At 43.8% G+C, this 487587-nt stretch overlaps 3 protein-coding genes across 7 annotated transcripts; all 3 read right to left on the minus strand.

Moving 5' to 3' along the window:
• Positions 1-136107: 136107 nt before the first annotated feature.
• LOC122939682 lies at positions 136108-140758 on the minus strand. 2 transcript variants are annotated; one of them, XM_044295846.1, is made up of 6 exons: positions 140653-140758; positions 140501-140563; positions 139750-139857; positions 139350-139563; positions 139115-139274; positions 136108-136705 (listed from the first exon to the last, which is right to left on the minus strand). In XM_044295846.1, exons 1-6 carry the CDS (start codon positions 140749-140751, stop codon positions 136654-136656), a joined length of 696 nt encoding a protein of 231 aa, XP_044151781.1. In that variant the 5' UTR covers positions 140752-140758; the 3' UTR covers positions 136108-136653. The 2 variants fall into 2 exon arrangements, with proteins under 2 accessions (XP_044151781.1, XP_044151782.1); XM_044295847.1 differs by lacking the exon at positions 136108-136705 and adding an exon at positions 137737-137857.
• A 31258-nt stretch (positions 140759-172016) lies between these two features.
• LOC122939496 lies at positions 172017-173719 on the minus strand. The gene is made up of 2 exons (XM_044295566.1): positions 173645-173719; positions 172017-173452 (listed from the first exon to the last, which is right to left on the minus strand). Exon 2 carries the CDS (start codon positions 173085-173087, stop codon positions 172335-172337), a length of 753 nt encoding a protein of 250 aa, XP_044151501.1. The 5' UTR covers positions 173088-173452; positions 173645-173719; the 3' UTR covers positions 172017-172334.
• Positions 173720-245279: 71560 nt separating this feature from the next.
• On the minus strand, positions 245280-485375 carry TGFBR1 (transforming growth factor beta receptor 1). 4 transcript variants are annotated; one of them, XM_044293657.1, is made up of 10 exons: positions 485168-485375; positions 451540-451660; positions 429953-430198; positions 377489-377728; positions 375558-375788; positions 370436-370603; positions 368060-368216; positions 348933-349057; positions 254808-254938; positions 245280-246313 (listed from the first exon to the last, which is right to left on the minus strand). In XM_044293657.1, the coding sequence occupies exons 3-10, from the start codon at positions 430170-430172 to the stop codon at positions 246188-246190; spliced, it is 1398 nt and encodes a 465-aa protein (XP_044149592.1). In that variant the 5' UTR covers positions 430173-430198; positions 451540-451660; positions 485168-485375; the 3' UTR covers positions 245280-246187. The 4 variants fall into 4 exon arrangements, with proteins under 4 accessions (XP_044149592.1, XP_044149593.1, XP_044149591.1 ...); XM_044293658.1 differs by lacking the exon at positions 451540-451660 and adding an exon at positions 464578-464724; XM_044293656.1 differs by lacking the exon at positions 451540-451660.
• Between the last annotated feature and the right edge of the window lie 2212 nt (positions 485376-487587).

A 487587-nucleotide genomic window follows, 5' to 3' on the forward strand; every position in this document is an offset into this window, starting at 1 on the left:
GGTGAAGTGGTGCTGTTCCGCAGTGCGACTGACCCGTGCATGCTGTAGCTGAAACTCCATTATGGCCTGCTGCTGCTCGCACAGTCTGTCCAGCATGTGCAAGGTGGAGTTCCACCTGGTGGGCACGTCGCATATGAGGCGGTGAGCGGGAAGGCCGAAGCTACGCTGTAGCGCAGACAGGCGAGCAGCGGCAGGATGTGAACGCCGGAAGCGCGAACAGACGGCCCGCACTTTATGCAGCAGCTCTGACATGTCGGGGTAGTTGTGAATGAACTTCTGCACCACCAAATTCAGCACATGCGCCAGGCAAGGGATGTGCGTCAAACCGGCTAGTCCCAGAGCTGCAACGAGATTTCGCCCATTATCGCACACCACCAGGCCGGGCTTGAGGCTCACCGGCAGCAACCACTCGTCGGTCTGTTGTTCTATACCCCGCCACAACTCCTGTGCGGTGTGGGGCCTGTCCCCCAAACAGTTTCATAATGGCCTGCTGACGTTTACCCCGGGCTGTGCTGAAGTTGGTGGTGAAGGTGTGTGGCTGACTAGATGAGCAGGTGGAAGAAGAAGAGGAGGAAGCCGAGAAGGAGTAGGTGGCAACAGGAGGCAAAGAATGTTGCCCTCCGATTCTTGGCGGCGGAAGGACGTGCGCCAAACAGCTCTCCGCCAGGTGCCCAGCTGCCACTACATTTACCCAGTGTGCAGTTAGGGAGATATAGCGTCCCTGGCCATGCTTACTGGTCCACGTATCTGTGGTTAGGTGGACCTTGCTACAGATGGCGTTGTGCAGTGCACACTTGATTTTATCGGATACTTGGTTGTGCAGGAAAGGCACGGCTCTCTTGGAGAAGTAGTGGCGGCTGGGAACAACATACTGTGGGACAGCAAGCGACATGAGCTGTTTGAAGCTGTCTGTGTCCACCAGCCTAAATGACAGCATTTCATAGACCTGTAGTTTAGAAATGCTGGCATTCAGGGCCAGGGATCGAGGGTGGCTAGGTGGGAATTTACGCTTTCTCTCAAATGTTTGTGAGATGGAGAGCTGAACGCTGCCGTGTGACATGGTTGAGACGCTTGGTGACGGAGGTGGTGGTGGTGTTGGTGGTGCATCCCCTGTTTGCTGGGCGGCAGGTGCCAACGTTCCTCCAGAGGCGGAGGAAGAGGCCGAGGCGGCAGCAGCAGAAGAGGTAGCAGGGGGAGCCTGAGCGACTTCCTTGTTTTTAAGGTGTTTACTCCACTGCAGTTCATGCTTTGCATGCAGGTGCCTGGTCATGCAGGTTGTGCTAAGGTTCAGAACGTTAATGCCTCGCTTCAGGCTCTGATGGCACAGCGTGCAAACCACTCAGGTCTTGTCGTCAGCACATTGTTTGAAGAAGTGCCATGCCAGGGAACTCCTTGAAGCTGCCTTTGGGGTGCTCAGTCCAAGATGGCGGCGGTCAGTAGCAGGCGGAGTCTCTTGGCGGCGGGTGTTCTGCTTTTGCCCACCCCTCCCTCTTTTGCTACGCTGTTGGCTCGGTCTCACCACTGCCTCTTCCTCCGAACTGTGAAAGTCAGTGGCACGACCTTCATTCCATGTGGGGTCTAGGACCTCATCGTCCCCTGCATCGTCTTCCACCCAGTCTTGATCCCTGACCTCCTGTTCAGTCTGCACACTGCAGAAAGACGCAGCAGTTAGCACCTGTGTTTCGTCATCATCAGAGACATGCTGAGGTGGTATTCCCATGTCCTCATCATCAGGAAACATAAGTGGTTGTGCGTCAGTGCATTCTATGTCTTTCACCGCTGGGGAAGGGCTAGGTGGATGCCCTTGGGAAACCCTGCCAGCGGAGTCTTCAAACAGCATAAGAGACTGCTGCATAACTTGAGGCTGAGACAGTTTCCCTGGTATGCATGGGGGTGATGTGACAGACTGATGGGGTTGGTTTTCAGGCGCCATCTGTGCGCTTTCTGCAGAAGACTGGGTGGGAGATAATGTGAACGTGCTGTATCCACTGTCGGCCACCCAATTGACTAATGCCTGTACCTGCTCAGGCCTTACCATCCTAAGAACGACATTGGGCCCCACCATATATCGCTGTAAATTCTGGCGGCTACTGGGACCTGAGGTAGTTGGTATACTAGGACGTGTGGATGTGGCAGAACGGCCACGTCCTCTTCCAGTACCGGATGGTCCACTAACACCACCACGACCATGTCCACGTCCGCGTCCCTTACTAGATGTTTTCCTCATTGTTATCGTTCACCACAACAACAAAAATATTATTTGGCCCAATGTATTGTATTCAAATTCAGCTGAATATAAATTTGAGGCCTAGTATTTAGGCGCTGGGTGACAGGTATGGGTTTACTGACAGAATTAGACTTGGAAATGCACAGTAGCGTGTGTGTGAAGTTATTCAGAATGACCCTATGTGCACCTTGAATATTATATACCCTTTTAGGGATAGATTTCAAATAGCTCTGATACAGCAGAAACCACTAAATTAGGAAATTGCTAAATTGGGAATTGTATTTCAACCCAGAACAAAAAATGTGCTTTGACGGACACTAAATAACTTGCCCAGCCACAACAGTACAGCAGTAACGACAGATTTAGCGGGATATAAATTTGAGGCCTAGTATTTAGGCGCTGGGTGACAGGTATAGATTTACTGACAGAATTAGACTGGGATATGGCCAAAAAACAACCACACTATTGATGGTTAAATGCACTTGGTGTGACAGCTTGACCAACCACACTACTTGCCCCTGATGTAGTATATGGCCAAAAAATAAACAGACTATTGCTGGTTAAATGCACTTGGTGTGACAGCTTCACCCTGATGTAGGCTTTAGCCAAAAAACAACCACACCATTGAGGGTTAAATGCACTTGGTGACAGGCACAGCTTGCCCCTGATGTAGTATATGGCCAAAAAATTAACAGACTATTGCTGGTTAAATGCACTTGGTGTGACAGCTTCACCCTGATGTAGGCTTTAGCCAAAAAACAACCACACCATTGAGGGTTAAATGCACTTGGTCGCAGCTTGTGCTGGCGCACCACAAGACACAAAATGGCCGCTGATCACCCCAGAAAAAAGTGACTGACAAACGGTCTGGGCAGCCTAAAAACAGTTAGCAATTGAGTATCAGCAGCTCAATGATCAACAGCTGCAGATCGATCACTGGATGGAGTCTTTTGGAGGAGTTGATCAGCCTAATCTCGCCCTACTGTCGCAGCTGCAACCTCTCCCTACGCTAATCAGAGCAGAGTGACGGGCGGCGCTATGTGAATCCAGCTTAAATAGAGGCTGGGTCACATGGTGCTCTGGCCAATCACAGCCATGCCAATAGTAGGCATGGCTGTGATGGCCTCTTGGGGCAAGTAGTATGACGCTTGTGGATTGGCTGCTTTGCAGCCTTTCAAAAAGCGCCTAGAAAGCGACGAACACCGAACCCGAACCCGGACTTTTACGAAACTTTTCACGGACACCCCAAAATTCGGTACGAACCCGAACTATACAGTTCGAGTTCGCTCATCCCTACTCTTGACTCCTCCGTGCACATAACTCCTGGATAAGGACAGTCTTATTTTTCCCATATACTTGGATGCCTTTGTGCTCACACAGAGCTGTGATATCAGCCACGCTCAGGACGTCATAATTCACGGATTCGGACATTATTGCCAAATAAAAGATAGGACAGAAAATAAGAGAGAGGGGAGGGTACTGTCGTGAATTATTATTCTATCAAAACTAATGCACTGTGCTTCGTCTTCCAGAATTTTTCAATCCTTTAGTACAGAGTTATGGACATAACTTCATGCACTAATATTCTAAGCATACAGAATCCCGTAAGCTGCCATCAGAAAATGTCACGAACTATGGATCCGATCGCTCCGGATCCCACAGCTGTGACGTAGTGGTCTGTGACGGAGTCTGCGCACACACAGAGACCTCACGTGACCGGGGTATTACCACTCGGCTAACACCTCCCCCCCACTATACTTCGGTAACTGCCACCACGTGGGTTCCCGGTCCACGAGCCGACTATCCGGGTCATTCACTATCACACAGATCAGTGGATGAACCGGATATCACTTACTGACCAACAGCAGTCAATCACCCCCAGCTACAATTCCTAAATGCAATTTAACTAACTACCTGGTAACGTCTCTTCAAAGGCAAGGTACGTTGTTCAGCAGCTTAGAATATGGAAGACTTGGCTATTTAGATTTTATAATCTTTAATAAGAGGTAAAAAGCAGTGCATACAAGTCTAATGAAAATGACTATAAATCTACAGAATAATAATAACAATATAAATAATCACGACAGTTCAAATGAAAGGGAGAAAGATGAAAGAATACTTAGTTTCTCTGGGGGGTTTCAGATGGTCGTTCATATGTCCTTTTTGAATCCTTGCAAACCCCTTTTCAGTATGTATCAGGGGAGACCCTCAAAGTTCTTCTGATACAGGGATATGCCGTCAATATCCAATTAAGTGTCTGGTGATGTTCCATGGGTCTCTCTCCTCTGTCCTTGTGCACAGATTTTTATGAACTCTCCCATGGGCAGGAGACTTACTCCTGTCAGCCAATGGCAGCAGAGTGACTGTGAAGCCTAGGGATTGGCCCCCAAGTGTTTTATGACCCCATCAAAGTTCAGTTCCTACAATGAGGATTATACTTAAGCGCGTATCTCCTTGATACATCGGCATATTTTTATACAGAATACATATTTGCGATCCTTATTTATTTACCTACAGAATGAGACCACACACGGTAATGCTGGGACCTGTAGTTTTTTTTACATATGACAGAAGCTACCCAGAGGAATTATGTAAGTATGCCGGCACATATATGGTATTCAGGGGTAACAGGGGTTAAATGGGCAGTGATTGCAGGGATCAGGGGTTAACAAAGGGTTAATGGTAGGGATAATTCTCATTGGTCTAGGGCAGTGATAGGCAAACTGCAGCTCTCCAGCTGTTGCAGAACTACAACTCCCAGCATGCAAAGACTGTCTACAGCTTTGCAACAGCTGGAGAGCCGCAGTTTGCCTATCACTGGTCTAGGGGTCTAAAAGATTACTCAGCCAGTCCAGGGGTATATGCTCATCCTCCAGGGGTTAATGCTCGTCCCAGGGGATGATCCTTGCTGATGCTCATCTTGCAGGGGTTGATTCTCTCTTGGGGCTCAACTGAAGAGTGCAGTGCTGCTGGACTATTTAAGTCCATGTGGGCTGGCGCGGTGACAGGACATCACCACACCAGCCCGAGCGTACTGGCACGTGCTTCCAGGGGGGGGGGATGCTTTGCTCGCTACTGTGAAGTGACCGCATATCTCTGGCGTGTAGGGTTGCCACCCGTCCTGGATTAATCCTGTGCCCGGGTGCAAGCCTTTCTTAGACCCGGGCACAGGATTATTCTATTCATTCAAATGGCAGACAGTGAGTGTGGAGTCCGTCCGATCACATAAGCTGCCTGTCACTAGTGACTCACACTGTGGCGGCCGGGTGATCAGCTGAGCGGAGTGGAGCGGAGTTGAGCGGAGTGGAGCGGAAGGTGAGCGCTCCCTCCCCCTCCTCTCCTCCTCTCCCTCTCTCCCTTCCTCCTCCTCCTCCTCTCCTCCTTCTCCAGTCTACACTACAGTGATGCGGCTGCCAGGCAGGCAGCGCAGCGGCTCACTCACTGTTCAGTAGTCTTTGGTCTCCTCCTCGCTCCTCCCCTGCCTCCCTCCTTCTCTCTGATAAGGAAGTCAGGTCCACAGGAAGTGACATCAGAGAGAGAGTCAGGGAGGGAGAATTGAAATCATTCTTCCAGCAGCTACAGGCTCCAGCAGCCTGCCCAGCCCAGACTGTGCCCACTGTGCCCTGCCAGTTTTTCAACCTGACCAAGACAGTCCTGACACCAGATAATCACTTACTTTACTTCTAAAAAGGTATAAATATAAAACATTTGAAGTGTGTATGTAACATACAGTGTTTAAACAGCCTCAATTCTGAATCTGTCAATCAGAAAAAACATTGTTATGTAGCTGACTGACATTAGCAATGTTTTATAACTCCCTGCCTGCCGCTGCCGCTGTTCTCTTAAAATAAAGACGTATAATATGCTAATGAGCCTCTAGGTGCTATGAGGGCATTGCTGCAGCACCTAGAGGCTCCGTCTATTCACCCTTTGGCAGTGGCATGCCCATGTCCAGTTGATTGACGTCCGAGTTCTCCTCTTCTTCCCGTAAATCCCGGACCTGCGCTGAATACTAAACGGAACGGCGCAGGCAAGGGATCAGGGGCGTAACGATCGCGGTGCGACAGCAACCAGAGGTGGAGGCGGGGCATGGGCGTGGTTGGAGGAGGGACATGGGCATGGCTGTTCGGGTTTGGCTTGAAGAAAAGGTGGCGACCCTACTGGCGTGGTAATTACTGAGCCAGAGGTACGCGGCAGGGAGGCCTTTGTCAATTCAAAGCATCTCTGCCACTGCCGGCGGTGCTATAAAAAGGCAGAGGATCTCTATTGATACTCTGTCCTTTGAAGTGACATAATTGTCCAGTCACCTAGGCACCATTTCACTCCTGCAGGCGTGCTAGCATGCGCTTGCAGAGGGAAATCAGCTGGGGGGGCACCCATGATTGGGGGGTCATATTTGACGGCATTTAGGTTAATATAAGTATATACCTGTGTATATATATGAATGCAAACACCCATATCTATATATATATATATTCATACACAACCTGGGGCATACTAAGTATATATCGACATGCACACATTACAGGGCATATCTGCATATCTATATATACATTGGGCCCAAATACAGGGGACATATACATACTGGGAACTATATAGGAGATATACATCACACATATATCCCCAGCTGGCCATACAAGGCAAATATATATGTATATATGAATATATTAGACATATATGCATACATATACCTCTTCCCTCTACAAGACATGTCAGGAGAGCCTCTGCTTTGGAGTCCAAGTCCAGTTTCTTAACATCAGGAGTTCCATCAGAATTGTGCGTAACAATATTGCTCCCTGTGCAAAGCCATAACAAAATAACTCTGTAGGCATACACATCGGAGGAAGCTGAAGCTGGTTGCCTCAATTTTAATTCAGGAGCAATAAAAAGCAAATAGAGGTGGCTGAACTCTGCTGTTCTGTATCTCTTGTGAAGTCAATGTCTCCAGCTATGCCCCTCTAGCAATTTACAGCAAATACATTATTTTCATGTAGAGATCCAGTAATTATGTTGGAGGCATGTAGTGTATGCAAGCCATGTGCTGTCACAGTCTATAACGTGACAGGTGCCAGAAGATCATAAGAAACTGGCTTTACGTAATGTGATCTGACAAACTCTTTGGTTTCACTTGTTTTCAGTGTTGTTGCTGGTAATGACCACACCTCTTGGCTCAGGTGTAGCTTAGTGGTCATTCCAACACGTCTATTTAGTCTGGCTTCACCCATCATGCTATGCGCTTAATAGCTTCTGTTTGGTATTGGAAGTGCTGGTGTGTGGTCCTCTTCTGAGTTCCTGCTTATCCATTTACTTCAGAAGTTAAGTGTTACTTCCCTTTTATATTTTGTTGTTTCTCCTCAGACTTTTGTTACTAGGACTCAGGGAGACGCTGGTTCTTTCGTATTGGAATGAACAGGCCGTCTCAAGCCCAGAAACGACTCCAGGGCTATTCAGGGTTTCCAGGGTCATAGCCTCAAGGTCCGTTCATACGGATAGGAGTCAGGGCTAGGATTAGGGATTCCATAGTAGGTGTCCATTTCCCTTTCCCTAGATTTGAGGCTTAGTTCCTTTTTCCTTCCCTCCTGTTGTCGGTGTGGTGTTCCCTTCCACAACACTATGTGACATTTTTGTTTGTGTCAGTGATGCTATGGATTCTATCGCTGCACTGGCTAGACAATTTCAGGGTCTGTCTTTGGAGGTAGCTGACCTCCGCACACAGATCCAGGGATCACAGGCTGCTGGTGCCAGTAGTAGTTACCAGGCCTGTCCCAAATCGAAGGTTGCACTTCCGGACCGATTCTTTTGGGGGAAGTAATAATTTCATTTGGTTCAGAGAGTCTTGTAAATTGTACTTTAGGTTACATCCGCTCTCATCTGGGGAGGAGAGTTAAAGGGGAGTTGGTATTATCATTTAGTTGCTTAAAGGGGGCACTCAGTCTTGGGCTTTTTCTCTACCGACAGGATCGGTTGGTAGATTAATTTTTCAGAGCTGTAGGTCTTATCTATGAGGATCCAGATTGGATCTCCCTGGCTGAGACTAAGTTACGTGGTTTATGGCACGGAGAGCGTTCTGCGGAGATCTATTGCTCTGAATTTAGGAGTTGGGCTACGGATATGTAGTGGAAGTATCCAGCTTTCTGTAGCCAATTCTGTCAGGGATTATCCGAGAGTCATTGGAAGCGGCTATGTCCCTTGCCGTACGTATTGATAGATGCCTGAGAGAGAGATCTAAGGTCCCTCCCTCTCGGGACGAATCATCACATAACAAGGCGGCTTCCTCTGACACTTTGGGTGGAGAGACTCCTAAGTTTATGTCTGGTGACAAACTTATGCAGTTAGGGGGAGCTACTCCTGGGCCTGCTCGCAAGAGTTTTAGTCATAAGAAGGGAATATGTTTTTCCTGCGAAAAAAGGGGACATTTTGTTAATATTTGTCCTTACGTTCAGCGTCAAGGTGAAAACAAAAGAAAAACATTTAATCCCCAACTCTTGGTGGTGTGGGTGGAGAGTCAGAGAACTTACTTTTATCATTTACTGGTAGTACGCGATTTCTCCTGTCTGCCAAGGTGGCGCTAGAGTCCAAAACTGTGGGAATTGAGGTGTTTATTGACAGCGTGGCAGGGTTTAATCTAGTTGACAGTCAGTTCGTCCGTATGCATGGGTTAACAACAAATGCAATAGAAAAATATATTTTGGTGTTTGCAATTTACTCCACACAACTTACTCAGGAATGTTTGACATAGATGGTGCAGGGCATCCTTTTAAGAGTTGGTGATTTTTATCAGGAATCCATTTTGTGTTATGTGCTGAAGGGTCTGCCTGCTCCGTTGGTTCTGCGTTTACCTTAGGGTACTTTCACACTTGCGGCAGGACGGATCCGACAGGCTGTTCAATCTGTCGGATCCGTCCTTCCACTGTTTCGCCGTGCCACCGGACCGCCGCTCCATCCCCATTGACTATAATGGGGACAGGGCGGCGCTCCGGTGCAGTACAGCAGTTCGCGGTCAGAGGCCTCCGGACTAAAAAGTCGGACATGCAGGACTTTTAGTCCGGCGGCCTTTTGCTGTGCACTACCATGCTGCGCCGGAGCTCCGCCCCCGTCCTCATTATAGTCAATGGGGACGGAGCAGCGGTCCGGCGGCACGGCGAAACAGAGGAAGGACGGATCCGACAGGGTGAACAGCCTGTCGGATCCGTCCTGCCGCAAGTGTGAAAGTAGCCTTAGTTAAGCAAACGTAATCCTATCATTGACGGGCAAGCGAGATTCGATTGGAGTGATTATTGCTTGGACAATAGTGTTGAGCGAGCATGCTCGGCCTAACACCAGTCACTATGCGTGGCACATTGCGGAGTTCGGCCAAACACCGCCAAACACCGCGTGAGCGCGAGCGCGATGCTCGAGTCAGTGCATTTAATTCTAATTTTGCCTCTATTTCTATGCAGAAGATTGCTGTACAGTGAGGGAATCCCTCAGTGTGAGTCTGCGGCTTAGGAGTCCCTGCTCTGACTCCATATATAGCTATGTCCATATATGGAGTCAGTGGGGACACCCCAGTGTATTTAAATCTAATTTAGCCTGTATTTCAGAAAAGTTTGTGCTGGGATTCAAACTCACTACCTTCTGCGTTAGACGTAAGGCTATAATAGCTGCATAGCCAGTTACTTAAAAAAAAAAGAGAGACTTCTACTGTACTGTACTTCTACTCAGACCTATATAGTATAAGTCTAATATTTATTTATTTTGTAACTGGCTATGCAGCTATATAATTTAGTGGTTAAAGTTCTGGGCTATGATGCAGAAACTGTGAGTTCAAACCTTTTCAGAAATAGAGGTTAAATTAGATTTATATATTTTATACTTTTTTTTGTAATTGTAAAAAATGTTTGGCACAAAATTAATGTGTAATTACTAGAGAGATTTCTTTATTTTCATGACTATGAAAATTGTAGATTCACACTGAAGGCATCAAAACTATGAATTAACACATGTGGAATTATATACATAACAAAAAAGTGTGAAACAACTGAATATATGTCATATTCTAGGTTCTTCAAAGTAGCCACCTTTTGCTTTGATTACTGCTTTGCACACTCTTGGCATTCTCTTGATGAGCTTCAAGAGGTAGTCACCTGAAATGGTCTTCCAACAGTCTTGAAGGAGTTCCCAGCGATGCTTAGCACTTGTTGGCCCTTTTGCCTTTACTCTGCGGTCCAGCTCACCCCAAACCATCTCGATTGGGTTCAGGTCTGGTGACTGTGGAGGCCAGGTCATCTGGCGCAGCATCCCATCACTCTCTTTCATGGTCAAATAGCCCTTACACAGCCTGGAGGTGTGTTTGGGGTCATTGTCCACCCCCACACCATCACTCCTCCATGCTTCACGGTGGGAACCAGGCATGTAGAGTCCATCCGTTCACCTTTTCTGCATCGCACAAAGACACGGTGGTTGGAACCAAAGATCTCAAATTTGGACTCATCAGACCAAAGCACAGATTTCCACTGGTCTATTCTTTGTGTTCTTTAGCCCAAACAAGTCTCTTCTGCTTGTTGCCTGTCCTTAGCAGTGGTTTCCTAGCAGATATTCTACCATGAAGACCTGATTCACACAGTCTCCTCTTAACAGTTGTTCTAGAGATATGTCTGCTGCTAGAACTCTGTGTGGCATTGACCTGGTCTCTAATCTGAGCTGCTGTTAACCTGCGATTTCTGAGGCTGGTGACTCGGATGAACTAATCCTCCGCAGCAGAGGTGACTCTTGGTCTTCCTTTCCTGGGGCGGTCCGCATGTGAGCCAGTTTTCATTGTAGCGCTTGATGGTTTTTGTGACTGCACTTGGGTACACTTTGAAAGTTTTCCCAATTTTTCGGAGTGACTGACCTTAATTTCTTAAAGTAACGATGGCCACTCATTTTTCTTTACTAAGCTGTTTTTTTCTTGCCATAATACAAATTCTAACAGTCTATTCAGTAGGACTATCAGCTGTGTATCCACCTGACTTCTCCACAACGCAACTGATGGTCCCAACCCCATTTATAAGGCAAGAAATACCACTTATTAAACCTGACAGGGCACATCTGTGAAGTGAAAACCATTTCAGATGACTACCTCTTGAAGCTCCTCAAGAGAATGCCAAGAGTGTGCAAAGCAGTAATCAAAGCAAAAGGTGGCTACTTTGAAGAACCTAGAATATGACATATTTTCAGTTGTTTCACACTTTTTTGTTATGTATAACATTCCACATGTGTATTATAGTATCATAGTTTTGATGCCTTCAGTGTGAATCTACAATTTCCATAGTCATGAAAATAAAGAAAACTCTTTGAATGAGAAGGTGTGTCCAAACTTTTGATCTGTACTGTATGGTCTGTACCTGATCTCCAAACTGGAAATGGTGTCAATTTTGTCCTGACAGCAAAACATCATATCGCAAGACTGTCACTAAACTCTAAAAAGCTGCAATACACATCACAGCCACATTTAGTTTATTGCTTAAGCTGCAGATAAGCTAGCTTCAAATATGAGATATTTAGTGGCAGACCTAGCTAGATTTGGTGATATCTACTGAGAATATTAAATGTGTGAAATTCAAACACATGAGAATAAAGGAACACTAAATCCAGAATCCAAATATCAAGTGTGATACTGCCTGCTTAGCTGTGTATCTAATCATATCATGTGTGATGCTATCTGCTCAGCTGCATATCTAATCATATTATGTGTGATACTGCCTGCTGAGCTGTGTATCTAATCCTATCATATGTTATATTGTCTGCAGAGTCGTGTATCTAAGCCTACCATGTGTGATACTGTCTGCAGAGCCATGTACCTCTGTAATTCTACCTTGTGTGATACTATCTGTTGTGTATCTAATCCTAGCATGTGTGATACTGTCTGCAGAGTCATGTAACTAAGCCTATTGTGTGTGATACTGTCTGCTGAGCTGTGTAACTAATCCTATCATGTGTGATACTGTCTGCAAAGCTTCTTATCTAATACTATCATCTGTGATACTGTCTGCTAAGCTGGGTATCTAATCCTATCATGTGTGATACTTTCTGCTGAGCTGTGTATCTAAACCTATCATGTGTGATACTGCCTGCTGAGCTGCGTATCTAATCCTATTATGTGTGATCCCAGGTTTTTCTGTCTCTATCATTCTTACAATTCCCTCTAGAGAGGAAGGTTTTATGTTAAGGAACAGCAGGAGGTCAAATGGAGGGAGAGATAAGAAGTTCCTTGCTGGGTGCAGGGGTTTTCGGCAGTGCAGGAAAATAGGGGTAATAATTGTGGAAAGCAGAAACATTGTTTGCAGTGTATATTTCATTAGTTACAATTCTGGCATAATTTGATTTTGTCCACTTAGTAAGTTTGCTTTTTGGATGAAGACCAATGTCTCAGAAGAACTAAAGCCTTACATTTACACTTCTAGGTGTAAACAATAAAGGAGGGTCTGTATTTAACTTAATCAGGGACTTATCAAGGAACAGCTGGATACAATGGTGAATAGTCAGAGAAAACAAACAGCTTAGGCTACTTTCACACCTGGTATCTGGACAGACGGATCCGCACCTATAAATGCAAACAATGGTATCCGTTCAGTGGGGATCCGTCTGCATCCGTCTGAAAACTCAGATCCGACAGTATATTGTAACACAGAGGCGGTTCCCATGGTGATGGGGACGCTTCAAGTTAGAATATACTAAGAACTGTGTACATAACTGCCCCCTGCTGCCTGGCAGCACCCGATCTCTTACAGGGGGCTGTGAACCGCACAATTAACCTCTCAGGTGCTGCACCTGAGGGGTAAATTGTGCGGATCTCAGCCCCCTGATCGGGTGCTGCCAGGCAGCAGGGTCAGAGCCCCCTCCTTTCCCAGTATTAAAAGCATTGGTGGCCAGTGCGGCCCACCCCTCCCTCCCTCCCCAGTATTAAAAGCATTGGTGGCCAGTGCGCCCCCCCCCTCCTCAGTATTAAAAGCATTGGTGGCCAGTGCGGCCCCCCTTCCTCTCCAGTATTAAAAGCATTGGTGGCCAGTGCGGCCCCCCCTCCCTCCCCAGTATTAAAAGCGTTGGTGGCGGTGGCCACAGGCTAACAACCCCCCTCCCCCCATCATTGGTGGCAGCAGAGCTGCATTTCCGACCGGAGTCCCAGTTTAATTGCTGTGGCTCCGATCGGTTACCATAGCAGCCAGGACGCTACTGCAGTCCTGGCTGCCATGGTTACTTAGCTTATACTTACATGCGCTGTCTGAGGCCGGCGCTCCTCATACTGGTAAGTGACAGGTCGGTGCAATGCGAGAAGCTATAATGCTAAATGCTAACATAACAGGGCTAAACACAGAGGATTTTCAGCCAAAGCCAGAAGTATAAATCCTTTCTTTACTGTATATTTCAAATTCTTTTCCAATCCATTTCTGTAGGCAGGTCTGCTTCAAATACTCATCCAAAAAACGTTGTGTAAATATTTAGCCTTAGTGCATTCACATGAGCATATTTTAGTCTGCATTCATTTCAATGGGGGCAAAAAAGAAAAAAAAATGAGACTTCTACTTTATACAGTCATGGCCAAAAGTTTTGAGAATTACATAAATATTGGAAATTGGAAAAGTTGCTGCTTAAGTTTTTATAATGGCAATTTGCATATCCTCCAGAATGTTATGAAGAGTGATCAGATGAATTGCATAGTCCTTCTTTGCCATGAAAATTAACTTAATCCCAAAAAACCTTTACACTGCATTTCATTGCTATCATTAAAGGACCTGCTGAGATCATTCAGTAATCATCTTGTTAGGTGATAATGTTGACGAGCACAAGGCTGGAGATCATTATGTCAGGCTGATTGGGTTAAAATGGCAGACGACCTGTTAAAAGGAGGTTGATGCTTGAAATCATTGTTATTCCATTATTAACCATGGTGACCTGCAAAGAAACGCGTGCAGCCATCATTTTGTTGCATAAAAATGGCTTCACAGGCAACGATATTGGCTACTAAGATTGCACCTCAATCAACAATTTATAGAATCATCAAGAACTTCAAGGAAAGAGGTTCAATTCTTGTTAAGAAGGCTTCAGGGCGTGCAAGAAAGTCCAGCAAGCACCAGCATCGTCTCCTAAATAGGATTCAGCTGTGGGATCGGAGTGCCACCAGTGCAGAGCTTGCTCAGGAATGGCAGCAGGCAGGTGTGAGCGCATCTGCACGCACAGTGAGGCAATGACTTTTGAAAGATGGCCTGGTGTCAAGAAGGGCAGCAAAGAAGCCACTTCTCTCAAAAAAAAAAACATCAGGGACAGATTGATCTTCTGCCGGAAATATGGTGAATGGACTGCTGAGGACTGGGGCAAAGTCATATTCTCCGATGAAGCCTCTTTCTGATTGTTTGGGGCATCAGTTAAAAGGCTTGTCCGGAGAAGAAAAGGTGAGCGCTACCATCAGTCCTGTGTCATGCCAACAGTAAAGCATCCTGAGACTATTCATGTGTGGGGTTGCTTCTCATTCAAGGGAGTGGGCTCACTCACAATTTAGCTCAAAAACACAGCCATGAATAAAGAATGGTACCAAAACACCCTCCAACAGCAATTTCTTCCAACAATCCAACAACAGTTTGGTGAAGAACAATGCATTTTCCAGCACGATGGAGCACCGTGCCATAAGGCAAAAGTGATAACTAAGTGGCTCGGGGACCAAAACGTTGACATTTTGGGTCCATGGCCTGGAAACTCCCCAGATCTAAATCTCATTGAGAACTTGTGGTCAATCCTCAAGAGGCAGGTAGACAACCCCCCCCCCCCCCCCCCACACACACACACACACACTAATTCTGACTCCAAGAAGTGATTATGAAAGAATGGGTTGCTATCAGTCAGGAATTGGCCCAAAAGTTGATTGAGAGCATGCCCAGTCGAATTGCAGAGGTCCTGAAAAAGAAGGGCCAACAATGCAAATACTGACTCTTTGCATAAATGTCATGTAATTGTCAATAAAAGCCTTTGAAACGTATGAAGTGCATATAATTATATTTCACTACCTACATAACAGAAACAACTGAAACAAAGATCTAAAAGCAGTTTAGCAGCAAACTTTATGAAAACTAATATTTGTGTCATTCTCAAAACCTTTGGCCACGACTGTAGGTCTCAGTAGAGGTACAGTACAGTAGAAGTGTCTCTCTCTTTTTTTTTTTTTAAGTAACTGGCTATGCGGCTAGTATAGGGCCTTACCTCTAATGTAGAAGGTCAGGAGTTCGAATCTTGGCAGAAACTTTTCTGAAATACAGGCTAAATTAGATTTAAATACACTGGGGTGTCCCCAAACACTGACTCCATATATGGACATAGCTATATATGGATTCATATATAGCTATGGACATCATATATAGCAATGGACATAGAAAGACAGAACTCTTAGGCCATGTCTGGACATAGCTATATATGGAGTCAGAGCAGGGACTCCTAAGCCAAATTAGGAGGGGGTGCCTGGTTTAATGCTCGGGTTCTCCCATAGACTTTCATTGTGCTCGGTAGAACACCGTAGCATTGAAAAGTGTTCTACTCGAGCACACAAGCAGTTTGGTGTTCGATCAACACTAATGGACAACTGTCTTAATACATCTCTTTCTGTCTTAACCACTAAAGCTGTACCCCCTTTCATTTCTGATTTTTTTTTTAATGTATTTTCTGAGAGAGTTACCCCCACATCAGGAATATGATTGTCCTATCAATGTTATTCCTGGAGCAAAGTTGCCCAAATCTAGGTTATATAACCTTTCTGAACCCGAAAGAGTGGCCATGCGAGAGTACGGTATATTGCCGAAAGTTTGGCTAAGGGACATATTAGACCTTCCAAATCCCCACTGGCAGCAGGGGTTTTCTTTGTAAAGAAGAAAGACGGAACTCTTAGGCAATGTCTGGACTTCTGTGAGCTCAATTGGATCACGTTCTGTAATCCATACCCCCTTCCTTTGATTCCTGACGTGTTTAATCAAATTGTTGATGCCAAGGTGTTCTCCAAGTTGGATTTAAGGGGGGCATATAAACTGATCAGGATCAAGGAAGGGTATGAATGGAAGATGGCGTTTAATATCCCAGAAGGTCATTTTGCGAATCTGGTCATGCCGTTTGGGTTAACTAATGCTCCTGCGGTTTTCCAGTGTTTTGTTAATGATATCTTTCATCATCTGGTGAGGAGGTTTGTTGTTGTGTATCTGGATGACATACTAATTTATTCTCCAGACATGGAGACTCATCAGGATCACGTGAGACAGGTGTTACAGATCCTAAGAGAGAATAAATTGTATGCTAAGTTGGAGAAGTGTGTATTTGCAGTTCAGGAAGTGCAAATCCTGGGTTACTTACTCACATCTTCAGGTTTTCATATGGATCCAGCGTGTTGGACTGGAATCGACCCAAAAATCTGAAAGCGATTATGCAGTTTTTGGGGTTCACCAACTACTACCGTAAATTTTATTTTGAACCACTCGACTGTGGGTAAACCTTTAACGGACAAGACTAGGAAAGGTTCAGATGTCTCAGTCTGGTCTGATGAGGCATTACAAGCCTTTTCAGCGGTGAATTAATGTTTTGCTTCTGCTCCTATACTGGTGCAACCAGATGTGTCACAGCCATTCATTGTGAAGTGGATGCATCCGAGGTAGGAGCAGGCTTGTCGCAGGGTCCTTCACCTAGTAAATGATGCCCATGTGCATTCTTCTCTGCTGCAGAAAGGAATTATGACGTGGGTAATAGAGAATTGCTGGCCATTAAGTTGGCTTTTGAGGAATGGCATCATTGGTTGGAAGGAGTAATTCACCCTATTACTGTGCTTACTGATCACAAAAAGCTGGCTTACCTGGAGTCGGCTAAGCAACTAAACTCAAGGCAGGCTAGATGGTCGTTATTTTTTTTATCAGATTTACTTTCATTGTTACCTATCACCCGGGGGTTAAGAACGTCAAGACTGATGCTTTGTCGCATAGCTTTCTGGGAGGGGGTGATTCGGAAGATCCTGGTCTGATATTGTCTGATTTTTTTGTCTCTACAATCGGTAAAATAAAAATGATTGATTTTGCGCTGGATATACAAATTAATTTGCTGCCACCACTCTTCATATTGAATCAGGGCGAAGAGACCCCGGCTAGCTAATCCTAAAGGGAAGAGACAAGAAAAAGACAAAAAACACACCGCCTCATGTGTGGTACCGCCTTATAAACAGTATAATTTTATGGTGTGTATTTCGCTTACCGGATTCTGTTGTGAGGAGTCACAACAGCTATATATGCCTTAGCTGGTATCTATCCCCACCAGCTTCAGGGAATGCCGTGCTGCTGCCTGGGCCTCTTCCTGTCTCGATAGTTCCAGGAAAATTGGTATGCAGATTATCATAAAAGTAGGAGACCACTACCCGGCGCTGCTGGCATATAGATCAGTCCTTAAGTTTAGTAATATTATTTTATTAAAGTCAACACGTTTCAAGGGCGAAGTGCCCCCTTTGTCAGGACAATTTACAGAAACCTTCTGTAAATTGTCCTGACAAAGGGGGCACTTCACCCTTGAAACGCGTTGACTTTAATAAAACAATATTACTAAACTTAAGGACTGATCTATATGCCAGCAGCGCCGGATAGTGGTCTCCTACTTTTATGATAATCTGCATAATCGTAAAGGGAAGAAACGGTTAGGACGCCACACTTTTCTGAACCCAGAAACTAGTGAACGCAAGTGATGGTTTGAAGGGATAATACTAACATGTCTATGCTCAACTTCATTCTCAATCGACTAAGTCCTCTGACCCAGTTGACAGGAATTGTCGGAACCTTTATGGTTCAGTACAGCCAGTCCTGGGGAGAGGTTCAGCTCTGCTTCCGTCTCAATTAAGTTATAATAAATGGGTGCAAAGCAAGGAAAGGTCTCTCCGAAGTGCTGCCTTTGTGGATGATCTTAACCCCTTAGTGACCACCCATACGTGTTTTTACGGCGGTCACTAAGGGGCCCTGGGCTGGAGCGCCGCCTTTTTACGGCGGCACTTCAGCCCGAGTTAACGCTAAAATCAAGCGTTGTAGCTCCGTGCCCGCAGCTACCGGAGGTAGCTGAGGGCTTGGGGCAGTGATCAGAGACCGTGACAAGCAGTCTCTGATGGCGTGATCGCCGTGATACACTTTATCACGGCGATCACCGAAAATTATGCCTGTACTAAAACTTTCTCCTTCCTCTCATGTAAGAGAGAAGGGAGAAAGTCTCCGGTGCTAGGATCGGGTCCCCCAGCACTTCTGTCCCTAAGCTGGGTCCCGATCCTCACCCCCCACCCCCCTTACCCTCAAGGAAGATGGCGGCCCGGCGCATGCACAGACTGAAAGCCGTCCGCCGCCACTTACTGTAAGGTCTCTCTCCTCAGGAGAGGAGAGCGAAGTTCAAGTTATGCCCCAATGGGTCCCCCAGCACCCCGATCGGGGCAATATGGCCCTTACATATATTTTAATAAAGTTATTAGGGCGCCCCCCCCCCATCTAATAAAAAAAATAAAATGGTGCAGACATGCGCACTGGTTACTGTGCTGAAGATCTGCCTTCAGCACAGTAACCATCAGGGACCAATAATAATGGTCCCTGATCATGTGGTCTCCATGATAAACCTATCATGGAGATCACATCCATTATATTTACAAAACAGAGCCAGGACAGGGGCTGTGCTTCTCTCTCCCCTCAGCGCAGTTGTTCTGTGAGGAGAGAGAGATCAGACTTCTGTCCTGGCTCTGTGAATACATACTGTGAAAAAAAAAATGAAAAAAAAATCAAATTATAAACTGTCCGTCAGTAACTGGCGATCAGTGGATATCCGTGATTAGGCGTCCGTCATTAGACGTCTATTAGTTACAGTCAATTTTCTTTATTAGGGACCCTGTTCGTCTGTTACTGGCGGTCAGTGGGTGTCACTCCGTCAGTCTGTGGGTATCACTCCGTCAGTCGGTGGGTGTCACTCCGTCAGTCGGTGGGTGTCAGTCATTTTTAGGGACGGTCAGTTATTTTAATTTTTCTGAGCTGTACAGAAAAAAAAAATGGCTCGGAGATTGTTAAGTGCGGAGCAGGCATACGAATTTCTCTGCTCTGACCACTCTGAATCTGGCACCACTTCAGAGGCGGAAATATTTTCAGATAGCGGGGACTCTGATTCCATCCCCAGACCTCATAGCCCTATTGTGGTACAAGTCGCCACCTCCCCTAATTCTCCACCCAGCGGTCCCGTCCCTTCTGCTACATGGGTTCCTGCCACTTCATTTTACCCCCAAGTACCCCAATTTTTACTCACTCCCCAAATTAATATGGATGTCGGCAATTTTACCCCTTATGATTTTTTTCATTTATTTGTAGATGATAACGTCCTTGAGTTAATTGTGCAGCAAACTAATTTGTACGCCACACAGTTTGCTGTACAAAAGCCCACGTCTATTTATGTAAGACGGTGGACCCCCACAAGTGTCCCTGAAATTAAAAAAAATTTGGGGCTTACCCTGGACATGGGCATTGTAAAAAAAAAACTCTGTCCGATCCTATTGGGCTGCGAGTACTGTCCACTCAAACCCTGTGTTTGCAGCAGTTATGTCCCGTAACCGCTATGAAGTCCTAATGCGGTTCATGCATTTTTCTGACAATTCCCAAGTCCCCCCCAGAACTGACCCAGCCTTCGATCGCCTAAATAAATTGAGACCCCTTATTTCCCTCCTTAGGCTACTTTCACACTTGCGGCAGTGTGATCCGGCGGGCAGTTCCGTCGTCGGAACTGGCCGCCGGATCCGCCGATCTGCTGCTGCCTGAAAGCATTTGTGAGACGGATCCGGATGCGGATCCGTCTCACAAATGCATTGCAAGGACGGATCCGTCTCTCCGCTTGTCATGCGGACCGACGGATCCGTCTTGTACATTTTTCGCATTTTTAGCGATCTGCGCATGCGCAGGCCGGAACGACGGATCCGGCATTCCGGTATTCTGAATGCCGGATCCGGCGCTAATACATTCCTATGGGAAAAAATGCCGGATCCGGCGTTCAGGCAAGTCTTCAGTTTTTTTCGCCGGAGAAAAAACCGTAGCATGCTACGGTTTTCTCTTTTGCCTGATCAGTCAAAACGACTGAACTGAAGACATCCTGATGCAAACTGAACGGATTACTCTCCATTCAGAATGCATGGGGATATGCCTGATCAGTTCTTTTCCGGTATAGAGCCCCTAGGACGGAACTCTATGCCGGAAAAGAAAAACGCTAGTGTGAAAGTACCCTTACAGATTTATTCTTGAAATTATATACCCCTGAGAAAAAATTATCCGTTGACGAGTCCCTTTTAGTTTTAAAGGCCGCCTTTCCTTCCGTCAATATATTCCTTCCAAGCGTGCTAGATATGGGGTAAAGTTGTATAAGGTGTGCGAGAGCACAACCGGCTACACCTGTGGTCTGTCTATTTATGAGGGCAGAGACTCCCAACTTAACCCCCCAGGCTGCCCCGAAAATATTGGGACATCGGGAAAAATTGTGTGGGATTTATTGGCACCATTCCTGCACAAAGGGTACCACGTGTACACAGATAATTTTTACACTAGTATACACCTTTATAAATCCCTCCATGCTGCAAACACAGGGGCTTGTGGGACAGTCCGCAAAAATAGAGTTGGATACCCACAACCGCTGGTCTCCAAACGTTTGGAGAAAGGAATATCCTTCGCCCTCGCAAGTGACCAGCTGCTTGCCGTGAAGTGGAAGGACAGGAAGGATGTCCACATGCTGACCACCTTGCATGCAGACACCACAGTGGCAGTTAGGGAGAGGGGGGCTACGGCGGACAAGCACAAACCGGTCTGTGTGACAGACTACAATAAATTTATGGGAGGTGTAGACAGGGCCGGCTCCAGGTTCATGTGGGCCCTTGGGCGATAAATCCCAGTGGGCCCCCATGAGGCATTTGACCACCTGTCTACACCTGTATAATGACCACCTGTGGCCCTGCATTCAGAATAATGACCCCCAGTAGCCCCCACACTGGGGGTATACTGTATGGAGGGGGCTCTGGGGGTCATTATACTGAATGGAGCGTCATTGGTGATCATTATACTAAATGGAGACACTGGGGGTCATTATACTATGTAAAGGGCCCTCACTGTATAATGACCCCACAGTGACCCTCCATTCAGAATAATGACCCCCAGTTGCCCCCACACTGGGGGTTATACTGTATGGAGGGGGCACAAGGGGTTATTATATTTAATGGGGGCTCTGGTGGTCATTATGCTAAATGGAGTGTCAATGGGGATCATTATACTAAATGGGGGGCACTGGGAGTCATTATACTGTGTAAGGGGCCCTCACAGTGTGATAAATGACCCCCCAGTGGCCCCCTCACATACCTATCATTGCAGGGGAGCTGGTGGTCCTGTCATTCACTAACCGCAGCTCCCTGCGCTCCTTCTCTCCGGCAGCCCGCTACAGCAGTGAGCCAGGCTTGGAGGAGAGAAGGAGATGTGCAGTGATGTAGCTAGAGCTGACTGGGCCCCACAGCAAATTTTAGTATGCCCCCTCCCCCCCAATGTGTGTTCACATCAGGTTTTTCCTATCAGTTTGATGTATACAAATGTGCAGCACTCCACGTTTTTGTATCCTGCAGAGTCAAGTAAAAAATGCATACATTAACGTATATGTTTTTTTTACAATGGAACTGTATGGTGAACGGACGCCACTGTACGGCATCAGTCTGAGGCATCTGTTAACGCATACATTTTTGGTATACATTAAATGGATGGCACAAATGTGATTGAACCCGGCCCTAGTGTCAGAATAGGCAGAGTACACAGCGGAGCAGCGTGGCGGAGAGGGGAGGGCGCCATGTACTGACAGAGCGCTACCTGGTCCTGGTGGTCAGGGATGAGGACTGTGCTTCCCGAGGATCATTTTCTACTGGGAAATACAGGGCACAGTATAATACACTAGAATCTATATACTATAAAGATATTAGCCCTCACCTCAAATAATAATACAATTAGGGGGTCATTTATTATATATAAATACGTCTATATTAGGTGTATTTCTGGCACAGATTGTGGAGCAAAGGTCCTTAACACCGCAATCTGTATCTTTTCCCGCTCATGCCAGGTCTAAAAAGTGGTGTGGGCATGGAAGGGGATACAGTTATGGCCATGCAGTTATTGGATACCACCGCCATACAGTCATAACACCGCCATACAGTGACCGGATAAAAGGGTATAAGAAGGCACAGTACAGGGAATGACTATGGGCACTGCACAGGGTGTGGTAAGAGGACACAATGCAGGGTATAAAGGGGCACAGTCCGGTGTGGGGGGCACAGTCACATGACCCTGTGACGTTAGAAGGTCCTTATGGTGAATGCGGTTCAGATGCCACCATAATGAGAGGCAAAGAAGTGAGACAGGGGCCCTGGATGGACAGGAGGGGTGGACACAGCAAGTAGGGGGAAGGGGCTCTGAGGGGGATTCATACAAGAAGTAGGGGCAGGAGGTCTGTGCAGGGCAGCAACAGGAGATAGGAGGGTGGAACAGGAGCTCTGGATACATGAGGGAGGAAAAAGGAGACAGCAGGGGCCCCATGAGGATGAGATAGGGCAGGATATCTGTGGGGGGGGGGGCAGGTGTCATGGAGACAAACTGCTTAATGAAACAGTAACACAACTAAATAGAATGAAGCAGCAGTAGATTAAAGAGTCCCCCCCCCTTCTGTCCCACAGACAAGAGACAGTCACATTGCAGACTTACTCACAGACTGTCTACACACTTCTCTGCTCCAGCCCTGCGGTCTCTCTCCTCAGGCAGCGTGTGTCCTGTGTAGAGGGGGCGTGTCCTGAGTCTCTGCAGCTCAGAGGGCCCACCAGGGGGTACTGCGTAAGTGAAGTGACAGCAGTGAGAGCTCCCATCTGTATTGATGGAAGTGCTCATAGCAGCTCAGTGGGCCCCCCCAGGAGCATTGGGCCCCGGCACTTGCCCGGGGATGCCGGGTTATGACGCCGGCCCTGGGTGTAGACCTCTTGGACCAAGCGCTTCACCCCTACCTGGTGAAGCGAAAAAACAGGGCCTGGTATAAAAAACTACAATAGTTTTATTTTATTCAAAAAGTCCCAGGGAAACCTCAACTTCCTCGAGTACCAGGAGAAGGTGATTGAGAGTCTCCTGTTTGAGTCCCCCGCACCTAGGCAAGCCTTCGAATCGGAGGACGCTCGAAGGCTTTCAGAACGCCATTTCCCTCACCCCATCCCTGCCACTACCAGCAAAACGTATGCACAGAAAAGATGCAGGGTGTGTAGCAAACATGGAAGGAGGAGGGACACCCGGATTTACTGCTCCAGTTGCCCATCACAACCAGGCCTCTGTAATTACCCCTGCTTTGAAACATACCATACGGTTGTAAATTATTATTTTTATTTAATACCAAAAAGAACGGTGGGGGGTAGAAATTCAATTTATTCTCATTTTCTGTTTAGTTTGTGGGCTTTCCAGGGAGGGAGGGATCCCTTTGGGATGGTTCGTGGAGCTATTATTATTTTTTTTCACCTACTTAGCATTAATTTCTACAAAAAACTAGGGGGTCTAAATGCTCACTACACCCCTAGATGAATACCTTAGGGGTCTAGTTTTCAAAATGGGGTCCATTGTGGGGGTTTTCTATTGTTTTGGCAGCTCAACGCCATTACAAGTGTGCAATGGGGCCTAAACCATTTTCAAGCAAATTTTGTGTTCTGAAAACAACTGGGTGTTCCTTTATGTTTGGGCCCTGCCATTTGTCAAGACATACGATTAGGGCCACATTGGGGGTATTTCTGAAGACAGGAGAAACGGGGTGATACATTTTGGAGTGTACATCTTCATTTTCATGTGCTGTGTAGAAAAAAATCTGTCTTTAAATTGACACTTTTGTGTAAAAAATGAAAATTACATTTTTTTTCACCTTCTTAGCATTAATTTCTACAAAAAACTAGTGGGTCAAAAAACTCATTACACCCATAGATAAATACGTTAAGGTGCCTAGTTTTTAAAATGGGTTCACTTTTGGGGGGGGTTCTATTATTCTGACACTTATAAACCTCTGCAAACATGGCTTGTTTCAGGAAAAAATATGTACTTCAAAAATTTTAACATTTATGTTAAAATGTAAAGTCTCCTAAATAAAAAAATAAAAAGAGTGCAGCCTAAATAAAGTAAAGATGTGGAAATAAATTTCTGCTAAAAAAATATTGAATAGTATTTATGTATGTATATGAAATATTGCAGTTGAAAAAAGGAAAATGTGCCATTTTTTACAAATTTTCATAAAATTTCACTATTTTATCGGTAGAATTTTACCACCTAAGTAAAGTACAATATGTCAGAATTACTTTGATGTGCAAAACCGTTACAAAGTTATTCTAAGCTAAAATGACACATGTCAGATTTCCAAAATTTGGCTTGGTCATTAAGGCCCAAACAGGCTTGGTCACTAAGGGGTTAAGAATCATTTGGGAAGGTCTAGTGTTGGCTAGGCTTGAGTGAAGTTCATTTTGTCCCTCCATTTTGTTAAAAATGTATTGAACAAAGACCTAAGGCGGGCGTGGCTGCCTATCAGTCCTCCCCACTAGAGGGGGGAGGAAAGACTTTGTATGTACTTGCCCACTTTCTCGCCCATGGGAGGAGCTACAAATGTTCAGCCTTCAAATGCAACGCCCATAGGGAATTAACAACCCACAATCAAATTCTGGATCCCTATTATCTATACAATCCTTAGGATCTGCTTCTATTGCCTCATAGCGAACATGTTCCAAAATTAGATCCGACTACTCTGCTGCATCTGGAGGGGGGGGGGGAGGCTGGGAGTAGTAAATAAAAATACCTTTTCCCACCTCTGTAAATAAAAATAAAAAGTGCTTTTTGGGAGTAGTAAATAAAAAAAAAAAAAATTTAATATCTCCAATTAAAAACCAAGTTTTTGAGTTTCTTGTAGATAATTTCACGTTCTTGGAAGATGCATCATCTCGGATAGGATATGCTGTTCCTACTTAATCTGATGTTTTCAAGAAAAAAAAAACACTTCCTCCAGCAATGTTAGTGCAGGAGACAGAGCTATTATCCATTGTAAGGCACATACTGGTCTCCAAACACACATAGCTAAAGGGAATGTCCTAGCTCAGTGATGGCGAACCTATGGCACGGGTGCCAGAGGTGGCACCCAGAGACCTCTCTGTGGGCACCTGCACCCTGGAAAAAGTCTATGGTGTACCAATATGCCTTAGACATTTCATGCCATTCATCAGCGCAGGGAGCACTATGAACAGCACAGGCAGCACAGGTTATTATAGCTAAATGATAAAGCACGTGGATGATATACTATATTGCAGTATCCAGGTTAAATTCCATGTTGGCACTTTGCGATAAATAAGTGGGTTTTGGGTTTCAGTTTGGGAACTCGGTCTGTAAAAGGTTCACCATCACTGCCCTAGCTGATCAGGCAGCAAAAGAGGCTGCTATTAGAATGGCAGCAACAATTCAAATGCCCTCCCTAGTTCCAGACATGATCCTTACTGACAATCTATTGCTCAGCCTCCAGGATTTGGCTACCAGTAGTGACAAAATAGAATGGCAGTCGGTAGGTGCAGTACAAGACCCTGATACAGGTCTTATCTGCAAAGAGGGGAAACCATGGATCCCAGTTGCAAGTGCCCCGATTTTAATTGCACAATTTCATGGTCTTGGCCATAGGGGGGGAACAGGCAACCACTGACCTCATTCAGAGAGATTTTTTTATACCAGGTCTTAGATCAAATTGAACAAGATTTTGCCCGTGCCTCTCCTTTCTCTCCACAGGAACTTACGCATCCCTTCCAACCAGGAGACATGGTGATAGTCCAGCACCTGGCAAAAGGAAGAAAAAAGATTGAGTTCCCGTTTGGACCACCCACCTGAGTGGTAGCAGTCACCAGAACACCGATTCTTACAGAAGAGGCTCCAATCGGGATTCACGCTAGCAGACTGAAAAAGGTCCCTGAGGCTTCTTCTCCGGTGACAGACAAAGACAAAGAGGGTGAAGCAGGTATGAATTCCCTGAACAAAGAGGGGAGCTCAGAAGAAGTTTCCTTGAAAAGTGCCTTGCCACAGGCTGAAGATGATGACCCCACAATATTCTGGGAGATTTGTTTGTCTGCTGATAATTATTAATCTTTGTGTTTTCTTGCCAGTCTGGCTTATTACTACATGTATTTATCACCCAGAGGAGATGAGTTTCTTCTGCGGTGCACCAAATAATCAGTCAGTAAATAAAAGAGCTCAGGAGCAAGATCCATTTGCTCCCGTCCCCTTTTATTCTAAACAGAATAGTATAGTCAGGATGGCAAATGCCCTAAGTGTTAGTTCATTGTGCCTTAAAGACTTACAGAGCCCACAGGATATTATACAAACATGTGTTTGCTGTGCCTACACCCGATGAATCCCTCCTTGAAGTCTGGTCGATGGCTAACAATACACAATCTTTTATTCCCTTGTATGACTTCTGTGAGGAGTGTCAGAAATTAGGAAATAGCAGGGATAATATTAGAATAAATACTATTAATGTGACTGCAGCAGGGACTTGTTTTACCTTTTCCCAGGATATGACTTTATATTGTGATGGTAGAGACATAAAAAGTGGATTACCTAAGAATAGTGTATATGATAATATTGATGAGACCTGTAAAAAGAATAGTAGACTTGCTAGCGTCCTGAATAATTCCATGAGTTGTAATAAGACCATTGTGACTCTACTTTACCCCTTCTCAGCCGTACAGAATATACAAGTTTGGGCGCCTCTATATTAGGATTGCCTGCACTGGCTATATATAATACTTGTACTATAAATTCTATTTCATATGACTTAGCTAAATCTCTGAATCGTTGTAATGACCGGTGTCACGCACAGGGAGGAAAACAGGGAAAGCCCTGCCTAAGGGAGAGGGAAAGGTGGTGACCCCTAACTCACCTTGCGGCTGGCACCTGACTGCCCTGACGTCCCTAGACGGGTTCCTCACCCGTGCGGCGATCACGTGCCTAAACCCTGGCTTTCCCTGAAATGAGCCCTAGATAGTGAACGGGCCAGTGGGATCGCTAGTCCTCACCACTGCACTAAGAGGGAAACACCAGGGAGAGGACAGACAAACACAGACAAACACAAACACCCAGGTGGACGACAACAACTGTCCACAAAGGTCCAACAGGGATCCGGAGGGTAGCGTTCTGAATCAACAGTCAGAGAACGCAGCAACACAGCTCCAGTGGGTCAGGATAGATGTCCAGGCAGGAAGCTCTATCTCTGGCAACCAGAGAAGTGTGAGAGAGGAATATAAGGAGGTTTGGGAGTGCTGGACAAGGAACAGCTGAGGAGAAGGAGCTACGGATCCCTGAGTGAGCCAAAAGGGTTTGCAAAGCAAACCCAGAAAGCTACCATAAGGAAAACAGCCCTATCTTAAATAGAGCGTGCAGCCAACCGCTGCGACTTCCTGACCCCGGGTATAACGGAGTCAGGCGTGGTTCTCGATACCCTCGTGACAATCGTACTTCTATCGCCTTATCAGATATCCTTTTAGATATACAAGGCGTAAGAGGAGCAGTGCTAGAAACTAGATTTTCTGTGGATTATTTGTTACTTACATATAAGTAGTAAGAGGGTATATGTTTCGTCAAAGTGACAGGTACCACACCCCCTTTTATACAGCTACTCCCGCCCCTTTTATATCGCATGATATTAAGTTTATATCACATGATATAAAGTTTATATCGCCTGATATTAGGTTTATATTGGTTATCACTTCTCAGATTACTGCTAATATCAGTCAGTTCAGAAATGCAGGCAAAAGTACACTGCTTAAATTAAGACTTTCTCAGACCCATAACAGGATGTGTTCTACAAGGTCATGACATCTGTCATGTACATCAACAGCAAAGCTTTTTAACCACCTCCGGACCGCCTTAACGCACGGATGCGTCTGAAAGGTGGTTGATTAATTCCTCCTGGACGCATCCGTGCGTCATCTCGCGAGACGCGAGATTTCGGTCAGAGCCGGCCCGCGCATGCGCATCGCGGGCCGGCAAAAGTTAAAGGAGTATTTCGGCAGCAACCTGCCAGCCAATGATCGTCGCTGGCAGGTTGCTGATTTTTAAAAAATCCAATCAGAAGCCACATAGCAGATCATTTTAGTAAATATGATCTGTTATATGGCTGCCCTGCTCCTCTGCTGGTCCTTTTCGTCGGTTGGATCAAGCAGAGGAGCAGGCTTCACAGTGAGTACACCAAACACCACACACTAGCCCCAGATCACCCCTTGCACCCCAATTAACCCTTTGATCACCCCTTTCATCGCCCCTGTCAATCACTAGTGAAAGGAAAAAAGTGGTCAGTGTAAACTGTCACTTTTTTTTCCCACTGGTATTGACTGTTAAGTTTTAGGGATAGTTTAGGCCCCTTGGTTAGGTAGTTTGGGGATCAGTTAGCGCCCAGCCCACCGCACTGCAGTCCCTTATTCGCTGATTAGCGTATCGCTAATCAGCATTTGTACTTTTATAGTATCTGGAAGTGATCAAAACTGATCACGGTCAGATCTATAATAGTATTAGTGTCACTTTATTTCGCCCTCCACCCAAAACGCAGTGTTTGCCCGATCAGGCCTGATCGGTCGCCCACACGTGCGTTCACCCACGCCCGCCCCACCGCAGTGACCAAATTTCTTTTTTTTTATCACTGCACATTCACTTTACACGCGCTGCGGCGATAAAAAAAATCAGTTTTGATATTTTTTATCAACCGCAGCGGCCTCCGGTACTTCGCTAGCCTCCCATTTGTAAGACAGGCTTGCTTTTTTTGTTGGGTAGTCTCAGGGAATACCCCTAAATTTAGTTGCCCAAATTTCAAACAGGGGGTATTCTTCTGAAGAGGCCTACAGGCTTCTGACCCAGTCGGATGAGGAATGGGAACCCTCATCTGATGAATCTAGCGGGTCAGAATATGAACCTGTAGAAAGCAGTGGCTCTCTGACCCAAAGTTCGGACAAGGAGGTTGAGGTCCCTGATAGCACCAGGCGCACCCGGCCCCGTGCCGCTAGACCACAGGTTGCGCAGGAGCTGCTTCAAGAGCAGCAGAGTGGGGCTGGTGCTGTCAGATTACGTGGTGAGGCATACACCAGCAGCGCAGCCCTTCCTGGACCTAGTACCAGCACTGCCGTACAACCTGGTGAAGTGGCGAGCACCAGAAGGGCAGTTGAAGCTGGTACGGTGGCACGAACAGTAGTGACCCCGTTGCAGCCACCGCAAAGACGGGCCCGTAGAGCCCCTAGATTCCCTGAGGTGCTGGCAAACCCTGATTGGCAGTCCCCAACTTCAGCAGCACCTGTAGTTCCCCCTTTCACCGCCCAGTCTGGAGTTCGGGTTGAGACAGCTCAGATCGGTTCGGCACTGGGATTTTTTGAGCTGTTCTTGACTGTGGAGCTCTTGAACTTAGTCGTGGCCGAAACAAATCGGTATGCCACACAATTTATAACCGCCAACCCGGGAAGCTTTTATGCCCAGCCTTTCCGGTGGAAACCAGTCCAAGTTTCCGAAATGAAAACTTTTCTGGGCCTTCTCCTCAACATGGGTCTAACTAAAAAGCAGGAATTGCAGTCATATTGGTCCACGAACCCAATTCATCACATGCCCATGTTCCCTGCTGCTATGTCCAGGACACGATTTGAGACCATCCTGCGTTTCCTGCACTTTAGCGACAACACCACCTCCCGTCCCAGAGGCCACCCAGCTTTTGACCGGCTCCACAAAATTCGGCCCCTCATAGACCATTTCAACCAGAAATTTGCAGATTTGTATAGCCCTGAGCAAAACATCTGCATAGACAAGTCCCTAATACATTTTACCGGGCGCCTTGGCTTCAAACAATACATCCCAAGCTAGCGCGCCCGCTATGGGGTCAAATTGTATAAGCTCTGTGAAAGGGCCACAGGCTATACCCACAAATTTCGGATCTATGAGGGAAAAGATCAGACCCTGGAGCCGGTCGGTTGCCCTGACTACCTGGGGAGCAGTGGGAAGACAGTCGGCAAGGGGTACCATCTTTATGTGGACAATTTCTACACAAGTGTGGCCCTCTTTAGGCATTTGTTTCTAGAACAGATTGGCACCTGTGGCACCGCGCTAACTAGTCGCGCGGGCTTCCCCCAACGGCTCATTACCACCCGTCTTGCAAGGGGGGAGAGGGCTGCCTTGTGTAATGAAGAACTGCTCGCGGTGAAATGGAGAGACAAGCGTGACGTTTACATGCTCTCCTCTATTCACGCAGACACGACAATACAAATTGAGCGAGCAACCCGTGTCATTGAAAAGCCCCTCTCAGTCCATGACTATAACCTTCACATGGGGGGGTGGACTTCAATGACCAGATGTTGTCTCCGTATTTAGTGTCCCGCAGAACCAGACGCTGGTATAAGAAGGTGTCTGTATATTTGATTCAATTGGCTCTGTATAATAGTTTTGTTCTCTACAGTAAGGCTGGGAGAACAGATTCCGTGGCCCCATCCACCAGTGTAGTTAGCCGTCTACACGAGCGACATTTCCCCAATGTCGTTGCCGGTACCTCAACCCAACCGTCACCCCGAAAAAGATGTCGTGTCTGTAGCAGGAGTGGAATAAGGTGTGACACCCACTATTTCTGTCCTGACTGTCCTGACCACCCTTCCCTATGCTTAGGGGAGTGTTTCTGGAAGTACCACACACAGGTACACCTAGCATAGGGATCACATCTCACCAGGACAGGCACACAGGGCTATTAGGGCCCATTCACATACATCCTTTCACCTGGGACAAAGTGCATAACGCACTTCGCCACATCTTTGTGGCGTTGCGGCCTGTTTTTTTTTTTTTTTACCTTCCAGGTGGACCAGCCGATCGACTAGCTGCAGCACTGATGTGCATTCTGACAGAAGCATTGCGCTGCTGTCAGATTACATGCAAGTCGGTGTATGCGGCGCTACAAGATGAGATTTCTACTCTGCAGTAAAAGATACGTTTGCCAAGGCATACGAGCTGAGGAGGAGGCGGTGTTCCTATGCTTTGGTAAACACTTTGTATATAAAAAAAAATAATAATCCCGGCAATGATTTATTCATCCACATCGATTGATGTGAATGGAGAAATCTGGTTTGCCAGGGCATACGAGCTAAGTGGGTATGGATGTTGGGCGGAGCTCCTATGTCCTGGCAGACGCCTTTCCCCTCCTTTTTTTTTTTGGCAGAGATTTTTTCATCCACATTGATCGATGCGAATGAAGAAATCTGTGCCGTTCATTTTTTTCTTTCAGCCCAGAGGCTGAACGGAAAAAAAAAAACTCATTACCTGTATGCTCAATATAAGGAGAATAGCAGAAACTCCTAATGCTGGCCATACATGTAATGATTGCGGAGACCCTCAAATGCCAGGGCAGTACAAACACCCCACAAATGACCCCATTTTGGAAAGAATACACCCCAAGGTATTCGCCGAGGGGCATATTGAGTCCATGAAAGATTTACATTTTTGTCCCAAGTTAGCGGAAAGTGAGACTTTGTGAGAAAAAAACAAAAAAAATCAATTTCCGCTAACTTATGCCCAAAAAAATTCTATGAACTCGCCAGGCCCCTCATTGAATACCTCGGGGTGTCTTCTTTCCAAAGTGGGGTCACATGTGGGGTATTTATACTGCCCTGGCTTTTTAGGGGCCCTAAATCGTGAGAAGAAGTCTGGGATCCAAATGTCTAAAAATGCCCTCCTAAAATGAATGTGGGCACCTTTGCGCATCTAGGCTGCAAAAAAGTGTCACACATGTGGTATCGCCGTACTCAGGAGAAGTTGGGGAATGTGTTTTGGGGTGTCATTTTACATATACCCATGCTGGGTGAGATAAATATCTTGGTCAAATGCCAACTTTGTATAAAAAAAATTGGATAAGTTGTCTTTTGCCAAGATATTTCTCTCACCAAGCATGGGTATATGTAAAATGACACCCCAAAACACATTCCCCAACTTCTCCTGAGTACGGCGATACCAGATGTGTGACACTTTATTGCAGCCAAGGTGGGCAAAGGGACCCACATTCCAAAGTGCACCTTTCAGATTTCACCGGTCATTTTTTACAGATTTTGATTGCAAAGTACTTCTCACACATCTGGGCCCCTAGAATGCCAGGGCAGTATAACTACCCCACAAGTGACCCCATTTTGGAAAGAAGACACCCCATGGTATTTTGTGATGGGCATAGTAAGTTCATGGAAGTTTTTATTTTTTGTCACAAGCTAGGGGAATATGAAAATATTGAAAATAGTGAAAATAAAAAAAAAAAAACATAATTTTCCGCTAACTTGTGACAAAAAAATAAAAAGTTCTATGAACTTACTATGCCCATCAGCAAATACCTTAGGGTGTCTGCTTTCCGAAATGGGGTCATTTGTGGGGGTTTTCTACTGTCTGGGCATTGCAGAACCTCAGGAAACATGACAGGTGCTCAGAAAGTCAGAGCTGCTTCAAAAAGCGGAAATTCACATTTTTGTACCATAGTTTGTAAACGCTATAACTTTTACCCAAACCATTTTTTTTGCCCAAACATTTTTTTTTTATCAAAGACATGTAGAACAATAAATTTAGTGAAAAATGTATATATGGATGTCGTTTTTTTTGCAAAATTTTACAGCTGAAAGTGAAAAATGTCATTTTTTTGAAAAAAAATCATTAAATCTTGATTAATAACAAAAAAAGTAAAAATGTCAGCAGAAATGAAATACCACCAAATGAAAGCTCATTTGGGTGGTAAGTTGCATGACCGAGCAATAAACTGTAAAAGTAGTGTAGTGCAGAAGTGTAAAAAGTGGCCTGGTCATTAAGGGGGTTTCAGCTAGCGGGGTTGAAGTGGTTAAAATCCTGACTTTAGCAAATGGATTCAATTATGTGTTTAAAAGTATGATAGATTACTAATATCCTTCAGACTTTAGCAAATGGTTTTGACATTTTGATATGACTTTGATATGAATTTATATAAATTTTATACAATTCATAACTTTGTTTAAATAAAATCTTATTGATAAGCCCATTTATAACACTTGATAAGCTTTTGATATAAAAGCTACCCACTATCAACATATAAATTCTTATAAAACATAATCTAACTATTCTAGCTTCATCAACTAATTAATATGCTAATCGTTACCACATGGTATAGTTTACAACATGAACAGCCTATATAAACAATTCTTGTAATTGATTTTATCCCCCTTATAAAATCTTATTTTATATAAAACTTCATAAAGTCGCCACAAAATATTTCATTGCGGCTTTATAAATACATTTTATAATTTTATATCATTTCATAACTCATTTATAACATTTAACTTTTCATATAAAAGCTACCCATTTTCATATGACTTTGATATGAATTTATATAAATTTTATACAATTCATAACTTTCATTTAAATAAAATGAAATCCCTGACCAATTGAGGATGTTTTTTGAGGTACAGGGCGAGTCCACAGACGCTTTGTTGCTGTGGGAGACGATGAAAGCGTACCTTAGAGGATGCATCAAATCCTCAATTTCATATGTTAAGAGAGATTTGCAACGTAAGGAAAATGATTTACATGCCAGCTGCAAGGAAGCTGAGAGGGCGTTCACCGAGTCCCCCTCTGAAGAGAGCAGAGTAGAGTGGTTGTCCAGAGGGAGAATGTACATGCTGCATCTGGAGGAAAAGAGCAAAAGGAAGCTTTTCTTCCTTAAGCAACAGGCGTTTGAAACAGGCAATCAGACAGGGAAGTTACTTGCACATATAGCATGCACTAACAATATGTTTCCCCCGGTACTCAGGATACAGGAGGCTAGTGGGCGCGTAGTGGAATCGGTACAAGACATTTGAAAAATGCTTTCATAATTTTTATAGGGACCTATATAAATCAGCAGCTACTTATTCAGGGCAAGATTTAGAATCCTACCTCGCTGAAGTATCTCATCCTCGGCTAGGGGACCTAGATACGGGTCTTATGGAGGAGGATATTACACTAGAGGAAGCGGAGAGGGCAATTAAGGATCTCCCGACAGGGAAAGCCCCTGGCCCAGATGGCATCCCGGTAGAGTTATATTCTAGGTATGTGGAAAATCTGAACCCTCAGTTGTTGAATCTGTACCGCGCGGCGCACTCCCGTGGCTCCTTGTCAGATTCCATGTATGACGCCTCCATTGTTGTGATTTTGAAGCCTGGCAAGGACCCATTTGAGTGTGGATCTTATCGTCCAATTTCACTTTTAAACTTGGACTATAAAATCCTGACCAGAATTCTAGCCAATAGGTTAAATAAAGTTATCACGTCAATAATTAATTCTGATCAGTCGGGCTTTATGCCTGGAAGGTCCACGTCAGACAACATAAGAAGGGCTCAAGTAATTGCTCAGCTGGGGGTAGCTAAAAAGCAGAGATGGGTTCTGGCTTCACTAGACACAGCCAAGGCTTTTGATTCGCTGGAATGGCCCTTTTTGACAGCTGTGCTAGGTAGCTTTGGCTTCGGTGCTAACTTCATTAAATGGATAGAAATTTTGTACAAAAAGCCCACTGCTAGTATTCAATTGAATGGTTCTCACTCTGACAGGCTCAGAGGCACGAGACAGGGTTGCCCGCTCTCGCCTTTGCTGTTTGCGATTGCTATTGAGTATCTGGCCATCAGATTTAGACAGGATTAAGTTTATGCAGGTGTCTGTGAGGGAGACAGGGAGGACAGGATAGGACTGTATGCAGACGACCTGATCCTCTTTATGTCCCCCCCTTGAACCAATGAGTTCTATAAATATACCCATTGATTCCAAATGTTATGGCTGAATTGTGGTCTATTAGTGTGTTTTATATCACATTTTATATAAACTCAATGTATTTTATATTTATTTTATATACATTATGTTTTATGTTATATTTAAGCAGCGATTGTGCAAAAAACGCATCTGAATAAAAAACCGCATGATAAACGCAGAGAAATCGCACCATTGAAAATCCGGGTTTTACATATAGCTTTGGAATAATGAGAGGCTAGGCCAGGTTTTGATAATTACCTCAATCAGGCCATAAAAGGAGGAGGGTAAACATTGCAAGGTAACCACTGAGGAAGGGGTCATTTGTAACATCCCCGAAACGCGTATGGATCATACATTGCACCAGCATGCTGGTTAAAGAAGTCCCTCTGGATCCGAAGTAAAGGACTGTCATATCGGAGAATCGACAACCTTTTGGAGAAAAAAAAGCTCCAAGAACAGACGACTCAAACAAGCGCATGATCAGCTGAGACTAGCGCACAGTCAGCTGACCTTCGGTTCATTGCGAACCATCAAGCCTGTACAGAGACAGGGGGAACACCGACGTGACTAAGGTAACACCGATATAGTAACAACAAGGGGTGGAACGCCACCACGATATGTTATCACACTGTGTTACATAGTCTTCCCTGTCTTGAAGTACTTGCAACATTTATATATGCGCTTATCTGGAACTAAGAATAATCGACAGCATAACTATTGAAAAATAACAATCGGAATAGTATAAGAATAATTGACAGTATAATTACTGAAAAATAACAAACGGATCAAGTACTGATATAACTCCAACATTTAGATTGCGGTTGTATATGGATTGGACCCTGATGATTTGCCATTAAATCGCACTGTCGCACCTTACCTTGCCTAGTGCATGGATTGCGGTTGTCCATAGGTTGGACTTTGGGAATGTTTGCTATTACATTTTCACTATTGCACTTTACCACATTGCGGTTGCTTATTAAGTTGGACTGTGACCACTGCTGCTATAAATTGCATCATTTGTTTTAGCACTTACCGTTTTCATTTCGATGAATATGCTGCTATTTTTATGAATTATTGCTGCCATTTATGTTGTTTTTAATACTGCTGTTTATATCAATGATATTTTAGGAAGTTGAAATAAATGACATTCAATTAATCTCTATTTTTGACTGCATATTTTGAGTGCCTGGTCTACCTTTTACAACCTGATCCTCTTTATGTCAGACCCGGAAGTGTCTCTACCAAGAGCTATTGAAATCAATGAGCGCTTTGGGCAATACTCCGGACTGCACATAAATTGTGGCAAGTCTGCCATCATGCCCCTCTGGACGCACGACTGGCCTAGTTGTCGAAATAACCTGCCTGTAGTTGATAGGTTTAAATATTTAGGGGTGATAATCACTAAAGAGCCTCGACTCTCCCATGTCTTGAATATTGAACCCTTAGAGTCCATCTTCCAAGATAAGGTGAAAACATGGGAGACCCTCCCATTGTCAGTTATGGGTAGACTGAATTTGGTAAAGATGGTACTCCTGCCCAAGGGTCTATATCTGCTGTCCCACGCCTGTACACCAGTTCCCAGGGGATTTTTTAAACGTATCCATGCTATAATAGCCTTCTTTGTATGGGGTAAATCTAGGAGGAAGCTCTCACTGTCAGTTTTACAAAGACCGAGGCTACAGGGAGGAGCTTCCCTTCCAGACTTCTTTCTTTACTATACAGCAAGCCAATTTAGATTTCTGAGATATTGGGTCACCGATGCCTCAAGACCAAACACAGAATACTACCTGCACGAATATCTGCAGGTTCCCACGCTATGGCCTGTTCTGGAAGGATCTTGTCATATTCAAAAGGGTCTTCTCCCAGTGCATAAGCTAGCCCATCAGATATGGCAGGTGTAAAGGGGGAATATTAATTACCAATATTATGCGAATATCGATAATTAATATTCATAAATAGGAGGAGCCGTCTAGTGAAGACTCCGCCTATTTATACCTTTATATAACAATAACACAACACCTTCGCTATGCTTTACACTAATCACTACGCTAGCTGCATGCGCCTTACTAACTCGCTACCGCTAACAAGTACACGCTACACAAAGGGTACAAATATAACGGTATTTATTTGACACACTAAGCACGCAATACACTAACAATACACAGCACTACACATATACAATAACTACACCACACGTTCCCAAATTCCACCCATAAACTAACTAGACAATTCACACATACAAGTAATAACAATAACCCACCCGTCTGCACTGTCCCTACAGGGTTACAAGAGGGTTAAACACAACAATGGCTCTGCAGGGGTTAATACCTGCAGGCCATGAAATACAGTTTGTTTGCAGAGCAGCTGCATGCTCAACAGAGCAGCAGAGCAGGGGTTAACCATGGGATGCAGGAAGGGGGCGATTCAGGGGTTAACCAGAGGTATCAGTGAACCAGGGGTTATCAGAGGGTTAATCATGGGATCAGGGGTGTATGAGAAGGGTTGTGTGGTGGAGGGTCAGGGGTTAACCAGGGGGTGCAGATTCAGGGGTTAACCAGGGGACTTAGGGGTTCTGTGCAGAGGGCAGCAGGACAGGGGTTAACCAGGAAGTGATACTTAGCCGATTGCTCCGTACAGCCTGTGTGTCAGAGCGCAGTTCAGCTCCTTTCTGCCTCTTCCTTCCTGGAGGTGCCGCTTCTGAGAGTAGGTGTCAGGGCTCCTATTCCTGCCTGGGGGGGTCCCGATCCTCCTTGAGCGCAGGATGCGCTCCTTCTAGGTGGGGGGGGGTCCGGTCCTCTCTGCTCTGAGCGCAGGACGCGCTCTCCTCTCTCTGGGGGGGGGGCTGCAGGGGCCCTCTGTATTAGCGCAGCGCAGCCCAGGTGGCTGCCTGCGCTCTCTTCTCTGTCGGGTCGGGGATCTTCTCCAGAGCGCAGGAGGCGCTCTGCTCAAGGTGGGGGTCCCGATCCTAAATGCCAGAGTGCTGGGGCCGCCGGCATTTAACCCCGGCGGCCCGCCCTCCCGCGCCGCGCCGCCCACCATCATCCACGTGGGCCGGCGCAGTGATATGACGTCACTGCGCCGGCCAGCACATCGGGGACGCGCTGCAGACAGGCGGGAGATGCCTTTGATCTCCCGCCTGCTGCACCTAGCATTCCGGACAGTGCGATAGTAATCGCACTGTCGGAATGCGCATAATAGGAAGAGGGGAGGCTTCTCCCCTTCTTCTATCATGCGTAATTATCTCCAGCGGTGCTGGAGATATTTACAACAAAGGGCTCAGATTCTGTTGAATCTGAGCTCTTTGTATCCATCAGGATGACCGGACCCTTGTCCAGTCATTCTGATGCAATTAGCCAGATTGCATCGGTTTGAATGCTTGGGGCACATTCACACAGATGCACCTGGTTTCTGGTGTAGGAGGGGGGAATATACATAATATACATGTGTATAGATGCTTGGGGCACATCCATACACATGTATACATCAATATTAGGGACATCGAAAGGGGACACAGATGACAAGGGGGCACAGGCCCCTATATTATAAGGGGGCACAAGCCCATATATACATATATATATATATATATATGTAGATAAGGCTGCCGTGCAACCTGAATTTGTGGCCCCGCCCCTTTGCTATATATATTCCTCGGTTTACAAGGGACGGGACGTGCAGCCAGGTACTTCCGGTTACGTCTGGTTCCTGCACGTCCCGCACCTTTAAGCCAGGGTTTGGGTGAGTATTAGGACAGGTCGGCGTCCAGCGGCTCGTGCGGTCTCAGGTAAGTTAGGAAGCCGGTGCCGGGCATCGGCAGCAGAGGCGGGCGCGCGGATCGTGTTGTACCTACCCCGGTGCGGTGGAAGCCGATGTCCGTTGGGGGGAGTGCCTTGGCCAGCTCACATCCATGTCGGGCGGCGCTGGCCAGTCTCGTGCAGGCGCATGTTCAGGGGGCGGCCGCGAGTGCCGGTTGCTAGGCACGCGCGGCGGCCCCGGCAACACACACGCGCCGTACCAGTGGGCCCCTCCTGCAGCCGGGGGAGCCGCTGTCATTCATGGTTATACGCATTGAGCTACCACATTCACGGTATGATCTCCTATGAGGCGCGATTAGGGGGGTCCGGTTGCATCATTGTCCTATTTAACTCTCGCTTGGCCGTGCTCCATTCTGTTTTTCTCTCAGCAGCACGGCAGGTGTCCCCGCATGACAGGTCATCACCCCGCTTCATACGGCAGGGCATATGTACAGGCTCCTTTCACGGCGCACATTAGGTTCCTGGCCAGGGTGGCGGCATCCTGGTGCATCGCACGGCCATTTTTGGTGGCATAGTATTAGTTATGTGCCAAAAAAAAAAAAGTGTACATTCGCCACTACGGTTCCACTGTCCCCAACTATACTACATAGATCTGCTTCTACTGTACTTTTAACCAGCGGCCTCACTGAGCTGTGATTGTCAGATATGAAGACCCCAAGCTTCTATATATTTCTACTTTACCTGCTCTAGAGTGGTGTTGTGGGGCTCTCCGTGCGGGAACAGCAGGGCCGGCGTTCTGTGGAAAGCTGGGTTGGGGCCAGAAAAAAAAAATATATATATTTATTTTTGTCATGCGTCATCATATTGCAGTGTCTGCCTCTGGTCGGTTATCTGACGCTCCACTCCATGCCAAGGATTCCTTACTTGCAGTTGGTGGTACGTCCTGATTTCTATACGGGTATGGTATGTGTCACGGGGGTTTGGCCGCAGGCACGTTCACACGTCCCATATGTGATGTCCGCCGCACCAGTGGCATGTGGTCCCTCTTGGCATGTTCAGGTTGTCATACCCGTTTCTCTCTCTCTCGTTGCTCGTCTGCTTGAAACGTTCAGGCACTATTCTGTCGGCCACCCCGGTGCCGCATGATTCTGTCTGGAACGTCCAGGTTGTCACTTGTCTATTGTGGTACGTCTGCTTGAAGCGTTCAGGCATTGTTGCGTCCGCCACGCCGGTGGCATGTAGTCCTGCCTGGAACCCCAGGTTGTCATTTTGTTTATTGTGGTGCGTCTGCTTGAAGCGGTCAGGCAATGTTACGTCCGCCACTCCAGTGGCACATTGTCCTGCCTGGATCATCTAGGGTGTCTTTTCGTCTCATGTGGTACGTCCGCTTGAAGCGTTCAGGCGTTATTATGTCGGTCACTCCGGTGACGTGTGGTCCTGCCTGGAACGTCCAGGTTGTCATACTCGTCTCCTGTTGCACGTCTGCTTGAAGCGTTCAGGCAAAGTATGTCTGCCACGCCGGTGGCACGTGGTCCTGCCTGGAACGTCCAGGTTGTCATACTCGTCTTCTGTTGCACGTCTGCTTGAAGCGTTCAGGCAAAGTATGTCTGCCACGCCGGTGGCACGTAGTCCTGCCTGGAACGTCCAGGTTGTCATACTCGTCTCCTGCTGCACGTCTGCTTGAAGCGTTCAGGCAAAGTATGTCTGCCACGCCGGTGGCACATGGTCCTGCCAAGAACGTCCAGGTTGTCATTTTCATCTCCTGTTGCACGTCTGCTTGAAACGTTCGGGCAAATGTTACGTCCGCCACCCCGGTGGCACGTGGTCCTGTCTGGTACGTCCAGGTTGTCTCACTCGTCTGTTGTTGCACGTCTGTCTGAAGCGTTCAGGCAATGTCGCGTCAGCCACCCCGGCAGCATGGTGTCCTGTCTAAGTACGTCCAAGGGGTCTTTTTCACCAATCTTGGCACACATCCGCCCATAGCAGCATGCATGACCTAGCAGCACACCTGGGGGGCATGTCATCCTGGTTTTTTGACTCATCATTGTTTGCCTGAAGCATTTAGGCCATGTTTTCTTTTACCCTTAGGGGCAGACTGCACGGCCTGACACAACCAGGTTGGTAATATTCCCAGTGCATTTAGATTTTCATACATTGTTCTTTGTTTGTACGGCAGCATGTTGTAGGGTCTCAGTGCCTTCGGCCTTCCATAAACAAGGCCTCCACCTCGGTCGGTGGTGCCGGCCTCCAGTACGGTATCTATTCAATTTTCATCAAATTCCATAACCAGGTGAGTATCAATTCTGGTCCGTCAGGCCCGGCCATAGTCTAGGGTCGGTCTTACCTGCCCGTCCGTGATGCCACTTCCGGTTTCGCGTCCTCGTGGAATCCAGACCGCGGCGCCTCCGGTAAGTGGTCCCGGCTGGGTAGCCGAGCCCTATTGGCAGTGCTGACGCGCCCCCACTTCTCTCCCTGCAGACTAGAGCAAGTCCGGTCGTGGGACCCGCACGGCGTCTCCTGCGTCCCCCCCCCCCCCCCGTCGGGTGCTGGGCTTCACTGGTACGGGGGGGGGGTCGGTACGGGGGCACTAGTCGACGCCGCGGTCCTCAGGTGAGGGACAGGTTCTCTGTGGATATGGCCTCCTAATTATCCAGTCAGGCGGCAGGGTCCCGGTCACCCCCTGTCTTCCTGGGCTTGCGCCGCTCCTGCTGGCCATGCCTGGTCCTCCAACGAGCACCCCAGCTGTCCCTGTCACCAAGGTTCAGCATGGGGGGGCAGGCTGTTCCCGGGGAGCTTGGGGTGGCTAGCAAGCGGCACGGCGAGTCACAGTCCTCTGCCAGCCGGCCCGCTGCGGGCGCCGCTCCTCTGTCCCCCACAGATCAGGGGGTGGGTTCTGCCGGCCAGCTGCGGCCTTAAAAGAAAAAAAAAAAAAAAAGGAAAGGAAAGTGCCCGGTGTCCCCATGGCACTGAGGTCGCCAAATTCACAAGGGTACGTTTTGTGTTTTGTTCCAGGGTTCTTTCAGTATGCGCATTCCTGGAATCAGTCAGGGGCCATACGTCCCCTGAACCGCTCAGGCGCTTGTGTTTTTGTTTGTGGTATTTCTTGAAGCACGCCGGTGGTCTGGCTTCCCTGAATCACTCAGCTTTTTGTTCCCTGTTTCGCTCGGGTGTCATGTTTCTCCGAATCACAGGTTTCACGTCCCCAAGAATCGCATGTGTCATGTCTTCCCTGAATCGCTCAAGTTATGTTTTCTCCAAATCACAGGTGTCATGTCCCCAAGAATCGCAGATGTCAAGTATTCCCTGAATCGCTCAGGGTTATGTTTCTCCATTCACAGGCGTAATGTTCCCAAAATCGCATGTGTAATGTCTTCCCTGAATCGCTCAGGTTATGTTTTCTCCAAATCACAGGTGTCATGTCCCCAAGAATCGCAGATGTCAAGTATTCCCTGAATCGCTCAGGGTTATGTTTCTCCATTCACAGGTGTCATGTTCCCAAAATCGCATGTGTCATGTCTCCCCTGAATTGCTCAGGGTAACGTTTATCTCCAAATCGCAGGTGTCATGTCTTCCCTGAATCACTCAGGGTTATGTTTTCTCCAATTCACAGGTGTCATGTTCCCAAAATCGCATGTGTCATGTCTTCCCTCAGTGGCTCAGGGTTCAGGTTCCCTGAATCACTCTGGCGTCTGCCTCCCCTTAGTCACTTAGGGGTAACGTTTTAGGTCTGGTGTGTTCCCTGAATCGCTCAGGTCTGGTGTGTTCCCTGAATTGCTCAGGTCTGGGTGTTCCCTGAATCGCTCAGGTCTGGTGTGTTCCCTGAATCGCTCAGGTCTGGTGTGTTCCCTGAATCGCTCAGGTCTGGTGTGTTCCCTGAATCGCTCAGGTCTGGTGTGTTCCCTGAATCGCTCAGGTCTGGTGTGTTCCCTGAATCGCTCAGGTCTGGTGTGTTCCCTGAATCAATCAGGTCTGGTGTGTTCCCTGAATCAATCAGGTCTGGTGTGTTCCCTGAATCAATCAGGTCTGGTGTGTTCCCTGAATCAATCAGGTCTGGTGTGTTCCCTGAATCGCTCAGGTCTGGTGTGTTCCCTGGATCGCTCAGGTCTGGTGTGTTCCCTGGATCGCTCAGGTCTGGTGTGTTCCCTGGATCGCTCAGGTCTGGTGTGTTCCCTGGATCGCTCAGGTCTGGTGTGTTCCCTGGATCGCTCAGGTCTGGTGTGTTCCCTGGATCGCTCAGGTCTGGTGCGTTCCCTGGATCGCTCAGGTCTGGTGCGTTCCCTGGATCGCTCAGGTCTGGTGTGTTCTCTGGATCGCTCAGGTCTGGCATCTCGGGACACTCCTTTCGTATTGGGGGCGGCCTCTGTGGCATCAAGGCACCAGATACCGCCTCATGTCATCAGGTGCATGGGGCACTGGAGGTCGTCATGTTTTGCTAGGTACGTTCCGAATCCCCAATCAGAAATCCGTAATGCTTTCTGTTCTCTTGCACTGTAACGGTACAATAAAGTATCTGTCTGTACGATTGTGTCTCCTTTTTGGCCCCTTTTAGGCCTATCCTCGTTACAGGCTTCGGGCATTCACCAGCCAGAGGTCGGCCCTAGCTCCTTCATCCAGGGACCGTCGCCCTGACCACAAGTAGATAAGGCTGCCGTGCAGCCTGAATTTGTGGGAGGGGCATAGGCCCCGCCCCTTTGCTATATATTCCTCGGTTTACAAGGGACGGGACGTGCAGCCAGGTACCCCTCCCTCCCTTCCCCTTTTCATAGCTCTTCCTTTAGGATAGGCCCCCTTTTAGGCCTATCCTCGTTACAGGCTTCCGGCATTCACCAGCCAGAGGTCGCCGCTAGCTCCTTCATCCAGGGACCGTCGCCCTGACCACAAATATATGTATACATCACATATATCCCACAGGGGCCACCATGAGCCCCTGGGGATCACCATGGGCAGATGTGCGCAGATGCTGGGCACATCCGCGCACATCATCCCATGGTGCGTTGGTTAATGTATGCATATATACTATGCATGCCCGCACGTGTTTGCGGGCATGCATGGATATACATGCATATGTCTCAACCCTTCCTCAACAGCAGGCATCTAAGTTAAATTCCTACAAGGACTTGCCATCTGAAGTCCCCATATGGGATAACTGTATGTTCCCACATCTGGCAAAACTAGAGGGTGTGTCTGATTGGAAGAGGCATGGCATATTCACGTTGGGAGACCTATATGAGAGTGGGCAGCTTAGATCATTTTCACAGATCCAGGATAAATTCCAGGTGCCGCGCACTCTTTTATTCAGATACCTTCAATTGAGACACGCTCTGCAGGCCCAATTCAGAGGTGATAACAGGAGTATTTCTAAGTACCCTATTATAGGGGTTTTGAAATCGCAGGGTCCTAGAGGCATAGTTTCGGTGCTGTACACACATTTGCTGGACTGTCGCTTGCTGGTGACCCCGTTGGCTGTTGAGGACAGATGGAAGTTGCTAATACCCTCCTTGTCTTCTGAGGATTGGGAGGAGGCATTGATGGCTCCAACCAAGGTATCACCCTCTATAAACAATAGGATGATCCAGCTTTTTATCCTTCATTGCAGTTACCTAACACCCACCCGACTTCAAAAGATGGGTAGGATTGGACATTCCAGGTGCCATAGATGCAATGCTGAGGGAGCCAATTTTTGGCATATGATATGGGATTGTGGATTTATTAGCCAGTTCTGGATCTCAGTTCTGGAAGTCCTCGCAACTATGGTTCCTGTGGCACTGCCGTTATGTCCCAAGATGTGCATTCTGGGAGTCATTGATGAAGAGTCGTGGACACACTACCATAGAATCTTCTTAGCGGAAACACTATTGCTAGAGAGGCAATTGCCATAAGATGGATGGGAGATTCCCCCCCTTCGAAGGGACAATGGCTTACTCTTGTGAATCACACAGTCTCCATGGAGAACATTGTGTATAAGCATAGGGGGTACCCACAAAAATTTGAAAAAGTCTGGGGTGACTGGTGTGCCTCTCCTCTCACCTTACAAACTTCGCGTCTGTACTCAACAGCTGACGAGCCTCATTGATCTTTGAATCACTATGTAGGTGCTTTGCAGTGTTGTTGTCACTGATGTTACTGTTGGAGCATTTAAGTGTGAGATATGCCTATCCCGTGAATACTGTATACCGTCAGAGTACGGATCATGTCTTTTTCTACATGCGAGAATTCTGTATCGATGTCCTTATGTATCACTGTTTTCCTGGTATTACTGAAGTGCCCCTGCATGGGCCATCACCCTGCTATATGTATGCCTAGTGTAATTCTCTTTTAATAAAACGAGTTAAAAAAAATATTTATAATATTTTTAATTTATAACACTTGATAAGCTTTTGATATAAAAGCTACCCACTGTCAATATATAAATTCTTATAAAACATAATCTAACTATTATAGCTACATCAACTAATTAATATGCTAATCATTACCACATGGTATACTTAACAACATGAACAGCCTATATAAACAGGGCCCAGTCTCTTCATTGAGAGCACAGATATACTTATGCACGGTGAGGCATAGGCCGCCAAGACATAAAAACTCTTAAAAAGGTAAGAACCATTTGTCTGTTATGCTTTTAAATCTTTCACTATTTTTGAATATGACTTATGTTATCTGTATCTTTGTAACTGTGCTTATTTATAGTTCGTAATTCTTCACTAACTAAATGTATTTTTCTTTTATCGCATACAAATGTTGCTATATTTTAACTAACAATATCGCTCACTATTTATTGAATATGACTTATGTTATCTGCATCTATGTAACTGTGCTTATTTATATTTCGTAATGCTCCACTAACTTAATGTCTTTTCTTTTACCGCATACAAATGTTGCTATATTTTAACTAACAATATCGCTCACTATTTATTGAATATGACTTATGTTATCTTCATCTATGTAACTGTGCTTATTTATAGTTCATAATGCTCCACTAACTTAATGTCTTTTCTTTTACCGCATACAAATGTTGCTATATTTTAACTAACAATATACATTTCATTTAGATGGATTCTTACCAAAATTTATGGGGAGATGACATTATACCCGATGCGCAGCTGCTTATCACGGCCGAGGATTACTATGATTCGTACATTAGCGGCGGTGGGGCACAATTGCTTTCAGATGGGTCGCCCGGTATGGAGCTAGCTCATACTGACATTTCAAGCGAACCCGATTACAATCAGACGTCTCCTTGCCTGGCCGTAAGTATAACCATCTTATGCTTTTATTACGTATATAGTTTTAGAGCTCGTTATATTTCATGCACGTTTATTACAGACGAGCAAATCTGAGACATTTCAAGAATTGTGAACAGAGACGTTGATACTGAAAATACAGAACATTCAAACATTGAATTTACTAGCAACAACAATTCTGACGAGCTAAAGGAGAACGATCCGTCGCGAGTTATGAATCTCACAACCCCAGGACACCCTGAAATTAAACAGACGACCAGGCTCGCCAGAACACGTAAGGCTCGATTGACTTCTTTGATGTTGTCTGTTTTAAACATTATCTATATTTCTAATACACTTTTTTCAAATGCAGCGCTGGAAAGAAAAGTGTATACAATTGATGACATCGCGACACTCTCCAATGATGGCCGAACAAAAGCGTCGCAAGCGGGACAAAGAGCGTAAGGACCAAAACGCATTGTTGCTGAAGCATATTTTAAACAATGTCTATAAGTCTAATACTTTTTGTTAAAATGCAGCGCTGAAAATAAAAATGGCCATGACCGGTGTCGCCAAAGCGGTGTCAAAGAAATCTAACACAACAGGTAAGGCGCCCTCTACAGCCGCTCAAACAACAATGTCTATAACTTTTAAGCGTGTATAAACAATGGTGTCTAATCAAACCTTGTAATTTAAAGTTTTTCAGATGCCTGGTAGTGGTGCAAGTGTTAACAGAACTGTTTCATTTCCAGAACCACCAGAGTTGGGCACCAACGCCCGCGACAGTTGGCTGTCTGAAAATTCTGCATTGCCAAATATCCGCTGCCCTAATGCATGTAAGTTAATATTACACGGTGCTCTGTTTTAATTAGACCCGCTTGAAGTTCTTAACACTTACATCTTGCTGCTTTTTAATAAAATAATTTTTAATAAAAGTCATAATGACTTATCTATCTATCAATTTATCTATCTATCTTTCTAGATATCTATATCTATCTAGCTATCCATTTATCTATCAATGTCTCCATACATCCAAATACCCCAACTATCCAAATTCTATCAAATTATCTATCTATCTATATATGTCTCTATGCATCCAAATACCCCAACTATCTAAATTCTATCTATTTATCTATCTATATTTCTATCTACATATCTATGTATCAATTACCTATCTTAATGTTTGTCTTTAAATTTCAGCCAAAAGAAAAGAAAGCAGCAAAGCCAGAGTCATTAAAGAGAGATGGCGATCAACCACAAAACAGCATCAGGAACAGTTTACACCGATAGCTGGAGTTCTAACAAAGCCGCGGCCGGTTCTACAGAGTGGTGAGCCAACTAGCGTAATAAATGATATTACAGATTTATGCAACATAACACCAACACCCAATACGCAAGATATAATACCTTGTAAAAAGCGCATCACGTTTGATACGCCAGACACATGCAGTAACGGACAACATATAAGCAAACCCCAACAGCGATATGCGCCTCTTGTCCATTCCTGTTATTGCCGGGGTGGAGAGACGTACGACGCATTGCCGGATATTGCGAAATGTAATGACAAAATGGCACGTGTTGCGTTGCAAATAAAATGTTACGTTAAAGACTCTACGTCTCTAGCGTTTAACAGCCCCAACAAAAATACTGAGGGCCAAATACACGCTACGCGTGACAAATGCATACGACTGATTGCGCATCTTGATGCTCTTGAAAAAGAGCTGCTAGGCAGCGACTGACTAGTGATGACTGGTGGAGGTGGACGACCTTTTGAAGCGCAAAAACAACTGTAAGTGCTAGGATTAAAAAGTTAAAACAGGCTATAAAAATCTGTTTTTCAGTTAAACGTTCTAAAATAGCTAGAGAAAAAAGGCGTTGCCGGCGTAACAATGCAACGCCGACGCGTCCGAACAAAATAGATAGCAAAAAAAGACAGGAATGTCGTAACAAGACTGGTGCGGCGGCTCGTCTGAATGCTGGACAAACACATCAGCAATCGCAGATCGCGCAAGCGGGGCCCAGTCGTCCAAACAGCTCGCACACTAACAGACCTTCAAATACGCAATCAACGCGTATTCAGTCCGGCGGCCCACAAAATGACGACATGACCTATAACATGGCTATTACAGACGAACCCCCTGAACCACAAAACGTTAGATCCGTTTATCTAGAACGTGTATATCATCAACAGCATGACTTAGCAAATTTTAATAATACCATGTACACGGAACATTTCAGATTTGCTAACCTCGAAGTCATTCGCTCATTTGTTGACGCAATACACGCTGCTATACAGACATTGTTAGATAGGATTTTACGGGCCGCCAAGCCGGGTGATTTCATACAATTGCGTTTAGACGGCGGCGAAACGTTTGATTCGATTTTTTCTAATAGATATTCTAGAGATGGATTTAGAGACAAAACATTTTTGGACAATATCGCTAACGCTTTACAGAGTAACGTGGAGTGCATAGCCGGTAATACACTTAAACTAGTTGTCATCATTGTCAGGTGTCGCCGTGGTGGGGCCCGAAGAAGTTTGGGCGGTTTCGCGTATAGTCGTACTATTGATCGTAAAAAACAACATTTATACGATTTTAATAATTATGATAATAACGTCTGTCTGGCCGCTAGTGTTTACGCTATTTTGGAGGGTGCTGCTTTGAGCGACGTCGCATTGTTAGAGAAAGCGCGACAACTGCATAGAGACTTACAAATACCCGAGGGGTATTTGGTGTCTTTTACTGACGTTGCTGAATTTGAAAAAAAATTAAACATCACAATTAAAATTTTGTACCACAATAGGGGGCAGTGGCGTTATCACACAGCCCACACAGCTAAAGAAAATACCGTCTATATATAGCACCATGATAAGCATTATTATGGCATAAAAAAATCTAAAAGCCTTTATCGGTTTCGATTATTTTTGCGACGTTTGTTGCACTGTATACAAACATAAACATCGACACGGTTGTATGCAGTTTTGTAAAGCGTGCCAGAGCCCGAATTGTGTTGAACAGTCTAATAATACACGTTGTCCGATATGTAGGACGTATTGCCGTTCAGAGGATTGTTTTGAAACACATAGAAACCTGGCACTTAGTGATAAAGCTCTTTGTAAGAAAAAAACTTTTTGCAAATTTTGTTACAAATATATAGACTGCGGCGATGAGCACAAATGTAGCGGTTTAAAATGCACCATCTGCGGCGGGCAGGTTGACAAATTTGACGACCATGTTTGTTACATGAAGCCATATAACTCCAAAAAAATGACTGACAAGTATATCTTTTATGATTTTGAATGCATGCAAGAAACAGGTGTGCATATACCCAATTTCATTTAAGCAACCACACTATACGGCCCAAACTCCTGGCATTTTGGTGGAAAATCCTGTACGTGGGACTTTGTGCGACGGTAAGTTTTCGGGTTACACGTTTATAGCTCACAATGCAAGACGTTACGACGTTTATTTTGTTTTACAGGAGTTGATTCATGAAAATTTTTAAATTGATATTATAAATCAAGGCGGTCGGTTAATGTGCGTTACCCTGAAGGACTTAAAAATTAGATTAATAGACTCGCTGAATTTCATGCCTATGAAGCTCAGCAAGATGCCCGAGGCTATGGGTTTTTCAGGCGCCAAGGGTCACTTCCCGCATTTTTTAAACACAGCAGAAAATCAAAACTACATAGGCGGCCTACCGGCCGCTAGGTATTACGGCGTCGAATACATGATGCCTGGTGAGAAAAAAAGAATTCACAGATTGGTACGAGAAACATAAAAATGACACCTTTAATTTTCAGGACGAGTTAAAAGCTTACTGTAAGGCCTCATGCACACGACCGTTGTGTGCATCCGTGGCCGTTGTGCCGTTTTCCGTTTTTTTTTGCGGACCCATTGACTTTCAATGGGTCCGTGGAAAAATCGGGGACTGCACCGTTTGGCAGCCGCATCCGTGATCCGTTTTTCCTGGCCGTGAAAAAAATAGGACCTGTCCTATTTTTTTCACGGCCAACGGTTCACGGACCCATTCAAGTCAACGGGTCCGTGAAAATCACGGATGCAGACAAGATTGTCATCCGTGTCCGTGATCCGTGTCCGTGATCCGTGTCCGTTTTTTCCTATCATTTCAATGGCAAACTTGACTTAGATTTTTTTTTTTCATTTTTCATGTCCGTGGATCCTCCAAAAAACAAGGAAGACCCACGGACGAAAAAACGGTCACGGATCACGGACCAACGGAACCCCGTTTTGCGGACAGTGAAAAAATACTGTCGTGTGCATGAGGCCTAAGAAGGATGTTGAAGTTTTGAGAAGGGCTTGTGAATGTTACAGGACACGATTAAGGCCATGACGGAACAAAAAGTGCTGCAATACATTAAACGTGAAAAGAAATACAGAACGGTCACTAAATTTATTGATCCGCTTCAACTTATCACATTGGCATCCGTGTGCATGGCTATGTATCGGTTTAAATTTCCACCCAAAAATACCATAGCGATTGTCCCGGCAGATAATTACCACAAGACCCAGAAACGCTTTTCAACACCCGCTATACCAGTGTTTCCCAACCAGTGTGCCTCCAGCTGTTGCAAAACTACAACTCCCAGCATGCCTGGACAGCCTTTGGCTGTGCGGGCATGCTGGGAGTTGTAGTTTTGCAACAGCTGGAGGCACACTGGTTGGGAAACACTGTGCTATACAGTTGCTCATGTACCTTGAACATGCTGAAGGCATTTCTATACAACACGCGTTAAAGGTTGGTGAAAAAAAGGTTGGTAAATATTTTTGGGACGGTATGTTTTTGTTAACGGTAAACACACCGATTTTGAATTTCAGGGCTGTTTTTATCACAGGTGTCCTGTGTGCTATAACGAGCAGGACAGCAACAAGCTTACTAAATCGTCCTACGGGCAGCTATACCAATCTTTCCTAGTCAGGAAAAGCCGACTACAGAGACAAGGCTTTACGGTCCGTGTCCTGTGGGAACACGAGTGGCGGGAAATGATTGCAAATGATTCGGGAGTCAAAGACTTTCTGATTAAAATGAAATTCCCGACTCCTTTGGATCCTCGTGACGCACTTTACGGCGGGCGCACTAACGCCATTAAACTTTATCACAAGGTGCAGTCCGATGAAACAGTGCATTATTAGGATTTCCCCAGTCTGTACCCTTTTGTTAATAAAACTAAGACATACCCTGTAGGACACCCAAAAATCATTTATGATCATTTTGGATACATCAAAAAATACTTTGGCATTGCCAGAGTTAAAGTGTACCCGCCCAGAGATTTATTTTTTCCGGTCCTGCCTGTAAAGCTAAATAAAAAACTAATGTTTCTGCTATGTTACACATGTGCCTTGAACTGTCAGAAAGACATTTGCAGCCACACAGACGATGAGCGTTCGCTAACCGGTACATGGTGCACCATAGAACTAGTTTTAGCTGTTGAGATCTGGCATTTTCCAAACTCAACAGATGTTCTGTTCTCCCCGTATAGAGAGATCTGGCATTTTCCAAACTCAACAGATGTTCTGTTCTCCCCGTACAGCAAATTACACCTCAGAGATAAACAGGAGTCTTCCGGTTATCCCAGTTGGTGTAAAACGGATTCTGAAAAAAATAGGGCTTACATAGCGGCATTTTAAAAAAAAGATGTATGCTTGCGTTCTGATAAGATAGCTGTAAACCCAGCAAAAAGACAAATTTCAAAACTATTCCTAAACTCTTTGTGGGGTAAGTTTGGACAGCGTTCTAACTTGTCGCGTACCAACATAGTCACGGACCCTGACGAACTTTTCAAATTAGCTTTTGTGCCGTACTACGACCTTGGTGCTATGTAAAAGAACGCTACACCCACAACGAAAAAACAAACATTTTTATAGCCTGTTTTACAACCGCCTTTGCAGACTCGAATTATACAAGCTCCTAGTCAGGCTACAGGAACGTTGCCTTTATCACGACACAGACTCATATTCGTGAGTAAGGGGTCTGAATGGACTCCACCCTTGGGTGACTTTCTCGGTGAACTAACTAGTGAAATACCCGACGACGCACACATTACCAGGTTTGTATCCGCTGGCCCAAAGACTTACGGCTACAAACTTAACAACGGTAAAACCATATTGAAGGTTAAGGGTATAACACTCAATGTCGCTAACACGCGGCTTGTTAATTTTGACAGTTTAAAATACCTTGTGTTGGATTACTCACACAACACCGACCCAGAGACGCAGAAAACAATAGGCATCGAGCAAGACGGCATTTTCAGAAATAGGAAGCGTTTGACCATAGAGACAAGACCGTTACGTAAAACGCAAAAGTGCGTCTACAGAAAGAGACAGCTGACGGCTGACTTTACAACGCTGCCTTTTGGCTATTAAACATGACTGCGCAATTTCAACACCCTTTTTCGTGTATTCTAGCAGGACCCTCAAAGTCCGGAAAGAGTTTTTTTGTTAAAAAAAAAATATGTTAATGTCGCACAAACCTGATAATGTCATTTGGTTTTACGCCTCTTGGCAGAAATTGTATGATGAACTAACCCGTTTGTTTACAAATATCAGGTTTATCGAGGGGGTCCCGCTAAATTTTACAGACGCTGATCTATTTCCAACGGACAAGGTAAATTTGGCGGTTGTTGATGATCTTATGGAGGCGGCTTGTGAAAATCTTGAAATACAAAACGCATTCACCAAATACGTACACCACAGAAATTTGAGCATTATGCATCTCGTTCAAAAAGTTTTTTGTCAGGGTAAGAAAAGCCGAACCATAAATTTAAACACTAAATACATGGTCCTTTTTAAGAACCCTCGTGATACAGGTTATTACGTTGGCTCGGCAGATGTACCCCGGTAAAACACGTTTCTTTTTAGAAGCTTTTGAAGATGCTACACACAAGCCTTACGGCTATTTACTTGTAGATTTAAGATCTGACATGCCTGAGGACCTACGACTCAGAACTGGTCTGTTCCCGCCAGATCTGCCGGTGGCTTATGGCTTAATAAGCTCTAAAATTAGGTATCTCACATCTTTACGGTTATTTTTGTTAGCAACACTGGTGCTGTAAGGATGTCAAACAGGATCCGGCGTAATTGGGATCTTTTAAAAGCATTATTCAAAACAAATCTGAAGGCCCGAAAATCTATATATCTTAATGCCAGTAATGATTTGATATCGGCTATAGGCGAGATAGCTCTCAACATCCTTAAAGGAAAGATCCCTCTTAAAGAGCGCCCCAAAAATATATTGAAAAAATGGCGTAGGGCTATAAAGAAATTAAGCGATAAAAAGTACTCCATTAAAGGAAAGAAGCGCATTGTGAACCAGCTCGGCGGTTTTATAGGAGCTTTGCAATACCTTTAATCACTATCCTGATAGCTAATACATCCGGTGGTTCATAATGCAGTATGCAGAGAAAATGTTCCTGGTTTCCAAAAATGAAATGGACAGGCTTAAAAATACATCCGTAGATGCAACAGATATACGCCAAACAGCCATACGGCGATTAGATTATGAGATTAGGGAAATACTACACAGAAATAACCTTTCAGATGATGAAAAAATTAAGAGATACACAGTCGTGTTACAGAGGTACTTAATGCTCAACAAACAGTCCGGTAAAGAAATGCCGGGTATAACCCTGCTTACACAGCCGCAAGCCGATCAACAACAATTGTCCAATGCAAGCTCAATCAGCACAGATACTAACAAGATACTTGACAGTATTAACACACATTATAGAAAAAATGCTGAACTATTGTTAAGTAAACTGTACCGCTCTGGTAATAAGCCGTACTGGAACGATATGGGTGAGTTCATTTACAAAGAACAAACTGCACCCGGTTCCAACATTATTGACCTGATTCGAAACAGCTACCCAGAGTCATGGGCTGCCTAAGATTAAACCTCACGCTTGGGACTATTTTATGGAGACTATCGCACAGCTGAACTTAAAAAGCCCCGTCAACGGTTATCGGTAATACAAGAACAAGAGAATTTTTCGATAATTCAAAAAAGCAGTTGCTGAGTGAGCCCTTTGACGAGGCTCGAAGCCCTTTTACACCTCCGGTGTTATTAACATCGCCTACTGTGTCGACGCGTGGCTCATTATTAACTAAAAAGAGGCTCCCGCCCTTGTTGCAAGCTGCTTGGTTAACGTTGTAAATTTTCTTACTTTGGCGATTGTATATAAACTTTCTTTGTATTAAACATCTTATAATGTTTTTATTTGTTTTACATAAATTTTTACTTTGCATGTATATAAAATGTATTTGTGTGTAATGTCTTATAATGTTTTATTTACTATATATAAACTGTTTTAAATAAAAATGTAGTCAGTTTTTTTCTTTTTACAATAAATATAATAGCTTGATTATTTAAAATTGTATAAACAGTTAGGACGTGTTGTTGAGTAGACGCTGTTTAAAACACAGATGAAATGCCTGCAAAAAGCAAAATATTGCGAAAACAGTACTACACGCCAAAAGCTGTACGGAAATTTGGAATAAGAAAAGACTCTGGTTGAGCAACGAGGATACTTACACATTGTACAAACCTGTTAAAAAAGCCTTTACAAAAAACAAGGTTATGGTGTCTGATATAGATGCTCAATGGCAGGCAGATCTTGTGTAGATGATGTATTTTTCTAAAGAAAATAATAGTGTAAAATAGTGTAAAATACCTGGTCGTTAATATTCTATCTAAATATGCCTGGGTGTCGGGCCTTTCAAATAAGTCTGGCGCTACCGTGGCTACCGCTTTTGAGCAGATATTTAAGTTAAGAGGCCGAACCCCCCGAAAGCTCCAGACTGATCGGGGCCGTGAGTTTATAAACAAACCTATGAGGCGTCTTTGTGAAACCTATAAAATACATCATTTTTTAGCTACAAATGCTGTTGGTCGAGCGTTTTAAAAGAACTCTGAAAACTAAAATGTGGCGCTATCTTAGAGAACAAAACACGTACAGGTACATCGACAAGTTACAAGACTTGGTGTATAGTTATAACCACACATACCACAGAACTATAAGGCGGCACCCCGTCGATGTGACAAAAGAGAACTCTTTAACCGTTTGGAAAAATATCTACGGGTGTTACGATACTATTAAAAAAGTTAAACCGGTATTAAAAATAAGTGGCTACATCAGAATTGTGCGTTATAAGAGGGTTTTTACAAAGGGGTATGAACAAACCTATACGGACAAGATATTAAAAATTCACGCTGTAAACACTAGGGGCCTCAGACCCCTTTATAAAGTTGAAAGACCTGTCCGATGAGTTCATTGAAGGCTCATTCTACCCGGAGGAAGTCCAAAAAGTAACTCTCGACAAGCTACGAGTTTACAGGATAGAAAATATACTGAAAAAGAAGAAAGTTTGCGGTAAAATGTTGTGTTTTGTAAAGTGGATAGGTTACCCTGACAAGTTTAACTCTTGGGTGCCTAAAAAACAGTTGATGCGTCTGTAAACTATGGAGGACGGATAGTTTTTTATCACGCTGCCCTGCAACGCCTCCGCCAAACTTTATCCCGAAAACAGCATTGCCGATTACACCACTAAGTTAGCAAAAGCGGTGCATCTTTGCTGCCCTTACGAAGTGGCTTTAGTGGAGATTCAGTATCCACATACGTGGGAAACCTTTGGCCGCAGAGATGGTGTATTCTACGTCGCACAGCGCGACGAGTCGATCAGCGAGCTTTTTGTTAGATTGGGTTATTACTCCAATATGCACGATCTTATCAAAGCCATTAATAGCAAACTTGAATCTATAAAAATACCTCCCGATCAACTGCGTCTAAGATACGATGATATTGACAGAACCGCTTATGTACTGAATTCATCAGCATACAAGTTCATGCCTTGTGTGAAGTTGGGGAATATTTTGGGGCTGACGGGGTATTCGCAAGCTCCGTCGCTCAAGAATGTAGACACCGAGCACATCACTCTCCGCTACAAAGGACCCGGCTTACCTGTTTTAGAACATCATGTTGGTGGTATAAAGGGGCTTGCTCTAGTTTCATCAAAAGAGAAAAAAATTAATTCCGATATTAAAGCCGGTTTTTATACATTGTTTGTTTGTACCGATATCGTCCAACACCAACTTGCTGGCGATAGTTACGTACAACTTTTAACAACTGTCAAGTTAGGCGGTAAAAATGGTGATATAGTCACGCAAAAGTATCACCGGCCGGGCTATATACCTGTTTGTAAACATCATTTTGACACGGTTACAATATCGATACTCACGGATCAGGCTAAAACTGTTAAATTCAAATACGGCAAGACTATTGTGCGATTACACTTTAGACCTCGCGCAGGTGACGTCGCACTAAAATGTTGTCCCAGAGAGTGTACGGTGACCCGGAAGCATATACGCATTATTACATAAGGCAAGCCGGTCATGGCTTGGACGGATTTCACGGTACTGAATTCATGCATGCTTCTGGACTCGCCGGGTTATTTCGGGGTCTGTTGTGTCGTGTCGTTCCCCTATTCAAGAAAGGTGTGGAGCTTGTAAAACCGCACGTGAAAACAGCCGCCCGTAACATCGCTAAAGACGTTGTCACTACGGCTTCGACCTCCTTTATGGATCATATAAATAGGTCGGCGCAGAGCCAGGAGGGCTCTGGTGTCGTACAAATACGTAAAAAAACGTAAAAAGCACTGCCATTGTCTTACCAACTTTTATGAATAAAGTAGCACAACCTAAGAGACGTCGCCGCCAGAAAACAAGAAGTCGTTCACCGAGTGACATCTTCTAGTCAGACGCTATGGCTTTCGTGCATGACACATCCGCCGAGTACGCCAAATCAGAGTTGGATATCTTTCAAATACCGCCTACACAAACGAGCATTGAAAAATCGCTTTATGTAGAGGTGCAGCCAATCGCAGCAATCACTGACAATGCCCCTTTGGAATTCTACATCACGGGCAGCGGTGAATATTATTACGACCTTAATAACACATTGTTACACGTAGTTTGAAAAATCGTTAGTCCTGATAACACACCCATACCAGAAGGATCCCGCATTGCACTTATTAACTACCCTATAGCAAGTCTTTTCAATCAACTGGATATAACGCTCGGCAATGCGTTGATTTCAAGAAGCGACAACCTTTATACGTATAGAGCATATATAGAATCCCTAATAAATTATAATTCACAAACTTTAGCGACCCAATTGACAGCCGGTTTATTCTATAAAGACACAGCGGGACATCATGATGACAGGGTTCTCGACGGGCGTAATGACGGCTTCAGCAAGAGAGCAAAGTATTCAGCCCGATCTAGAAGTGTGGAATTAATGGGCCCCATTTACGCCGATATATTTAATCAACCAAAGTTAATACTGAACGGTTTAGATCTAAAGATAAAATTGACCAGAAACAGACACTTTCTGCCTTATGTCGGCCGAGGCGGCCCATTTTGAAGTCCAAATACAGCACGCTTCCCTGTTTGTCAAAAGAGTACAAGTATAGCCCGCTGTATGAATCGGTCACAGTCGCGCTCTGTTAATAGCTTACGCAAAGTACTCGATCGATCTGGCATTGCTTAAAGTGTATAGTGTACCCGCCGGTACTCACATATGTAACCACGAGAATCTTTTCCTCGGAAACCTACCAAAAACAGTAATGCTAGCGTTTGTGGATAACAAATAATTTTCCGGGAGTTACCAAAGAAATCTTTTGTGCTTCAACCACTATAATGTGAATTATGCAGCCTTATATTTGGATGGTCAACAGATAACGGCAAAACCTTTTCAACCTAACTTCCAAGACGAATCAGCTGTTCATGAATATATGTCCCTAGTACATATTTCGGGGAAACAAAAGGCCGACAATGCTTTATCCGTCGATCGGCACAAGTTTTTGAATGGTTACACTTTGTTTGCTTTTGATTTATCGCTGGATTAAGAGCCTGGCGGTCATTTCTCTCCAGTAAAAACTGTCAATCTGGGAGCTGAAATTAGATTTGCCGAACCGATCGTGAGCACAATTAATATGATTGTATATTCAGTTCATGAAAATATTATTGAAATAAATAATCGGTGGGAGGTATTATATGATTTTCAATAAACATGAATTATTATGAAATTGCCCGTGTTATTAACCACTTCAGCCCCTCTAGGTGAAACCCCCTTCATGACCAGGCCACTTTTTACACTTCGGCACTACACTCCTTTCACCGTTTATCGCTCGGTCATGCAACTTACCACCCAAATGAATTTTACCTCCTTTTCTTCTCACTAATGGAGCTTTCATTTGGTGGTATTTTATTGCTGCTGACATTTTTACTTTTTTTGTTATTAATCAAAATGTAACGATTTTTTTGCAAAAAAATGACATTTTTCACTTTCAGCTGTGAAATTTTGCAAAAAAAACGACATCCATATATAAATTTTTCGCTAAATTTATAGTTCTACATGTCTTTGATAAAAAAAAATGTTTGGGCAAAAAAAATATGGTTTGGGTAAAAGTTATAGCATTTACAAACTATGGTACAAAAATGTGAATTTCCGCTTTTTGAAACGGCTCTGATTTTCTGAGCACCTGTCATGTTTCCTGAGGTTCTACAATGCCCAAACAGTAGAAAAACCCCACAAATGACCCCATTTCGGAAAGTAGACACCCTAAGGTATTCGCTGATGGGCATAGTGAGTTCATAGAACTTTTTATTTTTTGTCACAAGTTAGCGGAAAATGATGATGATTTTTTTTTTTTTTCTTACAAAGTCTCATATTCCACTAACTTGCGACAAAAAATAAAAAATTCTAGGAACTCACCATGCCCCTCACAGAATACCTTGGGGTGTCTTCTTTCCAAAATGGGGTCACTTGTGGGGTAGTTATACTGCCCTGGCAATTTAGGGGCCCAAATGTGTGAGAAGAACTTTGCAATCAAAATGTGTAAGAAATGACCGGTGAAATCCGAAAGGTGCACTTTGGAATATGCGCCCCTTTGCCCACCTTGGCAGCAAAAAAGTGTCACACATGTGGTATCGCCGTACTCAGGAGAAGTTGGGGAATGTGTTTTGGGGTGTAATTTTACATATACCCATGCTGGGTGAGAGAAATATCTTGGCAAAAGACAACTTTTCCCATTTTTTTATACAAAGTTGGCATTTGACCAAGATATTTTTCTCACCCAGCATGGGTATATGTAAAATGACACCCCAAAACACATTCCCCAACTTCTCCTGAGTACGGCGATACCAGATGTGTCACACTTTTTTGCTGCCAAGGTGGGCAAAGGGGCACATATTCCAAAGTGCACCTTTCGGATTTTGCAGGGCATTTTTTACACATTTTGATTGCAAAGTTCTTCTCACACATTTGGGCCCCTAAATTGCCAGGGCAGTATAACTACGCCACAAGTGACCCCATTTTGGAAAGAAGACACCCTAAGGTATTCCGTGAGGGGCACTGCAAGTTCCTAGAATTTTTTATTTTTTGTCACAAGTTAGCGGAAAATGATGATTTTTTTTTTTCTCTTTTTTCCTTACAAAGTCTCATATTCCACTAACTTGCGACAAAAAATAAAAAATTCTAGGAACTCGCCATGCCCCTCACGGAATACCTTGGGGTGTCTTCTTTCCAAAATGGGGTCACTTGTGGCGTAGTTATACTGCCCTGGCAATTTAGGAGCCCAAATGTGTGAGAAGTACTTTGCAATTAAAATGTGTAAAAAAAATGGCCTGCGAAATCCTAAGGGTGCTCTTTGGAATGTGTGCCCCTTTGCCCACCTTGGCTGCAAAAAAGTGTCACACATCTGGTATTTACATACTCAGGAGAAGTTGGGGAATGTGTTTTGGGGTGTCATTTTACATATACCCATGCTGGGTGAGAGAAATATCTCTTCAAAAGACAACTTTTCCCATTTTTTTATACAAAGTTGGCATTTGACCAAGATATTTATCTCACCCAGCATGGGTATATGTAAAATGACACCCTAAAACACATTCCCCAACTTCTCCTGAGTACGGCGATACCAGATGTGTGACACTTTTTTGCAGCCTAGATGCGCAAAGGTGCCCAAATTCCTTTTAGGAGGGCATTTTTAGACATTTGGATCCCAGACTTCTTCTCACGCTTTCGGGCCCCTAACATGCCAGGGCAGTATAAATACCCCACATGTGACCCCACTTTGGAAAGAAGACTCCCCAAGGTATTCCGTGAGGGGCATGGCGAGTTCCTAGAATTTATTTATTTTTTTGGCACAAGTTAGCGGAAATTGTTTTTTTTTGTATTTTCTCACAAAGTCTCCCTTTCCGCTAACTTGGGACAAAAATTTCAATCTTTCATGGACTCAATATGCCCCTCACGGAATACCTTGGGGTGTCTTCTTTCCGAAATGGGGTCACATGTGGGGTATTTACACTGCCCTGGCATTTTAGGGCCCTAAAGCGTGAGAAGAAGTCTGGAATATAAATGTCTAAAAAATGTTTACGCATTTGGATTCCGTGAGGGGTATGGTGAGTTCATGTGACATTTTATTTTTTGACACAAGTTAGTGGAATATGAGACTTAGTAAGAAAAAACAAAAACAAACAAAAAATTTCCGCTAACTTGGGCCAAAGAAATTTCTGAATGGAGCCTTACAGGGGGTGATCAATGACAGGGGGGTAATCAGGGAGTCTATATGGGGTGATAACCCCCCCTGTCATTGATCACCCCCCTGTCATTGATCACCCCCCTGTAATGCTCCATTCAGACGTCCGTATGATTTTTTACGGATCCACTGATACATGGATCGGATCCACAAAACACATGCGGACCTCTGAATGGAGCCTTACAGGGGGGGGGTGATCAATGACAGAGGGGTGAGCACCCATATAGACTCCCTGATCACCCCCCTGTAAGGCTCCATTCAGACGTCCGTATGATTTTTACGGATCCACTGATACATGGATCGGATCCGCAAAACACATGCGGACCTCTGAATGGAGCCTTACGGGGGGGGTGATCAATGACAGAGGGGTGATCACCCATATAGACTCCCTGATCACCCCCCTGTAAGGCTCCATTCAGACGTCCGTATGATTTTTACGGATTCACTAATACATGGATCGGATCCGCATAACACATGCGGACGTCTGAATGGAGCCTTACAGGGGGGGGTGATCAATGACAGAGGGGTGATCACCCATATAGACTCCCTGATCACCCCCCTGTAAGGCTCCATTTAGACGTCCGTATGATTTTTACGGATCCACTGATACATGGATCGGATCCGCAAAACACATGCGGACCTCTGAATGGAGCCTTACAGGGGGGTGATCAATGACAAGGGGGTGATCAATGACAGGGAAGTGATCAGGAAGTCTATATGCGTGATCACCCCCTTGTCATTGATCACCCCCCTGTAAGGCTCCATTCAGACGTCCGCATGTGTTTTGCGGATCCGATCCATGTATCAGTGGATCCGTAAAAATCATACGGACATCTGAATGGAGCCTTACAGGGGGGTGATCAATGACAGGGAAGTGATCAGGAAGTCTATGTGCGTGATCACCCCCTTGTCATTGATTTCCCCCCTGTAAGGCTCCATTCAGACGTCCGCATGTGTTTTGCGGATCCGATCCATGTATCAGTGGATCCGTAAAAATCATACGGACATCTGAATGGAGCCTTACAGGGGGGTGATCAATGACAGGGAAGTGATCAGGAAGTCTATGTGCGTGATCACCCCCTTGTCATTGATCACCCCCCTGTAAGGCTCCATTCAGACGTCCGCATGTGTTTTGCGGATCCGATCCATGTATCAGTGGATCCGTAAAAATCATACGGACGTCTGAACGGAGCCTGACAGGGGGGTGATCAATGACAGGGGGGTGATCAATGACAGGGGGGTGATCAGGGAGTCTATATGGGGTGATCAGTGGTGCATAAGGGGTTAAAAAGTGACCGGGGGGGTGTAGTGTAGTGTTTTCTGGTACTTTGCACAGCTGCCTGTGTCCTCTGGTGGTCAATCCAAACGAAAGGGACCACCAGAGGACCAGGTAGCAGGTATATTAGACGCTGTTATCAAAACAGCGTCTAATATACCTGTTAGGGGTTAAAAAAATCAGATCTCCAGCCTGCCAGCGAGCGATCGCCGCTGGCAGGCTGGAGATCCACTCGCTTACCTTCCGTTCCTGTGAGCGCGCGCGCCTGTGTGAGCGCGCGCGCCTGTGTGCGCGCGTTCACAGGAAATCTCGCGTCTCGCAAGATGACGCGTATATGCGTCCAGGAGGAGTAAAGCAACCACCTCCCAGACGCATATCTGCGCACAGCGGTCGGGAGGTGGTTAACGCAGTTCCAGCATTAAAATATTTAAAAGTTCCAGGGGTTTGACGGAGACTTTTGCTCTTAAGGACTTTCTTTTGTTGCAAGATAAACAATAATCAACAGACCGTTATCAGTCACAATGGGGTAACATATCCTCCCCACTCGGTACAAGTACAAGCTGTTTAAATCCTCTATGCAAGGTTTTTCATAATTTGTTTGTGACATTATTCAGTTAAGTAAGTGTAGTTGTTCCAGTACTTACTATTTGTAGAATCAGCGCATGAGTACAGAGCTCCCAGTGGCGTCCCACTCGATAAATGGAGAAACGTCTGTCTATTACCTGCGCTTAGTTTTATACAGTAGTATAGTACACCAAATTCACTGCTGTCCTTTAACCCCTTAGTGACCAAGCCTGTTTGGGCCTTAATGACCAAGCCAAATTTTGGACATCTGACCTGTCATTTTAGCTTAGAATAACTTTGTAACGGTTTTGCACATCAAAGTAATTCTGACATTGTTTTCTCGTCACATATTGTACTTTACTTAGGTGGTAAAATTCTACCGATAAAATATGCGTATCTTTATTTAAAAAAAAGTGAAGATTTATGAAAATATTTAAAAATTGGCACATTTTCCTATATTCAATATTTTTTTTATCAGAAATATATTTCCACATCTTTACTTTATTTTGGCTGCACTTACAAAAAATTTTAACTTTTTTTATTTAGGAGACTTAACATTTTAACATAAATGTAATTTTTTTTAAGTACATATTTTTTCCTGCAACAAGCCAAGTTTGCAGAGGCTTATAAGTTTTTAAAAGCCCATTTTAAAAACTAGGCCCCTTAATGTATTTATCTATGGGTGTAATTAGTTTTTTGACCCACTAGTTTTTTTAAAGACATTAATGTTAAGAAGGTGAAAAAAAAAAAATTCTTTTTTTTTACACAAAAGTATTAATTTAAAGACATGTTTTTCCTACAGAGCACATGAAAATGAAGATGTACACCCCAAAATGTATCACCCCATTTCTCCTGTTTTCAGAAATACCGCAATTGTGGCCCTAATCTTATGTCTTGACAAACGGTAGAGCCCCCAACATAAAGTAGCACCCAGTTGTTTTCAGAACACAAAATTTGCTTGAAAATGGTTCAGGCCCCATTGCACACTTGTAATGGCGTTGAGCTGCCAAAGCAATAGAAAACCCCCATAATGGACCCCATTTTAAAAACTAGACCCCCTAAGGTATTCATCTAGGGGTGTAGTGAGCATTTAGACCCCCTAGTTCTTTGTAGAAATTAATGCAAAGCAGGCGGGGAAAAAATATTTTTCATTTTTTACACAAAAGTGTCAATTTAAAGACAGATTTTTTTCTACTGAGCACATGAAAATGAAGATGTACACCCCAAAATGTATCACCCCGTTTCTCCTGTCTTCAGAAATACCCCCATTTTGGCCCTAATCTTATGTCTTGACAAACGGCAGGGCCCAAACATAAAGGAGCACCCAGTGGTTTTCAGAACACAAATTTTGCTTGAAAATGGTTCAGGCTCCATTGCATACTTGTGCAATGGCGTTGAGCTGCCAAAACAATAGAAAAACCCCATAATGGACCCGATTTTAAAAACTAGACCCCGTAAGGTATTCATCTAGGGGTGTAGTGAGCATTTAGACCCCCTATTTTTTTGTAGAAATGAATGCAAACAGGCGGAATTTTTTTTTTATTTTTTTCATTTTTTACACAAAAGTGTCAATTTAAAGACAGATATTTTTCTACAGAGCACATGAAAATGAAGATGTATACACCAAAATGTATCACCCCATTTCTCCTGTCTTCAGAAATACCCCCATTTTGGCCCTAATCTTATGTCTTGTCACACGGCAGGTCCAAACATAAAGGAGCACCTAGGGTCTTTTAGATAATAAACTGAAAATGGTTCAGGCCCCATTGCACACATGTAATGGCGTTGAGCTGCCAAAACAATAGAAAACACCCATAATGGACCCCATTTTGAAAACTAGACCCCCCTGAGGTATTCATCTAGGGGTGTAGTAAGCTTTTAGACCCCCTAATTTTTTGTAGAAATTAATGCAAAGCAGGAGGGAAAAAATATTTTTCATTTTTTACACAAAAGTGTCAATTTAAAGACAGATATTGTTCTACAGAGCACATGAAAATGAAGATGTACACCCTAAAATGTATCATTTCTCCTGTCTTCAGAAATACCCCCATTTTGGTCCTAATCTTATGTCTTGTCACACGGCAGGGTCCAAACATAAAGGAGCACCTAGGGTCTTTTAGATAATAAACTGAAAATGGTTCAGGCCCCATTGCACACATTTAATGGCGTTGAGCTGCAAAATGATAGAAAACATTTATAAATGACCCCATTTTAAAAACTAGATCCCTTACAGTTGAGAAGTGAAGCTTAGCACTTATAAGGGAGGCAGATTTCTAAAAAGGCATTTGCGTGTACATATGACTGTCTCGCCAAACTGAAAAAAAAGGGGAAAAAACTGAACTGTAGTGAAAGGCACCAAGTCCAAGATGTTGAAATTTCTAGTTTGTTCACAAGATACAAGAACACAAATAGAGCTCTAATGACAAGCTAGCACTCAAGGATAGTGACTGGTGGTACAACATAGAAACATAGAATGTGTTGGCAGATAAGAACCATTTGACCCATCTAGTCTGCCCAATATACTAAATACTATGGATAGCCCCTGGCCCTATCTTATATGAAGGATGGCCTTATGCCTATCCCATGCATGCTTAAAAACTCCTCCAGTGTATTTGCAGCTACCACTTCTGCAGGAAGTCTATTCCATGCATCCACTACTCTCTCAGTAAAGTAATACTTCCTGATATTACTTTTAAACCTTTGCCCCTCTAATTTAAAACTATGTCCTCTTGTAGCAGTTTTTCTTCTTTTAAATATTCTCTTCTCTTTTACCTTGTTGATTCCCTTTATGTATTTAAAAGTTTCTATCATATCCCCTCTGTCTCTTCTTTCTTCCAAGCTATACATGTTAAGGTCCTTTAATATTTCCTGGTAAGTTTTATCCTGCAATCCATGTACCAGTTTAGTAGCTCTTCTCTGAACTCTCTCCAAACGTCTCTTTAGCCCCATCAATCCTTATATGAGAGACAAACGTGCTAAGTGACGCGGTGCACCATAACAGGCCCCTGCCCGGCAAGGTAGAAACCTCTATGCACACAATCAACTAGTCACCTACAGAGTATATAAAGGGACAGTGTCCAGAACCATCTGTAGGAACAGTAATGGATAACTAATTCCCAAAATTATGTAATTATTTCTAGACGTGTTGTGGGGTGTCCACAAAAAAAAATCCTTAATAAAGCCCTTAGTGTACTGGTGAGGAACAACTCAATGATTAGAGATCCTCCAAATAAAAAAATATGCCAATATCATGATACAGTAATGTGAATGGAATTAGAAGCTTTGTGTGGCAGGACATTTCGTCATAAAAAATGAAATTAGGAAAATTAAGGAAACAAATCAGAAAAGGTAAAATTAGATCCAATGTCTGAAAAAAAAAAATTAGCTCCACAGCAATCTTGATGAGGTAGATTGCTACCTTTTTATACCAGGCCCTGTTTTTTCGCTTCACCAGGTAGGGTTGAAGCGCCTGGTCCAAGAGGTCTACACCTCCCATAAATTGATTGTAGTCTGTCACACAGACTGGTTTGTGCTTGTCCGCCGTAGCCCCCCTCTCCCTAACTGCCACTGTGGTGTCTGCATGCAAGGTGGTCAGCATGTGGACATCCTTCCTGTCCTTCCACTTCACGGCAAGCAGCTGGTCACTTGCGAGGGCGAAGGATGTTCCTTTCTCCAAACATTTGGAGACCAGCGGTTGTGGGTATCCAACTCTATTTTTGCGGACTGTCCCACAAGCCCCTGTGTTTGCAGCATGGAGGGATTTATAAAGGGGTATACTGGTACAAAAATTATCTGTGAACACATGGTACCCTTTGTGCAGGAATGGCACCAATAGATCCCACACAATTTTGCCTGCTGTTCCAATATTTTCGGGGCAACCTGAGGGGTTAAGTTGGGAGTCTCTGCCCTCATAAATAGACAGACCAAGCACATCTCGCACACCTTATACAATTTTACCCCATATCTGACACGCTTGGAGGGAATATATTGGTGGAAGGAAAGGCGGCCTTTAAAACTAAAAAGGGACTCATCAACGGATAAAAAAATTTCAGGGGTATATAATTTCCAGAATAAATCTGTAAGGAGGGAAATAAAGGGTCTCAATGTATTTAGGCGGTCGAAGGCTGGGTCAGTTCTGGGGGGAAGACTTGGGAATTATCAGAAAAATGCATGAACCGCATTAGGACTTCATAGCGGTTATGGGACATAACTTCTACAAACACAGGGGTTGAGTGGACAGTCTTTTTTTACGATGCCCATGTCCAGGGTTACCCCCAATTTTTTATTTATTTTAGGAACACTTGTAGGGGTCCACCGTCTTAAATAAATAGACGTGGGCTTTTGTACAGCAAAATGTGTGGCGTACAAATTAGTTTGCTGCACAATTAACTCAAGGACGTTATAGGCCACAAATAAATAAAAATCATAAGGGGGAAAATTGGCGACATCCACATTCATTTGGGGAGTGGATAAAAATTGGGGTACTTAGGGGGAAAATGAAGTGGCAGGAACCCACGTAGCAGAAGGGACGGGACCGCTGGGTGGAGAATTAGAGGAGGTGGCGACTTCTACCACCATAGGACTATGGGGTCTGGGGATGGAATCGGAGTCCCCGCTATCTGAAAATATTTCCACCTCTGAAGCGGTGTCAGATACTGAGTGGTCAGAACAGAGAAATTCGTAGGCCTGCTCCGCACTTAACAATCTCCGAGCCATTTTTTCTGTAAAGCTCAGAAAGAAATTAAAATAACTGACCATCCCTAATAGACTGGTAATGGACGGTAAATGACTGACACCCACTGACTGACTGACTGACACCCACCAACTCACTGACACCCACCCACTGACCGCTAGTAACAGACGGGCAGTTTATAAATAGATTTTTTTTTCACAGTATGTAATCACAGAACCAGGACAGAAGTCTGATCTCTCTCTCCTCACAGAACAACTGCGCTGAGGGGATAGAAAAACACAGCTCCTGTCCTTGCTCTGTTTTGTAAATATAATGGAGACCACATGACCAGGGACCATTATTATTGGACCCTGATGGTTACTGTGCTGAAGCCAGATCTTCAGCACAGTAACCAGTGCGCATGTCTTTGCCATTTTATTTTTTATTTTAATTAGATGAGAGGGGGGGCGCCCTAATAACTTTAATTAATACATCTGGGGCCATATTGCCCCGATCAGGGTGCTGGGGGACCTGAGGAGAGAGGCCTTTCTAATAGCAGCTGTGAGCGGTGGCGGCGGCCGCCACAATCTTTCTTGAGGGTAAGGGGGGGTGGGGGATGATTGGGACCCAGCTTAGGGCCAGAAGCGCTGAGGGGACCCGATTGAGACCAGTGAGTATTTTTAACAATAGAAAAAAATCCTCTATTGGGAGGACAGATGGAAGTATTCCAGCAGCAATGGAACAAAAACGCAATTCCCTTTAAAAAAAAAAAAAGCATTGAAAACGCATGAAAAACGCATGTGTTTTTTTAGTTTTTTTATCTGGAACAACATGTATAAAAGGGATTAATGACTGCTCTTTGAGATGATGAGACTAAAGAAAAACTCAGAAATGACAGATAAGGACAATTAAAGGATAACTGTCACATTTGGACCCTAATTTCAATTTTCATATATGTAGTTACTAATCACTAATCATTAGACATACTTACCCCATATTTCAGAAGATTCAGCTCTTAACAACCAGTCTGCATAAAACTGCAATATCACTATTCTGTTAAGATGGCTACCACTGCCCACAGTCCTGAGGCTAATCCCGCCTGCCCTCACTACCCACAATGCATTGAGCTCCTCGTGCACTAGCTTCTGCACCTCAACCAATGGTTGCTCTCCACACTTAACCACTTTGGGACACAGCCTTATTTCATCTTAAGGACCAGGCCATTTTTTGCAAATCTGACTAGTGTCACTTTAAGTGGTGATAACTTTAAAACACTTTGACTTATCCAAGCCATTCTGAGACTGTTTTTTCATCACATATTGTACTTCATGACACTGGTAAAATGAAGTAAAAAAAAAATGTTATTTATAAAAAAATACTAAATTTACCTAAATATTTTTAAAAATTGCAAATTTCCAAGTTTCAATTTCTTTACTTCTATAATACATAGTAATACCTACAAAAATAGTTATTACTTTACATTCCTCATATGTCTACTTCATGTTTGGATCATTTTGGGAATTATATTTTATTTTTGGGGGATGTTACAAGGCTTAGAAGTTTAGAAGCAAATCTTGAAATTTTTCTGAAATTTCAAAAACCCACTTCTTAGGGACAAGTTCAGGTCTGAGGTCACTTTGTGAGGCTTACGTAATAGAAACCACCCAAAAATGACCCCATTCTAGAAACTACACTCCCCAAGGTACTCAAAACTGATTTTACAAACTTTGTTGACCCTTTAGGTGTTCCACAAGTTAAATGGCAAAGGGTGATACAATTTCAGAATTTAGATTTTTTGACAAATTTTCCATTTTAATAAATTTTTTCCAGTAACAAAGCAAGGGTTAACAGCCAAATAAAATGCTATATTTATTGCCCGGATTCTGTAGTTTGCAGCAACACCCCAGATGTCGCCGTAAACTACTGTATGGGCACACAGTAGGGCGTAGAGGGAAAGGTGCCCGTATGGTTTTTGAACGGCAGATTTTGATGGACTGTTTTTTTTTACACCATGTCCCATTTGAAGCCCCCCTGATGCACCCCTAGACTAGAAACTCCATAAAAGTGACCCCATCTAAGAAACTACACCCCTCAATGTATTCAAAACTGATTTTTCAAATGTCGTTAACCCTTTAGGTGTTCCACAAGATTTAATGGAAAATAGAGATGGAATTTGAGAATTTCCATTTTTTGGCAAATTTTCCATTTTAATCAATTTTTTCCAGTAACAAAGCAAGGGTTAACAGCCAAACAAAACTCAATATTTATGGCTCTGATTCTGTTGTTTACAGAAACACCCCATATGTGGTAGTAAACCACTGTACTCGCAAATGGCAGGGTGCAAAAGGAAAGGAATGCCATACGGTTATGGAAGGCAGATTTTGCTGGACCGTTTTTTTGACACCATGTCCCATTTGAAGCCCCCCTGATGCACCCCTAGAGTAGAAACTCCAAAAAAGTGACCCCATTTTAGAGACTACGGGATAGGGTGGCAGTATTGTTGGTGCTAGTTTAGGGTACATATGATTTTTGGTTGCTCTATATTACACTTTTTGTGAGGCAAGGTAACAAGAAATAGCTGTTTTGGCACCGTTTTTATTTTTTGTTATTTCCAACATTCATCTGACAGGTTAGATCATGTAATATTTTTATAGAGCAGGTTGCCATGGACGCGGCGATACCTAATATGTATACTATTTTTTTTTATTTATGCAAGTTTTACACAATGATTTAATTTTTGAAACAAAAAAAATCATGTTTTAGTGTCTCTATAGTCTGAAAGCCATAGTTTCACTTTTTCGGCGATTATCTTGGGTAGGGTATGATTTTTGCAGGATACAATGACGGTTTGATTGGCACTATTTTGGGGTGCGTATGACTTTTGGATCACTTGCCATTACACTTTTTGTGATGTTAGGTGACCAAAAATACCTTTTTTTTTACACCTTTTTTTTTTAAGGCATTCACCTGAGGGGGTTAGGTCATGTGATATTTGTATAGAGCAGGTTATATACATATGATTTTTGGTTGCTCTATATTACACGTTTTGTGAGGCAAGGTAACAAGAAATAGCTGTTTTGGCACCGTTTTTTTTTTTTTCCAACATTCATCTGACAGGTTAGATCATGTAATATTTTTATAGAGCAGGTTGTCACGGACGCGGCGATACCTAATATTTATACTTTTTTTAATGTAAGTTTAACACAATTATTTCATTTTTGAAACAAAAACAAAAAAATCATGTTTTAGTGTCTCCATATTCTTCCATATTTCAGTTTTTGGGCGATTATCTTAGGTAGGTTGTCATTTTTTGCAGGAGGAGGTGACGGTTTGATTGGTACTATTTTGGCATACATACAATTTTTTTAAATCACTTTTATTACCTTTTTGGGGAAGGTGGGCAAAATTTCAATTTCATCATAATTTTTTTTATTATGGCGTTCACCGTGCGGGTAAAGTAACATGACCGTTTTATAGATCAGGTTGTTACAGACGCGGTGATATCAAACATGTGTAGGGAATTTCATTTTTTTCATTTTTAATCAGTGATAAATGTGTTTTTTGATTTTAACTTCTTTTCACATTTTTTTGACCCAGACCCACTTGGTTCTTGTAGATCCAGTGGGTCTGATGTCTGTATAATACAGTACAGTACACTATATATAGTGTAGTGTACTGTATTTTCACTTTACAAAGTCTGATTAGACTTCTGCCTTTAGCAGAAGTCTAATCGGCACCATGGACAGCCTCTGATCAGTACAGTGGATAGCCGAATGCCTGTGAAGGCGTCCGGTTGCCATGGTCACCATCACTCGCTGCCACAGTAGAGCAGTGGGTTATGGGGAAGGATGGGGGCCCCCTCCCTCTCCCATTGGGGGCTGAAAAGGCATAGCAGCCCCCGATGGGAGGAGGAGGGAGCTCCCTCCCTCTTAATCTTTTCCATACAGCGGTCCCTACGGACCACGGCATGGAAGGGGTTAAACACATGGCATCTGTGCCAGCACAGATTTCAGGCGTTTCAAGCAGAGTGTCAGCAATGTGCTGACACTCTGCAAACCGCTCGGCTATCCTGAAAGAGGGGGTGGGCGGATGATCGCATGCCTGGCCCCCCCCCCAAGCACCAGCCCACCCTCCCTGCCGCACTTCCCGCACCCCCCCCCCCCCACTTTGCCCTCCGGCAGATAACAAAGAGGGCAGCAGGGGGGGTTAAACATTAAAATAAATCTTATTTGAAGTTTCTGATCCCCGTGGTCACCGCGAGGATCAGAAACTTCCGAAACTGCAGGTCTGAATTGACCTGCGGTTTGCTGCGATCGCCAACATTGGGGGGGTCACAGGACCACCCGGTGCATTTAGCCAAGGTGCCTCCAATGATTTGAGCAGGCACCAGGTTCCGATCACCGCCCGCCGGGCAGCGGTGATTAGGACTATACATGACGTACCGATACGTCATGTGTCCTTAAGTACCAGGACAACATGCCGTACCGATACATCATGTGTCCTTAAGAGGTTAAACACGCCCTCCTCCTCCTTCTATCACATACACTTTAGGAAGTGGCTGGATTGTGGAGCCTCAAATTACCTTGGACACAGAAAACTAATGGTAATGGTCTCTATGAATGAAACCCAGGCTGCTGCATAGTATTTCCTATGGAGCCATAGCCTGTAATAGGCTCCATAGGAAATATGCGATTTTCTTATATATTCCAAAGCTATTGGTTGAAAAAAAAAATATACAGTTCAAATGACCCCACATTTTGCAAAAATGAAAAAAAATAATAATAATAATGCACCATGGGTGTCGCAATGTGCGAAAACATTCGTACTATAAAAATATTAAAAAATATTCCCCATAAGGTAAACATAAAAACATTTTTGGACACTTCATTTCTTCTTAAAAAATTAAATAAAAGGCGATCAAAAAGTCATACACACCCCTGAATGGAATCGATTAAAAGAACAGATTGCGCCGCAAAAAAGAGCCCCCATACAGCTTTGTTCACATAATAAAAAAAAAGTTATAGGGGTCAAAATATGGCGACCAAAAAGTAAAACTGATTTTCCACAGATCCCCCTAAACAGTGCCATTCACAGATCCCCCCTAAACAGTGCCATACACAGATCCTCCTCCCCTAAACAGTGCCATCCACAGATCCCCCCTATACAGTGCAGTCCACAGTTGCCCCCTAAACAGTGCCATCCACAGATCCCCCTAAACAGTGCCATCCACAGATCCCCCTCAATTAAACAGTGCCATCCACAGATCTCCCTAAACAGTGTCATCCACAGATCCACCCCTAAATAGTGCCATCCACAGATCCCGCCCAAACGGTGCCATCCACAGATCCCCCTCCCCTAAACAGTGCCATCCACAGACCCCCCTAAACAGTGCCATCCACAGATCCCCCTCTGCTAAACAGTGCCATCCACAGATTCCCCCCTAAACAGTGCCATCCACAGATCCCCCTCCCCTATAAACAGTGCCATCCACAGATCCCCCTCCCCTAAACAGTGCCATCCACAGATCCCCCCCAAACAGTGCGATCCACAGATCCCCCTCCCCTAAACAGTGCCATCCACAGATCCCCCCTAAACAGTGCCATCCACAGATTCCCCCCTAAACAGTACCATCCACAGATCCCTCCCCCCTAAAAAGTGGCATCCACAGATCCCCCTCCCAGACGCTCACAGGAGTACATTTATAAACTGTAATCCGTAACTTTAACTGTAATCATCGCTCATCTCTTTACTTGGATACCTTACTCTTAGCTCCGGTAACAGCAGGCAGTGCAGTACTGGAACAACTACACTTACTTACTTAACTGAATAACGTCACAAACAAATGATGAAAAACCTTGCATAGAGGATTTAAACAGTTTGTACTTAATCCTGAGTGGGGAGGATATGAAGTTACCCCATTGTGACGGATAACGGTCTGTTGCATATTGTTTATCTTGCAACAAAAGGAAGTCCTTAAGAGCAAAAGTCTCCCTCAAACCCCTGGAACTTTTATATATTTTAATGCTGGAACTGCGGTATAATTCTATATGCTGAATAATTGTTCGTTGCTATATAAATAGTGAGCGAATTTAAGTGAGGTGTATATAAGTTACCCAATAGCGAACCATTATTTACATGGTGGGTTATGGCTGGTTTTAACTGCTCAGATCTGAGAGCGCCACACTGATAAGAGTAATACCAGAACCAGACAACTAAGAGTGTGACGAATCTGCGGGATACTGGGTGAACAACTCAACTATAATATACCACAGATTGTTATATGTTTTTAAGGTCATCTTTGAAGGTTAATTTTTAATGGTTAGATTTCTTACTGTGATCTATATGTATATTTGAGTTTTACGGAAATAAAATATTTCACTCCGCAGTGACACCAGTTGCCGAGTGCCAGTCTGTAATACCCCTTAAGATCTAATTTAGTAAAGATCTTGGCGCCAATAAGCTGGTTGTACAAGTCAGGAATGAGAGGAAGAGGATACTAATTCCTAATAGTGATCTTATTTAGTTCACAATAGTCAATACATGGCCTTAATCCCCCATCTTTTGTAGACACAAAAACACAAAAAAAATACCGGCTCCTACAGGAGACTTAGAGGGGCAAATAAAACCTTGGGAAACATTCTTCCGGACATAATCCCTCATGGCCACCCTCTCGGGTTCCGAGAGATTAAAGATCCTTCCCTTAGGCAGAGGGGCCCCAGGAATCAATTGAATTTCACAATCATAGGGTCGATAAGGTGGTAAAATCGAACCTCACACCTCAGAAAACACCTTTATGTACCATGGGACCTGTGTAGAGGAACATCTAATTTGACTGATCTTTTGAATACATTTACCCTGACACTCCTTACGCAAACTCGTAAAATCCCCACAGACCCAATCAATACAGAGATTATGTTGTCTGAGCCATGGCAGGCCCAAAATCACAGAGGCAGGGAGGGAATGAATGATCCAGAAGGTAATCTCTTCCTTGTGAAGACACCCCACTTGAATGGATACTGGTCTGTCTGTACCCGCCTCTACAAATGAACCGTCAAGTGAGGAAAGTCTAATACCTGACTCCAAGGGGCACCCCCAGATCCTTGGCTAAGTCCAAAAAATTAACCTCAGTCCCGCAGTCAACAAATGCACACCGCTTCACCTGCCCCTGGAAAGCAATCATAATAGGAAAAAACCCTTTTTAAATAGGGGTACCTGGGCGCCTATTTGGGGAGCCCCTGCTTCAACTAGGCGTGGTCGTTTCCTGACTTCTCCAGATGAGTAAGGTAACGGCCAAAGGGTGAGAGAGGTGCTCATGTGGACCTGTTTTTACAAAAACATGTCAGCAATCCCTGTTCCTTCTTAAGGGATTCCTACCAACTCATTTCACTGCTCAAAGACACCAACTGGGACCCCACATATCGCTGGCTGACATTAGACATTGCCTCCCTTTACTCATATATCCCGCACGAGGCAGGCATTAATACATTCATCTGGACACTGATGACCAATTGTCCTCCAAACATAGACTTTTCCTCACGAAGCGATTAGGTTTATTCTGACACATAATGTGTTCATGTTTGAAAACAACATCTACAAACAGCGGAAAGGAACCTCGATGGGGACACGTTTCGAGCCAAGCTTCACAAATCTTTATATGGGTTGCTTTGAGGAGGAATTTATCTATAACCAACATAAATGGAGAAACAAGATTGTGTTCTATAAACACTACATCGACGACTTGATCATCATCTGGAAGGGAAATAATGAGGAAGCCGAGGCCTTCGTGTCTTACCTGAACTCCAACGATTGGAACCTCAATTTCACAGTTAACAGCTCAACAACTTCAATCGAATATTTGGACCTCCTGTTGAAGAGGAAACTATCCTGACCAAAACATTTTTTTAAATGGTGGATGGAAACAACTATTTAGATTTCAGAAGGGCACATTATAGTAAGTGGAAAAAGAACATACCCTTTAGCCAATTCAAACGAACTGGAACTGTTCAACCACAGCTGATTTCACAACACAAAGCGAAATACTAAGATCTAGATTCCAAAACAAAAAATATATTTTTAAATGGGGATTATAAATGGGGCATATGAACGTGCAAAGAACCTCACACAAAATGAATGCCTCGAGACTAAAACGAAAGCAAAAGGAATAGAGGAGTCGAAGAAGTACAGACCTTCGTTCATCACCACCTACAATTCGAATCATGCCAAGCTTAGGAACATTCTAACAAAACAATGGCACATTCAGAAAAAAATGACCCCTACCTCAGACATAACATTCCGCAAAAAAACACGGATTACATTCAGGAGAGAGAGGACCTTGAAGAATGTACTGGCCCCTAGCTAGTTGAAACAGAAAGAGCCCCCCACAAAAATTAATGTGCATTTTGATACTGTGGGCAGTTACAAATGCAATCACACTATGTGTAAGTGCTGCAATAGTATAACCCATCGTAGAAGAGGCTTTAGGAGCAACTTCACAAAAGAAGAATTTCACATCAAAAGCTTTGTTAACTGCTCCTCATCATATATAATCTACCTCCTGGAATGTGAGTTTGGACTACAATATGTAGGTCGGACGAAACAAACACTCAGAGAACGCCTCAACAAACACAGGTCAAACATCATGAAGGGCTTCCTGAAGCATAGCGTGTCCTGACATTTTCTCAACGTCCACAATAAGGATCCTACAAAGCTGACGATTACTCCAATTGAACAGATTGATGCAAACTGCTCAGCGAGATATATTTTTCTCTTCTCCTTCTTCAGCTCTCTGTCCCTTATATATGCGTAAATGTGCTTCCACCTTTCAGCGGCAAGCCCCCACACTCAGAACTCAATCCCAGAGCATTTCCATTATACGTCCTGGTATCAATTAATCATATTCATCTCATTACCACACCAGAGTAGTATCATTACCAACTACACTCACATATTCCACCATTTATTTATTTATATAATTTTGTAAACACATGGTTAATATCACCACCTTCACCCAATTTCATCATACTCCCCCCTCGGATCTTCCCCTTCAGTCATCTTAATAATCTCTCCAATAGTCATATACAAATACACACACCCATTCTGGTATTATCCTCCCACCTGGTCATGCCACCCCTAATACCTAGTATTTCTCAGTCATGCTGTCACGCTCCTATAGTACAGCGCTTCTCTTCCCCAGACTAACTGCTCCCATAGAAAGAACTGTCTCTGCTAACGAGCACATCAGCCGTGCCGCTCGGCGAAGCGGCCGACACTCCTGCACTGCATAACCACGCCCCCTGCCCCCTGATATCAACTACTTTCATAGCGCACGCAGACCTCTCTGCCTGCGCACCCTTTTTCCACACACTACACTTATTCCAACTTCACAACTGTGGTAAGAACAAGAATAAGGTAACTAACCAAAAATGAATACATTTGTGTATATTCATTTGAAAGCCCATCTCTTTACATAAGGCATGAACAAATAAAAAGGGAATAGAGGGAAAATTAAGGCTAGAAATATATATATATATATATATATATATATATATATGGAGGAGAGGGAGGAGATAGATATGAGAAGAAAGGAGGGGAAGGAAAGAGGAGGAGAAAGGAAGGAGGAGAGGAGGAAGAAGGGAGAGAAAGAAAGAGGAAAGGAGTAGGGAGAAGAGGGAAAGGAGAGAAAAGAGGAAAAAAAGGGTCAAAAGGAAAAATGTATATTCATCTGTTAGTCCTTTCTAGCCAATGTTTTAAACAACCTTCCCCCCCTTCTTATTTCACATGACCGCACAGGTATGGATATGCACCATTTTTAGAAGAAACCAGGCAGTATACACCCAGCTGCACTTAAAATTAGGGCGACAGAGGTATTTTTTAATACGTAAACATTTCCTACCAATGTGTGTCAACATATGCCAGTCTTACCAATAGTATACGTCAGCTAATTATATATAAACAGTATTTTCATATTTACTGATGAATCAATACTATTGAGGTATTTACTCACCCAACCGAGTATTTGAATTTTTCATTTATGTATTTTAATTATAATCTACTTATCTATTTATGGATGTATATAGGGAGATACTTAGTTTTTTATATATATATATATATATATATATATATATATATATATATATATATTCTTATAATTATTGATGTACTAACCCACTCAATAGAGTGTTTTTCCCCTGTTTTATTGATATTTATTTATTCATGCAAATATAGAACTATATATTAAATTCCATATATTAAACGTACATATATATGTATATATCTATTTATACTAAATTCCATATACGACTTTCAAACGTACATATATATCTATTTATTTTCTATTGTACTTTTCCTATTATCTATGTTCCTTGTAGACTTGATAAAGGGGCCATTGAGACCCCGAAACGCGTTGTCTCATATTAACTTTGTTGTATCCTGTACCGGGTTGTGGCAATGCGCCTTATGATCGTCTACCAGCTGGATCACTCCATCTGAGATTGAGATACGTGGGAAGCTGAGATACGTTTTCCTTCTCCAGATGAGGGCAATCCCACACCAGATGTTTAGGTGACCCACAGAGCAGACACTGTCTCCATTCCCAGCGACGTTGCCTTACATCAAGTGAAAGGGCGGTCTTTCCCAGCTGCATAGGTTCTTCACCCAGAGGAGTTGTTGACTCTGCCACAGGTGAGATCCCCTTGTAGGTGGACTTATCTTGTAGATGTTCATGTCGCCTTCTATCGAGACAAACAGCCAGGGTCATAGCAGTTTCCAGACTTTGCGGTGGTGAGTGGTGCACCAACATGTCCTTGAGGGAATCCGCTAACCCACTAAGAAAAGAACTCCGCAAGGCCACATCATTCCACCCTGTTTCAATGGCCCAATGCCTGAACTGGGAACAATACTCCTCTGCCAGAAGATCGCCCTGATGGAGTGATCAATAGAATACGAGCCAGAGAATCCTCAGCTAAGGTGAAGGCCCACATCTGGAGGCCCCCTAAAAAGGGAAACGACTAAGCCCACCCGAGTTTTCTCATCGCCTGTGGAAGTTGGAAGTATAGCTTGCAGCTCTCACAAAAATAAAAAAAATAAACTGCTTGTGATCCCCAGAAAAAAACTCTGGTAGGGGAACCTTAGGCATAGAAGATGCCTCTTCTCCTAACCCAGGACTTAACAAGGGTTGATTTGAGGCTGCTGGAGTTAACTGGTCCAAAGCGTGAGTACAGTCATAGCTAGATCCTGAAACATCTTTAAGAGACTATGTATCTGATTACCCAGCTGCTTTGCAGGATCCATAGATTAGGCTGATTATTCTGTAATGCTAATGTAATGATAAAGCCAAGCTGACGGCCAGAGAACGCGGTGTACCAGACACACTTTGCTCAAGCTGTCACACTCTGAACAACCTTGAGGGCCGGGGTACACTTCACCCGCCTCCAGCAGGAAGGGGGATTTTGGCAGAGCACAATGGCCGCAGTTGGGCAAAACACCAAAGTAAATACCATGACAATATGCAATGGTCAATAGGGCAGCAACTGAATAATCAGCAGTGAGTGAGGTAAAAGACTAGTTTTAAATATCCCTCCACAGATCACCTGACACTGCTTAGGTCACACCCAATCTCTACCCTCAGACCAGGGAAGCACAGATGAGGGCTAAGAGTGTGCAGAGGAAGGAAACTCCCACCATATATAAGTCAGGAGACATGACAACAGATGTTCCCTGGCAACAGCTGATGCTAGGGGTTCTGGCGTCCCGGGACCCTTGACCAGCGTCGGTGCTGGGAATGATGGCATCCTGTCTTCCAGCAGTACCAAAATCCAGAGTGGATCTCAAAGAATGACGTGCACGCGTAAAGCGCAAACCTTTACTAGCTCCGCCCTCCTGTTCTAACAAATCAATACTGTAATGGAAATGGTCTAAATTGTAGTAAACTGTCAAGTGGTGTATGCCTCACAGTTACCTTAAGACCAGAAAGAACCTAATCTTTCTTATTTTCATATGGTGCACTGCTAAAGAATGCTAACCTTGAGATAAGATGCTGCAGAAGCGTTTTAACTAATATGATGCCATTAGTATGGTCAGGAAGTATTGCCTGATATTGTCACAGCCTTTGGTGCACGCTGTGACACTTTTGACACGCTTGCAGTTGCCCTGGGCAACATCTTGTTGTGGCATGTGGTGGCAGTGTCTCAGCTTTTGCTGTGTTCGCCTTGACATGGTTGCCACGCATGCTGTTGCCCTGGCAACGCGTTGCGTGTTAGCTGGTGTGTGCACTTCCCCTTTAAGTTGTAGCCTCCTCCTGTCTGGTGCTGTAAGTTTTAACTCCCTGACTGGGTGTGGTCACTTGGGTTTTATCTCCTGTGGCTTCCTGGCTGGAGTCAGTTGTACTTCAGCTGTTTGTGCTGGAGCTCTGCTCCAGTCCAGGGTGTTCTATCTGCTCAGTGCTTGAGGGCCACCTTGTAGGACATCAATGTCATCTGCAATGTCATTCCTTTGTCTACCTTATATCCTCTATGTACCCTACCTCACTTGTTGTATGTTTGGTGTGGGTTTATGTTCAGGGTTTGTTGTTCGTCTTGTTTGTTGTTACATGTCTGGCATGTTGTTCGTGTTTGTCCCTGCATGTGTGCAAGACATTTCCCTGTGTGTGTTGTCCCTCCGGGAAGGGGGTTGGTTTCCCGGAGCAGTGAACCATAAGTCTGTATGCAGTGCTGAATGGCGCTGCCATGCACCTTGCTGTATGGGGCACAGGCAGTATCAAGAGTGCTGGATACCTGTGTGTGGTGTTGTTGATACAGAGTCCTGTTTGGTGTGTGGGCTCCTGTACTTATGCACGGGTTTCAGCCGTGGTGGCTGCGGCAGGTAAGTGTGTTTCTGGTGTTTCTGACTTTCAGCCCCTAATAAAGGTGGTAAATTTTTAAATTTTCTTGAGACCATAGCTAGTCTTGTGTGCATTCCTCCAAGCTCATATATTCTTTTATCTAATCAGAAGCCGTGCAGAAGAGCACAGATTGCGATCACACTTAACTGGCGCCTGAACAGGGATGGAGCTGAAGGTCAACTGACTTGGGAAACAGGGAGGATCAAGGTAAAAGAACGGACAGACGGCTAAACAAACTTGAGCAAAGGTAAGAAGTCCTGATTCTTACATTGCCCTCTGTTCCTTCTTTCCTCCTAGCCCTCTATCCTGGGTAAGATGTCTGTGAGAGTTTGTTAGTGCTTTTTATAAGCCTAATATCTAAAAGCTCCATCCAGTTTATAATGACAAAGAACTCTAAGGCCCTCCCAGCACTGGTTGAGAGAGTGTGTGTGTGTGTGTGTGTGTGTGTGCGCATGTATGCAGATATATGGATCCAATGTCCATCTGGGGTTGGATTGCTTTGTGCTACTTTTTGTTACTGTGTTTGTTCTTCTGGTAAACTGACTACAGGTGCCCGACTGCACATAAGGAGCCTGACAGAGAGGGTGCTGCCATAGAATCTTTGTGTATTCGGGGATAGTCACGGAGAGAACCTCAAGAGCTTGGAGGAATGCACACAAGACCAGCTGGAGCTTATGTTGTTCATAGTAGTCAGGAGAACTACTACAGGTTTCTGGCTCCATAGTAACAGGTTAGAGTCCCTGCTGGAGCTGATGTTGTTCATAGTAGTAAGGAGAACTACTACTGGTTTCCGGCTACAGAGCAACAGCTTAGAGTCCTCGCTGGGGCCGATATTGTTTAGACTAATCTAATTTAGAGATGGGCAACACCCAATCTAGAAAGGGACTGACAGGGATCCCCACTGCAGAATTGGTCATAAAGAGGGAGGGAAAAGCATCAGTGAAGAATATGAGCAAGCTAATGAAAGGTGTAGACATGCCCCCCAATGGTAAACTGAATCCAGAGGAGTGAGAAAAAGCATGTGTGTTAGACCAGCACTCCTTGCCTGCACTGCTGGCCCTACACACAGACACGGGCGCCAGGCTCCCTCATTCCCTTCTGCGCCATGCTGACAAGCGTGGGTAGCAGGTAGCTTAACTGTTTTATCTGTGCTCCGTGCCAGAGTTTACTTCCTGCTTTAGTCTTGTACTGTTGTTAGGGCGTGCATGGGCATGTCTCTACTCCCTTGTAAGGCAGAACGCACACCCTCTATCTCTCCAGCCTATGGCTGAGTAACAGGAAGTATTTAAGGGCTCTTCCTTCCTAGGAAGGTGCCTGAGCAATCTTGGTCACTAGCTTGTCTAGATCCTAGTGTGAAGGTGTTTTGAGAGTTTCTACTTTTCTGTGTACCGGACCCTGCTTTTGGATTTAACGGATTTTGCTTGTTTGCCGCCTGCCTCTGACCTTGGAATTTGTTTACGGACTTTGCTTGATCACTTCCTGCCCTGACTCCAGACTTTCTGACTACGTCATTCCCTTTAGTGCTTGCACCGGTATCTCTGACCGCCTGGTCAGCTGCCACTGACTCGGAGACTGCTCTGGAGTGGCACCTGGTGACTACCCTAATGGTCCCTGCCTATCCTCACCGTCAGAGGCTCAAGTGAAGACCAGGTAGTTACTTAGTCACGCCCCTCCAGGGTATAGCCAGTAGCCAGTCAGTGGCACAGTGGGTCCACACCCGCTGGCATACCAGTTTGCTGAGGTCATGTACCTCACTGATCAGAACCTGCCAAGCCTCACCAAACTATACCAGGAGATGGCTCTGCAAAGGGAACATCAGGATCAGATTCTGGTCCATCTACGCAATGTGAACATGCGTCTAAATGACCTGACTTCCACCAACCCTAGAGAGGCTAATCTGGCACCTGCTCCACTGACTCCATATGTACCAGGATCAAGCCCCCGTCTGTCAGCTCCGCCACGCTTTGATGGAGACCCTAAACAGTGCAGGGGGTTCATTAATCTGTGCACGCTGCACTTTGAACTGTTGCTGCATCAGTGTATCTCTGACCCAAGGTCACCTTTTTTATTGTTGCACCTTACAGGAGAAGCTCTGGCATGGATCTAAAGGCCTTCCTACTGGCTTTCCAAAGGGGGTTCGATGAGCCAAGATGCACCATGTCAGCAGCCTCTTCAATACTGCAGCTGTGCCAAGGAAGTCAGTCGGTGGGCCAGTATGCAGTTCAGTTCCGGAACCTTGCCTCTGAATTGGGCTGGAATAATAAGGACTTAGTGGCTGCCTTCTGGGAGAGTCTTTCCGGGAAAATTAAGGATGAACTAGCCAGTTGGGATGTCCCCTCTATTTGATGACCTTATTTCCCTGGCCACCCAGATTGATCTACACTTCCAGGAACATACTAGGGTTGATTGAGTCGCGCTAACTGAAAAAGATTGTGATCACAGTCGCACAAGAGGACTTTGCTTCTACTGGAGATTTTCTCCGTTCCTGACCTCTGAAGCCGGGAAACTCCTGAACCAAGGGTCTGTTGGGGAGGTAACCCTAGGTGAAAACAATTCCTCTCCCACTTCGAATCTGCCGGTAACCCTGTCCTTGGGAGATGTTCAATTCACGAAGATGATGCTTATGGATTCTGGAGCAGCAGGGAACTTCCTGCAACAAGGCCTAGTGGATAGTCATCAGATTTCTGTTCGATGCCTGCAGAGTCCTCTGACGGTATTGTCCATCGATGGAAGGGCTCCATCTGAGTCCATTCAGTTTATCACTGAACCTGTTAAACTACAGGTGGGAGCGCTTCATACTGAAGAGTTTTCGTTCCTGGTCTTCTCAAGTATCTCTCATCCTCTCCTCTTGGGACTTCCATGGCTTGTGTTCCTATGAACCTGTTCTAAACTGGAGGTCCAGAGAGGTGCTTCGCTGATGATAGTCCTGTCTTGGGAAGTGTCTTTCTTCTCTTCAGCCGGCTCGGTCTCATCAGGTGGCACCCAATCTTTGGGGTCTGTCTGCAGCCTATCATGCTTATGCGGATGTCTTTGACAAGAAAGAGGCTGAGACGCTACTCTCTCACAGGCCGTATGACTGCCCTATTGACTTGGATCCGCGTTCCTCGCCTCCTCGTGGACGCATCTTTCCCCCATCACCAGCAGAGACTCAGTCCATGTCTGAATATATCAAAGAGAACCTTGAAAGAGGATTGATCCCCAAATTTTCCTCTCTGACTGGTGCAGGTTTCTTCTTTATGAAGAAGATGTCTCCCCTACTACAGAAGTCTTAATATGATCACTGTAAAAAATAAATGCCCTCTCCCCCTAATTCCTGAATTGTTTGATTGCCTCAGGGGAGCTAAAGTATTCTCCAAATTTGACCTACGTGGGGCCTACAACCTGATCAGGAATCGCCAGGGAGATGAGTAGAAGACTGCCTTCAACACCCACGACAGTCACTACGAATACCTGGTGATGCCCTTTGGACTAAGCAATGCCCCTGCAGTGTTCCAAGAATTTGTAAACAATATCTTCAGAGACTTGCTCTAATCCTGTGTTGTGGTGTACCTTGATCATATCCTTATTTTTTCTCTAGATTTGGTTACTCACCGGAAGAAGGTTTGTCTGGTTTTTCAAAGGTTAAGAGAAATTTGTACGCCAAGTTTGAGAAATGTTCCTTTGAGCAGTCTTCTCTTCCATTCCTAAGATACATAATATGTGATCCAGAGAAACTGTCAGCGATTTTAAAGTGGCCATGTCCTTCAGGTTTAAAAGAAATCCAGCGGTTCCTGGGATTCGCCAATTACTATCGTAGTTCGTGCCGCATGTCTCATCCTTGACTGTTCCCATCTCCACCTTGACCCGTAAGGGAGAAAATGCCAAGAATTGGACAGCTGACACTGAACTGGCCTTCCAAGCCTTGATGCAAGCCTTTTCTGCGGCTTAAATTCTCCATTGCCGTGATGCTAACAAGCAATTCTATCTTGAGGAGAATTGTCTCTTGGAGCTGGGGCGGTGCTTTCATAAAAAGCTTCCTCCGGTAAGATAATAACATGTGGTTTCTTATCCAAGGCCTTCTGTGCTCCTGAGCACAACTACTCGAGTTGTTGGTCATCAAGAGCATCTCATTCTCTGGTGATCTACGACCACAAGAATCTGACCTCATCAAACCAGATGGTCCTTATTCATTGCCTTTAATTTGTTTTGATTTCATTCTTCATTTCTGTGCCACAGAGAAAAATATCAAAGCAGATGCTCTCTCAAGGTCTTTTGATGCTACCGATCGGGAGAAGGAGCCTCAACACATCATTGATCCTGCAAAAATCACTGTTTGTCCTGTCAAGTTGTCTGAGATTCTGCCTGGTTGCACAGAACCTCAGGAAGAATGGACAACAAAAGACTTCCAAGTTCATAGCTAAATGGTACTGGTGGCCATCCATGTAGTAAAACATCCAAGAGTTTGTCGCTGCCTGTCCGTCATGTGCACAAAATAAAACCTCTAAACAACATCCAGCGGGCCACTTACTTCCTCTTCCTGAGGCTCCTTGGCAACAGATAGCCATGGATTTTACCCTTGTCCTTGGTTTTTCTGTGATTGATTGATGTGGCTTGTGGTGGATCATTTTTCCAAAATGGTGCACTTCGTCCCTCAGTCTGTTCTTCCTTCTGCTCCTCAGCTGGCAAAAAAATGTATTGAACACATTTTTCATCTCCATGGTTTTCTCCAACGTTTTGTGTCAGATAGAGGTGTGCAGTTCATGACTCATTTTCTCTTCAGGTTATCATCTGCAGTCTAATGGTCAAGTGGAACGAGTCATGAAATCCTGACCAATTTTTTACGACATTTCACCAACCTCCATCATGACGACTGGGTTGAGTTTTTACCTTAGGCTGAATTTTCGTACAATAACCATATCAAAGAATCTTCAAATAAGTCACCATTTTTTCTTGTTTACTGTCAACAACCTAACATCCCACTCCCGGTCTCTTCTACTTCTGGTACCCCTGCAGTGGATGCAACTTCAAGAGAATCCTCTCAAATCTGGGAGGAGACTAGGGCAGCTCTGAAAGAGGCATTTGAGCACCTGAAGGAGGCTGCTGATAAAAGAAACAGAGATTCTCCTAAGTTCCGTCCTGGTGATAAAGTGTGGCTTGCCTCCAAATATATCAGGCTCAAAATACCCTCTTACAAATTGGGTCCACACTTCAGCTGTCCATTTGAGATGCTCAGGCAAATTAATGATGTTTCCTACAAGCTTAAGCTGCCAGCCTCTCTCTGGGTACCGAATTCCTTTCACGTCTCCCTTATCAAGCCTGTCATCCTAAATGGTTTCGTCAAGAAACCTGTCTCAGCTCCTGTTGCGGTCAGTGATAAGAACGTCTATGAGGTGAAAGCTATTCTGGGGATGAAGAAGAGTAGAGGAAAAAGCCTGTTTCTTGTGGATTGGAAGTTTGGCCGTGAGGAACGATCTTGGAAACTTAGAGAGAACATCAATGCCCCTCTTCTTCTGGCAGGTAAGGTTTAACACTGACAAATGTAAGGTTACGTACATTGGAAGGAATAATGCAAGTTCCCCATACATACTAAATGGTAAAACACTGGGTAAAATTTACATGGAAAAGGATTTAGGAATTTTAGTGAACAGCAAACTAAGCTGTAGAAACCAGTGTCAGGCAGCTGCTGCCAAGGCCAGTAAGAAAATGCGTTGCATTAAAAGGGGCATAGTTGCCCATGATGACAACATAGTCCTGCCACTTTACAAATCACTAGTCAGACCACACATGAAGTACAGTGTACAGTTCTGGGCTCTTGTGGGCAAGGCAAAGCTGGAGAGGGTTCAGAGTAGGGCAACAAAAGTAATAACTGGAATGGGTGGACTACAGTACCAAGAAAGATTATCAAAATTTGCGGATGATCTAATATCTATATATAAAAATATCCAGGGGTCAGTACAGAGATCTCTCCCATCATCTATTTATACCCAGGACTGTGAGTGTGACGAGGGGACTTCCTCTGCATCTAGAGGAAAGAAGGTTTGTATGCAAACATACTGTAGAAGAGGATTCTTTACTGTAAGAGCAGTGAGACTGTGAAACTCTCTGCCTGAGGAGGTGGTGATGGTGAATTTACTAAAAGAGTTCAAGAGGGGTCTGGATGTATTTCTGGAGTGTAATAATAATACAGTTTACTAGAGAAGGGTTGTTGATCCAGGGAGTTATTTTGATTGCCAAATTGTGTTGGGAAGGAAAATTGGCTTCTACCTCACATTTTATTTTATTTTTTTGTTTTTTTGCTTCCTCTGGATCAACTTACTGGATCAACATAATCCCTTGTAACACTCCTTTGTACCCATGGAAAAATAAAAGTGAGAAGGGCAAACCCACTCAGTACTGGATGGTACATGACTTACGTGCTGTCAATAAAGTCACAGTTTTTAACACTCACATTGTGCCCAATCCACAAACCTTGTTGGTTCAGTTTCCCACTACCTCTACCCACTTCACTGTGATTGATTTAGAAAATACTTTCTTTCCGGTACTTGTTTGTATTCACATGTGAGGGTAAACAATATACTTGGTTGGGTCTGCCACAGGGCGCCCAAAACCTGCCCAGTATTTATACTGCAGCCATGTCACAAGTTTGCCAGATTGGAACTTACCACATCTGGAGGTTGTGCTCCTGCAATATGTTGATCACTTATCCACTGTCCCTCCAAGGATATCTATGTACAGGCTTCCCTGTCACTCCTGTCTTCTTTGGCCGTCATGACTGCGAGGTGCCAAAAACGAAACTTCCGTTTTTTCCGCATTACCTCTCTGGGGCATTGTATTTCACCTGGGCTGAAACATCTTACCCTGAATGTAAGAAGGCTGTGAAGGACATACCTTTGCCCAGAAACATGAAGGAACTTAGGATATTTTTGTGGCTTTGATTCTTTTTGCATACCTTGGCTACACAATGCTAGCAATTTTGTCCCCCCCCCTACCCTCACTGGGCCTACTAGATTGTGTGAAACCATTTAGATTGTATTGTATAGAAGTGAATAGCCATGCCTCAGGCATCCTCACTCAACAGCATGGCCAGCAACAACACCCTGTGGCATCCAGATTTAACCACGTGGCCAGAGATTCCCCTTCATGTGTCAGAGCTGTAGAAGCTGTACAAGAAATGCTTGATTAAAAGCTCTGAGATTCCTGTACCACAAAGTGACAGTGCTTGCTCCTCATGATATTATATCAATCCTTACACAAGTACAGCCTAATCTTTTTGCCCGTCATTTAAGAATGCAGTGCTCCATCTTGTTGCCTGACAAGTTGCAATACTTTGAACCTAGACACCCTGTTGCCTCTGGAGCAATGAGAGAGAGAAGAATTAGGGTACTTAAAAACTTTTTCTTTCAGATTCAGAGGAAGAGGCTCATGACATGATAATGTGGTAGATCAGCCATTAGATAATCCAGATCATGTGTTCTTTGTGGATGGATTGTGGTATGGCCAGGATGGTAGGTACTACACAGGCTAGGCAGTGGTGACTCCATATAAAACTCTAAAAGCAGAGCCCTTACCACCACACATGTCCACCAAAGAAACAGAGCTAAAGGCTCTGGAGATGACTTGAATGCATGCAGAGGGCAAAACAGCCAACATTTACACTGAGTCCAGTTATATCTTTGGAATAGTCTTTAGAATAGCCCATGACTGGAAAGTCATGGGCCCATTTGGAAAGTCAAAGACTTCCTGGCAACTTCAGGTAAACCCATTAAAAATGTAGAAGCAGTGTCTCTGATGGAAGCCCCCATGTTGAGATGATGAGATAACCAAAGAAAAAGAACCATTGAGCAAACAATCATGTGTGGTAACATATCTACAAAACCAAACTACGTACTCCACACACGCAGTACAATAAACTTTATTTTATTGTGTCTCATAAAAAGGGACATACAATACATATATATGAATTAATAAAAAGAGTCAATGCAGAAGGAACTGTGATCGTATAAACCCCTTCAGTACCCTGGTCCAATGTATGTCACACTAATAGCACTTTCATTTGCATAGGAGAACACATTTGCATAATATTTATTACTGTTGAGGGAGGGATTTTTTACCTCATATTAATCACGGTACGACTATTAGTGTGAAACAAAACATGCAATGCAACAGCTCTCTGCAAACCAAATAAAGTACAAAATTGCATCATAATTGCAAGTGCTATTAGTGTGACATACATTGGACCAGGGTACTGAAGGGGTTTATACTATCACAGTTCCTTCTGCATTGACTCTTTTTATTAATTCATATATATGTATGTCCCTTTTTATGTACTGCGTGTGTGGAGTACATAGTTTGGTTTTGTAGATATGTTACCACACATGATTGTTTGCTCTATGGTTCTTTTTCTTTGGTTATCTAGTTCTGATGGCTGTGGGAGAGGGAGATCCTCCAGACAGATCCCCTGCCAATGGCTAACAGAGTACAATATTGGGACGGTATATTGATGACCTTTTACTTATTTGGCAGGGGACAGAGGAGGAAATTGGGTCAAACTTACATATAAGACCGGTTGGACCTACTTGGATTTTGTGGATATACGCTTCCAAACTGATTATTTGGACTAGATCCTATGGATAACGCTCACTAAATATCAATATCATTAACTACAGAATTAGTGATTTATTGGTTGTATTAAAACATAAAACTTTTACCACAGAATTTAAGAAAAATGGGCCCAAAATACATAAATAAATTAACCCCTTAAGGACACAGGGCGTACAGGTACGCCCTTGTGCCCTGGCACTTAAGGACACCGGGCGTACATGTATGCCCTATGCATTTTCAATCACCGCCGCGCGGCCGGCGGCGATCGGAACCCCGTGCCTGCTCAAATCATTGAGCAGGCACTTGGGGCAAATGCGTCGGGGGGTCCGGTGACCCCCCCATGTATGCGATCGCAGAAAACCGCAGGTCAATTCAGACCTGCGGTTTTCTGCGTTTCCGGGTTATTCGGGTCTCTGAAGACCCGATAACCCGGAACAGGATGGTGATGGTGGTGTGATTTCACTCCACCAATCACCATCCAGCGATCCTGAGTGGTGATGGTGACATCACCACTCAGGATCGCTTTCTGATTGGTCAGGGGGCGGTCCGGCGGCAGATTCAAAAGAGGCAGGCGCCCCTCTCCTCCTCCTTTTGTGTTCCAGCGCCGGAGGAGAGAGGAGCTGCCTGCACGTGTCTGCCACCGCTGCCTGCACCCCGATCTGTGCCCCCCAGGACCCGATCTCTGCCCCCAGCACCCCATCAGGTACATAGGGACAGCTAGGGAAAGTTTGGGATAGGCAGGGAAAAAAAAGGGAAAGGTAGTTTTTTTGACTTTTTATTGCATCACCCCAGTTAGGGTGTCTGGGGTCCACAGCACAGCTGTGTGACCCTAGACCCCCCAGGGGTGCTGCCACTTGCCCCCCTCCCCCTGCCACTTGCCCCCCCCCCACACCTTTTTTGGGGTGCTTTTTTTTTTTTTTTTTTTTTTTTTGAGTTCGCTGACTGTGACCGGCACTTAACGTCCGGCCACTGTTAGCGCATCGCACACCCCACCGCTGATCAACTTCGGACGGTTGATCAGCAGTTTTGAATTTTTTTTCCTCACTTTTTTGCCCTTTTTTAAGTTAGTTTTATTTATTTTTTTCTGTTAGTTTTAGGGTGAGTTCGTGAACACCCGTGCCCCCTCACACACGCACACCAAATAAAGAGTTACACACACGCACATATACACGCAGACACACACTCCCCTATGGCCCGCCGGACGTTCTCGGCCGAGGAGGCATACGCATAGCTTGCCTCCGAGTCCGAGAGTCCCAGTGAGGATGAGGATGACCCCACATTCCTGTTGTCACCCGCATCCTCCTCATCATCTAGCGATGATGATGAGCCCCCAGGAATCCAGATTTCCACAGTGGGCTACACTGAATATGACTTTTTTTGTCATTTTTTCAGTGACCCACTGGTAAATCTGATGGTGGAGCAGACGAATCTGTACGCCCAACAGTTCGTCGCTCAACACCCGGGCTCCTTTTTGGCCAGGCCCGGTGGCTGGACGCCGGTCAGTTCAGCCGAAATGAGGACATTTTGGGGCCTCGTGCTGCATATGGGCCTGGTCAAGAAACCCAGTGCCAGGCTGTACTGGAGTGGGGACGTCCTATATCAGACCCCACTTTACAGTACGGTTATGACACGCTCCCGGTTTGAGGCCATCAGGAAATGTCTGCATTATTCCGATAATGCAGCATGTCCACCCCGAGGTGATCCTGCCCATGACCGTCTGTACAAGATACGGCCGGTCATCGATCACTTTGGGGCCAAATTCATGGAGGCCTATGTACCTGGAAGGGAGGTCGTGGTTGATGAGTCTCTCATTGCGTTCAAGGGGAGACTCATTTTCCGCCAGTATGTGCCTTCCAAGCGGGCGAGGTATGGCGTGAAGCTATACAAAATTTGTGAGAGTACCTCAGGGTACACTTACAAATTTCGTGTATACGAGGGGCGAGATTCCCGGATTCAACCCCCAGAATGTCCCCCCACTCTGGGTGTTACCGGGAAACTTGTGTGGGACCTTATGCACCCACTGCTGGATAAGGGTTACCACTTGTACGTGGATAACTTTTATACCAGTATCCCCTTGTTCCAGTCCCTTGCCGCCAGATCCACGTCCGCTTGTGGGACCGTGCGGAAAAATCAACGCGGCCTCCCTGCCCACCCCCTCCAGGTACCTATCCCCAGGGGTGAGACCCGTGCCCTTACCACTGGAAACCTGTTGCTGGTCAGGTATAAGGACAAGAGGGATGTCCTTATGCTGTCCACAATTCATGGTAACGGCATCACCCCTGTCCCTGTGCGAGGTACCGCGGCAACGGTCCTCAAGCCCGATTGTATCGTCGCCTACAATCGGTATATGGGAGGAGTTGATCTCTCGGATCAAGTCCTCAAGCCATATAACGCCATGCGCAAAACCCGGGCATGGTACAAAAAAGTTGCGGTCTACTTGGTACAGGTTGCCATGTACAACTCTTTTGTACTATCCCGAAGCGCTGGCAGCACAGGGACATTCCTCCAGTTCTATGAGGCAGTCCTCAAGGCCCTGATCTTTTCGGACCGGGAAAGAGCAGGCCGGAGTACCTCGGGAACTGTAGGCGCCCGGATCGTCCCTGGCCAACACTTTCCAGGTGTGGTCCCCCATACTGGAAAGAAGGGACGAACCCAAAAAAAGTGCAGAGTGTGTCGCAGGAGGGGGATACGGAAGGACACGACTACTCAGTGCGACACATGCCCCGGGCCTCTGCATTGACGGTTGCTTCAGGGAGTATCACACTTCCATGGAGTACTAAATTTATATCCCAATTTAGCACTGACATCGGATAAAAAAAATGGTTCTCAGACTTGAGACACCCAAAAAAACTAAAATAATTTATTAAAAGTAGACATAGGTATTGCCGCGTCTGTAATAATCTCCTCTATAAAAATGCCCCATGACCTAACCCCCCAGATTAACACGGTCCAGAAAAAAAAAAAAGGTGCAAAAAAAGTTTTTTTTTGTCACCTTGCATAAAAAAAAGTTTAATAGCAAGCGATCAAAAAGTCATATAGCCCCCAAATTAGTGCCAATAAAACCGTCATCTCATCCCGCAAAAAATGAGCCCCCACATAAGATAATCAGATAAAAAAAAAAATAGAAAATGACTCTTAGACTTTAGAGATACAAAAAATTTTTTAGGGTATCAAAAAGGATAATATAGTCTAAAACCTAAATAATTGTAAAAAAAAAGTTGACTTATTAGGTATCGCCACGTCCGTAAGAATCTCCTCTATAAAAATACCCCATGACCCAACCCCCCAGATTAACACAGTAAAAAAAAAAAAAAAATAGGTGCAAAAAAATTTTTTTTTTGTCACCTTACATAACAAAAAGTTTAATAGCAAGCGATCAAAAAGTCATATAGCCCCCAAAATAGTGCCAATAAAACCGTCCGCTCATCCCGCAAAAAATGAGCCCCCACATAAGATAATTGGCTAAAAGAAAATAAAAAAAATGACACTTAGACTTTAGAGATACCCCAAAAAAAAGACTTATTTAGTCTAAAACCTAAATAATTGTAAAAAAAAAAGGAGACTTATTAGATATTGCCGCGTCCGAAAGAATCTCCTCTATAACAATATCCCATGACCTAACTACCCAGATTAACACGGTTAAAAAAAACAACAAAAAAACGGTTGGCACTTTTCCATTTCAGTCCGTTTTTTCCGGTAACAAAACAAGGGTTAACAACCAAACAAAAGTTAAAATTTATTACCCTGATACTGCAGTTTACAGAAACGCCACATTTGTGGTCGTAAACTGCTGTATCCGTAAAAGGGAGGCTGCAAAAGGAAAGGACCGACATGGTTTCTGGAAGGCCGATTTTGATGGCCTTTTTTATTGACACCATATCCCTTTTGAAGCCCCGCTGATGCCCCCCTAGAGTAAAAACTCCCTAAAATTGACCCCATCTAAGAAACTACACCCCTCAAGGTATTCAAAAATGATTATACAAACTTTATTAACCCTTTAGGTGTTCCTCAACAGTTAATGGCAAATGGAGATGAAATATCAGAATTTCAATTTTTGGCAACCTTACCTCACAAAAATGTAATATAGAGCAACCAAAAATTATATTTACCCTAAAAATACTCCCCAAAAAAATGCCACCTTATCCTGTAGTTTCCAAAATGGGGTCACTTTTAGGGAGTTTCGACTCCAGGGGTGCATCAGGGGGGTTGAAACAGGAAAACAGGAAATTTAAAGGGATAGATCAAGTACGTTTGGGGATCAGAGGGGGCAACATAAAACGTTGCCTTCTCCAAAAAGAGACAAAGTGGATGGTTCTGCTCAATACGGTGACTCCTCATGGATTAAATGAGGCTTTGAGTTTCAAATCCTTTATTTAGGGTAGCGTTGTTACAGAATTTTTCAGTGATTTTAACTGTTCTTTATTTTATCTAGTTTTCGTGTGGTCATGGTATGAGGCTTGGAGGTGTGCGAGCAGAGGAGCAGTTTTGGTATAGGCCGGAAACATTGTGATGAAAAACAAAAAATGATATGAATATAAAGATGAATTACGACATATGTATTTGAAGAGAGGAATATATGGGACTCAAAATATATATACTTTGAATATTCTTTATTATCTATGTGGTTAGTGTTGTAATTATCTGACAAAAGACCTGCTATGACATATGGGCTAGATCATTGTGATTTCTTGGATCAATTGACCCAATGGCATTAGATCTACACAGGTTGGAACCGAAATATGGTATTCTTTATGGATTTTGCACATTATGGGTGGTGATGGGCCTGACTGGGCTTGGGTAACCACCAAGGATGGTACCCAGCTGGACTTAGGCACACCGATCACCCTTGATTATAAATTATTATTATTATTATTTGTATTTATTTAACATTTGGGAGGATTGGCGAGGTGCCGATTATATTTGACGTGTTGCTGCCTTTGCAGCCGTGTCACGCTGCGGCACTTTGATCAACCTCCTTTATGTATTATGGATTTAGGAGTCTTCACTTTGGTTAGGTTATATTTTTGTAATTTTTTTAGCACAGGAGATGTCACCTTAGGTTGTAAGCAGCCCATATTATATGATTGTTTTGATCACTATGGCCTTCTGGGTGAGTTCAGATGGTGATATTGTATAATTATGAATTTGGGGAAGTCAACTGTGTATGTATCCAGCATGGTTGGGGAGGGACGATGGGCCTGACTGCACTGGGCCCACTATGTTATGGTGGGCCCAGTTGCACTTGGGCTCATCGACCACCCCCTACAACATTCTATGTCCATTATGATCCTTACTCTTTCCTAAATGATCGTTGGATTTTTCATAGAATAAATAGTTGGATTGGTCACTTAAATTTGCTCTGAAAATATCAATGTGAGAGTAGAACTCTATATGGTCTATGCAATTCCCTTTTGAATGGGTTGGATGTGTCATGATTTCTACTTAATGGGCTCTGCACCTTTATAGAATGAATTGTTGGATGGGTCACTTGAATTTGTCTTTGAAAATATTGGTATGAGAGTAGCATTATTTCTGTCTTTGGAAAATTATTGTTCTTTCTTATATACATACATAATTGATGTATACACATCACATCTTGGAGGAAATATATATTGTATCCATATAATCACGCACATAATGTTAGAGGGTGGCAAATTGTTGTAATTTTGTATGAAATCATGGTGTCATAGATATGTAAATTTATTGTTAAAAATCATGGTGTCTAATTTTTATAGAATCATGTCATTCTCTATGTGTAAATTCATTATATTAAATTGTTGTAAATCTGTATGAAATCATGGAATTATAGAATCTACTGTCAGAAATCATGGCGTCCAATTTCCCATATAATCATGTTATTGTTGATGTGTTAACTCACAATTATAAATTATGATATCAGGTTCTTCGTATGATCATGTGACCATAGATATGTGTACTCATAATTTAAATATATGGTATGGAGCCTTTTTCCCTTTCTCTCTGATCTCTCTTTTTCTTTCTCCCCCCTATTTTTCCTTCTTCTTTCTTCCTTTCCCCGTGATAAGCTTTGCATACTCAGCGGTCCTGTGGCATTTCCGGATGTTATACACCCCATGCAGATTTTGTTTAGGGCGAATATTATTTCCTACATACTTAATCAGGTTCCGACATCTCCAGAGCTGAACGGCATGTATGCTGGATGGGCTGATACAGCGCTTGGCCAGGATGCGCTGTGCGCCGGGTTACGTGGGGACGCCGCTGTGTTTCCTTGGAAGGCAGGCTGGAACGCATGTTTGCATTCCACCCCTCCTCCTGACGAATGCGGCGCCTCCATGACGCACTCAGCGCGCATCATCGGGCACAAGCGCTCGGTAAATAGGTATCAGCTGAGTTATATTGTCTATTTACATATGTGCAGCTACATGGGGGGTATAAAGAGGGAGCCATGACCACATTCTCATTAACCTCCTGACGAAGCTGAGGCGAAACGCGCGTCAGGGTTCCAACCTGCCCTGTGTCCGGTGTCTCAGCCCTCCATCATGTCTGTGGGTATGTTCACGTTCCCAGTGGGTACTTTTGTGTGAGAGTCTGTTTTTTTGCAGCCTGCTACTCATGACCTGTTGTATAGGGGTATATCCATCTGAATATATTAGATGGACGCTGTGTGATTATTTGCTCTAGAGTATTATCATTTAGGGCTTCATTATTAAATACTGACTCTCCACTGGGCTGTGCAGTGAGATGAATATCACAGTCACTTGTAGCTGGTATATACCAGATACTTTCTACTTGTGAATCACCTCACTGCATATTGCACATACATGTATTCCATCTGTTTGGCGGGCTTTTGAGACACCGGCGGGGGGGGGGGGGGGGGGGACTACGGCATCCAGGTTGTTTTGCTGACTGTTCTCCATAGTAATTCTGTGAAAATGTCTTATGAATTTTTGATCAATTGATGACATAATAAAGTATTTATATTTTTATTGGGCATTCTATGGTTGTTTTTCTAGCAACACTTTTAGGTTTACATGATTGGTTCTCTGTTTGCCCTTATTTACGGTATTATAGTGAGGCCCTTTTTTCGGTTCTATCTCAGAGATATAAGCATGCATAGCGACCCTTTCAGGTTGGGAGAGATTGTATAAATGAGATTTAGGCAGCTTGGCGCCTGGGGTGAGATTAATAGGGCAATCGTACTCCCTGTGAGGGGGCAAGTCCTGAACACCACTCTCAGAAAACACATCCGAAAATTCAGAGAGAAAAGATGGTACAGTCTTAGTAGAAACCTCAGAAACAGATGTCGTGAGGCAATTCTCTCTGCAAAAGTCACTTCAACCATTTATTTGCCTCGCTTGCCAATCAATGGTGGGGTTATGTTTAGTGAGCCAGTGTAGCCCCAACACTAGAGGAGTAGGCAACCCGCTTAGGACGAAACATGACACATCCTCAACATGAGTATCACTCACAATCAAACGGATATTGTGAACTATGCCCTTTATCGATTTCTGAGAAAGTGGAATGGAATTAATAGCAAAAACAGGTATATCCTTTCCCAAAGTGCATACCCGGAAACCATGAGTTATAGCAAATTGATTATCAATGAGATTGACAGCTGCTCCACTATCTACAAAAATATCACTAAAAATGTTCTTGCTCTATAGCGCCACCCTGGCAGGTAGGACAAAACGGGAACTACAAGCAAACGGAAAACCTTCAATTTCCGCATCAACCTTGCCAATAGTAACAGATGGAACATTTTTAGAGGATTTTTTTCTTTTTGTTTCTTTATTACTTGAAAAAAACTGCCTGAATCTCCTAGAGGGACAAACATTTGCCAAATGATTTATACCTCCACAACAGAAACAAACCTTCCTATGAGAGCTGAATCCTCTATTGTCAGAGGCAAGCAAACCCAGCTGCATGGGCCCCTGCTCAGAAGGGATTGAGAGCGACTGAGACCCCTGTGCACTGAATGAGACTGCCGCACTGTCCTTGGACTGAGTATGACAGGAAGGAGTGATCTCTCCTCTCTCTCTAAGACCCCTGTCAATACGAACGGCCCGAGACATGGCAGAGTCCAAGGAGGTAGGTCTCTCATGAAAGGCAAATGCATCTTTCAATCCCTCTGAAAGACCATGGCAAAATTGACTTCGGAGTGCAGCATCATTCCAACCAGTATCAGCTGCCCATCTCCGAAATTCTGAGCAGTATATCTCTGCGGATTGTTTACCCCGACATAAAATACGTAGTCTAGACTCAGCCAGAGCAATACGATCCGGATCATCATATATCTGACCCAGGGCTAAAAAAAAATCATCCACTGAACGGAGTGGCTGTGCCCCCACCGGCAGCGAAAAGGCCCAAGACTGAGCGTTATCCCTGAGCAGCGAGATGATGATCCCCACCCTCCGCTCCTCATCACCAGAGGAATGGGGAAGTAGGCGAAAATGGAGTTTGCAAGCCTCTCTAAAATGAACAAAATTCTCACTACCCCCGGAGAACGTATCCAGAAGCGAGATTTTAGGCTCAGAACAAATTCCATGAACGCAAGCAGAAACGGTCACCTCAAACTGAGAGACAGTTTTCCGGAGATCTTCTACCTCCAGTGAAAGACCCTGCATGCGGTCAATCAAGGTTGAAACCGGATTCATGCTTAAGACGGTTTTGGCGGTTTATAATGTCATGGAAGGTGTACAGAAAACTAGAAGACACAAAATGCAGATCCGACTGACTGGATCCAAAGCTAAGGAACCAAAGGGATAGCCCTGCAACAGACCTGGCTCTCTCCCTAACTGCTCAGCCTGTGCATAAATCTCAATGGTAGATGATCGCATATCCTCGTTCCTTGACTGTATAACACCTGAACACCCTATAATAGTGAGGGGACATGACCACCGGCTCCCTACACTTGATACGGAGGGAGTCAGGGTCACCTGGGATCCAGCAAACAGGAAAATACAAATGAATGAACAAAACGTATCTGTAGAAGACTCAGTAGTAGCATCCAGCATGCACACATTCCAGGAAGTTGTATAAACCGCAAAGTGATGCAGTATGGGGAGGGATTTAAAGGGATGCAATCAGTGCACCTACACGACAGCTGAGAGAGGCTAACGAGATGAGAAAACGAAAACAAAACAAAAGGAACCTCAAGGAGGAGGTTCTAAAGAACGTCTGTCAGAGCTTCTCAGATGTCTGGTGGTGACAATGTGCCCTCACAACAAAATCCTGCAGATTATGCTACCGGGCCTACATAGATAACTTTCCTTCAGATCTTTATATGGTTCTCAGGCCCACCTTCTCTGTATCAGACAGTTGTAGATAATCCTGGGGACACCAATGTTTACCCTTTATTGGAACCTGAAGCTGATCCTGAAATTAGGTCAGAAGTAGTAGGCTTCAGTTTTAAAGCCTTTGACACTAGACTACAGCCATATTGTTTCAAAAGATTTTCTAACTGGTAGAGACTAAGCAGGGTTATAGCATGACTAATCCATGTTGACAAAAGCTTCCAGAAGAAAACCAATGATGATCAACATGGAAGTTGGGGAGTTGTTCATGAAAGGGTCAATTTAGAAAATCTGTTACAAGCCAAGACAGTTATCATTTCTTCTGTACAACACACATATTTCAGGCAAGAATATGACTGTATTAAACAACAAAATACATTTCCAAAACTCAGTCCCTTTATAGATCAAGGTGGCCTATTAAGAGTAGGTGGCAGCTTATCCTTTGCCACACTATCAGATGAGGAGAAGCAACCTGTCATCATTCCTCATGATCACCACATTGATTGTAAAATATTATCACAATCAAAGAGTTCACCAAGGGCGCCACATAACAGAAGGTGCAATCAGAGCTGCAGGTTTCCGGATTCTTGGTGGAAAACGCCTACTGTCTACATTCATTCACAAATGTGTAATGTGCTGTAAGCTCATAGGGAGACTGGAAAGTCAAAAGATTGCAGGGTTACCAAAAGATAGAGTCAACCCCATTGATGTGTTTGGTCCCTGGGCATTTGAAATATGCCGCACTAGAGGAGGTAGCGCTGACAGCAAACACTGGGCTGTTTTTTTCACATGTTTTTCTACAAGAGCAGTGCATATAGAAGTGATTGAGTCCATGTCAGCATCCAGTTTTATCAATGCTTTAACCCCTTAAGGAAACTGCCATATTTCACCTTAAGGACCAGGCTATTTTTTGCAAATCTGACCAGTGTCACTTTATGTGGTGATAACTTTTAAATGCTTTTACTTATCCAGGCCATTCTGACATAGTTTTTTCGTCACATATTGTACTTCATAACACTGGTAAAATTGAGTAAAAAAAATACATTTTTATTTATAAAAAAATAAAAAATTTACAAAAAGTTTGGAAGAATTTGCAAATTTCCAAGTTTCAATTTCTTTACTTCTATAATACATAGTAATACCTCCAAAAATAGTTATTAGTTTACATTCCCCATATGTCTACTTCATGTTTGCATCATTTTGGGAATGCAATTTTATTTTTGGGGGACGTTACAAAGCTTAGATGTTTAGATGCAAATCTTGAAAATTTTCTGAAATTTTGAAAAACCCACTTTTTAGGGACTAGTTCAGGTCTGAAGTCACTTTGTGAGGCTTACATAATAGAAACCACCCAAAAGTTATGCCATCCTAGAAACTACGCCCCTCAAGGTATTCAAAACTGATTTTACAAACATGATTAATCCTTTAGGTGTTCCACAAGATTTGATGGCAAATAGAGATGAAATTTCAGAATATAAATTTTTTGCCAAATTTTCCATTTTAACCACCTCCCGACCGCCTAACGCACCGATGCGTCCGGGAGGTGGTTGATTTGTTCCTCCTGGACGCATCGGCGCGTCATCTCGCGTCTCCGTCACAGCCGGCCCGCGCATGCGCATCGCGGGCCGGCATTTCGCAGCAGAGTATTTCGTCAGCAGCCTGCCGGCCACAATCATTGGCTGGCAGGTTGCTGATTTTTAAAAAATCCAATCAGCAGCCATTTAACCCATCATATTAGTAAATATGATGGGGTTATATGGCTGCTGTGCTCCTCTGCTCCTTCTTTTGGTCGGTTGGTTCCAGCAGAGGAGCAGACATCACTGTGAGTACCCAATACACCACACTTAGCCCCCAGATCACCCCTATTAACCCTTTGATCACCCCTTCTTGCCCCTGTCAATCACTAGTGAAAGGAAAAAAGTGATCAGTGCAAACTGTCACTTTTTTTTTCCACTGGTATTGACCGTTAGGTTTCAGTATAGTTTAGGCCCCTTGGTTAGGTAGTTTAGGGATCGGTTAGCGCCCAGCCCACCGCACCGCAGTCCGTTATTCTCTGATTAGCGTATCGCTAATCAGCATTTGTACTTTTATAGTATCTGGAAGTGATCAAAACAGATCACGGTCAGATCTATAATTGTATTAGTGTCACTTTAGTTCTCCCTCCACCCAAAACGCAGTGTTTGCCCGATCAGGCCTGATCGGTCGCCCACACGTGCGTTCGCCCACGCCAGCCCCACCGCAGTGACAAAAAAAATATTTTTTTTTGATCGCTGCACATTCACTTTACACGCACTGCGGCGATAAAAAAATCAGTTTTGATATTTTTTATCAACCGCAGCAGCCTCCGGTACTTCGCTAGCCTCCCATTTGTAAGACAGGCTTGCTTTTTTTTTCTTGGGTAGTCTCAGGGAATACCCCTAAATTTAGTTGCCCACATGTCAAACAGGGGGTATTCCTCTGAAGAGGCCTACAGGCTTCTGACCCAGTTGGATGAGGAGTGGGAACCCTCATCTGATGAATCCAGCGGGTCAGAATATGAACCTGTAGAAAGCAGTGGCTCTCTGACCCAAAGTTCGGACGAGGAGGCTGAGGTCCCTGATAGCAGCAAGCGTACCCGGCCCTGTGTCGCTAGACCGCAGGTTGCGCAGGATCCGCTTCAAGAGCAGCAGAGTGGGGCTGGTGCTGTCGGATTACGTGGTGAGGCATACACCAGCAGCCCAGCCCTTCCTGGACCTAGTAACAGCACTGCCGTAGAACATGGTGAAGTAGCGAGCACCAGAAGGGCAGTTGAAGCTGGTACGGTGGCACGTGCAGTAGTGACCCCGTCGCAGCCATCGCAAAGACGTGCACGTAGAGCCCCTAGAATCCCAGAGGTGCTGGCAAACCCTGATTGGCAGTCCCCAACTTCAGCCGCACCTGTAGTTCCCCCTTTCACTGCCCAGTCTGGAGTTCGGGTTGAGACAGCTCAGATCTGTTCGGCCCTGGGATTTTTTGAGCTGTTCTTGACTGAGCTCTTAGACTTAGTTGTGGCAGAGACAAACCGGTATGCCACACAATTTATAACCGCTAACCCGGGAAGCTTTTATGCCCAGCATTTCCGGTGGAAACCAGTCCAAGTTTCCGAAATTAAAACTTTTCTGGGCCTCCTCCTCAACATGGGCCTGACAAAAAAGCATGAATTGCGGTCATATTGGTCCACGAACCCGATTCATCACATGCCCATGTTCTCTGCTGCTATGTCCAGGACACGATTTGAGACCATCCTGCGTTTCATGCACTTTAGTGATAACAGCATCTCCCATCCCAGAGGCCACCCTGCTTTTGACCGGCTCCACAAAATTCGGCCTCTCATAGACCATTTCAACCTGAAATTTGCAGATATGTATACCCCAGAGCAAAACATCTGCGTAGACGAGTCCCTTATACATTTTACCGGGCGCCTTGGCTTTAAACAATACATCCCAAGCAAGCGCGCCCGGTATGGGGTCTAATTGTATAAGCTCTGTGAAAGGGCCACAGGCTATACACACAAATTTCGTGTCTATGAGGGAAAAGATCAGACCCTGGAGCCGGTCGGTTGCCCTGACTACCTGGGGAGCAGTGGGAAGATAGTCTGGGACTTGGTGTCACCCTTATTCGGCAAGGGGTACCATCTTTATGTGGACAATTTTTACACAAGTGTGGCCCTCTTTAGGCATTTGTTTCTAGAACGGATTGGCGCCTGTGGTACCGCGCGAACTAGTCGCGCGGGCTTCCCCCAACGGCTCGTTAGCACCCGTCTTGCAAGGGGGCAGAGGGCCGCACTGTGTAACGAAGAACTGCTCGCGGTGAAATGGAGAGACAAGCATGACGTTTACATGCTCTCCTCCATTCACACAGACACGACAATACAAATTGAGTGAGCAACCCGTGTCATTGAAAAGCCCCTCTCGGTCCACGACTATAACCTTCACATGGGAGGGGTGGACTTCAATGACCAGATGTTGTCTCCGTATTTAGTTTCCCGCAGAACCAGACGCTGGTATAAGAAGGTGTCTGTATATTTAATTCAATTGGCTCTGTACAATAGTTTTGTTCTCTACAGTAAGGCTGGGAGAACTGGATCCTTCCTCAAATTTCAGGAAGAGATCATCGAGAACCTCCTGTATCCAGGAGGTTCCGTGGCCCCATCCACCAGTGTAGTTACCCATCTACACGAGCGACATTTCCCCAATGTCGTTGCTGGTACCTCAACCCACCCGTCACCCCGAAAAATATGTTGTGTCTGTAGCAGGAGGGGAATAAGGCGTGACACCCGCTATTTCTGTCCTGACTGTCCTGACCACCCTGCCCTATGCTTAGGGGAGTGTTTCCGGAAGTACCACACACAGGTACACCTAGCATAGGGATCATCTCACCAGGACAGGCACACAGGGCTATTAGGGCCCATTCACTCACAGCTGCTGCAAACGTCTCCTTTCACATGGGACAAAGTGCATAACGCACTTCGCCACATCTTTGGGCGATTTGCGCTTTGCACATTGACCCATGGGGAAGGAGAGGTTTGTTCTATAAAGGTAAAAGAAACAAAAAAAACACCAGTAAGCAAACACGTTAATGTTTAGTTCAAAAAGTTAAAGTTTACATGTTCTGTTCCAAAGTTAATAAAATTATTGCGTTGTGGCCTGTTTTTTTTTTTTTTTTTTACCTTCCAGGTGGACCAACCGATCTACTAGCTGCAGTACCGATGTGCATTCTGACAGAAGCATTGCGCTGCTGTCAGATTACACGCAAGTCGGTGTATGCGGCGCTGCAAGACGGGATTTTCTCATCTGCAGTGACAGATACGTTTGCTATGCTTTGGCAAACACTTTGTATATATATTTAAAAAAAAAAAAATCCCGGCAATGATTTATTCATCCACATCGATTGATGCGAATGGAGAAATCTGGTTTGCCAGGGCATACGAGCTAAGTGGGTATGGATGAAGGGCGGAGCTCCTATGTCCTGGCAGACGCCTTTCCCCTCCATTTTTTTTTTTGCCAGAGATTTTTTCATCCACATTGATCGATGCGAATGAAGAAATCTGTGCCGCTCAATTTTTTCTTTCAGCCCAGAGGCTGAACGGAAAAAAAAATCTCATTACCTGTATGCTCAATATAAGGAGAATAGCAGAAACTCCTAATGCTGGCCATACATGTAATGATTGCGGAGACCCTCAAATGCCAGGGCAGTACAAACACCCCACAACTGACCCCATTTTGGAAAGAAGACACCCCAAGGTATTTGCTGAGGGGCATATTGAGTCCATGAAAGATTTAAATTTTTGTCCTAAGTTAGCGGAAAGTGAGACTTTGTGAGAAAAAACAAAAAAAATCAATTTCCGCTAACTTATGCGGAAAAAAAAAATTCTATGAACTTGCCAGGCCCCTCATTGGATACCTTGGGGTGTCTTCTTTCCAAAGTGGGGTCACATGTGGGGTATTTATACTGCCCTGGCTTTTTAGGGGCCCTAAAGCGTGAGAAGAAGTCTGGGATCCAAATGTCTAAAAATGCCCTCCTAAAAGGAATTTGGGCACCTTTGCGCATCTAGGCTGCAAAAAAGTGTGGAGTGTTGGGGAATGTGTTTTGGGGTGTCATTTTACATATACCCATGCTGGGTGAGATAAATATCTTGGTCAAATGCTAACTTTGTATAAAAAAATGGGATAAGTTGTCTTTTGCCAAGATTTCTATCACCCAGCATGGGTATATGTAAAATGACACCCCAAAACACATTCCCCAACTTCTCCTGAGTACGGCGATACCAGATGTGTGACACTTTTTTGCAGCCAAGGTGGGCAAAGGGGCACATATTCCAAAGTGCACCTTTCTGATTTCGCAGGCCATTTTTTACAGATTTTGATTGCAAAGTACTTCTCACACATATGGGCCCCTAAATTGCCAGGGCAGTATAACTACGCCACAAGTGACCCCATTTTGGAAAGAAGACACCCCAAGGTATTCCGTGAGGGGCATGGCGAGTTCCTAGAATTTTTTTTTTTTTTGTTGCAAGTTAGTGGAATATGAGACTTTGTAAGGAAAAAAGAGAAAAAAAAATCATCATTTTCCGCTAACTTGTGACAAAAGAAAAAATTCTAGGAACTCGCAGTGCCCCTCACGGAATACCTTGGGGTGTCTTCTTTCCAAAATGGGGTCACTTGTGGCGTAGTTATACTGCCCTGGCAATTTAGGGGCCCAAATGTGTGAGAAGTACCTTGCAATCAAAATGTGTAAAAAATGGTCTGCGAAACCCAAAAGGTGCACTTTGGAATATGTGCCCCTTTGCCCACCTTGGCAGCAAAAAAGTGTGACACATCTGGTATCGCCGTACTCAGGAGAAGTTGAGGAATGTGTTTTGGGGTGTCATTTTACATATACCCATGCTGGGTGAGAAAAATATCTTGGTCAAATGCCAACTTTGTATAAAAAAATGGGAAAAGTTGTCTTTTGCCAAGATATTTCTCTCACCCAGCATGGGTATATGTAAAATGACACCCCAAAACACATTCCCCAACTTCTCCTGAGTACGGCGATACCAGATGTGTGACACTTTTTTGATGCCAAGGTGGGCAAAGGGGCGCATATTCCAAAGTGCACCTTTCGGATTTCACCGGTAATTTTTTACAGATTTTGATTGCAAAGTACTTCTCACACATATGGGCCCCTAAATTGCCAGGGCAGTATAACTACGCCACAAGTGACCCCATTTTGGAAAGAAGACACCCCAAGGTATTCCGTGAGGGGCATGGCGAGTTCCTAGATTTTTTTATTTTTTGTCGCAAGTTAGTGGAATATGAGACTTTGTAAGGAAAAAAGAGAAAAAATCATCATCATTTTCCGCTAACTTGTGACAAAAAATAAAAAGTTCTATGAACTCACTATGCCCATCAGCGAATACCTTAGGGTGTCTACTTTCCGAAATGGGGTCTTTTGTGGGGTTTTTCTACTGTTTGGGCATTGTAGAACCTCAGGAATCATGACAGGTGCTCAGAAAATCAGAGCTGTTTCAAAAAGCGGAAATTCACATTTTTGTAACATAGCTTGTAAACGCTATAACTTTTACCCAAACCATTTTTTTTTTTTTGCCCAAACATTTTTTTTTTATCAAAGACATGTAGAACAATAAATTTGGCGAAAAATACATTTTGATTAATAACAAAAAAAGTAAAAATGTCAGCAGCAATAAAATACCACCAAATGAAAGCTCCATTAGTGAGAAGAAAAGGTGGTAAAATTCATTTGGGTGGTAAGTTGCATGACCGAGCGATAAACGGTGAAAGGAGTGTAGTGCCGAAGTGTAAAAAGTGCTCTGGTCATGAAGGGGGTTTCAGCTAGCGGGGCTGAAGTGGTTAATCTATATTTTCCACTAACAAAGCAAGGGTTAAAAGCCAAACAAAACTCTATATTTATTGCCCTGACTCTGTGGTTTACAGAAACACACAATATGTGGTCCTACACCACTGTACGGCCCCACATCAGGGCGTAGAGGGAAAGGAGCGCCGTGTGGATTTTGGAAGGCAGATTTTGCTGGACTGGTTTATTTACACCATGTCCCATTTGAAGACCCCCTGATCCACCCCTCCAGTAGAAACTTCCTAAAAGTGATCCCATTTAAGAAACTACACCCCTCAAGGTATTCCAAACTGATTTTACAAGCTTTATTAACCCTTTAGGTGTTCCATAAGATTTAATGGAAAATGGGAATAAAATTTTAGAATTACTTTTTTGGAAGATTTTCCGCTTTAATAATTTTTTTTTCACTAACAAAGCAAGGGTTAACAGCCAAACAAAACTCAATATTTATTTCCCTGATTTTCTAGTTTGAAGAAACGCCCCATATGTGGTCGTAAACTACTGTACAGGCACAAGGCAGGGCGTAGAGGGAAAGGAGCGCCGTCTGGTTTTGGGAAGGCAGATTTCGCTGGACTGGTTTATTTACACCATGTCCCATTTGAAGCCCACTGATGCACCCCTAGAGTAGAAACTCCAAAAAAGTGACCCCATTTTGGAAACTACGGGATATGGTGGCAGTTTTTTTGGTACTAGTTTAGGGTACATATAATTTTTGGTTGCTCTATATTACACTTTTTGTGAAGCAAAGTAACAAAAAATAGAAATTCAGAAATTTCATCTCCATTTGCCATTAACTCTTGTGGAACACTTAAAGGGTTAACAAAGTTTGTAAAATCTGTTTGTTTTGAAAACCTTGAGGGGTGTAGTTTCTTAAATGGGGTCGCTTTTTGGAGTTTCTACTCTAGGGGTGCATCAGAGGGGCTCCAAATGGGACATGGTGTCAAAAAACAAGTCCAGCAAAAACTGCCTTCCGAAATCCATATGGCATTCCTTTCCTTCTGCGCCCTGCCGTGTGGCCATACAGCAGTTTATGACCACATATGGGGTGTTTCTGTAAACTAAAGAATCAGGGCAATACATATTGAGTTTTGTTTGGCTGTTAATGCTTGCTTTATTACAGGAAAAAATTAATTAAAATGGAAAATTTGCCAAAAAATACCCATTTTTATTTATTATTTACAACATTCATCTGTCATGTGCTATTTTTATAGAGCAAGTTGTTACGGATACAGGGATACCTAATATGTTTACATTTTTAAATGTATTTAAGTTTTACACAATAATATTTTTGAAACAAGAAAAATAGCGAGCCATAGTTTTTTTTAATTTTTTGGGCGATTGTCTTAGTTGGGGTCTCATTTTTTGCAGGTACGATTTTGGGGTGCGTATACCTTTTTGATGATGTAAGGTGACAAATTTATGGCTTTTTTTACACCATTTTTATTTTTACGTTGCTCACCTGAGGGATTAGATCATGTGATATTTTTATAGAGCAGGTTCTTACGCACACGGCAATACCTAATATGTATACCTTTTTTTTATTTATTAATGGGACCCTGTCACCTGGAAAAGAGAATTTACACTAATCACAGTACCTTCTTTCTGCATTGTGCTGTCTTATAAAATCGACTTATAAAACTGTGTTTGGCAACTTTTTGAAGTCATGCTGAAGTCACGGGGGCAGCGGCCTCCTTGACTCAACCGTCGGATAAGCCCGCCCCTATGCTGCTCCTCCGCATATTGATGTACATTTTTCCCTGTAGCCGTGACCGCGATCTTCTTGCGCATGCACCGTGCGTGTCTTGCCGCAGCGCAATGCTGGCTATGGCTCCCTCCCTCCCTGGCATCTGCATGTTCACTGCGCCTGCGCAGCAGTGCAAGCAGACAGGGAAAAATGTACATCAATATGCGGAGGAGCGGCATAGGGGCGGGCTTATCCGACGGTTGAGTCAAGGAGCCCGCTCCCCCCGTGACTTCAGCACGACTTCAAAAAGGTGCCAAACACAGTTTTATAAGTCGATTTTATGAGACAGCGCAACGCAGAAAGAAGATATGAATACATCTTTGGGCACACTATGAGAGATATTTTAAGGTACTGTGATTAGTGTACATTTTCTTTTCCAGGTGACAGGTTCCCTTTATCCCTTTAAGGTTTTACACAATAACTTGTTTTAGTGTCTCCATAGTCTGAGAGCCATATTTATTTATTTTTTGGGCAATTGTTTAATTTCGGGTATCAGTCTGTGCGTAATGAGATGACAGTTAGATTGGCACCAGTGTGGGGGGCATACGCCTTTTTGATCGCTTGGTGTTGCACTTTTAGTGACGTAAGGTGACAAAATAAATGCTTTTTTTAGCACAGTTTTTATTTTATTTTTTTGACAGTGTTCACCTGAGGGGTTAGGTCATATGATATTTTTATAAAGCCGATCGTTACGGACATGGTAATACCTAATATGTATATTTTTTTTTTTTTAAGTTTTACACAATAATATAATTTTTTAAACAAAAAAAACATGTTTAAGTGTCTCCATAGTGTGAGACTTAGGCCTAGTTCACATGAACGTATGGCTTTTATAGTTTTTTGCGGTCCGTTTTTCACGGATCCGTTGTTCCGTTTTTGAGTTCCGTTGTGTTTCCGTTTCCGTTCCGTTTTTCCGTTCCGTTTTTCCGTATGCCATGTACAGTTTACAGTAATTACATAGGAAAAATTGGGCTGGCCATAACATTTTCAATAGATGGTTCAGAAAAAACGGAACGGAAACGGAAGACATACGGATGCATTTCCGTATGTGTTCCGTTTTTTTTGCGGATCCATTGACTTGAATGGAGCCACGACCCGTGATTTACGGCCAAATATAGGACAAGCTCTATCTTTCAACGGAACGGAAAAACGGAAAAACGGAAACGGAAGGCATACGGAACACATTCCGTTTTTTTTGCGGAACCATTGAAATGAATGGTTCCGTATACGGACCGTATACGGAACACAAAAAAACGGCCCGTACACCCGCAAAAAAAACGTTCGTGTGAACTAGGCCTTATAGTTTTTTCAGTTTTTAGGCAATTGTCTCAGGTTGGGTACCATTTTTGCGGGATGAGATGATGGTTAGAATGGCACTATTTTGGGGAGCATACGACTTTTTGATTGTTTGCTATTACAGTTTTTGTGATGTAAGGTGACAAAAAGTTTCTTTTTTTACACCGTTTTTTTTTTTTTTACGGTGTGGTATTCTTACAGAGCAGGGTCTTCCAGACGCAACGATACCTAATAAGATAACATTTAACATTAAAAAAGCTTTTTTGAGTCTGAGAGACATTGTTTATTTTTTATTTTTTGGGCCATTGTCTCATATAGGGGGTCATTTTTTGCAGATTGAGGCGACGGTTTGAATGGTGCTATTTTGGCGTACATACGACTTTTTTGATAACTTTTATTACCTTTTTTGGGAAGTAAGGTGGGCAAAATTTTTATTTCATCATAGTTTTTATTTTTTTATGGCGTTCACCGTACAGGGAATGTAATATGACCGTTTTATCGATCAGGTCATTACGGACGCTGTGATATATAACATTTGTAGGGAATTTTATTTTATAAATTTTTAATCAGGCATAAAAAAATATATATATTTTAACTTTTTTTTCACATTTTTTACATATTTCTTTTACCCAGACCTACTTGGTTCTTGACGATCCAGTGGGTCTGATGTCTGTATAATACAGTACACTATAAAGTTTACTGTACTGTATTTCACTTTATACTTTGTCTGAACAGATCTCTGCCTTTAGCACAGATCTGTTCAGCACCATTGACAACAGGATGCCTGAGAAGGCGTCCTGTTGCCATGGGAACCTTCCCCGTCTGCCACAACTGAGCACCGCCCGCACCTCCCACACTCCTCCCCCCCTGCTGCGCCCGCAGGCACAAAAACACTTGGGGCTGCAGGGGGGGGGGGTTTAACTTAGAAATATAGTTCAAATATATACTTTGAGGTTTCTGATTAGAAACTTGCATAAGCGCTACAAACTGCAGGTCTGAATTGACCTGCGGTTTGTAGCGATCAGCAATGCGGGGGGGGTCAGAACTATACAGGACGTACGGTACGCCCTGAGTCCTTAACCTCCTCCCGACTGCCTAACGCAGGGATGCGTCCTGCAGGCGGCCGGGTTATTCCTCCTAGACGCATCGAGATGACCCGCATATCCAGCCCGCACATGCACAGTGCGAGTCGGGAAAAGTCGCAGAAGGATTTGGTCACCAGCCTCCCAGCCAATGATCAGCGCTGGCAGGTTGGTGACTTAAAAACAAACAAATCACAAGCCATATAAGACATTATATTTATAAATATAATGTGTTAAATGGCTTCTGTGCTCTCTCCTAGGTCCTTTTAGTCGGTTGGTCCCAGCAGAGATCACAGATCACAGTGAGTACACCAAGCACAACAAATTTAGCCCCAGATCACCCCCTATCACCCCAATTAACCCCTTGATCACCCCTGTCAATCACTAGTGAAAGGGAAAAAAGTGATCAGTGTAAACTGTAACTTTTTTTTTTCCACCAGTATTGACTGTTAGGTTTAGGTTAGTTTAGGCCCCTTTGTACGCATCTATGTACAAAAAACCGCAACATAAACGCATTAAAACCGCATCATGGCGGAAATGGCTGTGGATACTCCCATTCTGGACTACGACAACCGGGGTTTATGTAGTACCCTATGGACGCCTATAAAAGAGGAGGTTAGAATTGTAGGAGTTACCACTGAAGAAGGGATTGGAATATCCCGAAACGCGTCTGGGTAATATATACTCCGCACATACCTCCATAATAAGGACTTATTGCATGGCCATGCTTTAAAGATGAACTATTGAAGAACTGCTCTTTTGTGACAATCGAATTGCCCTGAATATCTGAGCGAGCGCAGAAACTGGACGGAAGTCCCGCTTGGAGTATCGCGAGATTGGGCTGGATTGTCAGAGCCTGCAAGCCGTGAAGACGGAGCGGCGTCTCGAGCAGACCCGTTTAGCGTCCTAAAGGAAATTCCAATACATCACTATAGGAGACAAGATTGCTGATGGCTTCCTCTAGATAGAGGTAAGATTATAGCCGACACAAACATCTGGCTATGGGATTGCATTATTAAACAGCCAAGTATTCTGTGTTGTGGTGTACGATACCATAGACTCGGACTATTATTTTTTCCACAGGAACCAAGTACAGCACATTGCGCTTTTTTGCGCAGGACTCCAATTAGTGTCCACTAATTTATTCACATTTTTCACGGACTTGTCACTTTCAAGTTTATGATTTTCATCATATCTTCTCAAATATTTATAACACTATTTGATTAATTGTTTATATACTCTCATATTAGTTTCACTATTTGTATTTAGGGCACTATTGGATCATTTAATCTATGCTGTATGAGCCCCTTATATTTTATTGTCTCAGTGTTTATACGGTCGACCGTTGAAATCATATTTACATTGTTTTAACCATCATTATTTATTTGAATGCACGTCATTTTATTATTTGCCATTTTAAATAGTGACTTTTAATCTATAATAGTATTAGTGTCACCTTAGCTCGCCCTCCACCCAAAACGCAGTGTTTGCCCGATCAGGCCTGCGTTCACCCACAAATATAAAACAATAGATACAAAGTATATATAAAGAAAAGTCAATCCTGGGTCCCAACAAGGACAGGTACTTGCGCTGCTGGTCCCGATATGGTGTGGTAGGTAGTTCACACTGAATAATCAAGGAATAATGGTTTTGGAACCGCGCTGCTCGAGGCTATGTCGTCCGTTTCGCCAGTGAATATAGCAGGGCACCCGCTTCTCTCCTCTTCACCTAAAGGGGATCCAATCCTTCACAGACCGCCTCCTCTACAGGGTCAAGAAGATTTCGCAGAATAGTGAAGTACCCTCTATTACGTTGGTTTAAAAAGGTTTTATTCTACTCACAAGAGTTTGCAGAAAACAGGCATAAAACACAAAAGAACAGTCACGTTCCTGCCCGACCCGGGTTTCGCTCACTGGCTTCCTCAGGGGCGACAACTGCGCATGTCCGCAGTCAGGCCCTTTAAATAGTCCGGCCTCTTATATTACAAGAGCCGATATCGGCCCAAATCACATTCACATTTTCATACCTACTGTTACAAATCATACAAACTCAATGGACAATAAAAGCATCCTATATGTTCGAGAGTTATCTCTCCCTAATTATGATTTGTAACAGTAGGTATGAAAATGTGAATGTGATTTGGGCCGATATCGGCTCTTGTAATATAAGAGGCCGGACTATTTAAAGGGCCTGACTGCGGACATGCGCAGTTGTCGCCCCTGAGGAAGCCAGTGAGCGAAACCCGGGTCGGGCAGGAACGTGACGGTTCTTTTGTGTTTTATGCCTGTTTTCTGCAAACTCTTGTGAGTAGAATAAAACCTTTTTAAACCAACGTAATAGAGGGTACTTCACTATTCTGCGAAATCTTCTTGACCCTGTAGAGGAGGCGGTCTGTGAAGGATTGGATCCCCTTTAGGTGAAGAGGAGAGAAGCGGGTGCCCTGCTATATTCACTGGCGAAACGGACGACATAGCCTCGAGCAGCGCGGTTCCAAAACCATTATTCTCTGCGTTCACCCACGCCCGCCCCGACGCAGTGACAATTTTTTTATCACTGCACAATCGCTGCACAATCAGTTTTGATATTTTTTATCAATCGCAGCAGTTTCCTGTACTTTGCTAGCCTCCCATTTGTAAGACAGGCTTACTTTTTTTCTTGGGTAGTCTCAGGGAATACCCCCTAAATTTAGTTGACCAAATGGCAAGGAAGGGGTATTCTTCTGAAGAGGCCTACAGGCTTCTGACCCAGTCGGATGAAGAATGGGAACCCTCATCTGACGAATCCAGCGGGTCAGAATATGAACCTGTAAAAAGCAGTGGCAGTCTGACCCAAAATTCGGACGATGAGGTTGAGGTCCCTGATACCACCAGGTGTACCCGGCCCCGTGTTGCTAGACCACAGGTTGCGCAGGATCCGCTTCAAGGGCAGCAGAGTGGGGCTGGCGCTGTCTGATTACGTGGTGAGGCATACACCAGCAGTGCAGCCCATCCTGGACCAAGTACCAGCACTGCCGTACAACATGGTGAAGTGGCGAGCACCAGAAGGGCAGTTGAAGCTGGTACGGTGGCACGTGCAGTAGCTCCCCGGTCGCAGCCACTGCACAGACAGGCCCGTAGAGCCCCTAGAGTCCCTGGGGTACAGGCAAACCCTGATTGGCAAACCCCATCTTCAGCCGCACCAGTAGTTCCCCCTTTCACCGCCCAGTCTGGAGTTCGGGTTGAGACAGCTCAGATCGGATCGGCACTGGGGTTTTTTGAGCTGTTCATCACTGCGGAGCTCTTTGACTTAGTCGTGGCAGAAACAAATCGGTATGCCACTCAATTTATAGCCGCCAACCCGGGAATATTTTATGCCCAGTCTTTCCGGTGGAAACCCGTCCAAGTTTCTGAACGTAAGACTTTTCTGGGCCTTCTCCTCAACATGGGCCTGACAACAAAAGCATGAATTGGGGTCATATTAGTCCACAAAACCCAATTCATCACATGCCCATGTTCTCTGCTGCCATGTCCAGGACATGATTTGAGACCATTCTGCGTTTCCTGCACTTTAGTGATAACAGCACCTCTCGTCCCAGAGGCCACCCAGCTTTTGACCGGCTCCACAAAATTCGGCCCCTCATCGACCACTTTAATACCAAATTTGCAGATTTGTATACCCCTGAGAAAAACATCTGCATAGAAGAGTCCCTGATACATTTTACCGTGCGCCCTGGCTTCAAACAATACATCGCAAGCAAGCGCGCCTGGTATGGGGTCAAATTGTATAAGCTCTGTGAAAGGACCACAGGCTATACACACAAATTTTGTGTCTATGAGGGTAAAGATCAGACACTAGAGCCGGACGGTTGCCCTGACTACCTGGGGAGCAGTGGGAAGACAGTCTGGGACTTGGTGTCACCCTTATTTGGCAAGGGGTAACATCTTTATGTGGACAATTTATACACAAGTGTGTCCCTCTTCAGGCATTTGTTTCTAGAACAGATTGGCTGCTGTGGCACCGTGCGACCTAGTCGCTGGGGCTTTACCCAACGGCTCGTTACCACCCGTCTTGCAAGGGGGGAGAGGGCTGCCTTGTGTAACGAAGAACTGCTCGCGGTGAAATGGAGAGACAAGCGTGACGTTTACATGCTCTCCTCCATTCACGCAGACACGACAATCCAAATTTAACGGGGAACCAGTGTCATTGAAAAGCCCCTCTTGGTCCACAACTATAATTTGCTCATGGGAGGGGTGGACTTCAATGACCAGATGTTGGCTCCTTATTTACTCTCCCGCAGGACCAGACGCTGGTATAAGAAGGTGTCTGTATACCTAATTCAATTGGCTATGTACAATAGTTTTATTCTCTACAGTAAGGCTGGGAGAACAGGATCCTTCCTCAAATTTCAGGAAGAGATCATCAAGAACCTCCTGGAGGTTCCGTGGCCCCAACCACCAGTGTAGTGAGCCGTCTACACGAGCGACATTTCCCCAATGTCGTTGCTGGTACCTCAAACCAAGCGTTACCCCAAAAAAGATGTTGTGTCTGTAGCAGGAGTGGAATAAGGCGTGACACCCGCAATTTCAGTCCTGACTGCCCTGACCACCCTGCCCTATGCTTAGGGGAGTGTTTCCGGAAGTACCACACACAGGTACACTTAGGGCTCTTTCACACCTGCGTTATTGTCTTCCAGCATAGAGTTCCGTCGTCAGGGCTCTATGCCGGAAGAATCCTGATAAGTTTTATCCTAATGCATTCTGAATGGAGTGAAATCTGTTCAGGATGCATCAGGATGTCTTCAGTTCCGGAACGGAACGTTTTTTTGGCCGGAGAAAATACTGCAGCATGCTGCGCTTTTTGCTCCGGCCAAAAATCCTGAAGACTTGCCACAAGGCCGGATCCGGAATTAATGCCCATTAAAAGGCATTGATCCGGATCCGGCCTTAAGCTAAACGTTGTTTCGGCGCATTGCCGGATCCGACGTTTAGCTTTTTTAGAGTGGTTACCATGGCTGCCGGGACGCTAAAGTCCTAGCAGCCATGGTAAAGTGTAGCGGGGAGCGGGGGAGCAGCATACTTACCGTCCGTGCGGCTCCCGACGTCAGGGCGCCCCACGCACATGGATGACGTGATCTAATAGCGTCCTGGGTGCCATAGTAGCACTGAAAGCATTTTGAAGACGGATCAGTCTTCAAATGCTTTCAGTACACTTGCGTTTTTCCGGATCCGGCGTGTAATTCCGGCAAGTGGAGTACACGCCGGATCCGGACAACGCAAGTGTGAAAGAGGCCTCAGTATAGGGATTGCGTGACACAGGACAGGCACACAGGGGTCTTAGGGCCCTTTCACACAGAGCTGATGCAAACCTCTCCTTTCACCTGGGACAAAGTGCATAATGTACTTCGCCACATCTCTGGGCGATTTGCGCTTTGCACATCGTCCCATGGGGATGGAGAGGTTTGTCCTCTAAAGGTAAAAAAATAATAATAATATATATATCACAGGTAAGCAAAAAAGTTAATGTTCCAAAAGTTCAATAAAGTTTATAAAAGTTAATGTTTCTGTTTCAAATGTTATATAAAGTTAATGATAATAAATTTATTGCGTTGCGGCCTGTTTTTTTTGTTTGTTTTGTTTTGTTTTTTTACCTTCTAGGTGGACCAACCGATCAACCAGCTGCAGCACTGATGTGCATTCTGACAGAAGCATTGCGCTGCTGTCAGTTTACACAAAAGTCGGTGTATGCGGCGCTGCAAGACGAGATTTCTCCTCTGCAGTAAAAAATATACGTTTGCCGAGGCTTATGAGCTGAGGGGCGATGTTCATATGCTTTGGCAAACACTTTGTATATATATTTAAAAAAAATTATTCCGGCAATGATTTATTCATCCACATCGATTGATGTGAATGGAGAAATTGGGTTTGCCAGGGCATACGGGCTGAGTGGGTTTGGATGTTGGGCGGAGCTCCTATGTCCTGGCAGACGCCTTTCCTCTCCTTTTTTATTTTCACATTTTTTGGCAGAGATTGTTTCATCCATATTGATCGATGCGAATGAAGAAATCTGTGCCATTGGTTTTTTCAGCCCAGAGGCTGAACGAAAAAAAAAAAATCTCATTACCCGTATGCTCAATATAAGGAGAACAGCAGAAACTTCTAATTCTGGCAATACATGTAATGATTGTGGAGACCCTCAAATGCCAGGGTAGTACAAACACCCCACAAATGACCCAATTTTGGAAAGAAGACACCCCAAGGTATTCTCTGAGGGGCATATTGAGTCCATGAAAGATTGAACTTTTCGTCCTAACTTAGCGGAAAGGGAGACTTTGTAAGAAAAAAATATATAAAATCAATTTTTGCTAACTTATGCAAAAATTTTTTAAAAAATCTCACAGAATACCTTGGGGTGTCTTCTTTCCAACATGGGGTCACATGTGGGGTATTTATACTGCCCTGGAATTTTAGGGGCCCTAAAGCGTGAGAAGTAGTTTGGAATCCAAATGCGTAAAAAATGCCCTGTGAAATCCTAAAGATACTCATTGGAATTTGGGCCCCTTTGTGCACCTAGGCTGCAAAAAATTGTCACACATGTGGTATCGCCGTACTCAGGAGAAGTAGGGCAATGTGTTTTGGGGTGTCTTTTTACATATACCCATGCTGGGTGAGAGAAATATCTCTGTCAAATGACAACTTTGTATAAAAAAATGGGAAAAGTTGTCTTTTACAGAGATATTTATCTCAGCCAGCCTGGGTATATGTAAAAATACACCCCAAAGTGACAGTAAAAATGTCAGCAGCAATGAAATACCACCAAATGATAGCTCTATTAGTGAGAAGAAAAGGAGGTAAAATTCATTTGGGTGGTAAGTTGTATGACCGAGCAATAAACGGTGAAAGTAGTGTAGTGCAGAATTGCAAAAAGTGGTTTGGTCATTAAGGGGGTTTAAGCTAGGGGGGCTGAGGTTTTTAAGTACCAGGACATCAGGGTGTACCTGTACACCCTTTGTCCTTAAGAGGTTAAGAAGATTATTTTCTGTTCGTGGTCCAGCTAAGTTAATTATCTAAGATAGAGGTACCAACTTTGTAGGAGCATGCAAGGAGCTGCATATGTGCTCAAATGATGCAGAACTTTAAAGCCATCTTCAAGACAAAGGATGGATTTTTAACACTCCAAACTTATCTCACATGGGAGGTGCTTGAGAGAGATTAATAGGTGTAGCTAGGCGCATTTTAGATGCAATATTACTCCAAGCTAAACCTACTAGTTTGACTCATGAGACTTTGATTACTGTCATGCCAGAAGTTATGGCTATCATTAATGCAAGACCTTTGGTAGCACCATCTACGGATTCAGATAATCCAACAGTTCTAACTCCTGCTATGCTCTTGACCCAAAAGGTAGACTCTTTGTTGGCCCCTTGTGGGGACTTTAGTACAACAGAACTTAATGTAAAGCAATGGAAACAAATCCAGTGTCTGGCTGATAAGTTTTGGAAGAGATGGAGGAGAGAATACCTGTTTACCTTACAGAGTCGCAGGAAATGGACTACGACCAGTCCCAATGTCAAAGATGGAAACGTTGTGTTGTTGAAAGATAGTCAAGAAAGCGGAAACAACTGGCCTATACATTGCCAAGTAAAGATGGTAATATCAGAAAGGTTGAAGTCAAAGTGACGAAACAAGGGACTGCTAAAGTGTACGCCAGTCCAGTTTCAGATGTCACTGTTCTCCTTTGAATAGGTATTTCTATTATGTTGCTTTCACAATACATAACATAGAGATAGTCACTGATAGCTTTCAGAAGTGACAAATCGCCATGAGTTAAATTCCATCCTGTGGATTACAACTGGCATTGGAGATAGTTTGGCCTAGTGCGGCTTCTCCAATCCGAAGATGGGTTTATGGACAAAACTATTTCTTCATGTGGGCTACAAGCTTGAAGTACCACAGCCAAGAGACATGGATATTGTGGACTCATGTTATAGTTATGTTACCAGCTCTAGTTGGGAATGTATTTTCTTATTAGTGTGTTTTCCCTGTACAGTAGATGTATAGGTTATGATATAATGTATCATATCAGGCAGGGAGTGTGCTGCCTTTTCAGGCTAATCGAATTATACTTATATAAGTCATGTAGTTTATCACTGCCATCTAGTGGCAAATGCGAGTGGCAGCTTTACAAAGGTTATGTAAATCACTTAGGCAGGAAATGACCTTTGGTCTAGGAAGTGTCTTTAGCCATTTTAGATTTCTATTATCTATGGATGCACCCTGTCTGCTTCTCTCCCAAGGGGCTGGAGACATCATCACCTGTAAGTGATTTTCGGTGGTGTTATCTGTTATTTCTGCTATACTAGTTTATTCTATGTATACTGATATGCTGTCATTGTATTGTATGTTTAAAAAAAAAAAATAGAATAAAGTTTGATTCCTTTGATAGACAACACAAGCAGTGGGCTTCTGTTTACTGGAGTCTCGGAGAAGTGTTTAGCTGTCCGTTTAGAAACACACATAGTCAGTGTTTTGAGAGCGGAACACAGCCTGACTCAGTAAACCTGCATGGGTCCTGGCGCAGTAGCAGACATGGAAGGCTGAGGGACCAAATCCCGCTTGAAAGAAATCGCTGGATGATATGGTCTACTCTCACATGCTACCTCCTTACTGGTTTTTGCTAGAGCCTCTGATGGTAAGGATAGGTTTGGGCCATTAGGGTAGTCACCAGGTGCCACTCCAGAACAGTCCCCGAGCCAGTGGCAACTGACCAGGGGGACAGAGAATCTGGTGCAAAGCACCGAGGGGAATGACGCGGTCATGAAGTCTGGGGTCAGGGAAGGCAGCGATCAAGCAAACTCCATAAACGAAGTCGAAGGTCAGAGGAAGGCAGCAATCAAGAAAAGTCTGTTAAATCAAGAAGCAGGGTCTACTACACAGAAAAGCAGAACTTCAAAACACCTTCACACTAGGAATTAGACAAGCTAGTGACCAAGACTGCTCAGGCGCCTTCCTGGGGCAGGAAGTGCCCTTAAATACTTCCTGCAACTCAGCCATAGCTAAACGGCGTGTACATGCTGCCTCACAAGGGAGGAGAGAGACAAGCGTGTGTACACCCTAACAGTACAAGACTAAAGCAGGAAGTAAACTCTGGAACGGAACACAGATACAACTACCTGCAGTCCACAATTGTTAGCATGGCGCACAGCAGCAGAAGGGAATGAGGGAGCACGGCGCCCGTGCCTGCATGTAGGGCCAGCAGTGCAGGCATGGAGCGCTGGACTAATGCTCCATGCCAGGTCATCAGTTGAAAAGGTGGAAAACCCTTCTTACAAAGCAACAGTATGTGTGTGGATTGATATCCATATCTGTGTGATGTACAATTTGATAGCCAATGCAATTGTGTAGAACAACGTTGTTATATAAACAAAGGATGGGGATAAAAACAGAGGTCAATTCTAAAAAAAAAGAAACTGTATTTGCTATGCTGGTCTTGCTATACCCTTCGCTACCAGAGTATCCACTTAAATTGGTTTTCCAAGACTTTTATAGTAATGACCTATCTTTTAGATATATCATCAGTATCTGATCAGCTGTTTGAGAAGGCACCGGAGCCCACAGTAGCACCGTAGGTTTCTCTTTGCTAACCAAGCACAGATCTGTACATTGTATAGCGGCTGTGCTTTGTATGGCAGCTCAATGGGGCTGAGCTGCATCTAGGCAATTTGACTGATGAACGTGGTTTCACTTAGCCTAGATAAAATTGGATAAGGCCACGGCACTACTGCGAGCGGTGCCATCTCAAACAGCTGATCAGGTGGGTTCCTGTGTGTCGGACCCCCACAGATTAGATACTGATGACCTTGGACAATCCTAATTAAGCAATCACATTCAAAATCATGTTAAATAGGAGTCAGCATACTCCTGCCATCATTTAAAGTGCCTCTGATTAACCCCAAATAAAGTTCAGCTTCTCTAGTTGGTATTTACTGAAATTTACTTAGTCGCATCTAAAGCCATGGTCTACAGAGTGCTTTCAAAGCATCAGAGGGATCTTATTAGCAAAGGGTATCAGTCAGGAGAAGGGTACAAAAGAATTTCCAAGGCTTAGATATACCATGAAACACAGTGAAGACAGTCATCATCAAATGGAGAAAATATGGCACAACAGTGACAATACCAAGAACTGGATGTCCCTCCAAAATTGATGAAAAGACGAGAAGAAAACTGGTCTGGGAGGCCTACAGCAACATTAACCTCCTAAGGACACATGACGTACCGGTACGTCATGTTGTCCTGGTACTTAAAGAGGACCTTTCACCGATTATTACACTGTAAACTAAGAATACAGACATGGAGAGAGGCGCCCGGGGATCTAACTGCACTTACTATTATCCCTGGGCACCGCTCTGTTCCCCTGCTATGCCCTCCGGTCACTAAGTTATAGTAGGCGGAGTCTGCCCTTGTTCTTTTGTATCACTGGCGAATCGCATTGCAGAGCTCACAGCCTGGGAGAAAATAACCTCCCAGGCTGTGAGCTCTGCGCTGAGATTGGCCAGCGCTAGAGCAGAACAAGGGCAGACTCCGCCTACCATAACTTAGTGACTGAAATATCCGCATACTATAACTTAGTGGCCGGAGATACCTGAGGGCATAGCAGGAGAACGGATTGGCGCCCAGGGATAAAAGTAAGTGCAGTGAGTTCCCCGGGCGCCGCTCTCCATGTCTGTATTCTTAGTTCACAGTGTCATAATCGGTGAAAGGTCCTCTTTAAGGACACATGACGTACCGGTAGTGATTGGAACCCGGTGCCTGCTCAAATCATTGAGCAGGCACCTTGGCTAGATGCGCCAGGGGGTCCTGTGACCCCCCCCCCCCCATGTCGGCGATCGCAGCAAACCACAGGTCAATTCAGACCTGCGGTTTGCTGCACTTTCTGCAGTTTCGGATCCCCGCGGTCGATCAGAAAGCTAAAAATGCCGAAAATATAGATTTTTCACACCCCTGAATGATTATTATGCTGGCGTGTTGTGCAGGGGGGGTGTTGCAGGCGGTGCGGGAGGCGGGGGCGGTGCGGCAGGCGGGATCGCGATCCCCCGCCCGTCCAGTGGTTATACCAGTGTCAGCACATTCCTGACACTCTGGTATAAACAGCTGACATCTGTGCTGCGATGTCAGCCGTTTAACCCTTTCCATACCGCGGTCTGTACGGACCACGGTATGGAAAGGGTTAACAGTCGGGGAGCTCTCTCCCTCTCCCATCGGGGGGCTGCTGTGCCTTTGAAGCCCCCAGCCAGGATGGGGTGACAGAGGGAGGGAGCTCCTGTCCTTCCCCTTCTCCGTCTGCTCAGTTGTGGCAGACGGGGAAGGTTCCCATGGCAACAGGACACCTTCTCAGGCATCCTGCTGTCCATGGTGCTGAACAGATCTGTGCTAAAGGCAGAGATCTGTTCAGACAAAGTGTAAGTAAAATACAGTACAATACACTATATAGGGTACTGTACTGTATTATACAGACATCAGACCCTCTGGATCTTCAAGAACCAAGTGGGTCTGGGTAAAAAATAAATAAAATAAAAAAGGTCTGTAATGACCTGATCTATAAAACGGTCATGTTACTTTACCCGAACAGTGTACGCCATAAAAATAAAAAACTATGATGGAATAGAAATTTTTCCCACCTTACTTCCCCAAAAAGGTAATAAAAGTGATCAAAAAAGTCGTATGTACGCCAAAATAGTACCAATCAAACCATCACCTCATCCTGCAAAAAATGAGACCCTACCTAAGATAATCGCCCAGAAACTGAAAAAACTATGGCTCTCAGAATATGGAAACACAAACTTGATTTTTTTTTTGTTTCAAAAATGAAATAATTGTGTAAAACTTACATGAATAAATAAAAAACTGCCACCCTATCCTGTAGTTTCTAAAATGGGGCCATTTTTGGGGAGTTTCTACTCTAGGGGTGCATCAGGGTGGCTTCAAATGGGACATTGTGTCAAAAAAAACGGTCCAGCAAAATCTGCCTATTAAAACTGTATGGCATTCCTTTCCTTCTGTACCCTGCCGTGTGCCCATACAGCAATTTACAACCACATATGGGGTGTTTCTGTAAACTACAGAATCAGAGCCATAAATATTGAGTTTTGTTTGTCTGTTAACCCTTGCTTTGTAACTGGAAAAAGATTATTAAAATGGAAAATCTGCCAAAAAAGTGAAATTTTGAAATTGTATCTCTATTTTCCATTAAATCTTGTGGTACACCTAAAGGGTTAATAAAAGTTAGTAAAATCAGTTTTGAATACCTTGAGGGGTGTAATTTCTTAGATGGGGTCACTTTTATGGAGTTTCTACTCTAGGGGTGCATCAGGGGGGCTTCAAATGGGACATGGTGTCAAAATAAACAGTCCAGCAAAATCTGCCTTCCAAAAACCATACGCGCACCTTTCCCTATACGCCCTACTGTGTGCCCGTACAGTAGTTTACGGCCACATATGGGGTGTTTCTGCAAACTACAGAATCGGGGCAATAAATATAGCATTTTGTTTGGCTGTTAACCCTTGCTTTGTTACTGGAATTTTTTTATATTAAAATTGAAAATTTGCCCAAAAATTGAAATTCTCAAATTGCATCTCCATTTGCCAATAACTCTTGTGCAACACCTAAAGCAGTGATGGCTAACCTTGGCACTCCAGCTGTGGTAAAACTACAACTCCCAAGATGCCCCTCTTGCTTGGTTGCTCTCAGAACTCTATAGAAATAAATGGAGCATGCTGGGAGTCATAGTTTCACCACAGCTGGAGTGCCAAGGTTAGCCATCACTGACCTAAAGGGTTAACAAAGTTTGTAAAATCAGTTTTGAATGCCTTGAGGGGTGTAGTTTCTTAGATGGGTCACTTTTATGGAGTTTCTACTCTAGTGGTGCATCAGGGGGGCTTCAAATGGGACATGGTGTAAAAAAAACAGTCCAGCAGAATCTGCCTTCCAAAAACCACCACGGCGCACCTTTCCCTCTACGCCCTACTTTGTGCCCGTACAGTAGTTTACGACCACCTATATGGGGTGCTTCTGCAAACTACAGAATCTGGGCAATAAATGTAGCATTTTGTTTGGCTGTTAACCCTTGCTTTGTTTTTGGAAAAAATGGATTAAAATTAAAAATTTGCCCAAAAATCTAAATTCGGAAATTTTATCTCCATTTGCCATTAACTCTTGTAGAACACCTAAAGGGTTAACGACATTTGTAAAATCAGTTTTCAATACCTTGAGGGGTGTAGTTTCTAGAATGGGGTCATTTTTGGGTGGTTTCTATTATGTAAACCTCACAAAGTGACTTCAGACCTGAACTGGTCCCTAAAAAGTGGGTTTTTGAAAATTTCTGAAAAATTTCAAGATTTGATTCTAAACTCTCAGAATGGCCTGGATAAGTCAAAGTGTTTTAAAGTTATCAGCACTTAAAGTGACACTGGTCAAACTTGCAAAAATGGCCTGGTCCTTAACTCCCGGACCTGGTCCCAGCTCCCGACCGCCTAACGCAGGCATGCGTCCTGTGGGCGGCTGGGTTATTCCTCCTGAACGCATCGGCACGTCATCTCGCGAGATGCGAGATTTCCTGTGAACGCACGCTCACAGGATCGCGAGGTAAACAAGCTGACCTACAGCCTGCCAGCGGCGATCATTCGCTGGCAGGCTGTAGATGCGATTTTTTTAACCCCAAAAAGGTATATTAGATGTTGTTTTGTTAACAGCGTATAATATACCTGCTACCTGGTCCTCTGGTGGTCCCTTTTGCTTGGATCGACCACCAGAGGACACAGACAGCTCTGTAAGTAGCACCAATCACCACACTACACTACACCCCCCCTGTCACTTATTAACCCCTTATTAACCTCTGATCACCCCATATAGACTCCCTGATCACCCCCCTGTCATTGATCACCCCCCTGTAAGGCTCCATTCAGACGTCTGTATGTGTTTCGCGGATACGCGGATCCACAGATCCGCAAAACACGGACACCGGCAATGTGCTTTCCGCATTTTGCAGATCCGCACATTGCCAGAACTATATAGAAAATGCCTTTTCTAGTCCGCAATTGCGGACAAGAATAGGACATGTTCTATAGGCTCTACAAAAAATGCAGTGTTCGCCCGATAAGGCCTGATCTTGTGCGCACACTTGCGTGCAGTCCGCCCCACCGCAGTGACAGAATAATTTTTTTTCTGATCACTGCAAAATCGCTGCGGCGCTATAAAGATCACTTTTGAGGAGCATGGCGAGTTCATAGAAGATTTTTATTTTTGGGGTTAGCGGAAAATGTTATTTTTTTCTTTTTTTTCTTTCAAAGTCTCATTTTCCACTAACTTGTGGCAAAAAATAAAATCTCACATGAACTCACCATACCCCTCACGGAATCCAAATGTGTAAAAATGTTTAGACATTTATATTCCAGACTTCTTCTCACGCTTCAGGGCCCCTAAAATGCCAGGGCAGTATAAATACCCCACATGTGACCCCATTTTGGAAAGAAGACACCCCAAGGGGCATGGCGAGTTCATGTAAAATTTTATTTTTTGTCACAAGTTAGTGGAATATGTGACTTTGTAAGAGAAAAAAATATATATCATTTTCCGCTAACTTGTGCCCAAAAAAAAATATTCTAGGAACTCGCCATGCCCCTCATGGAATACCTTAGGGTGTCTTCTTTCCAAAATGGGGTCACTTGTGGGGTATTTATACTGCCCTGGTATTTTAGGGGTCCTAAAGCGTGAGAAGTAGTTTGGAATCCAAATGCGTAAAAAAATGCCCTGTGAAATCCTAAAAGTACTCATTGGAATTTGGGCCCCTTTGCACACCTAGGCTGCAAAAAAGTGTCACATATGTGGGTTCGCCGTACTCAGAAGTAGGGCAATGTGTTTTGGGGTGTATTTTTACATATACCCATACTGTGTGTGAGAAATATCTCTGTAAATGACACCTTTTTTGTTTTTTTTATACAAAGTTATCAATTTACAGAGGTATTTCTCTCACCCAGCATGGGTATATGTAAAAATACACCCCAAAACACATTGCCCTACTTCTCCTGATTATGGCGATACCACATGTGTGACACTTTTTTGCGGCCTAGGTGCGTAAAGGGGCCGAAAGTCCAACGAGTACCTTTAGGCTTTACAGGGTTGCTCACAATTTAGCCCCGCCCAAAATGCCAGAACAGTAAACACACCCCACAAATGACCCCATTTCGGAAAGTAAGCACCCCAAGGTATTCACTGAGGGGCATAGTGACTCTGTGGGAGATTATTTTTTTTTTGCCAGAAGTGGAAGCTTTATTATTATTTTTTCTCAGAAAGTGTCATTTTCCGCTAACTTGTGAAAAAAAATTAAATCGTACATGAACTCACCATGCCCCTCCGCGAATACTTTGGGGTGTCTTCTTTCTAAAATGGGGTCATTTGGGGGGTATTTATACTATCCTGGCATTCTAGCACCTCAAGAAACATGACAGGTGCTCAGAAAGTCAGAGTTGCTTAAAAATGCGGAAATTCACATTTTTGCACCATAGTTTGTAAACGCTATAACTTTTGCACAAACCAATAAATATACACTTATTGGATTTTTTCTTTTATCAAAGACATGTAGCACAATCAATTCTGACACAAACTTGTACAGAAATGTAATTATATTTGAACAATTTTACCAGAAAAAGTGAAAAATGTCATTTTTTTTCAAAAAATTTTCAATTTTGATTAATATAAAAAAAAATGTAAAAATGTCAGAAGCAATGAAATACCACCAAATGAAAGCTCTATTAGTGAGAAGAAAATTAGGTAAAATTCATTTGGGTGGTAAGTTGTATGATCGAGCAATAAACCATGAAACTAGTGTAGTGCAGAATTGTAAAAAGTTGTCTGGTCATTAAGGGGGTTTAAGCTAGGGGAGCTGAGGTGGTTAAGGTGAAATATGGCTGTGTCCTAAAGGGGTTAAATGGGCTGCAGGAATATCTGGCAAATACTAGCTGTGTGGTACATGTGACAGCAATCTCACGTATTCTTCATATGTCTGGGCTATGGGGTAGAGTGGCAAGACGAAAGCCTTTTCTTACGAAGAAAAACATCCAAGCCAGGATACATTTTTCAAAATCACAGCTGAAGTCTCCCAAAATCATGTGGGGAAAAGGTGTTATGGTCTGATGAAACCAAGGGTGTTGCAAAAACAACACTGCACATTACCAAAAGAACACCATACCCACAATGAAGCATGGTGGTGGCAGCATCATGCTTTGGGGCTGTTTTTCTTCAGCTGGAACTGGGGCCTTAGTAAAGCTAGAGGAAATTATGAACAGTTCCAAATACCAGTCAATATTGGAAAAAAACCTTCAGGCTTCTGCTAAAAAGGTGAACATGAAGAGGAACTTCATCTTTCAGCATGACAACGACCCAAAGCATACATCCAAATCAACAGAGGAATGGCTTCACCAGAAGAAGATTAAAGTTTTGGAATGGCCCAGCCAGAGCCCAGACCTGAAACCAATTAAAAAGCTGTGGGGTGATCTGAAGAGGGCTGTGCACAGGAGATGCCCTCGCAATCTGACAGATTTGGAGTGTTTTTGCAAAGAAGAGTGGGCAAATCTTGCCAAGTCAAAATGTGCCATGTTGATAGACTCATACCCCAAAAGACTGAGTGCTGTAATATAATCAAAAGGTGCTTCAACATAGTATTAGTTTAAGGGTGTGTAATTTTTATATATTTTTTTCCCTTTACCTAAAATATTTCAGTTTGTTTTACAATTGAGTTGTACAGTTTATATGTCACATTAAAAAGGTAGAAAAAGTTCTGAAATAATTTATCTTTGTCTCATTTTTTTACAGCACAGAAACCTGACATTTTAACAGGGGTGTGTAGACTTTTTATATCCACTATATGTGTGTAAATGTATGTTCCGTGATCACTCAATAACGCAACCATCAATTTCAAACGAAACTTGGTATACACATCCCTTGCTCCCTGGAAAGAAATCTTGTGGGAATCATATCGCCCATACACAACAGCTGCATGGTGTTTGCATGCTCCAACAGTTTTTGCTACATACATATTGCTCTAACTCAAAAACTCATCGATCAATTTCTGCTAAACTTGGTACACTGTACAGTACAGTACAAGCCTGCAAGTCTCTCCTTTCATATCCCAACAGCCATACACACAATCACATATCAACCAATAGAAGCTTGCAGGCCCTTAGTCTCCACATACCCTGGAGTAAAACTGTGTGTATCATAACAACCCAGCCATTTTTCTTCACTGCTGTAGGTCACCCTTAGGCTAGGGCTGCACAACACATAGGGCACAACTACACTGCTACATGTGTCACGCGACATTGATGTTGCGTGACAATATTTATAATGATAGTCTACCGTGTTGCACTGCGACATGTTGCGACTGCCACAGTAGCAGAAAAATCTATTTTTTTGCAACTGTCGTGTTGCAGTATGTCACCACCGCCTATCATTATAAAAATTGTTGAGACAAAATGCTGCGCAACACATGTGGTTGTGTAGCACTAGCATTCAAGGGGCAGGGCGCTGTGGAGGTCACTGTTAAGGCAGCAGAGTACTGTGAGGTCCATGTTAAGGCAGCAGGGTACTGTGGAAGTCACTGTTCAGGGGATGGTCTCCTGAGGTGGTCACTGTCAAGGGAGTGGGGTGCTGTGAAACTCACTGTTGAAGTGGAGGGCTGCTGTAAAGGTCAAAGTTAAGGGGATGGGCTGCTGTGGAGGTCCTATTTTAAAGTGCTGGGACACTGTGGGGGGGGGGGGGGGGGGTCAATATTAAAGGGTAGGGGACTGTGGAGTTCACTGTTAAAGGGGCGGGGTGCTGTAGAGGTTACTATTATGGGGACGACACATGTAACGAACAAACAAAACATTAAATGAAATATATATGTGCAAAGCCGGGTCATTCTACTAGTATATATATATATAAATATATGCGTGAAAACAACTGGTGTGGCGGGTCACACTCCAAGAGGAAACACAAAGCGGTATAGTGATGATACACTTTAATGTGCTAAAATTTTTAAGAACATACCCCTAAAACATACATAAAATATTATGATTCATATACGAATAAAGGTGTAAACCAGTGTGATCCACACTCAGTCTCTATGGCACATACCAATAAATCGCATTAAATCGCAATATAACCGCAGTGGAACCGCATGATGGCTAATAGTCCAAATCCTGTGACGCTGTCCAAAATCAATTATATCCAGCAGGTGTTATAGTACTGAAATCAATTTTATCAAGCAGGTGTTATAATCCTGAAAAGTTCTCATCCAATAGCCCACTAAGCTGTTCAGTACAGTGATGTAGTATCGGGGCCCAATTAATTGTTCAGTGCACCTATGGTATACTTCCCACAATTGTAGGCTCAATCTCGCTTGCTTTCACATACAATACTGATAGTAATAACGCTCAAAACCGAGCCCGGTCTTACCAGTCTTCACTGCTTCTCCTGCAGCGTGCGTCCAGGTGGCTGCACACCCGCGGCGTCCCACGTGGTGTGCTTCTGCCTGTGCGTGGTGTCCCACGTGACCTGGTTACCAAGGAGACCAGATACACGCTCGTATGACGTAAGTATTGTGAGACCGCTTTCCAGTCACTCAGCGCTGGTTTATTTGCTTCGTTTTACTTCGATGCCGGCTTTTCTATTTTCTTTGGCTTTAGGTGGCTCAACGCTCACTCTAACAACCGCCAGACGCGTTTCGGGGTCTCACACCCCTTCCTCAGTGGCCTCCTGAGTGAACGGCCTCCTTAATATTTTTAGCACATTAAAGTGTATCATCACTATACCGCTTTGTGTTTCCTCTTGGAGTGTGCCCCCCCCCCCCCACAGCTGTTGTTTTCACGCATTTTCCTATCCGGTCCTGAGGGTGGGACCTGGGGGTGAGCACCTTTTCCATATAGAGAGGGGGTGAGCCGCTGTATCCTTTTCATTTCATATATAAATATATATCACATACTTGAATCAAGACTGTATCAGACTTTTGCAACATCAACAAAACTAGGGTAACTATATTTTGGTTTTCAAAAAGGAGGATACTTGAGGCAGGATGGTGGCATGGGGCACACAGATAGCTACACTTGAAGGTTGGGGGAGGAACCTCTATTTCAAACAGCTGGGTGCCGCTGTAGCAGGCTGCCCCCAAGCATGATTGAGTCCCAGTGTTTAGGATGCAGAGTAGTATGTTGTGGCCGTAATAGTTTGGCCGTAATAGTTTTATGTCATGGTGCTCCTACCTGGATACTGTCACTCTCCCAGTTAAGTCTCTGTGACAAAAAAGGAGTTGTAGTTGGTGGAGTAAGTAGAGTCTAGACTTGGTAAAGTTCAATGGTTTTTATTTGAAAAAAAATTACAATAAACTTGTGTCAGCCAAACAATGCTTGATCTTCCTTCGGCCCCAGCATGATAAGGGTAAACTGGCAGGTGAACTTGAATACTTTGCTGTATCTCTCTGCTGCTGTGCTAAATCACTGGCTTCAGTCTGGTTCATATCAGCTTCAGTTACTATTTATTATGAGAGTAAGCTATCCTGTATCCCCTTTTGCTGAGAAGGGTGTCTTTGACACGGTTTTCCTTCTCAGAGGTACTAAGTCCTTTTATATATCAAGAGTGGGCTGCTGTCTGAGCCACTTTCCCAAATCTCCTGCATCAATGAGGGGAAAACACTCCCTCATCAAATTGTTTCACTCTCTCGCTCCAATGCTCAACTCCTTTCAACTCCAACTCAGCTCAACTACAGTCTAGCTTCCTGCAACCCTTCCTTTGGTAGGAAGCAGGACTAGCCTACTACTACCCAAAAAGGGGAGAATGGAATGGCAAGTTCCATTTTATCTAAAGGTACTCTCTGCCAGATACACTGCTTTTGAACCAGGCACAATGCAAGAAATACAATACATAACAGTTACATAGCACCTAAAGAACAGACCTGGAAACAAAAGGCATGGTAGGGTCACACATTGGTTAGAGATTTAAGACAGTAGCAGGTTTTAGGAAAGGTAGTGCCCGTTCTGTGGTACTATGCCACCACTTCGGCTCTTCCTGCAGCTCAGACTAGTGCACTATGCCTAGGTGCCAACGCAGCAATACATTCTGATAGTGTATGCAATGAGGACATAGGCAACACTGGCACCTGAAGAAGAGGTTCATGGATTGTTGAGGCCCAGCCTCCTGTTCTCTTAGGCTATACTAATGAGCACTACACAATGGAAACTGGCCCTTGAGAATCCTGGACATTTTTGGTAACCTATGAATCCAGTCCAAACTATTTTTTTAGGTCCCACAAAGAGAACACATCTTGGAAAAAGGAGGATACACGAGTTATATCTGTAAAGAATAAATCAAGGCAACTGGACTTACTGTAGATTTCTTGAAAACGTTTTACTCGTTCTTCCAACGAGCTTTCTCAATTCAGAATTGAGAAAGCTTGTTGGAAGAACGAGTGAAACGTTTTCAAGAAATCTACAGTAAGTCCAGTTGCCTTGATTTATTCTTTACATATATACAATGACCTGGATAAATAAGAACCTTCACAGACACGATACACAAGTTGCACATAACCTGATAAAGGAGATTTGATCTCTGAAACACATTGTTTATCTGCAATAAAAAGTTAATGATCGCATCTAGAAGTTGCTCCTGGCCCTTTTGTGCCTGGCAGTTCTGTTCCTCATTTCATGTCTGGGAAAAAGGGGATATGATCACATTTACTTTGCGTTCCGCAAAACCCGGATCTACGAAATATAAAAGATGTCTGTGTTGATATTTTTTTTTTTGAGGACCTATTGACTTCATTTATGGTCAAGAATGAGACATGTTCGATCTTTTGCAGAACGGATATGAAAAGCACATACACTCGCCTAAAGATTTATTAGGAACACCATACTAATACAGTGTTGGACCCCCTTTTGCCTTCAGAACTGCCTTAATTCTACGTGGCATTGATTCAACAAGGTGCTGATAGCATTCTTTAGAAATGTTGGCCCATATTGATAGGATAGCATCTTGCAGTTGATGGAGATTTGAGGGATGCACATCCAGGGCACGAAGCTCCCGTTTCACCACATCCCAAAGATGCTCTATTGGGTTGAGATCTGGTGACTGTGGGGGCCATTTTAGTACAGTGAACTCATGTTCAAGAAACCAATTTTAAATGATTCAAGCTTTGTGACATGGTGCATTATCCTGCTGAAAGTAGCCATCAGAGGATGGGTACATGGTTGTCATGAAGGGATGGACATGGTCAGAAACAATGCTCAGGTAGACCGTGGCATTTAAACGATGGCCAATTGGCACTAAGGGGCCTAAAGGGTGCCCAGAAAACATCCCCCACACCATTACACCACCACCAGCCTGCACAGTGGTAACAAGGCATGATGGATAAATGTTCTCATTCTGTTTACGCCAAATTCGGACTCTACCATTTGAATGTCTCAACAGAAATTGAGACTCATCAGACCAGGCAACATTTTTCCAGTCTTCAACAGTCCAATTTTGGTGACCTTGTGCAAATTGTAGCCTCTTTTTCCTATTTGTAGTGGAGATGAGTGGTACCCGGTGGGGTCTTCTGCTGTTGTAGCCCATCCGCCTCAAGGTTGTGCGTGTTGTGGCTTCACAAATGCTTTTCTGCATACCTCGGTTGTAACGAGGCATTTTCGCCCACAGGACTGCCGCATACTGGATGATTTTCCCTTTTCACACCATTCCTTGTAAACCCTAGAAATGGTTGTGCGTGAAAATCCTAGTAACTGAGCAGATTGTGAAATACTCAGACTGGCCCGTCTGGCACCAACAACCATGCCACGCTCAAAATTGCTTAAATCACCTTTCTTTCCCGTTCTGACATTCAGTTTGGAGTTCAGGAGATTGTCTTGACCAGGACCACAACCCTACATGCATTGAAGCAACTGGCATGTGATTGGTTGACTAGATAATCGCATTAATGATAAATAGAACAGGTGTTCCTAATAATTCTTTAGGTGAGTGTAGATGCCTTCAGTGTGCTTTCTGCATGAGTATGTATATCCTCTTCCACTCCTCTATTATGACATCACGGAGCTGGTGGATGTTAGAGACCTTGCACTCCTCCACCTTCTGTTTGAGGATGCCCCACAGAGGTCTTCAGACAGGATTGGCCAATCCAGCACCTTTACCTTCAGTATCTTTAGCAGGCAGTGCTCGTCCTGGAGGTGTGTTTGGGGTAGTTATGTTGGAATACTGCCCTGCAGCCCAAGGAAGGGGATCATGTGCTGCTTCAGTAAGTACATGTTGGCATTCATGGTTCCCTCAATGAACTGCAGCTCCCATAGCGAGCAACACTCATGCAGCCCCAAATCATAGCACTCTCACCACCATGTTTGACTGTAGGCAAGATACACTTGTCTTTGTACTGCTCACCTGGTTGCCGCCACACACACTTGACACTATCTGAACCAAATAAGTTTATCTTGGTCTCATCGGACCACAGTACATGGTACCAGTAATCCATGTCCTTAGTCCGCTTGTCTTCAGTAAATTGTTTGCGGGCTTTCTTTTTTTTTTTGTATTATTGTCTTTTATTAAATTTTTTATTTAAAATGAGAAAACGATACAGCAATGAATATCAACATGTCTGCATAAGAGTCAACAAAGTAGACATAATAAGCACGTGCATCATAAATATAAAGAAGATTGAGCCATTACATAGTAATGATTTTTAAAGTGACAAACATATAGAATCATAGTGGCATATAAAGATTACATTGTATCTTAAATGTTTGTCCAAAATTAAATGGACCGGTTAATAACTAGTAAGAGATATAAAGGAAGTATAACAAACAAAGACAAGACAATAAACAAGGGGAAAGGAGATTGTGTGTCCAGAAAGCAACTTTGTAATGTCACAGAAGCGTATCAGTATAATCATCCCAGGGCTTCCAGACTTTGTCAACTTCGTTCAACTTGATTGGTCATGAGGACAGCTAAGTATTCCATTCTTATAACATCTAAAACACTTGTTGTAAGGTCCAAACGATTAGGCCTGTCGTGTCGTTTCCAAAAACTAGCTATAAGGCGTCTAGCAGCTTTCAATATGTGCAGTACAAGTAATAAATTAGTTTTTTTTTTCCAGTGGAGAGGGAGGCATATTTAACAAATACAGATAAGAGTTTAAGGGGAACTCAACACCTATTTGTAAAAGAATCTCCTGTGTCTCTTTCTAAAATGGGTGTAATGAGGAACACTCCCAGAAGATGTGGAACAATGACCCTAGTTCCGTTCCACATCTCCAGCATCTATCTGATATTTTAGGATCAAAAAGCCTCAACTGTTGAGGGGTGTGATACAAGAACATCAAAAGTTTATTAAAAATCTTTAAATGTGGCACAAGTGGAAGTTAAAGCTGCTCTTTCCCATATTATTTTCCATTCACCCAGAGATATGTCACGTCCTATGAACGTTTCCCATTTGGAAATATATGAGTGTCTGAGTGGTGTGGAAGGGTCCGGAGAGGACAGTATAATATAGTAGAGTCTGAAAGTTTGCACAACTTCTCAAACGCCCTTGGTGTAGAGACCTGTGTAGCATTAAATAAACTAGTGAACAAATGCTGAATTTGCAGATGTTGATATCTAGAGGCCTCTGGTAAGTGGTAAGTGGTACGTGGAGGTAAGGTGTCAAAAGGTATAATCTTCAAAGTCCTATAATCCACTATAGCTGCAAAGCGGAATATCCTTTTGGAAAACCAGGACTTAAAAAAAGAAACCTCCATACCAGCAGGAAATAGCGGATTAAATAGCAAGGATATCATGGATGAGTTGTCAGACACTAGAGACAATCTCTGTCTACAAAATTTCCAAACAGTATACGTATGACACATAGGCCCCTTCGGTGTCTGGGCAGTTGGTATACAAGACCATATTAAGGCATTGGGATGTATCGGGGCAATCCATAATTTCGCAAAATCCATCCATCTGGAATACGCAGAGGTTCGACCAAGCAGGGATACACCTTAAATGCGTTGCCGAATAATATTTAGTGATATCAGGTAGCCCCAGACCACCCTACGATTTGGGGCCTGTAAGAGTACCACATAGAATCCTGTGTTTCTTTCCATTCCAGATGAATTTAAGGATTGAGGATTGAAGACCTCTTGGAATAGGGACCAGAAGGGTCTCCCACAAATATAACAACTTTGGTAGTATGGACATTTTTACCACTGCTATTTGGCCAAATAGAGAAAGGGGTAGAGGCTTCCACTTAGTCATAAGGGCCATTATCTGTTGGAAAGGGGGGGGGGGGGGATTATAAGTATAGAGAGATGCGTATTTCTGAGTTAAGTGTACACCCAAGCATTTTAAAGTATTGTTGGTCAATTTAAAAACTGAAGTTTTCCCTCAGATCACTCAACCTGTCAGGTGGAATGTTCAATGGGAATGCCTCCGTTTTTGTAGTATTAACTTTATATCCTGACAGTTTGCTATAATCCTCTAACAACTTGAATAGATTCGGAAGGGTAACATGAAGGTGTGTTAGAGTAAGAAGGACATCTACAAAGAGACAGCTTGAAGTCTACATGGTTTACTTTTACTCCATGAATATCAGGGTGTAATCGGACAGGCTCAATGCATAGTACAAAAAGAAGAGGAGAGAGCAGGCAGCCCTGCCTTGTGCCATTAAAAATATGTATCTTACCGGATTGGGCATGGGTCATTTTGATAACAGCTGTAGGTTGGGTATATAGCACACGAAGTGCAGTTACAAAGGGACCACCAATCGCAAAACCCTGCAAGGTTGAAAAGATGAAAGGCCAGCTTAACCGGTCAAATGCTTTCTCCGCATCCAGGCTTAATAATAAGCCCTGATGCTCAGTTTTTGAAACAATGTCAATTAAGTCTATAGCCCTCCTTGTGTTATTTCCTCCCTGTTGATTCAACACAAATCCCACTTGATCCTTATGAATTAATTGGGGGAGCAGTATTGAGAGTCGATTCGCGAGAATTTTAGTAAAGATTTTCACACTCCATTTGATCCCTACAAGGCTTTGGGATGAGGGTGATACAAGACTAACATTGAGGCTGGTATTGGTGCACCTTATAGAAAAGAGTTCAACAATACAATCATATGTGGGAACGCTGTGTACTCATCCCTAGCATCATGCGATCTCATCCCCTCACAGATACTGTCCCCGCCCATCTCCCCATGCCGCCCTTTTATCTCCTCAAACAAGCCCATCACTCTTGACCCCCCCCCCCCCTTGCCTTAACTGGTGCTCTTTATATTATAGTTTATAATATATGGTATATTACATAATATAATTTCCATTTATTTTTATTTTCATTACTATCTATAATTATTTTTACTATCTATTCATTATTTATTTCATTGTATTCACGCATTAATGTACTCATTCATCCATTTATATTTACATCCAAATCTAAGCCTGAATGACCCTCCTCGTGACGGTCATACTATTATTATTATTCCTTTTATCATAGATTTTGGTAAGCTTACACCCATCAGTGTGTTCTTATTTTGTATGACTATGTATATGTTTTTTAGACTTGAAAAAGGGGTCCGCAGAACCCTGAAATGAGTTGTCACATCAACAATAAAAAAAAAATTATTGGTTTGTAAAATTCTGGTTGCGTTATTGCGCTTATGGTCCACCCCTCCACTCGACCTCCGAGTCCAGTGGATACATACCACATGTGGGATAAGAACAGATGTAAACGTTTTATAATAAAGATAAGGTAACCCATCTGGTCCAGGGGATTTGCTATTGGGGAGCTGCTTTATTACCTCTTCAACCTCTTCCGCTGTGATCTGAGTATTCAGGGAAGCTAGAGCCTCTGTTGAGATCTTGGGTAAGTTGCATTGACTTAAACAATATGAGAATAACCTTTGACAGTATGCACTATTAGAGGGTAGTTGCCGTGGGAGCGCACAGAGAGCTTTGTAATATTTTGGAAAAAGGTCTGATATAACTTTAGGATTGTATGCAATGTTACCATATAACTGTCTTATAACTGTAGGTGACCCTATATTATTGGTGTCGCGGAGCAGACGTGCCAAAACTGTGTGTGGTTTGTTTCCCCATGCGTAAAAGCATTGATGGGAGTATAAGAGCAATTTTTCCGTTTTCGCAAGAGCCAAGTCCCTCGGTCTAGCCCGGAGAATGACAATGCGCCGTAATAAATGCAGTGAGCCCCGCGACCCCAATTGAGTCTCTAAAGTTTTTAATTGGTCAATAATGAAAGCGTATTTTAAGTTGCGATCTTTTTTAAGTTTAGAGCCAATTGCTATACAGTTACCCCTAAAAACAGCTTTATGCGCCTCCCACAGGATAGACACCTCAGAGACCAAAGGCTGGTTAATAGAAAAGTATTCAGATAAAGTGTTCTGAAGCTCTTGCCTAGGTATGGGCCTAGTGAGAAGGGTATCGTTCATGCGCCAATGACAGATCTTGGTGGGTTTTTTTTTTATAGTGTTCAAATGAATGAAGATTGGGGCATGATCCGACTATGTGATATTTCCTATATCTGCATTTGCTAACAATCTAAGAGTGGGTATGTTACCAAAGAAATAATCAATGCGAGTGTGTGTACTATGAGGGTGAGAAAAGAAAGTGTACATTTTAGATGTAGGATAGTTAAATCGCCATAGGTCATACAATGCGAATTTCCGAACCAAGCATCTAAAGAGGCGCGAGAGTCTACGTTGTGACTGTGGAACTATTTTTCTGCCAAGGATAACCTATCTAGACATTCAGAAAAAGACATTAAAATCTCCTCCGACTACCAGTGCTGCTGGAACATAATGGGATAGTTTCAACAGAGCGTTTCTTAAAAAAGGAATTTGCCCACAGTTCGGGGCATATAGGTTGCATAGAACAAGGGGGGTTCCCTGTAGGGAAGCCTGAAGGATAACTTATTTGCCCATTAGATCCGAAACCGAGGATTCAACCTGCAGCAGATAAAAGAATAGCCACCCCCGCTGTCTATCTGAGAAAGCAGAATAGATTCGCGGAAATGATCTGGCTGCAAACTGGAAGGTACCACTTTGATCAAAGTGGGTCTCCTGAAGGAAAACTACCTCTGCCTTCTGCGAACGACATTCAGTCAGGGCCAGCCTTCTTTTTGCATTAGAGTTGAGGCCTTTGACATTTAATGACATGCATTTAATAATTATTATATTGTAGGGATAGTACCGTACTTATTGTCTAGTGCATATAAAGAATTCCTCCAGGAGAGCCAGGTTCAAAAGGACCCACTCCACGTCTGTGGTACTTTGCTGCGACTTGCATAATTTCTGCAAAAGAGATGGGAGGGAGGGAAGAACATGAAGGAGAAAGGGAATACAAAAGACTACTAGTGGACAATATTGAACTTGAGACTGTTCCAATCATTGGGCCTAGTGTCCAGGTTGAGTCAACACATAACTATCTCAGAGCCCTGTCTATCTTCCCCATCTACAAAGGGAGAGGAAGAGGGCAGGTAGAATGACCCATGATATAGGACCATGACTGGACTCTCTTTGCAAGAAGTTACAAGTGGAACAGTTCAAGAAATGAAAAACGATGTAAAAAAGCATATTAATAATAAACCAGATACTGTAAATTATGAAAAGAAAAAAACAGTATTAACCACCTCAGCTCCCCTAGCTTAAACCCCCTTAATGACCAGACCACTTTTTACAATTCTACACTACACTACTTTCAAATGAATTTTACCTCCTTTTCTTCTCACTAATAGAGCTTTCATTTGGTGGTATTTCATTGCTGCTGACATTTTAACTTTTTTTTATATTAATAAAAATTGACCGAAATTTTTGCAAAGAAATGACATTTTTCACTTTCTGTTGTAAAATGTTTCAATTAAAACTACATTTCTATATAAATTTTTCTCTAAATGTATTGTTCTACATGTCTTTAATAAAAAAAATGCAATAAGTGTATATTTACTGGTTTGGGTAAAAGTTACAGCGTTTACAAACTATGGTGCAAAAATGTGAATTTACACACTTTGACTTTCTGAGCACCTGTCATGTTTCCTGAAGTTCTACAATGTCCAGACAGTAGAAACACCCCACAAATGACCCCATTTCGGAAAGTAGACACACTAAGGCTTCGTTCACATCACCGTTTGGCTTTCCATTCTATTTTTAATCCGTTCAAAATAACGGAAATGAGTACAATAACGGAAAGCCAACGGACATTAACGGACAATATATATTCCGTTAATTTAACGGATAGACAAAGCGGATCCGTTAAAAAAACTGACATGTATCCGTTTGCATTCCGTTATTCATCTTTTTTTTTTTTTATATTCATTAGTTTCCTCCCACTTTTAGACAGTATATATACATGGATATGTCCTTGTACAATTTCAGTTCTGGCTGTTTAGGGATTGCAAGCTTGAAATGCAGCCGGCTGATAGTTTTTTTTCGTTGGATTACTTTATCCTAAGGATGAAATGGAAACAAAGGAAATTACAATGCCAGAGAAGAAGATATTGGGTTCATCCAATAACCTCAGCACGATGCACAAGAGGAGTATTCTCCACTTTATATCAAGATCTTCGCCGTCACCCAGAATGTTTTTTTGATTATCTACGTATGAGTGTGTCAAGCTTTGACCATCTTGTGCAGAAACTACAACAACGTCTACGTAGAAGGAATAACAAATTCAGATAAAAAAACGTGTCACCAGAAGAACGCTTAATGGTTACCCTATGGTAAATTAACTTTTTTTCACTTTTTTTTTCAAGAGCTTTGATATGATGTTCATGAACATGTGCAAACATGAATATTTTTTTTTGGGTGGTATCCACTTTATTGACCTTGGGGACTGCTGGAGCCTTTGTCAGTGTCGTGTTGAATGTTGTGCAGGAGTCGGTGGCCGTGGAGTGTGTAGCGAATGACTGTCAGACACCTGAGATGAATGGGGTGAATGTGAAGTACATGGAGTGGTAAAAGTGTGAGGAGTTGGAAAGAAAGAGGGAGAAACGCTACTCGCAGTATAGGTTGGAGTACTGGACAGAGAGGGGGGATTGGATCGGCAAGTGGCGAAAGAAGTGGAGGAGGATAAGGCATTGGTTGATTTAAATACGATGGGCCATAAGACTGCAGTCTGTGAAAGGAGGTATTTGGAGGTTCGTAGTATTGGTATGGGGCATAGGAATGTGGTGTGTGGGAAAAGACGGTGCTGGGGGATATGTCTGGGCTGGGGGGCGGTACACAAAATACAACATTGTTTGCGTCAATGCCATCCGACATTGAAAATTCTGTTCCAGAGACAGACTATCCATCCACGGAGCAAGAGTTAAAAGAAAACTCTGATTAGGAGTAAGGGGATCCGGCCGGCCCGCCCCCTCCAGCGTCCGGATGTGGTTCAAAAGCTCATCCTTATTCCTAAACATGTTTTCCTCTACTCTCTTCAAATTGTCCCTTACAATTTTTACTAGGGCTTCTAGCTCCGCAAATATTCACCTACCTGTTCAACGCCTCCTACGTACTCCTGCAAAAGCACTGTCTACTGGATGTTCTGCAGTTTCCATAGGGGCAGATGGAACAGGTAGGGGATAGTCTGTTTTCTGGAACAGGATTTTCCCTGACAGAAGCTCCAGCAGCCTGTTCTGTGTCCTCTTCCAGGGGCTGAAGAGTGTTTTGCCCTTGGCAAAATGTAATCACAAAATATTAAACTACAAGTGGAATACTTACTGCATCATTTCTGCAGACCTTCTCAGGAACTGCAGCAGGGGAGCGTAGCGGTATGGCCGACTGTTCCTCGACCCAGAACCGCTCGGAAGGTTTTTTTCGGTGTGGAGGTCGCGGATAAATCGATCCCTCATGGACCTCCACCGAATCACTACGATCTCCCCTATTGAATTAAAATGCTAATTTATTATACATACAAATAACATCAAAGGTTATGTTGGCACTGTAATCAACTTACCACAAGCCTGTTGTCGATGGTCAGTCATATTCTCCCAGTTTTCCAAGAGGGCTCTAAAAATTTCAGACCACAGACGCCGGGTTGCTATGTGGTCCGCATGAAGCCGCTGGGACTGGTCCCATAGTGCCGGTCTCTCCTCCACAAAATGGATGAGGAGTTCCTGGTCAAAATGGATGTTTGTTGGAACATCCTCACCCGAGTGGCTTCTGGAACCCTATAGACAGTTATAATTATTAATGAAGTTAACACTCTGGCTGTGGTGAAACTCTTCCAGGATGCACACTTCATAGGTGTTCTTGGAACATCATATGTAAGAATGGAACATGGTGTGAGTTGTAGTTTCACCGCTACTGGAGTGGCAGAGATTGAACATCTATAACGAAAGCTAATATATACTCACAGTCCCACAGCGACCACGGGCATGACCTCCACGAAGAGATCTCCTTCCACGACCCCTAGGAACTGTGCCACGTGGTCTTGTTGCTGGAGGAGAAATGACTGCCTCCTCCTAAAGTTAATAGAAATGGTTCAAAATTATTATGCTGTAAACTTTATAAGAAACATAGAAACATAGAATGTGTCGGCAGATAAGAACCATTTGGCCCATCTAGTCTGCCCAATATATCTGAATCCTATGAATAGTCCCTGGCCCTATCTTATATGAAGGATAGCCTTATGCCTATCCCATGCATGCTTAAACTTCTTCACTGAATTTGCAGCTACCACTTCTGCAGGAAGGCTATTCCATGCATCCACTACTCTCTCAGTAAAGTAATACTTCCTTATATTACTTTTAAACCTTTGCCCCTCTAATTTAAAACTGTGTCCTCTTGTGGTAGTTTTTCTTCTTTTAAATATGCTCTCCTCCTTTACCGAGTTGATTCCCTTTATGTATTTAAAAGTTTCTATCATATCCCCTCTGTCTCTTCTTTCTTCAAAGCTATACATATTAAGGTCCTTTAACCTTTCCTGGTAAGTTTTATCCTGCAATCCATGTACTAGTTTAGTAGTTCTTCTCTGAACTCTCTCTAGAGTATCTATATCCTTCTGGAGATATGGCCTCCAGTACTGCGCACAATACTCCAAGTGAGGTCTCACCAGTGTTCTGTACAGCGGCATAAGCGTCTCTTTCCATTGCTATTCAAGTATACCTGTCTTGGCTCGTGAGTACTTGTCCTGCCCACATCTGTTGACGGTTGTCTTTGGCTGAATTCCTATAAAACAATATACATTTTTTTTTAATCTAGTGTTGAAGTAGTATTTAGTATTAGGATATAGTATGCCCCATTTTCTAAATACATACTGTCTCCATTTGGGAGTGTGTCCTCTCCGTTTCATCCTGTGACCCGCTAGATAATGATTGTTTTGTGACATTTCTGTAAAAATAATTGCTTTGTGACATTTCTGAAAAAAATAGTCATACTGGATTTTAGTAATTATATAAAAAAAATACATTGACATCAATTATTCAACACGTGTCATGATGGAAAAGAAAGAACACAGACCTGTTCCCATACTGCGAACATTGCACTTGCAGGATAGCAAGCTATATTTTAGGCATGAAAAAAAAAAACTTTTGTCACATTATATTTTGTCACAATATATTTATTAATGATCTTGTAGAAGGCTTGCATAGTAAAGTGTAAATTTTCGCAGATGACACTAAACTGTGTAAAGTAATTTACACTGATGAGGACAGTATACTACTACAGAGGGATCTGGATAGATTGGAGGCTTGGGCAGATAAGTGGCAGATGAGGTTTAACACTGACAAAAGTTATGCACATGGGAAGGAAAAATGCAAGTCACCCGTACATACTAAATGGTAAAACACTCGGTAACACTGACATGGAAAAGGATCTAGGAATTTTAATAAACAGCAAACTAAGCTGCAAAAACCAGTGTCAGGCAGCTGCTGCCAAGGCCAACAAGATAATGGGTTGCATCAGAAGGGGCATAGATTCCCGTGATAAGAACATAGTCCTACCACTTTACAAATCGCTAGTCAGACCACACATGGAGTACTGTGTACAGTTCTGGGCTCCTGTAAACAAGGCAGACATTGCAGAGCTGGAGAACGTCCAGAGGAGGGCATCTAAAGTTATAACTGGAATGAGGCAACTACAGTACCCTGAAAGATTATCAAAATTAGGGTTATTCACTTTAGAAAAAAGATGACTGAGGGGAGATCTAATTAATATGTATAAATATATCACGGGTTAGTACAGAGATCTATCCCATCAGCTATTTATCCCCAGGACTGTGACTGTGACGAGGGGACATCCTCTGCGTCTGGAGGAAAGAAGGTTTGTACATAAACATAGAAAAGGATTCTTTACGGTAAGAGCAGTGAGACTATGCCTGAGGAGGTAGTGATGGTGAGTACAATAAAGGAATTCAAGAGGGGCCTGGACGTATTTCTGGAGCTTAATAATATTACAAGCTATAGCTACTAGAGAGGGGTCGTTGATCCAGGGAGTTATTCTGATTGCCTGATTGGAGTCGGGAAGGAAGTTTATATTCCCCTAAAGTGGAGAAAATTGGCTTCTACCTCACAGGGTTTTTTTTTTTTTTGCCTTCCTCTGGATCAACTTGCGGGATAACAGGCCGAACTGGATGGACAAATGTCTTTTTTCGGCCTTATGTACTATGTTACTATGTTACATTGGGCAATTGATTCCAATAAGCGTGCCTGTATATCAGACAGAAAACTATAGGTTCGTACATTCATCAGACAAGCAAACATCAAGCCGCATACCGATTGTCTTGAACGTGTATGCTATATGCCAGACATGGCCAACCTGAGGCTCTCCAGCTGTTGCAAAACTTCAACTCCCAGCATGCTCAGACTGCCTACAGCTGCATCAGCCTGCAGCAGGGCATGGTGGGAGTTGTAGTTTTACAACAGCTGGAGAGCCACAAGTTGGCCATGCCTGCTATATGCCCAATACGACCATTTTTAAAGTGGAGGCACTGATCAGAGATTGCACGGAAACATGCGCAAAATGGAGTGCACGGGCTCTGTTCTTATGTGTTGTGAAACCATTGTGTGCAGTTCACAGTATGGTCACAGAGCCATAACATAGTACTGTACATTAAAGCACAGGGGCGAAAAAACAGCACACACATGGTGGCTATGTCCATGGTATTCAATGGATTGCTGTTGATGTGGACAGATGTGGCTGACATTCCTATATGCAAATATTTCATGCTATCCTGCAGCATTACATTTGTAGGAACATGATTTTACACTTTTTTAAATTTGCATTAAACTTTTACTTACTTTTTTTGACTAGAAATTCTTTCTGCAGTTTGATCTCATCTAGTAGCTTTTAAAATGGTCGCTGGGAGGGTCAGGTGACGGTCACATGTTCTTTTTTCAGTCACTAGAGAACTTTTGCAGACAGAAGACTTTTCCATTTGAGCATGCTCATAACTAAAAACGGAACAGAATAACGGAGTGCATACAGGATCACATACAATGTACTCCGTTTCAATCCGTTACTCATTGACTACAATGCAAAAAGTAACGGATACATTGAGAATCCGTGATTTAAGATGGGAGAAAAAGTCCTGTATCTAGGATTATTTTTTCCGTTTAAATTAATGTACAGATGACGGAATAGTGCCAAACGGAGTGTAACTGACAGTTTATGCAATCAATACAAGTGAATGGGAGTTAAAACGGAGTCATTATTTTCCGTTTTATTCATCCTCAGACAGAAGAATATAACGGAAAGCGGAACGGTGATGTGAACGAAGACTAAGGTATTTGCTGATGGGCATAGTGAGTTCATGGAAGTTTTTATTTTTTGTCACCAGTTAGCGGAAATTCTCATATTCCACTAACTTGTGACAAAATATTTTTTACATGAACTCACCATACCCCTCACGGAATACCTTGGGGTGTCTTCTTTCCAAAATGGGGTCACTTGTGGGGTATTTATACTGCCCTGGCATTTTAGGGGACCTAAAGTGTGAGAAGTAGTTTGGAATCCAAATGCGTAAAAATGCCCTGTAAAATCCTAAAGGTGCTCTTTAGAATATGGGCCCCTTTGTGCACCTAGGCTGCAAAAAAGTGTCACACATGTAGTATCGCCGAACTCAGAAGATGTAGGGCAATGTGTTTTGGGGTGTATTTTTACATATACTCATGCTGGGTGACATGAATATCTCTGTAAAAGACAACTTTTCCCATTTTTGTATACAAAGTTGTCATTTTACAGAGATATTTATATCACCCTGCATGGGTATATGTAAAAATACATCCCAAAACACATTCCCCTACTTCTCCTGAGTACGGCGATACCACATGTGTCACACTTTTTTGCAGCCTAGGTGCGCAAAGGGGCCCAAATTCCAATGAGTATCTTTTAGGAGGGCATTTTTGAGGTCACGCTTTAGGGCCCCAAAAATGCCAGGGCAGTATAAATACCCCACATGTGACCTCATTTTGGAAAGAATACACCCCAAGGTATTCCATGAGGGGCATGGCAAGTTCATAGAAGTTTTTTTTGTTGTTTTTTGGCACAAGTTAGCGGAAATTGTTTTTTTTTTTCTCACAAAGTCTCCCTTTCCGCTAACTTGTGGCAAAAAGTTCAATCTCCCACGGACTCAATATGCCCCTCAGTGAATACCTTGGGGTGCCTACTTTCCGAAATGGGGTCATTTGTGGGGTGTGTTTACTGTTCTGGCATTTTGGGCAGGACTAAATTGTGAGCAACCCTGTAAAGCCTAAAAGGTACTCGTTGGACTTTCGGCCCCTTTACGCACCTAGGCTGCAAAAAAGTGTCACACATGTGGTATCGCCGTACTCAGGAGAAGTAGGGCAATGTGTTTTGGGGTGTATTTTTACATATACCAATGCTGGGTGAGAGAAATATATCTGTCAAATGACAACTTTGTATAAACATATGGTAAAAATTGTCTTTTAGAGAGATATTTCTCTCACCCACCATGGGTATATGTAAAAAAGACACCCCAAAACACATTGCACTACTTCTCCTGAGTACCACATGTGTGACACTTTTTTGCAGCCTAGGTACCTTTTAGAAGGGCATTTTTAGGCATTTGGATTCCATACTTCTTCTCACGCTTTAGGGACCATAAAATGCCAGGGCAGTATAAATCCCCCACAAGTGACCCCATTTTGGAAAGAAGATACCCCAAGGAATTCTGTGAGGTGCATGGCGAGTTCCTAGAATATATTTTTTGGGCACAAGTTAGCGAAAAATGATTTTGTAAGAGAAAAAAAATAATTAAATTTTCCGCTAACTTATAAATGTCTAAAAATGTTTACGCATTTGGATTCCGTGAGGGGTATGGTGAGTTCATGTGAGATTTTAGTTTTTGTCACAAGTTAGTGGAATATGAGACTTTGTAAGAAAAAACAAAAAAACAAAAAAAAATTCCGCTAACTTGTGCCACATAAAAAAATCTTCTATGAACTCGCCATGCCCCTCAAAAGTGATCTTTATAGCACCGCAGCGATTTTACGGTGTTTTTGCAGTGATCAGAAAAAAAAAAATTCTTTCACTGCGGTGGGGCGAACTGAACGCATGTGTGCGCACAAGATCAGGCCTGATCGTGCGAACACTGCGTTTTTTTGTAGAGCCTATAGAACATGTCCTAGTCTTGTCCGCAATTGCGGACAAGAAAAAGGCATTTTCTATATAGTTCTGCCAATGTGCAGATCCGCATAAAAAAGGAAAGCACATTGCCGATGTCCGTGTTTTGCAGATCTGCGGTGTCCGTGTTTTGCGGATCCGCAAAACACATATGGACGTCTGAATTGAGTCTTACAAGGGGGTGATCAATGACAGGGGGGTGATCAGGGGTTAATAAGTGACAGGGAGGGGTGTAGTTTAGTGTAGTGCTTGGTGCTACTTATTACAGAGCTGCCTGTGTCCTCTGGTGGTCGATCGAAGCAAAAGGGACCACCAGAGGACCAGGTGGCAGGTATATTAGACGCTGTTAACAAAACAGCGTCTGATATACCTTTCAAAGGTTAAAAAAAAAAAAATAATCATCTACAGCCTGCCGCCGAATGATCGCGCTGGCTGGCTGTAGATGCACTAGTTTACCTCCGGATCCTGTGTGCGCGCGTTCACAGAAAATCTCACCTTTTGCGAGATAACGCGCTGGCGCGTCTAAGAGGAATAACAGGGCCGCCGCCAGGACGGTCCTGCGTTCGGCAGTCCTGAGGTGGTTAAACTAGGTTCGTGAGAGTGCAGTGTCTGGAGCTTCCAAAAAGGAAAAGAAAAAAAACCCACCATCTAGCAAACAGTGTTCATCAAGAGACGATCATAGGATATCTTCTTGGATGCCAACAGGTCACGTGAGCGCATCCCGGAGCTCATGTTCCAGCGAACCATCCTGTGGTGGCAAATGGTGCCTCTTATGTCGCACTGAGTTCCAGTTCGGTGGAGGAGCACGCAAAGGGTCAGGAATCTCCCAGTCATCCAATTGTGGAACCGGGATGTGCAGGGCAGAGCAGAATGATGATAAGTCTGCATGAGATCTCAATATGGTGGTTCTTCCATTTCTTGAGACCACCAAAGCAAAGGGATATCCCTAACGATAGGGTATTTTTTTTTCTCTCTCAGGTAGTTGAGAAGGGGTTGTAGCTCCTTCTTTTTTTGAAGCGTCAGCCATGAAAGATCTTGGTACAGTTGAATTAGTGCCCCATGAAAGTCAATAGTACGTTGTATACGAGCTTTGGTCATAATAGATTCCTTTAGCTGGAAGTAGTGTATACAGCATATCACATCAAGTGGTTGTGTAGAGGAATTTTTAGGGCATTAAGGCCTGTGAGCTCAGTCCATTTTAATGACTTGAGGCAACTGAGAGTCCAGTGTGTAATTAAATAACTCCCCTAAGAGTTCATGTACATTTTCCTCTTTTTCAGATTCAGGTAGACCCCTAATTCATATATTATTTCTGTGTCCTCTGTTGGCCAGGTCTTCCAAATGACGAGTGTTCTCTGATATTCTGTGAGTAACAGGAGATAATGGACTGCAGGTGTGTAACGTATTTGTGGGTGTCATCATGCTGTGTTTCAATTGAATCGACACGTGCTGACATATGTCTAATCTTGTCTCAAGGACGATATTTCTGCTTTACAAGCGCTTCTCACTTCTGCCACTAATGTCTTGAAGTCTTCTTTTGTAGGGAGGTGCTGTAGCGTATTTTGAATCACAATGGACGCCTGTGATGATTGTAGCGTTCCTTCTTCTACCTCTGTCAAATCTGACATTTGGTCCCAATTAGCAGTCTCTCCCTCATTTCGATCCACATAATGAGGTGGATCTGTGGGCTCCCCAAGTGAGTTGTGACCCTGCCGGCGGCGATGCGATGGTGTGGCCTGTGCGCCAGTATGCTTGGGCGCCATTTTAGGTGGCATGTCACCTGGTTTGTGGCGATGTTCACTGAGCGGAGAGGTTTCCTCAGTGCTGCTCTCTGTGCCAGAAGTGCAAACCTCAGGAGTAAACTCCCTTGCGGTCGGTGAGAGGAGAGACTGCCTTGCCTGGCAGGTATTATACTGCAGGGTTTCCCGCGTGTGAAGAGGAGCGCACAAATCTTCACCCGCAACGGTGCCGGAGGCCTTCAGATATGGTAGGCCACGCCTGATCTGTTGAGTCCCCCACTCACGTTTCAGGTACTCGTCGATCCTCTGAGTCTTCAGAGTGGTTTCCGGAATGTCTCTGGACTTCTGAGGGGGTAAATTTTATCCATGAGATGCGCTCCCTGTGCAAATAGGTCTCTGCTTATGAAGCAAGGCACCGGAGCTTGCACCTCACGCTGCCATCTTGCTAGACATCTAGGTCACGCATTATCTTGTTGAAAAATGCAGGGTCTTCCCTGAAAGAGATGACGTCTGGATGGGAGCATATGTTGTTCTAGAACCGAGGCTTCTGAACTGAGTGTTGATAACAACTTGGGTTTTCCTTGTCCTCTTTGGTCTGGATGACATGGCGTCCCAGATTTCCAAAAAGAACTTCGAATCGTGACTCGTCTGACCACAGAACAGTCTTCCATTTTGCCACACTCCATTTTAAATGATCCCTGGCCCAGTGAAAACGCCTGAGCTTGTGGATCTTGCTTAGAAATGGCTTCTTCTTTGCACTGTAGAGTTTCAGCTGGCAACGGCGGATGGCACGGTGGACTGTGTTCACTGACAATGGTTTCTGGAAGTATTCCTGAGCCCATTCTGTGATTTCCTTTACAGTAGCATTCCTGTTTGTGGTGAAGTGTCGTTTAAGGGCCCGGAGATCACGGGCATCCAGTATGGTTTTACGGCCTTGACCCTTAAGCAGAGATTGTTCCAGATTCTCTGAATCTCCGGATGATGTTATGCACAGTTGATGATGATAGATGCAAAGTCTTTGCAATTTTTCGCTGGGTAACACCTTTCTGATATTGCTCCACTATCTTTGTGCGCAACATTGTGGGAATTGGTGATCCTCTACCCATCTTGGCCTCTGAGAGACACTGCCACTCTGAGAAGCTCTTTTTATACCCAATCATGTTGCCAATTGACCTAATTAGTGTTAATTGGTCTTCCAGCTCTTCGTTATGCTCAAATTAACTTTTTCCAGCCTCTTATTGCTACTTGTCCCAACTTTTTGGGGATTTGTTGACACCGTGAAAATTTGAATCAACGTATTTTTCCTTTAAAATGATACATTTACTCGGATTAAACATTTGATCTGTCATCTACGTTCTATTACAAATAAAATATTGACATTTGCAATCTCCACATCATTGCATTCAGTTTTTATTCACAATTTGTTTAGTGTCCCAACTTTTTGGGAATCCGGTTTGTACATCATCTTCCTTCTGTGACAACAGCCATGCAGACCAATTTGATGCAATGTGTGGCGTATGGTCTGAACACTGACAGGCTGACACCCCACCCCTTTGACCTCTGCAGCAATGCTGGCAGCACTCATACTTCCGTTTTGAAAAGGCAACCTCTGGATATGACGCTGATCACATGTGTTCAACCTCTGTGGTCGCCATGGAGAGGCCTGTTTTGAGTGGAACCTCTCTTGTTCAACTGCTGTATGGTCTACACCACCATGCTACAACTCAGTTTCAGGACATTGGCAACCTTCTTATGGTCTAAGCCATCTTTATGTAGTGCAACAACATGGTTGGACTCTTCGCATGACTGGGCTGTAAATATTAAGGGTTTTACACTATTTATGAAAGACCAGGTCAATGAAAAAGGAGGTGGTGCGAGCCTGGATGTGAGGAGTGATCTGAAGACAAGTGTGAAAGAGGCAATAGTGCGGGAGGATGGTGAGGATGTGGAAACCTTATGGGTGGAAGTTCAAAAGGATATAAACACTGAAAAAATAACACTTTGTGTAATCTATAGACCCGCTAACATCACAGAGGATATAGAAACGCAACTGTATAACCAAATAGAGTGGAGGGCACAGGCTGGTACAGTGGTCATAATGGGAGATTTTAACTTCCCAGACATTGACATGGTTCTGCCTCAACCGCAAAAGGGAGAAAATTCCTCAACTTGCTGCAGGACCACTTTATGGGCCAGTTTGTAGAAGCTCCCACTAGGGTCGAGTCTCTGTTGGATCTGGCAATTTCGAATGATGCAGAGCTTGTTGGTAATGTTACGGTTTGAGAAACACTAGGTAATAGTTAGCACAATATAATTATATTCCCCCTAAACTATAAAAAGCTAACTCTGTCAGGCAGAGCAAAGACACTGAATTTCAAAAAGGCCAATTTCCCTGAGTTGAGGGCAGCATTTTTAGGGCATAGACTGGGAGCAGATAAGGTCACATAATAATGTCAGAACTTTTGATGTTAATGAGAGTCCATCAAATAAGGCCAACATAGGTATCTGAATAGGAACTTTGAAAAGAGAAGCCATGGTGGTCTGAAGTGATATTTTTCAAGAGCGTACTCTAAGTTCAAACCTTTTGATTTTCTATGATGGATTTAAATTTAAATCCATCATATACATACATACACACACACACACACACACACAGTAAAGACCAAAAGTTTGGACACACCTTCTCATTCAAAGAGTTTTCTTTATTTTCATGACTATGAAAATTGTAGATTCACACTGAAGGCATCAAAACTATGAATTAATACATGTGCAATTATATACATAACAAAAAAGTGTGAAACAACTGAAAATAAGTCATATTCTAAGTTCTTCAAAGTAGCCACCCTTTGCTTTGATTACTGCTTTGCACACTCTTGGCATTCTCTTGAAGGTACCTGCAAGGTAGAGGAATCCTCCTCCTTTATTCATATAATTAATGAGCAGGAAGCCTAGGAAAATCACGAGTTTGGTGAAAAAGCAGGTAAGTCAAATCATGACCTCACTGACAGGTTGGAGGAAACCTATGAAATAGGTCAACCTGAAGTTTTCCCAGGGTTTATGGAAATGGTCCAGCAACAAATCTCATTAGCTGATGGATGCTCCAATGACCTAGAGTAACAACAATTAAAAGAAGTTTTTAGAATTTAAGGATATCTTTGCTAAATATTTCTTTGATTGTGGTCTGACTGACATGCATATTGCCAGGATTCAGACTGATCCTAAGGCACCTCCCATTTATATCAAGCAATATAGTCTTTCACTAGCGGAAATCATCCGAAATCTTAAGGAGAGAGGTATTATAAGACCTTTGCACAGTTCTTATAATAATCCTATTCTTGGAATTCTTAAGCCGAATGGTCAATGGCATTTATGTGCTGATCTTCGTCAGCTCAATAAAAGTGTATATATGTCTGGCTGGCCCGTGCCAAATATAGACCAATGCTTGGTACAAATGAAAGGTGCCAGGATCTTTACCACCTTAGATTGCGCTCAGGGATATTGGACCATCAAAGTGAGTCCTGAAGACCAATACAAATTAGCCTTTACTTTTGGTAAAGAACAGTTTGCCTGGACCAGACTATCGTTTGAATTTGCAGTGTTTTTACATAAGGCTATGACTGATGCCACGAAAAGAGGAAACTTAACATATATAGATGACATATTGACAAAAAGTTCCTCATTTGACCAACATGTCCAAGAGATTAGGCATGTACTGAATCAGTTGAGGGAGACAGGTGTAAAAATGTATTTACAGAAAGCCCAGTAGTGTCGTACCAAGGTAAATTTCCTTATACATAAGGTTACCTCTGAAGGCCTGAATACCCAGAAGAAAAAGGTAGAGGCTGTAAGTAAATCTAAAATGCCTACCAACATCAGTGAACAAATCATTCCTGGGAATGATGAATTACTCCCTTAAATACATTGATAACGATGCTAAGATTAGTAAGCCATTGTTATCTCGTGGAGATGGGGGAAGGATCAGGAACAAGCCATGACTGAGCTTAAAAGGAGATTCACCCAAGCCCCATGTCTAGCATATCCAGAGGGGGGTAAACCCTTTTATCTGGAAACTGCATTTACGGATCTTCGTATTAGCGCTGTCCTACCCTAAAAACAGGATAAATTGCATAAAGTTACAACTTATGCAAGTAAATCCCTGTCACTGGGAGAAATAAAGTTTAACGACTGTGAAAAAGCTTTATTAGCCACAGTATGGGCACTTCAAAACTTCTAAAGTTTTGTACAGGGTGAGAAAATCATTGTTGAAACGGCCTATCAACCCCTACAATATCTACAGAGTGATAAAATTAGGGGTGGTAACTTGTCTAAAAGCAGGATCACTGCTTGGACCTCGTCTTTACAAGGATGGCCGTTGGACAGTGACCAGTAGCCCAAGGACTTGCTGAACTACATGACTGCGCCGCTCATTCTCATAAAGAAGAGCTGGTAGATGATTTTCTAGAGGAACAAAAATCTTCCCCTTACAAAGTATATGACGAAGACTATTGCTCTCTACTCCCATGTGTACATAGATGGTTGTGCTTATCACACCACTGTAGGGTACGAAAGAAAACTAGTGGCAGGAATTGGCATTACTTGGATAGATGAGTGCCCGAGTATTTCAATAGGTTACAGTATTGGTGCTAAAAGTAGCCAGGTAGCCGAATTAGCATCTGTCTACCAAACTGTTAAAATTGCTGTAGAGCACAATATAAAGGAATTAGTCGTAGTTACTGATTCAAATTATGTACGGAACAGTTTTGTAGAATATATGCCCACATGGAAGAGTAGTCACATGTTACGGTCCAATAACAAACCTGTGAAACACACCAAGTTGTTTTGTGCCATAGATGAGCTGGTCCGATGTAATGATCTAACCATTCATTGGAAAAAGACTAAAAGGTCATTCGAAACTCAAAATATAGATAAAGAGGGTAATGACCAAGCTGATAAACTGGCCAAACAAGGAGCCATAAATGGGGATCATGTGGATATAGATCATTTACTAGAAATGATTCCCATTGACGCCATCACTAGACAACAGGCTAGGGCCCAAACTGAAAATAGTGTAGTTCAATGGAGCCAAGAATCTTCTAGCGAGGAAAGGATTAAAAGCCAGAACAAGATCCTATATTGGGAATCTTCTATAAACATATTGAGGATCCTAACAATAATCCCATATCAGAGGATAATTATACCCAAAAGGAAGACCTCCGATTACTTATGAACACCAAATCCCAATTTAGTATTCAGGATGGGTTATTAACCCTTTCATGACCAAGGGTCATTGATGCCCCAGTGTCCAGGTCAAAATTTACAAATCTGACATGCGTCACTTTATGTGGTAATAGCTTTGGAACACTTTTACTTACCCACGCCATTCTGAGATTGTTTTCTCGTGACACATTGTACTTCATGATAGTCATATATTTGAGTCAATATATTTCACCTTTATTTATGAAAAAATCCAAAATTTACCAAAAATTTAGAAAAAATCACAATTTTCCAAATTTCAATTTCTCTGCTTCTAAAACAGAAAGTCATACCTAATAAAATATTTATTACTTAACATTCCCCATATGTCTACTTTATGTTGGCATCATTTTGGAAATGTCATTTTATTTTTTTAGGACGTTAGAAGGCTTAGAAGTTTAGAAGCAATTCTTAAAATTTTTAAGAAAATTTCCAAAACCCACTTTTTAAGGACCAGTTCAGGTGTGAAGTCACTTTGTGCGGCTTACATAGTGGAAACCACCATAAATGACCCCATTGTAGAAACTACACCCCTCAAGTTACTCAAAACTGATTTTTCAAACTTTGTTAACCCTTTAGGCGTTCCACAAGAATTAAAGGAAAATGGAGATGAAATTTCTAAATTTCACTTTTTGGGCAGATTTTCCATTTTATAATTTTTTTTCCTTAACACATTGAGGGTTAACAGGCAAACAAAACTCAATATTTATTACCCTGATTCTGCGGTTTACATAAACACCCCACATGTGGTCGTAAACTGCTGTACGGGTACACGGCAGGGCGCAGAAGGAAAAAAAATGCCATATGGTTTTTGGAAGGCAGATTGTGCTGGATTGGTTTTCTGAACGCCATATGTTTTTTATTTTTCTGCCGATCGTCTTGTGCAGAGGCTCGTTTTTTGCAGAAAGTGTTGAGGTTTTTATTGGTACCATTTTTGGGTACAAAGGATTTTTTGATCATTCATTATTACACTTTATGGGGCAAGATGACCCAAAAATTGGCTGTTTTGGAACAGTTTTCATTTATTTATTTTTACAGCGTTCATCGGAGGAGTTAGGTCATGTGATAGTTTTATACAGAATATCGTTACGGACGTGGCAATACCTAATATGTATACTTTTTCTTATTTATTTAAGTTTTACACAATAATAGCATTTCTGAAACAAAAAAAATGATGTTTTAGTGTCTCTATAGTCTGAGAGCCATAGCTTTTTTATTTTTTGGCCGATTGTCTTAAATAGGGTATCATTTTTTGCGGGATGAGGTGACGGTTTGATTGGTACTATTTTGAGGGTCATACGCCTTTTTAATCGCTTGCTGTTGCACTTTTTGTGATTTAAGATGACAAAAATAGCTTTTTTTTACACCGTTTTTTTATGGTGTTTATCTGATGCGGTCTATCATGTGATATCTTTATAGAGACGGTCGTTACGGATGCGGTGATACCTAATATGTGTAGTTTTTTTATTTTTCCTTTTTTATAGGAAAAGAATTTATTTATTTTATTTCACATTTTTATTTATTTTTACTTAAATTTTTTTTCAAATTTTTTTTTTTTTTTTTTATCAAGTCCCTCTTGGATCTTGAAGATCCAGTGGGGCTGTACTATACTTTGCAATGCTCTTGCATTGCAAAGTGTAATGCAATCAGATGCCCTGCAGGTGGCAACAGCGGACGCTTTTGCAAAGCGTCCGGTTGCCATGGCAACCATCGGGGCTGCCATCGCAGCAGCCCCGATGGTGGAGAGAGGGTCCCTCTATTAACCCCATGGATGCCGCGGCATCTATGGGGTTACAGCAGAGTGTCAGCATAGAGCTGACACTCTGATGATGGCGGCGGCTCAGGAATGGAGCCGCCACCATCAAACACAGCAGGTGGACCGAGCGGGGGGCAGCGCTGGAAGGGGGGAGGGAGGGTGTCACAGCCAGCAGGAGGAATGTATGGGGCGGGGAGGGGGCGGACTCAAGGAGGGGCACTGTGGACACAAGATGGGGCACAGATGGAGGGGGCACAGATGGGGGGGCTGCACAGATCAGGAGGGCCTGCACAGATTGTGGGGCCCGAGGACACTGTGATTTCAGGCTCTGATCTGCAGAGTCTGCACATACTAACCAATCGGATCGATTGCTGGCAAGGGGCCACTCTGATTGGTCCCTTGCCGGCATTACTGCACTGTATGCTGTCCGTGACAGCATACAGGGCAGGGGCAGAAGCTTTAATCCAAGTGTTTTGCAGCGCTTGGATTAAAGAGCTGCCAGATCGTTTATATACGTGGTAGCTTCACGCGGTATGTGCAGCTATCACGTATATATACGGATTGCGGTCGGGAAGGGGTTAATGAGAACCTCAAAATGGTATTCAACAGTGGGTAGTTCAATGATCAACTATGATTTCTCTCAGCTTACAGATGGTCGGATTTTGAGAAATATGAAACATCTATACAGAACCCAATTAGGAAAACTATAAATGTTAATTACTAAAGATTATGCATTTATATTCTTAATTTTTCATCCGAAATAGGATGGGCAGAACCGAGACGTTGATTCCCTTAAGTAATGATGACTACCAAGACTACAGCCATTGTGTAAATGGTATTAATCCTTGGAGGCCAATTTCGGATGGAATCTATCATCAAATCGGGACCATCATCGGGAATTATGCTACAGGATGATCCGGGATTCATGTTGGTGGAAAAGATGATTCTGTCACAGAAATTTTTTGAATGGTGGTGGCTACTACAACTTCAGCAGGTAATTTGGTTTCCGTCAAGGCTTTACAAGAGGAAGTGGGAAATTTGAAGGAAAATATTGAACTCCTCTATCAGGAGATTGAGTTTCAAAAGACAAACATGGAAAATTAATGAACCTCGTTAATATTATTATTGTGACCTTAAATCTTCATTCTGAACTAATTTCACATTCTACCAAGATACATTAGAATCATGAACGATTTAAATATGAACTTTTATTTATAAAAGATGCCATTATGTTCCACACATTATCATTTTTTAATGAAGTACAAAGCGGGATAAGCGACTTAATTCAGGGTAGTGTGCAATTATATTTTGTTTCGCGGGACATGATAAAGAAAATGTTTAATGAATTAAATGAAGAAGCCGTGAAGGAATTCCAACATAAGATATATACTTTGATGGACACTAAAAAGTCTTCTAACCTCTTTTCCGGTTATGTCCAGTACTGACTGGAATAACGGAAAAAGGGGGTGATTTGTCAGAACTTTTGAAGTTAATGAGAGTCTATCAAATAAGGCCAACATAGGTATCTGAATAGGAACTTTGAAAAGAGAAGCCATGTTGGTCTGAAGTGATATTTTTCAAGAGGGTACTCTAAGTTCAAAACTTTTGGACTTAGAATCACTAACCAAAGATTAGATTTATGTGAATTTGTTTAGGAAATTTAGCAGAGTTTACATAGTCTGGTTTTTGTATGAAGAGGCTTAGACAGATTGAATAAAGATATTGACGCAGATAAGACACCTAGAAATCTGTTGAGTCAAATTAGATGCAGGAAATAGAAAGATTAATGTTATTGGTGATTAACCCATATTAATGAATTCTGATATACACACATATTATATATACATATAAATATATATATATATATATATATATATATATATATAAACGAAGAAATCCAGCGGGAGCATCAACCTGAGTGTGGGTGCACTATCCAGCACAGGGTAGCAGCAATACCCCAAGTATTATAGAAGCAAAAGAATCCGGAATACACTCCAAAGTAGACGTGAAATAAGTGGTTTATTCACCCATAAAATGGCACAACTTGCGACGTTTTGGCTCACAAGAGCCTTCCTCAAGCATGGAAGCAGTGAAAGTGCGGGTATATAAAAGACATTTCATTAATGTGAGACCAATCAAATAGAAGTTGCAATTAACATCCAATTACATACATCTGTTGTAGACATCCAAAGTGCATGTGCATCAAATGACATGTGTCGTATAATCTATGTTCTCGGAATAAGAATCCTTTTATATAAAAGTAATGCCAGTAAAGATCATGATAAAAACTGTGATGTGAGGAGGGATGCGGATCACAGAAATAGCGCCAGATGAAGCAATAGCACCCACATAGACCGTAATGTTGGTTTGGCGTCTCTGTCTCTTCAATGCGCATGTCCAGCAGAGCGTCATCTTGTGAGTCATGTTGCTGACGCATGCGTTCTATGGTATCGCCCAGAAGTCGCCATCTTGATTAAGGGCAAATTGCCCTACACGTTACTAGTGTATGCTGTACCTGATATCATCCACATTAGGTAAGTAGCTGTAGTAGGGATCTCCTACCTATGTCAGTGGATGGATGGGGATCCCACCCTGCCGAGAGGGATACCGAACCAGAGGGCCAGAGGTGTCGACAGGGGACACTTCCATGGACCATATCGACATCAATGGCTAAACCACTGAAAAAAAACAGCTACAGGGAGATCATCCCTGGATAAGGGACAGCATCACGATCGAACAATAGTACAAGTTCTACGTCTGTAGATAGTAATTATAGATCTGGATTAGCACATATAGAAGAGACTCAGGACGTGCACTCTGATATCCATTGTCTCCAACGGGCACAATTCATGGATCCGCATCCATCACCAGGTGGATTAAAATGTTCTAAAAAGGTAAAGAGAAAGAAGAATGCATATGTTATTGTTCGTGTAAACTATATTACAATTATATATAAATCTTTCACAATTCTCTTGCACAATTATACATTTCAGAGAAGGGCAAATTGCACACAGGGAGGAGGGGAGCGAACCCCGAATCTCAGGACTCTCACCTGAACTCAACATTGAGGCCTCTAGGGTATAAGCTATCTAGATCGTAGATCCAACGCAATTCTCTTTTCTTAAGTATTGCTGAGCGATCGCCTCCTCTCCTAGGGAGTGTGATCTGGTCAACGATCCAGCATCTCAGATCACGCTCACTATGTAGGAGGGATCCAAAGTGTCTGGCCACAGGTAAATCAGTGCGTTTTTTTCTGATAGAATTTCTGTGATTGTTTAGTCTCAATTTTAATTCTGTTGTTTCCCCAACGTAGATTAAATTGCATGGACAGGACAATATGTAAATTACATATGATGATGAACACGTTAAGTGAAATTTAATAGGGAATTCTTGATGTGTAACTGGATGTATGAAGGATCTGGATTTGCAAATGTAACGGCAATTTACACAGTTGAGGCAAGGAAAACATCCAAGATCCAAAGGTGCCAATGTCCGCTGTATACTGACCTTCTCAGGGCCAACATCTGCCCTCACTAGATGGTCTTTGATGTTTTTGTTTTTGCGGTAAGACATAAGTGGGGGGAGTCCAAACTCAGGTACATCCTGGATAGATCTGCTCAAAATGCTCCAATTGTCCCTCAAAATACATCCTATCGCCACACTATGATCGCAGAATATGGACATAAAAGGTATCCTATGTATTTTCTGAGTGGCAATGGGGGCAATCTCAGTATTGGTGTGTAAGATTTTATTTTTTTGTTTGTTCAACAATCGGCGGGGATAACCCCGTTCCTTGAATTTATCTGCCATCATCTCCAAAGTGGCAACAAATTCAGTCGAATCTGATACAATACGCTTTGTGCGTAAAAACTGTGAATAAGGTAAATGCTTGACTAAACTGCGCGGATGGTTGCTTTCAAACCGCAAAAGTGTGTTTCTGTCAGTTGTTTTGACATACAGACCCATGTGGATAGAGCCATCAATCAATCGGACATTGGTGTCCAAAAAAGACAATTGTGTTTTGGAGAAAGATATAGTGTATTGCAAATCCACATCAATGCTATTTAGATAGGAGTGAAAATCAATCAATTGAGACTCTGTACCAGTCCACAGGAGGAAGACGTCATCTATGTATCTCCACCACCTCAGAACGTGCTGAAAGTGGTGGGATACATAGATAAAGTCCTCCTCCATATGGCGCATGTATATATTGGCGTACGTTGGGGCCACATTTGACCCCATCGCAACGCCACGCTTCTGATTATAAAAGGTATCTTGGAACAAAAAATAATTTTTCTCCAAGAGCAATCTCAACATGTTATTAATGAAATACTTGGCGTTTAGTGTGAGGGGTGAATTGTCCAAGAATTTATTGACTGCAGCAATACCCTTTTCATGTCCTATTGATGTGTATAATGATACAACATCAAAGGACACGAAAGTTAAGTTTTGTGTATTATTAACATCAATACTTCTCAGCTGTTGTAAAAATTCACCTGTGTCTTTAATGTATGATCGACCAGCGGTCGAGAACTCCCTTAACAATTTATCCAAAAAAATGGCTATTCTGCTGAACACTGAATCAGATCCCGATACGATGGGGCGGCCGGGGGGATCCACAAGACTTTTGTGGACTTTCGGCAATATATATATAACCGGAGTAATGGGAAAGGAGACCATCAGGTACTCCTTCAACCCTTCATCTATAATGCCCCCGGCCACCGCATCGGATAGGGTCTGACGGATAATATTCAAAATGTTGAATTTAGGGTCACCATGTAATATGCCATATACATTAGTATCACTCAATTGGCGTACAATTTCATTAATATATTTAGATGTATCAAGTACTACCACCCCTCCGCCCTTATCGGCCGGTTTAATCGTAAAATGGGGATTATTTCGGAGTTGGGATAGAGCCTCGATCTCTGCAGTTGTCAGATTCGGGTGATTGAATCTGTCAATATCCCCAAGACGGGATTTGAGTTCTCTGATGTCTCTTTTGACTGCAGAGATGTAGGCCTCTATCGCAGGCTCATCCACATTGGGGTAGAACGCACTTTTATTAGTTAGACCCACTTTTTTAAGTGAGAATTCGCTAGAGCAAATCTGTGCACTGGCAATACGACCCTTAAAAAACATTTTCAACTTAATAGAACGAAAAAAGTCATTCAAATCCATTTCAAGATTAAACCAATTTACCTTGGAATTTGGACAAAATGTGAGTCCCTTGGATAGAACACTGTGTTGAGCTTCAGTCAATTCTAATGAAGATAAATTAAAGACTATGGTCTCTTTCTGAACCTTTTGCCTCCCCTTCTGGTTCTTGCTCTTTTCTTTTCTTGATGTCCAGATCGTTTCCTAAAAAAGCTCCATCTTCATCTGTGGACAGCTGTGTATTTTTCCTTTTCATTTTGCCATTTTGATTAAAGGACATCCGTAGTGGGTCTGTCTGCCAAGCATAGATGTCACCTCTCTTGTAATCATCCGCATCTCGAATCCATTTACTCCTTTTGCCCTCCTCCAATTCCATCTGCATTTTCAATAACTGATTTTGTGTGTCCTCTATAAAATGTGTGTATTCATCAGAGGATAATTGTGCCTGCAATAGGCGTTCAACCTCGGTTAATTCGTTAGTGAGCGAGGTTACCTCCAGCAGTAAAAAGTCAATATTTAATAAGATATAATCCAAGGAATATCTATTGGAAAGCATTTCAAAACGTTTGCAAAATAACTCATTGTTGGGAAACAAATTTGGGCGTAGATTTGAACGCATACCTCTGGGAATCTTCTTTGCTTTGTAATATTGTCCTAGTGTAGCCATATGTAATTTCATTGCGATGAGACGTCTAGATAAAATAATAAACTTATGTTTGAGTTCTTTGGTGGTGGGAGTCTGGAGAAACGAAGCATCACCCACAATCCCCCGCATGATGCGATCAACCTCCTCTGTAGTATACGTGCCGCCACAGGGTGTTTCAGTATAAGACATGATGGAAAAAATATATCTGGAGAGCCGGTGTGCTCACTCACGGTGCCGATATAGAGAAACGAAGAAATCCAGCGGGAGCATCAACCTGAGTGTGGGTGCACTATCCAGCACAGGGTAGCGGCAATACCCCAAGTATTATAGAAGCAAAAGAATCCGGAATGCACTCCAAAGTAGACGTGAAATAAGTGGTTTATTCACCCATAAAATGGCACAACTTGCGACGTTTCGGCTCACAAGAGCCTTCCTCAAGCATGGAAGTAGTGAAAGTGCGGTTATATAAAAGACATTTCATTAATGTGAGACCAATCAAATAGAAGTTGCAATTAACATCCAATTACATACATCTGTTGTAGACATCCAAAGTGCATGTGCATCAAATGACATGTGTCATATAATCTATGTTCTCGGAATAAGAATCCTTTTATATAAAAGTAATGCCAGTGAAGATCATGATAAAAAACAGTGATGTGAGGAAGGATGCGGATCACAGAAATAGCGCCAGATGAAGCAATAGCACCCACATAGACCGTAATGTTGGTTTGGCGTCTCTGTCTCTTCAATGCGCATGTCCAGCAGAGCGTCATCTTGTGAGTCATGTTGCTGACGCATGCGTTCTATGGTATCGCCCAGAAGTCGCCATCTTGATTAAGGGCAAATTGCCCTACACGTTACTAGTGTATGCTGTACCTGATATCATCCACATTAGGTAAGTAGCTGTAGTAGGGATCTCCTACCTATGTCAGTGGATGGATGGGGATCCCACCCTGCCGAGAGGGATACCGAACCAGAGGGCCAGAGGTGTCGACAGGGGACACTTCCATGGACCATATCGACATCAATGGCCAAACCACTGAAAAAAAACAGCTACAGGGAGATCATCCCTGGATAAGGGACAGCATCACGATCGAACAATAGTACAAGTTCTACGTCTATAGATAGTAATTATAGATCTGGATTAACACATATAGAAGAGACCCAGGACGTGCACTCTGATATCCATTGTCTCCAACGGGCACAATTCATGGATCCGCATCCATCACCAGGTGTATTAAAATGTTCTAAAAGGCAAAGAGAAAGAAGAATGCATATGTTATTGTTCGTGTAAACTATATTACAATTATATATAAATCTTTCACAATTCTCTTGCACAATTATACATTTCAGAGAAGGGCAAATTGCACACGGGGAGGAGGGGAGCGAACCCCGAATCTCAGGACTCTCACCTGAACGCAACATTGAGGCCTCTAGGGTATAAGCTATCTAGATCGTAGATCCAACGCAATTCTCTTTTCTTAAGTATTGCTGAGCGATCGCCTCCTCTCCTAGGGAGCGTGATCTGGTCAACGATCCAGCATCTCAGATCACGCTCACTATGTCGGAGGGATCCAAAGTGTCTGGCCACAGGTAAATATATATAATTGTAATATAGTTTACACGAACAATAACATATGCATTCTTCTTTCTCTTTGCCTTTTAGAACATTTTAATACACCTGGTGATGGATGAAGATAGGGCCTAACTAACATGTGCTTGCTTACTACACTGAAACACACATTATCTATCTGCAATGTATAACATCCCTCTACACCATGGATGTCAAACTCAGGGCCCTCCAGATGTTGCAAAACTACAACTACCATCATTACCTGATAGCGTTAGTATGCCCAGGCATGATGGGAGTTGTAGTTTTGCAACAGCTGGAGGGCCACGAGTTTGACATCCCTGCGAGTCTACACAAGCTGAACTAGCAAAACCCCTTTACTCACAGGCTTTGGTGTTCGTCAGGCTTTCAATCTGTAATAGCTTTAAGATGTCCTGTGGATCTGGTCACTACAGTAGCTAGAGCTGGAATGAACAGGATATGTCCCAGCAATCCCTAGACAGTACAGAGAAGACCCGCCTCTAGGCTTCAAGAAAATGGAGGGTCTTAAAGAAACAGACACTACTGAGTGCCAAGCATGTAATATACATTGCAAAGGCAGCACATTCCCCACCTGGCGTACCATTAGTTATGCCACTAACCTTTGGACAGAAGTAAAACTACTTCAGAAATTGGCCTAGCATACACCTAGGGAATGCCCTGTCTAACAATTCTAACTTCAACTTTTCTAACTCTAGCATCACCACTAGGATCAGTCCCCACAATGAGTCCAATAGGCCATTCGTTCCTGTGGGCCTGAGTGTCTTTTAATAAGACAATGTCTCCAACTTGTAAGTTGGGTTTGTCATCTTGCCATTTCTTGCGTGGCTGGAGTGTCACCAGGTATTCCTGTCTCCACCTCTTCCAAAAAATGTCAGCAAGGCTTTGAACTTGTCTCCATTGCTTAGTATACAAGTCCTTGAGGTCAAAGTCTCCAGTGGGAGCTGTCACTGGTTCCATCTTCTGGGTCAGCAGCATTGCGGGTGTCAAGACTGATGGCATCTCTGGATCTGTAGACACTGGAACCAAAGGTCTGGCGTTCATAATGGCCACGACTTCAGCCATTAGTGTAGTCAAAGCTTCATGAGTGAGGCGAGTAGACCCAACCTTTAGGAGCATGGCATCCAGAATACGAAGAGCTACTCCAATCATCCTCTCCCATGCTCCTCCCATATGCGATGCGTGTGGAGGATTAAAAGTCCAAGTGCATCCTTGATCTTGAAGATAGGAACCTGTTTCAGAGTCTGTAGAGATGATTTTCAACTCCTTGCAGGCCCCAATAAAGTTTGTGCCGCGGTCTGAACGAATCAATTTCGCTGGTCCTCTGATAGAAAAGAATCTTCTCAAGGCATTGATGAAACTTGAAGTGGATAAAGATTCAATCACTTCAATATGAACTGCTCTAGTACTCAGGTAAGGGAACAGAACAGCCCAACGTTTACTTTCGGCACTGCCTCCTCTAGACCTACGTGAGTGAACGGAGGATCTGAAGCAAGTCTGTCTGCAGGTAAGATTGACATCTTCTGAACCCCAAGTTTTCCTCTAATCTTCTTACAGGTAACGCATTGGCTGATCACACTGGAGACTAGTCTCTTACCTCCTATGATCCACAATCCTGCTGACCGTACTGCTCCTTCAGTGAAGTGTCGTCCTTGATGTGCAACTTGCTCGTGATAGTGTCTTACCAGAAGAAGAGCAATGTGATGATTCTTAGGTATGATGAAGGGATGTCTCTCTTGGATAGTCATATCCGCTGCCGACAAACGACCTCCAATTCTTAGTACTCCATCTTCGTCGAGGATAGGGTTCAACTTCTTGAGCGAACTGTGTCGAGAAATCTCTTCCTTTTTCAGAAGGCTTTGAATTTCTTCTTTAAAGACTTCCTGCTGGACGCATTTGATGATCGCGACCTTGGCTTGTTCAAGATGGTCGTTGCTACGCTGATCAGTATTAGTAGCTCTGAAGGAGTATCTGGCTAGACAGATAAGCTTTCCGATTGCACGAGTCAGCGACTTCCAACTGGAAAACCTTTCAAATCTATGGGCGCGCAGACTGTCTCTGGTAACTAAAGTCTTGCAAACTGCAACTTGAGGTCTTACCTCTTTGTCTTGATCTGGTTCTATGAGCTAAAGGTCTCTACCTGAGTAGTCTCTTTGATTTCTGGCTTACCAAGAAACAATGGACCTACGAACCAGTTAGTTTGCTTGAGTACAGCGGCTGACACCAATCTTGTCCCATGATCCGCTGGGTTCTTGTCCGTGTTGATGTGATGCCACTGATCTGGACTTGTAGACTTTCTGATACGTGTCACTCTGTTGGTCACGTATGTGTAAAATCTTTTTGAAGCGTTGTGAATATATCCTAACACAATCTTGCTGTCTGTATAAAAGTTCACTGCATGGATCTCAATGTCCAGTTCAGTCGTGATCATGTCTGCCATCTCTACCGCTAAGACAGCAACACAAAGTTCTAGACGTGGGACAGTGTGTGCAGGTCTGGGAGCTAGTTTAGATTTTCCGATGATGAACCCAACATGGCTTTGTCCCTCAGTGTCTATTACCCTGAGGTAAGTTACAGCTGCAATAGCCATAGTGGAAGCGTCAGAGAATACGCATAATTCTCTCCTCTTTGTAGCAGACAAGGAAACAAATACGTACGGTCTTGAAATGAAGCGTTGTTCAAGCTCTAACAATGAGTCTTTCCACAACTTCCACTGCATTTGCTTCTCGTCAGGAAGAAGTACATCCCAGTCAATTTGTTCCTGCTCAGTAGTGATCTGTCTCAAAAGAGCTTTGCCTTGCATGATGATGGGTGCTACAAATCCCAGGGGGTCATAAAGACTGTTGACTGTAGATAGGACACCTCTTTTTGTGAATGGTTTCTCTTCTCTGGAGACCCTGAAGTCTTTAAGTCCCAACTAAGCCCAAGACTTCTTTGCAAGGGTGGTGATTCTGTTCCTAGATCTAAGTCTTTGAGGTCTTTAGCACGGTCTTCCATTGGAAATGCTTCCACGACTCTGTAGCTGTTGGAAGCTACCTTGTTCAATCATATGTTGGATTCTGCCAACATTTCTTTTGTACTTTTTAGGACGTTAATAGCTTCTTCGTTGCTGGAGAAAGAAGCAAGTCCATCGTCCACGTAGAAGTTCTTCATGACGAACTGTTTGGCTTCTTGACCATGTCTTTCACCTTGCTGTGCTGCTCGTTTCAGGTCGTAGATAGCTACAGCTGGGGAAGGGCTGTTTCTAAACACATGTACCTTCATCCTGTACTCTATGATGTCTTTGTTAAAGTCATTGCCTGCATACCACAGGAACCTTAAGTAGTCTCTGTGATCTTCTCGAACGAAGAAACAGTAGAACATCTGTTGTACATCTGCTGTTACTGCTACAAGTTATTTTCTCAACCTGATGAGTACTCCAAGGAGTGTGTTGTTCAGGTAAGGTCCGCTGAGAAGGAGGTCATTTAGTGAGATGCCTTCGTGCTTCGCACTAGAGTCAAATACTACACGTATCTGACCTGGTTTTTGAGGATGATACACTCCAAATATTGGTAAGTACCAGTGTTCTTGGTTTTCTTGTAGTGGTGGTGCCCTTTCTGCCTGCTCGTTGTCAAAAATCTTTTGCATGAAGGCTTGGAAGTGTTTCTTCATATTTGGCTTTCTTTGTAGAGTGCGTTGCAACAAACTGAAGCGTTTCTCTGCTTGTACCTTGTTGACAGGAAGGCGATGGCGTGGTGACCGGGAGGGTAGAGGGGCTACCCAGCTGCCTGACTTGTCTCTGTAGACTTCTCTGTCCATGATCTCGAGGAAGAGGGTATCTTCTACCGAGGGTGCTGGCTTGTCGTCGTCTCGTGTTCTTTCAAACACCTTACAACCCAGTTCATCTGTATTTCCAGTTGAGGCTAAGTCTTCCATGCACCTCTGGATACTCCGATGATGTGTTAGGTTATCTAATCTCTCTTTAATGTGTAGACTGTTGGTACATGGGCAAAGACAAGATGTACGACCATTCTGCAACAGATGTGTTCTGTAGACATTTACCTTTGATGGTTTGTGCAGTCCGTCTAGACATACTTCTCCAACGATGACCCATCCGAGATCAAGGCGTTGTGCAAATGGTGCATTGTGTGACCCATTGTACTGTTCTCTGACTTTGTGCAATCTGAGAATATCTCTCCCAAGTAGAAGGGTGATTGCAGCATCTGGATCTAGTGCTGGTATTCGGTCTGCAATTCGCACCAGATGAGGGTGATGACGAGCAACTTCAGGTGTGGGTATCTCTGACCTGTCGTCTGGTATCTGATTGCATTCTATGAGGGTAGGTAGAGTCACCTTTGTCTTTCCATCTAATGACTCGATGATGTAGTTATTTGCTCTTCTCCCTATTGTCTCTACAACTCCAGAAAAAGTCTTCAAGGTGTATGGAGTTGGACTTCCTTTGTCACCGAAGAGGTCAAAGAATTCAGTTTTTTGCCAGAGATCTGTTACTCTGTCCATCCATGACTGTGTACATCTAGATTGCTTTTTCTCTAAAACCTGCTGGATACACCTTGACTAAGCATATCTTGGAGCACGATCTTGAGCGGCCCTGCTCTGTACAGATCTCAGTGCACTTTGAGGTTACTGCTGGCGTTGTACTCTCTCCTTGCTCCCCACCATGATCTTCTTGAGTTGCTTGAACTTCTTGTTTCCATGGTGGCGGTCCCGGGTGCAGTGTTGACAAGTGTTTGTCACTGTTACACTCTGCGCATTGTATTGTTTTTGTACAGTCTTTTGCAAGATGCTGAATTGAAGCTCAGCATCTGAAACAAATGCGATTGTCTTTAAGATAAGCTTTGCGCTCTTCTAACGTCTTACTTCTGAAACTGCGACATTTTCTTAGTGGATGAGGCTTATTGTGGATAGGACATATTTTATCTGACTCCTCAACTTTCTTCCTTGTGTTGTCTTCCTGATTAGCTGCAGATTTAGGCGGAACTTCTGTCTTCCTTACAGAAACTGTTGCTCTGCTTTTTTTGTAAAGCCCTGGAGGTTTCTGCTCTACCTTTGGGAAGCTTGCCGTTCTCTTGTTCAGGAAAGCAAAGCTTGGGTCATTGAGTATTGCAGCTTGGTCTTCTATGAATTCAGCGAAGAAGGCGAAATGCAACTCGATGATCTTTCTTGTATCTTGAAGCTTGAGCTACCCACCTTTCTTGCAAGTTGTAAGGAAGTTTCTCGATTATGGGCTCAACTCCATGTGCTGTATCCAGATATGAGACACCTGGCAGATATCCACTAGACTTAGCGGCTTCTATTTACCTCTCAGCTTTTGGTAATCCTTATTTGTTATTCTTGGATAGTTTTCTATCCTTTTCAGAAGAGCATCCTCGATCACTTCAGGTGATCCATAGCATTGTTCTAGTTTCCGCCACACCATTGCAAGTCCTGCTGCTGCGTCATGAACATGTACTGATTTGATCCTTTGGGCTTGCTCAGTGGACTCTGGTCCTAGCCATCTGACAAGCTGGTCAAGCTTTCCTTTCTCTGTGTCAGTATGGGATCTGCATCTCCATTGCAGGATGGCAGATCGCTGTCTACACACTGCAGCACTATGGGTCCCAGTACTGGCTTACCTTGTAGGAGACGCAGGTGCCCGCCAACATACCGTCGCATCCGTCCTCTTTGCTAGGTGTCATCTGATGAGCTATAGCACGCGCGCGCACCTCTCCCTTTCTTATAGGAGTAGGCAGCTGGTTCCTGATTACCATCCCCACCCGGAGGCGGGACTATTTGTATTTAAGGCAGCTTCACTCATCATGAAGTGCCCAAGCGTGGTTGTTGTACCTCTCGACTCCCGCTGAAGCACTCCACTGTGTCTGTTTATTGGATTTCCTGGATTCTGACCTCCGCTTCATTTGTCTACGCATCTGCCTGCTGTCTGTTTATTGGACCTCCTGGATTATAGACCTCTGCACTGCCTGACAACGCATCTGTCCATCTCTTCCTGTAAGTCTGCCTGGATCCAGACCCTGTGCTGCCTATGAGACTGCTTATATCTGCACTGCCTGATTACGCATCTGCCCATGTAAATTCTGCCTGGATCCAGACCCTGCGCTGCCTCTGAGACTGCTTATATCTGCATGCTATATTGCTCTGAACTTTGTGTTGCCTGTATCTGTCAAGTGACTTTTGAATACTGTCTGCCAGTAAAGGCCATCTGTTACTTTATTCTGCCTTTGTTGGACTCTGTTCACACTACTGCAGGTAGCTGCATTCAAGGTAACAGGTGCAGACACCAGGGTCCTGTCTCTGAGAGTCAGCAGTCAGCAATATTGGACTAATTCCAGTCCTCTATCAGCTGACACAGAGGATCCACATCCTCTGGTCATAACAGTACGCTTGGGCCATGGATCCCACTGGCTCTAAACCAGGAATGTCTGAAGTACTACATGAACTTGCACCCAGAAACAGCGTACCACCCAGAAACAAGTGATAAATTACTTGCAGCATGTAGCTGCTCGCCTGGACTCCCTTGCTACAGCACAGTCTGCACAGGCTCCTACTGCTCCTGCTGTCCCTGTTGCGGCTGCAGCACTGTCAAGCGTTTCCGGACCACGATTATCTGCTCCGCCCCGTTACAGCGGCAACCCGAAAGCCTGTCGTGGGTTTCTTAACCAGTGTACAATTCACTTTGAACTGCTTCCTCATCACTTTCAATCAGACCGCGCCAAAGTGGCGTTCATTATCTCTCATCTCGAGGGTGAGGCTCTGGCCTGGGCGAATCCAATATGGGACAGATCTGGTCCTATCACCAATAATGTGGCACTATTCATGGGCTCTTTTAAGAAGGTGTTTGAGGAGCCAGGTCGAGCCTCTTCTGCGGCCTCCTCTCTGCTGCACGTCCGTCAAGGAAGCAGGTCGGTGGGCCAATATGCGATTCAGTTCCGCACCTTAGCGTCTGAAGTTTTGTGGAATGAGGAGGCTTTGGTGGCGGCCTATTGGGAAGGGTTGTCTGGACGTATTAAGGATGAACTTGCAGGTCGTGATGTGCCTACCTCCCTTGAGGCTCTGATCTCTCTGGCTATTAAAATCGACATACGGTTTTCGGAGCGAGCTTGGGAGGCCCGTCAAGAGAAAAGACTTCCACAACAACTGTTTAAGTCTAATATGTCTCAACCTCCATTACGCACCTCCTTTTCGGATCCGGAACCCATGCAGGTGAATTCCACTCGGCTCTCGGATGAGGAACGTCGTCTTCGCATGTCTTCTGGACTCTGCCTCTACTGTGGTGGTTCGGGTCACCGTGTCCGCAACTGTCCCCAGAAGTCGGGAAACTCCAAAGCTTAGGGTCTTTGGGAGAGGCGGCTCTAGGCGAAAACTGCTCCACTCTCCAAATTCCTGTGACTCTGGTTCTTGGGGGCATCAAGGTCTCCATATCTGCTTCCTTGGATTCCGGGTCTGCGGGGAACTTCATACACCAAGCTATGGTGAGTCAATACCACATTCCTGTACGCCTGCTTCAAAATCCCCTGCTGGTGACTGCCGTCAGTGGACAAGTACTGACAGATCCAGTCTGGTTCATCACTGAGCCGTTGGAACTGCAGGTAGGGTGGTTACATGTTGAAAAGATTTCTCTATATGTGCTCCCTGAACTGTCCCATTCTCTTTTGCTGGGGTTGTCCTGGCTTAGGATGCACAATCCAGTAATCGAGTGGAGCTCTGGAGAGGTTCTTCAATGGGGACAGCTGTGCCAAGGCAAGTGCTTATGTTCCATTCAACGAAGGGTCTCTATATCCCTCCCTAAAAAACTGGAGGCCTTTCCAGTGGTCTATCATTCCTTTGCGGATGTGTTCGATAAAAAAAGAGGCTGAGACACTACCTCCCCATCGCCCCTATGACTGTCCAATTGATTTACTATCTGGGACTTCTCCTCCTCGGGGTCGTGTTTATCCTCTGTCCCCTGCCGAATCGCAGGCAACAGCAGATTACATTAAGGAGAACCTTGAGAGGGGTTTCATCAGGAAGTCTTCCTCACCTGCAGGGGCAGGATTCTTTTTTGTGAAAAAGAAAGATGGGTCTCTTCGCCCCTGTATAGACTACCGTGGTCTGAATAAGATCACCATCAAGAATAAATACCCTTTACCGTTAATTTCTGAATTATTTGATAGTCTCCGTGGGGCTCGGATCTTCTCTAAGTTGGACTTGCGGGGGGCATATAATTTAATACGGATTCGTGAGGGTGACGAATGGAAGACAGCTTTTAATACCAGGGATGGCCACTATGAATACCTCGTGATGCCCTTCGGGCTCAGTAATGCCCCTGCTGTCTTCCAGGAGTTTGTCAATGACATTTTTCGAGATCTGCTCTATTCTTGTGTTGTTGTCAATTTGGATGATATTCTTATTTTTTCCAGAGACATCAGAACTCATCGCAGGCATGTGCAGGTGGTCTTACAACGCTTACGAGAGAATCGTCTGTACGCTAAATTGGAAAAGTGTGTCTTTGAGAAGTCGTCCCTGCCCTTCCTGGGGTACATCATCTCGGATCATGGTCTCAAAATGGATCCTGGAAAGGTGGCAGCAGTGCTCGACTGGCCCCGTCCCTCCGGCCTGAAGGCAATATAAAGGTTCCTGGGTTTTGCCAATTATTATCGTCAATTCATCCGTAATTTTTCTACCCTAACAGCTCCTATTTCTGGCCTGACCAAGAAGGGTGCCAATCCCAAACTATGGTCCCCTGAAGCAGAGATAGCATTTTCCTCCCTCAAGCAAGCCTTTTCTTCAGCTCCAGTCCTTAGACGCCCAGAACCCAACAAACAGTTCTTCTTGGAGGTGGACGCATCCTCTGTGGGAGCCGGGGCCGTCCTGTCACAGAAGAATGCCTCAGGTCGTATGTCTCCTTGTGGTTTTTTTTCTAAGTTATTTTCCGCTGCCTAAAAAAACTATTCTATTGGGGACAGGAAACTCCTACCAATTAAGTTGGCTCTAGAGGAATGGAGATATCTTCTGGAAGGTTCTAGCCTACCAGTCATAATTTACACCGATCATAAGAACCTCACCTATTTGTAGACAGCTCAACGACTTAATCCTCGTCAGGCCCGTTGGTCTCTCTTCTTTGCCCGATTTAATTTTCAATTGCATTTTCGGTCCGCTGACAAAAATATCAAAGCGGACGCTCTCTCCAGGTCCTTTGAAACCACAGATTCAGAAGACGAACCCCAGTTTATCATTGAACCAACTAAAGTAGTCCCAGTGGCTCCAGTTAACCTGTCCAAGGTTCCCCCAGGTAAGATCTTTGTTCCGGAATCTAAACGAAGGAAGGTTTTACAGTGGGGGCATGCATCCAAGATTGCCGGCCATCCAGGTCAACGGGGGACCTTGAATCTCATCTCCAGACATTACTGGTGGCCATCCATAACAGCGGATATTGTAGACTTTGTGGCTTCCTGTACCTTGTGTGCCCAGAATAAGTCTCCCAGACTGAAACCTGCAGGTTTATTATCGCCTCTTCCGGTGCCTGAGGTCCCCTGGCAGCATATTGGTATGGACTTCATAACCGATTTACCTGTCTCTGAGGGCTGTACAGTCATTTGGGTTGTCGTTGACCGTTTTTCTAAGATGTCGCTCTTTATTCCGCTTCCAGGTCTGCCATCTGCTCCTCGTCTTGCTGAGCTATTTATTTTACATATCTTCCGCCTTCATGGATTTCCCCTCCATATCGTCTCCGATAGAGGAGTACAATTCACCTCCCGGTTCTGGAGATCTTTATGTAAGTCTCTGAATGTCTCTTTGGACTTCTCTTCTGCCTATCATCCACAGTCTAACGGCCAGGTGGAACGCATGAACCAAATATTGGTCAGCTTCCTGCGACATTTCACCAATGCCCATCAGGATGACTGGGTGAAGCATCTTCCCTGGGCAGAATTTGCTCATAACAATAGAGTCAACCAAGCCACAGGTAAATCTCCATTTTTTGCGGTCTATGGACGACATCCAAGTGTTCCTCTTCCCGTACGGCCTTCTTCTGGAGTTCCTGCGGCAGATTCCTGTGTGGAGCAGCTGTCTCGGGTCTGGTCTGACACTAAAGTATCGCTTCGGAGAACAGCGGACCAGATGAAAAGGTCTGCGGATAAGAGGCGCAGACCTCCTCCTCAGTTTGCCATTGGAGACAAGGTATGGCTTTCTTCTAAGAATATCCGTCTCAGACTTCCCTCTTACACACTGGCTCCGCGATTCTTTTTCTGTGATCAAGAAAATGAATCCTGTTGCCTACAAGCTCAAACTACCTGCTACCTTGCGGATTCCCAACTCATTTCATGTTTCATTACTTAAGCCAGCTGTCTAACAGGTTTTGCAAAGGCACTTCACAGAACCCTCCTCCTGTCACTATGGATGATGATTCTGACCTCCGCTTCATTTGTCTACGCATCTGCCTGCTGTCTGTTTATTGGACCTCCTGGATTATAGACCTCTGCACTGCCTGACAACGCATCTGTCCATCTCTTCCTGTAAGTCTGCCTGGATCCAGACCCTGTGCTGCCTATGAGACTGCTTATATCTGCACTGCCTGACAACGCATCTGTTCATCTCTTCCTGTAAGTCTGCCTGGATCCAGACCCTGTGCTGCCTATGAGACTGCTTATATCTGCACTGCCTGATTACGCATCTGCCCATGTAAAGTCTGCCTGGATCCAGACCCTGCGCTGCCTCTGAGACTGCTTATATCTGCATGCTATATTGCTCTGAACTTTGTGTTGCCTGTATCTGTCAAGTGACTTTTGAATACTGTCTGCCAGTAAAGACCATCTGTTACTTTATTCTGCCTTTGTTGGACTCTGTTCACACTACTGCAGGTAGCTGCATTCAAGGTAACAGGTGCAGACACCAGGGTCCTGTCTCTGAGAGTCAGCAGTCAGCAATATTGGACTAATTCCAGTCCTCTATCAGCTGACACAGAGGATCCACATCCTCTGGTCGTAACACTCTGTCAGATTTAAGTCTTGGGTACCGCTCAGGAAAGATGACTTTCAGGCCCAGTAGTTTTCTGGACGGTCATCGAATTTCATGAGACCAGTGCCCACTATCTCACGGTGCATCAGGAATTTTGCTACTTCTATAGCACTTGTTGCGTCTGGCGAATACTTCTCAGGTGTAAACTCAGGGCATGGTTTCGGCTGGTAAGGCGCTTGTCTGAATCCACTTTGTTTAGGTGGTTGTTCTCATCTGTTGTAAGTCTTTCTGCTATAATCCAGACTTGTATTTGCTTGAGGAGGGAGTACATGAGCATCCGTTTGCACTCTTGGAGGGTTGGCAGATTGGTCTCTAAGCATGCGACCACTTGTCTTCCCACACTGAGATTCTGATTTAGTCTTGCAATGTTGCGTAGTATCAAAGTTGCTTTTTGCTGGTGGAGTCAATGAAGACCTAGGTGCGTCATTGGACTGCTGGTCGGTGTACATGGTTGCTTGTGACTGTACGTACTCATGGGTGCCTTGGATTGCGCTGTGGGATGACATCTGGTTTTCTATGCCATTGAACTGAGCTTCAGCAGCCCTTGTGAAAACTTCTGCCTCGGCTAAGGATGCTGCCGCGTTTTTCTGCTGTTTGAGCAAGTGTAAAGATGCTTCCACTTCTGCTTTCTTTTTAAGTGCTTCAGATTCACTTTTTGCTTGCTCTCTCATCAATTCAGCTTCCTGCTCCGCATAAGAAGCCATGGCGCAAGCTGCCTCTGCTTTTGCTCTTGCCTTAGTCGCTTTGTCGCTAGCCGATGACAGACTGGTGATGCTTGAACGTCTAGAACTAGTATGCTTAGATCTTGCTGAATCGGCGCTAGCTGAAGTCAGATTTGTATGACTGGATGCTCTAGACAGTCTTGTGCATCTAAACTTGATTCTTGGCAAGCTGTGTGTGTCATCTTCCTTATAGGAGCATTGAGGGTTAACTGTCAGAGTGCTGTTCCCTGTGTTCTGCATCTTGATTTAGCTGGCAGCGTGGATAATGATGATGACTGGACACAGGAAGTATCAGTGTTGTAGTGAGTGAGAGAAATTAGTTTCACTTTCGTTTCACTCCACGTGGCTGAAAGGAGTTATTAGTCCTTTTACTGCGGAGGACGTTTCAAAGCTGTTTAACTGCTTCTGACAACGTTTTAAAGCCTTTTTACTGTAATGTCTCGGCTGCGTGTTGCTTTAGGTACACAGCTTAACATCAAGTATAAACCGAATCCCAATGAAAAATGCGCTGGTTTCCTGAACTGATGCAATCTTTACTGAGATATAATGAACAGGAATGTGTACAATAGTGTTCATATGATATGATATGAGATGATATGGTAAAACTGTGAAACAAACATAAAAAGAAAAATATAAGCATGGCTAGCTAATTCAAGCAACATACATTATACATAGCTAATACAAAAGATAGGGCCTAACTAACATGTGCTTGCTTACTACACTGAAACACACATTATCTATCTACAATGTCTAACATCTCTCTACACAAGCTGAACTAGCAAAACCCCTTTACTCACAGGCTTTGGTGTTCGTCAGGTTTGCAATCTGTAATAGCTTTAAGATGTCCTGTGGATCTGGTCACTACAGTAGCTAGAGCTGGAATGAACAGGATATGTCCCAGCAAGCCCTAGACAGTACAGAGAAGACCCGCCTCTAGGCTTCAAGAAAATGGAGGGTCTTAAAGAAACAGACACTACTCAGTGCCAAGCATGTAATATACATTGCAAAGGCAGCACAGTACTGCTATTTACCAAACCAATTGTACCGGATATATGCTGCTCATATATACTGTGAGATATGTACTGCTACCCATTGAACTTGATGTACCCGGCGTATGCTATATAGATAGACTTTAGTAAATGTACTGCCATTTGTTAAATCCTTTAGAACAATATTGTGTTCAGATACTACCAGCCTACACCATTCTTATACATCTATCGATACACTACTTATATCGTAGCAACTCTCCTGGACAAATCCAACACATAACACCCCGAGACAGATATATATATATATATATATATATATATGCTCAGCCACTTAGATATTCCGTGATACAGTCGCACCCTCTGATGTACACGATGGTGTCAATTCAGACATGGGCATGTTACCACGTACCCTTACATGTTAGACCCTATATATGGTAAGCAGATAGATGTAATCGATTACCCACTATATTTGTGTCATTATACCTTGTATATTACCTTCAACACTATTACTAATTAAGATGGCATACCTATACGCTAACACAGTTGTACCCTATGATGACACACTGTGTGGGACTTTCTGGCTACATGTATCCTATTACATACCATACTATATATACCCATCACCATAACTCTCTGATCTATAAGCTCTCATAGTCCTTACCTCGATCAACTCAGGATTCCTTCACATAACTCCCCCTCCATGATGTCCGTTGATATTTTGTGTCAATTTTACTATGTATCCAGCTATGAATTGGATTATTACACACATGTATAGAACAAAAAACAAAACATTTTTTATAAAAACTTTATAAAAGTATTTTCTCCATTTTGAACTATATATTGTTACAGATAAAAATGTGACCGCTGATGAAGGTCTGAGATGACCGAAACGTCCGGTCTAGATATTCTGTTTGTACACTGAAAAACATTGGGCAATTTGATTGATGAAACTACTGCTAAAAAATAAAAAAAACCTTGATTGCAACACTAAAAATCTGTGTGCCTTAATTTCGCTACTTAACCGCCTCCGGACCGCTTAACGCAGGATCGCGGTCCGGAGACGGCAGTGTCAGGCAGAGTCACGCAGCGATGAGTCATCTCGCTAGATGCGAGATGACGCGCTTAGCCGGCCCGCGCATGCGCTTCACGGGCCGGCAATAGTTCGTGGGGGGTCTCGTCATCAGCTTGCCAGCCAATAATCAGCTGGCAAGCTGATGATTTTTTTTTTTTAAACAATCAGAAGCCATCTAAGACATTATATTTGTAAATATAATGTGTTAAATGGCTTCCCTGCTCCTCTGCTGGTCCTTTTGTCGGTTGGTCTCAACAGAGGAGCAGGCATCACAGTGAGTAGCACCAAATACCACACACTTAGCCCCTGATCACCCCCCTGCACCCCAATTAACCCCTTGATCACCCCTTCTTGCCCCTGTCAATCACCAAGTGAAAGGAAAAAAGTGATCAGTGTAAACTGGCTTGCTTTTTTTCTTGGGTAGTCTCAGGGAATACCCCTAAATTTAGTGGCCCAAATGTCAAACAGGGGGTATTCTTCTGAAGAGGCATACAGGCTTCTGACCCAGTCAGATGAGGAATGGGAACCCTCATCTGATGAATCTAGCGGGTCAGAATATGAACCTGTAGAAAGCAGTGGCAGTCTGACCCAAAGTTCGGACGAGGAGGTTGAGGTCCTTGATACCACCAGACGTACTCGACCTGTGTCTCTAGACCACAGGTTGCGCAGGATCCGCTTCAAGTGCAGCAGAGTGAGACTGGCACTGTCGGATTACGTGGTGAGGCATACACCAGCAGCGCAGCCCTCCCTGGACCTAGTACCAGCATTGCCGCACAACATGGTAAAGTGGCAAGCACCAGAAGGGCAGTTGAAGCTGGTACGATGGCACGTGCAGTAGTCACCCCAATGCAGCCACCGCACAGACAGGCCCGTAGACCCCCTAGAATCAATGAGGTGCTGGCAAATCCTGATTGGCAGTCCCCAACTTCAGCTGCACCATTAGTTCCCCCTTTCACCGCCCAGTCTGGAATTCGGGTTGAGACAGCTCAGATCGGTTCGGCACTGGGATTTTTTTTAGCTGTTCTTGACTGCGGAGCTCTTGGACATAGTCGTGGCAGAAACAAACCGGTATGCCACACAATTTATAACCGCCAACCCGGGAAGCTATTATGCCCAGCCTTTCCGGTGGAAACCAGTCCAAGTTTCTGAAATGAAAACTTTTCTGGGCCTTCTCCTCAACATGGGTCTAACCAAAAAGCATGAATTGCGGTCATATTGGTCCACGAACCCAAATAATCACATGCCCTTGTTCTCTGCTGCCATGTCCAGGGCACGATTTGAGGCCATCCTGCGTTTCCTGCACTTTAGCGACAACACCACCTCCCGTCTCAGAGGCCACCGAACTTTTGACCGGCCCCTCATAGACCACTTCAACCAGAAATTTGCAGATTTGTATACCCCTGAGCAAAACATCTGCGTAGACGAATCCCTAATACATTTTACCGGGCACCTTGGCTTCACACAATACATCCCAAGCAAGCGCACATGGGGTCAAATTGTATAAGCTCTGTGAAAGGGCCACAGGCTATACCCACAAATTTCGGATCTATGTGGGTAAAGATCAGACCCTGGAGCCGGTCGGTTGCCCTGACTACCTGGGGAGCATTGGGAAGACAGTCTGGGACTTGGTGTCACCCTTATTTGGCAAGGGGTACCATCTTTATGTGGACAATTTCTACACAAGTGTAGCCATCTTCAGGCATTTGTTCCTAGAACAGATTGGCTGCTGTGGCACAGCGCGAACTAGTCGCGCTGGCTTCCCCCAACGGCTCATTACCACCCGTCTTGCAAGGGGGGAGAGGGCTGCCTTGTGTAACCAAGAACTGCTCGCAGTGAAATGGAGAGACAAGCGTGACGTTTACATGCTCTCCTCCATTCACGCAGACACGACAATCCAAATTGAGCGAGCAACCAGTGTCATTGAAAAGCCCCTCTCAGTCCACGACTATAACCTTCACATGGGAGGGGTGGACTTCAATGACAAGATGTTGGCTCCGTATTTAGTTTCCCCACGCACCAGACGCTGGTATAAGAAGGCAGGGCCGGCGCCACCACCCGGCAAACCCGGGCAAGTGCCGGGGCCCCCTGCTCACTCCTGCAGCTGTGTCCTGCCCTTTTTGAATTCTAGGGCAGCTTACCCCAGCAATGCAGACAATTTTCGCCATGTGCACTGCTGGGGTAAGCGGCCCCAGAACTCAGAACAGGGTAGATGGAGTTTCGGTAGATCGATCCTATGCTAGAATGTACTTGTTAGAAGGAGGTCTGTGACATCACTGGTCACATGCTCCTTCATGATCACATGACAAACCCTCGGCAGCAGCAGCTTGTTGAAGGAGGAGGGGCTGTGTGTGCCTGCAAGATGCAGAGTAAGGTAGGATGTGCTGCTGGAGAACCAGAACTTTATAAGGGGCAGCATATGGAGCTCATATATGAGTGGGCAGGTGGAGCACAAATATGAGGGGGCAGTGGGGTTCAAGTGGAATGGAATCTGGTGCAATTAAGGGGGTTTATCATACAGATCCGGGTGTATTCTGAGGACCATGATGTGTGTCAGTCTGTCTGTCCCTGTGTGTGTCAGTCTGTCTGTCTGTCTCTGTGTGTGAGCCCCTTTCTGTGTCTATGGCCTCATGCACACCGGCCGTGTGCATCACAGATGCGGACCTATTCACTTGAATGGGTCCGCAATCGCTCAATGGGAAGCACTATGGAGTGCTTCCGTGGTGTTTCTGTCCATGCCTCCGCACTGCAAAAAAAAATAGAACATGTTCTATTTTTTTGTGCGGTGCAGACGGATCATGGACCCATTCAGGTTGAATGGGTCTCAATTTGTCCCGGCCACCGCACGGACGTTGCCAGTGCATTGGGGACCACAAATGCACGGAACGGACGCATAACTGCAGTGTGCATGAGGCCTGAGGCATTGCTTAGACTCCATCCCACAGTCTAGCCAGTGCCTAATGGGTTACGGTTTAGACCACCTTTTTGTACATGTTGGTAATTCCCTTTTAAACCCCAGTCCATGTCCCCTCAGTACTGGGAATCAGTGGGAGTCATATTATAAGGTGACAAAAGGTTGGAGCATAACTAAAGGTGGAATTCCCTTTTATAGCCCCCTTAAGGTGGCCACACATTAGATAGAAGTTGATTGATGATCGCACAGGTGTCTGTCCCCGTGTGTGTGTGTCTGTCCCCGTGTGTGTCTGTCTGTCCCCGTGTGTGTGTGTGTCTGTCCCCGTGTGTGTGTGTCTGTCCCCGTGTGTGTGTGTCTGTCCCCGTGTGTGTGTTTGTCTGTCCCCGTGTGTGTGTTTGTCTGTCCCCGTGTGTGTGTGTTTGTCTGTCCCCGTGTGTGTGTGTTTGTGTCTGTCCCCGTGTGTTTGTGTGTGTGTCTTCCCCGTGTGTTTGTGTGTGTGTCTGTCCCCGTGTGTGTGTGTGTGTCTGTCCCCGTGTGTGTGACTGTCCCTGTGTGTGTTTGTCTCTGTCCCCGTGTGTTTGTGTCTGTCCCTGTGTGTGCGTGTTTGTGTCTGTCCCCGTCTGTGATTGTTTGTGTCTGTTCCCGTGTATGTGTGTTTGTGTCTGTCCCCGTGTGTGTGTGTTTGTGTCTGTCCCCGTGTGTGTGTGTGTTTGTGTCTGTCCCCGTGTGTGTGTGTTTGTGTCTGTCCCCGTGTGTGTGTCACCATCACCATGCCCACAGTGTTCCCTTTGTCTTGACACAGCTGCATCAGGACATTCTGTGCGGGGCAAGATGAAGAAGGAAGAGGAGGCAGCACCGCCAGCATGGAGTCCGTGGTAGAGGTACTGGGAGGCACACTAAGGACGCAGGTAACACTACTACATCTAAACTAGTGTTATCTGTGGTTTACATAGGACTACAGGTAACACTATCACATTATCAGCACTAGTGTTATCTGTGGTTTTACATAGGACTGCAGGTAACACTATCACATTATCAGCACTAGTGTTATCTGTGGTTTTACATAGGACTGCAGGTAACACTACTACATTTTCTGTACTCAGATAGCCATGACTGTGTTATCTATGCTGTTACATAGGACTGCAGGTGATATCTACTGTATTATCTGTACTCAGAGAGTTACCACTGTGTAAGGGGGCCCACTGAGACTTTATCGCCCAAGGCCTCACATGATCCTGGAGCCGGCCCTGTAAGAAGGTGTCTGTATATTTAATTCAATTGGCTCTGTATAATAGTTTTGTTCTCTACAGCAAGACTGGGAGTACAGGATCTTTCCTCAAATTTCCGGAAGAAATCATCGAGTACATCCTGTATCCAGGAGGTTCCGTGGCCCCATCCACCAGTGTAGTTAGCCGTCTACACGAGCGACATTTCCCCAATGTCGTTGCTGGTACCTCAACCCAACAGTCACCCCGAAAAATATGTTGTGTCTGTAGCAGGAGTGGAATAAGGCGTGACACCCGCTATTTCTGTCCTGACTGCCCTGACCACCCTGCCCTATGCTTAGGGGAGTGTTTCCGGAAGTACCACACACAGGTACACTTAGCATAGAGATCACATCTCACAGGACAGGTACACAGGGCTATTAGGGCCCATTCACACACAGCTGCTGCAAACCTCTCCTTTCACCTGGGACAAAGTGCATAATGCACTTCGCCACATCTTTGGGCGATTTGCGCTTTGCACATTGTCCCATGGGGAAGGAGGGGTTCGTCCTATAAAGGTAAAAAAAAACAAAAAAAAACAACAGTAAGCAAAAAAGTTAACGTTCAGTTCCAAAAGTTAAATAAAGTTTATATGTTCTGTTCAAAGGTATAAAGTTAATAAAATTTATTGTTTTGCGGCCTGGTTTTTTCTTTTTTGTTTAGTTTTTTTTACCTTCCAGGTGGACCAACCGATCGACTAGCTGCAGCACTGATGTGCATTTTGACAGAAGCATTGCGCTGCTGTCAGATTACACAAAAGTCGGTGTATGCGGCGCTGCAAGACAAGATTTCTCCTCTACAGTAAAAGATACGTTTGCCGAGGCATATGAGCTGAGGAGGTGGCGGTGTTCATATGCTTTGGCAAACACTTTGTCTATAAAAAATAAATAAAAAAAATCCCGGGAATGATTTATTCATCCACATCGATTTGCCATCGGGTTTGCCAGGGCATACGAGCTAAGTGGGTATGGATGTTGGGCGGAGCTCCTATGTCCTGGCAGACGCCTTTCCTCTCCTTTTTTTTTTTTGGGGCAGAGATTTTTTCATCCACATTGATTGAACCAGAGGCTGAACGGAAAAAAAAAAGTCTCATTACCTGTATGCTCAATATAAGGAGAATAGCAGAAACTCCTAATGCTGGCCATACATGTAATGATTGCGGAGACCCTCAAATGCCAGGGCAGTACAAACACTCCACAAATGACCCCATTTTGGAAAGAAGACACCCCAAGGTATTCGCTGAGGGGCATATTGAGTCCATGAAAGATTGACATTTTTGTCCCAACTTATGCCCAAAAAAAAAAAAAAAACTCTATGAACTCGCCAGGCCCCTCATTGAATACCTTGGGGTGTCTTCTTTCCAAAATGGGGTCACATGTGGGGTATTTATACTGCTCTGGCTTTTTAGGGGCCCTAAAGCGTGAGAAGAAGTCTGGGATCCAAATGTCTAAAAATGCCCTCCTAAAAGGAATTTGGGCACCTTTGCGCATTTAGGCTGCAAACAAGTGTCACACATGTGGTATCGCCGTACTCAGGAGAAGTTGGGGAATGTGTTTTGGGGTGTCATTTCACATATACCCATGCTGGGTGAGATAAATATCTTGTCTCCTGCAACCTTTGCATACAAAAAAATGGGAAAAGTTGTCATTTTTGTACCATAGTTTGTAAATGCTATAACTTTTACCCAAACCATTTTTTTTTACCCAAACATTCTTTTTTATCAAAGACATGTAGAACAATAAATTTAGTGAAAAATTTATATATGGATGTTGTTGTGGTTTTTTTTACAACTGAATGTGAAAAATGTCATTTTTTTGCAAAAATTTTGTTACATTTCGATCAATAACAAAAAAAGTAAAAAATGTCAGCAGCAATGAAATACCACCAAATGAAAGCTCTATTAGTGAGAAGAATAAGAGGTAAAATTCATTTGGGTATTAAGTTGCATGACAGAGCAATAAACGGTGAAAGTAGTGTAGTGCAGAAGTGTAAAAAGTGGCCAGCTAGGGGGGCTGAAGTGGTTAATTATACCACATAGTGAACGGTGTTAAAAAAATAAAATAAAAAAAACTCCCTCAGAATTGCATTTTTCCTAATTCCACCCCATTTGGAATTTTTTCTGCTTTCCACTACATTGTATACAACCGTAAATGGCGCCATTAGAAAGTACAACTTGTCCCGCAAAAAATAAGACCTCAAAATGCAATGTGAACGCAAAAATTAAAAACTTAGGACTAGGGTAACGCGGGGAGTTCAAAATGAAAAAGAAAAAATGGAAAATAGCAGGGTCCTCTAAGGGTTAAAGTCTAGATACAGAGCTGTGTAATAGGAGGGCTGATTTTAGAAAAAATGTGGCCCTTGGCAAAAATCAAAAGTGGGGCCCCAAATCTTGTGGTAATGTAGTAACAACACAGTTACATTTTGTCGATTTGTCCCTCCTTCACAGATTTACACCCCATAAAGCTCCACACACAGATCTGAACCCTCCTGGCCCCAGAATACGCTACATGCCCCCCACCCTCACAGCAAGGAGTTCCTTCCACTCATGGTATAGCGATAAAAAAACGGAAGCGTGGGATTCCTCTTTAGGTGCGCTTGCCCCCAGCGGAGATTGGGTAAAGCACCCTGTTCTATAAATAAGCCACAGCCTGTATTAGGCTTTCAGGCTCATTGTTAGTATATCCCAGTTTAGGCCACTAGATGGCAGCACTGAACTGTGATATAGTCTTTTCTATACAGACTAATGGAGTAATTTACAGGGTGGGCCATTTATATGGATACACCTTAATAAAATGGGAATGGTTGGTGATATTAACTTCCTGTTTGTGGCACATTAGTATATGTGAGTGGGGAAACTTTTCAAGATGGGTGGTGACCATGGCAGCCATTTTGATGTCGGCCATTTTGAATCCAACTTTTGTTTTTCCAATAGGAAGAGGGTCATGTGACACATCAAACTTATTGGGAATTTCACAAGAAAATGTTGGTTTTACATAACTTTATTCTTTCATGAGTTATTTACGAGTTTCTCTTTGTTTACAGCCATTGACATGTCGCCGAGGTTAACACGTGTGGAGCGGATAGAAATTGTGTTGATGTCTGGTGAACACAGTAACCGGGTCATTGCAGCAGATTTCAATGCAAGACAGCCTACGAGACCACCCATCTCCCATGCTACAGTTAGCAAACTGCTTGCTAAGTTTTGTAAAAATTGGTTCAGTGTTGGATTTGCCAAAATGTGGATGCATGAAATCTGTCACTAATGAAGAAACATTAGTGGCTGTCCTAGCTTCATTCAGCAAGAGCCCACAGCGTAGCACTCACCGCATGTCACTGGAGAGTGGCATTAGTCGAACATCCCTTTGGCGGATACTAGCTACTCACAAATGGCACCCTTACAAACTACTGCAGCATCTCAACGAGGATGACCCAGATCGGCGCACTGAATTTGCAGAATGGGCAAAACAAAAATTGGAACAGGACCCTCAGTTTACGCAGAAGATTTTGTTCAGTGATGAGGCAAACTTTTATGTGAATGGTGAAGTTACAAAACCACCGCTATTGGTCTGACACTAACCCACATTGGATAGATCCCTCCAAGACTGTTGGAACCAAAAAATCCTGTGCTAGCATTTCTCCTGCGGTGTTGCTATCAGTGTGTGAAGAGTGGGAGAAGAGGATTGCATTGACAATCCAACACAATGGGCAGCACATTGAACACATTTTATAAGTGGTCAGAAACTTGTAAATAACTCATGAAAGAATAAAGTTACGTTAAAACCAAGCACACCATTGTTTTTCTTGTGACCCTCTTCCTATTGAAAAAACAAAAGTTGGATTCAAAATGGCCGCCATGGTCACCACCCATCTTGAAAAGTTTCCCCACTCACATATACTAATGTGCCACAAACAGGAAGTTAATATCACCAACCATTCCCATTTTATTAAGGTGTATCCATATAAATGGCCCACCCTGTACATCTGATGATTGAAAGTTGTGGTCAACTTAACAAAAAATAAAAGTTTTGAAAATATATAAAAAGAAAAAAGAAAACATTTAAAATCACCCCCATCCCTCAAAATAAAAATAAGTAGCATTATTGGCATCGTCACATGCAAAAACACCCATACTATTAAAATATTAACCACCTCAGCTCCCCTAGCTTAAACACCCTTAATGACCAGACCACTTTTTACAATTCTGCACTACACTACTTTCACAGTTTATTGCTTGGTCATACAACTTACCACCCAAATGAATTTTACCTCCTTTTCTTCTCACTAATAGAGCTTTCTTTTGGTGGCATTTCATTGCTGCTGACAATTTTACTTTTTTTTGTTATTAATCAAAATGTAACAAATTTTTTTGTAAAAAATGTACATTTTTCACTTTCAGTTGTAATTTTTTTTTTAAACTACATTTCTATATACATTTTTCTCAAAATGTATTGCTCTACATGTCTTTGATAAAAAAAAAGATGGTTTGGGTAAAAGTTGTAGCGTTTACAAACTATGGTACAAAAATGTGAATTTCCGCATTTTGAAGCAGCTCTGACTTTCTGAGCACCTGTCATGTTTCCTGAGGTTCTACAATGCCCAGACAGTAGAAAAACCCCACAAGTGACCCCATTTTGGAAAGAAGACACCCTAAGGTATTCGCTAATGGGCATAGTGAGTTCATAGAAGTTTTTATTTTTTGTCACAAGTTAGCGGAAATGATATATATTTTTTTCTTATAAAGTCTCATATTCCACTAACTTGTGACAAAAAAATAAAAACGTCCATGAACTCACTATGCCCATCACGAAATACCTTGGGGTGTCTTTTTTTTCCAAAATGGGGTCACTTGTGGGGTATTTATACTGCCTTGGCATTTTAGGGACCTAGTGCGTGAGAAGTTTGAAATTCAAATGTGTTATAAAAAAATGCCCTGTGAAATCCAAAAGGTGCTCTTTAGAATTTGTGCCCCTTTTCCCACCTAGGCTGCAAAAAAGTGTCACACATGTGATATCGCCGTACTCAGAAGAACTAGGGCAACGTGTTTTGGGGTGTATTTTTACATATACCCATGCTGGGTGAGAGAAATATCTCTCTAAAAGTCAACTTTTCCCTTTTTTTTTTTTATACAAAGTTGTCATTTTACACAGATATTTATCTCACCCAGCATGGGTATATGTAAAAAGACATTGCCCAACTTCTCCTGAGTATGACGATACCACATGTGTGACACTTTTTTGCAGCCTAGGGGCGCAAAGGGGCACAAATTCCTTTTAGGAGGGCATTTTTAGATATTTGGATTTCAGACTTCTTCCTAAAATGCCAGGGCAGTATAAATACCCCACATGTGACCCCATTTTGGAAACAAGACACCCCAAGGTATTTCGTGATGGGCATAGTGAGTACATGGAAGTTTGAATTTTTTTGTCACAGGTTAGTGGAATATGAGATTTTGTAAGAAAAAAAAAGAAAAAAGACCCAAAAACATCATTTTCCGCTAACTTGTGACAAAAAATAAAAAGTTCTATGAACTCACTATGCCCATCAGCGAAGACCTTAGGGTGTCTTCTTTCCAAAATGGGGTCATTTGTGGGGTGTTTGTACTGCCCTTGCATTTGAGGGTCTCCGCAATCAATACATGTATGGCCAGCATTAGGAGTTTCTGCTATTCTCCTTATATTGAGCATACAGGTAATGAGATATTTTTTTTTCCGTTCAGCCTCTGGGCTGAAAGAAAAACTGAACGGCACAGATTTCTTAATTCGCATCGATCAATGTGGATGAAAAAATCTCTGCCAAAAAAAGGAGGGGAAAGGCATCTGCCAGGACATAGGTGATCCGCCCAACATCCATACCCACTTAGGTCGTATGCCCTGTAAAACCCGATTTCTCCATTCACATCAATCGATGTGGATGAATAAATCATTGCCGGATTTTTTTTTTTGTTTTTTGTTGTTTTTTTTATATACAAAGTGTTTGCCAAAGCATATGAACACCACCGCCCCCTCAGCTCCTAAGCATCGGCAAACATCTTTTTTTACTGCAGAGGAGAAATCTCGTCTTGCAGCGCTGCATACACTTTTGTGTAATCTGACAGCAGTGCAATGCTTCTGTCAGAATGCACATCAGTGATGCAGCTGGTCGATCGGTTGGTCCACCTAGAAGGTAAAAAAATGAAAAAACCAGGCCGCAACGCAATAAATTTATTAACATGAACTTTATAATAACATTTGAACAGAACGTTAACTTTTATGAACTTTGCAAACAGAACATTAACTTTTTTGCTTACTGGCGATTATTTGTTTTTTACCTTTAAAGGACAAACCTCTCCTTCCCCATTGCACAATGTGCAAAGCGCAAATCGCCCAGAGATGTGGCGAAGTACATTATGCACTTTGTCCCAGGTGAAAGGAGAGGTTTGCAGCAGCTCTGTGTGAAAGGGCCCTAATAGCCCTGTGTGCCTGTCCTGTGAGATACAATCCCTATGCTAAGTGTACCTGTGTGTGGTACTTCCGGAAACACTCCCTTAAGCATAGGGCAGTCAGGACAGAAATAGTGGGTGTCACGCCTTATTCCACTCCTGCAACAGACACAAATTTTTTTTCGGGGTGGCGGTTGGTTTGAGGTATCGGCAACGACACTGGGGAAATGTCGCTCGTGTAGACGGCTCACTACATTGGTGGTTGGGGCCACGGAAGAAGGTTCTCAATGATCTCTTCCTGAAATTTAAGGAAGGATCTTGTTCTCCCAGCCGTACTGTAGAGAACAAAACTATTATATACAGCCAATTAAATAAAATATACAGACAGCTTTTTATACCAGCGCCTGGTTCTGCAGGAAAGTAAATAGGGAGCCAACATCAGGTCATTGAAGTCCACCCCTCCCATGAGCTAATTATAGTCGTGGACACAGAGGGGCTTTTCAATGACACTGGTTGCTCGTTCAATTTGGGATTGTCGTGTCTGCGTGAAAGGAGGAGAGCATGTAAACGTCACGCTTGTCTCTCCATTTCACCACGAGCAGTTCTTGGTTACACAAGGCAGCCCTCTCCCCCCTTGCAAGACAGGTGGTAACGAGCCGTTGGGGGAAGCCCCGGCGACTAGGTCGCGCGGTGCCACAGCAGCCAATCTGTTCTAGGAACAAATGCCTGAAGAGAGGCACACTTGTGTAGAAATTGTCCACATAAAGATGGTACCCCTTGCCAAATAAGGGTGACATCAAGTCCCAGACTGTCTTCCCACTGCTCCCCAGGTAGTCAGGGCAACCAACCGGCTCCAGGGTCTGATCTTTACCCTCATAGATCCTTTCACAGAGCTTATACAATTTGACCCCATACCGAGCGTGCTTGCTTGGGATGTATTGTTTGAAGCCAAGGCGCCCAGTAAAATGTATAAGGGACTTGTCTACGCAGATGTTTTGCTCAGGGGTATACAAATCTGCTAATTTGGTGTTAAAGTGGTCTATGAGGGTCCGAATTTTGTGGAGCCGGTCAAAAGCTGGGTGGCCTCTGGGACGGGAGGTGCTGTTGTCGCTAAAGTGCAGGAAACGCAGGATGGTCTCAAATCGACATGGCAGCAGAGAACAGGGGCATGTGATGAAATGGGTTTGTGGACCAATATGACCGCAATTCATGCTTTTTTGTTAGGCCCATGTTGAGGAGGAGGCCCAGAAAAGTTTTAATTTCGGAAACTTGGACGGGTTTCCACCAGAAAGACTGGGGATAAAAGATTCCCGGGTTGGCGGCTATAAATTGAGTGGCATATCGATTTGTTTCTGCCACAACAAAGTCCAAGAGCTCCGTAGTCAAGAACAGCTCAAAAAACCCCAGTGCCGAACCGATCTGAGCCGTCTCAACCCAAACTCCAGACTGGGCGGTGAAAGGGGGAACTACTGGTTCGGCCGAAGTTGGGGGCTGCCAATCAGGGTTTGCCAGCACCTCAGGGACTCTAGGTGCTCTATGGGCCTGTCTGTGCGGTGGCTGCGACGGGGGAACTAATGCACGTGCAAACGTACCAGCTTCAACTGCCCTTCTGGTGCTCGCCACTTCACCATGTTGTACGGCAGTGCTGGTACTAGGTCAAGGATGGGCTGCGCTGCTGGTGTGAGCCTCACCACGTAATCCGACAGCGCCAGCCCCTTGAAGCGGATCCTGCACAACCTGTGGTCTAGCAACACGGGCCGGGTACGCCTGGTGGTATCAGGGACCTCAACCTCCTCGTCCGAACTTTGAATCAGACTGCCACTACTTTCTACAGGTTCATATTCTGATCCGCTGGATTCGTCAGATATATTGCCATTTGGACTACTAAATTTAGGGGGTATTCCCTGAGACCACCCAAGAAAAATAGCAAACCTTTCTTACAAATTGGAGGCTTGAGAAGTACCGGAGGCCGCTGCGATTGATAAAAAATATCAAAACTGATTTTTTTTTTTTATCGCCACAGCGCTTGTAAAGTGATTGTGCAGTGATAAAAAAAAATAAAAAAAATAAAAAAAAATTGTCACTGCGGCGGGGCGGGCGTGGGTGAACGCACGTGTGGGCGACCGATCGGGCAAACACTGCGTTTTGGATGGAGGGCGAGCTAAGGTGACACTAATACTATTATAGATCTGACTGTGATCAGTTCTGATCACTTACAGATACTATAAAAGTACAAATGCTGATTAGCGATACGCTAATCAGCAAATCAGTGACTGCGGTGCGGTGGGCTGGGCGCTAACTGCCTAACAAAGGGGCCTAAATTATCCTAAACCTAACTGTCAATACTAGTGAAAAAAAATGTGACAGTTTACACTGATCACTTTTTTCCCTTTCACTAGGTGATTGACAGGGGCGATCAAGGGGTTAATTGGGGTGATGGGGGTGATCTGGGGGCTAAGTGTGCTGTTTGGTGTACTCACTGTGAACTGTGCTCCTCTGCTGGAACCAACCGACAAAAAGAACCAGCAGAGGAGCACAGCAGCCATTTAACACCTTATATTTATAAATATAAGGTGTTATATGGCTTGTGAATCGATTTTTTTGAAAATCACCAGCATCGCGAGATGACGCACCGGCGTGTCCAGGAAGAATTACAGGGCTGCCGAAAAGACGCACCCCTGCATGCGGCGGTCCTGAGGAGGTTAAAGAAAGTTAGCCCATATGGTGATTGGCATAAGAGAAAAAATAAAAATAAGTCCGATTTGCATTTTTTCATCACTTTATCTCCCAAGAAAATTGAATAAAAAAAGTGATCAAGTCATATACAACCCAGATCATTCCTCCCAAAAATTAGCCCCCCCAAACATCTCCGTAGACATAACTACGTGATGAAAAGAAAGACATTTTTTTTTTACGAAGTGAGTCCTGATGAGACTTAGCTTGCTGCAGTGAGCGGGCCTATAGACATCCTGAGCAGGGTTGCCACCTTTCCCAACAAAAAATACTGGTTACACAAGTTAAAAAGGTTGGTGTGGGTTAATATGTGTGTTATTTGATCATATTTACATTTTGCTCCATTTTTTTCTCAATTAAATCAAACTTTTCAATGTTGGGGACACCCTGTGAATTTAAGTTTTATTTAGCCTCTTTTTTTAAATGTTTCTCTGGGGATTCAAACTCACAACCTTCTACATTAAAGGCAAAAACCTTAACCACTGGGCTAGAGATCTCAATGCTAAGTAATTGCTGAAAAGCATGATGGAAGTTTCTCTTGTATTATACAAGAGAAACTTCTATTAGATTTTTCAGCAATGACTTAGCATAGAGCTCTATAGCCCAGTGGTTAAGGTTTTTGCCATATCTGGAGTCAGAGAAGGGACTCCTAAGCCGGAAAATTTCCCACTCTGGAGTCCTGACCGTCTGTTCAACCATCTGCCAGGACTGAAGCAGGGGACCCCTTAGAGCAGGGGTGGCCAACCTGTGGCTCTTGAGCGGCTCTTTGCTTCTTCAAGTGCGGCTCTAGCTGTGGAGCCGGGAAGCAGTCAGACCGGCTCACTCTCCACCCCATGCTCAGATCTCTTTTCCTGATCGGGCACTGTTGTTACTTTGCAGCTCCAGCTCATTCTCCACTACGTCCTGATGCACACAGTATGAGAACATAGTACGTGGAGACACGCACTATGACCTGACATTGTGCTCATCAGGTCACAGTGTCAGACCTGCAGAGTAGCAAGTGCCCGAGCAAGAGATTTTTTTTAAATTATAGCACCGAGCATTGGGGTCTGATCTAAGCATGGAAAATTCTGATTTGAACATGGCGGGGTCCTGATCTGGGCAATGGGGGTCTGATCTGAGCATGAGGGGTTCTTGATCTGAGCAATGGGGGTCTGATCTGAGCATGGGGGGGGATCTGAGCATAGGGGTTCAGATCTGAGCATGGGGTGTCTTGTTTGAGCATGGGTTTGTCAGGTCATATCTGAGAAAGGGGGAGATCTGAGCACTGAGGGTCTGTTACTGGGACTCTGATTTGTGTTGTGTGATCCGAGCATGGGGGTCTTTTTTGGGGGGTCTGATTTGGAGGTGAGATGAGGATTGGGGATCTGATTTAGGAGTCTGATGAAAAATATATTTTTTCTTTTTTTGTCATTTCTTTGTTAAAACCTAGGTGCATCTTGTAGGGTGAAAAGTACAGTGACTCGTGTCTAAGTGTGTAGCTTGTGGCTCCTCTTAGTCATAAGTTTTTTTTTTTTTGCTCTTTGTGTCTGTAAGGTTGGCCACCCCTGCCTTAGAGGATAGGAGTCTCGACTGTTCAACCATCTGCGATCTGCTGGGACTGAAGCAGGGGGCCCATTAGAGGATTGGAGTCCTGACTGTTCAAACATCAGCTATTTCCCGGACTAAAGCAGGTAGATCCTTAGAGGATCAGGACCCTAGGCAATTGTCCAGTTTGCCCCCCCCTTTTTTTTAGTACCCCTAGCAATCAAAGGGTGTTATTCACTGTTGCATCATTATACACACATTTTTGGTTTTCATAAACAAAAATATTTTTATGTTTTTAAACTGATAATGTTTTTTATAAATGTGACTTTCTGCTTGTTTCTAGGAGTAAAGACAACAGAAGACGCTGGCCATTTCTATACAGGCAACACCCCTGCACACACACACACAAAAAAATTATAATTAAATATTAGTACTACAAAGCTTTTAAAGAGGATCTGTCCTGTTTGTTTTAACCAAATTTTTTTTTTTCTTCCAATCAAAGCCTCATTTCCACACTATCACCCCCGCTCTGGTGCCTGGTATGCAAGTTGCCAATAAAAGTACTGGGAACGGATGCTCTGGTTTCTCTTCAGATTGAATAAATCTTTCGCCTTTTACTAAAAGTACTGAGAGCGGGAGATCTCTGCGCTCCCCAGTTGGTGTCTTCTGCCTCGCTGTGACGCTGTCCAATCACAGCCGACAGCTTCACAGCCATGAAGACATGGAGGCAAAAATAATAATTAAAAAAAGAGTCAGGTAGAAGACAATTTTCCTCACTTTAGGAAAAAAAAAAAACCTCCTTCCTTACACCAATCAGGCAGTTAGAATAAGGCCTCTTGCACACGAACCTGTGCGCCCAGTGGTACGCAATGCACAAACACCCACCGTGGAGCAGCCGCAGCGGATCGCAGACCCATTCACTTTAATGGGTCCACGATCCGGACGTTGTGCAAAAAGATAGGACATGTTCCATCTTTTTGCTGAACTGAAGTACAGGACAAAACCCCACGTAAGCACTCCGTAGTGCTTCCGTTCTGCATCTCCGGATTTGTGGACCCATTGAAGTGAATGGGTCCGCATCCATGATGCGGTAAGCATACAAAACGGTGCCAGTGTGCCCAGAACTGTACACAGTACTCCATGTGCGGTCTGGCTAGTGATTTGTAAAGTGGCAGGACTATGTTCTCATCACGTGCCTCTATGCCCCTTTTAATGCAATTCATTACCTTGGCAGCAGTTGCCCGACACTGTACTCTACAGTTTAGTTTGCGTTCGATTTATATTCCTAAATCCTTTTCCATGTCCGTGTTACCCAGTGTTTAACCATTTAGTATGTATAGGTAACTTGCATTATTCCTTCCCATGTGCATAACCTTACGTTTGTCAGTGTTCAACCTCATCTGCCACTTCTCTGCCAGTCTCCAATCTATCCAGATGTCTCTGTAGCAGTCTTCTACAATATCATTAATATATTGAAGAGAATAGGGTCCAAAACTGACCTCTGCGGTACCCCACTACTGACTGAGTGTGTACCGTTAATAACCACCCTCTGCTTTCCATCGCCGAGCCAGTTACTTACCCACATACACAAAGTTTCTCTCAGTCCAAGCATTTTCATTTTAAATACTAACCTTTTATGTGGCACAGTATCAAATGCTTTGGAGAAGTCAAGATATATGGCATCCATTGACTTGCTATGGTCAATTGTAGAACTTACCTCCTCATAGAAACTGATTCAATTAGTTTGACATGACCGATCCCTCATGAAGCCATGCAGATAGTGTTATTTGCTTATTTTCATTGAGGTATTCCAAGATACAATAACATTTCTTAGAAAACGTTCAGTTTACCCACGACAGATCTTAAACGTATCCACTGTAAGGTGGCAGCAGGTAAAGTGATAAATAGCGTATATATTCCATCTAGATTTTTCACCTATACATTGTGAGGGGCTCCGTTCCTTGCCCTGGATCAATTTACTCTGCAGCCACTTGATTAATGCAGCTGGGCTGAGGCTTACTAAATGCCCCAGGCTGCATTGTGTGAGGGAGAGCTAAACTGGGCGGTTGCTCTGCGTCTGAGCAGAAGGTACAGGTTGCTGTTACTCTGTTGTATTTGGGACAGTCAGGTATGTTACTGTCTAGTTAATGCTAAGACGAGCAGGATTTTCTATGTTAAGTTTTCTTTTTGAACCTTGCATCCTGTACATATGCTGCTAAAAAATGCCAGAATGGACCGCGCTTTGGAAACCTTAAAGTCTGTCTGGGTCTCTATAGCATTAGACTTGCTCAGACCAGTGAGCTAAATAGAAAAGTTCACGCCGCCTATACTTTCCAGACTCCGTTTTTTTTACCCCTTTTTTCACTATTGGCACCACATTTGCTAAGCACCAATCCTGTGGAACACTCCATGTCAATATAGTGTCCTTAACCCCTTCCCGACTGCAATTAGTCTATATACGTGATAGCTGCACATACCCCGTGCAGCTACCACGTGTATAGATGTCAGGCAGTTCTTTAATCCAAGCGCTGCAAAGCGCTTGGATTAAAGCTTCTTCCCCTGCCCTTGTGCTGTCAGGGACAGCATACAGTGCAGTAATGGAGCTAAGCATAGAAAATGAACGTGGCTTAAAAATACCTTTAATGTAAAAGTAACGGGCATTGGTACAGCGGTACCTAATAGCTAAGGCCTCTTTCACACTTGCGTTGTCCGGATCCGGCGTGTACTCCACTTGCCGGAATTACACGCCGGATCCGGAAAAACGCAAGTGTACTGAAAGCATTTGAAGACTGATCCGTCTTCAAAATGCTTTCAGTGTTACTATGGCACCCAGGACGCTATTAAAGTCCTGGTTGCCATAGTAGTAGTGGGGAGCGGGGGAGCAGCATACTTACCATCCGTGCGGCTCCCGGGGGCGCTCCAGAATGACGTCAGAGCGCCCCATGCGCATGGATGACGTGTCCATGCGATCACGTGATCCATGCGCTTGGGGCGCCCTGACGTCACTCTGGAGCGCCCCGGGAGCCGCACGGATGGTAAGTATACTGCTCCCCGCTCCCCACTGCACTTTACCATGGCTGCCAGGACTTTAGCGTCCCGGCAGCCATGGTAACCATTGAGAAAAAGCTAAACGTTGCATCCGGCAATGCGCCGAAACGACGTTTAGCTTAAGGCCGGATCCGGATCAATGCCTTTCAATAAGCATTCATTCCGGATCTGGGCTTGCGGCAAGTGTTCCGGATTTTTGGCCGGAGCAAAAAGCGCAGCATGCTGCGCTATTTGCTGCGGCCAAAAAACGTTCCGTTCCGGAACGGAAGACATCCTGATGCATCCTGAAGGACGGACTGTCCATTCAGAATGCATTAGGAAAATCCTGATCAGTATTCTTCCGGCATAGAGCCCCGACGACGGAACTCTATGCCGGAAGACTATAACGCAAGTGTGAAAGAGCCCTAACAATACGTGATGTAATCCTCCAGGGGAGATATATTGATAATAATATGGAAAAGGGAAGAAAGAAATCACAAAAGGAGGATGATCAGGGGACCACAGGGGATACTATCCCTGCAATGCCCTAGCCTATCCTCAGCCCAAGGTTGCCCCCTAATTGTGGAGGTGCCCTGTCCCCGTGCTTAATCCTAGAATATCCCTGTTAAAACCCTATAGAAGGGGAACATTACAAACAAACAGAATCAGATAAAGAAAAAAAAGATAATGCATAAATATAAGGATAATGTCTGGTGTACCACAGAAAATCATACGCCAACACTTCCCTAGACAAAAAAAAAACCCTACGTGTTTCACCTAAGGCAAGGATCATCAGGGGGTGAGAAGGATAGCACAGTAATAAAAAAATTATAATAGATTTTTACTTAGCTCCCCGTCCAGATATACGGAAACATTGGTCTTGGCTGAATAGGGAGATCCTGAAAATGTCAAAAAAAAAAAACATGTCACCCAAACAGTGCCATGCAGAATGATGCCAGGTAAAATACCTTAGATTTACTTACATGCTGCCAAGAAATTGATAACCCAATGCTCCAGGGAAGCTGCCCAGCCTATTACTAACCATTTATACTATGTTATTCCCGCCGCTGCCATATAACGCACCGGTGGAACGCATCGGCTGATTGTATGCAATCCGAAGGTCCCAGGGAGGCACAGTTGATGCGCATGACTGATACTAGGAGATGCGATGCTAGGTATTGGGAGAAGGAGCTACCTTGTAAGATAACTCAGGTAGACACTGCCTGATTAGTACAGTGTCATCATAAAGGCCTATATAAGCTGGGGGGATATGAGGATTAGAATAATAACACATAAATAAGGCATTATTAGTATAATTAAGATACCAGGATATAAAGTATATATATATATATATATATATATATATATACATATATATATAACCTCAAGATTCCAAGGGGATATAGAATCTAGTACTCATACCTAAGATAAGGCGAATTGATATACTATCGCCTATTAAACAATGATGCTTTTTGCATCGATGAATCCAGTTACAGGTCATTTATCCCAGTGACTGAGGGTAAATATTAGCTGATCACAAGATTTACCGGGAACAAAAGTCGTAAATATATTTTTTGAATCAGATGAAGCAAGTGAATGTGAGTCTTTCGTTTAGGCCACCAGGTGATTGGGAGCGGAAACGGTAAATCCATTCCGTCTCCTTTTGCAAGACTTTTCTATCCCAATCACCTTTTCTTGGAGGGGGGGGGGGGGGGGGCAGTTTCAAGGGCCGCAAAGGAGATAGATTTCAGGTCCCCATTGTGATGTTCATTGATATGGTGGGCCACAGGGGTGTCGTTCAATTTGACAATGTCATTAATATGCTCACAAATTCTTCTCCTGAGCTCTCTCTTAGTTTTGCCGATATAGTCCTTTGGGCATGTAAAACCAGTGTCAGGCAGCCGCTGCCAAGGCCAATAAGATAATGGGTTGCATCAAAAGGGGCGTAGATGCCCGTGATGAGAACATAGTCCTACCACTTTACAAATCATTAGTCAGACCACATATAGAGTACTGTGTACAGTTATGGGCTCCAGTGAACAAGGCAGACATAGCAGAGCTGGAGAGGGTCTAGAGAAGGGCAACTAAAGTAATAACTGGAATGGGGCAACTACAGTACCCTGAAAGATTATCAAAATTAGGGTTATTCACTTTAGAAAAAAGACATCCGAGGGGAGATCTAATTACTATGTATAAATATATCAGGGGTCAGTACAGAGATCTATCCCATCATCTGTTTATCCCAAGGACTGTGACGAGGGGACACAAACATAGAAGAGGATTCTTTACGGTAAGGGCAGCGAGACTATGGAACTCTCTGCCTGAGGAGGTGGTGATGGTGAGTACAATAAAGGAATTCAAGAGGGGCCTGGGTGTATTTCTGGAGTGTAATATTACTGGATATAGCTACTAGAGAGGGATCCAGGGAGTTATTCTGATTACCCGATTGGAGTCGGGAAGGAATTTTTTATTACCCTAAAGTGAGAAAAATTAGCTTCTACCTCACAGTTTTTTTTTTTTTTGCCTTCCTCTGGATCAACTTGCAGGATGACAGGCCGAACTGGATGGACAAATGTCTTTTTCCGGCCTTATGTACTATATGTTACTATATATATATGTTACACTGGCAAATATAAATGACACCCATGGACCTGCAATTAATAAAGTCCCTGATGGTATAGGATCTTTGCGTGGTTGAACATATCACCGTTTTAGTTTTCTTGATATAATTACACGCTTTACAGAAGCCGCATCTAAAAATCCCTGTTGGTTTCCTGTCTAACCAACTACCTTCTTTTTTGGGGCTCACATAATGACTAGGAACCAATGACAGTGCAGTAATGCTGGCAAGGGACCAATCAGAGTGGTCCCTTTCCGGCAATCGATCCAATTGGTTAGTCTGTGCAGACTAACCAATCGGATCGCGGCAGTGTTAAAATGCCGGTTTCAGGCTCTGATCTGCACACTCTGTAATGATGCCCCCCAATCTGTGCCCCCTGTGAGCCCTGCCTCCGATGCAATCCCCACCCCCCCATCCATGTATTGTACCCCTGATGCGGTCCCCCCTCCCCCCATGCATGCATCAGACCCCCAAATGTGCCCCCTGCCCCCGATGCGGTCCCCCTGCTTTATTTGATATCGGCGGCTCCATTCCTGAGCCGCCGACATCAGCAGCGAGTGTCAGCTGTATGCTGACACTCTGCTGTAACCCCATAGGTGCCGCAGTATCGGCATCAATGGGGTTAATAGAGGGAGGGGGCTCCCTCTCTCAACCAATCGGGGCTGCCGCGCTGTGAGGGCAGCACCCGATGGTTGCCATAGCAACTGGACGCTTTGCAAAAGCACCCGGTGTTGCCATCTACAGTCGTGGCCAAAAGTTTTGAGAATGACACAAATATTAGTTTTCACAAAGTTTGCTGCTAAACTGCTTTTAGATTTACATGACATTTATGCAAAGAGTCAGTATTTGCAGTGTTGGCCCTTCTTTTTCAGGACCTCTGCAATTCGACTGGGCATGCTCTCAATCAACTTCTGGGCCAATTCCTGACTGATAGCAACCCATTCTTTCATAATCACTTCTTGGAGTTTGTCAGAATTAGTGGGTTTTTGTTTGTCCACCCGCCTCTTGAGGATTGACCACAAGTTCTCAATGGGATTAAGATCTGGGGAGTTTCCAGGCCATGGACCCAAAATGTCAAAGTTTTTTTGTCCCCGAGCCACTTAGTTATCACTTTTGCCTTATGGCACGGTGCCCCATCGTGCTGGAAAATGCATTGTTCTATACCAAACTGTTGTTGGAAGAAGTTGCTGTTGGAGGCTGTTTTGGTACCATTCTTTATTCATGGCTGTGTTTTTGGGCAAAATTGTGAGTGAGCCCACTCCTTTGGATGAGAAGCAACCCCACGCATGAATGGTCTCAGGATGCTTTACTGTTGGCATGACACAGGACTGATGGTAGCGCTCACCTTTTCTTCTCTGGACAAGCCTTTTTCCTGATGCCCCAAACAATCGGAAAGAGGCTTCATCGGAGAATATGACTTTGCCCCAGTCCTTAGCAGTGCATTCACCATATTTTCTGCAGAAGATCAATCTGTCCCTGATGTGTTTTTTTTTGGAGAGACGTGGCTTCTTTGCTGCCCTTCTTGACACCAGGTCATCTTTCAAAAGTCTTCGCCTCACTGTGCGTGCAGATGTGCTCACACCTGCCTGCTGCCATTCCTGAGCAAGCTCTGCACTGGTGGCACTCCGAATCCGCAGCTGAATCCTCTTTAGGAGATGATCCTGGCGCTTGCTGGACTTTCTTGGACGCCCTGAAGCCTTCTTAACAAGAAATTAACCTCTTTCCTTGAGGTTCTTGATGATCCTATAAATTGTTGATTGAGGTACAATCTTAGTAGCCACAATATCCTTGCCTTTGAAGCCATTTTTATGCAACGCAAAGTTTCTTTGGTTCTTTCTTCCATGGTTAACAATGGAAGAACAATGATTTCAAGCATCACCCTCCTTTTAACAGTTCAAGTCTGACATTTTAACCCAATCAGCCTGACATAATGATCTCCAGTCTTGTGCTCGTCAACATTCTCACCCGAGTTAACAAGACGATTACTGAAATGATCTCAGCAGGTCCTTTAACCACCTCCGGACCGCCTAACACACATGTGCGTTCCGGAAGTGGCAGGCTGGCGCACAGTCACGCATATATGCGTCATCTCGCGAGACGCGAGATTTCCTGTGAACGCGCGCGCGCTCACAGGAACGGAAGGTAAGCGAGTGGATCTCCAGCCTGCCAGCGGCGATCGCTCGCTGGCAGGCTGGAGATCCGAATTTTTTAACCCCTAACAGGTATATTAGACGCTGTTTTCATAACAGCGTCTAATATACCTCCTACCTGGTCCTCTGGTGGTCCCTTTTGTTAGGATCGACCACCAGAGGACTCAGGTAGGTCAGTACAGTCGCACCAAACACCACACTACACCCCCCCCCCGTCACTTATTAACCCCTTATAAACCCCTGATCACCCCATATAAACTCCCTGATCACCCCCCTGTCATTGATCACCGCCCTGTCATTGATCACCCCCCTGTCAGGCTCCGTTCAGACGTCCGCATGATTTTTACGGATCCAATCCATGTATCCATGGATCCGTAAAAATCATGCGGACGTCTGAATGGAGCCTTACAGGGGGGTGATCAATGACAGGCGGGTGATCACCCATATACACTCCCTGATCACCCCCCTGTCATTGATAACCCCCCTGTAAGGCTCCATTCAGACGTCCGCATGCGTTTTGTGGATCCGATCCATGTATCCATGGATCCGTAAAAAATCATGCGGATGTCTGAATGGAGCCTTACAGGGGGGGTGATCAGTGACAGGGGGGTGATCACCCTGATTACCCTGATCACCCCCTGTCATTGATAACCCCCCTGTAAGGCTCCATTCAGACGTCCGCATGCGTTCTGTGGATCCGATCCATGTATCAGTAAAAAATCATGCGGATGTCTGAATGGAGCCTTACAGGGGGGGTGATCAGTGACAGGGGGGTGATCACCCTGATTACCCTGATCACCCCCTGTCATTGATAACCCCCCTGTAAGGCTCCATTCAGACGTCCGCATGCGTTCTGTGGATCCGATCCATGTATCCATGGATCCGTAAAAAATCATGCGGATGTCTGAATGGAGCCTTACAGGGGGGGTGATCAATGACAGGGGGGTGATCAGGGAGTCTATATGGGTGATCACCCCCCTGTCATTGATCACCCCCCTGTCATTGATCACTCCCCCCCCTGGTAAGGCTCCATTCAGCCATTTTTTTTGGCCCAAGTTAGCGGAAATTTTTTGTTTGTTTTTGTTTTTTCTTACAAAGTCTCATATTCCACTAACTTGTGTCAAAAAATAAAATCTCACATGGACGCACCATACCCCTCACGGAATCCAAATGCGTAAACATTTTTAGACATTTATATTCCAGACTTCTTCTCACGCTTTAGGGCCCCTAAAAAGCCAGGGCAGTATAAATACCCCACATGTGACCCCATTTCGGAAAGAAGACACCCCAAGGTATTCCGTGAGGGGCATATTGAGTCCATGAAAGATTGAAATTTTTGTCCTAAGTTAGCGGAAAGTGAGACTTTGTGAGAAAAAAACAAAAAAAAAAATCAATATCCGCTAACTTATGCAAAAAAAATAAAAAATTCTAGGAACTCGCCAGGCCCCTCATTGAATACCTTGGGGTGTCTTCTTTCCAAAGTGGGGTCACATGTGGGGTATTTATACTGCCCTGGATTTTTAGGGGCCCTAAAGCATGAGAAGAAGTCTGGGATCCAAATGTCTAAAAATGCCCTCCTAAAAGGAATTTGGGCCCCTTTGCGCATCTAGGCTGCAAAAAAGTGTCACACATGTGGTATCGCCATACTCAGGAGAAGTTGGGGAATGTGTTTTGGGGTGTCACCCATGCTGGGTGAGAAAAATATCTTGGTCAAATGCCAACTTTGTATAAAAAAATGGGAAAAGTTGTCTTTTGCCAAGATATTTCTCTCACCCAGCATGGGTATATGTAAAATGACCCCCCAAAACACATTGCCCAACTTCTCCTGAGTACGGCGATACCACATGTGTGACACTTTTTTGCAGCCAAGGTGGGCAAAGGGGCACCTTTCGGATTTCGCAGGCCATTTTTTACACATTTTGATTGCAAGGTACTTCTTACACATTTGGGCCCCTAAATTGCCAGGGCAGTATAACTACGCCACAAGTGACCCCATTTTGGAAAGAAGACACCCCAAGGTATTCCGTGGGGGGCACGGCGAGTTCCTAGAATTTTTTATTTTTTGTCACAATTTAGCGGAAAATGATGATTTTTCTTTTTTCCTCACAAAGTCTCATATTCCACTAACTTGCGACAAAAAATAAAAAATTCTAGGAACTCGCCATGCCCCTCACGGAATACCTTGGGGTGTCTTCTTTCCAAAATGGGGTGACTTGTGGGGTAGTTATACTGCCCTGGCAATTTAGGGGCCCAAATGTGTGAGAAGAACTTTGCAATCAAAATGTGTAAAAAATGCCCTGCAAAATCCGAAAGGTGCACTTTGGAATATGTGCCCCTTTGCCCACCTTGGCAGCAAAAAAGTGTGACACATCTGGTATCGCCGTACTCAGGAGAAGTTGGGCAATGTGTTTTGGGGTGTCATTTTACATATACCCATGCTGGGTGAGAAAAATATCTTGGTCAAATGCCAACTTTGTATAAAAAAATGGGAAAAGTTGTCTTTTGCCAAGATATTTCTCTCACCCAGCATGGGTATATGTAAAATGACAGCCCAAAACACATTCCCCAACTTCTCCTGAGTACGGCGATACCAGATGTGTGACACTTTTTTGATGCCAAGGTGGGCAAAGGGGCACATATTCCAAAGTGCACCTTTCGGATTTCACCGGTCATTTTTTACAGATTTTGATTGCAAAGTACTTCTCACACATATGGGCCCCTAAATTGCCAGGGCAGTATAACTACGCCACAAGTGACCCCATTTTGGAAAGAAGACACCCCAAGGTATTCGGTGAGGGGCATGGCGAGTTCCTAGAATTTTTTATTTTTTGTCGCAAGTTAGTGGAATATGAGACTTTGTAAGGAAAAAAGAGAAAAAAAAAAAAAATCATCATTTTCCGCTAACTTGTGACAAAAAATAAAAAATTCTAGGAACTCGCCATGCCCCTCACGGAATACCTTGGGGTGTCTTCTTTCCAAAATGGGGTCACTTGTGGCGTAGTTATACTGCCCTGGCAATTTAGGGGCCCAAATGTGTGAGAAGTACCTTGCAATCAAAATGTGTAAAAAAATGGCCTGCAAAATCTGAAAGGTGCACTTTGGAATATGCGCCCCTTTGCCCACCTTGGCTGCAAAAAAGTGTGACACATCTGGTATCGCCGTACTCAGGAGAAGTTGGGGAATGTGTTTTGGGGTGTCATTTTACATATACCCATGCTGGGTGAGAGAAATATCTTGGCAAAAGACAACTTTTCCCATTTTTTTTATACAAAGTTGGCATTTGACCAAGATATTTTTCTCACCCAGCATGGGTATATGTAAAATGACACCCCAAAACACATTCCCCAACTTCTCCTGAGTACGGCGATACCAGATGTGTCACACTTTTTTGCTGCCAAGGTGGGCAAAGGGGCGCATATTCCAAAGTGCACCTTTTGGATTTCACCGGTCATTTTTTACACATTTTGATTGCAAGGTACTTCTCACACATTTGGGCCCCTAAATTGCCAGGGCAGTATAACTACCCCACAAGTGACCCCATTTTGGAAAGAAGACACCCCAAGGTATTCTGTGAGGGGCATGGTGAGTTCCTAAAATTTTTTATTTTTTGTCGCAAGTTAGTGGAATATGAGACTTTGTAAGAAAAAATAAAAAAATAAAAATAATCATCATTTTCCGCTAACTTGTGACAAAAAATAAAAAGTTCTATGAACTCACTATGCCCATCAGCGAATACCTTAGGGTGTCTACTTTCCGAAATGGGGTCATTTGTGGGGTAGTTATACTGTTTGGGCATTGTAGAACCTCAGGAAACATGACAGGTGCTCAGAAAGTCAGAGCTGTTTCAAAAAGCGGAAATTCACATTTTTGTACCATAGTTTGTAAATGCTATAACTTTTACCCAAACCATTTTTTTTTTTTGCCCAAACATTTTTTTTTTTATCAAAGACATGTAGAACAATAAATTTGGTGAAAAATTTATATATGGATGTCGTTTTTTTTGCAAAATTTTACAGCTGAAAGTGAAAAATGTCATTTTTTTGCAAAGAAATCGTTACATTTCGATTAATAACAAAAAAAGTAAAAATGTCAGCAGCAATAAAATACCACCAAATGAAAGCTCCATTAGTGAGAAGAAAAGGAGGTAAAATTAATTTGGGTGGTAAGTTGCATGACCGAGCGATAAACGGTGAAAGGAGTGTAGTGCCTAAGTGTAAAAAGTGCTCTGGTCATGAAGGGGGTTTCACCTAGCGGGGCTGAAGTGGTTAAAGGGAGTCTTTCACCTAAAATGACCATTATACACCACAAACATCATGATATCCATTACATTCCCCATATTATAATCTTACCTTTCATATTGCTGTCCGTCGCCTATTCTCTCTTAAAAACACTTTTATTCCATATGCTAATCAGGTTCTGAAGGTGCCCAGGCTCCACGGCACTGTTCAAATCAAACCCCTCCCCTTTCACCCCTCTGGCCCGCCCTCGGTTCTTCAGATACCATCCTCCAGTCAATGACAAATCCGGCGCCTGCGCACTCCATTACTCACTAGGGCAGAGGCAGCAGAGCGTTTAATGCGCATGCGCCGGCCCGTACATCCAGATATTTTGGCAGTTTACTTCCGCCGGCTAGATCGGGATGTACGGGCCGGCGCATGCGCATTAAACGCTCTGCTGCCTCTGCCCTAGTGAGTAATGGAGTGCGCAGGCGTCGGATTTGTCATTGACTGGAGGATGGTATCTGAAGAACCGAGGGCGGGCCAGAGGGGTGAAAGGGGAGGGGTTTGATTTGAACAGCGCCGTGGAGCCTGGGCACCGGCCGCATAAACGCCGCCCCTGGGCACCTTCAGAACCTGATTAGCATATGGAATAAAAATGTTTTTAAGAGAGAATAGGCGACGGACAGCAATATGAAAGGTAAGATTATAATATGGGGAATGTAATGGATATCATGATGTTTGTGGTGTATAATGGTCATTTTAGGTGAAAGACTCTCTTTAAAGACAGCAATGAAATGAAGTGGAAAGGTTTTTTTGGGATTAAGTTAATTTTCATGGCAAAGAAGGGCTATGCAATTCATCTGGTCACTCTTCATAACATTATGGAGTATATGCAAATTGCTATTATAAAAACTTAAGCAGCAACTTTTCCAATATTTATGTAATTCTCAAAACTTTTGGCCACGACTGTACAGGACATTTGATAGTATTGTACTTTGCAATGCAAAAGCATTGCAAAGTATAGTACAGCCATCAGCCCCACTGGATCTTCAAGATCCAAGTGGGACTTGATAAAAAAATAATTGAAAATAATAAAAGTAATAATAAATAAATAAAAATGTAATTAAAAAAATTGCCTTTTCCTATAAAAAATGAAAAAGAAAAAAACTACACATTAGGTATCACAGCGTCTGTAACGACAGTCTTTATAAATATATCACATGATTGACCCCGTACGATAAACACCATAAAAATAAAAACTGTGTCAAAAAAGCCATTTTTGTCACCTTACACCACAAAAAGGCGTATGTCCCACAATATGGTACCAATAAAACCATCACCTCATCCCGCAAGAAATTAGACCCTACATAAGAAAATAGCTAAAAAAATAAAACTATAGCTCTCAGAACAAGGAGACACTAAAACATATTTTTTTTTATTTGAAACATGCCATTAATGTGCTAAAGTGAAATAAAAAAAAGTGTACATATTAGGTATTGGCGTGTCCGTAACAACATGCTCGATAAAAATATCACATGACCTAACCCCTCAGGTGAACACTGTAAAAAATAAAAACTGTGCCACCTTACATCACAAAAAGTGCAACACCAAGCGATCAAAAAGGCATATGCCCCCAAAAATAGTACCAATAAATCTGGCACCTTATCCCCCAGTTTCCAAAATAGGGTCACTTTTAGGAAGTTTCTACTGTAGGGGTGCAACTGGGGGGCTTTAAATGGGACATGGCATCTAAAAAAAGCAGTCCAGCAAAATCAGCCTTCCAAAAACCATACGGTGCTCCTTTTTTTTCTGCGCCCTTACATCAGTTTATGACCACATGTGGGGTGTTTCTGTAAACCGCAGAATCAGGGTAATAAATATTGAGTTTTGTTTGGCTGTTAACCCTCAATGTGTTAAAGAAAAAAAAATGTAATAAAATGGAAAATCTGCCAAAAAAGTTAAATTTAGAAATGTATTCTCCATTTTCCTTTAATTCTTGTGGAACACCTAAAGGGTTAACAAAGTTTGTAAAATCAGTTTTGAGTAACTTGAGGGGTGTAGTTTCTACAATGGGGTCGCTTATGGGGGTATCCACTATGTAAGCCTCACAAAGTGACTTCAGATCTGAACTGGTCCTTAAAAAGTGGGTTTTAGAAATGTTCTTAAAATTTTTAAGAATTGCTTCTAAACTTCTAAGCTTTCTAACGTCCTAAAAAAATAAAATGTCATTTCCAAAATGATGCCGACATATGGGGAATGTTAAGTAATAACTGTTTTATAAGCAGAGAAATTGAAATTTAGAAAATTGCGAATTTTTCAAACTTTTTGGTAAATTTGGGATTTTTTCATAAATAAAAGGTGAAATATATTGACTCAAATTTATGACTATCGTGAAGTAGAATATGTCACGAGAAAACAATCTCAGAATGGTTTGGATAAATAAAAGTGTTCCAAAGCTATTACCATATAAAGTGACGCATGTCAGATTTATAAAATTTGACCTGGATACTGAGGCATCAAAGGGTTAAATATCAGAAAAAAGGGTCTGTCTAGTACATTACTTCATTCTCTTAGGATATGGGGGGTATGTGCCATATGGTCCTGGCGGCCGATTTTTCTATTTTAATAATAACTTCCTCTTGGGCCAGACAGGCCATTTTTAATGAGCATTTACGTTTACATTCTGTATTTCATTAAATTTTCTCACTCAATACAGTAGAGGAAAAAATGTTTCATAGCTTTGCTTTCCCCTCATCACTCTCTAAAGAGACGGCACCTTAAGGCCCCTTTTACACGGACGAGAATTCCGCGCGGATGCGAGAGTTGAACGCATTGCACCCGCACTGAATCCGGACCCATTCATTTCTATGGGGCTGTTCACATGAGCGGTGATTTTCACGCATCACTTATGCGTTGCGTGAAAATCGCAGCATGGTCCTCTTTGTGCGTTGCGGTGCGATAATCCACGCAACGCAGGCCCCATAGAAGTGAATGAGGTTGTGTGAAAATCGCAAGCATCGGCAAGCAAGTGCGGATGCAGTGCGATTTTCACGCCCGGTTGCTAGGAGACTATCGTGATGGAGACCCGATCATTATTATTTTCCCTTATAACATGGTTATAAGGGAAAATAATAGCATTCTGAATACAGAATGCATAGTAAAATAGCGCTGGAGGGGTTAAATTTTTTTTAACTCTCCTTAATCCACTTGTTCGCGCTGCCCAGCATCTCCTTCTGTCTTCATCTTAGCTTTGTGTAGCAACAAGGACCTTTGGTGACGTCACAGTCATCACGTCACCACAGGTCCTTGTTGCTACACAAAGCTAAGATGAAGACAGAAGGAGATGCCAACTACGCGAGCAAGTGGACTAAGGTGAGTTAAATCATTTTTTTATTAATTTTTACCCCTCCAGCACTTTTTTACTATGCATTCTGTATTCAGAATGCTATTATTTTCCCTTATAACCATGTTATAAGGGAAAATAATACAATCTACAGAACACCGATCCCAAGCCCGAACTTCTGTGAAAAAGTTTGGGTTTGGGTACCAAACACGCGCTATTTTTCTCACGCGAGTGAAAAACGCAATACAATATTTTGAATTTGCTATTCCCGCAACACACCCGCACATTTTCCCGCAACACCCGTGTGAAAGGGGCCTTAGATTTATACTTTTTACCATTTGTATAATTGAAGAACATTTCAGGGTTAGTTTTACTCTCTTTCACAATGAATCTGCTTTTGAATTTTACATAATCCATTTTTTTCTTACAGTTTTTTAATGTTTCAATGCTACCCTCCTGTTTTAGTGATTAGAATGCTTTCTTTTTGTCGTTTATTAGTTCCTTTATCTATCTATTTTTTTTTTTGTTCATTACCCTTTCATTCCCATACGGTATGTACCTCTCACAAATAGGAGTTTAAGATTAGGGATGAGCGACCCCATGAACGTTCGGGTTCAACCGAACTTTGTTTCAAAATTCATTTCGGGTACCCGAATTTAACCCCAGACCCTGTAGAAGTCAATGGGGATTCCAACTTTGGTGCTGTAAAATAGTAATAGAAAGGGATAGAGCAGGCATGTCCAAACTGTGGCCCTCCAGCTGTTGCAAAACTACAACTCCCAGCATGCCCTAATAGCTGTAAGCTATCCAAGCATGCTGGGATTTGTAGTTTTGCAACAGCTGGAGGGCCGCAGCTTGGACATGCCTGGGCTAGAGGGCTGCAAAAGGAAGCAAAATTGGGTTAAGAGCAGGACAATTGCCCTGCAAACAAACGTGGATAGGGAAATAAAAGAATAGAAAAAATAATAATAATCTTGAACCAGGAGGTGGAGGTCCAAGTGAAGTAGGAGGTTGAGGGGGTACACTGTTTTATTTATTTATTTTGTCTGTTAATTCTGTGTGTGACCTATTAGCCATTTTTTGGGGCGCGGACGGTATGCTTCTTTACTCTGCCAACATAACATACAATCTTGAACCAGGAGGTGGAGTTCTGAATAGAGGATATAGTAGACATGGCTGTGTAGGTGAAAGTCGGACAAGGTAGCCAACACTTTGTGTTCTTTTTTTTATCCTTATTTTATTTGGGGAGGCCCCAAAACAATGGGAAATGGCAGAACACACTGCGCTGATGTATAACAATGGCTGGGAGCGGCTGGTATACTTCTCTACTCTGCCCAAGGTACGGACAAATCCTATGGGATCCATGCCTGGTTCATATTAACGAACCTAAGTTAGTCCATGTTGGCTGTGGACAGGCGGATGTGCCTGTCCATGATCACACAACACATGTTTGGACAATACACTTGCCAAAGGGCAGGCCAGCCACCTACAAAGCATAAAGGGCAAGCTCAGGTCATGTGCCCAATTTGAAGACCCAGAAGTTAAATGGGGCAGACCCATCAGTCAGTACGTGCAAACATGGGCACACAACTCTTCCACCATGTTGCTGAAACACAGCCTCCTGCCAAGACAGCCGGTACCAGATGGTGGTGCTGGATGTTGTGGTGTGCCAACGAAGTTTTTCCACATTTTAGCGTTGCTAACTCTCCCTTCGGAGGTGGTGCCAGTGTCCCAGTTGTGTTGACTTCCTCCTCGCTGCTAGTACTGCGTTTACCAGAATGCACTTGTATTCACACTTCTTCCGATCACGCTTCAGTGATGGACGTAAGGTTAGAACCTGTGCCACAACCTCATCTATCATCGCCTGAAGCATTTTTTCAAAAAGGCATAGAAGTGTGATAGCTGGCTATGTTGCTGGAGTACAGGCCAACATGGCACACATGTCCCACATGAAGGCCCACTTGTTGGTGGTGAAGTGGTACTGTTCCATGGAGCGACTCACCCGTGCGTGCTGCAGCTGAAACACCACTATCACCTGCTGCTGTTTGCAGTCTCTCCAACATGTTCAAGGTGGAGTTCCACCTTGTTCGTATGTCGCATATGAGGCGGTGAGCGGGAAGGCAGAAGTTACTCTCAAGTGCAGACAAGTGAGAAGCAGCAGGGTGAGAACGCCGCGGATGGCCTGCACTGTCTGCGGCAGCCCTGACAAATTGGGGCAATTTTTCAGGAACCTCTGGAACCACCAAATTCAGCACATGCTCTAGAACCAGAGCTGCTGTGAGATTTCGCCCGTTATCATACACCCACACACCACCAGGCCAGGCTTGATGCTCATCGGTACCAACTAGTCAGTCTGTTCTTCAATGCCCGTCCACATATTCTAGATGGTGTGGGTTTTTTCCCCCCAAAATAGAAGAGTTTCAGAACAGTCTGCTGTTGTTTCCCCCTGGCTGTACTGAAATTGGTGGTGCAGGCGTTATACCGGAGGCGGTAGAGAAGGAATCCAGCAATCCTACACACGTCATTTGGATGACCATGTTTCCATGTGGGGTCTAGGACCTCATCATCCTCCACTCCTCACCCCTGCCCTGCTTGCTGGTCGTCACACTGCAGAAATCTGCAGCAGTTGACACCTGTGTTTCGTCATCATCAGGGGTGTGCTGCGGTTGTCCTCCAACGTTTTCATCCTCAAACATAAGTGGTTGGGCATCAGTGCACTTGAGCGCTTTCACTTCTGGGGAAGGGCTAGGTGGATGGCACACAGAACCTGCGCCAGCAAAGTCATTATCCGCCCCGGACCGCCTAACGCACGTATGCGTCCTGCATGCGGTCGATTCATTCCTCCTGGACGCATCCATGCGTCATCTCGCGAGAGGCGAGATTTCCTGTGAACGCGCCACACAGGCGCACGTTCACAGGATCAGAAGGTAAGTGAGTGGCTCTACAGCCTGCCAGCGGCGATCGTTCGCTGGCAGGCTGTAGATGCGATTTTTTTTTTTAACCCCTAACAGGTATATTAGACGCTGTTTTGATAACAGCGTCTAATATACCTGCTACCTGGTCCTCTGGTGGTTCCTTTTGCTTGGATCGACCACCAGAGGACAGAGGCAGCTCAGTAATAAGTAGCACCAAACACCACTACACTACACCCCGCCCCTGTCACTTATTAACCCCTTATGAACCCCTGATCACCCCATATAGACTCCCTGATCACCCCCCCTGTCATTGATAATTTTTACGGATCCATGCATCGGATCCGCAAAACACATACAGACGTCTGAATGGAGCCTTACAGGGGGGTGATCACCCCATATACACTCCCTGATCACCCCCTGTCATTGATCACCCCCCTGTAAGGCTCCATGCAGATGCCCATATGTGTTTTACGGATCCACGCATCCATGGATCGGATCCGAAAAACACATACGGACGTCTGAATGGAGCCTTACAGGAGGGTGATCAATGACAGGGTGGTGATCACCCCATATAGACTCCCTGATCACCCCCCTGTAAGGCTCCATTCAGACATCAAGTTAGCAAAATTTTATTTTATTTTTTTGTTTTTTCTTACAAAGTCTCATGTTCCACTAACTTTTGTCAAAAAATAAAATCTCACATGAACTCACCATACCCCTCACGGAATCGAAATGCGTAAAATTTTTTAGACATTTATATTCCAGACGACTTCTCACACTTTAGGGCCCCTAAAATGCCAGGGAAGTATAAATACCCCACATGAGACCCCATTTCGGAAAGAAGACACCCCAAGGTATTCCGTGAGGGGCATATTGAGTCCATGAAAGATTTACATTTTTGTCCCAAGTTAGCGGAAAGGGAGACTTTGTGAGAAAAAAAAAAATATATCAATTTCCGCTAACTTGTGCAAAAAAAAATAAAAAATTCTATGAACTCGCCATACCCCTCATTGAATACCACGGGGTGTCTTCTTTCCAAAACTGGGTCACATGTGGGGTATTTATACTGCTTTATAACGAAGGAGAGAAGAGAAAGGCAGCGCCAATTGTGTAGTACAGTATATAATGATAATAGTAATGAAAAAGTAATGCGCTTACCATATTCTGTTGTGAAGAGTCACAACGCCTTTGACGAGCCTGGCTGGTAAATGGACCAGCGGCCAAGGGTGCCTTGCTGCAGCCTAAGTTCCAGGGCGCATTTAAGAATTAAATGCGAAAACGAAGTAGGATAAACCAAAAAGAAGGAAAAACTGGAACTGCAAATAGTATTTGCTTTTGGCCGCTGTTCGGCTGAATATATAACGCAAGAGGTGAATAAAAAGAAAGTTATTTATTTGTCTACGCGTTTCGAGGGAATTGGACCCTCTTCCTCAGGACAATCAATGATACCTGTATAAAACAGTCTTGTCTACAAAAAGTCCTGAATCCATAAAACAAAACAGATGATGGAAAACAGAATGTCAATCTTGACACGTAGCTTCTTTTCTTCGGGAGGTGATTTAGGAGGTGGCGTTTCGCGTTGGTCGTCGGCTGGTTTGGGATCTTCTGCATCTGGTCCATGGTCTTCAGGGCGTCTTGTCTGTTCGAGCTTCGGTATATCAGTCGATTAGACATCAGGAACATCTCACTCTGGCATATAGAAGGAATGGAGACAAAAAAACATAAGTATATGCCCTATTTCCTTTTGCCCGGATCCAATGGAAAACCAGTGAGCCCCAAGACCTCCCAAGGCTTTAAAAAGGATTCCGACTCTCACTTGTCATAGCTCCGCCCCTGCCCTGCTCCTGTCAGTAAGGGCCTGACCCTTGACAATGGTGTCTGCTAGCCTGGCATAACCATATACCTTCCTCACAACTGGAGGATCCCAAATCTACGGGTCGCCTAGCTGCCCGGACACCCATATAGGATTAACAAGCGAGGAGCAGGAGCCAGAGCTAATATTAATATTGTCTATCAACAAATGCCTCCTTGTAACAAATAAACAAAAGTTATACTCTGTATTCTTTGACGTAGGTCGAATGCACACGACCGTGAACGTCCCGTGGAACCGCGGCCTGGATTCCTGCTGAGGGCAGGCGCGCACGGCGTCATTGGTTGCTATGACGCCGTGCGCTCCTTGCTGCCGCCACAGTACAGTAATACACTGGTATAGATTATACCAGTGTATTGCTGTATTGCGGCGGCAGCAGGGAGCACACGGCGTCATAGCAACCCATCACGCCGTGCGCTCCTGCACTCAGCAGGAATCCAGGCCGCGGTTCCACGGACCGCTCACGGCCGTGTGCATTCGGCCTTAGTTGAGCAGCTTCTTGCAGTGACCGGTGTGGATCCAGTTGTCTCGTCCCTCGAACTTCAGAGAGGTTGGCGTCATCAGCAGCACCTGGAATGGCCCAAGATATCTCGGCTCTAGTCCCGTCCTCGGATGTTTCTTTAGCACGACCCAATCACCTGGTTGGCTAGAATGAACACTGGTTATTGAGTCTGGGTCCGGGAGCAATTCCCGAACTCGGTGGTGGACATCGGGTGATAACCTGTGGGACTGCCTGGAGGCATACCTGATGGAATAAAAAGGGTTACAGCGGAACATTCAGGCCATGGATCAGCCACAATTTTTACCTTTTTTGCAAAAATCTGACCCAAGTACCAGCAAAGAAAAGGCAGTTGTGATTGATTGACATTTGAGAGGTTAGAAAGTTTGAAGATCGTTGTTTTCTGCACCACTTTCCCCCCCTTTTCATCGGCCTTAAAACCAGGACGAAGAGAAGCTGGATTAAACATGGTGCATCGTCTCAAGGTTAGATGGAGAGATGACGGAGGGATGAGAGAAAGAGAAAAGCACTTCTCTTGGACTCTGCAGTCTTAGCGGGACGGGAGTACATGACAGTGTTAGTTCGCACTGTCTGGGACTTTTGAATGTCCTGTTGCTGGAGATCGATGGATTTGTGCAGCCACAGTTCTGCTTTCTGGAGGGAACCATGGCTTTGGAGTCTAGTGGGGAATTTACGGACAAACTTTTTCCCAATCCAGACCTCAAAGGTCCCTTCTTTGGGGATGGTCCACTCTGAACCTACAGTCCCTTGGTGCCAATCTTTGAGGGGCTTAACAACTCCTCCTCCATAGATGGATTTCATGTACTGCTTGGCTGTCCTATAGTCAGAAGTGGTACCCTTATGATCCCTAATTTTCCCTAAACCTATGCTCGAGCATAAATTTTCCCACGACCTACGCAAGGAATTGTCCCGCGACCTACGCTAGGACTGCCCTGCGACACACGCTGGGCGGCTGTTACTCCTCTTCGTTCGCCTCCGAGTTGCTTTAGGGTTTCTGGCACAGACACACGGACTCCGTTCACCCTAGTTAGACCTCAGGAAAAGGAGTAATCAGTGTGAGGAAAAGGGCTCTCGCCGACACACGGCGGCCCTCTGAGTCTCCTAATGAGATATACCAGCCTCAGTTTTGGCTCTGAATAGTGAGCTGATTACAGGATAGGGCTTCCAATTGACCTGGAATGGAAAAAGGGGTGCACAGAGAACACACAGTAGCTTCTGTGGGGACGAGGGGTACACAGACAACACACAGTACCTTCTGTGGGGACGAGGGGTGCACAGGAAACAAACACACAGTACTCCTGTGGGGAATGGGGGAACTCACACAGCTATTGGTATGCCCAGGTGATATATATCACCTTGTCTCCTTAAAAAAAAATGCTCATCAACTCACTTTCCTTTGCCGATATGATTCTATATAGCCAAGCTGAACAGCACACAAAGCCCTTTTTGCAGTGACTGATCAAAAACCTCTCACTCAGCAGCAGCCCTTGAATTCAGACAGTAGTTCCCACACAATATCATGAGACCCCCCCCCCCCCCCGTACTCCTAACCAAATTTACAGAGAAAAGAGAGGGAGCGAGAGAGAAAAAGAAAGAAAATGTGAAAAGCGCCAATATATGAGAAAGGAAAAAATTAATATACACTAAAAGTAAAAAATAAAATTAATTCAATTAATCAAAGAAATACCCAAAACAAAATAGATAAAAATAACTGAAAAATAAAAAAAGATGGAAACACTTGATTACATACATTGCGCTTCAGTAAAAAGTTAATTTTACCTTAACCCAAAACGCATACAAAAACTAAAACCTTAGGAACACATACAATTGTATAGGACTGAATTAACAAATCTATGTCCTGGAGGGTTCCCCTGAAACCGTACAGGAGAAATTCCTACCCACCCAGTAATTGAAATGTTAATTTGCTGATCAGGTTTTCTACACAATTCTGGGCCTGCAGCCATGGATCAGTAGATCCCTGCATAGCCTGAAGAATGGCCGCGGTGTCCTTCAACTTTGTTACTTCTTTAAAAATACTTTCCATTGCACCAGAAAACAAACACCACAATGGTTCTTACAAAATACAACACACTAGCACCAATCTCTAGGAGTTGTCCCAATACTTTTGGCACAGAACCTTTTTACACTGTAGTACCGTTATTAATTATGCCAAACAAGTCTACAGTTCAGTGTAACAGCCATAGATATACAAACATTAAGCAGAATCATCAACTATAGGACGATTTCACCACTAAACTGCCACTAATGTTCACACAATGATTCCTGTATCAGACTGGTCACTGCGCTATACCATAACCGAACACTAAACCGATATTGCAAAACTTAGCAAAACAAAATCAAACTGTACATAGAAAGGTTACAAAAAGACAAGATAACTATTTGACAAAACTAACATTTCAGGCAAAAATAATCAAAATCGCTTGTTGTTGTTGATTAATCATCACTTGAGCTCCTGGCACCCCGGGAGGAAACTGCTGCTGAGCTGGGTAATATGCACCAGCGTAAGTGCCGAACTCTGTGGGGCTGGTACTAGGAAAGAATCCGGGGGCACCTGGTTGTACAGGGCATTGTTGTGTGGGCATCACATAAGAACGACCCTGTCCTTGAATATAGTAGCCATGGGAGGCGTAGGACAATTGCGAGGGTATCATCATCACCTGGGAACCAGCGGGGTACACATGAACGAGCTGTAGATCCAGTCTGAACTCTAGTATCGGTGCTCGGAGGTTGTGTCCTGCTTGGATAATAATGCTGTTGAGGTTGAGACTGTGTATTCATTTGTGGAGTTTGTGGAGACTAAACCATGGACCAGATGCAAAGGATCCCAAACCAGCCGGCGACCAACGCGAAACGCCACCTCCTAAGTCACCTCCCGAAGAAAAGAAGCTACGTGTCAAGATTGACATTCTGTTTTCCATCATCTGTTTTGTTTTATGGATTCAGGACTTTTTGTAGACAAGACTGTTTTATTCAAAGAAGATCAAGATTCGTCAAGGGACACTGGGGAGCATATGACAAAGAGGGACTGTTGTGGAAATTTTATTATTCAGACATTTTATCTTAGGATGTGTGTGTGTTTTATAGATTGTCATCATGTCTCTCAGTGGTAATGGTAGATTATTGTATACATGTGTTTGTCAGCTGGCTATGTTATACAAGGATGGGGTGTGTCCATTGTCTGCACAGCCACATTGACTGCCCCTCCCTGTGATATGTCATCACTTCCTGTATCCTTGTCTTGGGCCAGCCCCTTTTACACCTTTTGTTTAGTCAATAAAGGATGGACACACCGGGCAAGGAGGAGGGGGAGTTGCTCAGGATTTCAATCAAGATGGTAGCATTTGGGTCGTTCTCTGGCTGCAGCTGATGGAGGATGGACTTACCTTTTTCCTTACACAAACTTTGATGCAAGCTGATTGCAACCATTAATTTGTCTACAACAGGAGGTTTAAGCTAGGGGACCTGAGGTGGTTAAAAAGCAGTGACTGCTGCATGCCTTGGGGCTTAGACTGCTTGGCTGATGTGCAAGGGGTTGAGGTGGAAGACAGATGCCCATGGGCCGCCAGTGCCAACTCTGTGCTTTCAGCAGGGGACGAGGTGGAAGACCATGTGCAGGAACTGGAAGTACTGTCATCCATCCAATCTAATACCGCCTCTCCTTGTTCTTACCTCACCATTCGTACAGCAGTATTTGGGCCTGCAAAATGACACAGAACATCCTGTCGCCTGCATGCACCAGAGCAAGCTGTTTCAGGGGTGGTGGTGGGGAAGCCAATAGCAGGCTGGGACAGGATGATGCTAGGGAGGCTCGTTCACATCATGGCCTGCTATTGTCTAACCCCCCTCCCAGATGTTTTCATCCACATAACAGGGAGATGCAGTGGTGGCCATGCCGGCATCAGAAGCATTGCAGATGCCGGTGAGCGAGGCAAGTACTATCTGTGTGAGGGGCCTGGGCACATGGGGGGGGGGGGGGCGCATTATAAGCCTCAGATAACCCCTTTAACTGTTCTATTTCAGTGTCACAGATGCCAAGGAGGTGTTTTGCACCCCCCCCCCCCACCCCCAAAAAAGGGCTTATGTCACCAACAGAACAAACAGATTAACCGCTTCCAATGTATGACAGCCAATGCACTACAATACATATGGGATAAAAAAAAGTCCCAAAAAAAATAAATGCCATTTTTGGTCACCTTGCCTCACAAAAAGTGTAATACCAAGTGATCAAAAAGTCATACGTACCCCAAAATGGTACCAATTAGGGAAGAGCGAATCGACTTTGGATGAAACATCCGAAGTTGATTCGCATAAAACTTCTTTCCAATACTGTACGGAGCGGAATGAGTTCCGATGAGCCGAAGTTATCACTACGCAAAGTAATGACTTCGGCTCATCGGAGCCAATACATTCTAATACTGTATAGAGCTCCTGCTCCGTACAGTATTGGAACAAAGTTTTATGCAAATCGACTTCAGATGTTTCATTCGAAGTCGATTCGCTCATCCCTAATACCAATCAAACAGTAATCTCATCCCGCAAAAAATTAGCCCCTACCTACGGCAATTGCCTTAAAAATAAATAAAAATATGGCTCTTAGAATATGGCACAAAAACAAGATTTTATTATTTTCAAAAATACTTTTAATGTGTAAAACTTAAAAATAAATAAATAAATAGACATTAGGTATTGCCACATCTATAACAACCTGCTCTATAAAAATATCACATGATCTATCCTGTCAGGTGAATGCTGTAAAAATAAATAAAAACTGTGCCAGAACAGCCATTTTTTGTCACCCCGCCTTACAAAATGCATAATATTCATTATTTTTGCACCCCAAAAAAGGGTTTATATCACCCACAGAACATATGGCTTCAAAGTGCCCACAGCTTAAAAGCTTTTTGATTGGCTGCACTGCAGCTTTTCAACAAGCTTTATTTATCATCCGAACACTGAACTGGAAAACAAACTTTCGGGGCCATGTCAGTATTCGGGTGCCCGAACATAACATTGTTCGGTACAAACCTGAACATTCTGGTTCGGGTACGCTGATACCCATTTAAAGGTGACCTTTCATCGGTCTAAACATTGTGAACCAAGTATCATGACATATACAGCGGCACCCAGGGATCTTACTGCACTTACTATCATCCCTGGGCGCCGCTCCGTTCTCTCGTTATGTCCTCCGGTATGTTCGGGGACTTGGTTATAGTAGGAGGAGGGCCGACTCCGCCTACTATAACCAAGTCTCCGCCTACTATAACCAAGTCCCCGAACATACCGGAGGACATAATGGGAGAACGGAGCGGCGCCCAGGCATAATAGTAAGTGCAGTGAGATCCCTGGGCGCCACTGTAGATGTCATGATACTTAGTTCACAATGTTTGGACCGATGAAAGGTCCTCTTTAAGATTGCTATTAAAATATACCATTTTGTGTCTGTATTTTTTGAAAAATTGTGTTCTAAACAGCACCATCAATCAGGAGATACAGCGCAGAGAGCTGCACTGTGACCCGACATCACACTAAACGCACATCATGTCCTGATGCTGTACTTCATCAGAACACAACATGGTGCCCAAAGACGACCGGGGAGCAGCGAGTAATAAGAGCATTAACAGGGCTACACTTACTGCTCCCCACACCTCATATGCACTAAAAAAGGACTTCCATTAGTCAGGGGCGTCGCTAGGTTAAAACATTCGGGGCCTGGGCCCCGGATGTTTTGTCCCATGCCCCGAATGTCCTGCCTGCCTGCCAGATACAACTGTATTGCCGTACACAGAACGGCAATACAATTGAATCTTACATTGGGAAGAGGCGAAGGACCTGTGGTGACATCACAGGTCATGTGATCAACAAAACAGGCTGTGATAGGATGACCTGGATGACGTCACCATCATGTGACCAGTGCAGGATTGGACCGGAATGAGGAGGAGAAGGAGCCTAATGGTGATGTCTGTACATGAGGAGAGGTAAGTTAAGGGAGAGACAGATGCTGGGAATTGTAGTTATTTAACTGGGATGTATGTTAGGGCTGAAGGGAGAGATGTTATTGACATGGAACTGTGTGCTTGAGGTGGCTGGGGGAGGGAGTGATGTTATTTACATGGGACTGTATGTTGAAAGTGGATGGTGGGGTGGGGGGGGGTAATGATGTTTATCTACATGGGACTTAATGTTTAGGCTACATTCACACTTGCGTTTGGGGATCCGCTTGTGAGATCCGTTAAAGGCTCTCACAAGCAGCCCCAAATGCATCCGTTTAACCCCAATGCATTCTGAATGGATGCGGATCCATTCAGAATGCATTCGTTCGGCTCCGTACTGTCCCCCGTTCCATTTTGGAGACGGACCCCAAAATGCTGCAAGCAGCGTTTTTGTGTCCGCATGGCCTTGCAGAGCCAAATGTATCCGTCCTGACTTACAATGTAAGTCAATGGGGACGGATCCCTTTGCATTGACACAAAATGGTGCAATTGTAAACTGATCCGTCCCCCATTGTCTTTCAATGTAAGTCAGGACGGATCCGTATTGGGACTTAGAAATTCAAATCTGATACAAACGAATCGGTCCTGAACGCATGCATTCGTTTGCATTATCGGTGCGGATCCGTCCTGTACAAGTACAGGACAGATCCGCACGAACGCAAGTGTGAAAGTAGCCTTAGGGGGTGATGTTTACATGGGATTGTGCGTTGGAGGCGGCTGGGGAGGAGGTGATGTTATTTACATGGGACTGTATGGTGGAGGGAGGATTATAACTGCAGGGGGCTGTGCAGATCCAGGGGACATTATAGGCGGTCTTATTACTACTTGGGGCTCTATAGGAGGGTCTTATAGATCCGCCTTATTTCTACTAAGCGCACTATGGGGGCCTTATTACTACTGAGGGGTCTGTAGGGAGCTTTATTACCACTGGGGGAACAATAGGGGGCCTTATTTCTACTGGTGACCCTGTTCTAATAATGGGGGCAGGGGCGTAACTAAAGGCTCATTGGCCCCCTGTGCAAGAGTGCAGCTTGGGCCCCCATTCCCTCAGTGCTTTGTGTGTCTTCTTATGCGGCACAAGTGTTTTTTTTTTTTTTGGGGGGGGGGGGGGGCACAGCAAGCAGCAGGATAAGACTGCGGGGACTCCAGTTGGGGGATGATAGAATGTGAGGAAGCTAAGATGTCTGTGTGTCACACTCTGCAGAGACGAGGCAGCTGAGAGAAGTGTCCGGACCGAGTGGAGAAGATCTACAGAGAAGATGATGACAGAGAGGAGACGTCACCTGGAGGCCCTGGATGTGACAGGTAAGTGCTGCTGTATAGCAAGTACAGCAAAGTGCGGGGGGGGCAACATATTTATTGGGGCTTGTGCCCCAGATCTTTTGAGACCCTAACAACGCCCCTGCTATTAGTATTCATTTTATAAGACGCACTGCCATTTCCCCAATTTTTGGGAGAGAAAAAAAAAGTGTCTAGTAGAGAAAAATACAGCACTTAGGATGTGAAACACAAATATATTATTTTTCCCTACATATTACAGTGCTCCAGACAAAAAAAATACCTAGTAGCCATTGGCTCCTGAACTGAAAAATGTAGGAGCCAAATTAAATTTTTAGTTGCCAAATCGAAACCGAATCCAAATTTTGGTATCGTGACAACTCTACGCCGATCAGATCGGCGTAGGGTTGTTTCAATACCAAAATTTCGATTAGCTTTTGTCACCCAAAAAAAAAGTATTGCTTTACTCAATACCACGCAAAAAAAATAAAAAATGCATACACTTCGCATTTTATGAAACGTTCGGACCATAATAGAACGGTCCTATCCTATTTTTTGGGGTGATTTTTTTAATGTCTTTTACGGCGCTCACCACATAGGAGATATTTTTTATAATTTAATAGTTTGGACTTTTCGGACGCAGAGCTATGTAATTTTATATGTAAATTGGGAAAGGGAGGATAAAAACTTAATATTTTAGGGTACTTTCACACTAGCATTTTTCATTTCCGGCATAGAGTTCCATCACAAGGGCTCTATACCGAAAAAGAACTGATCAGTTATATCACCATGCATTCTGAATGGAGAGTAATCCGTTGAGGATGCACCAGGATGTCTTCATTTTAGTCATTTTGACTGATCAGGCAAAAGATAATACCGTAGCATGCTACTGTTTTATCTCTGGCGAAAAAAAACTGAAGACTTGCCGGCATTTCTACCCATAGGAATGTATTAGCGCCGTATCCGGCATTCAAAACGCCGGACCCGTCCTTCCAGTTTGCGCATGTGCAGACCGGTAAAAATGTGTAAAATGATACAAGACGGATCTGCCTGTCCGCATGACAAGCGGAGGGACTGATCAGTCCTTACAATGCATTTGTGAGATAGATCCGCATCCGGATATGTCTCACAAATGCCTTCAGTCACATCCAGATCGGTTGTGTGTTGCGTGAAAATCACAGCATGCTCTATGTTGTGCGTTTTTCACGCAACGCAGGTCCCATAGAAGTTAATGGGGCTGCGCAAAAATCGCAAGCATCCGCAAGAAAGCGAGGATGCGGTGCGATTTTCACCCATGGTTGCTAGGATGAAAGTCTATTCACTGTATTATTTTCCCTTATAACATGGTCATAAGGGAAAATAGCATTCTTTAATACAGAATGCATAGTAGAAGGTCAATTGAGGGTTAAAAAAAAACAAAAAAAAAAAAGAAAAAACTCACCTCCTCCAATTGATCGCATAGCTGCCGGTATCCTGTCAAAGGACCTGTGGTGACATCACTGTGGTACATCACATAATCCATTACCACAATGGACCATGTGATGAGCTCAGTGACATCACCTCAGGTCCTGAAGAAAGAACAGGAGACCGGCAGCTTCGTGATCAACTGGAGGAGGTAAGTTAATTTATTTTTATTTTATTTTTTTACGCTCATTGGCACCAATGTTTATTATACTGGGGTGTTGGGTGGGGTGCACTGCGCCACCAATGTAGATAACTGACATTTTAATACAAATACAGGAGGCGGGTGACAAATAGCCGGCACCCGACCTCTATGACAAGAAACTGCGATCTGCTGCAGTTAACCCCTCAGGTACTGCACCAGGTACAGCAGCACAGGGGGGAGAGAGAGAGACTCCTCCACTGCGCTGCTGAGAAGAACATCGGTGGCAGAGAACTATCATATCCTGTGCCCCGCTGCTGTATTCAGAGCAGTGATGGCAGGTCTAGTCGCAAATGGCGACAAGACTAAAAAGTCTTGTCGCCATTTGTAAATTTTAAGTCGCATTGGCGACCATTTTGGTCGCCATCTGGAGCCCTGTATTACTTAGCCCATATTTAATAATCCTAAAGATGGCGCAAGTTTAGACAAGGGGACAGATTTATCAAAACTGGTGTGAAGGCAAACTGGTGTAATAGAAAAACCCTTTCACTTTCTAAAGGAGCTCTCAAAAATAGAAGGTAGAATCTGATTGCTATGGGCAACTAAGACAGTTTTCCTTTAACATAACATAGTACATAAGGCCGAAAAAAGACATTTAGCAATCCAGTTTGGCCTGTCATCCTGCAAGTTGATCCAGAGGAAGGCAAAAAAAAAACCTGTGAGGTAGAAGCCAATTTTCCCCACTTTAGGGGAATAAAAAATTCCTTCAATGAGGCAATCAGAATAACTCCCTGGATCAACGATCTCTCTCTAGTAGCTATATCCTGTAATATTATTACACTCCAGAAATACATCCAGGCCCCTTTTGAATTCCTTTATTGTACTCACCATCACCACCTCCTCAGGCAGAGAGTTCCATAGTCTCACTGCTCTTACTGCAAAGAATCCTCTTCTATGTTTGTGTACAAACCTTCTTTCCTCCAGACGCAGAGGATGTCCCCTCGTCACAGTCCTGGGGATAAATAGATGATGGGAGAGATCTCTGTACTGACCCCTGATATATTTATACATATTAATTAAATCTCCCCTCAGTCGTCTTTTTCTAAAGTGAATAACCCAAATTTTGATAATCTTTCAGGGTACTGTACTTGCCCCATTCCAGTTATTACTTTAGTTGCCCTACTCTGGACCCTCTCCAGCTCTGCCATGTCTGCTTTGTTCACTGGAGCCCAGAACTGTACACAGTACTCTGTGGTCTGACTAATGATTTGTAAAGTGGTAGGACTATGTTCTCATCACGGGCATCTACGCCCCTTTTGATGCAACCCATTATCTTATTGGCCTTGGCAGCAGCTGCCTGACACAGTTTTTTGCAGCTTAGTTTGCTGTTTATTAAAAGTCCTAGATGATTTTCCATGTCAGTGTTACCGAGTGTTTTACCATTTAATAAGTACGGGTGACTTGCATTATTCCTTCCCATGTGCATAACTTTACATTTGTCAGTGTTAAACCTCATATGCCACTTATCTGCCCAAGCCTCCAATCTATCCAGATTGCTCTGTAGTAGTATACTGCCCTCTTCAGTGTTAATTACTTTACACAGTTTAGTGTCATCTGCGAAAATTGATATTTTACTATGCAAGCCTTTTACAAGATCATTAATAAATATATTGGAGAATAGGGCCCAATACTGACCCCTGAGGTACCGCACTAGTGACAGTGACCCAATCTGAGTATGTACCGTTAATAATCACCCTCTGTTTTCTATCATTGAGCCAGTTACTTACCCACTTACAGACGTTTTCTCCCAGTCCGAGCATTCTCATTTTATATACTAACCTTGTATGTGGTACAGTGTCAAATGCTTTGGAGAAGTCCAGATACACGACATCCATTGATTCGCCGCTGTCAAGTCTAGAACTTACCTCCTCATAGAAACTGATTAAATTAGTTTGACATGACCGATCCCTCACGAAGCCATGCTGATATGGCGTTATTTGCTTATTTCCGTTAAGATGCTCTAACATGGCATCTCTCAGAAAACCTTTAAACAGTTTACCCACAACAGATGTTAAACTAACCGGCCTATAGTTTCCAGGCTCTGTTTTTGGACCCTTTTTGAATATTGGCACCACACATTTGCCATGCGCCAATCCTGTGGAACATTCCCTGTCAATATAGAATCTGCAAATATCAGAAATAAGGGTCTGGCTATGACATTACTTAATTCCCTTGGAATACAGGGGTGTATGCCATCCGCTCCTGGCGATTTGTCTATTTTAATCTTTTTAAGTCGCTGTTGTACTTCTTCCTGGGTCAGACATGACACTTTTAATGGGGAATCAACGGGAATTAATGGGAATTTTAACATTCAGCATGTCATCTGACAGTTTATTTTCCTCAGTGAATACATTAGAGACTCCCGCCTCATTACTCTTTAACCACCTTCCGCCACGTTAACGCTGAAATGCGTCATTGCGGCGGCTCTCCCAGGGCACACTAACGCCGATTTGAGTCATCTCGCGTGAGCCGAGATTTTCATATGAACGTGCACACACAGGCGCGCGCGTTCACAGGAACGGAAGGTAAGCGAGTGGATCTCCAGCCTGTCAGCGGCGATCGTTCGCTGGCAGGCTGGAGATGCGATTTTTTAACAGGTATATTAGACGCTGTTTTGATAACAGCGTCTAATATACCTGCTACCTGGTCCTCTGGTGGTCCCTTTTGTTTGGATCGACCAACAGAGGACACAGGTAGCTGTGTAAAGTAGCACCAACCACCACTACACTACACCCCCCCGTCACTTATTAACCCCTGATCACCCCATATAGACTCCCTGATCAGCCCCTGTCATTGATCACCCCCCTGTAAGGCTCCATTCAAATGTCCGTATGTGTTTTACGGATCCACGGATACATGGAACGGATCCGCAAAACACATACGGAGGTTTGAATGGATTAATGACAGAGGGGTGATCAGTTACAGGGGGGTGATCACCCCATATACACTCCCTGATCACCCCCCTGTCATTGATCACCCCCCTGTAAGGCTCCATTCAGACATTTTTTTGGCCCAAGTTAGCGGAAATATTTTTATTTTTTTCTTACAAAGTCTCATATTCCACTAACTTGTGTCAAAAAATAAAATCTCACATGAACTCAACATACCCCTCACGGAATCCAAATGCGCAACATTTTTAGACATTTATATTCCAGACTTCTTCTCACGCTTTAGGGCCCCTAAAATGCCAAGGCAGTATAAATACCCCACATGGGACCCCATTTCGGAAAGAAGACACCCCAAGGTATTCCGTGAGGGGCATATTGAGTCCATGAAAGATTGACATTTTTGTCCCAAGTTAGCGGAAAGGGAGACTTTGTAAGAACAAAAAAAAAAAAAAAAAAAAATCTATTTCCGCTTGTGCCAAAAAAAAAAAAATTCTATGAACTCGCCATTCCCCTCATTGACTACCTTGGGGTGTCATCTTTCCAAAATGGGGTCACATGTGGGGTATTTATACTGCCCTGGCATTTTAGGGGCCCTAAAGAGTCAGAAGAAGTCTGGGATCCAAATGTCAAAAAATGCCCTCCTAAAAGGAATTTGGGCCCCTTTGCGCATCTAGGCTGCAAAAAAGTTTCACACATGTGGTATCGCCGTACTCAGGAGAAGTTGGGCAATGTGTTTTAGGGTGTCATTTTACATACACCTATGCTGGGTGAGATAAATATTTTTGTCAAATGCCAACTTTGTATAAAAAAATTGGAAAACTTGTCTTTTGCAGAGATATTTCTCTCACCCAGCATGGGTATATGTAAAATGACACCCCAAAACACATTCCCCAACTTCTCCCGAGTACGGCGATACCACATGTGTGACACTTTTTTGCAGCCTAGGTGGGCAAAGGGGCGCACATTCCAAAGAGCACCTTTAGGATTTCACAGGTCATTTTTTTTTAGAGATTTTGATTTCAAACTACTTACCACACATTTGGGCCCCTAGAATGCCAGAGCAGTATAACTTCCCCACAAGTGACCCCATTTTGGAAAGAAGACACCCCAAGGTACTCCGTGAGGGGTATGGCGAGTTCCTAGAATTTTTTATTTTTTGTCCTAAGTTAGCGGAAACTGATGATTTTTTTTTTCTTACAAAGTCTCATATTCCACTAACGTGTGACAACAAATTAAAAATTCCATAAACTCACCATACCCCTCACAAAATACCTTCGGGTGTCTTCTTTCCAAAATGGGGTCACTTGTGGGGTAGTTATACTGCCCTGGCATTCTAGGGGCCCAAATGTGTGGTAAGTAGTTTGAAATCTAAATCTGTAAAAAAATGGCTGGTGAAATCCTAAAACACCCCAAAACACATTGCCCAACTTCTCCTGAGTATGGCGATACCAGATGTGTGACACTTTTTTTGCAGCCTAGGTGGGCAAAGGGGCCCACATTCCAAAGAGCACCTTTAGGATTTCACAGGTCATTTTTTACAGATTTTGATTTCAAACTACTTCTCACGCATCTGGGCCCCTAAAATGCCAGGGCAGTATAACTACCCCATAAGTGACCCCATTTTGGAAAGAAGACCCCCCAAGGTATTTTGTGATTGGCATAGTGAGTTCATGGAAGTTTTTATTTTTTGTCACAAGTTAGTGGAATATGAGACTTTGTAAGGAAAAAAAGAAAAAAAAAAAGATTTCCGCTAACGTCTGACAAAAAATAAAAAGTTCTATGAACTCACTATGCCCATCAGTGAATACCTTAGGGTGTCTACTTTCCGAAATGGGGTCATTTGTGGGGTGTTTGTATTGTCTGGGCATTGTAGAACCTCAGGAAACATGACAGGTGCTCAGAAAGTCAGAGCTGCTTCAAAAAGCGGAAATTCACATTTTTGTACCATAGTTTGTAAACGCTATAACTTTTACCCAAACCATTTTTTTTTACCCAAACATTTTTTTTTTATCAAAGACATGTAGAACAATAAATTTAGCGAAAAATTTATATATGGATGTTGTTTTCTTTGCAAAATTGTACAACTGAAAAATGTCTTTTTTTTTGCAAAAAAATCGTTAAATTTCGATTAATAACAGAAAAGTAAAAATGTCAGCAGCAATGAAATACCACCAAATGAAAGCTCTATTAGTGAGAAGAAAAAAAGAAAATTCATTTGGGTGGTAAGTTGCATGACCGAGCAATAAACCGCTAAAGTTGTGGAGTGCCGATTTGTAAAAAAGGGCCTGGTCACTAGGGGGGTATAAACCTGTGGTCCTTAAGTGGTTAAAGGGCCGACACCTTCAGTTTTATACTTTTTAACATTTATATAATTTAAGAATATTTTAGGGTTAGTTTTACTCTCTTTGGCAATTAATCTCTCGGTCTCTAGTTTGGACGCTTTTATTTGTTTTTTACATGTTCTATTTTTTTCCTTATAGTTTTTCAGTGCTTCTGTGCTACCCTCCTGTTTTAGTGTGTTATACGCTTTCTTTTTGTCATTTATTGCTTTCTTTACAGTTCTGTTTATCCACATTGGTTTCTTTTTGTTCCTTAACCTTTTATTCCCATACGGTATGTACCTCTCACAATGAGATTTTAGGATGCTTTTAAAGATATCCCATTTTGTGGCTGTATTTTTATTTGTGAGGACTTTATCCCATTTAGTTAGGCCTATGGCCTCTCATAGTTGGCTAAATTTAGCTTTTTTGAAGTTTGGTATTTTTGTTCCTCCCTGTAGAAACGCTCTTTTGAATTATAATTGGAAGGTTATTACTTTGTGGTCACTATTTCCCCGGTGTCCCCCAACCTGCACGTCTGTTGTTCTGTCAGGCCTATTGGTTAATACTAAGTCCAGTATGGCCGTCCCTCTAGTCGGGTCCTGAACCAGTTGGGAGAGGTAATTGTCTTTGGTTATTGCCAAGAACCTGTTTCCTTTATGAGATATACAAGTTTCAGTTTCCCACTTTACACCAGTTTTGATAACTCTTCCCCCAAGCTGTCTAGACCTGCACCCGATTTATCACAGTGGCTCAGTATGACAAATATGATGCAGAAATAAGCACTTTGGAGGCGATCATACTGGTGTAAAGTATGGCTTAGCTGCCCAAAGCAAGCAAACAGATTTCTCACTTTCCAAAGCTCTGAAAAACTAAAAGTGAAATTTGTGTGGTTGCCAAAGTTGCCAATTGCCCAGGGCCCCTTGATTCAGTCCTGGCAGATCACAGATGGTTATACAGTCGGGACTCTGATCCTCTAAGGGGCACCCTGCTTCTGTCTGGCAGATGGTTGAATAGACAGTCGGGACTCCAGAGTGGGAAATTGCCCAGCTTAGGAGTCCCTGCTCTGACTCCATATATGGTTGTGCCTATATATGGAGTCAGTGTTATAAACATGAAAGGGGTATTCCCAAGCATGGTCATTATGCTTGGTACACCCTGTGTATATAAATCTAATTTAAACTGCATTTTTTAAATGTTTCTGTGGGGATTCACAATTACAACCATCTACATTAAAAGTCAAAAACCTTAAACATTGGGCTATAGAGCTCAATGCCAAGTCATTGTTGAAAAACCTATTATAATACAAGAGAAACTTCTATGAGGGTTTTCAGCAATGATTTAGCATTCAGATCTATAGCCCAGTGGTTAGGGTTTTTGCCTTTAATGTAGAAGGATGCGAGTTTGAATCCCCACAGAAACAGTTTAAAAATAGAGGCTGAATAAAACTAAAGTACACAGGGTGTCCCCAACATTGAAAAGTTAGCTTTAATTGAGAAAAAAAATAAAAATTTAGCAAAATGTAAAATATGATCAAACAACTGTATTAACCCACACCAACCTTTTTAATTTGTGAAATCCCGCTCAGGATGTCTATAGGCCAGCTCACTGCAGCAAGCTAAGCCTCACCAGGACTCACTGTGTAAAAAAAAAAAATGTTTTCTTCTTTTCCTCGCGAAAAGAAAAACATATATTTTTTTTTTGTTATATCTATGGAGATGTGTGGGGGCTCACGTTTTATTCAATTTTCTTGGGAGATAAAGTGATTAAAAAAAACGCAAATCAGTCTTTTAAAAAATGTTAATGCCAACCTTAGGACAGGTCATCCGCATCTGATCGGCTGTTCGAGAAGGCAGCTCTGAGCGCCTGGGCCTTCTCAATGCTTTTCCTAGGTCAGTGACGTCACGTTCATGTGGCATAGGAGCAACAACCATACCAGAACAGCTATTATTTGGTACTAATGAAACAGTCACTTCATCCAGCAAAAACGAGCCCTCACACAAGACCTTACATAGAATGAATAATAATTAAAAAAAAACATCTTTCCGAAAATGTCAATGCAAAAACATGAAGTGGTAAAAAAAAAAAAATGTAGAAAATTGGAATCGCTTGTTCTAAAGAAGCAGAATATTGAAAAAGTTATTTGCCCTGCATTGTTTATGCTACAACAACAAAACACAAAAGGCAATGGCAGAAATACTGCCTTTTCTTTTACTTTAACATCACTTTATGACCACATATTGGGTGCTGCCATATTCAGGAGAGAATGCGTAACAAATTGGGTCCTTTGTCACCTGCTACTACTTGTAAAAATAAAAAAAATGTGGGGCTAAAGCAACATTTTATTAGAGAAATGTCATTTTTTTTATTTTTACAGATTTTTTCAAATTCTAGAAATGTTTCAACTCAATAAAGGAACTACCCTTTTTTTTGTTTGTTTCTTAGCACTCAATAAACCTCTCAAATTCCTTGAGGTGTGTAGTTTCCAAAATTGTGTCCTTTTGAGGGTTTTCACTGTAGAGGTATCTTAGGGTCTCTTCAAATGCGACCTGAAAACCATTCCAGCAAAATTTGCTCTTGAAGAACCACATGCTCCCCTTCCATTCTTAGCCCCAAGTTGTGTCCAAAGAGTAGTTTATGACCACATATGGGGTATCTCTGTGTTTAGTAGAAAATAAGTAACACATTATTAACTGCTTTTTCTCATATTACCACTTGTGAAAATGAAAAGTTTGGGGCTAAAACAACATTTTATTGGAAGAAATTACATCTTTACCATTTTCACAGCCAAGTGTTTATAAATTCTATGAAATGCCTATAGGGTCAAAGCGCGATAATTTCTTGAGAGGTGTAATTTCCTGAAAGAGGTCACTTTTTGGAGGTTTCCACCCCAGTGGCACCTCAGGGTCACTTTAAATATGACAATGCCCAAAAACCTTTCCAGCAAAATCTGCTCTCCAAAAGCCATATGGTGCTTTTTCCATTCTGAGCCCCGAGGTGTGCCCATACAGCAGTTTACGACAACATATAGGGTGTTTCTGTAAACTGCAGATTTATGGTAATAACTATTGTGGTTTGCTTTGCTGTTAAACCTCTGTGTTACAGGAAAAATGAATATAAATTATATTTTTGAATGGTTAATAAATAAAGGGAAAAAAAATAATGACCAAAATTTACCGCTGTCATAAAGTACTATTTTTCACAAGAAAACAGTCTCAGAATCTTTTGGAGAAATCAAAGCATTCCAAAGTTAGGCCTCTTTCACACTTGCGTTGTCCGGATCCGGCGTGTACTCCACTTGCTGGAATTACACGCCGGATGCGGAAAAACGCAAGTGAACTGAAAGCATTTGAAGACGGATCCGTCTTCAAAATGCGTTCAGTGTTACTATGGCAGCTAGGACGCAATTAAAGTCCTGGTTGCCATAGTAGTAGTGGGGAGCAGTATACTTACCGTCCGTGCGGCTCCCGGGGCGCTCACGTGATCCACGTGCTTGGGGCGCCCTGACGTCAGTCTGGAGCGCCCCGGGAGCCACATGGACGGTAAGTATACTGCTCCCCCGCTCCCCACTACACTTTACCATGGCTTCCAGGACTTCAGCGTCCCGGCAGCCATGGTAACTATTGAGAAAAAGCTTAACGTTGGATCCAGCAATGCGCCGAAATGACGTTTAGCTTAAGGCCTGATCCGGATCAATGCCTTTCAATGGGCATTAATTCCATATCCGGCCTTGCGGCAAGTGTTCAGGATTTTTGGCCGGAGCAAAAAGCGCAGCATGCTGCGGTATTTTCTCCGGCCAAAAAACGTTCCGGTCCTGAACGGAAGACATCCTGATGCATCCTGAACGGATTTCTCTCCATTCAGAATGCATTAGGATAAAACTGATCAGGATTCTTCCGGCATAGAGCCCCGACGACGGAACTCTATGCCGGAAGAAAAGAACGCAGATGTGAAAGAGCCCTTATTACCACATAAAAATTTGCAAAAATAGGGCTGGACAGGAAGGTGAAAACAGGCTCTGCCTTGAAGGCATTAAAGAGAGCAATATGTCAATCATTATGGTACTGCGAGTTTAAATCTGAAAAGCAGTTTGGTCTAGGAAAGCAGCCACATGGACCAAATACGCTTCTGTGAAATTGTGCTAAAGATTATTGCAATCAATTAGAATATAATGAGAAACTGTTCAAACACTTGGGGTGTTTTTTTTTCCAGACTGTCTATATCAGACAGGTATCAACAAACTTAAAGCGTGAATTTTTATAATAGTTATATATTTTAAATGAAGCCTCTCTTTCACACCAAGATGCCTGAAACATTCAGTGAAAAATACCTTCATGTATTCCTATTGTTTTCTACTTAACTATATTAACACACAGCAATCACAAAGCTAGTATCCCATTTACAACACATCTGTGGGCATTTCTACAAAAATCTGAAATTATACACCCATGACGGTAAAACTATGCTAACGGACAATCATATTCAAGGTTTGAAAATAGATTATGAAAATGTCCTCTCAAAATAATTTCAGTGCGCCAATGAAGCTGTGCAAACACACACATTGGGGGTAGGGGGGGGGGGGGTATCAGAACTGGTGTAAAGTAAAACAGGCTCAGTTGCCCATAACAGCCAATTCGATTCCACCGTTCATTTTTCTCCTTTGGAAAATGAAAGGTGGAATCTGATTGGTTGCTATGGGCAACTGAGCCAGTTTTCCTTTAGATTCGTTTTGATAAATCTCCCCCATAATAACATAATAAAATGTGCATAAAACAGTGGTTAGAAACAAATACAGAATGAGAATCACTTATACAGTCTTATAAAAAAAACCTTAACAAATAAATGCACTTTATATTTATTTACACAAGGTACAATACCTTGGGCTTTTTCATAATATACAAACCTCTTAGGCCTCTTTCACACTTGCGTTGTCCGGATCCGGCGTGTACTCCACTTGCCGGAATTACACGCCGGATCCGGAAAAACGCAAGTGTACTGAAAGCATTTGAAGACGGATTCGTCTTCAAAATGCTTTCAGTGTTACTATGGCACCCAGGGCGCTAAAGTCCTGGTTGCCATAGTAGGAGCGGGGAGCGGGGGAGCGGCATACTTACAGTCCGTGCGGCTCCCGGGGCGCTCCAGAGTGACGTCAGAGCGCCCCATGCGCATGGCTCATGTGATCCATGCGATCACGTGATCCATGCGCTTGGGGCGCCCTGACGTCACTCTGGAGCGCCCCGGGAGCCGCACGGATGGTAAGTATGCTGCTCCCCACTACACTTTACCATGGCTGCCAGGACTTTAGCGTCCCGGCAGCCATGGTAACCATTCAGAAAAAGCTAAAACGTTGCATCCGGCAATACGCCGAAACAACGTTTAGCTTAAGGCCGGATCCGGATCAATGCCTTTCAATGGGCATTCATTCCGGATCCGGTCTTGCGGCAAGTGTTCCGGATTTTTGGCCGGAGCAAAAAGCGCAGAACGTTCCGGACTGTCCATTCAGAATGCATTAGGATAATCCTGATCAGTATTCTTCCGGCATAGAGCCCCGACGACGGAACTCTATGCCGGAAGACAATAACGCAGATGTGAAAGAGCCCTTAGTTAGCAAGCATTTCCAGAACTAATGGCTTTGAGAGGTTACACAAATTTAAAGCACAATGAAATCTTGTAAATCCAGGATGGTGTTCCATGTTACATATATACCTGTATAAGTTATCAGCAAAGCATGTTTACAAAGAATTTCTTTTAACCAGCCAATAAAAAGACCTATATAGAAAAAGTGGGCACAAAACGTCATACTTAAATGGGGTAGAACCATTACAAAACCATACAAAAAGGTAAGAAATACTTTTTAAAACTACTAAAATGTAGCTGCAACAAATCTATTTTCATGGAAGCAAGTGACCTATATGAACATGTTAAAAGGGTTATCTTACTTCAGCAAATGTATTTCATCATGTAGACAAAGTTAAAACAAGGCACTTAACTAATGTATTATGATTGTCCATAATACCCCCGGAAATGACCAGTGTATAATGTGATTGAAAAATGAATCAAGCCAGAAAAGGAGGCAATATGAACAATCACAACATATTAATAAGTGCCTTGTATTAACTTTCTCTACATGATAAAGGCCATTTGCTGAAGTGAGACAACCCCTTAAACTCAGACTTTGGTACTAGTCTAAAATTAGTCTAGTAAGATCTACAAAAGAAGGCCAAGAATGTTTTATGCTGGTTTTTCATAAGTAACTAGAGGACAGAAATGTGTTCTTTCCTGGGAAGAAAAAAATAAAAATAAACCTGGAAAATAAGCTTGTGTACTACAGCAATGGGTCTTCCATTTGTGGCTTTGTTAGATCCCAATATAAGATCTAAAACATAGCGGTGGCAATAAAACCAAATTACAAATGCAACCATGACAGCTGCACCATGATTGGTCCCTCCAAAAAAGGCATTTGGAAGTGGCACATCTAAATATTTTTTATTTTATTTTTTAGCATAATGCAGTGATAGTTATAGTAAACCGAAAACCAAGTGACACATACTGCTGGCTGGACTTATAATAAAGAACACAAACAAACACTACATTCTCGACTTAGTTTACAATTAAACAGAAAACAATTATACTTAAAGAGTGTACCTGGATATTTTAAATTAAACTATACCTGACAGAACAACTAGTCCTAATCTTTCTGATTTCAGCATAAACCCCACTTTCTGAAAGAACTAAAGGAATAAAGACAGGTTGGATCCCTGTGTTTTTTTTTTTTTTTTTCCAAGATCAGTTTCAGGACATAAAACATTTCCAATTTCTATTTGGACACAATATCTATTCTTTGTCACCATCTGGATTACATTATATTATAACATTATAGATGACTGCTGATGGATATTTGGCTTGGCTATTCCACTGTCACATTCTCAAAGGCTTGTTAAAAAGTCGGACTTTGACATCTCTCCCTCTCTAGGAGATACCTCTGTGCACACACGAATATTAATAGTAATGTTTTCTAAACATTTCAAAACATAAATTTTTGAACAATAAAATACCGGTACATATCTTTTACTTTATTTTTTAAACATATTTCCTGAACACAGGAATTTGAAGAACATTTATCAGTGCTACTAAATCAGTCACATGAGATCAAAGCAGTTAATGTACAAAGGTTCGATTTGATACCAATGGGTTGTTGAAAACTATGTTAAAAAATAAATTACCAGAACTACTCAAGTTTTTTTTTTTTTTTTTACACTGAAGGGATCAATGCAGCATGCTTCCAGTGATAAAATACTGGAAACTTGTTTATTTTCCTCTACAGACAACAGAAGACATTCATATTAATGCGTCTATTAATGAGGCTGTAAGTGTGAATTAAGGCCTTTTAAAATGTTGTCACTAAGAAAAGCAACATTTAGTTAGTGGTGCATAGATGTGGAAGACCATATCTTATACTTCAACCAAGTCTGAATAGCAAATATATGGTCACAATGGCTTCACAGAAATTATGTTCTTTTCAAATCCTAGCCATTAAAGTTTACCTTTAGGTAAACATTCTATATACTGTATTAAAACCCTTTGGAAATCATCAAAAATTAATTTTTCCAATATACTTTATTATTTACAATTTTTCCAGCAAAATAGGAACTTGAAGTTCAGGTGTCTATTGCGCTTTATAATCCATACTCCCATATAATGCTGTATATGTGTCTACAGATTCCACTGCTCCTGCCTGTACCAGCACTGCTCTGCTAAAGCCTGGCATAGATTGGCTATGTCAGCCTTTAGCAGAACGAGTTCAGGCAGAGGAGTAATGTACTACCTGAGCCCTGTCCTGTGCCCACCCTCCAGCACTCCAGCTGTGATGAAACTAGCATGCTATTCTCTTTTTTATGGAGTTCTGAAAACAGCCAAGCAAGTGTGCATCTTGGGAGTTGTAGTTTTACCACTGCTGGAGTGCCGGAGGTTAGCCATCACTGGCCTATACCTATGTGGTAAGCAGACTATTATAGCAGAGTGAGTGTAAGGCAGGAGCCAACATAAAGACATTGCTCCTATGCATGTGCCCATTCTGCTAAAGCCTGACATATCCAATCTAAGGCAGGCTTTAAAAGAGCAGCGTTGGTACAGGCAGGAGCAGTGATACTCCGGCTTGTACAGAGCTCAGAGCAGCCGCAGGGGATTCCTGTACAGGTGTGTACAAAAATACAGATTCTAAATTAAAATAAACACCTGAATTTTAAGTATATAGAAAGGTTTAGGTACACTTCAAAATGAACATCAAATTGTCCACAACTTTATTGAATGGGTTTCCAATCTTTTTCAAGTGAAGATGTTTTTAATCATGCTGGCAGAACAATATTGCTGAACATAATGACGTGTATCAAGATAACAAACCTTAAAGAGGACCTTTTACTAGACCTGACATTGCAAGATTGGTACCTGGTAGAATATGGCATGATGAGTAGATTTCCGTGCAGTAATTTTTTTTCAGATGTGCTGCTGCGTTCTTCTGCTGTGCCCCCGGTGTCTCTTGCTGACCTGTATGCTAATGAATAGGATCGGTACAGGGCAGAGGATATGGCTGTGTTTCTCAAGGGGTGTCCCCTTCTCCTTGGCTGTGAGCTGCCCAATTGCAGTGGATCGCATCACAGCCAGAGAGAAAAAAACAAACAAACACCTTCTCCCTGGCTGTGACGTTCTCCACTGCGATTGGGCAGCTCACAGCCAAGGAGAAGGAGTCATGTCATACACTGCCAGGCACTAATATTATAATCTCAGAACCAGTGAAAGGTCATCTTTAAGAGGCTCTGTCAGCTGATGAACCTAATGAAACTAGGCATACTGCCTGGTAGGGCTCATCATGACACCTTTCTTTTGTCTGTATGCTAAACTGCTGCAGAGATATCAGTGTTTTTATACATATATATAAATAAATTGGTTGGAGCACCGCTTGATGAAATCTTGGAGCACTGCTTTTGTAACACCCCCAGTGCTCTCCACACTCCCTCCTCCCTTTGATTGACAGGGCTATGACATCAGCATGCTGAGGGCAGAGCTGTGTCCTAGCATATAGATATCATTTACACTACTTCCTGTAGCCTTATGTTAAGAGTGTATTTTTATGCTTGGAAAGCTAATATACATAATACTGTTTTATTCACAAGCACAATATATGATTATAAAGACACCAATAAGGCTATATCTTTTTTTTTTTTTTTTTTTTTTTTTATTTAACCCATAATAAAAAGTCTCTCCTGGGACTTGAACTTAAAATCTCTTCATGCAAAGCTTATAAATTACCACCAGACAATAGCCTTGCCAAACACAGAAGAAAGTTTGTTTCTATGCTTAGAAAGCTAACTAAGATCCTCATCTGCTTTGCACTCCAGGGGAACCAAGAGGGGTCCTCGTGGAGTTGCGGGACAGGTTATGCGTGTCTCTGATGCACCAGCGCTGACCCCTTTGCGAGCCAGTGCAGAGATGCGTTGGCGTGGACATCGGAGGGGAGGACCGTCGGAGTCCCGGGGACAGAGTGGCCAGGCGAGTGACAAGACGCCGCGGCCAGGGTTGTCTCCGGTGTCTCCTGCGACTTCCGTTTCCGCATCTGGGTCCACGCGCTCGCATACTCGCGCTGAGTCAATCATGCGTCCGTGCGTACGCACGAGGGCAGGTTTGCAAAGGGATACACGGTCGCGAGTACACGCTTCTTATGCACCTCGTCGACTAGTGGCGCATATTATACTGACTCACAAGAGCAAAGTGGATTAGGGAGCCAGCCATGGGTTAATCAACTTGTGATTGCCTTAGGCCTTGTACTCAGGTGCAGGGCAATTTGTTCACCTATGGTAGTGGACACTTGGCACCCTGGGATTGGTCAGCAGGCATTTAAAAGGAGGTCTCTCAGGGTGATCAGTGCCCACTGTTATTTTCCCTCAACCAGGTATAGGTCACAACTCCTAGTGACTGAAGACTGCCAGGAACTTTGTCCTTTACAGCGGACCCAAGATCTGGAGTGACTCGACTGCCAAGTGCACAGCATCATTCAGCACTGGTTGGGACTATTCCTGGAATCTCCTTGCCTGTTTTTTTGTTATTATTTCCTTGTTACCAGCAAGTGTCCTGGACGTTTATGTTTCTGGTGAATAAACACCTTTTTGCTTTCATTACTGGTCTGTTTGTTGGTGCCTTGCATTACACTAACACATATTTCTGGTTTCCTTCTAATCATGTATTGTGCTTGTGAATAAAGCAGCAATATGCTTATTTGCTAAGCAAATAATTATATTTTTCTCAACATTAAAGGGCTACAGTAAGTGGTGTGTATGATATGTACATGCTAAGACACACCTCTGCCCATAGCATGCTGATGTCAAGCCCTGTCAATCAATTGGGGGGTGGACTGTGCAGGGGGAGTTACAAAAGTAGTACTTCAAGGATTCAGCCCCACCCCCTGGTGCTCAAACCTACTCATTTGCTTATGAGTAAAAAACAACTGCAACTGTTTAGCATACAAACGAAAGACATTGTTTTAAATCAGCATGATAGGCCTTACTGCAGAATAGGCCATGTATATCAGATTGGTGGAGGTAAGACACCCCACCTATCAGTCGGATCTGGTAACTGCAGCACTATTTCCATTCAATTCAATAAGAGCAACACTTTATTAACTAGTTTCTTCCATTACTCAGAGGACAGAGCTGTGTAGACTGAAAGAGGTGTGGTGCATGAGACGCCAATAAATCTGATATTGATGACCTATCCTGAAGTAGCAATCAATATAAAAATCCAAGAGGACCCTTTGAAAGTGAATCTGTTACTTGATTAAGGTACTTTCACACTAGCGTTAGAGGATTCCAGCAGGAAGTTACGTTGCCGCAACTGCCTGCTGGATCTGGAAATCAGGCGTGCAAACGGATAGCATTTGTTTCAGGATCCGGATTCAATGCATTCAAATAATTGGATCCGTCTCCCCGGTGTCATCCGGAAAAACAGATCAGATATATTTTTTTCTTCACATTTTTAAAAAGGTCCAGGAAAACTGAATCAGTTTTTCCGGAACACTTGACACCAGATCCGGCATCAATACATTTCAATGGGAACTAATGCCGGATACGTAAATACCGCAAAACTGACTGAACTGAAGACATCCTGATGCATACTGAACGGAATGCTTTCCATTCAGAATGCATTAGGATAAAACAGAAGCATTTTGTCCGGTATTAAACCCCTAGAACGGAACTCAATACTGTAAAACTAACGCTAGTGTGAAAGTACCCTTACGCTTTGACATCATTTTGTATCGCAATCCAGTTAATGATTGGATCTCGCTACGGCACCAACTCCCTTACATAGACTTCTACGGCAAGGTCTGAGGTCTACATGTTAATATATAAAAGTTGCATTACACCACCTTAGTACTGACCGTGAGGTTAATTCAGGCAAACTGACTCTATACAGGAGAAACTCTAAAATTTAGAATATCATGCAAAGTTCATTTATTTCAGTAATGCAACCTAAAAGGTGAAACTAACATACAAGATAGATTCATTACATGCAAAGTGAGATATTTCAAGCCTTTATTTGTTATAATTTGGAGGATTATGGCTTACAACTTTGAGGTTTTCATAAATCACAATCTCAGGTACCTGTTGCTCAGGGGGTATGGGTTAATTAGGTGACTAGAATGTGACACTTTGAGCCTAGAATATTGAACATTTTCACAATAGTCTAATTTTAAGTTGCATTAATGCAACTCCTTTTAAGTTGCATTACTGAAATAAATCACTTTTGAACAATATTCAAATTTTTCAAGTTTTACCTGTATACAGTGGCATGCAAAAGTTTAGGCACCTCTGGTCACAATTACTGTTACTGTAAACAGTTCAGTAAGTTCTGTATGAAATTATCTTCAAAAGGCATAAAGTTAAAAATGACTCATTCCCTTTGTATGTTAAGCAAAAACATTTTTTTATTTTTTACATTTTCAAAATAACAAAAAAAGGAAAAGGGCAAAAGTTTGGGCACACTCCGTGATTTGGACCTAATAGCACCCCCTTTGGCAATTATAACAGCTTGTAATCACTTTTTATAAACAGCCAGTAGTCTTTCAATTCGTGTTTAAAGATTTTCATCCATTCTTACTTGAAAGACTCTACAAGTTCTCTGAGATTCCTGGGCTGTGTTGCATGAACTGGCCTATCCACAGATTTTCAAATAAGGGGAAGGTGAGGGTTGTGGTAAAAGCTTCAGCTTGCTCCTTTTGAGGTAGTTTCAGGTTGCCATTTTCTCAGTTTGAAATGCAATTCATGGCAGTTACCAAACAGTGGCGGTCAAGAGAAGATCTGGAAGACTAAGGCCCCTTGCAGATGAGCGTGTTAGGTCCTGGTGCATTGCGGCAAACACACGCGAGTAGGTACGCAATTACAGTCAGTTTTGACTGCGTTTGCATTCCGTTGTTCAGTTTTTATCGCGCTGGTGCAATGCGTTTTGCACGCGCGTGATAAAAAAAACTGACTGTGGTACCCAGACCCGAACTTCTTCACAGAAGTTCAGGTTTGGGTTCAAGGTTGTGTAGATTGTATTATTTTCCCTTATAACATGGTTATAAGGGAAAATAATAGCATTCTGAATACAGAATGCATAGTACAATAGGGCTGGAGGGGTTAAAAAAAAAAAAAAGATTATTATTTAACTCGCCTTAATCCACTTGTTCGCGCAGCCGGCATCTCTTCTGTCTTTTTGTGTGAGGAATAGGACCTTTGACGTCACTGCACTCGTCACATGGTCCGTCACATGGTCCATCACCATGGTGATGGATCATGTGACGAACCATGTGATGAACATAGTGACGTCATCAAAGGTCCTATTCCTCACACAACAAGACAGAAGAGATGCCGGCTGCGCGAACAAGTGGATTAAGGTGAGTTAAATTATTTTTTATTTTTTTTAACCCCTCCAGCCCTACTGTACTATGCATTCTGTATTCAGAATGCTATTATTTTCCCTTATAACCATGTTATAAGAGAAAATATTAATGATCGGGTCCCCATCCCGATAGCATCCATGTGTGAAAATCGCACCGCATCCGCACTTGCTTGCGGATGCTTGCTATTTTCACGCAGCCCCATTCACTTCTATGGGGCCTGCGTTACGCGTAAAAAACACACATAAAATAGAGCATGCTGTGATTTTCACGCAACGCACAAGTGATGCGTGAAAATAACCGCTCATGTGCACAGCCCTATAGAAATGAATGGGTCCGGATTCAGTGTGGGTGCAATGCGTTCAACTCACTGCCGTAGATTTCCGGACATATTAAAAAAAATATTGTTTGCAGAAGGCAGATTGTGCTGGCTAATAATCTGCCAACAGCAAAAGCACGGGGATGAGCTATAGCATAACAATCACTCTTCCCCATGCTGTGGAGGAGATCTCTGCCTGTAATGACAGTGGTCTCCTTCTCTAGTGAGCAGGCGATTACCGTCAGGGAATGCTTCCCTTCTGACAACCGTCTGCATGACTGAGGTGTCTAACACACCTTTAAGAAATCAGAACCCCCTCTTGACTGCAAAAGACCATCAGGAAGACTCTAAAGTTGTGGTACATTGTTCTACTTCAGCGACACCTGCAGAAATATGGTCTTCATGGAATAGTCATCAGAAGACCTCTCCTGCATCCTCACCACAAAATTCAGCCTCAGAAGTTTGGAAAAGGACATCTAAAAAAGCCTGATGCATTTTGGAAACAAATCCTGTGGACCGATGAGGTTAAAATCAGCAATGAGCAAAAGGTATGTTTGAAGAAAAAAGTGCTCAGAATTTCATTAAATAAACACCTCTCCAGCCAAAAAGCATGGAAGTGGATCAATCATACTTTGCGGTTGTTTTGCAGCCAATGGCATTGGGAATATTTCATGGGTAGAGGGAAGAATGGATTCAATGAAATTACAGCAAATTATGTAAGAAAACATACCACCACCAAAAAGAATAAAAAAAAAAGCCAAAGTTGAAATGAGGGTGACTTCTACAAAAGGAAAATGATCCTAAACACACCTGAAAATCTACAACAGAAAACCTCAAAAGGTGCAAGCTGAAGGCTTTATTTTCATCTTTTACATTTTCAAAATATAAAAAATAGTTAGGAACCGGGGACTGTGAGGACCGTGGTCATCACAGTCCCCGATTCCTAACCATTTTTTATATTTTGAAAATGTAAAAGATGAAAATAAAAAAAATAGTTTTTGATTAAAATACCACAGTAACAAGTCATTTTTAACTTCATGAATTTTTTTTTTAGATACTTTAAACTTCAAACCGCTTAACTGTAACAGTAATTTTGACCAGTGGTGCTTATATATATACACACACACACACACACACTAGGCATTTTGGAATTGTACTTTTAAATAAACATAGCAATTTCTACATATGCCATGGTTTGTTGCCATGAACAGGCAGAAACGTTATAAATGGGATGAAAGCATTATAGGTTATGCAAAGGAAAATTAGAGGTGTTCCTTGTTACTGTCAACAATTTTAAAAAAGTGAGCTGGAATTTGGTTACCGCTGCTCTTTTCCTTTGTATGTTTGATGAATATTTCCCAAAAGGTTTGTGTATTGGAGAAATAAAATGCATGACTGTACTATAAACTGAATTTCAACTACATTTCAGACTCTAGAAAATGCATGGCGGATCAAACTACACTGTGTGTCAATATGGATACATTTCCCACCTACTTTGACCATTTATCCACATTCAGCAGCAAGACTTGGAGCCAAATCACACTGGTACTCAAAACACCAACTTAAAGGGGTTGTCTGGGTTTAGAGCTGTCCCCTTCTTCCCCTACTATGCCTCTCTGACATGAGCATAGTAGAATTTCATGCTCCAATGCCCTTGCTTGCTCTGTGCTGTGTCGCACAAGGCACAGGCTTTTTTGTTTACAAGCTTCCACTGCTAGACAGCAGATTGTGCTGCCAGCAAATGAATCAGTTTGGGGAAGAGCAACTGCATTAGCGATCACTCCTCCCCATAGAGTGGAGAAGATCGCTGCATGTAATAGCAAGAGATTGTCAGGATGGAACGATTCCTTCACAACAATATGCTGCTATATTGTCTCTTGTAAACAGACCTTTAGTCAGTGGAGTTATTTCTCACCACAATGTTAATCCTTTCAGTCTTTCTTCAACTGTAGTCTGGTAAGTCGTTCATATACAGTCCTGTCCATAAAACACTTTTGGCTCTATACACCACCACAATGGATTTGAAATCAAACGAACAAGATGTGATTTAACAGCAGACTGTCAGCTTTAATTTGAGGTTATTTACATCCAAATAAGGTGAACGGTGTAGGAATTACAACAGTTTGCATATGTGCCTCCCACTTGTTAAGGGACCAAAAGTATTGGGACAATTTGATTCTCAGCTGTTCCATGGCCAGCTGTGTGTTATTCCCTTATTATCCCAATTACAATGAGCAGATAAAAGGTCCAGAGTTCATTTCAAGTTTGCCATTTGCATTTGGAATCTGTTGCTGTCAACTCTCAAGATGAGATCCAAAGAGCGGCCACCATCAGTGAAGCAAGCCATCATTAGGCTGAAAAAACTAAACAAACTCAGAGAGATAGCAAAAACATTAGGCATGGCCAAAACAACTGTTTGGAACATTCTTAAAAAGAAAGAACGCACCAGTGAGCTCAGCAACACCAAAAGACCTGAAAGACCACGGAAAACAACTGTGGTGGATGACCGAAGAATTCTTTCCCTGGTGAAGAAAACACCCTTCACAACAGTTGGCCAGATCAAGAACACTCTCTAGGAGGTAGGTGTATGTGTGTCAAAGTAAACAATCAAGAGAAGACTTCAGAGTGAATACAGAGGGTTCACCACAATATGTAAACCATTGGTGAGCCTCAAAAACAGAAAGGCCAGATTAGAGTTTGCCAAACTACATCTAAAAAAGCCTTCACAGTTCTGGAACAACATTGTATGGACAGATGAGACCAAGATCAACTTGTACCAGAGTGATGGGAAGAGAAGAGTATGGAGAAGGAAAGGAACTGCTCATGATCCTAAGCATACCACCTCATCAGTGAAGCATGGTGGTGGTAGTGTCATGGCGTGGGCATGTATGGCTGCCAATGGAACTGGTTCTCTTGGTTATTTATTGAGGATGTGACTGCTGACAAAAGCAGCAGGATGAATTCTGAAGTGTTCCGGGCAATATTATCTGCTCATATTCAGCCAAATGCTTCAGAACTCATTGGACGGTGCTTCACAGTGCAGATGGACAATGACGCAAAGCATATTGCAAAAGCAACTAAAGAGTTTTTTAAGGGAAAGAAGCGGAATGTTATGCAATGGCCAAGTCAATCACCTGACCTGAATCTGATTGACCATGCATTTCACTTGCTGAAGACAAAACAGTAGACGCCTGGCAGAGCATCACCAGGGATGAAACCCAGCGTCTGGTGAGGTCTATGCGTTCCAGACTTTAGGCTGTAATTGACTGCAAAGGATTAGCAACCAAGTAATAAAAAGTGAAAGTTTGATTTATGATTATTCTGTCCCATTACTTTTGGTCCCTTAACAAATGGGAGGCACATATGCAAACTGTTGTAATTCCTACACCGTTCACCTGATTTGGATGTTAATACCCTCAAATTAAAGCTGACAGTCTACAGTTAAAGCACATCTTGTTTGATTCATTTCAAATCCATTGTGGTGGTGTATAGAGCCAAAAGAAAATGAATTGGGTCGATGTCCCAATATTTATGGCCCTGACTGTATATCCTGTCAGGGCCATAAATTTGTCTAGGTTCAATATCTATCTTTCGTACCAAAATACGCGCTGCTTGGCCAGTGAAGGTCAAACTTCTCCTTGTAGATCCACAATCCAGTCTCCTCAGGTTTTCCTCTGCTTTTGAATTCACCTAGTGTGGTAGACCAGGACACAGAAAGCAGAAAGGTAACTGCGAGGGGTTCGATAAGAGTAAAAAGCTTCCCTTTTTCTTTATTATACTCACAAGATAAAATTTATATATAGACCTTTCATAAAATATCAAGATGCAATTTTCTCCTGGCTGACTAGTTTCACCTACACGGCTTTCTCAAGGGCTCCTCATACACATACCCATCAGTTCTTCCTTATAACAACTAAATGAAGCAACTCATCAAGTTGCACATGTAACCCATTTGGGGCCAGTGTGTTTAAAAGATATATTCCGTTTCTTTCTGGAATAAGCTGAAAATGATCCCCCCCTCCGTCCTAATATTGGTTTATGGATAGCTATCACTTTAATTTCATTCTTTAGCATTTTCATTATGTTCTACTTTAAAATGTACAGATTTACTATGCAATATCAGTCCAGTTTTTATATTTCTTATTTGCTTTAAGGGTTTTTAATTTCCTCCCCATCCTACCTATATATTGAATCACAGCTTAAGGTGGGTTTACACTAAAGTTAGGGATTCAGTTATGGCTTTCAGTTATAACGGAAAATAACGGAATCCATAAGATGGAAGGACAGATCCGTTCTTCTGCCCCGAGACTTGTATTATGACGGAATGCAAAACGGAAACCTTTAAATGGCATTCCATTTGCTCTCCGTCCTAATAGAAGTCTATGGGAATCAAAACTGATCTGTCTGGGTCCCATTATGCAAGATGGAAAACAAAGTCCTGTCAACAGGACTTTGTTTTCCGTCTTGCATAACGGGACCCAGACGGATTAGTTATGATTTCCCATAGACTTCGATTAGGATGGAAAGCAAACTGAATGCCTTTTAAAGGCTTCCTTTTTGCATTCTGTCTGGGCATTCATAGCCATAACAGAATCCTTAACGCTAGTGTGAAGCCACCCTAACATGTTCTATTGTAAATTTATTTTCTACATCACACTACATCAGAGCATATCAGACTCAGAATGACAGATGCCCGATCATCAGAACATATATAACAGAATGAGGAAGGAACAAATTGTTCCTGTGTAATCAGGCCAGTGCTAACATGCACAGTGTTCTCAACCATCGTGACTCGCATTTCCTGTACGTTATATAACCTTATATGTACAGCGCTATGGAATGAATTTGCTTTAATAATAAATAATAACCTTTAGGAGGTGTTTTAAGTACCAGGGTGAATAAGTCTTGCTGTTAAATCTGGACACATAGAGTGACTGATCTATCACAGAAAATCAAAAAAGACTTGAATCCAGAGCTTCTTAAAGGGAACCTGTCACCGGGATTTTGTGTATAGAGCTGAGGACATGGGTTGCTAGATGGCCGCTAGCACATCCGCAATATCCAGTCCCCATAGCACTGTGTGCTTTTATTGTGTCAAAAAAACGATTTGATACATATGCAAATTAACCTGAGATGAGTCCTGTACATGAGATGAGTCAGGGACAGCACTCATCTCAGGTTAATTTGCATATGTATCAAATAGTTTTTTTTTACACAATAAAAGCACACAGAGCTATGGGGACTGAATATTGCGGATGTGCTAGTGGCCATCTAGCCGCCTATGTTCTCAGCTCTATACACAAAATCTTGGTGACAGGTTCCCTTTAACAAGTGGTTTTGCTCTGCGCTTGCTACTTACATTTATTTTAATAATGTGCCCATTTACCCTGTTAACATTACTGAACTACTATAATTTACAATATAAACAAGTGTAGTTACATTCGCACTACAGCAATGAAATACCAAAAAATGTTTAATAAAATTTTTTTGGTCCTACAAATAGGAAGAAAAGCAGCTATTTTTCAGAATAAGCACATACATAATCGCCTCTACATGGTCTTGAAGGGATATTCTGGTTTTAACAAATTCAGCTTAAAGTGAACGTCACCAAGTACCTCACTATAATCAGGTGAACCACAGCTATGTGTCTATGCAAACAGTTTTAAAACGCTGGCTTTCTTTTGTTGATCTGACGGTCTGTTCCTGAGTATCCAACTCTATGAACACAGCCTCAGATCAACAAAAGGAAAACAGCATTTTTATCAGGTCACCCACATCTATGTGTCTATGCAAAACGATGAATAGGGAGGTCACTTGTAACAAATTACCTTTAAGGATTGATTATACAATGAAAAGCCATAAAATCTTCTGCCAAACTTTGTGTATCAATTCAACTAAAGTTTCCCAGACCTCTGCTGGTTGTAACTGAATATTTAGCTCCATTGTTTACTTACAGAAGATAAAAAGGAAATCCTGCTTATTTGATGGAAACCCCAGCGATTTGCACATTACAAATGAAAGCTCTGATAGCAATAATGTAACTGTAAGGATAGACTTTCATTTGCTGAAAATAACCAATAAAAAGGTTCAATGACTACAAGTGGAAATCTTGTGAAGCGTGCAATACTGAAACAGTATGTGAGAAAATGCCATAGCTTGTCATTGCATCTTTATTTGCTTAAACTGGTTTTAAAAAAGCTGCATATTTTTATTCCTGTGCCAACAAGCAATGCTTTTAGATAGTGGCCGTTATATACAAACATAACAATACCCAAAACCAAGCATATTTATTTGTTTGACAGAAGCACAATGCAAACCTCAAAAACTAAAGTACAATAATTAAAAGTTTTCAAGTTTTACATAGGCAAAGCCTTAAAGGGGTTCTCTGTTGGAAAAAAAAAAATATTTCTCTGATCAAAGTTCCTACAACACTGCATATACAGTTTACTGCTGGATTTCCTCACCAAATTCAGCATGCTTTGCTCCGAATTGTTACTCGAGGCTACTGTTACCTCTGCAGTAGTCAAAAACACTAAGCCTTCCCTAGCCATGTTAGTACATCCAGAAATTGATCCAGCTAGTCTCTCATATTAGCTAATTGGATAACTAGATCACATCAGGTGCTTTCTTCTCAATTTCCAAAGTTCAAAAATTATGGTAATAAAAAGATTACGGTACTTACTGGTCACATATGGCACAGACTGCGACTACTGCAGAGAAAACAGTGTGGCTTGTCAGATATGGTACAGACTGCAACTACTGCAGAAAAAACTGTGTGGCAGGCGGAGCAGGCCCTGAGAAACATTACAGTACAAAGTATGATTGATTTGGTTAGCAAGCTCAGCAAGAATTCTGATTAGAACAGGAATTAAGCCAGGTAAATATCCTGCCAGGATGCGGTTGGCAGAGGACAGAGGAAGAAATGTGCTGACATGAAAAACAGGTGTTAGGGGTACTCTGGGCAGTTAACTGTAATACATTTGTCTATCTAATACTTTGGGTTTCGGTGTCTCATTGCTTTCCATATCTGTAACTGCAGTGAATGGAAATCATTTAGCGTTAACATTCAGGTGCTGAAAACCTGCCTGATCATTTGTAGCACATGAAAATATACATTCCAAAAGGCTGTGGTTTTTACTTCAATTTTACATAATTAAATTTTTAAATGCCACACTTTTGTTTCCATTTTGGAACATAATAGCACAATCCGCAACGTTACCACAATGTGAGAACATAGCCTTAGGCTACATGCATGCGACCGTTGTGTGTTTTGCAGTCCACAAAGTGTGGATCCGCAAAACACGGATGGCGTCCATGTGCGTTCCACAATTTGCGGAACGGCACGTACAGCCTTTAATATAACTGCCTATTTTTGTCTGCAAAGCGTGGACAAGAATAGGACACGTTATTTTTTGGCGAACCACGGAACGGAGCAACGGATGCGGACAGCACATGGAGTGCTTTCCGCATCTTTTGCAGCCCCATTGAAGTGAATGGGTCAGTATCTGAGCCACCAAAACTGTGGCTTGGATGCGGACCAAAACAACGGCCGTGTGCATGAGGCCTTAGAGTGTTATTGGAACTGCAGTCATTTAAACAATGATAAACTGGTATTTAGAGAAAACCCTTAAATGTTTATAATGGGAATAAAAAAAATAAAAAAAATAAAAAAATCAATAGTTCTTGTTATGCTGACAAATTATTTGGTTTTAAAATATCTTTCCCGTTTGTAACCACCATGGAATCCCCGTTTGTAACCAGTTCTTAGGTACTGTGGTTAAAAGAAAAAATATAAACACAATGCAAACAATTAGATATAAACAAATGTATATGCTTTGCGTGGCACTTACTGGCAATAAAATTAATTTATGAAGGCATGCAATATAGTATTGATAAAACCTGATTTGCATAATTTCTCCAAATCCTTATGAGGTATTTTTAAGCAATACGATTTTGAAAGTTTTTTTGAAATTTCTAATGAAAATATAGAAGGAAAGATACACAGAACTTATAATAGCAGAAATTTAGTAAAGATTCCTGGCATTTTTAAAATGTCCAAAAGTTGCAGGAAAGGGTTAAAGGCGCAAGTTAAGGAAATTAACAGAAATAGAGGAAAACCAGCATGTTCAATTGTACCATTAGAAAAACTTCTAAATACACAATTACAGTATGTCCTGGGAAGATGGTGATCAAAGCGTAAAAAGTAAATGAAGAGTTTTTGTATGTAGTGGTTCGCAGGTTTATCCTATGACATTTCAGAAAGGCAGCATTGTTAGACTGTTCCCTCAGTGAGGTAGAACACTGTTTCTTCAGATCAGGCAAACCAGGTAGATCATTTTAGATCTGGATGATGGGTTACATTTTTATGCCTTCTTGCTGACTAAGCTGCGACAATGTTTTCTTGATCCGTAAAGCAGTGAGCCTTGCAGCCCCATTGGCATACCAACATTCTCGCATTATTTTGGCCATGACACGTAATGCCTGGTAAAGAACAAAATTTACTTAATCATATAACAAACTGCAACACAAAACTAAATACCGAGGACAAACTTACCAATTAAACTGAAAAGTTATACAATGAAATAGCCTTTAAAGAGTATTTGTAAAGAATAAATCAAGGCAACTGGACTTACTGTACATTTTTTGAAAACGTTTCACTCGTTTTTCCAACGAGCTTTCTCAATTCTGAGTGACTGTACAAGAATTCTCTGGGAATAAATATGTAACTGAATCAACATCTGGTAATTATACCCAGCATGGGGTCAGAGGTCATTATACCCAGCATGGGGTCAGAGGTCATTATACCCAGCAAGGGGTCAAAGGTGTTGATTCCATTGTCCTAATTGGAGTCAGTAGGTGATAATGACCTCCCAGTCCAGTTGCCTTGATTTATTCTTTACAGATATACCATGACCTGGATAAATGAGAACCTTCACAGACAGCCTTTAAAGAGGTCCTGTCACCTCTCCTGACATGCCTGTTTTAATAGCTTCATGCATTCGCCATATAATAACAATTCTAGAGCATCTAATTTCATGACACTATGTTGTGCCATTTCTTTATTATTTATACTAAAAATTATGAATGAATTGACAGCACTCTGTAGTAAAGGGTACAGAGACGTGTTAACCAGTCGGGGAAGGGAAGATGTACCTGCACAGTCTGACAATGACAGCACTGACTAGATAGAGTGAGACTGTGCATGGACACATCTCCAACTGGTTAACACCCCTCTGTACCCTTCAGGGCGGTGGAGTCTGTGTCCATTTTGGTGGAGTCGGAGTAGTTTTAAAAATGGACCGACCATAAATTGGTACAGTTAGTTCAATGCAGTAGGTGCTGAATATATTTTCATAAAAAGATGAAATGTCCTGTAAATGTCTGTTCTATTCCTGTTCTAAGTATCTAGGCTTTTAGTTGAGATGAATGTGAAGTGAAGCTCCTCTGCTACAGATCAGAGAAAAAAAAAGCACTGGAAAGGAATGGCTGCACTCATCTCAGATCTGCTAGAGAAAACAGGATTACTAGTTACAAAGATTAACTTTCAACATAAAGGGACAGTTAAAAGAAGACATTTTCTAAATACATTGGTCAGTAGATTTTACTTTAGTCATAAACTATAGAGTCTAGACAGTTCAGCAGGTCTTTCATTGCACACAGGTTTCTAGGGTAACCTGCATACCAGAAAGACTTATCTGATTAGCTGAGAGCAGGAGTGACCCCCATAAGGGAACTGTGCTCTGAGTGAAAGTTTTTTGTGTTCTAAAGTTGTATCCAATAAATATATTTTATGTTCTACCTAAATAGCTTGATTATTGTATCATAAGGGTGATAAAAAGCCTATCGCTTAAACATGCGCCATGTATGAGGCGAGTGGGAGGGAAAATGGAGGAGTCAGGGCTTTGGATTACCAACTCCACAGCCCTGGTACCCTTACTGCAGACTGCTAGCAATTCATAATTTCTAGTTAAAATAATAAAGGAGTGGCACAACAGAGCCATAAGATTGGATGCCCCAGAATTATTATTACACGGAGAATGCATTAAACTGTTAAAACAGGCATGTCAGGAATGGTGAAAGGTCATCTTTAAAGAGGACCTGTGACCACAAAATCTAATGGAATATGCAGCATTTTACAGAGCAGGAGGAGCTGAGAAGATTGATATACATTTTGTGGGAAAAGATTCCGCAAAACTTGGAATTTGATAGAAGGCTGGACAATGGCGGGCTCACCTGGAAAACCACTATGGGTAGGTGCACTCTTCAAAGATCACCCAAGTCCAAGAGGTTTGTAGATAAAATGTATGGAGGGGCACTCAAATATCAGGGGCCACCAGACAACAGGATGTGTGGAATAAAAATATTTAATAACCCTGGGTATGGGACATTAGTACGATAAAAACACAATAAACACAAATAACAGCGCAAACAGTACTAATCAGAGGTGGTCGATTCGAGAGTCCCTATAGATCAAAATGGATGACATTCCACCTATTGTGGGGACACAATGCGTAAGTATCCCAAACGAAGGTGGATCCGAAAAAGTCACTTCAATACGTAGCAACTGTGATATGACCTACAGACTAGCTCATGCAGCATGTAATCCAGGCAATCTCACTAGCAAATAAATATGCCTAAGTCAATGGATAACGTCCGTCTTGTGGCAAATGGTATGATACAAGCGTGATACATAAAACGATTCAAATAAAGTCAAGTGCCTGGACTGGCATTAAAAGCTGTACATTACCGCCAGATGGGGGGGATAGTTGCCGGGTCTCTCCTCTTTCTCAATCGTCCGGACTCAAGTGACGCCATTTGAGTGCCCCGCCATACGTTTTATCTACAAAACTTGGAATTTATACATTCAAACCCCTCTCCTCTTTTGGACTTCATAGTTCACGTGGGAGATTTTTTCAGAGATTGATAGCATTCTCTGTATAACAGTGCATTTACACAAGCGGAGCAAGCAAGTATTCGGAAGGAACTGTTCCTTCCCGATAACCGCCTGCTTATCAGTGGAGGTAAAAAGCTGCATTTAGAGGCAGCAATCAACTCCATTGTATGACAAGCTATTGCATCCCCGTTCATTCAGCACAATCTACTGCCCAGAAATGAAAGGTGTTGTAACTGCATGTAATTAAAAATGTATTATAGCTAGTAGTAGTTTTATTCAATGGAATCCATCTGTATAGTGCCACTTGCCATTTTCCTAAATTCTCTTTTTCTGCTCACTGACATCCATGTCACCACATGATCAACTGCCACTAGCGGCAGCATACAGGAGGTTAAAGGGGTTAAAAATGCAATTGTGTTGCCTGAATTGTGTGCCAACAATTATACAACTTAATGTGTATAGACAAGACAAGATCCACCACTCACAATAAGTAATTGGCAAAGAACACCAATTTTTTACCTTGTACAATAACCTCTGCCCAAGACACAGATTATCCCTAGAAAACTCACCTACAGAACTCAATAGGGTCAGCTCCAGATCATAGTGTATATGTGCTGCCATAAAGCAATTTTCTTAATGCTTTCTAAAAGAATAGCTCTGGCAATATGGCAGATCCCATAATCATTTTCAGGATATATAGATATACAGTACAGACCAAAAGTTTGGACACACCTTCTCATTCAAAGAGTTTTCTTTATTTTCATGAATATGAAAATTGTAGATTCACACTGAAGGCATCAAAACTATGAATTAACACATGTGGAATTATATACTTAACAAAAAAGTGTGAAACAACTGAAAATATGTCATATTCTAGGTTCTTCAAAGTAGCCACCTTTTGCTTTGATTACTGCTTTGCACACTCTTGGCATTCTCTTGATGAGCCTCAAGAGGTAGTCACCTGAAATGGTTTTCACTTCACAGGTGTGCCCTATCAGGTTTAATAAGTGGGATTTCTTGCCTTATAAATGGGGTTGGGACCATCAGTTGCTTTGTGGAGAAGTCAGGTGGATACACAGCTGATAGTCCTACTGAATAGACTATTAGAATTTTTATTATGGCAAGAAAAAAGCAGCTAAGTAAAGAAAAACGAGTGGCCATCATTACTTTAAGAAACAAAGGTCAGTCAGTCCGAAAAATTGGGAAAACATTTGAAAGTGTCCCCAAGTGAAGTCACAAAAACCATCAAGCGCTACAAAGAAACTGGCTCACATGCGGACCGCCCCAGGAAAGGAAGACCAAGAGTCACCTCGGCTGCGGAGGATAAATTCATCCGAGTCACCAGCCTCAGAAATCGCAGGTTAACAGCAGCTCAGATTAGAGACCAGGTCAATGCCACACAGATTTCTAGCAGCAGACACATCTCTAGAACAACTGTTAAGAGGAGACTGTGTGAATCAGGCCTTCATGGTAGAATATCTGCTAGGAAACCACTGCTAAGGACAGGCAACAAGCAGAAGAGACTTGTTTGGGCTAAAGAACACAAGGAATGGACATTAGACCAGTGGAAATCTGTGCTTTGGTCTGATGAGTCCAAATTTGAGATCTTTGGTTCCAACCACTGTGTCTTTGTGCGACGCAGAAAAGGTGAACGGATGGACTTTACATGCCTGGTTCCCACCGTGAAGCATGGAGGAGGAGGTGTGATGGTGGTGGGGTGCTTTGCTGGTGACACTGTTGGGGATTTATTCAAAATTGAAGGCATACTGAACCAACATGGCTACCACAGCATCTTGCAGCGGCATGCTATTCCATCCGGTTTGCGTTTAGTTAGACCATCATTTATTTTTCAACAGGACAATGACCCCAAACACACCTCCAGGCTGTGTAAGGGTTATTTGACCATGAAAGAGAGTGATGGGGTGCTGCGCCAAATAACCTGGCCTCCACAGTCACCGGACCTGAACCCAATCGAGATGTTTTGGGGTGAGCTGGACCGCAGAGTGAAGGCAAAAGGCCAACAAGTGCTAAGCATCTCTGGGAACTCCTTCAAGACTGTTGGAAGACCATTTCAGGTGCCTACCTATTGAAGCTCATCAAGAGAATGTGCAAAGCAGTAATCAAAGCAAAAGGTGGCTACTTTGAAGAACCTAGAATATGACAAATTTTCAGTTGTTTCACACTTTTTTGTTATGTATATAATTCCACATGTTAATTCATAGTTTTGATGCCTTCAGTGTGAATCTACAATTTTCATAGTCATGAAAATAAAGAAAACTCTTTGAATGAGAAGGTGTGTCCAAACTTTTGGTCTGTACTGTAGATATATACAGTCCTGATCAAAAGTTTAAGACCACTTGAAAAATGGCAAAAAAAAAATCATATTTAGCATGACTGGATCTTAACAAGGCTCCAAGTAGAGCTTCAACATGCAACAAGAAGAAATGAGAGTGAGACAAAACATTTTTTGAGCATTCAATTAATTGAAAATAACAATTAAACTGAAACAGGCTGTTTTTCAGCTGATCCAAATTTTAGTACCACATGCCTTTAACACGTTAAGGATCTATGACTAGTATACTCGTCATGGTATTAAACTGCAGACATGGTGACAGCGCTTAGTGCCCGGCTGTTACACACAGCCAGGAACCCAGGGTCACTGCCGAGGGGGTTCCTGTGACCCCCTCGTATCGGCGATCGCTGCAAACCGCAGGTCAATTCAGACCTGCTGTTTGCAGCGCTTTCTCCCTCTCCCATCGGGGGGCTGCTGTGCCTTTGCAGCCCCCAGACAGGATGGGGTGACAGAGGGAGGGAGCTCCCCTCCTTCCCCTTCCCAGTCTGCTCAGTTGTGGCAGACGGGGAAGGTTCCCATTGCAACAGGACGCAGTCTCAGGCATCCTGCTGTCCATGGTGCTGAACAGATCTGTGCTAAAGGCATCGATCTGTTCAGACAGAGAAACTAAAAAACAGTACAATACACTATATAGTGTACTCTACTTTATTATACAGACATCAGACCCACTGGCTCTTCAAGAACCAAGTGGGTCTAAGTAAAAAAATGTGAAAAAATTTAAAATTAAAAAACACATTTAATCACTGAATAAAAATTAAAAAAATAAAATACACTACACATATTAGGTATTGCGGCGTCCGTAACGACCTGATTTATAAAACGGTCACGTTACTTTCCCCGCACGGTGAACGCCATAAAAATAAAAACTATGAGGAAATTGAAATTTTGCCCACCTTACTTCCTAAAAAAGGTAATAAAAGTGATCCAAAAAGTCGCATGTACGCCAAAATAGTACAAAACAGTCACCTCATCCCACAAAAATGAGCCCCTACATGAGACAATGGCCCAAAAAAAAAAAAAAAACTATGGGTCTCAGACTATGGAGACATTATAACATGGTTTTTATTTTTGTTTCAAAAATGAGATTGTGTAGAACTTGCATAAATAAAAAAAAAGCATTAATATTAGGTATAAAAAAACGGTGCCATAAAAGCCATTTCTTGTTACCTTGCCTCACAAAAAGTGTAATATAGAATATGTACCCTAAACTAGTACAAACAAAACTTCCACCCTATCCTGTAGTTTCTAAAATCTCTAGGGGTGCATTAGGGGGGCTTCAAATGGGACATAGCTTTATAAAAAAAAAAAAAAAAAAAAAGAGACAGTCTAGCTAAATCTGCCTTATGGCATTCCTTTCCTTCTGCGCCCTGCCGTGTGCCCGTACAGCAGTTTACGACCATATATGGGGTGTTTCTGTAAACTACAGAATCAGAGCCATAAATATTGAGTTTTGTTTGGCTGTTAACCCTTGCTTTGTAACTGGAAAAAAAAAAATTAAAATGGAAAATCTGCCAAAAAAGTGAAATTTTGAAATTGTATCTATTTTCCATTAATTTTTGTGTAACACCTAAAGGGTTAACAAAGTTTGTAAAATCAGTTTTGAATACCTTGAGGGGTGCAGCTTCTAGAATGGGGTCATTTTTGGGTGGTTTCTATTATGTAAGCCTCACAAAGTGACTTCAGACCTGAACTGGTCCTTGAAAAGTGGGTTTTTGAAAGTTTCTTAAAAATGTCTAGATTTGCTTCTAAGCCTTGTAACATCCCCACAAAATAAAATATCATTCCCAAAATGATCCAAACATGAAGTAGATATATGGGGAATGTAAAGTAATAACTATTTTTGTAGGTATTACTATGTATTATGACTGCAGCCCCATAACCATCAGATGGGCTTCAAAAACAAAAAACGTCTTCAAAGACCTCGAATCCTTGAACGCCATAGAACTGCTCGTTTGGACTTTGCAGGAGCGCACCAAACATGGGACATTCAAAAGGTGGAAGAAAGTTTTATGGTCCTGATGGTTTCTAACGTTACTGCCATGACAAGCAGATCCCACCTGAGATGTTTTCTACGCGCCACATAATGGTCTGGGGTGCTTTTTCCTTCAGTGGAACAATGGAGCTTCAGGAAGTGCAGGGGAGTCAAACGGCTGCTGGCTATGTCCAGATGTTGCAGAGAGCATTCCTCACGACTGAGGGTCCTCGTCTGTGTGGTAACGACTGGGTTTTTCAACAGGACTACGTTACAGTACACAATGCCTGCAGGACAAGGGACTTCTTCCTCACTCTTTTGGCTCATCCTGCGTGTTCACCTGATCTAAATCTAATTGAGAACCTTTGGGGATGGATGGCAAGGGAAGTTTACAAAAATGGACAACAGTTCCAGACAGTAGATGGCCTTTGTGCGGCCGTCTTCATCACTTGGAGAAATGATCATGAAAACGCTTGCATCAAGCATGCCGACACAAATTTTTCAAGTAATAAACAATAACGGCGACGCTACTAATTACTGAGTTCGTGTTTGGAAGTTTGGATTTCTGTTTTGGGGGGTTTAGTTTTTTTTAGGGAGGTGTGGTCCTAAACTTTTGATCAGCTGAAAAACAGCCTGTTTCAGTTTATTCATTGTTTTCATTAAATTGAATGCTCAAAAAATCTCCTCTTTTACATTTCTCAAGCAAAAATAATAGTTGTACATGTGTCTGCATTCCAAAAGCTAGAACTTATTTTTCGAGCAATGCACCTGTATTAGTGTTTTTTAATGTAATTTGCTTCGGTACTATTTTGGGGGTACATCGGAAATCTTAACATTTACTATCCTTAGTGATACGATGTGAGCATGGTCCCTTGTCTAACTGCCAAGATGCTGCGGTTGCAACTGACTATCTGGTGGGTTATGGGGATGTGATTGGAGTCATCTATTCAGGCCATTACAGCGGGAAGGCAGCTTTAGTCAATGCTTGGTTCCCATCAATAGAAATATGAGTTTTTCCAGAGCATAACATTTCTTGTACAGGCACCTAGGACACTGTATACACATTATTGTGACCACAGCTTGACGCCTTTTCGGATGTTCTAGAACTCACATAATGTCACATATACCTAATGCACTTGCTTTATACAGAAGCGATTCCTGCCCACTGACATGCTCTGTAATAACATGTATAGCCGTCAGGTTGTGTGTGAGACCCACATAGGAAAACTGATTAGCAGATGAGCATTTCAAAAGGAATGAGTCGAGACATTCATAATAAAATGCATTTATACCACCTCGGTGTTGAAGCCTGCAGGAAAACAACCTGGTGGCCCAAAATCAAGATCTACTGGTATAATCTAGAATATCCACTATTTGTACACCACTGCTCTAGAACGATCATCTTAGATCACAGAAGATTAAGGCTGGGTTCAGACCTGAGCGTTTTACAGCACGTTCCTACATGCTGTAAAGCGCTCAACAGGCAATAACCAATGATTCCCTATGGGAATGGTTCTCACCTGAGCGTTTTACAGCACGTACAATCGCGCTGTAAAACGCCCGACGCCCCAAGAAGTACAGGAGCTTCTTTGGGGCGTTTTGTCGCGCATTCCCGTACATAGACTTCCGGGAACGCGCGACAATGGGCGTTCGCTTGTTCCAGAGCCGCGATTGTAAACGCGCATACAATCGCACGCTCCATCCCGAACGCTCAGGTCTGAACCCAGCCTAAGTGTTTCGTTTTCTGCATACTTACTTCACAGCTCTGCCATCTGTTTGGAATGTTCGGCCTCAGCTTCTGTTCACAAACAACTTTCCTCATCTCCTCAACTGATGGATCAGATGGAACAAGGTCATAGTAAGGTAACTGATAATCTTCATGGATTCCTATAAAATATATAGCAATGATTATGAACTCCATATGCTCATTTGAAACGATGTACCATAATTATTATATGATATTGTTCTCGATCAGCCGTAACATTAAAACTAGGTAAAGTGAATAACATTAATCATCTCATAACAACGGCACCTGTGAGATTGTTATATTAGTCAGTCAATTCATAAAATTGATGTTTTGGAAGCAGGAAAAAGTAGCAAGCATAAGGATTTGAGAGTACGATATGCGATGGCCGGAAGACCAGTTTATAGAATCTCAAAATTGTAGGATTTATGGGGTGCTCTCAATATGAGACCGTTAGTACCTACAAAAGTGGTCCAAGGAAAAAGTAGCTCAATCCCACTGAATATGCAGCAAGCTTTGGAGCTGATCCCTGTCCACATACGGAAACACCTATAATGGAAACGGGGGAATCAGAACTAGAACATGGAGCAATAGAAGATGGTGGCCTAGCCTTAGTATCAGATCACCAGGATATGCCATGAGAAGAAATTAGGTCAGCATAATTAGTGATGCCTTGGAAAATGTTCTGCCGGACAAACTTCAGCATTCAAGTGGATGTTATTTTGACATAAAAAAAACTCTCTCAACATTTTTGTAATCCAAGTACACACCCCTTCATGACAACATTATTCCTTAAAGAGAACCTGTCACAACAAAATGCTCCTTTCCTTGCACAAGGCATGACTCTTTGGCTTTCACTTGATGCAGACATGTTCCACCCCGCTACAGATTCTTCACCTACGCAGACTTGCAACATGGAAGCCTCTCATTGCGACAACAGATATGCGTCACAAGTACTGAACCTTGCCCCCTTTCTGCTAAATCGCCTCAGATGACATCTGCTCCTACCTTAATATCTATTGAGCCCTCCCAGGGGCAGAGGTCAGATCCTCCAAACAGCCTGCCCACCATACTTGATGGGAATTTTTATGATCAGCCCTCATGTGAAAGACATATGGGGTAGCCCCTCTGGCTCTCCTCCTGCAATGCCTGCACATTTCTCTGCCACCGAAGATGACCAGCATTCATAGGAAACATATCTTCAGCAACTTCCCATCAAAGATGACTTTAAAAGGTCCTCATATTTGAAGTTAAACTGACCTGCTGGTCTGAAATTGCAGGTGTCCGCAATGATATTTAACACTTGGCAGAACAGTTGTATTCCCTGGAAAATGCCCATGATGACACCAGCCAATATGTCTCAACTCCATTCTGTAATAACAGCACACACCATGGTCTTAAGGGAAGTAAATCGCCATATGTAAGATTTGGATAATAGGGTCCGCAAGAATAACATCAGGAGGAGAGGCCTTCTTGAAGCTACAGGGGTTGAAGACCTCTTTGTGACTTTGGAAGCTATCTTTAATGTAATCCATAGTGAATTTTTCACCTATAAGACCAAATTGGACAATAGGGCCCTAAACCCAAAAGGCTCAGCTTCGCACCCTTGTGACGTTATATATGCTGTGTTGATGATTATAAGCGAAAGCCAGGTTACTGTTCAACTGTGAACCTGATGGTGCCCCAACCTAGCTATTCCCTGATCTCTTTTGGATCACACTGTAAAAAAGAGGAGCCACCTGCAACCTCTACTCATTCTGTTATGTGACCCCCAAAATGCCTACATATGCTTCCAATTGCTTTAACAGCTCACTTTAATGAATGTTCAGCCTCACCGACATACTTTGGCTACCTAGATCCCTTTTGTGGCACTCTGCATATATTGGTACCAACCTCCTGCCTCTAAACCTTTCCAAGATTTGGTTCACCTTCAGCCGGAAGAGAATGGCTAACACTTCTGGTTCTCCCCGAATAGTTTCCATACCTACACATCAGGATCCTACATGAGGACTCATACTCCTTAGTGTGCAGCTATTTTACGTCAGATATGTACTTGCTATACGCTAGAGGCTTTTTTGAGGTCTCTTTCCTTTATTATACTGTAGGTAGCTGAGCTATAGATCGGGTTCCTATTATCATGTCCTACTTTCTTGCTATTAAGCCAGTCATAAGATAGACAGTGTCATAACTTCCAACAAGATTTCATTCATAGCATTCATGCATTACAATTCATATACCTTTTGTACTGCTTGCCTCTTACCAGGAGGTTTAGAAAAAATTAGATTCACAACAAATTCAAACTTCCTGGCGCTTCGTTGTAACAAATCACTATTTTCCCTAAAATGGCCCAGGAACAAGAGATCATCCATAATGCAGTGCAGCCAGCCAGCCAATCAGCAGATGACCATACCCTGTGATGTCACAGCCCAATAAAAATCCTAATCCCTCCGGTCTCAGCCATTTTACAGTGAACTGAGAAAAGGGACAGATGTGCCAAATGAGAGGGACAAAGTTAAACCAAGCTTACATTTTAGAATCTTGGATAGGGAGACTGCAGGGACAGTGTAGGGAGATTATAGGGGGAGTTTTTACACACACACACACACACACACACACACACTAAGGAGAGCATAGGGGCCGTGCAGTCTGTGTAATCTGAAGAGATCAATAATAGGAGACAGTTCAGTTTGCATCAATCTATTACAACTCGATTCTCAATTTATTGGGGTGTCCTCCTTGTTAAATAGATAAGCAATTCTATTATGCCTTGATTCTCAAATTGGGATTAATAAGGAGCGTAATTTAACTGGTATTGGGGTGCCCTCCTTGTTAAAAAGATAAGCAGTCAATTACACCTTCATTCTCAAATTGGAATGCATAAGTAGTGTAATTTAAAGGAAACCTGTCACCTCCAAAAACTATCCCAGTAACAGGTGAAGGGGCAGGGAAGGGAGAGCGGTTACCATGACTCGAAGCAAGGAGGCCGCTGCCCCCTTGACTTCAAGCATGACTAGACAATCATGCGGGCAGGGGATAAAATAACGTTTTCTGAGCTTTTGCTTCATCTGCTTTCAGGAATAAAACGATCGTCGGAAACACGCTGCTGGCTACTCTAAGGTACTGCTGGTGGCTTGAGATGGTTTTTGGAGGTGACAGGTTCCCTTTAACTAGTGCTGGGGTTTCCAACTTGTTGTATAGTTAAGTAAATCCATTAGGCCTTGATTCTCAAATTGGGGTAAACAAGCTGTCTATTTTAACTGTTATTGGGGTGACCACTGTGTCTCATAGATAAGCAATCCGATCAGGGCTTGATTCTGAAAATGGTGTGATCAAGTGGTGTAATTTAACAGTTATTGGGTTGCCCCCCTTGTTAAATAGATAATCATATCTATTACGCCTTGACTCTAAAACGGGGGTGAATAAGCAGTGTAATTTAACTGTTATTGAAGTGCCACCATGATTCTTATAGCAAAGCGGTTCCTAAAGTCTTCCTAGAACTGCAAGACATACTGAAAATGGCCAGGAAACTGCATGCACTTCAGCCACTCTTACCGTGCAAAACACATCCTTTTTGAGCCACAAAGGCAGAACTGCGTTACCCCCAATATCGCCTCATATGTGACATTTCAAGGTGTAACTCCACAGTCCGCATGTTGGACTGACTATCTGAGCAGAGAAAGGCCGTGAATGATTTCTTGATGATGCAGGCGGACAGGGATACTCCCCTGTGTAACTTAGACATTAACCAGTTGCAGCTCATAAGTGACACTTTAGGAGTACACTTTTTGTTAGTCGCCAGGACTACGTGGTGAATAATGCAAGTCCACTCCGTCACATCCTGGAGTAGATGCTGATAAAGCTGGCTGGCCAGGGAACAGGAGCCGTGGCGCCTACATCTCACAGCCACCTGAGTCCTCTTGAGGCTGAACTGGCAGAAGAGGAAGATGAGGAGGAGAAGGAGGACATTAACGCCCAGGGCACGTATACAGAAATAGGTGGCTTATCTGCACAAGCGACAGAGGAGGAGCAGGAGGAGCTAGAGGGCCATGAGAAAGACCAGGAACATGACCCTGACAGAATGCAGTGATGGTGAAGGCAGGGAGTCCTTCAGATTCCCTTGCGCAAATGGCCAGATGGATGCAGAGTTGCTTGCATAGTGACAGCCACATTATCACCATTTGGCAGAGGGATGACTACTAGATTTCTACAATGTTAGACCTTCGCTACCGGGTCAAAATGGTGGTGGCATACTTGGCGTTCACTCTGTCACCTCAGATCCAAGATCTCCTGGACTACTTGGCAGCCAAACTGAATTGGGGCCCCAACTGGCCGAATTTGCACTCGACAAACTTTCCTGCTCGGCCAGTAGTGGGTGTTTAGTGCGGCGAGGGGGAAAAGTTCCCCAAAGAGTACTCACGTTTCAAAAGGCAACAACCGAGATTAACCTTTCTAAAGATGAATCAGGCATGGATCAGCCAGGATTTCCACACTCCAGTGCCTGATGCATGAGACTAAATCATTCTAGCAGCAATGTTCTGACTGCAGTTTTCTGCCACACCAGAATATTGGGAAAAATTCTGGCCACATGGTTCAGTCAGTAGTCTGATGCTTGCATCCGCCTGATGCCACACACCTGCTGAGTGTGCCGCCATCTTCTCCTACTGTCACCATCTTGTGCTGTTAATGCCACTGCTGTTGTCCCCAACCTCCTCACTCTGTGACTGGGCCACTATGACGACTCCTCATGCTGTTGCCATGCTCACCACTACTCTGGGTTTGGCCTTTTTGACATCAGATTCTTTTACTGTTATCCAGATCCATGAGAAGAATTGAAAAAACACAACGGATCAGGCCTCGATGATATGGTCAGTATTTTGTATCAGGAATTGATCATGATTCAGAAGTCAAAAGTAGGAGTGGGTCCAAAACACAGAAAACATGCAAATATTTCCTTCACGAGTCATCTCTGTTTTGGACCCATTCCTGTTTTTACATTACCAATACTGATCAATTACTGACCATGTGAAAGTGGATACTCAAAAGAAAGGATTTTTTTTTATTTTTTAGGCTGTTCTTCTGATTTTTTATCAGAAGGAAAAAATGAACACCGACATCAACACAAACTTACTACTGACACCCTCCCCACTTATGTGCCCGCCACTTGTATCAGTAGGTTCTCTAGTTTTGAGAGTTCTGATCAAAAGTTTGAGACCACTTGAAAAATGGCAAAAAATCATATTTAGCATGGCTGGATCTTAACAAGGTTCCAAGTACAGCTTCAACATGCAACAAGAAGGAAATGGGAGTGAGACAAAACATTTTTTGAGCATTCAATTTAATGAAAACAATGAATAAACTAAAAAAGCCTGTTTTTCAGCTGATCAAAAGTTTAGGACCACACCTCCAAAAAAAATAAAAATACCCCCCCCCCCCCCAAAAAAAAAAAAAAAAAAAAAAAAAAAAGAAAAAAAAAAAGAAATCCAACTTCCAAACATGAACTCAGTAATGAGTAGCTCCGCCGTTATTGTTGATCAGTTCAAAATTTGTTTTGGCATTTCCATGAGGTGAGTGGGAACATTTCTCCAAGTGGTGAAGACGACCGCACGAAGGCCATCTCCTTCTTTGTAAACTTTCCTTGCCATCCATTCCCAAAGGTTCCCAATTGGATTTAGATCAGGGGAACACACAGGATGGGCCAAAATAGTGATGTTATTCTCCTGGAAGAAGTCCCTTGTCCTGCAGGCATTGTGTACTGTTGCGTTGTCCTGTTGAAAAACCCAGTTGTTATCACACAGACGAGGGCCCTCAGTCATAAGGAATGCTCTCTGCAACATCTGGACATAGCCAGCGTCCGTTTGACACCCCTGCACTTCCTGAAGCTCCATTGTTCCACTAAAGGAAAAAGCACCCCAGACCATTATGGCACCCCCTCCACTGTGGCGCATAGAAAACATCTCAGGTGGGATCTGCTTGTCATGCCAGTATCGTTGGAAACCATCAGGACCATCAAGGTTCAATTTTTTCTCATCGGAGAATAAAACTTTCTTCCACCTTTGAATGTCCCATGTTTGGTGCTCTCTTGCAAAGTCCAAACGAGCAGTTCTGTGGCGTTCAAGGAGACGAGGTCTTTGAAGACGTTTTTTTATTTTTGAAGCCCTTCAGTCTCAGATGCCGTCTGATGGTTATGGGGCTGCAGTCGGCACCAGTAAAAGCCTTAATTTGGGTCGAGGATCGTCCAGTGTCTTGACGGACAGCCAATTGGATCCTCCGGCTCAGTGCTGGTGAAATTTATTTGGGTCTTCCACTTGACTTTTTTGTTCCATAACCCTCAGGATCATTTAAGAAATTCCAAATGACTGTCTTACTGTGTCCCACCTCAGCAGCGATGGCGAGCTGTGAGAGACACTGCTTATGCAGTTCAACAACCCGGCCATATTCAAAAAGGGAGAGTTTTTTTTGCCTTTGCCATCACAACGTGTGACTACCTGGCAGAAAATGACAATGAATGCACATCTTTGCACAGATTTGGCCTTTTAAAAGGCATGTGGTCCTAAACTTTTGATCAACTGAAAAACAGCCTGTTTCAGTTTATTTGTTGTTTTCATTAAATTGAATGCTCAAAAAATGTTTTGTCCCACTCTCATTTCTTCTTGTTGCATGTTGAAGCTCTACTTGGAACCTTGTTAAGATCCAACAATGTAAAATATGATTTTTAGCCATTTTTCAAGTGGTCTTAAACTTTTGATCAGGACAGTAGTTTCTCTGATGCAATGGAAAGACTTAAGGCTGTTTCACACGAGCGGATGCCGTGCGTGACATCCGCTGCGTGAATGACAGCCAAGACCCGATGCGGACAGCAGAAGCACGGAGCATTAACATGATTGATAATGCTCCGTGCCTCTCTATGATCTCTTTACTACAAAATCACAGTGAGATAAAGTTGTCACTGTGATTTTGTAGTAAAGAGATCACAGAAAGGCACGGAGCATTATCAGTCATGTTAATGCTCCGTGCTTCTGCAGTCCGCATCGTGTCTTGGCTGTCATTCACGCAGCGGATGTCACGCATGGCATCCGCTAGTGTGAAACAGCCATAACTGGCTGGAAAAAACCCTCATGCCACTCAAGTATGTATATCTAGAGACTTTTGTAAACTCATATGCCGTTACTCCCTGTATGACTTACCGCAGATTAGTAAAATATTACATTGTGACGCTTGAAGCAGACACCATGTATATATATATCTGGTCTGATCATGCCCCAATGTCACTGGCATTTAAAGAAAATGTTATCTGTGAGTTGAAACCAGATAGCAACACAACTTTTTTCTCATCTTATTTTCTCACTGCAGATATTTTAATTCTATTTCCTGAACATGACTATGGGAGCTGTCATCTTGCCTGAGCGGTTCTTAACACCCTGCTATGCTGCGTTCAGTATTTGGAGCAGGCGCAGTGAGTGAAGGGCACTCGCTGGCTGCCGGCCTCCTCACTGCCAGATTTCCCCAGAGCACAGTGCCGGCAGTTGGAGGAAAAGGCTAGTGTACCAGGGCGCGGCCAGAGGTGGGAGAACGGAGTCTCTAGGAGCAGGGGCGACGCCCCACCTGCACCTAGAGGCTAATTAGCATATTATAAAAGTAATATTTCTGGAGTAACGCGGCATAGATAAAAGTAGGAGTAGGCTAGTTAGGTTCAGCTGACATTAGCATATCGCTAATGTCAGCTACTTTAATAGGGTTTATTCTGGTGACAGAAACCATTTAAAGACCCGGCCAGCGCTGCAATAGTACGGCGCTGGTTGGGAAGGCAATACATATGGATACTAACATGGAAAATTAAAAATACTATCACCAAAAAATCTTTACTTTTAAACATAAAAAGAAGATTTAACCTCTTCAGGACACAGGGCGTACAGGTACACCCTTATGTCCGGTGATCGGAAGCCGGTGCCTGCTGAAAATCATTGAGCAGGCACCTCGGCTAAATGCTGTGAGGTCCTGTTAACCCCAACCCCCCCCCCCCCCCCAAGTCGGCGATCGCCGCAAACCGCAGGTTAATTCAGACCTGCGGTTTGCGGCATTTACCTATTGCGGTGGTGCCAACGGGTCCCCATGTGGCTGTAGTGGGGACCTGATGGCATGGAAGGTGACGAGCCTGTGAGATCCAGCCCCCTGGATCCCACAGGCCGGAAGCGGTATGAGTAATACACACAGTATTACTCATACAGCCAATGCATTTCAATACAGAAGTATTGGAATGCATTGTAAAGGATTAGACCCCCAAAAGTTCAAGTCCCAAAGCGGGGAAAAAAAAGAAAAATGAAAAAAAAAAAAAAAAAAAAAGTTTTAAAAATAACGTTTTCACCCTAAAAATTTAAAGTTTCAAGAATAAACAAAAACAAAAACGTCATTTTCCTCAAATAAAGTAAAAAAAAAAAAAAATTGGTAAAAAATAGGGGGGGTATACATTAGGTATCCCCATGTCTGTATCGACCGGCTCTATACAGGGAGTGCAGAATTATTAGGCAAGTTGTATTTTTGAGGATTAATTTTATTATTGAACAACAACCATGTTCTCAATGAACCCAAAAAACTCATTAATATCAAAGCTTTAATTTTTGGAAGTAGTTTTTAGTTTGTTTTCAGTTTTAGCTATTTTAGGGGGATATCTGTGTGTGCAGGTGACTTACTGTACATAATTATTAGGGAATTTAACAAAAAAACTAATATATTTCAATTATTTATTTTTACCAGTGAAACCAATATAACATCTCAACATTCACAAATATACATTTCTGACATTCAAAAACAAAACAAAACAAAATCAGTGACCAATATAGCCACCTTTCTTTGCAAGGACACTCAAAAGCCTGCCATCCATGGATTCTGTCAGTGTTTTGATCTGTTCACCATCAACATTGCGTGCAGCAGCAACCACAGCCTCCCAAACACTGTTCAGAGAGGTGTACTGTTTTCCCACAGGTTCTCAATGGGGTTCAGATCTGGTGAACAAGGAGGCCATGTCATTAGATTTTCTTCTTTTATACCCTTTCTTGCCAGCCACGCTGTGGAGTACTTGGACGCGTGTGATGGAGCATTGTCCTGCATGAAAATCATGTTTTTCTTGAAGGATGCAGACTTCTTCCTGTACCACTGCTTGAAGAAGGTTTCTTCCAGAAACTGGCAGTAGGACTGGGAGTTGAGCTTGACTCCATCCTAAACCCGAAAAGGCCCCACAAGCTCATCTTTGATGATACCAGCCCAAACCAGTACTCCACCTCCACCTCAACCGACTTGCTGGCGTCTGAGTCGGACTGGAGCTCTCTGCCCTTTACCAATCCAGCCACGGGCCCATCCATCTGGCCCATCAAGACTCACTCTTATTTCATCAGTCCATAAAACCTTAGAAAAATCAGTCTTGAGATATTTCTTGGCCCAGTATTGACGTTTCAGCTTGTGTGTCTTGTTCAGTGGTGGTCGTCTTTCAGCCTTTCTTACCTTGGCCATGTCTCTGAGTATTGCACACCTTGTGCTTTTGGGCACTCCAGTGATGTTGCAGCTCTGAAATATGGCCAAACTGGTGGCAAGTGGCATCTTGGCAGCTGCACGCTTGACTTTTCTCAGTTCATGGGCAGTTATTTTGCGCCTTGGTTTTTCCACACGCTTCATGCGACCCTGTTGACTATTTTGAATGAAACGCTTGATTGTTCGATGATCACGCTTCAGAAGCTTTGCAATTTTAAGAGTGCTGCATCCCTCTGCAAGATATCTCACTATTTTTGACTTTTCTAAGCCTGTCAAGTCCTTCTTTTGACCCATTTTGCCAAAGGAAAGGAAGTTGTCTAATAATTATGCACACCTGATATAGGGTGTTGATGTCATTAGACCACACCCCTTCTCATTACAGAGATGCACATCACCTAATATGCTTAATTGGTAGTAGGCTTTCGAGCCTATACAGCTTGGAGTAAGACAACATGCATAAAAAGGATGATGTGGTCAAAATACTCATTTGCCTAATAATTCTGCACTCCCTGTAAAAATATTACATGACCTAACCCCTCAGATGAACACCGTAAAAAATAAATAAAAACTGTGCTAAATAAACCATTTTTTTGTCACCTTACATCACAAAAAGTGTAATAGCAAGTGATCAAAAAGTCATATACACCCCAAAATAGTGCCAATAAAATAGTCATCTCATCCCGTAAAAATCATACCCTACCCAAGGTAATCTCCCAAAAAATGAAAGAAAAAAATATGGCTCTCAGACTATGAAAACAATTTTTTTTTGCTTCAAAAATGAAATAATTGTATATAACTTACATAAAAAAAAAAAAAAAGTATACATATTATTAGGTATAACTACGTCCGTGACAACCTGGTCTATAAAAATACCACATGATCTAACCTTTCAGATGAATGTTGTAAATAACAAAAAAATAAAAACGGTGCAAAAACAGCTATTTCTGTATATGTACACTAAACAAGTACCAACAAAACTTCCACCCTATCCCGTAGTTTCTGAAATGGGGTCACTTTTTGGGAGTTTCTACTCTAGGGTTGCATCAAGGGGGCTTCAAATGGGACATGGTGTAAAGAAAAAAAACTGTCTAGCAAAATCTGCCTTACAAAAACCGTATGGCATTCCTTTCCTTCTGCGCCCTGCCGTGTGCCCGTACAGTAGTTTACGACCACATATGGGGCGTTTCTGTAAACTACAGAAAGAGAGCCATAAATATTGAGTTAACGCTTGCTTTGTAAAAGTAGAAAATATATTAAAATAGAAAATCTGCCAAAAAAGTTAAATTGTATCTCTTTTCCATTAATTCTTGTGATACACCTAAAGGGTTAACAAAGTTTGTAAAATCAGTTTTGAATACCTTGAGGGTGTAGTTTCTAGAATGGGGTCATTTTAAGTGGTTTCTATTATGTAAGCCTCGCAAAGTGACTTCAGACCTAAACTGGTCCCTAAAAATTAGGTTTTTGAAAATTTCTGAAAAAATTTCAAGATTTGCTTCTAAACTTGTAAGCCTTGTAACATACCCAAAAAATAAAATATCATTCCTAAAATGATCCAAAAAAGAAGTAGACATATGGTGAATGTATCTCAGAATAAACTGGATAAGTCAAAGCGTTTTAAAATTATCAGCACTTAAAGTGACACTGGTCAGATTTGCAAAAAATGACCTGGACCCTAAAGTGAAATATGGCAGTGTCCTTAACAGGCTTCTGTAAGCCCCCAAAAGTTATTTTTCGTTTTTGGGCTACCTAAAATCCTTATACTGCGATTTTTCACTATATAGTGCTCTTACCCTTTTCGTTCAGTGGTTTCTTTAAAAACGGTACTTTTATAATATGTAAATTACGTCTCTACCAGCAAGTAGGGTGATTACTTGCTGGTAGCAGCCGCATCCTGCTTTAAAAAAAAACGCCCCCTCCTCCTGTTGATTGACAGGGCCAGCGAGCGCTATCGTCCCCTGGCTGGCCCTGTCTGCGTTCTAAATCTCGCGCCATACCGGTCTACAGTCGGTGCAGGCGCACCGAGAGGAGGACGCTCGCTCGGCCGCTCCTTCCTCAGTGCGCCTGCGCCGGGTGTAGATGTGATTTTCTGAGGCCACATTTTCTTTAAATTATTTTCGTCTTCAAAGGCCCCCCATTTAGGGAGGAACTTTGTTTGCATTTGAAGAACTGTTTTTAAACCACAGTAGGGTCGGTTACTAATGTTCCGTGTCTATGGGAAGTCCATAAGGATGTTCTGAAGGGACATTGTGTTGTTCTTGTGATTAGACTTAAGAGATACTCCATTCAAGCTGTGCAGGATTTACAGATTAATTTAAAACTCATGGAAATGGCCATGGCCACCTGTACCACTCGACGCTTAAAGGGAACTTGTCATCAACTTTATGCTGACCGTACTGAGGGCAGTATAAAGTAGTGACAGAAGTGCTGATTTCAGATGGGTGTCACACGTCAGCTAAAAGTAAGTGTTTGAACGAGTACCAGCATCATAATCATTGCAGCCCAGGCCTTGAAAAGAGTCAAATCTACCGAAGAATCATTGTTATTCATGAATTCCTGCTCTCCCTGGCCATCTGCTGATGATTGGCAGTTTTCTCCTAGAGAGAAAGGGATAAAACTAGGTAGAAGCCTGTCAAGCTGATGTGATATACAGCTGAAATCAGCAATTCTGTCACTACTTTATACTAGCCTCAGTACAAGCTTCCCTTTAACCTGCCTAGCGGTATCCCCGAGCGTGACTCTGGGTTAATTTTCGCTGCCAGAAGCGGTAACCCCGAGTCACGCTCGGGGTACATTGCAGAGGGAGCAGCAGGTGTCCTTACCTAATCCCGGCGATCCAGCGATGTTCCCCGCTGTGATCGCCGGTGAGAGCCCCGGCGGATGTCTCATCTCTCTACCTGGTTCCGTCTCTGTGAGCCGCAGCGCCTCACAGAGGCGGAACTGGGTGGGAGATTCAAAAAAGATACATTGTATAAAAGTCAAACACACACATAAAGTTAGGTGATACAGTGGAATCCTGTCAGATTACACTGTATCACTTCAGATTTGACAGATTTGACATCTGATCATTCTACACTGCCCTGGCTGCCCTTTTAGCTGTTTTTTCTAAGCAAAAAAAATATAAAAAAATATATATATTTTTTACCATGGCATCAAAGCGTCACTTCAGCATCACCAAAGCGGGTTTGGATCAGGTAAGTGACAGCAACAGCGACACAGAGCCCCTCGCAGAATTGAGCGACAGCGATTCGTGGAAAGATTCGTCATCCGACTCTGACACTGACCAGAGAAGTGGCGACAGCGACGAATCTGCACTTGAGCTCAGTGAGGTGCGCACTTGGTGCCCTATTGATTGCGGTATGGATGCAGTACCACCGCCAAGATTCCCGTTTACAGGATCGCCTGGGATGAAGGTAGACGTTGATCACAATGATCCTTTGGCATACCTAAAATTATTTCTGACGGATGACGTCATTGAAAAGATTGTCACGGAGACAAACCGCTACAAAGAGCAGCAATCCACTACTCTGCACAGCAAGTTTTCCAGAACCAGAAAATGGGAACCGGTGAGTAAGGAGGACATATGGAAATTTCTGGGGCTAATACTTCTTCAGGGGGTGGTGGGGAAACCCCTGCAGAAATGGTACTGGACTACCAATAAATTGCTGGCAACCCCATTTTTTGGCACCATCATGTCCGAGTACCGATTTTCCCTCATAATGAAGAATTTACACTTCACCAACAATGAGGAATTTGACGAAGCCACACATCCAGCGCCAAAACTGAAGAAGATCTGGGAAGTATTCCAAATGATCATAACCAATTTCCAGCAGGCCTATGTGCCAGACAGAGACATCAGCATTGATGAAAGTCTGATGGCTTACAAAGGACGCCTCAGCTGGATTCAATACATCGCATCCAAGAGAGCGCGGTTTGGAATAAAATCCTATATGCTCTGCGCGTCTACAACTGGCTATATATGGAATTCCATCATATACACCGGCAAAGGAACACAATTCAACCCCAGGTACAGCGGCTATGGGATGGCAACGTCATCAGTCCTTTCACTGCTTGAACCATTGCTCAATCAGGGGTATTGTGTGACAGACAACTTTTACACGTCGCCTGAGCTGTACGAGTTTCTACTAAAAAACAAGACTGACGCATATGGAACCGTTAGGGCCAACCGACGTGACCTGCCATGTATGTTTTCCAAGAAAAAACTGAAAACAGGAGAAATGGTGGCCTGGCAGAAAGGAAAGATGATGGCAATGCGTTGGCGTGACAAAAAAGACGTGTGCCTAATGAGTACAGTACATAACACCTCCACTGCCACGGTCCACACAAGAGGTGGGAAAGATGTCATAAAGCCACAACTTGTGATCGACTATAATAACACCATGGGAGGAGTCGATAGAGCCGATCAGGCAATGACATTCTATCCAGCTATGCGGAAGCAACAAAAAAAAAAAAAAACTACAAAAAAATATTCAGGCATCTCCTGGAACAATGTCTGTGGAATGCCTATATACTGCACGGAGGAAAGAGTGACAAGTCTCTTGTTCACTCTGACTTCATCTGGAAGGTGGCGGAGCAGATTTTTGTGAACTACCAAACGCCATCAGTGGCCGTGAACAGATCTGGACGTCGCGCTGTTGACGTTGCCCTGTTGACGTTGTAAACCTAGAGAGGCTGACTGGTCGTCACTTTATGGATTACATCCCGCCAAGCGCAAAAAAGGCAGCACCTACAAGGATGTGTGTAGTTTGCTGCTCAAAGCGAGATGGAAATGGAAAAAAAATCCGAAAGGAAACCAGGTTCCATTGCCCTGATTGTAACGTTGGTCTATGTGCAGTCCCATGTTTCAAAATTTACCACACCCAGGATGTTTACTGAATTTTCTTTTGTTTGACAAATTACATTATTTATTACATTACTGAATAAAATTATATTATTTATTAGATTATAACTCATGATTTTATTTTTTCGAACTTTATCACATCTGAGAGGTCTACTAGAGTCTTCTTTGGTCAGGTTTAAGTAAGTAATTACTAAGAATTGCAGGCCTACAATACATAACACCAAATTTCCATGGAAAAAAATGGCACCGCTTTTGGAACAAAATTCCTGACATAATCATACCGCCAGGGAGGTTAAAGCCGAATGGCCCTCTTTTATACTCTTGTCAATACTATGCTTGGGGTAATAAATCGCATTATCTTTTAGCTTAACCACCTCAGCTCCCCTAGCTTAAACCCCCTTAATGACCAGGCCACTTTTTACACTTCTGCACTACACTACTTTCACCGTTTATTGCTCGGTCATACAACTTACCACCCAAATGAATTTTACCTCCTTTTCTTCTCACTAATAGAGCTTTCATTTGGTGGTATTTCATTGCTGCTGACATTTTAACTTTTTTTGATACTAATCAAAATTTTTGCAAAAAAAATAAAAATTTTCACTTTCGGTTGTAATTTTTTTAAAAATAAAACTACATTTCTATATAAATTTTTCTCAAAATGTATTGTTCTACATGTCTTTGATTAAAAAAAAAATGCAGCACCCCATCACTCTCCTTCATGGTCAAATAGCCCTTACACAGCCTGGAGGTGTGTTTGGGGTCATTATCCTGTTGAAAAATAAATGATGGTCCAACTAAACGCAAACCGGATGGAATAGCATGCCGCTGCAAGATGCTGTGGTAGCCATGTTGGTTCAGTATGCCTTCAATTTTGAATAAATCCCCAACAGTGTCACCAGCAAAGCACCCCCACACCATCACACCTCCTCCTCCATGCTTCACGGTGGGAACCAGGCATGTAGAGTCCATCCGTTCACCTTTTCTGCATCGCACAAAGACACAGTGGTTGGAACCAAAGATCTCAAATTTGGACTCATCAGACCAAAGCACAGATTTCCACTGGTCTAATGTCCATTCCTTGTGTTCTTTAGCCCAAACAAGTCTCTTTTGCTTGTTGCCTGTCCTTAGCAGTGGTTTCCTAGCAGATATTCTACCATGAAGGCCTGATTCACACAGTCTCCTCTTAACAGTTGTTCTAGAGATGTGTCTGCTGCTAGAACTCTGTGTGGCATTGACCTGGTCTCTAATCTGAGCTGCTGTTAACCTGCGGTTTCTGAGGCTGGTGACTCGGATGAACTTATCCTCCGCAGCAGAGGTGATTCTTGGTCTTCCTTTCCTGGGGTGGTCCTCATGTGAGCCAGTTTCCTTGTAGCGCTTGATGGTTTTTGTTACTGTACTTGGGGACACTTTCAACGTTTTCCCAATTTTTCGGACTGACTGACCTTAATTTCTTAAAGTAATGATGGCCACTCGTTTTTCTTTACTTAGCTGCTTTTTTCTTGCCATAATACAAATTCTAACAGTCTATTCAGTAGGACTATCAGCTGTGTATCCACCTGACTTCTCCACAACGCAACTGATGGTCCCAACCCCATTTATAAGGCAAGAAATCCCTTATTAAACCTGACAGGGCACACCTGTGAAGTGAAAACCATTTCAGGTGACTACCTCTTGAAGCTCATCAAGAGAATGCCAAGAGTGTGCAAAGCAGTAATCAAAGCAAAATGTGGCTACTTTGAAGAACATCGAATATGACATTTTCAGTTGTTTCACACTTTTTTGTTATGTATATAATTCCACATGTGTTAATTCATAGTTTTGATGCCTTCAGTGTGAATCTACAATTTTCATAGTCATGAAAATAAAGAAAACTCTTTGAATGAGAAGGTGTGTCCAAACTTTTGGTCTGTACTGTATGTAAAAATACACCCCAAAACACATTGCCCTACTTCTTCTGAATACGGCGAAACCACATGTGTGACACTTTTTTCGCAAAGTGGCCCAAATTCCAATGAGTACCTTTTAGGAGGGCATTTTTAGACATTTGGATTCCAGACTTCTTTTCACGCTTTACCTAAAATACCCCACATGTGACCCCATTTTGGAAAGAAGACACCATAAGGTATTCCATCAGGGACATGGCGAGTTCATAGAAGATTTATTTTTTTGGGCACAAAGTTTCCCTTTCCGCTAACTTGGGACAAAAAGTTTAATCTTTCATGGACTCAATATGCACCTCAGCGAATAACATGGGGTGTCTTTTTCCAACATGGGGTCATTTGTGGGGTGTTTGTACTGCCCTGGCATTTAAGGGACTTCACAATCATTACATGTATGGCCAGCATTAGGAGTTTCTGCTATTCTCCTTATATTGAGCATATGGGTAATGAGAGTTTTTTTTTTTCCGTTCAGCCTCTGAGCTGAAAGAAAAAATGAATGGCACAGATTTCTTCATTCGCATCGATCAATGTGGATGAAAGGCGTCTGCCAGGACGTAGGAGCTCCGCCCAACATCCAAACCCACTCAGCCCGTATGCCCTGGCAAACCAGATTTCTCCATTCACATCAATCAATGTGGATTAATAAATAATTGCTGGAATTTTTTTTTTTATATATACAAAGTGTTTGCCAAAGCATATGAACACCGCCCCTCAGCTCATAAGCCTCGGAAAACGTATAGTTTTTACTGCAGAGGAGAAATCTAGTCTTGCAGCGCCGCATACACAGACTTTTGTGCAATCTGACAGCAGCGCAATGCTTCTGTCAGAATGCACATCAGTGCTGCAGCTGGTCGATCGGTTGGTCCACCTAGAAAAAAAAAAAAAAAAAAAAAGCCGCAACGCAATAAATTTATTAACATTAATTTCATATAAACATTTGAAACAGAACATTAACTTTTATAAACTTTTTTGCTTACCTGTGATTTTTTTAAATTTTTTTTTTTTACCTTTATTATAGGACAACCTCTCCTTCCCCATGGGACAATGTGCAAAGCGCAAATCGCCCAGAGATGTGGCGAAGTACATTATGCACTTTGTCCCAGGTGAAAGGAGAGGTTTGCAGCAGCTCTGTGTGAATGGGCCCTAAGAGCCCTGTGTGCCCGTCTTGTGTAACGCAATCCCTATGCAAAGTGTACCTGTGTGTGGTACTTCTGGAAACACTCCCTTAAGCATAGGGCAGGGTGGTCAGGGCAGTCAGGACAGAAATAGCAGTTGTCACGCCTTATTCCACTCCTGTTACAGACGCAACATCTTTTTCGGGGTGACGCTTGGGTTGAGGTACCAGCAACGACATTGGGGAAATGTCGCTCGTGTAGACGGCTCACTACACTGGTGGTTGGGGCCACGGAACCTTCTGGATACAGGAGGTTCTCGATGATCTCTTCCTGAAATTTGAGGAAGGATCGTGTTCTCCCAGCCTTACTGCAAAGAACAAAAATATTGTACAGTGTCAATTATATTAGATATACAGACACCTTCTTATACCAGCGTCTGGTCCTGCGGTAAAGTAAATAAGGAGCCAACATCTGGTCATTGAAGTCCACCCCTCCCATAAGCAAATTATAGTCGTGGACACAGAGGGGCTTTTCAATGACACTGGTTGCTCGTTCAATTTGGATTGTTGTGTCTGCGTGAATGGAGGAGAGCATGTAAACGTCACACTTGTCTCTCCATTTCACCGCGAGCAGTTCTTCGTTACACAATGCAGCCCTCTCCCCCCTTGCAAGACGGGTGGTAACAAGCCGTTGGGGGAAGCCCCGGCGACTAGGTCGCGCGGTGCCACAGCAGCCAATCTGCTTTAGAAACAAATGCTTGAAGAGGGGCACACTTGTGTAGAAATTGTCCACATAAAGATGGTACCCCTTGCCAAATAAGGGTGACACCAAGTCCCAGACAGTCTTCCCACTGCTCCCCAGGTAGTCAGGGCAACCGACCGGCTCCAGGGTCTGATCTTTACCCTCATAGACTCAAAATTTTTGCTTATTGTCTGTGGCCCTTTCACAGAGCTTATACAATTTGACCCCATACCGGGCGGGCTTGCTTGGGATGTATTGTTTGAAGCCAAGGCGCCCGGTAAAATGTATAAGTGACTCGTCTACGCAGATGTTTTGCTCAGGGGTATACAAATCTGCAAATTTGGTGTTAAAGTGGTCTATGAGGGGCCGAATTATGTGGAGACTCTCAAAAGCTGGGTGGCCTCTGGGACGAGAGGTGCTGTTGTCACTAAAGTGCAGAAAACGCAGGATGGTCTCAAATCGTGTCCTGGACATGGCAGCAGAGAACATGGGAATGTGATGAATTGGGTTTGTGGACCAAAATGACCGCAATTCATGCTTTTTTCGTCAGGCCCATGTTGAGGAGAAGGCCCAGAAAAGTTTTAAATTCGGAAACTTGGACGGGTTTCCACCGGAAAGACTGGGCATAAAAGCTTCCCGGGTTGGCGGCTATAAATTGAGTGGCATACCGGTTTGTTTCTGCCACGACTAAGTCCAAGAGCAACGCAGTCGAGAACAGCTCAAAAAACCCCAGTGCCGATCCGATCTGTCTCAACCCGAACTCCAAACTGGGTGGTGATAGTGGGAACTATTGTTGCGGCTGAAGTTGGGGGCTGCCAATCAGGGTATGCCAGCACCTCAGGGACTCTACGGGCCTGTCTGTACGGTGGCTGCGACAGGGGAACTAATGCACGTGCCACTGTACCAGCTTCAACTGCCCTTCTGGTGCTCGCCACTTTACCATGTTCTACGGCAGTGCTGGTACTAGGTCCAGGATGGGCTGCGCTGCTGGTCTATGCCTCACCACTTAATCCGACAGCGCCAGCCGCACTCTGCTGCCCTTGAAGCGGATCCGGCGCAACCTGTGGTCTAGCAACACAGGGCCGGGTACGCCTGGTGGTATCAGGGACCTCAACCTCATTATCCGAACTTTGGGTCAGACTGACACTGCTTTCTACAGGTTCATATTCTGACCCGCTGGATTCATCAGATGAGGGTTCCCATTCCTCATCCGACTGGGTCAGAAGCCTGTAAGCCTCTTCAGAAGAATACCCCTTATTTGCCATTTGGACAACTAAATTTAGGGGGTATTCCCTGAGAATACCCAAGAAAAAAAGCAAGCCTGTCTTACAAATGGGATGCTAGCGAAGTACCGGAAGCCGATGCGATTGATAAAAAATATCAAAACTGATTTTTTTTTATATCACCTTTTTGAATCCAGAGGGAAAACAAACCAGGCTGGTGTAGTGAGCTGCATTTATATTTATTTATATATGGAGATATAGAACGCGAGTTTGACCGCGACGCGTGGTTGATTAAGTGTGGTTGCTTAAGTGTATGACTTAAGATTAAGTGAGGGAGTATCTGAGAGCTAAATTATTTGTGGACATTGAGTGGCTGTATTTGACTGTATTGTGTGCTGTGATGACACTTTTTTTTTTTCCTTCTCCAGGGGTTGCACAGGTGAGTAATTAGGGTGTGGCTGTCTAATTAGGGTGTGGTTGTCTAATTAGGAGACTATAAAAACTCAGCAGTGTGAGCAGCACAGCCTTTTTGAATCCAGAGGAAAAACAAACCAGGCTGGTGTAGTGAGCTGCATTTATATTTATTTATATAAGGAGATATATAACGCGAGTTTGACCGTGACGCGTGGATGATTAAGTGTGGTTGCGTAAGTATGTGACTTAAGATTAAGTGACTTTAGATTCAGGGACTTCAGTGGGGGATTGTAATTAGCCAGTTTGTTAGTACTACATTATATTGTATTTTTTGCTTTGCTGGTGTAATCCCCATTTAGTATGTGTTGCACAATTGACAATGCAGTCCAGTGCACATCTTGCATGATGTATGCAGTCCTGGAACAGGAGTTCAAGGGTGCATATCTTTGTTCAAGATGTGAGCAAATTACCTGTTTGGAATCGCAAATCGAGTCTCTAAATGGGCAAGTTGCAACACAGAGGCATTGACAATTTGCAAAAGAGTTTGCTTCTCACCGAGCAAGCACTCTTTAGGGTAGATGAGGAGGAGGGTGACAGAGAGGAGTCTGAGGAAAATTAGGTAGCTAGCTGGGTAACAGTTAGAAAGCGGGGTAGAGGGAAGAGTGCCAGGGAGGCTAGCCCTGATCTGACACACCCCAACAAGTTTGCACGTTTGGCAGATGAGGGGGATGTCAGTCCAGGGATGGCACTGCCGCAGCCAGACACTTCCTCTGCCAGTCAGGGGAATGTCAGCTCCAGTAAGCAGGGGACCAAGAGAGCAGAGCAGGCCAGACAGGTGCTGGTAGTGGGAGACTCAATTATTAGGGGAACAGATAGGGAAATCTGTCACAAAGACCGTGATCGCCGAACAGTGTGCTGTCTTCCTGGCGCTAGAGTTCGACGCATCGCGGATCGGGTTGACAGATTACTGGGAGGGGCTGGAGAAGATCCAGCGGTCATGGTCCATATCGGAACCAATGACAAAGTTAGGGGTAGGTGGAGAGTCCTTAAAAATGATTTCCGGGATTTAGGTCAAAAGCTTAGGGCAAGGACCTCAAAGGTAGTATTTTCCGAAAAACTACCTGTACCACGGGCCACACAAGAAAGGCAGCGGGAGATTAGGGGGATTAACAAGTGGCTCAAGAACTGGTGTAGGAAGGAGGGGTTTGGGTTCCTGGAGAACTGGGCCGACTTCTCTATCGGCTACAGGCTCTATCGTAAGGACGGGCTGCACCTCAATGGGGAAGGGGCAGCTGTGTTGGGGAAGAAGATGGCTAGAAGGTTGGAGGAGTGTTTAAACTAGGGACTGGGGGGGGGGGGGAGGGAGGGTAATTATGTTATAGGATGGGAAGATAGTGCAGATAGAGACCAGGGGCAAGGTAATGGGACTGGGGGAGGGATGGAAGGAGGGACTAGAACAGTTCAGAAGGAAAGGTGTAAAGTAAAAAAATATGCATAAACCTCTCAAATGTATGTATACTAATTCCAGAAGCCTGACTAATAAAACTGGTGAACTGGAATTAGTGATGTGTGAGGAGGACTATGACATAGTGGGAATAACTGAGACATGGCTGGATGATAGCTATGACTGGGCAGTTAATGTACAGGGTTACAGTCTGTTTAGAAAGGATCATCAAAACCGGAGAGGGGGAAGGGTCTGCCTTTATGTAAAGTCCGGTCTAAAGCCCACACTCCGTGAAGATATAAGTGAGGGATATGAATATGTGGAGTCACTGTGGGTAGAGATACAAGGCGCGAAAAACAATAATAAATTACTAATAGGAGTTTACTATAAACCACCTAATATACCAGAGTCCACAGAAAATCTACTACTAAATGAGATTGACAAGGCGGCAAATCATAATGAGGTGGTTATTATGGGGGACTTCAACTACCCAGATATAGACTGGGAAACTGAAACTTGTATATCTCATAAAGGAAACAGGTTCTTGGCAATAATCAAAGACAATTACCACTGCCAACTGGTTCAGGGCCCGAATAGAGGGACGGCCATACTGGACTTAGTATTAACCAATAGGCCTGACAGAACAACAGACGTGCAGGTTGGGGGACACCTGGGAAATAGTGACCACAAAGTAATAACCTTCCAATTATCATTCAAGAGAGCGTTTCTACAGGGAGGAACAAAAATACCAAACTTCAAAAAAGCTAAATTTAGCCAACTATGAGAGGCCATAGGCCTAACTAAATGGGATAAAGTCCTCTCAAATAAAAATACAGCCACAAAATGGGATATCTTTAAAAGCATCCTAAAATCTCATTGTGAGAGGTACATACCGTATGGGAATAAAAGGTTAAGGAACAAAAAGAAACCAATGTGGATAAACAGAACTGTAAAGAAAGCAATAAATGATAAAAAGAAAGAATATAAAACACTAAAACAGGACGGTAGCACGGAAGCACTGAAAAACTATAAGGAAAAAAATAGAACATGTAAAAAACAAATAAAAGCGTCCAAACTAGAGACCGAGAGATTAATTGCCAAAGAGAGTAAAACTAACCCTAAAATATTCTTCAATTATATAAATGTTAAAAAGTATAAATCTGAAGGTGTTGGCCCTTTAAAGAGTAATGAGGGGGGAGTCGCAGAGAGCGACGAGGAGAAAGCAAAGCTGTAAAATATTTTTTTCTCCAATGTATTCACTGAGAAAAAATAAACTGTCAGATGAAATGCTGAATGTTGAAATAAATTCCCCATTAAAAGTGTCATGTCTGACCCAGGAAGAAGTACAACAGCGACTTAAAAAGATTAAAATAGACAAATCGCCAGGACCGGATGACATACACCCCCGTATCCTAAGGGAATTAAGTAATGTCATAGCCAGACCCTTATTTCTGATATTTGCAGATTCTATATTGACAGGGAATGTCCCACAGGATTGGCGCATGGCAAATGTGGTGCCAATATTCAAAAAGGGTTCAAAAACAGAGCCTGAAAACTATAGGCCGGTAAGTTTAACATCTGTTGTGGGTAAACTGTTTGAAGGTTTTCTGAGAGATGCTATGTTAGAGCATCTTAACGGAAATAAGCAACTAACGCCATATCAGCATGGGTTCGTGAGGGATCGGTCATGTCAAACTAATTTAATCAGTTTCTATGAGGAGGTAAGTTCTAGACTTGACAGCGGCGAATCAATGGATGTCGTGTATCTGGACTTCTCCAAAGCATTTGACACTGTACCACATAAAAGGTTAGTATATAAAATGAGAATGCTCGGACTGGGAGAAAACGTCTGTAAGTGGGTAAGTAACTGGCTCAATGATAGAAAACAGAGGGTGGTTATTAATGGTACATACTCAGATTGGGTCACTGTCACTAGTGGAGTACCTCAGGGGTCTGTATTGGGCCCTATTCTCTAAAATATATTTATTAATGATCTTGTAGAAGGCTTGCATAGTAAAATATCAATTTTCGCAGATGATACTAAACTGTGTAAAGTAATTAACACTGAAGAGGACAGTATACTATTACAGAGGGATCTGGATCGATTGGAGGCTTGGGCAGATAAATGGCAGATTAGGTTTAACACTGACAAATGTAAAGTTATGCACATGTGAAGAAATAATGCAAGTTACCCGTACATACTAAATGGTAAAATACTCGGTAACACTGACATGGAAAAAGATCTAGGAATTTTAATAAACAGCAAACTAAGCTGCAAAAACCAGTGTCAGGCAGCTGCTGCCAAGGCCAATAAGATAATGGGTTGCATCAAAAGGGGCATAGATGCCCGTGATGAGAACATAGTCCTACCACTTTACAAATCATTAGTCAGACCACACATGGAGTACTGTGTACAGTTCTGGGCTCCAGTGAACAAAGCAGACATAGCAGAGCTGGAGAGGGTCCAGAGGAGGGCAACTAAAGTAATAACTGGAATGGGGCAACTACAGTACCCTGAAAGATTATCAAAATTAGGGTTATTCACTTTAGAAAAAAGATGACTGAGAGGAGATCTAATTAATATGTATAAATATATCAGGGGACAGTACAGAGATCTAGCCCATCATCTATTCATTCCCAGGACTGTGACGAGGGGACATCCTCTGCGTCTGGAGGAAAGAAGGTTTGTACACAAACATAGAAAAGGATTCTTTACGGTAAGAGCAGTGAGACTATGGAACTCTCTGCCTGAGGAGGTGGTGATGGTGAGTACAATAAAGGAATTCAAGAGGGGTCTGAATGTATTTCTGGAGCGTAATAATATTACAGGCTATAGCTACTAGAGAGGGGTCGTTGATCCAGGGAGTTATTCTGATTGCCTGATTGGAGTCGGGAAGGAATTTTTTATTACCCTAAAGTGAGGAAAATTGGCTTCTACCTCACAGGTTTTTTTTTGCCTTCCTCTGGATCAACTTGCAGGATGACAGGCCGAACTGGATGGACAAATTTCTTTTTTCGGCCTTATGTACTATGTTACCGCAGCGCTTGTAAAGTGATTGCGCAGTGATAAAAAAAAAAAAAAATTTGTCACCGCGGCGGGGCGGGCATGGGTGAACACACGTGTGGGCGACCAATCAGGCCTGATCGGGCAAACACTGCATTTTGGGTGGAGGGCAAACTAAGGTGACACTAATACTATTATAGATCTGACTGTGATCAGTTCTGATCACTTACAGATACTATAAAAGTACCAATGCTGATTAGTGATATGCTAATCAGCGAATCAGTGACTGCGGTGCGGTGGGCTGGGTGCTAACCGATGCTAACTACCTACCAAAGGGGCCTAAACTATCCTAAACCCTAACCGTCAATACTGGTGGAAAAAAATTCGGGGGAAAAATGTGAGGTGTTTGGTGCACTTACAGTGATCTGTGCTCCTCTGTTGGGACCAACTGACGAAAAGGACCAGCAGAGGAGCACAGAAGCCACTTAACACACTATATTTATAAATATAGTGTGTTACATGGCTTCTGATTCGATTTTTCAAAAGTCACCAGCCTGCCAGCGATGATCATTGGCTGGCAGGCTGGCGACAAACTTCTTTTGCGACGATTCCCGGCCCGAACTGCGCATGTGTGGGCCAACTTGGTGTGTCATCTCGCGTCTCGCGAGATGACGCACTGATGCGTCGAGGAGGAATAACCAGGCGGTTGGGTAGCGGTTAAACAGCTTCATTCTTCTGTGTCACTTTATGTAGTAATAACTTTGGAACACTTTTACTTATCCAAGGCATTCCGAGATTGTTTTCTCGTGACACGCACTTCATGACAGTCATAATTTAGAGTCAAAATATTTCACCTTTATTTATGAAAAAAAATGCCATAATTAACCCAAAATTTTAAAAAATTGGAAAATTTTCTAAATTTCTATTTCTCTGCTTTTAAAACAGAAAGTGATACCTCATAAAATATTTATTACTTAACATTCCCCATATGTCTACTTTGTGTTTGCATAATTTTCTAAATGTAATTTTATTTTTTTAGGACGTTCGAAGTCTTAAAAAAACTAATTGCTTCAAAAATTCTATGAACTTTTCCAAAACCCACGTGCCGCCGTTTATAGTCAATGGGGATTAGGCGGAGCTCCAATTATAATAAATTTCGGCAAAGGGCCTCACTACACTAGTCTCATGCTCTTTTCTTAAAGGGGTTTTCCCCATCTCAGACAATGAGAACGGCATCCAAGCTGAGAATGGTACCCCAAAAGTTATGAAGGGCGCACTGCGCATGCGCAGCTACCTTCCATTCATTCCTATGGGGATGCAGAAAATAGCCTCGCGCTGGCTCGGGTGTTTCCGTTGGCCCTATAGAAATGAATGGGAACAATGACCTCGCAAGCGCAGAGCGCTCCCATTCATTGTATGGTGAGAACGCTTGGGTTGGACCCCAGTGTTATGCCCCCATTGTCTGTGATGGGAATACCCCTTCAACTAATCTCTTGATAATTCCCCAACATCTAGAATTAAAAAATCATATGAATGCGTGTAAATTAACCACCTCCCGACCGCCTAACGCGCCGATGCGTCCGGGAGGTGGTTGATTTACTCCTCCTGAACGCATCATCTCGCGAGACGCGAGATTTCGTCACAGCCGGCCCGCGCATGCGCATTGCGGGCCGGCATTTCGTCGCAAAGTATTTCGTCAGCAACCTGCTGGCCAATGATCGCGGCTGGCAGGTTGCTGATTTTTTTAAAAAAACAATCAGAAGCCAGATAACCCATCATATTAGTAAATATGATGTGGTTATATGGCTGCTGTGCTCCTCTGCTCCTTCTTTTGGTCGGTTGGTTCCAGCAGAGGAGCACACATCACTGTGAGTACCCACCAACAACACACTTCGCCCCCAGATCACCCCCTTGAACCCCTATTAACCCTTTGATCACCCCTGTCAATCACTAGTGAAAGGAAAAAAGTGATCAGTGCAAATTGTCACATTTTTTTTTTCACTGGTATTGACCGTTAGGTTTTAGGTATAGTTTAGGCCCCTTGGTTAGGTAGTTTAGGGATCAGTTAGCGCCCAGCCCACCGCACTGCAGTCCGTTATTCGATGATTAGCGTATCGCTAATAAGCATTTGTACTTTTATAGTATCTGGAAGTGATCAAAACAGATCACGGTCAGATCTATAATTGTATTAGTGTCACTTTAGTTCGCCCTCCACCCAAAACGCAGTGTTTGCCCGATCAGGCCTGATCGGTCGCCCACACGTGCGTTCGCCCACACCCGCCCCACCGCAGTGACAAGCTTTTATGCCCAGCCTTTCCGGTGGAAACCAGTCCAAGTTTCCGAAATTAAAAATTTTTTGGGCCTCCTCCTCAACATGGGTCTAACTAAAAAGCATGAATTGCGGTCATATTGGTCCACGAACCCAATTCATCACATGCCCATGTTCTCTGCTGCTATGTCCAGGACACGATTTGAGACCATCCTGCGTTTCCTGCACTTTAGTGATAACAGCACCTCCCGTCCCAGAGGCCACCCTGCTTTTGACCGGCTCCACAAAATTCGGCCCCTCATAAACCATTTCAACCTGAAATTTGCAGATATGTATACCCCAGAGCAAAACATCTGCGTAGACGAGTCCCTTATACATTTTACCGGGCGCCTTGGCTTCAAACAATACATCCCAAGCAAGCGCGCCCGGTATGGGGTCAAATTGTATAAGCTCTGTGAAAGGGCCACAGGCTATACACACAAATTTCGTATCTATGAGGGTAAAGATCAGACCCAGGAGACGGTCGGTTGCCCTGACTACCTGGGGAGCAGTGGGAAGATAGTCTGAGACTTGGTGTCACCCTTATTCGGCAAGGGGTACCATCTTTATGTGGACAATTTTTACACAAGTGTGGCCCTCTTTAGGCATTTGTTTCTAGAACGGATTGGCGCCTGTGGTACCGCGCGAACTAGTCACGCGGGCTTCCCCCAACGGCTCGATAGCACCCATCTTGCAAGGGGGCAGAGGGCCGCACTGTGTAACGAAGAACTGCTCGCGGTGAAATGAAGAGACAAGCGTGACGTTTACATGCTCTCCTCCATTCACGCAGACACGACAATACAAATTGAGCGAGCAACCCGTGTCATTGAAAAGCCCCTCTCAGTCCACGACTATAACCTTCACATGGGAGGGGAGGACTTCAATGACCAGATGTTGTCTCCGTATTTAGTTTCCCGCAGAACAAGACGCTGGTATAAGAAGGTGTCTGTATATTTAATTCAATTGGCTCTGTATAATAGTTTTGTTCTCTACAGTAAGGCTGGGAGAACTGGATCCTTCCTCAAATTTCAGAAAGAGATCATCGAGAACCTCCTGTTCCCAGGAGGTTCCGTGGCCCCATCCACCAGTGTAGTTAGCCGTCTACACGAGCGACATTTCCCCAATGTCGTTGTTGGTACCTCAACCCACCTGTCACCCCGAAAAAGATGTCGTGTCTGTAGCAGGAGTGGAATAAGGCGTGACACCCGCTATTTCTGTGCTGACCACCCTGCCCTATGCTTAGGGGAGTGTTTCCGGAAGTACCACACACAGGTACACCTAGCATAGGGATCATTTCACCAGGACAGGCACACAGGGCTATTAGGGCCCATTCACTCACTGCTGCTGCAAACGTCTCCTTTCACCTAGGGACAAACTGCTTAACGCACTACGCCACATCTTTGGGCGATTTGCGCTTTGCACATTGACCCATGGGGAAGGAGAGGTTTGTTCTATAAAGGTAAAAAAACAAAACAAAAAAAAAACACCAGTAAGCAAACACGTTAATGTTTAGTTCAAAAAGTTAAAGTTTACATGTTCTGTTCCAAAGTTAATAAAATTATTGCGTTGCGCCCTGGTTTTTTCTTTTTTTTTTTTTTTTACCTTCCAGGTGGACCAACCGATCGACTAGCTGCAGCACTGATGTGCATTCTGACAGAAGCATTGCGCTGCTGTCAGATTACACGCAAGTCGGTGTATGCGGCGCTGCAAGACGACATTTTCTCCTCTGCAGTAACAGATACGTTTGCCGAGGCATATGAGCTGAGGAGGAGGCGGCGTTCCTATGCTTTGGCAAACACTTTGTATGTAAAAAATAAAAATAAATAAAATCCCGGCAATGATTTATTCATCCACATCGATTGATGTGAATGGAGAAATCTGGTTTGCCAGGGCATACGAGCTAAGTGGGTATGGATGTTGGGCGGAGCTCCTATGTCCTGGCAGACGCCTTTCCCCTCCTTTTTTTTTTTTGGCAGAGATTTTTTCATCCACATTTCTTCATTCGCATCGATCAATCTGTGCCATTCATTTTTTTCTTTCAGCCCATAGGCTGAACGGAAAAAAAAAAATCTCATTACCTGTATGCTCAATATAAGGAGAATAGCAAAAACTCCTAATGCTGGCCATACATGTAATGATTGCGGAGACCCTCAAATGCCAGGGCAGTACAAACACCCCACAACTGACCCCATTTTGGAAAGAAGACACCCCAAGGTATTCGCTGAGGGGCATATTGAGTCCATGAAAGATTTAAATTTTTGTCCTAAGTTAGCAGAAAGTTAGACTTTGTGAGAAAAAACTAAAAAATAATCAATTTCCGCTAACTTATGCCAAAAAAATACATTTCTATGAACTCGCCAGGCCCCTCATTGGATACCTTGGGGTGTCTTCTTTCCAAAGTGGGGTCACATGTGGGGTATTTATACTGCCCTGGCTTTTTAGGGGCCCTAAAGCGTGAGAAGAAGTCTGGGATCCAAATGTCTAAAAATGCCCTCCTAAAAGGAATTTGGGCACTTTTGCAGCCTAGATGCGCAAAAGTGTCACACATCTGGTATCGCCGTTCTCAGGAGAAGCTGGGGAATGTGTTTTGGGGTGTCATTTTACATATACCCATGCTGGGTGAGATAAATATCTTGGTCAAATGCCAACTTTGTATAAAAAATATGGAAAAGTTGTCTTTTGCCAAGATATTTCTCTCACCCAGCATGATTATATGTGAAATGACACCCCAAAACACATTCCCCAACTTCTCTTGAGTACGGCGATACCAGATGTGTGACACTTTTTTGCAGCCAAGGTGGGCAAAGGGACCCACATTCCAAAGTGCACCTTTCGGATTTCACCGGTCATTGTTTACAGATTTTGATTGCAAAGTACTTCTCACACATATGGGCCCCTAAATTGCCAGGGCAGTATAACTACGCCACAAGTGACCCCATTTTAGAAAGAAGACACCCCAAGGTATTCTGTGAGGGGCATGGCGAGTTCCTAGAATTTTTAAATTTTTGTTGCAAGTTAGTGGAATATGAGACTTTGTAAGAAAAAAATAAAAATAAAAAATCATCATCATTTTCCGCTAACTTGTGACAAAAAATAAAAAGTTCTATGAACTCACTATGCCCATCAGCGAATACCTTAGGGTGTCTACTTTCCGAAATGGGGTAATTTGTGGGGTTTTTCTACTGTTTGGGCATTGTAGAACCTCAGGAATCATGACAGGTGCTCAGAAAGTCAGAGCTGCTTCAAAAAGCGGAAATTCACATTTTTGTACCATAGTTTGTAAACGTTATAACTTTTACCCAAACCATTTTTTTTGTGCCCAAACATTTTTTTTTTATCAAAGACATGTAGAACTATAAATTTAGCGAAAAATTTATATATGGATGTCGTATTTTTTGCAAAATTTTACAGCTGAAAGTGAAAAATTTCATTTTTTTGCAAAAAAATCGTTAAATTTCGATTAATAACAAAAAAAGTAAAAATGTCAGCAGCAATGAAATACCACCAAATGAAAGCTCTATTAGTGAGAAGAAAAGGAGGTAAAATTCATTTGGGTGGTAAGTTGCATGACCGAGCGATAAACGGTGAAAGTAGTGTAGTGCAGAAGTGTAAAAAGTGGCCTGGTCATGAAAGGGGTTTTAGCTAGTGGGGCTGAAGTGGTTAACCCCTAGGAATTCCCTTGAACACTTGGGTGTATGATAAATATAGAGCCCTTTACATGGGCTGGGAATCCGACAATTAATGACAGATTATCTGATAGTGTAAAATTGCCATCGATCACCCAAGGACCCCCCCCCCCCCCAAAAAAAAGGTAAACCTATGCATCAATGCATCAAAAAATGCCCATATTATTAAAATCTAGAAAAAAACATCCCTGTGTATGGCATAACAGAATTAAAAAAATATCAAAATGATCGATGTGTTTTTTGATCATTTTACTTTTTATTACAAAAGGTGATCAAAAATTTATACACACTCCAAAATGCTATCAACGAAAACTACAGATCATCCAGCAAAGGATGAGCCCTCAAACAGCTCCGCAGGCATAACTATAAAAAAAATAAAGTTAGAGGGGTACTAAAAAAAAACAAAAAAAAATTTTTTTTATTCAGTATTAAAACAGAAGAAATACTTTCGGTTACGGCGCTGGGATAAAGGTAGGCTTGAGAGAAGGCTCCTTTTTTCTTACCCATCATTATGGTGGGACAATCCAAGTGTATTGGTCCATGGACCGGTATAGTCACCAGAGCAGCCGCCCTTCTATTTCCAGCAGCAACAAGCCAGACAAGACACATGTTAAACAAGAGGTCATATTCCTGTGCTACCTCATCAGCAGGACGCAGATCACTGAGCCCAGTTGGCCTCTCGCAAACAAGAGGACAGGAGTTTGTACGCCTGACTTGGCCATCGACTATAAATTACTTGCCATAGAAGTGTCAAAAAGGCTAGTCTACTACGCTGTTGTTCTCAGGACTTGGAAAATCACTCCAGGCGCAATAATCTCAGGTTCTTGGGCCTACCTAAACACATCAAGCCCCAAGTCCTGAAAGCCATTTGCGAGATTGAATTACCTGAGGCTTTGGACCTATAAGGCAAATGCAAAGTGGTAAGAACTCACCATGTTGGCCCCCTGCAATCCCTTTCTCAAGATGGGAAGGGAAAAGGTTCCACAGCTAAACTTCGGCAAGTTATCATGAGGTATTTAGATTATAGCAACAAGGGGGAGATATTGCGGGCTTTTAGGGCAATAAAAATGCCTCTTGTCCTCAGGGGCCACCATACACTACTCTCTGCAGACTACTCAGTGGTAGTGGCCAAGAGAAGACAGGAATTTAGTCGGGTCTGCTCTCTCTTGTATAGCTGACAGATAAAATTTTAATTACAATAACCTGCCACTGTGATAGTTGTTCCCAGTGTAGGGGAAACCACTATCCTTTCAAGACCCCTCTAAGGTGGAGGATTATCTTTAGTCATTGGAGTTGTCCAAAGAGGATTCCAGTCACCATGAAAGCAGAGAGAGGAATGGGTCGGTGCCTCAATCACATCCTAATAGACAATCTTGGTCATGGCCACCGCATTTCCCAGGACTTTGGAACATTTTCAATTTGCTGCTTTATTTGTCCTTTCTGGAAAGCGGTGAAGGGGGGGTCCTCCCAGAAAAAAAAAAAAAAGTCTCAAATGCCTTTTATATTGTAGAATGTGGGAAAAGCAGTAGACTCCTTGTTTTGTTTTTGGCTGGAAAGGCAGTTTACGTCTGGGTTTTGCAGCCTTTCTGGGTAGAATCGGTCCTCCTAGGGTGCTCGACAACTTTCATGTCTTTTTTCCTCCTAGTTTATGAGTATCATCTCTTGGGATGTTAAGGGGCTGTGGTCCCCATATATAAGGTGGATGATAGATACATAGACATCTTAACCCCCTAAGAACCGGGCTCATTTTCACCTTAAGGACTAGGCCATTTTTTGAAAATCTGACCAGTGTCACTTTATGTGTTAATAACTTTGAAACGCTTTTACTAATCCAGGCCATTCTGAGAATATTTTTTCATCACATATTGTACTTCATGACACTGGTAAAATATAGTAAAAATAAATAAAAAAAATTATTTATAAAAAAAATACCAAATTTACCAAACATTTTGAAAAATTTGCAAATTTCTAAGTTTCAATTTCTATAATACATAGTAATACCGCCAAAAATAGTTATTACTTTACATTCCCCATATGTCTACTTCACGTTTGGATCATTTTGGGAATTACATTTTTCCACTTCATCACCACGACGGCTACAAGGAGATTGACCCCTGACCTCTGTAGGGGCAGGAACAGAGAGAGGGTTTAAATCCCCCCCCCCCACCACCAACACCAGTGTTTCCTGTCCCTACAGAGGACAGGGGCAGAGAGAGTCTCCCTGCGGGGAGATGAAGATGTAAGCAGAACTTCCTGACACCTACCGGGTGTTCCCCCTGCCCTCCTGCGGTCTCCGTACTAACGCTGGGCAGGGGCGAAGGAGGGAGGCCTCGCTCCATTATTATATGTGAGCCTGCTCCTGGTCGCGATCTCCCGCCGGGCCTGTTTGGCTATCGCCGGGTGCGCGCCTAAGCGCTTCAGGATAACGGCCGTCGTCACTTCCGGGTGCCGAAAGGAAGTGACGTCATTCAGAGGCGTCTCCGAGTTCAAATTTTCGCGCGCAGCAGCGCCGATTGTCAGTGTACCGGAGCCAGTGTGCAGTCATGTCGGCTGAACCCCGCTCCCCTGGAGACCCTTCTGTGCCGCCTGTAGTAAGTCCCCTGTGGGGAAGCGCTTTTTTCATTACCCTGTACTTGTCTATACACTGTACCAGGTTACTTGTTCCTCCTCCTCCACATCTCTGGCTTGGGGCTATATCCTGCTGTTAGCATGTGTACTTACCATAGCTAATTAGGGTTGTTCTCCCCAGGTCACTAAGGAGGAGAGAAAGATCAAAAAACAGTCCAAATGTGTGTCCTGCCTCAAACGGCTACCGGACGACTATCGTAAAAAACTCTGTAAGGACTGCATATCTAATGTGATTGCCGAGGAACAGCCTTCTTTCCTTAAGGACCTAAGGTCCATGATCCATGAGGAAGTCAAAACCTCCTTATCTCAGATACCTTTACCCAGGGATGAACCCCCTTCAAAAAGACATAGGGGCCCATCCCCTTCACTATCTGATCCAGAGATTATAGAGGAGGAGGCCTCGTCCTCCAGAACACGGGAGGACGAGGTGGTCTTCTCTGATCTTGAGACTCCAGAATCAGAACAAAGATTCTGCTTCTCCTTGGACGAGATGCCTGACCTATTAAGGGCAGTCCGGGCCACTATGGGGGTCGAAGAAACCCCTAAAGCACACTCAGTCCAGGATGAGATGTTTGGGAGGCTCAGGGTTAAAAAAACCCGGGTGTTCCCAATCAATGAGAACATACGGGATATGGTGCTGGACGAGTGGTCCAACCCAGAAAAAAGGTTGGGGGTATCCAGGTCCTTTAGAAACCGGCTGTTGTTTGACACGGACGAAGTTAAAATCTTCAGCGAAACACCAAAAATTGATATTCAGGTCGCAAAGGTCAATAAAAAGACTGCCTTGCCCTTTGAAGACACCTCTCAACTGCGTGATCCCATGGACAGGAAAGCAGATAGCCTCTTAAAAAAATCATGGGAAGCAGCGATGCTTGTCTTAAAAACAAACATCGCTGCTACCTCAGTGGCAAGATCCATGAAACTGTGGCTAGAGGAACTGGAATCTCGTATCACAGATAATACTCCTAGGGATGAGATCTTGAGATCCCTCCCCCTGTTAAAATCCGCCACAGCATTTATGGCTGACGCCTCAGCGGAATCGGTCAGATTCGCCGCAAAGGACGCGGGACTCTCCAATGCGGCCCGTCGCGCCCTATGGATGAAAAGCTGGTCGGGCGACAACACATCAAAGATGAAGCTTTGCTCCATCCCGTTCTCAGGGGAATACGTCTTTGGGCCCGTCCTAGACCGTATCCTGGAGAAAGCGGCGGACAAGAAAAAGGGATTCCCAGAAGAGAGACCCTACAAAAGGAAATATCCCTTTCGGGCCCCCACTAGCCAGAACAATCCCTTTAAGGGTAAAGGGAAGTCAGGACGCTGGAGTTACCCTAAAGGGGGCAGGGGTAGGAATACCCCCTCCTCCTCCCAGAGTAAACCCTCGGATAAACAATGACGTCAGAGTGGGGGGGAGATTGAAGAACTTCCTGACTCCTTGGGAGTTCATTACTCCGAACCCTTGGGTCCGGGACATCATAAGATCCGGGTACCGGATCGAACTCTCTTCATCTCCCCCAAACCGCTTCATTGTTACCAACCTACATTCCCCCAAAGTACGCGGAAAGATATTGGAAGGAATCCAAAGCCTTCTGGCAATGGACGTAATAATACAGGTCCCGCCAACACAGCAAAAACAAGGTTTCTACTCAAACCTGTTTTTGGTAGAGAAAAAAGAAGGCTCGTTCCGTACGATCATAAATCTGAAAGCCCTGAACAAATTTGTCATCTATCGGAAGTTCAGGATGGAATCCCTGAAATCCCTGATTCCATTGATAAAAAGGAATGCCCTGATGTGCTCAGTAGACCTCCAGGACGCATACTATCACGTCCCAATTCATCCAGAGTCACAAAGGTTCTTGAGGTTCGCCATCCAGGACCACAAGAGGGTAATCCGTCACTACCAGTTTACGGCCCTTCCCTTTGGGATATCATCTGCACCCAGAGTGTTTACAAAGCTGGTAGTGGAGATGATGGCCTTCTTGAGACACAAGGGACTGGTGATCATACCGTACCTGGACGATTTCCTCCTAGTCGGCAACTCAGAGGAAGAACTCAGAACAGACCTGCAGTCCTTTCTGTCCCTTGTCCAGGATCTGGGTTGGTTGGTGAACTTGAAGAAATCAAACCTGGTGCCCTCCAGCACTATCCAGTTCCTGGGAGTTATCCTGGATTCCCAAACACAACGTACCTTCCTTCCGCCAGACAAGGTCAGAAACCTTCAATTAAAGGTCCGACGATTCCAGCACAGGAGGTCCTGTCCTATAAGAGAAGCTATGAGTCTCCTGGGTCTCCTCTCGTCCTGCATCACGTCCGTCCCATGGAGCCAGTCCCACTTCAGATCCCTCCAGTCGTGGATCCTGAGAGCTTGGAACAGACAGCAGGCCTCCTTGGATCAGAAGATCATGATCCCTCCGGCAGTAAAAACCTCCCTAGATTGGTGGAAGAACACAAGCAATCTGTCCTTGGGGGTCGTTTGGGAGAAAATCCCCTACATTCAGGTGCTTACAGACGCAAGCGAGAAAGGATGGGGAGCGACAGTGGGAGACCGTTGGTTTCAAGGTTCCTGGACCCCAACTATCCGCTCTCAGTCCTCCAACTTCAGGGAACTAGAAGCGGTCTGGAAAGCCCTGAAAACCGCAGAGATACTCCTGAGGGGTCAACACGTAAAGATTCTCTCAGACAACACGACGACGGTGGCGTACCTATCTCACCAGGGAGGCACGAGATCGGAGAAACTGATGTCTATTACAAAGAAGATCTTCAACTGGGCAGAATCCCACGTGAATTCCATCTCCGCAATCCACTTAAAAGGGATACTGAACGTAGAAGCGGACTATCTCAGTCGCCAGTCGATAGACCAGACAGAGTGGTCCTTGAATCCAGAAGTGTTCCAGCTGCTGGCAGGAAGATGGGGCACTCCACAGGTGGATCTATTCGCATCCAAAAGAAACGCAAAGGTACCGACGTTCTGTTCATTAAACCCACGGGACAATTCCTGGGCGTTGGATGCGCTCACAATTCGTTGGGACTGGGATCTCAGTTATGCGTTCCCACCATTGCCTCTACTTCCCAGAGTAATCCAGAAACTCTACCTAGAAGATACGACACTAATCCTGATAGCTCCCTATTGGCCGAAGAGGAGCTGGTTTCCTGCTCTAAGGAATCTGTCAGTAGAGGACCCATGGCCTCTTCCTGCCAGGAGGGACCTGCTTCACCAAGGCCCAATACTACATCCAGACCCAAGCTTCCTCAAATTGTCAGCTTGGATCCTGAGGTCCAGAAGTTGAGGTCACAGGGGCTCTCGGACCAAGTGATAACTACCCTTAAAGCTAGTAGGAAGAAGGTTACCTTCTCAATCTATCTAAAAATTTGGAAGAGATTCTGTACATGGATGGGGAACCCAGCCCCAAACTTAGAGCCGCCCAATTTCTTGAAGATCTTGGACTTCCTCCAGCAGGGACTTGAACTAGGTCTCAGACCCTCTACCCTAAAGGTACAGGTCTCGGCACTAGCCTGCTTCTTTGATCGCGATATAGCCAGTCATCACTGGATCAGGAGATTCATGAAAGCTGCCTCCCGTCTACGTCCCTCTCTAAAATCTAGGATCCCCAACTGGGACCTTAACGTGGTACTCACCGGCCTAACTCTCGCTCCATTCGAACCCCTATCTGATTGTTCCATCAAACATCTATCATTTAAAACCGCTTTCTTGGTGGCCATCACGTCCGCAAGAAGGATAGGCGAGATCCAAGCATTATCGATACAGGAACCCTATCTCCGTATCACCGATGATAGGATTATTCTTAAATTGGATCCGGGTTTCCTGCCTAAAGTTGTATCGGATTTCCACCGAAACCAGGAGATAGTCTTACCCTCCTTTTGCAATAATCCCTCTAACGATAGGGAATCGAACTTCCACTCTCTAGACGTAAGACGCTCTGTCTTACGGTATCTTGAAGTGTCAAAGGGTTTCCGTAAATCTAATAACCTGTTTGTCCTCTTCTCGGGGAAGAATAAGGGTCTGAAAGCCTCCAGATCCTCTCTAGCACGGTGGATAAAAGACTCCATTTCCATTTCTTACGGGTCCCAAGACCTGTCTTGCCCCTCAAATTTGAGAGCTCACTCTACCCGGGCCATGTCCTCCTCCCAGGCAGAACGGGCCGGAGCTTCCCTTGAAGACATTTGTAAAGCCGCTACGTGGTCTAACATCCACACCTTTACAAAACACTATAGGTTAGACCTATCCAGCTCAGACTTGTCTTTTGGACGGAAAGTCCTTCAGGCGGTCGTCCCCCCCTAAGCTATAATTTTTTATATCTCCTTGTAGCCGTCGTGGTGATGAAGTGGAAAGCCGGAATTAGACTTACCGGTAATTCAATTTCCACGAGATCACCACGACGGCACATATATTCCCTACCCTTCCTTAAGCCTTACCTGGGAGGTTATGAAGTAATACCCTCGGTTTAGTATGTTTTGTTCTCACCACTTTTTTTCTGTCTCTGTAATTTTGGACACACTGGTGTTGGTGGTGGGAGGGGGGGATTTAAACCCTCTCTCTGTTCCTGCCCCTACAGAGGTCAGGGGTCAATCTCCTTGTAGCCGTCGTGGTGATCTCGTGGAAATTGAATTACCGGTAAGTCTAATTCCGGCTTTTGGGGACGGGGGACATTACAAGGCTTAGCAGTTTAGAAGCAAATCTTGAAATTTTTCAGACCTTTTCAAAAACCCACTTTTAAAAAAAGGACCAGTTCAAAAATGACCCCATTCTAGAAACTACACCCCTCAAGGTATTCAAAACTGGTTTTACAAACTTTGTTAACCCTTTAGGTGTTCCACAAGAGTTATTGGCAAATGGAGAAGAAATTTCAGCATATCAATTTTTTGGCAAATTTTCTATTTTAATAAAAAAAAAATCCAGTAACAAAGCAAGGGTTAACAGCCAAACAAAACTATTTATTGACAGTTCGTCCAGCAAGAGTACCCTGTTTATTCATTAAGTAACTAAATTTAATAGGTAATTTCAGAATTTACATATACACAGACAAAACAGTTCTATGCAAATGATCCATGTAGAGGCCAGAATATGAATACCTAAGATACAGGTATACACAGCGGGAGGCCGGGGAAGGTTATCCCTAGCACTGATTCCCTGATCTGGTCCTCTGCCCAGGGACGTCTCCTGATGGTGGGGGCGCCCTGTCCCCGTACCTAAACTCCAACTCCTAACTATCCCTGGTGAGGTGAGTGGTGGAGTGGGACGATATACGTGGTGTCTAACATGGAAAACAAGCACAGATAGAAAGGATTAGTTACAAAGGTGTCCACTGTATACTGCCCTCGTGGCATAACCAGGAGGTACAGGGCACACCTAGAAGATAAAATGTACAAACAAAACGCACAATTAGGTATAGGTATATTAAGATAAGTATAGATGACCTACAAGCCCCGACGCGTTTCACCCATACGGAGGGTTCATCAGGGGGTTACGTGTAGTAGGTATGCAAAGATAACGGGACCATTGCCAATGGTTATGGCCGCCCCAGTTCAATGATGCGTGTGTGCATAAATAACAGGAATAAACAATCCTTTATGACACTGCAGACCCACAGTAATGAAACGATTGCCAAATGGCAGTTTACATACGTTTTTGGCAGCGTGATGAGTGAACTCGACTGCCAACATGCACACTGAGAAAATAAGTAGACAAATAGGTCCCAGGTTAGTTCAGGTAGGATAACAAACGATAAATGCCCATAGCGCTGAGTATTGAATGTAAATAGATACCTGAGGTAGGCAATAAGATATTGCAGACAAGGTCGTTCCTGCGGAGGCTCATAGATAAGAGCATATATAACTGGCTGAAGTGCAGCACGAAAGGTATGCGTGCCCCAGTTTAGTCACCCAGGATGCCGGGCTAACCACCCAGAGGATACCTAAAAAAATATATATTGTATGTACCTCAACATGCACTCAGGGCTAAACATACATTGCAGATAATAAAGAGACATTGTCTGCTACTTACATGGTGTGGTCAGTGGTGTGAAATAATGGGTCTGAGGTGGTGATCCTCAGTTTAGCCCTCCCTTTTAAGCTCCCCACTGCCCATACACAGGTGGATAGCTAATTAATTAAGGTGTGGCCAAAGGAGTGGGGCGTGCCAGGGGGAGGCGTGCTCATTAGTGAGATTGTGTAGATAGTCGGCAGGCGCAAGATGGAGGTGCCCCATGCTATCCTAAGTTGTTTGTAATCGGCCAGCATGTGTGCTTGGCCCGCACGCTGGTATGCGTGTCAGCGTGGACCGCATACCGGAAGTGACGTACATGTAGTCACCATCAAACCGGAAGTGCGGTGTGTGCGTGTCAGCTTGACACGCATACTACCGCTGATGACTGCCAGATGATAATGCGCCGGAAACGAGGCTGTCCTGGTGTATGGAAACAGTAGGCTGAACATGTATAAATGGAGGTGCCCCATGCTATCCTATGTTGTTAGTAATCGGCCAGCATGTGTGCTGTGGCCCGCACGCTGGTATGCGTGTCAGCGTGGACCGCATACCGGAAGTGACGTACATGTAGTCACCATCAAACCAGAGGCGGTGATTTGGACAGACGTATCCTACAGAAGGAGAGCGAGTGGATTTACAGATTTCGCTCCCAATCACCCCGAGGACTCAACGAACGCTTGACTTTTTCTTGCTTTCTATAACTGCTCATTCTCTCTTTTTGCCCTATGACATGAATGGTGACCTCCATTCTGTCATGAACTTCCCCTTGCTTCGCTGCTCTGGCCTTGTTAGCGGGGTCTCCCTTATCAGGTGGTCATCCCCCCTGCAATTCTGACCTCAGTAATATCTCTAATTCCCTGGCGTATAGCCTGGGTACGTAAAGTACCCGAACGTTACATTTAATGGGATGTCTATTTACAGTGACATACCCTGTATGGGGCTTCCCTGTTATCCTTAAGGGAGCTCTGTGTATATATCTCTTTGTACTTCAGTAGTTATATACATGTACAGTAACAGCTCTGTGTGCATTTTTTCTGGCACGGAATTCCTCATGCCCCACCCTATACATGTCCCCTATTTCTGCCCATCACCTGCAACCTTTGTGGCCTGGCCCAACCGTACCACAGATCATCCCCAATCATGTATGTGTACTGTTTGACCATTCATACATGTTTAGCCTACTGTCTCCATATACCAGGACAGCCTCGTTTCCGGCGCATCATCATCTAGCAGGCATCAGCGGTAGTATGCGTGTCAAGCTGACACGCACACACCGCACTTCCGGTTTGATGGTGACTACATGTACGTCACTTCCGGTATGCGGTCCACGCTGACACGCATACCGGCGTGCGGGCCACAGCACACATGCTGGCCGATTACTAACAACATAGGATAGCATGGGGCACCTCCATTTATACATGTTCAGCCTACTGTTTCCATACACCAGGACAGCCTCGTTTCCGGCGCATTATCATCTGGCAGTCATCAGCGGTAGTATGCGTGTCAAGCTGACACGCACACACCGCACTTCCGGTTTGATGGTGACTACATGTACGTCACTTCCGGTATGCGGTCCACGCTGACACGCATACCAGCGTGCGGGCCAAGCACACATGCTGGCCGATTACAAACAACTTAGGATAGCATGGGGCACCTCCATCTTGCGCCTGCCGACTATCTACACAATCTCACTAATGAGCACGCCTCCCCCTGGCACGCCCCACTCCTTTGGCCACACCTTAATTAATTAGCTATCCACCTGTGTATGGGCAGTGGGGAGCTTAAAAGGGAGGGCTAAACTGAGGATCACCACCTCAGACCCATTATTCCACACCACTGACCACACCATGTAAGTAGCAGACAATGTCTCTTTATTATCTGCAATGTATGTTTAGCCCTGAGTGCATGTTGAGGTACATACAATATATATTTTTTTAGGTATCCTCTGGGTGGTTAGCCCGGCATCCTGGGTGACTAAACTGGGGCACGCATACCTTTCGTGCTGCACTTCAGCCAGTTATATATGCTCTTATCTATGAGCCTCCGCAGGAACGACCTTGTTTGCAATATCTTATTGCCTACCTCAGGTATCTATTTACATTCAATACTCAGCGCTATGGGCATTTATCGTTTGTTATCCTACCTGAACTAACCTGGGACCTATTTGTCTACTTATTTTCTCAGTGTGCATGTTGGCAGTCGAGTTCACTCATCACGCTGCCAAAAACGTATGTAAACTGCCATTTGGCAATCGTTTCATTACTGTGGGTCTGCAGTGTCATAAAGGATTGTTTATTCCTGTTATTTATGCACACACGCATCATTGAACTGGGGCGGCCATAACCATTGGCAATGGTCCCGTTATCTTTGCATACCTACTACACGTAACCCCCTGATGAACCCTCCGTATGGGTGAAACGCGTCGGGGCTTGTAGGTCATCTATACTTATCTTAATATACCTATACCTAATTGTGCGTTTTGTTTGTACATTTTATCTTCTAGGTGTGCCCTGTACCTCCTGGTTATGCCACGAGGGCAGTATACAGTGGACACCTTTGTAACTAATCCTTTCTATCTGTGCTTGTTTTCCATGTTAGACACCACGTATATCGTCCCACTCCACCACTCACCTCACCAGGGATAGTTAGGAGTTGGAGTTTAGGTACGGGGACAGGGCGCCCCCACCATCAGGAGACGTCCCTGGGCAGAGGACCAGATCAGGGAATCAGTGCTAGGGATAACCTTCCCCGGCCTCCCGCTATGTATACCTGTATCTTAGGTATTCATATTCTGGCCTCTACATGGATCATTTGCATAGAACTGTTTTGTCTGTGTATATGTAAATTCTGAAATTACCTATTAAATTTAGTTACTTAATGAATAAACAGGGTACTCTTGCTGGACAAACTGTTGATACACATTGATACCCCGTCTTAGTATAAGCTCGCTATCTGTATTGCTGGACTTTTACAAAACTATTTATTGCCCTGAGTCTGTATTTGCAGAAACACCCCATATGTGGTCGTAGACTACTGTACGGGCACACGGTAGGGCATAGAGGGAAAGGTGCGCCGTGTGGTTTTATATATTAGGTAAGTTTTACACAATGATTTCATTTTTGAAAAAAAATATGTTTTAGTGTCTCAGTCTGAAAGCAATAGTTTTTTTCAGTTTTTGGGCGATCATCTTAACCACTTCAGCCCCGCTAGGTGAAACCCCCTTCATGACCAGGCCACTTTTTACACTTCGGCACTACACTACTTTCACTGTTTATCGCTCGGTCATGCAACTTACCACCCAAATGAATTTTACCTCCTTTTCTTCTCACTAATGGAGCTTTCATTTGGTGGTATTTTATTGCTGCTGACATTTTTACTTTTTTTGTTATTAATCAAAATGTAACGATTTTTTTGCAAAAAAATGACATTTTTCACTTTCAGCTGTGAAATTTTGCAAAAAAAAAGACATCCATATATAAATTTTTCGCTAAATTTATAGTTCTACATGTCTTTGATAAAAAAAAAATGTTTGGGCAAAAAAAAAATGGTTTGGGTAAAAGTTATAGCATTTACAAACTATGGTACAAAAATGTGAATTTCCGCTTTTTGAAACGGCTCTGATTTTCTGAGCACCTGTCATGTTTCCTGAGGTTCTACAATGCCCAAACAGTAGAAAAACCCCACAAATGACCCCATTTCGGAAAGTAGACACCCTAAGGTATTCGCTGATGGGCATAGTGAGTTCATAGAACTTTTTATTTTTTGTCACAAGTTAGCGGAAAATGATGATGATTTTTTATTTTTTATTTTTTCTTACAAAGTCTCATATTCCACTAACTTGCGACAAAAAATAAAAAATTCTAGGAACTCACCATGCCCCTCACAGAATACCTTGGGGTGTCTTCTTTCCAAAATGGGGTCACTTGTGGGGTAGTTATACTGCCCTGGCAATTTAGGGGCCCAAATGTGTGAGAAGAACTTTGCAATCAAAATGTGTAAGAAATGACCGGTGAAATCCGAAAGGTGCACTTTGGAATATGCGCCCCTTTGCCCACCTTGGCAGCAAAAAAGTGTCACACATGTGGTATCGCCGTACTCAGGAGAAGTTGGGGAATGTGTTATGGGGTGTCATTTTACATATACCCATGCTGGGTGAGAGAAATATCTTGGCAAAAGACAACTTTTCCCATTTTTTTATACAAAGTTGGCATTTGACCAAGATATTTTTCTCACCCAGCATGGGTATATGTAAAATGACACCCCAAAACACATTGCCCAACTTCTCCTGAGTACGGCGATACCAGATGTGTCACACTTTTTTGCTGCCAAGGTGGGCAAAGGGGCACATATTCCAAAGTGCACCTTTCGGATTTTGCAGGGCATTTTTTACACATTTTGATTGCAAAGTTCTTCTCACACATTTGGGCCCCTAAATTGCCAGGGCAGTATAACTACGCCACAAGTGACCCCATTTTGGAAAGAAGACACCCTAAGGTATTCCGTGAGGGGCACTGCGAGTTCCTAGAATTTTTTATTTTTTGTCACAAGTTAGCGGAAAATGATGATTTTTTTTTTTCTCTTTTTTCCTTACAAAGTCTCATATTCCACTAACTTGCGACAACAAAATAAAAAATTCTAGGAACTCGCCATGCCCCTCACGGAATACCTTGGGGTGTCTTCTTTCCAAAATGGGGTCACTTGTGGCGTAGTTATACTGCCCTGGCAATTTAGGGGCCCAAATGTGTGAGAAGTACTTTGCAATCAAAATCTGTAAAAAATGACCGGTGAAATCCGAAAGGTGCACTTTGGAATATGTGCCCCTTTGCCCACCTTGGCATCAAAAAAGTGTCACACATCTGGTATCGCCGTACTCAGGAGAAGTTGGGGAATGTGTTATGGGGTGTCATTTTACATATACCCATGCTGGGTGAGAGAAATATCTTGGCAAAAGACAACTTTTCCCATTTTTTTATACAAAGTTGGCATTTGACCAAGATATTTTTCTCACCCAGCATGGGTATATGTAAAATGACACCCCAAAACACATTGCCCAACTTCTCCTGAGTACGGCGATACCAGATGTGTCACACTTTTTTGCTGCCAAGGTGGGCAAAGGGGCACATATTCCAAAGTGCACCTTTCGGATTTTGCAGGGCATTTTTTACACATTTTGATTGCAAAGTTCTTCTCACACATTTGGGCCCCTAAATTGCCAGGGCAGTATAACTACCCCACAAGTGACCCCATTTTGGAAAGAAGACACCCCAAGGTATTCCGTGAGGGGCATGGCGAGTTCCTAGAATTTTTTATTTTTTGTCGCAAGTTAGTGGAATATGAGACTTTGTAAGGAAAAAAGAAAAAAAAAGAAAAATCATCATTTTCCGCTAAATTGTGACAAAAAATAAAAAATTCTAGGAACTCGCCGTGCCCCCCACGGAATACCTTGGGGTGTCTTCTTTCCAAAATGGGGTCACTTGTGGCATAGTTATACTGCCCTGGCAATTTAGGGGCCCAAATGTGTAAGAAGTACCTTGAAATCAAAATGTGTAAAAAATGGCCTGCGAAATCTGAAAGGTGCCCCTTTGCCCACCTTGGCTGCAAAAAAGTGTGACACATCTGGTATCGCCGTACTCAGGAGAAGTTGGGGAATGTGTTTTGGGGGGTCATTTTACATATAACCATGCTGGGTGAGAGAAATATCTTGGCAAAAGACAACTTTTCCCATTTTTTTATACAAAGTTGGCATTTGACCAAGATATTTTTCTCACCCAGCATGGGTATATGTAAAATGACACCCCAAAACACATTCCCCAACTTCTCCTGAGTACGGCGATACCACATGTGTGACACTTTTTTGCAGCCTAGATGCGCAAAGGGGCCCAAATTCCTTTTAGGAGGGCATTTTTAGACATTTGGATCCCAGACTTCGCACACTTTCGGGCCCCTAAAAAGCCAGGGCAGTATAAATACCCCACATGTGACCCCACTTTGGAAAGAAGACACCCCGAGGTATTCAATGAGGGGCATGGCGAGTTCCTAGAATTTTTTTTTTTTTTTTTGCATAAGTTAGCGGATATTGAGTTTTTTTGTTTTTTTTCTCACAAAGTCTCACTTTCCGCTAACTTAGGACAAAAATTTCAATCTTTCATGGACTCAATATGCCCCTCACGGAATACCTTGGGGTGTCTTCTTTCCGAAATGGGGTCACATGTGGGGTGTTTATACTGCCCTGGCTTTTTAGGGGCCCTAAAGCGTGAGAAGAAGTCTGGAATATAAATGTCTAAAAATGTTTACGCATTTGGATTCCGTGAGGGGTACGGCGAGTCCATGTGAGATTTTATTTTTTGACACAAGTTAGTGGAATATGAGACTTAGTAAGAAAAAACAAAAACAGACAAAAAAATTTCGCTAACTTGTGCCAAAAAAAAGGGCTGAATGGAGCCTTACCAGGGGGGGAGTGATCAATGACAGGGGGGTGATCAATGACAGGGGGGTGATCACCCATATAGACTCCCTGATCACCCCCCTGTCATTGATCACCCCCCTGTCATTGATCACCCCCCCTGTAAGGCTCCATTCAGACATCCGCATGATTTTTTACGGATCCATGGATACATGGATCGGATCCACAGAACGCATGCGGACGTCTGAATGGAGCCTTACAGGGGGGTTATCAATGACAGGGGGTGATCAGGGTAATCAGGGTGATCACCCCCCTGTCACTGATCACCCCCCTGTAAGGCTCCATTCAGACGTCCGCATGATTTTTACGGATCCATGGATACATGGATCGGATCCGTAAAAATCATGCGGACGTCTGAATGGAGCCTGACAGGGGGGTGATCAATGACAGGGGGTGATCGGGGAGTGTATATGGGTGATCACCCCCCTGTAAGGCTCCATTCAGACGTCCGCATGATTTTTACGGATCCATGGATCGGATCCGTAAAAATCATGCGGACGTCTGAATGGAGCCTGACAGGGCGGTGATCAATGACAGGGGGTGATCAGGGAGTGTATATGGGTGATCACCCGCCTGTCATTGATCACCCCCCTGTAAGGCTCCATTCAGACGTCCGCATGATTTTTACGGATCCATGGATACATGTATCGGATCCACAGAACGCATGCGGACGTCTGAATGGAGCCTTATAGGGGGGTTATCAATGACAGGGGGTGATCAGGGTAATCACCCCCCTGTCACTGATCACCCCCCCTGTAAGGCTCCATTCAGACATCCGCATGATTTTTTACGGATCCATGGATACATGGATCGGATCCACAGAACGCATGCGGACGTCTGAATGGAGCCTTACAGGGGGGTTATCAATGACAGGGGGTGATCAGGGTAATCAGGGTGATCACCCCCCTGTCACTGATCACCCCCCCTGTAAGGCTCCATTCAGACATCCGCATGATTTTTTACGGATCCATGGATACATGGATCGGATCCACAGAACGCATGCGGACGTCTGAATGGAGCCTTACAGGGGGGTTATCAATGACAGGGGGTGATCAGGGTAATCAGGGTGATCACCCCCCTGTCACTGATCACCCCCCCTGTAAGGCTCCATTCAGACATCCGCATGATTTTTTACGGATCCATGGATACATGGATCGGATCCACAGAACGCATGCGGACGTCTGAATGGAGCCTTACAGGGGGGTTATCAATGACAGGGGGTGATCAGGGTAATCAGGGTGATCACCCCCCTGTCACTGATCACCCCCCCTGTAAGGCTCCATTCAGACGTCCGCATGATTTTTACGGATCCATGGATACATGGATCGGATCCGTAAAAATCATGCGGACGTCTGAATGGAGCCTGACAGGGGGGTGATCAATGACAGAGGGTGATCAGGGAGTGTATATGGGTGATCGCCCGCCCGTCATTGATCACCCCCTGTAAGGCTCCATTCAGACGTCCGTATGCTTTTTGCGGATCCGATCCATGTATCCATGGATCCGTAAAAATCATGCGGACGTCTGAATGGAGCCTTACAGGGGAGTGATCAATGACAGGGGGGTGATCAATGACAGGGGGTGATCAGGGAGTGTATATGGGTGATCACCCGCCTGTCATTGATCACCCCCCTGTAAGGCTCCATTCAGACGTCCGTATGCTTTTTGCGGATCCGATCCATGTATCCGTAAAAATCATACGGACGTCTGAACGGAGCCTGACAGGGGGGTGATCAATGACAGGGCGGTGATCAATGACAGGGGGGTGATCAGGGAGTTTATATGGGGTGATCATGGGTTTATAAGGGGTTAATAAGTGACGGGGGGGGGGGGGGGTGTAGTGTAGTGTGGTGTTTGGTGCGACTGTACTGACCTACCTGAGTCCTCTGGTGGTCGATCCTAACAAAGGGGACCACCAGAGGACCAGGTAGGAGGTATATTAGACGCTGTTATGAAAACAGCGTCTAATATACCTGTTAGGGGTTAAAAAATTCGGATCTCCAGCCTGCCAGCGAGCGATCGCCGCTGGCAGGCTGGAGATCCACTCGCTTACCTTCAGTTCCTGTGAGCGCGCGCGCATTCACAGGAAATCTCGCGTATCGCGAGATGACGCGTATATGCGTGACTGTGCGCAGCCCTGCCACCTCCGGAACGCACATGTGCGTTAGGCGGTCCGGAGGTGGTTAAGTAGGGTCTCATTTTTTGCGGAATGAGATGTTTGATTGGAACTATTTTGGGGTGCGTATGACTTTTTGATCGCTTGCCATTACACTTTTTGTGATCTAAGGTGACAAAAAAAATGACTTTTTACACCGTTTTTATTTTTTACGGTGTTCACCTGAGGGGTTATAGGTCATGTGATATTTTTATAGAGCAGGTTATTACAGACGCGGAAATACCTTATATACTTTTTTTTATTATTTATGTAAGTTTTACACAATGATTTCATTTTTGAAACAAAAAATCTGACAGCCATAGTTTTTTTTTGTTTTTGAGCGATTATCTTGGGTAGGGTATGATTTTTGCGGGATGAGATGATAGTTTGATTGGCACTATTTTGGGGTGCGTATGACTTTTTGATCGCTTGCTATTACACTTTTTGTGATGTAAGGAGACAAAAAAAAATATATTTTTTACAGTATTCACCTGAGGGGTTAGGTCATGTAATATTTTTATAGAGCAGGTTAATACGGACGTGGCAAATATATATATTTACTTATGTAAGTTTTACACAATATTATTTTTGAAACAAAAAAATATATCGTGCTTTATTTAGTGTCTCCATATTCAGAGAGCCACCGTTTTTTTTTACAGTTTTTGGGCGATTGTCTTATGTAGGGGCTCATTTTTTGCGGGATGAGGTGATGGTTAGATTGGTACTATTTTGGGGGGCATATGCCTTTTTGATCGCTTGGTGTTGCACTTTTAGTGATGTAAGTTGACAAAAAAGTAGTTTTTTTTTTACACAGTTTTTATTTTTTATGGTGTCTATCGGATGGGGTCGATCATGTGATATTTATAGAGCAGTTTGTTACGGACGCGGCGATACCCAATATGTGCGGTTTTTCTTTTTTTCAATTTTTTATTAGAAAATCAGGGGAATGGGGTGTTTTATTAGAAAATCAGGGGAATGGGGTTTTTTAAAAAAATTTTTTTATTCAAAACACTTTTTTTCACTTAACTTTATTTCTGTCCCACTCTTTTGGGGGTCTGATCCGCTCTGCAATGCATTACAATACATCTGTATTGTAATGCATTGCCTGTTAATGTATGACACCGAGTCATACACTAAAGGTTGCCTAGGAGACCCAGCCTGAGGCTGGATCTCCTCGGCTCCCGTAGAAGGCAGTTCCAGATGCCGTACAGGGCATTGAGCAGCCTCTGCACAGCATCTGGCTGCCTTGTCACGCATCGGGTCACCGCCACAGCAGCGTGGGGACTCGATGTGATCACTCACCTGCCATAAACCAGTTCTATGTTGCGGTCAGCGGCATAGAAGGGTTTAATCCTCCAGCAATCGTTGTAAACAGCGATGCCGATGGATACAGCAGGGGCCCGGCTACCAGGGACTGCCGGACCCCTGCAGTCATCGGGCACACACTGCTCCGGTACCCGCCCTATCATCGCGCCGTGCATTCTGGCAACGCATCCCCCGGCATACATGTACGGCGTTCTTCGCTAAGGGGTTAAGAAATGCAACCCTGATCTAGCACTATTGAAGACCCTCTTAGTAACAAAAAAGTAGAGGGATAATTCAACTCTATGTTAAATGCAGGGGAGGATAGTAGACCGGTAGCATCATTACAGGTAGGCCTAGGGAAGCACGACAAGGTTCTAGACCCTCTTCTGTCACTTATAGTTCTAATTAACACGTGGCACTTGTTTAACTCTGATTATAGAAGCTACATGTTTACTCACACTTTTAAGCATCTTGGTTGAGAATATTTTTATACATCATTCCTTACAGCCAAAAATAGAAAAGGTTGAAATTGGAGAGCTATTTATTTCGGATAATAATAATAATAATAATAATAATAATAATAATATGTATTTATATAGCGCCACCATATTCCACAGCACTTTACAAATTCATAGGGTTCATGTACAAAACAGTCGGGGTCCTGCTCGCAAGAGATTACAATCTATGAGGAATTGGGGGTGACACATAAGGTAGTGGATTGAGATGAGTAGGATTTGAGCCATTATTGAACTGACAGGAGTGGTGCCGGCCAATCTGCTTTGGGTTTGGGACTACTAGAGGATCGAGTTCAGGCCAGGAGTTGGTGGGGGAGAGGTTTAGTCGGGGAATAGTCAGTTTAGGTAGCTTGATAAGCCTGCGTTAAAAGAAGTGTTTTTAAGGCAAGTTTGAAGGTGGAGAAGTTGTGAATTAACCTAGTATTCCGGGGCAAAGTATTCCAGAGAGTAGGTGCAGCTCGAGAAAAGTCTTGAAGACGGAAGTGAGAGGTACGAATTATTATAAGGTTATTAATCTTAGGTCACTAACAGATCGGAGAGCACGAGTAGGGTGGTAGATGGAGATGAGGGAGGAGATGTATGGAGGTGCAGCACTGGGGAGAGCTTTGTGGGCGAGGTTGAGAAGTTTGAACTGTATTCTCTGGTGGATGGGACACCAGCGAAGTGACTGGCACAGACTAGTAGCATCAGTGTAGCGGTTGGATGGATAGATGAGCCTGGCTGCAGCATTTAGGACAGACTGAAGGGGGAGAGTTTAGTGAGAGGGAGACCGATTAGTAATGCATTGCAGTAGTCAAGACAAGAATGAATCAAGGCAACAAGAGTTTTTGCCGTTTCCACCGTAAGGGCGGATTCTGGCGATATTCTTGAGGTGAAAACGACAAGAGCGTGTAAGTGATTGAATATGGGGTCATGTCCTAGATACTCAGAAAAATGTCCTAGGAGGTCCAGACTATTTATGGCGCTTTCTGTCTCATCTAATCTCGAACGCAGATTTCTTCCAGAAGCTTTGGGGATGGTGGAAAAACTATGCTAAATGTAACGTCTCCCATATCAACTCTCTCGGGTTGTATTGGAATGCCTCTAAGGAGGTCCTACGGGGAAGTATCCAGTCGTAATGTGAGGGGCAAAACCAAAGACACACTCAGTTGGAACAAGCTAGTTTAAAGGTACGGCAAGCCTATGCAACATTCTCACTTGCTCCCACTTTCACAAATAAGGAGGCGTTGGACTGCTTTTGCAATAACCTTGCACAAGTTTGGGTATAAATCTGGCTAATGTATTTATTATCAAACTTAGCGAAGGGGAAAATGTCACCACAGTTTATATCACGTATACCTCATTCACAAGGAGAGACGGTAACTGTCCCTCACCCGAATATCAGCATACTGTATAAGATAATGGGTTGCATCAAAGGGGCATAGATGCCCGTGATGAGAACATAGTCCTACCACTTTACAAATCATTAGTCAGACCACACATGGAGTACTGTGTACAGTTCTGGGCCCCAGTGAACAAAGCAGACATGGCAGAGCTGGAGAGGGTCCAGAGGAGGGCAACTAAAGTAATAACTGGAATGGGGCAACTACAGTACCCTGAAAGATTATCAAAATTAGGGTTATTCACTTTAGAAAAAAGACAACAGAGGAGATCTAATTAATATGTATAAATATATCAGGGGACAGTACATAGATCTATCCCATCATCTATTCATTCCCAGGACGGTGACTGTGACGAGGGGACATCCTCTGCGTCTGGAGGAAAGAAAGTTTGTACACAAACATAGAAGAGGATTCTTTACGGTAAGAGCAGTGAGACTATGGAACTCTCTGCCTGAGGAGGTGGTGATGGTGAGTACAATAAAGGAATTCAAGAGGGGCCTGGATGTATTTCTGGAGCGTAATAATATTACAGGCTATAGCTACTAGAGAGGGGTCGTTGATCCAGGGAGTTATTCTGATTGCCGGATTGGAGTCGGGAAGGAATTTTTTATTCCCCTAAAGTGAGGAAAATTGGCTTCTACCTCACAGGTTTTTTTTTGCCTTCCTCTGGATCAACCTGCAGGATGACAGGCCGAACTGGATGTACAAATGTCTTTTTTCAGCCAAAAGGACTATGTTACTATAAAGTCACCTGCCAAGGATGTCTTTTATCACTGTTGCTATTTAATTTGGCGAGTTATATCTGTGATTCAGAATTGTTCAAAGGAATACAAGTAGGTAAACGACAGATAAAAGATGCACTTTATGCAGATGACATAGTATTATTTTTGGGCAAACCACAGGATCATGTTAAAGGCATATTTGATGCCCTAGCAGCATTTGGAGCATACTCGGGATACAAAGTGAACATCCCAAAATGTGAGCTTCTTCCCTTGACAACAGATGGGAGACATCTAGCCTCAATTACACACAACTTGCTATTCACAGGAGCCAAATCTAACATTACATAGCTTGGCAATAAAATTGTCAGATTATCACATTACTTGTATAACCTCAATTATCCTCCATTGCTTGCTAAAATAAAGGGCGATCTAGACAGTTGGCAGTTGTTGCACTTCTCTGTTTTGAGAAGGTGCCATTTGATTAAGATGATGTGTGTGTCTAAATTGCTTTATCTTTTACTCCTCAAGCATAATTAGGAACTGGAGATGGGCTTTACTAGATTCATTTGGAAGGAAGCCCAACCGAGAATCTGACTACGCAAGTTAAAAATAAACAATACGTAGGGATAAATTTCCTCAATATTCAAGGTTATAACTTGACATGATTAAGTCTTCACAAACTCGACTCGGTCAATAATACTTTTTACCCCAACTTACTCCTTGCATTAGCCATAGTATCATCATGGGAACTCATTGCCCACGTAAACTCTAAATTAGCCTCATTATCAGTACATATTTAACACACCTTACTTGGAATGCCTTGAGAAAGCCTTTTTATCTTGCTTATTCATTTTCCAAACACTTGGCCATTAGTCACAATCCTGCATTAAAACTGGGTATTGATAATGTAGTGTTCAGATAAAGGCATCAGGGCATTTGTGGGATTTCTTTTCCACCCTCAAGGTTTCAGATGGGCCACAGTATCTGAACTCTCGGCTAGATACGGGCTGGAGGGGTCTCACTTCTTCTAGTACTTGCAAGTGCGGACTTACTGCAGGGGCGTTCTTGATGGCATGTCTATTGGGACACCAAAGTCTTTGACACTGATTAAGCACACCACCAAACCAATCATAGCAATCCTATACAAAGAGCAATTAAAAATCATATGTACCCCAAAATAGTACAAATAAAACTGGCACCTTAGCCATAGTTTCCAAAATGGGGTCACTTTCTGTGAGTTCCTACTGTAAGGGGGAGGGGGGGGGGGGCGGGGGGCTTCAAATGGGACATGGCATCTAAAAACCAGTCCAGAAAAATCTGTCTTCCGAAAACCATATGGCGCTCCTTTTCTTCTGTGCAGTGTCGTGTGCCCCTACATCAGTTTACGACCACATGTGGGGGTTTTCTGTAAACCGCTGAATCAGGGCAATAAATATATGGTTTTGTTTGGCCATTAACCCTTGCATTGTTACTGGAAAAAATGGAAAATCTACCAAAAATTTGAAATTTTATGTCCATTTTCCTTTAACCTCCTCAGGACCGCCGCACGCAGGGATGCGTCTTTGTGGTGGCCCTCTAATTCCTCCTGGACGCGCCGGAGCGTCATCTCGCGAGACGCAAATTTTCAGTCAGAGCCGGCCCGCGCATGCGCATCGCGGGCCGGCAAAAGTTAAAGGACAATTTTGTCATCAGCCTGCCAGCCAATGATTGTCAGGCTGATTATTTTCAAAAAAATCGAATCAGAAGCCATCTAACACATTATATTTATAAATATAATGTGTTAAATGGCTGCTGTGCTCCTCTGCTGGTTCTTTTTGTCGGTTGGTTCCAGCAGAGGAGTACAGTTCACAATGAGTACACACCAACACTACACTTAGCCCCAGATCACCCCCCATCACCCTAATTAACCCCTTGATCGCCCCTGTCAATCACCTAGTGAAAGGGAAAAAAAAGTGATCAGTGTAAACTGTCAGTTTTTTTTCCCCACTGGTATTGACTGATGGTTTTAGGATAGTTTCGGCCCCTTTTGTTAGGTAGTTAGCGTCGGTTAGCGCCCAGCCCACCGCAGTCACTGATTTGCTGATTAGCGCATCGCTAATCAGCATTGGTACTTCTATAGTATCTGTAAGTGATCAGAACTGATCACAGTCAGATCTATAATAGTATTAGCGTCACCTCAGCTCGCCCTCCACCCAAAACGCAGTGTTTGCCCGATCAGTCGCCCACACGTGCATTCACCCACGCCCGCCCCGCCGCAGTGACAGAAATTTTTATTTTATTTTTAGATCACTGCACAATCACTTTACAAGCGCTGCGGCGATAAAAAAAAATAAAAAAAAAATAAGTTTTGATATTTTTTTTTATCAATCGCAGCGGCCTCTGGTACTTCACTAGCCTCCCATTTGTAAGACAGGCTTGCTTTTTTTCTTGGGTAGTCTCAGGGAATACCCCCTTAATTTAGTAGTCCAAATGGCAAATAAGGGGTATTCTTCTGAAGAGGCCTACAGTCTTCTTACCCAGTCGGATGAGGAGTGGGAACCCTCATCTGACGAATCCAGTGGGTCAGACTATGAACCTGTAGAAAGCAGTGGCAGTCTGACCCAAAGTTCGGACGAGGAGGTTGAGGTCCCTGATACCACCAGGCGTACCCGGCCCCGTGTTGCTAGACCGCAGGATCCGCTTCAAGGGCAGCAGAGTGGGGCTGGCACTGTCAGATTACGTGGTGAGGCATACACCAGCAGCGCAGCCCATCCTGGACCTAGTACCGGCACTGCCGTAGAACATGGTGAAGTGGCGAGCACCTGAAGGGCAGTTGAAGCTGGTACAGTGGCACGAGCAGTAGTTCCCCCGTCGCAGCCACCGCACAGACAGGCCTATAGAGCCCCTAGAGTCCCTGAGGTGTTTGCAGTCCCCGAACTTCAGCCGCACCAGTAGCTCCCCCTTTCACCACCCAGTCTGGAGTTCGGTTTGAGACAGCTCAGATCGATTCGGCACTGGGGTTTTTTGAGCTGTTCTTGACTGCGGAGCTGTTGGACTTAGTTGTGGCAGAAACAAATCGATACGCCACTCAATTTATAGCCGCCAACCCGGGAAGCTTTTATGCCCAGCCTTTCCGGTGGAAACCCGATAAAGTTTCCGAAATTTAAACTTTTCTGGGCCTTCTCCTCAACATGGGCCTAACAAAAAAGCATGAATTGCAGTCATATTGGTCCACAAACACAATTCATCACATGCCCATGTTCTCCGCTGCCATGTCCAGGACACGATTTGAGACCATCCTGCGTTTCCTGCACTTTAGCGACAACAGCACCTCCCGTCCCAGAGGCCACCCAGCTTTTGACAGTCTCCACAAAATTCGGCCCCTCATAGACCACTTTAACACCAAATTTGCAGATTTGTATACCCCTGAGCAAAACATCTGCCTAGACCAGTCCCTTATACATTTTACCGGGCGCCTTGGCTTCAAACAATACATCCCAAGCAAGCGCGCCCGGTATGGGGTCAAATTGTATAAGCTCTGTGAAAGGGCGACAGGCTATACCCACAAGTTTCGGATCTATGAGGGTAAAGATCAGACCCTGGAGCCGGTCGGTTGCCCCGACTACCTGGGGAGCAGTGGGAAGACAGTCTGGGACTTGGTGTCACCCTTATTTGGCAAGGGGTACCATCTTTATGTGGACAATTTTTACACAAGTGTGCCCCTCTTCATGCATTAGTTCCTAGAACAGATTGGCTGCTGTGGCACTGCGCGACCTAGTCACCGGGGCTTCCCCCAACGGCTCGTTACCACCCGTCTTGCAAGGGGGGAGAGGGCTGCCTTGTGTAACCAAGCACTGCTCGCGGTGAAATGGAGAGACAAGCGTGACGTTTACATGCTCCCATCTGTGTCCACGACTATAATTCACTCATGTGAGGGGTGGACTTCAATGACCGGATGTTGGCTCCCTATTTACTTTCCCGCAGAACCAGACGCTGGTATAAGAAGCTGTCTGTATATTTGATTCAATTGGCTGTATATAATAGTTTTGTTCTCTACAGTAAGGCTGGGAGAACAAGATCCTTCCTCAAATTTCAGGAAGGGATCATCGAGAACCTCCTGTATCCAGGAGGTTCCGTGGCCCCAACCACCAGTGTAGTGAGCCGTCTACATGGCGATACCACATGTGTGACACTTTTTTGGAGCCTAGGTGGGCAAAGGGGCACAAATTCTAAAGAGCACCTTTAGGATTTCACAGGGCATTTTTTACACATTTGGATTTCAAACTACTTCTCACGCATTAGGGCTCCTAAAATGCCAAGGCAGAATAAATACCCCACAAGTGACCCCATTTTGGAAAGAAGACACCCCAAGGTATTTCGTGATGGGCATAGTGAGTTCATGGAAGTTTTCATTTTTTTGTCACAAGTTAGTGGCATATGAGACTTTGTAAGAAAAAAATAAATATATATATCAATTTTCCACTAACTTGTGACAAAAAATAAAAAGTTCTATGAACTCACTATGCCCATCAGTGAATACCTTAGGGTGTCTACTTTACGAAATGGGGTCATTTATGTTTTTTTTTTTTTTCTACTGTCTGGGCATTGTAGAACCTCAGGAAACATGACAGGTGCTCAGAAAGTCAGAGCTGCTTCAAAATGCGGAAATTCAAATTTTTGTACCATGTACCACTATAACTTTTACCAAAACCATTTTTTTTTTTATCAAAAGACATGTAGAACAATAAATTTAGAGAAAAATTAATATAGAAATGTAGTTTTTTTAAAAGAAAATTTATAACTGAAAGTGCAAAATGTAATTTCGGTAAATTTTGATTAATAACCAAAAAAGTAAAAATGTCAGCAGCAATGAAATACCACCAAATAAAAGCTCTACAAGTGAGAAGAAAAGGAGGTAAAATTCATTTGGGTGGTAAGTTGAATGACCGAGCAATAAACGGTGAAAGTAGTGTAGTGCAGAATTGTAAAAAGTGGTCTGGTCATTAAGGGTGTTTAAGCTAGGGAAGCTGAGGTGGTTAATTCTTGTGGAACACCAAAAGGATTAACAACATTTATGAAATCAGTTTTGAGTAACTTGAGGGGTGTAGTTTCTAAAATGGGTCATTTATGGGGGGTTTACACTATGTAAGCCCCACAAACTGACTTCAGACCTAAACTGGTCCTTAACCTCCTCCGGAAACATGACGTACCGGTACATCATGTGTATTTCTAATCACTGCCGCCCGGTGATCGAAACAAGGTGCCTGCACAAATCATTGAGCAGGCACCTTGGCTAAATGCGTGGGGGGTCCTGTCAATTCAGACCTGCGGTTTGCAGCTTTTACATGCGGCGGTTGCGGTTGGCGGTGCCATCGGGTCCCCGTGGGGCTGTAGGGGGGGACCTGATGGCATGGAAGGCAGTGCGATGCCTTCCTGAGGCATTTGCGCTGCCTTCCGGTGAAGAGCCCGTGAGATCCAGCCCCCTGGATCTCACAGGCCAGAAGCTGTATGAGTAATACTCACTGTATTACTCATACAGCCAATGCATTCCAATACAGAATTATTGGAATGCATTGTAAAGGATTAGACCCCCAAAAGTTGAAGTCCCAAAGTGGGACAAAAAAATAAATTAAAAAAAAAGTTGAAAAAAATAAAGTCTCCCCCCCCCCCCCCAAAAAAAAATTCGGTATCACCGCATCTGTATCGACCGACTCTATAAAAATATCACATGACCTAACCCCTCAGGTAAATACCATATAATAAAAAAAAATTGTCGCCTTAAATCACAAAAAGTGTAATAGCAAGCGATCAAAAAAAATAAAATCACACAAACCCCAAAATAGTGCCAAACCGTCATCTTATCTGGCAAAAATCATACCCTACCCAAGATAATCACCCAAAAACTGAAAAAATTATAAGTATACATAGGAGGCATCACTGTTTTAAAAGCAGAGAAATAGAAATTTAGAAAATTGCGAATTATTCAGAATTTTGGGTAAATTTGGGATTTTTTTCATAACGATAATGAAATATATTGACTCAAATTTATGACTATCGTGAAATATATTTGTCACTAGATAAAATCTCAGAATGGTTTGGATAAGTAAAAGCGTTCCAAAGTTATTACCCCATAAAGTGACATGTCAGATTTGCAAAATTAGACGTGGTAACGGGGGGTATCAATGACCCTTGGTCATGAAAGCTTTAAAGCCCTCTGTCATTTATTGCCCTTTTTACACCATTTGTAAGCCATGTGGGCTTTAAATTTACTCGCTTGTACTTGTTACCTCTAGGAATGCATTTAACAATATACTTATCCAAAGTAGATTTTAACCCCTTCAGGACACTGACTTTTTCACCTTAAGGACCAGGCCATTTCTAGCAAATCTGACATGTGTCACTTTATGTAGTAATAACTTTAAAACGCTTTTACTTATCCAGGCCATTCCAAGGCTGTTTTCTCATCACATATTGTACTTCATGACAGTGACAAAACAGTCAAAATATTAAATTTTTATTTATTAAAAAAAAATACCAAATTTACAAAATATTTGGAAAAATTTCCAAATTTCAATTTCTCTTTTATAGTAGATAGTAATACCTCCAAAAATAATTACTTTACATTCCCCATATTTCATGTTTGGATTGTTTTGAAAATTACATTTAATTTTTCTGGGACGTTAGAAGGCTTAGAAGTTTAGAAGCAAATCTTAATTTTTAAGAAAATTTCCCAAACCCAATTTTTTAAAGACGAGTTCAGTTATGAAGTCACTTTGTGGGGCTTACACATTAGAAACCCCCCCCCCCCAAAAAAAATAATAATAATCACCCCATTTTAGAAATTACACCCCTCAAGCTATTCAAAACCGATTTTAGAAACTTTGTTAACCCTTTAGGTGCCCCACAAGAATTAAAGAAAAATGGCAACGTATTTTCAAAATTTCCCTGATTTTAAATTTAACATTTTTATCTATTTTTTTCTATTTTTATTCTGCAACACATTGTATTGCGGTTACCTATATTGCTTCTTTTGCTGGCTCGATTCATTTTTTCATCACATTATACACTGTTCATTTCCATGGTAACAGACCACCCTGCAATCCATCAGTGGTGGTCATGCTTGCACAATATATGAAAAAGCGTCACACTTTTGTGGTCGGAACCATGGGAGCTCACATAGGCTAGTGCATTTTCCTATAGGCCCCTTTCACACGAGTTTTCGGCGTGGGTGGAATGCACGAGTTGAACGCATTACACCCGCACTGAATCAGGACCCATTCATTTCTATGGGGCTGTTCACATGAGCAGTGATTTTCACGCATCACTTGTGCGTTGCGTGAAAATCGCAGCAAGCTTTATTTTGTGTTTTTCACACAGCCCCATAGAAATGAATGGGGCTGAATGAAAATCGCAAGCATCCGCAAACACGTGCGGATGCAGTGCGATTTTCACACACGGTTGCTAGGAGACGATCGGGATGGGGACCCGATCTTTATTATTTTCCCTTATAACATGGTTATAAGGGAAAATAATAGCATTCTGAATACAGAATGCATAGTACAACAGCGCTGGAGGGGTTAAAAAAATAAAATAAAAAATAATTTAACTCAGCTTAATCCACTTGCTTGCGCAGCCCGGCTTCTCTTCTGTCGTCTTCTTTGCTGTGTACAGGAAAAGGACCTGTGGTGACGTCACTACGGTCATCACATGATCCATCACCATGGTAAAGATCATGTGATGGACCATGTGATGACCGGAGTGACCTCACCACAGGTCCTTTTCCTCTACACAGCAAAGAAGAGAAGCCGGGCTGCGCGAGGAAGTGGATTTAGGAGAGTTAAACTTTATTTTTTTAACCCCTCCAGCGCTATTGTACTATGCATTCTGTATTCAGAATGCCATTATTTTCCCTTATAACCATGTTATAAGGGAAAATAATGGCAATCTACAGAACACTGAACCCAAGTTCGGGTACCAAACATGCCGATTTTTCTCACACGCAGGCAAAACGCATTGCAATGTTTTGCACTCGCGCGGAAAAATCGCTCATGTTCCCGCAATGCACCCGCACCTTTTCCCGCAATGCCCGTGTGAAAGAGGACATAGTGTTTAAGCACAACCAACACTGACGAATTGCAGGGTGGGCTGTAACCATGGAAATGAGCAGTGTATAATGTGATTGAAAAATTAATCCAGCCAGCAAAGGAAGCAATATGGATAATAACAATACATTAGTAAGTGCCTTGTATTAACTTTTTCTACATGATGAGGGTCCATTCACACGTCCACAAAAGGGGTCTGCAATTTTGCGGAACGGGTGCAGACCTATTCATTTTCAATGGGGCCAGAATGTGCTGTCTGCATCCTCATTTACGGATCCGCACTTACGCATCCGTACTTCCGTTTCTGCAAAAAATAGAACATGTCCTATTCTTGTCCGCAATTGCAGACAAGATTAGGCATGTTCTATTATAGTGCCGCCGATTTGCGGTCCGCAAATTGCGGAATGCACATTGCCAGTGTCTGTTTTGCGGACGTGTGAACACTTACGGACGTGTGAATGGACCCTAAATGCTACTTACTGAAGTGAGGGAACCCCTTTAATAAATGACCCACTATATGTCCGTTACTTCTGGAACTGCTACCTAAAGAGCTGATTGTATCACTTTCTGCTCCCTTGAAGGTGGAAGAGGCTTGCCTGGATACTAGATCCCACATCCCCTGCCAACATCTGTTCTGAGTGTGTGCTCCCCCACCCCCAAGGACTTATGCCTGTTGTAAAGACTAGCTGGTGTTGAAAAGACCAAGAGACTCCTGCAGATACTTTTTCTGGGACTTCCCACCACCACAGGGAGAGTCCGGTTTTGAAGGATAGATGAAAATTCCTGTCTAAAGAAAACGGGGAGCCGTCCCACTCTGAGAATAGCTGCCTGCAGTTACCTGAAATGTATTTGAGTATATAGTCCTGCTGGGATAGTAGATGTTAGCAGGCCCAGCACCAACATTGCGTCCCTGAAAAGTACAATGGTACGTGTGAAACAGCTCCCAAATCTATTTATCTATTATCAACGTCTCTCCCTTTGTGTGAGGAAGAAAACACTGTTGTATTGTTGTATTGAGTCCAATTGCATTCCTAAAAATACACAGGTCTGGCAGGGTATAAGACTTGATTTCGCCCAATTTACGGTATCTTCCAACTCAACTTTTCTAAGCTGGAACAGAGGAGTTTTATATCCTGCAGTAGATATTCTCTTGAATAGAGAAAGGACTTCCAACTCTAAAGCTTTCTTCCTCTCCTGATTTTTGGGGCACTTTAAAGAAAAAAATCCTGTTGTAGGGAGGAAAACTGTAATCGATAACTCTGGAAATTACTGTTTGGGGACATGTTTTCTCGAGCTGGAAAAAAAAAATCAAATCTTTCCCCCATCGAACTTCTGAAGTCATTGTAGTGGTGGTGGATGAGGGGGTTTGAACACGAAACATCCTGCTCTTTTTGGTATTTTTGTCCCTCCTATCTTCCTATTAAAAGAACAATTTCTTAGTCTTTAAAGAGGACCTTTCACTGATTATGACAATGTGAACCAAGTATACAGACATATAGAGCGGCGCCCGGGGATCTCACTGCACTTACTATTATCCCTGGGTGCCGCTCCGTTCTCCCGCTATGCCCTCTGGTATCTTCGCTCACTAAGTTATAGTAGGCAGAGATTTCAGTCACTAAGTTATGGTAGGCGGAGTCTGCCCTTGTTCTGCTGTAGCGCTGGCCAATCGCAGCGCAGAGCTCACAGCCTGGGAGAAAATAACCTCCCAGGCTGTGAGCTCTGTGATACGATTGGCCAGCGCTACAGCAGAACAAGGGCAGACTCCGCCTACCATAACTTTGTGACTGAAGATACCAGAGGGCATAGCGGGAGAACGGAGCGGCGCCCAGGAATAATAGTAAGTGCATTGAGATCCCCGGGCACCGCTCTATATGTCTGTATACTTAGTTTACATTGTCATAAATCGGTGAAAGGTCCTCTTTAATGTGGAATTCTAATTGACACAACCACAAGTTCAGGGATCTAGAGACCCCTGAGGCAGCTATACTAGGTCTAAGACTAGTGGCTGCTGTTTCCCATGCTCTCTTGTGGTAAAGATCGGGCCTTTTATTTAAAAAGATCTTTTAGGCAGCACAGGTCTTTAAAAGGATGCACAGATCTATTTGGTATTCTTGCTACAGGTGTGTCCACAGGGAGGGCTTTATCCCAAAGAGCAGAAACCAATTCTTCAAAGGGGTATTTTCTTTTAACCGTTGTAGGAATAAAGAATTTTCTACCTGGGTTTTTCCATATTTTTTTTTTTTAGGAGAGCTCCAGGAGAGCAGGAAGTGAAAAACTAACACAGAAAATTGCTCCATCGGGTATGTTTGCTTGCTTGTTCTGACAGAACTGTTCCTCAATTATTAGAGGAAGCATGTTACAATGCCCTTGTGGTAAAGTATATGTAGGCAAAACAACTAGGACAGTGAAAAACAGAATTAGAAAGTGGTGTATTAGCCTGTTACATTGGACAGCTTGAGCCCCAAAGGATTAAATGAAGCCTGCAATTTTAGTGTTTTCCTACAATATCATACATTTAGATGTGCCATTTATTTGTGGAAACTTCCATAAATACAAATATAACTTAATAATTAAAAATAATGTATTGATTTACTGGTAAGATAACATTTTCAGCATTTTTCTTTAGCCATTTAGGAGTTAAATATTTGTGTTAATGCATAAACACTCATGCATATAGACAGTAAGTCCCATTTCACACTCGCGTTTTGGCTTTCCGTTTGTGAGATCCGTTCAGGGCTCTAACAAGCGGTCCAAAACGGATCAGTTTGCATTCTAATGCATTCTGAATGGAAAAGGATACGCTCACAATGCATCAGTTCTGGCACACAATGTAAGTCAATGGGAATGTATCCGTTTTCACTGACACAATTGAAAACGGATCTGTCCTCCATTGACTTTCAATGGTGTTCAAGACAGATCTGTATTGGCCATTCTGAACGGATGCAGACGGTTGTATTATCTAAACGGATCCACACAAAACGCAAGTGTGAAAGTAGCTTAAAAAACTCAACCTGGTCTTTTTCAGGCTCTGCTCCATTTCCAACTTTACTAACACTCCTCTACTTCTCTCTGACCACAACCATCTCTCCTCCATGGTCAGAAGTCCTAATACACATCTCAGCACCCTCCTACTTATCACACATTCAAAAATCTACTGTACATGCCATTGACCCTAAGAAACATACAGACTCTCTACAGTCATCATTGTCCCCAATCTCAATCCCTCTCCTGTCCAGAACTGGCCTCAGAAGAGCCCTAGATGAAATAGCGCCCCTTACACACCAGTGACAAAAGCTCACACCTCAAACTCACTTTCTCTAGTGATGCTCCAGAAGTGCTAAATGCTTATGTAGAAAAACTTGCATACCACAAGATTTCTTCCATTACAAATTTATGCTGACAATTTATCACTCTAGCCCTCACCACGACAAACAGACCTACTTCCCAACCCGATCGCCTCACTATTCTATAATACCCAAAAATATTATTTGGCACTTTTCACTCCCTCCTCCGTCCAAAGTGCAGGCACCTAGAACAGACCTCTGAGTTGAAGATCTAGCCATCTACTTCCAAGAGAAAATTGAAAATATCCAACAACGGTATTTGGACGGAGAAGGGAAAAAAAAAAAAAAACGCAGCATGCTGCATTTTTCTCTCCGGCCAAAAATCCGGAACACTTGCCGGAATCATCATTTTTTTTTTCCATTGGTATGTATTGGTGCTGGATGTGGCATTAATGTTGCCGCATTGACTGATCCGGTCTTCCAGTCAGGACATGCACAGAAATAAAATAAAATAAATACTGGATCTGTTTTTCCGGATGACACCGGAGAGACTGATCTGGCATTGCAATGCATTTGTGAGACGGATCAGTATACAAATGGTTTCCATTTGCATACAGATTGCTGGATCCAGCAGGCAATTCAGGCAATGGAACTGCCTGCCAGAATCCAGCAATGCAAGTGTAAAATTACACTTAGGGCTGTTTCACACGAGTGGATGCCGTGCGTGACATCCGCTCCGTGAAAGAGTGCCAAGACCCGATGCAGACTGCAGAGGCACCGAGCATTAACATGACTGATAATGCTCCGTGCCTCTGTGACCTCACGGTGACAACTGTGATTTCGTAGTAAAGAGGTCACAGAGAGGCACGGAGCATTATCAGTCATGTTAATGCTCCGTGCCTCTGAGTCTGCATCGGGTCTTGGCACTCTTTCACGGAGCGGATGCCACGCACAGCATCCGCTCGTGTGAAACAGCCCTTAGGGTTCAGTCCAAGGTCCTCAACTCTTTACTCTCTACACAGCCCCTATTGGACAGACTACCAGCAGATTTGGTTTTCAGTACCATCTCTATGATAATGACACCCAACTAAATACTTCTTCCTGTGACTTAACCCCTGCTGTACTACAGAACAACAATGACGGTCGCTGTAAGCTCTAACATCTGTCCTCTATCTAAAACTACGTTTTTAAGAAACTACTGGGGTTTTCTTCATCTACTAACATAGTTAAACCCGATATCTCCATCTCAGTGTGTGGCACTACCATCACACCTAGACACCCGTTGTCTCACTGTTGTATTTGACACTGATCTTTGCTTTTCCCCCTTTATTCAAATGCTTACCCACTCATGCTGCTTGAACCTCAAAAACATTTCTAGAATCCGCCGTTTTGTTTTTATACTGTGGAAACAATTAAAAATATCATTACCCTCGGACATTCCTTGCTAAGCTATTGACTACAGGGGACAGAGATATCCTCCTGAGAAGGGCGAGGGAATCCTCACCGGTTGTATATAACGGGAGTAGACTGGCCTTTTTCCCGATTTTTCGAAAGATATACAAGAAAAGAGACGCACATTTATGATCGTTAAAAAGAGGCTAAAGGAAAGGGATATTAAATATTCTCTCATATTCCCAGCCAAACTGCGGATTGTTTTTAATGATAACTCTTCTTTTTGACACCTCAGAAGAAGCCGCGGACTGGCTTGATCGAAATAATCGATAATTCAATTGGGTTATGTTTTGGCGGGAATAATTAGTACTATAAGGGGCTTATACCCCTAAATGTATTTTCCTTTGCTTCCTAATGGGGATGGCTGAGTGGGGGGGAAGGTGGGAGGGATGGTCATAGGAAAGAAATCTACTACAATATGTGGTGGATTGCCTGTAGGAGGGGGGTGAGGGGAGGGGGAGGTGGGGTTGGGCTGTGGTGCGTCAAAGTAGGTGTGGTTTCCCTTCTTTTATTTTGTTTTTTCTTTTTTTTCTCGTCTCTTCTGTTTCTCCATTTAACCATTGTTGATGATGCTGACTAGAATTTTTGCTTGGAATATACGTGGTTTGGGGGATAGAGGTAAGAGACAAGCGGTCTTTGATTTGACTCAGGCCCATTTACCAGCAATAGTATGCCTGTTAGAGACCCACCTCACTGAGGAGACCACTAGAGTGGTCGACAGGGGATGGGCTGCGCATACGTATCATTCTACCCTCTCCAATTACTCGAGAGGTGTTACGGTGTTGATACATAGACTTATTGATTTCGTTTGTGAGGCATCCTCTGTTGACCAACAGGGGAGATTTATTTTTTTATATTGTAGGTTAGGGGGGAAGATATGTATTTTGGCCTTTGTCTATATCCCACCGCCATTTTCCTTTTCGGTTCTTAATTCTCTTTTATTATTCATGGATAAATGGCCAGAATGTCCAACATTGATTATTGGCGACTTTAACTGTGTCATCGATCCTCTACGTGACAGGGTCTCTACGAGTGCCAGTCCGGTCCAGGGGTCTCCCCTGGCACGGTTTTGCCTCGAGGCTGGATTTGAGGATGCTTGGGAACATCTGGGACAGGGGAAAAAGGTTTTTTTCATGCTTTAGTAAAGCAGGTAAATCGTTGTCCAGAATAGATCTTGTATTGATAAATAGTAAACATGTGAAACTGATAAAGCGAATGAAATATGAAACAAGGTCAATATCTGACCACTCTCCGTTATTACTTGAATTATGCTTATCTCAGGAAAGATATACACCAAAACCTCCCTTTAGATTAAATCCTTATTGGTTATCAGTTATAAAGACACATGAAATAATTCGAAATGAAATAGGCCGATTCTGGGATATTAACTATGGCTCAGCAAAAATTCAAGTGGTATGGGATACCTTTGAGGCGTATATGAGGGGATTGATGGTTAGTAATATCGCGAACCTTAGAAGGGAATATGGAAAAAAACTGAAAAATCTAGAAGAACATGTAGTGTCGGCGACAGAATCCTTTCACATGAACAAGACGGAGAAGAACAGGGAAAATATGCAAAGGGCCACACAAATATATTCTAAGTTTTTATTGGATAAGGCCCAACAGAACCTTTTCTTTAAAGGGCAAAAATATTTTACCGAGTCAGGGCGACCTGGTAAACTCCTGTCCAGAGTAATCTCCAATCAACAACCCAAAAAACATATAGATAAGGTTCGATTGAGTGATGGTAGGATAGTCACCAGACAGGGCCCGGTGGAGAAGGCCTTTCTTGATTACTCCGTTGATCTGTATAAAGCTGACTCTAACATCACAGATGATAAGATAGATTTCTATCTAGACAGGATCAATTTTCCAACTATTACTGAGACGCAAAAGAAAGCACTAGAATTGGAGGTCTCAATTCAGGAACTTGAGGGAGATATTAAACTATGTTCAGCTAACTCCACTCCTGGTTCAGACGGGCTTCCATATGAATTTTATAGTAAATATGGGGACTGTATTCTTCCCAGACTGTTGGAGGTCTTTGCTGAATCAACGGAGGATGGGATGCTGCCAGATTCAATGATGGAGGCTATAATAATATTAATTCCAAAAAAAGGCAAGGACCCTTTAGATTTAGAATCTTATAGACCAATTTCACTGCTTAATGCAGATGTAAAGCTTCTTGCGAGGGTCCTGGCTACAAGGCTTTCTAGGGTCATTTCCTCCATTGTCCATCCGGATCAGAGCGGTTTTATTCAAAATAAGGGTACACATCATAATTTACATCGGCTCTTTTCTAATATTCAGGCCCCTGGGGGGACCGCCCGCTCCATCCTGTCATTGGATGCCTCCAAGGCCTTTGACAGGGTGGAGTGGCGCTTCCTCTGGAAGGTCCTGGCAAGGATGGGCTTTGGAGAAAGATTTATACGCACTCTTAGGCTACTGTATAGATCTCCAAGGGCAAAACTGAGTCTTAATGGAATTCTGAGTAGTAGTATTGACTTAAACAGAGGCACCCGGCAGGGTTGCCCATTATCTCCCTTGTTATTTGATATTTATATCGAACCCCTTGCGATGGCAATCAGGCAGGATGATCAGGTTAAAGGATTCGGTACGTTAGGAACACAAGACCGTATCTCATTATATGCAGATGATGTCCTGTTTTTTATAGATCATATGGAAACTACTCTTCCTAGGATTATTCAAATGGTTAAAGGATTTGGTGAGGTGTCTGGTCTTCTTATAAACTGGGCCAAGACCAGTCTGCTCCCAATAGACCCCCTGCCACAGAAAGAGGTTCCTGTCACACAGTTGGATATTGTAGATACTTTTCAATACTTGGGTTTGACTATATCGCCTCGGGTTGAAAATTTTGTACAACTTAATTTGATCCCCATAATGGTAAAGATTAGAGCTAAAATAGGAATCTGGCTGAAACTCCCCCTATCCAGAGCTGATCGAGTTTCACTAGTTAAAATGGTGATATTACCACAATTTCTTTGTGCTCAGGAATACACCTATTTGGATACAAGACAAACACTTTAAACTTATGGAAAGAATAATTAATGATTTAATATGGGGAAGAAAGCGAGTTCGAATTAAGCTGGAATATTTGTATAAATCAGTGGAGTGCGGGGGCTTAAATCTCCCCTACTTTAAAGGGTACTTTATTGCAGCCCAGCTATTGAGGTGCTATGAATCAGAAAACAGCGCACTCCTGGGGAAGTTGGTAACTAGCCACGCCCACAATAATATTTTTACCTTGTTGGAATCTGGTTTATTGAAGAGTTATGAGCAAGGCTACAGAGAGACTATAAAACTACTCCTGAAAGTGTGGGCTACAACTAGGACATGGTTGAAGGTTAAGGGTTCACTCACATTTACGCCTCTTTGGCACAATTTGTACTTACAAAGGTTAGATGATATTGCAGCTGACACATTTTGGCAGAAGAATAAAATTTTATATATTTCACAGGTAGTTAAAGATAGAGAAATTAAATCTTTTATAGAAATGACACATAATATAAGAAACCTTTCATGGTTTAGGTATTTTCAATTGCGATCTGTACTATCCAGTTTGGATGATAAGCGGCTGTTGGATATAGATAATTTATCTTTTTTGAATGATTGGGTAGGGGGTACACCTTCTAGAACAAAGATTTCAAATATATATAAGTTATTACTTAAGGCACGGTTTAGTGATACACACTCACCAGGACAAAAAAGCGTGGGAGGCGGATTGTCCGAATTTACAACTAGAAGGGTGGGAGAATATTTTTGGGAATTTGGTTTCATTATCCCAGAACTTCAACCATGTTCTAATACAATTCTATATTTGCCACAGATTATATATTACTCCCCTATGGATGAATGAATGCGGGTTAAGAGACACGTCCAACTGCCCCAAATGTGACACTGCAGGAGCGGACTTTCTCCATATGATATGGACCTGTCCAGAACTTATAAATTACTGGAATAGTATTAATAATTGTATTATGTATAAACTAAAAATTTGAATTCCTTTTGAACCACAAGTATTTGTGCTTAATGATCTTTCCAAACTAAAAAAATCACAAGTATCAAAAGATCTTCCTGAGCAGAATATTGATGTTGGCTAGAGTTTTGATCAGTCGGACCTGGTATGCCCGATTCACTCCAGACATAAATACATGGATAAATTTAACCGATAAGGTAAAAAACTACGAGAAAATTATATATAAACGGAGGGAAGTTGAGGACCAGTGGAATAGGATATGGGGTGGTTGGAGGATTGACTAGTTGAGGTCAAGATGTTTCATTTATAGGGGTCCTGCTTTGACGCACCACAGACTAGGAGGGAGGGAGGGGAGGGTTTTCTAAATGTAAAGAAAAGATGAGTTGAATATATTTATATCTATATATAATTAGTTGGGTCACTAAGAATGGAGAGATTGTAAAAATGTTCTATTGTAAATGTTTTGTAGTTTTCCCAATAAACTTTTGAAATGCAAAAGAAAAAAAAATATCATTACCCTGATCCATTCCCATCTCAATTACTGTAACTGATTACTTATTGGTCTCACCCTTCCCAATCTATCCTGAATGCATTAGCCAGGCTTATCCATCTGTTTGCTACTTCAATGCCTCTGCCCTGTGCCAGTCATTGTACTGGTTACTCATACACAGTATTCAATTTAAACTTCTCATTCTTAACCACAAGGCTTTCCATGATGCTGCACCCCCTACATTTCTTCCATAATTTTTGTCTACCACCTTTCCCATGCTTACCTTTCAGCCAATGACTTGCAACTAACATTCACCATAATCCAAACATCACTCATTTGCAAGACTTCTATCCAGTTTTCTGTTAATTGTGGCACCAAATGAGGTATAATACAGCGTGGGCTCAGCAAGCATGTTGAACCTGCATTTCCTGTAATTAATGTAGGCCAGTATGGCACCAGAGGTGGTAGTATTTAGTGTAGGTTCCTGTCCTAAAGAGACCGCCTGGTTGTTGGTGGACAGGAACAAATTAATTTATACAAAATGTATTTGCTAAGAATCTCACATTCATAATGAAGCATTTTCTAAAGCGAGTATGGTACCACTGTATTTACTTTATTATTTGGGTTTGCAGAGTGTTACTGCATTGTGCTTTCACCTGTACACTGGGATGTGCTGACTAAGCCCCATTTTTTTTCTTTGCAGTTCTCTGGAATGCCCTACCCAAGCAATTAGGTTAATTCATAACATCCACAGTTTCAGGCTTTCCTTAGAAATATATATTTTTAGGTTGGCCTATTATGTCACCTAATCTCTGTTCCATTTACTCCCTTGCTTCATCATCATTCTTCTGAACAAAAATCCACACCCTATACACTTAGACGCACTACTATTGGATCATGAAACTTTTTAGATACTCCAGCTAACAATTTTAGGGACATATCGTGGCAGTTGCAGCCATGTTAGGGCTCTTTCACACATGCGTTCTTTTCTTCCAGCATAGAGTTCCGTCGTCGGGGCTCTATGCCGGAAGAATCCTGATCAGTTTTATCCTAATGCATTCTGAATGGAGAGAAATCCATTCAGGATGCATCAGGATGTCTTCAGTTCAGGACCGGAACGTTTTTTGGCCGGAGAAAATACCGCAGCATGCTGCGCTTTTTGCTCCGGCCAAAAATCCTGAACACTTGCCGCAAGGCCGGATCCGGAATTAATGCCCATTGAAAGGCATTGATCCGGATCCCGCCTTGAGCTAAACGTCGTTTCGGCGCATTGCCGGATCCGACGTTTAGCTTTTTCTGAATGGTTACCATCATGGCTGCCGGGACGCTAAAGTCCTGGCAGCCATGGGATAGTGTAGTGGGGAGCAGCATACTTGCTGTCCGTGCGGCTCCCGGGGCGCTTCAGAGTGACGTCAGGGCGCCCCACGCGCATGGATGACGTGATTGCATGGCACGTCATCCATGCGCATGGGGCGCTCTGACGTCATTCGGGAGCGCCCCGGGAGCCGCAGGGACTGTAAGTATACCGCTCCCCCGCTCTCCACTACTACTATGGCAACCTGGACTTTAATAGCGTCCTGGCTGCCATAGTAACACTGAAAATATTTTGAAGACGGATCAGTCTTCAAATGCTTTCAGTTCACTTGCGTTTTCCGGATCCGGCGTGTAATTCTGGCAAGTGGAGTACACGCTGGATCCGGACAACGCAAGTGTGAAAGAGGCCTTAGGTTTAAAGGATTGAGGTATATTTCTGCTTTCCTATACATTGGGTCTGTTAAAAGGCACCCAAATCCTCAAACAGTAATGCACATCTTTTTGAAATTCTGGCCACAGATGCATAAACTATTTGTCTGTATCCCAGCAGGAGGATTCCCCTTCCTCAAAGGAGTATTTATGCTTTACCACCTTGGGAATTTAAGAATTTTTGTCCACCCATTTCCATTCTCTTTGGATAAAGGATTTATAATCATCATTAAGGGGAGAAACCCTGTTTCGTATGGCCCAAATCCGCAAACATAATATCCTGAACTGATTTCTGTTCTTTACAGTCATCTAATTTCATCGCAGCCCTAATAGATTTAAGTAGAATGTCCGTATCTTGCAGGGAGGCTAGGGGTTTCCCTGTCGCTTCATCATCACACATAAGTACAGGAAACAGGAACTGGTGCAAGGTGGAGGGGCTCCTCCAGTTAACCCCTTAAGGACCCATGACGTAATTAATCGGAACAGGATGACTGCTAAAATAATTCAGCCAGCATCCTGTCACAACTCTGTTCAGCACCCTGCAGCACCGTTCTGCACCAGCTCCTGCAATCCCCCCATCGGCACCCATCATCCTCCAGGTAGGTTAGGGTCAGTGAGGGAGAAGCACCGTTAGGCAGGGATAGAAGGGAAAAGTTAGTTAGGGGAAAAAAAAAAAAAAAAAAAAATTTAAACTTTTTTTTTCCATTCAGCTTTCAGACCCTAATACAGGCCTCTAACTGTTTAATCGTCTTGGGCCTTCTTTGTTGCACCCTCCTCTTTATGATGCGCCAAATGTTCTCTATAGGTGAAAGATCTGGACTGCAGACTGGGCATTTCAGTACCCGGATCCTTCTCCTACGCAGCCATGATGTTGTGATTGATGCAGAATGTGGTCTGGCATTATCTTGTTGAAAAATGCAGGGTCTTTCCTGAAAGAGATGATGTCTGGATGGGAGCATATGTTGTTCTAAAACCTGAATATATTTTTCTGCATTGATGGTGCCTTTCCAGACATGCAAGCTGCCCATGCCACACGCACTCATACAACCCCATACCACCAGAGATGCAGGCTTCTGAACTGAGCGTTGATAACAACTTGGGTTGTCCTTGTCCTCTTTGGTCCGGATGACATGGCCTTCCAGATTTCCAAAAAGAACTTTGAAGCGTGACTCGTCTGACCACAGAACAGTCTTCCATTTTGCCACACTCCATTTTAAATGATCCCTGGCCCAGTGAAAAAGCCTGAGCATGTGGCTCTTGCTTAGAAATGGCTTTTTCTTTGCACTGTAGAGTTTCAGCTGGCAACGGCGGATGGCACGGTGGATTGTGTTCACCGACAATGGTTTCTGGAAGTATTCCTGAGCCCATTCTGTGATTTCCTTTACAGTAGCATTCCAGTTTGTGGTGCAGTGTCGTTTAAGGGCCCGGAGATCACGGGCATCCAGTATGGTTTTACGGCCTTGACCCTTACACACAGATTGTTCCAGATTCTCTGAATCTTCGGATGATGTTATGCACAGTTGATGATGATAGATGCAAAGTCTTTGCAATTTTGCGACCATTTTGGGCAACACCTTTCTGATATTGCTCCACTATCTTTCTGCGCAACATTGTGGGAATTGGTGATCCTCTACCCATCTTGGCTTCTGAGAGACACTGCCACTCAGACGCTCTTTTTATACCCAATCATGTTGCCAATTGACCTAATTAGTATTAATTGGTCTTGCAGCTCTTCGTTATGCTCAAATTTACTTTTACCAGACTCTTATTGCTACTTGTCCCAACTTTTTGGGGATTTGTTGACACCGTGAAAATTTGAATCAACGTATTTATCCTTAAAAATGATACATTTACTCGGATTAAACGTTTGATCTGTCATCTACTATCTATTACAAATAAAATATTGACATTTGCCATCTCCACATCATTGCATTCAGTTTTTATTCACGATTTGCATAGTGTCCCAACTTTTTTGGAATCCGGTTTGTATATATATTTTTTTAAAGTGTAAAAAAAGCGATAGCGAGCGATCAAAATGTCATATGCACCCCCAATTAGTGTCAATAAAACCGCCATCTCATCCCGCAAAAAAAATGAGCCCCTACTTTACATAGTCGCCCAACAAACAAAAAAAATAAATAAACAAACACTGTAGCTCCCAGGATATGGAGAGACTAAAATAATTTTGGTTCCTAAAATGATAATATAGTGTAAAATCTAAATACATCTTAAAATGTAGACATATTAGGTATCGCCGCGTCCGTAAAAATCTGCCCTATAAAAATAACATTTGACCAAACCCAAATAAAAACGGTGAAAAAAACAAATTTTTGGGCAAAATTTCCATTTGAATCCTTTTTTCCAGTAATAAAGGAATGTTTATCGGCCAAACAAAACTAAATATTTATTGCCCTGATTCTGTAGTTTGCAGAAACACCCCATATGTGGTCGTAAATGGCTATATAGCCACACGGCAGGGCATAGAACGAAGGGAATGCCATATGGATTCTGGAAGGCAGATTTTAATGGACTGGTTTTGTCACGAGGGTGTCAAGAGCCACGTCTGACTCAGTTATACCCGGGGTCAGGAAGTCGCAGCGGGTGGCTGCGCGCTCTATGTCTAAAGATCACGTTGTTTCTTAGTGATTGTTTTCTGTGTTTGCCTTGCAATCCTTTTTGTCTCACTCGGGGATCCGTAGCTTCTCCTCCTCAGCTGTTTCTTGTCTGCCACTCCCAACCTCCTTATATTCTCCTCTCACACTTCTCTAGTTGCCAGTTATAGAGCTTCCTGCCTGGACTTCTATACTGACCCACTGGAGCTGTGAATCCTGGTTGTTGTTCCAGAGTGCTACCCTCCGGATCCCTGTTGGGCTTTTTGTTGTCTCCTGTTGTCGCCCACCTGGGATTATATGTTGAGTCTGTATTGTCTGTCCTCCCCTTGGTGTTTTCCTTTAGAGCTAGTGGTGCGGACTAGTGTTCCCACCGCCCTGCTCACTATCTAGGGCTCATCTTAGGGAAAGCCAGGGTTTTAGGCACGTGATCGGCGTACGGGTGAGGAACCCGTCTAGGGACGTCAGGGCAGCCTGGTGCCAGCCGCAAGGTGAGTCAGGGGTCACCACCTTCCCTCTCACTTGGGCAGGGCCTTCCTCTTTCCCTCCCTCTGTGTCACGTATGTGATAGTCACGCCGATCGTGATAGGTTTATTTACACCATGTCCCATTAGAAGCCCCCCTGATGTAGCAAAGACTAGAAACTCCAAAAAAGTGACCCCAACTAAGAAATTACACCCCTCAAGGTATTCAAAAGTTACTTTACAAACTTTGTTAACCCTTTAGGTGTTCCACAAAACTAAATAGCGAATGTAGAAACAATTTTGGAATCTAAATTCTTGGTTACCTTGCCTCAAAAAAAGTGTAATATAGAGCAACCAAAAATCATATTTACCCTAAAATAGTCCCAAAACAACAACCACCTTATCCCGTAGTTTCCTAGATGGGGTAATTTTTATGGAGTTTCTACTCTAGGGGTGCAGCAGGGGTCTTGAAAGGGTACATGGTGTAAATAAACCAGACCAGCAAAATCTGCCTTCCAAAAACCATATGACGTTCCCCTTCTTCTATGTCCCGCCGTTTAGACAAATAGTAGTTTACAACCACATATGGGGTGTTTCTGCAAACTACAGAATCAGGACAACCCATATTGAGTTTTGTTTGGCTGTTAACCCTTACTTTACTGCTGGAAAAAATGGGTTAAAATGGAAAACTTTCCAAAAAATAGAAATTCCAAAATTGTTTCTCCATCTGCCATTAACTCTTGTGGAACACCTAAAAGGTTAAAGTTTGGAAACCCAGTTTTGAATACCTTGAGGGGTGTACTTTCTTAGATGGAGTCACTTTTTTGGAATTTCTTTTCTAGGGGTGCAACGGGGGGCTTGAAATGGGAATAAACAAAACCAGTCCTGCAAAATCTGCCTTGAAAAAACCATATGGCGTTCCCCTTTTTCTATGTCCTCCCGTTTGACCAAATAGTAGTTTACGACCACATATGGGGTGTTTCTGCAAACTACAGAATCAGGGCAACCCATATTAAGTTTTTTGTTTGGCAGTTTACCCTTACTTTATTACTGGAAAAAATGGAAAATTTTCCAAAAAATAGAAATTCCAAAATAGTTTCTCCATCTGGCATTAACTCTTGTGGAACACCTAAAGGGTTAAAGTTTGTAAACCCAGTTTTGAATAACTTGAGGGGTGTACTTTGTTAGATACTGAGTGAAATGATCCAGCTCTCCGTAGCCAGTTTTGTCAGGGATTATCCGAGAGGCTGAAGGATGCTTTGGCCTTTCATGAAAATCCATGTTGTGTCTTGGAAGGTCTTCCCTGCTCCTATGGTTCTGGGTTTACCGTGGCTTGCCAAGCAGAATCCTACTACAGATTGGCAAGCTAGGCAGATTGTGGATTGGGCGGACTATCGCAATGATAATTATCTCAATACATTCTTTTCTGTGGTTACTTTCTCACTGTCGTTTTGGCTTTCCGCTTGTGATATCCGTTCAGGGCTCTGACAAGCGGTCCAAAACGGATCAGTTTTGCCCTAATGCATTCTGAATGGAAAAGGATCCACTCAGAATGCATCAGTTTGTCTTTGTTCGGTCTCCATTCTGCTTTAGAGGCGGACGCCAGAACGCTGCCTGCAGCGATTTGGTGTACGTCTGACGAAATTGAGCCAAACAAATCCGTTCTGACACACAATGTAAGTCAATGGGGACGGATCAGTTTTCTATGACACAATAGAAAACTGATCAGCCCTCCATTGACTTTTAATAGTGTTCAAGACGGAGTAGTCTTGGCTATGTTAAAGATAATACAAACGGATCCGTTCTGAACGGATGCAGACTTTTGTATTATCAGAACGCATCAGTCTGTGCAAATCCATGACGGATCCGCACCAAACGAGAGTGTGAAAGTAGCCTAAGGCTGTACCCTCTTTTATATTAGTTTGATGATGTGTTTTCTGAGAGTGGATGTCAGGAATTACTTTCCCATCAATCTAATTCCCGGGGCTAAATTGCCTAAATCTACAGCCTGTTCCAAATTATTATGCTAATATAAGTGTCAAAGATTAAATATTTTGTTTTTTCAGTTTAAATCATGGATGGCATTGTGTCTCAGGGCTCTTTTGATCACTGAAAACCATCTTGGACACCTGTGATAATTAGATTGGCAGTTGAGCCCAATTTAAGGAAAAACTACTAAAAGGAGGGTGTTCCACATTATTAAGTAGAGCAACTTTTTTAAGCAATAAGTGGAAGAAAAAGGATCTTTCTGCTGTCGAAAAGAGTGAAATAGCTCAATGCCTTGGACGAGGTATGAAAACATTAGATATTTCATGAAAACGTAAACGTGATCATCACACTATTAAGAGATTTGTGGCTGATTCAGAGCACAGACAGGGTCGTGCAAATAAAGGCACATTGAGGAAGATTTCTGACAGATCCATGCATCAGATCAAGAGAACAGCTGCTAAAATACCATTACATAGCAGCAAACAGATATTAGCTGCTGGTGCCTTTGGAGTCCCATGGACATCGAGGTGTAGAGTTGTCCAAAGTCTTGCAACTGTGCATAAACTTTCTATTCGGCCACCACTAACCAATGCTCACAAGCAGAAACGGCTGCATTGGGCAGAAACATACATGAAGACAAATTTTCAAACAGTCCTGTTCACTGATGAGTGCCGTGCAACCCTGGATGGTCCAGATGGTTGGAGTAGTGGATGGTTGGTGAACGGCCACCCTGTTCCATCAAGGCTGAGACGTCAGCAAGGTGGTGGTGGAGTTATGTTTTGGGACGGAATCATGGGAAGAGCTGGTCGGCCCCTTTAGTGTCCCCGAAGGTGTAAAGATGACCTCTGCAAAGTATGTGGAGTTTCTGACTGACCACTTTCTTCCCTGGTACAGAAGGAAGAACTATGCTTTCCGTAATAAAATCATCTTCATGCATGACAATGCACCATCTCATGCTGCAAAGAATACCTCTGCATCAATGGCTGCTATGGGGATAAAAGTAGAGAAAGTCATGGTGTGGCCTCCATCCTCCTCTGACCTCAATCCTGTTGAAAACCTTTGGAGCATCCTCCAGCAAAAGATCTATGAGGGTGGGAGGCAGTTTACATCCAAACAGCAGCTCTGGGAGGCTATTCTGATATCTTGCACACAAATACAAGCAGAAACTGTCCAAGAAATCACAAGTTCAATTGGTTGCAAGACTTGCGAAGTTGCTATTAAATAAGGGGTCTATGTTAAAATGCTTAAAAAAGTTAAAATGTTGTTAAAAGTTTTATTGAAATGGCTTTTGATTTCAGTAAATGAGCTGCAAACACAACAAGTGACAATTTTCAGTTCTTTACAACCTATAAAGTGTTTTGAAACTTACTGTGGGTAATAATTTGGAAGCATTGTAAGTTTTTAGGTTTAATAAAATAAATAAATCCGAGATGGCCCTGAGCTCCTCTCCTAATGAGAAGTCCCCAGGTTCAGATGGACTTCTAGCTGAATTCTTTAAGCGATATAGGGAGTGTCTTACAGGTTGGTATCTTGCCTGCATCTATGTGCAAAGCTACAGTTGTAGTGATTCCAAAGCCAAATAAAGGATCTAACTCAACCCAAATCTTACAGGCCCATCTCTTTTACCAAACGATGTCAAAATACTAGCTAAAGTACTAGCCAACAGGCTCAATAAGGTCATCTCTCCGCTAATACACAAAGACCAATCTGGGTTTATGCCAGATAGAAGTACAGCTGTTAATCTTAGGAGACCATTTCTTAATATACAAAGACTGGTACACACAGAGGGCTGTCGGGCCGTGGTGTCCTTAGAGGCTGCCAAGGCCTTTGACAGTATAGAATGGTGCTACCTATGGGAAGTCCTGGTGGCTATGGGCTTTGGTAATGGTTTTATCTCCTGGGTAAGGTTGTTACATCATTCCCCAGTTGCGAGAATTAGGGCGAACGGAATGCTCTCTGGATAATTCCCTCTACACAGGGGTACTCAGCAGGGGTGTCCCTCGTCACCCTTGCTGTTCGCAATAGCTAGTGAGCCTCTTGCCTGTTTGTTGCACACAGACGCACTGGCAGAGCTTCCAGGTGGGTCATCAGGAAGAGGGTTTCGCTATACGCGGACGACCTGTTACTATATGTAGGAGACCTGTAAAATTCTATAGATTCTATAATGTAGTAAATTGTTGGATTTGGGACTTATTCCGGACTCGCGATTAATTGGGATAAGTCTACAATCCTTCCATTAGATCCACTGCCAACTTCATTAGATATTGGAGATTTACCTTTACAGGTGACTGATAGGTTTAAATATCTAGGGGTGACGGTGACTCCATCACTGACTGACGATATTAATGCAAATATAGAACCTCTGATTGCCAAATGTGTCACAAAATCTAATACTTGGCGCAAGTTGTCTCCATCAGTTATTGGTCGCAGTAACCTCATAAAAATTGTACTCATGCCTCAGTTGTTATATCTTCTCCATAACTCTCCAGTCTGGATCCCACAGTGTTTTTTCTTTAAATATTAGGGGATTTTTAGATCCCCCAATTTGTAAGAAAAAACAACCGAGGATAAGTATTAAAACGCTTCAAAAAAAGTAAAGAGAGGGGTGGCCTATCCCTGCCAAATCCATAGTTTTACTTCATTGCTGCCCAGCTGCAACACTTTAAAGGGTGGCTTCAAACTGATAAGTAGGACTCTTTGACTGCTATTGTTTTATTTGTCACGAAACAGAGAGCTCCTATTGCCGCAGTGGAATTAGGCTGCTCCCGATCAGTTCATGCAACACTTCCCACACTGTCCCTGGTGACTAAAGTATGGTCTAAATTTAAAAATCTGATATATGTATTGCTGCTTCTGTGATGCTACCCCTCTATGGTGTAACCCTCAAGTGCCAGAAATATTTAGTTTAGAAGGTTTCTCTCCATGGGAGAGGAAGGGTCTATTGTTCTTGGGACAACTTCAATTGGGTGTTTTTTTTAAATCCTTTATCCAGTTGCAGGAAGAGTTCAACTTGCCCAATACGGCATTTTTTCAGTTTTTACAATTGAGGCACAATTTCCCAGGGGAGTGAGGATAGCTGAATCTCCCTCCATGATTAAGCACGTATTAAATGGCTCCTCCACTAAAGGCCTCATACCTTTGCTTTAGAAATATATTATTGATACTACCTCCTCCTCTACTACTTACATCAAGTATATAGGACCCCCCCCCCCCCAATTTCTTTTCAGGATTGGTGTTCGTCTGAATTCAATGTGCACTAGATGTGGGGATAGGAAGCGACATTGCTTCATATGATTTGGAGTTGCCTACAGCTGCGATCCTATTGGGAGGATGTCAGAAGTGTTATAGCAGCGGAAACTCAGATATGTTTACCCGATGACCCTAGGATCTGTGTGTTGGGGTTACTAGATTTCCTGGGACAGGGGGATAGGAAATCCTTATGTATTCACAGACTTCTGTTCCAGGCTAGGGTACTGATTGCTAAACATTGGATACGAGACTCTCCGCCTACAAGGCAAGAGTTTATTAATGGGATTAATGTATCCATGAGAATTGAAAGAGGAGTATATGCTAAACAAAATTGCCCAGATAAGTTTCTCTCTCTTTGGCAAGGGTGGGTTAAGTCTGCGCAACGAGCTTTACAAGCGCTAGTTCAGGATTGCGTACGGGGACATTGATACACTCCCTCCCAAGGCGTTCTACATAGTTACTGTGTAGTGACTGACCGTCTGAGCCACTATACTCAGACAGCGTTTTTTTGTTGCCCAGATGTACGATTGTCCTTTATGTGCCGACATTGCTGTCTCTCTGGTCAAGTTGGGAAAGGGTGGGTGGGAGGGTGTTATTGAGTAAAATGTTACAATATTTTAAATCATTCTAATGCTGTATCGCTCATATAATTCTTGACTTCCCATATTTAGGAACTCCTTGCTGCCCATAATTATTCATACCCCTGGCAAATTTTGACTTAAAGTTACTTTTATTGAACCAGCAAGTAATTTTTTGACGGGAAATGACATAGGTGTCTCCCAAAAGATAATAAGACGGTGTACAAGAGGCATTATTGTGGTAAAAAAAAAAAAATTTCTCGGCTTTTATTTACATTTGAGCAAAAAGTGTCCAGTCCAAAATTAGTCATACCCTTCTCAATATTTAATAGAAAAGCCTTTATTGGCCATTACAGCAATCAAACGCTTCCTATAATTGCAGACCAGCTTTTTGCATGTCTCCACAGGTATTTTTGCCCATTCATCTTTAGCAATAAGCTTCAAATCTTTCAGGTTGGAGGGTTGCCATCACCCTGATCTTTAGCTCCCTCCACAGATTCTCAATTGGATTCAAGTCTGGACTCTGGCTGGGCCACTACAAAACGTTAATGTTGTTGTCTGCTAACCATTTCTTCACCACTTTTGCTGTGTGTTTTGGGTCATTTTCATGCTGAAATGTCCACTGGTGCCCAAGGCCAAGTTTCTCTGCAGACTGTCTGACTGTTATTTACATCAATTATTTAGGCAAATAGAGAAAAATATAATTGGCATAATAGGTTGTATAATCTTTCTGAACCTGAAAGGCAGACCATGAGAGAATATATTGCCAAGTTTGAAGAAAGGGCACATAAGACCTTCCAAGTCTCCAGTGTTCTTTTTATGTAAATAAAAAAATAATAATAATTATATAGTCTTCGGCCATGTCTGGATTTTCGTAAACTTAATCAGATTACCATCCTTGATACTTACCCCCTTCCTTTGATTCCAGATTTGTTTAACCAGATTAAGGGGGGCATATGAATCTGGTTAGGATCAAGGAAGGGGAAGAATGGAAGTTTTTAATACTCCTGAGGGGCACTTTGAGAACCTGGTCATGCCTTTCGGGGCGGCGATCTTCCAACATTTTGTTAATTATATTTTTTATCACCTGGTGGGGAGGTTTGTGATGACATTCCTATTTATACTCCTGACATGGAAACACATCAGAATCATGTGAGACAGGTGTTACAGATTCTAAGGGATAATAAACTGTTCACAAAATTAGAGAAATGTGTTTTTTCGGTACACGAGGTGCAGTTTTTAGGCTACCTGCTGTCATCTTAGGGTTTTCAAATGGATCCTGAGAAAGTCTGTGCTGTATTGGACTGGGATGGACCCGAAAATCTATAAGGCTTTTAGGCGTTTTTTAGGATTCACTAACTAGTACCGAAAATGTGTTATTAATCGGCAATAGCAAAACCCTTAACGGACATGACTATGGCTACTTTCACACTAGCGTTGTTTTAATCCGGCGTTCAATTCAGACACCGGAACTGCCCGCCGGATCCAGAAAAACGTGTGAAAACGGATTACATTTGAATCCTGATCAGGCTTTCGATCACAATGGAAAAATGCATTGGAAAAACCGGATCCGCCATTTATGGACTTTAACTTTTTTTTCACATTTTTCGGGTTTAACATGCAAAAGCCGGATCCGTTTTGACTGAACACACGGGGCCGGATCCGGCGTTAATGCAAGTCAATGGGAAAAAAGCCTGATCAGGCGTTCAGTCAAAGTGTTCAGGCTTTTTGGCCGGAGGTAAAAATACTGCATGCTACGTTTTTCTGAAAAGCCTGATCAGTCAAAAAGACTGAACTGAAGACATCCTGATGCATCCTGAAGGACTGACTCTCCATTCAGAATGCATTAGGATCAAACTGATCAGTTCTTTTCCGGATTTGAGCCCCTAGGACGGAACTCAGCGCCGGAAAAGAAAAACGCTAGTGTGAAAGTACCCTAAGAAAGGGACGGATGTCTCTGTATGGTCTGATTCGGCGTTGCAAGCCTATTCTGCGATTAAGGAATGCTTCTCTTCTGCTCCAATATTGGTGCAGCCAGATGCTTCACAACCGTTTATTGTGTAAGTGGAAGCATCAGAGGTGGGGTTAGGAGCAGTTTTATCACAGGGCCCATCACCTGGTTAATGGCGACCATGTGCATTTTTCTCGAAAAAACTATCCCCCACTGAGAAAAATGATGATGGGGGTAACAGAGTTACTGGCCATTAAATTGGCTTTTGAGGAATGGTGTCATTGGTTGAAAGGGGAGATTCATCTGATCACATTATCCTCTGGAGTCGGCGAAACTACTGAACCTAAGACAAGCCAGATGGGCCCTGTTTTTCACCAGATTCAATTTCACAGTCACCCATCGTCCTGGGATTAAGAATGTCAAGGCAGACGTCTTGTCACGTAGTTTCCCTGGAGGTGGTTATTTTGAAAACCCGAGTCCCATACTGTCTAAAGGGGTGGCGCTATCCGCCCTCTACCCTGACCTTGAGGTGAAGGTGTTAGAGGCTCAGAGAGACGTACCGGACTTGTTTCCCTCTGGGAAACTATTTGTGCCACCGGAATTGCATCACAAGGTGTTGGAGGAACATCATTGTACGGTTCTTACAGGAAATCCTGCTAGTCTGTCCACTGCCAACCTCATATCTCATAGATTCTGGTGTCCGTGGAGGCGTAAGTGTGTGAAGGACTATGTTTCAGCCTGTACTACCTGTGCACGGGCAAAGGTGACACATACTCTACCTTCTGGATCTTTACTTCCGTTACCCATTCCGTCCAGACCATGGACTCATGTATCCATGGACTTTATCACTGATCTACCTAAATCTTCAGGAAAGAGTTATTCTGGTGGTAGTTGATCGCTTTACTAAAATGGTACATTTTATTGCATTACCAGGCCTACCTAATGCAAAAACCCTTGCACAGGTATTTGTTGACAACATTGTGAAACTTCATGGCATTCACTTTGACGTGGTCTCAGATCATGGGACTCAATTTGTTTCCAGATTCTGGAAGACGTTCTGTACTCGTCTGGGAATTCAAATGTCCTTTTCTTTGGCTTTTCATCCTCAGTCGAACGGACAGACAGCACTAATCAGAGTCTGGAGACTTACTTGAGATGTTTTGTTTTTGGGGCTTATGGATTTCACACATTTTCTGGTTCTAATACTTCTGGTATCCCTGAGGAAGAACGTTTTAAGTCATCAATATGGCGAAAAATTTAAAATAAAATATGGCCAACAAATATAAACGTGTGACTGACAGGAATCGTATGAATGGTCCAGACCCAACAGTAGGTGAATCTGTATGGCTGTCCACTAGAAACATTAATTTGAAGGTACCTTCCTGGAAATTGGGTCCAAGGTTTATCGGCCCATTTAAAATCACGGCCACTATTAATCCTGTAGCTTTTCGTCTTGAGCTTCCTCAGGCCCTGCAAATTCATGTGTTCCATAGGTCTTTGTTGAAAAAAAATATGTGGAACCTTTACAGCCATCTTCCTTGCCACCCGCTCTAATCATGGTGGATGGTAATTTGGAATTCGAAATAGCAAAAATGGTTGATACTCGAGTTCTCCGTGGATCCCTTCAATATCCTGTCCACTGGAGAGGTTATGGACCGGAGGAGAGGATGTGGTTGCGGCAGCCGACGTTAATGAGAAAGCTTGTTGGAAGAACGAGTGAAACATTTTCAAGAAATCTACAGTACGTCCAGTTGCCTTGATTTATTCTTTACAGATATAGCTGGTAGGTTGACTCTGTGGTGCTTTTTGAGTTGTCAGTTTTCTACTGTCTGTTATTGTTTTGTGTTTGTTATATTCGCTGTTCTTTGTATCTGGGCCTGAGACAGAGACTTCCATTCATCCATCTGGGGAGAAATGGGTTGTCTCTGGTCGTAACCTCATTCCAGGACCCTATAGAATATAAGGGCCTAGGTATCCAGCATATTCTTACCTTCAAGGTCTATTCATATTGATAGGTGGTTAGGGCCCAGACTAGGGTTGTTTAGGAGGTGACCTGTTTCTTCCCTAGTTACCAGGCCCAGTTTACGGTTTCCCTTCCCTCCTGTGTTTAGTGTGGAGATTTTCCCCCACACTGATCGTGACAGGAAGGCCCCTAAAACCGCAGTGCTGTCCTCGCCCAATCTAGAGCATTCTGCACCAACTGATATTGGGGTTCCTCAGCTATGGTGATCTCGCTCCCCATCTAAGCGAGGGTCCACCTCCTCATCGGACTCTTGTGGCCCAGGTCTGGTCACTGAACCCCCCCAAATTGGTGGTCCCATATTCTACAATTGCCCTACAAAAGCACGATTTTAAGGCTCTCATTTCAGAAAATGATGATTACACTTACCAGTAAATCAGATTTTCCTGACCTCACGACAGCACCACTGAGAGATTGCTCCGCCTCCATGGACAGGAAACCTGTAGCATAAAAAAGGTGGAGCCACTCTCACACCTCCGTGAGTTTACAGAGCATGAGAAGGACTCCCCTTTGGTTAATCAAAGTTATAACAGATTTATATATTTTATTTTTGCGCTTCACCACCTGCTCTCAACACAGCACCATCCCCTTAGGGAGGGAATTAGACGGGCGCTGTCGTGGGGTCAGGAAAATCAGATTACCGCTAAGTGTAATAATCATTTTTCCCCTCCCGCACGACAGCACCACTGAGAGAGATTACATAGAAATTCAAGGGTGGGTAACAGCTTCTAACACCTTTCAGCCAAAAAGGAGGTCAGAGATAGAGTCCAACTGAAGCCTATAGTGCCTATAGAAGGTAGAGGGAAAGATCCAAATGGCAGCTCTACAGATCTGATCGATCGATACACTGGCCCTCTCCACCCAGGAAGTAGACACCGCTCTAGTGGAGTGAGCCTTCAAGGATAGAGGAGGAGGAGGAGGAGGAGGAGAAGAACGAAATTAGCTCTCTGATCCATCTAGCGATAGAACTCTTTGAGGCTGCATTACCTTTCCTAGTCCCTGCATATAAGACAAATAGCGATGAAGATTTTCTCAAGTCCTTGGACCTTTCTAGGTACTGGATCAGACACCTTCTTACATCCAGAGAGTGCCATTTTTCCTCATACTCATCCTTCGGTTCTGGAAAGAAAACTGGGAGAACTCTCTCCTGTAACCTGTTTGTCTTGGAAGGGACTTTAGGGATAAAATTGGGGTCTGGCTTAATCACTACCCTATCCTCACGTATCGCCATAAACGGGGGATTAAATGGACAGGGCCTGGATTTTCCTAATCCTTCGTGCTGAAGTGAGGGCAACTAAGATTACCAACTTCAGGGTGAGCAATTTGATAGAACTATCTTCGATAGGCTCCAAGGGATGATTGGTCAATGCTTTTGACACCAGATTTAGGTCCCAGGGGGAAATCTAGGTCACTTAACTGGAGCAACCCTATCTACTGCTTTAAAAAACCCGACTATCCAGGGATCCATAGCCAAATTCCTACAGCTTAACACAGAGGGCAGAAACCTGAACTTTTAGAGTACTCTTAGCTAAGCCTAAAGATAGGCCCCGCTGCAAAAATTCTAACACCGGCATGGTAGATATCTTGCCTGGCCAAACCTTGGTCTCTAGACCTGCAAAGGATAGAAATATTTTCCAAATCCTGGCATAATTTGTGTTGGTCACTTTTTTCCTGCTCTTTAGCAGGGTAGAAATTAGCGCCTCAGAGAAACCCCTGTAGCTAAATATGCCCTTTCAATCTTCAGGCGGTAAGATGCAAGGTCTCTACCTCTGGATGAACCACTGGGCCCTGCAACAGGAGATTCGGAATCTGGAGAAGAACCCAAGGGTCCGATATTGACATCAACCTGAGAAGAGAGAACCATGGCCAATTTGGCCAAAATGGGGCAATAATTATCAGGTTAGATTTTTCTTTTCTTATTTTCCTGAGTACCCTGGGTAGCAGTTGAAGAGGGGGGAAAGCATATCCCAGGCAAAACCACAATTTTAGGAGAAAAGCATCCACTCCAAACGGGGATTTGTTGGGACAGAGGGAGCAAAACCTCTCCACCTGCATGTTCTCTCTGGAGGCAAATAAATCTTTTTCCGGGGTCCCCCATAACTTCACAATTTTTGCAAACGCTAAAGAGTTTAAGGACCACTGCCCCTGTCTTAATCGGTGACGACTTAAAAAGTCGGCCTGAACGTTCTCTTTACCTTTTATATGGAGGGCTGAAATATGTACCACCTGTTCCTGTATTTCTGTCTCCCTCAAAGGTCGGGATTTGGTACCCCCCTGACGGGGGGTATGCTACCACTGTCCTGTTGTCTGACATAATTCTGACGTGACTTCTGCATTTCTGGGAGGGCTGCTCTCAAGGCTAACAGTACTGTCATTAGTTCCTTCCTGTTGGAGGAAAAACTTTTCTGAGCTAAGGTCCAGTTTCCCTGCCTCATCTGGTCCCAAAAATGAGCGCCCCACCCCCATGGGCTGGCATCGGTTGTGATTACCATCGGGTCTGGATAACTCCACGGGATAGCTTGGTTTAAGTTTTTTTTATCTCCAACCACCAGTTGAGGGAGATTAGAGTTTTTCTGGAAAGCTTCATCTGGGAGTCCAATGTCATCCATTCCAGTCTTGTTGCCTCCAAGATTTCTCCCTGAAGCTGTCTTGAGCGAAATTGAGCCCACTGGACTGCTGGGATACAGGCTGTCAACATTCCCAACAGTGACATTGCTTTTCGGATGGACAACTGTGGAGTCCTCAGAATCTCTCTCCGAACCCTTTCTATATTTTCTGTAGGAAGGAAGGTCCTCTGACATAAAGAGTCCAGCTGTAGACCTAGAAATATCTGACTTGTACTGGGCTCTAATCTGGATTTTTTCGTATTTATCATCCATCCTAGCCCTTCCAGAATATGTATCACCCGATGAATAGAATTCTGACATTTCTTCAGAGAATCTGCGACTATCAGGAAATCTGAGTCCGCATCCCTGCACGATCTATGCTCCTAACTCTGGTCAACTCACTTCTCTCTACCCTCTACTGTTCGGGGCACGGTACAGCTGATGGGGACATTAAAGTCTCCCCCTTTCTCAGACAAAGGGGGGAGAGGGGGCACCCTTCAAATACGTTCTCAGCATCGAGCCCGTAGTGGCACTAATACCTAATAGCCCCGACATTCAAGTTATACTGGTCAGAGAAGTCATTTTCTATCTCTCTCTTCGCTGTCGACATCTTACTTACCCTTACCAATACCTTTATCTCCCCTTCATGGGGTGCTGGATCGATTTAGTGTGAGGACTTGCCAATCAATATCTCCGCTGAGACACTGCCTTCTTCATAGTAGGTTTAAATACACCTGGCATACGCACTCCTTTAAATAACTAGGCATCCAACTCATGCCCAGTTACTCTTCTTTCTATAAAGCTAATTGTACGTCGCTACTAACGGAAATTAATGCCTTTTTACCAAATTGAAAATCTCTCCCAATTTCCCTTCTAGGTCATATAGTGCCCATAAAACAATTTCCATACTCCCCAAGTTTCTGTACTTGTTTGAGACCCTCCCAGTGAGAGTGCCTGCTGCAGTCCTGTGCTCTATACAGTCTGCTTTTACCAATTTTGTATGGAACTATAAATGCCATAGGTTCTCTAGCCAGATTGTGGTGGCCCCTGCTTCTAATGGAGGTATGGCCCTTCCTAACATAGCCTCTTATTATCCCACAACACACCTGAGGCATATTGCCTACTGTTCTACCCTGCATTCATATAAATCGATAGACTGAAGTTGAGCAACTGTGGCTGGCACGGATCCACCCGGGCAAAATGATCTGGGTTTCCCTTCCTGCTATCTCTGCTTCTAAACTATTGGGCCTCATGCTGCTTACAAGGGAGGTCTGGTTCCAGAACAGGATTAGATTTAACTTAGCCACACTGCACTCCCCTATAACTTCTTCTCACCCCCCTCTATGAGGGAGTGTGGGGATTGGGCCCTACCAAGCACACTGAGGTTTAAAGATCACAAAATACTCCACTATTGTAAGAAGGTGCTTGGTGCATCGGAGGTCCCAGCCCTCTCCCCATTTGAACGGGTCTGCACCCGGAGCCCTTCCTCCAAAAGGCATCATTTGCAACATATACTGGGACCTATCTTTTTCAGACTTAGCGGCAAGTTTTAAACTTGCATACAGTTGGGTCCATAAATATTGGGACAGCGACACAATTCTAACATTTTTGGCTCTATACATCATCACAATGGATTTGAAATGAAACGAACAAGATGTACTTTAATTTGAGGGTATTTACATCAAAATCAGGTGAACGGTGTAGGAATTACAACAGTTTGCATAGGTGCCTCACACTTGTTAAGGGACCAAAAGTAATGGGACAATGAGTAGATAAAAAGGTCCAGAGTTCTGTTACTATCAGTGAAGCAAGCCATCATTAGGCTGGAAAAAAATAAATAAAAAATAACTCACAAAACAAACCCATCAGATAGCAAAAACATTAGGCGTGACCAAAACAACTGTTTGGAACATTATTAAAAAGAAGGAACGCACCGGTGAGCTCAGCAACACCAAAACACCTGGAAGACCACAGAAAACAACTGAGGTGGATGACCGAAGAATTATTTCCCTGGTGAAGAAAACACCCTTCACAACAGTTGGCCAGATAAAGAACACTCTCCAGGAGGTAGGTTTGTGTGTGTGTATGTGTGTGTGTGTGTGTATGTCAGTCAAAGTCAACAATCAAGAGAAGACTTCACCAGAGTGAATACAGAGGGTTCACCACAAGATGTAAACCATTGGTGAGCCTCAAAAACAGGAAGACCAGATTACAGTTTGCCAGACTACAGGTCCTTCTCAAAAAATTAGCATATTGTGATAAAGTTCATTATTTTCTGTAATGTACTGATAAACATTAGACTTTCATATATTTTAGATTCATTACACACCAACTGAAGTAGTTCAAGCCTTTTATTGTTTTAATATTGATGATTTTGGCATACAGCTCATGAAAACCCCAAATTCCTATCTAAAAAAATTAGCATATCATGAAAAGGTTCTCTAAACGAGCTATTAACCTAATCATCTGAATCAACTAATTAACTCTAACACCTGCAAAACATTCCTGAGGCTTTTAAAAACTCCCAGCCTGGTTCATTACTCAAAACCGCAATCATGGGTAAGACTGCCGACCTGACTGCTGTCCAGAAGGCCATTATTGACACCCTCAAGCAAGAGGGTAAGACACAGAAAGAAATTTCTGAACGAATAGGCTGTTCCCAGAGTGCTGTATCAAGGCACCTCAGTGGGAAGTCTGTGGGAAGGAAAAAGTGTGGCAGAAAACGCTGCACAACGAGAAGAGGTGACCGGACCCTGAGGAAGATTGTGGAGAAGGACCGATTCCAGACCTTGGGGGACCTGCGGAAGCAGTGGACTGAGTCTGGAGTAGAAACATCCACAGGCGTGTGCAGGAAATGGGCTACAGGTGCCGCATTCCCCAGGTCAAGCCCCTTTTGAACCAGAAACAGCGGCAGAAGCGCCTGACCTGGGCTACAGAGAAGCAGCAATGGACTGTTGCTCAGTGGTCCAAAGTACTTTTTTCGGATGAAAGCAAATTTTGCATGTCATTCGGAAATCAAGGTGCCAGAGTCTGGAGGAAGACTGGGGAGAGGGAAATGCCAAAATGCCTGAAGTCCAGTGTCAAGTACCCACAGACAGTGATGGTCTGGGGTGCCATGTCAGCTGCTGGTGTTGGTCCACTGTGTTTTATCAAGGGCAGGGTCAATGCAACTAGCTATCAGGAGATTTTGGAGCACTTCATGCTTCCATCTGCTGAAAAGCTTTATGGAGATGAAGATTTCATTTTTCAGCACAACCTGGCACCTGCTCACAGTGCCAAAACCACTGGTAAATGGTTTACTGACCATGATATTACTGTGCTCAATTGGCCTGCCAACTCTCCTGACCTGAACCCCATAGAGAATCTGTGGGATATTGGGAAGAGAAAGTTGAGAGACGCAAAACCCAACACTCTGGATGAGCTTAAAGCCGCTATCGAAGCATCCTGGGCCTCCATAACACCTCAGCAGTGCCACAGGCTGATTGCCTCCATGCCACGCCGCATTGAAGCAGTCATTTCTGCAAAAGGATTCCGGACCAAGTATAGAGTGCAGAACTGAACATAATTATTTGAAGGTTGACTTTTTTTTGTATTAAAAACACTTTTCTTTTATTGGTCGGATGAAATATGCTAATTTTTTGAGATAGGAAATTTGGGTTTTCATGAGCTGGATGCCAAAATCATCAATATTAAAACAATAAAAGGCTTGAACTACTTCAGTTGGTGTGTAATGAATCTAAAATATATGAAAGTCTAATGTTTATCAGTACATTACAGAAAATAATGAATTTTATCACAATATGCTAATTATTTGAGAAGGACCTGTACATCTAAAAAAGCCTTCACAGTTCTGGAAGAACATCCTATGGACAGATGAGACCAAGATCAACTTGTACCAGAGTGATGGGAAGAGAAGAGTATGGAGAAGGAAAGAAACTGCTCATGGTCCTAAGCATACCACCTCATCAGTGAAGCATGGTGGTGGTAGTGTCATGGCGTGGGCATGTATGGCTGCCAATGGAACTGGTTCTCTTGTAATTATTGATGATGTGACTGCTGACAAAAGCAGCCAGATGAATTCTGAAGTGTTTCAGGCAATATTATCTGCTCATATTCAGCCAAATGCTTCAGAACTCATTGAATGGCACTTCACAGTGCAGATGGACAATGACCCAAAGAATACTGCAAAAGCCACCAAAGAGTTTTCACTTGCTGAAGACAAAAAACTGAAGGGAAAATGCCCCAAGAACAAGCAGGAACTGAAGACAGCTGCAGAAGAGGCCTGGCAGAGCATCACCAGGGACGAAACCCACGATGTCTATGCGTTCCAGACTTCCGGCTGTAATTGACTGCAAAGGATTTGCAACCAAGTATTAAAAAGTGAAAGTGTGATTTATGACTATTATTATTATGTCCCATTACTTTTGGTCCCTGAACAAGTAGGAGGCACATATGCAAACTGTTGTAACTCCTACACCGTTCACCTGATTTGGATGTAAATACTCTCAAATTAAAGCTGACAGTCTGCAGTTTAAGAACATTTTGTTTGTTTCTTTTCAAATCCAATGTGGTGGTGTATAGAGGCAAAAATGTTAGACTTGTGTTGACGTCCCAATATTTATGGACCTGACTGTACATGAGGAGATGGGAGGACTGGTTACAAAGGGAGCTCCCTCCGGACACTTGGCGGACCATATGGAGAAGAGCACACTCTAGCTCTTTCAGTGGTATACAGGGAGAACAAACTAAAGATTCTAACGGTCTGGTACCATACACTGGAAGTGTTACACGCTATGAACTCCGGAATTCCGGACCTTTGCTGGCGGTGCTCCCAACCAAAAGCCTCTCTCCATATCTTCCGGTCCTGCCCAATTTATAAAGTCGTACTGGACACTAGTTACACAATTCAAAAAAATCATTTTAGATATTCATATCCCTAGAGACCCTCTAACACTCTTCTTGAATGTAGTTCCGCCATCAATTAGAGGTTGGGGTGCCAGGCTGCTCTTCCACATGTTCACTGCACCTAAAAACTTGATTGCACTCTACTGGAAAATCTGTACGCCCCCTACAGGTTCTGAACTCTATGCTCGGATACAAGATATAAGATCCCTGGAATATTTGGTGGCACTCCAGCCAGTGCTCCAGACTAAAAAAAATACCTGGTAGCCATTGGCTCCTGAACTGAAAAATTTAGGAGCCAAATCTAATTTTTAGTCGCCAAATCGAAACCGAATCAAAATTTTGGTATCGTGACAACGCTACTCCGATCAGATCGGCATAGGGTTGTTTTGATACCAAAATTTTGATTCGCTTTCGTCACCATAAAGTATTGCGATACTCAATACTGTGCAAAAAAAAAAAAAAAAACACCAAAAAAAGCCGCGTGCATTTTGCATATTATGAAATGTTCGGCCCATAATAGAGCAGTCCTATCCTATTTTCTGGGGTGACAAGGTGACAAAAAAATGGCGAATGCTCACCGCATAGGAGATATTTTTTAATAATTTAATAGTTTGGACAGCGCTATGTAATAGGTTTATTTATTCTTTATATATTTTATATGTAAAATTGGGAAAGGGGGGATTTAAACTTAATATTTTAGGGTACTTTCACACTAGTGTTTTTCTTTTCCGGCATAGAGTTCCGTCCTAGGGGCTCAATATCGGAAAAGAACTGATCAGGCATATCTCCATGCATTCTGAATGGAGAGTAATCCGTTCAGGATGCATCAGGATGTCTTCAGTTCAGTCATTTTGACTGATCAGGCAAAAGAGAATACTGCAGCATGCTACGGTTACATCTCCGGCGAAAAAAAACTGAAGATTTGCCTGAACGCCGGATCCAGCATTTTTCCCATAGGAATGTATAAGTGCCGGAACTGGCATTCAAAATACCGGAATGCACCCGCATTAAATCCGGACCCATTCACTTCTATGGGGCTGTGCACATGAGCGGTGATTTTCACACATCACTTGTGCGTTGCGTGAAAATCGCAGCATGTTCTACGTTGTGCGTTTTTCACGCAACGCAGGCCCCATAGAAGCTAATGGGGCTGCGTGAAAATCGCAAACAAGTGCGGATGCGGTGCGATTTTCACTCATGGTTGCTAGGATGAAAGTCTATTCACTGTATTATTTTCCCTTATAACATGGTTCTAAGGGAAAATAATAGCATTCTTTAATACAGAATGCTTAGTAGAAGGTCAATATAATAAACATTGGTGGCGCAGTGCGCCCCCCCATCACCCCAGTATAATAAACATTGGTGGCGCAGTGTGCCCCCCTCAATATAATAAACATTGGTGGCGCAGTGCGCCCCCCCCCCCCCCCCCCCCTCAGTATAATGAACATTGGTGGCGCAGTGGGCAGTGCCAATGAGGGTTAAAAAAATAAAATAAAAATTAACTCACCTCCTCCAATTGATCGTCTCCTGTTCTTTCTTCATGACCTGTCAAAGGACCTGTGGTGACATCACATGATACATCACATGATTCATCACCATGGTAATGGACCATGTGATGAGCTCAGTGACATCACCACAGGTCCTGAAGCAAGAACAGGAGACCGGCAGCTACTCGATCAACTGGAGGAGGAGAGTTAATTTTTTTAAATTATTCTTTAACCCTCATTGGCACTTCCCACTGTACCACCAATGTTTCTTATACTGGGGTGTTGGGGGGGGCACACTGTGCCACCAATGTTTCTTATACTGGGGTGCTGGGGGGGGGGCACACCGTGCCACCAATGTTTCTTATACTGGGGTGTTGGGGGGGGGGGGGGGCACACTGTACAGGGAGTCTAAGAAAGAATCGAATGAGTCACTAAGTCGGATCTTTAGTTCTTTTCACCTGTGACTCATTCGATTCTTTCTCCCTGTACTTGTCAGTGACTCAGAGCTGCTAGTGCTCGCCTTGCCTCAGCTCTGATTGGTTGGTGGGCTGGGAGGGGAGGGGCTGGCAGAAGCAGCCTCCACTCTAGGATCAGATTACACTCCTCCCCAGCCCCTCCCCTCCCTGCTGCCAGCGTCTTTGTGTGTTGTGACCGAGCTGACAGACTGAGGAGAACATCGGCGGCCGGGGCAAAGAACTATCAGCTCCTGTGCCCGCCGCTGTTCTACTGCAGAGCTGCCACGGAGGGTCTAGTCGCAAATGCGACAGGACTAAAAAGTCTTGTCGCCATTTGTAAATTCTAAGTCGCATTGGCGACCATTTTGGTCGCCATCTGGAGCCCCGACTCCAGCGGGGCACAACGACTAATTTCCTGAAATGTTGGCAACCTTGGGACACTCACAAGAATATGATACCTTTTATAGATAAGGAGACGCGTTTATTTTCTTCTTTTGTACCTTTATTGTTCCTACTATATAAGGTTTAAATACATGGCCCTTATGTGACGGACCGTTGCAATCTTACTTTACCGTTTGTAATTTTATATTTCTTTTTTAAAAAAAATCAATAAAAAAAATGTTAATTGAAAAAAAAAAAAAGGTGGGTTTTGGAAATTCTTAAAAGAGTTAAGAATTGCTTCTAAAATTCGAAGCCTTCTAATGTCGTAAAAAATAAAATGACATTTACCAAATGATGCCAACATAAAATAGACAAAAAGTAAATATAACGCAATAACTATTTTATGAGGCATCACTATCTGTTTTAAAAGCAGAGAAATTAAAATTTAGAAAAACGATTTTAAGAATTTTGGGTAAATTTTGGATTTTTATTTTTTAATAGATAAAAATGAAATAATCAACTCAATGTTAGAATGGCTTGGGAAACAAAAGCTCCAAAGTTATTCCCACATAAAGTCAGATTTGCAACAAAAAAAAAAACGTCTGGTCCATAATGTTAAATATGGCAAGGTTCTGAAGGGGTTAAAACAAAGTAGTGACATATCTTTTAAGACAGGGATGCTCAAACTGAGGCCCTCCAGCTGTTTTAAAACTACAACTCTCACCATGCCATTCTGTAGGCAGACAGCTGTCCGGGAATGATGGGAGTTGTAGTTTTGCAACAGCTGGAAGGCCGCAGGTTGAGCATGACTGCTTTAAGAGATTAATTTTGTTCTGAAAACCCTTCAGAACATTATTATTATGATGTGATGAAGAGTTTAAAATGTGACCTGAACAGAGAGATGTGTGAAGACACAGAACTAACAGAAGCTTACTAATAAAATAAAGCTCAAGAAATCTAGACTTACCACCAACAAAACAACGACGGGCTATTTCCCAGAAGACTAATCCCATTGCATAGATATCAGCACGCTTAAAGGACTCAAAATGTTTCATATTTATAGAATCATCAAGAACCTCTGGGGCCATGTACCTGTAATATGAGAAGAAATTAAAACCTGTTTATCAGCTACCCAAATAATTTAAACTCTGAATGGTACAGACCAGCCTTCTTTGGGCTTTAAAATGGGTTGCCCAATATAATTACAAACCTCAGACAAGATCTCAAATTGCTTAAAATACAAAATGGTCTTGCTATACTCCATATGCCATTTTCCAAGCCCCATTCTCTAAGGTGATGGTCTGATCCTACTGTTGTTGCTTATTTACAAACTGCAGTGGGGACATGCCAAGATTCTTTGCATAGTACTTGACTCCAAAACAGCATCCAGCAGAGCTAGAGACCACCAATCTGTGTCGGTGATGTCACCAGGCTCACTGCTAGGTAGAAGTCTCCACTATTATGTAGTCCATAAATAAGGAACAGCTTATACCCAGGTTCAGCCGTGAACCAGTAAAACCCCTTTTAAATGTATTTTTGGGGTTTTTTATGCGATAGACCAACACAAGGTAGCAAGTATGTGTCAAATGAAAATAAATTGATACATATTTTTAAAAAAATTCAAAATCTGGAAAGTGTGCATTTGTATTCAGCCCCCCCGAGTCAATAAATTGCAGGAACACCTTTCACTGCAATTTAAGATGCAAGTCTTTTGGGGTATGAACAGCTAGGTCCATATATATTTGGACATACACAAATATTTTTTTTTTTACCTGTTTACTAAAAACACATTCAAGTTATAGTTATATAATGGACATGGAAATGAAAAGTCTGGACTTTGAGGGTATCCAATCAAAATTGGATGAAGAGTTTAGGAGTTTTAGCTCCTTTACATGTGGCCAGGTTTTCCTCCCAGATTCCCCCTGTATTTTGGTCCATTCATCTGGTCATTAACTCTAACCAGCTTCCCTTTCCCTGCTGAAGAAAAGCATCCCCACAGCATGATGCTGCCACCACCACAGTGGGCACGGTGTGTTCAGGGCGATGTGCAGTTGACCGCGGTATACAGCATTTTTCCTTTTAGGTAGAGATGTAGAAGTAGAAGTAGAAATTACCAAAAATTTGATTTGGCAGCGTCGCCAAATTTCACAAAAGAAAAATCTCATTGCACTGTATGTAGCTGGCGCAATAACAGGGAACAGCGATTGCACCGTCCCCAGTCATTGAACCCCCTCAGATGCCGCGTTCAACTCTGATCGGATTTTGCGTGTTTTCTTCAATCAAGATGGCCGTGGCAACCTCTCTGCAAGCAAATAGGTGAGGTGAGTATGTTGTTTGATTGCATAGTTATCACGAAGCACAAGGAAATTCTAATTTTTCATTAAATTCGTATCAAAGTCCACTTCTTTAAAGTGGACCATTCACCACTTCGGACATGTCTGTTTTAATAGCTTCATGCATTCCCCATGTAATAATTCTGGAACATTATTCATATGTCTCTACGTTGTACCATTCCTTTCTTATTTCTACTAGAAGTTATGAACGATTTGCTATCAGCCTTCAGTAAGGGTACAGAGGGGTGGTAACAAGTTAGGGGTGTGTACCTGCACAAACACGTTCTATCCAATCAGTGCTGCCATTTTCAGACTCTGCAGGTACAAACCCCCAACTGGTTACCACCACTTACTGAAGACTAAAAGCAATTCATTCATAAATTCTAGTAGAAATAAAGGAATGGCACAACATAAAGAAATTAGAATAGTTGTTCCAGAATTATTACATGAGGAATGCATGAAGTTATTAAAATAAACATGTCAGGACCACACATGGAGTACTTACTGTGTACAGTTCTGGGCTCCTGTAAACAAGTCAGACATAGCAGAGCTGGAGAAGGTCCAGAGGAGGGCAACAAAAGTAATAACTGGAATGGGGCAACTACAGTACCCTGCAAGATTATCAAAATTAGGGTTATTCACTTTAGAAAAACGACGACTGAGGGGAGATCTAATTACTATGTATAAATATATCAGGGGTCAGTACAGAGATCTATCCCATCATCTATTTATCCCCAAGACTGTGATTGTGACGAGGGGACATCCTCTGCGACTAGAGGAAAGAAGGTTTGTACACAAACATAGAAGAGGATTCTTTATGGTAAGAGCAGTGAGACTATGGAACTCTCTGCCTGAGGAGGTGGTGATTGTGAGTAGAATAAAGGAATTCAAAAGGGGCCTGGATGTATTTCTGGAGCGTAATAATATTACAGGCTATAGCTTCTAGAGAGGGGACGTTGATCCAGGGAGTTATTCTGATTACCTGATTGGAGTCGGGAAGGATTTTTTAATTCCACTAAAGTGGGGAAAATTGGCTTCTACCTCACAGTTTTCTTTGCCTTCCTCTGGATCAACTTGCAGGATAACAGGCCGAACTGGATGGACAAATGTCTTTTTTCGGCCTTATGTACTATGTTACTAGGAGTGGTGAAAGGTCCTCATTAAGTTCAATTTGCTTAAGACTACTTCCAGGCCAAAAACTTTAACTTTGGTCTCATCTGACCAGAGCACCTTCCACGTTTGCCGTGTCCCCTACATGCCCTACATGGCTTGTGGCAAACTGCAAAGAGAACTTCTTAGGCCTCTTTCACACGAGCGTGACAGATTAGGTCCGAATGCGTTCAGGGTGCGTTCAGTCAGTTTTGTCTGCGATTGCGTTCAGTTGTTCAGTTTTTTCCGCGCGGGTGCAATGCGTTTTGATGCGTTTTTCACGCTCTTGATAAAAAACTGAAGGTTTACAAACATCTCTTAGCAACCATTAGTGAAAAACGTATCGCACCTGCAATTGCTTGCGGATGCAATGCGTTTTTCACGCAGCCCCATTAACTTCTATGGAGCCAGGGCTGCGTGAAAAACGCTCAATATAGAACATGCAGCGATTTTGCCGCAACGCAGAACTGATGCGTGAAAAACAATGCTCATGTACACAGCCCCATTGAAATGAATGGGTCAGGATTCAGTGCGGGTGCTATGCATTCACGTCACGCATTGCACCCGCGCAGAATAATCGCTCGTGTGAAAGGGGCCTTATGGCTTGCTTTCAGAAATGGCTTTCTTCTTGCCACTATTCTACAAGGGCCAGATATGTGGAGTACTGTTATCCTGTGGACAGATTCTCCCACCTGAGCTGTGGATCTCTGCAGCTTCTCCAGATTATCAATTGAACAGTGCTCGCAAGAAGTCCAAATCTTAGGATATTATTATTATTATTATTTTTTTTATTCATAACCTAACCCTGCTTTATACCTCTACACAACTGTATCCTAACCTGTCTGGTGTGTTCCTTGGTTTTCAAGATGCTTTTTGATCACTAATGTTCACTAAAAAAATCTGAGGCCTTCACGGAGAAGAAGTTACACAGTGTGTGTGTGACTATGTACTAATTAGGGGACTTCTGGTGAGGCAATTGTTAACACTGGATTTTATTTAGGGATATCAAAGTACACGGGATTAAACACAAATTCAGGCTGCACTTTCCAGATTTTTATTTATTACAATTTTTGAAAACCATGTACCACTTTCTTTTTAATACACATATACTTGCTAATTTGTCTATCACATAAAATCCCAATAAAATAAATTTAAGTTTGTAGAGTAATGGGGAAAAGTGTAAAAGTTCAAGGAATGTGAATATTTTTTCAAACCACTGCACTGTTTGTCCCTGTTTGCAAACAATTCACACTAATATGCAATGCGTTTTTAAATTCACAGAGAGAGCGCACATTGCCCAAGGACAGGTACATCAACTACCATAGGAGAAACACATTACCAAATTATTATAATTTTTTTTTTATTGCTCTACAAAAAAATTGAGTATGTCATTACATGGAGTGAATGCAATATACAACATGTGCGTAGCGACATGGAGTGAATGCAATATACAACATGTGCGTAGCACAGTGAAAGCAATGCGCAAAATGCTACTAAAGTGAAATCCAAACAAAAACCCATCAGAGAATTTTGTATCCCCATTTAGTATCAAGAGTATTTCTCTAGCACCAGGATTTTGTGTATAGAGCTGAGGACATGGTTTGCTAGATCGTCGCTAGCACATCCGCATTATCCAGTCCCCATAGCTTTGTGTGCTTTTATTGTGTAAAAAAAAAACAACAACATATGATACATATGCAAATTAACCTGACCTGTGATGAGTCCTGTCCCTGACTCACATACAGGACTCATCTCAGGTTAATTTGCATATGTATCAAATCGTTTTTTGTTTTTTTTACACAATAAAAGCACACAGAGCTATGGGGACTGGCTATTGCGGATGTGCTAGCGGCCATCTAGCAACCCATGTCCTCAGCTCTATACACAAAATTCCAGTGACAGGTTCCCTTTAAGTGAGAGCTAGAGAAATACTCTTGATACTAAATGGGGATACAAAATTCTCCGATTGGTTTTTGCTTGGATTTTTTGCACATAAATCTGCACTGTGCGCAGGTTCACTTTGGAGACATGAATGTGCAATCTTCTAACGTCCATATACTGCAATTGTATACTGTTGCAGTCTATGGGATTCTGGCAGGCTACATATTACATTATGCCACAAACACAGCTTAACATATTGTTCCTTAACTCAAGTCCTCAGGGATCATCTGCTTTAATGCTGGTAATGATTTGAAAATAACACAGAGTGTGAATATCGGTGGAAAATGATGATGCATTGACCCTAATTATATCACCTGGCTCAATACTAAGGAAATCCTGAAAACATGACCAGCATGTGGGCCCTAAGGACAATAAATGAGGAACAGTGGCTTAAGGCCTCATGCACACAACTGTAGAGGGTCCACAATATATCGGCACCAACCGAGTGCATACAGCATTACAGATCCGGACCTGTTTAATTGAATGGGTCTGCAACCTGAAAGATACAGTGCAGTGCAGAATGGAGGCATTGATCAGAAAAAACGGAATTAGTACTTACCGGTAGTCAGTTTCCACGAGATCATCACGACGGCATACAAGGAGATTGCCCCCTGACCTCTGTAGGGGGCAGGAACAGAGAACGGATTACATTTCCGCCTCCCACCACCAACACCAGTGTTTCCAAAATCATACAGAGTAAACAAAAAGGTGGCGAGTAAGAAAAAGATTAGTGAAGGAAGATATCACCTCCTACCTTCTGGGGTTGCCTCCAGAACAAAAAAAAATGGGAGGGAATAACATGCCATCGTGATGATCTCATGGAAACTGAATTACCGGTAAGTATTAATTCCGGTTTTTCCATAGCATCATCACAACGCTTGGAGATATACAAAATATATATCAAGGGGGGGCAACCGCCTGAATAACTTTTTACGTCTAAAAGACAGATTAGAAGCCCCGGGAAGGTAGAGTCTGTAATATTTGACAAAGGTATGGACGCTGGCCCATGTGGCCACTTTACAAATGTCATCAGAGGCGCCAGCCCTCTCGGCCTGAGAGGATGACATGGCTCTGATTGAATGGGCCCTCAGGCCAACAGGACATTGGAGATTCTGAATCTCATGGCTTAGAGAAATAGCGTTTTTGATCCATCTGGCCAGAGAGGATCTGGGAAGCTTTCTGGCCTTTGTTTTTTTCTCACGAACAGGACTTGACGAGATTGTCGGACTTCATGAAATCTTTGGTAGCTTCGATGTAATTTAACACGGAGCCTCTAACATCTAAGGAGTGGAAGCTTAACTCTTTGCTATTTGAAGGATTTTGACAGAAAGAAGGCAAGATGATCTCTTGGCTGCGATGGAAGTTGGACACAACCTTGGGGAGGAAACCTGGATCCAATCTGAGAATTATCCTGTCCTCCACTGACCAGGAACAGAACTTCTTCCATAACTTTAAATAGATTGCTGAGGTCACCTTCTTCCTAGAGGATTTAGTGCATTTATTACCTTGTCCGACAATCCCTGTCTTTTCAGGAGCTGGGTCTTAGGATCCAGGCAGACAGTTTCAGGAACTGTGGATTGGGGTATAGGACTGGACCCTGATGCAGAAGTTTCTTCCTGACGGGAAGAGGCCAAGGTTCCCAGATGGAGAGTTTCTTAAGAGAAGAAAACCAGCCTCTTTTTGGCCAGAACGGGGCTATTAAGATTAGTGTGGTTCTGTCCTGATGTAGCTTCTGGATTACCTTTGGAATCAATGGTAGTGGAGGGAAGGCGTAACAGTCTCCAATGCCATCTTGCGGCGAACGCATCCAAGGCCCAAGGGTTGTCCCTGGGGTTTAGGGTGCAAAATACTTCCGCCTTCGAGTCTGCCCTTGAGGCAAAGAGATCCACTTCGGGATTTCCCCATCTGTCCACCGCCATCTGGAACACTTCCGCGTTCAGGGACCATTCAGTCTGGTCTAGCCTGTGGCGACTGGGGAAGTCTGCTTCTTGGTTTAATATATCCTTGAGATGAACTGCTGAGATGGAGCTCACCTTTTGCTCTGCCCGGGTGAAGATTTGGGATGATAGTGACTGAAGAGCCGCTGACCGTGTCCCACCTTGATGTGAGAGATAAGCGATGGATGTCATGTTGTCCGAGAGGATCTTCACATGGTGACCCTGAAGAATCCTCGCAGTCACTTTTAGGGTCTCCCAGACCGCCCTCAGTTACCTGTAATTTGATGATTGTGACTTGATTGATTGGGGCCAGGTCCCCTGAAACAGATTGTCTCCTACCTTCACGCCCCAGCCTGAAAGACTTGCATCTGTGACGACTTGCATGTAGGGGATCTTCTGGCACGGTGTCATCTTGGACCGGTTTGAGGAGAACTTCCACAAACCTAGGGACTTCTTTACTCGCGTTAGGATAGTCACCTTGCAGTCTAGCGAGGATTGTAGTTTGTCCCAGAACCCCAGGATCCAGTTTTGTAAGGGTCTGAAGTGATTCTGACTCCAGGGTACTGCTGAAATGCATGAGGTTAGTAGACCCACCAGGCTCATTGCTTCTCTTATTGAGCATGTTTTCTTCCTCTGGAAAGTTCTTATTTTACGTTGCAGAGCTGAAATCTTGCCCGTGGGAAGAAAAGTAGCCTGGGTCTGGGAGTCTAGGATCATTCCTAAAAAGCGTATTCTTGTAGAAGGTGAAAGGACAGACTTGTTTCTGTTTACCATCCATTCCAGCCTGTCTAGTGTTGACAGAAGGGTGTCTAAGTCTAGTCTCATCTGACGTGGACTGTCGCTGATTAGAAGGAAGTCGTCTAGGTACTGAACTAGCGTGAGGCCTGCTTTCATTAGGAATGCCACCATTTCCACTACTAACTTTGTAAAGATCCTCAGGGCCGAGGAAATTCCGAACGGGAGTGCCCTGAACTGATAGTGATGGATTCAGCCTCTGTCGTCTCTGATGGCAAACCGGAGGAACTTTTGGGAGTTGTTATGGATTGGGAAGTGATAGTATGCGTCTCGTAGATCTATCGTACACATTAGGATATTTGGGTTTAACAAAAGGTATTGTCGATATCAGGGACTCCATCCGGAATTACTGATACAAGATGAATTTGTTTAAGGGTTTCAAATTTATTATCATGCGGAACGACCCCTCCTTTTTCTTTACCAGAAAAAGGTTAGAGTAGAATCCCTTTCCTTGATGTAGTATGGGAACTTGAGTAATTACGTTCTTTTTTTAGAAGGTCTTGAACTTCCTGCCATAGATTCGTCTGGAAGCGCGTTATTGAAAATCTGTTTGGGGGTTTTGAAGACAGCTCTATCCTGTATACTGAGCCTATGATCTCTCTTGTCCAAGCATTCGGGGAGATCAATTACCAGGATGTCAGGAAGTTTGAGAGCCTTCCCCCCCACTGCGGCGTCATTGTTTTTTGTTGGGTTTAGAGTGGAGGTAGGGAAACCTCTTCCTTTACCCCCTTTGGGGTAGCTCCAGCGCCCGGTCTTCCCTTTCCCCCTGTAAGGTCTGTCCTGATTTGAGGAGGAACGAAAGGGATAACGGCGTTTATAGAGACGATCTTCAGGAAAACCCTTCTTTTTTAATCGGAGGCTTTTTCTAAGATTTTATCCAATACAGGCCCAAACACATACTCTCCCGAGAATGGTATGGAGCAGAGTTTCATTTTAGATGTTTTATCCCCTGACCATCATTTCATCCAGAGCACTCTTCTGGCACCATCCCTAGCTGAGAAACGGACCGACTCAGCCGAGGCATCAGCCAGGAAAGCGGTGGCCGATTTGAGGAGGGGTAGGGAATTTAGGATCTCATCCCTAGGGTTTTTTATTTTTAACATGGGCCTCTAATACACTAAGCCAGAGGAACATGGATCTGGCCACGGAGGTTGCCGCTATATTAGACTTGATGTTCAACATTGCGGCCTCCCATGACTTCCTTAAGAGGCTGTCGGATTTCCTGTCCATGGAATCCCTTAAAGGGGTTATCCCATCTTAGACAATGGGGGCATATCGCTAGGATATGCCCCCATTGTCTAATAAGTGCGGGTCCCACCTCTGGGACCCGCACCTACAACGAGAACGGAGCCGGGGAGAGTTGTGGCTGGAAGACCCCGGGTTTCCCAGGGTCCGTCCACCACCAGGCACAGCTCCCCGCCTCTCCCATTGAAGTGAATGGGAGCGCACCACGCATGCTCAGCCACCGCTCCCATTCCTTTCTATGGGGCCGACGGAAATAGCCGAGGTGGCTCGGCTATTTTTGGCGGCTCCATAGAAATGAATGGAGGGCGGCTGCGCATGCGCAGTGCGCCCTCCTCCACTTTCTCTGCTCCATTCTCCTTGTAGGTGCGGGTCCCAGCGGTGGTACCCGCACCTATCAGACAATGGGGGCATATCCTAGCGATATGCCCCCATTGTCTAAGATGGGATAACCCTTTTAAATGGGAAGCATCCTCAAAAGGGAAGGGATGTTTTCTTATTCACCTTTGCCATTTGGACATCGATCTTAGGGATCTCATAAAATATAGTTGATCTAACAGCTTTTAGGAGATCAGAAATGTCCTCCATGGAAAAATAAAACCTACGGTTACTATTAGACGCAGGATCATCCGAGTCCCACTCCCCCTCCTCCTGCTACTTGACCGACGGAACATAGTCTAACACAGCCTCAGAATCGGAGGATTAGGGGGAACTGAGCCTCTTCTTTTTGGGGTGGGGAGTGTCCACAGGATTGGAAAATAAATGAGATAAAGATGACCGTATCTCTTCTTGAATTATTGTTCTAAGTTTGTCTTTCAGAGAAGGAGCTTCATCGCGGACAATATTGGAAATGCAGGCTTTAAATAACTTCTTGGAGAAATTATCAGGAAGACGGGCATTACAGGAAAAGCACTTAAGGGATCTCTTGATTTTCTTTTGTGCCTCCATGGACACCTAAAAAGAAAGAGGGTATCCATGAGGAATAGAGTTTGGGGGTGGGGGCATTATAAGCGCTAAAGAAACGCTGCCCATACAATCCCCCAGCAAGAGGAAAGGGGGATCAAAGAGACTCCCTGACCATAATTTCAGGAACTTTTTCCCCACAAGGGGAACTCAAGGTTGCTAGCAGCAGCGCGTCCGACTCCTTGGGTGAGCGCTCCGTTCCGTACATTCTGGGCCGCGCACTGCTGCTGGGTACAGGTAACAGCTCTGACGTTCAGCTGGGTGCACAGCTCCATCAAACCCTGCGTTGGGCTTTTAGCCGGTCGGAACCCCGCATCCTGCCCCCGTCACTTACATCTGACGGAAGTGACATAAGAAAGCGCCCGAAGCGGTGGGCGCGCAAACCCAGCTAGGCCTACCAGCCTACCATTGAAACGCTGTGGAGTTACTACTTTAAATTACGGTATGTGACTTTTCATGCTTACATTACTGTTGAGCCTTTGAATAGGATTTTACTATGCTCTTTTTCCACTTGTATGTGGCTTGCACATGCACTTTATTAAGATATCTGTTGCACTTAACTAAATAGTTATCTACTCAATTGAGGATATACGGTATGTACCTGCAGAGCTGCTATTTCCCAACTGCTTATTTGCGGTTTGCATTTGCACTTTATATATATGGCACTTTCTGCTTCCATTGATTAAGACATCCACATTTTTTGGATTTATGCAATAGCTACTAATCTTCAGGCTCTATTTTATGTCACTTGTCTTACCAAACGCTCCCAGGGTTGTACCGCAATTTTTTCGTTAATGATTTGTCTGTAATCTCTTATTGTATGTTTTTTAATCATATATTTTAATAAACATTTTTATAGCTCATCAACTCTGTGTTCATTTATAGGTTTTTCTAGTTATCCCCGAGTTAGCTCTTTTGCTGAGGGGCTTATGCCACGTTGTTGCTTTACGCATCCCTTCATGTAACCTATTTTGTATCTAATTAGGCCTACCAGAGGCAAGGCAGGAGGCATCGCCCCGGGAGCAGGCTCCAGATAGGACCAGAGCGAGTCCTCCCGATCCTTCCCCTGCCCAGCGTTAGTACCAGAACCGCAGGAGGGCAGGGGAGTATCCTGAAAGGTAACATGGTAGCTCCATCTCCATGCATACAGGGAGACCTTTCTCTGCCCTGTCCTTTGTAGGGGTGTTGGTGGTGGGAGGGGGGAATTTAATCCTTTCTCTGTTCCTGCCCCATACAAAGGTCAGGGGTCAATCTCCTTTTATGCCGTTGTGGTGATGCTATGGAAACCCAGGTTTTCTGGCCGTACCTCCACACCGCAAAAAAAGTTAAATGGGTCTGCAGATGGTGGATACACGGTCGGTGATCATGCATTGCGGACTGCAGCACAGGTAAGGCCTACACATGCTCTCAGAAATGCTCTTCCATGAGATTAATCTGCTCTGAGAATGTGTGGGCGTTCCTCTTGATTTCACATGCACCAGCACAAGCTCAACAGCCCCACCCCCATATCATGTTACATAGCTCATAGCTGCACAGCAAGCAGCTACTTACATACAGACTCTTTGTATGCTATAGCCTGTAATCAGATCCATTTCTCACTTTTCATTCTGTAGAAAGTCCATTATTTGTAGACACAATAGATTTTTCTGCTGATAATGTTAGTGCACCATGGTGTTATAAGCAGGATATAGATCTTATTACTGACAGCTCTCATTACATTCACGCTTTTCTGAATTCAGTATTGTGTGCAGTCCACACAGTTAGCTGTCACTTTTCCCCACACAGATTAGTACAGTGTGACGACACACAATGCTAGAAGTACACAGTGGGGGAGAGTTATCAAAACTGGTGTAAAGTAGAACAGGATTAGTCGCCCATAGCAACCAGATTCCTCCTTTCATTTTCCAATGGAGCTGTGAAAAATTAAAGGTGTATTTGATTGGTTGCTATCGGCAACTAAGCCAGTTCTACTTTACACCAGTTTGAAAAATGAATATATATATATATATATATATATATATATATATATACATATATATATATACATACATACACACACATATACACACACACACACATACATACATACATACATACATACACAGGGGCGTAGCGTGGGGGGGGGCCAAGGGGGCCGTTGCCCCGGGCGCCAAATTGTAGGGGGCGCCAGGCAGAAGGCAGTAAAATGAGGGTGATGGAAGACTATGGCTCCCATCCCCTGCGTTCCGCCTGGCATGAAGCTTTAATACGCAGTAGAGCGGCGCAGGAGTCCAGGAGATCGCGATTATATGACCGTGACCTCCTGCGCCGGGTCTCGCCGCGATGACGCGGCGCAGGAGGGCACGGTGATGTGTTCCTGACCGCCTGCGCCGGGACGCCCAAGCAAAGACTGCAAGAAGTGATGGAGAGGTGAGTACTTTTTTTTTTTTTTTTTATGTAAGTACTAGGGGCCATACTGGGGGCACTATGGAGGTGGCCAGTATATTTAAAGAATGGGTACCGTTTTATATTATACAGAGGGGCCATGATACATTATACAGAAGGCCATTATATATTATAATTATACAAGGGGCCATTATACAGTTGCAATAAAAAGTATGTGAACCCTTTGGAATGATATGGATTTCTGCACAAATTGGTCATAAAATGTGATCTGATCTTCATCTAAGTCACAATAGACAATCACAGTCTGCTTAAACTAATAACACACAAAGAATTAAATGTTACCATGTTTTTATTGAACACACCATGTAAACATTCACAGTGCAGGTGGAAAAAGTATGTGAACCCTTGGATTAAATAACTGGTTGAACCTCCTTTGGCAGCAATAACTTCAACCAAACGTTTCCTGTAGTTGCAGATCAGACGTGCACAACGGTCAGGAGTAATTCTTGACCATTCCTCTTTACAGAACTGTTTCAGTTCAGCAATATTCTTGGGATGTCTGGTGTGAATCGCTTTCTTGAGGTCATGCCACAGCATCTCAATCGGGTTGAGGTCAGGACTCTGACTGGGCCGCTCCAGAAGGTGTATTTTCTTCTGTTTAAGCCATTCTGTTGTTGATTTACTTCTATGCTTTGGGTCCTTGTCTTGTTGCAACACCCATCTGCTGTTGAGTTTCAGCTGGTGGACAGATGGCGTAAAGTTCTCCTGCAAAATATCTTGATAAACTTGGGAATTCATTTTTCCTTAAAAAGATTAAAATAGACAAATCGCCAGGACCGGATGGCATACACCCCCGTATCCTAAGGGAATTAAGTAATGTCATAGCCAGACCCTTATTTCTGATATTTGCAGATTCTATATTGACAGGGAATGTTCCACAGGATTGGCGCATGGCAAATGTGGTGCCAATATTCAAAAAGGGTCCAAAAACAGAGCCTGGAAACTATAGGCCGGTAAGTTTAACATCTGTTGTGGGTAAACTGTTTGAAGGTTTTCTGAGAGATGCTATGTTAGAGCATCTTAACGGAAATAAGCAAATAACGCCATATCAGCATGGCTTCGTGAGGGATCGGTCATGTCAAACAAATTTAATCAATTTTTATGAGGAGGTAAGTTCTAGACTTGACAGCGGCGAATCAATGGATGTCGTGTATCTGGACTTCTCCAAAGCATTTGACACTGTACCACATAAAAGGTTAGTATATAAAATGAGAATGCTCGGACTGGGAGAAAACGTCTGTAAGTGGGTAAGTAACTGGCTCAATGATAGAAAACAGAGGGTGGTTATTAATGGTAAATACTCAGATTGGGTCACTGTCACTAGTGGGGTACCTCAGGGGTCAGTATTAGGCCCTATTCTCTTCAATATATTTATTAATGATCTTGTAGAAGGCTTGCATAGTAAAATATAAATGTTTGCAGATGACACTAAACTGTGTAAAGTAATTAACACTGAAGAGGACAGTATACTACTACAGAGGGATCTGGATCGATTGGAGGCTTGGGCAGATAAATGGCAGATGAGGTTTAACACTGATAAATGTAAAGTTATGCACATGGGAAGGAATAATGCAAGTCACCCGTACTTATTAAATGGTAAAACACTCGGTAACACTGACATGGAAAAAGATCTAGGAATTTTAATAAACCGCAAACTAAGCTGCAAAAAACAGTGTCAGGCAGCTGCTGCCAAGGCCAATAAGATAATGGGTTGCATCAAAAGGGGCATAGATGCCCGTGATGAGAACATAGTGCTACCACTTTACAAATCATTAGTCAGACCACACATGGAGTACTGTGTACAGTTCTGGGCTCCAGTGAACAAAGCAGACATAGCAGAGCTGGAGAGGGTCCAGAGGAGGGCAACTAAAGTAATAACTGGAATGGGGCAACTACAGTACCCTGAAAGATTATCAAAATTAGGGTTATTCACTTTAGAAAAAAGACAACTGAGAGGAGATCTAATTAATATGTATAAATATATCAGGGGTCAGTACAGAGATCTATCCCGTCATATATTTATTCCCAGGACGGTGACTGTGACGAGGGGACATCCTCTGCGTCTGGAGGAAAGAAGGTTTGTACACAAACATAGAAGAGGATTCTTTACGGTAAGAGCAGTGAGACTATGGAACTCTCTGCCTGAGGAGGTGGTGATGGTGAGTACAATAAAGGAATTCAAAAGGGGTCTGGATGTATTTCTGGAGCGTAATAATATTACAGGCTATAGCTACTAGAGAGATATCGTTGATCCAGGGATTTATTCTGATTGCCTGATTGGAGTCGGGAAGGAATTTTTATTCCCCTAAAGTGAGGAAAATTGGCTTCGACCTCACAGGGTTTTTTTTTGCCTTCCTCTGGATCAACTTGCAGGATGACAGGCCGAACTGGATGGACAAATGTCTTTTTTCGGCCTTATGTACTATGTTAGCAATCCATCCAGGCCCTGACGCAGCAAAGCAGCCCCAAACCATGATGCCCCCACCATACTTCACAGTTGGGATGAGGTTTTGATGTTGGTGTGCTGTGCCTCTTTTTCCCCACACATAGTGTTGTGCGTTTATTCCAAACAACTCAACTTTGGTTTCATCTGTCCACAGAATATTTTGCCATTACTGCTGTGGAACATCCAGATGCTCTTGTGCAAACTGTAAACATGCAGAAATGCTTTTTTTTGGCCAGCAGTGGCTTCCTCTGTGGTATCCTCCCATGAAATCCATTCTTGTTTAGTGTTTTACATATCGTAGATTCACTAACAGGGATGTTAGCATATGCTAGAGACTTCTGTAAGTCTTTAGCTGACACTTTAGGATTCTTCTTCACCTCATTGAGAAGTCTGAGCTGTGCTCTTGCAGTCATCTTTACAGGACAACCTCTCCTACGGAGAGTAGCAGCAGTGCTGAACTTTCTCCATTTATAGATAATTTGTCTTACCCTGGACTGATGAACAGCAAGGCTTTAGGAGATACTTTTATAACCCTTTCCAGCTTTATGCAAGTCAACAATTCTTAATAGTAGGTCTTCTAAGAGCTCTTTTGTGCAAGGCATCATTCCCATCAGGCAATGCTTCTTGTGAAAAGCAAACCCAGAACTGGTGTGTGTTTTTTATAGGGCAGGGCAGCTGTAACCAACACCTCCAATCTCATCTCATTGAATGTACTCCAGTTGGCTGACACCTCACTCCAATTAGTTCTTGGAGATGTCATTGGTCTAGGGGTTCACATACTTTTTCCACCTGCACTGTGAATGTTTACATGGTGTGTTCAATAAAAACATGGTAACATTTAATTATTTGTGTGTTATTAGTTTAAGCAGACTGTGATTGTCTATTGTTGTGACTTAGATGAAGATCAGATCACATTTTATGATCAATTTGTGCAGAAATCCATATCATTCCAAAGGGTTCACATACTTTTTCTTGCAACTGTATATTATAGTTATACCGAGGGGCCATTATATATTATACAGAGGGGCCATGATACATTATACAGAAGGCCATTATATATTATACAGAGGGGCCATTATATATTAGAATTATACAAGTGGGGCCATAATATATAATAATTATGCAGAGGGCCCATTATTAATAGCCTCTCTGCATAACTATAATATATAATGGCCCCTTGAATAATTATTATTTATTATGGCCCTTCTGTATAACTATAATATATAATGGCCCTTCTGTATATTATATATAGTGACCCCTCTGTAATATTAGGATATATAATGGTCCCCTCTGTATTAATATTATATATATAATGCCCCTCTGTATACTTATTATATATAATGACCCCTCTGTATAATTATTATATATAATGACCCCTCTGTAAAATGGATACATAATGGCCCCTCTGTATAACTATAATATATAATGGCCCCTAAGAATAACTATAATATATAATGGCCCCTTGTATAATTATTATTTATTATGGCCCCTCTGTATAACTATAATATATAATGGCCCCTCTGTATATTATATATAGTGACCCCTCTGTAATATGAGGATATATAATTGCCCCCACTGTATAATTATTATATATAATGACCCCTCTGTAATATTAGGATATATAATGGCCCCTCTGTATAATATATAATGGCCCCTCTGTATTATTATAATATATAATGGCCCCTCTGTATTATTATAATATATAAAGGCCCCTCTGTATAATATATAATGGCTCCTTTGTATAATTATTATTTATTATGGCCCCCTCTGTATAACTATATATAATGGCCCCCTTTGTATTATTAGAATATATAATGGCCCATTATATATCCTAATATTACAGAGGGGTCATTATATATAATAATAATAACTAATATTAATAAAACTCTGCAGAGATGTGACGCGGCTGAAAGAAGGTGTCATGGCGGTCTAATCTCTGAATGAAGACGCTGAGGAAAGTCTACATCACAGGAGACGTCACTGGATGGATGAGGTATGTGCTGCTGTATTATACTGTATATTTTGTAGTGATGTATGCAATGTCCAAACACATATTTGTTATACGGTAGGGTTGGGGGGGGTGGATTGAGAATTTGGCGCACCCTGCTGCATCCTGGCCCCAGACTTCAGGTCACACTGTGAGTGTTCTGAATTCTGGGGCCTTATACCCATCTACTACATCATCTGTACTTCGAGCGTTGTCACCATGTTATCTGTGGTGTTACATAGGACTGCTACATTAGCTGTAAAAGGGGCGTGTGGACACAGCTTAGGAGGGGGGAGCGCAATACATGGCTAGCCCCGGGTGCTGACAACCCACGCTACGCCACTGTATATATATATATAGATAGATATAGATAGATTGGATTTTGCACCCATTTTTACTTACTATTTTGAGGGTGGTGCCATATATATATATATATATATATATATATATATATATATATATATACATATATACATACATACATATATATATATATATATATATATATATATATATATATACATACATACATACATACATACACACACACACTCCTGATGAAAAATGGCTAAAAATCATATTTAGCATGGCTGGATCTTAACAAGGTTCCAAGTAGAGCTTCAACATGCAACAAGAAGAAATGGGAGTGAGACAAAACTTTTTTTGAGCATTCAATTTAATGAAAACAACGAATAAACTGAAACAGGCAGTTTTTCAGATGATCAAGAGTTTAGGACCCTAAAATAAAAAGAAATAAAAAAAAAAAGAAATCCAACTTCCAAACATGAACTCTGTAATGAGTAGCTCCACAGTTATTGTTTATCACTTCCAAAATTCGTTTCGGCATGCTTGATGCAAGAGTTTCCATGAGGTGAGTGGGAACATTTCACCAAGTGGTGAAGATGGCCGCATGAAGGCCATCTACTGTCTGGAACTGTTGTCCATTTTTGTAAACTTCCCTTGCCATCCATCCCCAAAGGTTCTCAATTGGATTTAGATCAGGGGAACACTCAGGATGGGCCAAAAGAGTGCTGTTATTCTCCTGGAAGAAGTCCCTTGTCCTGCGGGCATTGTGTACTGTAGCGTTGTCCTGTTGAAAAACCCAGTCATTACCACACAGACGAGGGCCCTCAATCATGAGGAATGCTCTCTGCAACATCTGGACATAGCCAGCGGCCGTTTGACTCCCCTGCACTTCCTGAAGCTCCATTGTTCCACTGAAGGAAAAGGCACCCCAGACTATTATGGCGCCCGCTCCACTGTGGCGCGTAGAAAACATCTCAGGTGGGATCTGCTTGTGATGCCAGTAACGTTAGAAACCATAAAGGTTACATTTTTTCTCATCAGAGAATAAAACTTTCTTCCACCTTTGAATGTCCCATGTTTGGTGCTCTCTCGCAAAGTCCAAACGAGCAGTTCTGTGGCGTTCAAGGAGACAAGGTCTTTGAAGACGTTTTTTGTTTTTTAAGCCCTTCAGTCCGAGATGCCGTCTGATGGTTATGGGGCTGCAGTCAGCACCAGTAAGAGCCTTAATTTGGGTCGAGGATCGTCCAGTGTCTTGACGTACAGCCAATTGGATCCTCCGTCTCAGTGCTGATTACATTTTTTTGGGTCTTCCACTTTTTTGTTCCATAACCCTCAGGATCATTTAAGAATTTAAGAAATTCTTACTGCGTCCCACCTCAGCAGCGATGGCGCGCTGTGAGAGACCCTGCTTATGCAGTTCAACAACCCAACCACCTTAAAAAAAGAGTTTTTTTGCCTTTGCCATCACAACATGTGACTATCTGACAGAAAATGACAATGAATCCACATCTACGGCCTTTTAAAAAGGTATGTGGTCCTAAAATTTGGATTAGCTGAAAAACTGCCTGTTTCAGTTTAATCGTTATTTTCAATTAATTGAATGCTCAAATTTTTTTTTGTCTCACTCTCATTTCTTCTTGTTGCATGTTGAAGCTCTACTTGGAACCTTGTTAAGATGTAAATATGATTTTTTTGACATTTTTCAAGTGGTCTTAAACTTTTGATCAGGACTGAATGTTTTCAGCTCATTTCAACCTATGAGCTGAAATGTTGTGACTAGTGTTGAGGGAACTTGTGTTTCAAGTCCTGCGTACAAGGTTCGGGTTATCTAACTCTGTTATGGATTTCGCTACCACGGCCCATAAGTTATGGTTCGTTGTAGCAGAATCCATAACGGAATACTTAGGTAACCTGAACCTTTTACTCTGAACTTGAAACACAAGTTCACAAATCCCTAGTTGCGACCACGGGGGAATAAAGTGTTTGTAAGCACTTCATTAGTACCGGAGGACCGGGAACCTGTGAAGGCTCTGTAACTCACAGCTTCCTGGTCCTCGGCTCGGCTATCGGCTGTGCAGGGCTGCGCACAGCGTGAGTGTGCTCTGTGACTCCGATACAAAGCCGACAGCAGGATAAAGAGGACGCCATGGTGAGGAGTGGTTGCGTCCAGGAGCAGGAGAGGTAAGTGATTTTTATTTTATTTTATTTGCGCTGGGGGCTTATGGCTGACATATAGGGGCTGATATATGGGGCTGATGGCTGACATAAATGATTGATGATGAATGATAAATGCAGTGCACCTTTAGACTGTCTTGTCTAAATTTACACCTATTTGTTGCCTTACTTTACGCCAGAATTTTGTGCCTGTCTCGAGGATAGACCATCAATATCAAATCCTGGACAACCCCTTTAAAATGTATATTCCCACTGGGCACAAAAGGAATGCACCAAAACCAAATAGAAAGGCATGCATTTTCTATTGTGCTTTCACTATAATTTCACATATGCATACTCACGTCACTTGCTATGAGACATTTTTTTTTACATTACCTTTTTGTACCAACTCTATGATTTGGTGCAATGTCAATTGTATCTGTAGCCGAATCATGTCGCACAGCTAATCCTAGATCTGCAATGCAGCAAGTTCCATTTTTCTTAACTAGTATATTTTTTGATTTAAGATCTCTATGAGCAATAGCTGGTTTTCCTATCAACAATAAAAAAAAAAAAAAAAACACAATTAAGAACACATACATACAATTCACAAGACAGAGTTTGCACACCCAACCTCTATAGAAATGAGGAGAACTTAGAAACTGCCAAATGCTTTTTTTCCATGGAGAATGGCTATGCCTGTCCCTTTGCTAGAACTAAGAGGCTTAGCAGAGCCACTGAATACAACCCCATAACATTAGCCTTCCTCTGGCAAACTTTACATTTTGCACAATGCAGCCAGGCAGGTAATGTTCTTTTGGCATTCGCCAAACACACACTCATCCATCAGACTGGTAGATGGAAAGCTAGGATTTGTCACTCCACAGCAAACATGTTTCCAGTGCTCCAGAAACCAGTCCACCCCACACTAGGCATCATGGTTGGCGATTTAGTTATGCAGATGCTCAGCTATAGAAACTCATGCCATGAATCTCCCAGTACACAGCTGATGATAACCCTTTATCAGCTGTGTACTGGGAGATATTGATGACCTATCCTCAGGATAGGTCTTCAACATCAGATCACAGAGGTCTGACACCAGGCACACCCACCGATCAGCTGTAGCGCATCAGCGCATCTCCCTTCTTACTACTATGTCTATGGCAAAGCAGCAGCAAGCAGGAAGGGCGAAAGGAGCCAGTACAGGAGCTTTGAAAAGGAGGTTTGAACTCAGCAGTTACTGGGGTAGATTTATCAAAAGCGGTGTAAAAGGAAAACTGGTCTACTTATGCATAGCAACCAACCAGATTCCACCTTTCATTATTCACAAGTCCTTTGGAAAATTAAAGGTGGAATCCGATTGGTTGCTATGGTCAACTAAGCCATTTTTCCTTTGCACCAGTTTGATAAATCACCCCCAGCGAGTCAGAGCATCGGCAACTTTTCTGCACTATGAGCCTCAGCATTCAGTAACCCTCTTCTGTAATTGTATGCGGTCTGCACCTTCATGTCAGAGATGCTGTAGTTTGTAAAAACTTCCACTTTGAAATAACACAGTTGATTGTGGAACATCTAGGAGGTAAGACATTTCTGACAAATGTTTGTAAAGATAGACTGCATGTTTAGGTGCTTGATTTTATACATGTGGCAATGGGAGTGAAGGAAACATGCGATTTCATTGTTTTATAATGCTTTATATCCTGCAGGGGAAGATGAAGCTGTTGCCAAAACACGTATCGGGTGTGGTGGGTGAACTCTGCTTTTGTAATTATGATGCAGGGGTTCCGAGTTATGGCATATTTATTATAGGTTATCTTTTGCACTAGATCACCTATAGGTTGCCATGTACTAGATTTTGTACGATTTTCACTCGCATGCATGTAACAAACCAAAACTAGGGCGACATCAACTCTGTACTTCTAAGGGCTTGTTCACATTACCGTTATGGCTTTCCGTTATAACATGGTTATAATGGAAAATAACGGAATCCATAAGACTGAAATCAAAACAGAAACCTTTAGAGGCATTCCGTTCTCATCCATCATAATATATGGGCAAGCATAACGGATTTGTCTGGTTTCCATTATGCTGGACGGAAAAAAGTTTGTCGACAGAACTTTGTTTTCCGACCAGCATAACGGAAACCAGACGGATCCGTTATGCTTGCCTATATACTTCTATTATGATGGATCAAAACTGAATGTCTCTAAAGGTTTCAGTCTTATGGATTCCATTATAACCATGTTCTAACGGAAAGCCATAACGGAATATATAATGGTGATGTGAACAAGCCCTAACTTTGTATAATCTGATTTTCACCAGGAATCACTTTCAGGTTTCAGCCTGTTTCCTATAGATTCCGTGACTACTGCCAACAAATAGTCTCTACCACTCATGGCAGAAACATACCCACTACATATGAATGAATGTTGTAATAAAGGACACGTGGTCTGTAGTCCTCTTCTGCATCTTAGAACCGACTGGCTCTTAATCATCTTCCTTGAAATTTGGAGTCATCAATATAACTAGTTTCTGATGTGATCTGACTACACCTCCTGAGGTAACTGGGAATGTCACGTGGTAGTTACCTGAAGACAGTGTATTCAATTGTGTGATGGAGTACAGTTAGAAAAGGATTAAAAATAAAGTTAATAAAATATAAAAATAAAATAAAAAAAAGACACTACTGTGTCAGACCAACCAAATCTATTCAAGAGGTACAATAATTATGTTACTTTTTATTGAGATTTTCGTTAACTTGGAAAGTCATACCTTGTGTCCCAACTATCTCCATGTGAAGATGAGCCAAGCCGCTTGCTGTGGATAATGATAGCTTGAGCATTCCTTCCACAGTCACCGTATACCGGTTCAGGTAATCAAAAAGCGAACCATGCTCATGATAATCAGATACCAACCAAAGTTGAGTCCAAGTTCCATTATCTGTAGATAAAAGAAGATAAAGTACAGATAAGACTTTTACATATTAATAATCACATTCCCAGAATCACTATTTATCAGGATAACTAAGTGTCTTCTTCATACATACAGGGAATGGGAAAGATAATGGGCCCTTTGTTTTTTATAATCAGTGGAGGTGTCAACAGCAGATGTCACACTGACTAAACACTTATATAACCTGTGGATAGATTTTAAGTTGTGCTTCTGGAACAACCCCTCCAATTACCTTTCTATTTTACATCCATTATTTTGTCAGTAACAGAAAAGTACTTACCTCTAAAAAAACTAAACTCCACAACATTGAAATTCCAACACCGAGAAGGACAAGCCAGAAGGTTATGCAAATCAAGTAAGGTGCAGGTGCCACCAAGATATGCAAATTATCAAATTTTCAAGCACCTAAGCTCCAATTTGTGGCACATGGGCTAGGCATAAAAGCCCAATTTAAAAAAAAAAAAAAGCTTTTTAGCCATATAAAACCTAAAAAATTGGATCAAGTCATCCCACTGATTACACAACGCTTCTTGTTTGTCAACTTGTCAGTTATCACCACTTGGTTTAACACTCCAGAAGATCAGACCAAGATGACAGCACTCTTCAACATTGCATGTCCTGGAGGATGGGAAAACAACAAACTGAAAATGACAGCAGGAGGCGCATCGAGATGAAACTCTGCATAGACGGATCGTCTGCCTAGAATTGGCATGTTGTCATTTTGTACTTGATGTGAAATTGGACATTACATCCAGTGCCTCGTGCAGCAAACTATGTCTACACAAACCATCAGTAGGTGTTTCCATGACACAGAGTTATTAGCCAGGTGCCCAACTACAGGTGTTGCATTGGCCTCAAGCCACCACTATAAAAGGCTATCATGGTGCATTACAAGATGGCAATGAAGGCTGGAATAGAGGCGTATCCTCCTCAGTGATGAGTCCCGCTTTTGCCTTGGACACAATGATTACCAGAGAATAGTCTGGAGACCACAAGGGTAGTGCCATGAAGAGGCCTTCACAAGGGAACATCACACCGATTCTACTCCTAGAATTATGGTTTGGGGTGGCCTAATGTACAGTAGCTGGAAGCCTTTAATTCTCATTTCAGGTACACTAACAATTAGACGTTACATTAATTTGGTGATGAACCAGTGGTAAGGCCATTTCTCCAAAGGTTTCCTGGAGACATTTTTCAACAGGACACAACCATGCCACATGTTCCTTTGTGCTACTGTGAACAGCCCTAAACATGCTACCATAGCTTGCAGCTTCTCTGGACTTGTTTTCCAACAGGGCACACTTCGGATGCATGGGTTCACATTTGCAAAGGGAGCTTCCAGAATCTTGATGATTTGCATGCCCAAATGCATTCAGAATGGCAGAACATTCCTCAGACAACCAGTAATAACCACAATGATAGAATGTCAAGGTGTGTAAGTACGTGTATTTCTGCACATGGTGCTCATACTCGACAATGAATAAACGGAGGAGGTTTTTAAGTGTATTGCCAATTTTTATCATTTTCATTAAGATATCTATCAATCGTTTGATTTACAAAATTCCAGGACTTTTCCTTTTTGGTGTTGCAATTTCAATGTTGAGGAGTGAATATTATTTTTAGATTACATTGGACTATAACTATTCTGTTCAAAAACTCCTTAGGTGTACGACAACACAGGGCAGATTTTCTAACAAAGATTTTACCCCAATTCTGTAACAAAATTTTCAGGTATTGCATGCAGATTTATCTAGAATTTTGCTATGTATTTGCTATGAAATTCACCCTATGCATTGCAAAGAGTGGAATACGCAAAAAAAAAATTATATAAATACCGCAGCAGCACAGTCAGACCGCGTGCACTGGGTGCAATTCCTCACAGAGGTGGAAATCTGGAAGTGCTGCCTCGTTATTTGGAATATATACAGGTCCTTCTCAAAAAATTAGCATATTGTGATAAAGTTCATTATTTTCTGTAATGTACTGATAAACATTAGACTTTCATATATTTTAGATTCATTATACACCAACTGAAGTAGTTTAAGCCTTTTATTGTTTTAATATTGATGATTTTGGCATACAGCTCATGAAAACCCAAAATTCCTATCTAAAAAAATTAGCATATCATGAAAAGGTTCTCTAAACGAGCTATTAACCTAATCATCTGAATCAACTAATTAACTCTAAACACCTGCAAAAGATTCCTGAGTCTTTACTCAAAACCGCAATCATGGGTAAGACTGCCGACCTGACTGCTGTCCAGAAGGCCATCATTGACACCCTCAAGCAAGAGGGTAAGACACAGAAAGAAATTTCTGAACGAATAGGCTGTTCCCAGAGTGCTGTATCAAGGCACCTCAGTGGGAAGTCTGTAGGAAGGAAAAAGTGTGGCAGAAAACGCTGCACAACGAGAAGAGGTGACCGGACCCTGAGGAAGATTGTGGAGAAGGACCGATTCCAGACCTTGGGGGGGACCTGCGGAAGCAGTGGACTGAGTCTGGAGTAGAAACATCCAGAGCCACGTGTACAGGCGTGTGCAGGAAATGGGCTACAGGTGCCGCATTCCCCAGGTCAAGCCACTTTTGAACCAGAAACAGCGGCAGAAGCGCCTGACCTTGGCTACAGAGAAGCAGCACTGGACTGTTGCATGTCATTCTGAGATCAAGGTGCCAGAATCTGGAGGAAGACTGGGGAGAGGGAAATGCCGAAATGTGTGAAGTCCAGTGTCAAGTACCCACAGTCAGTGATGGTCTGGGGTGCCATGTCAGCTGCTGGTGTTGGTCCACTGTGTTTTATCAAGGGCAGGGTCAATGCAGCTGGCTATCAGGAGATTTTGGAGCACTTCATGCTTCAATCTGCTGAAAAGCTTTATGGAGATGAAGATTTCATTTTTCAGCATGACCTGGCACCTGCTCACAGTGCCAAAACCACTGGTAAATGGTTTACTGACCATGGTATTACTGTGCTCAATTGGCCTGCCAACTCTCCTGACCTGAACCCCATAGAGAATCTGTGGGATATTGGGAAGAGAAAGTTGAGAGACGCAGGACCCAACACTCTGGATGAGCTTAAGGCCGCTATCGAAGCATCCTGGGCCTCCATAACACCTCAGCAGTGCCACAGGCTGATTGCCTCCATGCCACGCCGCATTGAAGCAGTCATTTCTGCAAAAGGATTCCTGACCAAGTATTGAGTGCATAACTGAACATAATTATTTGAAGGTTGCCTTTTTTTGTATTAAAAACACTTTTCTTTTATTGGTCGGGTGAAATATGCTAATTTTCTGAGATAGGAAATTTGGGTTTTAATGAGCTGTATGCCAAAATCATCAATATTAAAACAATAGAAGGCTTGAACTACTTCAGTTGGTGTGTAATGAATCTAAAATATATGAAAGTCTAATGTTTATCAGTACATTACAGAAAATAATGAACTTTATCACAATATGCTAATTTTTTGAGAAGGACCTGTATATATATAAAAAATAATATTTTCATATTTTAAATCTACAGTGTAGATTGTGCAATGTTTCCAGGGTTTTCCTAGGCAGCACGTAGATGAGATTTTGAAAAATCACATCCTGATGTAAAAGCTGTTTTCTTCCTGCAATTCCACAGAGGAAAATCTGCAGCATATCTACCCAAGTAGCCAGACCATTAGATTGACTGGAAATAAAAATAGCCAAGTGTTTTTTTTTCAACCACTTTAACATTTGAAAAAAATCAGTTTCTCAATCTTCAATTCTTAAGACTCATCCAGAGTAAAATCCATAGATTCGTTCATTTACTATATTAATTAAAGTATTCCATCTCAGTCTTTCGTGGAAACGACAGAAATAACCTGAGTAAGCTCCGCTTGGCTGGCTGTAGTTGAAAGTTACAGAAATGGTAGAGCAGGCTTCACTTCTGTTTCCTTAATAGTTGATAGATCATCTAACCTTTGGATATGTCATCAGCGGCATTCGCGCCTTCTCACAGCTTCCTGCAGGCCAGTGCAATCATGACTATAGTGCACGTGGCCTGGGCGCAGGTCAGCCCCATTCTCTTCCGTGGGGAGAACTGTTCCCAGGCTACGTGACATCACTGGCCTGCAGGAAGTTTGAGAAGGCCACAGCGCTACTGCAAGTGGTGCTGCCTTATCAAACAGCTGACTGGTGGGGTCCCAAGTGTCAGACCGCCACTGATCAGATACTGATACCTCATCAAAGGATATATTGTGACTAAGAAAGGCAGAAAACCCCTATTACGCCTATATCAGTGAATGGCAGCTATGCAGTACTGCAGAGCATGCTACGCTGCTTCTGTAGCACCCGAGTAATCAAATATAGCTTAGCTTGTTGTGAATGTGAGCTATGCAAACAATATTTATCTGCTTTGGAAGTTATAGAAAGAGAGCATAGCTGGCTCATATCTCCATACCTCTAGTCATCCCAAGCCAGAGCTTGCTGGTTCCCAGAAGACCCCTTTGGGACGGTAAGTATATTGAAACTTTCTTTACAGTTGCATGGATTGGTTGATCTGGAAACCATTCACATAATGCTCCTTTTCAGAAAATCCTACATCCTCCCACATCTAATCTATTAACTGGTTTTCAGTCCGATCTATGGACAGAGTAGTCACTTCCACAGTTCAATTTGTGGGAGGTGCCATCGACAGGTATAGAACTAATCATCTCCACAATGCATTCGCAGATTAGGTGGATTCAGGAGTTTTGCACATGCACCCGGGAGGAGAGTAGGTCTGTACTCTGTCCCCATCCACATCACCTCCCCAGGCTGTAAAAGTGGCGTTCCTATCCAAAGAACATATTAAAAAATACAATCCAAAGTGGCTGACACAACTTCAAGAAGCTAAGTATATGGAAAACCTTCTACAAGATGCAAGATGAGATTAATTAGTGTGGGTTGCTGGAGAATACATATGATTATAGGGAGTTTACAAACCTTTATTGTCTGCTGCAATAAAGCCAAGAATGTTCTCATGGCGTAGCATCACAGTTTGGTAGATTTCTGCCTCACGGAACCAAGAACGCTCTTCCCTTGATGAGAAAATTTTTACAGCTACTTCCTCACCTCTCCATTTCCCACGCCACACTTCTCCAAAGCGACCTTTGCCAATGCTCTCTTGCAAAACTATTGTTCTAGCAATAGTTCTTTGTACAAGTAATGGGAGACCTTGGATTAAGAATTACAAATGCATCACAATCAATCTATTTAAACAAACAGAAAAATGTATTTGATTTGGCTCAAGACTACCAAGACAGTACAAAAATGTCTGGCACAAAATTGAGCTTCACACAAAGAATAAAGTATAAACTGTGCAGAAATTGCAAACTAGAAAACTGACATTTATTGACATTTATTGACATTGATTATTTCTTCCGATTTTCTTAGGCTCAAGCTTTAGTTGTTACAGCCAATATAGAGTTTACAGTACACTGTTTTCTCGAAAAATATACGTTTTTCTTCTTATAAATGGGTCATATTTAGTGATCCGATCAGAGATCTAAATATGACCCATTTATAAGAAAAACTCTTATATTTAGCGAGAAAACAGTGCACTGTAAACTCGATATTGGCTGTAACAACTAAAGCTTGAGCCTAAGAAAATCGGAAGAAATAATCAACGAATGTAATCCTGAGTGCCGATACGTCACTACGACAAACTAGTCTCTGAATCCACGTGGGACGCTGATCAAGGTACAGCCGGGACGCCGGCTCTCAGCGGGCCCCGAAACATCTGAGCGACTGACCGGCACGAAGGAAAGGTAAGCCCACATAGTGGGTTATTACTAGGCACACTCTAAATTGCCAAACTACAAAGTCTACATAAGAAAGAAAAAGAAAAATTACACTTAAAGTCTATTATAACTGGACTATTGATTCTATGCCAGTGGACATTATTCCTTGCTAAGGAGAAGAAGTAGGAGGACTTTCCTTTTTTCTATTCCCCTTTCCATTTTTCTATTTTTTCCTTCATAGGCATTTAACTGTGGACTATCATAAAGATTGATCTGTGATATAGAGTAATCAAATATATGACCTTGATATTTATGTTATCACTGGTACCATACTGTGACAATTTATTATTAGTGTATGTATTAACACATTTTTAGTTTTTTAACCTTTTATGTACTTATCAATACATTTTGTGATCTGCATTTAAACCATACGACTCCACGTGTTGAGAGTGCCAGTCTTCTAGCATTATATATTTTCTTGTAACCGTGAAGGGTGAGTCACTCATAGACTAGAGCACCTCTTAGTGGTTGTGAGTGGGTGTAGCTATTTCCTATATCACTCATTTGCTGAACTATATTTAATTCAGAGCTATAGCCACTCCCCTGCCCACCTGCTGCTGATTCATATGGAAAAAAAAAAAAACTGTCATTCAGCAGCAGGTAGGCGGGGAGAGTCAGGAGCTCATGGATATTCATGACTCATCATTATCAGCTGGAGCTTTTCAATACAAGATGTTGGCAGATTGACGGGGCCAATTAAAGAAAGTGACCCAGCATTTTTCTAAGGGAATCAGTCACTTATTTATGTTGCCCTTAGTTAGGACACCATAAAACTGGTGACAGGTTCCCTTTAATATTTAGTCTGATGGTATGGGGTGCTCCTGAAACAGTGCCATCTGCATATCAGGCTCTCTCATGGACAGCCTGAACCTGCACTAAATAAATAAAAATCCCTGAACATAGCACTCAAATTAAACACTGTCATAAAATACAGAAACACTTCTTCAGAATTCAGGCAGTTGCTAGGGAACCCAGTGATATCAGAGATGACATCCAGAATTTTTTTTATTTTTTTTTAACTTCTAAATACATATATTGTTTAGGTATATTTCATTTCAATAAAGTAGTAAATACCTGAGCCAGATCCTGAGGTGGTCATGTCATATATTAAATCTTTAAGTGTTGTCCCCTCGGATATAAATGGTCGGTCTAATGAAGGGTCTTCTTCATTAGGAACACGGTGATGGATAACTGTACGATTGTGGCATATGTACAAGATGAACATCAGTAAAATACAGAGGAAACAAACAGGACCAGCAATAATAGCTGCTAACTCCACTGGGGTAAATGTGATTGAAGACTTTGGTGATGTAACTGTAAGAACGCATATTAAAAAAACAAGTTAAAAATTCAAATTTACATGAAAATCATTTTCACAAAGGGAAGATTTCCAACAGAAGAATTAGTACCATACTCCAGATGCACATTTGACAACATAAAAAAGGAAGTTGAAAGCCCCTGCAATACCCACTACTTTTGTGATACTGACTAGAGCATGCTAGTGTTGCAACTAGTGATGAGTGAATTATTGAAAAATTCTATTAGGCTGCTTCGCAGAATAAAAAAAAAAAAAATTGGCTTTGTGACAAAATACTTTGTCACAAAGCACATTGGCTGTAGCCAAACACTGGCCTCAATTTTCCCATATCCTGCATGCTAGCATCACGACTGAAGCCAGTGATTGCCTGCAATGATCAAATGCACTTTTCACAAAGCACGAGAGCAGGAATGTAAGCAGCTCTTGTAAGGGATGGAACAAATGATTATTGGGTTTAGTTTATTTTAGCAACATTCCTCCAAGCTTCATTGCCAAGTATTTTGCAATTATAGACAACCCACTTAATGGGTACCTCAAATATTATATAGAAACACAAGCCCAGGGCCTGCAACACTGTAGCAGGGTGTTACTCCTAGCAACCAGGAGGATGACTGCTGTAGGAAGTATGGGAAGCAGAGTGCAGCAAATGTCAGGCAGATCCTTGTGGTAGGAGTCTCTATTATTAGGCGGACAGGCAGAGTCATCTGTCACCAAGACCGTGAACTCTGAACAGTGTGTTGTCTTCCGGGTGCTCGTATTCGGCATACTGCGGTTCAGATAGATTGCTGGGTGGGGCTGGGGAAGACCCAGTGGTCATGTCACACATTGGTACTATTGACAAAGTCACGGGAAGATGGAAGGTCCTTATTTTTTTTTTTTTTTTTTTTTTAGAGAACTAGGAGAGAAGCTCAAGTCTAAAGAGCTCCAAGGTAGTCAGAAATACTACTAGTGCCATAGGCATCACTTGAGAGAGACAGCGGGAGCTTAGGGAGTTAAGTGGCTCAGAAGATGGCGTAGGAAGGAACGGTTTTTGGTTCATGGAGAGCTGGGATGACTTCTCTTTCAGCTACAGCAGGGTTTTTCAACTCCGATCCTCAGGACCCACCTACCTGTGAGGATTTGAGAATATCACACAGAATTAATACCTGTGGTAAGTCCTGATGCATGGGCACCAATTATATCACCTGCTCAATACTAAGGAAATCCTGAAAACATGACTGGTAGGTGGGTCCCGAGGACCAGAGTTGAGAAACCCTGAGCTACAGGCTCTACAGTAGGGAAGGGCTGCACCTTAATGGGGAGGGTACAGCTGTGCTATGTACTTTCCGCACCGACTGTTGAACCATTAGCCATTAAGGTTCAGGAGGAAACAAGGATTGAGGGGTTTGGAGTGAGGGGGAAAGAGGACACGATATCTTTATATGCGGATGATCTACTTTTTTCCTGGCTGATACCAATTCAGCACTGGACAAATTAATGAATATAATTGAGGAATATGGGAGTATTTCAGGTATTTCGGTTAACTGGAACAAAACCATTCTCCTCCCACTGAACAAAAATGTTAGTGTTATAAATTAAAGATGTTGGGGGAACAAGATCTTTTTAAATACTTGGGGATAGAAATAGGATAGAAGAGCCTCTCTACCCATTCTGTGGATTACAGAGCAAGAGAGGGACTCCTACACTATTAGTCATTCGGAACCAAACTAGTATATAAACCATCAATACATATTTATTAATTTTTTATGTTTATTTTTTGCTACTCCAAGTGAAATACAGAAACCATCACCAAGGGAGGGAATTAGGAAGGGTGCTTTCGTGGGGTCTGGAAAATCCGATTACCGGTAAGCGCAATCATTACAGAGGAAAAAGAACCCTTCCTAGGGAGGGACCACCGCTTGTAAAACCTTTCTACCGAAAGAAAGATCAGAGGAAGAGTGCAGATCCAAACTGTAGTGACGGAAAAAAGTTGAAGGTGAAGACCACGTGGCCGCCTTACAAATTTGCTCAATAGAAGCCCCCGACCTTTCCGCCCAAGAAGTGGAAACAGAGCAAGTAGAGTGAGCCCTCACCGAGATTGGAGGAGAACAGCCTTCCTCCAGGTAGGATTGTATAATGCCCAGTCTAAGCCACCTAGACAGGGTGCTCTTGGTAGCCTTCCCTTTATTCGATCCAGAAAAGAGAATGAATAAAGCAGAAAACTTTCTCCATTCTTCCGTAACTCTGAGATACTGTAATAAGCATCTCCGTACATCTAATGTATGAAATGCCACCTCCCCAGGATTTTTAGGATGATCACAGAAGGAAGGGAGAATTTAGATGCCACTTTGGGTAAAAAGGCTGGGTCAGGTAGAATTATAACTATCATCCAGAATCCTAGTGAAGGGGGGATTAATGGAAATGGCCTGCAACTCGTTTATTCTTCTAGCAGAGGTGAGGGCTACTAATAAAACTAGCTTGTAAGTAAGAAGTTTTATGCTTGAAGAATCAATGGGTTCAAAGGGTGCTCTGTTTAAGGAATTTAGTACAAGATTAAGATCCGACGGGGGAACCCTGGGGGACGAGACTGGAGTCATTCTATCAACAGCTTTAAAGAATCTAAATGATCCATGGATCTGAAGCAAAGTTTTGCTCGAATAGGACTGACAGGGCAGAGACATGTACTTTAAGAGTACTCTTTGCAAGACCTAAAGAAAGACCTTTATGTAAAAATTCAAGTACCTGAGAAATAGGGACAGACAAGGGTGAATGTTTTGGGTTTAGATTACTAAATTCTATAAATTTCTTCCAGGTTCTAGTGTAGATAGAAATAGTTACAGGTTTTCTACTTTTAAGTAAGGTTGTAATGAGTTCCTGAGAGAAACCCTTATTAATGAATAAGTTCCACTCAAATTCCAAGCAGTCAGATGGAGACCACTGACTGCTGGATGAAAAACCGGACCCTGGGACAGCAGATTCGGGAGGTCTGGTAGAATCCAGGGGTCTGATATCGACATGGTCCAGAGAAGGGTAAACCATGCCCTCTTGGGCTAGAAGGGGGCAATGAGGATAACCCTTGCCTTGTCCTTTTTGATATTTTTCAAGACTGCTGGGATCAATTGGAAGGGGGGAAAGGCATAGGTTAGTGGGAAGTTCCACTTCAGAAGGAAAGCATCCACCACATAGGGGGATTCCCTCGGATTTAGTGAGCAAAAAAGTTACACTTTCCTGTTCTGGCTTGAACTGAAAAGATCTATAACTGGTATGCCCCAAGACTCTGTGATCATGGAAAATATTGAAGTGTTCAGGGACCATTCTCCTTGTTTCAAGGGATACCTGCTGAGAAAGTCCGCCCGAACATTCTCTTTCCCCTTTATGTGGAGAGTTGATACGTGGCTGACCTGCTTCTCTAATGTCCCCAGTAATTTCCTTGCGTCCCACCCTAGGGCTATCGACCTTGTCCCCCCCCCCCCCCTTGGTGGTTTACATATGCCACGGTAGCCTAATTGACAGAATTCTCACGTGTCCTGTGCCTAATAGGGACTGAGAAGCTTTCACGGCCAGTCTGACTGCCATTCTTTCTGAATGGAAGAGAACAGTCTTTGACTTGGGGACCACTGACCCTGAAAATTATAATTTCTAATATGGGCTCCCCACCTCCAAGGGCTTGCATCCGTGGTCAAGACAATAGGGTCTGGATAGGACCATGGGACTCCCTGAACTAGATTGTCCCTGTCCAGCCACCATGACAGACTCTTCCATGTCGTGTTCAAAATTTTTATTCTGACAGCCAATGTCCCCCTGTGCTTCTTGAATGCTGTTAGTATCTCTGACTGTAACTGACGGGAATGAGGCTGAGCCCACTCTACCGCCGGGATGCAGGAAACTAGGGACCCCAGGACCGACATCGCCTTTCGAAGAGTCAGAGAGGGGGAAGAAAGGGATTTGATATGATTCCAGATTTTTTTAAATGTTTTCTTCTGGGGGACATACTCTGAGTCTCTGAATCCAAAACTAGGCCTAGGAACCTTTGGTTTTTCACCGGTTTTAAATCTGGATTTTTTTGTAGTTTATTATCCACCCCAGTTCTTGAAAGGTCTGTACAACAAACTGAACGCTGTTCTCGCAACTCAATCAGGAATTCACTATGATCAAAAACATTAGACTTTCATATATTTTAGATTCATTACACACCAACTGAAGTAGTTCAAGCCTTTTATTGTTTTAATATTGATGATTTTGGCATACAGCTCATGAAAACCCCAAATTCCTATCTCCAAAAATTAGCATATCATGAAAAGGTTCTCTAAACGAGCTATTACCCTAATCATCAATCAATTAACTCTAAACACCTGCAAAAGATTCCTGAGGCTTTTAAAAACTCCCAGCCTGGTTCATTACTCAAAACCGCAATCATGGGTAAGACTGCCGACCTGACTGCTGTCCAGAAGGCCATCATTGACACCCTCAAGCAAGAGGGTAAGACACAGAAATACATTTCTGAATGAATAGGCTGTTCCCAGAGTGCTGTATCAAGGCACCTCAGTGGGAAGTCTGTGGGAAGGAAAAAGTGTGGCAGAAAACGCTGCACAACGAGAAGAGGTGACCGGACCCTGAGGAAGATTGTGGAGAAGGACCGATTCCAGACCTTGGGGGACCTGCGGAAGCAGTGGACTGAGTCTGGAGTAGAAACATCCAGAGCCACCGTGTACAGGCGTGTGCAGGAAATGGGCTACAGGTGCCGCATTCCCCAGGTCAAGCCAATTTTGAACCAGAAACAGCGGCAGAAGCGCCTGACCTGGGCTATAGAGAAGCAGCACTGGACTGTTGCTCAGTGGTCCAAAGTACTTTTTTCGGATGAAAGCAAATTTTCCATGTAATTCAGAAATCAAGGTGCCAGAGTCTGAAGGAAGACTGGGGAGAGGGAAATGCCAAAATGCCTGAAGTCCAGTGTCAAGTACCCACAGTCAGTGATGGTCTGGGGTGCCATGTCAGCTGTTGGTGTTTGTCTACTGTGTTTTATCAAGGGCAGGGTCAATGCAGCTAGCTATCAGGAGATTTTGGAGCACTTCATGCTTCCATCTGCTGAAAAGCTTTATGGAGATGAAGATTTCATTTTTCAGCACGACCTGGCACCTGCTCACAGTGCCAAAACCACTGGTAAATGGTTTACTGACCATAGTATTACTGTGCTCAATTGGCCTGCCAACTCTCCTGACCTGAACCCCATAGAGAATCTGTGGGATATTGGGAAGAGAAAGTTGAGAGACGCGTCATTGTTGTGGTTGTTTATTTGTAGAGGAAGAGTTTCCAAATAGGAATCCTTTCCCCAAAAAATTCTTGGATCTGAATCCAAGATCTTTATCTCTGCCTGTTCTTCTACTTGCATTATTCCTATAGGGACGAAAGGACTGTCTATTCTTGGAACCAAAAACAGCAGTAGGATTAGGGAACCTCCTCTTTCTATCGTCTGCCTTCTCCATAAGGTCATCTAGCTCTGGACCAAACAAAAATTCTCCCTGGCAGGGCATATTACTTAACCTCTTCTTAGAGGCTATATCCCCCCTGTCAAGAAGTCAGCCGCTTTTTGTAGAGTTTGTAAGGAGAATAAAATTTGTTCCCTAGGGGATCTTTCTTTCAGTTGCTGCAACCAAAAGGGCCAAGGTTCTAGCAGTAACAGTAGCAGCTATGGCAGGGCAAAAGGATAAAGTAGAGGCCTCCCAGGCTCCATTAAGGAAGGATTCAGCCTTTTTGTCTAGGGGTTCTTTAAGCATACCAGTATCCTCAAAGGAAAGGGAGGATTTCTTAGACACTTGAGATGGCCACGTCAATTTTAGGGGCTTTCCCCAAAGAGGGGGAACTTATTTCCTCAAATGGATATTTGCGCTTAAATGCCCTAGAGGCAAATACTTTCCTGCCTGTTTTTTTCCATTCCCTCTGAATTAAGGACATGATACTACCATGTACAGGAAAACGACAAGCATTCCTCTCCTGTAACCCCTCAAAGAGTCCGCTACTGTTTTATCCTCTTTGACATCCTCAATGTTCATAGTAGATCTTATCACCTGTAGTAACTTGTCCGTGTCTTTCGGGGGGAAAAAAGGTATTAGTCATATTTTCATCTTCAGATGAAGAACTAGAAGAGGACGACTCCCGTGACGAGTCACTGTCGTCAGACGAGTAGTCCTGGGCTAGGTTAATTTTTGAAGCCTTATCCTTTACAGATGTTTTCGCTCTATTGTCTGACTTTAAGGAATTTTTAACTTCCGTTTTAATGAGAGATCTTATGTTTTCTAGCAAAGAGGGTGATTCGTCAGAAATGGTCTGGTCAATGCAAGTTTGGCATAGTTTTTTCTCGTAAGATGATGATAGCGGTGTTCTACACAGCGCACATTTAGTTTTTTTCTTTTTGCCAGCATTTTCTTCGGTTTAGGCAGGATGGGGTTCACCATTTCACCATCAGCAGATTTTAGTCTTCTTTCTTCCTCCATTGCCCAAAAACTAGGTCGGGAGTCTATTCAATGCAGTCAAGCACAGACCGTCCTGTAATAGCTCAGGGACTGGTCTGGCTTGTTACCTCTTAAATGTATCACGAGTGGCGTCTATTACCGGAAGCACGTAATGACGCGCTATGCTCCTGCGTCCAGACCCGGATGATAGTCATGACGTTGCGTCATGCGTTCCACCGCCGCCCATGTGCTTAGCCGGAAGCGCGTCATCCCGCGCGACGCTTACCGGAGGCGAGTCCGTCTACGTCACGTGCCCGGAAGCACTGCGCCGGCTCCTTTGAAAATCTGTGTGGCAGAGCCTTTCCTCAAGGATGACTACCTTTACCGCCACTCCTGTTGGCGCTTTCCCCGGGCAGAGCTCTCCAAGAGAGGTAACCCGCGTGCTAACCGCAAGATATGGAGGGCCCTGGAGCACCTCAATATCCTAGAGTCCTGTCAGCCTGCCGAGCAGCGCGATGGACCCCGGCAGCAACAGTCAGTCCTCTAGGGCCCCCCTAGGAATAAAGAAAGACAGACGGTAAGACCTAAAAGGAAAAACTGTAGGTCTCCCACTCCAGGGACAGGAAACCACTGAATGGGTAGAGGCTCCACCCTTTTATTTCTGTAGGTTTCCTGTCCCTGGGGGTGGATCCCTCTCTCTATGGTGCTCATCCTCGTCTGCCATTGGCTGACCAATTCATTGACAATGAATGGGGACAAAACAATCGTTTTCATCCGCTATTGAGATCCTATGACAGATCTCAATAGCCGAATTGAAAACGCTAGTGTGAAAGTAGCCTTAGTTGGGAAAGAGATATAGGCCCCATAACAGAGGAATACTGGCACAGACTTTGGGTAAGGCTACTTTCACATTAGCATTTTCAATTCAGCCATTGAGATCCGTCATAGGATCTCAATAGCTGAAGAAAACGCTTCAGTTTTGTCCCATTCATTGTCAATGGGGACACAACTGAACTGAACTAAACGGAATGCACCAAAATGCATTCCGCTTCGTTTGGTTGCTTCCCCGTAGCGGACAGAAAAACGCGGCAAGCAGAGTTTTTCTGTCTGATGTGGTGTGGCGCAAGACTGAGTCAATGGGGACGGATTCATTTTCTCTGACAATAGAAAACTGATCCGTCCCCCATTGATTTTTAATGGTGTTTAAGACAGATTCGTCATGGCTATAGAAGACGTTTTTGCAGACCCATGACAAATCCACAAAAAACGCTTATGCGAGGTAAGTAGCCTAAAATGTAATTCCTTTTATAATCCCTCATATAGGTATACACAATTTATGTTGTTTTTAGGATTGTGTGTGACTCCTAGATAGCTTTAGAAACGATCCACTAATACCCCAGGGACTTGTCCTAGATGTGATTCTGAAGAAGTAAAGGACATCACACACCAGGTGGCGATGTAAAAAAATTCAACCTTTTGGCTGAATTTAACTGATATGATTAGGGATATTTATAAATACAAACTGAAACCTTCTCTGCCCATGTGTATTTTGGGAGACCTACCACAGGGAATGAAGAAGGCTAAAGAGCAGATGATATATAAAATTCTTTTATAGCAAGACTGCTGATTGCTAAAAAAAAAAAAAAAAAAAAAAAAATGGATGAGGAATGAATGCAAATAGATCTTCATAAAAATCGGGTTTTATTGAGAAAAACAATTACATAGCCACAAGAGGTTATGGAACTGCTAGGAGCAATATACCCAGATTTGTTATAAAATGTTATCATCATAATATACGAAGAGGGGAGAGTGGCAGAACGAGATGAGAGGCAAGGAAAATATTGAGGAAAAAGAAGAAAAGTTTATCTTTTTTTGTCCCTGGGGAGCTGGGGTTGATGAAGGAGGGAAGAAGGATGGGGGTGGGGGGGAGGCTGGTAGGCAATACATTACATTTGTATTTGAAATGTGAGATTTTTTTATTATTATTTTTTAAATACCGTATTAACATGAGTGAGTACACCACTCACATTTTTGTAAAGGACAACACTGAAGATATGACACTTTGATACAATGTAAAGTAGTCAGATTACAGCTTGTATAGCAGTGTACATTTTTGGTGTACCCTCAAAATAACTGAACACACAGCCATGTGTGTCTAAACCGCTGGCAACAAAAGTGAGCACACCCCTAAGTCAAAATGTCTGAATTTTACTGCGCAGCCTAGTATCTCCTCCTATAAGAGAACATGGCATGTTCTCTCGGGCCATACAATGGAGAAGGAGGGAGTCCCTCCCTCTTATGACGGCGCCCCCACTAAAACCAATAAAAATAAAATAAAAAAAGAGCGGGCTCTGAAGCTACCCGCACTACTGCCACCAATGAATGTGCGGCTAATTAAAGCAGGAGACGGGACGGGTGAGGGAATAAGTTAGATAGTGAGCTTGGCGAACAGTGGCAGCCTCTGCCTCCTGAGTGTCTTGTGCTCCTCAGCCGCAGCCCGGGCCCCAGAGTCAGTGTGCATTAGTGCACTGAACAGCCAGCATAGCAGGTACCCCAACCCCTACACAATGCAAGAGTGATTAGCCTGCTACAAAATAAAAAGGCAGGCAAAAACATATGCATCAGGCAGCCAATATGATTGGGGTTAATGTGACTGAGGATCATTTATTTTTAATGTCAAGCTGGGCACATGCTTTTGGACTGGACACCATGTGCCTCACATTAATAGTAAGTGATCCCCAAAGTACCATCTCACATAATGGGCAACATGGGGTTAATGCAAGTTATACAATACAGGCCACTTATTAATATGAAGCACATGGATTGGAAGTCAAAAATTCATAAGACTGTGCCAATAGCAACTAACTGTTCATGTAGCTCATGCATTAACTCCATGTGGCCCATTATGCAAGGATATGGATATTTGATAGGGTTATTATGAGGCACATGGGGTTTTATCACTAGGAACGGCTGGACCTGTGTCTCACATGAACCCCATCATGTATCACTTTGGCAGCTTCCGATCAGAGCCATGGCATCCAGGACGGTTACCATGGCAGCCAAGACGCTGCTGAAGCCCTGGAGGCCATGGTAAACTCCCTGCTGCTGTGTGCACGAAGCCCAGGGCAGCAGGGAGTGCGTGAGGGTGGATAAGGAGTGTGAGGGCGGATAAGGAGTGTGAATAGGATAAGGGTTGTAGCCCCTAAGGGGGCTAATATAGTTATTAAAAAGTAAAAAAATAAAAAAAATAAATGTAACCTCTTAACCCCTTAAGGACCAGGCTCATTTTTACCTTAAGGACCAGGCCATTTTTTGCAAATCTGACCAGTGTCACTTTAAGTGCTCATAACTTTAAAACTCTTCGACTTACCCAGGTCGTTCTGAGATTGTTTTTTCGTCGCATATTGTACTTCATGACACTGATAAAATTGGGTCAAAAAAGTTAATTTTTTTGCATAAAAAATACATTTTTTACCAAAAATTTTGAAAAATTAGCAGATTTCAAAGTTTCAGTTTCTCTACTTCTGTAATACATAGTAATACCCCCAAAAATTGTGATGACTTTACATTCCCCATATGTCTACTTCATGTTTGTAGCATTTTGGGAATGATATTTTATTTTTTGGGGATGTTACAAGGCTTAGAAGTTTAGAAGCAAATTTTGAAATTTTTGAGAAATCTTCAAAATCCCACTTTTTATGAACCAGTTCAGGTTTGAAGTCATATTGTGAGGCTTAGATAATAGAAACCTCCCAAAAATGACCCCATTCTAGAAACTACACCCCTCAAGGTATTCAAAACTGTTTTTTCAAACTTTATTAACCATTTAGGTGTTCCACAAGAGTTAATGGCAGATGGAGAAACAATTTTGAAATTTCTATTTTTTGGAAAATTTTCCAATATAATCAATTTTTTCCAGGAGTAAAACAAGGGTTAACTGCCAAACAACACTCAAAATGGGTTGCCCTGATTCTGTAGTTTGCAGAAACACCCCATATGTGGTCGTAAACTACTGTTTGGCCGAACGGTAGCACATAGAAGGAGGGGAACACCATATGGGTTTTGGAAGGCAGATTTTGCAGGACTGGTTTTGTTTATACCATGTCCCATTTGAAGCCCCCTGTTGCACCCCTAGAATAGAAATTTCAAAAAAGTGACTCCATCTAAGAAAGTACACCCCTCAAGGGTTTCAAAACTGGGCTTACAAACTTTGTTAACCCTTTAGGTGTTCCACAAGAGTTAATGGCAGATGGAGAAACAATTTAGAAATTTCTATTTTATGGAAAATTTTCAATATAATCAGTTTTTTCCAGGAGTAAAACAAGGGTTAACTGCCAAACAACACTCAAAATGGGTTGCCCTGATTCTGTAGTTTGCAGAAACACCCCATATGTGGTGGTAAACTACTATTTGGCTAAACGGCAGGACATAGAAGAAGGGGAACGTCATATGGTTTTTGGAAGGCAGATTTTGCTGGACTGGTTTATTTACACCATGTACCCTTTCAAGCCCCCTGATGCCCCCCTAGAGTAGAAACTCCATAAAAGTGACCCCATCTAGGAAACTACGGGATAAGGTGGTTGTTGTTTTGGGACTATTTTTGGGGTAAATTTGATTTTTTGTTGCTCTATATTACTCTTTTTTGAGGCAATGTAACAAAAAAATTAAATTCTAAAATTGTTTCTACATTCGCTATTTAGTTTTGTGGAACACCTAAAGGGTTAACATAGTTTGTAAAGTAACTTTTGAATACCTTGAGGGGTGTAGTTTCTTAGATGGGGTCACTTTTTTGGAGTTTCTAGTCTAGGCTACATCAGGGGGGCTTCTAATGGGACATGGTGAAAAAAAAAAACTGTCCATCAAAATCTGCCTTCCAGAAACCGTATGGAGTTCCCTTCGTTCTATGCCATGCCGTGCGGCTATATAGCCATTTACGACCACATATGGGGTGTTTCTGCAAACTACAGAATTGGGGCAATAAATGTTTAGTTTTGTTTAGCTGTTAACCCTTGCTTTATTACCGGCAAAATGGATTTAAATTTAAATTTTGCCCAAAAATAGGTGTTTTGGCACCGTTTTTATTTTATATTTTTAACACCGTTCATCCGAGGCGTTTGGTAAAAAGTTATTTTTATAGCGACGACTTTTACGCACGCAACGATGCCCAATATGTATGGCTCTCAGACTTTGGAGACACTAAGCAGGCATCCTAAAACTGCGGCCCTCCAGATGTTGTAAAACTACAATTCCCACCATGCCCTGAGGATGGCTGTTGGTTGTCTGGGCATGCTGGGAGTTATGGTTTTACAACATCTGGAGGGCCGCAGTTTGAGGATGCCTGCACTAAAACTAATATTTTTTGGGGAAAGAAAAATTGTTTTCGTGTCTCCAAAGTCTGAGAGCCATAGTGTTTTATGTTCTCTAGTGAACTGTTGGGGATTATAAAAATTTAGTACTCCATGGAAGTGTGATACTCCCTGAAGCAATCGATAATGCAGAGGCCCGGATGATCGGGGCACGTGTCACATTGAGTGGTGGTGTCCTTCCGTATCCCCCTCTTGTGACACACTCTGCGCTTTTTTTGGGTTCGTCCCTTCTTTCCAGTATGGGGGACCACACCTGGAAAGTGTTGGCCAGGGACGATCCGGGCGCCTCCAGTTCCCGAGGTACTCCGGCCTGCTCTTTCCCGGTCCGAAAAGATCAGGTCCTTGAGTACTGCCTCATAGAACTGGAGGAATGTCCCTGTGCTGCCAGCGCTTCGGGATAGTACAAAAGAGTTGTACATGGCAACCTGCACCAAGTAGACCGCAACTTTTTTGTACCATGCCCGGGTTTTGCGCATGGCGTTATATGGCGTGAGGACTTGATCAGAGAGATCAACTCCTCCCATATACCGATTGTAGTCGACGATACAATCGGGCTTGAGGACTGTTGCCGCGGTACCTCGCACAGGGACTGGGGTGGTGCTGTTACCGTGGATTGTTGACAGCATAAGGACATCCCTCTTGTCCTTATACCTGACCAGCAACAGGTTTCCACTGGTAAGTGCACGGGTCTCACCCCTGGGGATAGGTACCTGGAGGGGGTAGGCAGGGAGGCTGCGTTGATTTTTCCGCACGGTCCCACAAGCGAACGTGGATCTGGTGGCAAGGGACCTGAACAAAGGAATGCTGGTATAAAAGTTATCCACGTACAAGTGGTAACCACTATCCAGCAGTGGGTACATAAGGTCCCACACGAGTTTCCCGCTAACACCCAGAGTGGGGGGACATTCTGGGGGTTGAATACGGGAATCTCGCCCTTCGTACACACGAAATTTGTAAGTGTACCCTGAGGTACTCTCACAAATTTTGTATAGCTTCACGCCATACCTCGCCCGCTTTGTGGGAATGTATTGGCGGAAACTGAGTCTCCCCTTGAACGCAACGAGAGACTCATCAACCGCGACCTCCCTTCCAGGTACGTAGGCCTGCTGAAATGTGGCCCCAAAGTGATCGATGACCGGCCGTATCTTATACAGCCGGTCATAGGCAGGATCACCTCGGGGTGGACATGCTGCATTATCGGAATAATGCAGAAATTTCCGGATGGCCTCAAACCGGTGACGTGTCATGACCATACTGTACAGTGGGGTCTGGTACAGGACGTCCCCACTCCAGTATTGCCTGACACTGGGTTTTTGGACTAGACCCATATGCAGCACGAGGCCCCAAAAGGTCCTCATTTCGGCTGCACTGACCGGCGTCCAGCCACCGGGTCTAGCCAAAACTGAGCCTGGGTTTTGAGCGACGAACTGTTGGGCGTACAGATTCGTCTGCTCCACCATCAAATTCACCAGTGGGTTACTGAAAAAAAAACTAAAAAAGTCTATTTCAGTAAACCCCACTGTGGGAATCTGGATTCCAGGATTGCCAGCGAAATCCGGAATCTCAGGCTCAAAGTCCACTGGGGGACACCAGCTAAGTTCATCGGCAGGGGGCTCCGGTGGACTTATTTGGTGGGCCGGAAAACCAGTACGAACCCCAGGGCGGCTCGCACTAGGGTGGGCCACAGGATCCCTAGAATGTGCGGCCCCTGGCTCCGCCTGGCGGCGTCTCCGCCGCCTTGGTGGCTCATCGTCATTCGATGATGATGAGGAGGATGCGGGCAAGTGGCAGGGGGGGGTCGGGGTTAGGGTTAGATGGATAGATGGAAGTTTGGAATAAAAGTACTTTTTTTTTTTTTCCCCCCTAACTTACTTTTCCCTTCTTTCCCTGCCTAACGGTGCCTCTCCCTCACTGACCCTAACCTACCTGGGTGGCGATGGGTGCAGGAGGGTGATGGATGGCGATTAGGGGGACACAGGAGCTGGTGCTGGACGATGCTGCCGGGTGCTCGTGCAGAACAGGAAGAGGAGGGGAGAGAGGAGCGCAGGAAGTTTGAATCTCGCGCCTCTCTCCCCTGCACCAATCAGCACCCTGGACAGCAGTGTTCAGCACCAGGGCCAGCACTGCCTCCTCAAATCCTCGGACTGCGATTGGTGGTGTAAAATTACGCCACCGATCGCAGTCTTTTTCCGGTTCATCGGGTCACAGGACACCCGAATGGACCGGAAACGCAGAAAACCGCAGGTCTGAATTGACCTGCGGTTTTCTGCGATCGCCCATACGGGGGGGTCCAATGACCCCCCCCCCCCCTGCATTGTTACGGGATGCCGGCTGAATGATTTCAGCCGAAATCCCGTTCCGATTAATCCCCGCGGCGCCGTAATTACATTTTTAAGTCAGGACGTACCGGTACGTCCTCGGTCCTTAAGGACTCGGGAAATAGGGCGTACCGATACGTCCTATGTCCTTAAGGGGTTAAGGACACATGACGTACCGGTACGTCATGATGTCCTGGTACTTAAGGACACATGACGTACCAGTACGTCATGAATGGTTCCGATCACCGCCGCTCGGCGGGCGGTGATCGGAACCCGGTGCCTGCTTAAATCATTGAGCAGGCACCTGGGGCAAATGCGCCGGGGGGTCCTGTGACCCCCATGTCGCCAATCGCGGAAAATCGCAGGTCAATTCAGACCTGCGGTTTTCTGCGTTTCCGGGTTATTCAGGTCTCTGAAGACCCGATAACCCGGAACAGGATGCTGATGGTGGTGTGATTTCACTCCACCAATCACCATCCAGCGATCACATCACTACTCACGATCGCTTTCTAATTGGTCTGTGGGCGGTCCGGCGCGATATTCAAAAGTGGCAGGCGCTCCTCTCCTCCTACTTTTGTGTTCCGGAGCCGCTGCCTGCACGTGTCTGCTGCCACCGCTGCCTGCACCCCGATCTGTGCCCCCAGGACCCGATCTCTGCCACCAGCACCCCCCCCCCCCCCTTCCCCCATCAGGTACATAGGGACAGCTAGGGAAAGTTTGGGTTAGGCAGGGAAAAAAAAAAGAGAAAGTTAGTTTTTTTTTTAACTTTCCATTGCATCACCCTAGTTAAAGGTGTCTGTGTGACCCTAGACCCCCCAGGGGTGCTGCCACTTGCCCCCCCCCCCTCACTTTTTTGGGGTGCAGGATTTTTTTATTTATTTTTTGTGTACGCTGACTGTGGCCGGCACTCTTAGCGTCCAGCCACTGTTAGCGCATCGCACACCCCACCGCTGATCAACTTTGGACGGTTGATCGGCGGTTTAGAATTTTTTCATTTTTTTTTTTTTTGTTTTGTTAGTTTTAGGGTGAGTTCGTGAACACCCGTGCCCCCACACACAAAATAAAGATTTCCACACGCACATACACACTCCCCTATGGCCCGCCAGACATCCTCGGCTGAGGAGGCATACGCCCAGCTTGCCTCCAACTCCGAGAGTCCCAGTGAGGATGAGGATGACCCCACATTCCTGTTGTCATCCGCATCCTCCTCATCATCTAGCGATGATGATGAGCCCCCAAGGCGGCGGAGACACCGCCAGGCGGAGCAAGGGGACCGCCATGTTAGGGACCCTGTGGCCCAGCCTAGTACGAGCAGCTCTGGGGCTCGTACTGGTTTCCCGGCCCACCAGTTAAATCCACCGGAGCACCCTGCCGGTGAATTTGTCTGGTGTAGCCCAGAGCGATACGAGCCCATGATTCCTGATTTTGTAGGCCAATCAGGAATCCAGATTTCCACAGTGGGCTACACTGAATATGACTTTTTTCGTCATTTTTTAAGTGACCCACTGGTAAATCTGATGGTGGAGCAGACAAATCTGTACGCCCAACAGTTCGTCGCTCAACACGCGGGCTCCTTTTTGGCCAGGCCCGGTGGCTGGACGCCGGTCAGTGCAGCCGAAATGAGGACATTTTGGGGCCTCGTGCTGCATATGGGCCTGGTCAAGAAACCCAATGTCAGGCTGTACTGGAGTGGGGACGTCCACTACCAGACCCCACTTTACAGTACGGCCATGACACGCTCCCGGTTTGAGGCCATCCGGAAATGTCTGCATTATTCCGATAATGCAGCATGTCCTCCCCGAGGTGATCCTGCCCATGACTGTCTGTATAAGATACGGCCGGTCATCGATCACTTTGAGGCCAAATTCATGGAGGCCTATGTACCTGAAAGAGAGGTCGCGGTTGATGAGTCTCTCATTGCGTTCAAGGGGAGACTCATTTTCCGCCAGTATGTGCCCTCCAAGCGGGCGAGGTATGGCATAAAGCTATACAAAATTTGTGAGAGTACCTCAGGGTACACTTACAAATTTCGTATATACGAGGGGCGAGATTCCCGGACCTTATGTACCCACTGCTGGATAAGGGTTACCACTTGTACGTGGATAACTTTTATACCAGTATCCCCTTGTTCCAGTCCCTTGCCGCCAGATCCACGTTCGCTTGTGGGACCGTGCGGAAAAAATCAACGTGGCATCCCTGCCCTCCCCCTCCAGGTACCTATCCCCAGGGGTGAGACCCGTGCCCTTACCACTGGAAACCTGTTGCTGGTCAGGTATAAGGACAAGAGGGATGTCCTTATGCTGTCCACAATTCATGGTAACGGCATCATCCCTGTCCCTGTGCGAGGTACGGCGGCAACAGTCCTGAAGCCCGATTGTATCGTCGCCTACAATCGGTATATGGGAGGAGTTGATCTCTCTGATCAAGTCCTCAAGCCATATAATGCCAAGCGCAAAACCTGGGCATGGTACTAAAAAGTTGCGGTCTACTTGGTGCAGGTTGCCATGTACAATTCTTTTGTACTATCCCGAAGCGCTGGCAGCACAGGGACATTCCTCCAGTTCTATGAGGCAGTCCTCAAGGCTCTGATCTTTTTGGACCGGGAAAGAGCAGGCCGGAGTACCTCAGGAACTGTAGGCGCCCGGATCGTCCCTGGCCAACACTTTCCAGGTGTGGTCCCCCATACTGGAAAGAAGGAAGGTGCAGAGTGTGTCACAGGAGGGGGATACGGAAGGACACCACAACTCAATGTGACACGTGCCCCGATCATCCGGGCCTCTGCATTATTGATTGCTTCAGGGAGTATCACACTTCCATGGAGTACTAAATTTATATCCCAATTTAGGACTGACATCGGATAAAAAAAAAAAATAACTGGTTCTCAGAATTGAGACACCCAAAAAAACTAATATAATTTATTAAAAGTATACATATTAGGTATTGCCGCGTCAGTAATAATCTCCTCTATAAAAATACCCCATGACCTAACCCCCCAGATTAACATGGTCAAGGAAAAAAAAAAAAAAGGTGCAAAAAAAGATTTTTTTTGTCACCTTACATAACAAAAAGTTTAATAGCAAGCGATCAAAAAGTCATATAGCCCCCAAAATGCCAATAAAACCGTCCGCTCGTCCCGCCAAAAATGAGCCCCCACATAAGATAATCGGATAAGAAAAAAAAAAAATGACACTTAAACTTTAGAGATACAAAATTATTTTTTGTATCAAAAAGGACAATATAGTCTAAAACCTAAATAAATGTAAAAAAAAGTAGACTTATTAGGTATCGCCGCGTCCGTAAGAATCTCCTCTATAAAAATTATAAAAATACCCCATGATCCAACCCCCCAGATTAACACAGTCCAAAAAAAAAAAAAAAAGTGCAAAAAAAGATTTTTTTGTCACCAAACATAACAAAAAATTTAATAGCAAGCGATAAAAGTCATATAGCCCCCAAAATAGTGCCAAAAAACCAGTCCGCCCCCACATAAGATAATCAGATAAAAAATAAATAAAAAAATGACACCTAGACTTTAGAGATACAAAAAATGTATTAGACTTATTAGGTATTGCCGCGTCCGTAAGACTCTCCTCTATAAAAATATCCCATGACCTAACCCCCCAGATTAACACGGTTAAAAAAAAAAAAAAGAAATTGGTGCCAAAAACGAAATTTTTTATTGACAACATGTCCCTTTTGAAGCCCCCCTGATGCCCCCCTAGAGTAAAAACTCCCTAAAAGTGACATATATATATATATATATATATATATATATATATATATATATGCGCATGCTAGTGCGACTCATGCACAGAGTGATGACGGCGCACTGAACTCAAGCTGAGCGGCCTCAGGTCACAGCACAGCGGCAGGAAGAGCAGGAGCTGGATCGGCGTCTGAAGTAGGAGAGGTAAGTTAACAGTGAGAGTCTGATCTCAGTGTCTGAAAAGGGGGTCTTATTAACATGCCAGTGTGATCTGAGGTCAGAATAGGGGTCTGATCTGAGTATATGAATAGGGGTCCGATCTGATATCCAATTGGGGCTTTGAGCTGAGGAAAAATATATTTTTTACTCCTCTGAAAAACCCAGTTGTGTCTTCTAGGTCGAAAACACTTAGATTATACTTACAGGTAATCCGTTTTCCAAGACATGACAGTACCTGTGAAGCCATAAATTGATATCTTGTTCAGAAAAACCTCTAGATCTTAAGAACTGCCTCTCAAAATATAGGCCGTCAGATGCAGCTTTTCAACCTCTGGATACAAAAGAGGACCCTGAATAACCAGTAGAACCCAGGGATTGGACCTTGAAAACTTGGTCAACCATGTGAGCGACACTCTCGTAGGCCAATATGGAGCAATCAGAATTACTGTTGCCTTTTCCTTCCTGATCTTTTGAATCACTGGACAGGATACATAATTACATCGATCCCTCCCCTAGGATTGAGTCTGCATCTATTCCTATTGGGCGATCCCTGGGATTTAGGGAGAAGATATTTTTGCATTTCTTGTTGTCCCTGGTAGCGAAGAGGTCTATCAAGGCGGGCCCCACAGATCTACTATCTGCCCGAAAACGTCCTCATTTAGACACCAATTTCCCTGCCCGATTGTGTCTGCTTAGGAAGTCCACACATTTTCTGACCCCTTCAAGTGAACTGCTGACAGGTATATTGCTTCCGCTATCATGAATATATCCTGAGTAATGCTCACGAGTGTCTGAGATCTTGTTCGCCCATCTGTTCACAAATGCCACTGCTGTAGCGCTGTCTAAAAATATCTTCACATGCCTGTCTATTATCGGAGATATATATATTGGTTCAGTCCAAAGATTGCTCTTATTTCTCTCACGATCTGAGACTCTGGGAGAATGTACACGGACCCCGAGTGTACCCTAGGACTGAATCCAATCCTCAACCTGATGGACTGGCATCTGGGGTACAAACTAGAGGGTAGTGCCTTGACCATTCTACTCCTGACATCAGGTTCTCTGGCAACAGCCACCACTGAAGAGACTTTCAACGAGCTTTCCTTTAAAAAGGGAAGATAGGTCCCATCCCACCGCATTAAAATCAGGGATTGAAGAGAACTGGAATGGAAAGGAGCCCATTTTACTGTTGAGATGCAGGTGGTCATCAGACCCAACATTGACATGGCTTCCCTTATAAATACCTCCCTGTACTGCATCATAGCTTGAATATTTTGTAGAATGTTGTGTACCTTTCTGGAAGAGACTCCAGATCCCAGAAATCCCAACAATCCCTAGAAAAGTACAAAAGGTAATTTAGGATTAGAGCGGACTTCAGGAACTTTAATACTTCCTAGATTTGGATTCTCAAACTGTTGCTACTAGGAATAGAGTTAAGTAAAACCCCTTTCCAATCTCTTCCTGAGGTACTGGAGTGATAACCCTTTTTTCCAGTAGCTCTGTAATTTCTCCTAACAGCGCTAATTGTTTTGGAGAGTTTGATCTTAGGTCTGTGACCCTGACTCTTTTGGCAGGGGACTTTTGAAGGTTAATTGGTAAGCTTCCTTTAAGATACTTCTTACCCAATAACTTGCCAATATGCCTTGACAAGTCTGATAGAAAAATGAAGGCGCCCCCCATACCTGAGGCATGAGGTCACTGCTGATTAGTGTTCATTGACTGGGATTGGGATCTCAAGAGTAGAACCTTCAATCTTTTGCCCTTCTTCCACTCTTCTGCTTTCTTTTGTTCCTTAGGATCCTTCCTTCTTCTCCTGAAACAATATAGTTTCCTCTGTTTTGGGAAGGTGCTCCCAGGAAACCCTTTCATTCTCTCAGGAAAGGCAGGCCCAAAGAGTAAATTTCCTTGACATGGTGGAGCACAAAGTTTTAATTTAGAAGCGACATCTCTTCATCCCTTTAACTAGAGAGATCTCGTAGTAGAGTTAGATAATGCAGCAGTCCTAGAGGATAACCTTAAAGCATCTGCAGATGAATCCAATACAAAATGCACAGTCATGCACATTGCCGTTGTGCGCCCGTGGCCATATTGCGGCACGCATACGGCGGGTCAGCAATACACGGGGCACCGGCCGTGTGCACCCCACATCATGGATGCGGGCCCATTCACTTGAATAGGTCCGCAATCACGGAGGTGCGGTATGGTGCTGAAGCACTACGGAGTGCTTCCGTGGTGTTTCTGTCCGTGCCTCCGCACAGCAAAAAGATAGAACATGTTCTATTTTTTTGCTGTGCGGATTATGGACCCATTCAGGTTGAATGGATCTCGATCTGTCCATGCCGCCGCACAGACGTCCGTACATTGAAGACCGCAAATTGCAGTCCCCAATACATGGAACGGACGCACAACACCCGTGTGCATGAGGTCTAGTTGAGTTAACCATATTTTAAAGAGATCTCGCTACTGAGGTTGCAGCAATATTAGGCTTAAAGTGATTGTCCCGGTTCAGAGCTGAACCCGGACATACTAACATCAGGGGGGCTGCCTGGGTCAAAATATGGGTATCGGAGCATCTCATTCTCCGATGCGCTCACTTACCCTGCACTAGATCGCGCAGGGCAAGGGCTCTTTTGTTTACAATAACACACATTTTACTGGCTAGGGCAGCACTAAAGCCCGCCCATCAGTGCCGGTGACATCACCAGGCTTCCTGGCAGCCCCATGGAGAGCCCGGTCACCGGAACTCCTGAAAATGCCTTTCCCCTGCGATTTAACGCAGCGCAAAGGAGAGCATCAGAGCATGAACTGCTCTGATGCTCAAGTCAGGGGGGCTGCCCAGGTGAAAATGGGGATATATCCAGGTTCAGCTCTGAACCTGGACAACCCCTTTAAAATATTAAGTAGAGGCTTCCCAATTTTTGTCGAGATGTGTCTGCTCTTAACCATCGGATCTTTTAATAACCAAAAGGTCTTCAAACAGCAAAGCTGCTCTTTTATTAACCTTAACTAAATGAGAGGGTTAATAACTGCTATAACTATTTTGCTATTTGTTTAGTCCAGAATCCTACGTGGATGGTAGCTGTCGTGTGTAAGGAGGGTGTTCCTATCTGTTGACTTCTGATAAAGATCAGTTTTAATTTCACCCCCCACAACAGAGACTCGGACATCTAAAAAGCTAAGCTCACTAGCTGAGGCTGTGATCGTAAACTGTAACCCCGTAACACTCGAGTTCAGGTGTAAATGAAACTCCTCTAGCTCTCTAGTAGTACCAGTCCAGATCATAAAGATGTCGATGTAGCGCCACCAACATAGGACTCTTCCAAAGAATTGGGAATGGTATACCAATTTGTCCTCCACCTCGGCCATAAAGATATTAGCGTAGGTGGGGGCCACACCCCGCCTCTGCTGATAGAAGGTGTCGCCGAAGAGGAAATAATTCCTCCTTAGGACAGCCTCCAAAAGGCGGAGGACAAATTGGCACACCCCCGGGGAGAGTCCCATGTCGGCAAGGGCCACATCGACGACATTAAGACCATATGTGTGGTCAATGGATGTATACAGAGAAACAACGTCGAAATTGACCAACAAAAATTGAGTTGGAAGTTGCAACTCACATAATTTCGATAAGAAATGTCCAGTGTCCTTGACATAGGATGGGGCGGTGGTCGCACGGATCTGCCAAGTCTGTCAAGAAATATCGAGATAGGATTAAAGACAGAGTTCCTGCCTGATACAATCGGTCGGCCAGGTGGGTGATCCAACCTTTTGTGTATTTTGGTGAGTATGTATAACATAGGAGTGACAGGATGGCTCACTTTAAGATATTTACATAACCCATCATCAATGATGGCATCCTGTATCGCCTCCTCCAATATCACTTTTATGTCACGCATAATCTCCCATTCGGATCACCAGGCAAATGTTCATATACCGCAATATCTATGTCTATTAAAGTCATCAACTTACATTGCAGTGTCCATGACAACCACCGCCCCACCCTTGTCAGCGGGTTTAACGATGATATAATCATCATCAACCAACGACAAAATGGCATCACGTTACGGTTTGGTAAGATTGTTTCTGCCCAAAGCAGAAGGTTTTAAAGTTTCAATTTGCTTATGCACAATCTGGATATAAGATTCAACCACATGGTTGGTGTGCGGGGGAGAAAAATTACTGGGTACCCTAAGATTAATAAGATTAAACTTCTTACAAATTAATTCTGCTAAATTTTTATTATTACTGGCTACACCTAACCCCAAGTGGTCACATTTCTTGGCAGCAAAGAAAACTTTTTAATCATAAATTAAAATAAAAAAAACGTTGCAAATCCAATTCAAGGGTGAACCAGTCCCTTTCAATAGTGGGTGAGAATGTTAGACCTCAACCCAATACCTGGGTCTGTTCTGGGGTGAGTTCAACCACCCCTGCGGCATTTACGCCACCTTGTTTTCCTAAAAAAGCGGGGGTGGAAGACTCATAATCAAAGGTGGAGTAGCCAAAGTGTCCATGTTCTAAACGACGGTTACGTCTCCTTCGTGGTCTATTCTGTGTCTGTGGATTACGCCAGTTATAGACTTTACCTGACTGGTAGTCTTCAAGATCCCTGTGCCATTTGTCACGCTTCACCCTCTCGGTTTCACATTTATGGCATTGCATATGTTGTGCAATCTTGTCATTATGAATGATTAAATCTTCCACAGAAACCACGTTCAAGTCCTCTCTTTACTGAGGAAATCAATATTAAGTAACATGAGGTTAAAAGAGTATTTATTACTCACTGCTTCAAATTTAGAGCAAAAGTCTGTGTCATTAGGAAACAAGTTAGGGCGCAGATTTGATCTCAAACCCCTTGGAATTCGCCGATTCCTATAATACTCCCTCAGGGTGCTTAAGTGGAGTTCCATTGTGACCAGATTTTTTGATTCCTGTTCACATTTACGTTTAGGTAGATCAGCTGATGGGGTGCTGACATATATGCAGACATTTTTATTGATGTTGTATGCTTGACAAAGGCTATACTTAGCCGAAACATTGCATTTCTGTACTGTATTTTTGTACCGCACTTTGGATACCCGAATAAAGAAGTTGGTGGAGATGCTGCTGTAGCCTACATCTATTTACTACGCTCTCTTGGACCGCCTTGGATCTGGGGTCTCTCAGCTCAGCTGCTGCATTCCACGGTTTCAGCTCTGGTAAACCTACTGTGAGTGCTGCTCTTAACCTCAGTTTTATGCCAATAGATTCCTGTCCGCAAGTTCTTGCTCACTTTCCACCACATTAAGGACTTCTTTAGAGTTTGGAATGGCAATGCGCTTTTCTACGGCGGAATTTGTTCCATCCCAACAGGATAAAAGGAAGGCCTGAATGACTCGTGTGACTCTGAGCCCATCTGACCGATGGGATTGTAGCAGTCAGAAGGCCTAGGGATGGTCAAGTTTTCTGATGGAGGAAGTCCTTTGGCTGCAGAACAGAGTTACTTTTTTAAGTAGATTACTCCGTTTTTCTAGGGGTAAAAAGGACATTAGAAGATGAGAATCTAAGTACTCCCAGGAAGAGCTTTCTTCGGTCTGGAGATGGGTCTGATTTCTTTAAGTTTATAATCCACCCCAGAGTGGTAAAGAATGTTTGCACTAGAAAGAGGTGGGATCGTATAATTTCCTCTGAGGGTGAAGTGATCAGGAAATTGTCTATATATGGTACAATCAGAATCCCCTTTAGGTGTAGTTATTTTGTGACCTCTGACATGGCTTTTAAAAAAAAGTGATTGGAGCCGAAGAGAGTCCGAATGGGAGAGCTTCGAACTGGAAATGGCGTAACTGATCCCCTAGAAAGACAGAGATTCTTAAATATTTCTGATGACTTTGGCATATCGGAACATGGTAGTAAGAGTCCTGGAGGTCCAAAGTCACCATGAAACAATTCTGAGGGAGTAAGTAGATGGAGGATTTTATAGTTTCCATCTTGAATTTTTTGTAAACAATAAACTTAAAATCTCTGAACAAAATTGTATTATCAAACGGAAGGCTCCGCTTGTTTTTTGTACCAAAAATACCGGAGAATAGAAACCTTTTCCGTATTGATCTACTGGGACTGGATGGAGCACTTTTTTGTTAAGGAGAGAAGATATCTCTATTTCTAGACAAGACTTTCTTTTTGAGGCAGCTTCCTGTTCATAATAAATATATATATATAAAAAAATATATTATATAATATATATTATTAATAATAATAATAATAATAATTAAACGATCCGGGGGAGGGGATAAAGACTATAATTTTTGGCGTAGTCTTAGAATAGATACCACCCACAGGGAAGCAACCTATTTCTTCCCAGGCTGAAGTGAAAAGTTAGCCTGCCCCCGACATAGCTTATGGCGTCATTGATTAGGATGGGAAAAATTTTCAGGATTGAATAGGAATCCCTTTCCTCTGCCTTTAGAAGGTTGCCACTTCCTTGATCTTTCTTTTTTCTTCTGATCCAGCCTAGTTTCTCCGATCTGAAAGGATTGCCTGGATTACACTTACAGGTAATAGTTTTTCTTTGAGCCTGACAGCACACCTGGAGAGACCGCCTCAGTCTCCGGACAGGAAACAGAACCGCCTTTAAAAAAGAGGGATCCTCCCCTCTACCTCCAGTACTCTCAAGATTTAAGAAAACATAACATCATAATGAATATCATTCTCAATGTATATATAAATTTTTTAATTTTTTTAAACAGTTTTGTATTTATTTTTTTACAAAGGCACAGCAAGTGCCGAAACGCGTCAGAGTGACAATAAAAGAATAGCAATAAAGCATCTTTGGCGTGCCAGACCTGTTTTATAGTTTTTACTGTTTGGGATACTAACCCTAGGACTGTGCACCCACGCGCTATCCGACCGACCTACGCAACATTTATTTATTCTTTGGGGATGGGAATTAACCAGGTGCTGTCATAGGCTCAAAGAAAAACAATTATCGGTAAGTGTAATGCAATATTTCTGTTTCCCCCTATGACGGCAAGAATCCTATCTAGGGCAGGACCACAGCCTGCAGCATCTTCCGGTCAAAGAAAATACTTTCATTAGAAGGTAGCTGCAGTCTATAGTGCCGAAAAAAAAGCATGAGGAGAACTCCAGGTAGCTGCCCTACAAATCTGCTCAATTGAAGCTGAAGCTCTCTCTGCCCATGATGTGGAGACTGATCTTGTAGAGTGAGCCCCAAACCCCGAGGGTGGAACTACTCCCTTAGACCTCTTGCACCGTTTTTTGCAGAACGGAACAGATGGCCCATGATAGAACAGTATGCGGACAATAATAGGACAGGCGTTAGAATAGTAAGCTAAGGAAATGGCCTGCCTGATCCACCTACCAATCATCTGAGAAGAGGCAGCACCCTTCCTAGCTCCCCGAAACAAAAGCAGCAGATAAGAGGAGGCCCTCCAAGGCTGAGTAACCTTCAGATATTGTAAAATACATCTCCTGTAGTCAAGGCAATGGAACTCTGATTCTTTATCATTCTTACAGGAGGCACAGAAAGAATGTAACACCATCTCCTGAGAACTGTGAAAATGAGAAGAGACTTTTGGAAAAAAATAAGAATAAATCATAAAAGCAGGAGAAATCACTACCCGAGAGCAGCAGCAGAGAGCAGAGAGATCTCACTAACCCTTCTAGCCGAGGTAATGGTAAACAGGAAAGCAAGCTTTAGGGAGAGCATCTTTGGGGACATATTATCAATCGGCTCAAAAGAGGTCAGAGGAGAGAGCAGAGAGGACCAAGTTTAAAATCACATGGAGCAGGGCTCCAGATGGCGACCAAAATGGCCAATGCGACTTAGAATTGACAAATGGCGACAAGACTTTTTAGTCTTGTCGCCATTTGCGACTAGACCCCCCGCCGCAGCTCTGCCGTTGAATACAGCGGCGGGCACAGAGCTGATACTTCTTTGCGCCGCCGATGTTCTTCTCAGCAGCGCAGTGGAGGAGTCTCCCATCCCCCTGTGCTGCTGCCGCCGCCTCCGCCATTAAGAAGAGACGGGAGGAGGAGGAGGGGAGGGGCTGTGGCCACTGCGCCACCAATGAAGATAACTTAATACAAATACAGCAGGCGGGTGCTGGAATCAAATAGCCGACACCCGACCTTTGTGACAAGGAGCTGCAATCGGCTGCAGTTGAGTTAACCCTTCAGGTGCGGTACCTGAGGGGTTAACTGCCGCTGATCGCAGCTCCCTGTCACAGAGCTCGGGTGCTGGCTATTTGATTCCGACACCCGCCTCCTGCATTTGTATAAGAAACATTGGTATGGGGCGTATAGGCTATAGGCTCCCGTCTATAATCCTGAGTGCTAAAGCAGCTTTGTGGATCGTTTAAACGGTGTACAACAGCTCAAATCCTTATTGTAGCCGGTGATGGGACCCAGTAAAGCTCAAACCACTGCTGAACGGCTGAAGGAATTTACGCGCCAGGAGAATCAACATGGCACCGCAGTAGCCGGGACGCCTCATTCTCAGCACACCTGCGGTCAAGCGGCATTGCAAGCAGCTGCTGACGAGCCTGAGGCGGCTGAACTTACCCTGAAAGAGGCGCATGATCAGCTGATGTCGGCGATACTGGTTTGCCAAACCTCCCTCACTACAAAGATAGAGGAGGTACGCGGGGTAGAGGAGAGAATCTCCAAGCTGGAGGACCTCACACGCCCACTGAGGCGGCTGAACTTACCCTGAAAGAGGCGCATGATCAGCTGATGTCGGCGATACTGGTTTGCCAAACCTCCCTCACTACAAAGATAGAGGAGGTACGCGGGGTACAGAGGAGAGAATCTCCAAGCTGGAGGACCTCACACGCCCATTACCTGCTAAGATACAAGCCCTGGAGGGTTCAGTCTCCTTATGGCAGCAAAAATGCGACGACCTGGAGAACAGGGCCAGGAGGAACAACGTGCGCATACTGGGCCTACCTGAGAGAACAGAGGGGCAGGATCCTGCAGCATTTCTAGAGGCCTGGTTTAAGTCAACCTTCCCTGAGGCGCCATTCTCTATAGCATATGCAGTGGAGCGGCCCCACAGGGTGCCGGCGCGCCCGCCACCTCCGGGAGCCCCACCCAGGCCGCTCCTGGCCCGCATGCTGAATTGGAAAGGCCGCGACTTGATCCTTACTCAAGCTAGGAAGATGCAAACCATCATGCACGAAAATGCCAAGGTGTCTTTGTTCCCCGATTTCTCCGCTGACCTACAGAAGAGGCGGGCGACCTTTGTTGCTGTAAAAAAAGAGACTCCGGGACATGAACTTACCGTATTCTATGGCATACCCCGCCAGGCTGCGAGTGGTAGATGGCGAGAGATCACTTTTTTTCACAGATCCCAAAGAGGCGGATGAATAGGTCGCAAGGAAGATGCAAAGATTGCCGCCACCTCCTTGAAGTACGGCAGCACGTCAGCAACCCACTTTTATTGTACCTAGGAGACCTTAACGGTCAGTCGGGAAATATTGTGGCACATATGGGTATTGCTTAGTAATCCGCACGGGTCACCGGACTGACATTATGCTTTCAGCGCGAGTTCTGCTGTTTCACTGTTCATATACATATGAAAATAGCTGCAGGCACGACTTATATCGTGCTAAGAAAGATGGTCAGATACCAGCATGTTCTGTTTTACATCTCGTGACATGCTGCTCACTGATTTTGCAGACACAGGGAAGATATTACCTGATCTTTGGCATCATACTATGTCATTCAATGCTAGTTTAAGGCATAGTTGGTTCATATTTATGTTGTTGTAACCATATGGTATGACACAGCTAGTAGGCGGCAAAATGTATGTATTTGACATGATGGGGAGATGTATACACAGGAGTACCTGGAGGGTTGACAGCCCTGTTGGTAGCTTGATGACACAGAAGACATGGCTGCCATATTGTTAATGTCGTGGAATGTGAGGGGTCTGGGGGATCCGGGTAAGAGAATATCCGTGTTTGCACATGTCCGTAGAGATAACCCACATTACGGCCGAAACGGCAGCTAGATTACAGAAACCATGGGTACAATGGTCCAGTCACTCATTTGGTACTTCCCATTCAAAAGGAGTGTCTCTTCTTGTTAACTGCTCTATTAGATGGGAGCGACACACGGCTGAGTCTGATACAGAAGGCAGGTATATTTTTGTACAGGCGCATGTGAAAAATATTCAGTTTGTGATTTACTATCTACTGTCCCCCTCCTGCTAATATGTCTCTTCTGCAGACCGCGGCCACTTTTGCAGCTCAATACCCGCATGCTAGGCTGCTGTGTCTAGGGGATTTGAATATGGTTGTGAACCCGCGGATAGACCGCTTTCATGCTAATCCGATTTCCCTGCCATATGGCACGCCAGGTCTGCTGGCGTCCTGGATTGCGGAGATGGGATGGTTGGACTATGGAGGGAGAAACATCCGGAATCCATAGAGTATATACCTGTTTTACTCCCTCCTCTGGTGCAATGTCTAGGATTGACTACGTATTTGGCTCCCCTGAGGTATTCCTGGAACTGTCAGATATCTCACATGGCCCCAGGAGTGTTTCCGATCATGCACCATTAATAGTGAGGCTAAATGACACACAGGAGAGGAGGTCTAGGATAAAGCTGAGAGTTCACCCATTCTGGCTCACCCTCCTGAAAGATCAGGACAGGATTCCTGATCAGCTGCGAGTATTTCTAGAGGTACAGGAAATGGATACGAATCCCCTGCTATTGTGGGACACCCTTAAAGCTTATCTTAGGGGATGTCTTAAGTCATCTATATCCTTTGTTAAGAGGGAAACCAGGGAGAAAGAGGTGGCACATTGGTGGCACAGTGCGCCCCCCACCCCCCAGTATAAGAAACACTGGTGGCACAGTGCGCGCCCCCCCAACACCCCAAAATAAGAAGCTCAGTGGGAAGTGCCAATGAGGGTTAAAAAAAAAAATACAAAAAAATGTACTCACCTCCTCCAGTTAATCGCGTCGCTGCCAGTCTCCTGTTCTTTCTTCAGGACCTGTGGTGACGTCACTGAGCTCATCACATGGTCCATTACCATGGTGATGGATCATGTGATGAGCACAGTGATGTCACCACAGGTCCTGAAGAAAGAACAGGAGACGATCAACTGGAGGAGGTGAGTTAATTTTTTTATTTTTTTAACCCTCATTGGCACTGCCCACTGCGCCACCAATGTTTATTATATTGAGGGGGGGCACACTGCGCCACCAATGTTTATTATATTGGGGGGGGGGGGCGCACTGCGCCACCAATGTTTATTATATTCAGGGGGGTGCGCACTGCGCCACCAATGTTTATTATATCGACCTTCTACTATGCATTGTGTATTGAGAATGCTATTATTTTCCCTTATAAACATGTTATAAGGGAAAATAATACAGTGAATAGACTTTCATCCTAGCAACCATGTGTGAAAATCGCACCGCATTCGCACTTTCTTGCGATTTTCACGCAGCCCTATTAACTTTTATGGGGCCTGCGTTGCGTGAAAAACACACAACATAGAGCATTCTGCAATTTTCACACAACGCACAAGTGATGTGTGAAAATCACTGCTCATGTGCACAGCCCCATAGAAGTGAATGGGTCCGGATTTAGTGCGGGTGCATTCCGGTATTTTGAATGCCCGATCTGGCACGAATACATTCCTATGTGGAAAAATGCTGGATCCGGCATTCAGGCAGATCTTCCGTTTTTTTCGCCGGAGATAAAACCGTAGCATGCTGCGATATTATCTCCTCCCTGAACAGTCAAAATGACTGAACTGAAGACATCCTTATGCATCCTGAACGGATTGCTCTCCATTCACAATGCATGGGGATATGCCTGATCAGTTATTTTCTGGTATAGAGCCCCTAAGACGAAACTCTATGCAGGAAAAGAAAAACGCTACTGTGAAAGTACCCTAAAATATTAAGTTTAAATACACCCTTTCCAAATTTTACATATAAAATATATAAACAATAAATAAACATATTACATAGCACTGTCCAAACTATTAAATTATTTAAAAATATGCGGTGAGCATTCGCCATTTTTTAGTCACCTTGTCACCCCCAAAAAAAGGATAGGACTGTTCTATTGCGGGGTGACGAAAGCGAATAAAAATTTTGGTATCAAAACAACCCTGTGCCGATCTGATCTGATCGGCGTAGCGTTGTCACGATACCAACATTTTTATTCGGTTTCGATTTGGTGACTAAAAAGTACTAGTACTAGGCCTGAGTTATTTCTTCCAACCTTTCTGTAAGAATGCTAGCACGAGCAGAATGTCAAGACCCCGAGACAGAAGCTCCTGAGATTCCAAAAGCACCCATGGGGTTGCTATTGACATCATGCAGAGCCAGGAGAACCAAACTCTTTTGGGACTCCACATGGGCTCCCCAACCAGATGGACAGTCATGAGACCCAACACAGACATGGCTTCTCTTAGGGTGACAGACGGGCGCGAGTGAATCTGTTGGACCCTGGAAGTTATTAGTAAGGCCTTCTGAAGGGGTAACAGACACTTCTGGGAGATGGAGTCTAAAATCATTCCTAGGACGCTGCACCTCTGGTTTGGACGTAAACTGGACTTTTCTAGATTTATCTCCCAACCAGGCAATCTATCTCTGAAGAGCCTGATCTGACTGAGACACAAGAAGAAAGTTGTCCAGGTAAGGTATAATGACTCTCTCTCTCTCACGTGGGCCATCATTTCTGAAACAATCTTCGTGAACACCCTCGGAGCCTGTGAAAGCCCAAAGGGTAAGGCCTGAAACTGAAGATGTAGAACTTCCTTCCCTAATTGGACTGTTACCCTCAGAAACATCCGATGGCTGGGAGGGATAGGGACATGGTAATATGCAACCCTCAAGTCCACTGTGGCCATAAAGCAGTTCAGAGAAAGATTGCTTACTGCTGACCTGATGGACTCGAAACCTCTCGTACACCAGGCACTTGATTTAAGCATTTTAAGTTTATTATGGTCCGAAACAAGCCATTTTGTTTCTTGACGAGAAAGTTGCTGCAGAGGCCTCCCAATTTATTTTTTTTTTTTTTTAAATCAGATCATTTTTATTGTATAAATCTACAACAATACAGCATTGTTACAAAAATAAACATATCACATAACTTGACATACAAAGTCAATTCCACTGGACAATATGATACAGCAACGAATGTCTATGTGAACTATAAAACTACCGCAACATACCCTTCCCACCTATCCCTCCCCCCAACTCCCACTTCAGCACTTTGTAGACTATCCAAATATTATTCGATGTTAAAGGGGCTGGCTACTCGTTAAAAACTCTCCACTACAGTGTGGCAGGCAGGGAAAAAATAAAGTTTCTAATTTACTTCATTAAACACATCTGCCTGCTTCTCTTTCAGTTATAAGCCACTCCCCCTTAGTCCTGCTCTACCTTGCAGCTGAGTTCGTCCATGGCTGCACGCAACATGGAGGAGCTTGAGAGGAAGCTCGTCCATGCGCATGTGCAGTCTACTCCTGTCGGACAAGAATAGGACATGTTCTATTTTTTTTCAGGATCGGAATTGCAGACCCGGAAGTGTCCGCAACTCCGGATCGGAATGTATGGGTCCGCAATTCCATTCCACAAAATGCGGAATAGAATTGCAGATGTGTGATTGGAGCCTAAGTATGTGTACATATAAAATATACACACACACGTATATATACATACATTTATATACATATATTTACACACGTGTGTGTGTGTATATATACACAATGCAATACATGGGCGCCGACAGTGGGTCCACTGTCTACCGACATAAAGCCATTAATTTAAATGGGGTCTGCAATCTGCGTCCGACAGTACTTTTTCGTAGTGCGGAGGCATGGACAGAAAACCCATGGATGCACTCCAAAAAGGTTTCCGATCTGTGCTTCCATTCCAGACCCGTATCTTTCGTATTTCAGACCCATCACTTGATACGGTGCACACACGGCTGGTGCCTGTATATTGCAGACCCCCTGTTCGTTGGCCACAATACAGGCACAGGCAGGCTATGGTCATGTGCATGAGGCCTAAAGCCATACTTCTTTCCAGTATCCGGCAGGACAGTCCCGGATTTCAGTGGCAGTCCTGGTACGGGGGAGGTATGTCGAAAATGGATCAGTTTTGCCCCAATGCATTCAGAATGGAAAAGGATCCGCTCAGAATGCATCAGTTTGCCTCCGATCAGTCACCATTCCGCTTTGGAGGCGGACACCAAAACACTGTCCGCCTGATGAAACTGAGCCAAACGGATCCGTCCTGGCACACAATGTAAGTCAATGGGAAAAGATCGGGTTTCTCTGGCACAATAGAAAACAAATCCGTCCCCTATTCACTTTGAATGGTGTTCAAGATGTATCCGTTATGGTTATAGAAGACCTAATACAAATGGATCCATTTATGACGGATGCATGTGGTTATATTATGGTAACAGAACCGTTTTTGCAGATACATGACGGATCCGCAAAAAACACAAATGTGAAAGTAGCCTTGGGCACGTAGTGTCCCTCTTCATTCTATTCTAAAGTTGGGAGGTATGCTAAAGCACTGATGAAATGACACCTAATGTGCTGTTGTGACTATGGCATCACAAGTAGGCAGAGATGTCATGTGACTGCTCCCGTGCAGTTGCTTGCTGTGATGAATGCTGGAATTTTTACTTTCACTTTGCAGCTGCTCTGCCCACACAGCCTCTCATTAATGGGAGCATGCTATGCCGCATGCAGTAGAAAAATGGCTGCCGGGACTTCAGCGTCCCGGCAGCCATGGTAACCATTCAGAAAAAGCTAAACGTCGGATCCGGCAATGCGCCGAAACGACGTTTAGCTTAAGGCCAGAACCGAATTAATGCCTTTCAATGGGCATTAATTCCGGATCCGGCCTTGCGGCAAGTGTTCAGGATTTTTGGCTGGAGCAAAAAGCGCAGCATGCTGCGGTATTTTCTCCGGCCAAAAAACGTTCCGGTCCTGAACTGAAGACATCCTGATGCATCCTGAACGGATTTCTCTACATTTAGAATGCATGGGGATAATCCTGATCAGGTGTGAAAGAGCCATAAGGCAATCAGTTTTCTTGCCACATATAGTAATCGGCCAGCTACAATCCTATCCTGTCTTCTCCTTTCCAATATCTGACACAAAACCCAGAACACATACTTTTGTGTCTTGAATAGAGTGAACACCTGGATGTTCGGGTTCGAGAAGTTCGGCCGAACTTCCCGGAAATGTTCGGGTTCGGGATCCGAACCCGACCCGAACTTCGTCCTGAACCCCATTGAAGTCAATAGGGACCCGAACTTTTCGGCACTAAAAAGGCTGTAAAACAGCCCAGGAAAGGGCTAGAGGGCTGCAAAAGGCAGCAACATGTAGGTAAATCACATGCAAACAAATGTGGATAGGGAAATGAATAAAAATAAAAATAAAATAAATAAAAATTAACCAATATCAATTGCAGAGAGGTCCCATAGCAGACAATCTGGCTTCACGTCACCCACCACTGTAACAGTCCATTGTCATATATTTAGGCCCAGGCACCCAGGCAGAGGAGAGAGGTGCCATAACAGAGAATCTGGCTTAATATCAGCAGAGAATCAGGCTTCACGTCACCCACCACTGGAACAGTCCATTGTCAGAAATTTATGCCCAGGTACCCAGGCAGAGGAGAGAGGTCCCATAGCAGAGAATCTGGCTTCATGTCATAGCAGAGAATCATGCTTCACGTCACCCAACATTGGAACAGTCCATTGTCATATAATTTAGGCCCCGGCACCCAGGCAGAGGAGAGAGGTCCTATAACAGAGAATCTGGCTTCATGTCAGCAGAGAATCAGTCTTCATGTCATAGCAGAGAATCATGCTGCACGTCACCAAACATTGGAACAGTCCATTGTCATATATTTAGGCCCCGGCACCCAGGCAGAGGAGAGGTTCATTCAACTTTGGGTTGCCCCGCAATATAATGGTAAAATGAAAATAAAAATAGGATTGAATGAGGAAGTGCCCTGGAGTACAATAATATATGGTTAAGGGGAGGTAGTTATAAATGTATAATCTGCACAAGGGATGGACAGGTCCTGTGGGATCCATGCCTGGTTCATTTTTATGAACGTCAGCTTGTCCACATTGGCTGTCGACAGGCGGCTGCGTTTGTCTGTAATGACGCCCCCTGCCGTGCTGAATACACGTTCAGACAAAATGCTGGCCGCCGGGCAGGCCAGCACCTCCAAGGCATAAAAGGCTAGCTCTGGCCACGTGGACAATTTAGAGACCCAGAAGTTGAATGGGGCCAAACCATCAGTCAGTACGTGGAGGGGTGTGCACACACATACTGTTCCACCATGTTAGTGAAATGTTGCCTCCTGCTAACACGTTGCGTATCAGGTGGTGGTGCAGTTAGCTGTGGCATGTTGACAAAACTTTTCCACATTTCTGCCATGCTAACCCTGCCCTCAGAGGAGCTGGCCGTGACACAGCTGCCTTGGCCTTGGGCTTCCACTTGTTCCCCTGTGACATTTGGGAATGCTCTCAGTAGCGTGTCTACCAACGTGCGCTTGTACTCGCGCATCTTCCTATCACGCTCCAGTGCAGGAAGTAAGGTGGGCACATTTTCTTTGTACTGTGGATCCAGCAGGGTGGCAACCCAGTAGTCCGCACACGTTAAAACGTGGCAACTCTGCTGTCGTTGCGCAGGCACTGCAGCATGTAGTCGCTCATGTGTGCCAGGCTGCCCAGAGGTAAGGACAAGCTGTCCTCTGTGGGAGGCGTATCGTCATCGTCCTGCGTTTCCCCCCAGCCACGTACCAGTGATGGGCCCGAGCTGCGTTGGGTGCCACCCCGCTGTGACCATGCTTCATCCTCATCCTCCTCCACCGCCTCCTCCAGTAGTGGGCCCTGGCTGGCCACATTTGTACCTGGCCTCTGCTGTTGCAAAAAAACTCCCTCTAAGACACTTCTAAGAGACTGGCCTGAAAGTGCTAAGACCCCTCTTCCTCCTCCTCCTCCTCCTCCTCCTCCTCCATCATCACCCTAAGTGTTTTCTCAAGGAGACATAGAAGTGGTATTGTAACGCTGATAACGGCGTCATCGCCACTGGCCATGTTGGTGGAGTACTCGAAACAGCGCAACAGGGCACACAGGTCTCGCATGGAGGCCCAGTCATTGGTGGTGAAGTGGTGCTGTTCTGCAGTGCGACTGACCCGTGCGTGCTGCAGCTGAAACTCCACTATGGCCTGCTGCTGCTCGCACAGTCTGTCCAGCATGTGCAAGGTGGAGTTCCACCTGGTGGGCACGTCTGATATGAGGCGGTGAGCGGGAAGGCCGAAGTTACGATGTAGCGCAGACAGGCGAGCAGCGGCAGGATGTGAACGCTGGAAGCGCGAACAGACGGCCTGCACTTTATGCAGCAGCTCTGACATGTCGGAGTAGTTGTGAATGAACTTCTTCACCACCAAATTCAGCACATGCGCCAGGCAAGGGATGTGCGTCAAACCGGCTAGTCCCAGAGCTGCAACGAGATTTCGCCCATTATCGCACACCACCAGGCCGGGCTTGAGGCTCACCGGCAGCAACCACTCGTCGGTCTATTCCCGGCCACAACTCCTGTGCGGTGTGGGGCCTGTCCCCCAAACATATGAGTTTCATAATGGCCTGCTGACGTTTACCCCGGGCTGTGCTGAAGTTGGTGGTGAAGGTGTGTGGCTGACTGGATGAGCAGGTGGAAGAGGAGGAGGAAGCTGAGTAGGAGGAGGTGGCAACAGGAGGCAAAGAATCCTTGGCGGCGGAAGGACATGCGCCAAACAGCTCTCCGCCTGGGGCCCAGCCGCCACTACATTTACCCAGTGTGCAGTTAGGGAGATATAGCGTCCCTGGCCGTGCTTACTGGTCCACGTATCTGTGGTTAGGTGGACCTTGCCACAGATGGCGTTCCGCAGTGCACACTTGATTTTATCGGATACTTGGTTGCGCAGGGAAGGCACAGCTCTCTTGGATTAGTAGTGGTGGCTGGGAACAACATACTGTGGGACAGCAAGCGACATGAGCTGTTTGAAGCTGTCTGTGTCCACCAGCCTAAATGACAGCATTTCATAGGCCAGTAGTTTAGAAATGCTGGCATTCAGGGCCAGGGATCGAGGGTGGCTAGGTGGGAATTTACGCTTTCTCTCAAATGTTTGTGAGATGGAGAGCTGAACGCTGCAGTGTGACATGGTTGAGATGCTTGGTGACGCAGGTGGTGGTGTTGGTGGTACATCCCATGTTTGCTGGGCGGCAGGTGCCAACGTTCCTCCAGAGGCGGAGGAAGAGGCCGAGGCGGCAGCAGCACAAGAGGCCGAGGCGGCAGCAGCAGCAGAAGAGGTAGCAGGGGGAGCCTGAGTGACTTCCTTGTTTTTAAAGGCGTTTACTCCACTGCAGTTCATGCTTTGCATGCAGGTGCCTGGTCATACAGGTTGTGCTAAGGTTCAGAACGTTAACGACGTTAACCACTCGGGTCTTGTCGTCAGCACATTGTTTGAAGAAGTGCCATGCCAGGAAACTCCTTGAAGCTGCCTTTGGGGTGCTCGGTCCCAGATGGTGACGGTCAGTAGCAGGCGGAGTCTCTTGGCGGCGGGTGTTCTGCTTTTGCCCACTGCTCCCTCTTTTGCTACGCTGTTGGCTCAGTCTCACCACCGCCTCTTCCTCCGAACTGTGAAAGTCAGTGGCATGACCTTCATTCCATGTGGGGTCTAGGACCTCATCGTCCCCTGCATCGTCTTCCACTCAGTCTTGATCCCTGACCTCCTGTTCAGTCTGCACACTGCAGAAAGACGCAGCAGTTGGCACCTGTGTTTCGTCATCAGAGACGTGCTGAGGTGGTATTCCCATGTCCTCATCATCAGGAAACATAAGTGGTTGTGCGTCAGTGCAGTCTATGTCTTCCACCGCTGGGGAAGGGCTAGGTGGATGCCCTTGGGAAACCCTGCCACTGGAGTCTTCAAACAGCATAAGAGACTGCTGCATAACTTGAGGCTCAGACAGTTTCCCTGGTATGCATGGGGGTGATGTGACAGACTGATGGGCTTGGTTTTCAGGCGCCATCTGTGCGCTTTCTGCAGAAGACTGGGTGGGAGATAATGTGAACGTGCTGAATCCACTGTCGGCCACCCAATTGACTAATGCCTGTACCTGCTCATGCCTTACCATCCTTAGAACGGCATTGGGCCCCACCAAATATCGCTGTAAATTATGGCGGCTACTGGGACCTGAGGTAGTTGGTACACTAGGTTGTGTGGCTGTGGCAGGATGGCCACGTCCTCTCCCAGCATCAGAGGGTCCACTAACACCACCACGACCATGTCCGCATCCCTTACTAGATGTTTTCCTCATTGCTACCGTTCACCACAATAAGAAAAATATTATTTGGCCCAATGTATTGAAATCAAATTCAGGCCTTTTTTTAAAGACAACTAACACTATCTGGCTATCTATTTAGGTACCGTATTACACTAAAAGGCACAGCAGTAACGACAGATTTAGCTGAATATAAATTTGAGGCCTAGTATTTAGGCGCTGGGTGACCGGTATACGTTTACACACAGAATTAGACTTGGAATTGCACAGTATCGTGTGTGTGAAGTTATTGAGAATGACACTATCTGCACCTTGAAACTAATATACCCTTACATCTTTCTCCATTATATCTCCAATTTTGGTCACCCCCTATACTGCCATTGTTTGACAAATCCTCTGAGATGTAGTTATTCAGGTACATTTCGATTGTGCCATAAAGGTGTAAGTTCCGTGATTCTGACTGCACCCCTCAGCTGCTTGACCTTCTCCCAAACCTTCCTCAGACGACATACCAAATGTGAGCCATTATCTACAAAGGGTGTTCCTGATCCCTCCAATATCCACAGTAACTCCCTACCCCCAATGCATGTTTCAGTATTTGACCTGTCATGTCCGTCATGTCACTTTCTATCTAGCCCTTAAAGTGCTGACATTCTGCCGCCAGGTAATATAACCATGGGTTGGGCAATGCCAGACCCCCTGCTGACATTGGATATTGTAAGGTCTCTAGTTTGATTCTAGGTTGGCCTTTCCTCTATTCCAGGTCCCTAAATATAGAGTTAATTTTCTGAAATCTGTCAAGTGGGATCCACGTCGGGGCATTGTGTAGTACGTATAGCAGCTGGGGCATCATGACCATCTTGATCAGGTTAACCCTGCCAATCACTGACAAAAACAGTTTGCACCATGTCTTAGAGCGAAGCCTGAATTTTGCCAGCATTGGAGTAGGGGTGGGCGATATGGCCTAAAATCTATATTGCGATATAATTTTAAGCATGTGCGATATGCGATATAAATCGCAATATATTGTTTTTTATATTTGGTGGGGGGGGGGGGGGCGGGTTAAACTTTTTATTTAATAACCATTAGCCTCCTTAAGGGCTAGAACCCTTGTCATATTCACCCAAATAGAGATCTATCAGGGTGAATAGGACTTTACACTCTCCCTGCTGCACTGTGCTTTGTGCACACAACAGAAGGGAGCTGAGTCTCCTCCCCTAAACAGTGCCATCCACAGATCCCCCCTCCCCTAAACAGTGCCATCCACAGATCCCCCCTCCCCTAAACAGTGCCATCCACTGATCCCTCCCCCTCCCCTAAACCGTGCCATCCACTGATCCCCCTCCCCTAAACCGTGCCATCCACTGATCCCCCTCCCCTAAACCGTGCCTCCACAGATCCCCTACCCCTAAACAGTAATCTCCACAGATCCCCCTCCCCGACACTCACAGGAGTACATTTATAAACTAATCAGTAACTTTAACTATTGCTGATCTCTTAACTGGATACCTTAGTCTGTCATAGCTCCAGTAACAGCGGGCAGTGTGGGCGGGCGGGCGGCACTCACTGACATCACGCGCCTGTGCCGCCTAGTGGGAGGAGCAGGCGCATGAGATCAGTGAGTAAGCGCCGCCCGCTCGCACTGCCTGCTGTTACTGGAGCCAAGACAGAGTAAGGTATCCAGTAAAGAGATTAGCAATGATTAAAGTTAAAGTTACTGATTAGTTTATAAGTGTTCTCCTGTGAGCGGCGTGGCCCTGTATATTCTATAGGCAAGCGTCCCCGTCACCATGGGAACGCCTGGGGGTTAGAATATACCATCGGATTTGAGTTTTCACGATCTCAGTGAGATCGTGAAAACTCAATGATTTACTGTCAGTCCTTCCCCTCTTCCTCTGTTCTCATTGGTGGTCAGCCGCAGCCACGCACAGTGGGGAGGGAGGGACTCCCTCCTTCTCCACTGTGCCGGCTCAGGAGAACATTGTGCGCGCAGAGAGCGCGATCATATCGCGGTCCGGGGATATACACAAAATCCATATCGTGGCACAAATTTATATCGCCCACCCCTACATTGAAGACAGGTTCAACTCCTTAAAGTCCGTCAGTTTAGGTGATATGTTAATCCCTAAGTATTTAATAGTTTTAACACAGGGAATATTGTTTAATGTAGCTATTTCCGAGGCTACCTGCCCATCTAAAAACATAAGAGTAGATTTGTGCCAGTTTATAGTCAGGCCTGACAGTCCTCCAAAGCGGCTAAGCAATGACAGACTCAGCCAGGGATGCAGACATAGTATTCCCCAAAGCCCATTGTCCGCAGTGTACACCATAGATAACCCCACTCTATACTGTCAAACGCTGTGGCCGCGTCTAGTGATAGAATCGCTCTGTCACCCTCATTATCTGCTGCACACTGTATACTAGCAAAGACTTACGTTAATGGGGGTGGATTTCTGGGGCATGAACCCAGTCTGGTCAGGGTGCACTATTGTCAGAATCACCTTTGATAATCTCACCGCCAAAACTTTAGCTAATATTTTAATATCCGCTGCTAACAATGAGATGGGCCTATAGGAATCCGGTAACTTGGGGTCCTTTCCTGGCTTAGGTAGTACCACTATAAGAGCATCCTGCATTGAAGCTGGGAGGGAACCTGCTTCTAGACACTGTTGCAGAACCTTTTGCAACTCCAGGAGCAGAACACCCCGACATTTTTGTACATCTCCACAGGGAGCCCATGTGAGCCCGGGGCCTTGTCATTTGCTATGGAATCTAGCGCTACACCCAGTTCCTCTAAGCTAATAGGGGCATCTAGCATTGGTCTATTCTCAGGGGACAACGTAGGGAGGTCTATGCCATGTAGGAAATCCACAATCTCTGACTCCACACAACTCGTCTTGGATGTATAAAGATCAGAGTAGAAGTCCTCCATAACCTTCAGAATTTCCACTGTAGTCTGTTTACTCTTACCCTGCTCATTTACTAAGGCTACTTTCACACTAGCGTTCGGGGCTCCTCTTGCGAGTTCCGTTTGAAGGCTCTCACAAGCGGCCCCGAACGGATCTGTCCAGCCCTAATGCATTCTGAGTGGATGCGGATCCGCTCAGAATGCATAAGTGTGGCACAGTCTGTCCTCAGCTCCGCTCAGCAGGGGAACACCCGAACGCTGCTTGCAGCTTTTGGGTGTCCACCTGGCCGTGCGGAGGCAAACGGATCCGTCCAGAGTTACAATGGGAGTCAATGGGGGCGCATCCGTAATATGGTGCATTTTTCAAACGGATCCGCCCCTCATTGACTTTCAATGTAAAGTCTGGACAGATCCGTCTGAATACAAATTGTACTTAGACTTTTTTAGTAAAATATAATGTAGACGGTTCCGTCTGAACGGATACCATCGTTTGCATTATAGGAGCGGATCCGTCTGTACAAATACCAGACGGATCCGCTCCGAACGCAAATGTGAAAGTAGCCTAATATTCTGTTATAAATGTCGATCCCTGTTGAGCTTTTGAAACAACCGAGACTCCGAGAGTAGGTGTCCCACACTTTGCCCTTCTGCAAAGAACTGCCGTTTGTAGAACTGTCTCTTCCTATCTGCAACTTGAATTAGACGACATCTTAAATCTTCTTGAGCTAACTAAGTTCCGGCTCGCAGCCTCTGACGGATCTCAAACAAATGTCGCTTCTACATCTTTAACAGCTGCATGCATACCAACATCTGTCTCCCTAGAGCGAGATTTATGTCTGTTAGGCCTCATACACACAGCCGTTGTTTGGGTCCACATCCGAGCTGCCAATGCGGACCCATTCATTTCAATGGAGCCGCAAAAGAAGCGGAGAGCACTCAGTGTGCTGTCCGCATCCGTGGCTCCATTCCGCGGCACAGCAAAAAAATTTAACGTCCTATTCTTGTCCGCAAAACGGACAAGAATAGGCAGTTATATCAATGGGTGCCCGTTCCTTTCCGCAAATTGCGTTAGGCACACGGGCGGCTTCCGTTTTTTGCGGATCCACAGTTTGTGGACCGCAAAAAACAGCACGGTCGTGTGCATGTAGCCTTAGGCTACTTTCACACTTGCGTTCGGGGCTCTCACAAGCGGCCCCGAACGGATCCGTCTAGCCCTAATGCATTCTGAGTGGATGTGGATCCGCTCAGAATGCATCAGTCTGGCAGCGTTTGGGCTCCGCTCCGCTCAGCAGGAGGACACCTGAACACTGCTTGCAGCATTCGGGTGTCCGCCTGGCCGTGCAGAGGCAAACAGATCCGTCCAGAGTTACAATGGAAGTCAATGGGGACAGATCCGTTTGAATTTGACACTATATGGCTCAATTTTCAAACGGATCCGTCCCCCATTGACTTTCAATGTAAAGTCTGGACGGATCCGTCTGAAGCTACTTCCACACTTAGAATGTTTTCTACAATATAATGCAGACGGATCCGTTCTGAACGGATCCCATCGTCTGCATTATATGAGTGGATCCGTCTGGGCGGATCCGCTCTGAACGCAAGTGTGAAAGTAGCCTTAATCTGTTGGATTAGTACAGCTCGAAGGAACCCCTTCATAGCGTCCCAGACAGTGTGCAAAGGGGCTGTACCCGTAATAAAACAAAAATACTCCTTCAGCGCCCTTTCCACGTCCTCCAGTCCACCAAGTGTCCGCAGCCAAAAAGCATTACATTTCCACCATTTGGAACCCAATCTAGCGTTTCTTGTTAAAACCAATTCCATTTTAAGAGGAGAATGATCCTAGGGAGATACTCTGTGGAATGCACCTCTGAGGGAACGTAGCTGTGTTAATCAAGGGAAAATCTATTCTTGATAGCGATGCAAAAGTGGAGGAATTGCAGGAATAGCTGCGAGACCCTGGGTGCTGTATCCTTCAGATATCCAGCAGTCCCACTTCCACCATTATATTATTAAGAGATGTTCTCTGATGACTGCCAATGTCGTGAACTCTGCATCTATTTGTTCATCCGGAACATTGTTAAAATCCCCAATTCTCAACCAAGGGACACCAGCATACTGCACTAAAATATCAAACATTTTCATTTAAGGGACCACCGAGAATGGAGGGGGAATGTATACCGATACCAGAACCATGTGCACTCCATCAATTTAGCAAAACAAACATATATACCTGCCCTCTTCATCTACATGTTCCTGCAAACATAGGAAACAGATACTTCTATGCACCATAACGCTGGGTTCAGACCTGAGCATACTTGAACGTACGCTCTGTATGCGCGATTTGAGACAAGCGAACGCCCATTCTCACGCGTTCCCGCTGAAGTCTATGTACGGAAACGCGCGACAAGATGCCCCAAAGTAGCTCATGTACTTCTTGGGGCGTCGGGCGTTTTACAGCGCGATCGTACGCGCTGTAAAACGCCCATAGGGAATCATTGGTTCTTGCCTGTTGAGCGTTTTACAGCGAGTGGGAACGCGCTGTAAAAAGCACTCAGGTCTGAACCCAGCCTTATGTTTACCCCCCTTGAATGTGAGGAGAACACTGCATGCAACGAAAACCTCGCCCAGGCCTTACTCACAGCGTGCAATGATTGTTTAGTTAAATTAATTTCTTGTAAGCAGCATATAGCTGGGTGGAATCTCGTCAGATAATTAAAAACACTTTGGCGTTTTGTCGCATCAGCTAGTCCCCTCACATTCCAACTAATTATTTTAGTCACTTGAGTCATTGACATTTATGTTTCTATAACTATGCAACTCATTTGTTTGAGCTTTGTAGGCTCACTGGTGTCTCTCCTTGCCATTTAGTGCTGAAGCATGATAACATGGGGGGGGGGGGGGGGGTTAACTCCCCAATCAAAAAACAAGTAAAATTATTTCTCATACTGAACAACATTTAGCTATAGCCAACACTGCCTAGCTTGCACTGCAGCATAGCCTAGCTCTGTGTTAACACACAGGCCAGAGGCCTGGGTAAGGTTATGCACGCTGCACGTGCTCCTGCTATCAAAATGTCACTGTCGCCATAAAAGAACAACATTAAAACTGAACAGAAAACGCACTCCTTGACAACAATCTTCTTACTCCCAACATATCAAAAGGTGGAGAGGGGGAAAAACCGTAATCAGACAGCGTGGAAGAAACAAAAATAAACCCAAATTTTTCTTTAAATAAACCTCTGCCCTTCTGTCCATTGGGTCCCTAAGGGAACCCATATCTTCAAAGGGGGAGTGCATTTTTTCTTCACATCTTAGCCACAGGAGCATCTATATTTGGGGCCCTATCCCAGAGGGCGGAGACTTCTTCAAACGGATATTTCCATTTAACAGAGGAAGGAACAAAAAACTTCCTAGCAGGTCTTTTCCATTCTCTGGCAATTACCGCCTGAATGTTCTTATGTATATCAAACACTTTCCTCTTCCTAGGACCTAGGCCCTAAAACAGAGTCTTGCACTGATTGCTGAGGTCTTTGATTATCCAACCCCATAGTAGCTCTAACAGCCCTGACTAGGGAGTTAGGGTTTCCCTGCGGCCTCCTCCTCAGAAGAATTGTTAGATGACAAACACTCTCCCCCGCCAGTGACTGCAATATCCTTTCTGGTTTGGAGGAAGGAGGAATCTTTAGATGCGGCAGCAGAAGTACCGGGGCGCCATTTAATCAATCCGCTAACCGACTTTCTGATCTCCTGCTGGATCATCTGTTTAATGCTGCTCAAAGATGGAGCTTCCTCCTCCATTAACTCGGGAGAGGCTGCACTGCCTGGATCTTACAGCTTGGACTATCCATATGTGAGAAGCTACGCTATCTGCATTAGCACGGACCCAAAAGACTTGAAAAAGGAGTATATTTACTCCGAAACACGTTGTCACTCCACACTTAAATATTAAAAGATTTTAAGAATATCCACTGGAGTCATGTTTGCGCCAAGAGGTATCACAGTTGTTTACTGTCTTGGTACATATCCCCCCATGCTTAGCACCTGTTGGCCCTTTTGCCTTCACTCTGTGGTCCTGCTCACCCCATGCATCTCGATTAGGTTCAGGTCCGGTGACTGGAGGCCAGGCCATCACTTTCCTTCATGGTCAAATAGCCCTTACGTGTGTTTGGGGGCATTGTCCTGTTGAAAAATAAATGATGGTCCAACTAAACGCAAACCGGATGGAATAGCATGCCGCTGCAAGATGCTGGGGTAGCCATGCTGGTTCAGTATGCCTTCAATTTTGAATAAATCCCCAACAGTGTCACCAGCAAAGCACCCCCACACCATCACACCTCCTCCTCCGCTTCACGGTGGGAACCAGGCACGTAGAGTCCATGCGTTCACCTTTTCTGCGTCGCACAAAGACACGGTGGTTGGAACCAAAGATCTCAAATGTGGACTCATCAGACCAAAGCACAGATTTCCACTGGTCTAATATCCATTCCTTGTGTTCTTTAGCCCAAACAAGTCTCTTCTGCTTGTTGCCTGTCATTAGCAGTGGTTTCCTAGCAGATATTCTACCATGAAGGCCTGATTCACACAGTCTCCTCTTAACAGTTGTTCTAGAGATGTGTCTGCTGCTAGAACTCTGTGTGGCATTGACCTGGTCTCTAATCTGAGCTGCTGCTAACCTGCGATTTCTGAGGCTGGTGACTCGGATGAACTTATCCTCCGCAGCAGAGGTGACTCTTGGTCTTCCTTTCCTGGGGCGGTCCGCATGTGAGCCAGTTTCTTTGTAGCGCTTGATTGTTTTTGTGACTGCACTTGGGGACACTTTCAAAGTTTTCCCAATTTTTTGGACTGACTGACCTTCATTTCTTAAAGTAATGACGGCCACTTGTTTTTCTTTACTTAGAATTTGTATTATGGCAAGAAAAAAGCAGCTAACAGTCTATTCACTAGGAATTTCAGCTGTGTATCCACCTGACTTCTTCAGAACGCAACTGATGGTCCCAACCCCATTTATAAGGCAAGAAATCCCACTTATTAAACCTTCACTGTGAAGTGAAAACCATTTCAGGTGACTACCTCTTGAAGCTCATCAAGAGAATGCCAAGAGTGTGCAAAGCAGTAATCAAAGCAAAAGGTGGCTACTTTGAAGAACCTAGAATATGACAAATTTTCAGTTGTTTCACACACTTTTTTGTTATGTATATAATTCCACATGTGTTAATTCATAGTTTTGATGCCTTCAGTGTGAATCTACAATTTTCAGTCATGAAAATAAAGAAAAAACTCTTTGAATGAGAAGGTGTGTCCAAACTTTTGGTCTGTACTGTACCTCCATTAACTTGCTGACACATCCTTGACAAAAGGGTTTTAGCCTTCTTTTTAAAGACAGCACACACCCTTTCTTTAGCTCTGGAGGTCTTCCTGGAAGACTCCTTAGACACCTAGGCAAAAACAAACAAAGTCTGCCAGGGAATGAGCCTTCTTACCACACACTGGTACCGATGCATCATTGGTGGTGCGCTGAACCCGCTCTCTTCTTTCACACCGCAAAATCAGCCAGAATGGGAACTCTTCAGTTGGCATGGCAGTGACTGGCTGGGCTTTTTCTACTCTGCGCATGCTGACGGCTTAATCCCACCGCTTGAACACAGAAGTAGATACACACGCGGGTCGGCGGCCGAACATGCGAACACGGCCGCAGACGCTCACAGGAATCCCAGAGAGGTTAAAACTCCCCAGGCTCTGGGAAGGGGAGCAGAAGGTGAGGGACAGACTGGAGCCAGACTTTAGCAGCAACTCCCCATGCAGACTTAAGTCGCACAGGGTAATCCTTACCGCATCAAGTGCTGGGGCCCACGCAGCTCTAAAACAACTGCATATGGCGGTTCCAATTTTCTCCTGCCTCTTAGGACAGGAAACAGAACTGGAGGTAGAGGGGAGGATCCCCTTTCAAAAGGCAGTTCTGGATCTTGTTTGGAGGAGGCAGTGGTCTCTCCAGGGGTGCCGTCATAGGCGAAGGAGAAAATAACGATTCTCAAGGGGAAATCCTTTCTTCTTATCCGAGGCTTTTTACAGGATCTCATCTAACCCTGAGCCAAATAATCTCCTTCACGGGGTATCGAGCAAAGGTGGTTTTGTGATGCAGCGTCACCTGACCATGTACGCAGCCAGATTGCTCTACGAGGCACATTAGACAGAGCAGCTGACCTAGCAGAAAATTTGACTAAGTCTGCAGATGCATCTGCCCAAAAATTTGACGCTTTTTTTAAAAAAAATAGGTAGATTTAACCAGATGGAAAGAGTTCTGGTTGTGCAGGTAGAAGAGATGCTGGGACGCAGCATAGCTGCATTTGTCTCCCAGGCATTTTTCTTTCTATTTTGATTTTGTGAAAACTTATACACAAATCACAACAATTCAGCAATACAAAAAGTCCATATTACAAATTAATAAGTATTATAATGACTTTTTTGTTTTATTCCAAATACCCACCCACCATCCTTAGGGAGAGGGACAGGGAAAAATAAATAAATAAATTAAGCCTCCGGCCCTAGTATAGACCATTTTTTCCATATTTCGTAAATTTTTTCAGATTTGTTTAATATAGCTCTCAGTCACCCGTTCCACTTTAATTAAGTTGACAACTGCTTCTCGCCACTGTCCCACTGTGGGGGGGGGGGGGGGGGGGAGATCTTCCTTTACCCATTTCCTAAATATAAGGAGTCTAGCTTGAAATAGTACTTTACCTAAAATCAATCTTGTCTCTTTATTTAAGTTGAGATGTTCAGTTGCCCCTAATATACAGACTACTGGATCTTCAAAGACTTGAACCTCCAAAAATACAAAATACTACTCTCTCTGCTATTTCTTTCCAATATCTAAAAAGTCTAGGGCATCTCTAAAAACAGTGTATAGGATCTGCATTCTCTCCCCTACATTTTGGGCACTTATCTGAAGTTCTCACACCCATTCTCTTTAACATCCAAGGAGGTCGATGTAGTCTATGGAGTATGAAAAACTGTGATATCTTATGTGAACCCCTATCCGACACCATAGTATAACTTCTAAGAGCATCTTTCCATTTCTCTTCTATAAAAGACTCAAGTTTTTTCCCATTTTCCTCTGGCAAATAATGTAATCCGTTTCCCCCTCCATCAAAAACCTATATCTTTTTGCAGTTATTCCTCTTTTTTCTCCTCCATTGGCAAATTTATGTCATCTGATTGTTCCTTTCTATATTTAGCTACATGCACAGCTGTCAAAGCGTTCTTAAGCTGGAAATATTTATAGATATCCTTTTTGGGGGATCCCAAACTCCCTAACCAGTGTATTTAAGTCCTTCAATTTATCTTCCTCCAGGCCTTTTTCAATACATTTTCAGATTTCTTGTCCATGGGATCTTGTAAGAGACTCATGTCATTGAATGGCAAAGAGGTCTTCATTAAAATGCGGGGAAATGGGACATCGATTTTTGGCGTTTTATACCAGAGATCTGACTCCGTCTCAGCAAAAGGATATTTCCTTTTAAAGGGTTTCTACCACTTCGGTGTCACATATTTAGCTGTCATACACTAGCGATCCGCTAGTGTCTGCTCTGCCCAACCATCCTAATATAATTGCTTTTGGGGCAGCCGTTTTGCAAAAAAAAAAAAGAACTTTTATTAATATGCTAATGAGCCTCTAGGTGCTATGGGGGCGTCATTAGCACCTAGAGGCTCCGTCTACCTTCAGAAACTGCCGCCGCCGAGCGCGTCCCTCCAGCCCGCCTATCTCCTCCTTAATGCGATCCTCCTTGTGAGCGTATGTATTCTGCGCATGCGCAGTGAATGTCTACCCGCTTCCTTGCTCAGACATCTCCACTGCGCCTTCGCAACGACGCCATAGTGCTCCGAGGAACAGGCGCAGTGGAGATGTCTGAGCAGGGAAGTTGTCAGACATTCACTGCGCATGCGCCGAATACAGGCGTTCACAAGGAGAATCGCATTCAGGAGGAGATGGGCGGGCTGGAGGGACGCGCTGGGCGGCGGCAGTTTCTGAAGGTAGACGGAGCCTCTAGGTGCTAATGACGCCCCATAGCACCTAGAGGCTCATTAGCATAATAATACAAGTTCTTTTTTAGCAAAACGGCTGCCCCAAAAGCAATTATATTAGGATGGTTGGGCAGAGCAGACACTAGCGGATCGCTAGTGTCTGACAGCTAAATATGTGACACCGAAGTGGTAGAAACCCTTTAAAGGAATTTGTCACAGCTGTTCTTTCAGGATCCCTCCATTTACAGGGAGTGCAGAATTATTAGGCAAATGAGTATTTTGACCACATCATCCTCTTTATGCATGTTGTCTTACTCCAAGCTGTATAGGCTCGAAAGCCTACTACCAATTAAGCTTATTAGGTGATGTGCATCTCTGTAATGAGAAGGGGTGTGGTCTAATGACATCAACACCCTATATCAGGTGTGCATAATTATTAGGCAACTTCCTTTCCTTTGGCAAAATGAGTCAAAAGAAGGACTTGACAGGCTCAGAAAAGTCAAAAATAGTGAGATATCTTGCAGAGGGATGCAGCACTCTTAAAATTGCAAAGCTTCTGAAGCGTGATCATGAACAATCAAGCGTTTCATTCAAAATAGCCAACAGGGTCGCAAGAAGCGTGTGGAAAAACCAAGGCGCAAAATAACTGCCCATGAACTGAGAAGTCAAGCGTGCAGCTGCCAAGATGCCACTTGCCACCAGTTTGGCCATATTTCAGAGCTGCAACATCACTGGAGTGCCCAAAAGCACAAGGTGTGCAATACTCAGAGACATGGCCAAGGTAAGAAAGGCTGAAAGACGACCACCACTGAACAAGACACACAAGCAGAAATGTCAAGACTGGGCCAAGAAATATCTCAAGACTGATTTTTCTAAGGTTTTATGGACTTGATGGGCCAGATGGATGGGCCTGTGGCTGGATTGGTAAAGGGCAGAGAGCTCCAGTCCGACTCAGACGCCAGCAAGGTGGAGGTGGAGTACTGGTTTGGGCTGGTATCATCAAAGATGAGCTTGTGGGGCCTTTTCGGGTTGAGGATGGAGTCAAGCTCAACTCCCAGTCCTACTGCCAGTTTCTGGAAGACACCTTCTTCAAGCAGTGGTACAGGAAGAAGTCTGCATCCTTCAAGAAAAACATGATTTTCATGCAGGACAATGCTCCATCACACGCGTCCAAGTACTCCACAGCGTGGCTGGCAAGAAAGGGTATAAAAGAAGAAACTCTAATGACATGGCCTCCTTGTTCACCTGATCTGAACCCCATTGAGCACCTGTGGTCCATCATCAAATGTGAGATTTACAAGGAGGGAAAACAGTACACCTCTCTGAACAGTGTCTGGGAGGCTGTGGTTGCTGCTGCACGCAATGTTGATGGTGAACAGATCAAAACACTGACAGAATCCATGGGTGGCAGGCTTTTGAGTGTCCTTGCAAAGAAAGGTGGCTATATTGGTCACTGATTTGTTTTTGAATGTCAGAAATGTATATTTGTGAATGTTGAGATGTTATATTGGTTTCACTGGTAAAAATAAATAATTGAAATGGGTATATATTTGTTTTTTGTTAAGTTGCCTAATAATTATGCACAGTAATAGTCACCTGCACACACAGATATCCCCCTAAAATAGCTAAAACTAAAAACAAACTAAAAACTACTTCCAAAAATATTCAGCTTTGATATTAATGAGTTTTTTGGGTTCATTGAGAACATGGTTGTTGTTCAATAATAAAATTAATCCTCAAAAATACAACTTGCCTAATAATTCTGCACTCCCTGTATTGGAACATGTTGTTATGAATTGGGAAGACCCTTTTTTTCTCTCCCCAAGCCCCTGGAACATTTGATCTTGAACAGAGTGGATTTCTTTTTCCCTCCTCAATTTTCATAGTGGCCCTTATGGTCGTTAGAAGACCTTTAGTTTCTTCAGGGAGAAACAACGGTTTTCCTCAGCCATCGTCTGAGGAGTCAGAGTCAGAGGGGAACTTGCATTGTAAGTCTGGACGGATCCGTTTGGCTCCGCACGGCCAGGCGGACACGAAAACGCTGCAAGTTGCATTCAGGTGTCCGTCTGCTGAGCGGAACGGAGGTCTTGACAGAACAGCAGGGTTAGGGCATGTAGCATCGCAGACATGGCAAGCCCTAACACCTTCCCGACATGTGACATAATAGTACGTCATCTCTGCAGGTGCGTCTCCTCATTTTGACGTACTATTACGTCATGGTGGGCGGGCGCCGACATCAAGGCATGGACTGAGAATATCTATGGTTACACAATAATACAGAGAATAAATGGGAAAGCTTAAAAAAATAAAAAATAATAATAATAGAGAAGAGGACCTTTTATGTTTTTTATTTTAGATAAAAAACCTTTACTTGTGGGGTACCCCCCCGCTGATGCTGCCACCCTGCACGTTTTTTTAAATATATCACTCCTACGCCCCGCTGTGTCCCCCTGTAGTTTTCCCCACTCAGTATGTTAATACTGAGTTACTGAGTATTAGTACAGGGAGTCTCCTTCTCCCTTGCTGTGCCGCGATCCAATCACAGTGGAGAGCGTCACAGCCAGAGAGAAAAATAAATAAAATAAAGAGCTCACCTTCTCCCTGGCTGTGACTGGACAGAGGCACAGCCAGAGAGAAGGAGACACCCATTGAGAAACTGTGGCGTCACCTCCTCCCTGTACCGATGATCAGTATTAAGATACTGAGCGGGAAAACTACAGGGGGGCAACAGTGGGGCGTAGGAGCGATTAAAAAATAATAATAATTAAAAACAGGCAAGGTGGCAGCATCATCAGGAGGTAAAAGGTATTTAAAGGTAAATGTGGCCTCATGTAGCTTACAGCTAGTGTGAAAAACATTTTAAAAATATCCATTAATAATAAACATGAAGGGGTCCAGCAGTAGAAAAATCAGCAGGTTGAAAAAGAGCAAAACAAATCTCTCAAAATTCTTGAAATATATAAGTTCTGAAACACCAAGGTCAGAGCAGATTGGTCCCCTAGATAACGGTAAAATGGGGGGGGGGGGGGGGGGGGCACTGAAGATAAGAAGAAAGTGGAGTTGCTAAATGTTTTTTATTTTAGCTCTGTGTATACAAAAGAGAAAGGAGACGATATTGGTGATGCCAGGGCTATTAGCCAGTTGAGTATATTACTGTCCGCCCAGATAGATTCTTAAGGAAATCTGTCACCTAAAATCACCATCATAGAACACTAACATCAGAATCTCCATTACATTCCCCATATTGCTGTCCATTGCAAATTTTCTCAGAAAAACACTTGTATTCAATATGTTAATTAGCTTATATAGGTGCCCATGCGGCCATTGTCCAGGCCTCGCTGCGCTTTTCATACAAACCCCCTCACCTTTAACCCTTCTGGCCCGCCCTAGGTTCTTCTGATTACATCCTCCTCCTAGTGAGGAGTCCAGCGCCAGCACCGTTCAACAGATATGCCGCGCACTTCATTCCTCATTATGGGCAAAGGCACAAGAGCGTTTAATGGACAGGTGCCGGCCCGTACATCCGATCTAGCTGGCCTTGTGCCTCTGCCCATAATGAAGTGCGCAGGCATGGCAAATCTGTTGAATGGCGTTGGATTTCTCACTAAGAGGAGGACGTAATCAGAAGAACTTAGGGTGGGCCAGAGGGGTGAAAGGGGAGGGGTTTCGTATGAAAAGCAATGAGGGGCCTGGGCAACGACCGCATGAACACCGCCCCTGGGCACCTTCAGAAGCCAATTAACATTGAATAAAAAAGTGCAATGGTAACATTGAATAAAAGTGCAATGGTAAATAATAATAATAATAATAATCATAATAATAATAGTAATCATAATAATAATAAACTAATAAAAGGATACTTTTTCTATTGAGATACTGTTAGTGACTTGTTCAAGTTCTCCCTTTCACAAGAGTTTATGCTCTCTACCTACCCGTAGGAGATGGAAGTCTTGTATTGCAGAAATCCTTGTTACAGCATTGTGCAGCATTATATACTTCAGTATTAATGTGGGAAGCACACATGAATGGTCTGTCTGCAGGAAATAGATCGGCATTGGCAGCACACAAGCTGTTATGGGTTTCTTTCCCATCTTGTATTATTAGACTTGCTATGCACAATCCATCAGTCTCACAGGTCTGATTGTCCTTCATACAGTGCTCACAATGACATTTTAATGCTGAAAGCAAAAACAAATAAACAAATTCATGAACCTATTAAAAAAGTAACTTTAGTTACATAAGTTAGACATACCATGTCATCATTTTCAGTTCAGTTATTTACATTGCAACATATACTGCACAGCTGTGCAGTGTGTATACACACACACACACACACACACATATATACTGTATGTGTATATTAGTGTGTTGCCGGTATCGACATTTCAATACCCAATCTATACTTTTGTCCCGGTATCAATACGATACCGGGATTTACATTTTTTCGAATCTCTGAACATGAGCACGCTCATGTTCTCTCAGCACCACAGGGAAGAAGGAAGCAGTCTCTCCCTCCCCTTTGTCCTGCTCCTGCTGCCACCAATGAGAAAAGGAGGGGCAGGCGCACTGCACCACCAATGATAGGACTTTTCCTGGATCTCCAGACTTAAAGTTGCATGCGCCCAGAGATGTCCCACCACTTATTATTATTCCTGGGTGCCGCTCCGTTCGCCCACTGTGACCCCATTACTGTTTCCTGCTCCATATGCTAATTATCATCGGAGCATTGGGGAGGAGACATCAGCTTCTCTCCTGGGCGTTCTTTCTCCCTGTGCTGCGATTGGACAGCCACGGAGAAGGAACGCCCACTAGAGAAGCTGATGGTGCAGAAGCACATAAAGCCACATGGAAATTCTGTTTAGAAACCCATACGTGGCCGTGCTTGCACACTATAGGAAAAAGTGCTGGCCTCTATTGTGGCCTTGACTTCTGATTGATTGCAAGGTGGTCGTAACCATGGAATCAAGCAGCGTATAATGAGGTGGAAAAATTAATCCAGCCAGCAATGGAAGCAGTATAGATAAATCACAATACATTATTAAGTGCCTTTTATTAACTAAATTTCTCTACATAATAAATGCAATTTGCTGAAGAGAGATAAATCATTTAACCCTTTCATGACCAAGGGTCATTGATGCCCCAGTGTCCAGGTCAAAATTTACAAATCTGACATGCGTCACAATATGTGGCAATAGCTTTGGAACACTTATTTATCCAAGCCAATGAGATTATCATGTACAATGTGTCACGAGAAGACAGTCATAAATTTGAGTCAATATATTTAACCTTTATTTATTTTAAAAAATCCCAAATTGACAAAAAAAAAATCACCATTTTCAAAATTTCAATTTCTCTGCTTCTAAAACAGGAAGTCATATTTATTACTTAACATTCCCCATATGTATACTTCATGTTGGCATCATTTTGGAATTGTCATTTTATTTTTTTAGGATGTTTTTTGGTAGGACCAGTTCAGGTCTGAAGTCACTTTGCGAGGCTTACATAGTGGAAACCCCACATAAATGACCCCAGTGTAGAAACTACACCCCTCAAGTTAATCAAAACTGATTTTACAAACTTTGTTAACACTTTAGGTGTTCCACAAGTATTAAAGGAAAATGGAGATTAAATTTCACTTTGGCAGATTTAACATTTTATTACATTTTTTTCTTTAACAAATTGAGGGTTAAACAGCCAAACAAAACTCAATATTTATTACCCTGATTCTGCGGTTTACAGAAACACGCCACATGTTGTCGCAAACTCATGCAAGGGCGCATGGCAGGGAGCAGAAGGAAAGGAACGCCATATGGTTTTTGGAAGGCAGATTTTACTGGACTTGTTTTAGATGCCATGTCCCATTTAAAGCCCCCCTGATGTACCCTTACAGTAGAAACTCCCAAAAAGTGACGCAATTTTGGAAACTAGGTGATAAGGTGCCAGTTTTATTGGTACTATTGTGGGGTACATATGATTTTTAATTGCTCTATAATTATGTTTTTTAAGAGGCAAGGTAACCCAAAAATGGCTGTTTTTGCACCTCTTAATTTTTACATCCGATAGATATCGGGTAGATCATGTGATATTTTTATAGAGAAGGTTGTTACAGACGCAATGATATCAAAATATGTCGTTTTTGCAGAAAGAGTTTAGGTTTTTATTGGTACAATTTTTGGGTACATAGGATTTTTTGATCATTCATTATTACACTTTATGGAGCAAGAAACGGTATTTATTTATTTATGTTTACAGCGTTCATCTGAGGGGTTAGGTCATGTGACAGTTTTATAGAGCAGATCGTTACAGACGTGGCAATACCTAATATGTATACTTTTACTTATTTATTGAAGTTTTACACAATAATAGCATTTCTGAAACCCCCAAAAATTATGTTTTAGTGTCTCCATAGCCTTTTTTTTAAATGGTGTTCACCGTGCGGTAAAAGTACGTGATCATTTTATACATCAGGTCATTACGGATGTGGCAATACCAAACATGTTTAGCGTTTTTTATTTTTTACATTTTTAACCAATTATGTATGCGGAAATGGGAAGATACAGATACACACACACACATTTTATATATATATGGATATATGGATCGAGGGACCACCGCGGGCACCATATAATCAGCTGTGCACGTGAGGAGTGCTGCCTAACCTTTTTTATGGATATATATGGATACACATATATATATACACATACATACACACACACACACACACACACACATACATACATACACACACACATACATACACAGTACAGACCAAAAGTTTGGACACACCTTCTCATTCATAGAGTTTTCTTTATTTTCATGACTATGAAAATTGTAGATTCACACTGAAGGCATCAAAACTATGAATTAACACGTGTGGAATTATATACATAACAAAAAAGTGTGAAACAACTGAAAATATATGTCATATTCTAGGTTCTTCTAAGTAGCCACCTTTTGCTTTGATTACCGCTTTGTACACTCTTGGCATTCTCTTCTTGAGCTTCAAGAGGTAGTCACCTGAAATGGTCTTCCAACAGTCTTGAAGGACTTCCCGGAGATGCTTAGCACTTGTTGGCCCTTTTGCCTTCACTCTGCGGTCCAGCTCACCCCCAAACCATCTCGATTGGGTTCAGGTCTGGTGACTGTGGAGGCCAGGTCATCTGGCGCAGCACCCCATCACTCTCCTTTATGGTCAAATAGCCCTTACACAGCCTGGAGGTGTGTTTGGGGTCATTGTCCTGTTGAAAAATAAATGATGGTCCAACTAAACGCAAACCGGATGGAATAGCATGCCGCTGCAAGATGCTGGGGTAGCCATGCTGGTTCAGTATGCCTTCAATTTTGAATAAATCCCCAACAGTGTCACCATTAAAGCACCCCCACACCATCACACCTCCTCCTCCATGCTTCACGGTGGGAACCAGGCATGTAGAGAGTCCATCCGTTCACCTTTTCTGCGTCGCACAAAGACACGGTGGTTGGAACCAAAGATCTCAAATTTGGACTCATCAGACCAAAGCACAGATTTCCACTGGTCTAATGTCCATTCCTTGTGTTCTTTAGCCCCAACAGCTGTTCTAGAGATGTGTCTGCTGCTAGAACTCTGTGTGGCATTGACCCGGTCTCTAATCTGGGCTGCTGTTAACCTGCGATTTCTGAGGCTGGTGACTCGGATGAACTTATCCTCCGCAGCAGAGGTGACGCTTGGTCTTCCTTTCCTGGGGCGGTCCGCATGTGAGCCAGTTTCTTTGTAGCGCTTGATGGTTTTTGTGACTGCACTTGGGGACACTTTCAACGTTTTAACAATTTTTCGGACTGACTGACATTCATTTCTTAAAGTAATGATGGCCACTCGTTTTTCTTTACTTAGAATTTGTATTATGGCAATAAAAAAGCAGCTAACAGTCTATTCAGTAGGACTATCAGCTGTGTATCCACCTGACTTCTCCACAATGCAACTAATGGTCCCAACCCCATTTATAAGGCAAGAAATCCCACTTATTAAACCTGACAGGGCACACCTGTGAAGTGAAAACCATTTCAGGTGACTACCTCTTGAAGCTCATCAAGAGAATGCCAAGAGTGTGCAAAGCAGTAATCAAAGCAAAAGGTGGCTACTTTGAAGAACCTAGAATATGACATATTTTCAGTTGATTCACACTTTTTTGTTATGTATATAATTCCACATGTGTTAATTCATAGTTTTGATGCCTTTAGTGTGAATCTACAATTTTCATAGTCCTGAAAATAAAATAAAAACTCTTTGAATGAGAAGGTGTGTCCAAACTTTTGGTCTGTACTGTATATATTTGTGGTATGAGCTGAGATGAGAGTGTGACGGAAGAGGCATGCCTACATCATCACCCTGACCTATCTGGCTGAAGTGTGCCTGGAGCCAGGTACGAGGTAAGGCCTAAATGTGGGCAAAAATAACGGCCACCACTTTGGTAGATAAAAGAGTTTGAGTAATACATGACTTCTCACAGAGCTAACGAACAAAAGGCTCTAGATATTTCAACCTGTGGGTTAGGAATATACCTAGCGTAACATGATGACCTCCAGCGACCCATCTTACCGGAACCTGATGCCTTGAAGCTGATGAAGCAGCTCCTATACAGAAGGAGTGCCTGTAAATTGAGCTAGGATTGTACCCTAACCCTGCCGCTGATATGCGAATGTTTGAGATGAATTGGGCAGATGAGAGGGGCTTGCCATCTAACGGAAGCAACGAGTCGTATAAAGCAGCTGACTGAGGCAAGGACGTTAGTTCCCTGAGAACTTTGACAGGATACCAACTATTGGATGTGGGAAAAAACTCGACCTCGGTAGGAGGAGCTTCCTGGTTGGTTTTGGTGGTCGGTATGTACAGCGTGAAGTGACTATCGTGCCAGATGAGATGTCGCTTGAGGAGCGTGGTGCGACAGAGCTGCAGGTGAATTCCTCGGGTCTAAGGAAACCATAGAACCCGAGGAATATGGCTGCCTTGATGGTGACGCTGGCCGAGTGCCCAAAAGGAAGACCGTCCAGGGCTAATGACAATTTGCGAAACAGCTCACTTGAAACCGGTTGTCTGCATACCTGAACACCAGTGTTATTCTTTTGGATACCCCTAAGAGTCGCTTCGATGGCCCAATTTGACATGATGGACTTGCTGTTGGGGTCGCTGAGCATACGGTGGCGCTGTATTCCCGCTAGATACAATTTGATTGTATTAAATGATAGGCGGAGGTGGGAATGACAATAGGCTATAAACGCCATGATGAAAGTGACTTTGTCCAAGTCACCTTGTGGATGGACGTCTATGAACCGTTGAAAAACATTCAATCCTGCTTTGTAGTTCTTGGCACTATTAGCTGCTAACGAACGTTGCACCAAAATCTTTGCAGAGGCTATCAGGGACCCTAGTCCATCAGGAGGGAGCTGAATGGTGGGGATGGAGTTCCGACGGGGTCTGCATCTGGTAGTTCCTGGAAAAGAGTATTACACTCACCGGGAATCCGGTTCCAGAGCCCAGCGTGAGGGGCTGACGTCATCCGCCTGCCGGCCGGAAGGGGCTCATCACAGCGCCGATCCGCCGCGTTCCTCCTTCCCCCTGCATCAAGCCCTCCGGGGGCGCCGCAGAGGGAAACTTCGCAGGGGGCAAACTACAAATGCGCCCGAGACAAAGGAGGGAGAGCTGCACTGCAGATCCGACCTTGGCCTGCAGATGAATGAATCCAGGTGAGCGCAAACGAGCTCCATGCACCTCTCCTGCTGGGACAGGAAAAACACTGGCGATGAAGGGAGGGGGTGGGGTTTTTAACGTCTCTGGTGTTTTTCCTGTCCAATCAGAAGGAAGTCAGTCAATCTCAGGACTTGGTGTCATGGAGACGACTGGGGAAAAAGATGGTGTAATTAAAGCGGGACAAGGCATTGGCCGCAACATTCTTTGCCCCTTGAATGTGGAATGAGAAAAAAAAAAAAATGTTAAACTTCAAGGACAGCCAAACTTACGTAAAAGGGACATAGTTTTCGGGGACTTAGCCCTTCCTTTAGCGATTAAATCCACTAAAACCTGTCTATCTGTCATGAAAACTACCGATTTATTGGCCCAGAGTGAGCCCCAGGCTTGGGCGGCTGCCACTATCGGGAACAGCTCTAACAAAGGGGATGACTTCAGCGAAACAGCATCGGAGATGAATTCCACAGGCCAACTGCCAACGAACCAGTGGGTATGGAAAATGGCAGCGAATCCACGAGAGGCTGCAGCGTCTGAAAAGACTGTGGGTGAAGCGGAATTCGGAGAAGGCACGAACAAATATGCCGTTCCAATTGGTGAGAAACTATTGCCACATCCGTAAATCAGCAACGGCGTGATTGTCCAGTTCGATGTTTGAATTCTGATCCGGAGCTGAAGGGAGGAGACTGAGGAGCCTGGACGTGAATGATCTGCCTTGGGGCATGATCCTGGAGAAGTTTAGGGAACCCAGCAGGGACTGGAGCTCCCGCTTGGAGAGGACCCTGGAAAAAGCCGCTGAGGAGACTGTGGCCCGAATCCTGGACAGCTTTGCTATGGGGAGGCTGGCCTCCATACGGACTGAATCGAGGACAAAGAAGGTAACCCCGGTGCCTGGCCCCTCAGTCTTCGCTGTTGCTACGGGGACTTCTAATTTGGCGAAAAGTTGTATCAAAATCCCTAAACCCGTAGGTTCACCGTGCAGACTTTCAATGTTCAAGAAATCATCGAGGTAATGAATGACCATGTCCAGCCCCCCATGGTGAACCAGAATCTAATGCAAGGTGCTCGCAAATGGACTGCTCTTAGGCCCAAAAGTAAGCCGGATGGCGAAATAGAATCTATGCGCCCAATGTAAGCCATAATACTTCCATAACTGGGGTAAAATGGGTAGCAATTTAATTGCATCCGCTAAGTCAGCTTTAGCTAACCATGACCCTATCCCTGCTAGCAAGATGTACCCGATAGCCTCATCAATGGATGAGTAACTCATGGCGAATTCTTCAGACGGAATTAAAGAATTCAAACTGGGAATGGATGACATGTGAGGAGCAGACAAGTCATAAATTAAGTGCTTTAAATTGGAGGACTGCTTGGTCACAAGGCCAATCTGGTTTAACCTCCAAGTCTCAGAAGGCATCAACTGGAATGGACCCAACAGGAAACCTTTCTGGACCTCCGACTGCAACAAGGCATCTACTGAGGCGGGGTCAGGGTGATTCTGCAACAGAATGGCTAATAGCTCGATATTAATGTCGGCTAGTTATAACATTTTGTTCTGTTTTTTTTCGGGCAGCTGGAACGAGGATGGGCCCTGAAACTAAGGGAGCAGACATGCAAGGCTCTGCAACTGCAAAATCCGCATCCCCCCAAATTAAAATTATTGCATATTTGGCTCTGTCCCAGATAAGTGATCGGTCTACCCAGCTTGTCCGTTGTGGCCCTATACCGTTGGGCGCCGGAGGAACCTGATAGGGAACCCTCCCGGGCCGGCCAGATTGGGGCACCAGTGTGCAATATGCAAGATTGACTGGCACACTGCGCAAGTAGGAGCTCTTAGACCGGCGAAATGCCGACAGAAGAGTTCCATGTCAAGGTTCGCCCAGTTTGTGATAAACTGGAACTGGGCAAGGGCTGCAGCTGCCTTGGCCGAAAATGACCTATGGTAATCATGGAAATTTGTGCCACCATACTTATATCCTAAATCAGTAATGCGGTATCAATAAGTGTCTAATTCCTCTCGCCTGTGAGGTTGCGCCAAGCAAATGGTGTTTCTGTACAGGCTGAACGTCAGCACAAATTCTGGAAATGAAAGCCTTCTATTCAAACAAGTGTCCTTGGCTCTTAGCACAACTGACACCTCCCCACAATTGATGATCTTGTTTTCTGAAACGTCCTTGGACGCAATGAGGATGGATGCTAAATTAACATCTTTCCCGCTAAGATATCTTTTTTTTTAAAGTTATCTGGGATGAAGTGCGAAGGGGCAATTTGGGGACTGGCACAGGGCGTACCTGAAGCCAATTTCTGTGAACTGGAAGGGATAGGCGCCGGAGCCGGCAACTGTGACGCCACCGGTGACAGAGATTCCAACTCCACCATTCTGGATTGGATATCTGCCACTGATCCGGCCAGGCTGCCAATAGTGGACTGCAGCTGAGGCAGGGACAGCTGGATAGACTAGAGAGAGGGTTATTCGCTTGAACCCCCCGACTCTGTCATCAGGAGACAGTAGGGTTCTACCTTCCTCACTGATGCGGGATGATAAATCCCTCTCTTATTGAGGACTGGTTACTGGCGCGTCCTGACACCGAAGACCCGGGCACTGATATCCTCCACGTCTGATGCTTGAGAAATCTTCCACCTGTATGGGAAAAAATAAAAACTATATATATATATATATATATATATATATATATATATATATATATATATATATATATATATATATATATATCTCTCTATATACAGACGTGGACAAAATTGTTGGTACCCTTTGGTCAATGAAAGAAAAAGTCACAATGGTCACAGAAATAACTTTAATCTGACAAAAGTAATAATAAATTAAAATTCTATAAATGTTAACCAATGAAAGTCAGACATTGTTTTTCAACCATGCTTCAACAGAATTATGTAAAAAAATAAACTCATGAAACAGGCATGGACAAAAATGATGGTACCCCTAGAAAACACAGAACATAATGTGACCAAAGGGACATGTTAATTCAAGGTGTGTCCACTAATTAGCATCACAGGTGTCTACAACCTTGTAATCAGCCATTGGGCCTATATATATGGCTCCAGGTAATCACTGTGTTGTTTGGTGATATGGTGTGTACCACACTCGACATGGACCAGAGGAAGCAAAGGAAAGAGCTGTCTCAAGAGATCAGAAAGAAAATTATAGACAAGCATGTTAAAGGTAAAGGCTATAAGACCATCTCCAAGCAACTAGATGTTCCTGTGAGTACAGTTGCACATATTATTCATAAGTTTAAGATCCATGGGACTGTAGCCAACCTCCCTGGACGTGGCCGCAGGAGGAAAATTGATGACAAATCTAAGAGACGGATAATCCGAATGGTAACAAAAGAGCCTAGAAAGACTTCTAAAGAGATTCAAGGTGAACTTCATGCTCAAGGAACATCAGTGTCAGATCGCACCATCCGTCGTTGTTTGAGCCAAAGTGGACTACATGGGAGACGACCAAGGAGGACACCATTGTTGAAAACGAATCATAAAAAAGCAAGACTGGAATATGCCAAACTACATGTTGACAAGCCACAAAGCTTCTGGGAGAATGTCCTGTGGACAGATGAGACAAAAATCGAAGTTTTTGCCAAGGCACATCAGCTGTATGTTCACAGACGAAAAAATGAAGCATATCAAGAAAAGAACACTGTCCCTACTGTGAAACATGGAGGAGGCTCTGTTATGTTCTGGGGCTGCTTTGCTGCGTCTGGCACAGGGTGTCTTGAATCTGTGCAGGGTACAATGAAATCTCAAGACTATCAAGGAATTCTAGAGAGAAATGTACTAGCCAGTGTCAGAAAGCTTGGTCTCAGTCGCAGGTCATGGGTCTTGCAACAGGACAATGACCCAAAACACACCGCTAAAAACACCCAAGAATGGCTAGGAGGAAAAAATTGGACTATTCTAAAGTGGCCTTCTATGAGCCCTGACCTCAATCCTATTGAGCATCTTTGGAAGGAGCTGAAACATGCAGTCTGGAAAAGGCACCCTTCAAACCGGACACAACTGGAGCAGTTTGCTCATGAGGAGTGGGCCAAAATACCTGCTGAGAGGTGCAGATGTCTCATTGACAGTTACAGGAAGCGTTTGATTGCAGTGATTGCCTCAAAAGGTTGCGCAACAAAATATTAAGTTAGGGGTACCATCATTTTTGTCCATGCCTGTTTCATGAGTTTATTTTTTTACATAATTCTGTTGAAGCATGGTTGAAAAACAATGTCTGACTTTCATTGGTTAACATTTATAGAATTTTAATTTATTATTACTTTTGTCAGATTAAAGTTATTTCTGTGACCATTGTGACTTTTTCTTTCATTGACCAAAGGGTACCAACAATTTTGTCCACGTCTGTATGTCATTCTAGGTTCTTCAAAGTAGCCACCTTTTGCTTTGATTACTGCTTTGCACACTCTTGGCATTCTCTTGATGAGCTTCAAGAGGTAGTCACCTGAAATGGTTTTCACTTCACAGGTGTGCCCTGTCAGGTTTAATAAGTGGGATTTCTTGCCTTATAAATGGGGTTGGGACCATCAGTTGCGTTCTGGAGAAGTCAGGTGGATACACAGCTGAAAGTCCTAGTGAATAGACTGTTAGCTGCTTTTTTCTTGCCATAATACAAATTCTAAGTAAAGAAAAACAAGTGGCCATAATTACTTTAAGAAATGAAGGTCAGTCAGTTCGAAAAATTGGGAAAACTTTGAAAGTGTCCCCAAGTGCAGTCACAAAAACCATCAAGCGCTACAAAAGAAACTGGTTCGCATGCAGACCGCCCCAGGAAAGGAAGACCAAGAGTCACCTCTGCTGCGGAGGATAAGTTCATCCGAGTCACCAGCCTCAGAAATCACAGGTTAACAGCAGCTCAGATTAGAGACCAGGTCAATGCCACACAGAGTTCTAGCAGCATACACATCTCTAGAAAAACTTTTAAGAGGAGACTGTGTGAATCAGGCCTTCATGGTAGAATATCTGCTAGGAAACCACTGCTAAGGACAGGCAACAAGCAGACGAGACTTGTTTGGGCTAAAGAACACAAGGAATGGATATTAGACCAGTGGAAATCTGTGCTTTGGTCTGACGAGTCCAAATTTGAGATCTTTGGTTTCAACAACCGTGTTTTTGTGCAACGCACAAAAGGTGAACGGATGGACTCTACGTGCCTGGCTCCCACCGTGAAGCATGGAGGAGGAGGTGTTATGGTGTGGGGGTGCTTTGCTGGTGACACTGTTGGGGATTTATTCAAAATTGAAGGCATACTGAACCAGCATGGCTACCACAGCATCTTGCAGCAGCATGCTATTCCATCCGGTTCGCGTTTAGTTGGACCATCATTTATTTTTCAACAGGACAATGACCCCAAACACACCTCCAGGCTGTGTAAGGGCTGTTTGACCATGAAGGAGAGTGATGGGGTGCTGCGCCAGATGACCTGGCCTCCACAGTCACCGGACCTGAACCCAATCGAGATGGTTTGGGGTGAGCTGGACCGCAGAGTGAAGGCAAAAGGGCCAACAAGTGCTAAGCATCTCTGGGAACTCCTTCAAGACTGTTGGAAGACCATTTCAGGTGACTACCTATTGAAGCTCATCAAGAGAATGCCAAGAGTGTGCCAAGCAGTAGTCAAAGCAAAAGGTGGCTACTATGAAGAACCTGGAATATGACATATTTTCAGTTGTTTCACACTTTTTTGTTATGTATATAATTCCACATGTGTTAATTCATAGTTTTGATGCCTTCGGTGTGAATCTACAATTTTCATAGTAATGAAAATAAAGAAAACTCTTTGAATGAGAAGGTGTGTCCAAACTTTTGGTCTGTACTGTGTACACACACACACACACACACACACACACACACACTGCCCATAATTATTCATACCCCTGGCAAATTTTGACTTAAAGTTACTTTGATTCAACCAGCAAGTAATTTTTTGCCAGGAAATGACAGTTGTCTCCCAAAAGATAAGACAATGTACAAGAGGCATTATTGTGGGAAAAAAAAATATTTCTCAGATTGCATTTACATTTAAGCAAACAGTGTCCAGTCCAAAATTATTCATACCATTCTCAGTTATCAATAGAAAAGCTGTTATTGGCTATTACAGCAATCAAACGCTTCCTATAATTGCAGACCAGCTTTTTGCATGTCTCCACAGGTATTTTGGACCATTCATCTTTAGCAATGAGCTCCAAATCTTTCAGGTTGGAGGGTCTTCTTGCCATCACCCTGATCTTAAGCTCCCTCCACAGATTCTCAATTGAATTCAAGTCTGGACTCTGGCTGGGCCACTCCAAAACGTTAATGTTGTTGTCTGCTAACCATTTCTTCACCACTTTTGGTGTGTGTTTTGGGTCATTGTCATGCTGTCCACTGGTGCCCAAGGCCAAGTTTCTCTGCAGACTACCTGATGTTGTAGTTGAGAATCCTCATGCATTGCTCTTTTTTCATGGTGCCATTTACTGTGATTAGGTTCCCTGGTCCATTGGCTGAAAAACACCCCCAAAAGCATTAGGTTCCCACCACCATGTTTGACAGGGGGGATGGTGTTCTTTGGGTTGAAGGCTTCTTTTTGATGCCAAATGAAGGAATTTTTGTTTCATCTGACCATAACACAGAAGACCAGAAGTCTTCTTCTTTGGCCTAATGAGCTTTTGCAAAGGCCAAGCGAGCTTTTGTGTGCCTTATCTGGAGAAGTGGCGTCCTCCTTTGTCTGCATTGTGCAGTGTCCGTTGGATTGTCTGCCTTGAGACATTGCCACCAGCAGAGCCCATATTCACCAGGATGGCCTTGGTGGTGATCCTTGGATTCTTTTTCACCTCTCTAACTATCCTCCTGACCAGCACAGGTGTTACTTTTGGCTTCAGACTACATCCTTTGAGATTTTCCACAGTGCATAACATCTGCATAAATAAAATCTGAGAAAGTTTTAACTGTCAACCCTGACTAATAAAGGGGGGGGGGGGGGGGGGGGGCGCGACCGAATGTCGCAACCTTACCTAGACTTACCTGGAACCCGGAAACGCAGAATGAACAGCAATGGAGAACTAAAGTGATCTGTATAAACCTGGACTGGGAACTCTGGTGGGCTTGTGGTCCGGTTGAAAGAAAATAAGCTTGCGTCATACAGAGACCTGGGAGAGGAGTGTACACGAAAACCAGCAATGACTGGGTGAAGACAACCGAATAAGTCTGGGATTCGGATGAAGCAATTGCCGACAAACGCGTGTCCTGATTGACCCGGAAGACAAGACAAGATTGATGACAAGGATGCGACATGAGTGATACAGGCAATTATACATAAATTATACCTGACCTGAGAGATTCAGGAACCAACATTATACTGCATGAAGGGTGACCTGAGCGGTTCAGGCAAATATACATGGCTGATCCATGACCTGAGCGATTCAGGAACCAACGTAACATTGTATGAAGGATAACCTGAGCGATGCAAGCGGTTATACAGCACTGATACATGACCTGCGTGATTCAGGAACCAACGTAACGTTGCATGAAGAATAACCTGAGCGTTTCAGGCAATAAACATAAATGATATCTGACCCGAGCGATTCAGGAACCAACGCTACACTGCATGAAGAATAACCTGAGCGATTCAGGCAACCGTACGTGACTGATACCTGAACTGAGCGTGTCAGGAACAACTTTACACTGCATGAAGGATAACCTGAGCAATTCATGCACTTATACATGAATTACACCAGACCTGAGCGATTCAGGGAGCCAAGCCACACTGCATGAAGAGTGACCTGGGCAATTATACTTGAACGAAACTTGGCCTGAGCGATTCAGGAACCCACATTATACTGCATAAAGGATGACCTGGGTGAATCAGTCAATTCAACATGAATGATACCAGCCCTGAGCGATTCAGGAACTAACGTCACACTGCATGACGAAATACCTGAATGATCCAGGCAATTATACATGAATGACACATGACTTGAGAGATTCAGGAACCAACTTACACTGCAGAAGCATAACCTGGACGAACATGACATGGGCGAGGCATAACCTGAGCGATTTGGGTAGCCAAGCATCACCCTGCCGACACGAGGCCTGGGCGATCCAGGTGAAAATGCCTACACCGGAGATACCTGAACTGAAAGGAAAGCAGACGTGCGTGACACAGCCAGATGTGTGCCCCGAATGATTCAGGAAACCAAAACACACATGGAAATGCATGTAACCTATGTGACACAGGTCAAACCTGGAATCGAATGAGCCATGACCTGATTGATTCGGGTAACCGCACATGACACCAAGCAACTTTAGCAAAAACACTGAATGATACATGGCCAAAGAGATTCAGGAACCCAAACACCAGGCGAGCGAATAGTAGAGTGTTGGCTAGGGGAATGAGAACGAAAACCTGGAGAGGATAGATGAGCGTCCAGGAGATGAACGAATCCCGACATGTGGTAAATACGCAAGCTGAGCCCGGAGTGATGCAGGGCAGACACTAAATGGAAGACAGCCGAGTACAGTGGAAAATGAGCCCAAACACCTGTGTAATTTGAGAGACAGAAGGAGGAGATTGTAATGAGGAAAATATGTCAGACCGGAGAGGACCATAGTACACCACCTTGAAATGCGATTGTCTGCCTGGCACAGGCCCTTTTTTACAAATCGCCACTTCACAACTAACGGTTTATTGCTCGGTCATGCAACTTGGCACCCAAATGAATTTTACCTCCTTTTCTTCTCACAAATACAGCTTTCTTTTGGTGGTATTCGATTGCTGCTGAGATTTTTTTGTTTTTCCGATATTAATCAAAATAGGCTGCTTTTTTTTTTTTTTTTAAAGTGCATTTTTAACTTTCTGTGGTTAAATTGTTCAAATATAATTACATTTCTATACAAGTTTGTGTCAGAATTTTTTGTGCTACATGTCTTTAAAAAAAAAATACAATAAGTATATTTATTGGTTTGCAATCTATGGTACAAAAATGGGAATTTATGCATTTCGAAGCAGCTCTGACTTTCTGAGCACCCGTCATGTTTCTTGAGGTGCTAGAATGCCAGGATAGTATAAATACCGCCCAAATGAACCCATTTTAGAAAGAAGACACCCCAAAGTATTCGGGGCATGGTGAGTTCATGTATGATTTAATTTTTTCTTTTCACAAGTTTGCAGAAAATAACACTTTGAGGAAAAACAAACAAAAATAAAGTTTCCATTTCTGCTAACTTTTGGCAAAAAATAAAATAAAAAATCTCCCACGGACTCACTATGCCCCTCAGTGAATACCTTGGGGTGTCTACTTTCCGAATTGGGGTCATTTGTGGGGTGTGTTTACTGTTCTGGCATTTTGGGCGGGGCTAAATTGTAAAGCCTAAAAGGTACTCGTTGGACAGTTGGCCCCTTTACGCACCTAGGCTGCAAAAAAGTGTCACACATGTGGTATCGCCATACTCAGAAGAAGTAGGGCAATGTTTTTTTAGGGTGTATTGTTTTGGGATGAGAGCAATATCTCAGTAAACTGACAACTTTGTATAAAAAAAAAATTAAAAAGTTGTCATTTACAGAGATATTTCTCACACACAGTATGGGTATATGTAAAAATACACCCCAAAACACATTGCCCTACTTCTTCTACGGCAATACCACATGCGTGACACTTTTTTGCAGCCTAGGTGCGCAAAGGGGCCCAAATTCCAATGAGTACCTTTAGGCCTCTTTCACACGAGCGTGGCGTGAGGGCCCCATAAGATGTGGGTGCGTTGCAATAAAATGCATGATTTTTCAGCTTACCTGGTCCATAGCTGCCGGTCTCTGTTCTATCTTCAGGACCTGGCAAAAGACCTGTGGTGATGTTACTATGGTCCAATCACATGGTTCATCACCATGGTGAGGGACCATGTGATTGGATCATGTGATGTGACGTCACCACAGGTCCTAAGCCGGCAGCTCAACATTACAGAAGACGACACAGATCCGCAATTACGCGATCAAGTGGACTCTGTGAGTTAATTTTTATTTATTTTTTTAACCTCTCAATCACTATTTTACTTAGCATTCTACATTCAGAATGCTATTATTTTCCCTTATAACCATGTTATAAGGGAAAATAATACAGATTGGGTCCCCAGCCCGATGGTCACCTAGCAACCATGCGTGAAAAACGCAGAATATAGAGCATGCTGCGATTTTCACGCAACGCACAAGTGATGCGTGAAAATCACTGCTCATGTGCACAGCCCCATAGAAATGAATGGGTCAGGATTCAGTGCGGGTGCAATGCGTTCACCTCACGCATTGCATCTGTGCGGAATGCTCGTCCGTGTGAAAGGGACCTTAGGATTTCACAGAGCATTTTTACGCATTTGGATTCCAAACTACTTCTCACGCTTTAGGGCCCTTAAAATTCCAGGGCAGTATAAATACCCCACAAGTGCCCCATTTTGGAAAGAAGACACCCCAAGGTATTCAGTGAGGGGCATCGCACTGATTGCGATCAGTCTTGATCACTTACAGATACTATATAGTACTAGTGCTGATTAGAGACAGCGATGACGCTAATCAGCGACTGCGGTGCGGTGGGCTGGGCGCTAACTACCTAATAAGTAGCTAACTAACTGGCGGTGATAAGGGTCCCTTAGGCCCCATTCACACGTCCGCAATTCTGTTCCGCATTTTGCTGAACGGAATTGCGGACCCTCTAATTTCTATGGGGACAGACTTTGTCCCGCTCGGATCCACAATTGCTGATCTGCACTTCCGGGTCCGCACTGCCGTTCCGCAAAAATACAGAACATGTCCTATTCTCGTCCGCAATTGCGAAGAAGAAAACGCATTTTCTATATAGTTCTGGCAATGTGCGGATCTGCAAAACACATACGGATGTCTGAATGGAGCCTTACAGGGGGGTGATCAGGGGTTAATAAGTGACAGGGAAGGCGTGTAGTGTAGTTGTTTGGCGATTGGTGCTACTTACAGAGCTGCCTGTGTCCTCTGGTGGTCGATCCAAGCAAAAGGGACCACCAGAGGACCAGGTATATTAAACGCTGTTAACAAAACAGCGTCTAATATACCTTTCTGATGTTAAAAAATACAATCGTGCCGGCTGGGAGGCAAGCGCTGCTGAACCAAGGGCCGGAATACCAGACGAAGCTACTCACCGCTTACAGCCACTGCACGCTGCGAGAAGGAGCCGGGAAAAACCGGAAAGGACGTTGCGCTTGACGTGACGAAACGACTGCCCTCAGACTCCCGGCCGCCAGGTATAGGTATAAGTAGTGGAGGCAGCCCCTCCCACAAATACAGCCTTCACGATATGAATTATATATATTTTGTGGTCTCAGCTACAAAGAGAACTAGTACCCTGAAGAACCGGGACCTCGGCTTGCTGACCTAACTAAATGGCTGGCGGGGTGCCCTAAGCCATGCCGTGGGTAGGCATATAAGGGGGGGGGGAAAAAAAAAAAAAAACAGTACAGAGTAACTTTATTGAAGCTGTACCAACTCAAAGCCAAACTGCGAAAGGCCTCCGACATCTCGGCCTGGGGATTCAGGATATAACGCGCAAAGCACAAGGAGTGCCAAAGGCAAATTTTACGAATAACATGGCCGGGGACATTATACTTTGAAGCTGCGGATGGCGCCCCAATACGGAAGGAGTGCCCTGAAATTGCCATGGGGGGGGGGGGGGGTGGGTCGAAGCCCAAACCAGATGCCAAGATATGAATATGCGAGATGAACTAGGAAGTCATGATGGCCCCGACTTTAAACAGGAGCAAAGGACTGTCTGGGGGCGGAGTCTGCCAAAACTGACAGCAAACTCCTGAGAACTTGAACTGGGCACCATGCGTTGAAAGTCTAAAAGTACTTCACTTCCACTGGTGGCCCTACCCGAGAGGTTTTGGATGTCAGAAGGTATACGGAGAAATGGTCGCTGCGCTATACCAGCTGATCCCTAGTTAAGCCCTTTGCCTTGGCCCGAAACGCTGGTGAATTTGCTGAGTCTTAAGAACCCATAGAAGCGAAGGTACATGGTCGCCTTAATGACTGTGCTGGAATGGAGCCCAAAAGAAAAACCATCTAAAGAGGAGGAAAGCTTCCCGAAGAGTTCCCCTGACACCGGCTGTCTGCTCGGAACGGCCCCTTCGCTACTCTTCTGAACGCCGCTGAGTGCTGCTCTAACTGCCTGGGACAAGAAAACCGACCTACTTTCTGGATCCTCCAACATGGAAAAATGCTGGACCCCGGCCAAGTACAACTTGATCGTGTTGTAGGACAGTTTGAGGTCAGTATGACAGTAAGCTATGAAGGCTGTGATGTATGTGGTCCTGTCAGTATCCTTTCTTGGATGAAGGAGTGTGAAACTGTTGACTTCTGCATCAGACACTTGGCTGAAGAAATTAATCATTTTAATTCATTATTAGTGTTTGATAAACCGGAGGGGGGAGCCCCACTTGTTCTGCCTCCAGCATGATCTGGAAGAAAGTATCGAAATTAAAACGTGATAATGGATCTGCGGCTACATTACGTATGCCCTGAATGTGCCTGCATGAAACGTGGAAATTATACTGCAGGGAGAGCCAAACCAGCCTGCGGAAAAAAGACATGTGGGGTGACTAGGATCTGCCCCTAGCGATGATTTCTACCACTGTCTGGTTGTCGGTGATGAAAGCCACGGAAGAATTGGCCCATTGCCTGCCCCAGACTTGGGCGGCCACCACAATTGGGTAGAACTCCAACAATGGAGAAGATTTCAAAGCGACTTTGGCTGATAAAATCTCTGATGGCCAAGCACCCACACACAACAGATTCCCACAAAACCCCCGGAGGCGTCTGAGAAAATCAAAGTGGATGCTGGCCCCAGTTGCGGAACGAACAGGGAGACTCCGTTCCATTTGGCCAGAAAGTCCCTCCACATGGCCAAGTCGGCCATGGCTTTGGCATCTAAACCAATAAGGCTGTCTTGCTCGGGAGCTGAGGGGAGTAACAGCAGGAGCCTGGACATGAAGGCTCTACCTTGGGGCATGACTCTAGTGGCAAAATGTAGCATGCCTAGAAGGGTCACTGCAACTCTAGACTGCAACTCTACTTTGACACAGGTTCTACTGCCCACTGCCTTGGAGATAGCCTCCTTAATGTTTGTGAGCTTCTCTGCTGGTAACCTGGCCTCCATTTTGACTGTGTCCAAGACTATGCTCAGGAAGGTGATTATCATCGCAGGGCCTTTTATTTTTTAGGGTGCCACTGGTACATTGATTCTTGAAAAAAGCTGGAGAAGAGCCTGGAGCTTGCTTGGCTTGCAGTCTGAACTTTCTATCAAATGGAAATCATCCAGGTAATGGATGACCAGTGGGCAGTCGGGGTGGTTGACTAAGATCCAGTGCAAAGCCTGCGCAAACTGGTCAAACAGCCAGGGGCTGCTTTTAGACTCGAAGGTCAGGCGGTTTGAAAAGTAGTATTGGTCCTGCCACTTGATCCCATAGAACTTCCAAAGCTACGGCTGAATGGGCAGCAGCTTGAAAGAGTCAGCGATGTCCGCCTTGGCCAACCATGCCCCCCTGCCTACCTGAAGGATGAGCTGAATAGCCTCATCTATTGAAGAGTAATGCATGGAAAACTCCTCAGAGGGAACTAAGGAATTTAAGCTGGGTATACTAGAGCCATGAGGTGCAGACAGGTCATAAATCAAACATGTTTTATTGGTGAACTTTTTCAACACAATGCCTATAGGGTTGATTCTCCAAAGGTCGAAGGGGACAACGGAGAATGGACCGATGAGGGACCACTTCTCTAATTCAGACTTTATTAGAGTCCCCACCGGCTCAGGATCCCTGGCTGCTGACAAGAGGCTGGGAGCCTCCCAAGTGAACTGGGGAAGAGCTACTAGGCCTGTGTGAAACCCAGAAACCAAAAATTGGACCAACTGCGGATTGTGGTGGCCCTGCAGAAGTGCTGCCAGTAAATACACGTTGACTCCGGTTAGTCAGGATGGTTTGGAGGATCTTTGAGGACAAGCCATTTGGGGGGGTGACCTGAAGCATACGTGGAGGGCCCTACATTTATTGTAATAACAGGCGTTCTGGTTGTAATTGTTGCAGACTATTAGGATGGACGCTAGGTTGACGTCTTTACCCTCTAGGATATCTTTTTTGATATTGCTAGGGATGAAATGTGAGGGCGCTACTTCAGGCGCGCTTGGGACCCTACCTGGGGGAACAGGCCCTGGAGTGGAGGCTACTGGCAAGGGTGGGGCAGACTGGGTAGTTGCCAACCCTTGGTAGGATTCGACTGCAAGGAGCCTAGTCTGCACGTCCGAGACTGAGGAGGCAATGTTGTTCATCATAGAATGAAGTTGAGTCAGTGATAGCTGGAGAGTAGACATGGAGACTTGCTCCAAGTCTGGGGCTGCCGGTTTAGCCATCAGAAGTCTGTATAATTCTGCCTTCCAGGCGGAAGCAGGATGTTGAATCCCTCTCCTATTTAGCTCTGCGATTAGTTTCTGAATTGTCCAGTTCCGTAATGATAAAATGCTGGCCTGCTCGGATGCGGTGGTTTCAGGGAACGGCGAGGCCTCCTCAATGTTGGATGTGTGCGACATACTGCAACTGCTGAGGTGATAAACAGAAATTAATAACGGAGCTGGAGGCCCAAGCCGTGAATGGTGGTAGAAAGAAAATAGTGAGTGGGGAGAGTGCCTGGTGCTTGATGGAAAACAGGCATTATTGTGGATGACCTGGGCAGACTAGAGCGTGAAAATGGCCTGGGGAAGCTAAAGTGACGTGGCAACAAACAGGAAGGATGGAAAAACGAACACCAAACAGGAGGAAAAGGAAATGGAAGAGAGTCTGAAACGTGACAGGCAACAGACATGGTAATTACTAAACATAAACCTGAAGCGTAACAGGCAATAGACATGATGATAAATGAACGTAACAGGCAACAGACATGATAATTAATAAACGGAAACCTGAACGTAACAGGCGACAGACATAGCAATCGATAACGTAAACCTGAAAACGTGACAGGCCACAGATATGGTAATTAATAAACGTAAGCCTGAAACGTAACCGGCAACAGACTTAGTAATTGATGAACGTGAGCCTGAAACGTAACAGGCAACAATACGGTGACTAATAAACGTGAGACTGAAAACGCCACAAGCAACAACATGGTGATTTGGAAAACAAGAGCCTGAACGGCAGGCACTAAACCTGGTGGCTACTAAACCCTAGGGAGGCCAACCGTGGCTGGTCACGATTATTTTAGTAATCGAGTATTGCCATCAGCTCTGCCCCCAGTGTGCCATCAGCTCTGCTGCCACGCTCCTCCTGACACCCGGATTGCACAGCGTCACTGGATTCTATGACGCTGTGCACACCAGGCGCCCGGCCTTAGTTGCGCCCCACCCCCTCGGTTTCACCAACTTACCTTTCCAGCAGGGGTGCTGCCGACACTCCATCGTTCTGCGCTGCTCTGCTCCTGACGTCACACAGTGCGTCAGGTCACGACGTGTGTACGTCAGGTGGTCAGAGCAGCGCAGGACCATGCTGGAAAGGTGAGTATTGCAGGCCAGCGAGAGACCGTGGAGCAGGAGTAATAGCAAGCGCTTCACTCCCGCTCCGTGGTCACATGACACAAACGAATCTTGGATGCAAAAAATTTGCATCGAGGATTTTGTTGTGTCGAATTACTCGATTTAATCGAGTAATCGTTTCAGCCCTAGTCACGACATTCATAACTTACGTAGGACTGAAAATAACGGAATGAGTATGTGGTGAAAAGAAAAAAAACGTAGTTACCGAAGTCTCCGCAGATGTAGCGGAGTTGAATAGGCGGCGGTCGGATCAGACGGATCGACTGAGTGACTATAGGAGAAAACTCGGCTGATGGTATTGGTTGGGTCAGGGGAGCACCCAGAGCCTGTAAGACAATCAGGATTGTGAACAAATTGCGATCTGATCTTCATCTACCGTAAGTCACAACAATAGACAATCACAGTCTGCTTAAACTAATAAACACACAAAGAATTAAATGTTACCATGTTTCTATTAAACACCATTTAAACATTCACAGTGTAGTTGGAAAAAGTATGTGAACCCCTAGACTAATGACATCTCCAAAAGCTAATTGGAGTGAGATGTCAGCCAACTGGAGTCCAATCAATGAGATGAGATTGGAGGTGTTGGTTTTCACAAGACGCATTGCTTGATGTGAATGATGCCTCGTACAAAAGATCTCTCAGAAGACCTACGATTAACCCCTTAAGGACCCATGACGTACCGGTACGTCATGTGTATTTCTGATCACCGCCGCCCGGTGATCGGAACCCGGTGCCTGCTCAAATCATTGAGCAGGCACCTTAGCCTCCCGTGATTCCCCCAAAACCTGCGGCTTTCGGCGGCATGTGGCGGTGCCATCGGGTCCCCATGCGGCTGTAGGGGGGACCCGATGGCATGGAAGGTAGCGCGATGCCTAAGGAAGTTATCGCGCTGCTTTCCGGTGAAGAGCCTGTGAGATCCAGCCCCCTGGATCTCACAGGCTGGAAGCTGTATGAGTAATACTCACTGTATTACTCATACAGCCAATGCATTCCAATACTTCTGTATTGGAATGCATTGTAAAGGATTAGATCCCCAAAAGTTCAAGTCCCAAAGTGGGACAAAAAATGTTTTTTCAAAAAAGTTGAAAAACCATATATTTAGTTTACCTGTAAATGGCTTTCCAGGAGTCCGGAATGACAGCACCCATGGAGGATGTCCTTATTGGCTTCTGTAGGGACAGGAAGAGAGACAGTTTAAAAGGCCCCTTCCCACCCCCTCTCTCCAGTGTTCTTATAACTTACTACACCGGATAGGCTGCCACATCTTTATTTTGAGAACAATGCTAATTCACACTGTATACAGTAGCAGTATAAGTCATACAAACCAAAAAAGTGGGGGTAGTATTGGGTGCTGTAATTCTGGACTCCTGGAAAGCCAGGACGTCCTCCATGACAGCACCCATGAGAACTAACAACTTAGAACGTAATCTTAGGGGGGGGGGGGGGGGGCACTGCCTGTAGGACCTTACGGCCAAAAGCTAAGTCCTGTTTGGCCATTGAGTCCAGTCTGTAGTGTCTGACAAAGGTAGTCGAGGAAGACCAGGTTGCTGCCTTGCAGATTTGATCGATGAAAGCTCCTGCTTTCTCTGCCCAGGTTGTAGCTATGGCTCTGGTAGAATGAGCCCTCAAAGCTATGGGGCAAGACAAGTTCTGTAGTCTATAACATTCCCTGATGGTCTCCTTGATCCAGCGGGCTAAAGAGGTCTTAGAGGCTTTGCATCCCTTGTTTCTACCTCCAAATTGGATGAAGAGGTTTGGCGATTTTCTCCAAGGTTTCGTCCGCTTGATGTAGGTGAGGACTGGTCTTCTCACATCCAGACAGTGGAACCGTTCCTCCTTTATGTTTTTGGGAGCGGTACAAAATGAAGGGAGAATTATCTCCTGTTCTCTGTGAAACACTGAAACAACCTTGGGAAGAAAGGAATGATCCAACTTAGGAATTATCCTATCGTCTAGGACCCGCAAAAAGTGTTCCCTAACTGACCGGGCCTGAATCTCGCCTATCCTATGGGCAATAGTGATGGCTAATAGAAACACTGTCTTGATCCTTCAAGATGAAGTTTGTCGGATATATCCTCAATGGGTTCGAAAGGAGAAATCACATATGCTGTTCAGTACTACATTTAAGTCCCACGTGGGAAATGTTTGTCTTAAGGTGGGTCGCATTCTGGAAACTGCCCTGAAAAACCTCTTGACCCACCTGTGTTCTGCTAATGGAAAGTCTAAGCAGCTACTTAAGGCTGAGATCTGTACCTTGAGTGTGCTAGGTTTTAAACCCATATCAAACCCTCTCTGGAGGAAATCTAGTATGTGGCCTACGGACGGATTTTTAGTCCCTGGATGATTTTGAGCTAGCCAAGATGAGAATCTCTTCCATATTTTAAGATATATGGCCGAGGTTACCGGTTTACGGCCTTGTTGCAGGGTTGATATTACCTGAACGGAGAGACCCTTCTTCCTCAGGGTCTGCCTCTCAGGATCCAGGCAGTCAGTCTCAGCTTGTTGAGATTGGGATGTTCCAGATCCAGAGGCCCTTGCGTTAACAGGTCTTTCCTGCATGGAAGGGGGTACGGATCTTTGACTGACAACTCTTTCAAGATAGGGTACCAGGCTCTCTTGGGCGAGTCTGGCGCAATTAGGATCAGAGTGGTAGAGCTGGTCCTCATCTTCTTTAAGACTGCTGGGATGAGGGGGAAAGGAGGAAAGGCGTATGCCAGTTTCATGTCCCAACTCTGGGCTAGGGCATCTACTGCCACTGGGTTTCCACTGGGGTTTAGAGAGTAGAAACAGTCCAGCTAAGAATTTTCCCCGGATGCGAAGAGATCTATCACTGGTTGGCCCCATACCTGGCAGATCTGCTTGAAAACCTGTTTGTTCAGACTCCATTCTCCCGCGTCGATTCGTGTGACGACTTAGGAAGTCGGCTCTCAAGTTCTGAGACCCCTTTAAATGGGTCGCTGAAATGGACAGAACTTCCCTCTCTGCCCATGTGAAAATCTTATCTGCTAGATCCTGAAGGAGCGGGCATCTGGTTCCGCCCTGTCTCTTTAGAGAACATACTGTCGTTATATTGTCGGATAGGATCCTGACGTGTTGACCTTGGAGAAGATGCTTGGCTGCTCTCAGAGTCTTCAGCACTGCCTTCAGTTCCCGGTAATTTGAGGACCTTATTCTGTCCTGAAGCACCCAAGAACCCTGGAAGAGATGTTGGTCCACATGCCCCCCCCCCCCCCAGCCATTCAGACTTGCGTCCGTGGTAACAGTTATGGCTGGAGTCATATTCCACGGGACCCCCTTCTCCAAATTCTCCGGTTCTATCCACCAGGACAGGGATTTCAAAACTCTCTGACAATTTTATCTTTGAGTTCAGAGAGCGGTGGTCTCTGTTCCAGGCTGTCAACACTGCCTCCTGGAGGGTCCTGGAGTGGAATTGGGTCCAAGGTATAATTGAGATACAGGAGGTCATCAGTCCCAGGACCTGCATGGCTTCTCTGAGTGGGTTCTCTTTTTGAACGACTCCATCTTTTCTCTTATATTGATTTGTTTCCTCTCCGGTAGAAAGGAATGTTGTAACCTCGTGTCCAGGAATTCTTTCCTCGTGTCTGGTACCAGGTCCGATTTTGGATAGTTCACGATCCACCCCAAATCTTTGAATAGGGCTAAAGTCTGATGGATATCCCCCTCCAGCTTTTGTACTGAATCTGCTATCAGCAGAAAATCGTCCAAGTAGGGCACGAATGTAATCGAACTCTGGCGAAGGTAGGCCATCATTTCTGATACCATCTTTGTGAAGAGACAGGGGGCAGATGAGATCCTGAACAACAGGCACTGAAATTGGTAGTGAAAGATATCCTCCTTGTACTTGACCCCAAACCTTAGCTACTGTTGATGTTGAAGATGTATGGGGAAGTGGTAGTACATATCCTTGAGGTCCAATATGCAAAGGTGAGCACCTGGTGGGATCAAAGGAGTAGTGGATCTTATTGATTCCATCTTGAACCTGTAGTAGGTCACCCACCTATTTAGAAATTTTAAATTGATGATCGTCCTTACCGACCCGTCTGGCTTCTTCACAAAGAATAGTCTTGAATAGTGTCCTGTGAAATGCTGGGGAGGAGGGACCTGGGTGATAGCTCCCAGAACCAGAAGCTTTTGTATATCTGACAGCAGCTGTTGCTGAAGGAGAGGAGATTCGAAGTAAGTCACCTGAAAGGTTTGTGGACAAGGAGTTCTGAAATCGATCCTGAAGCCGTCCCTGATGGAGTCCAGGATCCACTGGTTGTGAGTAATTCTCTTCCATCTTTCCCAAAAGTGACGAAGTCTCCCTCCTACCGGTCTGGCATCATGGTTCCCCTGTGTTGGTATTGGGGTTGAAAAGGAAACCCCTTCCTCTGCACCCTTTGGGGTAGCTCCAACGGCCCGACTTACCTTTCCCTCTATACGCCTTGGCCTGACTTTGGCCAGAGGGTCTTCGAAAGGGCTACAGCTTTTTAGGTTTCTCCTCAGGAAACCCTTTTTTGTTATCCGCCGCGTTCTGGAGGATAGACTCCAAGACTGGGCCGAACATGAAAGAACCAGAGAATGGTATGGAGCCGAGTCTGTTCTTAGACGCTACATCCCCGGACCAGGACCTGAGCCAGAGGGCATGTCTAGCAGCGTTAGTCTGAGACTGGGATTTGGCTGCAAATCTAATAGTGTCTGCTGAAGCGTCCGCCAGGAAACTTGAGGCCATCTTTAACAGAGGGAGTGACTCTAGGATTTCTTCCCTGGATGTCTTCGACCTGAGGTGATTCTCCAGTTGATTAATCCATAAGACTAAGGCTCTGGAAGCTGAAGTGGCAGAAAGGTTGGTGTTAATTGTAGCTGCCCCTGACTCCCAGGATTTTTTCAGCAGACCATCCAACTTTCTATCCATGGGATCCCTCAGCTGCGATGAATCCTCAAACAGTATCGAGGTCTTTTTTACAACCTTGGCCACCTGGACATCTATTTTTGGGACCTCGTCCCAGAGATTATTGTCCTTCGGATCGAAGCGCAGTCGATTTTTTAAATCTCTGGGAATGAAGAGCTTCTTTTCTCCATCTGCCCATTCTTCTGTAATAAGATCTTTTAGATTTTTATTTACTGGGAAGACCTTTCTTTTCCTGACTTTAAGACCCCCGAACTTTTCATCTTCCACTGAGCGTGTTTGTTCCTCCTCCTCAATAGCCATGGTCTGCCTAATGGCGGTGAGAAGGGGATCTAGATCCTCGGATGAAAATAAATATCTTCTTTGTTCATCCTGAGGAAAGGACACTGAGTCATCGTCGATTCCGTCTGAAGCACATAGCTCCTCTTCCTCTGAATCAGAGCCTGACTGGATCCTGGCTCTTTTGGAGAGGGGGCTGGTACTGGGTTCTGGCTCGAGGTTGCCGCCTGCACCTCTTGTCTTACGATATCCCTCAAGTCTGAAAGTAGGGATGACCGTTAGTCCTTAAGAATTTTGTAAAGGCATTCTGGGCATAACTGTTTTTTATATGACTCCAGAAGCCTTGTTTGGCAGGTGGCACACTTCTTTCCCTTCTTTTTAGGGTCTCCATGCGGTTTGTGCCCTGACTCCTTAGCAGTCTAAGGGAAAAGGGAATAGAGACTAATTTAGAGTCAAAAGGGATTGCTAAAAAACACCCCCGTCAAAGCACATAAAGCGTGGCTACTTACAGGGGCCTGGACGGGGGAGTCTGAACAAGTCTCCTGCTTGTTGGACGCCTGGACCTCCATGATGCAACCTCACCAGGCTGCCATCAGATATTTAAATAGGGTTTCATCTACTCACCGGTCCGCCCGTCGCTGCCTGGCTCCGCCTCCTCCTGCTCTTCACGGGGGGACTCATTCCAAGGAAGAGTCAACCCCCTAAACATGCGAGACCTCCTGATTCGGAAGGTCTCCAGCATGCCAATGCGCGCTGCCATGACACTTCTGGTGACGCGTGTTGGCTTCCGGTCACGTGGGAGCGCTCGGTAATCCATCTAGCGTGCGCAGGAGCCGCTGCCGAGCCCAGAGCTCCGGAAGGGAGAAGCGACTACGGCGTCCCCGATTCCTGCGGCCAAGCTCAGAAAAGGGTATCGGGGACCCAACCAGGGGACCATTTCCCAGAGGGGTGCTGGTTAAGGGGCTGCAGGAGTCTGAAGAGGAGAGGTAAGCACCCCCCGACCAGACTCACCCCATTCCCTACCTAACTTGCTAGGAGGGAGCTGTCTCACTCCCCCTATCCCAGTAGGGACAGTTAGAACACTGGAGAGAGGGGGTGGGGATGGGCCTTTTAAACTGTCTCTCTTCCTGTCCCTACAGAAGCCAATAAGGACATCCTCCATGGGTGCTGTGATGGAGGACGTCCTGGAAAATAAAGCAAAATATTCTGTGGAAAGATGAAACCAAAGTTGAGTTGTTTGGAAGAAACACACAACAGTATGTGTGGAGAAAAAGAGGCACAGCACACCAACATCAACACCTCATCCCAACTGTGAAGTATGGTGGTGGGGGCATCATGGTTTGGGGCTGGTTTGCTGCATCAGGGCCTGGATGGATTGCTATCATCGAAGGAAAAATTAATTCCCAAGTTTATCAAGACAGGAGAACTTAAGGTCATCTGTCCAGCAGCTGAAGCTCAACAGAAGATGGGTGTTGCAACAGGACAACGACCCAAAGCATAGAAGTAAATCAACAACAGAATGGCTTAAACAGAAGAAAATACGCCTTCTGGAGTGGCCCAGTCAGAGTCCTGACCTCAACCAGATTGAGATGCTGTGGCATGACCTCAAGAAAGCGATTCACACCAGACATCCCAAGAATATTGCTGAACTGAAACAGTTCTGTAAAGAGGAATGGTCAAGAATCACTCCTGACCGTTGTGCACGTCTGATCTGCAACTACAGGAAACGTTTGGTTAAATTTATTGCTGGCAAAGGCGGTTCAACCATTTATTAAATCCAAGGGTTCACATACTTTTTCCACCTACACTGTGAATGTTTACATGGTGTGTTCAATAAAAACATAGTAACATTTAATTATTTGTGCGTTATTAGTTTAAAAGGGAATCTGTCACCCATTTAAAACAGTTAACAGCAATGTGCAATAAAGTACCTTCATTCCAGCATGTGTCCTCTTTCTTTTATTCAACTATTCATTCAGATAAAAAAGCGATTTTTCTGATATGCAAATGAAGTCTCAAGATGCCCAGCCCGCCCCCCTGCAGTGCCCAGCACGCCTTTCTTCCAAGCCCAGCACGCCTCCTAAGAAATAAATGTACTCCTACATCCTTGCCGATCGGCGCCGCCCCCTCCACTACGTCATTTAATTTATTCACTGCACCGTCCTTGCTTCCTCCACTCTTGGCCTCCGAAATCCCGCGCAGGCGCAGTATCGCTGAGTGCCTGTGCGATACTCCTGCTCCTGAGGGCAAGACCTCAATAGTGTCACTGGGCATGCGCCGAGCCCAGTGATGTAATCAGAGTGCTGTTGCCTCAGGAGCATCGTACAGGCGCAGGCAATCAGCGATACTGCGCCTGCGCGGGAGTTCAGAGGCCAAGAGAGGAGGAAGCAAGGACGGTGCAGTGAATAAATTAAATGACGTAGTGGAAGGGGCGGCGCAGATCGGCAAGGATGTTGGAGTACATTTATTTCTTAGGAGGCATGCTGGGCTTGGAAGAAAGGCAAGCTGGGCACTGCAGGGGGGCGTTACTGTGCACTAGAGCAGAGTAATAACGCCCCTCTGGGCACCTTGAGACTTGCATATTAGAAAAATCATTTTTTCATCTGAATGAAAAAGTTGAATAAAAGAAAAAGGACACATGCTGGAATAAAGATACTTTATTGCACATTGCTATGTTAACGGTTTTATATGGTCAAAATTGGTGACAGATTCCATTTAAGCAGACTACGATTGTCTATTGTTGTGACTTAGCAGAAATCCATATCATTCCAAAGGGTTCACATACATTTTCATAATATAAAATTTATATATATATATATATATATATATATATATATATATATATATATATATATATATACATATATACACACACATATACACTAACACACATATATAATTTTTATTTATTTTTTTGAAGTGCCAAGAAATGTAAGGTAATTAAGCATTAATTCATTTTTATCTAGTAAGTATAGATACGTTGCTCATTAGTGACTTCTTTTAAATCTCATCATCCACACACATAGAAATGACGTACTGTGCAGTGATTTTGTGCTGTGCCTGCTTGTATACTGTAATTTAAAGCACATACTAAAACTTTAGAAAATAGGAAGAATGGGACCATCTCTAACGCCCCCCCCCCCCCCCCCAATCGGAAAGCAGCCCCAGGCCCTGTGGAAGCAGCCAGAGACCAAGCAGGCGCAGCCCCACCGAAAAAACCCCATTGCATCACTGTGAGATAAATATCTCGGCAAAAGAGACACCCCGAAACACATTCCCCAACTTCTCCCGAGTACGGCGATACCAGATGTGTGACACTTTTTTGCAGCCTAGGTGGGCAAAGGGGCCCACATTCCAAAGAGCACCTTTTGGATTTCACAGGGCATTTTTTACACATTTTGATTTCAAACTACTTACCACACATTAGGGCCCCTAGAATGCCAGGGCAGTATAACTACCCCATAAGTGACCCCATTTTGGAAAGAAGATACCCCAAGGTATTTCGTGATGGGCATAGTGAGTTCATGGAAGTTTTTATTTTTTGTCACAAGTTAGTGGAATATGAGACTTTGTAAGGAAAAAAATAAAAAATAAAATAATCATTTTCCGCTAACTTGTGGCAAAAAATAAAAAGTTCTATGAACTCACTATGCCCATCAGCGAATACCTTAGGGTGTCTACTTTCCGAAATGGGGTCATTTGTTGGGTTTTTCTACTGTCTGGCCATTGTAGAACCCCAGGAAACATGACAGGTGCTCAGAAAGTCAGAGCTGCTTCAAAAAGCGGAAATTCACATTTTTGTACCATAGTTTGTAAACGCTATAACTTTTACCCAAACCCCATTATTTTTTTTTTTTTTTTATCAGACAGGAAGAAGAAGAAGAAATTTAGAGAAAACGTATATATGGTTGTCGTTTTTTTTTTTTTTATTTTACAACTGAAAGTGAAAAAATTTCATTTTTTTGCAAAAAAAAAAAAAAATTTTGATTAATAACAAAAAAAGTAAAAATGTCAGCAGCAATGAAATACCACCAAATGAAAGCTCTATTAGTGAGAAGAAAAGGAGGTAAAATTCATTTGGGTGGTAAATTGCATGACCGAGCAATAAACGGTGAAAGTAGTGTAGTGCAGAAGTGTAAAAAGTGGCCTGGTCATGAAGGGGGGGGGGGGGGGGGGGGAATAGAATGCAAGTCTAAGGACAATATATATCTTACATATCAACATATCTGACATATTTATCATTGGATAAAAATACAATTTCATAGAATCAGGAACAAACCTAAGTTGGAAACTTTTATTCTGCCAGAAAACTAAATCTTGATGACAGAATTTGTGAACCCAGTCGTATTTCTGAAATGTCTCTACCTGCACCCTTGATCCACAGACCTACCTCTGTTTATAGACTTAGGCCCCTTTCACACGGGCGAGTTTTCCGTGCGGGTGCGATCCGTGCGGCGAACGTATGGCACCCGCACTAAATCCTGACCCATTCATTTCTATGGGGCTGTGCACATGAGCGTTGTTTTTAACGCATCACTTGTGCGTTCAGTTGAAATCGCAGCATGCTCTATATTGTCCGATTTCGACGTGACGCAGGCCCCATAGAAATGAATGGGGGGGGGGGGGGGGGGTGAAAATCGGATGGCATCTGCAAGCAAGTACGGATGCCATGCGATTTGCACGCACGGTTGCTAGGAGACGATCGGGATGGAGACCCGATCATTATTATTTTCCCTTATAACATGGTTATAAGGGAAAATAATAGCATTCTGAATACAGAATGCATAGTAAAACAGCGCTAGAGGGGTTAAAAAAAAAAATTAAAAAAAAATAAAAAATATTTAACTCACCTTAGTCCACTTGCTCGCGAAGCCCGGCATCTCCTTGTGCCTCCTCTGCTGATGAACAGGACCTGGGGTGAGCTGCTCCATTAAATAGAGCTTAAGGACCTTCGATGACGTCACTCCGGTCATCACATGGTCTTTTACCATGGTGAATCACCATGGTAAAAGATCATGTGACGTACCATGTGATGACCGGAGTGACGTCATCGAAGGTCCTTAACCTGTATTTAATGGAGCAGCTCACCCCAGGTCCTGTTCATCAGCAGAGGAGACACAAGGAGATGCCAGGCATTTTTTAACCCCTCTAGCGCTGTTTTACTATGCATTCTGTATTCAGAATGCTATTATTTTCCCTTATAACCATGTTATAAGGGAAAATAATACAATCTTCAGAACATCAATCCCAAGCCCGAACTTCTATGAAGAAGTTCGGGTTTGGGTACCAAACATGCACGATTTTTCTCACGCGAGTGCAACGCATGACAATGTTTTGCACTCGCGCGGGAAAATCGCGCATTTTCCCGCAACGCACCCGGCTCTTATCCGGGCAAAAAAAACTCACGCCCGTGTGAAAGAGGCCTTAAATACTTAGATAAAAAAAATAAAATTGCCGTATCAGAAGTCAGCAATAAAAAGGATGCCCTTTACCTGTAAGCCTATATGGCAAGTACCATTGCATAAAAGCGACTCACTCTAAAACCAGATAAAATATTGGAACATATATAACCACTTCACTGAGTAAAAATTCACCCTAGACCCCCATTGAAGTTCATTCCCAAGAACTTAAAGGGAACCTGTCATGTGGATATTTGATTATAATCTAACAAATTATATACAAATCATTAACTACTAAAAAGTGCCTTAGGCTACTTTCACACTTGCGTTCAGAGCGGATCCGTCTGGTGTCTGCACAGACGGATCCGCTCCAATAATGCAGACGATGGGATCCGTTCAGAACGGATCCGTCTGCATTAGATTTTAGAAAAAATTCTAAGTGTGAAAGTTGCTCTGACGTTCAAACGGATCCGTTGAAAATCAATGGGGGACGGATCCGTTTAAAATTGAGGCATATTGTGTCAACTTCAAACGGATCCGTCCTCATTGACTTACATTGTAAGTCTGGACGGATCCGTTTGCCTCCACACGGCCAGGCGGACACCCGAACGCTGCAAGCAGCGTTCGGGTGTCCGCCTGCTGAGCGGAGGACAAACTGTGCCAGACTGATGCAATCTGAGCGGATCTGCATCCACTCAGAATGCATTAGGGCAGTACGGATGCGGGGCCGCTTGTGAGAGCCTTTATACGGAACTCGCAAGCGGAGCCCCGAACGCTACTGTGAAAGTAGCCTTAGATGCATTCACTTACTGGTGTGACAGATGGTTACCTCATAATATACACACAAAGATGCCGCATGCTAATGAGCTGATTCGAGTCCAGCGTGAGGTCATCGAGTCCAGCGTAGATTTAATTAACAGCTATAGCCACTCCCTTGCCATATGGAAACAAACTGTCATTCAGCAGCAGGTGGGCGGGGAGAGTCAGGACCTCATGAATCGTCATTATCAGCTGGAGCTTTTAAATACAAGATGTTGGCAGATTGACTGGGTCAATTAAAGAAAGTGACCCAGAATTTTGCTAAGCGAATCAGTCACTTATTTATGTTGCCCTTAGTTAGGACACCATAAACTGGTGACAGGTTCCCTTTAATTGTTATAATCTGATAAACAACTCCAGACTTCTACAAGGTATATGTAAGAAACAGCGCCAAGTTGACAGCACTGGCACACAGCAGGCATGGACATCAATGATGAGGTAACCAAACCGTACGATTAACTTCATACCAATCCAGGGGAAGCTTGGGATCCCTACCAGGAGGTGTTGTTATGAACTCAAGGAAGAAGAAGTACCCTCCCAACGACCAGGGTAGGGGTGGGCGATATGGCCTAAAATCTATATTGCAATATAATTTTAAGCATGTGTGATATGCGATTATGCGATATATATCGCAATATATTGTTTTCTATATTGAGGGGGGGGGGTTAAACTTTCTTTTTTTTTTTTTTTACTTTTCAATTAACTTTTAGCCCCCTTAAGGGCTAGAACCCTTGTCATATTCACCCTAATAGGTGAATATGACTTTACACTCTCCCTGCTGCCCTGTGCACACAACAGCAGGGAGCTGACCATGGCAGCCAGCCTCTCATGTGCCCCCTAGCCTCTTCCTCTTATCAGCCCCCTCTGGTAACTCAAACCCTCCCCTCCCTCCCCAGTATTAATCATTGGTGGCAGTGGCCACAGGGTCTCTCTCTTCTCTTCCCCCCCCCCCCCCCCCCACATCATTGGTGGCAGCAGCAGTTCCGATCGGAGTCCCAGCAGTGTAATGCTGGGGGTCCGATCAGTTACCATGGCAGCCAGGACGCTACTGAAGTCCTGGCTGCCATGGTATGTCAGTGAGCAGCATTATACTCACGTGCCCCGTGGCTGCTGCACAGACAGAAGGAGCTCACGGTGGCCACGGCGCACGTGAGCTATAAGCATTATAGTTCCTAACCTGAAACATTTAGGAGCAAAAAAATAAAATAAAAACATCAATGAATATAGTTTATGCCTGAATACAAACGCAGGCTGCGCTGCGGTTGCTGGCCATATCCCATACCCGTCACCCAGCCTCTATGACTGCGCGCTGCAAAACGCCGCTATTAACCAGTCAGGTACAGCATAAACTATATATATTCTGGTGTAGTGGCCACAGCCCCTCCCCTCCTCCTCGCTTCTACCAGCCCATTGGTGGCAGCAGCGCTACGGGAAGGGGGGGGACTGCCTCATCCCCTGTGCTGCTGAGGAAAACATGGCATGCGCCATGTCAGTTCCTTATGTGAGAAAGAGGCAGAGCATCTAGGCGCAAATGGCGAAAAGACTACAAAACTCTAAAATCGCATTGGCGACCATTTTGGTCTCCATCTGGAGCCCTGTATTAAATATTGTCCACATTATCCAAGGAGGAATGTGGCTCCAAATACAGCTTTGCGCTAAACTGTAGATTTAATAGGCACTGTAGGCTACCCCACTCACCTAATGATAGTAGAGTGCATAGATTGAACTAGCACTCATCTCCACTAGATTTTTCCCTAATCTTTCTGGCACACTGGGTCCTTATCTGAGACCTTCATCTTAGGACCCTTTTAGCTTTAACTTAACTTCTTACCTCCTAGCCTGTTACTTTGAGGCAGCAGAGGCGACAAGTGGCAGCAGGCCAGGCGGCAAGTGGCAGCAGGCCACAGACAAGGAAGCAACAAGCCGGGCACAGAAGCAGTGAGGCGGCACGCCGGACACAGGCATGGTATAATTTTTCCTAGATAAAGGAAACAAGTCAGACAAACTAAGCCAGGTTGCTAGACATGAAAAACTAAGTCTGCGACCTTGTCAATTAAACGCGGCCTGAAAATTTTTACTCAGTCCTCAAACAGGTGATGCTACTATCGTTCGAGTTCCCCTTTGAGATCCACACATGGTTTCTTAATTAAAGTAATTAGAACTGTTCAGTCAATCGAGTTGGTTAAACACATGTCTGGTTTACTTACCTGAAAAGTGGTTTGCCTGGGTTACTTGGGAGTATGTGCCGCCAAAGCAAGCACCAATATTGTCACGCAGCTTCTGCCAACACCTGCATACAGAGCGTTGGTAAGGAGAAGAGAAAAGTGTGATTACACTTACTGGTAATCTGTTTTCCTTGAGCCTATGACAGCACCCCTGGATAGTGACAGACCCCTCATCAGGACAGAAAACAGAAACCACAACTGCTTTAAAAAGGAGGGACCATCCCCTTCACACCTGCTTTAAAAATAAGGGACCATCCCCCTTCACACCAGTACTATTCCAAGAACTAAGGAAAAACAAAATCATCCAATAATAACTTTGTTTTTTGTAAGGGAATTAACCAGGTGCTGTCATAGGCTCAAGGAAAAAAAAGATTACCGGTAAGTGTAATCACACTTTTTCCCCTCACCTGCACCAGCACCCCTGGATCTAAACTAGGTTAAATCAGGGTGGGACAACTGCCTGAAGGACCTTACGTCCAAATATTAGACCCTGATTAGCGGGTAACTGAAGTCTGTAGTGCCTGAAAAACGTGTCAGGAGAACGCCAGGTGGCAACTCTACAAATCTGTTCTATAGAGGCAGAGGCTATTTCTGCCCAGGACCTGGAGACCGCTCTGGTAAAGTGGGCTCCAAATCCAGTAGGCGGGGAGACTCCCTCCCTTGGAAGAATACGCTTACTGAATAGCCTGTTTTATCCATCTGGCAATGGTGTGGGATGAAGCAGCCAAACCCTCTCTTGCCCTGAAAGGAAAGAAGTATTCTAGAGGAAGATCTCCAAGGTTGAGTGATCTCTAGATACTGTAATAAACATCTTCTAACATCTAGACAGTGTAATTCCGATTCTCTACTATTTTTAAAAGAAGCACAGAAAGACTATGGCCTCTTTCACACAGGCGTTGCTGGAAAATGTGCGGGTGCGTTGCGGGAACACGCACGATTTTTCCGTTAGTGCGTAAAACATTGTAATGCTAAAACTCTTCACAGAAGTTCGGCCTTGGGATCGGTGTTCTGTAGATTGTATTATTTTCCCTTATAACATGGTTATACACTTACCGGTAATCGGATTTTCCAGACCCCACGACAGCACCATAAAGAGAGGGATCCCACCCCCAGGGACAGGAAACCTACAGAAATAAAAGGGTGGAGCCTCTCTTCCTATTCAGTGGATTACAGAGCAAGAGAGGGACTCCTACACCATTAAATTATTCTGAGCTGAACATCATATAAAGCATATAAATCGTGTAAGCCATGAAAATATATATATATATATATATATTTTTTGCTACTCCATGTGAATACAGAAAACCATCACCAAGGGAGGGAATTAGGAAGGGTGCTGTCCTGGGGTCTGGAAAATCTGATTACCGGTAAGTGTAAACATCATTTTTCCCCTCCCCCATGACAGCACCATAGAGAGAATTAAAGAGAAAAAGAACCCTTCCTAGGGAGGGACCACAGCTTGCAAAACCTTTCTCCCGAAAGAAAGATCAGAAGAGGAGAGTAAATCCAAACTGTAGTGACGGAAAAAGGTAGAAGGTGTAGAGGTGGCTGCCTTACAAGTTTGTTCAATGGAAGCCCCCAACCTTTCTGCCCACGAAGTGGAAACCGAACGAGTAGAGTGAGCCTTCATCAAAAGGGGAGGAGACAGACCCTCCTCCAAGTAAGACTCAATAATACCCAGTCTAAGCCACCTGGACAGTGTACTTTTGGTAGCCTTCTTCCCTTTATTCGATCCAGAAAAGAGAACGAATAAAGCAGAAGACTTTCTCCAACCTTCAGTAATTTTAAGATACTGTAACAAGCATCTCCGTACATCTAGTGTATGAAAAGCAACTTCTCCAGCATTTTTTGGATGGTCACAAAAGGAAGGAAGAATGATCTCTTGTGATCTATGGAATTTAGAATACACCTTGGGTAAGAAGGCCGGATCAGGTAGAATAATAACTCGATCATCAAGAATTGTTGTGAAAGGGGGATTGATGGAAATGGCCTGCAATTCGCTAATCCTTCTAGCAGTAGTGAGGGCCACTAACAAAACTAGCTTGAGGTTAAGAAATGTAATGCCTACTGAATCAATGGGTTCGAAGGGTGCTTTGGTTAGAGAATTAAGTACTATGTTAAGATCCCACGGGGGCACCCTAGGGGATGAGACTGGTGTCATCCTATCTACAGCTTTAAAAAATAAAATAAAAATCTAACAATCCATGGATTCAGGGCAAAATTCTGCTCGAATAGGGCAGAGACCTGTACTTTAAGAGTACTTTTAGCAAGACCTAAAGAAAGGCCTTTCTGCAAAAACTCCAGAACCTGGGAAATAGGAACACATCCTAGCAAATGCTTAGGGTTAAGATTACTGAATTCAATACATTTCTTCCAGGTCCTAGCGTAGATGGAAACCGTTACAGGTTTTCTGCTTTTTAGTAAGGTCGTGATAAGTTCCTGAGTAAAACCTTTTTTAATTAATAGGCTCCGCACAAATTCCATGCAGTCAGATGGAGACCAGCGACTGCTGGATGAAGGACTTGACTCTGGGACAGCAGATCCGATAGGTCTGGCGGAATCCAGGGGTCCGAAATAGACATGGTTCGGAGCAGAGTGAACCATGCCCTCTTGGGCCAAAAGGGGGCGATAAGGATGACCCTTGCCCTGTCTTTAATGATCTTTTTTAGGACTGCTGGGATTAACTGGAAAGGGGGGGGGGGGGGAGCATATGCTAGGGGGAAAGCTACACTTCAGGAGAAACACATCCACTCCATAGGGGGATTCTCTTGGATTTAGAGAACAAAATATTTATACTTTCTTGTTCAGGCTTGTACTGAATAGATCTATGGTCGGCATGCCCCATGACTTGCTGATCCTGGAAAATATTGAGGAGTTGAGGGACCATTCTCCCTGTCTTAAGGGGTATCTGCTGAGAAAATCTGAGTGAACATTCTCCTTCCCTTTTATGTGAAGAGCTGATACGCGGCTGACTTGTTTCTCCAATAACGTCAATTTCCCAGCTTCCCACCCTAGGGATACAGACTTTGTCCCCCCCTTGGTGGTTTACATATGCCACCGTCGTCTGTCTGAAAGAATCCTCACGTGGCCGGTGCCTAGAAGGGCCAGAGAAGCTTTCACTGCTAGTTTGACTGCCACTAACTCGGTTGGAAGAGAATGCTCTTTGAGCTGGGGACCATAGACCCTGAAAGTTGTATCCCAGCACATGGGCACCCCAACCTCCAGGGGCTCGCGTCTGTGGTCAGGACAATAGGATCTGGGTAGGACCATGGAACTCCCTGAATCAGATTGTCTCTGACCATCCACCAAGATAAACTTTTCTTGGTCGTGTCTGAAATTCTTATCCTGACATCCAGCATTCCCTTGTGTTTTTTGAAGGCTGTCAAAACCTCAGACTGTAGCTGGCGGGAGTGAAGCTGAGCCCATTCCACCGCTGGGATGCAGGAATTCAGAGAACCTAGGACCGACATGGCCTTTCGAAGAGTCAGGGAGGTGGAAGAGAGGGATTTTATTTGATTCCAAATAGGGCTGCACGATATGGGAATTTTGTGCGATTGCGATTAGGGCCCTAAAAATTGCGATAACAATATGCGATATTTTAAAGGAATTGTGCTAGAGGTCTATTTGCTTGGAATTTCCCATATGAGCCGCTGACGCGGCTGGGTATGAAATGGTTGTGGGGGGGGAATCTGTGGAGGGCGCTGTGTTGTGGGGGGGGGGGGATCTGTGGAGGGCGCTGTGTTGTGGGGGGGGGGAATCTGTGGAGGGCGCTGTGTTGTGGGGGGGGGGATCTGTGGAGGGCGCTGTGTTGTGGGGGGAATCTGGAGGGCGCTGTGTTGTGGGGGGGAATCTGTGGAGGGCGCTGTGTTGTGGGGGGGGGGGGAATCTGTGGAGGGTGCTGTGTTGTGGGGGGGGGGGGAGAATCTGTGGAGGGTGCTGTGTTGTGGGGGGGGGAATCTGTGGAGGGCGCTGTGTTGTGGGGGGGGGGGAATCTGTGGAGGGCGCTGTGTTGTGGGGGGGGGGGAATCTGTGGAGGGCGCTGTGTTGTGGGGGGGGGGATCTGTGGAGGGCGCTGTGTTGTGGGGGGGGGATCTGTGGAGGGCGCTGTGTTGTGGGGGGGGGATCTGTGGAGGGCGCTGTGTTGTGGGGGGGGATCTGTGGAGGGCGCTGTGTTGTGGGGGATCTATGGAGGGCACTGTGTTGTGGGGGATCTGTGGAGGGCGCTGTGTTGTGGGGGATCTGTGGGGGATCTCATGAACGACACCATCTCTGCCACTACTATCGTAAATATCCTCGGTGCCATGGACAGGCCAAAGGGCAGCGCCTGGAACTGATATTGTCGGATCTGACCCTCTATCAGAATCGCCACTCTCAGGAATTTCTGAAACCTCTGGTGCATCGGCATGTGAAAATAAGCGTCTTTTAAATCCAACACAGCCATGAAACAATGAGGAAAAAGAAGCTGAATCGTATCCCTCATTGTCTCCATCTTGAATTTTCTGAAAACCAGAAATTTGTTCAAATCCCTGAGATTGATGATAGTCCTGTATGTGCCGTCTGGTTTTGGAACTAAAAACAGGTGGGAGAAAAAAAACCTTCGGACTGTTCTTCTTGAGGAAAGGGAATCAAGACATTCTTCTTGATAAGGTCCAAAACTTCTTTTATTATAGGGAAAAAAAAACTCTTACACATATACTTTTTGTAATAACAAATCTTTGCGGAGGCAAAGAGATAAACTCTGGCTTTAGACCTGAATGAATGATGTCCATGACCCAAGGTCCTTTTCCCAGGATGTCTGGAAGAACTTTAGCCTTCCTCCCACCTCTAACCTGGCGTCATTGTTGGGGTTGTTTTTTGCTAGTAGAGGAAGCGTTTCCGAATAAGAAACCTTTCCTCCCCGAATTCCTGGATCTGAATCTCTGATCCTTTTCTCTGCCTGATCTTCTGCTGGTATTACCTCTAAAGGGACGAAAGGACGGCCTATTTCTGGGACCAAAGACCGCAGCGGAATTAGGGACCGGAAATCTTTTCTTCCTATCTGCCGCCTTTTCTAAAAGGTCGTCTAGCTCAGGCCCAAACACAAATTCTCCCTGGCAGGGGATATTACATAATCTTTGTTTAGAGGCTAAATCACCCCCACTCCAACTTTTTAACCAAAGGGCTCTACCTGCCAAATTGGTGAGGGAAGCTGACTGAGCGCTGAACTTAATAGAATCAACCGATGCATCTGTCAAGAAGTCGGCTGCTTTTTGCAAGGTTGGCAAAGAGGATAAGATCTGATCCCTAGGGGTTCTATCTTTTAATTGCCCCACCAACTGTTGTAATCAGAAGGATAAAGGTCCTGGCCATGACTGTAGCAGCTATGGCCAGGCAAAAGGTAGAGGCCTCCCAGGCACCCCTAAGGAAGGTTTCAGCCTTTTTGTCTAAGGGCTCCTTAAAGGGGTTGTCCAGGATTGGGAAGATTGGAGTATGTGTACAACAATGCCCTAAATGTTACAATCGTGCCTGTCCTACCTTTACCCGACATTTCTAATGCCCAGTTTTCAAGTCTCCAACTCTCAGCCGGAAGCGCTGTGTTTCCAAGACTCGGTGACGTACCGGGTCCCTTTCTGCCGAGTGAAGCCTCTTCTTCCGCTTCCCAGGGAGCCCGGTGACGTCACCCTCAGCCACATGAATTATTCAAAGAGCCTGGATGGGCGGTAACAAGGCGGCAACCAACCGCGCTAAGCCACGCCCATCCGGTCCGGTGACGTCACCGGGCAAGGCGCTTTATTATGAATGAAAGAGGCAGAGCACTGAATATTAATTAGGGGGCGGAGTCACGGCGGAGATGAAACCATGCTTCCGCGCTGTGCTGGGAACCACAGTGCAGTGCGGCAGGAAGGCAGGAAAAAATAAACATAGGTGTAAACAAAGCGTGGGGGGACCGTATGAGCCATATAGAAATGGTGAAAATACTTAAAAACATATGGGGGGACCTTGATTCAGCTGTTAATAGGGAGTACATAAAAAATAAAAAAATAAATTTGATCCCGGACAACCCCTTTAAGCATACCCGTATCTTCAAAAGGAAGAGGACTTCTTTGACACTTTAGAGATGGCGACGTCAATTTTAGGGGCTTTCCCCCAAGAGGAGGAGGCTACCTCTTCGAACGGATATTTACGTTTGAACGCCCTAGAGGCAAATACCCTCCTGCCTGGCTTCCATTCTCTCTGAATTAAAGACATGATGCTAGCGTGTACAAGAAAACATCAACCCTTCTTCTCCTGTAACCCCTCAAACAAAGAGTCTGCTACAGACTTATCCTCCTTAACATCCTCAATGTTCATGGTGGACCTAATGACTTAATAACTTATCCATGTTTTCAGCGGGGAAAAAGGTGTTGGACATGGACTCATCTTCGGATGAAGAACCAGACGAGGACGACCCTGATGATATGTCACTGTCTTCCGATGAGAAAACTTGGGATGGGCCAGCTTTTGCACCTTTATCCTTAACGGATGTTCTTGCCTTTCTGTCTGACTTTAGGGTATTTTAAACTTCCGTCTTGATGAGCGACCTGATGTTTTCTAACAAGGACGGTGACTCATCCGAAATGGTCTTGTCAATGCATATCTGACACAATTTCTTCCCATAAGAAGATAATAAAGCCGTACCGCATAGCGCACACTCTTTGTTTTTTCTTTTTGCCAGCACTTTCTTCGGTTTAGGCTGGAAAAAAGAGAGCACAAAGCGCAAATTCTTATTAAAACCAAAGGCCAGATAAATGAGCCATTTACGCCATGAAGATCAATGAACTACCAGGATGGGATTCACATCACCCTCAGCAGATTCTTGTCTTCTTTCTTCCTCCATTACAGGGAGTGCAGAATTATTAGGCAAGTTGTATATTTGAGGATTAATTTTATTATTGAACAACAACCATGTTCTCAATGGACCCAAAAAACTCATTAATATCAAAGATGAATATTTTTGGAAGTAGTTTTTAGTTTGTTTTTAGTTTTAGCTATTTTAGGGGGATATCTGTGTGTGCAGGTGACTATTACTGTGCATAATTATTAAGCAACTTAACAAAAAACAAATATATACCCATTTCAATTATTTATTTTTACCAGTGAAACCAATATAACATCTCAACATTCACAAATATACATTTCTGACATTCAAAAACAAAACAAAAACAAATCAGTGACCAATATAGCCACCTTTCTTTGCAAGGACACTCAAAAGCCTGCCATCCGTGGATTCTGTCAGTGTTTTGATCTGTTCACCATCAACATTGCGTGCAGCAGCAACCACAGCCTCCCAGACACTGTTCAGAGAGGTGTACCGTTTTCCCTCCTTGTAAATCTCACATTTGATGATGGACCACAGGTTCTCAATGGGGTTCAGATCAGGTGAACAAGGAGGCCATGTCATTAGATTTTCTTCTTTTATACCCTTTCTTGCCAGCCACGCTGTGGAGTACTTGGACGCGTGTGATGGAGCATTGTCCTGCATGAAAATCATGTTTTTCTTGAAGGATGCAGACTTCTTCCTGTACCACTGCTTGAAGAAGGTTTCTTCCAGAAACTGGCAGTAGGACTGGGAGTTGAGCTTGACTCCATCCTCAACCCGAAAAGGCCCCACAAGCTCATCTTTGATGATACCAGCCCAAACCAGTACTCCACCTCCACCTTGCTGGCATCTGAGTCGGACTGGAGCTCTCTGCCCTTTACCAATCCAGCCACGGGCCCATCCATCTGGCCCATCAAGACTCACTCTCATTTCACCAGTCCATAAAACCTTAGAAAAATCTTAGTCTTGAGATATTTCTTGGCCCAGTCTTGACGTTTCAGCTTGTGTGTCTTGTTCAGTGGTGGTCGTCTTTCAGCCTCTCTTACCTTGGCCAAGTCTCTGAGTATTGCACACCTTGTGCCTTGTGCTTTTGGGCACTCCAGTGATGTTGCAGCTCTGAAATATGGCCAAACCGGTGGCAAGTGGCATCTTGGCAGCTGCACGCTTGACTTTTCTCAGTTGATGGGCAGTTATTTTGCACCTTGGTTTTTCCACACGCTTCTTGCGACCCTGTTGACTATTTCAAAATAGTCAACAGGGTCGCAAGAAGAATTATTAGGCAAATGAGTATTTTGACCACATCATCCTCTTTATGCATGTTGTCTTACTCAAAGCTGTATAGGCTCGAAAGCCTACTACCAATTAAGCATATTAGGTGATGTGCATCTCTGTAATGAGAGGGGTGTGGTCTAATGACATCAACACCCTATATCAGGTGTGCATAATTATTAGGCAACTTCCTTTCCTTTGGCAAAAAGGGTCAAAAGAAGGACTTGACAGGCTCAGAAAATGAAACGCTTGATTGTTCGATGATCACGCTTCAGAAGCTTTGCAATTTTAAGAGTGCTGCATCCCTCTGCAAGATATCTCACTATTTTGACTTTTCTGAGCCTGTCAAGTCCTTCTTTTGACCCATTTTGCCAAAGGAAAGGAAGTTGCCTAATAATTATGCACACCTGATATAGGGTGTTGATGTCATTAGACCACACCCCTTCTCATTACAGAGATGCACATCACCTAATATGCTTAATTGGTAGTAGGCTTTCGAGCCTATACAGCTTGGAGTAAGACAACATGCATAAAGAGGATGATGTGGTCAAAATACTCATTTGCCTAATAATTCTGCACTCCCTGTATAGCGACCCTTCTGGATGGAGGGAATAGGGAGTCTATACACTTAAGGAAGAGTAAAGGAAAAAAGGTTTTAATGATCCTTTTAAGCCACCAGCTTGGGGCATAATCCGCTAAAGAGACCTCATACATGTTGCCCAGCTCAGACCGTTCTGTATAGGCTCAAAGGACCGGTCTGGCCTGCACCTCTTTAAATGAGAGAGAGAGAGAAAAAAGGGGTTGTCCGCCTCCCCTCCGGTACCCGGAAGTGGAAGACCGCTAGTATGCGTTCCACCTGTGAAACCGGAAGTGCGCCCCGCTCGGCGCACTCCGTAAGTGACACACTCCACGTGCCCGGAAGCTCTGCCCAGCTGTTCCGATACAAAGCCAAGTGGCAGAGCCCCGAACCTAAGGATTACCACTTTACTGCACCACCGGTAGGCGCCTCCCATGGGGCAGAGCTCTCCCTGAGAGGTAACCCTCATGCCTGCCGCAAGATACGCAGGGCCCCTGGAGCACCTCCGCAACCTAGGGTCCTGACAGCCTGCCCAGCAGCGCGATGGACCCAGGCAGCAACAGTTAGCCCTCTAGGAATTCCTAGGAAGCAAGACCAACGGTAGGACCCGAAAGGAAAAACTGTAGGTCTCCCACTCCAGGGACCGGAAACCACTGAATGGGAAGAGAGGCTCCACCCTTTTATTTCTGTAGGTTTCCTGTCCCTGGGGGTGGATCCCTCTCTCTATGGTGCTGTCGTGGGGGAGAGGAAAAAAATAGCATTCTGAATACAGAATGCATAGTAAATTAGCACTGGAGGGGTTAAAAAATAAAATAAAAAATAATTTAACTCGCCTTAATCCACTTGATCGCGAAGCCTGGCATCTCTTTCTGTCTTCATCTTAGCTCTGTGCAGCAACATGACCTGTGGTGACATGATCCATCACTCCAGTCATCACATGATCCATCACCATGGTAAAAGATCATGTGATGGATCTTGTGATGACCGGAGTGACGTCACTACAGGTCCTGTTGCTGCACAGAGCCAAGATGAAGACAGAAGGAGATGCCGGGCTTCGCGATCAAGTGGATTAAGGGGAGTTAAATTATATATTTTTTTTTAACCCCTCCAGCTCCATTTTACTATGCATTCTGTATTCAGAATGCTATTATTTTCTCTTATAAACAGGTTATAAGTTGTGTGCAGGAGGCCTTCCTGGATAGGCTCAAAAGGATCTGACGTAAGGGCTGCAAGTACCGGGTTTAGATCCCAAGGTGGAATTTTAACTCTATCGACTGGAGATAATTTTGAAACTGCAGTTATAAATCTTTTTATCCAAGGACGAGCAGCCAGCTAAAAAATTTTTTAAAAAGAGCACTTAAGGCCGATATCTGTACTTTTAAAGTACTAGGCCTAAGATGCTTCTTCCAGCCCTGCAGAAAATCTAACACCAGAGTGATATTAGGGTTTTCTAGAACATCCACCGGTCTACTTGCAAATACACAAAAGGCCCTCTAAACGCGTAAATAGATCACCAAAGTGACCCTCTTACGACTTGCCAAGAGTGACTACTTCCTCCAATAAACCTTTTTTTCTCTAAACTCTGCCTTTTAAAAGCCAGGCAGTCAAATGCAGATTCTCTACCTCTGGGTGAAGGATTGGACCTTGAGCTAGAAGTCCCGGGAAGTTTGGAAGAACCCAAGAGGAGGCAAGCGACATTTTTGGGAGCCAAGAAAACCAAACTCTCCTGGGCCAGAAGGGGGCCATCACTATGACTATAGCACTCTTCCCTTATCTTCTTTAGGACTCTTGGTAATAACTTCACCAGGGGAAATGCATAAAGAGCTGTTGGACGCTCCCCTGGGCAAAGAGAGAAGAATCTCTACCTTCTTGTTGGTCTCTCTGGAAGACCCCATAGGGCAACTATTTTGTTGAAGATCTGCTGATCCAAAGTAGAGTTGTTGCGATACCAAAATTTTGATTCGGTTTTGATACCATAAAGTATTAGATACCCGATACCACACGAAAAAAAAAAAAAAGCCACGTGCATTCCGCATAAAAAAAAAGCTCCCTGTAAGAGGCAGGATGACGGCTACGCGATTCTGCTGCCGGCACCTGCCTCCTGTATTAAAAGTTAAAGACGACCTTATATGGGTTTGGACTTTGTTAGGCAGCAGGCTACACAGAGCGGCGCCCAGGGATTTCCCAGCACTTACTATTATTCCTGGGTGCACCTCCGTTCGCCCACTGTGCCCCATTACAGTCTCCTGCAGTCTTGCTCCATATGCTAATTATCATCGGAGCAATGGGGAAGAGACAGCAGATTCTCTAGTGCAGTGATGGCGAACCTATGGCACGGGTGTCAGAGGCGGCACTCAGAGCCCTCTCTGTGGGCACCCGTATCCTGGAGGAAGTCTATGGTGTGCCAATATACCTTAGACTTTTCCTGCCATTCATTAGTGCAGGACATGCTATGAACAGCACAGGCAGCACATTGAATGTAGGCAGGTTGTTATAGCTAAATGATAAAGTACATGGAAGATATATGAAATTGGTGTGGCACTTTGCGATAAATAAGTGGGTTTTTGGTTGCAGTTTGGGCACTCTGTCTCTAAGAGGTTCACCATCACTGCTTTAGTGGGTGTTCCTTCTCCCTGCGCTGCGATTGGACAGTGCTACAGCCAGGGGAGAAGGAACGCCCACTAGAGAAGCTGCTGTCTCCACCTCAATGCTCCGATAGTAATTAGCATATGGAGCAGTACTGCAGGAGACGGTAATGGGGCACAGGCGCACAGCGGGCAAACTGAGCGGCGCCCAGGAATAATAAGTGCTGGGACATCCCTGGGCGCCGCTCTGTGTAGCCGGCTGCTTAAAGTACGGACCCATGAAAAGTACTATCATTGGTGGCGCAGTGCGCCCTCCCCTCCTCCGCCCCTCTCTCCCCATTGGTGGCAGTGGCAGCAGACTGCTTCCTTCTCCCCTGTGCTGCTGAGGGAACATGAGTGCGCTGACAGCAGTGCGCTCCTGTTGAGAGATACTAGACTGCACAGAAGTGCAGCTCAGTATCGAAAAAATGGAAACCAGGACAAAAGTATTGATTGGGTATCGAAATTTCGATACCCGCAACAACCCTAATCCAAGACCATTCTCCCTGACGAAGAAGATGGCGACTTAAAAAAAATAAAAAAACATCTGCCGTCACTCCCTTATAGGCCTCGTTCATATCAGCGTTCAGCCTTTCCGTTCTCCTGCTCCGTTATAGGATGGACTGCATGGACTTTTGTCTCCGCTCCAAAATCATTTTCTGAGCGTAAACCTAACGGACCCCATTATAGTCTATGGGGTCCGTAGGCTCCGCTCGCCTCAGTTATGCGCCCAATCCGTCCTTTCAGTTCTCCTGCTCCTATAACTGAGCAGGAGAACGGAAAGGCTGAACGCTGGTGTGAACTCAGCCTAAGATGTAGTGCAGAAATTGACGAGAGAAAATTAGGGATATAAAGCTTGGAGATCTGGTACCTCCCTGTCTGTTGATGTAGGCAACCACTGTCATGTTGTCTGAATAAATTCTGACAATCCTGACTCTTATTATCTGGATAATCTCTTAAGGCCATCAAGATGGCGTTTAGTTACCTGAAATTGTGAGACTGGGACTGAACTCCCTGATCCCTGAAGAAGAGATTCTACATGAGCCCCCCCAACCGTAGTGACTTGCATCGGTGGTCAAAAGGTATGACTGCCTGTCTCTGCCACGGAACCCCCTTCTGAAGGTTTGATAGATTCATCCACCACTCTAGAGAGACAAGAGTCTGAGGTGATAGACGAATCCGCAAGTCCAGAGAGAAAAGATTTATGTCCTAAATCTTCAGAATCTGCAGCAGCAGTGTTCTAAAGTTAAACTGGGCCCATTCTACCCCCAGAATGGCTGCTGTCATGAGCCCTAGAACTAACATGGCCTCTCTCTGATGTGATAACAGGTACTGAACCCTGTAGGGGTAATAGACACATGCGAGAAGTGGAGTCTTGGATCATCCCCAAAAAGGTGCACACCTGACTCGGAAGCAGGACTTTTCTAGGTTTAGAAGTATTCCTCTAGCTGCTTGTATGACTGAGAAAGAAGAATGAGAAAATCGCCCAGATATGGAATGACTACTAAATTATTTCTCTCTGAAATGGGCCATCATCTCCGCAATAACTTTGCAAAGACCCTGGGGGCCTGAGACAAACCGAAGGGGAGAGCTCGAAACTGCACATGTAGGATCCCCTCCTTCTACTGAATTGCTACCCTTAGGTACTTCTGATGACTGGGATGTATAGGGACATGGTAGTAGGCATCCCTGAGATCCAGAGATGCCATAAAACAGTTCAGAAACAGATTTAGAATCACAGACCTGATTGATACCATACGAAACCTTTCATATACTAGATACCAGTTCAGAAGTTTTAAAATTGTTGTACAGTAGGAGCCATTCGGTTGTTGTTTTTTATTTGAATAAAACCCCTTTCTTCTTTCTTGTACTGGGACCTTCATCAGAATATTATTTTCTAACAGGGAAGATACCTCTGAAATTATGGTCACCTGTTTCTGAGGGCTTGAACGATAGATAATCTGTTACTATAAACCTTTCTGGAGGCAACCTATGAACATTTATTTTGTAGTAGGGATCGACCAATTATCGGATTTACCGATATTATCGGCCGATATTCAGGATTTTGAAAGCTATCGGTATCGGCATCTATTTTGCCGATATTCTGATAGCGTTTGGGGAACACAGATCGCGCTGCTGTCAGCGCTCTCCGTGTTCCCCTTAGCAGCACAGGGGAGAAGGAAGCAGTGTCTCCTCCCCCTGTGCTGCTGCTGCCGCCAATGAAAGGACAGGGGACAGGAGGAGGGGAGGAGCTATGGCCACTGCGCCACCAATGAAGCTTAATCTCTCATTTATTCATATACAGGAGGCGGGAGCTGGCTGCAGAATCACATAGCCGGCTCCCGACCTCTATGAGCAATAGCTGCGATCTACGGTAGTTAACCCCTCAGGTGCCGCGGATCGCAGCTACTGCTCATAGAGGTCGGGAGCCGGCTATGTGATTCTGCAGCCAGCTCCCGCCTCCTGTATATGAATAAATGAGAGAGGGGTTGTCCAAGTTATATTTATTGATGACCTATCCCCAGGATAGGTCATCAATATCAGATCGGCGGGGGTCCGACACCCGGCACGCCCTCCGATCAGCTGTTTGAAGAGGAGACTCGCACGGTGTCAGATTGGTTACCATGGCAGCCAGGACGCTATTGAATCCCTGGCTGCCATGGTAAGCTCCATGCTGCTGTGTGCACAAAGCACAGAGCAGCAGGGACAGTGTAAGCTCCTATTCACTCTGATAGATCTCTATCAGGGTGAATAGGACAAGGGTTCTAGTCCCTAAGGGGGCTAAAAGTTAGTAAAAAAAAAAAAGTTACAAAAAAAAAAAAACACCAAAATCTTAAGTATAAATGAAAAAAGATTTACAAAAAAAAAAAAAAAAATACACATTAACAATAAACATTAATTTTCTGCAGATTTGTGGGATTTTTTTTTTTTTTTTTCAAAAATTACAATTCCCAGAATATCGGTATAAATTATCGGCTATCGGCCTGAAAGTTCACAAAATTATCGGTATCGGCCCTAAAAAAAATCAATATCGGTCGATCCCTATTTTGTAGCACTCTCTTAGGATGGAGATTATCCAAGGGCCGTTTGATATCTTCTGCTATTGTTCTGTGAAATGAGAAAGCCAACCTCCCACCGGGGCCCTGGCGTCATTGAGGCTGCTTCTTTGAGGCCTCTGCCCAGAAGAGAAAAACAAAAAGTTAAAAAATAAAAAAATAACTTGTTTTTTGGCAGGACCCATAAATTGCCTAGACCCCTCCCCTTCCTCCTATATCCACCTTTATTAAACCGAGAACAGAAGTGGAAGGAAAACCCCTTTTTGTCTGAGGCCTTCTCAAGCAAATCATCCAAGACGGACCCAAACAAAAATTCTCCTCGACATGGAATGGCGCACAGCTTGGCTTTGGAGGCAGAATCTCCCTGCCAATCTTTTAACCAAATGGCTCTCCTTGCCGAGTTGGATAGGGCAGAAGCTCTAGCAGAAAATCTTAAAGAATCCGCTGAAGCATCCGCCAAGAAATCAATAGCATTAAATAAAGTGGGAAAGGAAGATAGCAGCTGCTCTCTAGGGGTTCCCTCCTTTATATGCTCCGCTAGCTCCTTCTTTCAAATCTTTAGGGATCTGGCTACAGAAGTGGCCGCTATGGCTGGTCTAAAGGCTCTCGCTGTAGCTTCCCAGTTCTTTTTTTAAATAAATTTCAGCCCTTCTATCCATGGGGTCTTTTAGGGCAGTAGTTCCCAACCAGCGTGCCTCCAGCTGTTGCAAAACTACACTTCCCAGCATGCTCGCACAGCCAAAGGCTGTCTAGGAATGCTGGGAGTTGTAGTTTTGCAACAGCTGGAGGCACGCTGGTTGGGAAACACTGTTTTAGGGAACCCGTATCTTCAAAGAGAAGAGCCGCCTTTTTGGATATTTTGGCAACAGGGACATCCAATTTTGGGGCCCTATCCCAACAGGCAGACACCTCTTCCTCAAAAGGGTAGCTACGTTTAATAGAAGGGACAAAAAATTGTCTGGTTCGCTCCATTCCCTATTAATCACAGCAGCAATATTTTCATGCACGTCAAAGCCCTTTATCTTTCTAGGACCCAGGCCCTCAAACATGGAGTCTCGTATAGATTGTGGAGCTTTATAATCATCTAAGCCCATGGTAGCTCTGACTACTCTAAGGAGGGAGTTAATGTTCTCAGCTTGAAAAAAGCAGTCTTCCCGCTACATGATCAAAGGATTCATCCGATGAAAGACTCTCCCTCTTCCTCCAATCCCGACAGTACATCCTTATCGCTGGAGGGGGGAATAGATGCAGCTGCAGAGGTGCCCCTCTAAGAGACTGCTAAACCGACTACTTCACTGACTCCTTAATTTCACCCCAGATCATAGGAACAGAACAGGAAGAACACTGAGTGGAGGTAGGGGGGACCTGTTTAACCTCTCTGTTTCCTGTCCCAAAAAGGTCAAAGGGGAGCATCATTCTGTTGTGCTGTCATGAGGGATGACCTGGAAATGTACCTTATTTAGGAAAATACACCCCTAACGTAATTTATTGAAGGGTGTTTTGAGTACTTAGTAAATTCTACAAAATCCCTGGGGGGGGGGGGGGGGGGTGGTGTTAAACATCTGGCTGTGGGAGGAGAAAGAGAGAAGAGGAAAATAAGAATCTGTTACCCATTTTCTTCCTGAATATGGCAACACCGCATATGTGGTCGTACCCCCAAGAAGTGACCCCTATATTAGAAACCACACCCCTCACAGAATTTACCAAGGGGTGTAGTGAACATTTTGTCCCCACGGGTGTTTTGCAAACATTAACAACCAGTGGACAGTACAAAATGAAAACTGAAAAATGGCATTTCAGTGCCCAGATGGTGCCATCTGACACACACCACATAGTTTAAATTGTTAGACAGGTTCTACTGGGTGCTGAAATGCCATAAATGTGGACATAAACTGCTGTTTGGGGAAGCTGGAAGATTCAAAAGGGAAAGACCATCTATTCAGCTTTTGCAGCGCAGATTTTAATGGATTGGTTTATGGGCACCATATTGCTATTGGCCAGCCTCTAGGTACCAGTAAAGCCATTTTCTGACAGCTTTATGTTTTTACATTTTCTCTCAATGGAGCTGTATGACGGCTTATTTTTCACAGGAAAAGCTGCCATCAGTATTGGTTCTATTTTGGGGAAAATGCGTACAAGTTTTAGATCACTTTATCTGGATTTTTTTAAAGCAAGATAGAGACGACAGCAATAGTTATTTATTTTTTATTTTTTTTTAAATATAGGTCAAATGATTTGGAGGGCGCTCACTAGTATGAATTAGGTGTCGGGATCGGGGAGTGAAGCGCTGCAAGCACTTGTAGTACTCACCCTCCCCGGGGCCAGCGCTTCACTGTCCTGACTGCGTAAAGAGTCAGGACGTAGTGTGCGCACTATGACTGCGTGCAGCGTCAGGTCAGATGACAGAGCAGCGCTGGCCAGGAAAAATTATTTGGTCGTGTGAATGTACCCTAATGGAAGCGGATCGGACGCACGACCGTATAATTTTATACGCGTCCGATCCGCATCCATTTTGCAGAGTAGATGCAGCCCTATTCATTCCTATGGGTGAATAAAATGTGCGGACAACGTTCAGCATGTTGTCCGCATCCTTGTTTCCACATTTCTAGTCAGCGAAAATATGAAGCTTGTACTATTATTGTCCGCAAAGATCGGTCGGCGGCCCCATTCAAGTCAATGGATCCGCAAATTGCGGATGACATACGGAATGGTTTCCGTATTATTGAAGGCCTAATTCCCCTCCACCCCCTTTCTTTCCTTCCGTTTTTTTGCAGACCCCCCCCCCCAAAAAAGATTGCATTATTTGTGTACCGCAAAACAGAAAAGGATAAAAGGATTAAACAGTGCGTGCGCCCCCCCCCCCCCCCCCCCCAACACCCCAGTATAAGAAGCATTGGTGGCTCAGTGGGAAGTGCCAATGAGGGTTAAAAAAATAATTGAAAAAATTAACTCACCTCCTCCAGTTCTTTCTTCAGGACCTGTGGTGACGTCACTGAGCTTATCACATGGTCCATTACCATGGTGATGGATCATGTGATGAGCACAGTGATGTCACCACAGGTCCTGAAGAAAGAACAGGAGACGATCAATTGGAGGAGGTGAGTTAATTTTTTAATATTTTTTTTAACTCTCATTAACTCTCATTGGCACTGCCCACTGCGCCAATGTTTATTATATTGGGGGGGGGGGGGGTGCACTGTGCCACCAATGTTTATTATACTGGAGTGTTGGGGGGGGGGGGGGCGCACTGCGCCACCAATGTTTATTATATTGACCTTCTTCATTTTCACTTATAACCATGTTATAAGGGAAAACAATACAGTGAATAGACTTTCATCCTAGCAACCATGCGTGAAAAGAGAGAAAAAAATTAAAATCGCACTGCATCCACACTTGCTTGCGATTTTCACCCAGCCCAATTAACTTCTATGGGGCCTGCGTTGCGTGAAAAACGCACAACATAGAGCATGCTGCGATTTTCACGCAACGCACAAGTGATGTGTGAAAATCACCGCTCATGTGCACAGCCCCATAGAAGCGAATGGGTCTGGATTTAGTGCGGGTGCATTCCGGTATTTTGAATGCCGGATCTGGCACTAATACATTGCTATGGGGAGAAATGCTAGACCCGGCATTCAGGCAAATCTTCAGTTTTTTTCGCCGGAGATAAAACCGTAGCATGCTGCGATATTATCTCCTCCCTGAACAGTCAAAATGACTGAACTGAAGACATCCTTATGCATCCTGAACGGATTGCTCTCCATTCACAATGCATGGGGATATGCCTGATCAGTTCTTTTCTGGTATAGAGCCCCTAGGACGGAACTCTATGCCGGAAAAGAAAAACGCTAGTGTGAAAGTACCCAAAAATATTAAGTTTAAATTCCCAATTTTACATATAAAATATATAAACAATAAATATATTACATAGCGCTGTCCAAACTATAAAAAAAAAGAATTTCCTATGCGGTGAGCATTCGCCATTTTTTTAGTCACCTTGTCACAGCAAAAAGTAGGATAGGACTGTTCTATTATGAGCCGAACATTTCATAAAATGCGAAATGCACACTTTTTGGGGGGTGTTTTTTTTTTTTTTTTGCACGGTATTGCGTATCGCAATACTTTTTTATGGTGACGAAAGCGAATAAAAATTTTGGTATCGAAACAACCCTACGCCGATCTGATCGGCGTAGCGTTGTCACGATACCAAAATTTTTATTCAGTTTCGATTTGGCGACTAAAATTTTGATTTGGCTCTTACATTTTTCAGTTCAGGAGCCAATGGCTACTAGGTATTTTTTTTTAGTCTGGAGCACTGTAATAGGACATTTTCTATTTTTTTGCGGAACGGAAATGCGGACATACAGAAATGGAAAGCACACGGAGTAACTTCCATTTTTTTTTGTGGACCCGTTGAAGTGAAAAAAAAAAAAAAAAAAACACGGAAAGAAAATATGTTCGTGTGCATGAGCCCTTAGGGTCCATTCAGACACCTGTAGCGTTTTGCGGTCCAATAGGAGGATTTTTATTCTTGTCCACAGCTGCAGACAAAAATAGGACATGCTCTATTTATTTTTATTTTTTTACACTGTGTGCTGTCCACATCTTTTCCCGGCCCCATTGAAAACAAATGGGCCTGCACCCCGTTCCGCATAATTGCCGAACAGATTCCAGACCCATTCTACGGACGCCTGAATGGACCCTTAGGCTACATGCACAGGAACATATTTTGTTTCAGTGTCCATTACGTTTTGTTTTTTGTGAACCTGTATGCCATCTTTTTTTTTTTTTTTTTGTGGATCTATTGTAACAATGCCTAAAAGAGACAAGAATAGGACATGTTCTATTTTTTTTTTTTTGCGGGGCTACAGAACAGACATACTGATGAGGACAGCACACAGTGTGCTGTCTGCATTTTTTGAGGACCCATTGAAATGAATAGGTCTGCATTCTATCCGCAAAAAAAACAAAACACGGAACGGACACAAACAAACATTCGTGTGCATGTAGCCTTAGGCCTCATACACACGATCGTTGTGTTTTGCGGTCTGCAAATTACGGATGGCTTCCGTGTGCATTCCGCAATTTGGGAATGGGACCCGCTGCAAACTTGTGGTTCGCAAACATTTGATCGCGCTCGCGAACCGTCCCAGCAGATGTTCATCCATCACTACTGGTAAACACAGATAAGATGCATACACATTTCCATGCGTTTCTACAGCATTTCTGCACCAAAATCTGCAATGTCTGACAGCAATTTTTGTTGGAGATTAGATACGGTCTTGCCTCAGATGTCACCCTTCCATTAAAAAGAGAAAGAAAGAAAGAAAGAAAGAAAGAAAAAAGTCTGCAAAGTGTTCAGTAGATTAGTGTAATTTCTCATACACTTTTCTGGTACTGTAATACGCTGCTGTTTTTCCACATGGCAAATACCTCACGTATTCCACAACATATGCAGGTGGGTTAAGGGCCTGTTCACACAACTTATTTTAAAATGACACACACACCAAAAAATAAAATAAAAAAATAAAAATAAAAAATAAAACACACCACACACAGCAAGGAACACCCACATTTATCGCAGGGGTGCTAGAAGTCGGTATCGGATGTTGATGACTGGAGGAAAGATCATCAGCATCATGAAACTGGAATACCTCTTTAACTCACTTTACCAACTGTGCCTTCCAGACATGGCACTTAAGAGGAAGACCAAAAAACAAAAAATGCAGTACATTATCACCGGAACAGCGTCACTATACAAAGCCAAACAACCACAGAAAACGATGCAAATGTGTCCGCAGGGCGCAGGAGTACTCATTCCGTTTTACTCACACGCAGTCACGGGGGGCCGCAGAGCCAACAGGACCAGGCAAAGGCAGGGCACAGCGGACGCAACCATCATACGAACAATAATTATGACCATCACATCACTTCCTCTTTGCTGTCTCTGTGTCTAGCTCCGTTTCATTTCCTATCGCGATTTTTCCCTCCTGGATGGCCTCCTATTGGACGAGTAGAGCCAGGCCAAGTCTCCCTACCTCCTGACTTCCCGTCACAAGGCTAATGACGTAAGGAGGCGTTCCTGAGTTTTGACGATCTGCGCATGCGCAAACCGACGGTTTATGGAAAATTTCAGCGAAGTTCAGCTTCACACCGGGACACTGTAATATTTCCCTACTGAGGCTCTTGTTGGTAGTATAACGGTACAGCATTCTGTATGAGGACTATTAACCACTATTTTTGTTATAATTAACTCCTTTTATGGTCTATACTTGGCTTCAAAAAGTGCATCGAAAGACCTGAACATGTGTTCACATGTCTAAACTATGCCATTTATTCACTGGCAGAAAACGGTCATTTTCAGCTGCTAAATCCACGTTCAAAACTCACCAGCAGTGTACGGCACCAGCCTGGACTTTAACCACTTCAGCCCCGCTAGGTGAAACCCCCTTCATGACCAGAGCAATTTTTACACTTCGGCACTACACTACTTTCACCGTTTATCGCTCGGTCATGCAACTTACCATACAAATGAATTTTACCTCCTTTTCTTCTCTCTAATAGAGCTTTCATTTGGTGGTATTTCATTGCTGCTGGCATTTTTACTTTTTTTGTTATTAATCAAAATGTAACGATTTTTTTGCAAAAAAATGACATTTTTCACTTTCAGCTGTAAAATTTTGCAAAAAAATCGACATCCATATATAAATTTTTCGCCAAATTTATTGTTCTACATGTCTTTGATAAAAAAAAAAAAATGTTTGGGCAAAAAAAAAAAATGGTTTGGGTAAAAGTTATAGCATTTACAAACTATGGTACAAAAATGTGAATTTCCGCTTTTTAAAACAGCTCTGACTTTCTGAGCACCTGTCATGATTCCTGAGGTTCTACAATGCCCAAACAGTAGAAAACCCCCACAAATGACCCCATTTCGGAAAGTAGACACCCTAAGGTATTCGCTGATGGGCATAGTGAGTTCATAGAACTTTTTATTTTTTGTCACAAGTTAGCGGAAAATGATGATGATTTTATTTTTTTTATTTTTTCTTACAAGTCTCATATTCCACTTTTTCTTAAGTCTCATATTCCACTAACTTGCGACAAAAAATAAAAAATTCTAGGAACTCACCATGCCCCTCACAGAATACCTTGGGGTGTCTTCTTTCCAAAATGGGGTCACTTGTGGGGTAGTTATACTGCCCTGGCAATTTAGGGGCCCAAATGTGTGAGAAGAACTTTGCAATCAAAATGTGTAAAAAATGACCGGTGAAATCCAAAAGGTGCACTTTGGAATATGTGCCCCTTTGCCCACCTTGGCAGCAAAAAAGTGTGACACATCTGGTATCGCCGTACTCAGGAGAAGTTGGGGAATGTGTTTTGGGGTGTCATTTTACAAATACCCATGCTGGGTGAGAAAAATATCTTGGTCAAATGCCAACTTTGTATAAAAAAAAATGGGAAAAGTTGTCTTTTGCCAAGATATTTCTCTCATCCAGCATGGGTATATGTAAAATGACACCCCAAAACACATTCCCCAACTTCTCCTGAGTACGGCGATACCAGATGTGTCACACTTTTTTGCTGCCAAGGTGGGCAAAGGGGCACATATTCCAAAGTGCACCTTTCAGATTTTGCAGGCCATTTTTTACACATTTTGATTGCAAGGTACTTCTCACACATTTGGGCCCCTAAATTGCCAGGGCAGTATAACTACGCCACAAGTGACCCCATTTTGGAAAGAAGACACCCCAAGGTATTCCGTGAGGGGCACTGCGAGTTCCTAGAATTTTATTTTTTTTGTCACAAGTTAGCGGAAAATGATGATTTTTTTTTTTCTCTTTTTTCCTTACAAAGTCTCATATTCCACTAACTTGCGACAAAAAATAAAAAATTCTAGGAAATCGCCATGCCCCTCACGGAATACCTTGGGGTGTCTTCTTTCCAAAATGGGGTCACTTGTGGGGTAGTTATACTGCCCTGGCAATTTAGGGGCCCAAATGTGTGAGAAGTACTTTGCAATCAAAATGTGTAAAAAATGGCCTGCGAAATCCGAAAGGTGCACTTTGGAATATGTGCCCCTTTGCCCACCTTGTCTGCAAAAAAGTGTCACACATCTGGTATCGCTGTACTCAGGAGAAGTTGGGGAATGTGTTTTGGGGTGTCATTTTAAATATACCCATGGTGGGTGAGAGAAATATCCTGGCAAAAGACAACTTTTCCAATTTTTTTTATACAAAGTTGGCATTTGATCA

Source organism: Bufo gargarizans, chromosome 5 (assembly GCF_014858855.1).
Source record: "Bufo gargarizans isolate SCDJY-AF-19 chromosome 5, ASM1485885v1, whole genome shotgun sequence".
NCBI classification, from domain to species: Eukaryota; Metazoa; Chordata; class Amphibia; order Anura; family Bufonidae; genus Bufo; species Bufo gargarizans.

Bases quoted from the DNA above. Each gene is read 5' to 3' on its own strand.
- LOC122939682 (XM_044295846.1), bottom strand. From the start codon at position 140,751: ATGTCACAAAGCAATTATTTTTACAGAAATGTCACAAAACAATCATTA. The intron at 139,858-140,500 runs GTATACTTGAAT...TATTAACTTTAG, and splicing joins GTACTCACGAGCCAAGACAG to GAGGAGGCAGTCATTTCTCC. The intron at 139,275-139,349 runs GTAAGTTGATTA...TTAATTCAATAG, and splicing joins CCATCGACAACAGGCTTGTG to GGGAGATCGTAGTGATTCGG.
- LOC122939496 (XM_044295566.1), bottom strand. From the start codon at position 173,087: ATGCAGAACACAGGGAACAGCACTCTGACAGTTAACCCTCAATGCTCC.
- TGFBR1 (XM_044293656.1), bottom strand. From the start codon at position 485,258: ATGGTCATAATTATTGTTCGTATGATGGTTGCGTCCGCTGTGCCCTGC. The intron at 377,729-429,952 runs GTAGGTAGAGAG...GCGTTCTTACAG, and splicing joins AAGACTTCCATCTCCTACGG to TTACATCACCAAAGTCTTCA. The intron at 370,604-375,557 runs GTTTGTAAACTC...TTTTATCTACAG, and splicing joins TATTGCAGCAGACAATAAAG to ATAATGGAACTTGGACTCAA.